The sequence below is a fragment of the Hippopotamus amphibius genome, chromosome 12, assembly GCF_030028045.1.
Source record: "Hippopotamus amphibius kiboko isolate mHipAmp2 chromosome 12, mHipAmp2.hap2, whole genome shotgun sequence".
In the NCBI taxonomy this organism is placed as follows: Eukaryota; Metazoa; Chordata; class Mammalia; order Artiodactyla; family Hippopotamidae; genus Hippopotamus; species Hippopotamus amphibius.
Genome location: NC_080197.1, coordinates 69,058,928 through 69,635,643, shown reverse-complemented (window position 1 = coordinate 69,635,643; position 576,716 = coordinate 69,058,928). Strand labels below are relative to the sequence as shown.

General features: G+C 43.0%; 1 protein-coding gene and 2 pseudogenes across 1 annotated transcript; 1 reads left to right on the top strand and 2 right to left on the bottom strand.

Moving 5' to 3' along the window:
• Positions 1 to 127,054: 127,054 nt before the first annotated feature.
• On the bottom strand, positions 127,055 to 425,127 carry GRIN2B (glutamate ionotropic receptor NMDA type subunit 2B). Its single transcript, XM_057702074.1, has 12 exons — positions 424,717 to 425,127; positions 306,404 to 307,002; positions 234,841 to 234,955; positions 176,418 to 176,620; positions 175,506 to 175,677; positions 174,860 to 175,013; positions 171,449 to 171,574; positions 168,310 to 168,539; positions 136,372 to 136,532; positions 134,373 to 134,560; positions 131,555 to 131,793; positions 127,055 to 128,938 (listed from the first exon to the last, which is right to left on the bottom strand). Exons 1-12 carry the CDS (start codon positions 425,125 to 425,127, stop codon positions 127,055 to 127,057), a joined length of 4,482 nt encoding a protein of 1,493 aa, XP_057558057.1.
• On the top strand, positions 187,904 to 188,380 carry LOC130832955 (40S ribosomal protein S15a-like; annotated as a pseudogene).
• A 44,172-nt stretch (positions 425,128 to 469,299) lies between the features above and the next one.
• Positions 469,300 to 470,149, bottom strand: LOC130834015 (zinc finger protein 280D-like; annotated as a pseudogene).
• Positions 470,150 to 576,716: the final 106,567 nt, after the last annotated feature.

Here is a 576,716-nt window from a genome sequence, read left to right as displayed (position 1 = left end):
TTTTAATTGAAATATAGGTAATTTACAATGTTGTGTTAGTTTCAAATGTACAGCAAAGTGATTCAGTTATACATATATATGTATATACATATATATTCTTTTTCAGATTCTTTTCCATTATAGGTTATTACAAGATACTGAGTATAGTTCCTTATGCTATATAGTAGGTCCTTGTTGTTTACCTATTTTATGTATGGTAGTGTGTATGTGTTAATCTCAACCTCCAAATTTAACCCTCCCCCTACTTTCCCCCTTCATAACTACAAGTTTTTTTTCTACGTCTGTGACTCTATTTCTGTTTTGTAAATAAGCTCATTTGTACCCTTTTCTTTAGATTCCACAAATAAGTGGTATCATACGATATTTGCCTTTCTCTGTCTTACTTCACTCAGTGTGACAATCTCTAGGTCCATCCATGTTGCTACAAATGGTATTATTTTGTTCTTTTTTATGGCTGGGTAATATTCCATTGTATATATGTACGGCATCTTCTTTAACCATTCATCTGTCAATGGACATTTAAGTTGATTAAGCACTGATTTGAATGCTCTGTGGACTTGAGGCATGGATAGCCATGTGAGCAGCAGAAAGGGTGAATTTTGGAAACTATCCAGGAGAGTCCCCTAGGTCATCAGGATGCAGCTGTGGCATGTGTGTGGAAGGTAGGCATTTACAGGGATAAGAATGGAAACTTTCAATCAGGCTGCCTTTGTTTGACTCCTAGCCGCAGATCCTACTAGCTGCTTGATTTGAGGCATGGTGCTTGCTGATCTAAGCAGTTTCCTATAAAATACAGGTGATAATAGTTCGTATCCTACATGGCTTGGAGGAGAAACTAGAAAATGCTTATAGAAACATTAAGCACAGTGCCTGGCGTATAGGAAGTAATTGGTAAGTAGTAGCAATCATTATGTGTTCTCCCTTTACTAATGTCCACCCACAATCAGCACATTGTGACTATCATTTCTTCAACCACCTCTGCAAGAAGTTCTTGGTTCATGAAAATGATGCTTAAAACCAATCAGCCTTAGAAAAAAGGAGTAAAGTCCCATCGACAATTCCAGTAATTCTGGTTTGATTTAATTGTGTTCTACGTTGTTCAAGATTTTAACCTGATGTTGAGTTGTCTCAGTTATATCCTAGTTATGAAATTATCTCTATCTATCTATATCTATCTATCATCTATCTATCTATCATCTGTCATCTATCTATCTATCTATCTATCTATCTATCATCTATCTAATCTATCATCTATCGATCTATCATCTATCTATGTATCTATGATCATCTATCTATGTATCATCTATCATCTATTTATCTATCATCTATCTATGTATCTATCATCTATCTATCATCTCTCTATGTATCATCTACGTATTATCTATCTATCATCTATCTATCCATCTATCTATCATCTATCTATCATCTATCTATATCTATCTATCTATCTATCATCTATCATATATCTATACCTGTCATCTATGTCTAGCCTATCATACATAACAGGATGGTGACTGAAATGTTTCCTGTTGCCTTGGAATTTGTATCTGGGGTACAAAGCTTCCCGGGTGTCAGGATTTCTGCAGTGGGAGACTGGGGAGGTAGGAGGTGACCCATGGCTCTGAGAGCTGGGGGACCCAGGGGTAGAAGAGGTCAAGCCTGAGCTGCATTTTCAATATCATAGGGCTGTGCTGCCGAGAGGCTCACAGGACACTCTGAAGGACTCACACATGTGTCCCAGGGGAGACAGGCCTCAGCTGGAAGCTGGCTACATGGAGGGCTTCCTTGGCCCATCTGTGGAAGCTAGGGAAGCAGCTGTGACCACGACAGTGGCCCAGCCATGTGAAGAGACACTTGACCTCCTCTCTCTCCCTTCTCCCCATCCTGCCATTCCTAGAAGAGCCAGGATTTGCAGGGTTGGGGCCCTGGAAGTGTCTCCGAGTCAGATCACAGTCTTAGTTCCCAGCTTGTTATGAATTGAATGGTGTCTCCCCAAAGATATGTTGAAATCCTAACCCTTACTACCTCAGAGTATGATCTTATTTGGAAATAGGGTCTTTACAGAGGTAATCAAGTTAAAACGAAATCATTAGGGTGGGCTCTAATAATACAGCCAGTGTCTTATAAAAAAGAGCCATTTGGACACAGACATCCACGGAGGGAGGACGATGTGAGGAGACACAGGAAGAATATCATGTGAAGATCCGTTATGCTCTACACGTCAAGAACACTGGGGCTACCAGAAGCTGGCAGACAGAGCACTGCCCTCCCCACACCTTAATTTTGGACTTCTAGCTTCCAGAACTGTGAGACAATACATTTCTGTTGTTCTAAGCCACCGAGTTCGTGGTACTTAGTTATGGTGGACCTAGGAAACTAGGACACAGCTCAAAGCTGTGCTGAAGGGAGGGAAAGGAGACATGATTTAAAACCACTGAAACTTTAACCTGGGCTGTACTTTAAGAGCCAAAAATGACCAGAAAATGATGGAATCTGCCCACGATCTTACTGAAGGATGTGCTATGTGTTAGGAAAAGTAGGTTCTGCAGAGCATAGATGGAGGCAGCGCCTGGAAAAAATACAATTATTTTATGAACATACCCCACCGAGTTCTCACTGCTCAATAAACCAGTAACACACAGATTCCAATATTCTGTGCCCACTAGATGCTTGGGAACTTTGCCAGGATGGCTCTCAGGCTGTGTGCTGGTTGCCATGACAATGTAGGTAAGAAACAATCCTATAACTTCCCAAGCTTATAGAGTAGAACCAGTGGTACCTCTAAAGGCTCTAATCACTAATATTTTGTGATTTAATCTGATGTTTAATGATAAGCTCTCAGGGCTCTGAATCTCTGAAATCAGAGGGTACTCCAAGAGCAATCACGAACTCCCTCAATGGAAGAGCTACTTCACCGGCAGCTTAGAGAAAAGACCCTTTTCCACATCTTGCCTTTGCCTCTAGGTTAGTACCAGGAAGTTCCATCCTCAAGAAAATCTCTACCATAGTCTAGTTCCCAGTGGCCTCCATCAAGCTCTACAGGGGTAATGGATTTTTTCCCTCATCTCAAGTGCATCCTGCTGAGCTGCCCCATTAAATTTATGTGCAATCCCAAGAGGGTGTGGGCTGCAAGCTGAGTTTTTGGAGTGGAGGGCCACCCAGGATTTCTTTCCCTCTTCCTCCTGGTGACTGAAGGCAGGGAGCAAAGAGGTTTGGCGGGTGGGAAACTTAGGTATGTTCATCCTGCTGGACCTCAGCAGGGGCTTGTGGCTGCAATGAGCACTTTCCTCCTTGCGGGATAGCAAGGGCCGTTCAGCCAGAGCTTCCTCACCTTGTGGGGGATGAAATTGGTTGGTTATTTTTCTGCTTCTTTGATAAACTAGACGGTTCTTGTTGGTCTGCCTGGGTATGACCAGCATGGGTGTTTTGGAGAACGGTGGCAGCCCTAGAAGAGGAGGCACTGAAGGAGGAGCCAAACAGGAGGCTAAGGAGGGTAGGGATGGCTGGGGGAGGCAGGAGGAAACATTGGTTTGGGTCCATCAGAGTGTTGCGGTCCCCAGGATAGAAGGGGATGTTTTGAGGGGTCTGAGCAGGTGAAAGGGAACGCTCCTACTTATGTCTGTTGTTTTTGTTTTGTTTTGTTTTGTTTTTCTGGCTGAGCTGCGTGGCATGTGGAATCTTAGTTCCCTGACCAGGGATGGAACCTACCCTCCCTGCATTGGAAGCTTGGAGTGTTAACCGCTGGACTACCAAGGGAGTCCCTGTCTGTCCCTTTTTAATACATATCTCCCGGCACCCCAAGTACTCGTGGTGGGAAACCAAATTTCACCTCCTTGGTACCTGACCCTCCTCCTCACTGCAGTTGGGCCCTCGATGAGGAGGAAAAGAAAGACGGGAACCGGATTAAGGAGGTTCATGTCCTTTCTCTAAAAGAAGCTGAGGGGAGCAGGGCACTGCTACATGCTTATGTCTACCATTCTAGGAAAATCCTCTCCCTCACTCTTTCTCTCCAGCTCTGTTCTCTCTTTCTCTCTCTCTCATGCACACACACACACACACCCTTTATATATTGGACCCTACTGACCACTCTCCCTTTCCTAAAACCCAATTTCCTTGACTTCTGGGATTCCACACTTGTCTCCTAGGCTGCTCCTTTCCCATTTCATTCTCTGGTTCCTCTTCCCCTACCTGTCCCTTAAATGGTGGTGTTTCTTAGGGCTTGTTCTTAGCCCTCTGCCATTCTTGAGTTATTTCATCATTTCTTTATTGATGACTTTCAAACCTACATTTCCAGCCCAGGCACTGTTTCCTGAGCACCAAGCCTAGCAATGTCACTTCTTGCTAGAGAGTTATCTTCATCTAAATGTCATACAGACACTGCAAATAGGAGACATCTAAAGTGCTCTGCTCATTCACAGTCCTCAAAGAACTCCCTCACTTCTCTTGCCCCACAGTCTACCAGCTGGCAAAACCAAAAGCGCAGAAGTCTTTCTTAAGTTCATCCTCTACCTTACACCACACGCAACCAATCACCAGGTCCTAATAACACCTCCATCTAAGTAGACTTTGGCTCCATCTACTTCTCTTCTCCATTGTCATAGTCCAAGTACTACTATCTGTCCTTCAAGGGCAGATGCAAGACATGTAGGTTCTCTGGGCAGGCTAGTTTTTTAGCATACCTTCAAAACAACGTGGTTTAAGTATAAATACACTAAACACCAGAGTGGAATAAACTTAATAAATCAGAAATGGCAACGTGACTTGTTTAGGTTTCTGACATGGAGGAGGCCCAGAAGTTAATTTATGTCACAGACTGTGATACAGAACTACTGGGAGGGAAGATGTGCTCAGAAAGTCCTATGGTTGCTGTAGTTACCAATACTTTGTTTTATGGGTCTTCCCTGGAGGTCCAGTGGTTAAGTTTCACCTTCCCTGGTCGGGAAGCTAAAATCCCACATGCCTTGTTACAATTGTAACAAATTCAATAAAGACTTTAAAAATGGTTCACATCAAAAAAAAAAAAAAATCTTAAACCCAATACTGTATTGTATATTTGAAAGTTGCTGAGAGTATATCTTAAAAGTTCATGTCATAAGAAAAAATTGCGAGGTGATGGATGTTAAGTAAATTTATTATGATAATCATTTCACAGTATATTCATATATCAAATTATTATGTTGTATACCTTAAATTTATTTTAAGAACTTTTATTGAGATACAGTTAACAGACAATAAACAGCATATATTTAGAGTGTACAATTTGGTATCCCAGTCTCCCAATTCATTCCCCCCCAACCCTCCCTGCTTTCCCCACTTGGTGTCCGTATGTTTGTTCTCTAATTCTGTATCTCTATTTCTGCCTTGCAAGCTGGTTGGTTTGTACCATTTTTCTATAGTCCACATATATGTGTTAATATATGATATTTGTTTTTCTGACTCACTTCACTCTGTATGACAGTCTCTAGGTCCATCCGTGTCTCTACAAATGTCCCAGTTTGTCTACTAATTTTGGGTTTTGTTTGCTCTTCTTTCTCTAGCTTCTTTAGGTGTAAGGTTAGATTGTTTATTTGGGATTTTTCTTGTTTCTTGAGGTAGGATTGTATTGCTATAAACTTCCCTCTTAGAACTGCCTTTGCTGCATCCCATAGGTTTTGGATGATTGTGTTTTCATTGTCATTTGTCTCTAGGTATTTTTTGATTTCCTCTTTGATTTCTTCAGTGTTCTCTTGGTTATTTAGTAGAGTATTGTTTAGCATCCATGTGTTTGTGTTTTTTACAGTTTTTTTCCAGTAATTGATTTCTAATCTCATAACACTGTGGTCAGAAAAGATGCTTGATATGATTTCAATTTTCTTGAATTTACCAACGCTTGATTTACGACCCAAAATGTGATCTATCCTGGAGAATGCTCCATGTGCACTTGAGAAGAACATGCAATCTGCTGTTTTTGGATGTAATGTCCTACAGCTATCTATTAAATCAAGCTGATTTATTGTGTCATTTAAAGCTTGTGTTTCCTTATTAATTTTCTGTGTGGATAATCTGTCCATTGGTGTAAGTGGGGTGTTAAAGTCCTCCGCTATTATTGTGTTACTGTCGATTTCCTCTTTCTTAGTTGTTAGCATTTGCCTTATGTACTGAGGTGCTGCTATATTGGGTGCATATATATTTATAATTGTTATCTCCTCTTCTTGGATTAATCCCTTGATCTTTATGTAATGTCCTTTCTTGTCTCTTGTAACATTTTTTATTTTAAAGTCTATTTTGTCTGATATGGGTATTGCTACTCCAGCTTTCCTTTGATTTCCATTTGCAAGGAATATCTTTTTCCATCCCCTCACTTTCAGTTTGTGTGTGTCCCTAGGTCTGAAGTGGGTCTCTTGTCGACAGCATATATATGGGTCTTGTTTTTGTATCCATTCAGCCAGTCTGTGTCTTTTGGTTGGTGAATTTAGTCCATTTACATTCAAAGTGATTATCGATATGTATGTTCCTATTACCATTTTCTTAATTGTTTTGTTTTTGTTTTTATAGGTCCTTTCCTTCTCTTATGTTTCCCGCTCAGAGAAGTTTCTTTAGCATTTGTTACAGGGCTAGTTTGGTGGTGCTGAATTCTCTTAGTTGTTGTTTGTCTGCAAAGCTTTTGATTTCTCCATCAAATCTGAATAAGATCCTTGCTGGGTAGAGTATTCTTGGCTGTAGATTCTTCCCCTTCATCACTTGAAATATACCATGCCACTCCCTTCTGGCTTGCAGAGTTTCTGCTGAGAAATCAGCTGTTAACCTTATGGGAGTTCCCCTGTATATTATTTTTCACCATCATTATTCTGAATTCTTTTTCTGTAAGAGTGCCTAGCCTCTTCATTTAGTTGTTTTTCTGGGGTTTTATCCTGTCCCTTCATCTGGTACAAAGTCCTCTGCTTTTTCATTTTCCCTATCTTTCCATGGCTGTGGTTTTCAGTTCTGCAAGACAAAATACTGCTGTTACTGCTTGATACTGCTGTCTGCCCTCTTGTGGAGGAAGCTATCTAGGAGGCTGGTGGGTGCTTCCTGATGGGAGGGACTGATGGTGGGTAGGATTGGGTGGGCAGAGCTCAGTAAGACTTTAATCTGCTTGCCTGCCAATGGGTGGGGCTGTGTTCCCACCTTGTTTACCATTTGGCCTGAGGCCATCTAGCACTGGAGCCCACAGGCTCTTTGGTGGGGCTAATGGTGGACTCCGGGAGGGCTCACACCAATGAGCGCTTCCCAGAACCCCTGCCACCAGTGCCCCTGTCTCCTCGGTGAGACAGCTGCCCCCCACCTCCGCAGGCAACCCTCCAACACCAGCAGGTAGGTCTGGTTCAGTCTCCTATGGGGTCACTGCTCCTTCCCCCTGGGTCCTGGTGAGTACACTTTTTTGTGTGCCCTCAAAGAGTGGAGTCTCTGTTTCCCCCATCCTGTGGAGGTCCTGCAATCAAATCCCGCTGGCTTTCAAAGTCTGATTCTCTGGGGATTCCTCCTCCCGTTGCTGGACTCCCAGGTTGGGAAGCCTGATGTGGAGCCCAGTACCCTCACTGTAGTGGGTGGACTTCTGCAGTATAACTGTTCTCCAGTTTGTGACTCACCCAGCCAGCATTTATGGGATTTGATTTTAATGTGATTGTGCCCTTCCTACTGTCTCATTGCGGCTTCTCCTGTGTCTCTGGATGTGGGGTGTCTTTTTTGGTGAGTGCCAGTGTCTTTCTGTCAATGATTGTTCAGCAGTTAGTTGTAATTCTGGTGCTCTTGCAAGAGGGAGTGAGTGCACATCCTCCTCCTCTGCCATCTTGATCCTATCTGTATACCTTAAATTTATGCAGAGTTATGTGTGAATTATATCTCAATAAAACTGGGGAAAAAGAGAAACATTTTTTTAAAAGTATAAATCCACTGTTTATTTAGAGGGAGAGCTCAGAGAACAAACACCATAGAAGGACCGGTCAAATTATCTTCTGTTTTAGGGGTTGGAAAACTAAGGCCTGGTGGCTGGCTACCTGCTTTGCAAATAAAGTTTTATTGGAATGCAGCCAGGCCCTTTTGTTTATGTGTTATTGCTGACTGCTTTCACAAAACAATAGCAGAGTTTGTTGGTGGCAACAAACCATATCTAGCCAGCGAAGCCCCAAATATTTACTATCTGGCTCTTTATAGAAAACACTTGCTGATTCCTATTCTACTGTTCTCAGCAATTCAGCTCTGGCCCCACACTTGCATACTTCCTCATCAAATAATTTAGAAGTCATCTGTTGTAAGCCTACCATTTCCCTTGGTGGGATTCGAAGGGGTGGTTCGGGGAGGGAGGTCTCCTTCACAACCACAGGGGCTTATCAAAGCATTCTTCCCGATCACACACAATGTCTCTGCTTGGCGGGACATCTGAAACATGTAACGGTCTCTACCTTGATACATTTTAATTGATGTTTTAGAAACTTTGTGAGGTTTCATTGCTCCTCACAGATGGCTGTCTCAGGCACTGCTCAGCTGGCTCTCCTTAATTTGGTTCTGATCTCATTGGCATTGCTTTGACCTCTTAGCTAGTCTTCCTGCCTCAAGTCTTGCTCCTCTTCAAACCGTCCTCCATAACTGGAATAGACTCACCTTTTCCAAATTCATATCTGATCATGCCACTCACTTAATAGCTACATTGCAGAGTTTAGAAACATTGCTGTATGTTCTGACCTCTGCAAAAATTTCTTTTAGGATCTGGTCTAAACTCTGAATGCTTATCAAGCATTTACTTTCTGGACTCAGTCTTGGTTTTGGCTTCATAACTTGCCCTGCATCCTCTTTTTTCTAGACTCCGGCCATGTTCCTCCTCTTCTGATTTCCAGATGCACCATGCTCTTTTCCTCTGGGTCTTTACAAACTATTTTTCTCTGTGCAGAACAATTTTCCCTTCATCCTTGTCCCTGCCTGGCTTCAACTCATCCTTTATCTATCAGTGTAAACATTGCTTTCTCAGCTCGGCTTTCTCTGTCCCCTAGACAAGATTAATCACCCCTAATCTCTCTGCACTCCCCTTATCATAACACTAATCATTCTTATGTTATCATTTGTTTAATTTTCTGTAAGTTTCATAAGGATAGAGAGTATGACTAGCTTGTATCCTTTAAGCCTCGCTAGCAATTAGCAAGCACTCAAATATTTATTGAGTAGATAAATAAATGATTGAATAAATGTATGAATGTGGGAAAGAATGATTTCGTATCCCTCCGATACTACTCATTATCCCCTAGTCTCCACAGCTAACTGGTAACCAAGTCTGGTGCATTTCTAATTTCTACCATCTTTCATGTGCCTTCCCTCTTCTTTCCTGTACCTGGACCAGGACAATAGTCTACTTCAGTATGGTGCTTCATACAACCTCCATGCAGACATCTGAAATATCTATCTATGTCTTTTCCTTTCTAGCCCACAGTGTAAATTCAAAATCTTTTCTCTTGTTTGATCAACGTCTGTATTTCTTGTTTCAATTTCCCATTTCTTGTCCCTCCTTTTTCATGACCAATGTCCAGCAACACTTAATTACTTACAGTTCTTCAGAACATACTAGGGTGTTGCATGCCCTCCAGCTTTCCCCCGCTTCTCCGTGCACTTAGCACATCCCACCCTATTTTGTGCACCTGGAGAAAACTTGTGTACTTTCCAAGACTCAGTTCAAGGGTGCATCTTCGGTGGAGCTGGTCTGAACTCTCCTTTCTCTGTGGCCCAGATAAGCAAATGTGTCTATCACAGCACCGATATCACTTTTTTTGGGCACGTATTTGTTTGTCTTGGTTTTTCCCAACCTTGGGGATAGAGGACATGTCTGACTCATGTTTATACTCCCAGCAACTAGCCCAAGGTTGGCACTTTTTGCTGAAAAGTGGACTAAATGGAGGTGTTCTCTAAAATTCCTGCTAGCTACAACATTCCATGCATTAAAGAACTAGCCCACAGGGACTTCCTTGGTGGCACAGTGGTTAAGAATCCACCTTAACCCATGCAGGGGACATGGGTTTGATCCCTGGTCTGGGAAGATCCCATATGCCACAGAGCAACTAAGCCCGTGTACCACAACTACTGAGCCTGCGCTCTAGAGCCTGCAATCTGCATCAAGAGAAGCCACCACAATGAGAAGCCCGTGCACCACCATGAAGAGTAGCCCCTGCTCACCACGACTAGAGAAAGGCAGCGTGTGGCAACGAAGACCCAACACAACCAAAAATAAATAAATAAATTATATTTTAAAAAAAAGAACTTGTTCACAATTTTCAGCTCATTGAATCAGCAACCTGTGGGTTAAAGTAACTAAGAACTCCCTTTTCCTGTCTTGAAAGCCTGGACTGCCCAGATCTGTGCTCAGCATGACAAATGTTGCCATGTGGCATGTATGACATATGTTGCCATGTGGCATGTATGACATATGTTGCTGTGTGACGTGTGTGGCATATGTTGCCGTGTGATGTGTGTGATGTGTTGCCGTGTGATGTGTATGACATGTTGCCATGTGATGTGTATGACATATGTTGCCATGTGACGTGTGTGGCATATATCACAACTATTTGATGGAGCCTCCCTTCCCACCCACTCTTGCTGGAACCTTATCTGGAAATATAACTCAGAGCCCATTTCTACCTTTTAATGATATACATCTTTTCCTCTTTTCTACTCCTAACCTCCAGGACAGAGGAAACTAAGCAGTGGAGGTTCCAAAAGGGACCAACAGTGGCTTATGGTGAAGAAGGAGGCTTCATGTCATTTGAAGTATTGCGGCAGGTCAGCTGTAGCAAAGGTGTGAGGTGTGATGCCGTGGTGGGCTGGAGGGGGATGGAGGTAGACGAGGATCATAGAGAGGCTGATTTGGGTATAGAACTGGTCTTGCAAGCCGTCAAATTATGTCATAAGTACTGGTCCCATATGAGATGGCATTTAAAGAGGTTGAATTTACAAGGAGAAGGCACAGAGGTTCTCAGAGCACAGCCATCCAGAGCTTGGGAGCAGGGCTCTGCTTCCCTGCTTAACCAAAACATAAGACTGTGAGTGGAAATATGGTGCTAAGGTTTAGCCAGCCACTTGGAGCCAAATATCAGAGCTCCAATCCCAATGGGACCCTAGAGGGCAAAGTAGGAAATGCAGCTGGGAAGGTAGGGAAGAATTGTCTTTCTAGAAACACAGAGGACATTATGGGTTCCTAGGTACTCACAAAAGAACATCAGGTAAGGGCTAGAAACTAATCCTAGACTCCCCTCACTGGTAGAGACAGGGTCCCGGATATCACCATCTTTGTTAGTCAATGTTCAGAGATGAGGTAGGTCAGGCTAGGGCTTGGAATGATTTAGAATATTTGTAACAGAACTTATCTTTCATGGCTTTGAAAATCCTAAATGGTCACAAGCACATAATAATAAAGAAATATAAATTTATGTAGGGATGCAATAGTTATGTGCAATAGTTATTTGGGCCCATCTAATTGGAATTGGGTAGTTAAAAAAATTATTTTATATAAAATCATCAGTGCTGGTGAGAGTACAGTTAGCTAGACCACTGCTGATTTTATATTGGTACAAACTTTATGGAAAATAGTTTAAAAGATCATGTCAAATCCCTTCAAAATTTATTCTTGTAGTGAATATTTTTTTATTCAGCCCTCATTTCTGTCTTTCTCCTTCCTAATACTGTTTAGGTTTTTATTTGGACAGTCATTCTTCTCCAAGGGACCATGTGTTTTAGGGGAAGTCCAACCCCTTCCTACCTTCATGGATCGTCTGATTGACTTAAGCCAATTGGAACATTTGAATCCCTGGTCCACAGTCGTTGGTGTGTGGATGGGCATAGGACTGATATTCCAATCAGGGTGAATCTCAAAATTGGCTTGGAATGCAGAGACAGAAATGCACACCTTCCTGTTAGGTTTGACTTATGGTGTCTGTAGCCCTGATTGTGGCCGATAGCCATCCTACAACCACAAGGGGACTCAGCCAAGAATAGGTTTGCTTTGCGGTTGACAGATGAGAGAGGAAGAAAATGGATCCCTGACCACATCATTGAATCAGTCAACCTGAAATCTGGCCAACTTCCAGAATTCTAATTTACACATGACGGCCACAACCCTTCATTTTTAAGCTAGTTTGAGTTTTGTGTTCTGTTATTTGCTACTAAAGCCTGACAACTTTGACCCAGTAATTTCACTTCTAGGAATCTACCCTAATGAAATAATCACAAATTCATACAAACGACTTAAGTACAACATTATTTATAAGAGAGAAAAATCGGAAACAGCATGCATAAATGTCCCCAAGTGGGTGAAGGTTAAATAAATTATGTTGTACTCATAGGAAGGAATTTTATGAAACTATTACAAATCACGTTTCTGAAGCATATTTAATGACCCTGGAAAATGCTCACAGTATAGTGTAAAGTATAAAAAGAAAGATGTAAAATTGGATTCACATAATGGGATCTTATTATCTTATTTACATATAAAAAGAAGGGAATCAAAATATTAACCATTGTTTATGGGTAATTTTTATTACCCTTTATGGGTTTTGAACATTTAACATTAAAAATATGCATATATCACTTTTATAATCACAAAATTTCAATCAACATTACTAATATTTTTATGGTTTTGACTCTTGGCCAGAAACCCCCAAAGGGTAATAACATTTGCTAATCTTGCTGAGGCACATATTTGAACGATGCCCTGGGAGGCTGGTGTGAGCGGACACATTTTTAAGCTCTGCTACCCTTCACGTAGGTCAGACCCTTTATGGAGTCAGCCCTGGAGAGAAATCAGGCTTGGGGGGCACTGAGGCACAATCTGTCATCCAACAGAGAAGCAAATACTTCTCAGTCCAAGAAAAGAGCTAGTGTCTCGCTTACTTCTTCTTGAAGCCACGCTGAATCTGAAGTTCTATCTACCCTTCCAGACTCTTCCCGCTCTCTCCCGTCCCCATGCTCAATCATTGCGCTTGCAGACGGGAAAATGAAATAACTCTGGGAAGTGACTCAGTCCCAGCCAGAATGTGAAACAGCCCCCCAAAAAGCAGTGTGGGACCAGGGCCATCTGTCTCTCCAGTCACAGGCTTGACCCTCAAGGTAGCTTATCACAGGGGACTGTTTTCCCCCAGAGGGCTGTGAGGGGGCAACATCCTTCATCCCACTGGCCCCGCTACCCCTTCTAGAGCAATCCCAGCGGGAAAAGTTCTGGTACCGGAGGCCTGGGAATAACAAGACCTCTGCTCTGTTTTCACCCAGGAAAGGTTGTATGAGCAGGCACCATTTCCTCCCTAAAGAGGTTCAGATTCTGGGGCTTGTGTGTGAGAAGCAGGATCACTGCTCCACGCCCCTCCCCCTCCTCCACGCCCCTCCCCCTCCTCCACGCCCCTCCCCCTCCTCCACGCCCCTCCCCCTCCTCCACGCCCCTCCCCCTCCTCCACGCCCCTCCCCCTCCTCCTTCTCGTCCTCTCCTTCTCCTCTTTCTTCTTTTTTCAGTGTCTTTGATGGCTCATGTTGTTTAAGACTTGACTGCTGGTTTTCAAGAGCATTTTGTTGCAGAATGAGATGTCTGCCCTTCCCATTATCTCCAAGGACTCAGCATCTGACTGACCAAGTCCTTCCCCATTGTCGGACTTCTGGCTGAGGCACTGCTGCATTTTCTTAGCATCCTTCCATCAGGGGTTAGGGCATTTGGAGCCTCCTTGCTGGGTTTGGCTCCTCCCAGAGCCAGCCTTTTCCCAGATGATGCTAAAACCTAGGCTGGGGTTAGGCTGTTGCTGTCATTAAAATCTGGGGCTTTTCAGTTCTGCCTCCATTGTGTCTACATGGTTTCTTCCCTTTTAGAAATAGGATGTAGGAAATGATCCTCCTGCTTATTCTGTAGCCTGGTCACTGCCAGGGCCCGATTGTATTGTGGAGTTGTGCCAAGAGATATTGTTGCCAACCTTACTTCACTCGCTTGCCTGAAGTCTTCCCTGTTAGCGCCATTCTTTGGTGAGGAGACACAGTCCATCCAGGAGCAAGATAGCGGGTCATTTATCTTACAGGTTCAGAGGGCTTTGTTGCTGAGATCAGACTCTTCCAGGCGGGAGACGGGTCCTGGAGGAATGAGGAGACCTAGGAGCACACAGCATGGGGTGCCTAGCCGAGGGCATGGGTCAGAGCAGGAGTCAAGGTCCCCGGGAGCCAGGGCCAGGTCTGGCACCAAGCACAGAGCTGGGCGTGTAGATGTCAGCTTTATCTGGACCCCATCCTTGCCTCCCCTTTTAAGGAAAGGTAGTTAGTAGAGTAAACAGACAAATATGCACCTGTGCATTTCTGAATCATGTCTTTGAGAAGCCACCTTAGAAAGGGGAACCTGCTGGCCCCGTGGACATCGTCAGCACATTGCTGACTCCAGCTGAAGTCAAAGCCAGTGCCTTTGTCTTTAGACACTTGCTGCCCGATCAGTCACAACCCCATGCATGGCTTTTCTCCAACGTGTGTGATGACCCCGTCTCTGCGCGCTGGAGTGACGTTGGCCACAGACCAGGGCTAACAGCACATGGTATTCCACTCCCTTGCTCAGACTTCTGGTGGCCACATGGGGCACGGGACTCACCGTACTTTCCCATAGTTGTGTAACTGCTGTGATCCCTCCTCCACCTCCCGCCCCTCCGGCCCCCGGGCCCTGCTGGCAGGGCTGGCACCATTCCTACTGATGCCTCACTTGTCCAGGCCCCAGAGACTGGCTAGGACATCTGAGGCTTTGACATTGCCCACTTCCAAGGACTCAGTTCACCAGCCTCTTTGAGTGCCTCTTATGTGCCAGGCTCCTGCGGGATGTTTTCATCGATCTCAATTAACTCTTGGGTTGTTTGGTAGCTATTATCATTATCCTATTTTATAGATGAAGAAACATAGGATGAGAAATTCAAATGAGATCTCCTTGACTTTAGCCAGGACAGCGTGTGTCTTTGCAGGCCATGACTTGGGTCAATAGTCCTGATGACAAAGAACCATCTCATATTTGGACTTTTTTTCCTACACAATGAGATTTTATGTCTCAATTTCTAGAAGGTGAGGTTCCAAGAATGGATGAGAAAAGCAGAGATAGAGGGAGGGACACACATCTGAGTCTGGTTTCTACCCAGTCTCTCCCTTCCCTCTTGCATCCTGCCTCATTTTCAAAGGGAGAAAAGGGAGTCAGTGTCACAGTGGAAAAGTGCAGTGATTTAGAGCATATTCACTGCATTCAGGTTGGTGGATTCGAATCTTAGCTCTGTCACTAGCTACATGACTTTGGGAATGACACTTATCCTCTCTAAGCCTCAGTTTTCTCATCTGTAAAATAGGGATGATAATAACACCCAATTCATAAGTTTGTGATAATGAAATACAACACGTTGTTATTATTATTATTATTATTAGAGGTTATCACTTGGTGCACAGTGCGTGCACAAGTTGATATTTGTATTACTAATAACTAACAGAATAGTGTGCAAATTGGTGCAACTATTTTGGAGAAAAATTTGGTTATATCTAATAAAGTTGAAGATGTATATACCCTATGACCCCTAGGTATATGCTAGCATACACATCAGCAACATCTATAGAAATGTGTATAGCAGTATCATTTATAATCATAGGAAATTGAAAACAATTTATACATTCATTAATAGAAGAATACATAAATCATGGTACAGTCATACAATGAAATACTATATATCGGTGAAAATAAGTGAGATTAAATTACACAGATCAACAGGGATACATTTCTCTTTTTTTAAATTAATTTATTTACTATTTTTGGCTGTGTTGGGTCTTCATTGCTACACACGGGCTTTCTCTTGTTGCGACGAGTGGGGGCTACTCTTCGTTGTGGTGCTCAGGCTGTGGAGCACGGGATCCAGGCGCGAGGTCCTCAGTAGGTGTGGCGCACGGGCCTAGCTGCTCCGTGTCATGTGGGATATTCCTGGACCAGGGACTGAACCTGTGTCTCCTGCATTGACAGGTGGACTCTCCACCACTGCACCACCAGGGAAGTCCCCGGGGATACATTTCATAAATATGATGCTGATGGAAAACAGCAACGCAAAGAGCTGCAAAAGCATGGACACAGAATGTTGCGTTTAAAATATGTTTTTTGATGTTCAAAAAATGACTCTGGTTAGGAGTACATATGTATTATAAGAAAAGCATAAAGAAATGAAAAACACGGCATTCAATATGGTGGGGAGGGAGGGGCAACTTGATAGAGGCATCAGTTTATTAGAATTTCTTTTTTCTCCAGCTGAATGGTGAGCTCATGCGTGGTAGGTAGAATTCTAAGAGGGTCCTCAAGATTCTTGCTACCTGGTATACACACACCTTATCCCAGGTATTCAATCGAATGTTAATTGAGGTCTTGCTGTGAAAAGATTTTACAGATGTAATTAAGGTCCTAAATCAATTGACTTTAAGATAGATCTTAAAGTGAGATTATCCTAGCTGGGCAGAAGGGAATCAGCTGAGCTCTTTTAAAAGGGACTGAACTCATCCCAATGAGAAAGATTCAGTTAAGGGAGGGATTTGACAGGTGGAGGATTCTTTGTTGTTGGCTTGAAGATGGAGGGGGCCATGTGGCAGGGAGCTGAGAGTGATCTCCGGGAGCTGAGGGTAGCCCCAGCCCACAGCCAGCAAGGAAGTGGGGACCTCTGTCCTACAGCGCAAGGGACTGCATTCTGTTAGCAACCTGTTAGCAACCTGAGTGAGCTTGGAATAGGACCCTGAGCCACAGACGAGATGAACAGCAAATCTGGCTGAGACCTTGATGTAAGTGTTTGAGACCTGGGCAGAGAAGCCGGTCACATGGATGACAGCTGACCTATAGAGCTGTGAGCCAGTAAACAGGTGCTGTTTTGGATCTTTTTTTTTTTTTTTTTTGTCACGCTGTATGGCAAGTGGGATCTTAGTTCTCTGACCAGGGATTGAACACATGCCCCCTGCAGTGGAAGCTTGGGGTCGAACCACTGGACCACCAGGGAATTCCAAAACAGGTGCTGCCTTAAACTGCTAAGTGTGTGGCAATTTGTCATGCAGTCACTTAACACTCACACACACACTGGAACTCACGGTATTGTTCTTTGTATAACATTTGTGCTTCTGAAATATTTCAAAATACATTTTAAAGGCAGCTGGGATGGAGCTGAGTAGTATTGCAGAGTTCTAGGCCTGAACTAGAATTAGAAAATAATTACTTGAAAAATAGCCTGTGCGTTTGGCATGTAGTGAAAACCCAATAAGTGTTGAACTGGAGACATCGCTTGTTTGTGTGACACTGCTAAGACTAATTTAACCAGCAGGGTCCACCGTGAGTGAACCGGGTATAGACTATGGGTAAAAGTTTTTATTGGACCAGACAAGTGGGAGCTTGGTAAGCTTTTTTAAAAAGAAGTTCATGGGATCCAAACAAGACTTGATCACACTGGTTAGCATCTCGTGGTCTGTCTGAAGAATGGTGGGCTCTTAGGTCAAGTTATTTCTCTTGGGTTGGGATGGGGAGGTGGGAAGTAGGAGATGTGAAAGAAAGTGGAGAGAAGCGGTCTCCCAAGGGTGGCTGTGCTGGACGAGGCCATATTAGTCCATCCTGGGGAAAGTGCCCCGCCTGCATCTGTGGTACAGACTAGTCCCCACTCTTGCCCCATCATCCATCATGTCCTTATCTTCCTCAGACTCTTCCCAATTTCAAAATGATTCCTGGAGCGACAAGGCTAGGACCATGATAGTCTCTTAGGTTTGTGCCCTGGAATGACCAAGTCAGGCTACAGTAAATGGAATAAACTGAGCATGTGAACTGGGGTTTCTCTCTTCTTCCTTCCTTCAGGAATCATTGAGCGGTGGAGGATTTTAGGTGATCTCATCATCTCATCCTCATCCCCAATGATGATGTTACAACGCTCACTTGTCATCATCATTCATCTAGTTTCTCCATTAGAAACCTAGGAGTAACCCAGTCATTCCAATGATTTTCCATATTCTGTTCCATCCACCCCTTACACCACTCTCAAATTTGTCACCACCTCCTTTTTCTTCTCAGTCTTGATTTATTTTATTTATATATAATTTCAAACTGTACAGAAAAGTTTTAATAATTGTGTAATTCTCATATGCCCTGTACCCACTAATTGTTTGCATTTTGCCTCCTTTTCTTCCTCTTCCCCTCCCTCTCTCTTGTCCATCTCTTATTCTGTGTGTGTGTGTGTGTGTGTGTGTGTGTGTGTGTGTGTGGTTTTTGCCTCTGAACAACCTGATGCATCATACCCCTTTACAACTAAATACTTCTTTGTGAACATCCATATTTTCTACGAGCAAGAACCTTTTCTTACATAACCACAGTACAATCATCACAGTTGGAAAACTGAATATTGATATAACAGTTATATTTAGTTCACAGGCCATATTCAAGTTTTCTTAATTGTCTCCAAAATGTTCTTTATAAAATTTGTTTTCCCTGGTCCAAGATGTAACACATTACATTTAGTTGTCATGCCTATTTAGTTTCTTTTAATCTGAAAGAGTTCCTCTGTTTTTCTTTGTCTTTCTTGGCCTTGACATTTTTCAGAGTACAGGCTAGTTATTTTGTAGCATGTCACAGAATTTAAGTTTGTCTGATGTTTCCTCCTGAGTAAATTCAGGCTAGGCAGTTTTGGCAGGAATTATCACTTTAGCAGGCCCACAGTGTCAGTTTGTCCCAATATTGGTGATGTTGACTTCGATTACTTGGTTAACATGGCATCTGCCAATGTTCATTTCTGTTAAGTTACACTCTCTTCCTTTGTAACTAATAAATGAATTATGGGGAAATAGCTCGAGGATATGAAAATTTTCTGTCTTTTATCAAACTTTCACCCACTAGTCAGCATCCATTGGTTTTCTAACTCCTTCCTTCCTTCTGTATTTACCCATTGGCTCTCTTTTTAAGGAATATTTATATCTGTAAAAATGTGTGGATTCTTATTTTTCTCAGTGGGTTATAATCAATTACAGTTATTATTTCTTTTGTTGTTTAAATTGCCCTGATTCGGCCAGCGGGAGCTCCTTCTAGAAAGCATCTGTGCCCTTTTGTTGTGTCCCCACCATTTTTGGAGAATTTTCTTACTTACGCAATGAGATGTTTCAGGCTTATCTTGTCCTTTTCTTGCCTGGAATCAGGCTTTCTCCAAGGAACTCTGGTTCCATAGAGAATGGTATTTAGAAGCCAGGATCTGCACTCTACATACAATAAGTGCTCCTGTTATATCATTGTTTCTAGGCTTTCTCAGGACATAGAGCTAGAATATATACACATATATGATAGAAAAATAGATTAATATATACATATGTAGTAAAATCATGTGTCCTACAGGGCACAGTCTTTCTCCTTTTTTTCTACGTATGATTCTCTTCTCCAACTGTAAGAAACCTGGCTCTTACTATCCTCAATGTATTTACTCATTTTTTCAAGCCTAGAATAAACAGAAAATAATTTCAGGATTCCTAAATTGTGCTGCTGCTGAAACTAAATTTCCTAATTAGAGTCAACATTTGTTTATTTTTTTTTTTTCAGGGAAAATATACAAATAGTGCAAGTACACAGATCTTAAGCGTATAATTTATTGAGTTGACAAATGCATATATATCCCATACTCCTATCATGATATTATATATCCATCACCTCAGAAAATTCTCTCATGCTCTTTCCCAGTCAATAGTGCCGTCTCCCATAGGCAACCCTTTTTCTGATTTTTTTTTTCCACCAAAGATTTGTTTTGCCTGTTCTAGAACTTCATATAAATGGAATAATACAGATATACTCTTTTGTTCTTTAGCTCAGAATAACATCTGTGAGAGTAATCCATGTTATAGTGTGTATAAGTAATCATCTTTTTTTTTTTTTTGGCACCTTTATTTTTTTTTTGGCTGAGCTGCATTCCATTGTATGAATATACCTCAATTTGTTTATCCACTTTCCTGTTGATAGACATTTGAATTGAATGCGAACATTACGAATAGTGCCACTATGAATATTCGCCTACAAGTCTTTTTGTGTACTTTTCATTTCTCTTGGGTTAAACACCTGGGAGTGGAATTGCTAAATCATAGGGTAGATATGAGAAATTGCATTTTCCAAATGTGGTTATGAGAGGATCTTTGGTTCCACAGGCTCTTCTTGACCCTTTTCTCTTCTCTCTCAAGAGGTAGTCTTTGTCTTCACTCCTTGAAACCGGGCAGACCTGTTTGACAACAAAAACAAAGGCCACTGCATGACTCCTGAGGCCAGATCCTGCCCTGCCCCTGTGTATTTCTCTTTTCTCTGTGCTTGCTATTTTTCATTGCCTGAAAAGAAAGTTGCTTTATGTATGAGGGTGAGTCAAAAATTACCCGCACTCCAGTTATATTAAAACTTCTATATGGGCTTCCTAGGTGGCCCAGTGGTTAAGAATCTGCCTGCCAATGCAGGGGACACAGGTTCGATCCCTGCTCCAGGAAGATCCCACATGCCGTGGAGCAACTAAGCCCATGTGCCAAAACTAAGCCCGTGTGCCACAACTATTAAGCCCATGTGCTGCAACTACTGAAGCCCATGCACCTAGAGCCTGTGCTCCGCAACAAGAGAAGCCACAGCTATGAGGAGCCCACATACCGCAACGAAGAGTAGCCTCTGCTCTCTGCAACTAGAGAAAGCCCGCGTGCAGCAATGAAGACCCAACACAGCCAATAAATAAATAATTAAATAATTAAAACAAACAAACAAAAAAACTTCTATAAATTCTACAGCCAGAGCGCAGATAGTTTTTGACTCACCCTCATATTTTCCAGTTTGATAGTTTTTTCCAATGGGAGGGAAAGCCTGTACCAGTTATGTTCTCATGAATAAAAATCTAACTACAGTGGCTTAAAACACTGTATTTCTCTATATTATAATATCTGGCGGTGAAGCACAGGTTAGCAGGGTGGCTGTGCTCCACGTGGTCATTTCAGGAACCCTGGTGCATCCCTATCCCCTAGGACATTGTTTTCACTTGCATGGTTGAAGTTGGTCTGAGCACCAGTTCACAGGAAGAAAAACTCCATCTTTGAACTTGGAGATGATGACCTAGAAGAGTCTCAAGTAACTTTGGTTCACATCCATCCCACTGGCCTAACGAAGCCACCAAGCTACACCTCACCAAGGGAATATGCTCTCTAGCTACAGAGATGGTCATGGACCAAGATTAAACTCTATAACTTTGAAGAAAAGAATAACAGAATTTGGTGGTTAATTGGTAGTCTTTGCTACACCATCCTTGATCACTTCCTGCAAAAAGATCATTCTAAAATAGCTCATGTAACTCCTAGGTCTAAAACCCTTTAGAGGCTTCCCACTTCAAAATCTTTAGTTTGACATATAAGGCCCAACATGATCTGGGCAAAACCTCTCCTTCCTTCAGAACTTCCCTTACTCACCCCTTCACACTTCACTGCTTTATATCTCCTCAAGAGTTTATGGCTCTCCCACCTCTGTATTTGCACAAGATCTTCCCTCTGGTTATAAAATTCCTCACTTTTTTCTTGGCCGTCAAATTTTTGCCCATTTGTCAAGACCCTTCACTTTCCCCAGGAAGTGTTCCCCCTCCTTTTTTTTATGTCAATCCCAAACTCCCAATCTATTCCTCCCCCCAGCCCTTGACCCCTGGTAACCATAAATTCATTCTCTAAGTCAGTGTGTTTCTGTTTTGTAAATAAGTTCATTTGTATCATTTTTTTTTAAGATTCCCAATGTAAGTAATATCATATGATACTTGTCTTTCTCTGTATGACTTACTTCACTTAGTATGACAATCTCTAGGTCCATCCATGTTGCTGCAAATGACATTATTTCATTCTTTTTAATGGCTGAGTAATATTCCATTGTATATATGTACAGCATCTTCTTTATCCATTCATCTGTCGATGGACATTTAGGTTTCTTCCATGTCTTGGCTACTGTAAACAGCACTGCTATGAACACACTGGGGTACACGTACCATTTTGAATCACGTTTTTCTCTGGATATATGCCCAGGAGTGGGACTGCAGGGTCATATGGTAGCTCTATTTTCCATTTTTTTAAGGAACCTCCATACTGTTCTCCGTAGTGGCTGTACCAATTTACATTCCCACCAATAGTGTAGGAGGGTTCCCCTTCTTCCACATTCCTTCCAGCATTTATTGTTTGTAGATTTTTGGATGATGGCCATTCCGACTGCCTTTTTATGCACTTTGAATGCAGATTCAGAAATGAGCTAGTGTGGGCCAGCTCCAATTGGCCACTGACATATATTTTATAGCATTTATCACATTGCATTACAATTATTTGTTTATACATCGCTCTCCTCCATTAGACTTCAGTTTTTTCAAGGTTAAAGGCTGTACCTTATTTGTTACATTTTCCCCAACATCTAGAACCTTAGCACATTATTTGACACATAGTAGGAGTTAAAGAATAAATGTAAATATATATCTATGTGTTTTAGAAGAGGTTGTGCTGCAGGGTGGAAGGAACTAAATAAGAAGGAATGCATATTATGTCAGTAAATATTAACGGACTTTGCAGGGTTGAGAGAGCTCTGGCCACCTCCTAGTTACCCCTAGTAAATGAGGAATCTCACCCTTGCCCCTGCATATGTCTTTAATTCCCTTTTCACCCTCACTTTTAGACAATTTAGTCTATTCTCATAGTTTTTTTCTTCTTCATAACTCTCTTTTCTCCCAGTTTCTGTTTGGCCTCTTCTATGCACGTAATTACAACATACAACCACAGCCCCCGATCACTAGACTTTGCTGTGCTAGTCAGATTCGCACATCACTCTCTTCTACTTTTTTTTTCCTTTGCTTCCTTGACTCAGTCTCCTGGTTTTCCACTTGACTTACTAATCATTCTTTTTCTTTTTTCTTTCTTCTTTTTTTTTGTCTGCCATAACTTATTTATTGTACATAATCTTTGGAGCTGAATATAATGGTTTATAATGGTTTCATGGTTCTGCTATCATGAAGCATATAGTCAAAAGCAATTGTGCCAGATAATCTCCACTTGCTTTTCCAGATCCACCATCCATCTTCTCTGCTCTATTTCATGCCCTTCAAAGCTTATTTCCAGGCTAACCATTCTTTTTTCAATCTTTGTCTTTGTATCCATGTCCTCTTCCTGTTACCGAGTCCAAGCTCGCTCTGCTCGCCACACGACAGGCCAATGAATTGGAGACGAGATGTTGAGGTAAGGAATAGGACTTTATTTGGAAAGCTGGCAGACAGGGAAGATGGCAGACTAATGTCTCCTAAAAACCACCTTATTGGGGTCTGAATGCCAGTTTCTTTTACAGAATCAGAGAGGGAGAGGCGGGAAGTAAAGTAAAAAGAGTTATCAGTCTTGCAAAACATCTCCTGGAATGACTAGCCTTGGGGAAGAGATGTGTTAGTTTCGCAGGTGGGTAGGGTTCCCTGAAGCAGGCCATTGTGTATGATTAAAGCAATGAAAATCAAAGGTTAAAGTCAAAGAAATAGATCCAACATGCAGTCTAATGTAGCTCTTCCCTGCTACATTCCCACTTCCTTAGGTTGGATCTCCCGGGTTCTATGAGCCTCTTCTCTTCTCACTCTTCATGGTTTTGCTGAATGAGCTAATGAATTCACTGGTTTTAATCCATCCTTAATGTTCAGCTCTAAGGTTTGCTGCACATGTCAGACATGTATATGTATGTCATGACCTACTGGACTGCTATACTCGAGGGCTCCAAAGAGACTTAGTTCAATTTATCGAAATCTGAACTCAAAATTTTTTTTGCCCTGAATGTTTTTTGCTTCTGTACTTCCTTTTTCTATAGTTGGGATCATCTTTTAGGAATCTGAGAGTTATCCTCAACTTCTTTCTTTCCTTAATTAATCAACAAGTCCAATGGATTTTATCTCCTGAAACATCTTCTATGTTTTATGCTTGCCTCTCTGTCTTCTTTGACCTTTACCATCTGTCACCTGGACTGTGATGATACCTCTGTCCTTGCCCAATCTCACATCCCTCAAAGATGTTCTCAATGATGCTGCCATGGTGACCCATCTAGAGGGTAACTATAACCACCTCATCAAAATAAAGTTTATGTGTCTCAGCATTTGACATCTATAACAGCCTTCATGATCTGGTCCCAATTCTCTCTCCTGTCTCTCCCCTTCCTCCCCATTAAACTATACAATCATCTTCATTTTCTTCATCTTCTATCTTTGTGTGGAACGACCTCCCATCGTTGTCCCACAATAGTCCTCCAAAATTATTGTCAAGTGTCACCTTCTCCATGAAGTCTTCCATAATCCCTTCTCCAAAGATAGAATAAATGTCTCCAATTTCCTGCCTTCTTACATTTCTCTTGTAGTACATATGATGCTATATGTGTTCATTGGTATTTGTTTATCGCCTCCACTAGCTTGTAGTTTCCCCGATAGTGGGAAGCTTTTCTTTTTCTCTTTTCACCATTATTTTTGCAGTGCCTGGTATGGTACCAGTCCATAGAGAGTGCTTATTCAACACTTTTGTTGTTGTTTAATTAGAGTGTTAGAACTACAGTCAAATACTGCTCTTATGTAATATTTAAAAACTGGAAATTCTAGCTTTAGAAAATGAAAGTGACTGACTGGTGAAGAAGACCTGAAGGATGCTTCTGAGCCTTTTATGTGCTTTTTATTGGGTCTGAGCATCTTCTAATTCATTAATACCAAGGAAAAGGAAGAATGCCGGCAGGTTTTTATCTCAAATCATTATTAAAATGGAATCTATTTTTCCAAAAATATTCTCTGTGTGAAGCACAGAGTTTGTCTAAAAAATCAGCCTTCAGGAAATGACTTGTGTCTCAGCCTCATCCATAAAAAAATGGGATGGTGCTGCTGCTTGGCCTGGGGAGCTCACGCACCACTCAGGTATCTTCCTGATAAAGACTTGATTCTTGGTACAGGTAGAAAAGACAGCATCTCCACATCTCAGTGTGTGCAAAACAGGCCTTGTCATCTTCCCTCTGAACCCAGCGCCACCTCCTGAGTTACCTATTTTTGTTAATAGCATCACCAGCCTCCTTGTCACCCAGGCTCAAAATCTCCCTGTTAGCTTTGCTTCTTTCTTTCCCTCCTTGCACCCTAACCACCTGTCTGTTGTCAATTTCTGCCTTCCTATTCTTACTCTCGTCTGGTCTGCCTCCTCCTCTGTTCCCACTGCTGCCACCCTAGTTCAGGGGCTTATTACCTCTTGCCTGGGCTGCAGCAATAACCTCCCAAATAGTCTCTCTGCCTCCCTCAAATCAGCCCTACATATGGGGTTAGTCTGCCTGAAGCACGGCTTTCATCACATCCTAACCCTGCTAACAGCCTTTCAATGGTTCCTCAGTTCCCTGCAGAATTAAGTCCACATTCATTCAAGGTGTGGCATTTGCAACACAATTTCTCACTACGCCTTCCATGCTCCCTATGCTTCAAACGGCTTTTTCTTCATTCTCTCACTCATTCATTTATTCAATAGATATTTATTGAACCACTGGGCAAGGCATTGAAGATTTGTAAATCAAAGGCAACTTTTCTGATCTCAAGCTGCTTGCAAGTTCTGCCCTTTCCCACCTCTGTGCTGTTAACCTTTCTGTCCCCGTCACCTGGAATGTTCTTTTCCCCTACCCTCCATCCACACCTGTCCCATTTCAACCCAGGCTTCAATGCCTCCTTCCCCCGATTCAAATATCACCTTCTTCCTGAAGTCTTCTCTACCTGCCTCTTTCTCTCTCCAAGTTGGAAGAAATCAATTCTTCCTCTCAAAGGTTATAGCATATCACCAGCATTCTCTGAAGGCTATATCTCCTTTTCTGCTAAAAACTATTTGCTCCTGAGAGAAAGATCTGTGTCTGTTTCACCTCTGCATCTGAAAGAACATTCAATACAAAGCTGTGCTGGTATTAATTACTCAGTTAAATGTATGAGGATGAGTCAAAAATTATCCGCACTCTGGCTGTAGAATTTATTTTAATAAACTTTTAGAAAAGACAAATAGATCATTTTTCAACACAATCTCCTTGCTTTTCAATACGCTTTGTCCATCTGTCAACAAGCTTTTGTATTCCCTCATTAAAAAATGTTTTAGGCTGAGCTGTGAGCCGTGAATGCACCACTATCTTCACTTCTTCATCAGAAATGAATCTTCGTCCTTGTAGGGCTGCTTTCAGGGGACCAAACAAGTGAAAGTCCGATGGATCAAGATCAGGACTACAGGGAGGATGATTTAACACCTCAAAATGAAGTTTTTGCAGAGTGTTGACAGTGTGGGCAGAAGTGTGCAGATGTGCACTGTCATGCAAGATCACAACGCCCTTGGATAGCAGTCCTCTGCATTTAATTCTAAGTTTAGGCTTCTGCTCTTCAATAAGCATCTCTATCCATTCATACACACTTCTTCAAGACAAAACATGTTCTCCATACTGCACACAAATCTTCAATAAGTAATGGTACCAGGTACACCATCAGACCACAAAAAATGACACTGCATGCTGCTCTTCTTTCATACAAGTTACAAGTGGGGCATCCATTTTTGCTTGCACTGCACCGCAGTTACAAATGAACTGATGTAATACATTCACACCTACACACGAGTGACTGGGGAGACAGCAGCTTTGAACAGAAAGCACTGATAAGACAGTGTGGCCAAAAGAACTTTTGATATAAACAGAATGTGGATAATCTTTGAGTCACTCTCGTAGTTGCGTGAACAAATTTCCCAGAGATACACCAGGTAAATGAGCCTCCCCTTGAATCTTAGATTGTAGAACTGGAAAAATAAACCTTTTCTGTTCTTTGCTCCTAATTGTCCTGAAGACTCTGGTCTTTTCACAACCCATGCTCTTTTGGTCCTGGCACAATGCCCAATGCCATGTGGATTGCCAAAGTCAAGGCAAAGCTTGGGCTGAGTTCCTTGGAAGCCTCCTGACTTTGCACTCCTGGGACCATGCTTTTTCAGACTCATGTGGTAGCTTAGTTCCTTGGTGACCTAGATTATGCATGTTTCCTCTGCCCCCTCCTGGAGACATGGTGGGCCCAGTCATCTGGGGAGGTCTCTGCACCTACACTGGGTGGCAAAGAGAAGATGGCTTGGAGCCAGGGGATGGGTGCCCAGCAGAGCTTGGATGGATGCTCTAGCCTTGTGTGTGAAGGCACAGGGCCACTGGTGGGTGGCCAGAGTCAGAGGCTGCCATTGTCCCAGAGCATTGCAGAGCCTAATGGGGCCCCAGTGAGAATCATAGCCTGGGGACAGATTTTTGGGTAAGAACAGGGTACTGGGAGTGAGTCCAAGCTCAGCCCAGAGCTTCCAAGAGCTGGTGGAGCTTCACTGGCTCCTGCAGTACCTCTCTGTGGATGGAAAACTGAGTTCACACCCCTTGGCACTGAAGGGTGCTCCCTGACCTGGCACCACCACTTTCATTGTCTTAGCATCCACCACACCTCCAGGCACAGCATCTCTTCCCCTCTAAGAGACCACTGGTTACACCCTGCTCATTCGTGCCCGGGAGGCTGCTGCTGGCCCCATTCTCAGCCTATTGAAACCCTCTGTCTTCACAGCCCCACTCAAATGCCACATCTACTTGTTGTTTTCTTGAATATCCCCCTGAAAATGCATCACGTGCTCCTCTGGTTTAGCACTTATTTTATTGTGCTCTATCTTACACATCATCTATAAGACAGTTCATTGCTGATGAGTCTGTCTCCTTCAGTGGATTACAAGAGCCTTCAAAATAGCCACATTTTATTCATAGCTCCCCAAACACAGGGGCCCCTTGGGTATCCAATAAATGTTTGTTAAGTAGATATCCGAATGAAATATCATGATACCATTCCACGGGCTTAATGTGCTTCCAGACAGTTCTACTTTGCTGAAGAGAGAGGCAAACACGAATGTTCAATCCCCCAGAGCATCTTGCCCTGGTCCTGAGGGTGTTTTCTGTCCTGTTTAGTGTAGACTCCTCCATCAGATGTACCTGGTTAGGCTCCACTCAGTGACACAGTGCATCACTAGGTCTGAGACCCAGTTCTGAGAGTTGTCTCTCTCCCCTGGATCCCTCATCTCTGCCCTCCCTCTGACCGTTGGGGCTCACCTGGTCGCCGTCACTATTTCTTTGGACTTGGTAATCAGTCTGCATGGAAATGAAGTGCAGTTGCTCAGGCCTTTGGGAGGCGACGAGGATGCTGAGGCAGCAGACACTTCACTCCACGCTCTCTGTTTACTTTCCAGTCATCTTCTTTGACTCGCACATTTTTCAAAGTGCTCCGAACCCTCAGCATCTGTACAGTGTGAGGATATCATACCGTACATTCTCCTATAGCTTCCAGTGGTCTTGGGTGCATTTATCTCATTCTCAATAAAACTGTAAACTTCTTGAAGGAAAGAATTGTGCCTTATAATGTTCTAGTATCTGTAACCCAAGGTTAAGCCTATAGTAAGTATACAATGAACATTCTTGCCTTTTACAAGTCAGGCTCCCAATCAGGGCATCCTCATGAGTCATGGGCTTCAAAGTGAAACACTACAGTCTGTAATTAAAATATCTTCACTGCAATGTTGTCTATAATAACAAATAACTGGAAATAACTTAATACCCAAAGATGAGGTACAAGATTCAGTAAGTGGTACATCACTTGATGGGATAGTATGCAGTTATTAAAATGGTCACTATAATGCCTATGGAGCAACATGAAAAACATTTCTGATAGAGTGGAACTGATGAAAGAAGGTAAAAAATTGTCTGCAAGCATAATTGGAACTATTACCTGCACTATAGCAAACCTGGAAGATGATATGCAAAAATAAACTCGGTATCAATGCTGTGGGAGTTTTTGATTTTTTTCTGTCTTTAAGGTTGTGGCTATATAATATTTTGAATAAAAATGTAGGTATATTGGTAATTAATATAACAATAAATATTTTGCTTGATGTTAAGGGCCCTTAGTAGGGAGAAGTCCATCTGACAAAAGAACGGAAAGATAAAAAGGTGGTTTTAATCAATGCCAAGATCCAATATATGTTATCCTTTTACCAAATGAATTTTGATACTGATGATGGTACCAATAATCAAAAGAAAATAGTATTTCTTTGGCTGGTTTCCTGAAATCTTCAAATCAGTATGGAAACTGAATATAACCATGGTACCCCATGAAAACTATGTCAACTCCAGTAGGGTTGGGAATTTCAGGGAAGAGGGCTGCTCTGACCTTGGGAACGGCTGGTCCCCAACTACATAGTACATGAAGACCAAGTGAGAGAAACAGGGAACAGAAACATTGAAAGGCTGGACTCGAGTCCCAGTTCTGGTATCAAAGACCCACGGCATTTTGGGAAAGTCACAACCTCAGTAGGTAATGTCCTTCATGCAGCCGGCCAGCCGACCCCATTCAAGAAAAATACAGCGAGTTCTTACTTGGGGGGGGGGCAGTGCTGAGCTCAGCATTGGGCCAACCTCAGTTTCTGGCAGAGCTAGTTCCTAGGGATAGTGGGAGGATAAAATGAAAGAATGCATGTAGAAGTTGTGTGGAAAACTTGCTCTAAATAAATGTGAGCTATTATGAAAGAACACAGGAGCAGAGCTGATCTGGTTAGTTCTACAATGCTGACAGCTGATTCCCATCGCACCAAAATGGAGACAATCAGCCACTAACAAAGCCCGGGAAACAAAGCCCTGATTGAAATGGTCTGCAGCTGACTTTCCCAAGCCTCCCAGCTGGACTCATTCGGATTCTCCCAGCGAACCGTTGCACCTCCATCAGAGCAGTGATCACCCTGCCCAGGGCACAGTTCTGTCCTGTGTACCTGTCCCCTCTGCTAACCTGTCACCTCACCCTGAAGGGCTGCTTATCAAACGTTTGTCATATCTGAAGGCTCTGCGTGTGTGTGTGTGAGAGAGAGAGAGAGAGAGTGAGAGAGAGAGAGAATGAGGGAGAGAATTTTCAATCTTGATGAGTAGTCCCTGACCTAGCACCTGGGATGGGTAGTACCTCCCCTCTGAGCTAGCTACTTACCACTTTCTTAAAAGACACAAAATGCCTTGATAAGGACTTTTAAATGGACCTTGGCCTTTTTCTTAATACAGTTCCCCTTTTCATTTGGAAAGAAGTGAGACAAGTTAGTTTAGTACTTTATGGAGGAAATGGGGAGAAGATGAAAAGGAGCAGATAATCAGCAGAAAAGAAAAAGAAATTGACAAGAAACCATGGGAAAGGTGATCCTGTCCAAGCAAATAGAGGCTCCTTTGTAGGAGAGGCACTGACCCCTCTCTGCAGCTTTGCAACCTCTGTCTCTGAGAAGGGCCGTTGTGGGGAGGTGAAGGTGGCATCTGAGGTCCGATCCTTCGTTCATCCTTCCCCAAGACAAAGGGCTTACAAGTATTAGTCACAGCTAATGAGGTTTTATTTATGAATCAATAACAACAATTGCAGTCCTTTATTGCTGAGTCACTAATTGGCATGTTGGTCATTTATAAACTTGCTGGTCTCCACGCACCCCCACAATTAGCCCCGTGCAGGAGCAGAAGCAGGAGCAGATGGGTATCAATGGTGGGACATGTTGGCACCTCCTCAGCTCACCACTGCTCTCCCAGTGTTTAAAGTGGGCAAAGAGGCTCACAGCCTCTGTGAACTTTAGGTTGTCATTTTTCTTTTATGAATTCTGATTAGGATATTAATAATACTAATAGAGATCATTAATTGCAGGCTTACCATGTCCAGATAGACTGTTGAGATTTGTTCTTGCAACAGACTCAAGACATAGAGAACAGACTTGGTGGTTGCCAAGGGGGTGGGGAAGGGGGGGAGAGGAGGGAGGGACTGGGAGTTTGGGATGAGCAGATGCAAACTATTATATATAGAATGGATAAACAACAAGGTTCTACTGTATAACACAGTTACTGTATAACTATATTCAATATCCTATGATAAACCATAATGGAAAAGAATATGAAAAAGAATATATATATATCTCTCTGAATCACTTTGTTGTACAGCAGAAATTAGCATTGTAAATCAACTATACTTCAATAAAATACATTTAAGAAAAAGGTTTGTTCTTGTAAATTCTATAGGGTCCTAGAATTAATAAGTTGCAGAGTGAGTTTTCAACTCCTAAGCATCGGGCTGTGAACTTAATAGGAAATGATCACATTGTGTATTTCTTTATCCAGTTGCCAGATATTGACTTAGCATCTACTGTGGGAAAAGTCATGGGCTAAGCGTTAGGAGGGAAATAAAAAGTTCTACAGCCTGATTGCCCTTCTCACCAAGTTTCAGGCTCATGTGACACTCACTAAAGTGATGGGTTAAGACACAGCATCTCCCATCACTGTCACCAGCGCTATGACCATCACCACCATAGCCCTGCCAGCACCACCAGCACCTGCACCAGCACCCTGGCCATCACCACCACCATCACCAATGCCAAAAACATTTGCAAAACATCTGTTGTTTGCATGGGGCCATGTGGCTTTTCTCCAAAGTGGCAGCTGGGTCACAGCTGGGACGTGCTAAAGGATTAGGTGGTGCCTGAGTGAAGGTGACATGTGACAAAGTCTCCTCCTAGCCTGGAGCAGACTGCAGGTGCCAGTCTCCCAGAGCTGTCAATTCAGCACAGAACACGGTGCTTGCAGAATGGGAAATGAGCGTGGTTTACATAATGTTTCAGGAGGCGTTGATGGCCGAGGCTTCAATCTCCCTTTCTGCGAGCCCATCTGAGCTGATGTCTCTCTTTCTTGATCAAAGGTCTCACCAATCTGTCACAAAGGGCACCCTATCACATCAGGCAGTGCCTCACTTCTGCAAAACTGGAGATGCTGAACGCACAGAGGCAGCATTGTCATGCCAACTGTAACCTCTTGAAACACACAAAAACGCAGAACCAGAGAGCTAAAGTGAGTCAGTGTATGTCTACATTTGGAATTTATTTTTTATTTTTGGGGGAATTTATATATAAACAAATTTCATGTACATGGGCACACTTTTTCAGGTACATCTATATTCATGACATTACTTTAATCACAGAGCCAAATGAAACAAATCACTCTTTCAAACACATAAAACCACTTTCCTTCCCATCTCCATGTCCTAGCTAATTTTCTACCTACAACCTGGAATGCCTTTCCTCTGCAAATATCCAAATACTAATTATCATGGGTGGAATTGTATCCCACAAAAGATGCTGAAGTCCTAATGCTCAGTACCTGTGAATGTAACCTTATTTGGAAACTGAGTCTTTGCAAAGGATCACATTAAGATGAGGTCATTAGTGTGGATTCTCCTGCATTATGGCTAGCATGCTTATAAGAAAGGCAATCTGGACTCAGAGACAACCATGCACAGAGGGAAGATGATGTGAAGACACAGGAGAATGCCATCTACAAACCGAAGACTTCCCGGAGGGAAAGCTAAGAGTCAGACCAGATTCTGCCCCACATACGCCAGAAGGAACCAGCACTGCTGACACCTTGATTTGGACTTCCGGACTCCACAAATACGGGACGACACATTTCTGTTTTAAAGCCCCTTAGTTTGCAGTACCTTGTTATGGCAGCCCCAGGAAACTAATACATTAATCAAACCTCAGCATCATGCTACTTTCTACAGAACATCTTTTCTGAGTGTAGCACAGTTCCATTTGTGATGATTCAGACGTGCCATGATTTTACCTCCGAGGCTTCCAATCTTTGTGCTTGTGTAACTATAAGGTGGGATGTAAAGGTGTGAAACAGATTTTTAGAAAGGGAAAAGAAAGGCGCTATTGCAGTAAGGTCTTGGGGAGGGTGCGGCAGGTTGTGAAGTGGCTCAGGTAAAGGTTACCCCCCTTTTCCTTGAAAGCACAGTGGCCCCACTAACAATCTGAAGGACCCTGCCCGTGCTGCCTTGTTTAAGTGGACCTTAGAGGTCAGAAAAGATGCTCAGTCTGGGGTCCTGGGATGCTGCTGACAGGCAGGAAGTTGTAGGTGAGAGAATCCTAGGCAGACTCTGTGTGTTGCCTCTCCTTCTGGAAACTTCTCTGATGCTAACATGGGATTACAGGAAAGCTGAGTGTCCAAGCAGGCCTGGAGGGTTCTTGCATACAGAATGTGGATGCTACACAGTACACCTGGCACTTGCTTTCTTTGTTGCAGTGAAAACTCTACCATCAGAGTCAGGGTGGGGAGTAGAAAGTGGCACAGGCCATGGCTGACCCTCCACCCAGTGCTGAATCTCAGTGATGCTTGTCATCAAGGGCTTTGGGGATCACCAAGAATCGACTTTGGTGCATTTGCTAGTCTCAGAAGCTTTGAATGCCCCAGGACTTGTACATTTGGAATACGAGGTAGAATGTGATATGCATCACAAGATGGGAAGGAAAGAAGCAGAGTCACAGCACTCCCAGTTGGCAGATGAGGGAGGGGTAGGGGAGGGGTGGAGGAGGAGACTGTCTCCCTTGTTTGCCAGACTATCTTCAGGAGCTCTGTCCACCAGAGAGCAAATCCTTGCCCCAACGCAGAAAATCTGAGCTCAGGTTCAGGATATCAGCGTTGTCCCCTGTGGCTGTTATTGTCATGCTGACCCGCCAGACAAGCCTGCCTCCTCCTGCGTGAAATGATCCCTGATAAACTCAGGTGATACTAATGGCCCCACTCTGGCATTATAACTTGCTTAGCCCTTACGTCATCTTGCTTTACATTTCAGTTAGATGTTGAGCTCAACCCCTAGTTATAAGTGCCTCAAAGTTAGGAAACAAGTCCAATTTGTGTTTTTGTCATTCTGGAGGCTGGTATAGTCCCATTTGTTCAATGAGGGTCAGTAAATCAATCAACAGATATCTATATATTGAGTGCCTGTGAAGTGCTGGGCATTGTGCACTGCTGGGGAGATCAATATTTTAAACAGAAAAGTGTCCACAGATGAAATAAGATCTGCTCCTATTCCTGACCCCTATTTCTCTTCAGCCTCCAGCTTCCTAACATGACTTATTGACCACGTTCTGTGGGCTTGTGCCCCACTCAACAAATGGCACATAAGATGCTCCCTGATTGGGCTGGAAGTTGTATCAATTATGGGTCTTCTGGTTGTGATGCCTTATATCTGTGGTCAGGACCACTCACTGGGTCCTGTCTGTCCCTTGCTTACCCAGACCCCTTGTTCCCAACCCCTGGCTCACATAAGATTTGGCTTCCCTTTCAAAAATTTACTTATTTACTTATTATTGAAGTATAGTTAATATACAGTGTGTTAATTTCAAGTATACAGCAAAGTGATTCAGATTCTTTTCCATTAAAGGTTATTATTACAAGGTACTGAGTGTAGCTCCTGTGCTTTACAGGAGGTGCTTATTGTTCACCTATTTTATATATAGTTGGGTGTGTACATTAATCCCAAACTCCTAATTTATCTTCCCCAACATCTCACTATCCCCTTTAGTAACCATAAGTTTGTTTTCTATGTCTGTGAGTCTATTTCTGTATTGTAAATAAGTTCATTTGTATCATTTTTTAGATTTCACTTTTTAGATATATGGTATTTGTCTTTTTCAAGGTTTGATTTCTTGCAAGGTGGGGGAAGGGATGGAGTGGGAGTTTGGGGTTAGCAGATGCAAACTATTATATAGATAACAGATAAACAACAAGGTCCTACTGTATAGCACAGGGAACTATATTCAGCATCCTGTGCTAAACCATAACAGAAAAAAATATGAACAAGAATGTGTATATATGAATAACTGAATCACTTTGCTGTACAGTAGAAATTAACACAACATTGTAAATCAACTATACTTCAATTTTTAAAAAATTGGCTTCTTGCATTAGCTCGACTTCTCTGACTTCTGTCTTCTCACCTAACACTGCCCCCAGCTCTGCCTTGACCCTGGGCTCTCAGGTGTCCCCCTGCATCGGGCTCCATCAGGCCAAGACACTGGTGCTCATTCTCAGTCTGGTCTTGCCACCTCTGTCCTGGGTTTCCAATCTTTTTGATGTACATCTTGTCTTCAGGCAGGTCTTCTTGAAAGAAGAAAGGAAGGGCAAATTTATGAATATATGTTCCAATATAAGTTTACTTGACTACTGAAACAACAACATCTTGTCAGATTAAAAAAGAGGAAAAAAGAATGAAAACGTTCAACAAGTTGGTGAGGGAAAATGGAGTTCAGTGTTGTAAAATCTTTATACTGTATGTAATAAACATAAGAGTACTAATTACTTTAAAAATTTTATACACTAAGTATGTATGTTGCATTTTTTAGGGTATGTACTAAAAGAATAGAAACAGAGTGTATAACTCCCTAATAGAAGGAAAATGGAAATAATAAAAATAAATAAATCCAAAAGAAGGCAATAAAGAAAAGGAAAAGAAACAGATTATGGAAAATATAAGCACAAAATAAGATAGTAGATTTTTAATCCAAAATGTTAGAATTTACAAAAATTTGAATGGACTAAGGTCTCCAGTAAAAACAGCAACAACAAAAACTCCAAAGATTTTCTGGCTACATTTTATATGATATACATTCCCGTATGCACTCTCTTCAAGAGACATGTGGAAAACATAAGGATACAAAAAGGTTAAAGATAAAAGGATGGAAAAATACAGGAAGCAAATATGATTCAACAGATGTCTTAGGAGGGTTCGTTAATATGAAATAAAGCAGACTAAGCAAAGAGTATGATTTCATGACATGTTTTAATTAACAAAAATACTGCAATTTAAAATATGTAAAAAACCTGTAAAAAAAAAAAACCCTGCAGAATATATAAAATAAAAATTGACAGAAGTACAAGAGTAAAAATAATAACCATCAGAGTGGCAGATTGTAATATATTGCTCTTGGTCGTAGATACATCTTGCAGGAAAAAAAATCATAATGGCAGAGAACATTTAAACCAGAGTTTTAAAATTTACATAATGGATGCATATAGACGTTGCGTCAAACATATTCCCCCAAGAAAACGTGTTCCTTTCAGGCACATGTATAATGTTTATAAGAACCAATTACTTCTGGACCTTGAGTCAATCTCAATGAATTTTACTGAATTGAAATCACATCGAGTGTGATCTCCAATAAAAAATGCAATTAAGCTAGAAATAAAAAACAAAAATTAACTATAATATTCCCATATAATTGGCAATTTAGACACATGCTTCCATATAATCAGAAATGTGGCCAAAAGAGAAAGGACAGTTTACCCTTGAAAAAGTTTACCTTGGAACCCTTCCCTAAAAGATGATTTTGTTGTTTGTTCTTGGGTCCTTCCAAAAAAAGGGTGAATTAAGGGAACTGACCCCCTGAGCAGTCAAAAATCCACGGATAGGCCCTCCACATCCCTGGTTCCCCATCTGTGGATTCAGCCAGGGCAGATTGTGTAGTACTGTAGTATTTACTATTGAAAAAAGTATATATGAGGAGTTGTGCAGTTCAAACCAGTGTTGCTCCAGGGTCAACTGTATAGTGTTAATTAGAACATATTTTGAAAACAATAGTGAAAATACTATTTAAAATTTGAGATATACAGCCAGTGGTGTGCTAGAGCTGCCTTGCATCAGCTTGCAAGAGCCGAATGTTAAATAGTCAGGAAATTTTCCAGCTGGTTATTAACCCACTACTAGCCTGAAATCAGTTGTGGTGAAGTATTTACAACACAGAAATATGAAATTGGCATGCTACAAATCAAGACTTTTTCTTTTCTTTTCTTTCTTTTCATCCTTCTTCCTTCCTTCTCTTTCTCTCCCTTCCTTTCTTTCTCCCTTCCTCCCTCCCTTCCCTCCTACCTTCCTTCCTGTCTTCCCTCCTTTTGCAAATTCATCACCAGAACGTCAAGAGGTGCAGTTAAATTATTATATAGAGGGAATTTTATAGTCACATAAGCATGGATTGGGAAAAAAAAAGAAATGCTGGAAATTCCAACTTCAGGAACTAGGAAAAACAAAGCAATGTAAAATCCAAGAAAGTAGAAGAGAGAAAAAAATTAAGATAAGAAGATAAATTAATGGTGTAGAAAAATACTATACAAAATAGAAACATAATAAAGTGAAAAAACAAACCCCAAAGTTGGTTCTTTGAAACTAAGAGAAAATATTGGCAAACTGGTTGTGAGATTGATCAAGAGAATAAAGAAGAGATGCACAAATAATTAACATCGTGAGTGAAAAACAACATTACTAAAGACACTGCAAACATTGACAGAATAATAAAATGACATACAAAAATCCTAACACCAATATATTTGAAAACAGATGCAAAAGGAATACATTCTTGGAAAAGTATAACATACCAAAACTCTTCTCAAGAAATAAGAATCTTGAATTTTCCTTTAATTAGTAAAACAAAAACATCTTATCCAGAACTCTCGAGGCCCACATAGTCTTACCAGCAATTTCTATAAATGTTCAAGAGAGAAATATTTCCAATATGCATACATTTTTCCTTCAGACAATAGAATAAAAGGGCAAATCTTCCATTATGCTTTGTGATACTATCCATAATCTTGATTCTAACGCTCAACAAAGGCAAAATGAGAAAGGAAAATTAAAGCCTAATCTCACTCATGAATGTAAATGCAAAACATAAACTACAATTAGTAAACTGAATCCAGCAATAAACATAAAAAAATACATCATGACTAATATGTGTTTATCTTAGGAATGCAAGATTAGTGTGACTTTGGAAAAGCAATTCATATAATTCAGCCCATTATAAGAAAAAAATGGGAAAAAATGGGGTGATTATCACAGAGATGCAGAGAAAATATTTAGTAAAAGTCAACATTCATTCATAATAAAACTGTTATCAAAATAGAGATAGAATAAAATTTCCTTAACCTTACAAAGGTTATCTATTACACTCTTATTGCAAACAGCGCATCAAATGTTGAAACTTTGAGAGCTCTCATTTTGAAATTTGAAATTCTTATTACTGCTACTTCTATTCTCTCTTGTCCTTGCCAGCTCAGTGAAACAGTAAAAAGAAATAAAAGGTATGAGAATTGAAAAGTGGGGAAAAACAACTTGTCATTATTCACAGATGATTTAATTATGTGTGGAAAATCCAAAGGAATCCATAAAGAGATTACTGTGATTATTATGAGGGTTTGACACGGTTGCACTAGTCACATTCAGTACTTAAACAATACATTTAATTCATATAATCGAGCAACAAATTGAAAATGAAATACAAAAGCTACCATTTAGAATAACATAAAACAAGATGATATCCTTGGGAATAATACCAATGAAATATTTTTGCCCAAGACATTTACAGAGAATATTATCAAGTGTTATTGAGAGACATTTAAGAAGAAAACTAGGTGGAGAGACATACCAAGTTTATGAATCAGAATGGTTAATTTTTATAAAGATGCCGCTTGTCCTCAAGTTGAGTTATAAATTTAATGCATACCCATGCAAAATTCCATGATTTAAAAAAAAAAAACTTGGCAGGCTGGTTTTAAAATTTATGTGGATATGCAAAGGGTTAGTAAGACTAACCAAGACACTTTTGAAGAAGTAGAACTCTCTGGCTCTACCAGATTTCAAGATCAGCAGGGAAAACAAGAATGTTTCAGTAAATTGCTGAGACAATTAGGTATATCCACATGGAAAAAAACAAAGCTGAATCTTTACCTCATACTATCCTGAAAAAGTCGATTTCAGTGGATTAAAAGACTGAAGATGAAAGGAAAATCAATAAGGAAACAGCCTGTCATGATCTCGGGATAAAGATTTCCTCAACAAGACAAAAAACACAAACCATAAAGAAAAGGTATATAAATTTTTTGTACGTGAAAATCAAGACATTCTCTTCATCAAATGGTATTATAGGTAAAAATATAAACCATGAAGTGGGAGATAATATTTACAACACACAAAACAAACGACACACTAGTATTCATTACTAAAAAAATCTTCCAAATCACTAAGAAAAAGGCAGAAAACCTAATAGGAAAAAATGGGTAAGAGGCTTAAACAGACAATTCACAAAAAAGTAAATTTCCAGTTAAATATCTTATTAATAATCAGCGAACTCAAATACAATCAAAATGGAATTCCTTCCAACCCCCACTTGACAGGCAAACATTTGAAAAGTCTGACAGTGAAGGAGCGATGGAACATTTTGAACTCCCTTCGACTGCTGGGGACAGTGGAAGTTGGTACGACTACTTGGAAATCAGTTTGGCATCATTTGATATATTACCTATAGATAGAAATACCCAGAAATTTAACCCTAGGTTTATACCCCAGCAAACTTGGTTCAGATGGACACAAGGTAACCCAAGAATGTTCAAAGCAGCTGCTCTTTGTAGTACAACTTTGATACAACCCAAATATTCATCAACAGTAGGGTAGATGAATTACGTTGTATACTTTTCCACACAATGGAATAACACAGGCATATCCCAGATAGGCCCTGGGATGAATCCCACAAACGTAATCCCAGACAGAATGGTCCCATTTCTACAGACTTCAAAACATACATGAGTGGTCAAATCATAAAGAAAATGAAAGGACTCGTGATCACTGAGGTCAGCACAGGGGTTACTTCTAGGAAGAAAGAGCAAAGTTCTATCAGGAAGGGGCCCATGGGATCTCTAAGTTGCTGGCAGTGTTCCTTTTCTTGTCCTGGCTGGTGAATTATGTGAGTGTTCTCTTATTTTGTTAATTTATTTGTTCAACTGTATACATGTATACATTATGTATTTTTCTGTATGTATATCCATGCATTGCAACTTCTTTAAACAAGGGGGGAAGAGATTGCATTATCATCACTGGATGGCAGCTTCCATTTGTTGATAGCCATGTAGGGTATTGACTCACAGAAGTCATTGAAGAATAGCCTAGCTAACTTCCTGGTAAGGGATGCATGGGAAGTACCCCAGAGGAGTCCATTTGAGGACACCCAGCGTCTGAGAAAGAATTTTGGAGCAAACAACCCGGGTAGGCATTTCTGTTCATCATTAGTGGTCTTGGCACCCAACAATCACTTAACAAACATAGACGGATTCCCGTCAACATGCCAGGTATGGGGCTAGGTGCTGGGGTACAGGACCCAGTGCGATGTGGGCTTCAGAGACCTTAAGCCCGGGGGGAGAAGGAGGAGGAAATCACAGATTACCGTAGGATGCGGGCTGGTCCCAGGTGGGTGTAGGTTAGGGACGTATTCCCAGAAGAGATGACACCTGAGTTCTGTGTTAAGGGACAATTGCCAGGCACATGTGGAGTAGTGACGCATCATTCAAGAGACGGGAGCATCACGTGGATAAGTGAGAAGCTGCAGGCCCATTCTAGAAACAACAAACGGCTCTGACTGTCTGGACTGTCCTGGGTGCGTACGTAGGGTTCATCTTATAAGAAGGTTTACTGCATGAACCCCATCCGCCCCTGGTACGATGAAATTATGCATTATTTAAGAAAATATTTTCAGCTTTAAGGACCCCTGAAATTATTCCTAGAAGGGATTTAAGTGTAAAAATCAATAGGACTTTCAATACATTTTTACTAAGAGCCCATTATATGCAAAACAGGTGCTGGACCAGCAAGGATCAAAAGCAGGATGTGGGGAAGTAAGATAAAAAAGTATTTTTGTTGGGGCTCATGAAACAGGAAGGTGACAGTAATGCTTTATGTTTGTATATAGTATTTTGCCATTTTTAGACTTTTTCACAAATATCTCCTTTGGTTTGAGGCAGAGAGGAACTGACCAGGGGTTTTGGCTGGCGGCTCTGCCTGTGATTGACATGGCGTCCTACACACTATTAGCAGGACATCTCTGTTGGGGGCTGCTGACCCTACCAGGGGTTTATTAGAGGATGGAGGGAGATGAGACACTTTGCTTGCCTTGCAGGGTTACTACATGGCCTGGAAAACCACGGTTTAGCCCCTCGGGGTCTGGATTTTTTCCCTTGGGTAGAATTGCTTTGAAATCCTTAGCTGAAAGTTTTTTGTACAGGGGCATTTTCAATAGAAGTTTTGCCAAGAGAGAACTAGAAGAAGAAAAATCCTGTAAATGTCATTCAGGCTGAGGCGGACAGAAACAAAGGGCCACACAAGCTATTCCACGAGGTTTACCCAGAAACAAAGGACCGTTGGAGGTCTGTAATGCCTTCCACTTGTGGCAGGGTGTCTTGAAAACAGCACTGAGTTTGGAGTAAAAAGATGTTGTTTTAGCATTGGCTCAATTGCTGCTTAGCTGTGTGGCTTTAGGCAAGTTATCTAACCTCTCTGAGACTCAGTTTTCTCATCTGTAAAATGGGGATGAAAACTTCTACCCATCTCAGTGGTCATGGTGAGAAATGAGATTAATGTGTGAAAATCAGCCTGTCTCAACCAAGGAAATTATTGTTGTTGTTGTTTGTCATTACTGAGCCCTTTTGTAGGATCCACTTGGGAGGTCTATTGTCAGGAGGGATTTATTTTTTATTTTTTGTCTCTGGCAAGGTAGCTCTGAATTCTGTCTACGGAATAGCAAATTGCTACGTTGTTTCTTTGTTGTTTGACACTTAGGTTCTCATCCTAATAGTCTGTTTACTTAAATATTTCAGAGTCTCTTAGCATTTCAAAAGAGTATTTTTAAACATTAGCTATGAAAAAAAGAAGAAACAGAGGCACAATTGCTCTTTTTCTAGGCTCAGCAGTTATGTATTAAATTATGCACATATACAACAAGCAGAGAGAAGAAACAAAAAAATAAGACATTTGCTTGACAACAGAAATAGGAATTATCTGTAAATTTTTTGTTAATCAGTGCCTGGTCTTGCTGGTTAATTTTACATACATAATTTCACCTCTGCATTGAAAGCCAGGTATGAAAATGACAGTTCCCAAGGGAAGCTTTTGTTATCCTAAACAAGGATTCCAAAGAAGTCTCTGTTTCAATCTGATAGTCTTGTTTTAAGACATGGAGTGACAGGAGCGCCCTTACAGCTTTGAAGACCGGAAACCAGGAGGTTCTAACCGACTTTGAATTCTAGATTTTGACTTCCCCGTTTCATCTTTTGTAATGTTACAGCCCCAGTGCGGTTCGGTTCTAGAGGACATTTGATTAAAATGTTATTTTTAGTGAACACATAATTTCCTACATTAAAATTCAAAAACCCAAGAGGGCAGCTGAGACTTGTAACTGTGAAGCTGTCGGCCACTGGTGTCCAGCAAAATCTGAGCCAGAGGGAAAGGGGGCAAGAACCGGTACACAAAACATGCCCTGGCCTTCAGAAAATGATGCCAGAGCCCCAGCCTCCAATGCACCACCTTAGCTAGTGCAAGGTTGTAAGCCTCTCTGGGGGAACCCACCGTCCAAGCCACCTCTCATTTTCCAGGATTCGGAGCAGCCCTGCAGAGGGAGTGTGGCCCAGATGTCAGGCTGCAGAGAGGAAGGAGGTGTCAAGTTTCCTGCCTTGATTGGCACAGTCCTAAATTTGCTGTGATATGATTCAGACAGTGTACTGCCCAGAACACTGGATATAGTTGCAGCTCTGAGTCAGTCTCCAGCCTCACTCCCTCCCTCATGGCTTTACAAGCTATGAGGGGCTGAGTGGCAGATGCGGACACCAGTGTCTCATCAGGCTCACTTTCTCCTCATGTCAGATCAAGGTCCTCGTTAGGCCTGACCTCTTGTCCCCATCGCATGCTTTCAGAGAGACGCTGGCCCAGTCGGTAGGATCCCCAAAGTCTCTGTTGTCTGCTAAGCCCGAGTAATAGAGAATTTTTTTTTCTGGTTAATTTAGATTATTAGACGCTTAGATCAATCTATTAATAAAGGTTTATCATTCATAGCATTTGTACATGTCCAGATTGCAAGGGATTGAAATTAACCTACTATTCGCTTACTGTGTTTCTAGCGATAGGGATAGACTAGGATAATTAAATAGTCAGTTTAGAAATCCACTAGGTGATTAAAGACAGAAAGGGAATTTTAAGGGAGTTAGGGAGACTATTGTAAGCTAATGACCACTCAGGAAAGGAATCCAGTAACCTAGCAACAGCCTATACTACCTTGAAGGAAGACCAGGTGAATCTGAGTGCCAGACACACTCAAGCCACAAACCCTGAAGGTAAAACTCAAGACAGTAGACATGGGGTCTGAATCTTTTACATGAAGTCAGAGAGTTAATAGTCCTTGAAGAGTAACATTTCTGCACGTAGCCAAGACAGAAATATAGGTGAACAGGGAAAGAAACTAAGTGAAAGGGGGCATTATACCCAAATCTGAGATGAATTACCACACTTTGGTATATGTTACCACTCTTTTGCTAATAAAGATATGATTTAAATAGAGCCATGACAGTCTGGGTCAGACCTTCTAGGGTCAAAGGAGGAACTGATGATGCAGGCCTTAACGGCTGTCCAAGAATGCGGAAGAAGCTCATCTTCTCCCCTCCCCACTTTCTCCTTGATGATAAAAACACAGCCCTTTTTGTTCTCCGGGCTGTGCTCCCTCGCCAGCTGGCTTGTAGCTGTCAGAAGTGTCCTGTGTTGATAAGCTCACTCTTTCCCTGCCACTTTGCCCCTTGCTGAATTCTTTCTACATCGAGACAAAAGAACCTGAGTTTCATTTCGTCCTGATATCAGGTGAGTGGTTTCAACTAAAAGACAGTGGGTTTCGTTCCCCTCCTAAGCTGGGCATTTTGGGTTCGAGTCCCAATCTGGATTTTGGCTGGGTTCAAGTCCCATCTGAGAAGGAGCGCAGTTTCACTAGTGTTTAGGTTCATATCTTAAAGATGTTGGAAATCTAGCTGGTTAACAATCTAAAACACATGGAACAATTAAGAAGGCTTGACCACAATGGAAATGGATCCAGAAAGGCAGCAGTGAAGAAAGTAGTTGTGGTCATAGATGATTTTCTGGAGGAGGTGAGGTATCCCCAGAGCTTTGAAGGACCACGAGGATTTACCTGGTGTGCCAGAGAATAAACAGGAAGAGCAGAGAGTGAGTATGAGAGAGTAGTTAACACCAATACAAGAGAGAAAATAATTTAATCTTTCTTTGCCTGCTCAGAAGGCTTATTAGGACTTTACAGAACTCCAGGATCCTTCTAGATCACAATGTGCAGAAGCTGACTATCAGGGTACCAGCTGATAGCTGAGCCTCTGGGAGAAGGGAGGGCTGACAGACTTCATTTTATTTCCCAGGTCTCCTTTTGGAGACATGAAAACTAAAATATCTTTAAAATCAAACAAAAGAAACTTTATTTGTTGGCTTAGCAAAAGGACCAGGGTATATGCATCTGGTCGGGCAACTAGCCTCTTCCCCCAGAGCCATACTCACTCACTTGGTAACCATGGGTCACACAGGAAATAGCTTTATGTCTTAGTCTGAAAAATGGAACTAATAACAAGTCCCCTTGTGTGTAAATAAACTCGCGTCAGGGATAAGCATTATGTATATTATTCCTATGCTCTCTGGAAGAAAAGATTAAAATAGTTTCAAAGAATTATTGTTATGATTACATATGCCCAGAGACTGGGGGCTGATTTTTCAATTCAGTGATTTAGTAAATCCTTCATGGTGTCTTAGAATTGGAAGGAATATTCCAATTGGAATTAGAATTGGAAGAGGATCATCTACTGGGGAAATCTTGGGTTTTGGAGTCAGAAAGGCTTGACCTAAATCCCTGATCAATCACTTATTACCGGCCCCGTCTTCCTTTCCTTTATTAAAGAAATATGTATTAAGCTCCTATAATGTGTTCTGATACATTATCTAAGTTCTTGGAGCCTCAATTTCCTCATCAATAAAGATTAAAGTATAATTCTCTTAAGGTCACGATAATGTCTGGAACATAGTAGACCTTTAATTCACATTAGTTTTCCTCCTTTAATTAATGAATGAGGGAATTAACTAAGACATGGCTACTTCAGAATCTTAGTTTGTCATAGGAGGAAAGGCAAGGCAGAATGCAGCTAGTGTTAGAGACAGGACACAGAGGAGCTGAGATTGTCTGAATGGACAGGAGAGAACTGACTCGAGCATGGGGGCCATGGTGGTTGAATGGGGAATGTGAATCCTGATCTACTGCTCTGGCGTGGCCCGTAACCAACAGGATGGCGTGAGGTGATGCAAGGAAGTGTCCCACATCAAACGTCACCTTGTTTGCCATTTAGTTTAGCATTAGCATTTGGGGAAGATGCATGCGTGCATCCAAGCATCCATCCCTCCTTTGCTTTAGTCTCTTATCCACCCATTGAAGAAATATTTATTACCCGCCTTCCCTGAGTCAGGCATTTTTCTAGTGCTTGGAATACAAACAAAGTACTTACAGAAGAGTGGAGAAGAAAGACAAGTAAACAGACAGTCATAAATCATTGTGGTGAAGACTAAGATGGGATAAGACACGACCTGAGTACGTCCTGTGGGTCACACAAAACTGGAGGTTGTCTCTGGTTTTGCCACTCACTGGCCACGGTATTCTAGGGAAAAGGATAAACTCTCAGTCGCCACGTCCCCTCTGCCCTCTGGTTTATTGTCTTGAGAATCAATTGAAATCGTGTACTTAAAAGCTCTTTGGAATCTGTGTGACACCATATAAATGCGCATTTTAATATATTAACCATCAGTGATTCATCATCTGATATTATCCCATCAGGTCTGATCCTCGTTTAAACTTTTCTGTAGTAAATAGTAGCTGACACACAGATTTATTGTCATTCCTGTCATTTTTATTTCATGATGTAGCTTCTTTTGGGACCTCTGGAAACCTCATCTTCTAGTTCTTTCTACCAATGTGATTGTATCCACACCTGTGTGTTCTGTGGCAGGTAGAATTTTAGGGAAGTCTAATAAGGTTTTAAATGGCCTTTGGAAAGAGATAAGGAGACTGATCATTAATGAGGGAAAGACTCAGGCACAAAGATTAGAGGGGAGGCATGAGTGTTCCAGAGATCACAGTAAGAACATGAAGGGTGGGGTTTAGCAGCATAAAGGGAACAGAGATGGAAATAAAACCTAGAAGAATAGAATGAGTTGGGAGCAAGGGCGGAGGAATAGACAGATGCAGCCATCCAGCTGGTGGAGGAGAGAAAAAGGTGCCTCCCATTTTAAACAGCTTATCTCCTCTATCTGCAATATTTCTGCTGATGTCTGAATAGAGAGAAAAATGTCTGTGTGTGTGTGTGTTTGTTAATAACAGTCATCTATTTATAGACCTTAAATTATACACCATGAAAGCCTCTCTGAGACAAGATGTGTTATTTGGCTGCCAGAAGGAAAAGTTAAAGAAAAAAAAAAACTACCAAAGAAAAAGAGCTTCTAGACGTCTTTCTTCCTTTCCCTCATCCTCTCTGTCCATCTTCTTATGGTTAATGACAACTGTCAGTTCTGTGTTTTGGAGCCAGACCCCAAAGAGGTGAAGAGAGGTTGTCGGAGATGTTCCTCCAGGACTAGGGGCCTCCGTGGTTTCCAAATCACATCATTTTCCTGATGAATCAGAAGGCAAATTAGACAGCATCCTTTCCATTTCAGAGGATGCTCTTTCCATCAGGGTGCCTGCCAGGCCATCGCCCCTCCTTCCAACTCTGATTCTCTCACTCACATATGAAACAAGAAGTTTCCGTTACCTTTTTTTTTTTTTTCGTTTTAAAGCTCTTTATTGGAATATAATTGCTTGACATTGTTGTGCCAGTTTTTGCTGTACAACAAAGTGAATCAGCTGTATTTATACATATATCCCCATATCCCCTCCTTCCCGGGACTCCTTCCCACCCTCCATCCCATCCCTCTAAGTCCTCATCATCATCGAGTTGATCTCCCTGTTTTATGCAGCAGTTTCCTACTGATATTGACATATATACACTACCAAATGTAAAACAGATAGCTAGTAGGAAATTGCTCCATTACTTTTTCTTCTAACCTCATCTTTCCAGAGAATGGGCTGAATCGCTAATGACCTCAAGATGACCTTCAGGTAAAAGGACTTCCTACTTGGTTCCAAGTTCATAGAACCTAGAGAAGAGCGTGCTTAGGAGCATGAGCTTTGGCGTCAGACCCAGGTCTCTCAGTAGCTTACTGCCTGACTTTAGGTACGTGATTCTTTATACCTCGGTTTCCTCACCAGTAAAATGAGAATAACAATAGAACTTCTCACATGGGGACTGGTGTGGAGATCAGATGAGGTAAAGCACTTAGCAAAGAGATGAAACATAGGGAATTCCCTGGTGGTCCAGTGGTTAAGACTCCATGTTTCCAGTGTAGGGGATGGGGTTTGATCCCTGGTTGGGGAACTAAGATCTCACATGCAGTGCAATGCAGCCAAAAAAAAAAAAAAATAAAAGCTGAAAAAAAAAAAAAGAGATAGAACATAGTAGTTCTAATGATTTTTTTTTTTGTTATTATCATAATATTCTAATGGGTTAGAAAAACTGACTCCAAGGACAAGAGCTTTGGGTGGGAATCTCAAATGCAGTGACCACTCCCTCTGAAAGGCCCTTCATGTGCAAAGTATTGATGGAGGAGATGGTGACCAGCCAGTAGCCTGCCAGTCCATCTGTAGATGGTCTTATTGAGAATCTCAGCGACTAGGGAAAAAGACAATGGTGTCAGGGATGGGGGAAAGTGGCCAGGGGCTGTCGGTGAATATCAGGAAGACACGGGGCCTCTTCCTTTGACGAGAAAGAACCCGTGTCCTCTGTCCTCCTCCTCCTTCTATAGGCCATGGAGGTGTCAATTTTGAGCTCCTACTTTCTACCAGGAGGGACCACTTGCCAAGTTCTATAGCCTGAAATGCCTTCCCCCATCTCACATAGTAGCCCTCTAACCTTCACCCTTATAAAGTTTGGCTTCTATTCAACTTCTTGATCACCTTTCGTTAGCAATTTAACATTTTCTTTCATAACATATTTATGACTATTATTTTATTGGATTCAATGACTCTCCTGCAATTTGAGAGTAGATTATGATTGCCATTTGCAGAGAAGTCAGATGTTTACCCCAAGATCTGATGTTTAGTAATTGGCTTCCTAAGTCCTAAGAATGGGGGTGCTTTTCCTGCTGCATCGCCAGACTGGTTCTCTGCAGTAACTTTAAGCTTCCTTTTGCTCTCACATTCAGATGCACAAGGACCCACTCTTTTAAGAAATCACCGAAGGATTACATATTAAGAATTTCTGTCTTAGGGTTAAGCCAGACAATATATTCTCTTATTTCCTTTTCCCATAGGGGAAACAGAGGCCCTAAAAATCAAGTCTGAGAAGATCTGTTAAGGAAGGCATAAATTAAGACTCTGTTAAAATCTAGCCTCTAAGCAAAACATTCCATTCTCACATCTTTTGTAAACAACCCAAGGATACAGTTATTATCTTATATATTTTATTTCCTATAAAGTTTATAATGGTGCTCTGAATTTAACAGGATTTCAACAAGTGTAATAAATAAAACAGATTTAAAACGTCTTAGAGTGGGAGGTGGAGTAGGGAGTCCTCTTGGGAGGCCTCAAAGCTAATGTGGGCAGGAATGTTAGTATCATTAATAGTTTTTACTGATTATATAATGCTACATAAGACACATTACAAAGACTAGCTCTAGTTCTCAAAATCATCCTGAAAGGTAGATGTTGTTCCTATTTTACAGTCGGGAAAACTGAGGCTCGGAGAGGTTAAATAATCTGTCCAATTCACTAGGTAGGTATGAAGCAGAGTAGGAACCTAAGATACCCTAGGTTTTTGTTTTTGCTTTTTTTGACTCCCTTAGGTTTTTTTTCTAATTTATTTTTTATTGAAGTATAGTTGACTTACAATGTTGTGTTAGTTTCTGGTGTAGAGCAAAGTAATTCAGTTTTATCTATACCTATATCTACACACACATGTGTATATATATATATATATATATATATACACACACATACATATATATATTCTTTTTCATATCCTTTTCTATTTGTGGTTTATTACAGGATATTGAATATAGTTCCCTGTGCTATACAGTTGTCTGTTTTATATGTAGTTCGTACCTCTTAATCTCAAACTCCTAACTTATCCCCTCGCCCCAACCTTTTCCCTTTGGTAACCATAAGTTTGTTTTCTATGTCTGTGAGTCTGTTTCTGTTTTGTCAGTAAGTTCACGTGTGTCATATTTTAGATTCCACATGTAAGTGATATCGTATGGTGTCTTTCTCTTTCTGACTTACTTCACTTAGTATGACAATCTTTAGGTAGGATGCTGTAGTTTTATGTGGTTCTGTGTGGATCCAACACCACCAGGCCACCGCTTTCACCATGTTGGTTCCAGGGCAGTTCCCTGACCTCTCACGATGTGCTTCTTTCTATCAGCACAGTCAGGGTCATTCTTCCTGTGTGTGTGTGTGTGTGTGTGTGTGTGTGTGTGTGCACACACGCGCGTGTGTATTCAGAGGGACCCATCTGAGAGCCTCTTCTGCAGCCACAGTAGGGGGTGCTGTTGGCAGACTGAGAGCTGGCGGGGCCTGCGTGGGAGCCACTGTTGAAAGAACTTGAAAAGTGGGAGCGGGGAATCTTCTGTTACTAAGCGAGGATCTAAGAGCTGTTGTCAAGGAAGAATCCCAGCCCTTCCATAAAAGGAAGGCCTCCCTTCCTCTGCTGGCAGCAAGTGCTGCCTTGAACAGCGAGTCTGACATGTTTCCTGGCCCGCCTGTACTTGGGCAGCTTTGGAAAGGAGGCCCCAGGGTGGGTGCTGTGGGAGGTCACCTGGAACCAGCAGGTGGAACCTTTGCCTGAAGGCGTCTATCAGCGAGCACCATGGGAGGCCATGCTCAGCAAAGCAGAGGAGCTGAGCTCACCAGCCACGCCAGGTGACAGGTCACCTGCCCTCCAGTCCTCTCTGATCTGCCCTCCAAGATCTAGCTGCGAGACTTTCCCAATATGCCACCGTGCTGCCTACATGTCCTTCAATGATTTCCCATCATTACTGGATAAAACCCAGCTTATTTCACCTGACAAGAAAGGGCTTTTTCCTGAGCTGAGCTTTGCTTGTTTTATCAGCTCTTCATCCCAGTATCTCTCTGGCTATTTCCAAGTGCGTGTCTGCTTCAGAGCAGAGTAGGCTTTCCTGTGCCTCTGTGCTTTGCACAGAGTATTTCCTCTGTCTGGTCTGCCACCCCCCTCACACAAACCAAAACCCTTATATGCCTGGGAGCCACACTCAGAGTTCTGGCACAAGCCTGTCAGATCCAGACCAGGATGTCTCCCACCAGCTTGTCAGTTACAACACCACCCTGGGCACTCCTTTCTTCTTTCTCAGCCCCCCACCCACCCCAACCCTGGAGGAGCTAGACTTTGAAGAGAGAGGTGGAGTGGGTGTGTTCCCAGTTTAGACTCTGCCCCTTTCTCCCCTCTAAAACTGCTAATGAAAAGTACAAGGTATCAGGTAGCATCCCTCAAATTCCCTCTCTTAGGCCATTCGGGCTGGTATGATAAAAATGCCTTAGACTGGGTGACGTAACAAACAACAGAAATGTATTTCTCACAGCTCTGGAGGCCGGGAAGTCCAAGATCAAGGCACCAGCAGATTTGATGTCTGGTCAGGGCCTGCTTCCTAGTTCATAGAAGGCCATCTTTTCACTGTGTCCCCTCATGGTGGAAGGGGATGAGAGAGCTCTCTGGTATCTCTCTTATAAGGGCAATAATCCCATTCATGAGGGCTCCACCCTCATGACCTAATCACCTCCCAAGGGTCCCAACCTCCTAATGCCATCACTTTGGGCATTAGGATTTAACATGTGAATTTGGGGGCCCACGAACATACACTCTATCGCATTTTCTTACCTCACCCCACTCTGAACTTCCTGGGAAAAGTGGGAGGATATGAGATTTAAATCAAGCTTAAGATTTAAGTCTTAAGTACAAGTGATTTTTTTAAAACCTGAGAATGATGAAAGCCAGCCCAAGATGATACTGAAGGAAAGACACAAGGAGATTGGAAGGCAGTTTATATCTGGCAGGCATGAGACTTCCCCCAAACTGGCTATGTTTGATTCTCATCTCTGATTTTGACTGATGGTCAGTTCCTCTGTCCCCCCATCATGCTCTCAAGTGTATGTGGAGTGATGTTCTTCAAGAGGGTGTATAAACAGCTGGGTGTCCAATGCACATACTTGCAGGGCTGATGATTCATCATCAACTTTCACTGTAGGTTTCCCGTTAGTATTACAAACAACTAGGGAATACCTGTGCTGATGAAAGCATCTTCATTTTCTCATGAATCCTCTCAACCACCTGAGGTCTGATTCTGCCCCTTTGTGCTGAGAGGCTCAGTGGTACACTGTTTGCCGAAGGTAACTGAGCTGGCGAGTTCTGAGGCTGTTGGTCAAAGCCATCATGGGTTCCCAGATCCACTGATAAATTCAGCTCTAAAGAAGCATTTATTAAGTGCCCGCTGTGTACCAGGCACCGTGCTCAGAGCCAGGATATGTAGATGAAGAATGCCTGATTCTTGCCGTGGTACAGCTCGTGTTCTTCTGGGGCAGACACACCACGCAGAGTTCGTTCAGTGTGACATGGTGAAGATGGTGGTGACGGTCTGCATTGGGTGCGATGTGCTCACAGAGGAGGGACACTGAAACCTACCATGAAGGGGTGATGCCTGAATAAGGAGCTGGGTTTTCAGTATGAGTTTACTCGGGTTGAGGGACTCAGGGGATGGAGGTGCTTTGCAGTGGGAGACGCTGAAATGCCAGGGCACCTTCTCTCCACAAGGTGCAGATTGGGCAGCCTGGTCCCCTCCTCTCTCTTCCTCTGTGGACATTATCATGCATTTGCCCTTTCGACTCAATCTGTGCCCATGTCAGGTGTTTTTATTTTTTAAATTTCTATCTCAAAGTAAGGAACAAAGCACATGGTCCAGAAGAAATGTCAAGTACTCTTCGGGAGGGGATGCAGATGGGGGAGGATTATTTTAAGGGGGAAGATGCCCATTTCCTAGGTTCTACAAAATGTGCCACATAGACTAATACCTGTTGCATGTGCCCTAAGTTTGGTCCTGGGAAGTGCTGTAGGGGAAACGCAGACCATCGAGGTGACAAGAGTGTGTTAAGGGTACCAAGGCTGATGGAAGGAAGAGGCTGTGCACATGTCTTTAGAAAAGCCCCATATAATCAGGAGCTGGATTTACTCAGGGATGTTTGGGTTTTATAGCTACCCACTCATAGCTATAAAAAAGGGTTTACTTTTGAAATTCCTGCTGGAGAATAACTTTTTTATTGAAAGGCTGAATTGCTTTACTCTTTAACTCATTTTTCCCATTGAAACAACTGTTCTTGTGATAAACTTTTTGAACTCCAGGTTTCTTAGCCATGTGAAGAAAATATAACTAAAGAGACTTTCCTTGATAGAATTTAAACCTGGAAGAGCCTACAAGTGCATGTAGAGGGTAGAATACACATGAAATAATGAAAACTGCCTAATATTTCTCACAAGTGCTACAGTCTTTGACCTTTAATCACCTAGGTTCTGTAGGTTCATATATGTGAATATGGTATTTTCCACAGGTGGGGCATTTGTGTGACTGCAGTCTGTCTGCACTGCTGTTATCCCGGTGCCATCCTGGTGCAGCCTGTCCAGGACCCTTGCTCTAGACCTCAGGGCCAGCTCTGAGGCGCTCACTTCCCTGCGTGGGAATGCCAAAGGCCATTAGCCCAGCAAAACACAGCAAGGGAGGGGTTAAAGAAAGGAAAATAGATGGACAGACACTGAACAGCCACCATGCACGACTCCAGGGGGCGCCATTCACATGGAATATATTTGAATACACGGTGACTGATGCCCTCGGGAGTAGTTAACATGGCGGCCAATAGCGGGGCTGAGGTTGGAGGATGAAGAGGAGGAGAAAGGAGAGGAAGCAAACAGAAGTGCTTTGGGGGGGGGGCTTTATTATCATCTACTTTTCTCTCTTTTTTTGCCCCATCTCTGCCTCTCTTGGAATCCCAGCAACGGTGCCCCTTCCTCCCAGTTCCTGCATTTCTTTCTTTCTTGACTTAGTCCGCCTAAGGGTCTCTCCCTGATTCCTTAGCCATCACCAATTTCTGGTCCCCTCCATCTAGTGTATTTCCCCTCTCTGCTTCCTTTTGCTTTAGCCTTTGTTCTTTCCTTCCCCTTATAGTTTTCAAATATTGGCTCCTAATTTTAGGCCTTACTGCCAAAGAAGGACATAAACTGTGAAATTCTGTGCAAAAATGTAAAGCTAGCCTAATCAAGATTATCCATAAATAACTCCTCTAGCTGAGAGGATTTCTCTCGGACACCTCCAGCTCTGACTCATCTCACCTCTCTGAATCCCTTCCCTGGCCTCCTGGGAGGGTCAACATTCAAATGGCTGACCCTAACTGTGTGCCTTCCCTCTCCTCAGTGTCACCTGGGGTCCTCCTGCTGAGCCAGGATCTCTGTGATGAACTAAACATCCTCTCCTTTCTCGTCCCCCCTTCCCTGCCTATCTTCTGCCACTTTCCTCTCTCTCTGTAGCCATGAAACATCACACTTCTGGACGAGTTGCCCAAAGCCAGTCCTCAACGCAGGTTGCTCCTGCTGGAGTCTCACGTCTCCTGATGACTCTTATTCAGAAGCACCAGCCATACCCTCAGGAGCCAAGTCCTTTGCCTCCTGAAGTGTTTCCAAACATGCCTAATTGCAAGAATTAGAGGGATTGTCCAAAACCCAGATTCCAGAGCTCTGCCCGGCACTAAGGAATCTGATGATCACTCCGTAGTGAAAAACACTGGCCTGGTTGAAGTCACCAGAACACTGAGGGGTAGCACGGGGTGGGGGGAGGGCCAGGAGCTAGTCGGCAGCCCACTTACAAGTCGTGTCCTCCCCTCTCTGTCTCTCTGGGCACCAGGTTAGTTAATCCTGAAACTGGGGTGGAGGGATGCCTGAGCCCGACCGAAGCCCAGCTGAATGGTTCTGAGATCTGAGTCAGCCGGAAGCAACTGCTCTGGTCCCCAGAACCCCCGTCTCAGTTCCACCTGGCATCACCAATTATCTGTGCCTCTGACATAGGGTGCTTTTTTTTTTTTTACTCCCTTGAAATAGGGCTATAATTAAATCCAGAATTGTACTGGAGACTTTATAGTCACAGCAAAAGCAGAACACAATGTCTGCAGACAAAAAAAAAAAAAAAAAAACCCTCTTTCAATAAAAATTAATTATTCGCAGCTCGTGTCCCAGTGCCAGTGGTGACGTGGGGAATATATATGAGGGTGAAGGCTCGGGAGGACCCTGGTGAGCGGGCACTGGATGGTGGCTCCCCCATCTCCATTCATGCAAAACCCCCACCCACCTCCCCACCCACCCTCCCTCCCTCTGAGTCACTGTGTGTTTTCTGCAGCCCTGGAGGTCACTGCTTTCCCCCCCACCTCCTTCAGGGTCAGAGAAATTGAAAGCAGCCATAGAAGGGCTGGGAGAGGTGAGCAAAAGGAGAGACAAGACACAAAGGGAGAGAGTGAACCTGTGATCTGTCATTCCCATTCAATCTCTCTTTCTTGCAAGAGGAGAAATCCTCACTGAAGGGGAATATAAGCAGCGTGTGCTTTCTGCTTCCCGCCACGGGGAGTGTGCAGGCTCCATCTCCCCGGGTGAGCTCTGCGGAAGATGAGAGCCTGGAGTGGGAGCGTGTAACACCTATGGGACACAGCCCGCTGGGACTCAGCCTTTCCTCTTGTCCAGAGTGTGAGTCCAGATGTACAATAGAGTCAGAACAGAGTTCTGAGATGCACAAGTCTCCAGGGGGGTAAGTACAGTGAAAAATCAGAGAGACAGGGATCTAACCAGGGAGGCAAGATGGGAAGGTCTCACTCTGTAAACTAGTCATCAGATTTGACCAGGAAAAAGGAAAAGGACTGTAAAAACTAAAGTGGGCATAAAGCAGGGTTGGATATCTTCCAATTTACCCAAGGGTGTAGTCACTGAGGAGTGGGAACCTGGCGTCAGGTGCTCCGTTATTATCTCGTTATTATTCCTTCCTGCAGTGGGTCACATCTTCACCATATGCTCTGTCTGGAGTAGGGTCCCACCAAACATCACTGAAACCCGGGATCAGCGCGCCCGAGGCTGTGCATCATCTAAACATGCAGAGTGGCACAGAGGGCGAGGGGCTTCCTCAACAGAACAATTCAGTGGGGCACCCCCTGGGGTCAGGCTCAGCCCCCACAGACACCGCTGTGCTAGCTTGGGGCATGGCTTACCCAGGCCTCCACAAGGGACAGATCCAGATTTCACCCACAGAAGCAGCGGAGGTACAATGTGAGAAACATTTCTAGCTTGGTAGAAGGCGGGGGCTGCAGGCAGGTAACATGGGGTCATGAACTGTGGAAAGGAAGAGGCAGGGGCCATGGAAGGGCTGATGGGACATTTTTGGAGGTGCGTTTAGATGTGGGGGTGACCACAGTTGTCCTCCAATCCCAAATTTTTCAAGATATTCCCAGGGACTCATCCTTTGGGTAGAAGGTTGAATGAGATGCTCCCCAAGTCTAAGATTTGGGAATTCTGTTAAGTAAGCCAGATTTTCCTGTGTTCAGGGGATTACAGGAGCTCAAGGACCAGCACAACACATCCTTATCTCCTGCTGATGGGACTCCATCTCCTCTCCCAGCACCACAGGCCTCAGCACACAGATGCTCTAATTGCACCAGCTGTGCCACATACAGGTGGGCAACACATAAGCATGACAGGTCCGATTATTTATTCCACAGATTCTTTTTTTTTTTCTCTTCATTTCTGTTGAGACAAACTCTCTCCAGCATCCCCACCCCACTTCTTTACCCAGTTTCAAAGCTTATCAGAAGCTTAGATTATTTGACCTGGGAAGAGGAGAGGCCGTGCCGTGCTTCAACTCAGATGGTTAAAAACTCCATCAACGTTCCCTTATCCTGGGAATTAAACAGTAACTTCTGCTACCCAACATGTGGTCAACATTGTATCACAGGTCTCAGCCAAGGCAATAAGACAAGAAAAGAAAGTACAAAAATTGAAAAGGAGGAAATAAAGCCATCATTAGTTACACATGGCATAACAGCTTATGTAGAAAAAAATTTTTTAAATCTACAGATAAACTATTAGCATTAATAAGTAAAGGCAGTAAGAATGCTGGACTCAGGATCGACATAAAATTCTTTGTATTTTACAAACTTTTAGCTAAAGCTTTTCAACAGCTACAATTTGAAAAGCTTCAAAAGTATAAAATACCTATGCATGAATCTTAAAAAATTGTGCAACTGAGCTATCCTGCAGACTATAAACTATTATTAAGGCAAATGAAGAGACCCAAACAAATGATGGGGTACATACCAGGTTAATGTGTTGAAACACTGTGAAGAGGTGAATTCTCCCTGCATTGATATGTAGATTCAACATAATCATAATCAAAAGTCCAGCAGAGTTGTGTGTGCGTATGTGTGTGTGTGTGTGTAAAGTGGCAAACTGATTTTAGAATTTATATGGCTGTGCAAAAGGATGAGGAAAGGCAAGACATTCTTGAAGAGGCACAAAGCTGGAGCCCTTATACTACTGTATATTGAGGCTTAAAGTACCAGTAATGAAGACAGTGTGGTATTGACCCATGATAAACAAATAGACAAAAGAACTCAACAGAGTCTAGAAACTGACCACACAATGAGGCCACTTGATTTATCACAAAAGTGACAATGCAGTGCAGTTGGGAAAAGACAATCCTTCCAATAAGTGGTGCTGGCTTAATCAGATATCTAAATGGGAAATATTAATTTTACCCTATCTTACACCATACACAAAAAATCAAATCCCAGTGGATAGTAAACTAAATGTGAAAGGTAAAACTACAAAGCATCTAGAAGAAAACATAGGAAAAGATCTGCATAAGCTTGGCACAGAGAACAATTTATTAGATAGAAATAGAAGCGCACAAATCATAAAGGGAGAAAACGATCAACTGGAGTTCTTAAAAATTGAGAACTTCTCTTCTTCAAAGATACTATTAAGAGAAAGAAAATGCAACCCACAGCGTGGGGGAACATATTTCCAATATACTTTTACATCTTTCTATATCCAAGATGTAGAAAAGACTCCTACAAATCAATAAAAAAAAAAAAGATAACTATTTACCAAAAGAATGAGTAAAAGTGTTGAATAGTATTTCACAAGGGTGTCCAAATGGCTCATAACCATTTGAAAAAGAGCAAAATTTCAGTAGTTATCAGGGAGCTGCACCTCAAAACTACAGTGAGAGTCCACCATACACCACCAGAATCACCCAAATTATATAAAGTACCCATTTACGTAAAGTACAGATTGGGTAGACTCCATCTATGCTGTTAGAAGTCAGGGTAGTGGTTATTCTTGGAGGGGGCAGTAACCAGAGGGGGTTACCGTGGGGCATCCGTGGTGCTGGGAAGGTTCTATTTATTGATCTAGGGGTTCTATTTATTATTTGGGAGAAGCCTCTTTGTGAAAATCCATTGAGTTAAACGTTTATGATTTGTATGGTTTTCTGAAACACGTTATACTTCAAGAAAAAAACTCACAAAAAAAACTGTTGAGAAAATTCCTCAGAAGAGCATAATCCCTCTGTTCAGGGGAAAAAAAAAAAAACTGAGGCAGGGGGACTTCCCTGGCAGCACGATAGATAAGACTTGCCCTCTTATTGCGGGGGGCCCAGGTGTGATCCCTGGTCAGGGAACTAGATCCCACATGCATGCCGCAACTAAGAGTTCACATGCCACAACTAAGGAGCCCACGAGCTGCAACTAAGGAGCCCTCATGCCTCAACTAAGGAGCCCTGGAGCCACAACTAAGACTCAGCGCAACCTAAATAAATAAATAAAATATACATAAAGAAAACTGAGGCAGGAAGAGTAGATCACAAGTTCAGGCCGGCCTTAGGCCAGCCTTATGAGAAGGCAGAATGGCGACCATCCACCTGGTACTATTTGAGGATCATCACACATGGTGATCACGGTGTCAGAAGTCCCAGCACCATAAATCTATCCATTCCTTTGAACTTTCAGGAGTCCCCTGGAAGGCGTAGACTTTATGCCTTGTGGTCAGCTAACATGTCAAGAAGATTTACTGTCAACTGGGAGGTGGTCCAAGCTTCCTGAACACAGAATGGGTTCTGGGAGATCTAGGGTGGAGAGGGGGGACCGTATGTATGAATCGGAGGCAGAAGTGTCCACAGATACTCTATTATTCACTCAGGACAGCCCCTTACTATGGCCGTTCCATGTCAGTCATTTCTTCATTGATTTACACGTGACACATATTTGCGAAGAAGCTATTGTGTCAGCATTGCAGCAAATTACAAACATGAACAAGATAGGCGCAGCCCTTGCCCCTTGGAGTGTACAGGCTGTAGATGGGCACACAAAGCTGAATTTCTAGTAGGTGGATAAGCTTACTCTTCAACAGGACAAGAGCCACACTGGGCTTTTAGCTCCCAATCATCTGAGCCCTCACCTCACAAGATGATCTCAGTGGAACTGGATAGAACCCTCCCCGTCATGTAGTTCAAGGGCAATAGGCTTGATCTTCTCAGGGTGCAACTCAGAATGCGGAAGGTCACTTTGAAATGGTTGAGGAGACACAGGCACAGCATATCTGCAAATGGATTCTAGCCAATACGATGAAATTCCCATAATCTCACTTTACGTCATAATTATAGTCTACTTGCTCTTTCGTGTCATCAGCCAAAAGGGGTTCTTATCAGCATCTTTGCCATTATAAATGTTATATATATAAAATCATGGAAATTTGTCACTGAGGCAACAGATGAAGAATGATCATATTCAGGAGGGACATATGCGCTCCCATGAAACACAAGACTGACTATGGAAGGATATATCGCAAACCCCAGGCAACAGCGTGCCTTCCCTCATCTGGGCATTCACGGCCACATTGGAGCCCACAGCCAACCCTGAAGCCTAATTTGTCTTTGTCTTAGAAACTGAAGAGAGGCCAATTATCAGAGAGAACAATTTCATCCAAAGAACCAGAATAGACCGTGCGTGTGCAGGATGCATGCATAACCACGGACAAATATGCATTTTGGTTCCTTTTTATTTATAGTGTATGTCAAGTTCTTATTTTCTCATCAATAAAACTTAATCGTCCTTTCATTGATAAATAATCTGCAGCTTTTCCCACAAGAAGACAGGCAGGAGTCCTTTGTCTTTACAAACCATGCCTCCCAGGCCTCTGTACAGATGGCGGGAGATGCAGAGTGACTTCGGCACAGCGCTGATAAGTCCCCATGACTACCTCACCCCATCACTGACTCTCCAGTATCGATGGGCAAAGCTGACCACTCACGAGGCCGCAACACATTCTTTAATCTTAGTCTTAGTCTGAGGCACTTGCTTACCTTCGGTATCATTCCTTCTGTAAATGCTTAATGAGTTCCTCCCCTGTATCAGGCACCACACCTGGACGTTCCACCTGGGGCCCATCCTCCCAAGCCACCCACCCCGACCATGAGGGCAATCTATAGATGACCCCTAACCTGGGTATATCCTTCTAGACCTGTTTCCCTGTCTCTGATGTTCATTCTGAATCTTGTGTGAATGCAAATCTAGAAGTGGACCCTCCCATTACTCACTCTGCTGTCTCTCATAAATCATGCCAACTCTCACTAGCACATTGCTATGCCCATAGCCCCTCAATACACGTTTGCTTGTTTGTTCTTTGAAGTAGCCTGATCCAGACACAATTTCTTTTACTAAGACCTCATGTTAATATCGTGCTTGTGCTGTAAATAATATGCGTTCATGCCTTTCTTGGCAGTGTGGGCAGACTGTCCACAGTGGAATTCCCTTGCAACTCATGCCAGATCTAGACGACACCGTGCTCTGGGGGAGTCGTGTGTGTGCATGGAACTTGCACACAGTTAAAATAGTACTGTGCAAAGACACGCTGTGTTCCTGACAGCACATCTGGATTCACAGGGAGAAAGTCCACAGCCTATAATTCAAAGATCACAACAATATCATTTCTATCAACACCACCTGAAAAGTTTAATTGTCAAGCCTCAGGAGGCAGCAGGGTCAGGTGAGGTGCTTGGGGGTTTCCTAAAGTATCTTGCTTTTTTCTTCTTGGACGAAGAAGTGGAAGCTGACTCAATGATCAGTGCCATGAAGAATGTATAGAGCTAGGATGCTGAGCCCACTAACAGATGAAAGCAGAAAAGGCTCATGGAAGCCGAATGAGCCCTCCCCAGATTTCTGAGAAGAGGCCTAATACATGGCACACAGGCAGCTGTAAATCTGAAGACGTTCTCCCAAGTGCTCTGCAGCACCGTTGGGATCTGGGCTGGTATCAATTCTGCATCTCTACAAATTCATCTGGTGAAATTCCAAAGCAAAACAAGAGTTGGGCTATAGATGGATGAGACTAGAAGACACTTAATTTTAAATTTAGCTGAATTTATTATTGCTATAAACAAGAAGCCACACAAGTTCTAAGAAATAACAAGATGGGTGATAGAAATAATAGGTATAATTTTCTGGAAATAACCAAAGTCATCCAGGAGGCTGGAGTCCCATGCTGCATATAAATTTTACAGTCATCTTAAACATACTAGAGGCTCAAGAGCTAATCATTTTAATCTAAACTTACTGAATAACCTTAACCAAATAACCTCCAAATATAAAAATTTTTGTTATACATACAGAGAAAAAAATATTAGCTTGAGAATAGCAATGACAAATAGTGAAGAGGGTCCTACGAGAGACGTGAACTGGAGGAGGTGTGCCGTCAGCCTCAAGGAGAGAAGAGAAAAGAAGCTACTGGACCAAATAGGAGGACATTTACCCCCAACTGTCCTCTAAGATGAAGCGTGGGCTGGATGCCAGTTGCCTACTGCAGGGAACTCGAGTGAGCATTAAGAACCCAAAAGAAGTGGCCCAGAGAAACTATCTGGGAGGTGACTGAAAGAAAGACATTTAGCTGAGCTGGTAAGATTGAGAGCAAGTATGTGAATATACTTGAACTCTGCAAGCAGCTCTCGGCTAAAGCCCCGGATGGAATGCCAAGACAAGAAGATCCCTTAGCTCTCCTTTTTCCTTCTTCTCTTGGCCCAAACCCTTGAACATTGATTGGAGTTTAAAAAACTGAGAATGCCTGAAAGAGTTCTTAGTTTCCATATTCAGGGATATATATATATATATATATATATATATATTATACATATACACACACACGCATATATATATAAATATGTAAGTGTGTGTATATATATTGTATATAATGTATACATATATAAATAAATTTGTATATATGTATGTATATTATGTATACATGCATATAAATAAACTCGTGGTTTAAGAACGTATATATTACACACACACACGTCATATACATAGCTATTTATGGCTCAGTTTATGGCTTTGATTAGCATTGAGGTAAAACCCACCAGATAACAGAGCAAATTATTATAGCTGATCAGTGAAAAATAGCCTGTCCTAGGCCTTGTTCCACATCCCCCCAGAAGTGCTCTACTGAGCAGGCAAAAAATGCCACCCAAGCAAACACCAGAAGGATCTGCAGTGTGAAGTCCAACTCCCCAAAATATGACACTTCAAAATGCCTTCTTTTAACTAGATTTAAAGTGGCTGTAGATTAACTGGTGGCATATATATGTATTTATAAATTTTTATTTACTAGTCTTGAGTACATGTCAGACTAAACACATGCCATTAAACGGAACCAGGGCACCATAGAGTGATGATTGGTTGATTCCAGTTCTGTGGCATGGAAAGTTCAAGTTTTGGAATATCTTGTACCAGAAAGTAAGGGACTGCTCAAAAACTGATGGGAATGTCTTAAAAGTACAGAGGAGAGGACTTGAAGTAGGTCACAATGCCTCAAATTTGGTAAAATTCAGGCATTCAAAAGAATAATAATAGTGATGGATTATAATAATACACTTAACAAAACAAGGACTCCCAGAATCCAGAATATTCCTACAAAAAGGGAGGTGGGTCTTCTAATAGAAGAATGCCAGCTAGTTGAAGTAGAAGAAATGATAGAATTATCATGTAACTATTTTATAATCACCAAAATAAGTTCGGTCAGTATCACCAATGGATGATAAAACCACTGGAGGAATATTATCAGAAAAGATACTCACACAGTCTCAAAGTATCACCCCACTGATTATATATTAACTACAGATGAAATCATGTGACACTTCACAATGGAGAAATCCAGAAGGCACCTCCTCAATCAACTGAACACACACAGCATCACCAGTAAAGGGACAAACTGACATTCCACCTCTCCTGATTGATGTACTAAGAAGTCGCAACATCACCTGTGTACATTCTTGGCAAAAATGTTAAATATAATCATGAGAAAACAATCACATAAATCTAAATTGTGGGACAATCTACAAAATAAATGACCTGAACTCTTTAAGGTGTCAATGTTATGAAAGGTTTTTAAAAAGACCTTTCTTAATTTAAAAGAGGTTATAGAGATATAGCAACTAAATACAATGCATGGTCTTTGATTGGATTCTGGATCAAATGAAGGAAAAAACCACGTAACACATGGGAGAATGGGAGAATTGAAAAACTGGAGATGAGCTGCTATAGGTTAGAAAATATTATTGTATCATTGTTAACTTCTTTGGGAATTAACATAGTGCTCTTCGGTGGCACTTGTTGAAGTAGTGGGGGGTAAATTTTAGTCGTGATGTCTACAATTTACTTTCAAATGTCTTTTTGTCAGGGGACAGAGAGGGAGGATGGGGGTGTGGAGGAAGCAAACACTCATGGCGAAATGTTATTAACAACTGGCGACTCTGAGTGAAACATAGGTGAATCCTGGCTGTAATAGTCTTTCAATTATTTTGTAGGTTTGGAATTTTTCAAAAGAAAAAGTTGGGGAAATTTGCTTGCTATAGAGGAAATATGAGGACATACCATTTCAATATAGTTTATGTTCTCTGCTGTCCTGATTGGAATATGCCAGCAACGAGATCGAACATGAGTGTGTGGCCACAGGAAATGATTCCTTCTTGATATTCCTGAAATAAGAGTATCTCACACTGGGATATTGACACATGTGCCAAGCATGGTTCTAAGTGCTTCAAGTGCTTTAGCCTCATTTAATTCTCACAAAAGAAAAAAACCTCATGACAAAGGCATTATGTTGCAGATGAGGAAACTGGGGCTCAGAGAGGTTAAGTAACACACTGACCTTAAACAGTAAGTAGACGAGAGCCATCTGCCTGACTCCAAAGCTTTCCACCTCTCCTTCACACTGACTTTGTGGCCAGTCCTGGGGACCCTGAGCCTGTGTAGAAAAATCAAGTGACGTGAGTTTTATATGTATATTTGTATACACATATTCCTAAAAATATAGATGAACTTATTAGAAATTGGGAAGAAGGTCACATAATTTTATGAAATGGTATTCTGAATACTGTTAATCTGGTAGTCATCAATTGTGAAAGAAACACTCAAGTTATTTAAAACTATCTGTTATTCAGCACGGCCACTTACATTTATTATGTTAATTCAATACTCTGGTCAGCAGAGTTACCGTATATACTATGGGTTGCCAGTTTTGAAACAAAAATCATCAGTTTGAAGTTGCTTATGTAAAACTCTACCAAATGTACCAAGTATTTTATAATAGTAGCAATATAAATAATAAGACCATTGTTTACTGTTTTGTCCCTTTTATCTGTTCAAAAATACTCCAATAATTACTGTCCACTTTTTCATCAGCTCAGGAATGTCCTTATTAACATGGACAGAGACAGGCACTGGTGCTGTAGGGATGGAGCGCCTCGAAACTGATTGCGTGATACCTCTCAAGATTTCCTCTAGAAAACACGTTGTTTGACTTGTGCCTTGTTTGCGTAAACGTGGAGGAGAGAATGTCTCTGGCTCTGCCCGTGAGTAGAGAATTGCAATTCCTTAAGTCCCTGCCCACCCCACAGTCTGGGATGAAGGGTCTCTCTGCTTGGTCAGCCCTGATGATGAGGGCTGAGGGCACCGTGACCGTACTTCTATCTCTGTTGCTGTTCTATAAAGCTAAGCATGGGTTCCTACTAGCTTGGCATTTTTCTCAGCTGTGGCCCGATGCACTTGGACTCCATTTGCGATGGGCCCCTCATTGAGCATGAAAGCTGGTCTCCTTTTTCCTGCCAGAAAACCTGGCTTTCTCATTTGCCATACTTTCTGGGTCTGTTGGACTCAGCTCAAAAACGCCCCAGCAGAGTCTGTCTCTAGGGAAAAGCAACCCCCGTGAAAGGGTGATTAAAGGCAGTGTTTGTCTCTGATTCTTCCTGGCAGCTGGGTGCAGGTGAAGACGTAGAAAAGGCCAAGGCCTACGGCCCACACACAACCCAATTGTGCAACTTAGCAACTTTCCACAAGCACTTGCATTGGTAATAGGATCACTTAAAAGAGACTGCCTCGTGGCACCAAGCGGGGGAGGAGAATGTAGGCCATTTACCTACATGATAAGGCAAATGTCCTACTTGCTAAGTCTGGAATTGTGGGTGGCAAAGTTGGCGGTGCCCATTTTTCTGAGAACACAGTTTATCACTTTGGCTCTATTTTTCCCCTGGCATCATCCCTAGGCAGGACCATCCTGGAATTCAAGGTCATGGCCGAAGCCCTGTGAATCAAAGAGCATTCAAAGGAAGGTAACCTGCACCACATTTAGTGCAGCTTTCCCAGAAAACAGCACTTTTGTAGCCTGGAAATTTGGGTTCAGTTCAGAAATCCCAGGGAAACAAAAGGAAGAGGGATGCATCATCTACTCTTGACTGTTCACTAAGAGTTAGGTAGGGGTCATCGTGGAAAATATTGCCTCGCTGACTTATAAACACAATGGGTGTTGACATCTTTTCATTGTTGTCGTTGTTTTCCAGATTCTAAGTAAGAGAGATTTGAACACCGCTCAGATTTCATACTTAATTTATAAAAGATATTAAAAAAAACAGTACTACCTTGTGTACCCCAAAAAAAATAAAATAAATAAATAAATAAATAAATAAATAAATAAATAAATAAATAAAAAACAGTACTTCAGAATGTACGAGTCATTTATCCTGGGCTGATGTAAACATTAATTGTAGGAGTGACGTGATCTCCAGTATGAAATGCAAAACCAAAATAAAGATATCAACGACCTTTCCAGAACTTCTTTTTTTTTTTAATATATTTTTTAAATTTTATTTATTTATTAATTATTTTTGGGGGGGTACACCAAGTTCGATCATCTGTTTTTATACACATATCCCCGTATTCCCTCCCTCGACTCCCCCCCACTCTCCCCGTCCAGAACTTCTTGAGTTGGTCCCCCATGATTACTTTTATCATGGTTATCCAGTCCCTACAATGTCAGGTACTGTTTATTAATTTAAACATACGTTTAAGAATATTAAATCCATGTTGTAACTATTGCATCCTTTCACTGAAGGTAATCAAGAGCTCAAGGTAGATGATTATTTCTGGGAAGCGTAATCTTTTTCTCCCTTTGTAAGCCTATTTTTGACTATGACCTTCAGCACTTCAATTTATGCTATTCAGCCATCCAGTGAAATTACTGAAAAAATACACAGAATAAACACTTTTCCAAGGGGGAGGCTCCCCATGCTCTTGGTGTTAAAAATTGAGAAATACAGGAGATCCTAGGGCAGTTTTCACATATTCCTGTTCTCAGTCCAGAACTCTGCAACGAACACATTCAAAAGCTTAACTCCAGCTGCCACTACTCTTCCTCCTTAGTTCTACTCACATCCAACTGTTGCTGACCCCCTCTAGCGTTTCACAGATTCTTTCCTTCCTCTCCATGTTCTCTACCACTACTCCAGGCCAGGTCCTTAACACTCTTTTCCTGGACGGTGGTGTCAGTCTCCTGACTTATGTCCCCTCTCCAAAGAGGGCAGACATCACCCCTGCTCACCAGGACCACCCTCCCCTGGACGTGATGCCTCCTGGACGTCGTGCGTGGACTCAGCCCTTTCCCTGACCCCTGAAATCTGAGCAGAAATCTGAGCAGGAGTGAAGTGTCTCTTGCTCTCTGTCTCCTACGATGGAGAGTAAGGTCATTCCAGAGAGTGGAGCCTGTGCCCACGGGGTCCCTGATGAGGATGTGGGGGAGCAGAGCTCCCGCCAATGTGATATGGACCTGCATAGGGAGGAGAAAGAAACTGTGCTGGTTTAAGCCACTGAGATGTGTGTTTTGTTTGTTCATTCTGTCGTTTAGCTTAACCTAGTACGCTCAATCTCTTCCTCCTCCAATTTTCTTTGTACACTCTTGCCAGGGTCGTCTTCTTAAATCACAAGCCAGATTGTTCCTTAATCGGAACTGCCATCAGCAGTTCACCACTATCCACCAACATGAAACCCCCTTTCTGGCTTTCGAGAAATCCCAAGTTCTGTTTTCAATTTCCTTTTCCATCTTTCTGACCACACACATGTGTCCAGCCCAGTGGGAAGACTCACTGTGATTTTCAAATACTCTTCTCTTGACTTTCGTTTGGGGAGACTTTGCCCTGATGACACCATGTTGAAATTCTACCATCCTTCAAGCACAGGTTCAAATGGTAAGACGTTCCTGGCTCCCAGAAATGGATAAACACTCCCTTTCTTCTGGGATTCCCTAACAAATTGTATCTTGTCTATAGTATTTATGCCTTTCTGTTGTATAGTACAGTTATTTGGGTCAATATCCCACTTCTCCTATTAGATTATAAGCCACATTAAGGCATATACCAGTATTGTTTATTTTTGCAATTCCTTACAACACTAAGCTATGCAGTTGCTCAATAAATAATTTATGAATTAAACATTAATCTTCAGGGGAGAACCTTGGAGTCCTATTTTAAATCCCACACGATCATAGTTTAGTAAGTGACTAGAAATGCCACCTATACAGCGAACATGAATTTTCCCGGTGAGCCTCCTTCTTTGGTGGGAGATTCTGCAAGACCACCTCTGGTTGAGGCATCAAAGAGAGCATGGTTCCCAGGAGGCCTGATTAGACTTTAGCCCCACAGTAATCTCTATCCTGCAAATAAGCTAAAAACTAGAGGAAATCCTAAGGTAATAAAAGAGAAACATATTGAAAGAAACAAAAGAGGTTCTTTTTGAAAAAAGAATTGGTAATTCCTGGGTTCAGAGGCATCAGCTGCATTGGAGAAAGTTTCCCAAGGTAAGATAGCACTGGCCTTTGAAGACTTGCAGCTACTTTTTGGGGTAAAGAGAAAAGAGAAAAGGGCAAGAAGAGACTAAGTGAAGAGGTGAGCTTGGAGCAATTGATGTTACTGAAGAAGAGGAGCCCAAATGATCAGCTGGGGGACATCTTCAGTCTAGTGGCACAGGGCAAGGAATAGCTATCAAAAGCTGGCTTAGAGAGTTACAGGTGAGGAGAGGTGCCGCCTGTAAGGAGACATTTGTAACTTTGGTGCCATTGGGATGGAATCTTTGCAGTTATGGCTTAATTGGGAAGGGGCTTCCCCAACTAGAAGAGTAGGCACCAGCTCAAGAACAAAGAGGAGCAGGCAGCTGTGGAGTAAAAATGAAGCACTGGGATGGTACAGAGAGAGAGGCAGAGAAACACAAGGGGCTCACCTGGTCTGCAAGCTGTGCCAATCCAACTCTACCTTGAGTCTGATTATTTTTTTCCATCTGGCCCAAAGAAACCCCACAAAACCGAGGGTCCACAGGCTATGTCAACCCAGCTCACGTGTTTTTAGATATTAGTTGAAACAAAAAAGTACCATAAAATTATAGAAATGAACATACTTATGTTAATTTACGAAGTACTACTTTCTGATGACAATTTAGTTTTCCTAAGAAAGCAGCCAGACCCTGTTCCTCTTGAATTTAGGAAAGAGGTGGATTTTTTAACCACCCCCACCCAGGCCCGCTGCCCATGACAATAATGGAGTATCAGGACACACCTAGATTTTAGATGTTGTGAAAACAGACGTATAACACAAGCTCAGATGCCTAGAAATGAAGAAGTGAGAGAGAACAGGGTAGCGGTGGGCTGGATCTTTCTCCTGTGGTCTCTGCCCTTATACCTTCTTCTCATTTCTTAGAGCTGCTCATTTTCTCATTTCTTAGAGGGAAAATGGGTGCGGTTCTTTAGTAAAGGGAATATTGAGATCTCGAAACAATACATTGAGTCATCTCTGAGCACTTTACAATTTTTGAGCTGTCTTTGATCCTATCTGTAAACTTTGAAAGTGGCAGGAAGAAGGAGAAATGAAGATACAGCAAGGTGCATGTGAGTAACTGTTATATTCTTACTGAAATCGCTGAGATTCTAAATGGTTTTGCCTCAGTGGTAACACTGGGGATCAGGCTGGACTTTGGGTTTAAAGACATTGGGGACGTGAATGTAGAACGTGACAGCCTGAGTTTAGTGAATTCAGAGACTGAAAGACCAGACAAATCATCAGATCTGAAGTCTTTAGAGTCAAGAGCCACGAGGGAAACAAATTAAAATCACAAAAGCGTAGGGAGTTCACTTGACCTGGTCCTGGATGCCAGATCTTCCACCTACCTTGGGCAAGTGGCTTAACGCTTGTGAATGATTACAAGGGAGTTCAATCATGAAGACACAATAAAAGGTCAGAAATTGATCCATCTTTATTCAGACATCCACTAATGTTCTGAGTTCTCCCTCTACACTAGGTGCTCGAGAAATAATGAAAAAATCAGGAGCTCACTTTCAAGGAACTCAAAATCTATAGAGAGTGATAGTGACAGTGCAGTGAAATGAGTACCAAGAAAGATGCGTACACAATACATGAAGCTACCCTAGGCGAGAAGTGGGTGGTAGAGATTTTTGAGCTTGCTAGAGTTCATCACGATAGAACATAGTCGCGGTTTGTTTCTCATGGTTCTTTTAGTCCGTTCAGGCAGCTGTAACAAACTACCATAGACTGGGTGGCTTAAACAACAAACATTTCTTTCTCAGAGTTTTGAAGGCCGGGAAATCCATGATCATGGTGCTGGTAGATTTTGTATTTGATGAGAGCCTACTTCCTGGTTCATAGATCTCATTCTTGTCACTGTGTCTTCACGTGGTAGAAAGGGGTCATGTGAGAAACTCTTATAAAAGAGCTCTCTGGGATCTCTTTTATAAGGGCACTAATCCCACCCAAAAGGCTCCACCCTCATGACCTAATCACCTCCCAATGTCCCCACCTCCTAATACCATTACATTGAGGGTTAAGATCTCAATATATTAATTGGCGGGGTGGGGGGGCAGATTACACAAACATGGCTTCTTTCCTTTGTAATACTGCAGCTGTGCAATGCTGCAAAATGGCAAATGGCAGGAAGCCAACAGCTGTTTACTGGAATCCCCAAGCATATGAGCTGTCAATGACTGGGATATCCAGCTCAATCCATTCATTTAAACACGAGGAAACTGAGGAAGGAGGAAGTAAAGTGACTTGCTCAAGCAAGGTGCCCATCTGTCATTCCAATCAGAGCTAAAGCTCAGATCTTCTGTCCCAAATAGTGCCCTTTCTGCCTCATCATACTGCCTCCTACTGACAAATAGTTTACTTAGGCACCAGGACTACTTCTCAAAAGATGGTAGGATGCAAGAAATTCCACAGAGGGTCCGTAACAATTTCCGTGGGTAACAAGAGGTAAGTTTTTAGAGACTAATCTAAAGCAACGCTGCCCAACAGAAACTTCTGCAATGATGGAAATGTTCTATAGCTGCACCATTTAATTCACTGGCCACTGGCCACACGAGGTCACTAGCACTTGGCTAGTGTGACTGAGGAACTGAATTTTAAATTGTGTTTGATTTTAATCAATCGTCTTTAATTTCGATAGCCACATGTTGCTTGTGGCTACCATATTGGACAGTGCAAGTCTTAAGCATTGCCTGTGCTTTTAATTATGTCACTAGTGTGCGATTGTCCTTTTCCAGTTTCCCTGTCTCCCCCCAGCACACTCCACCCAGTCCCTGAGCCCTAACAATACATAAAGAACCCCATGGTTACTGGTATGTGGCATCTGGAATTAGCCTACTCCAATAAGTCCATTTCACCTAGATTGTATTTCTAGAAGAGTACTTGTCATATTCTATCATCATAACAAGCATAATTATAATTTTTAGCACATTCCTCACTCACCCTAAATGCTCTACAAATATTAATCTCCCCAACAACCTGGTGAGTGTGTTCTAACACTATTAACAAGTGACCAGAAGGCAAATCCATCTTCTTCCAAAATCCATGCTCTTTTTACTGCCCCACACTGTCTCTCTAAGAACTGAGAATTGGTGTGTAATCCTCTGTAGCCTGAGCAGGGGTGACTTTTATTCACTCATTCAAAAATATATTTATTGACTGCCTCTTAAGTGCCTGGCACTGTGCCAGGTAAACTACACAGTGGAGAAGCAAATAGAAACATCCCAGCCGACACCAAGTTTGCCTTCTAGTAATGAAATGCTGGTTTTCTGAGAGAAAAATGTGGTAGATGCTGCTAAGTAGCTGAGAATTCAGAGCTTACATGCTGCAGACAACATTTATACTGGAGGCCATTTCTCTGATGTTTGAAATGTGTGGTAATACTCTCTCATGGCTAGGATTTTGTTTTATTTTTTACCATTAAAATATTGTTTCATTCACTCAAGAGTTAAAATCTTAGAAATTCATCATGCACTCTACATATAAGCCAATTTCACAAAAGGTTACCATAGAAACCCCCAAATTAGTATGAAAGTAGTTGACCATGGCTCTGTGATGGTTTTACCAGGTTATAAGTTGTTTCTAGAATTTAAATACGTAAAGGTCTGTGGATATTGCTTAAGACTCTAAAAATTTTATTGAATAATTAAGTCATACAAAAAAGAGTGATGAGGATTCAAAATATCATATACCACTTTACATCAAATCTAACAAATCATAAATCTTAAGACACCATAATTTTATGGCCCAGAAGAAAAAGAATGCTGCCAATTAAATTAGAATACAATGCATTATCACACTGAATTTTTATTTATACTTTTAAAAAGAGCTTTTTTTGTTTAGCTTATTTAAACATAATTAAATTTTTTTCTTACTGATGTACATACAGCATGAAGAAAATATAAAACAATTGATTTGGTTACAGAATTCCTAAAACAGCTACATACTGAGAACTTGGCAATTTAAAATTGTTTTCAACTCAAAGTTATCAATATCTGTGTTTCCCCCACAATGTCAACTTCTGCGTCATTCAGGTAATTGGGATGCAGAATTTGTTGAGATTTTCTTCTGGGATTTTCTTCTAAGCTGCTGAAAACTTTCTGCAAATTTTGAAAATGGTGCTTTCTGTGCTGATTTTTGTTCACACATCAACGAACTGACATGACTAAGCTTTGTCTACTATTAAGCATCTTCCTTTCCTATATCTTGGAAGGCACTTGGTGTTGCTTTGTAAGACAATAAAGAATTGTGGTCACTCTTTCGATGTCAAACACTTGCTCTCATACTGTCCAGTGTATGCCCCACTGTTCTGTTTCTGTACCTCTCTGTGTATACAAAGTAAGTTTTTGTTTTGATGCCAGATCTCAAAGAGAGTTCTGCCTATGTTTTCCTCTAAGAGCCTTAGAGTGTCTGGTCTCACATGTAGGTCTTTAATCCATTTTGAGTTTATTTTTGTGTATGGTGTTAAAGAATGTTCTAATTTCATTTTTTTCAGGGATGGGAAGGTTGGGGGGGAGGGATAGTTATGGAGTTTGGGATTGACGTAAACACTGCTATATTTAAAATGGATAACAACCAAGGACCTACTATATAGCACAGGGCACTCTGCTCAGCATTATGTAACAACCTAAATAGGAAAATAATTTGAAGAAGAACAAATACATGTATATGTATAACTGGAAAAAAACATATTACAATCCTAGGGAAAAAGATCACTGAATTATACACTTTAAAATGGGGGAATTTTATGACATATGAATTATATCTCAATAAAGCTGTTATTTTAAAAAAAAACACAATAGCAACAACAAAGCCAAATCACAGTGTACTTTGTTCACAAAAAGTAACAACTCATCAAAGTAGCAGTACAAATAGCTAAGAGCAGCTCTGTAAAGGCACAGAGAATGATGTTTCTTAGGGGCTGCGAGCCCCTCATCCCCTCAAGTTCGTAAGATACCCTGTTGGTAAGAGGCAACCTGGTTTCAAATATTGTAAAATATGAAAACAAAAATCTTTCTTTGAAGGGGAACAAAATCCTCTCCATGCATTGCTACGGAAGAGCCTGACAGTTCCCGCTCGGACTGCCTTGGCGCCATGAGGTTGAGCATCACAGGAAGTCCACACAGGCAGGTCCCTCACTGGCTTACCTCTTGCCTCCTGCAGCCTGGCCTCAGTCCTGCAGGGCTGTGCTGGGTGGAGAAACTTCTTCCATGTGGGCTGTGTGCAGCAAAGAGTGCAGGCTTCTCAGGGCCTCTGCTGGACTCAGAACAGGGATGGTCCCTGTTCCTCCAAGAAGACACGAGTTCCCTAGGTAGAGTTTGAGCTCACTCTGAAATTGACTCTCAAAGTATTTTTTGAATTAATAGAAGGAGCTTAGAGTTTAATCTCTCTCTTTCTTGAACTCTTATTTCATCAGTGTAAGGAAGGGATTCCTGCAGGTGTTAGACCATGGTCCTGGGATTTTAGAAGTACAAGAAAGGAAACCAAACCTTTAGCTTATATGCTGTCTTCCCACCCTAGTTTTACTCAGAATTACCAGAGGCTAAACATGAAACTGGAAACCTAAGGTGCATGGTCCCCAAGGAAATAGGTATCCCTTGGGCATCGGGCTGGAATTCAGGGCTCCAGGTTCAGAACCTTCTCTGCTAGCAGCCCCCCATCAGCAGCTTCTCTCGGAGGGCAGCATCCTGCACAGGAATCTCAGCTGTGCAGCCACAGACAGTCTCAGAAGCTGGAGTGGGCCAGCAGCCCACTGCAAGCTCCCCACTCAGTGGCTGGGCTGTGATGAGCTTTCTTCAAGCCTACACCGCTTCAGCCGCACTCCGCTCAGACACAGAAAGCCTTGTGGGGAGGGGAACAGCAGGGCGCTGAGCATGACAGGGAAAAGAGGCAGAGGGAGCCAGTGCCTCTCAGAAAGCAAAAAGGAGAGCCTAATGAGCCTAGATTTAGAAGACCAGGGAGACAGTTCCTGCTTGTCTGCTCCCCCAACGTGGAGGGCGTGGCCTTTCTGTGTGGATGAGGGATGCTGGTACCCGTGGCTTTTGTGGCAATGGGGGTCATGGTTCCGTAGGAACCATGTGTGTGCTTACCAGGATCTGCAAACAAGAGGAGAAGTGGGAAGATCTCAGATAGAGGCATCTGGAAAATTACAGTATCAGTGTTGATAATACTAATCTGTTGAAGGGAAAGAAGAGGCAAATACTGAATGATTTAATTGTCAATTTCTCCAATAATTCAGTGTCATTAGAGCCAAGGGACTGTGTGTACCCAACACACCACTAACCCCTAGCAGACGGATGCCCGATACCTGGCCAGCTGATAGATAGAAAAACTCACACCATAGCAACAGAGCCCAAACAAGATCCTTAATCTCCTCAATCCCTGACCAGAGCTGGGTCCGCTGGCCACTCTGCAGGTAGAAGAGTTGGGTAGAAGAGATGGGGCAAAGGGAGTTTGGGAGAGCACGTGAGCAGAGGTCAAAGAAATGGAAGCTGGGTGTGTGGTGGGGGTCCAGCATGACTGCCACACTTGATCAATGCTGCCCAGAATGGGTGGCAAGGAGGAGATACTTAACAACAGGATCGCACCTGGTATACTGAGTTGCATAGTGTCCCTCACAATTCACATCCACGTAAAATCCATGAATGTGACCTTATTTGGCAATAGGGTCTTTGCAGATGTTACTGAATTAAGACAGGGTGGACCCTAAATACTATATGACGGGTGTCTTCATAAGGACAGGGATATTTGGGCAGGTGGACACAGAGACACAGACACAGGGAAGAATGTCATATGAAGACAGCAGCAGCGATTGGCTGTAGGGAAGAGTCCATAAGCCAAGGAATGCCAAGGATGGCCGGCATTCACCACCAGAAGCTAGGAGAGTCAAAGAGGGATTCTTCCCTAGAACCTTTGCAGGGAGTATGGTCCTGCCAACACCTTGATTTTGGGCTTCGGGCCTCCAGAACAGTGAGAATACATTTCTGTTGTTTGAAGACACCTACTGTGTGTTACTTTGTTACAGCAGCCCTAGGAAGAGACTACACCTGGATCGGGGCTGCATCTCAGACCCCAGGTTAGGGCTCTCTGCGAGGTGGCAAGGGTGCCAGTTCTTACTAAACTCTTCCTCTGAATAGATTGAACTCTGGGCAATCTTGACTGATCGTGACGGATTTCTCTGATTATGGCCCAGCAACCCTGCATCTTCTCCTGAAGTCCTGGAGCTTCAGCTCTAACTGAGGGAAAGCCTTTCTAACTGTGAAAGCCCTTTCTCCAGGTATCACAGAGGCCTCCCTGATCAAAGCTGGGCTATTCCTGCAGCCCACAGAGCTTCATGCCTCAATAGTGAGCATTTTGCAAGTGAGGGAAAACTGGGATGCACTTGCAAAACTCATCACGTGCCTTAGAGAAATCACCACCTCACTCCCACGGGGCACATTTTATTTCATGCTTTCTCATAAGTATTGATTTGCACACAACACACCAGCCCACCTTCATTTTTGATTGCAGGCTCATGTGGATAAAAACTTCTAAATGGTGAAAGCATTCTTCTGCAATCAAACGCTTCTTTACTTGCTCAGATCACAGTGTCTCCCTTTTTCTCTCGAGTCTGCGCACTCTATCCACTAGTCTCTGACACACACATGCTAATGTAGTCTTGTCCTTCACATCTTATGTATTAGTTATCCATTGCTGCGTGACAAATGATCCCGGAATTTAACAGCTGACAACAATAAACATCATCTTGCACAGTTTCTAAGGGTCAAGAATCTGAGAGTTGGTTTAGCTGGGTGGTTCTGGTTAATTAAGTTGTCAGCCAGGCTGCAATCCTTTCAAGACTTGAATGGGGCTGGAGAATCTTCCTCCAAGCTCACTCATATGGTTGTTGGCCTCTCTGACTGTTGGTTAGAGAGTTCAGCTCCTCACCACCACCCCAACCTCCCAGGCTCTTCTGAATGTCCTCATGACGGGCTCTTCCCAGAGTTCATGATCTGAGAGAACACATACAACCAAGACAGAAGCCACATCCCTTTATAACCTACCTTGGAAGTGCCATACCATGACTTCTGCCCTCTGCTTTTGGTCACATAGACCAACCCTGGCACAAGATGGCAGACCACACAGAATCTTTGGGGGCCAGCTTGGAGGCTGGCGGCCACACCCAAATGGAAATATTTCCTATGTTTTCTGAGCCTGGAGCAGGAGACAGATTATTTATGGCCCTCAGAGTCTGGGAACATGACCAGCTCCACCATGCAGTCCCTCCTAGAGGATCCGAATGTCTCTATTTTTCAATTGGTCTTGATCTTTCCATAGGGCTAGAAAAACTGTGGTACCTTTTTCATTTGTCTTTGGTCAGACTGCCTGGATTCAAGTCTCGCCTCCTTTGCTTATTAGCTGTGTGATTGTGGGCAAGTTACTCAACTTCTCTGTGCCTCAGTTTCCCTGTATGTAAAATGGGTCTAAAAAAGTATATGGTCCACAAGATTATTGTATGACTTTAATGCTGTACTACATAGAAAATGAGTTGCACAATCCTAAGTGCTCCTTACATTGTAGCTATTACGATTGGTGTTGGAATATATTCTGTTTTAGGAATCAAAAAGGAAGGAGAAGGGACTATAGGGGATAGTAAAACAGTAAAACATCAAGAATTCCTCCTTGAATATTCTGCTGGGCTCAATGTAGCCTCGGACTTTTTGAGGTCACTGTTACTCCAAGCAAAGGTTCTCATCCTCCCCTGCTCCTTCCTCTCATAAACACAGTGCCATTGATTCCTGTACATTTTACAGGCCAGTTGCAGCCTGAAGTCCCACCCAACTGCAGCCTGACCTCTGTGTGTGTGTGTGTTTGGTGAGGGTGATCTGTCCCAACACAGAAAACCTGAACTTGGGCCTTTCAATTCAATGGAATTAACTTTAAAAGGAAATAAATTAAAGACCAATGAAGTTAATAAAAAATTAAATTAAAACTCCTTTATTACATCCACTATTTTTAAATTTCCCTTTGCTGAATTTGGGACAGTCCCGTATGCCAAATTTCAAGGCAGTCAACCCAAATGTTTTTATTGGCAACATAGTCATCAGTAAAACTACCTAGACCCCACTGTTCAGAAACTCTTGCCAAGTGGATTGGGTGCTGTTGGTTTAAGCTCCTTGTCACCAACACCTACAGAGACTCTCGTTACTCGGATCAATGGCTCATAAACCAGACAGCAGTAAAAACTTGGTTGGACGCTTCTTCATTCATATTTGCGAATACAGAATTAGAAAGTGAGACCATCATGAAGAAAAAGAATAATAGGACTCCAGGCTTCCCATTAGAAAACAAACCAAGGTTAATTCTAAAGGGGCCAAAGAACAATGGTCAAGAACCATTCATCGAGGGCTTCCCTGGTGGCGCAGTGGTTAAAAATCTGCCTGCCAATGCAGGGGACATGAGTTCGAGCCCTGGAAGATCCCACATACCACAGAGCTACTAAGCCCATGCACCACAACTACTGAGCCTGTGCCCTAGAGCCCATGAGCCACAACTACTGAAGCCCGCGTGCCTAGAGCCTGTGCTCCGCAACGAGAGACGCCATCGCAATGGGAAGCCCACGCGGGCGCAATGAAGAGTAGCCCCAGCTCTCCGCAGCTAGAGAAAGCCCATGCGCAGCAACAAAGACCCAATGCAGCCAATAAATAAATAAATTTAAAAGCTGAAATAGAATAAAATAAAAGAGAAAGAGAAAAAAAGAACCATTCATCTATTCTTCCTCCTGTTGGTTGAGTATATGCACCAGGCTCCAACTCATGGGTTTCTTAGAAGAGCGCCAGAGAAAGGTTTTGCTTACTGGTCAAGCAGGCTGCCATATTGCATCTTGAGTTGAGTTTCCATCAACATTTCAAGGCCAGCAACCACAGCCATTCCTTAGTAAGCTCTTAGAACAAAGAACCCAGAGCTTCCCTTATGTCTGATGCTTATAGATCAAGGCAATTCCTACTGGCAAGAATCCTTAGTTTCTTAACTTGTTAGTCTCTCAACATCTGACAACCTAGTGCAGAAAACAGTGGCTATTTCTCAGAAGTGGAAGGTATGGGACAGGTGCTTCATAATATTAATGACCCAAAGATTCAGCAGTCAGGTCAGAGAGCCTCCAATAATAAACAGGATTCTTTTCTAACTGGTTGTCTTCATTCTTCACCCTTCTCCCCTCCAGATGCCCTGCTGCCTGACATAGAGAAATTCATAATGAGGGTGGAAAATTGCCAAACCCAGCAAATTTCTCCAGGCAAATAATGATTCCAATAAAGAGTGTTCAAGTTTGCAACAATCGAAATAATGAAAGTGATCGTATTTTATACACCTAAAGCACTTCTCATCCCCTAGTCTCCTATGTAATATGTGAGGTTTATGCATTTGCATATGCCTATAAGAGGATGTGCACAGTGTACCCTGAGTCCCTAAAATGATTCGATGAAACGTTGTCCTTTGATTAATTTCCAACATTTATTCATCTTGCCTATTTTAAAATTTTAATTCCAAATATTACATTAGCCTCCTCCCAATCTCATTAATTTTGCCCATTTACATTTTTAGCATCAAAGTTATTATCTATTAATACCCTATCGATGGCTAAGAAGTTGGGGACATCTTCCTGTGAGGATGTCATTTCCTGCTCAGGAAGCTGAAGCAGAAAGAACTTGAGAGACAGGAGCAAACAAGACATTTTGACATTGAGAATTATGCCTGATTTCTGTTATTTCTGCCCATGGTCTCTGAGGTCAGACGCTCATGAACCAGCACACTCCAGCCTGGCTTCATTCAAGTTTAGAAATGAAACACTAGAAATACCAAATTCTGCAGAGCTGAAGAGTCCTGCAGCCACAGTGACTCATCAACACCGCCAAAGAATTGTATTTGACTTGGGTTTTGGCCTCTCAAAGTGCCACATTAATCTCCTTTTGGCCTCTCCTCCCCTGGTGGGGTTCCACTTAGGATGGCAGAGCCAGAACTGTAGAGCTCCCCAAGCTCTTTGAAGAGAAAGGCCAGTTTTGTGCAAAGCAGACCTATTGTCTTATTAAGGATACACAAGAAAATATCACTCGGCTTCCCAGACTGACTGGGAGAGGCCACTGTGGGTGGACGCTTAGCCATTACTGGCCCTTTCAGGATCTTTGATCTCTTCTGTGACTATCAAAGAGAAGTGGGTGCAGCAGAGGAAGGGAACAGGGCCCATGAGAAGGAGAAGGAGAGGAATTGTAGGGAGGAAAATCAGTTCAGCAAGCATGCACTGAGCCAGGTGCTGGAGACAAAACCCCATAAATTTCCTGCCACAAGAGGATGCACAAACAGAACATTTCAATATCAGGTCTTAAGGAATAGTGTAGAGATGTGCTAGGGAATGCTGGGAGAAAAGCATGGGGTCACTGAGGTCATCTTGGGGGATTTTTAAAAAGGGTTCCTGAACAATTGAAGGCTGAGCTGAGAGCCAAATGCACAGATAGAGGAGTGGTCTAGAGAACGTGCCAGTATCCAAGAGAACAAGGAAACGCAGAGTATATGCTGGGAATTTGTAGTCCTTCAGTATTACAGGGAGTGATGGGAAAGAGTGTGGAGAGGTAGACAGGGCCAGGTCCCTTGGGGCACTGTATGCCATGCTGAAAAGCTAAACACTATTCTGCTGGTTTTTATTGGGGGACAAATGTGGTCTGACCAATTTTAGAAGGCTCATTTCACTGGCAGTACATATTGAAGGGGCCACACTGGAGGTGGAGGGCCTGGCTTGCAGGTGATTGGACTCATTCAAGAAAGAATGGCAAAAGTCTGAACTAGGACAGAGGTGCCAGGGAGGCAATAGACTAATTTGGAGACAAAAATCAGTGGAAACTGATCTGTTATTTGCTGGAGAGGAAAAAAAAGGAAAAGGAGAATAAGGAGGGCTTCTGGATTCACATTTTTCAAAGTGTGACAGCCTGACCAGAAGCACCAACATCACCTAGGAAGTCGTAAGAAAATGCAAATTTTGTGGCTTGTCCCAGACCTTCAGATCAGTTACCCCATCACTAACACTGAGGCTGGGGCCCCAGAAATCTGCATGTTAACAAACCCTGCAGGGGATTCTGATATAAACTCAAGTGTGGGCACCAAACTCAATAGAATAAACTCCAGGGTTTTGCCTTGGGTTCTTGGGTAGATGAAGTTGCTGTATGCTGAGATAGGGAATACTCTAAAAAGAGCAGAGTAATTTGTCTTGTTTTGTTTTGTTTGAGGATTAGAAGACTGGAAGTTAAAGAAAGGAAGAGAAGTAGGCTGACACACAGCAAAGAGAAACAGAAAAAGAATTAGAGAGAAAGACAGAAAGAGAGGAAAGGAAGGAAGAGGTGACTTTCAGACCCTGCTTGAGGTTAGCAGTTGGCAGAGAGAAAAATTTTGAAAGCTGATTTCCTCCTCTTGGAGTAGCGATGGAATGGAGAATGTAGCCTGAATGATGAGTTAGCATTTTTTTTTCTGAATCATTAAAGAAATCTGAGTTTCCCACACTATTGATGATAATATATCCTGCTTTTTATACCAACGCACAGGAGCCACAATTTGGCAGGATTTGTTTGAGGTCGTCCTCCTCTTGTTTGACGGAAGAGTTGCAAAGAATTTGCAGAAACACAGGACCCGGGTTCACAAATACTTGCTCCAGGTCTTCAGCAGTGTAGACTATAGCAAGCTTTGGCCAACAGGTCAGGAAAGCCCTTCTCATGGGAACGAGATCACAAGCCATTTGCCCTTGAAGATGTCTGTCACCGTGCCAGGGTCAGAGTTCAAAGTACAGCCCAGTGTGACCCTGGTGCATGCTTCCGTTGACCTGGGAAGATGGCGGGCATAATGGAGAATGATATACAGAAAGGGAAAATGTGGTTATCCTGCTCTGTGGAGTGTCCTGGACGGGGGTCGGAGGTAGATAAAGTGACTAAGGAGAGGTAAGAGCCAACGCATGGGGAGGTGGTCAAAGAAGAAAGTTCTGCCTAGATCCAAACCCTGCATAACACAAAGAGAGATGAAATAGCATCCTCATCCCTTTGAAATGGAGTGACTTGCTGGGGACACTCAAGTCTGAAAATAGAAGCTTTAGTGCACCAAGGAGGCTGCTAACTCAGCCGTGACAGATGTATGGAAGCTTTCTCCTAACACAGTATCTGAAGATAAGAGCAGCTCAGGAGAGATGTATTTTAAGTGCGGTCTGCCTAAAACAAGTCCATCATCAGTTAGCTATGCTCTTTGACTGCCATTTTAGCTGCGAGAATGGTTTGTGCTGATGAATCCACGTGTTCTGTGCCAGCGTTTCCAAGCCCTTGGCTTTGCGACATCATGTTCCAACCAACTGTTCCTTTCCCTGCTCCAATTCCTTCTACGTATCACCGCCAGGTTGATTTTCAAAAGTAGGTCCCGTGTCACTCTTCTGCTCAAAAACCTGCAAAAGCTCCCTCTTGCCTACACAATTGAATTCAAACTTTTCAACTTGGCCAACGTACCTGAAATTCCCATCGTTCATGGCTGTCTTGCCTCCAAAAGGCACGGTCGTAAGGGAAGTATGATGACACCGGGAAAGAGAGCACATTCACTCATTAGCACCAGATGGAAAATTCAACAATGGGTGCATTTAACAGATGGAAAGAAAGCAGGCTCCTGGTACACAGAGGATGGACACTTTCCAATGAAGCTTCCTTCATACATTTAGGCAATTTTTATACTAGATGTTTCAGATGGTACATATTTATAGAGGGGTTGCAAGGAGGAAGGTCTAGACTAGAGCATAGTGCACTGCTGGGGATGAGGCGAATTGATGTGTATTGTGAAAAGCCTACTCTAAAGACACACATGGGCTCTCTACCCAGGATGGGGATGGATTCAGAAGCAATGAGAGAGGCCTCACAAGGGCCTGGAATCTTTTGCAGTAAGGTGTGTGTAGTCCAGCTCCTTGGAGAGAGAAGGTCAAGTTCAGAATTTCCCATTACAGAAATGCGTTTGCAAGGAGATGAGGGGATTCTGCCTCCCTCAACTCCACACATATCACTAGTCCTCTGTCTGCTGTGGGCTCCCTATCACCTTCATAAACAGGCTTCCAGGCTCTTCTTAAATAATGTGTGGTAGTGCCAAGAAGTGGTCAAGCTTTTTTCTTGGGACTAGCAAAACCTTGGGTGCAGGTGCTTTATCTCCAGGAGGATAGCTAAAGCTAGGACCCCAAGAAGGCGCACAGGATGCTCCCATGACCCCCTCCCAGTAGAGAGCTCAGTGATCTTGGGGGAGTTCCTTAACTTGCTTGCGCTGCAGTCTCCTTATCTGTAAACTGGACATGATGTAATAATAGTGCCCACCTACCAGATTGTTGCAAAGATTAAATGGGATAATACGAAAAATGCTTAGAACAGTGCCTTGTACTCAATAATGCCCACATAAGTGCTTGTTGTGGCTGCTGCTATTCGTGGTGGGTAAGACTGGGCTCTGGAGTCACATTTTCTGGGTTCAGATCCCAGCTCCACCTTGCTGACCTTGGGCAATTACTTTACCTTCTCTCCGTGTCTCCGATTCTGCATCTGTGAAATGGAGGTAATAATATTTTTCTTATAGGACTGCAGAGAAGTTAGTGTACTTCAAGCAGTGCCTCTTCCATATGCATTAGCTCTTAAATATTTTAGCTATTAGTTTAATCATTTTAGTTTTCCTCCTCTCCCCATTACCTTTCTTTGCCACCTTTATTCTGCACTCATGTAGTTTTTTAAACTTTGGTACTTAATGTTTTAGAAAGGACTCACTGAAGTCTTCCTTCCTGCAAGTCCATTCTGTTTCATTTCTTGATCAGTGGGTCATAGACTTACAGCCCCAAAGACTGATTCTAGTCAACTGCAGTGCAGCTCAGGCATTGGTAAGTTTTATAAAGTGCCCCATCTTATTCGAATGCACAGTTTCCATAGACTCACTGGTCCAGACTGATTAGAGTCAAAAGAATGGAAGGAGAGGGACTTCCCTGGTGGTGCAGCTGTTGAGAATCCGCCTGCCAATGCTAGGGGACATGGGTTCCATCCCTGGGCCAGGAAGATTCCACATGCCGCAGAGCAACTAAGCCCTTGTGCCACAACTACTGAGCCTGTGCTCCAGAGCCCATGAGCCAAAACTACTGAAGCCTGCATGCCTAGAGCCCATGCTCCGGCAACAAGAGAAGCCACTGTGATGAGAAGCCCGCACACCACAGCAAAGAGTATCTTCCCCTTGCCACAGCTAGAGAAAGCCTGTTCACAGCAACAAAGACCCAACACAGCCAAATAATAAATAAATAAATAATCTTGAAAAAAAAGAATGGAAGGAGGAGAAGAAACATACTGGACCACTCAACAAGTCCACCAATGCCCTTTCTAAAGGAAGTGATCGGGGAGCCTTGGTAAATCCTCCAGGTTGTCTTTGGAAGAGCTTTGTGCTTTTGGGACCCTTACATCATCTCGAAGTACTCTTGCCTTCACCTTAGGAAACTGTGGTGACACTGTGGAGCCTTGCTCAGATGTTCTGGGCTGGTGGGCAGGAGATGCTACTGTAGGGACATCGGGCATTGAATTTTCAGCTATACTGTTTGAGAAATCACTTGAGCTACAAAGGGAGAAATAACTCATCCTAGAGTGTTCCGGCTGCTGGACCAGAAACACTTAGCGTTTCTTTCTATATCCAGAGGCAGCTTTCACCATCACTGCAAAAGCTTCCTTGGCTCAGGTGAAGGACACTGGACTTTATTCTGTAAACTGTGGAAAGCCAAAGAAGATTTGGGGCAAGAAAGCAATATGGTGACAGCAGCATTTTAAGAGGATGGATGGTGGCATGTGGAATGGATTGGATCAGGGACTGTCAGAAGGCAGTTGAAACCACGTAGGTGAGGAGTATTGGGAGAGAAGGAAGGTTGTGTGATGGGATGAAAGGGCTGGGGTTCTGTGAGCATGGTCTGTCAGATCAGCCTGGGATTTTGAAGGAGAAAGAGAACCCCTTTCACCACATAACTGCCCCCCCCAACCAGTGTAAAGTATGAAGCCCCAAAACAATTTTTTCCCATCACTCATACAGCAAGAAGTGTACTTAATCCCTAGAATAAGTCTGTTGTAGACAGTACAGTGAGTAGTGAATGGACAGAAGAGCTTCTATAGAGCCTGTTGCCCGGGGGGGAAGGAACAGAAGAGTAGATACTACAAAATAAATACTATAGCGGGCATGATACGAAGAGAAACAGGCCAGACAGAGAAAAGCAAACACTGATATCACTTATACGTGGCATTAAAAAAAAAGTCAAACCCATAGAAACAGAGAGTAAAACACAGTTGCCAGGGGCTGGGGTGGGGGAAGTAGGGAGAGGTTGGGAAAAGGAAACAAACTTTCAGCTCTAACATGTATGAGGTCTGAGGATCTAATGTAAAACGTGATGACTATAGTCAATAGCATCGTATTGTAGAACTGAAATTTACAAAAGAGAGTAGAACGTACATGTTCTTACCCTCCATCCCCAACGGCAAGCATGTGAGGTGATGGGGGTTTTAATTAACTAGATGTGAGGAATCCTTTCACAATGCGTATGTCTATCAAATCATCATGATGTACACTGTTAATATCTTACAATTTTGTCAATTATACTTCAATAAAACTGAGGGAGTGAGTGAATGAATAAATAAATAAGAATTAAATGCAATGCAGAGGACTAAAATAAAACAGAATGATAACGTGATGAATGGTTATTTTAGGTGGTGGTCACCAATGGCCTCACTGAGGATCTGAAGCTGAGGTCTGAAGGATGAGGAGGAGCCAGCCCTGTGATAACTGCTGGAAAAACACGGCAGGCAGAGGGAACAGCAAGAAGGTGGCCATGAGCTTGAAAAATCTGAGAAACAGAAAGGAAGCCGGTGCAGCTAGACTACATGGTCCAGGGCAAGAGTGGTCTCAGATGAAGCTGGAGGGAGAGGCAGGGGCCAGGTCAGTTTGGGAGTTGAAAGCCAGGCTGAGGAGTTAGTGTCTATGTCGTTCTGAGTGTGGTAAGAATGGGAAACAATTGGAGGAGTTTTGAAAAGGAGTGTCACGTGGTCTGATTTATTTAGTTGAAAATTGTTTTGGCTGCTCTGTGGAGAAGAAAGTGTAGGCAGGGCAAAAATGGTAGCAATGAATTGCCCTACTAGGTAGGAGTAGTAGAGATGGAGGGGCGTGAAGTGATCTGGAATATATTTTGATGATGGAATTGACAGGACTTGGTGATTTAAATGTGGTGGTGAAGGACAGGGAGAAATCAAGGATACTTTATAGAGTTTGGGGTTTAACAAAATGCTATTTATCGAGGTTTGGGAAGTTTCAAGGAGTAGCAGGTGACAGGGGTAGGTAATCTGAAGTTCTCTTTCTACCATCCTAGGTTGTAGGTAACTATTAAACTTTCCAGTGAAGAGGTGAAGTAAATAAGTATAAATGTTGCTATAGTTTATCCATTTTAAACATAGCAGTGTGTACATGTCAATCCCAAATTCCCTAACTAACAGGGACCCACTATATAGCACAGGAAACTCTGCTCAATATTATGTAACAACCTAAATGGGAAAAGAATTTGAAAAAGAATAGATACATGTATATGTGTAACTGAATCACTCTGTTGTACACCTGAATCTAACATAACATTGTTAACCACCTATACTCCAATATAAAATAAAAAGTTTAAAAAAGATGTTAGTATAGGTATCTACACTTGGAAAGAGTCAAAGATTAAAATACAGTTTAGGATGAAGGGAATATGCAATGTAGGTAACGCCATGAGACTGGGTGAAGTCGCCTAGGTAGAGTGTGTGACTAGGATGAGAGAAGGGGGCGGGGACCAGCTCTTCAGCATGTCAATACTTTGGATTGAACACAAGAGGAAGAGTTGGTAATGTCTGTGAAGGAGGGGCCAGTGAGGGAGGAGGACTAGCAGGAGAGTGAGGTATCATGGAAACCAAGAAAAGAAAGTGTCTTCACCAGGAGAGAGTGATGAGCTGTGTGGAGCTCTGAGGAGAGTAAGATAGAAACATAGTCTCAATAGGTTGAAGAAAGAATATAAGGACAGGAAATAGAAGGATCCAAGTCCTTGAAGGTGAGAGCAGATGTTTCCCCAGCCCAAGGGAAGACTTGGCTCTGGATAAGAGCCAGGAGGGAGGATGAAGGGTGTGGTTACTGATTCCAGAAGGATGGTGGACTTGGTGGAAGGGAGATAGAACTGCTATCCAATTGCTTTTATGTTCAAATAACGTCTGAGGTAAGGTCATTAATTAAGAGTGAATAGGGAAAGAGGGAAGGGTATGAGATCTTTAAGGAGAAAGGAGGATAATAATCACAGCAAGTATTTCTGTTGAGCTCACTATGTGCCAGACAATATATAAATCTTTACACCTATTAACTCATTTAATTCTCATAACAGTCCTCTATGGAGATTCCATGTTAACCCCATTTTACAGATGAGGACACTGAGGCACAGTGCGATTAAATCCATACAACTAATAAGTGACAGAACAAATGTTTGCACTGGCTCTATGGACAAAGTATGAAATAGTAGTTTGGGGGATTGCAAGAGTAGAGATGCTACAGAAGTGTTCTAGCATCACCCATCATCAATGGTGAGATCAACTGGAAATTCACACTCATGAATTTAAGGTGGGACAGCACAGTGTGTATTTTTCTTCAGAGTTCACCAGTTAGGGAGCAGGCACAGGTAGGTAGACAATTTGGTTTAACCAGGCTCGCGCTCTGCCTGGCAAGCTCCCTGGAAAGGGAAGAGGGCAAAGGAGTTAATGATGTCAGGGAGGGAATGAGTGTGATGATGATACTTGGCCAGAGATAGGACAGAGAAGATGCGTGGGAGTAACGGAGAGTGGGAGAAGTGGCAGGGTAATGGATTGCAGACAACTCTACGTCAGAGCCATGCTGCAGGGGCAGTAGAAGAAGAGAAGCTGAGTTGGGGGATGGGAAGAGGTGGGAGGATGCTGGAAACGAAATCCTGGAGAAGATGCAATTTTCAGTGACAACAAAGTCAAAAGCATCAACCCAGTTCTCCCTCTGCTTCCATTTTTACCTTTTACAGTCCTCACAACAGAGCCGTGCTCCTTTAAATAAGTATCGCAATCTCCCATCGCCATACCTCTGAGTGTGTCCTTTCCTGGCTCAGGATAATTTTCTTCTGTCTTCTCTCATTTAAGTAGTACTCATTCTTCCAGTCCTTTCTCAAAGGGATCCTCCTTTGTCTTCCCCTCTTCCCACATGCTGATGTCTTTAGCCAGAAATTATTCTCATTGCTCTCTTGTGGCACAATTTATACCATTAATATAGTATTTATTACTTATTGCCTTTTAGTGAGACATTTGTTCTTGGATCTCAGCTATTCCACTAGGTTTTAAGGGCTCAAGGGCAAGGACCATCATTCCACAACTTGGTATTCAGGTCCAGGCTTGGCTTAGTGCTTTCCTGCCAGTAGGAACAGTACAAATAAAGAATCCGATCTCCTAGGCACAAGAACTGGGTAGTACACGCTCAGTAAATGTCTGTCGAGTTGAATTAATGACTCAGCATAACGGGAGCATCACTTTCTATTTCTCACTTGGATTTGTACTCATAGACACCTATGAACCAGCCTTTATGCAAATCTATTCTCTCTTCTTTATGAGGTTAAATAGTTCAAAGTCCAGTCCAGTTCTTTATGAGGGACAATAATAATAATAATGTTAAAATCCATATAATTCTTACTCTGTGACAAGCACTGTTCTAAGTACTTTGTTTATCCGTTTAACACATTTAATCCTCATAATAACATCAAGAAGTGAGTGTTATTTTTATCCTTATTTCATAGAAGAGAAAACCATGATTCAGAGAAATTAAACAATTGTCCAAGGTCACCCAGGAAATTGGCAGCAGAGCTAATCAGCAACAACACTTAATAAAGTTCATGTTTTTAACCAGTGTTTTCTAACTTTTGGACCGTGGTCCAGAGTAAGAAATATTATGCCAACACCTAGGACAAATACACATCTCTGAAATGAAAGTTTCACAAACTAATACTTCTCTTTGCTATGTGCAACATTCTTTGGTATTTTCTGTTTCATTTTATCCTATTTTATTTCATTAAAATTGTTAGACAAAACTCCCTAAATGGATTTCACAATTTCCTAATAAGTTAAGACTCACAGGCTGAAAAATATCGCTCTAACCAATGTGCTCTACTGCCTCCCTTGGCCAGAATAGATGAATGACTCTCAGTCCTTCCTCGCTTCTCCCAAGCCGCTGGTCCAAGCTTCATATCTCTCAAAAAGAAGTGTCCTAACTGCTATGCATGGGAAATAAGATGCAACGAAGCTGCTGTTTAATTACAGAGTGCCGAGCATAAGTTAAATGACATATTCCCTTCTGAGTTACAAGTAACCCAGCTACAGGATTGCTGGAGGATTAGTTAAGACAATCCTAATTGAAAAAGAAATATAATTACGTTCAGGGAGGTCAGCTGTCTCTGATCCAAACTGCTCTCCCATCCTGGGATTTTTTCTCATCCATATCACACTGACTAAGCAACCCTTCAGTACATAGGTCCCTGAATTCAGTTTTTCTCGTTCATTCCTTCATTTAGTTACTAACTTACTAACTCTTTTATTTGGAAAAGAGTTTTTAAAAATGGAAGCTAAGCACTGTGATTAGTTTTTTTTTTTTTTCTTTTCCTTTTCTTTGGCTGCGTTGGGTCTGTTGCTGCGCGCGAGCTTTTTCTAGTCGCAGTGAGCGGGGGCTGCTCTTTGTTGTGGTGCATGGGCTTCTCACTGTGGCGACTTCTCTGGTTGTGGAGCACGGCCTCTAGGTGCACGGGCTTCAGCAGTTGTGGCTCAGGGGCTCTAGAGCACAGGCTCAGTAGCTGTGGGGCACGGTCCTAGTTGCTCTGTGGCATGTGGGATCTTTCCGGACCAGGGCTTGAACCCGTGTCCCCTGCATTGGCAGGTGGGTTCTTAACTACTGCACCACCAGGGAAGTCCCTGTGATTCATTTTTGTGATGGCCCCTGGAAATACAGAGATGTCCAGTCCCTACCTTCAGTTGAAAAGTTAGTGTCATTGTGCCCTAAAGAAAAAATGTTCTGGTCACTGTGAGAGAACAAAGTGAGGTGACTCTTAATTGCGCCTGAGGCGAAAGGGGACAGGAAAGACATCCACAGAAAGAACAATGTTGGGACCTTGGCCCCGAGGTTTGCTGAGTGATAAAGATTTTCTACGGAGGGAGAAGCTGGAGAAGATGGGGGTGGGGTAGGGAGGAAAGGGAGAATGTTCCAGGTAGAAGGAAACAACTGTGAAGGCAAGCTCATCATACATTTAATAAAATGCAACCACAGTGGAGTGTCTGGGGCTTGGGGGAGGTTGATGGGACACAGGCAGGGAGAGTGGACAGGCCTCGATTATGAAGATGTGTGACATACAAGGAATTTGTTCTTTATTCTGCAGGTGACAGGGGCTATGAAAGAGCGTTTGGCTGTTGACTGATACAGACGGTGTCGTGTTACAGGAAAGCAGTGATGGTGTGTGGAGTGGGGGTGAATCAGGGCGCGCAGCACAGGGAGTGGGGTGAAGGTGAGGGCAGGTTGGAGAGCCATTTAGCAGGAGAGTGGACGGAGTGAGTGAGGGTGGAGGATGTGGACACTGGCTCGCAGGTTTGGCTTTGGGCAGCCCAGGCAATAATAATGCCGTTTGGTGAGATAGGGGTGCAGGAGAAGGAGCAGACATGGAGGACAAACTAACAAGTTCTATTTTAGAGAGGATGCACTTGAAGCCACCCAAGAGACCCCCACGTGTGCATGTAACAGGCAGGCGGAAATGTTATTCTGGAGCTTGGACATAGGTCTGCTTATGGGTATAGATTTGGAAACTATAGGTTCTGGTTGGCAACCGAAGTATTAGGTGAAAATGAGTGTGTGTGAGTGTGTCGGTGTGTGTGTGTGCACGCGCAGTAAAAATAAGAGGGCTAAAGGCAATATTTAAGAGGTGGACTGGAGAGGAGGAAGGTTTAAAAAAAAAAAAATTCCTGGAAGTATCAACCAGAAAGATGGGAAGAAAATTGCCAGGAATTATCATTATGGACACCATGAAGGAAAAAGATTTTCAAGAAGAAATTTTCAACAGTGGCAAAAAATGTAAAGGAGGGCTTCCCTGGTGGCGCAGTGGTTAAGAATCTGCCTGCCAATGCAGGGGACACGGGTTTGAGTCCTGGTCCAGGAAGATCCCACATGCCGTGGAGCAACTAAGCCAGAGTACCACCACTACTGAGCCTGTGCTCTAGAGCCCCCGAGCCACAACTATTGAGCCCACGCGCTGCAACTAGGCTGCACAGGCTGCCCGTGTGCCTAGAGCCTGTGCTCCGCAGCAAGAGAAGCCACTGCAATAAGAAGCCCGCACACTGCAATGAAGAGTAGCCCCTGCTCTCTGCAACTACAGAAAGCCAGCATGCAGCAACGAAGACCCAATGCAGCCAATAAATAAAAAATAAAATTAAAAAAAATGTAGAGGAGCCCAGAAAGCGGTCACTGGCTTGCTCAGAGCATGTTCAAGGGCAAGGCTAAGGGTAGGGGGATAGGGAGGGAGGGAGTCAGATTGCAGGAAGGAGCAGCCCAACCTTGCAGCAGTGGGAAAGGCGGCAGCAGACAGCACAGCATGGTGATGAAGGAGGCGACTCTGGTAACAGAGTTGTTTATTCAACTGATATTGATTGAATGTCCACTCTGTTTGGGGTATTTAAGACCTACAGGTGTATCAGTGAACAACAAAATAAAAATGAAAATCCCTTTTCTTCCAAAACTTACACTCTCAGATGACTTGAGTTTGAATCCTGACTGACATTTCATACTTGTGTGGCCTTGATTTACTCTTAGTTTACCAGTCCATGAAATGGGTATGAGAATAGTACTGTCACAGAAAAATTTTCCTCTACCCTTCTAGGTTCTTCTTGCAGGGGGCAGGGGTGGATGTACACATGAAATTGACATGAGATAGATTAACAGGAGAAAATCAAACAAAAGTTTAATAACATAGACATCGGAGACCCAGGAAAACTGAAAAACTCACTAAAACAGCTGAAGCCCTCACTTAAAACACCATCTTCAGCTAAAAACAAAAGGGGATGTTGGGGGTAGTGGTTTGGGACTTCGAAGGGGAGGAAGGCAGCTGACATAAAGATGAAAAAGCAATGTTTGGTAAACAAATGTTTGCTGGGCCCTGCAGAGAATAGGAGACAGAGAGGACTCCGATCTCCCCCGCCCTGCTGTTTCCCTCCCCACACCTGGCTCACGTTCCCTGCAGATTCCTCTGCTAATTACCTCCTGGTAATTCCAGGACCAGGTCCTCAATCTAAATTCTCGTAGGCAGTTGCGGGGAAGGTCAAAGTTTCTTCCTGAGCCTTTTGGGCTTCGATTGTTTTCACCTTGAAATAACCCGAATGCCATAGAGACATTTGGGGTGGAAAATTTTGTTCCCCTACAGTCCCTATCTCACTGAGTAGTTGTGAGAAACTGAGGGGGAAAAAAAAGTCAACTGGCCCAATGAATGGAGCCTAATCGCCTTTGACTACATGTGAGCCAAGTTCAGCGGAAGATTGGCCACTTTTCTCGGAGACTTGTCTACTAGGCCCCGGGGGCAGGCGTTTCTCCACACAGGAGAGGCCTCGCTTGTTTGTGCACCGGGAAGAGTGAGTCAAGTTGTGGAGGAACAGAACTTGCAGGAGGAGAACCCAGACGCGAGCAAAGGGGCCACAGTTGCCTCTGGGTGAGCAGCTGGCCGGCAGAGCTATGGCACCACCCGAGGCCCAGGGAGATGAAACAAAATGACCCTGATTTTGAGTGAAGTGACCTTGCCCCTGAACTCCTGTGCTCCTTTACGTTTCGCTCTCTTCTTATCTGTTTCTGGATCCAGAGCTGCCTTGCGTACCCTGGCGTAACCCCCAGGGATGCTGCTGGCACACTCCACAGGAAGCAGCCCGGTTGCTAGGGTGACCATTTACCCTGAAGTCCCAGCACGATGTTTTTCATATCGACTAGGAATTTCAATGCTTCCTCCACTGGGACGTGTCTTCCTTCTCCAGATTCAGCAGTGGTAGGTGTTGCAGGAGCATATGGGCTGAGGAGTCAGGTAGACCACAGCCACACTAGCTGTGTGGCTATGGAAAAACTCCTTAACCTCTCTGAGCTTTTGTTTCCTCCATGGTGAACATGAGAATAAGAATACCTACCTCATAGTGTTACTGTGTGATTAAACCTGAAAATGGAAATTACCTAATCCGCTGCCTGGTACTAAGTGCTGAATAATTTTTTTTCTCATCTCAAAGAACCCTGAAGCATAGAATCATTTAATAATAATGGAAATAAACAAAAAGGCGCTCAGAGTATGACATGGTCGTATACGTAACAATTTCTCATCTATAAAATGGGAATAATAATAGCGACGGCCTGCCCCCAGCATGGTGAGGATCATGTGACACAAGGATGTGGTGTCACATCTTTGTGGAGTGTTTGACTGTTGCTGTTATGAAGGCAAACATGAAAATGCTCAAGGCTATTTTCCATCAGGTGAGAAATCTCGGTACCAGATGCTGCAATGAGGTGGAAAACCCAGGTGCAGGTCTCTTTTGAGGGCCAGATAGGAATTCTTAAAACTAAGAGACAATGTGCACCTTAAACTTCAAGCAGGGCTGTCTGCAGCCAGGCAGCATCACCAAGAGTACCGGCACAGGGACCCTGCACGGACTGACCCAGTGACACGGAGCTCTGGGTGACCGGACTTTCCTAGACAGTGATGGTTTTGCATCAGAATCATTGATGTGAAAGAGGTTGGGAATAAGATACATTTGGCAAGTCAAAGGTCAGGGGAAACACGGGAGGGGCACTCCACCAGTGAGATCTTCTCTTACAACGTAAACAGGGAACCCAAGATTTGGCCCCTGGCAGATGTCAACCTAGGAATCCAGCAGCTACCTGTGCGATCATCCTGCCTCGGTCGGACACAGCGACTGCGTGTCCTCTGGAGTTGATGCGCGCGCTCATGGCCTTCCACTAGCTGCAGGGCTTTCTGCCATTCCCCTTGGTTTCTCTGTTCCCATCTGATTTCTCTTTGTGTACAGATACTCTGCACCTGGGAATTGGTCACAGGGATGGGATGCTGAATTCCGTAGCTAGAGAAAGCTAGGCAGCCATCCAAATGCTATGTTAGCAGTACAATTAACTGGTAAATGAGGACTTTCAAAGGAAATAGGCCCTTTATTACATCACGTAGCCGGGGCTGGTATGCCTTCCACCGACTGGGATGAGCGGAAAGGGGGCCCGGCTTTGATCCATCTAAGCCATTGGCACTGATAATATTGATTGTCTGCCATGATGGTGAACCTTTCTTAGAAGACAGTGAAGGTAGAAGAGAAGCTATTACACAAACTCTTCCTCCTCTCCATCCTTCTCACCCAGCCATTTCCCCCAATACACCACACATATCCCATCCACTGTGCCTTTGCACTGACCATTCCTTTCTGCCCAGAAGTGTGAAAACGAATACAGGGAAAACTCACTAAAATGGAGTCGGGAGTCCAGAAGGGGGAGCTCTTATGCACGTGCCATTGGATGTCAATACAGACCCCAACAACATCTCCAGCAGGAAGTGACTCCACTTTACTACCGCCAGCAGGAAGAAGAAAGATTTTCTCCTTCCCTGGCAACAGCTCAGCCAATGAAAAACCACTATCCTTCAAATTCCCAGTTTTCTCATGGACTTTTTGTTTATAACACCCCCTCCCAACTTCCCCTTCTCCTCTATAAAAGAGTTTCCTCTCCTTTGCTTCACCAAACTTGCCTGTGGGTTGTCATAGCTGCATGTTCTGAAGTGCAATTCTTTGCTGCTCCCAAATAAAGCCAATTTGCTGGTTAAATAACTGCCTGTTTTATTACTTTGGGTTAATTGAATGTTCTTTCCTGAGATGCTTCATGGTTCACTTTCTCTCTGCTCACCCGGAATCTTCTCTGGGAGGACTTCCTGGCCACTCCCCCTGGACTCTCTCCCCTGTCTCCTGTTCTACTTTTCTTTACAGCATTAACTACTATTCAGTGAACTAAATCTCTCACGTTTGTTTATCTTTTGTCTCCCCTCATCAGATCTTAAGCTTTGCTAGAGAAAGACTTTTTGTCAAGTCTAATTGCTGCTATATCTTCAGTAACAAGCATTTACCTGGCAGATAGTAGATGCTCAGATATTTGTTGGAAGGAAGGAAAGGAGATGAAAGAGAAAACAAAGATATTAAAAAAAGCAAAGTTGCATTTTTTGCCCCCAGACTTTCCATTTAACAAACCTTGTTTCCACCCGTACTCTCTGCTGAGCCCCTGGTCACACCCTGGAGTAGTCAGTGGTGGTCTCTCTCACTTAGGACCTGAGGATCCAGTGGTGATTTTGAAAGCAGGTAGGAAACAAGTGGCATAAGATGTGGGCACCATAGGAAGGAGAGGCCACATGGTTGGGGTGACCAGCAAAGGCTTTAAGGAAGAGAAGACATTTGAGGTGGCATTTGGTGGGAGAGAAGTAAGATACTGTGATGTATGATAATATATATTTGGTCTTCATCCCCATACCTGGCACAGAGCTTCTAAAACCCTTGAAATTTCCTAAGGGATAAGAGAGATAAAGGTGTCTTTTATTATTCATAACAAGGCCCTTTCAACCACACCTGAGTTTATGTTACGGAGGTGCTGTTTGCAAAGCCTCTAGATAACTGCAGGATGGGAACCAGCTCTGTGACTAGAGGGTTAGCACTTTCAGACCAACCCCATCCTTGCCTCCATCTCTGGGAAGAGGAGAGGGGCTGGAGATTGACTTAATCCTGCAGTGGCCAACGATTCAATCAGTCATGCAGACATAAAGAAGCCTTCATGAAGATTCTAAACAACGGTATTTGGAGAGCTTCTGGTTTAACGAACATGTGGAGGTGCTAGGACAGTGCATCTCTTCCCCTGTGCATCTCTTCCATCTGGCTGTTCCTGAGCTGTATCCTTTTCTAATAAACTGGTAATCTGGTAAGTAAACTGTCCCTGAGTTCTGTGAGCCACTTTAGCAAATTAATTGAACCCTAGGAGGGGTTCCTGGGAACCTCTGATTTATAGCTGGTCAGTTAGAAGTATAAGTGACAACCTGGACTTAAAATTGGCATCTGAAGTTGAGGGAGGGGACAGTCTTGCGGGAGTGAGCCACTAGCCTGTGAGATCTGAAGCTGTCCCGAGGTCAAAGCATCAGAACTGAGCTGAATTGTAGAACACTCAGCTGGTACCACAAGGTGGCCTGATGAGCAGAGACCCCACATGTCTGCTTACAGAAGTATTCAGTGACAGAGTAAAGGAGAGATGACACACAGTGGGTATACAAAGGAATATCTGCATGAAATCAGGTAGTTGGGAGTGTCACTGATGAACGGTAAATAACCGAGCGGGCTTCAGCTCAGACTGTGTAGGGGAATGCTGGACAGGAGGCCAGAGAGGGAGGCCAGGCCTCATGCAGTGGGGAGCCGGGGTGGCTTCGGCTGGGAAACGACCAGGTCCCGCGGTGCTGGAAGGCAAGCATAGCAGGTGTGAAGGGGTGGTTGGCAGGAGGGGCTCTGAGGCAGGAGGAGCCCTGAGGACACCACAGCCATTGTCCCAGGGAGATCCGGAGGCCCGGACCTAGGGGAGGCATTTAGGCAAATTCCAGAAGCAGATCTGACAGAACAGGGCAACTGACTCACGTAGTGGTGGGGACACAGGGAGAGTCAAATATGATCCAGGCTTTGAGCCCGAGTGCACAGGAGAATGGAGATGGAATATAGGAAGAGAGAACTCCCAGAGGCAGCGGGGGATGCGATCTTGTCTGTTCCCAAAGCTCCGGGCTGTTCACCCTCATTTTGAGTAGAAAGCCTTAGGACTGGGATACTGGTCAGTCACTGGTCTCCTTCACCCATCCAACCCCTCTGCAATCACCAGAGACCCCGAGATTTAGTTACATAGAACGGGCCCCCCGGGCAACGTGCTATGAACAGAACATCTATTTCAAAGTGGAAGGACCGCCTCACTGCTGCTGAATTGATCCGCCTTAGTCAAGTCCCAGAACCAAGGATGCCTCAGTTTCCCCTTCTGTTGGAATTGGGTGATGCTGATTTGCACCAACTCACGCTGCAACATGAATATCCAAAGACAACGTTTTGCTGTGTGCGCTGAACTCTTGGCCTAACAGGGGCTGTGGCGGAAACACAGTTGGTCTGTCCATGCAAAGGGCTTGGTCTATTGGCGGTGCTATGTATTGCGGGGCCGGGGCGGAGGGATGTCAGGATCAGGCCCGATTCCAGCTTCCGGGGGCAGGTGCCTCCACCGCCAGGTTTCCTTTGTGCGCGGCAACCCGGCTCTCTGCGGCGGCTCTGCTCTGTTCCCGTGCAGATGGTTCACCCCTGCCAGGCTCCACCCGGGAACGGGTTGCATTTGTGAGAGGAGAGAAAGGGCATTAAATGGGCCTGAGAGACACAGGCTGTGAAGCCCTGGGACACTGGAACACCCACCTCAGCAGCCCCGAACAAAGCAAGATTGTTATTTTCCTTTCTGAGCCATCCAAACAGGAAGCTACCTGTGGCATCTAAATTGCAAAGCCTAAGCGGTGGCGTCTGCGTTGGACCTATTGGTTCAGGGTAATTGGGAAAAGAATAGGGAGTTATTATGGGTTGAACGCCGCCTGCTGGGACCCGGGCCCCATGTGGATGCGGTGGCCGCTGTGATGGGGGCTCCGGATGCCTATTACTTTCCCACGTGATGCCAGGGAATAAGCTTCCGCCCTCAGCGGTGAAGATGGCAAAAGACAGGAAACATTGTATGAGCCGGAGCCTGAAAACCCGGGCTCTCCTCCAACTAGCAGAGCCGCTAAAGCAGGTAATGTAGCTCGGCGGGAGCAAGGGTCCAGCCCGCACAGGGAGAAGCCCGCGTGGGAAGCGCCCATGGTAACTTCCTGAAGCATCGGATGGTTCACGCGCCTCCAGGCTCTCGCTGGGGCTTCCTCTGTTTTTAGGAGCCAAGACTCCCAGGGCAAGAAGTCGGAGGGACAACTGGGTTGACCTGCTGGCGGGCAGGCAGGGTGAGAGCCTGCACTAACACGGAAAGCATTCCCTTGAGGCTCTGGGTCCCTCTGACCCCGCCACTGTGGAGAACGCCTGTCAGCTTCCTTCCCCCGGGGGTTCTCACACCAGGGTGATGGAGTTAAGCCTAAGGCATGTTAGAGAAAAGAGCTAAGAAGGAAGAGAAAGGTTGAGATAAAGAAACAGAAGTCTGACCCACGTCTGACATTCACCTTCGTATGGAAAAGGAGAGGAAGATTCGGCTTTCCATGTTTTTGTTTTGTTTTGCTCTGTTCTGTTCCAGGAAGGGCACCTTCATCACAGGGAAGAGTATACGTCTGTGCAGACATTTGGTTTCCTTCTACCCTCCCTTCTGCCAAGCTGCATGTAATTGTGTAGTGAAGCATTCCATCCTTTCCCCAAACTCTCTTGAGAAGGTCTCTCTCCCAAGCGAATTATTGCCTTTGCTGTTTGCCTCCTGTCAATCATTTTTGCAAATCTGCCTTTGAATCCTGCTTCTCTAGTGTTTACCCTGGAATGTCGAAGCCACCATGGCTGAGAGCCCATGGAAGGGACAGCAGGGTGCAAGAGCAACGATGCCAAACGAAGCCCAGAGTTTCATCTTCTGATAATTAGAGCCTGCCTCTGATCTTGGTCCCTTTGGCCATCAGTGTGCCGTGAGAGCATCTCAGTGGTCAAAGCTGGGTTTGGAGAGGGTGACATGAATTCCTCCAGTGGCTGCAGGCAGCCTAGAGGCCCCCTCATTCATCTCTCTTTCCCACTTAGATAAGAATGGCAGGGAGTCATGGAATGATGTGGGAGAGAGACGATTGCCACTCTACAGATGCTACAGGATGGGGCAGAGGTAGTTTAGAGCCTGAAATACCAGGAGGATAAAGCGAGGCAGTGCGTCAGCAAGAATCTGGCACTTCTTTTTGCCCCAAGGACAACAATCTGTATTTGTTGACTTAGCAAGATGGTGGTGGAATAAGAGTGGGGAACTAGGGGCTCTAGGACAGGTTCAGCTCTGGGGAGAATCGGGTTGTAGATGAGCAGAAATGTGGCTAAAATGCAGCCCTCAGGAGAGATCAGTTGGGAGATTGGGATTGACATATACACACTACTATATATAAAATAGATAACTAATAATGACCTACGGTATAGCACAGGGAATTCTGCTCAACGCTCTGTAATGGTCTATATGGGAAAAGAATCTATAAAAGAGTGAATATGTGTATATGTATAATTGATTCACTTTGCTGTACACCTGAAACTAACACAATGTTGTAAATCAGACTCCAATAAAAATTTTTTAAAAATCATAACAAATGAAACACATCTTTACTACTGAGAAAAAAAGAGCCTATGGGAGATGGATGGTTAAAATGTATACTTTATGCCTATAGATGATAAATATATATATTATGTTGAACTTCTATTCTCCTTACTAAATTCTTTTAAGAATCACATGTACTTATATTTGTGTATACTAAAATTCCTAAAAGGGAATCCACAGGATATAATTATCTCCTAACTCATTGAGGGGATATTTGATAATTTGATATTTTATTATGACTTTACTTTTCAAGTTTCACTTTAAATTACTTTTTTGAAGGCTTTATTTCAGAACACTTTAGAGGGCTACATGTTCATTTACGTACTTGTTCTTTCACCTGCAAGTGTCTTCTCTTTCAGGGAATAAAATGACACAGAGTTAAAAAAAAAAAAAAAGCAGCTCCTCAGGGACCCCTGTGTCATTAGATACCAGCACCGTGACACCTTGGCAGAAAGGAAAAAGAGCTCATGCGATTAGGTTCTTGCTGGTAAATGTTTAGAAAGGATCTGTAAACTTGTTGCCTTCATGTGAAGGTTTTGCAACAGTGACTCACTCAATCAAAGTCATCACGAGGAGCCTGCATCTGTCTCTATATTTGGTTCATTTTACTTTCACTTCTGCTTCACCATCCCTCATCACCTTCTGTTACATTTGAAAAAAAAAAAAGTTATCCACGTGGATCGTGGTGAAAGTAGCCTGGTGCAATGGAGAGAACACTAGGTGTGGAAAACCCGGGACCCACTTTTTACTCACTGCGTGACCTTAGAAAAGTCCCTTTCCTCCAGTTTTCTCATCGATAATATGATAATAATACTATCTGCCTGCCTAACTCTCAGGGATGTTGTGAGACTAAGAAAGAAAAGTGTACGGAGGCAATTTCTCTTCCTAAGTCATTTACCTGTTTCTATCTCTCCTCCCCTCCCCCCAATTCCAGAGTTCTTTATACTCTTATATGTAAATGTGTCTATCTTACACTTCAGTTCAGGTATGGTTTTCATCATTTGTCGTGGGGGCATTACTCAAAATGAGTCTGTGTGGAAGAGAACCCCTTCTCTGAAGAGGAGTTAATGTATCCATTCCAGACGCAAAGGCTCTTCCATTGGACCTGGTATCCCAGGCACAGCTAGCACTTCCTGGGACCAGTGACTGAATCTACCTCCTAAGTATGTTCAGGGCCATATACAGTGGGCACAAGTGTTGTCCTGCCTGGAAGTCAATCCCAAGGTTTGTTGGGGCCATGTATGATTTTCCAAGGCTCTGCCCAAGTAAGTACTAGCATGGGAGTTCCTTGAGAGCAGAAATTTTTTTTCTGTTTTACAAGCTTCTAGATCTTTAACAATGTCTGGTGTATAGTAGACACTCAATAAAAGGAGGAATGAATAAAAATAAGTAGAAGCAGTGGAACCCCTGCTCTTCCCCTAGAATCTTCACATAAGCCTTGCTTGGGAACCATGCCCACAGTCCCCACCCAAGTTTTGTGATCATTGTTGATTTGGAGCGGACCAGCTTTATCAAAATTTTCCAGTAAGCTTACCCTAATGAAAAAAGACAGACCAAATGATTAAGACTTCCTATCTCTCTCCCACTGCCACCACAATCATAAGAATCAATATAAAACATAAAAGCATAGGATTTACTCATATAAATTACTAAGTCACATAGAAAATTAATTATGTTATACATTATGTAACATCTTATGCAAATATAAGCTATATAAAGTTGTCAAGAAATAATGTCTCCTAATTATATGTAGCTTGCAAATTAATTAACTTGAATTCTCCTACCATTGTGATAAAGCAGTGGAAACAAAGCAAAATTCCAGTGTTAACTGTCACAAAGTCTGCAGCTCATGAAGTCTTTTCTTAACCAAAATCATCAGTTGAGATAGATCCTCATATTCCTACAACACCCATGGGATCTCTTTCCAGAAATACAACATCTGTTATTTGTATAAAAGGGACATGCTTATCCAGGCGTCACAGGAGAGCCTGTGCAAAGCTTTCCCTCCATCCCTGCTTTGTGATCTGCCAGAGGGGTTATAGAGAGAGTGACGGTCCCTTAACAGGAGTTTTTGATTGTAACCCAGTGCAGCCGTCAGGGTTCAGTAAGGAAAGAGAAGCCACAGCAATCATCTAAACTGGGAAAATTTAGTTTGAAGAATTGTTTCCTGAGTAATCCTTTGCTAAGAGGGTGAAAGAAACCCTGCAGAGAAGGGCTTCCACCCCTGGGACCGAGGGGAGGGTGAACAAGGAAGGGACTTTACTTTTAAAGGAGAACCTGCAAGGTTGAGAACCAAAGTGGCGAGAGGGAGCAATGCCCTGGTCGCACCCTACGGAAACTGGCTGGAGGCTGTTCTGGAATCCTGGGAACTGCCCATCCCCACCGGTGTGGTGTAGCCTTGGGGGCTGCTGTGCAAGGAGACGCTGGCTTGCTGACCGAACAAAAGAACTCCTTATCCTCCACCAGCGTCCCTCTAGCGCCCTCTACTGGCAGAGCCTAACATGGAGTGGCTGGCAAAGGAGACAGGAACCTTGCAGAGACCAGCTCCAGAATCACAAAGCAGCAAAGAAGGATACGTGTGGAACTTGGAGGTCAAGGACATATGGGGTAAAAAGTATTTCTGGATTTTACGTATTCTGGCCATGAAACCCTCTTTGCATCCACTGGGCTGTAGGAATTTGTTCCAGCCGCTCCTCTGTCCCATGACCCTGATTTATTTGCTGGCGTCAGATGAAACCACTTTTTCCCCACCCAGGCTCCAAGTTAGCATCATCCAATGAACTTTTACAAAATATTGACTATTTAGCACTTGTATTTTCAGAATCTGGTCTGGTAACTCTAACATGCAGCCAGAGTTGAAAACCTCTGGCCAGAAGAAAGTGGCAAAAAGTAAGGCTGCTACAAAAAGAATGTGTTTTGGGGAAGCTGTAAACCTTCAATGGCTCTGTAGTGGAAAGGTTCTGGGGTTAGTTAGATCTGTTCCACCTGTGAAGTTCCAGGCACATTAACTAACCTCACTGAGCTTCTGTTTCCTTCTCTGTAAAATGAGAGGTGGAAAGAAAAATATGATTTGTCCCAATATTATTAGGAAGAGCAAGTGAGATGATACATGTGAGATATTTAGCACAGTGTTGGTTAAGTATTAAGTATTCAATAGACAGTATTTATAATGACAGAGGTGGTGGCTGTTTTCACTTGCAAAGACCACTTCTGCATGACTTTCTCAGAATGGCTACCAAATGTGACACCTTAGACAAAGCAGAGTGTTACAGAGTCCAAAGGGACAAGATTTGCCAAGATTGGTGCATAAGTAAGTAAAAGTAACTAATTGTCGAGTATCAGAAAGAGGCGAGTGAATACCCAGCCATTAGTAGACGTGACAACGTGACCTTCCTTTATCTGGCGTGCGCTTGTTTCCAGAATGGCTTCACACGTATTGTGTACTCCTTTAAATAGACGAGTAAGTCTTTTTGACAGTGGTGAGAGTGGGTGTTTGGCATCAGCTTTGCTGGTTTTGAACTGCTGATCTTTCGCTCGCTAGTGTTGATGTACCTTTCTAACCTCAAGATGGAGTTGCTTCTGCCCAGGGAGCCATGTCAGCAAACCAAACGTAGATAACATTTGTGTTCCTGTAAATGCTCTGCTTGACAGCATATCCAGTCGGCCAATCTCCAAACACCAAGGCCACTCTTGGCTCTATACTTACTTCTTTGTTCTTTATTCTTTACCCCATAAAAATCCTCCACCTTCTACCCCATTTTACTGTTCTCTGGGCTCCTCAGAATAGAGACTGCCCATTTTGTGAAGTGTTAAAGAAAGTTTGAATCACGTAAATTGTCTTCTTTACCCAATATAGCTGTGTGCCTTTGGGCAAGTTGATGACTCTCTCTGAAACTCATTAATAGTGTTTGTGAAATGGGAGTTATTAAGAGAATTACATAAGATGATGCGTAAGGGGCCTGCAATATAGTAGGTGTGCATTAAAGGATTGTTTCCTTTAAGTTCCCTTAGAAGGGAAAAATATCCTCTCCTCTGATGTCTGGGAGGTTTCCTGAATAGGGTAAAACTCACACTGCTGTGTGCACTGGGAATAAAGAAGGATCTATCCAAATGTTAAATTTAATCTCAAAAAAGAAGCAAGAGAGGAAAAAACTTGACATTTAAAGCTTTTGTGGATGTGTACTTAGACGTTGTAGACAGTCATGTAGTGGGTCATTTCATTAGTCATTGGTGGGACCTCAATACACAGACTGAGGACAGGAGGAAAAACAAAACATTGTCACTGCTTTGCCCAGAAACAAGAAATGCTATTTTCATGGTGTGATTACAACTTTGTTGGGTATGCTGCAGCAGTTAGGAGACTGGATTTATGCATGTGTGTGTCTCGAGGGCAGGTGGCAGGGAAGGAGAGTGTTGTAGACTTAATAACCTGCTAAGGTGAGACAGGTAATGGGAATTGAGGGGGATTGTACAAAACTCAAGAGCAGATACTATCTAGAGGCATTCAATCATTAGAAGAACATAGGTCATTCCAAATTTCAGAATAAATCCAGGAATAATGGTATATCCATAAACCAACCTCTTGTAATAGGGTTTAAGTTCTTGGTTTTCCTCCTGGGATCACGGGCATAGTCATTTTTAATGTGCATCCCACATTTAAAATGTATGTGTTGAACTTCCTTTAGATAGACTAACTTTTCAGTATATCTCTATCTGGCCGTGGGTAGGGGTGGTAGGCACAATCAAAGAACTGGACTCTAACAGTAAATCGAACCTTCCCTATGTTCATTCTGCAGCTCCAATAGAGGAGAAAAGAGGTCTAGGAGTTCCAGAGGGTGACCATCTGTGACATGTGACATGACTGGTGGTCCGCAGGGAAGTTGAGAATGGGAACAGGCAACAGCTGCAGCACAGAGTTGACTCAGAAGCAAATACGGGACCACCTTTCCCCCCTGATACACTGCTGCATATTAAAATCACCTGGGGAGGTTCTAAAAGGCCTGATGCCCACGCTGCACCCTGGAATACTTGAACATGAATCTTCGGGAGATGAGACCCAGGCATCAGTGTTTTAAAAGTATCCCGGGTGACTCCACTATGCAACCGGAACTGAGAAGCACTGCTCCAGGTAACCTGTGTTGGAGGAGGGCAGGCAGGTGGCCATCTGGGCTTAGAGGTAAGAGAACTGAAGTTCAATGATTTGTTGAAGACTGCAGATGACAGCTTTGGCATAATATTTTTTGACAGGCTCCAAGACTCTGCATCAGAACCATCCTTCTGGCGGTCTTTCCCATTCTCGTCATTGTTCTAGAATTCTACAAGAAGTTGCTTCCTGAGAATAATTTATGGTTCTAAAGGATTATTTCGGGTTTGTAAAAGGACAAGGGAATAGAAATATTCAAGCCAAATGGTCAGGGCAGGTGTTCGAGTGAAAAATGCAGAGAAAGGATGTCAGTCTGGGAACAGCCTGGAAAGCCCATTTTTCTGGGACAGCTGGCTGGTAGGGACATGACTGAGTGCCCCTCGGCCCATCCTGAGACCACTGTTGCTGGTGGTCCCTAACAGTGGAACTCAGGGTGGCACAAACACGAAGAACACAGGCGCTCTGAGCTAACTAATTCAAGAGGTCCCAGGTGGTGGGTGAGGCAGCTGGTATAAAGAACAGACACCTGCCACAGCCTTGAGAATTCTTACAGGGTGACCCGGTCAGTTGAGTCTTTGTTTTTTAAGGCATTCTGCTCCTGGTCAAAGCTTTAACTATGTCCTTAACCTGGGGTTCCCACCAGGTTAAGGGCTACCTACCCTTAAGCTTTCATTATTTAAAACCATGCCAAGATTGGACTGGAAATCTTATCTCCCCCAACTTTTTTTTTTAATGAATGTTAGATTTTCAAATCAAACCTACTGTATAACTTTAAGATTCTTTTTAAAGCAAGTTACGGCCCAAGGACAATTTGGGCTTTAAGGAAATACCTCCAGAAGTAAAGAGAATGACCCTATCTGGGAAGAACTCTGGCTTTATGTTAGAGTTCATTTACTTTCAGGAATGATCAGGGCGATTGGAAACCTTTTTTGTTTCAGTACGGAGGAAAATACAGGAGAAACCCTCACAGAGACTTCCTCTGAGACACCAGCTCCAAAGAAGCAATACATCCCTCCGGAAGGTGCTTGGGAGCTTGGGACCAAGGATCAGAAGTGCTGGCTTCTAGCCAGGACTTTGCCACACATGTCAGCTCTCTGAGGTTCCTGGGTCATCAGATGGGGTCGTAACTGCTGCTCTCTCTGTGGTGTCATATTTCCTAGCACCAGGACTCTAGGAGGAGCACACGGCTCTTGGGAAAGTGACATGGGAATGCACTTTATGATTTCTGTCCGAAAAGCTAAATATATCTATGCTCTTTTCTTTTATTATCAGAAATATCATTTAACTTGAGTAATTTAGACATCAAGGTATAGTAAGAGCAATCATCCAGGTGATTTTGTATATACATATTTTATATCTGTGTATACATAAAACCCATGATAGAACTGGGACTAGAGGAGAAAAGAAAGAGACCATTCAGGCAAACGTAATGGCTCAAAAGGACAGGTTGAAGAGACAAGACCAAGTGCTGTTTCTTGTCTTGGCTGTGAGAGGAGCTGGGTGACCTTGTGACTAGCCCCACATTACTGTTGACCACCTGGAAGATGTATGTGAGTAGCGAATTCTTTTAAATGCACCACACATTGGGTAAAATGAGGGTTAGTTTGCTTTCCTGATACCTCGAAGCAATGGAAGAAAAATGCATTAAAGAGGAAGAAAGACAGCTAACAACTTAAAGAAAATGCAGAGGATAGGGGAATATGGGGATACCAGCAGCAAAATCTAACTGTGGGAACATTTACAGGCTAAAAGACTCCATGTCTTTAACAAACACATTTCAAAAAGTAAGTTGAGAGGTGAAACTAGAGATTCAAAAGAAATGTGAGAAATAGCAACCGTGTGGACTTTATTTGGTTTATGTTGAAAAAAAAAAAACCCAACTGTAAAACAGTATTATATTTGAGACAATAAAAAATTTGAACAGTAACTAGATGTTTGTTATCAAGGAATTATTGCTAAATTTTGCCGTCATCATGGTATTGTGGTTACTCTAAGAGAGAGTCCTTAATTATTAGAGATACGCAGTGAAATATTTACAGATTCAATTATAACACGATGGACTTTGCTTCAAAATAATATAGAAGGGGGAAATGGACAGGGATATGGCTGAAGCCAGACTGGCAAAACTTGAGAATTACTGAAGCTGGATGATGGATACACGGAGGTTCATTATACCATTCTGTTTACTTTTGAATATGTTTAAAATTTTCCATGCTGAAAAGAAAAAAAAAAGTAGATGACCGTTACTGTGTAGTAAGGAAAGAATCTTATGGAAACTAAAAAGCTGCTTTAAGATCATAAGTGTTTAGTCTTCTCCCAACCCCTTACCAACATCATGTTCCGTGTTACCAACATTTTCAACATCAGCTAGCAGAAACAAAGACTCCTAACTTAACTGGATTCACCAGTCCGGACTACCACTGACAGTTAGAAACCTAATGAGAGAGGAATTTTTCCCAAACAGCGTCCTGTTATAACAAGCTTTTCTAAGCCACAGTAAAGAAAGCACAAAGACCAAAACCAAAATCAACACAAACAAAACAACAAACAAAAAAACACACCACTCTGATTCTGGATTTTTTACCCTGATAATTTGTGGTAGGTTTCTTTATTTTTTGAATATAAAGTGACAGAAATAATTTGCCATTAGAAAAGAGAAAGAATCTTTGACTATTTACAGCTTTTATACATCACAAAGTTTTTCTCGTTTTTATGTTGTGTCTTTTTTTTTTTTTAATTCGTTTTAATTTTTGTTCCTGCATCATTTGAACAAGTCCAAACTGGAAATCTATACAGCTCCCAAAAAAGCCCTCCACCCAAAAGACCCCCCACCCCCACCCAACCCCAATGAGAAACAAGATAAATCAAAAGAATGAAATCAACTTATTTCTTTTCTGTTTTTAAAGGTAAGTCATTTGCTTATATATATACTTGTAATTATTTGTTTTCAAGTTCAAACACCAAAATCCAAGAGAGAAAGGAAAAAAATAAAAAGACCCAGTCATCCGCCCCCTCCCCCCACTCCAGAATCTCAGTTGATCCCTGCACGTCCAAAATAAGAAATATATATTTACAGAAAACAAAATGAAAACAAACAAACAAACAAAAGAACTTGGAGGTGGATGGGCTGGGGATCCGAGAGTCAAGAGGAAGGAGAGCCGGCCCCAGGGACGGGAATGGGATCTGGGCCTCACAGAGCCAAGGTGAGCCTGAGTCCTCTGTGTTTTCCCTGGGGAGGGTACCACACTGGGAAAGCTGGGAACGTGTCCCTTCTGCCATGGTGCCTTGGGAGGGTGCGGCTCTGAGTCTGCAGCCCAACCCTGCGATGGATTCGTGTTTTGTGGTTTCCATCACCACGCCCTCACACTCACACACATGCGCACGCACTCACAGGCACGCACATGCATGCGCCCGCCGGTCACTGTGGCTCAGTGGGATGAAGACAGTGCTGGAGCATCAGCTTCGCTCAGTGGAGGAAAGAGATGTGCCCTTAGGGACCAGAGCTAGTGCCCTGTCTTGTCCCTTTTCTGATCTCCACTGTAACAAGCCGTCCAGCGCCGTCAAATGTTTCCAGCTACTCTGAAACATTAATGCTGGGATGGTCATTGGGTCACAAAGCTCCTACAAAGATCTGCCCCTCTACCCCCACTTCTGAAAATTCCCTTAATGAAGAGGTACGCCCACTTAACCAGGTGTGAGAGGCAACCTGAACTAAGGAAAAATCTGAGACCCGGGCAATGGAAGCTACGTTGTTCCCTGCTGTCCTTTGAAAGGTTCCATTCTCAGGTGTCAGAAAGCAAACAGAGGACATGACACACCCTTCCCTGGCTGGCTTCCCTTGCTTCCCTCTTCCTTCCTAAGTGGGGTCCTCGTAGTCTTCAGTGCAAAAAGCACAGTATATTCCCTTGAGTTGGTCGCAATTTCCCTCCAATACAGGAACTCAAGATGTGGCATTAGACAAGCCAGGGTGAACACAATTGAATTATTTGGGGAGAATGCCAGGCGGGACGTGACTAAGCTCAGGAGTCCCTTTACTGGGGGACAGAGAGGCTAAGCCAGTGGCAGCCATGGTGTGATGAAATTCATGCCTTGTTCCGGATTCTGTGGTGGCTTGGAGAACTGGTGCACCAGGAATGACTGAACATCTATCTTTTCTCAGATTATGAGAGGTTTTCTTTCTTTTTTTTTTTTTTTTTAAGGTCACAGGATATAAAATAGAGTGAGCACACCATCTGTGTCAGAAGCATGTGGACTGTTCCTGGGTGCAGACTCTAGCTTGCTCTTGCTAAATCTCTAAATGCCTATGCAAGTGGATCTTTTTCCCCTGCCTTCCTTGGTCAAATTTCTGATTTTTTTCAGCCCTCCCTAAAAGCCCTCACTTGTCCCTTTTTCAAACAGCCCCACTCAGAGTCCTTTTCTTCCTAACCCTCTCCTGATCTTCCAAACCTCTCACCCAGGGCTTTTAAAGACTTTGGTCATTTCCTTATGTTCCTCTCTGTCACAAAAGAGAATACTAAATAAAAACGATCAGTCAGAGAAAACTTTCATTTAGCAGAACTGGGCAGAAGCAAAGCTGCTTTCCATTCCTTTTACTTTGATTTTCTTAAAAGATAAATGAGGAGAAAGGTGAACAAAGAATTATGATTCCCCCAAGGAAACTGACTTCGTTGGAACCTTGAAAAAAGAAAAGACAAGATTTACTGGGAAAATGTGTTCTTTCCAGGGCAATAGTCAAAGTGCGGCCTCAAGCCACGATCACATTTGCTGACATCTATAAAAATAGGCTGTGGCCTACCACAGATGGCCATAGAGTTTCTAGTGAATGTCAAAAGAAAAAAACCCCAAACATCAGGATTGAAGAAGAGGTACCAGAGTTCGGCTCAGTTCCTTGGCCTCTGCTCCTTTAATAGCCTTTTCCTCCACCTAAGGGCAGGCCCCCATCCTACCCCAGAACCCCAGACCAGTAACTCCAACCTCTGCATAACCGAAGCCTCAAGCATCACACTCTCTGACCCAGCTCCTACCTCCCAGATTACTCTTTCTGGAACCTGACAATATTTCGCTGACCCCAGCCTCTATCTCCATCCCCTCCCCCACCACACTTCCTGATTCCCTGAAAATCCTCACTTTTCCCCTCACCCAGCTTAGATTCCAGGGCCAATCCTAATCACTACTTTGCAGTTGCCCTTGACTCTGTGCATTTACCTGGTTAACCCTCAACTCTGCTTAAATCAGACTCTCCACTCTAGCTAAGCAACCGAGTGCAGCTGAAAAAGATTCTTAAACTTCTTTTAAACTCACGACTGGAAGAATCTCAAGTGAGTCCTTCGTGCCACCTAGCATGCCTCTCACATTTACTTTGTCTCTTCTGCTGCATGACCATATGAGTCATTCATGCCTACTTTTCTTCTTAAAGCTCCAACACCCGTTCCCCAGCACTCACTACTTGCTGATGAACTCCCTCTGTAATTCATTAAAAAATCATGAATCAGAAAAGACATATATTCCCACCATCACATCTACCCGTCCCCTTGCACCTGTGCCCAAATACACTCTCTCCCTTCTGTTACCATAACAACCTGGTTAGGCTCCTAAAGCCATTTGTGCCCTGGATCCCATTCTCTCCCACTTCGTCGAGGACATCACTCCAGCAATTATTCCTCCTCCTTAAGCATCATCAATTTCCCTCTTTACTGGATCATTCTGCGTCATTCAGCATGAAACGGGCTGTTATTTCTTCCATCTTTAAAAAGAATAACCTCCCTGGACCTCACATCCTTTATCATCTACTACTGTTCTGTGTTCCCTTTACTGCAAAACTCCTATGAAGAGTTGCCTTTTCACATTGTTTCCACATCCTCTCCTCCCACTGGTTCTTGCACCCACCCCCCACCATGCTATTGGCCCTGCCAGTTCAGTGAAGCAGCTCTTTTCCAGGTCATGGAAGGAATGACCTCCCTGTTGCAAGGAGGCCAGTCCTGGCCACTCCTCCCAGTGCTAGTTGCTCCTCATCTCCTGGGGCTCTGCACATCCCCCCAGGGCTCAGGCCGAGTGGCTCTCTTCTGTCTGTACTTATGCCTAGATCTAGTCTCATGGCTTCATCCAAATGCCTCTGAATTCCAAAGTTATATCCTCAGGTCTCTTCCCTAAACTGCAGGTTCATATTTCCAACAGCCTAATCAGCATTTCCACTTGGACGGTTGATGGACATGTTAGCCATACTAGAAGCATATCTTTCCCAGTCTACTTCACCTCCAGAATTCCCACCTTATTAACGGTGACTCCAAACTTACAGTAGCCGAGGCCAAAAATTCTAGGGTCATTCTTGATTCTTTTCCTCCTCTTACTCAATATCTAATTCCTCAGCAAACCCTTCAAAGTATTTCTGGAATCCAACCACCTCTCACACCTTCACTGACACCATGGCTCAAGCCACTACATCTCTTACCTGCATGGAGGCAACAGGCTTCTGTGTGGTCTTGCTGCTTCTTCCCTTGCCTGCCCTCTCACAGTGTATTCCCAACACAGCGGTCACAGTGCTGCTTTTGAAATGGAAAAGCATTCTCTATTCAGACCCTTCTAGTGACTTCTCATCTTGCTCTTGGTAAAAAAGCCTTAGGATGGCCTATAAGGCCCATGGATCAATGCCACCTCTCTGACCTCATCTGCCACACTCTCCTCCTCACTCATTGGGCTCCTGGCTCTTCCTCAAGTATGTCCAGCATGTGGTTTGACCTCAGGACCTTTGAGATTGCTTTCTCTTTGCCTGAAAAACCCTTCACATAGAAAACGCCAAGGCTCACTCCCTTGTTTCCTTTTAAACCTTTGCATAACTGTCACCTTTTCATAGAAATTTTCCTGTCCATCCTATAAAAAGTAGCAAGCCCACATCCACCCTACCCCCTCAAACTGCCTCACTTTTCTCCACGGCACTTTGAAGTGTCTGACATGACATATATTTATTGATTTCTTGCCTATTTCTTCTCATCAGTACGGAAGCTTCACAAGGGTACAGGCTTTGTGTTCTTTGCTTTTGTATCCCTGGTCTGGGGGGTTCCACTCAATAAATATCAATACATGAATAAACCATCTCTCCAAAACATGCTCCTACACTGCAGGCCAAATCTCCCCAAAAGAAGAGTCTCAGTCAAACACAAAAATCTGGTTATCTATTCTAAACTAAATTTCTAAATGACAAGAGTAGAGTTCACTCTCTATGCTCCTTTCTGATTTAAGAGTTGTCCTTGGGTTCATTGCGATTTTAATAATTAAGGAAAACATTACCCTGAGCCTCAAAGGCTCTCTTGCTGTTGCCTAACTCTTAAATCCCTTGCGGGTCCAGTAGAATTTACAGAGACTCAATATTTGGGAGGATTATTTAACATTTTTCAGCCTTCCTGGTTTGCTCAGAACATACGATCTACTGCCTTTCAATGACATTTTACAGCTTAAAAGATCATGTCTGAGTCAGTAAATTCCATGTTAATATGTGTAAGATGGGATTAAATCAACTTGTAAAAAAATGCCTATTTGTAATCGAATCTACCAATTTCCTGCCTGAAGTAAATAGTAATCAGATTAGAAACCTGGTGTTTTCACTGAGGATGGGAAGATATAATTTTATTGAAAAGATTTTCTCTCTCCGAGGTGACCTAACTTTGTGATCCAAAATCGTTCCAAAATTGAAAAAAAGCTTCAGCTAACTCTATTCCCCTGGTATATTTTGTTCTCCACAGTGCCCTTTGCCTTCCCAAATTTAAGTAAAATGTAATCGTAACGGGGCTAAAGCCTTTCTACTCAGAACATTTTTGACTGGAGAATGGAAATCGTTTGAGAGGAGCTGCCCTAAAGCTTTGTAGGCACATTTTGGAAGAGTTAGGATGCAGTGTTTACCCATGTCTACCTGGAAGGAAGCCTATGCCTCTTTCTAAAGTCAGTGTCACCATTTTTCCTGAAGAATCGATACCTGCCCAGCTTCTCCTGCTGCCCGAGCTCAAAGTGAACAGCAAACAGATCTCTTACAGAAGAAACCAGACCATCTGGGTGTCAGTGTCACTGCCTCTTCTCCCCCAAACGATTCTCCCCTGATTTCTATTTTCATTGCTTTTGAATTTTTCTCAGCTCAGTAAAGAGCATTTCTCAGAAGAGAGCTTTTTGTCTACTTGTCACTGTGTCTGTTTCCTAGTTCACCTTCTCTCTCTCATTCCAATAGAGAGATAGCGTTCACAATTTAAAAAATAGCGTACAGCAGCTCATGGGGCGAGATGTTTAGAAAGTCTGTGGCCTTTGGGCCCAGGAAGCTGAGGGTGTCACATCACCGGCATGTTCAGACTGAAATGCAAGCATCCCTGTCACACAGGGCTTGTGCTTTGAGACAATAAAGTAGAGAGAAGGTGATGGCAACCAGCAAATGCCTCTGCGCACACGACAGGCACCTCAGCCAAAGCCCTGGTGCACAGACCCACGGAGGTTTCCCGGTATTCCAGAGCACACCCCGTCTGCACTAGGTGAACCACAGGTTACCACCAGGACAGGCACACACTTTCTCAACATCAGAACTTGAGTTGAAACATCTGGTAATAAGGCCCCTCTTCTTTGCTTGTCATTCTCCTTTTAAAACTGCTCCATCTTCCCAAGTTAAAAAAATAATGCGAAAACCATGAGAAATTACTAAGGGTTTCTTTTAACGATCTAAGAGTCTAGATAATAACATGGCTCAAGGAATACATCCCCTGTTGAGGAAGGGAACCAAATCCAAGAAGAGGAACCAGGAGAGCCATCAAGAGGGCTGAGAGGTGAGGAAGAGTTTCCACGTAAGAAACTTGAAAGATTCAATGATAAAAGCCACCTTGCAATGGCTAAAGACATAGATATTTTGGTCTATTTCCCGTTAGAGTCAGCATTCTTCTTGTTCAGCACCAACCACTGAAATTGGTTTTGAATTCATGGCTGCCAGGAAAGGAAAGAGAACAAGTGCCTCCAAGAAGAGATGGCTCTGGAGAAGAGAACAAGATCCCCAAAACAGTCGGGATTAAAAGAAATGTGTTGATTCTATTCATTCTTTGTGAATTTCCATACCAAACTCTGCTGGTATGATGTTTGATTGGTGATGACCAGGTAGATTTCCCTATGGTGTGGCAAAGAAAATGAAAACGAAACAAAGGAAACCAGAAAACGGTGATAACAGCTCTGGAAGATCATAGTTTTGTTCTTGCTCTCATTCGTCTTTCTGCTCACCAGGCTTTACCCAGTTACCTGAACTATCATGCAGGTAATTCTCTCATGTTAGCTACAGAAAGCAAGAGGCCAAGGAGAAGTGTGAGCTTCCCGGGTGCCGATGACCCATGGACAAGCCTGGCTTGAGAAGAAATCAAAACCATGCTATCCGAGGAAATTACATCCTGCCCCCAGCCTCAGCGAGGAGTTGAAACTCACGTGGAGGCTGTCGGCCGGTGGAGTCCTGGGCTCTAAAATGCGCTCCCCCCTCTGCTGCTTTTCCATGAGACACCTAGCACCCGGGCCCACTAAAATCTGCTCCAAATGGGAAGGTACCCTCATTTTACACATGCGCTTGGCTTAGCAACTCCAGTCTCGTGCAGATGTGAATTTTCCTCGTAAAACTTTGCCCTCATAATGCTTCCTATCTTTCTCTATGAACTAGATTTTTGGCAGCTATGCTGAAGGGTTGGCTTTTTCATTTCTGCCATAATCTTTAATAATAAGCACAAAAGCTCTGTAGTTTTGATTAAATAATTCTCTGGTATTTCATGCCCTTGGGGTCCCCATGAATCCTTTTATGCCCTTCCTTGCCTCCAATGAATAGAGCTGCAGTAGAGCAGGGAATGGGCATCCTAGACACTAAGATGCTCTGAATGGTCACCAGCTGTCGGTCCTGTGACTCTTCGTGACGGAGCATCAGGACCAAGTATCTGTAACGACACTCCTGTGAAGGATGAAGTCCCCATGGACTCAAGATGGAATAGCCCCTGTCCTTCTCTCTTAGCTTCCTGTAATACCATCATGATTTCAGGTGTCCTATCATGAGGCAGAAAGGAAAGGATATTTGTAATTGGCTTGATTCTAAGCTTTGAGCTTAAGGAAGGCTCTAGTACCTTCCCCTACACCATCCCTGTACATGGGAATAAGACTCACCTCCTCTCTCTGCCCATATTCTCTCCCGGAACCAGGGTCCTGAACTAGGTTCTGGGAATGACCACACTATACAACTGATGATACAGAACCCTCCCACCCCCACTGCCCTCTGGGGCAGGATGGACCAATGAAATGAAAAAAAATTTCTACATTGAACTACAACACTTAGAACTCTTTCACTGCTCTTGGTATAAGCAGAATGCTTGGTACATGAAGCAAAATCTGTTCTGTGGCACAAACTAAAGACTATCCTCTTTGGAAAGACCGGTGATTACTTCCTGATCTTGAACCATTCATCAGTGAACAGATAGATTGCAAAAGAAGATGGCTGTAGGATTCCCTGGCTCTTGGGTGCTTAAAGATTTTGCCACTATGATCTTGGGGCAAAATTAAGGTTTCATAAGAATTCTCAGGAGACCTTGATTAGTCTTTGCAATGTCCGTGCTGCCCTTCTTCCGGGCTTTAGGCAGCAATAATTATTACCAGGGTTAATTCCTTCCTCTTGGAATTCATTGTATATGTGAACTTGCTTATATTTCTACTTAGGCTTCCAGAACTAACTCACGCCTCAAAACGCCTTAAAGCTTGCTGTGTTTGAACTTGACTAAGTTACCCAGAAGAAGCTAAAAGCCTCTGTGTTGAGGTTGCCCTCTTCACTGTGAGCTGATTAAAACCACTGACACCTTCAAAGTATCACAACTTCCTTGCATAGATTCTTGCAGTCTTCCTTTCCCATGGAACACTCTGGAAGAAATCCTCTGTCTCAGTTTTTCTTGAGCTTTTTATTTGAGTGGGTTACATGCTACATAAAAATTTTTCAATGATAAAAAATTATTCACAATAGGTCACCCCACAAAAGTCAAATACATTTTTGTTATTTAGCCTTCAACTCTTCTTCATTACAGAAACTTTTCTACCCCTTTCTTGTTTTTAAGTTTTTTTGTTCTTACCCCTACAGTTCTCTGTAGACTCATGTGCACACTGTGTGTGTGTGTGTGTGTGTGGGTGTGTGTGTGTCTGTGAAGAAGACAGATCCTCATGGGAAAGATTTGGGTAAACCATAAACTAGCTGCCTGGCTTTTATGATTTTTTTTCCTCCAGTAGATGCTGAACCCAGGATGGGGTAGACAATTCAGGCAGCACTACTCTGTGGGCTAGGCTGAGAGTTGGAAATTCAGACAAGTTTTGGTTCCACCAAGAATTTCCTATATAACTTTCATTTTGACTACTCATCGAATTTTGCTGTGCTTCAACTTTTTCATCTGTAAAATTAAAAGACAGTCATATTTCCGTGCCAAAGGAAGCCATTCAGAGGGACAGTTATGGCGGAGGTCTAAGTGGGCTGCTGGTGACCCTGGAATTTCCATCCTTCTCCAAGGAGGGGTAGCAGAGTCAGGCTAGAAACTGCCATAGCTCAGGGCTGTTTTACAAGGGAATTAAGATAAAAATCCTCAAGAAATGACTCCTCAAATTTCTATGCCCCCCATTTCTTGCACCTGCTGCCAAGAAACAACCAATGTGCTTGCCCTGATCACTGAAAGCATCCAGGAGTCCCAGGAAGAAACTAGTAACAAAGCTGTTCTCTTTTCTGGGATCCTAAGGACGCAGTTACGTGCCATAGGCTCTCTCCTCCATCATTAAAATGCAGCGGGGCTGACTGTATGAGGCTGGTTGGGCTCTGGTTTGCAAACATTAAAACCACGCACATGTGCAAGCTCTGTGCTCTCTCAGCTTATTCTAACAATGTGTGTGTGCGCAGGGGCACGAGTGTTTTGAGGGTGAGCTGCTCGGAGCTGATTTAGAACACAGAACACCTTGAGATCCTTGACCTGAGAACGAGAATGTAAGATGATAAGTGAATGAGGGAAAACATGGCTGTAAGTGCCCTGGTTGTCTTCAGTTGCATTCGCAGGAAAGAAAGGGTATTTTTGCTGTTTTATGTTTTTCTCAATAAGAGTTCTGTCTGGATGCCTCTCTAGCCTCTTTGCTTCCTGCTGACATGAAGTCTTGATATTTTCCCTGCTCTTGACCCTGGGAGAAGAAAAATTATTGAATCTCCCAAGGTATGTTTGTCATTTCCGTCCCCACTGAGGACAGACCTCTCCACCCCCATTCACGGTGTTGTCAAGAGGAGATGCTGGTACACACGGAGATGTACTTATCTAAGCAGCAAGCCTGTCTGTCCTTGGGGAGACTGGCTTCTGCATCTCCATCCTCTTAGCACTGATCCACTAATGCGATGTTGGAGGACCACATGGATTTCACGAGGTTCAATAGGGGACAGGAACAACTAGGTTGTTCCATTGCAAGAGAATGCTCCCTTCATATAAAGCCTGGATATTCTGTCAAACCTTGAGGTGTCAGTGACCCACAGGCTAGGAGAACCAAGAAGAAAACATTAGCTTGAAAAACTACAGTATGTCCATGCAGTTCCCAATGAACACCTTCATCTACTAAGGATGCACCCCTGCTCCTCCATAACATGATTGACATTGGCATCATGGGATCTATTTGTTAGGAGTGTGAGAGTGTGTGTGTGTGTGTGTGTGTGTTGTGTGTTGGAGAAGTGCACAAGCATGACAAAGAGGCCAAGTTAGGTACAGTCATGCTGTTTGGGTGCACCTGTGGAAGCAACTTACAAGTTACTAAGAGCACAGCTCAGGCAGAGACAGCATCATGGCCTAGTCTCTGATTTTCAGATGGTTCTACGTCACAGCCAAAGGGAACATTAAAATAGCCCTTGAATTCAAAAGAAAATGATCAATGACAATTAAAATGTGACAATGACATTGGGAGTTAACTACAAAGACTGTTCTGTGTAAAACTGAGGTTTCAGGCAGGCATGTTTTGGTTTTTCCAAAAAAAAAAAAAAAAGTCCCCTCTGGAAACAGGTAACATCCTTATCTAACAGCAGCCAGCAGTCCACCACATGCACATTCCTGGGACCACATCCCTGGAAGCTCTGCTCCTGGCAGATCTCAGAGATACAAGGAGGGTGATGGAGACTCATCCTGGGCACTTAGATTCCCTGCTACTCCCTCTCTGCCTGGGTGATGACCAGGGCCTCTCTGGATGCTGTGTTCCGAAGGGCACAGCCTGAGGATGGGCTCAGGGTTGATCTGCGGCCTGACTCCCTGCGGACCTTTGGGACATCAGGGGCGTGGTTACATCCAGGTCCCTCCCTCATCCCGGGATGGGCACAGTTAACCTCTGAAGGCTGCTGCGATGCGGTTCTGGCTTTCCTGGCACTGCGCTGGATGGCTGTTTCCTTCCTTGGTATTTCTGGCTTTGGATCAAACAACTTCCAGTCTACATGTGGGCAGGAAGGTGGCCCTCGGCAAGTGCTTCTGAACCTGCTGCATCTCAGGATACAAGTGGAAATGGAAAACAAGAAGTGTAGTTCTATCTTCAGTCCAATTATGCCCAGAAAATGAGCTCCAAGTTTGAGTGAATTTTCACGCCCTGGGAAGGACTAAAGGAACAGACACCTGGAAGGTCATCAGCTTTGGGTCCTGCTCTTTTCCAAAGCTACCATCAACACCAGTAACCAAAGAGGGGAGGGATCCAAGAGACTCGGATGCAGCTCCTGGCCTTGTGACATGAAGGGATGCTCATTGTAGACCCCCCACCCCCTACCCTGGGCTTTCCCTTCCTCCTACACTGTCCTTCCTCCACGTTTGTAAGTAATTATAGGCAAAAAATTGACATGAACACCTCGTGGGTAAACTATGACTATGACTATGCCTTCTGGACACAGCCTGAGTTCCCTGGAAGTTTCTTCTTTCCACTCATCCAAGAGAGATTCATGAATGTCCTTCTTCATGAGGATAACACCTCTCCACCCTTCCACCAGCTATTAGCAGACTATTGGTTTCACTGGTTTAAAAAAAAAAGGTGTCATAACATAATGAGCTGGATTTAGCTCTAAAACTTTAACTGTCCCCACTCCCTGGAGCAGGACTATCTAGATTTAATGGGACCTTTGAGAAGAACAATTCTCCTCCAGACGTGCACCTTAATTTTCACGAGGGTGCCTCCCAAGTTGCCACATTTTGCCCCACCTTGCCTATAATAATTCCTCTACCCTCTCCTGTCTCAATGAAGAATGGACTTGGTTCACTTTTTTGAAGAAGAGACTCGTCACTGTCTGTAACGTATCTAAGTTTGGTTCTCTACAGGGTGCTTTAAATTAGCACATGGTGGCAGAAGATGCCTTCCACGGGAGAATAATTCACACCCGATGACAAGATGAAAGTTATAGAGCAGGCTGGCCAGGAGAAGGGGACGTGATCGGTTACTAGAGCAGCATAAGTGAAAGGACAGTACCAGCTCTACGAGTCTGTCCAGGGGGACAAACAGCAACCGACACTGACCAGAAGTAATAGGACGGATTGCTTAGTAGATCACCAAGGAGGTAGGGGGAAGGGTGAATAGGGTTCTGAGACTAAGGGGACAGGAGGGCCATAAGGTCAGCGGTGATGCTGTCTCTTCCAATGCTATGAATCCCTTCACATTCCGAGAGGAAGGAGTCCTTTAGGAACTAGGATTCTCTCTGAGCCAGCTCATTCAACTCCTAAGCTACATTCATTTGCGATGTAAAGATCAGAAATAAAGTGCTTAATTACTTCAACTCTTGTCTTCTGTTTGGGAGAAGTTGCCCCGTAGTGCAAGCCTCAGAAAGGGTGAGAATCCACAGAGTCCAGGAAATAAATATCATCAAAACACAGGTTGTGAGCTGCACAAACAGTTCTCCCGAGTCTGATCTAGCATACGCACAGAGGTGGAAAGTACCAGGTGTGTAGCATAACACACTGGTCCTACTGGACCACCATTCGGGGTCCACAAGACCATGTGATTAGTAAACCTGAACTGTGACAAGGTCTTTCTGGTATTGCAAATGCTTAAAAGAAGGCTAGAGGTTGCACTGAAGCCAGATGAATCCCAGCATAGGTCAAGTTGTTAGAGACTCAGTCCAGACAGTGCAATGTCTGGAGACAAGTTCCACTCAAAGCATCTGAAAAGCTCCTGGGACCTAACATTTGATCAATATCCTCCATGGTTTCTCACTCTGTGACTTACTTAAAATATGTATACATACTGTATTCCAAGGACACTCCACTAACTGTAAGATGGTCACAGCATAACTTTGAAAGACAAAGCAAAACTTAGAAAAATCCAGACTCCCATAACAAATAACATGGGAATGTACACATGTCCTGTGTGGCAGTGATGGTGGCTGGGTAGAGATGTACAGAGATAAATGGGAAGGGACTCATCCTTAGGTTTTACTGTAGATTCAAGTATCCCATGGGCAGAATAAAGTGACTCCTTTTCAATTAGTTTATAATAACATCAAATATTTTTCAGTGCCTTCCATAAATAAGATGCACTGGTAGGTGCTACAGGAGATAAAAAGATGAATAAATGCATAACCCCTGACCACAAGGAGTTTATAACCTAGCAGGGAAGATGGATGTATAGCTAAATAACCATAAAATAAGAAAAAATAAGATAGTCCATGATGGCTGCCACTAGGGAGATAAATTAAGGTGTTATGGGCAGTCACGAAAGCCATATACATATATATGGGTTTTTTTTTTTTTTTTGGATGGGAGATGAAGAAGGCGGACATGATGGTCCATTTGTTCTGGTCTTTGAAGACTTGTATTGAGGAAGATAGATATTACACAAGAAGGGAATGAGATAGGAGATGGGGAGGAGAGAATTTGGGGCAAAGGGAGCAGTTTAAAGAAAGACAAAAGTGGGAGAACAAGTTGGTACAGGGAAGGAAAGGGACAGAAATGTGATGCCCCTTGTTGTCTGGGCCCAGGTACACACAGGCAAGTAACAGGAAGTTATTCTTGCTGGTAGGTTGTGGCAAATACAGCCCATTGAAGGGTTATTTGTTTTGTTCTGAGTTGGAGAATGACATGATTTAATTTGTATTGAGGAAGTGATACTGATAAGAGTAGATTCAAATATGACATCTTGGAACAGTGCTAAAAGACACTGAAATAATCCAGACTACAGGGTGAAAAGACTTGGAAACTCTCAAGGTAAGAATGAATAGGCTTTCCAGATGATTAGATGTACAGGATGAAGGAAATGGAGGAGGCAAAATTGGCTGAAAAGCTTTAGTTTGGTGACAGAAAGAATCGTGGTACCATTAGTCGAAAGGGGGACTTGGTGACTATGTTGGTTTCCATTGGATACTTAACTCAGTATGAAGTTAGTTGTCCAGAAAGTGACTGAAAATATGTGCATTAAGCTGAAGTGAAAAGTCGGGTCTAGGAGTGAAGATCTGGAATTCATCCTCATTCAGAGAGTCACCGAAGTTTTGGGAAATAGAAATATTGCTACATACAGAAGTGTAGAGAAAAGAAGAGGGTCAAGCTTAGAACATCATGGCAGGTCGATGCTGAAGGGACAGGATGGAGAACGGGAACCAGTTAGGGAACACAGAGAGAGGACCAGAGAGCTGGGATCAAAACCAGAGCATGCTGCTACCCAGCAGTAAATGTAGGTTACTAGTCATGAGGCCGAGGAGCAGACTAAAAATAAAAAGATTATTGCATTTTGTAACAAGAAGTACAAGAAGTTCATGGGAAGATTGCCACTGAGTAGTTTCGGTGGAGTGGCAGGATGTAACACAATTTTAAAGGTTAAGTCACAAGCATGAGGTGAGGAAATAGAAAGACGACCCTTTTAAGAAGTCTGGATGTGAAAAAAATGGAGATAGGACACAAATTCAAGACTCTAACTGGACTGAGAGAAGATTTGGCTCTAGAGACTGTTGTAGGATTCGTTTTTGGAGATGGTGCTAGGATTGAGAGATTGTTTTTAGAGATGGTTGTAGGCAGGTGTGTGGAAGAGATTAAAGATGCAACAGAGAGAAGTGCTATTGGCTGGAACGCCACAGAAGAGGTCAGAGGGTGGGTATCAGAGTACAGGGAAGAGAGGCACCGAGTAGGGAGGGAGGAAGGTGAAGATGAATGAAGGATGGGAGAAATCTAAAGGTGTAGAGGAGAGGTCATGTGAGAAATTAGCAAATTCAGGTATCTTTTCTTAGTAATTCAGTAGCAAGGAGAGGAGATGAAAAAGAAAATAAAAAACAAATTTATTAAACACTTGAGGAATGTGACGGGGATTCAACATTGGAGAATAAAAAAGACATCCGAGCTGGGTAGGGTTTAGGTGAGATTAAATGGACCCAATCTGTGCTCTTTGGCACAGGTTTTGACCTTGTGTTCTTGGAGATGGAGTGGATGTTGGGAGAATGGGATACAGAGTAAGAAGAGTGAGGTAGGTGTGGCAAGAAGGCGAGAGGAAGAAGAGATTGCTGGTGAGGGTGGTGTTGATGAGAACACTGGGTGAGACCAAGGAGGGAAGTAAATGAGATCAGAGGGCTTTATGGACCATAACAACAGAGGGACCTTGAAGGAAGGCAGATAGGATATAGAAAATGCCAGATTGTGGTCAGAGAGGGAATTTCAGAGTTTTAGCACTGGGAGGCAGAATAATTTCAAAAGAGAGATTCGGGCGAGGCTATGATGGGAAGAGCTGAATTTTTGCAGTGTTTTTAAAATACCATAATGCATAATATCTTTGACTCACATCCTGAAGCCAGAAAAAATTAAACCTGCATGTGTAAATCTACTCATTTATGCACACCTATTTATACATACATAATACACACATTTAAATATTGTATGCTTTTGCATTCCCTTATTATATGTGAGTATAATACACTCCATTTTAAACTCTTTTGTATTCTTCAAAGCACCAGCCCAGGGGCACAATATGTGTTCAGCAGACATTAGTTTAATTGAACTAACACATTTAACTAGAGCTTTTATTTTTTTTTCTCTCCCGCGTAGTACTGGAACCTGCTCCACCCCCTAAATCACAACGCTAAAATGATTACAAAAAAGAGAGTTCGGGTTTAAACTGCGGAGACCAAATCTTTACAATAACAGTTTTATAATGGGCTTAGTGCTGCACTTTTTCCATTGTACCCTTAACCCTGGCAGTGAGTTCCATTTCTCTAACCTTGGCCAAAACACAGATGCTTCACCCAAGAGTCCCAAGGCTATGGGGAATTCTACTCATCTGCTCTGCCTTCCACCCTTAGTTCTCATCAGGAGCCCTCGCCCTCAGAATCACAGCACCAATTCTGTTGTAAAGCACAGAACAGAGCCAGAAACTCGCTGTGATGAGCTTGGAGATGGCTGCAAACGGACACACTAGCAGAGAAATGCAGATGACTTCTAACTCTGCCTACTTCTTCCCTGTATGGCTATCCTAACCCATCACTCTCTGGGCAAAATTCTTTTTCCTTGCTTCAGCACTGTAAATTAGAAGCCCCAAACTTAACTAATCTCTCCAAGGTATGGAAAGAGCACTAATTTTCATTTAAGGTTTTGGGGGCCATTCTTTGTCACAACAGATGGTCTCTATACTTAAAGTCATGGAACCTACAGGGCCCCTGCGTGGTGACTGAGTCAATGTGGTTGGATATATGTGGGGGATATATGCAGATATCCTGGGATTTTATATAATACTGGAACCCCCAAACTAGAATGGAATCCTAGATCTAGATCTTGATTAGAAGTTCTCAGATGGGCGAATCTACATTTTAGTGATGTCCCAAGTGCCTGGTAGATCTAAAAAGGAACTGCTCACCAGTTAAGTTGTACCTGGTAGTCCAGAAGCCCCTTAATAGTTAGTGTGTATTGGGATCAGTGGGGATCCCCTATGGAGGTGGGGAAGTGGAGGACATAGAACCTGGCTACGTTGGAAGATGAACTGAACTGGGACAGAGGACAGATAATGAGAGTAACTTTTTATTATCATAATTTGATCTTTCCAGCTGTTTACTCAGTAACCTGTACCAGAGGAGAAACATCAGCCTTCCACTTTCTACAGAAGGAGTCAAGGCCCTTAGCCTTCCCTACAAGGTGTCAATGTTAGAAATTCATAAACTACACACTCATGTGGCTGCTCATTGAAAATAACTCCCAAGGAGGAGTCCCATTCCTGTGCCACACGAGCCTTAAATAAAAGCAGGAGAAGGATGAGATGGCTTAAATGTCTTTATACTCTAGAACCTGTATCTTTCCTCCCTACTCTGATACTCTCGGCATGCTTTGCGCTCTCCCTCTTCTCCTGTACCATCACTTTATTCCCAGGAAAAGAAATGAGAATCCTCATGTAAGCTGGGTGTTTCAGGGTCTATATCTCTAATATGGCTTAATATGGCACCCTTCCTGGGATGATTTTCATTTAAATGACAGACGAGCAGCTCAGGGCTAAAGGAATAATTCTGTGTGGGAAGCCAGTAGTTGGAGTAGGGTGGGGAATAAAAAGGAACGGTCTTCTCAGGTCCTGTGAAGTCACACCGTGGACCATATGCCATTTGTAAGGCCAGATCCGTTCCAGTGTAACTGTCTACCTTGAGCTGCTTCTCACCCATAAAGAGTTCCTTAGATGGGAAAGAGAGTCTCTTGACACTCAAGTGAAGAATGAAACGCTCTACCAAAGTATTTGGCAGTCTACTGGGCACACAGTTCTGATATGGCTTTGGGCTCAGAGAGCACAGAAGGTATGGCCACGATACCTAGAACTGCCCGATGCATTCGTCCACAGCACTGCAGCTGCATCACGTATGCACACGGCTGAGTCACTCCTAACACACCCAACAGACACACACCGGGTGCCAAGCAGTGACAGGGCTTTCTTAGAGAGACAGCAATTAAAAGAATAAAGTGAATTCTGGAATAGCTATTGGCTACTGCCCAAATAATCTGGTTATTCTGTCCCTAAATCTTGAACCAAGTAAAAATCAAACCAAAAAACAAACAAACAGAAAAGCAAAAAAAGAAAACACCAAAAACAATGAAACCCTAGTTCTTAAATGAAATGTGCAGGTGACCAGCACGCTGCGTCTTGGTAACAGTTCCTTCACCTCCCGTGCAGAGAATTCACCCTTGGGCAACTTCTGATGGCCACGGAAGACTGGGTGGGTGATAGTCCCTTAATTTCCTAGACGACTCCTATTTTATCACATTACACATGCGTTTTGGCACTACTGACACCACCGACATCTAATGGAAGCATTTGGGATTTTTTTTCTCCCTCCATCACTACATGGCTGTGGCCAGCAGAGGGGAATCCACATCAAGGATGTTTCCCACGATCTGGCTGAAGATACACAGTGACACTTTGAAATTACAAGATCCAGTGTACATACGTCACTCTGAAGGGCGTGCACACTCTTGACTCGGGCAAATTCAAGGGTCAGGTTATCTGAGATTGGTAGAAATGCTGCGATGTAAGCATGGCCACCGAGAGGAGTGATATAGGACCACACCCTCCAACTCACTTCCACAGTGGAAGGGAATGATAGAGGCCATGAAAGACAGAAAGCACGGATCCTGAAGAAAACTGGAGCCATCAGCAATGCCGAGGGTGTCTGTGCAATCTCAGAGTTTGGACAGATTGGGTCTTTGTCCAGACCCATCTGTGGAAGAGTTGGGGCTGAAAGCTGAATTCATCCTCAGGCATCTTCGTGGCTTATTTTGGAACGAAGTTAATATCTAGGGCTTGGCACTGCTCAGCCTTCCTTTCTTTAAGCTTTCTTGAACAGGCCATGAATATCTTATTTGGTCTCAATTCAAACATCCAATTGAAGAGAAGTGAGCAATTGGGGCCAAAGAGGGGTTTAGAGAAATGGAATTATCCAGCTGACAGCTTTTGATGATGGCAGAATAGGGCAAAAATGTAATGTAATATCTCAGCTAAATGGATTTGGAAATTTCATCCTATGGTGAAGAGAGAGAGGTTGCCACCCCTCACAAAGCCAATGGTCCAGTGAAAGAAATTTTACTTGTCTGGTTAACCCAAGGTCCTGTTTTGAATACCTGGCTCGAGGCAAATAGCACCTTCCTGATGGCAGAAGTAAAGACAAGGCAAATATAAAGTCACTTTTGGCACCATCCCTCCTGTGCTCACCCTTCTACCTCTAAACCCAACTTCTGTGACCTTTCTAAGAGAATTCTCTGGCCACTGCATTTTGAGCAAAGCCTGTAATCTTTTCAGCAAAAGCATGCAAATCTGTTAAGACATATATCCAGGGCTACCTCCCCATAACCAGATAGCACATGCTTCAAGAAAGGAGACCTCATGGGAATCTTCTGGGTGTGCTTGTGGTGCTGATTTCTACGGAGGAAGGGAGGGGGCAGGGAGAGGGCTGGAGCTCAGGTACTAGGAAGAAAAGAGTCAGAGAGACTGAGATGCTTGTGGAACATCAGAGGGGGTGGTGGGGAGATTTCTCAAGACCAAGCTTCCTGAAACCTCTCAGCCAAGTCAAGGATGAGGGGTTGATTTGATCTCAATTCTGATTGAAGCCCTTTGGGGACTCTTTCCCACCCTCGGTGCTGACAGGGGAAATACGGTGCCACCACTTTGACTTTGCACAGATGCTGGTGATCTATGGTCCACCTGGAGGACAGGAGCTGGGCCTGGGGTTTGCTTGGAGCCGAACCGGACCCAATGCCAAGCCCAGGCCGACGGGCATGACTGCTCCTCGCAGGCCAATGAGAAGACGGGTGTGGTGAGAGGTCAGACACACGGCCCTTCCCTGGCTTCCGCACCACAGTGGCCTCCATCCCTGTTCACTGTTCTCCAGACACCCTGAAGCGAAAGCCATACAAAACAAGTCCCCCGAAATGGAAAATGAAACCCAGTAACAAAACACGTCTTCCCCCTTCATTCCCATCCCCACCCCGCTCCCTTCAGCCAACACCCTGAATACTCACGAGAGAACACTTTATCTATACAAAATTAATTAGAAAACAAAATATTTACATATGAAATAAACACCATCTCGATTTCTGTCACCAGCGGAGACGACAGAGCTCCCTTCGTTCTAGATTGCTGTTCGCTAGGTTAGTTGGTTTGGTTTTTGTATTGGAAAGGGGTGAGGTAAGAGGAGGAGTGAGGGAGGAGCCCCTGACCTGGGACAGAGTCGGGGCGAAGAATGTTTGATGGCCCTTCGCCTTCTTCCTCCTGGAGACACCTCACGCCCTCTGTCCTGTCTCTCCAAGTCCTTCCTTGAATCTAAGGTAAAGCACTCCGTGCTCCTCTCTCCACATCTGCGAGAGGTTCAGCCCCTTGCCCCCAGGTTCGTTTTAGAAAGAAAACAAAGCTTTACAAGGCCTTCGGTTGGCTTGAAAATGAAAGATACTGAGGTAAAAATCGAGGAGGAGGGCGGGGGCGGCAGTCGCGGGCGGGGGGTGAGGAAGGGTGGTGAGTCGGGGCGGGTGGGACTTGAAGAGACATGGCAGCGTCCTTCCAGAGGAGGATGAGCACCTTTCTGGTTTATGTGTCCTGTGTGTAACATGGAGATCCTGCAGCCAAGCTTCCAAACTGACCCCGCTCTTTGGCTGCCACCCTGGGTAAGGGGAGGATGGCGGGACAGTGGAACTGACCCACGGAACATGCCCACCCCAAGTTTCAGGACTGGCAGGGACATGTATTCATCTCCCTTCTCAAGTTTCCAACTTTGAGTGAAGGGGGTATCGCATCTGCCAGTGCCCTCATCCCTGGAGTTTTATATGTGTGTGTATATATATATATATATTTATTCTTGAATGGTACGATCTGGGAGGGGAAGGAGGTGTCGCAGGAAGGTGGAGGGGTTTCTACAGACAGTGTCCACACTGGGCTCAGTGTCACATCCTCAGGGAGCTAGACCCAATGAGGTAGCGGGAGAGTCCCTCCTCACCTCTCGTCCCCACTTCCGAACCTCTTCCCTTCCCTCCATTGTCTCCCGAGCTGTACTCGTGGAGTAAGCTCATGCCTCTTCACCGTCTATTCCATATCAGTTGTGGCCAATCTGGGGGGAGAGCAAGGCTGCTCTCCTAGCTCTGGGTTAAGTAAGAAGGGATCAAAGCATTGAAAACATCCCCCTCTCTCACTTACCCGATCATAAACGACTCCCCTGTTCTTCAAAGCCTTACTTAGCTCCTCCCCCCACATTGGCCAGCTGAGGGTCTAAAAAGCTCCAGCGAGCTTTGTACAATTTTCTGCCCTCAAGTGAGGGCAAAAAAATCCTGGCTGCTTCTATTTCCCTTTAGCCTTCCTGGAAAGTACTCGGCCAAAACTGGTTGAAAGCATTGGCAACCACGAAGGAATTATTTTTTGTACGTCGCTCTTGTAGGATTGTTCACCCACATTTTTGTCTAGACCACAGAAACTTCTTCGTCAAGAACTTCCATTCTTCTCATTCAGGAATGGTGAAGGGGAGAGACAGCCAAAATTCAGGTAATGTAGGACCATCTCTGTTTGTATATAAGCCAAAACAAGCTCGGTGCTTAGGAATATTGAAAGAGGCAACATTATGAGTCAAGGCTGCCTTCTCCACAAGACAGGCGTGTATAGACAACACGTATGCAAGTGTATACAGACACATGCACACGCAGTCCCTCCTTCCTTGACTCTAATGCACCATGAAACACGGCTCTAATGTACCTAATGACCTTTCATTCCAGGTCACCACCAGTAAGTCTCATGGAATTGAAGCAAACTTTTTATTTTTTTGGCTTATATAGAAACACACATGGCTTCCCACCCTCGGCTTGGTGCCTGATCCCCAAACACACGCCACCTAAGCAACAAGAATTTAGCAAAAGCCTCTTTTCGTTCACAGGCAGTATGCTAAAGGATCTTATTGGGGCGCTTTTGCTTCCTCACCTAAACATAAAGATCAGTTCGGGAAGAGCTATCCTGTGCTCCCGTGGCCTCCTCCTGCTTCTCCTTGCTTCACTCGAAGTGGGTGGCAAAGAGTCCTTCCACGACAGGAGGAAGCCTGCGTGCGGCCACTTCCTTCTCGGCTCCGCCCTGGCCTGCTGAGCGAGCCCACCGTATCCTCTCGCGGGAACTGGGAACTGGAAGGATGGACAGACCCGGAAGGAGGAGGGGACTGGAAAGGGAGCAGAGATGGTGCTGGTCACCAGGGTCGCCCTCAGAAGTAATCAGAACTCCAGGATCCCATAAATAAATGAAAACGACAAGAAAGGAGCAAATGGGAACCAAGTTCACCCCCGTCACCCTCCGTGACATGCGCACCACACGCCCACAGCCCGACCCTCCCGTACCCACCTTCGCCTCTCTCTTCCCTCACTCAGACATCAGACTCAATACTAGACAGTTTCTCATACACATGCCCATTGCTGGAGCCATTGAAAGCCCTGGGGTTTTTGTTGTTAGGCACACAGGGGTTGGACTGGTTCCCTATACAGATGTCTTTCTGGAAACGGCCTGGCATAGCCCCGTGCAGGGCCGAGACCACCGGCTTGTTGGTGACAAGGGCGCGGAAGTCCGGCCTGGCCTTCGGCGCCCCCGCCACCGTGGGCTGCCTGAAGAAGTAGGATTTGCTGCCGTGGAGCAAGCACTGGTCGTCCCCGAAAGTGGGGATGAAAGGGTTCTGCGTGACCCGGTCGGGGTAGAGCGACTTGCTGAGCATGTAGCCGCCGCCGCCGCCGCCGCTGCCGCCGCCGCCGCCGGGGTTGCCGTGGTGGTGATGTCCCGCGGCCGGCGCCGCCGCCTTGCCATTGCCGAAAGTGCTCTCGCCCGCCGGCATCTCAAACATGTGCGCGTAGGGGCTGCCGTCCAGGAAGCGGCCCTTGTCTTTCAGGCTCACGCTGCGCGGGGCCAGGGCGGCCTCCTCCTTCTGCAGGTCCACGAAGGTGTCGTAGGAGTGCTGGCGCCGCAGCTTGTTCCGGGTCTTCTTCTGGGCCTTGGAGTTGGTCGGGCTCTGGGGGTACTTGGCGGTGGACGCGCTGGACGTCGCGGCCACCGGGGCGGCCGGCTGGTCCAGCTCCTGCAGGGAGTTGTCCTCGCTGATGTCGTACAGGTTGCCGGCCTTCTTGCACGCCTCGCAGCGGATGCACGCCTGCCGGCCCGAGTTCTGCCCGGCCACCGCCGTCGAGTAGTTGTGCAGCTTCGACGGGCAGCTGCGGCAGAAGTTGCCCCCGGAGCGCTCCTCCCAGTCCACGTTGGTCAGGTTCTTCTCCCAGGGGGCCGGGACCCCGCCGACCCCGCCGTGCTTGTCGCCCGTCCCGTGTTTGAGGTGCGACCGGTTGGTGCAGGGCCCTCCTCCGCCGACCGAGTCGCGCTTGAAGTCCTCGCCGCGCTCCTTGTAGATGTCGGTCAGGTCCACGTGCTCCCAGTGCGGCGAGGTCTCCTTGGTGCGGAACTGGTCCAGGTAGAAGTCCCGCAGCCCCTCCTTGTCCCTGAAGTAGCGCTTGTGGTCGGGGGAGCGGGGCGGCCGGCGGCGGTAGGCCAGCTCGATCTCGTCGAACTCGCGGCGGGACTTGGCCGAGGCCGGCCGCTTCTTCAAGCTGTCCTTGTACTGCTGCTTCCGCCTCTTGGCAGCGTTGCCCTCGATGTTGCCGTAGGTGACCGTGTGGGTGGAGATGTCCGACACGTCGGAGCGGATCAGGTCGTCGTGGCCGCTGTAGCGGTCGCTCTTGAACGAGAACTTGCCGTACAAGTCGCTGAGCTGGCTGTGCTTGGAGGGGGGGAGACCGATGTCCAGGGGCTTCTTGCCCAGGGACCTGGGCTGCGTGGTGAAGGGGGGGTTGTCGCAGTCGTAGAGCCCGTCGATGGAGCTGGCGCTGCCGATACTGTGGGGCCGGTGGTGGTGGTGGTAGTGGTCCTGGTACACGTTGCTGTCCTTCAGCTGCAGGTTGCCGAAAGTCCTCTCCACCTCGCTGATGTAGTCGCTGAAGAGGTTCTCCTCGCAGGGCGGGTTGTTGTAGGATTTGCAGTCCGAGTGTGTGAAGCTGCGGCGGTGCTCGGAGATGTCATAGACAGATGACTCACGGCGGATGAAGTCCAGGGCGCTTTGCGGGGAGCCATTTACCCCGGACAGGTTGGCCATGTTTTTGGCTGTGCGAAGCAGACGCAGGATGTTGGAGTGTGTGTTGTTCATGGTCGCGGTGGGGGAATTCATCACAGACTGGCGCTCCTCGATGGCCACCCCGTGGATGCAGCTGTAGATACCCTGGAGAGAGGACAGGACAGGTTAGGTCTCCAGCGAGGCCGGAAGTGACCATGAAGGGCACCCTCCCCACCATACCCTCACTAATTGCCTAAGTGGATGAGAAAAGTCAGGGAAGACACGAAAGAGATGATCTTACACACGCATAGAAACATGTGGCTAGAAGCTTGCCTGCCTTATCCCCCCTGCATTTAGCAAGTCTCATCAGGAGCTGGTGGCCTGGCTGGGAGGCCTGCCTATCCACAGGGGACATGAGCAAATCCTCAAGTGACTTGAGCAAATGGATTGGAGCCCCAAGACATGACATTCCTGCCTCAACTCCACCACTGACTTGCACTGATTTTCCTTTCTACGCTAAGGTTTTTGCATCTCAAAAATGAGACCATGATAGCAACGGATAGCAAAAAATAGTATCAGTCATCTGCAGATCAACAGCAATGCTCTGCAGATGCTGCGGCTGCTCTGCCCTGGCTGGTCACCCTTGGCTGGCAGTAGAGCACTGGGGAGCCCGGGCGCTCACAATTGCCACTCTTTTCCAGCTCTGACAAATTCTGAACAGCTTTTAGGATTCTGGTGACCAAATCATAGCTGCGCAATTCTCTTCTTGAGCCAAGCCTGAACCAAATTCACAGAGACAGTTAGGCAGTCCTTGGAATCAAAGAAGGATTTTTCTCCTGCTGTGCCCTTACACCTTGGGAGGAAGGACGTGGGACAGATATCAGGTACTAAATAGGAATAAAGAATCTCCTTCTTGGGGAGAGGGAGGTGAGGGAAGGAAGGACTGGGAGTTTGGGATTAGCAGATGCAAACTATTATATACAGAATGGATAAACAACAGGTCCTACTGTAGAGCACAGGGAACTATATTCAATATCCTGTGATAAACCATAATGGAAAAGAATATAAAAAAGAATGTATATATATATGTATAACTGAATCACTCTGCTGTATAGCAGAAATTAATACAACACTGTAAATTAACTGTATTTCAATAAAATAAATAAATAAAAGAATCCCCTTGTTGAATCCTCTCCTTTATTCTCTCTTTAGCTCCTGGATTCCTCCTTATAGTTGCTCCCTCACTTACTCTGATCATAAATAATTAATATCTTAACAAATTAGTATTGACTGAGAACTCCCTGTGTGCAGCTCCTTATGCAGAGCTCTGAAGAGCACTGTCCAAGAGAGGGAAAGGCTTGGGTTCAAGTCTAAAGCCAGGCCAACTTCCTGCCAATCTCTTGTTCCCTGCCTTGAAAGGTGGACACATTTGGAACTTTTCTGCCTGGCAAAGGAAGGTCTTTGCAGAGAGGTTGTGTGAACTGTGTCTTTAAAACAAGGGGGATTAATTTGGGAAGGGGCGGTCCTGATGGAGGGGGATGAGAAGAGAGAAAATTCGAAAGGAGAATAGCAGCTAAATGGGAAAGAAGGAAGATTTGGGTGTGATGAGCCTCGGTGTCCTGGAGGCAGCAGCAAGATAAGAGATCTTCAAGAGAAGGTTCCTCAACTTTCCTTCTCAGGCCTCCTTTCTAACCCTTCTTGATTACGGCCAGGAGAAAATGCATTTTTCCTCTACAGAGCCATGGATCATGTCGAGGGACTACAAATGGGATTTCTATTACAGGCTCCCCCCACAGCTGCCATTCCCTTCTCTGGGGTCTTGGGAAGGGCCATGCAGTGCAACGACATGGCTTGGGGACCACACGTCCCATCCCCCTGCTCCCAGGGGGATGGCCTGAAGCAGCTCACAGCCAGAGAGGACATTTTCTCTATCACTAAAATACTACAGGAAAATGATCAAAAGATGGAACAATTTGATGAGTACTCCGTTTTCTTATATAACTCCATTAGAGACAAAGTTAGTTATGTCTGAAGCCTAGACCTCTCTTCTAAGAGGACATTTGAGTTCACCTCTCATAAACGAATCCCATAAATTTATTAACAAAATCAAAAGAAGTCTGCTTTTTTTTTTTATGCTTTTCCCTGTGACCCTCTGTTCATATTCAAAACTGTGTTCCAAATCTCACTTTAGACTAGAAGAGAACTAAATAAAGAACACCTTGAGTTATACTCTTGCTACAATTAAGGACCTTTCTGGAATGAAAATTTCTTACAGGTCAGGACTTATTTCTGAAGCGTCTGTTAAACTCTTTAACTCCCCAAACTCACACATGGTTAAAACATACAGTGGGACAGTGAAATTACCAATGATATACCTTTGGATGTCAGAACAAGAGAGATATATTTCACGATTTAAATAGAAATGTGATTTTTTTTAAGGATTAAGTGATTAATCCAACCCATACAGAAGTAACTAATGGTGATGAAAGGCATCTGGGAAAAGGCCAAATGTTTCATTTTGATAGATCTGCCAGTTCTTATTGAGAACCAAATGCCCAAACCCCACATAGAAAGCTGTTTCTTGAAGGAAAAACAGCATCACCTGTTTTTTGAGCCACTTGGAATTATGTCATCCCACCCCCTGGGGAAATGGACATGATGTGGCTTCTTGCTTTAGCAGCCTCAGGCTGGAGTTAGTGCCCTCTTGGGTCTCTCTGTTCTGCACAGTGCTAGGCTGAGCTGTCCTTCCCAAGCTCCAGGCATCTAAATCAAAGCACTTACTCTGCTGATGGAGAAGACCATGCCAGGCTTGCCAGAACAGACACCCATAAAGCAGTGCCGGAACTGCCAATAGAAGAGGTGTTCGCAGATGAAGGTGATGAGGCTGAGAGCCATGGCCGCCCCCAGCATGTAGAAGACGCCCGCCATGTTGTCGATGTCCAGCTGGCTGCTCATGACCTCGTTCTTCTCATTGTGGCAGATGCCTGTGAGCCACAGAGCTTCCAGCTCCTCCATCTCCCCTGGGGACGGGACGGGAAGGAGAACGGGCAGAGAGAGGAGAGAGGGGAGGAGTAGAGAGAGGGAGTAAGAGGGGTGTTGGTGAAAAGAGGGGCGAACACGAGCGAGAAAGAGACATAAAGAAAGAAAACCGACAGAGAAAGTTAGTAATTTTATTAATACTGTTGTGTATTAACTTAATATATTCAAGTATTCAATGAAAACATAATGTGGGTACCACAGGTGACACAAAGATAGGAGACGTTACCTCTGTGCCCCGTTATCTACCCCATTGTAAAACTGGTATATAAACAATCAGTATGACAAGCTATATGCAGGTAACAAGAGCTGCTTGAATTAGGAAGAGTAATTTTGCAGATGGGGCGGCCAGTGGGTTTTCACGAGGAAGGTAGGACTTGGCGGTGGGCGTGGTGAATGCGTGAATTTTAATTTATCTTGTACCAAGAGGCACTCCAGGCAGCTGAACTAGCATGATCAAGGGGAGGAAGGGGGAATAACACAAGGCGCATTGGGGAAAGGCATGCACAACCCCTCAAACAGGATAACAGTAGGCAAAGGAAGCTGAGTACAAAAGGTTGATGCAAGATCGCTGAGGGCCTGAGTATCAGACTAAGCACTTTGAGGGTTTTTTTCTTTTTCTTTTTCTTTTTTGTAGACAGTGAGGCACAACATAATCGAACAAGCGATTCAGAAAACTGCTCTCAAAGAATGTGCAAAGCAGGTTGGGCGGGGGGAGGAGAGACAGAGACAGGTCGGCAGGGAGACTGATTCTCTAGAGGCTCTCAGCCTTCCTGATCGCTGGCTGAAAATACACTCACAGTAAAAAGGAGTAAGCGGCAATAAAACGAGACCCCCAAATTCGGACCCGCCCCCTTTTAACGCTGTTTAAGGAAGTTTCGATTAATTCAAGTCATGCCAGGTTACAATAACCTTGAGCCACTTCGGTGGATACTAGGAATTAGAAGGGTAGAAATCGTAGACCAAAGGAAAATGATGAAACTACGTGCCCGAGAATGCATCTAATTCTAGAGAAGCGAAAATCTGAAAACTACATGAAGAAAATTGCCTATTCCAATAGTTCCAATGTGGTTGCAACTGTGAGCTTTGTCTGGATAATCTAACTGAAGCCCTGGCAACTTCTGCAAATCGTCTCTACGGCTGCTCTTCCTCGTGGATAGAGGCCCCGTTATTGCTTTTAAGTGACAGCTACATGACAATGACAGAAGCTCTTAAATCGGAATGGCTTGTAACATCCACCTAGAAACCCCTCCTCTTTCCAATGTTAGTCAAATCACTTTCTACTCATTTCTTGGATCAAACTATGATTTTCCTAACTAGTGGAACCGCCGACCTCACCCGGAATCTGACAATCCAGCTGTACTCGTCTGCCTCTCCTCTCATCCCTAATGGCAAAGATTCCGCAGACGGAATGTAGGGAACCTCTTGGCTGATGACCTGTGGGCCAGGCAGAGTCAGGCTGCTCATCTGTAACTGGGTCAGCTTCTGTGAGACTAGCAGGAGGAGTAGGTACTTTAGACGATAAACTGAAGAGGGATGCGGAAGGTGTGAGTGTAATGAAACAGGAGACGGGATTTTCTCAAATCAAGGTGTCTGCCCAGTCTGATGTCAGAATGACTCTGGGGAGTGAGTGCCTTCCAGCGTCTGCCTCGGAGGACCCTGGCCCGGCTTCCTACTTCTTCCAGTGGGAAGAGCAAGATGGGAGAGGGAAGGATTAGCAGACGACCATGGGTGGATTTCTCTGCCCTTTCTCTGGGCCCAGAGAGAGCAGAGACCTTTCCAAAGGTCCATCCCCTACTCTGGTCACATGTGAGAAAACTGTTTGGGAGAACTTCAAATACCAGCCCCTCTTACTGTATCGCTGACGGTTTGATCATACACCGCAATCCTGAAACATACCTCCCTGACTGACTACTTTAACCCCCAAATTTCACCCTGGGTTGAATTGTGTAACCACCCTCCCCCCCCATCCCCCAATTCCTATTTCGAGGTCCTAACTCCCAGTACCTTGAAATGTGACTTTATTTGGAAGTAGGGTAACTGCAGATGTAACTGGTTAAGATGAGGTCACCTGGGATAGGGTGGGCTTCTAATCCAATACAACTGGCATCCTTAAAAAGGGCGGAAAATCAGACACAGACATGTACAGAGGGAAAACACGCACACGGGGAGAAAGCCATGTGAACGTGAAGGCAGAGCAGGGGTGATGTGTCTACAAGCCAAAGCGTGCTGTAGATCGCCAGCAAACCACCACGAGTTAGGGGAGAGGCATGGAGCGGATTCTCCCTCGAGTCCCTCAGAAGGAACCAAAGCCGATACTTTGATCTCAGTGTTCTGGCCTTTGGAACCGTGAGACAAATGTCTGTTGTTTAAGTCACTCTGTTCGTGGTACTTTATTACAAAGCTTTAGGAAACTAATATATACCCTCCAAATCTCCTAGTATATTGTGAAACGCTCTTCTGGAAATGCAGAGGTTAGAGGGATGGGGAAGGAAGAAGGGTTGATGTTTTGGGATGGCCGTTGGAAGAGGCCAAATAGGCTCCTTCCCTTTCTTTAACTCACCATCTCCGAAAAGCTGCAGGATGGCAAGGTCCACTTGGCGCTTCCATCCAGAATCCTTTTGGATGGCAATGCCATAACCTGTGGAAGCAAAGACCTTCCCGCTGCCAATGGTCACCAGCTTGCAGCCTTCATCTCTGCCTGCCATGTAGTTCAGCACTGCTGCATCGTAGATGAAGGCATCCAATTTCCTGTGCGAGAGAGAAGCAAACAAACCAAGTCCAATGGAGGAATTTTAGTACAAAACTACCTATGGGGTCATTAATAGGAAGCAGTAGGGCTCCAGCAGACTATGGGGAGAACTGGTTCAAAGTAAGGCTCAAGGTGGAACTCAGCCAGAATCTAAAGCCTAAATCCCAGGCTGTTCTTTGTGTGATTTCAGGTTGAAAGGAGGAGTTCTATCCCTCCCACTGGGAATGATAAGAATATAAGTTGGGCCTGAAGCCAACTCATAAGCTTGTCTGAAAAGGTGAAGGAGTAAAAAGGAATCAATAAAAATAATAACAGAAATAATGGAAAGGAACCATCACAATGATTACAACAAATAGCATGGGTTAGACTTATATAACATTTTTCATTCCTCAGTTCATTACAATCCGGAGCGGGGCTAAGTGTATGTGGACGTGTAGCACTAGATGGGCAATGCTATTTTTGCAGTCAGAAAGGTTTTAATATTCTGTGTCGCAGCATAAGGAGAGAAGTGAGTCGTTGGGGTGGCGGCAGCGCAGGTTCACGTCAAGAGCAAATGTGTGAAACCACAAGCCAATGCAACATACAGGAGAATTCAGATGTCTCAAATTCCCAAACGTATGAGAGTCTCACTGTACACGTACAGGGCTTTGCAAGGAAGGGATGGGTAGGGCAGGGGGTAAAGCTAGGGGCAAGGCCAGGAAGGTATAGGTCAGCATTTAAACACACCAAAGGGAGAAGAAGAAATATTCATATATGTAGTAGAGAGGTCTGCAAGAAAGAAAGGGGGGCGTCATCCCCTTCACTTCTACAAGTTAGGTTAGCTTTCCTCCTCCTTCAGAAAAAAGAAACCCCTTTTCTGGCATGATAAGACACAGAACATTTTTTCAAAAGGCCCATGAGTATCCTTTAGAAGGGTGTCCATCAAAAAGCCAAAGCTCAGATGGGACTGAGAACCGTGATTGTACTGGGGGGGCTAGACTGCCTAGAGTGGTCCTTCCCCCAAAAGCAAATCCCATCTTCTGAAATCTGCTGTGACTTCATATTGATAAGACAGAGTCTAACAGTATTTAAGTAAACATGCATCTGGGAGGCTCTTCCAGAACTGGAGCCACCAGGAGGTCTAAGTGCTGCTAGTATCCTACAACACAGGAAATCAGCGACGAGACCCCATGACCCGCAAATTCCAGCAACTCTCATGCTCAATTGTTTGTCTGATTCCACAGCTGTGGCTTCTGAAGCCCAAATGAATAAGAAATCGATGTGGCTGAGATGATGCAAGTCAACATATTTGTGGTCTGTGAGCTCCTTTTAATGAACAAATCTTTCCTAGATTATAGAGCTGGGGCAAAGAACGCCGATTTTGTTGGAATTGGAGATCGGTTAACACATTCTTACTCTTTGTTGTCTAAAAACTTCTATGCTTTCATTGTTTATTTCTCCCTTGTCCATAAGACACCAAAATCACCATTTTCACCTTTTGGTCAACAGGTCTTTATTTTTTGTCTAATGCACGAACTGTAGCCTTGACTCCTCCTTTGACTTTTACATCTGTCACATTCTTGTTTCATGTTTACATTAATGCGAGTAGAATCCAATTTGTTAAAAAGACATAGAAGTGAATAATGGCATAGGAATCTCCGTGCACTGAGCTGAACTGTACTGTCACTTTAACTTGGAGATCCACAAAGGGCAAATGCAGCCTTCTTTGCTTTAACTTGGCGTGGCACCCAAGCACGACACATCTGAGTCCATGTATGCTGAAAAAATGTGAGCAACACAGCAAGATTCTGAGCTTGGAAGCAGTTCTTACCCTGTTTTCAGGGAGAGCAATGCATCATCCACACCCCTCTGGTTGAACTTCCCCATGTAGGCATGCATCTCTGCGTAGTTATTGCGAATATTCCTCTCCGTGCTGCCGTTGGGCACAGTGCCAAAGCGGAAAGGGGGTGAGAAGTCATTAGGTCTCTGGAACTGGAGATAGAGAGGGGGGAGAGAGAGAGAGAGAGAGAGAGAGAGAGAGAGAGGATATGAATGCTTCAGAAAATGTGAAGAGAGATTAAGTTAGCATTAGTGGATTTATCATGGAAAGGACCCAACATGAGTTCACCAAACACATTAGCCCTCACTCAGGAGCAGCAATTGCTATCTGAACGTGAACTTCAGTTCAACTCAATTTATTCCACATTGTTGAGAGCTTTCTATCTGCCCACCCCTGACTTGAATCTGTCACCCCTGTGTGCCCTATTTATGCCTCCTGCACAAAACCAGGGATGATGGGAATGTGCTGTTGGCTTAACGGCAGTGGACTGGTTACCTATATTTCTGAAAAGTGTGTGAAATCTGCTTCCAGGCCCCTTCATTGCACTATTAAGGCTGCAGGACCTTAGTGAGGTAAGCTACATCATATTCCTGAAAATCACTTGTTGGATAGCAAATATGCTTTGCTGAGAAATTTTCTCTTGACCTTTCTTGATGCTTTAAAAGCCCACATTTATCCTACATGAGTTATAGGATAAATTGTAAAAGCAAATGCAATTTTAATTATGTTCCCTCTTGTGTTTAAGAACTGAGAGTAGATCTCCAGGGCCTAGCATAACAAAAAGAAATCTCTTGGATTTTCACCCCTATGACATCAGCTTTATTTCTGGCTATTGCCCTGCAGTGAGCAAGTCTCTATGTTGCCTCCTGAACACACAATTCATCCATTTGTATCTTCACAGCCTCATGGAGTCTGTTCCCTCAGCATGAACTCACCTTTCTCCCTGGGCCAATTCATGTCCTTCAAAGCAATTTCTCAAAGCAATTTCTTCAGGACCGCTTCTATGAATTCTTTCTTCTATCAAGTCTATCCAAGAGTGACCCATCAGTACTTGGTGTTCTTTAAATCATTATAATACTACAAATTCATTTACTTTCTAAATGAGCTGGCTAAGTTCTGAGAACTAGTCTCTGATGTAGTCATGATGCTCTAGATTGAGACAGATATAGATGGAAGAGCAGCTCTGCCACTTACTGCTGTGTGACATGGGGCAAGTAACAGGAGCTCTCTGTGCATCATTTCCTCATATGTAATAAGGAGACAATGTCTACTCTTCCAGATCGTTGTGTGTATTAAATGATACAATGCACAGGAAGTGCACGGCACAGCATCTTTGACATAGTAAGTGCTCAAAAAAGACTCCTTATATTATTTTAAACTCATGTCTATATTTTGCATTCCCTAGTAAACTTCATACTTTCCAAGTTTCTCTTTCTATTAGAACAGCAATGATCAGATGGAATATGACCAGAGTGTGTGGTCATATGTGCCGTGCCTTGGTATAGGAAAGTCAATGGAGAGATCTGAAGTCCACTTGGTTTCAATACTATGCTATTTACTGTGGACATACATTTAAAAATCTAACTCAGGAGTACTCTGAAGCTTTGGAGCTGTCTGGGCTTAGAGCCATTCTCCTTTCTCCTTCCCTTGACCTGAGACACTCAAGAGCTTCTCATTATATGCGGATTTCATGGACCACAAAATGTCGCTGCACCAGGAACCATAAACGCCATCATCATTGCTTAGAGTTGGCCATAGTTAAAAGTAAGGTCATGCAGTGGTGTTAGGTAATCTGAGATGCATCAAAAGACCACTGCTTTCTGACTCACCACAGTGCTTTTTGCCATTTAGAGTTTTTGTTTATTTTTAAAGGAGTTATGATTTTGAAGTGAATAAAAACACTACAAAAGAGTCAAAGATCTTAGAGTTGGATGAGCTACTAAAGGTTAACTAGTCCAAACCTTTCATTTTACAAATGAAGACAGAGGTCCAAAGAAGACAAGTAATTTGGTGAACGTCACATGGTGGCAGTGATGGCTAAAATGATCAGGAATCGGTTGGCTTAATTTATAGTATTCCTCATGGTCCCTAGCAGACAAGTTTAAAGTAAACAGGGATATGTTTTATTGGAAGAGACAGAATGCTATGCATAGAACTGTCAATTATAACACTTTGATGTTTGAAAAAAGGTATGCCCCAATCAAAAGTAGAGTAGATACCATGGCAGGCAGCAATAGAACCAAATAAGCTCCTTTTAATCAGTGATCCCCCACTTTGCTAGGACAATGACAACTGATGCTCAGTGTCCAAATACTGGGGTCCAAAGTATTTTCTGAAATATCAATGAAAGTTGAAATCATGTCTAGTACAATTCTGGTATAAATTTTTATGTTCTAGTTTTTTTGAAAATTGGCAATCCATGTAAATGGATACAATAATTTTTTTTAATTAAAAATTTTTTATCAAAGTATAGTTGATTTGTAATGTTGTGTTAATTTCTACCATACAGCAAAGTGAATCAGTTATACAAATATATATTATTTTTCATATTCTTTTCCATTATGATTTATCACAGGCTATTGAATATAGTCCCTGTGCTGTACAGTAGGACCTTGTTGCTTATCCATTCAATACACAATAGTTTTCATCTGCCAGTCCCAAACTCCCAATCCTTCCCTCCCCCACCCCCCCTTCCCCTTGGCAACGTCTGTTTCTCTATAGATACAACAATTTTTGATTAACCAAATGGAATATAATACCCAGAGTGCCTCACGTCCTGACGAAGCTAGATTATGGAAAGTCTCCATACTACTCTTTATTAACTTTGATTTCTAAGTTATCTTGAGATTTCTAGATGTTGTTTTACAAGTACATCTTTTAATACATAAAAACTAAAGAAATAACAAAGGACCCAGAAGAGCCAAGATGACCTTGAGAAAGAAGAACAAAGTTGAAGGACTTACACTACCTGACTTTAAGACTTCTAAAGCTGTAGTAATCATGACACTGGGACATTAGCATAGAGAGAGTAAAGAGATCATGGGAACAGAATGCAGTGCCCCCAGGAGACCACACACATGTATGGTGCAAAGGTGACTCAGTACAGATAGGACAGTCTGCAACCAATGGTGTCGGAACAGCTAGATATTCATATGCAAAAAAAGAACTTCATTCCGTACCTCACAAGGTATATAGAAATTAGCACAGAGTAGATCATATATCTAAATACAAATCTTAAAATTACAATATTTCCAGGAGAAAATATAGGAGAAAGGCTTTGTCACCTTGAGTTAAAGATTTCTTAGATATGACACCAAAGTACAATCCATCATAAAATAAAAGATAAATTGGACTTTGCTAAAATTAAGAACTCTTTGAAAGACACCGTTAAGACCATGGAAAGACAAGCCACTGGCGAGACAAAAATACTTGGAAACAATGTGAAGCGAATAAAGAACTAAAGGAATTAAATAATAACATAGCAAGTTAAAGCATCTTGCAGCAGAAAACAATCAGAGAAATCAGCCAACACTAGAAGAACGGAAGGTACCGTCCTGTGGAAAGCATTGGTCTTGGAGGCAGACAATTTGGATTTGAATTCCAGTTCTTTTTATGACCACTGTGGGAACATGGGCAAGTTATTTAAATTCATGGAGCCCCATTTTTCCAGAAGTATTATTTTTAATTAATATTGAGATAATATCTGAGATTACTTAACACAATATCTGGCACATGGTGAATTCTCAAAACTACTAACTACTTCCATGAGGATGAAGCTCTAATATCTAAAATTGTCCTATATTAGACAATGTTCCCTAAAATGGAAAACTGTTGTTCCCTAATTTGCTCCTTGACCTCGGCCAGTCTGGGGACCAAAAGGGTGAGTGCATCACTCCAGAATTTGCCAAAGCAGAAGCAGAAGGGAGCCTGCTTTTTCCTTTGAAGATTCTTGTTCCAGCTTGGTAAAGTTTAAATAAAATCTAGATTTTTAAAAAAACTGTCATTGGCACTTGAATTTTACTAAAATTCATGGCCACGGAGAACTGTATTTTTAGTGAGGAGGAAGGAAAAAAATACCACCTTGATGTTTCCAGTAAATGCCCTGTAATAAAACTTACCCCAAGCTGTGAGGAGTTAGATGGTACTTGTTTAACCTGAATGGCAATCTGTGCTCTCTGGGGTTTGGGGAAGGAGTAAAATTTAGTACTGTCCAGAACCAGCAGTCTTAAAATCCACAGAACAAGGAGGACTCCAAGAAACAATTTTTTAAAAAAAATTTAAAAACCCAATACACCAAGGAGCACAGCATTGAATTAAAAAGCTCAGTCTGATTTTAAAATAGGGAATTTTATATAGTAGTCCTTATTAGTTGCCTTTGGCCATTATAGAACTTCCTTGAACTTGGAATCTTTTTCCAGAGCTACCCAGGCCGGGATTATAAAAACAGAGAGAGGAAAATAAAAATGCAGAAAGGAAGGAACTTTGGGGATCAGTCCTATTTTACAGATGAGGAAACTGAAGCTCTGAAGAGACCGAGGAAGCTGTTCCAGGCCACATGGTGAAGCAGGAGGACCAGCTTATAGGGCTTGACCCCGAGCTGAGTCTTCCCACTGCAGCTCAATCACCAGCCGCCCAATCGAACTTCTGGTCTCTGGGGAGTGAAGCCACATGCTGTACGTGGGGCCACCCAGTGAGGGCATCCTTCCTGGCACATCAGATGCCAACGCCCCTCGGGGTTCAACACAGGTCGTCCAGCAATTATTGCAAGCATGCTCTAGCACAAGGGTGAAACGGTGCCAGAATGTTAAGAGACCTGTAATCTCACTTGATCCTCCTGGAGAGCTGCCAGGAATCAGAACTCAGCCCTCTGAGCTGCTCAGGTCATCATCTCAGCCCCCATCTTAATGACCCCAAAGTGAGTTAGTCTTGGCTGTCAGGCAAGGAGAAAGGTGTATAGGCCAGGAGCAAAGGGTCCTCGCCCACCCAGCGATGGTGGGACTAGGGGGCCCTGAGGCTGCTGCTTCTCAGCAGAGAGGCTCTCCTGCAGCCTGCTGCAGAGAGGCAGGGAAAGTGTAAGAAGTCAAGGAAGTGGCAATCTGGTCCATTTTGTTTACTTGTTAAATAAATATATAAACTGATTTTACTACATATAAGGCATTATTAATTTATTAACAGCAGCTACTCATACTCAACACCTATATATATACTGGGAATACCTCATTCTTATCTTCTTTAATGATAATAATTAAAATGTATCCATTCATTTGATAAATATATCCTGAGCATCTAATAGTGCAGAGGACCGTTTATAAGGATGCAAAGATGAAAACGTCAGACGCTTGTTTTCAAGAAGTTTACATACCAGAGAGTCAGAGATGTAAATATTCATTCACTTTTTCATTCCTTTACTTTTTCATTCATTCATTTGTTCATTCATTTATTATTTCATTCTTATACATATTCAGTAAATATTTATAGCATCTGTCATGATATTCTGGGTGCTGGGGATACAGGATGACAGGAGAGGAAGAACCTGCCTTCAAGGAGTTCATACTGTAAAGAAGCAGGGCAGATAATGAACTGTTTTTTGTTTTTTGTTTTAAATGCAGTGGACTGATATAGAACCACAAATTCTTTGCCAGTCCTTGCATAAGAGATGAGGTATATGTTCCCTGTCCTTGATTCTGGCCTGGCCTTGTGACTTGCTTGACCAATAGATTGTGCAGAGATAACATTCTGGGACTTCTGAGGCTAGGTCATAAGAAGCCTTGCAGTTTCCACCTGGGCCTCTTGGAACCTGGCTGAGGGGAGTGGTCCCCTCTGTAAGAAGTCTTATGACTCTGCGGGCTCGACAGTGGAGCTGTCACATACAGGTGCCTCTGTCTGCAGGGCTGGCTGAGTCCAGCCTTCCAACCACTCCAGCCAGGGCATCAGGCAACCCTGCCCACATAACTGAACCCACAAACTGGGGCAATACAATGAAATGGCTCTCGCTTTAAGTCACCAAGTGCTGGGGTAGGTTGCTGTGCAGCCATAGACAACTGGCACACAGATAGATGATCTCAAACTGTGAAAACCAAGTGCTGGGAAGAAACTGACACAGCTATGATGCAGGATAAAGAGTGGCTGGCAAGAGAACAAGTTTAGCCTGGCTGTCCTGAGAAGGCCTCTCTCAGAAAGTGGCATCTGAACAAAGCTCTGAATGATGAGGAGGAACCAGGCATGGAAGATCAGGGGGAAGTGCAGCTGGTCCAGGGAATAGCAAATGCAAGGGCCACACAAGGAGACAAGCTTGGTGTGGCTGGGGGGCCGGAAGCAATGTGCTGGGCGTCACAGGGAGACCTGCCCTTGACAGTGGAGCCCAGCGCAAAGGGCACTGTCCTGAACAGCATTATGGAGGCCACAGTGCTGGGGCTGAGAGCTGAAGGGAGAGCTTTCTAGTAGGACAAGTGGAGCGAAGGGGTTTCTAGATAGACACAGCAGTCTGTGCAGATGCAGGGCTCTGGGAGAGACTAGACATGATTGGAGGTCATGAGCAGTTTGCCACTGCTGGAGCCTAAGAGATACGGCCGTGGTAACTGGAGGGCGACAGGGCTGAAGAGGCAGGGCCACAGTCACAATGAGAGTTGAATTCTGCACGAACGAGTTTAGAGTTCATACTCCAAGGGAAAAGAAACAGTAGAGCCCCTGGAGCCACACTGCCTGAGTTCAAATCCCAGCTCTGCTGCTTGACAGCTGTGTGACCTGGAGCAACTCACTTAACTACTCTGTGCCCAGTTTCCACACTTGTACAACGAGCTAACAATGCTGTTAGGGGAAACACAGATTGTAACTGCCCACCCTGGCCAGGCAGACAATAGCAATTTGCGTGAGTTATTTTACGACAGGGAACTAACAAGTCACCACCAACCAGAAGAATACGGGAAAGGTCAAAAGGAAATGCCCCTCCATATGTCCCGCCCACCTTCCAGAATTCTCCTTGCCAGAGTCCATCTTGCCTGAGAGATGCACACGCCACCGGAAAGGACCCTAAGTCAGAGTGATTGGCCAGAGACAACCCGGAAATCCACCCCATCACTATAAAACCCGAGACTGTGAGCCACGTCCCACAGAGCAGTCCTTGTGGGTTCCCTTACCCTCCTGCTCTCCACCTGGGCGCCCTTTCCCAATATAGTCTCCTGCTTTGTCAGCACGTGTGTCTCCTCCGACAATTCATTTCCCAGTGTTAGACAAGAGCCCTGTCTTGGGCCCCGGAAGGGGTCTCCCTTCCTGCAACAATGCTACCTATCTCTTGAGGCTTTTTAGTATTCAACAGGCTAACCTGGGCAACGTGTTAGCACCGTGCCTGGCGCATGTTAAATATACTATCTCAGCTGTTACTACTGCCACCATCATCATTATCAGAAGCAACTGAAGAATTCTGGCCGAGTGTCAAGACTGGGTTTTTGTGCTAGGAAGAGTCTGGAGGGGTCAGCATGAAGAGCAGGTTGGAAGGAATAAAACAGAGAGACAGCAGCGAAGGAGGAGATGCTCTCAGATAAGGGTCCAGGCACCAGGGAGAACAAGGAGGAGCAGAAGCATCGTCAGATACTTCCTTACAGTCCAAGAATGTGAATGATGGCAGGTGCATAGCTAGATAAAATCAAGACCACAGGGTGTATACCAGTGCCACCAAAATTCCAAAGGAGAAAGGCTGGACGCAGTCTGGCTTCCTGCATGGATTTTGAAAGAGGCTGGATTTAAGCCACAGGATTGGGTTGGGCTTGGAAAGGTGGAGGTGGGGTGTGAACATACCCTTCACGTTAGAAGAACCCTCGTCTGTAAGACAATCCTCTTCCAGCTCTGCTCAGTTCCCACAGTGAGCAAGGAAACAGATCCTCACAGAAAAGTCTTTGAGGCCATGATGTCAGGAGAAAAGAATACCAAAACTCTCCTACATGTTGATGATGTCCAGGCTTTTGTGATGACCACTAGACACAGCCCAAAGAGGTTCCTTAGCATTAGATCTTGGAAATGACAGCAGGCAAATGAAAGTGGCTCTACTCAAAGGAGGAGGGCAGCAGGAAGTGCCTTCTGGGGTAGCTGGTGACCCTGAAAGATGGCTCTTCTCCTTCAGTCGGAGTCTGATCAGCATATGCAAATTAGGACAAACCAGCCCTCTGACCTTGCAGAGATGGATATTGTAACATCCTGTTTGCAGGGTCCAGCCGCCTGCCCTGCGTGAGACACAGAATCTGGGGGCTTTTGACTTCAAAGCCTGACAATTGCACACATAAATATTCATTCCATCACTCTGGCTTTTACATTTGAATCACAAAAAGAATCAATGCCTGATGCCACTCAGCCCTCTGAGGCACCCATGAGAAAAGGTGGGAAGGCTTAGGCTGCAAGAGAGGCTTTTGGCTGGTCTACTAGTAATGAGGAGGTGGCAGAACAGCAGAATTCTTCAGGAACCACTTTGCCTACCCAGCACCCTCTCCTTATCACTGTTATTAGCATCAGTTCTGTTTTCACAGGACTATTGTGTCTTTGACTTTCATCATTTTTTATGTACAGTTCTACGAATTTTGTTATTCTATTGATGCATGCCTTCATTTAAATTGTGGTAAAATATATATGATTGATCATTTTTTGTTATTGATATATCTTTTAATCCATTGTTTATAGTTTGATTTTGCTTTGTGATCCAATCTGAGAATCTTTTGCTTTTAATACAGGAATTTGTGCTATTTTTATTTATTTATAAGAGAGAGATGCTTGGTACTCATTTTATCTTCCTAAAGCTGTTCTTCTGTTTCAGTAAAAGTTACCATTTTAAATACTTGTACAGTTCTGTGGCATTAAGTGCATTCGCACTGCTGTGTGACCATCACCACCATCTATCTCCAGAACTTCATCTTTCCCGGTGGAGACTCCTTACCTATTAAACAATAACTCCTCCTTCATCCAATGAATTTTATCCACGTATAGAATCTTGTAACCAGCAGCATGATCAGGACACAGGACAATTACATCCCCCCAAAGCTTCCCTTTTGTTCCGTGTACAGTTCTCCCTCCACCTTTAACCTCTGACAACCACTGATCTGTCCTCTGTCCCCGGAGTTTTGTCTTTTCCAGAATGTCCTACAAATGGATTCACGCAGCATGTGAGCTTTTTGAGACGGGCTTTTCATTGCTCATAATGCCTCTGAGATTCATCCATGCTACTGCTATGTATCTGTAGGTCATTCCCTTTTACTGCTGAGGAGAATTCCACTGCATGGCTTTATGGGTTTGTTTATCCATTCACCCATAGAAGGACATCTCGGTTACTTTCAGTTTGGGATAATTATGAATGGCACAGCTATAGCACTGACGTACAGGTTTTTTGTATGAACATAAATTTTCATTTCTTTAAGGTAACTACCCAGGAGTGGGAGTACTGGGTCATAAGAGCCACCCCCCTGCCCACGACCCCCTCCCCTAAGTGTATATCCTATTGCATCTCTTCTCTCTTTTGATCTTCCCATTTTCCCATGAACTATAAAGTAAGTACATCAACTGTTATTATCTTACTATTCTGCCTGATACTCATTCTTCCCATAATGTTATCCTACAGCCTAACTAGGATGATGTAGGTCTGTGTGTATGTGACTTCAGACTCTGAGCAATGCCTGAAGGCAGGAGGGGGTTGTTGGAGAAAGTGGCCCCCATCCTCTCTACGGTGATCCCCTGTTTGCCCAAAGAGGGAAGAAGGTCAGTTGACAACACAGACCAGACTCTCTGAAGGTAAGATCATCTTCACTGTTCCATGGCCCATAAGTGCTTGTGACAGATGGGGAAAGGAGGCAGAATGTACTTACACTGAGAGGGCAATGTAATGATGGAACAGTAAGTAAGGACATGGGTTATGGGCTCAAAGGACCTAAATTCAGAATGAGCTCCACCATTTATTAACTGAGCGACTTAATAAACAAACCACTTAGCTTTGAAACTGAATTTCAACAATGTTCTAAGAGGAGAAATAAGGAATGGCATCTCATTACAAATCCTCCATTTCAAACGTGAGGCCAGGGGTAGCCACCCAGGACCCCATCATGGAACGAGCCGGCTGTGGGTATAGTGATGGGTTAGAAAGGCAGATGCTTCGCCTTCATGAGAGCTATAATCTGGGATAGAAGTGGGAGGAAAAAAATAATTGTTTTTGCATTTCATTATACATTATTCATCAGAGAGAATATTGTTCAAATTCATTTGGAAGAGGTGACTGAACTGCTATAACAATAACATGGAATACAGTTAGAAGATACAGGAATATAGTGAAAGTGCCCAGATTAACTTAGTTCTCTTCCTGGGCACCTGGAGAAACTGATCCCATTTTGCTACTGCCAGAAAGTGAGTTAGCATTTAGGAAGCACTTAACACCTTAATTGTTTCTGTTCTTTTCTCTCTTGTTGTTGGTATTAGTGCCAAGGTTGCCCACAGTGGCAAACACACCTACGTTTGCATGTGAAGAAACCTGCAGGTGGCTGTAAGAAGCCTGGCAAGTACATCTTCACAACTCTGCATGCTGTGCTTCTGGGGAAGGAGCCTCTTGCCTCTCTGAGCTCAGCATGGAGCTGGGGCTGTGGTGACAGGCTGTAGAAGGGAGGGCGTGATGGAGGGGACAGAACTTGCTCTCTTCCTGTCACTTCCCTCCTGCTGTGGCCAAAATAAGAGCTCATAGAAAAGAAAATGCCAGCTCTTTGGATTCTTGGAATTTAGTTAGTGATAAGTTTTCCTCATTGTAAAGCAGCCATTCCTTCTGTATTTTGCAAAATTCGCGTAGATAAGCCTTAATAAATATTCCCTGAAATGTTTCATAAGATTAGATAGTGGCATCATAGCTCATGTTAGCTTCCTGAGGTTTGCTCCTGAGCTAGTAGAGCAGAGCAGATGGACTTATTCCTGTATTCACTTTACCAGGTCATACTTGTACCCTGAAATCTTAGGTGGCTGGCCATAAAGTATCAACATCAACACACATTTAATGCATAAGTCACTGAGCTCTGACATGAGGATCTGAAATGAAATGGGGCAACAGATACAATTCCTGCATTATAGTTCAGTTGGAAATAATAGGGATAAGATAATACAGACACAGCTAACACGTTTATGTTAATGTACCACACAGTTTACATACAGTAACTCACTAATCTTCCCATCAACCCTATGAGGGAGGCATTATTATCCCCATGTAACGGTTGCGGAAACTGATGCTCAGAGAGGTAAGTAACTTGAATAAAGCCACACAGCTAGGCTTCCAGTTCAGGGTCCTTACACTTAACTGTAAAACACATCACAGAGTTCTAGATACACAGAGCAGATGCTCCGCAAACATGCAGAGTAGAACAATCCAATGACTAAATGAATATGCCAAGTTCCAAAAGGGACGTAAGGAAAGTAAAGGCAATGGAGATTTGTAGGGAGTAGAGATCATCACGAAAGGATGAGGACGGGGAGGCTACAGGGAGGAAGCGGAGATGGAGGGACGCCTACAGACAGGCCAAGGTTTACACAGGCAGACGTGCGGGGAGGGCACTCAGAGCAAGAGGAAGGTCACCAGCAAAGATGCAGAGGGACCCGGGCCCCGTGTCTCAGCCAAAGTTGGAAAGAATGTTTGTAAGTGTGAGTGTGGACCACTGAGCTGGTGCCCAGGCAGGAGCCGTGCAGCAGAGCGCGCGGCGTGGTCGGGCCGTTGAAGGACGCAGCACTTAGGTTTCATTACGCAGCTACAGCGATGGCTCAAAGAACATAGAGGCTGGGACGGGGATATTCACTGGGGGTCTAGCCTCCTACAGCCTGTTACCACAGCCCCAGCTCCGTGCTGAGCTCAGGAGAAAATCATGGGAGAAATATACGGAAGAGACACCAAAGTGTAAGCCTTGATAGAATCCAAGTCTGCCTATATGTTCAGAAGCAGGAAGGATAGGACGTGGCAGAGCGGCCTCATTTCCACCACCTCCTCTCCCACTGCTCTCCTCGCCCATCCCTCACAGCCACCCTGGTCTCTTGGAAGTTCCTAAGAACATGGAAAGCCCCAGGTACCCATCGTTCCCTCACGAACTTCAGGTCAGATGCGATGGTCTTACGGAGACCTTCCCTGACCATCTGGTTTAAAGCCGTAACTCCTCTATCAACACTATCTCCTGTCTCTGCTTTATTTTCCTCTGTGGCAGTAAACACCTTCTTAGATTGTATATAATTGCCTTTTGATTTTCCTTTCTGTCCCCCCCCCAACCCCTTTGAATACGAGTGATAAGAAGGACAAGATTTTTGTCTATTTTGATCCCTGCTGTCTCTCTGGTACCTAGAACAGTACGTGGCACTTCGTAGGCTCTCAATATGAGTGAATGACTAAATGAGTAAATGAACTGAATAGCACAAATGTAGATCTATTTATTATATTAAAAAAAATCACTCAAGGCGCCCTCCTTACTGGTGAATGCATTACTAGGCAACACAGTTGAGAATGACTGTTGCTCAGAGGCGGTGCTCCTTGGGCATCCCTGGTGAATAAGGAGTTAACATGTCCTCACGCCAGCTGGGGACATCTTTCCTGGCCCTGTCTCCGACTTCCCTTCAAAAAATATATCCGAGCTGAGATTCCACAAGTTTGTCAAATTTAGGACCTGACAATGCGTATGGATATTTTTTGGCACCAAAAATGTGACAGAGCTGTTGATGATTATGATAATACGGGGATGAAGGAAACAGAGGCATAAGGACTCAGGCATTTGAGTTTTATCCTTAAGTCATCCTGTGGCCTTGCTGATGGGTGGCCTTGCTTGTGCTTCCTCAACCTCCCCTTCGGTGAGACACTAACAAAGAGCTGTTACTGCCTTCTGTGCGCACACGTCACTGCACACACAGATCTGTAAGAGGTCAGGGGCCACTCAGGTATTTTATGAAAGTTGTGGGTGCTGGCAAAGAGACACAGCCTTTAAAGAACCCTTTAAGACATCTTCCATCCTCGAGTTGAACTCCCTTTGTTATACAGCAACTTCCCACTGGCTATTTTACAGTTGGTAGTATATATATGTCTGTGCTACTCTCTCGCTTCGTCTCAGCTTCCCCTTCACCCCCCACCCCCTTAGAGGACTGGGACGGGGAGGGTGGGGGGGACTTGAGGGGGAGGGGAGTCGCGGGAGGGAGGGAATACGGGCATATGTGTATAAAAACAGACGATTGAACTTGGTGTACCCCCTAAGAAATAATAAATAAATAAATAAAATTAAAAATTAAAAAAGAACCCTTTAAGTAAATGGTACGGATGAATTCACCACAGAGACTGGGACTCCACAGCTTCATTGGAAGCCTCAGCAGCGTATCTTCAGTTTGGGGGAGACTGCTGAGGGTTACTGCCAGGATTCCCATAGGCAGGATGCCCCAGGAATTTAGGGGCGCTCCAGTTGTCAGCATGATGACCTGAGGTTCCTAACTGAAAACAGCTTCAGAGTCTCAACGCTGGGGTCGGAGGAAGGCAGCCAAAAGTCTGTGCCAGGCAGGGCCAAGGATCCAGGGAGAGGCACGGCGAGGGGACAGGCACACCTCTGCTCTCCCGGGCCCTGATCACATCAGTCAATTCAAAACCAAGAAATGGAAAGGCCAGCATGAGTGCACATGCTCGCTTTGTGCCCCGTTTACGCAGAGCAGAACTCCTTGCCTTGGTCAATAAAGTCAGCCCCTGAGCAGAGCGTTGGCGCTGGGAGGGGGCTCAGTGACCCCGCCTTGCACCCTGCATCCCCTTCCGGGTTCACAAGGGACCCACACAGGAGAGGGCGCCAACAAGTCCTTTGGTAAAGAAACTGATTTACCCCGATACAGCATTTTCCCAAACACATTCTGCTGTGAATTTTCTTTTAAAGAATACCCAGTATGTCTCCCAGGACACTTGTGGGCTGTGAAACAAAGTTTGAGAAATGACGATCGAGTGATGTCCTCACTGTACAGAGCAGGAACCAGAGGCCTGGGCAGTTCATGACCCATTCAGGGCCAAAGGGCCACCCCCGGCTCCTGTCCCCTCCATCCCCTCCCTCATCCGGTCACCACATGTGTACTGAGCATCCACTCAGCACCAGGGGCCGCACGAGCGTCAATGGGAAGGGAAGGCAGAGGCTTCCACTCCCTGGGACCTTCAGGGATAATGAGAGTCCAGTGTGCCTCCCTCGTCTTTAATGGGTCCCCAATGACAAGGCTAGCGTCATTATTATAAGGCGACTGCTACAAAAGTAAAAGATCAATAATCACATCAGGAGAGGGATGGATTTAATTTTTCCAGTTGACTAAGGCTTAAGTCAAAAGCCCTTTCCCTTTCACCTCTTTTGTTGAAAAATCATCTAAGCTACAGTAATCCACACTCCTCTCTAGGGCTGCCCTTCATCAGACATACTCGGTGAGCACTGCTATGCGTCATGATACTGGGATGTGGATGTTGCGTAGGAATTTACACCCAAAAGGTCAAAGATGGTTTAAGAGATTGTGTTTAATCTGTATTTACTCCAGGAAAATCTTAGAAACTGTTTTTACTTTTAATAATTCCTTTATATAAGCTGGTTTTTATCATAATTTGTCTCTTTTTCCCCTCTAAAAGTGGAAAGTGGCCCTGTGACAGTCATTTCAGAGTTGGCTACATCTTGTGAAGTGAGTGATGGCAAAGCAGAAAGTGCTTGGTGGACACCTGGCTGATTGAGAAGCTGAGGTCTCACACTCAGAGGACAATTCAGACTGAGTGAGCACCTGGGTACCTGGAGGGCCCGCCCCGTATGCTGCTCACGTGTGAGATGAGGAGTGATCAGGGGCTTCGGAGAAATCAGATATCTTGCCAAATAAATCTTGAAATCACTTTATAATTTAAGATCTCACAAGCCACAGTAGTAGTATTATTCAGCATTCTTCTTATACACTTGCTTGGTTTAGATGATTTGAAGTAGAAATCACAAGAGGAGCAAATTCTGAGATTATAAATGTCCAGTATTTCTCTACATTCCCCTCTCTTCCCCACCATTAGTGATGAGACTCTCTCTCACTGTTCCTTGCATTCAAATGGATAATAAAGAAAAGGAAGTATTGGCTTATCCTGTGAACGCTGTATGAATTACATAACTGTCTTCTCATTCATTCATTCATTGACTAAAAGTTGATTAACTCATTCTTCAGCAAATATTTGAGCACCTGTATTTGCCAGACTGTATTATCGTTACTGTGGATACTTCAGTAAATGAGGACAAAAAGCCCTGCCCTCATGGGGGTTATAGTCTAGTAGGGAGAGACAAATAAACACTGTAAATATGTTAAATATCCCTATGTCACACCATATAACATAATGTCCATTAGTGGGGAAAAAAAGAGAAACACAGACAGGGAGGGATAAACTTATTTTAGAGCCTCTTTGAGATTTTAGATCAGTTGCTTAACTGGGGACCTGCCCTACAGGATGTCCTGAGCTTAGACTGTCTTTTAGGGACACACACTTCCTGGAAACTCTTGTCTCTAATAACATACCTCCTGTAAGTGCCTTTCTCCTTGAGTCTAAGCCCCATTAGCTTGTGAATTCTCAGAAGAACAACTTCAAGTCTGCATCAGATAAACATATTAAAATTAATTTTCCACTTAAAACCCAAGGTGTGTTTCATCTCAGGCTTGGAGAGAGACTTTTTCCAGAATAAGCAAATGAAGGAATAGAATTACTGGCAGGATAGCTTGCTTATGAATTGCAACACATATTTGGGAGAATAATCTAGATGAGTCCATTTCACACTTATATTTTTAAAATCCTTGTCTGGGTGGACATAATTAGAGGTAAATGTGTGCACTAATTGGGCTATTGTCTCAGCTACCTAGCAGGAAGTTATTCAAGTTTCCTTACCAAGCTCCATGATGATTCTTTTAAGATACCAGCCCGCTGGGTCCTTTTAATGGTTCCAAGCACGTGTGTCATGTTCCCTTTGTCAATGGTTTATAGAGAACTTTAGACTACTTTAAAACTACTCTATAAATTTCAAATCAGGAGCCAATTAACAGAATGGGAAAAAGTCTCTACCCAAAGCCAAAGTAAACTGGAAAGACAGACATTTCTCTTTATCAAAAGGCAGATGGGACCCCTGGTGAAAAGGCAGACTTAATCGCTTGAGTTGGGAGTGTGGGGGTAACTTATTAAATACACAGGAAAAGGTCCTAATTTCTTTAATCACTTAGACGCTGGGATGGAAAACTTGCTCCTTAAATCTGCTATGACATTAAATTGGATTGGATGGCTAGCCATTTGGAAATAGAATTAAACATCAAAGTAATAAGTCTGGCATAAGGAAAGAGGATATTAAAAGGATGAAGTTCAACTAGGGATTGTACAAAGTCACTCTCACAGGATGTAAAACCACACTGCCCTAGAGTAAGAAGGGGCAGGAACTGGCTTTGTCAAAGCATGGTCAAAAAGGATCATGGAGCCCTAGTGGACCACAAGCTACACGAGCTGACGACGCAGTGCTGCTATTTAAACAGGGATCCTATAATGGGAAGCTAAAGAGAAATGTGGCAGGTGGGAAGGACATGGTCAGGCCCTGTGATGAGCCAGTGGGAGGGCTTTATGATCACTGTGCTGTCTCCTGTAACTCAAGTGAAATGTGAGAAGGTTCAGAAAACCATTAAAGGTGAGGGGAGCAAGTATTATGGTGAAGGGTTAAAAGACTGGGTTTATTTAACCTTGAAAGGAACACCAAAGGACATTACTCTGTTGCTGTACTTCATCTAACGTTTTGAGTGTCTGCCCCCCTCACTGGAACTATGAGACCAGGACTGTTTAAACTCATTTCCAACAACTCACAGGTAGCGTCCCATGAAATTTGGGGACACATTTATACTAAAATCATATTTGCTGTTTATCAGAAATTCAAATTTAAGTAGGTGCCCTATATTTTTATTTGTTAAGTCTGGCAACACTACTCACAGGTTAACTGGAAACCATTCAATAAACACCTGTTGAATTAATTGCTATTAATGTACTAAGTATTACTCTAGGTGCAGAGAACAGACAAACTTAAACAAAAAGCCAGGCAGATGATACAGCAGAGGCCTTAGTTAATCCAAGGAGCTGTGGAAAGGGGCAGGATTCTGCTAGGAGGTAGAATCCAAGTTGAATGGGGGTTTACAGAGGGTAGGAGGGGTTTGGGGAGAGATTCTTTGAGATAAAGAGGCACAACTATTGGTCTTTCTTATCCCTGGGCCTCTAGGCCTTAGCCATGGACAGTGCAGCGGCCGCTAGGATAGATGCGGACGGATGTGTGGTTGGACTCTTAACTCAGTGATGACAGGAAGGTGAGAGAGAGAGCATGCTTGCACAAAGCTGTTCTGATCTTCCCACACCGTGTTTCAGGCAGTGGTTTATGGAAGATATTTAGTCTATCTGCTGAATGAATAGATGAAGAGTAGATAGACTAAAGAACAACGAAACTGATTGTTTAGAGAACACTGTTACACTAGATTTGCATCATAGAGATATGCAAGATAAGGGGCACTAACACAGCACTTGTTAAGTGTGAACTGGCCAGTGGAGACCCTAAATGGTGTAGAAAATGGGAAGAGAGCTCCCTGGCTTAGCAACTGAGAAGAGGAGCTTCAGGGACTGAAACCATTGGGTCTCAGGCTCTTCTCCCAAACCCACATCTAACCTGATTTTCTGGGAATTTTCCAAATGGCAAGGGGGTATTGGGGAACATCAGTCTTTCCTTCATTAGTGGACAAATTATGATAGAGCAGCAACTCTTTATGACAATAAGAACATAATTTCTGTTGCTAAATAAACGAGTCAAAACGGGCATTAATAATAAATGTAGGGATGTTATAAATTCTCTGGTTTCATTAATAATTTGCAGTGCAGCTAAAGCTCTTTACTACATCTTAAAGAGACCTTGAGGTAGAAGCAGTTAGGTTTACTTTTCCTGGGAGTCTGAGAGGACAGACAACTCTTGGACAACACGGACAATGCAAGCAGGGAAGGTGGCGTGAAGAGGAACCCAGGTTTATAATCTGTCCTCTCCTGTAAGAAACTGTATGGGGTAGGGCCCACTTGGTCAATGAAATGATATTTGAAGTAACTGTTTTTTATCACAGCGATGGGTGACAGACATCGATTCTGAAACATCCACTGAGCTCTTACTCTGCACCTAGAAGAGGATGCTCCGTGCTTTCCCTCAAAAGCCCCACAGGTTGGCTGCAAAGAGGTCCTGGGCGCTTGCTGCCTATAGCAGGTACCCTCTTTCCAGGCATCCCTGGTCCCAGGACTGTTTTCAGGGAGTCTAAACATTGCAGAATGGAGCCTCCATCCTGCCCTGCACACCTTTCCAGCCCTGACATAGTACTGGTCCTCCCTGCCCCATCTCTGAATCTCAATGAAACAGACAAGTGCAGGGAGCTGGGAGGGTGATGGGAGGACTGAGTTTAGGAGCAGTTTGTTTATGGCTTTCCAGGCACATGTTAATCATCTACTGGGAACAGCATAGACTTTGTGAGATGGATTCCGGCATAAACCCTGGGTCGGCCATAGGATCCGGACCCTAACATTTAGTGAGGGATTAGTATGTATGTGACACTATTCTAAGCATTTCACAGTATTGTAATATACACAGTATTATACATCTTTAATCAGCACAACAGCTATAATGTAGGTAACATTTTAATCCTCATTTTATAATTAGGAAACTGAGGCACCAGAGGGGCTTTGGAACGCAGCCAAATCACATAAATACTTCCCAGTAGCTGGGTCTTAGTTTTCCCTTATGGAAAGCAGAGGTAGCATCTGCCTAAAAGGTCTGGGAGGAGAAGCAAAGGAGACCAAGAATGTAGAGGGTTTAGCCCAGGAAGGCCACCCCTGGTCATGGATGACTGGTCCATTCTGAGACCATACCTACGGATGTGGTTTCCATAGTGATTACCATGGATGATGGCCATGGTTGCTCACATTGCAGAGGAACGCACAATACAAAGACTGATTTATTTCTGGCTTTGGAAATGCAATTTTTAATAGGCAGGCTCCAACCTATGAACACGTTGTCCTCAGTAGTTCATTTACAAGTCAGCTGTTCAGAAACAGAAATACATTTTCCCAGAGAAAGAAGACTGTAAATGCTTAGCTCATTAAAGGCAATTTAATCCATAAGAGAGCAGAACTTTAGTGTTAATATTTTTAGCTTCTGTTCTGGGAACATTCATTCACTTAACACCCTTCTATGATGTACCAGGCACTATCCCAGGAGCTGAAGGGACAGAGTTATTGAAAGCATGTGTGTTGCCTCAAGGAGCTTACAGTGCAGTGAAGGAAATGGGCATTTGATCAATGATTCTAGTGGAGGGTGACAGAGGTGAGTCCTGGTGGTGGCAGGAAGACAGGGGCAGGGTATCGGGGTGGGAAAGAGGCAGGAGCCTGTGATGAAGCGCTGGAGGAAGGGGAAGGGCTTTCCTTTGCTTGGGGTTAGGGCTGGTCCCCATACTTCCCTTTCTGTACTCATATCCTACTTCCTGGGTCCGCTGCTTTTCTAAGCTCCCCTCCAGGGTATCCAAAAAGCCTCTATTTTCCTACAGGATCTACATCCACAAAATCAAAAGTCCCGGTTTTTTCAATCCAAAGGAACCACATCTAGCTATCAAAATGGAGACCATCTAAAAAAAATTCTCACTGATTTGTGATTAAACCATTACTCAATGTCCCCAAGATCTCTGCATTTTAAGAAGGAGACAGTTTACATTTTTTTAGTTCTTTATATAAACGTTTAAACTAGAAGTACGAGCACATGAAAATGTTCTACAACAGCGGCAGCCACGCAGACCAATCAAGCCCGCTTGAGGACTGCCCTTGGCACCATTTTCTTTCAGGGATCCCTTCTTCATTGCTGAACCACGAGTCCTTCAAATACTGCAAGGATGCCAAGGATGCCGTGCCGTTCTTTTTATGAGCATGCAGCAGCCTGCACGTGCTGGTTCCAGCAAGGGAGGGGGAGTGGTGGGGCGTGGCTGCTTGCCTGGGTCATCTGCAACCCGGAGGGACTCATCCTGGGTGCAGTGGATGGTGTGTGGTTTCACAACCCTTCAAACCGGAAACTGAGGGCACATTGTGAGGACTGTTCAGGAGGGGCTGGAGAACTGCCCAGCTTCCCGACTCCCCCGCCCAACCCCCAGCCCCGCTCCTGTCACCGAGACCACACTGCCAGGCAGAGATGCCTGCACTGCTGTGAGCCGTGTCTGGCCCGTGCCACCCCCAGCAGAGAGGACCAGGGTGACAATTACATGATTCTGTTAGAAGCCTCTTTTCGATGACTCGGGATTGAGAGGAGAGATTGTAACTCCACCTCAAGAGGAGGCTCTGAAGTGCTAGGGCGAGGGGGCAGGGTGAGACGGTCAAGAGAGAAGTCAGTCCTCTCAGCTGTGATTACTGGGAAGACTCTTGCTCTGCGTATAGCAGCTCCTGTATGAACCGTACAGGCCTTTTCCAAATAAATGAATCTCACGATGTGAGATCTTAGCGTTCATTAATTTCTGTGTGTGTGTGTGTGTGTGTGCGCACATGTTGACTGCTTTGTGCCCTTTACATGGCAGTTCAAGCTTGCCCTTGACTCCGGGTATTCCAAGTTTGGATACATTTATGGTTACACCTTACCCCCAGCTTACGGATGCCCACATGTCCTGTGAACTGTTATTTATGGTTGTCAAACCACTGCAGTATTTAAAGAATCAAGCTGTACTGTCTACACTGTTTGGACCCCAAATCGACCCGAATCTTGTCAGACCAAGTGGTGACCTCCCACGTCAGGGCCTGATTCTCACCAGGATAGGGGTGTTCGGTGTGGACTTGGCCTCCACCCCAACTTGAACCTCCTCGCCCTCCTCTGTTGGCATCAGAGGGTTAAAATGACCACGCAGACAGCTGCCTCTTCTCATCACAACCTGGAATCACTGCTGTGCTGAAGGCTGCTTTGCTCTTCCAGCGTTGGAAAATCAATTTGCGTGATAAAATAGGTGAGAGAGCCTCTTGCCCTTTCAGGCCACCCTGAATGGCAAAGAGAAAGGGATTTGGCCATAATTGGCCACAATTAATTTGATGCAGTTTTATAAGGAGAAAAGGGAAAAAGCAAAAATTGCTCAGGGTGCCCAGTAAAAACCACATTTGCACCCTCTGATGTGTGCATGTGTCTGCAGTGATGGGTGGTGTGCCCCGTAAAGGCACAAAAGTGGATAACCTGGTGTGGTCAAGTGCATTTTTCTTTCCTGGGAGCCTCACTCCCTAGGAGCGCATCTGCCCGGGAGGTCTGCGGCTGCAGCGTCCTTCCTAACGCGATGCTGTTTGCCATCTTGTTCAATTTGTACTTGAGGCCACGAAGAGACATCATTAAACATCACGATGTCCTCTCTTCAGTACGAGGATGACACCCAGCTCGACGGCTCTTTAGTACTTGGTCCAAAAAAGGCCGAGTCCCAGCTATCTCACGGTCTGCTGGCAATCAGTTCTTGCAAGAAACGGAACTGCCTTATCCTTAACTCAGAACCTGCTGCTCTGCAAGTGATGAGCTGGGAGATGGATGAGGAAGTTTGAAGGAATTAAGCATTTAGCACGTTTACTATCAAGATGGTTTCTAGACAAGCTCTTCATGGTCTCCTTGCCATAAGCACTTCAGAATCAGTAAGTGAACACTGTTCTCCCTTGAGTTCCCTCCTAAGAGGAGGATGGAGGGGGGAGAAGGGTGCATTTCCCTCCTCTCCAATTCCTTCCTCTTTCATGAGAGTGGGATCTTTACCTTTCTGGCCGAATTAAGTAAGTAAATATATTGATTACTTCCTAAGAGGGAGAAAACATGGCGCCTGACAACATTCCATGTCTCTGATTCATTCATCCAGTCAACCTTCAGCAAGGAAGTCGCTCTTCAACGGGCAAGGGGCTATGAGTTCAGAAACAAAGACAATAGAGCGCTTGGCCATTCCTCGATTTGAGTAAACAAATGTCTCTTCTAGAGTCCTGTGCATCCTTAGCTGGGTGGAGGATCTACCCCTTCTCAGTGGGCTGGCGAGCGTCCACAATCACCAACTTGAGAACCCGAGAGGCCAGGCCAAACAGGGACCCATGACAGGGGCCTGACAGGATTCTGCTGCCCCAGGCTATGCCTCCAGCAGCACGTCCCTTGTCCCTGTGCCCACACAGAGAGGCCCCGGGGCTGTGGCAGGGCCGTCACTTGGGAGGGCTGCAGGCTCTGGAGTCACTCTCCCTGCATCAAATCCTGACGCCCTCACTTCCTAGTTGTGTGACTTCAGCCAATTTGCTTATCTCTTAAATGACTCTTCTCATCTATAGAAAGACGTTGATAATATCTATCGCAGAGGGCGGACATAGGATTAAAGGAGCCACAGATGTGACAAGTCTGACAACAGGCACATAGTATGTGTTCATTAAATAGTTCGATCCTTGTTGAACAGCAAGGGCAGAGGTGGCATGTGTGGCTGCAGGAACCCCAGGTGCTGTCAGTGGGCCAAGCGAAGCCAGCTCTTATGTGACCTGCCCCTGAGCTGGTCTCCCCCGTTCTCTGGGGGGTCAGGGTGGAAGACAGAGAGAAGGAGGAGCCAGAGGTGTGCGCCGAAGTGACCTGGCACTGATGCTCTCTCGACAAGGCCGTGCGCAAAGCAGACTCTTTCCCCAGCCAGGCAAGTTCGCCTTGGGTTCCCCGAGAGCCTCTCAGTGAGCACCTTGGTCTCGGCGCCCTGAGGCAGCTGCTTGGCTGCATCAGTCCCCCCGTCTCCTCCAACGGGTGCCACCCCTCCCATGTATCTCTGGACGGGCGGCTGCCTCACCCTGAGCGGGAAGCGCCGTGGGCAGGTACCTTTAGCATCACCTCCCTCCACTTCCGGCCCAGACGGGCCCCCGCCTGCCTGAGGGGCCCGATGTGGACTTGAGGAATGCAGACCCGACCTGCCGTCGGTGGTGGGAGTCTGGCCTGCCCACGGGGCCACTGGCCAAGACCTGTCACCTGGGTCTTCTCACGTTCGGGTCAAATGCCAGCCCCTCCCCATTTACCATGGGGGGGTGAATCCCAAGCTCTCCCAATGACTCCTCAAAGTCCCTTCAGCAGGTCTGAGGGGTGGGATAAAAGTTGGCGGGGGACACAGCTGGAGGGACAGAGTCCTATTTAGTTTGAAAGGGCTCCCCGAGTAACTATGATATCAACACTCCCCCCTACCCACCCCTTCCCAGGTGTCCCCACCAAAGACAGGTCTACACAGACAGACTAAACTTATGATGACAGTGAAGACCCAAGACCCCAATCTTCCTCCTCCCCACTCTGCCTCCTGAACGTTTAAGCTGCCTGAACCTCGAGGACCCTCCATGTGGGCAGCTCTCAGGATCACACTGGCCTTGGAGCCATTGCCCTTGTTGCTCTGAATCTGAGCTGCCCAAATAGGGCAGAAGAAATGTCTGAGGCAATGGTGCCTGTAAAGCATGAACTGTCTCTCCTTGGCTCTCTGTGACCCTCGCTGGAAAGGAAAACTTGACATTGAATTGGAAAAGAAATGGTTGGGCTTCCCCAGCCTCAGGCTCTCTGTCACCTCCCCACCACCACCTCCCTGGCCCTAGCACATGCTCAGCTAGCCCAGCTACACAGAAAGCTTCCCAAAATAGAGCAGACTGCACACGGCCCACCGAGGCCCTTGTCTACTCTCTTGCCATCATTATAGCTAGTGGCAGGGAGCCCTGGAAGGGCCAAAAAGGCTGAAACATTCACAAAAGCCCAGAACCAGCCCGGGCCACAATTTTCACCCTGAATACAATTCTGACATCTCTAAAACTTGATTCATTTTAGGTCTGATGCCTTTGGCGACATATAAATTTTCATTGCCGCATTAATTTGTCTCAAAGGACTTGAACTTAGTTGCCCAGAAGTGAAACACTAATTCTTAATAAATCCTCAAAACACAAGCCAAGATTTTGTCAGCCTGTAAAAGCCCCTTTACTGAAACATTTATTTCTAATTTTTGTTTTTAACCAGAGAGAAAAGAATGTTGAGAACTCTTATTGTCTTGGACGTCAATAAACTTCAGAAGGAAGAAACTGCTTTCAACAGTTAGCTAAATGCAACAGCTCCTTTCTTTCAGAACCAGAGATGTGACCACAAGTAGATATGAACTTCTATGGGATTCCCCAGGGCCACCTGCTCTTCTAAACCTGGAAGAGATGGCCTGAACAGAGAGGTCCCATATGGAAGCCACACAGATAAACTCAACGATCCGACCAGTTCAGAGAAGCGCTCACTATTTTCTCCCACTCCCAGAACACCCAAAGTTTGAGTACTGCACTCGGTGGTACACGCTTTGATTTTTGGTAATAAAATTGTTTGTTGTCTATTGCTGGCTCTCATTTGGGGCCCAGCTGAATTCAATTCAGGTGTGAATTCATTCTCCTGCTAATTTGTGTAGTGGCGATTCTGAAAAATGTTATGGCTCCAGGGAAACATCTCTCTCTCCAATACCTTGCACAGGACCACCTGTCTAAGAACAGATATACAGAGCAGACCTAGCTTACAATTGGGTTCTGAAGTCTTTTTTTCTTTCTCCTTCCTTTTCTTTCTCTCCTTCTTCCTTGCTTTATTCCATTTTTGTTTCATTTCACAAAATGATGGTTCCACTAATGTCAGCAGAATGAGACAAAACTTTCTTTTTTTTCCAGGTAAAGACATACTGCCTCAGATCACCCGTGTACAACATAAGTTCCTATGCACATGGGAAACTTGCACTCCTCACGCAGCTTTGTTAAGTGTCAAGTTCCTAATTACCCAGTTACCCTGTTATCTTTATGTAGTTCTGGAGGATGGAGATGTACATATCTATACACAGATATGCACACACACATACATGCATGTATGAGTGCACACTCCTATGTAACAGGGAAGGTACGTTTATCTACACGAAGAGAGAGGACACCTGTTTGCCTTTGATGAGTGAATCGCCTGTGCCTGCTGACCAAATAACATCCCCTGCAGTCCTATGATATGAACAGCACAGCGAAATCCAGAATACGAGAGAGCTGCATGAATAGTAGTTTTCCCAGAAGAGTCATGAAAATGATACATCTTTCAAAAACACGTCCTCAGTCCCCATTGACAATGACCTCCCTGCTCAGAGGTCTAGCAGGAGGTTGCCTGGGGAGTGTGCGCACAGATAACACGCTACATACTGGGAGACGCTAACAGTAATCAGGCTCAAGGACAGAGGAAAAGGGAGCACGCAGTGACACGTGGGCTGTTTATTGTCTCCTGAAAATTAACCAGCAGGGAGAAGACTCCCTCTGGGTGTAAACCATGTCTCTGCACATCTTCAGGGTGACGTAGCTCTGTTCTTCCAAGCAAAGCAGATTAGTGGGAAGAGGAACAGAACCGGATTCTGCTGTAAGAAATACCTGCTTTGGAAGGATGGGGCTGGGTGGCTGACAAGAGCGGGTGAGTAGGAGGAGCACCAGGCTTTAAAGGGGGCAAGCCCCCGAGGGTGCGGGTTACAGGAGAGGCCCCAAGGCCCCATGCTCATTTCCTGTGGCTACCATAACAAACCACTGGTGACTTAAAACAATACAAATTTATTCTCACACGTTCTGGAGTCCAGGAGCTGCACTCCCTGCAGAAGGTCTAGGGGAGAATCACTCCTTGTCTCTCCCAGCTTCTGGTGGTTCCAGGTGTCTCCACAGCTTCCACCCTCCTGTCTCTGCCTCTTCCTTCTGGTCTTCTCTTCTCCGCCAGCTCTCTCTCTGCCTTTCTCTTATAAGGGCATGTGTCATTGGATTCAGCAGCAATCCAAGACGATCTTAACTTGAGACGCTCAGATTAATTACAATGGCAGAGATCGTTTTTCCAAATAAGGTCACCACTCATAGGTTCCAGGGATTAGGATGTGGACGTATCTTTTGGGGGGACCACTATTCACCCCCCTAGAAGCCCCGACAGCATAGCAGAGTGGGGAAGTAAGGAATCCTGGGTGGGAAGTCACAGAAGGTCAGGAAGCAGGTGGTCATTCAAGGAGAGGAGGGCAGAGTGAGGCCTGATGCTGTGAAGGGGACCAAGGCAGAGAGAAAGGCGAACCCCGGGGTCCCCTTGGGAGTCCCCTAGTCAACACCGGGACACCTGTATCCCCGGACCGGGAGGGTGACCCCTGAGAAGCCCCACTGGATGCCTCGGTCAAGGCAGCCAGCCCAGTCAAGAATGGACTTGGGAATCAGAGTTCAGGAGGGCCGGCCAGGGACCACAAGTACTCCAATCTTCAAATAAACCCAAAGAAATGGTGACAGCTGATCCTGAGCAACAGAGCTGGGGCTGCTTAAGCCCCAGGCCTTTGTTCTGGCCACCCTGGCAGGAATGGGGAGGTTCAGTACTTGGGGCAGTGGTCCATGCAGCGTGTCAGATCGGTTCAGCTAGTTAGGAGACAAAGGGGCCGGTGTCCCTTCCCCCACCCAGGCACGTCCTGTACCCTGGACAGCCCCAGGGTTTGGGGAGCTTTCTTTTCTTGTCGCTTCCTCCAGAACTGCTCTTGACCAGCTGTAACAAGAGGACCAGATGCCTGACAGCTCCAGGGGACTCCATGCAATAAATCATACCCTTATTTCACTCAGCTACCTGCAGGTCCAGCCCAGGTCCTCATTTCTAGCTCCCTTGGCTGGTTGGTCATGCTGGCTGCTTTCTCTGGTGAGCTATTTTCAGCTCAGTATTCCACAACCTGACCAAGGTGGTCTGGGCCAGGACCAGGGTGTGACAGATCAGGCTTGAGGTCAGCTGTCTCCGCCTGGCTTTTGGCCTGAAGTTAATAGGGTAAAGGAGCCCCATTTGTACAATGGAAAGCAAGGCCCATTTCCTCCCCCGTGCTTAAATGCCATCCAAGCATCACACATCAGTGTAGCCGTGGTGTAAATATGTTTATCCCCAGGCTGGTTTTCTTCCAGAATGCACACTGACACATTTGTTCGCGTGCTGATTTAAAAGTCATACGCTGCCTACCTGCCAAAAGGGTATGAGGCAGCTTCCAGAGCCTATGGAACGTCTCAGAAACTTGGAATAATCATTATCTAGAGAAGCCATGGGGTCCTCATTTAATTTCTAGAAAGCTGTCCTGATTGCACCTTCAGTGTTGCAGGCAAAGACGTCTGCCCTCATTAACTACATAAGCACTTTTTTGACATTTAAAGTTCACAAAAGTTCCTGTAGTTCCTTGAGGAAAAGAACAACAAAATATAAAGCAGGCGTATGTCACATTGGTGGCAGGAACGTGTGAGGCAGGACACAGCCAGATATCCTTGGGAGCCCTGTGGCCTGACTGCAGCCTCCAGTGACCGTGGCAGCCTCAGCCTCCCTGCACCCCCTGACCCCATAACCGACCCTTCTCTCTCCTGCTGCCACCCTCTCCCACCCTCCAGCAGTGGCTTAAAGCTCACGGTCAGATAGGCCCAAGTTCAAGGCCATTTGTGGGCTGTTAGTCTGCTCAGGTCCAGGAAAGCACCATCATTCTCTGTTCAAAGGAATGCCTCTGAAAGACTTATTAAATAAAGGGAAAATGTTAAAATACTATCTAATTATTGTGGATCAGTTCATCAGATAGCTCCTCTTTAGGAGAGGAAAAGGATGTCACTTGTTAAGCTTCGGGAAGGTCGATGGGAAAGTTAGGAAGAAAGAGGATTAACGGGAAAGAGCGCTGGTATCTGAACACGGTGGCACACGGTTTAGGGGCTGTAAGCCAGCCAGGAACGTCAGAAGGGCAAATGACTTAACCTCTCCAAGCTTCAATTTCCTCATCCACAAATGAAGATACTAAAAACACCATTACATAAGATAACCTGTGTAATGTATTTGGCATTATGCCTGGCTCCCGAGGGCTGAAAAAATGTTCGCAGAGATATTATTGTTGAAGTCATATTAATAATAAAGATAATTGTTATTATTATTAACAGTAATAGTAGTGGTAGAAGTAGTAACAGCAGTCTTGGCAGTGGTAGTGTGCAGTGACTCGAGAGGCGTTAGGTTAAGTGGAACCAAAACTGAAGGTCATTAAATGAGAGGGTAGGAGATTAAATGAGGAAGTGGGCATGGGGTGTCAATACCAGTCCTCAGCTATGTCATAACTTGGTCTGGGATTCGCTACCAGGGAGACATCCTCGCGAAGTGATTTTTAGAGCCAAACACGCAGGAACTCAAACCTTGGCTCTGTCACTTGATAGTGTGTGACTGTAGGGAATCACTAAACTTCTCAGAGCCTCAATGTCCTTATCTGTAAAATGGGAATAATCATACCTGTGAGGATTATTCATGTAACATATATGTAACATACTTAATGTATCCAGTGCCTGGAAAATATGTCCCCTGTTTGCCTGGCCAAGCTCTCTCCCCTCCATACTGTGGCTGGCAGACTGCGAAATGAAAAATCCATCTGGAAAGCTGAGAATATGAGAATGAGCATTGTGGGCTCTTTGTTAAGAGAAGAAAGATGTCACCCGCTTCCTTATATCCTGCCGGGGGAGCTGATGGAATGTACAGTAGGGCTGCTAAATGTTAGAACTTGCGCCCATATTTAGTTATAGCATGTAGTGGAATAATTCTGAATTCACTGATGTAATGTGCTATGGCAGGATGGAAGCCGTCCAGTAAAAAGGGGCCCCAAAATAGGATTTCATGGAAATTTTAACTCTGAACATTCTGACTTTGTACCTTAACATAAATGAGATCTGGGAACATAATCCTGCCATAAAATTGAAGATAAATTCTTAAAATATTGAAATTTAATGACTACAAATATCTTCCCACCATCACTCCAAAATATTTATCATTTGGCCTGAGTTACATAGAACATACGTCCTCCGTGATAGTCAAAACAAGTTTCGAAACTCTTCTCCACTTCAAACGTTACCTTCCTCGATGAAAATTTAATTACACTGAAAAAAGAATCTTCAAAATCACCTCATTTCTACGCTCAATGTTATTGCTTTGACGACTTCATTATTTTCTTTCTCTAAATTCACAGAATACACTTCCTCTCATGCAAAGTTATTTCCAAGACTTAGTTTTCTTTAGGTGTTTTGAAGTAAAACTAATAAGAATTTTGACATTTTTAAGTGCACTTTCAGAAAACTCCCTGATTTATAGTACTGTTCCTGACACTGATCTGCAGTTGTATATCATTAGTTACTAAAATGTTTTCTATAATTATGTAAATTATGTTGACACTTTCTGGTAGGATGCTTACAATTCACCATTTTGTCATTTGCTGAGTTCTGAAATGTACCAGATAACCATTTTCAAATGGAACAGCTGTTAAAGGGTTCTTGCTCTCTTGCTGCTCTCTTTGCCTGTAATGCTTAGTCCATTGCTCTGTGCAAGAGACTCTTAAATTGGTATAACTTCTCTCCCTCTCTCACTATAGACTTTTTATAAAAACAATAACTAAGTTATGGTCACTGACCTCGTGGAGCTCACAGTCAAATAGGGGGAGATATAGTCAGGTACAGATCTGTAGATTACAGTGTGGGAGACACGTGCTATAATAAAGGTATGAATTGTTGCCATGACAGAGCAGAGAACGGCTCATTTCCCAGATAAGCCCAGATGAGAAGGCGTTACAAATAAAGTGATCTTGAGTCTGTGCCTTGCAGTTTCAGTAGGAGTTTGGTACGTGAAGAAGTGAGGAGATGCAGATGCAGGGAGGTATCACTGGGAAGGATGGAAGGCAACGATGCCTAGAACATAGGATGCAAGGGTCTACACATTGGCTGAAGAGATGGAATTGCTGGTGCACACTGGGAATCATTTGTAAAAGATCTGAAATCCACATCTGAAAAAAGTCATCTTTGTTCTGTAAGCAAAGGAGCCACTGAAGTTCTTTAAGCAAAGACAGGGTCCAATTTCTCAGAACGCAATCAACATGGTGTGGAGCACAGACAGTGGCAGAGCCTCTGTGTTCAAGGAGCCCAGAACAATATGTTCTTCCGAAACCACAGAAGGGAAAACAAGCTCCCTCCATCTCAATTATGTTTAGTTCAAGTAGAAAATCACTCAGTGGTTGCCAGATGGCCCTTGAGAGGATGAGAAACATAAATACAGTGTCCTAACCAATTCTCAGAGGCATCAGAAGAAAACAATGTGGTAAACGTGGTGGATGTCCCACTTAACAGCCCAGAGTCCCCAGCAGGGAAGGGCTGTGGCCCTCCACCCCTCGACCGTGTAATTCACTGCATGGCGACATGGTCCGACCAGACTCTGCACGGGGACACAATCTGCCACACCTCTGCCATTTCCTGATGTGAGGACACAGTCCTCCACACCCCTGACAGACCCACACGGGGGGACATGGTCTATCACGCTTCTGCCACATTCATGTTTTAGAATGGGCGTGGCCCACCCCAGCTCAGCCACATCCGAGTACAGAGCCCTGAGGAATCAGCGGTCCTCAGCTCCACAACTGCCCGGGTTACAGAAATAGGAACAAAAAGTAGTTGCAGAAGGGGGGTGAAGGGAGAGGTCTAGCTCAAATTTTCTGAGAGGATCGTAATGGTGACAGAAGGATGTTGAGAAAGGAACAAGGAGAGAAAGAAAGATTTAAAGTGAGTTAAGCAATAGATGAATATCTGAATAAATGCATAATAAATCATGAGTTAGAAGAAAGAAGTAAAAAAAAAAAGCTTAAAAATAAGGGAGAAGGAAATAGAAGAGAGGGAATACTTTAAAAGTAAGGAAGAAAAATAAAGTGAAAAGGAAGACAAATCAGAGAAAGAGCTAACATAAAGAGGTAAAACATCGTGAGTGATCTGTGTGTGTGTGTGTATATGTATACACATAAGCTTGTTTATCTTCCTCACGCTTTTGAATATTCTTGGCGAGTAACGATGAGTAGATGGAGAAATCATAACCTGAGGCCCCAAAGAGAATATCTCCTCCTTTTCCCTCTTCTCAAACCATTTGCTAAGTGTTTAAGGTTTTATCTTGGTAAAAGCAGACCCATGAAACCATTAACTACATATGACCCATCTGGTCTAAGCACACATCTGTCTACATCACATAGTTTCATCCTGGGGAAAGGGGTGGGAAAACACATTAAGGAAACAGAGACGAAGAGATCTGTTTTAAGTGAAAGTCTCCAGAATGATTTGGGGTGTCCAGGAAGGTAGCCCCTAGTACTGGTGTTGGACCATCCCGGTTATCATGAGTGCAGGTGACAGAGCTCCCAGGAAACTGTGATGCTTCTGGGAGATCCAGAGAGTCACAGGTACTGAGCCTGGGTTTTGCACATCCTCACCCAGAAAACATGGCAACTAGCAGACACCTCCCTTCCTCCCTCCATGGCACAGGCCAGCAGGGAGGCCTGCAGCTGGTATGGGCACAACCCATTCATCGGCACCCCCCATCCACTTAAATAGCAGCTACTTTTCTTCAGGACACAATGAGAACAATCCTCCTTCTCAACCCTGGGAACACACGAGTGTGCAGAGGAACAAAGGGGTGTGCTCAGGCGAACAGAACGGGGAGGAAGGTGAAGGCTGAGATGGGCCGGCGCCCTCAGCGTGGGTGCACGGGGCAGCCCTCTAATAACAGCCCAAACGCGCAGCCCTGTGCTGACAGGCCACCCGAGCCTGCCTGACGAGAGGAACCCTGTACTCAGAAAGCCGCTAACACACCAAGCCCCACATTTGCAGCCCAGGGCATGCTGCTGACAACCCTTCACAAATGAGAAGGTGAACGCGCAGTAGTATTATTTCGGTGGGGAAACTGATTTCTGCTCCCGTGTCCCAATTTCAGGAACCATAAGAAAGAACCGTCGATTCTAAAGATTCAGAAAATTAACGGGTCTGTGAGAGCTCTGAGTATGACTCAGAATGGCACTGGGGGAAAGACGGGCGGTTTCAAGTGGTGCTCCTACCTTCTTGTCACTCAGGCCGGAAACCTGGTCCACGTACTCCTCTTGGATCATGAAGGCAGCTAAGTTGGCAGTGTAGCTGGCCAGGAAGATGACAGCAAAGAAGGCCCACACCGACACCATGATCTTGGAGGTGGTCCCCTTCGGGTTCTGCACGGGGACGGAGTTGTTAAACACCAGACCCCACAGTAACCAAATGGCTTTGCCGATGGTGAAAGATGGGCCACCTGGCTCTGGCAGGACAAAAAGACAAGGACAGCAGGTTAAGACAGGCTCACTGGTTCTATTTAAACCTACAAGTACATAGAGCTGGTAAGTTCCTGCTCAGAGCAGGAAACCCACCAGTGAAGCCCCAGCCCTTTCATAGGTGGCTTTTTCAGTTGAGAGCTTATGTCTCTCTTCTCCTGGGACCCTTAGGAAGGTGGAAGATGGTTTCTTAGGAGAAAATCCAGAGTCTTGGGGTGTGTGTGGGCTCTTACTCCAACCAATGATCGTGACTCAAGTCAGGGCACCGGAGGAGCCAGCTTCCTGTCCTGATGGTTGTAAGGCCTTAAGATCACATCAAAACTGAGTAACAGGAGACTTCCCTCGAGGTCCAGTGGTTAAGAACCCACCTTCCAATACAAGGGACGTGGGTTCGATCCCTGGTTGGGGAACTAAGACCACACGTCACAACTAGAGAGAAGCCCGTGCACCACAATGAAAGATCCTGTGAGCTGCAACTAAGACCCAGCATGGCCAAATAAATAAATTAATTAATTTAAAAAAAAACTGAGTAATGAAGGCAACCATCCCACTACGGTCACACTTGCATCCTCATTACCACTGTTCCTAAACTTTATGTTTGTATCTACCAAGGAAGCATTTCAACTTCAAAGAAGGTCAGTAACAACCGTGCGGGGTCTTTTTCTCCTGTTAGACGTAGACCTCCTCCAATTTTACTCACTGATGCCGCTTTGAATGCAGCTGATCCTGATTTTAATTTGGCTTCTAGCACTTAGCACTCAGTGTTTGAAAGACAACCTTGACCTCACTCCAATCTGGTTTCCTCCAGTAGTGCCTGTCTTCCCTGTAAAGGAACACCAGGCGGCCCAGAGAGGAAGCCGAGATCCCCTGGCTTGGCCATGTGTACCTGAGGGTGGAAAGGTAAGCTGACTTTGTCCTCCACCCAACCTTTACACGGATCGTGCAGGGCTTCTGCCCATAAATATATTGTGACCTCTTTGCTTTCTCTGCTTGGTGATGGTGAAATCTTGCCTGCTGTCTGGGTCTGCATGCGGCCCCTCTGCTGCAGAAACGAACATCTGCCTGCACAGTCTTACAGCACATTAGCACAGGTCTTACGATGCTATCTATGATCCTGAGAGCATCTGCTCAGCCACCTAAATAATCAGTGACTACACATGTCGAGCCTAACATCTAACTGTGCACACACATCTGTGCGTGTGGACCTTATTTCATGGAACAGATGCATAACTAAAAAGTTGTTTATAAATCAAAGTTTCGTACGTTGTAAAATGCCCCAAGGAGACTTGACAGTTAAAGTGGCCCCATGTTGAATTCCTTAGTGAAGTCAAGCATCCTTTGGTAAAGTGAGCAATCGTAAGCCCTTGCTCTGAATTTTGTGTCTGAATTTTTGCCTCTTTGATTTTATTTGGCGGTCGGGGAGGGTGCGTAACAGCTTTAGTTCTTGACGTCGTCAGCATATGTATGTGCTCTTCTGCATCTTAGATGTTTCACTTGTTACTGATGCCCATCAGGATGGGGAGTAGTCATGGCTCTTTTTGTTCCTCAAACACTCTCCATTTATTTATTTATTTAGCTGAGCCACGTGGTATGTAGGATCTTAGCTCCCTGACCAGGGATCAAACCTGTGCCCCTTGCAGTGGAAATGCAGCGTCTTAACCGTGGACTGCCAGGGAAGTCCCAGTCATGGCTTTTGGCTGGCCCTTTGGCACAGGTGGGAAGCCCCTGGTTATTCCATATTGTGGAGACATCCAGATGTCCACCCCAGAATACACACCCCAAATGAGACGGGAGGTCTGCACCTGTAAATATTTCAGTGCAGGGGTGGTTCATAGCCTGGACTGTGAATTCAACAGAAGCACAAGGGGAGCTTTGGTAAAATACTGTTACCTGGCATCCCATTCCCTGAGATTCTTAAATCGGTATGGTGTGGGGTGGTTAGTCTAACATGCAACCAAGGGAGAGAACCACTATTTTGAAACATACAGTGCTACAAGCCCTAATCTGGACCCAGGGAATCAGAATATTAGAGTATGAGGTCTATGTACCTTTGTCTTTTAAGTGCCCCATAGGTAATTCTTATATGTAGCTGGGGTTAGGAATCTTTCCTCTCTGAGGCATAATTCCAGGAAAAAGCTCACACTGTGGACGGAGACGACTCAGAGAAGGCATAATAGTTCCTAATCCTGAGGTCCTCAGGAAGTTTTAGAAGAGATGCCTACAGGATCCCATGGCCCCCTCCAGAAATCTAGTAAACTTTTTGTGAAGTCTCATGAATGCCTCAAACACATGCGTAGCCCTCACATCTCTGGACCTTCCTAGTCAGGAAGATGGACCACCTCCACGAGTAGCTGTGGGTGAGAACTATTCTCTCTTGGCCATCTTATGTCAAATACCCACCTCCTCTACTTCCCGGCAGAGGGATGTGAGCTGGGGACACAGGCGTTGGAGGTCTTGTACCTCAGAGGTGATCCTGTGGCTGTGGAGAACTCTTTCAGCCACAACGACCCCACGTGTACCCTGGGGTAATTTATTTTTTCTTATTCTTGATACATGTGTCCAATCTGCCTTGTTAATCTATCTGATCGGACAGACTGCTCATAGCCTAAAGTTATCGAAAGCGTTCCCTCTAACATGTTTATGTTACACGTTTCTACTGTCAGCTTTGATCTAACTTTGCTTAGGGGTGGAACTGGGCGTGGGGTCCGGCTTGAGCCAGGGAGGGGACATACGGATTCAAACTAACATCTTAATTGCATTCTTTCCAATGAGTCACCAAGACGGTGACCTCGAAGACTGAGGGTTAGGGAGGAGGCAGGCAGCAGGTGAGGGGCACAGAGAGTCAGAGCTGAGAACCAGAGAAAGGCAGACACGCAGCGGTTACAGCCGGCCTTACCTCTGCCATCGGCGAGGCACCTGTTGTAACCCACGGGGCTAAAGTACTCGAAGACGAAGACGGCCACGGCCGAGACGATAAGCAGCATCACGAACATCATCACCCACACGTCGGCACTGAACGGCTCTGGGGGAGGAAGGCACCGGTGCTCAGGGTTAACGCGGAGGACAGACACGTCCTGGTGCGTTCGCGTGCTCGTTCTCTCGCGCGACTCCTATCTTTGGGGGGACAAGCCACAGGCGCGTGTGGCCCTTCAGAGAGCCAGGGCCTGGGTTGGGGAGGAAGGCGTAAGAGGCTGCGTCTGAGCGCCTCCAGTCCCCTGATGGGCCTGTCGACATTTGTTTTCTTTCAAACACATGAGAAGGACAGCCTTTTGCCCATCCTTTCTGAGACGCAGAGATGGTTTCTGCCGTGACTGGACTGATAGCTGGGTCTTTCTGTAAACGGTGGAACTAGAATAAGTACTAGACATGGATAAGTGAGTCCTATGGGACTGGCTCTCGGTTTACACTCCCATCTCTATGCCACACTCCACAGCGGGACCCGGAAAAGCTTTCACCAATGCTGCCGAGCTTTGCGGCCAAGTTCATTCTCAACAAACTTGGTTACTCTTTGAGGCCTGAATTGGTTCAGTAATAATTAGACACAACAAATAACTCCCCTGCCCCCGTGCCTCACTTCTTTTAAACTTTCCAGCCTAGATTTACTTTTTCAACCTGCTTTGATGTGATATATTTTATTAGACATCATTAGTGTAGGAGAATGTGTCAGTGTTAAAAAAAAAATCCATCCATATTAAAATCAGTATCTACAGCACTGGGAATTTAGCAAATGACAAGGGGACATGCTTCGGCTATAGCTAACAAAACGACCACAATCTAGGCCCTGTTTCCAGGTGATGGGCTTGATGGGACGAGACCAGGCAAAAAAGCAAGAACGCTCTACACATGCTTTCTTTAATTTCTTGAATCACTTTTGCTGACTCTCTTCCAGCTGATCTAAATCTCTTTGGCTCAGAGGTGTCCAGAAATTGAACCCTGAATTCCAGGAGCCCTCTCTCTGGAGGCCTGTGAAAAGGGACAATCACTATTCGATTCCATAATACAATGTTTCCTCAATTGTGCCTCAAAATAGTTCTGGCCTTTTTAGCTGTCACATCACATTGCAAACTCAGAACTAAGTGAATTAACATGCTGTTTCCTTCATCTTCCAAATCATTAATAAAGATGAAATTGAAAAGGGGGGGACATGGGCTGGAAATCAGAAAATATTTCCTTACTTTGAAACCTACTTTACTTTCGAACTCCCAAGGGAATTATAAAAGCCTGGTCACTTAATTAATTTAAAAGGGATCTTGATAAGGCACATTCCAACTGTGAAATGAAAAACCTTTCGGTGGCAGCCAGAAATGCAAGGGTGGAAGGTATAGCTCAAAGCGTCTGTACAGTGGAATAGAGACCCTCTCCTCCTTGGCTCTAATTGATTGCAATCCTACTCTGATCTCACTTTGTCCAAGATTACGGGATAACTGAGTAAAAGCACTGTCTCTGTGCTTTCTTCTCTCCTATTAAGCCCAAGGCAAATTTCAGTACACAAAATACAAAAAATATCTGTGTTGGTCTATACAATTCAGAGAGTACTTTCACCACGCTTTCTACAATCCTTTAACGGCCCTTTCATTATGAGTTATTTTATCTGTTTTACAGAGCAGGAAATTAAGACCCCGAGGTCCCAGATTTTGTAAGTTTATACTCTGAAGGTGGCAGGGCCAGGTTGTGAATGGAGGGCCTCTGGGGGCAAAAGTCTGTGCTTTTCCATTTTATATCACATCTTTGTCTCAGCCCACTGCACAGGTTCCTGATTTTAGGAGTCGAACTCTGAAAGGCCCCCACATGTCCTAAAACACAGGCTGCGAGGGCAGCCATATCTGGGCTTTAATCCTGGATCTGCTCCTTACTAGCTGAGAGACTGCTGGAAAATTGCATAACCTAGGATTCCGTTTCCTAAGCCGTAAACCAGGTATTATAATAGTGTCAATAATCAAAGTTTACACAACGATGCCTGGGCCTTCACATAGTAAGTGTTCAATAAATATTGACTTATCTTACCCCTGTAATTAACTAACTGTTCCTCCTCCAAACACACACACGCGCACACACACACACACACACACACACCCTGTCTGGCATTTCTCTGTCATCCTAGAGCTGTACTGATGTGTCACTGGCTCTTCCAGTTCAGAAGTTAAGCTTAGCGCTAGGCTGACAGGCTTAGAATTACAATGTGGTTTTATTTGTATCTTTTAATGTTCCAATTACCCTTGTAAAGGAAAAAAAGCAAATAAAATACATAAAGCTGCTCTGAGGATTAATGCACATGGTGTGTGCTATCCAATAACATTTCACATAAAATTGGCAGGACTAGAGTTTGCTTCACTGTGGGTAAGAGGTTAGCTGACAAACCTGAGAAAAAATTACATGGAATCTGTAAGTCTGCTTTGTAGTGCAATTCATTGACTAATTTCCCCCATGGATTGGAGCTGAAAGAAGTGTTAGTCATTGTCTATTCCAATATCCTCATCAAAAAAAGCACTGCTGTCCTTTAGAGGGACTGTGACTGATCCAAGGGCTTTCAGCTTGTTTATGACCAAACCACCTTCCTACCTCCTAGCCCAGCGGTCTGTTTTCAAGGTGACATTTTATTTTCCAATCCCTTGCTCTCATAGCCCCTGCAAAAAATATGGGGTATGAGCTCACAAAAGACCTCATCTAATTGAAATCTTGGCCTCATCTCACCCAGTCGTATATCATATGGAAGGCTTCTGACACAGAAGTAATGCTGGAGAGAGAGGTACACGTTCTATGGGGAAGGATGGGTGGGCGGGTAGGAGAATCAGAGCAGCTTTATCTGGCAAAGCCTCCAAAAATTCAAGTGAAAACAGAAAACTTTTTTTTTTTTTGGTAGCACTGAGCTCCACTCTTGAAGCTAATTTGAAATAAGTAGGTATTTGAATGATATCCAGAATTAGAAGTTATTAAAGCAGGAAGCAGCTCCAGAGATCAGCTAGTCAAAATGCCTTCTTCTATGGATGAGGGAACTGGGTCCCCGGATGGAGCAAGTTTATTCAAGGTCAAATGCAAGAGTGAGACTCAAGCAGGACCCCTGGTTACCAGTCCTGCACTGTTTTCTTATAGGGTAACATGCCTTCCTATTTCTGAGGGGGTTCTTCAGTTTTCATGTTGGAGAAGGATCAGTTTTGAGGTCCCCAAAATGAAATCCCTGGCTGAAGGAAGCTCCTGATGAATCAGCTCCTGGCTGAGAGAGCCTGGCCATGAGCTCCTGCACCTGTTCCTCATTCCTTCTCCCTGTCCCCACGTCCATATCCTTCACGCCTGCAAGCCCATCACTCACCTAAGAAGGCAGAAGGTGAGACGGTCCCATTGCTGCGTGACACCATGACACTGATGCCAGTCTCTATGAAGGGCACAGAGAAGTCGACCACCTCCGATCGCTCCTCGTTGATGGTCAGTGACCCCACCGCCATGTAGGCCCTCTTCATGACCACCTGGGGAGAAAGGCGCAAGGCTCCAGTTAGAGCATCCCAGAAGGAGAGGGGCCAGCGTGCCTAAAACATTCGGGGCCCTATAGAGCTTGCCTTTGTATGGTGGGGACAATACATCTCATTTACAGTCGTCCTCAGTATCCGTGGGGGATTGGTTCCAGGGCCCGCCATGGATACCAATACCTGAGGGTGTTGAAGTCTCACAGCCAGTCCTCCTTATCCGCGGATTCTACCAACTGCAGATTGTAAATAGTACAGGATCCGCAGTTGGTTGAATTCGCAGATGCAAAACCCACAGGTAAGGAGGGCCAACTGTACATTTATTGAGAAAAATCCACTCATAAATGGACCATGTAGTTCAAACCCACATTGTTCAAGAGGCAGCTGTACTATTATATATTTTCTAAAATTTGTAAAATGAGTGGGTTTTTAAAAAATATTTAAATGAAATGAAATAAATGAAACATAGAAATGGCTCTAATTCCTGACACTCACCTCTCCAATCATACCATTCCAGGTTCCATTGATTTTCTTCCCATGTTTGCCATTGGTAACCAGGTAAAGATCATAGGTAAACTTCACAGATTTAGAAATCTTCTTAAGGATGTCGATACAGAACCCCTTGCAGCATTTTTTGATGTAACCTGGCTCCTCATCTGTTTTATTTCTAACCAGGTAAAGAAACAAAAAACAAAAACAAGGCTTTTATACAAGAGGCAAAATATTACCCTTTGCCATAAAAACTCCAACCACAAAGCAGGTCCTCCTTCAAAGCTCAGTGTGATTTATATCAGGCCCGAGTGAAGACATAAATCAGACCTGTAATAATCTCATTATTTCATCACATTGGACCCTGTTTTCTCATAATTTTAAATGCTTCTTTGAAGTATAATATACATCAGGAAAGTGCAGAGATCCTAAGGGTTCAGCTGGATGAATTTGCATACACTGAACTCATGCATTTAACTAGGACTCAAATCCAGATACAGAAGAGTGACCAGCACCTTAGAGGCCTCTTGTTCTCCCTTCCAGGCCCTTCTCACCCTCACCCAGAAGAACCATTATCCTGACTTCTAACAGCATAGATTAGTTTTACCAATTTCCAAAAATACTTCTAAAGACAGGCTGGCCTGAGAAAATACCTTTCAACACCAATGTAAACTTAAATCTCCACGGACTTCAGGCCCCAGAAACAATAACATGGTTAGCAGTGATTCTCCCGGGTCATGACCTGGACAGAACCAAATGCCAGACCACAGGGCTGCCAGAAACTCCGTCGCTCAATAGTAACGAAATTCAGACATGGTGCCCGATTCATTCTGTGCCTCGGATCCCAGCCGGGTGCTGACAGCTGGGGCAAACCTGACTTTCCCAGGCCACCCAGAGCCACCAAGGAAGGTGCCATACTCAGAGATGATGCGCTTCTGGCAGGGGACCGTGTTCCTCATGCAGGTTCCACTCAGAGGGTCCACGCTTTCCACGATGACGAATGGGGCCTCCTCCAGCGTTACGATGCTCAGATGGTCATCCTCCTGCTCTTCCGTCTCAGGACACATTCGGGGCCACACGTAGTACTTCATCTGCAAGGATTTGTCTTTCCACTTTCCCACCTGCACAGGGATAAACAAAGACTCAGAAACCACTGGCGGACACAGAGCAGCCTCTCCTGGCATCACCTGGGAAGCTGTTAAACGAAGGCCAAAGATGCAGGCATGTCTGTAACAGAGAGAAGACTCCTCCTTAGACCATGTACTCAGGATGAGACCACTGTCTCTAAATCTAAGAAAGGCAGGATATTCATTTACTCACCCACTTACCAAACATGAAAAGAGGACCTACTATGTGCCAGGCTCTCTGCGAAGCCCTGTGGCTTAAAGAAACATCTTTCTGCCCTTTGTCAAGCTCACCCTGAGTGAAGAAGTCAGGGATGTAAGCAAATGTTTACAGCGTCGTGTGATAAGTGCTAAAACTGAAGCATGTCCCACTGCTGGGAGGAGGCCAGAGCTTCCTGCCTTGAGTGCCTGTTGGTGTTTTCTCCTTCACTGTAACGAGAAGTGGGACGGTGAGAGCAGCAGAGAGCTTTGGAAAGGTCAACAGAGCGACTGGAGCAAATGAGCCGGAAGGATGTGTTTTGGTGTGTGCCAGAGGTCCAGTGGGAAGCCGTGTGGAGAACTGGGCAGATCTGAATTGGAATAAAATGATGAGTCCGGGTGAAAGACTAGAGCACAGCTCGGCTGGGGAAGGGAGTGGGGTCAAGGGGGTGATGAATGTCACAGGTCAGCGCAGACATGCACCTGCTGGGCTGGGTGGGCGCCCCGAGGGGGTGGGGGATCAGACAGGCCTCTCTCGGAGCTGCCACCCATGGCCACACGGGCTGCGTGCCCCCACTTCACATACTCCAGTGTGAAAGGTGGGGGCCCCTGGCATCATGCACATGTAAGGCCCACTGCCAGTCCTCGGGACAAATGTGTGGGTTCCATTCTTTTCTAAAAGAGCCACTCGTTCCTGTTTTTATAATAGAATCTGCACCCCTTGTTGGTAGGTTCTTGCTCTCACTCTGTCATTGAGTTTATTGAAGAAAGAGGGAACACCTTTTAATTTTCTATAACCAAACATCTTCAATTATCACCAGGAATTATAGATGGCAAGTTCCTGCATTTTCTCAATCTATAATTTCCTATGTGCAGGAAAGCGAATGAGTAGCACAGGTGAGGCACCAGGACTACAGAATAACAATTTATGAACTACGAAAACGAACAAGAAGCAAGAAATGGGCAGATAGGCTTAGATTATTTATGAATTATGAAAATTCATAAAACTGCAAGCAAATCGGCTTAGGTTTCCACATTAATACAAAACCAAAATTCACTCCCTTGTTTCTGCTTTTGTCTACACCTAAGTTTCTACTTCGTGCTTCCCTAGGTGTGGTTTATACCTCCCCACAACCTGTCTCTGGTAGGTGCCGCCTACTTTCATGTCCAAATTAGGCCTGCACAGCCACCACCTTTGTTCTCACGTGTCACTATAACACGGGCAGCGGCTTGGGGGCCTGGGCTCTTTTGTTTGGGATTGAGCCTGATGCTAGTTTTTTTCCAAGCATGCAGCCATATTTCACTTCCGTCTTCAGAGGATGTACTTCCCTTTATATGTATAGTCTCTTCCGTACTGTTGGTCCAGATTTTGGTACAAGTCTTTTTCTTCATATGGGTAACTACTGACTTTTAAAACAAAAATATCCAAATAGCTTCCCAGCCATGTGGAGATCTTAAGGTCCTCTGCCTTTGACTTGGGGGAGGTGGGGTTAGGGGAAGGGAAGACCCAGCCCTGGAGGCCCATGACGTTGGGTCATGTCCATCTCCAAGCAGCCCTAGTTACACCAGTGGCCAAACTGATATTTTCTGCATGTTCCATTATGTGAAAGAGACTGGGAAGCCCTAAAGTGCCTATTTTTATTTTTCCACTGCTATCATGTTCCCCCAATAGTCTGAATTTTTTCCTTTAAATCTGAATGTATTCTCTTTCATCATTATTGCTACTAGTCTAGCCCAGTGGTCCAGTAGCCCATCCTGGGATAACTGTAGGCAACGTCAAAGCTCACATAAGGTTTCTCCTAGAGTCCACTTTAGACACTGCTGCCAGAAGGCTCTTCTTAAAACATCATTCATCATATAATTTCTATTCAAAAATTTCAACAACCTCCCACCACTCTCAGGATTGTGTCCAAACTTCTCACCTAGATGGTCCAGGTTTGTGTGTTGAGCCTAATCTACCTTGAAAAAGTTAACTTCACTATTCTGAAACATGCGTCCTTTGTTAAAGTTGGAAAAGGGAGTTGTCGGTTTTGGAAGCTAACATAGGGTTAATAAGGAACAAGTCGCAACACGCTGGCTGCATTTTCTTTTCTGATACCCTCAGTGTATCTGTGAAACAAAGATGCTGCAGACATAGCATGCTGGCAAAGTTTTTTTCATGAAACTTGTGAACAAGATGGAATATAGTATAGATCCTTGTACACTTGATAGATTTGAATGGAGTTTAAAATCCATATGCAAAAAGAAAAAATAAAAGACTGTTTTAATGCATCAGTGCCAACACAGGAAAAAGTCTCTAGCGACATGTCAGGGGACTCTGGTTTTAGGAGTGGCCTGTATAGTGTTTCAGAAAACAAAATAGAAGTCATGCTCAGCAAACTGCAGATAGCACAAGCTGGAAAGGATAGAAGATATACTGTGATGCTGAATCAAGGTTGGAAGCGACATGAATTCACTGGAATAATGGACTGAACGAAGTGGAATAAAATTCAACAGTATTTATACTTAATGTCTAGCATTTAGATTTTTGAAAAGCAACCGCACAGTATTGAAAAGGAGATATTTCAAGGAATAGCAGTCTATACAAGCCATTGCAATGACAAATGGTGTATTTACAGACTCACAGCATCTAGCACAAGAGGCGAGGGGAGGGCACTGATCATCCCACTCTGCTCTGTGTTCATCGCACCACAGCTGAAAAGCTATGTTCTCATCCTATAATTCTATGATCAACTGAGTTTTTTAAACATAATTTTATTTATTTATTTATTTGGCTGCGTTGGGTCTTTGTTGCTGTGTGTGGGCTTTCTCTAGTTGCGGTGAGCAGGGGCAACTCGTCATTGTGGGCTTCTCATTGTGGTGGCTTCTCTTGCTGAGGAGCACCAGCCCTAGAGCACGAGGGCTTCAGTAGTTGCAGCACGCGGGCTCAATAGTTGTGGCACACGGGCTTCGTTGCTCCATGGCATGTGGGATCTTCCTGGCCCAGGGACTGAACCCTGTCCCCTGCATTGGCAGGTGGATTCTTAACCACTGCGCCACCAGGGAAGTCCCTGATCAATTGACTTTTATTTACTGTCTCATCCTCACTTCCCCAGCAGTAATCTATTCCCGAGGGCTCCTCCAGGATTCTTTCCCAACTTCCTGTCAAGCTCGCTGGATCACATCCTCACTTCACTTCGGCGCAGTGCAACCAACATCAACTGCACATCGGTTCTGTGCCAGGCACTGGGCTACGTGCTGGAAAAACCACAGCAGGCAGCACGTGTTGAGGGTTTCGTATGTGCTAAGCACCAGCCACATCCGGGACTCTCGTGAATCATCACAGCGAGCTTGTGAGATGGAGGCTGTTATTTCGGGTCTCGTTTTACAGGTGTGGAACAGACCTGCTCGTGGTCTCAAGGTAAGTGAGCACGGTGTCTGGAGCTGAAGCTGACCAGTCTGGCTCCCAGAGCTTGAGCTCCCAGCCACCACCCTGCACTGCTTCTCAGACAATGCAGGAGGAAGGCACGGTCCCTCTCCTCCAAGGACCGTCTCCCGGGGAAAGACACTATCTATGGACAATAATATCAAGTCGGGCTTTGGTAATTACCCTAAGAAAAGGCATAAACATTACTCTGGGATTCAGAGTAGAAGTGACTATTTCTGAAAGGTCTGACCGGGACCCTTCTTTAAGCTGAGCCTTGAAGTGGAAGTGACAGCTCGGTAGGTGAAGAGTGGTTTGTCTGCTGAGGTAACAGCAAGAGCAAAGCTGCAGAGTCCTGCAGCTGCTCCACGGAAAGACGCAGGGTGGTCCCTCACGCGTGGGGGGGGGGGGGGGTCTAGCTTAGTTCTCTTCCTTAGAGACCTGCTCCCTCCAGCCAGAAGATCTCTGTTACTCTCGGCAGCCGGCTGGACTGCACTCCTCTCTTCCCAACTTGTTCGATGGCTGGTGGTTTGGCTGCGGGCACCACGAAATCAGGGCTCCCTCTGCCCACCCTCGCCCCGAGTTGTTAAACATTTACCAGCTCACCACTGCCCAGAGGAACCAGATCATTCACTGTTTCACGCTCTTTACTACCTTATCTAGTGACTTTTTTTAAAATAAATTTATTTATTTATTTATTTATTTATTTTATTGGCTGTGTTGGGTCTTTTTTGCTGTGCGTGGGCTTTCTTTTTAGTTGCAGTGAGTGGGGGCTACTCTTCCTTGCGGTGTGCGGGCTCCTCACTGCCGTGGCTTCTCTTGTTGCAGAGCACGGGCTCTAGGCGCGTGGGCTTCAGTAGTTGCGGCACGTGGGCTCAATAGCTGTGGCTCACGGGCTCTAAAGCGCAGGCTCAACAGTTATGGCGCACGGACTTAGTTGCTCCGCGGTATATGGGATCTTCCTGGAGCAGGGATCGAACCCGTGTCCCCTGCATTGGCAGGTGGATTCTCAACCACTGCGCCACCTAGGAAGCCCCCAGTGACTTTTTAGATGTCTTGTCTCCTAAACGAAATTCTGAACGTGTCCCTAAGTATTTCTGTGACTATGGGCACATTTCTATAACTCTCTGAGCCTCAGTTTCCACATCTGTAAAATAGGGAGTGATTTCTAAGGTGCTTTCTACATAATCTCATGATCCCAGGATCTCTTTAGGACAGAGGCTCCCTACTATGTTTCCATCTGATTAGAGCCCAGTAAAAAGGTGTTTTTGGCTGTTATTCCCTGAAAGGAGGGAAGCATCTGATCTGTTTCTACAAAAGATTAGCTTGTCTTAAAGTCTTGATTTTTTTTTTTTTTTTTTTTGATTGTTTCTTCAAGGATGATTACAGTCAGAAGGAGAGTTAACAGATTTCTTCAGGACTGAAAGGAGAAACAGGTTTGAAAAAAAAAAAAAAAACACAACTCTGCTATGAATATCAGATGTGCAGCACCAATACACAGAACTCATGTTAAAGACTGTGTGTAGTTATCCCACATTAGTTACTTCAACTTCTTTGTGAAGCAAGACTGTTAGAAACAAGCAAACAACTCAAATTAAATAAAATAGGGACTATCTATGTAGAAGAATAAGGTATGTTTCAAGCAATTCTTCTTTTAAGGAGAAGAAGGTATGGTGAAAATATTATAAGCGGGAAAATTTGTAAAAGTAAGTAGAGAAAGAGAAGCCTGAGATCCTGAAAGGAAAAATCTTGAATTCTTTTCTAGGGTGTCTGAACCAGCGTGAGTATATCATATCGGAAATGCTGAGAGTAGGAGGACATGAGGTTAACAGGAAATATTTCAGAGAAAATCCAGTGAGAAAAACTGAATGAAAAATTTATAGTCAAGAGTAAAATATGTTCAGGAGGAAGGAAAAAACCTTAGGAAATAATGAAGAAAATGTCTGTAAAGCTCTCTGAATTCCTCAGAGGGAAGCACTAAACAAACATCATCTCCACAAGCACATTTAACAACAACATCTGTCTGTAAAAAATGCAGTTCCTGCCACACTAACATTTCAAAAGATCTCTTGAGACCTGAAATCATCTTTCTCAAGAGAAAAAAAAAAATCTCTGATTAGTTTTCTCAGGAAAACATGGAGTCATTTTGAGGGTTTCTGGTTGCTTCTCTCAGTACCAGCTGAACACCTGTTCAGCCAGGGATTTCTCCTCAGAAGGAAGTCTGCCTCACAAACTTACAGCGTGTTATTCCATAAGCTTTCCCTTAGGAAAATTCTAGAACCAATCTGTGGTGATTTGAGATGTCAAAGTCTTCCTTCTGCTGACAGATTTCCTCCACCACCAGCAGGGAAGCTGGCACCCATCAGGACCCTGGGACACATGGGGGCGGTACTCCTTCTGGAAGTCCCCGAATCTGTCCGCTGGGTGAACGTGTCCCCATGGAGAAGGGTGAGGGGCCCGGGCAGCGCGCGGTGGCTGTGACGACCGCCGCAGTCCTTGCATAGAGAGCAGAGGGCATCGCTCTCCCCAGGCGGCCTCTCTCATCTGCACACAAAGTCATCTCTCAAGATTCTGGAACAAAGCAGTTATTAGAGACTCTTTAAGCGTCAAAGGTTATTTTTCCCAAATCAAAGCATTTTTGTTTCTTACTGGAGATGACATCTGGATCTAACACTAAACACTTGCTGCTTATTTGAAGCCTTTGTCTGCTGTTGGAATGCAAAATCGAAAACTACATGTAACTTCCCTGAGCAAGCAGAAGGGACTGGCAGAGTCTCTGCCAGGCAGCCGGGATCTGTACCCCATCCCTTCCCAAAGTGGTGTCAATTGGGTAGCTGTGCCTGGCCATGTGTGGAGGCTTCCCCGGGGCAGGCCTGAGACTCCCAACAGAACAGAAATCTGAGGAGAGCACGGTACTCCTATGTCTCCTCCCCCAAAGCTACACATCTTAGCTTTGAAAGGTTAAGTCTGTGATAACACTTGATTTTGTTCAATCTTTATTTTTCTGTATCCATCCCTCCCCTCTATTCCTGGTAACCAAGTGAGTATTCTGGTGTATGACCATCCATTCTCTATATTCATATAAAATACATATACACACATGTAAGGAATGGATATGTGTGTACATGTGTGTGTGTATGTATGTATGTGTTTTTCCAAAATCAAGTCATAGTACACACGTCTCTGCAAACTTGCTTTTCTCAATTATACACCATGGGCTTCCTTCCAACTCAATAGAAGGCTGCCTAGTACTTTCTAATAATGAGTGCACCCCAATTTATTCAGTCATGCCCCTACTGATAAACATTTAGGATGTTCCCCCAAATGTAACCAAAACACATACTATTGAATACATGTCTTAGTATTTCCAAAGCATTAGTTCCCGGTAATAAAGTAGAATGAAAGGATATTTGTGTCTTCAAATGTGCTTGATGTTGCCAGAATACCTTACCAAAGGTTTGGAGTGACTAAAAGTCCTATCAGCAAAGCACAAGGGTGTGCCTTGCTCACTTTCTCACCAGCACTAGGTTGTCACCCCTCCTAAACGGTCACCAATCTGAAAAATAAATGGTACCTAATTGGTCTAATTTTCATCTCCTTGACTCGCAGTGGGCCGGAACACCCTTGCACGTCCGTTAGCCATTCTGATTTTCCTCTTTAATCCTCTACTCTCATCCTTCACCCATTTTCTATTGAGTTGTTTGTCTTTTCTATCTACTTGTAGGGAGCTCTGCTGTAGTATGATAGTAACCCTTTATCTGTCAGATGTGCTTGAAATATTCTTCTACTCTTAGATTTGTCTCCTGACCGTTTTTGGTATCTTTATGCATAAGCTTTTACTTTTACTTCTTCCTTTCAAAGTAAAATATATCTCTTTTTATACAGAACATTTGATTTCTCACCCTTACTTTAAAAAAAAGATTTACCCCACTCTCACAGCTTTTCTTTTCTTTAATGTTTGGCAGTGTTATTTGCGATACTAATTTAAACATAGAGCTAGGAATAAACACTAGAAAAACTAAGGTTATACAATGAAATGCATACGTTATAAACATTGACAATGGAAAATAAAATAGCATGTACTAAGAATCAGGGAATGGGAAGAAGTATACAAGCACTAAATTTATTTTAGGTGTGTCTCTAGGGTACAGCATGCAGTTGGCTTTTGCTTTGTAAGCCAACCTGAAAGTCTTTTTGTCTTAATACCTAAATTTTGTTCATTTATATTAATTAATATGATGCATTTGGCTTTGTTTCTCTAATATTTTGCTCTTTACTATTATTTATTTATCTATTTTTAAGGATAGTTGATTTATAATATTGTGTTCAAGTGTGCACCTAAGTGATTCAATTGTATTTTTTTAGATTATATTCCATTATAGGTTATTACAAGATGTTGAAAATAATTCCCATGCTTTACAGTATTCCCTGGTTGCTCATCTATTTTATGTATAGTAGTTTGTAACTGTTAATCCCATACTCCTTACTTGTCCCTCCTACCCTCCATCTCCCCTTTGGTGACCATGTTTGTTTTCTATGTCTTCTCTTGGTGTTCTTTGTTCTTACGTTTTTTGTGGAGCTTTTTCTACACTGTGTGTGGCAGATGGGCAGCTTTGCTTTCTGGGCTGCACAGTCTTCCCTCCAGCAGCCGCTTCCATGTTTCTCAAATGCTCTCCATCCTTTGTAGCCCTGCTCAGGCCGCAGTGCCACCACGACGCTGTGCCTTGCCACCCCTGCCCAGAGAAGTTCTATTTGATCTTCTGGAATCATTTTGTGGGTCAACTGCTCCCTCGGGCTATTGCATTAAAATGTTAGTTATCGTTTGATACACAAATATCTCTCTCTGAATGTGTCTTTAAGCACTCAAGGGCAGAGACTATATTATTTACCTCTTTCTGTCCCTCATACTGGCTTGAACAAGTGCGTTCTCGGTAAATTATTGACTGATGTCACTGGGGGACAAATACTTCACTTCATACCCTCAGAAAGCCCCCAGTGCCAGGTATCAGTCCAGTGCTCTTCCATGGAAAGGCTGTAGGAGGTATGGGCTGCCCCACACACTGCCTCTCTCGACTCTGCCTCTAGATCATAGAGGGGCCTTGGACAGACCCAGTTCCACGTGGATGGCTGTACGCAGAGTGGCGCATGTGCCACACTCCTTCCCCTAATCACGTGCCTCCTCAGTGATGTCTAGATTTGGAAAGCTAGGGCTCTGAAGGATGTGTTAGAAAATAATTTCTATACTCAAATTTGATCCATGACTGCCTTGACCTTTTGGTGCTTTGACACTTGCTAAGCTGGGCACCAGTGGCTTTGGGCACACACGCCCAAGGGAGATGCATCCAGCCACTCCTGCCTGGCACCTGTGTGGGTCTCCCAGTGGCAGCGAGACATCAGGTGTCATCTCAGGCCTCAGCTGCTATCCCTGGCTGACCCCTGCCCCTCCGAGAGAGCCTGGGGCTCCCTGGGAGTTATGCAGACCCGCTGCTGCTGCTGGCCACGGCCCTCTGTGTGGCTCCTGTGCTCCACGGTTCCTGCCTCCATCTGTCCTGCTCTGGAGAGTGAAGGAACGGAGACGTGGTGAGCTGGGGTAGAACCTGGGGCCAGGAATGGAAGGTGCTGATTCCATCGGCACCAGGGAACAGTTGTGGTCATTTCAGATAACACCATGAGCAGAGACGCGGTAATATTAGAGTCATTGTGGCTCTTCTGGGTCAGGCCCTGTGCCAGGCACTTCACACAGAGTGATGGCATCCACTGTCACCAGCTCCCAAATAGGTGGCTATTGTGGTGCCCACAGTAGAGGCAGAAAAACTGAGGCTCGTTGAGGGTCCAGGATGTCATCCCTGATCTGTTTGACCCTAGAGACCCGTATTTCTTGCGTTGTGCCATGTTGCCAAGAGAATACTCCTGACCTCTTTACTCCTTCCCTTCTGTGATCTCAGAGAGGAGAGAGTCTGTTCAGCTCCACAGCCTCCCCGCCTCATCTCAGCCTCCCAGAAGCTGGGACTGATGGCTGTGTCTGAAGACTCTACAGCAAGTGTCAACTGGAGTCTGTGGGGGTGGGGGGCACAGGCAGGATGGCAGCAGATGGCAGTGGGAGGCAGGGTGCAGACGAGCTGTGCGACCTGTGGTGAGTTATCCCATCTCTGGGCCTGGCGCACGGTGGTTTTACGCAAGTAGTATTTGCTGTGTTTCTCCTCCTTCTCCCCCTTCTCGCTGTTACTACTACTCCTACTACCAACAACAGCAGTGCGGCTCTTCAATGTGCTTACTTTCCTCCCAGAAACACAGTTCCCCCCTCGCAAGGGGGAAACACTGAACCAACTCCAACTTCTCAAACTCTTAATGCAATGTTTCAAAATGTCAGAGTGAACTGCATGCAATCCTTCCGGTTTCATGCAGTATTTTCAATTCAGGCGCAAATAAAAACAGAGATCACAAGAGTAAAATTGCTACAACCCTTCTACGTTTACCAGAGGCCTTGAACCCAACTGAGCCAGGTGTTCCTCTCCTAAAAACCCCTCCCTGGGGCAAGATGGATAGTTTAGAAAGCGTAGTAATTCTCTTAGGTTAGCGCATATTTAGCCTGTAAACAGTTTGCTAAACAGGCTCAAATAGGCTGAAAGACCCGACACGGTTTCCTCAAGTACCTGATACCTTCCTGGCCCAAGGGTTAGAAACCTCCTAAGCCAACTCCCCATCCTTGGACAGCCGTCCTCGGAGTCCATTCCGCAGCTTAGAGGGGCTCAGTTCCTGACGGCTGAGCCGCATCCACCTCGTCCTCTGATCTTACCTTTTTCCAAAAAAGGCCCCTCTTCTTGACCATCAAAACTGGGTCCTGAACCAAGCCCTCTGGGACATGTGGAACCAGGCAGAGAGCTCTCGAACGTCAACAGCACCAAGTCACGTCCCACCACCTCTGAGTCGACTTCCTCTTGAATCATGGGGCTCCAGACGTGTGTGCAACATGCCCAAAGCTTTGGTGGCTTGAGAATCCGGCTCAGCTGGGATGCCGACTGACGGACTGATGGTTGCGCGTGGTGTTACAACCTGCTTTGGGGGACTGGGCTACAGGCTTTCGTCACAGACATCACTCATCATCAGGTTCCCTTCACGCTGCTACCTTTATGGTTGAATTGCGCTGGCTCGGCAAGGTCTTCACTGGTATTTACATATGTATGTATGAGTGCATTCATTCATTCGCTCACCCCACTAAGTCACTCCAATTTATCATCTTAGTTAACTGCGTGGGCTTTGAAGTCAGAAAGGCCTAAACTGAGTCCTGGGTTTGGCTGTGTGTGACTCTGCACGAATTACCTAACCTTTTAAATTCTGGGTTGTGGATACCTGCTATTTTGTCTACTAATCAGCCATCCTCTGCCTGACCCCCGAACGCACACTCTTCCCCACCCCTTTCCTTAGCTCGGTCTCTCCTTTTGTGAACTGCCCCTTCCTTGATGCCAGTCACATGTTCCTCTGAGGGTGGGCATGTTATTATATCTCCCAGTCCATCCTCTGACCCAGTGACATCTGAGGGGTGGGCACCCGACTGGTTGGTTCGAATCCTTGGGAATTTTGACCTTAGGAACAAAGAGTCTTAAGTCAGTCTTTCCCCAGGAGCACAAGCTGTAATATCTGAAAGTCAGATGCTCTTTCCGCCACCTTTCCAGGCCTCCATAATGGTGTGCGTGGACGTCCTGGCTGATGCTCTCAACAGGGCCGAAAAGAAAGACAAACGCCAGGTTCTAATTAGGCCGTGCTCCAAAGGCACTGTCAGGTTTCTACCTGTGATGATGAAGCACCGTGATACTGGCGACTTTGAAATCATTGATGATCACAGGGCTGGGAAAATTGCTGTGAACCTCACAGGCAGGCTGAATGAGTGGGGGGCAATCAGCCCCAGATCTGATGTGGGGCTGCACGCATACCTGCGTGCATGCAAACACTCATTCACACGTTTGTAAATACCAGTAAAGACACTGCCAAGCCAGCACACGAATCCAGGAAGTCACACTGAAATCTAGAAAAATCGCAGAATAACCCACTCCCATCCTGTCAGTTGGTTTCATTCTACTGACAACCTCAGCTGGCATCATGGACCATGAAGAAGAAGGAAACACATAGGAGGGAGAACCCTTGGATTCTTTTTCTAGGGATGTAAAACATACATGCAAATAAAATGTCTCAGAAGAAAAGAAAATTAGAAGCTGCAGGCCACCATGTTTCGTACCCTCGGGGAAAACTGGCCGATGGGGAGAGAAGAATGAAGCCAGTTGCCAGAGGAAAGTATATACCAGTGAGAGGGCGAGCAAGGTACCTGAGAGTATCAGCGTTCTGGAGGCTCAGCCACATTCTCTTCGTGGGTTCTGGTGACACAGTCCAGCATCCTTATAATAAATTTGCCTTTTGCTTAAGTTCATTCAAGTTGCATGTTTACTCTTTAAAATCAAAATGGTCCTCATGATACACTGTTTATCTCCTCTATAAATGGCAACAGGTAATAACTATAACTATCTCCATGGGGTTTTGATGAAAATTAAATGAAATAATGTATCTAAAATGCTCTGCAAAATGCCTGGAACGTGGTGAGCAGTGAGTAAATAAATGATGCTGGTTGGTGGTGGTTGGTGTTTATCACCAACTGTCTGTGAACATCTCAGGGGCCAGGAAGCAGTTTGCGTCACCAGTGACAGGCAGGTCCCACCGCCATCCCTAAATAAGCACCCCCTGCATGGGACCTAGGAGAAGCAGGAGGCCTCCCCCCAGGTTCCGGGGTGTAGGCAGGGCCAATCAGTAGACTTCCCTTTGTCGAGTCCCACAGTGACTTGTGGTGGCATCGCCCACCAGCCCCCAGGCCGTGGTGGGGGGGGGGGGGTGTTACTTGGACAATCACAGGGTCTCCACTTGCAGCCAATCTCACTCAGCAGCTCCTTTGGTATCTTTTACCCACCTGCCCACATGCTAAACTCTGCTGCCAGGTCCAGTTATTTCCATTCCTTTCACCTCCCTTTCTATTTTCCACGGACCCCTCCCACAAATCCTTATCCCGGATTAAGAGCTTATAACCAGAAAGTTCCTATAAGATCTCTATATAAAGGTTTCAAAAGCCAAGCGGATGGTAGAAGCAGTATTTGACTCCAGACATTCTAATACCAGAGTCCTCGCTTTTTGCCACTCCTCCATATTGCCTCAAATATTGGATAAGACGCATTAAGAACTGTATCAGGCATGTTGTAATAAAGCTCAGTAAATGGTACTCAGCCAGAATAGCCTACCTCCCCTGTTCTCCTTAGGCAGCCCATGTGCCTTGGGACCGCCATAGCATCAGACGTCCTGGAGGCCCCGAGCAGCAGCAGGATGAAAGACACGACGTGGAAGCAGCACCACCATCCCAGGGGCACCACGTCCTCACGGGAGACTTCTGGAAGCCAGAGGTGATTATACTGCTCTTCAAACAATGCTTACTGAACCGATGATCCCTGCTTACTCTGCCCTTGGCCTCCTGATGAGTTTTATCACATCCTCCATCATGATCCTTCTCTGAATTTTAAATGTATTTAATGTTTAAAGACAAGGTTGTTTGAAAATATGTACGAATCTACCCATAAATCTTAGACACACAAGGCTAGCACCTCTATCAAGTACATCTCAGGACACTAAGAAAAATGATGCAGATGTTGCACATTGAGTGAACCAACCAAACAAACAAAATCGGGTTCTTGTGCAAATCTTCAGGAGCTTGAAAAAAGGGGCCAGGGCTGGAGCAGGACCTTATCAGGGAAGGCTGCGGAGAGTGGCTTTCAGCACTGCCGCGTGCTTGTGCACAAGAGCCGAACGGAAAGTAATGGGAGGGATTCTGGAAAAGGAACATATTGCATAAGTATAATGATGATGTTTTCCAGACCACAAATCTGAATGTAACGTCTGATGACTGTGAATGTGTTTTCAGGCACAATGAAGCAGCATAGTTGAGAGCGTGACCATCCAGGAAACCCAAGGCATAAGGTTGTGAATATATATGAAAAGAAACAAGGCATAAACATTGAAAAGGCACATAAAAATAACTGAGGCAATAAGGGAACACAAATAGAAGAGGTCAAACTCACTGAAAATGCATTAAAGTTGAAAAAGACTAGACCACGGAGAAAAGAAAAAAAATCATTAAGATGTGTGTCTGAGAAGGTCCCTTGTAGAATTCATAGAACAGTGTGCTCACACCTCACTAAGGCCATGCACACGAGGACTAAACCCCTAATAAGAACACTCTAAGACTGCCCAGGGTCTGCCACCCCTCTTTAGCCAGAAAAGGTCCATACTGTGGACAAGCATACTTGTTAAGTATGTAGAAAATAGCTTTTTTTCCAGAATATTCTGGACGGTGCGATCCCAAACTAGGATATTCAAAGTCATTCCTTTTCTCACTGAAATGTCTTCCCCCAGCTTTGCAGGGTGGAAATGGCAGGAGAAGATCTCAGTCTGGGTACTTCCCTGGTGGTGCAGTGGTTAAGATTCCACCTGCCAATGTAAGGACACGGGTTCGAGCCCTGATCCGGGAAGATCTCACGTACTGCGGAGTAACTAAGCCCGTGCACCACAACTACTGAGCCTGAGCTCTAGAACCTGCGAGCCACAACTACTGAGCCACAAGCTACTGGAGCCCGAGTGCCCTAGAGTCCACGCTCTGCAACAAGAGAAGCCTGCACACCGCAACGAAGAGTAGGCCCCTCTCGCCACAACTAGAGAAAAGCCTGCGTGCAGCAACGAAGACCCAACGCAGCCAAAAATAAATAAATAATAAATCTTAAAAAAAAAAAAAAAAAAAAAAGGATCTCAGTCTGGTCTCCATTCTCAGATATTCTATCTCTTGCCTGGATTTCTAGATTACTCCTAGCTGGTCCCTACCCACTCCAGTCTTATTTTCCTCCAGTTCATCTTTTTCTTGGCCCCAGATTTCTTAAAATGCAGATCTGACCCCATCCTCACGCTTCTCAAAGCCTGTCAGTGCCTCCTCATTCACCTACAGAAAACTACCCAACCTCCTTGGAAGAGGCCACATTTGCTCCCCACATTTTCCCTTTATTTTTCCTGCTCCCACCCACACTCCCTCCCTCTCTCTCTCTCTCTCTTCCTGCTTTCTTTCTGGCTTATCTCTTCAGATTTCCTAGCCTTTTACTCTATCTGATAATAACACACTACACTCTTTCTTACCTAATGTCTTCACTCATGCTGTAATTCTCCACTTTAAACCCCTGCTCTTCTGGATGAAACCCACTCAACCTTTAGGATTCAGCTTATATGGTATCAAGAAGCCTTTCCTCACCACAACCCCACGCTGGGTGAAGGGGTTAGGCATCCCTCTTTGGTACTCCCCCAAACACTTTGTACAAATCTCAACCCTGACCTTGTCACAGGGCACTATATTTAACTGCTCATGTGTCTGGTCTGCTCTGGCAGACTATGAGTTCCTCGATGACAGAGATGGAATATTATTTCTTTTTTCCCGAATTCTCAGCGTAGAGAATAGTACCACGATGGGAACTCAGTAATACTAAGTTAGCTGAATAAATGAATGAATGGGATTTCAAAAGAAGAATCTGCTCTTAGCAGCTAATAACGGCGCATGGTGATTCTCCTAATGATACTAATATTTACTGAGCATTTACTATGTGTTGGGGACTGCACGTGCACTATCACATTTCATTCTCAGGATAGTCATATAAGATAGATACTGTTTTTACACCCATTTACAGTAGGTTATTCTATTAACGGTGCCCAATGAATCATATGTCTCAGTAGCCACGCCCTTGTGACTTGCTTTGACCAAAAGGACAGCAAAAAGTAGAGACTTGGTGAGCAACAGTGCAAAGGGTCTTGCCTTCTTGGAACGCTGCTGACAACCCTGAAAGAGCTTGGGCCTGCCGCCTTGAGGATGAGCACACATGCAGAATGAGGTCCAGCCGACAGCCAGCTGGACACACGCGTGAGGCCATTTTGGATTACCCACCCTCGGTTGGGCCACCAGATGACTACATCAGGTGAGTGACCCCACGTGAGACCAACCCAAGGGCCACCCAGCTTAGTCCAGCTCAAACTATCCCAAAGAATAACGGGTAATAAAATGGGAGTTGTTTCAGGTCACTAAGTTTTGGGGGTGGTTGTTACACAGCAGAGGTTAACTGGAGTACATCCGCCTCGGGAAAAGGCTATGCACAGCTGGCATAATCAGTGAAGAAACTAGAAGCAAGAAGAAAGATAAATGGAGACAGAATTAAAAGACAAAATAGCACAAAGTCCTTTAGAGCTCTTTAATATAAATAAATACAGTGCTGACGTTAAGTCTTTCTTAATTGTAGTACTGTTAACAGTGTTAAATGCAGAGTTGGAAACCGGGATTGCAGGCCCAGCCCTACCCCTGCCAAGTCCCGTGAATGTGACAAATCAGCCTCTTGGAGTCTGTTTCTTTAACAGCAAAGTGGGGAGTTATGTATGTCTGTTCACAGGGATAGTCAACTTATCTCACAGGGCTGGTAGAAGAATTCAGCTGTGTAACAAATTGTCCACAGGTAAGTATCAATGTTATTGCAATCAGTGAATAACTCTGGTTCCCAACAATGACTAGCAATTTACCCACGAAGCAACATAAGCGGGTGGGACAGTGAGGGAAATTCAGAGGTTAAAATTGTCACCATGTTTCCACTATCACATACTGTTTCTCTAACAGGTATTTCAACACCTTTCGTATCAGTGGTATCTTATCTTATCGTTATCTTGTAGAAGGTGCTCTTGGGATATCTTGTATAACCCTTTTCTTTTTCTCCCCAGTGTTTATAATCTAGTTTCACGTCATCCACTAAAGGCCAGGGGGATACCTGGTCTCAAAGCAAAAGCACTGGGCCAGGAGCGTGGACTTGCTCAGGCTCTGCCTCTAACCAGCTGTGGGACCTTGTTCCTTAACCTTCCTGAGCCTGATTCTCTGTCTGTAAAATATGAGGGTAACAACATTTATCAAAACTCCCCCAAAAGCGACAAATGTGATAATGTGTGTGGAAATGTCTTGAAACTGACTATTCCCTGCACAAAGTCAAGTTGGTATCAAGCAGAAAATACCCAATGTTTAGAGGTATTTATTTATTTAGAGGTATTTATACTGAGGATATGCCAGGCACTGGGCTAAGTGGTAGATTTCCCAGGGGAAAAATGGGGAAACTGACATTTTGAGATGCAAGATCATTTGCCTGTGGTCACATAATTAATAAATGGCTGAATTGGATTCAATTCCTTATCTGCCTCTCTCTAAAGCTTGGGCCTCTTGTATCATTCTGGGCAGCCTCCAAATGAAAACTCCTCAGCCCCCAGGAAAGCAAAATTATTGGCCAGGTAGTTTACCATTAAATGGGGTCACCAGCTTGTGGCTAAAGAAACATGATGAAAAAAGTGCTGGGGGAGAAAAGGCCTGTTTACAAACACAGCTTAACTAATTAGTCAATTCAGACGAGGCAGAAGAGGCGGGTTTCCAGATGCCTGACATGGAGGATTAATTAGCAGAGAGAGGAACCAGTCCCTGGCCCTGGATTTCTGTCCAGAGCACATGGTGTGATTAAATGATGAAACTGCCTCAGTGCCCCTCACCTAACTTAACTAAAGCCACTTAGCTGGGGAAAAAAAAAAAAAAGCCACCTTATGGAGAATGACAACTGAATTGAAAAGGTTCCACCAACTAAAGCCTCAAGTGCAGTCCAGGAAAGAAAGTGGTTTCCAGTGTTTCTAATTCAAGTTATAAAAGGTCAGAATAAAATTAAAGTGTCATTAGGTTATACCCCACTAGCACTTGGAAATTCCAAATCTGTACCTACTAAGGTAAATAAAATGGAAACACTCTCATTGCTACCAGGCAAAGCCACCAGCTTCACTGCCACTGTCTTCATGGTTGCAATGGAAGTATGATTGGAAAAAGCCAAAGTACCCACACCACTGCTTCCAATTTCTACTTCATTTTGCTTATTTAAAGGATAAAGGATTATTCAGGAAAGAGAGATTTACTGTACTCACCTGAGTGATGGTAAATATAAAGTTACAGTAAATATACATGATCTCCACGGGGTACTGGGTCCATGATCCCTCCCATTCCCCACCAGGTACCAAAATCCAGGGATGCTCAGATGCTCAAGTTCCTTATATCAAATAACACAGTACAGTCAGTGCTCGTCTCCTTGGAAACAGAGCGCCAACTGTATGTGTGAAATCTGCAAGGATCACAACCAAACGAGGTTGGGGCAGCCTAGGGGAATACATAATATGGAGTCAATATTAAATGAAATGTGTACTGTTCCAGCTTTCATGTGACTTTATGATTCAAAGTCACTTTCCAGGAATGGATCCCCTCTCTGCTTCCAGTTAACATTTCCTAGGGGTTCTAAAAGCGCTCCTAATTTGTTGTGTATGTTTTTGTCGGTGAATTTCCATGTATTCTGCAGTTGTTTGGGACTTGTCCTCTGCCTAATTAAGCAGAGGAAGTTAATGAGGTATGAAGTGACTTCGTGCCACCCAGTAAGTAGAATACAAAGTACACAGGAAGAAGTCAGTGAGGGATCAGGGCGAAGAGTCAAGGGAGGCTTGAGGGTTAGGTCTGGGCAGAGGGTGGAGGGGCACAGAGACCAGGAGAGATTCCAAGGGAAGCGGGAGTGGTGGTAAACGTAGACTCTTAGATCTGGAAGTGATCTAGAGAGATTCAGTGGTTTTCAACCAGGCTGTATATTAGAATCACCTATAAGGCTGTTAAAATGCTGACTCCAGGACATGGAAGCAACTAAAATGTCCATCGACAGATGAATGGATAAAGAAGATGCGGCACAGTTTCCCCTTCACCCCCCGCCCCCTAAACTGAGACAAAGCGAGAGAGTAGCACAGACATATATATACTACCAACTGTAAAATAGTCAGTGGGAAGTTGTTGTATAACAAAGGGAGCCCAACTCGAGGATGGAAGATGCCTTAGAGGACTGGGGCGGGGAGGGTGGGGGGGACTTGAGGCGGGGGAAGTCAAGGAAGGGAGGGAAGATGGGGATATGTGTATAAAAACAGATGATTGAACCTGGTGTACCCCCAAAAAAATAAAAAAAAAAAAAGAAGAAGATGCGGCACATACATACATTGGAACATTACTCAGCCATAAAAAGGAATGCAATTTAGTTATTTGTAGTGAGGTGGATGGACCTAGAGTCTGTCATACAGAGTGAAGTAAGTTAGAAAGAGAAAAACAAATACCATATGCTAACGCATATATATGGAATCTAGAGAAATGGTACTGATGAACCTAGTGGCAGGGAAGGAATAAAGATGCAGATGTAGAGAACGGACTTGAGGATACGGGGTGGGGAAGGGGAAGCTAGGACATAGTGAGAGAGTAGCATTGACATATACACACTACCAAATGTAAAACAGACACCTCCTGGGAAGCTGCTACAGAGCACAGGGAGATCCTTTGTGAAGACCTAAAGGGGTGGGATAGGGAGGGTGGGAGGGATGCTCAAGAGGGAGGGGATATGGAGATATATATACACAGATAGCTGATTCACTCTGTTGTACAGCAGAAACTAACACAATACTGTAAGGCAATTATACTCCAATAAAGATGAAAAAATTAAAAAAAAAATAAAGTAGGTTATTGTCTATACACTAAAAAAATGCTGAATCCTGGGCTCTGTCCCCAACCTCGATCTTGGAATTACAGGATGTAGTCTAAAGGATAGTATTGCAAAAAAAAAAATCTCCCCAGGTGATTCTCATGGGTGGCAGGATTGAGGACCACTCATCTATAGTGACCTCTTCATTTCACTAAGGGGGAAACAAGGGAAAAAATATGGGGAAGCAAAAGAGAGAAGCAAAAAATATGGGAGCCAGTGGTGGTAGATGAGATTCCACTGAGTAGCCCTGAGCAGCTTCACACTGGCTTTATGCGGAAAGGATTTCTCACGACCTGGGATTCTTCACCTTGTCAGGCTGTCGCAACTGGGCACGTTCGTAGATCCCATTGTTAACATGGAGTGAGGCTGAGGGGATTTAGACTAGTAGTGATTAAAGTGTGGTCCCCACACCAGCCCATCAGCATCACTTGGGAGCCTGTCAGAAATGGATGTTCCCAGGCTTCACTCCAGACCCCATGAATCAGCAGCTGTGGGGGTGGGACCCAGAAATCTGGGTTTTAGCACACCCGAGGCACACTGAAGTTTGAGAACCACTGGTTTAGACCATCATCTTTCAGAACTGGGTCTTTAGAGGCAGGAAGTAGAGTGGGTGCAGATAGTAGTAAGAGGTACATGAGGACACTGGCCCCTGCAACTAGGGATGAAGGATGGGGTTTTCTTCTGAGGAATCAAGGACCACAGGGTAAAACACATCTCCGTCTACAAGAGTATTTTTAATGTTTACCATGTGTCACCTGTCTGGCTATAGTTTACTGGTGGGAATAAAATGTCTTTTCTGCCCTCGAAGAGATGTGAGGCCAAACATACATTCCTGCTTTGATAAAGTTCCATTTTTGCCTACGATGGGGGTTATTTCGGTACCCTACCTGGTCTTAACTTTAATATTTCTATTTCAACTCTTGATTATGTCTCAAACTAGATAAGAAAATTCATATAATAGTAAAAAAAAATCAACATTTTATTTGCTTGCAGAATGTATTCACAACTCACACCCAGTCAGTGACACAAGCACCCACCCCCAAATGCTCCCCCACTTGTTTCTCATTCTCCCTTGGCTCTGGGCCCTTCTCAGCGCCTACCACACAGCTGTTGACAAGAGGAATATGCTGAGATGATGGAAGAGCCGGGTCACAGCAGATGATCCATTTATGGATAAAATAAAAAATGTGTGTCCCACTTGGCTGACCATGTCAGTTCTGAGCTGCTGTACATACAGAAGAGATACTTCATTCCCAAGATGGATTTCAAAGCAAAATGAAAAACCCATATGATTTGGCCACGTTCCTACTCATGTTTTAACTCACCCTAGAATAAAAGGTAGAGATCAGCTCTTTGACCAACAACTCTTTACTGATCACGTGGGCTGTGCCAGGCTCTGCGTGAGACCCTGCAGAGGACATAGAAGGCGCTGACACAGACTCTGCTGTCAAGAAGCTTGTAGTCGTGTCTCGATATGCACCAGGAATTGGTTCTAGGACCCGTCAAGGATATTATATCTATGAATGCTCAAGTCCCAGAGTTGGCCCTCTGCATCTGCGGGTTCCACATCCTCAGATTCAACCAACCCCAGTTGGCTGGATTCAATCCTGGCTGAATGTGAGGATGCAGAACCTGCAGATGCAGAGGGCTGACTGTATCATAAAATGGAGAAGAAAGAAATGCACATACTGAAATATACAACTTATACCACCTGGTGGATTGGCTATGGTGGGCTAACTGCTGTAACAAATAGTCTGTGAAATGTATTATAACTCCAACACTATAGAATTTCATCTCAGGTTCATGTAACTGCACTGAGGTGGCCAGGGCAGCCTCCTCCGTGTAGTTATTTGGGGACCCAGGCCAACGGAGATGCTTCCATCTTCAACGAGAGGCTTTTAAGGTCCCCATGGAGGTGTTTCCATTGCAGCTAGACAGAGACAGAAGGAGCATATTGAGGATTTTATGACACCCATCACTCTGCTCATGTTGAATTGGTTGGCCGTCAGTCATATGGCCACACCTGACTAAGAGAAGGTGGAAAATAGAGTCCAGCTGTAAACCCCCAAGACGAAGAGCAAACACAGTCTGGAAAATGCCTACAGCCTCTGCCATACTAAGCGTGGTTGGGGAGAGGGTGTGAAGCTCGGTGGGGAGGGAGATTGGTAATAGCTTTCTCTATATATGTTGGTCTTGTTGCATTGTTTCCCATTATCATGTTTTACTTTTGTAATTTTTGAAGACCCTGTTACCTGTACTTATAGCTACTGCCTTGACTTTCCTAGAGCTCTAAGGAATACTAGACAGTACAGTCCACTCCAGGGATGAATGTTATTAGGAGGAGAAATTGAGCAAGAGAGGGGGGCAGCAACATTCAAATGATGCTACTTTGACGTCGTTCTGTCCCTCCTTTTAGCCAGTAATTCATTGCTTAATGCCAGTGCATGAAAGCCACTTCAGCGTTGGCACTTATCAGGAAGCAATGGATTTCGTTCAGGTGCCTGGGCCAAGAGAGGTCCAGTAAGGCAGGACATCAAATGAATGTTTGTTTTGGGGTCTGATGGGATATTAATGCTAAAAGGAGATTGAAAAATACAGAGTGTAGAGGAATGTGAGAAGAAAAAATCTCTTCACATGGAGAAAAGCAGGATGGTGAAACAGTCTGCAGTGCTAAAGAGTGGTTGGAAATGGAGAGAGGACCATGTGCATTTTTTCCTGTTTTCTACAAAGAAGGGAAATCAATAGACCCTCCTTAAAAGCTCCCTGTGGGCAAAGAATAGATACCTATCTCATTTCTCCCCTTCACTACCCTGCCAGCACTTTCCCAGACACCGTTTTATCAGTTCAGCGTACGGGGAGGAGCAGAGGAGGATGGAAAAGCAGCACACATCTGGACTGACAACCCCCCGCTGCTTTTCTGCAAAGATAATTGTCTAATGGGAATCAACAGACACTCAGCGTCTGTTGGAAACAACAGACGTAAGCAGTCATCAAAACGTTGAGTGTGGGCACAGAAAGATTGACATGTATGCAAACCTGGGCTCTTTAACTTGGTTCATCTGAATCTAGCCATTCGCTTGCTTTAAGATATTCTGCTTCATGTAGACAGGTAGTGGCAGCGAGGAAATGAGTATGTGTTTGAGTTCCTGTGCATTATGCTGGGAAAGATATTTTACACCTCTGGCATTTGATGGTGGAAACATAAGCTCAGAAAAAAACTTTCATATACCAATAGCTGTAATTACAAGTTTTTGTTCTTTAACTCATTCATTCATTCACTCAACAAATATACACCGCTCAGGAGACAGGCACTTTTCCAGGTGCTGAAGATAGAGGTGAAGGATCCAGTCCCTGTCCCCAAGAAGTTTACATTCCAGTGAGGGAGAGAGACAGTAAGCAAATATATAATAAAGTGTCAGCTGGAGAGAACTGCTATTAAGAAAAGAGGATGGCACGTGATGGGGTTTAGACAGGGTGGTCAGGGAGGTTTTCTTTAAAGAGGTAACATTTGAGTCGAAGCTTGAATGAAGTGAGGGTCCTGGGAATATCTGAAGCAGGAATTATATTTCAGGTGGAATTCTGCAAGGACAACGATCTCGCAGTGGTACTTTCCTTGGAGTGTTTAAAGGACACCAAGTTGGCCAGTATGGCAGCTTGATTTAGGACAGGGAAGTTTGAGTCCCCTCTCAGACATCCCAGTAGAAATATCAGTGAGCAAGTAGGCATAAGAGTCTGAGTTCAGGTGAGAGTTACAGACTGGAGATATAAACCTGGGAGACATCCACACATAGAAGATCTTGCAGGTCAAGGGATTGGATAGTATGAACTTGCCCTTTCCAAGCAAACACTAGACCATGGACTATAGCCACTAGGGAGAACAGTATGGAGGTTCCTTAAAAAACTAAAAACAGAGTTACCATATGATCCTGCAATCCCTCTCCTGGGCATATATCTGGAGAAAACTTGAATTCAAAAAGATACATGCACCCCAATGTCTGTAGCAGCACTATTTACAATAGCCAAGACATGGAAGCAACCTAAATACAGATAAGTGGATAAAAAGATGTAGTGTGTGTATATATATATATATATATACACACACATACACATACACAAATGAATATTACTCAGCCATAAAAAAGAATGAAATAATGTCATTTGCAGCAACGTGGATGGACCTAGAGATTATCACACGAAGTGAAGCAAGTCAGAAAGAGAAAGACAAATATCATATGCTATCACTTCTATGTGGAATCTAAAAAATTATACAAAAGGACTTATTTACAAAACTGAAATATACTCACAGATATAAGAAAAAACTTATGGTTACCAAAAGGGATAGGAGAGGGGGAGGGGGATAAATTAGGAGTTTGGGGTTAACATATACATACTACTATATATAAAATAGGTAAACAACAAGGACCTGCTCTATAGCACAGGCAACTATACTCAATATCTTGTAATAACCTATAGTGGAAAAGTATCTGAAAAAGAATACACATATACATTTAAATGAATCTCTTTGCTGTGTACTTGAAACTAACACAACATTGTAAATTATCTGTACTTCAATAAAAAAAAAATAAAGACCATGGACAAGAAGTTAATATGTTCTGAAAGCTAACAAGAAAAGGCAGGGTAGCAGAGTAATGCACAAGAAGAGGTGTTTACTTAGGCTTGGGGGACCGGGGTGGCTTCCCTGAGCAGCTGAGGTTTAAGTTGGAACCTGGAGTTAGGACTCCCACATTCATAACTATGCTCACTGCTCCTCTTTGCCTATTTTTGGTCCTAACACTCATGGCCCATATTGAGCAGGTTGAAAAAGATATACGTATAGAAAAGGACAATGAGAAAATTGTGCATCTGTGTACATTTCCTTAGGAAAAACATCAGTTGGCGTTCTTCGATAAGATGTTCCGTCTTCAGTAAAGTTTTGACATCTACCGGTGAAAGGAAATGTCAGAATTTCCATACATTTTGCATTTGCAACAAGAAATCACTCATGGCTTAGTCAGCATTTTCTCAAAACAATAACGATAATCTCGACGCAGAGCCTCATCTATGCTAACAAACCATTATCCTTCCTTGCCCAAGCATAAACAGGCCCCGAAGAAAAGGTTTACTACTTTTCCTCTCTGTTTAGGACATTAGATCCTTAATATACACTTAGATGCTGTACATATTAAGATGCCTGTCCACACAGTCCACCAAATATTTCAGTACTTTTTCCTTTTCCTTTCTACTTTGGGCACCAAATCACTAAAGTCCATGCTGCATCAGTACTGTACATTGTTTCATTAACTCAAACAGAGCTTGGTTAAGAGTCTGGGCCAAAATGATGTTACTGACCTGTAAATAAGTGTACAGGTCTGACTGGCAGAGGGGATTTAAAAGACACAAGATTAGATTTCCCACTGAAGTGGAAAGAAAGCCTTCTACTCTTCAGAGAGACCTGCTGTCATTTTTGCACTGTCCCAGATGGTGAGAGTTATGTACTCCTTGACCTGAGCCAAAGACGATATAAGAGAAAACAAAAGGATAAACAATACCTGCTCAAAGAAACTGAGCAAAAGCCCATCTTCAATGGCTTAAATACACAAGACAAACTTTCCAGACAAGGACACCTCCCCTGACCCTGGTTTCTACACTATTGTTTATAAGGTACCTTAAAAAAAAATATCATAGGAGACTAGTCCAAGGTATTCCACAATACCTGGAAACGACAGTAATAGATTTAAAGGACTTTGACCTCTGTGATTTTTAGTTTGATGAGGAGTACACCAAGGCCAAGATATGTCCATATGCATCCATAGTGCACGCTGAATGGACGTGGACGGACAGGTACTGGCAGAGGCAATCCCTGGGCACGGACCACTGGTCAGAGAAAGTAACATCTTGGGGGAAAAGCCATGTCTTCCAAAGAGAGTCAGAGCTGGGGATTGTAGTTTTCAATCTGGCCCTATGTCAACAGCGCAGGAAATGGTCTTCTTAACTTGCAAGTTAAACACGTTTCCAGAGTGCAGAAGTCCATCTCTGTTTGTGGAAGGGTGCTTGAACTCACGTTTCAAAATGGTCTGTGTTAATAATGCAAGTAACAGAGCACAGATGTCATCCTTTAACACTGAAGAACCGTTTGGCAAATGAGAGTGGAGAGTGGAGGGAGCTTCTAGTAAGTCACATCACGCAGAGAACTGTGCACTCCCAGTAACCTCAGTACAGCGAGCCACAGCCTACACCTGTCAGTGGAAACGGGATGGGTCTGAGTTTTCTGGGCATAGAACGTGGCTCCTCTTCTTACCCTACTCTTGGCTCCCCTGTATATGGTAGCCCACTGTGAAGAAGAGGCTTTCTCTTCCCCTTTGTTTAATCCATGGGAAGGAAACAGGAAATGAAAGATAACATTTATGGAATACCTCCAATCTCCCAATCCCTGAGGAAGGTCTACATACCCAGTGAGGTAAGTTATATTTTCTGTTTTTTACTGAGGAGAGAGAACTGATGTTCAGGAACGCTGAGTAACTTGCCCAAGGTCGTGGAGCCAAAAGTTGCAGTGTCAAGATTCAAACCCAGTTGTCTCCTCCAAAGCCACATTCTTTCCAGGGGAGGCAGTCTGGTTCTGATCATGCCTATCCTCCTCAAGGTCCCAGCAAAATTTCAGGAACAATGCTTTTTGATTCATACACTGTGGCAAGCAGTGAGCAGCGGGCCCTAGTGCCAGAGAGTGCCTTGGACAGGCCACAAAAATAAAAAGATTCTGCAGTGGCAGAGGCAGTAAAAGCTGTCACAGTGTTCACAGACAAGGAGGAGGTCTGCCCTAATACCAGCCAAAACCTGCGGTTTTCAGCAGTCATGGTGTCAATAGCTTTTTCATACCTGACGACCATTAATAGGTCACTTCTCAATGTTCAATGTCCCATTTCCTTTCAAGTTCCCACACGTGTTCCATTTGCTGTCCTTTTAATCATCCTCTTATTTTTCAATAGGCACTCACCAGGTTCTCTTTAATTCCTGTGGAGTCTGCAGTTTTCAACAGGATCCAGTCCTCCGGCAAGATTGGAAAAGTACAGCACGTCTTGGAAGGAAGATGTCTCGATCAACACTTAGAACGCGCTTGTCAGACGAACTCCGCGTCCTCTGCTGGGGTTTCACACTTCCCTCCCCTCATTTCGCTGCGGCCTCCTTTCCCTTCATTTCTTACCTATTTCTCCTACCATTGCTCCTTCTTTTTTTCCCTTTCCATTTTCCTCCACTCATTTTCTCCTTCCATCTTTCTCCCTTTCACTTAAATTTCCCACATTCTTTTCTTCACCCTTCTCTTCCTTTTATATTTTTAGAGGTCAATCAGTTCCGTTTTAAAAACACAGGTGTTGCCGTCACACAAACCTAGTTCAAAAGCTGGTTCCTGGACTTCCTTGGTGGCGCAGTGGTTAAGAATCCGCCTGCCAGTGCAGGGGACACAGTTCGGGCCCTTGTCCAGGAAGATCCCACATGTCGTGGTGCTACTAAGCCTGTGCGCCACAACTCTGAGCCTGAGCGCTACAGCCTGTGCTCCGCAACAAGAGAAGCCACCACAATAAGAAGCCCACCAATTGCAACAAAGAGTCGCCCCCACTCACCACAGCTAGAGAAAGCCCGTGCGCAGCAACGAAGACCCAATGCTGCCAAAAATAAATAAATTAAATAAATAAATAGATAAATAAATAAAAAGCTGGTTCTTACACTTCGTGTGCTCTCAGTGTGCCCTTAGTCGAGTTACCATCCTGCCCCTTCCCTCAGTCTTCCCATCTGTAAAGTATAGTTATCAACTATATTCATGGCTAGGTCTGTATATTAAATGAGATAATCTGCGTAAATTCAGTTCAGGGCTTTGGATGGAAGTAGGACAACCCCCCACCCCCGACTTCTGTCCTGTCTCCGGTCCTGCTGTTGTAAATCCTACCTTCTCTCTGTCCCTCTCCTAGCTGTCGTCTCTGGTCCTGCCTCAGCATCCAGCTCATCTCATCCCCCTCACTGTGTTATGGTTTCCCTCTGGCTGACTTCTCCTCATGGTCCACGCTCCTCTTTTCTGAGTCCACCCTTATGTGGAAATAATTAGACATCATAGAATATTGCACATAGACAAAATGTTCAAGCACCTCAACAACATGCTGATTTTAAAGAATGGTAAGAACAACAGTATTAAATGCTTCTGGACCATTCTGAATTACCTATGAAGAATGAGGAGCTTAGGGCCAAAGAATGGCCAGGTGGCCCGGTACCTGCAGGAACCAAATGCGTGACTGAGAAGAAGCCCACCTCATACCACACTTATTACCTGCCCAGATAACAAAGACAATGATATTTTTTAAATTGAAAGTTTTTAAAATTTGTGAGCAATATTAACCACTGGTGCTTATACCAGATTACATTTTGGTGGACGTAGCTCTACTCAAGGAAAACAATGTAGGAGGTAAGCCTTCCACAAAAACTTCGGACTCATAGTTCTCCTTTCCATAAAGCGTAGCACCACCACACATGGACACTGACTTGCACTGCTGCACATGGCGACCTCTGCTACCTAACTGCATCGTGTTTATTTCCAGGTCCTCTGTGACTCACGCATCTTTTGGTAGTTTCAGCCTGACCTGCCATTTGCATGTCTCAGACTTTTCTTGTCTTTATTTTCTCTGAGTTCTCGACTTCCCTTTGCCCTTGTCTTGACTGAACTTCATCCTGTTGGTTTCTGATTACTTGTCCAATTTGTTGAGGTCATTTCCAATTCTAATCGCATCCCCCAAGGCTTTAGCCTCCACTTTAGATTCAGCCTCGTCTATGAACTTAATGAGTATGTTGTTGCTGCATCCAAGTCATTGATGGCAGTCTTAACTAGAAGTGGATCCAGGACTGGGCCCTGTCACCATTCTTCTGTGTTTACTTGTCAAAAGAAATGTATGTGCAGGTGCTTTAATGATGCTTAGAAAATATAAGCCTCTCTTCCTTTCAGAATCTGGGGTCATTCGGGTAGAATTTGTGACATTTTTGGCAATTCAAGTCTGTAGTTCCTTAACAAGCCCAATTAAATAATCCAAGTCATTGCTCAAAACATAACTTTCTTTCTTTAAAGAAAGTCTCATTATTTTGAATGTAAAAGTCAGTACCTATTTTCACTGTTCTTCCCTGGGAATCACTCACAGGCATATGCAGCCCTGCTGAGGGGGTCCTGGGAGGGGAGGGCAAGGCCCTGGCTTTCAGTCCTTCCATCTCTGCCATTCAGCGTAGGACCCTGGGTGAGTCACTGAACCTCTGTCAGCCTGGACCTTCTCCTCATCAGTAAATGAGGGGCTCCGATCAGATGCCTGCAAGTGTGCCTTACAGTCTGAGAGGCTGTGATGCTCTCACGGCGAAGGCCCTAACTATTCTCGGTGGCAAACTGCTACACACATCCTTTGATTGTAAGCTTTTCGCATGACACTTATATATAATGTTACAACTCTGAATACATTTAAGAAGTGTTAGACTAGCTCCACGCATCATCTGGAATTTATTGATCTGCTTACGTGTGCCTTCTCTGTGCATCCTCAAATACGTGAATGCTAGGTGTGCGGGAGGTGCCCTGATGCTTGTCATTTCCTTGCGACGTCACTAACAACCAATATTCTCTTTCAGAATTCTCACTTGAAGAATGAGGAAACTGAGGCCCAGGCCGGTTTGGTGACTGTGTAGGGCAACAGAGCTTGCTTGTGGTGAAGTTCGGGCTTGAACTTGGGTTTCCGGGCACAGAGCTCTGTACTCTTTCCATATGGCATGCTCTCTTTCCACCTAAATTATTTTTCAAACTCAGTATAGTATATGCTCTAGAAGAAAATACCATCCATTATTTCAGCAATCAACTAAAATGCCTCCCCATGCTAGGGAGAGCCATGTCTTTTTCAGTGATGAATGACCATCAACTCAGCTGGTGGAGACAAAAGTAATTCTAAATTTTCTTACACTGGGGATATGCCAATTATTTTCTTTAAGATATTTGGCTCTAAGTCTGGAAACAGTTTTTTAAAAGTCAAATTCTTGGTACTAATTTCTTCACAGAAATAAACAATTTCCTCCTTCTTCTCTCCAACCCCCTTTTCCTCCCCCTTCTCCTCTTCCCTCTCCTTCTTTTAAGCCCAGGGCTTAATTTTTCTATTTTTTTTTCCCACGTGATGCTAGTATTTGGCCTCCAGGTAGGAGGAATGATGTCAACAGCCCTCTCCCATGACCTTCTTTCATGACCCTCCAATTCACTGATTTCTCTGATTCGCTTGAATTTTCCTGCAAAGCAAGTTCTACACAAATAAATATTTAGATAGCAGGGAAAAGGGCGGGGGCATCTAAAGACCCAGTTGTGGAATCTGGGGAAGAATAAAAAGAAGGACATATATTTGAAAGCAATGATTAGAAGAAAGTCAAATGCATCATTTCACTTCAGAAATTTGCATTCTACTTATCAGTCACCTTAAGACACTGAGAGTTGTTTTTTTAATCCCCCAAACAATGTTCACTAAAAAACAAGGGAGAGTCTGCAATGGCTGCTCCACGGATCAAAAAACAAGAACCTGAAACAGCAGTAAATCATAAAAGGTTAATGATTAAGTTCCTCTCCCTGAAATTGCAAAAAAATAATCCAAAGAAGTACATGTCATGTTTCTAATGAGAGGCTTAGGAACAGAAGCATCTGCCCTCTCTTTGCTGAGACCTTCCTTTGTTACCTATTTTTCCTCCTCCAATTCTATCCACTGTCTTTGTTTCTTCTTCTTTAAGATTCTCAAAACAACTGCCTCAGTGTGTCTCCCGGATAGGAAGAAAGGAGCTGATATTCTTTTCATATGTTTTACATAGATTATTTCATTGAACCCTCACTGGAACTGCAAGTGGGAGATGTTACTTTGGCAGACACACCCTAAGATGACTCCTATGGAGTTACTACCTTGTGTAATCTCCTCCCCTGGAGGGTGTTTCTAGCCCGTAGAATATGGCAAAGGGGATAAGATGCTACCCCCTTGCTTAGGTTATGTTAATGGCAAAGGTGATATGACTGTCACTTTTGTAACTATGTTATAGTACATAAGATTTCTTCTTCACAGGCTAGAGGGAGAGACTCTCCCACTGGCCTTGAAGAAGCGAACAGCATGTTGTCAACTGCCTATGGAGAGGACCACAGGGCTGGGGGTTGTTTGCAGCCTCTGAAAGTCAAGGATCGCCTCTAGCCCACACCCAGCAAGAACCTCAGGCAAATAGCCACAAGCCAATGAATTCTGCCAACAGAGCAGAATAAGCTTGAAGTGGGTTCTTCACCACTCAAGCCTCCAGATGAGAACACAGCACAGCCAACACTTTGATTACAGCTTTGTAAGACCCAGAGCTCAAGATACAGTTAAAGACACGCCTGGACACCTGATCTCCAGAAACTATGAGATAACAAGTGTGTGCTGCTAAAGTCACCAGGTTTGTGGGAATTTGTTACACAGCAATAGAAAACTACTCCAACTGCTCTATTTCATGCAAGAGAAAAGCAAGCTTTGGAGAACCTAAGTGTGAAAACTTTGGAGAACTTAAGTAACTTTGTTCAAGGTCACACAGCCAGTAAGCAGTAAAACTCATATTTAAACTTAAGTTACCCTAAAGCTCAAAGGTCAAACGCTCTCTGATGCAGCATGATGCCTTTCCACACTCCCTGTCTCATTAACTGGCATGGTTCATGGGATATCACCACCTATGGGCTACGATATGACTTCTGGCAGTTATGAATCGCTGATGCATATGGTCTTGAAGGTTAAAATGAAAGAACTGAAGTAGTTCGACCCTTGCCCCATACATACCCCTCTCCCTGGACACCATATTGAGGAATGCTGTCCACTCGTCACCCTTGAGAGAGAGGAGAGGAGGAGACTGAATGGGGAAGCGTAGAATGGAGAGGGCTGCCAGACTAGCACTGGGGAGAGGTTCTCACCCACTCAAAAGGGGGAATTCAATGAATGTTCTCCAAAAAAGAATGGCTCCACCTAGGAAAGAGCTCTGAGGATCACAATACTGAGCCTCCCACCAGGAATACCCCAGAGGCAGAAGCCCTGGGCTGATGAACAAGGTTGCACACTTTGGGTCAATACTGGGTAACTATGAATCCTGCAGCTTCACTTCAATAACATTTGGTTTGAGTTGGATGAAAGAACGCTGGCAGCAGACTGACTCTGAGCTTGACAAGTCAAGGAGCATTGGTTCAGATATCTTAGGGGCTGTTTGTTTGATGTGGATTATAAAGGCTGAAATTTCATTGGTTAGGCTTGGCTGGGCCTGTCTGCTGTTGGGCAGAGCTGGACTTGTACTTTATATGCGCCTTGGTTAAATTACTGGAACAGTAATAAACTAGGTGTATCAAAACTTTGACATGCCAAATTACATGGGAGCAGAGAGGGACTAGTATAAATCTTTGCTCTCTCCAGTCCATCATAACGCTCAATTTCTACAGCACAGCTTCAGAAAGAGCTCAACAAACAGCTGAGAACCTATTGCATGCCAGGCCCAGGGCTCAGTACTCTGAGAAGAATGGAGGTGAGACAGCCTTCACCACCACCACCCCAGAGTCTATAATCCAGTAAGATACAGAAAGGTGTACATTAATAACTAAGCAACCTTCCTGACAGTTGGAATTTGCCATCTTTGGAGCAGGCAACAGTGAAGGGCACAGCTGGCCGCAGCTTTAATGCAGTCAATTAGATGACACTAAGTCACTTGGAAGACCAGGTAGCAAGTGTGAAAGGCCTAAGGGACAGACTGTTATTTTCTTTAAGAATTCCTAGAATTTCAAATTCCCTTCCACTGCCACGAAGAAAACAGCTTCTTCTTTGATGGAAGACCTAATGGTAGGTACCTAATAGCAGGCAGGGTCTAGCTGAAAAGGGGTTTGGGATCAATGAACACTTCTGGACTTTATCATCCTCACTTCCCAAGAAAAAGGCATGCATAGGCAGTGTGCAGTAAGAACTTTAGAATATGGATAACAAAGTCCTGCCCTGGAGGATCTTGTTGATCAAGCTGAGGAAGACTAAATCACATGCTAAATTAAATACCTAAGAGGCAAAGGAGATGTGGGAGCCTTAAGGATGAATGTCCTTGAGAGTTCAGTATTCTCCTTTAACTCTTTTAACACGGATGCCTTGTGTGGTTGACATCACAAGGGAGAGAGCGAAAAAGAGAGGAACAAGAAGAAATAACCTGGGAAGAATAACACAACAGACAGCAATACTAGTTTTAATTAAACACTGGTTTGAATCTGGGTTCTGCCACTAAATTATTGTATGATCTTGGACAAGTGACCTACTATCTCTGAGTTCAGTTTCCTCATTTGGAGGAGCCATTCCTGACCTTGCCGGGGGGGTACTAGATCAAGCAAGATAAGCAAGATAATGTATGTAAAGCCTGTAGCATGAGGTTTTACATATGGTGGACACTTAAAAGTTATTTTTGGAAGGAAGGAATGGAGGCAGGAAGGCAGGTCAGAAGAGAGAAGACAGAAGGAACACTGGCTTTTCCTCAACTGTCTTATTTTCCTTGATTATTTTCAGGCTTTCCTCTGAAGCCTCTCTGATTTATCTACCTTCCTCTTTCTCTACAGAGGCTCTGAAAGAGCCAACTGGTGCTGAGGACAGGCGGCTCACGGTTTCCAGGAGCAGTTCCATAGGATTGTAGGTGCTCAGTGGAAAAAAACAATTAACATGGTGTAATATGTATGGAGAAACATTACAAAATAATTAAACAATTTTCTTTACTATAGAAAGAATCTTAGAGACTATATTTTTCTATTGTGCATTACAACTCTTCAAGATGATGATACAGTAGACAGCATCTCCCAAGTTGACTTGACAGGAACCAGTTTTTCATTGTGGATCACATGAGGCTAGGGTTTCCTGGAATACCTGTTTGAGAAGCACTGATTTATATCAAGATGGCATCCCAGTGGGCACCAAACTGGAGAGAAAAGTCCCTAGAAGAGGCTGTGGGGAAAATATTCTGGAAGAAGAAGCCCAACTCCATTATCAACTAAGCTGCCCTAATCATTCAAACCTCTGGCCCTCTGTTTTCTCATTTGTAAAATAAGGGGTTAGAGACATATGCTAAGTACCCTTCTAGCTCTAATAGTTGAACATTTCCATGTGGGTGTGAACTATATGATTAAGGATTCAAAAATTATACACGTTACTATGTCCCTCCTTAGATAACCAGCAATTCCCTTCCAGGAGGCCTTCACTGGTATTCACCGAGCACCCACCATGAGCTGTGATCTGTGATAAAAGCTCTGTACTCCAGAGTTTTCTAGCTGATTGTTAATGCAAGAGCCCCCTTATGGACAAAGTAGAAAAGGAAAGAAATCCCTTTGGCCTGGCAGTCAAGGCCCTCAGAGTCTCTCCATTTTGTATTCTCCATCTCTCAGCAATCCTGTGCCCACCATGGGCACTCACTCCTTCCACCGTTCCATGTGGAAGCTTCCCTCCTATTCCATTATTCTACTCATCTTCTCCTTGGGACCCAGCCAGGTGCTTTCCTCTTTCTTTCACGGCATCTTCCTGCCTGCCATCCCTTTCCTCCTCCTCTGTCAACATAAATTCTGTTCTTCCTTCAGGACGCCAGTCAGATTACAAAAAGTCTTCCCTGATCCCATAGGAGGGACCCTCCTTTTTTCTGTCTCACTTGAAATTTAACAGACCTTATTCCTGTGTGCACTCTCACTAAGATGAGAAAAAATTCCCTTTACATGTATGTTGATTTATCTTTCCAACAAAATCATAAGGATTAGAGATTCAGGTCTACCAGCCACCCTTTTTCCTCTGGAGTTCTGAACAAGGAAGTACCTCTCATAACCATCAATTGGCAAATGGGGAAAAAGGGCCACTTCATTTAGTTCAGTAACTCTCGACACCCCAACCCCCTTCAATTCCTTGAGTGTGCCTCAGTCACCTTCTCAATGAGGTCTTCTTTGGCTACTTATCTAGAATTTCAACGCCCTCCCTGTTACATTTCATACATCCTTTCTTTATTTTATCTCTTTTGCATTTATCTCTCTCTAACATACTGTATAATTTACTTAGTTCCAATGTTTTTTGTCTCCCCAGCTAGAATGGATGTTCCATGAGAGCAGAGCATTTTATCTTGGGTTTGCAACTGAATCTTAATGCTAGAGGACTATATAACTGCCTGGTGCAGAGTAGGTGCTTGATAAACTTCTTGAGTGAATAAGTTAATGCAGAGAATACCATTTAACTTAAAGGGTTTATATGATCTTTTACTTTCTGCTCTTTTATCTACCAAATCTTTCCACAAAGATGGGGTCTTTCCTCTCAGGAAGGGGAAAGTCCAGTTGGAAGCACATCCACCAGTGCCAGAGGAAGGGAATGAGAGAGAGAGCTGGAACATACTGCTTGTCTCAAAAACCTTGAGCTAAGCTGCCGCAGATCTCCTAACCCAAGTAGGGACAGGACCCAGGCCAGGCTGGCACGTGGTAGAAAAGAGAGAGGATGGCAAGACTGATTTCCTCATGCAAAGAGAAGGGGCGATGTGGACCCAGGCATGTGTAAAAGGAGCCAGACAGCACTCAGGCAGAAGCACATGTCTTTGACAGTGACTCTGTCCTTCATTAAAACAGGGCATGCAATCAATCAAATTAGTCATCAACCATATGTAGACAGGTGGGCCTCCAACATCTTTCCGCCAATCTAGTGGGGAGAGGAGCCTAAAGAAAAGTTTAATTTCTTTTGAGGGAGAGACAGAAATGAGAGGAGAGGGAGAAGAAAGATATCTCAGTGCAGATTTTGATAAGAAGTGGCAATGCTAGTTTTACATTCTCCAATGAGCCAAGCATATCACGGCGGCTCGCTGAATGCTAGTGAATTAGATGGCTGGTGTTGATTTCATAGGCATTAGTAGAAATTCTGGGACTAAAATAAAGGCCAGCATAAAGTCCATCCACTTCACTGGGCATCAGGAACTCCTGCTGACTTTCCTCACTCAGCCAAAGTCCGGCCCTAACTCCTTCATATGAAGTCTTCCCTACCCTTCTCCTAACCATTCTTGAAGCTGTTCTGTATCAGAAGTTGCTTTGAGTGCCAGTAGATGGCCATTAGTATGCTGGTCCACGCAATCTCTCCACGAAATTCAGACAGACCCATGCTTCTCTGTGACTTGACATCTGCATGATCCTGGGTCAGTTATTTAACCTCTTCAGACTTCAGTTTCCTCATCTACTAAACTGGGATAATATTTACCCAGGGAGAAGTTGCGTGGATTAAATGAGATAAGTTAGGATTTCATTTATTCATTCATTTAACCTTTACTGAGCCTTCACTGTGTTCTGGGCTGCATTATGCACTAAGGATACAGAGATTAAGGAGTTAGAGCAGTTCCTGCTCTTTGGAACTTGCAGTTGGGAGAAACAGACACACAAACATGAGCAAGTACAATACAGTGTGATAAGCGTATGGATGGAGGTATGTGTTGGTTGGTTCCAGAACACACGTACTCAGTTTCTAATCTAACCTGCAGGGAGGTCAGGAAAAGCTTACCAAAGGAGACAGCTTCTGAACTGAGCTGTGAAGAGTCTTTAAGAGTCAGCCAAGTGGAAAAGTCTGTGACAGGAAAAGGAAAGTTGACCCTTCTAGACAAAGGGAAAAGCACATTAAGAGCAGGGAGGTGAGCATCTGGTAGATTCAGAGAACCATAATCAGTTTCTTATAGTTAGAATGTTGGGTTTAAGTTGAGGAATGATGGAAAACGAGAATGAAGAGGCAGGCAGGAGGCTGGAGCCAGAACATGAGAATCAAAGCTTCTCAGTGTGGCTTTGAGTTTTCATCTTGATGTCACTGGAGTACTATTGCTGAGTTTGAGTCAGAGAACAGACACGAATAATTTTACGTTTTAGGAGGATCCCTCTGACACTGTGCGAAGGATAGATTAGAATAGGGCTAGATCAGAGTCAGGGAAAGGAGGCAAGTGCAGTGATTCATGCAATAAATGACAAAGGCAAGAAGAGAGGAAAGAAAGAGAAGCGGGTAGATATAAGAGAGGGATAGATAAGAAGGAGAAACCACCCAGAATGATTCCCAGGTTTCTACCTTGGATAACTGGGTAGATGGTAGTGCCAAGGTTAATACAAGAAGAGAAGAGGAGATGAGAGTTTTGAGTTTGGTGGACTTGAGGTCTCTACGGGAGGTAAGAGTAAAGGTGGTTGGGCACATGAAGTCCAGGGCTCAGGAGAAAAATCTGGGTATAGATGTTTTTAAGTCATCACTCGTAGGAATGGGTTGTCCACAAAGTCTGTGTAGATGGGTCTGTGAGAAGACGAGAGGACCGAGAACGTAACCCCGGAAGTATACCAGCGAATAAGAGGAGGCAAAGTGAGAGCAAGGGTGAAAGGTAAGCCAGCAAAGGAAGGAGAGACAAAACAGAGAGGGTGTCTCAAGAAGGAAAGAGGGGTCACCAGTGTCAGTGTCCGGCCTCCAAGAGAGGCTAGAAAGGGAATACGCTGATTTGCTGGATTGAGAGCCAGGAAGTCACGGTGGCGCTAGGAAGGGCCGTTACAACGGGAGCGTATTACGCAGTGTTAGCTCAGGACGACTTCCATTCGACTCACCGAGTGTACACACTGTGACTCTATCGATTGTCTGAAATAAGTTTCTCTCTTAAATGTTTTTTAATGAAAAAAAAATTTATCTATGGTGGTAGGAACACAACGTGAGATCTACCCTCTTAACAAATTCTTACAGCAGTGTTACTACAGGTACAATGCGACACAGCAGATCTCTAGAACTTACTCATCCTGCATAACAGAAACTTTGGGCCCATTGGTTAGCAACTTCTCATTTGCCCCTCCCCCTCAGCCCCTGGCAACCACCCTTCCTCTCTGTGAATCTGGCCATTTTAGAAACCTCACATAAGTGGAATCACACAACGTCTGTCAATCTGTGACAAAATATTCACACTGTTGAATACTGCAGAATTTCCTTCTTTTTTAAGGTTGAGTAATAGTCCATTGTTTCAAATACGTATGTGTCCATCCAGTTACAGTAGGCGAGTTTTGTCTAGAACCATTAACTGGTCACATGCATTGGCCGCCTTTCCCCTTCTTTGCAGGATAGGACCACGGTTCCTTTACCCTAGGATTTCTATTTGTTGAGCCAGACTCAGGACTAGGTATCTGCGTTTGCTAAAAATTACCAAGAAAAAGTTGCATAACTCTGTCACTTCCTTCCTGCATTTCCCAACCCCTGATTCTCAAAACACAAAGGGGCTGCACCTGTGTTTCCAGCCCTTTCCCTCTGTGACCTGGAAGCAGAGGATGGCCAGGCTGCGCAACAGTCCTCACTGCTTGAGTGCTTCAGTGCGAACCCGCAGATAAAAGGCATGAGAGAAAAGGGAGATGTTATTTCTGGAATTATCATGATAAGAGATGTAATGAGAAGCTCACTGCTGGGCTAGACAGAAAGAAGGAGGCGGCGGCAAGGGAAAAAAAGCTTCCTTGGTTTCTTTGCAAAGAAGCTGTAGGAAAATATTTGAAAATGTGTGAATGTTGAGAAATAAGTAGGAAACTGAAGAATGAAAGGCCTCGATGCTGGTTAACTAATCCCATTTGCTTGTTTGTATGTGAAAGACCAAAGAGAGAATCATGACATAAAGCACATCTTTTAAGAAATCTGCTGCTAATACTTTACATCTGAGGGTCTCTGCTTAAACTTTCTGATAACAGCCTTGCAGGGTGATGCCCATGTGAAGACGGACAGGGCAACTTAGCACCGGCTCCCCCAAACCACTTGCTGCCAGTGAGTCAACTGGTTCTGTCTCTGACAGTTTATTTTCATTTTCGCTGAGTTCCTGTAGATAACAAGTGCTGACTGTGTTCTCTTTTGTGGCTGAAACTGCTAAAGGCTCTGGAGTCTGGTTTTGGCCATCCTGCTGGTGTGCTTTGCTTTTCTGGGCTGAAACTGTCCCGATAACTAAGGTCCTCGCATCCCTGTCCACTCGTTACCATGGCAATTACAATGACGTGAGGCTAGGTTTGCCTCCAGTTCTGCAAAGCCCAGTCTGAGGCTTAAGAACAGTTCTCAAGTTGAGGATGACATTCTGGCCCAGGTTCTGGCTACTTCCTTCAAGGTCTGCAAATAAGAGAGATAGAGGCTTCTAACCATCAGCGATGGTAGGAAAAATGAGGAACAATATTTTGACTGAAGAAATGGATTTGGGAATGTCAGGTTTCCACAGCTTTCTCCCTGTGAGTCAAAGAAACAAACAAGAAATTCCCTAAATTGGGCCAGTTGTTTTACTTGCTTAGTTGGACCACACTCTTGAGAAACATGGAGAGGTTAGAAACGAGTGGGGTGTCAGTTACACGAAACCACCAGGCACAAGATATTCAAGGTATTCAAAACCCACACAATTCTCATTTCTTTTTCTCCGTACCAGCAAACCTGTGGGCCATATGTCTCCTCTTTTCTCAGGCTTATTCTCCTAACCTGCCTCGGCCCAGAACAGAACCACACAGCCGGACCAGCAATGATTATACCCAATGCCTGAGGCCAAAGCAAACATGCTGGGCACCTTTGGCAAACATGGAGCATGAGGCTTGAATTTCAGAGCTACTAGAATTGATGGCGAAGGAAACAGGCCTCAGGACACTTAGAAGCTAGAACATTAATCCGTACTGCCCCCCCTCGTGCCCCGCATGGAATGTGAGTGGGACCAGATCTTTCCTGTGCTGCATGCAGTACTGTCTGTGGAGTCTGACTGCACAGTCCAGATCCTGGATCTTCCACCTCCTAGCTGTGTGACCTTCAGAAAGCCAGTAAACCTCTCTGGGCCTCATAATTTTTTGGTTTGTTGTTTTGTCTTAAATAATGTTCCACAGGGATGTTGTGAGGATTAACATGCGTTAACATAAGCTATGTGCTTAGAAAAGTGCCTGGCCTACAATACTGACATATTACAGAAGTGAAAGCTATTACTAACGCTGTTATCTGTCAGCCAGGGCTCCTGTCTCTTTAGAGAATCTTCTTTAGAAGAATTGGCACAAAATGGGGTTTTGACTCCCCAGATCTTCTGATTTCTTCTTTTCACTTCCCTTGCTTTCCGCCAGGGCTGGAGTCTACACTATTCCTTACCCCTTTGGAGAAATTTCCTCCCTTTCTAGCTTCTCCTGTAGTGCTCACCCTTTCCTCGGTTCTCTCTTGCTTTCTCCATCTATCCGTCCATTTTCCCTCACACTCCTTTCTTGAAGAACAGTATCCAACACACTGCAGGCACTAATTAAAAATTCATCAAATGAATAGTAAACAGGAGCAGGCACATACAATCTAGTCCCAGAATACAACAGTGACTTCAAAATATAAAAAGAAAAGAAAAAACCCTGTAAGTTATTTCTAATGTTGAAGCAAGGGATTGCAGAGAAAGAGATAAACGATCAGTTACAAGACAATATCCAGAAACACTGAATAAAAATAAGAAGAGGCTGGTTTCCAGTGGGGTGGGGAGCTCTGGTGGTCTGCGATGTGTAACTGTGACACTGATGTGTAGGTGGCACTGCCTCACTCTAGCCACCCATGTCACTTCCATAAAGGTGACACGAATAGTCAAACTGTATAAGACAGACAGTCAAGGCTTTTCCCTGAGTGCTCAGGAACCAGGTCGCCAGGAAACCTGCCCTCCACTGTTATTTCGTGAATTACTAGAAAGGCCAGAGAAGCAGGACAGCGGAAAAATTCAACTTCCCTTCCCAGCCCCCATCCCAGAAGGTAGCCGTTAATAAAGCCCACGGAACCAATGACAGAGCCACCCCATCTAGGAAATGAAGTTCTAAAAATAAGCAATTCTTATAACTAATTAATGAATAAATAGATGTCACTAAAAATATGCCAGAGTCAGAACACTGCGAAAAAATCCAAACATGTACTTGAAACCACAGATTGTCTGAACTAGAAGATCTTGGGGATTTAATGCAACCCTCTTGCTTTACAGATGTGGAAACTCGAAGCCCAAGGATCTGAAGTGACTTGTCATCCAGCAGATTGATGGCAGAGCCAAGACAATAGGGCAAGGGGAATGGAATGGACTTGCCTATTTCTGGGAATTTAATGTCAATCGAGTCTGGACATCCTGCTAGAAGCAGGCAGCAGAGAAAAGCCAGAGGAGAGAAAGAAAACAGGGAAAGAGATGGGGAACTTGCACGCCAGCAGACTGGTTTCAAAGACCTTGTGAAAGTTGAGGCCAGGATTGAGAAAGTAACTCGGGGAGGAAATGGAGCAACAAAACCCACCGGGCAAACCACTTGCTGTCTTGGAGCGAGTGGTTATTAAATGGTGTCCCAGGGAACTGGGGATGTTCCAGGACTCAGCCCTAAAGGGCCAAATAGCTTTTTCATGTTCTAAAAACCGCTTGAGCTCTCCGAGAAGAAAGGCCCAGGTGCTCATCTATTATTGAGCATGTTTAAAAAGGCATTTAGGAAAGAGCACCAAGAGACAGATTTGCAACTACAACGTCAGTCCCAGGAGGGCCATGCTTGCTTGGAGAAGGAGCAGAGTTCACATTCAGAGATACGGGAAGCGCCAACATGGACAGGTGTCTTGGTGTTCTCGGGAACACCTGTTGGCGTCCCCCCTCCAGCAGGTCGCCTGGAGGTGAGTGATGCAGGGGGCGAATGCCAACAAGGGCAGCCTCCCTACTGTCAGCTTGCTCAGACCAATGAGCTGTGGCCAAGATCTTGCACCTTCTGTGTCCGGGCGGGGCGGCGCGGCGCATGGTGTAACATACATCTATGTACACAGTTTCTAAATAATGAAATAATATGTCGCACTAAAATTTATGTGATAAATAGATGAATACAAATAGATAATAGATCAATTAATGGCTTGATCAATATTTAATGATTATTTTCTATCATATTTACATTTTTTATATTTTAATGATATATATTTGTGGCATACCATTCACAACATATTGTTTAAGGAAGGTATAGGTTACAAAACAGGGTGTATAATACTATCCTAAATTTATAAAAATATGCCCTTACATTTCTAAAACACATTTGTAATCTAGAAGAGCACAGAGGAAAAAGGACTGGAATGATAGAAACCAAAATGTAAACAGAAATTATCTCCAGGTGGTAGAATTTGAGGTGAATTTTTTTTTCTTTATGCTTTTTTTTAAAAGATTTTTTTGATGGGGACCAATTTTAAAGCCTTCACTGAATTTATTGAATATTGCTTCTGTTTATGTTTTGGTTTTTCGGCCATGAGGCATGTGGAATCTTAGCTCCCTGACCAGGGACCAAACCCACACCCGCTGTGTTGGAAGGCGACGTCTTAACCACTGGACCACCAGGGAAGTCCCTCTCTATGCTTTTGTCTATTAACTTTTTCTCAATGAACAACTACTGTACTTTTGGCTCAGACATAAATAATAAATATCATTACATAAAAGAGAGGTTTATTACTCAAGATGAGATGAGATTCCTCTGGTTCTGAAAAAGAGATCCTCACAACTCTGTGCGCAATACTTTTAAAACCACAGTTCCTCCTCCGTAAGTAAGGCTCTTACTTAAGCATAATCTTAAGCAGCCAAGAAGTCATCTGGAGGATAAAAATATAGGTGGGAATTTGTCTACCACCGTCACATTCTTCCCTATATGATACCTGTGTGATATTCTCAACGACAAACACTTCTTGAAAACACAGTGTCTTGTTTACCTTTATTTCCTCTAAGCACCCAGGACAGGGTCCTACATAGGAACACCCTTCAGTATATGTTCGCTCAATTGAACTCAAGCTGCCTGATAAAAGTGATGATACAGGAAGGAAAAGCAATGCCTTCTCGTGGACTTTGAGATTCTGCTTTCACACAAAAAGAAGAAATGCCAATGGGGATCCAAGAAGAAAGGTTTATCTGAGCTTTGCTGAGTAGAAGAAAATGCTATGTACTCATTGTCATTCTTTGGACATAGGAAGTTCCATTCCGAGGGGGAGTGTCTCTCACTTCTGGGGTGGGGTGGGGGGAACCTAAAATTCCACATCTCCAGGGCAGAAAGAGACCAAGCACTCCCCTTACCTCCTTAGTTATTCGCACTTGCACAGAGATCAAGAGATCCCTGTCATTACTTTCATGATGAACTGGCCTTCCCTTACATCCTGAACACTCAGAATCTCATCTGAGTATGGCTCTTTTCCTGCCTGGACAACTTCAACCTCCTTTTTTCTTGCCTCTGCTTTCCCCCTTTCTCTCTGCATTCGCTTCATCAGATGAGCACGACTGGGGTCATCTTGCCCTCTCTACACTCAGACTGTGGCTCCCCCTCTAATGGCGGTCAGTTTTCTCTTCGAAAGATGTGACATTTTCCCCACCTTCATTTCTGATTTCAGTTTTTCCTATTCCACACGTCTCTTTCCTTTCATTTGCCCCCTCCTTCATTATCTTGGTCTCCTGGCTGAGATTTTTCTCTGCAAAAGCCTTCCTTTCTTTGCCAGGTACGTGCCCTTGGATCATTCAAATTCCCCTTGAAAGCTCACGTCTAAGAAGCCTTTCCAGGATATTACTCCAGGTAGAATTATTTGTTACTTTGTCAAGAAAAAAGACAAATTCACACATGCCTAAAACTTTTAAAGACATTAGAGGTTTATGTTTCTGTGTTTTATTGTCTGACAAATAGAAAACCCTTTAGACAGGTAGTATCTTTTGGCTTCTACAATTCTAAGGTCAATCTGGGGATTCGGTACAATACAGAACTGTGTCTGTCCTGTGTGCTGATGCTTTTAAGACAGCGCTCAGAATTCTCAGCTGCCCCCTAAGGACTACAAGACAAACTGCAGCAAGCAATCAAGAGGCTGTGTCTGCTCCATCTTCACCCAAGCCCTTAATCCTGAATGTACCCTTTTCCAAGGTATACGTTTTTGTTTTTAAGCAAGGACTGAATCTTTTCTGAACTCATTCCTGTTCTAGGAGTTGCAGGCTCCAATGATGGTAGGAACTAGGTAGACTGTTAATAAAGCGCTGGCACACCTGGAGGGCTGTATCGAACTGACAGCATGTCTTCCATCCAAAGGAGGCTCTACCCCTCAGCCCGAGCAGACTGTGAGCCCAGCGTGGCCACTCTCCTGATTTTTTTTTTAGGAATCTACAAACCTGGAGTTTTAAGGTAATCTCTAAATTTGTAAGTGCTAAAGCCAATTTTCACCTTAAATACGCCATTCTTGGGCCACATAGAACATGTCTACGACCCAAAAGCAGCCTGTGGACTGCGAGTTTTATGACCTTTCCTAAACATTCTCACCAGGTCCTCGTGCAGGGTCACATTGTGACTACAGGGTCAAATGGAGACGACTGAGGGAATGAAATAATTGCCACAATAGCTGCAAAAGAGCGTCCTGCTCACTCGGGACAGCAGGTGAGAGTACATGACTCACGAAATGCAGTTCTTACTCAACAAAGAGGGTTAATGCTTCCTGATTCTTTGGGAAAATCAAGCATATATAGCGGCATGTTCACAGCCCAATGTGTGAAATTATAAAAATTCATATCCCAATTCTCTACAATCTAGTAGTAATGGGAAAATGGAAGATCAAATACGACCCCCATTTCCCCTGCTGCTTGGAAGTAGGTCTGTAATCTCAACATAGTATCTATACCAAGTTTAAGCAGAGGACCTAAGGGGATCATTTGAAAGGTTTTTACTTTAAGTTTCCAGTTACATTTCTAACAGCTGTTGGACATACAGCCTTAGAAATTTAACGGTCATCTTACTTAAAATAAGAAATTTTAAATAAGCCCCTTTGGGGGCTGGTATTTCTAAAAGCCCCTTGGGGGTGCTGGCAACACGTGGTTGAGAACCACCATACCCTCTGTTACCACCTTAATAGCACTTGAGGCCATTTGAAGTGATGAGATTTACTTATTTGTTGATGTGTTTGTTGTCTGACCTCCTTGCCAAGACATTAATTCCCTGAGGGCAGGGAATCTGTTGGTCTTATGCAATGCTGTTTCCCCAGCTCCTAGAATAGTGCCTGGCACGTAAGGAGTACCTCAAGTACCTGAATGAATAACCCCACCCAATCAGCCTAACATCCTGGAGTTTCTGTAGCGGTGACTGAAGACCACAGACAATTCAGACTCTCCTGGAGTGAGTGGTACAGGCCTTAACTCTTCCTTGGTGGACTTCTGGCTCTATCCTCAACTTTATGGAGGGATAAAGAGTCAGATTTATTTCCAAGTAAATGGCTGGAAAATAAAACGAGAACAGAGAACAGAGTGACAAAGTGGCCGTCTTAAATATCCACTAAATGGATATTTCTCTTCTCCTTGTGAAAAGGAAATGTCTGGGGTAAACTGTCCCTGTGTTTTATACATCAAAACTCAGATTTCTGGGCCTCATTCCCAGAGCTTCAGGGGTGGGACTTGAGAATTCACATTCTAAATAGGTTCCTAGGTGATCTAATGCTGCTGGTCCAGGGACCACACTTTGAGAACCACTGTAAACTGTAAACCGCTACGGGTCAATTGTTACTATCATTCACTCCCCACTTCAGCATCACGCCCTTTATATTCAACCCTGACTAGGATGTGTCTTTTGACATAAACCACCATCCCTTGTGGGAAGAATTCCTTTAACGCCTGTAGGCCAATCTACCGCCTCACAATAAGGAAGCCATAAAGGGGAGACTGGCCATTCTTTACTATCAACCACAAGGCGGTGGTTTGTTACAATGAAACAAAAGCCAAGAAGAGCAAAAGGCACAAGGACACACTAGGAGGTTTCCTGAATGCTTGCTATTGCCTAATGTGGTTTGGTTATTGTTTAATGGTTACTGTGAACCCACAATGTCCTAAATCTAAGCTGAACTGGTTTTTAATTCCCTGATTTGGGGGCGATGAGCCCAGCATGGACTGCTGTGCTGTGTTGTGGACTTTACCATTCTTTTATTATTAATAAGACTCATTTTTTAAAAATCCCTGTGCAAAATTTGTTTAAGGATAAAGGAAGAAAGCGTGTCCATTGCCAATTTATCATCAGGCATGTCAAGGAGTCTATGTGTTGTTTTCTAGTTCCCTCCTTCCAGTGAGTAAGGCCAAGATCCAACCTTGTTATATATGTGTGTATGTGGATCACTTTTCTTCACTTTCTTGTTTTCTAGATCCCAATTTCAGTCGTATTAAAATTGGTTTAAAATATGTTCAATTATACTTCAAAAACAAAGAAGCAAACAAACAAACTCTTACAACAAGAGATCAGATTTGTGGCTACCAAAGGCAGGGTGTGGGGGGAGGTGGAATTGGATGAAAGTGGTCAAAAGGTATAAACTCCTAGCTATAAGATAAATAAGTACTAGGGATGTAACATACAACACGATAATATAATTAACACTGCTATATGATATATATGAAAACTGTTGAGAGTATATTCTAAGAGGTCCCATTACCAGAAAGATTTTTTTTATTTCTTTAATGTTGTATCTATACAAGATGGTGGATGTTCACTGAACTTACTGTGGTTATCATTTCATGATGTATATAACTCAAATCACCTTAAACTTATACAGTGCTGTCAATTATATCTCAATAAAACTGGAAGGAAAAACATGTTCAAGTAAAGAACAGTGACTATTTGCACAGCACCGGCTATACACCAGATACTGTGCTAAGATTTTTAAGTGAATTAAAGCTTATTTGATCCTTACAGCAACAGTGTAAGGAGGTGCTACCATTCTTCCCATTTTATGGATGAGGAAAGGGAAGCACAGAAAGTTGAAGTAACATCTATTTATACAGCTTTGGATGAATCATTGTGTCAGGCAGAGGTGAGGAAGATACGATGCCTCTTAGCTTTTAAACTATGCCTCAAAGGATAAGTTCAAGAATCCAAGGTTAAGGGAAAAGTATAAGCCAAGGCATGTAGGCATAAAAAGACAAGAGGTTTGGAGAAGGGGTGATGTGTAGACTAAACGCAGAGAGAAGAGGAAACAGGATGGGAAGGTAGGTCAGTCTAGACTACTGTGACTTGGGCATCGGGGTCAGGAACACACTTTGCCCTCTGGAAGCATTTCCCAAATTTCAGTCATTCGAGTTCCACTGTACCAATTTTTGCCACATCTGTGCACTACCTACACCATTTTAAATTTAACATAAGAAATAACCTTTTAAAAAATATATTTATTTAAAAATTTCATATCATTACTGGAAATGTAAAACAAGTGTCATGTGTCAAAGATAGAAGATAACTATAAAGATAAATAGATTATTTAAATAAAAATACTCATCCTTCTTAACTCATGTACACAGTGAAACCCATGATCACATTCGGGGAAACACTGAAGTGGCAGTGGTGACTCACAGAGGATCAGTGGTCTTAGCTATTGAATTTGCTTCTGCTTTCTCTTTTATATATTTGTATGTATTTATCTCAATGAACCCTCAGCTAGTTTGATATCACATCCCCAAACTCCTCTCTCTTAGCTAGTTGAGCTCATAAAATATTTGGTTGATTGTGTTGTATGTAAAACAAAGTTAAAATTTCATGTCACTCTCCTGCTAGGATTTGAGGTCTGTTTTGTAGGTCAGCTATTTTAAATTTCCCTTGGTGTTTTGACATTTCTCTGCACCTCCTGCAGGTGTCTGATCAATGGGGCTGCATGGCCTCAACATCACTGCCATGGTGGCTGCATTTTAGAAGAGCTTTTAATGCAGAAGCGAACTCTTTGCTAGAAAATCCCCTCTATACAATCAGGACCTAGACAGCTGTTTCTGTAGGTAGCTGTGGCCTTTGCTACTGGCAGAAACGTGTTCTGTCCTCACAGTTTGAAGAGATAGGTTCTTGCTCTAACTGAAAAAAAGAGGGTATGTATGTGTGTATGCATGTATTTTTAGGTGTGTGTGTGTGTGTGTGTGTGTTTAATAATAGTGAAAAGATATAAGGATGTAGGGATGTAGAAAAGCTTCTCTGTTGTTCTCATCTTTCTTGCCTCTCTCCTTCCTTCCATCCCGCCCTCCCTTACTTTTTCATTTTGTGTTCCTCTCAGGAATATATTACACTGAAACAGCCAGTCACAGTTTGGGCCAACTCCTTCCTTGTCCGGTACAGGACCATTTCTGAACACTTTGTTTAAAAACACGTGTATAAATACAGCTGATTCACTTTGTTGTATAGCGGAAACTGGCACAACATTGTAAAACAATTATACTGCAATAAAGATCTGAGGAAAAAAAACCTGACAAAACATCCAAAAAATAAAAAAAAAACAAAAAACAAAAAAACTCTCCTGTGATAGCACTCACATGTTTCCACGGTGTGATCTGTCCTCTGGTCTACAAAATTATTCCCCCTGGTATTGCTACACTTTGATCCCATTAGTCTAGTTATGTTCTTATACTCCGTGTATCAAGGCAAAAAGTATATTGGATATAAATGGAGCCAGAGGTAAATATCTACACTCAGCTCTGCCACTTCTAAGTGTATGACTTTGGCATATCATACAACTTTCCCAAGCTTCAGTTTATTTACCTGTGCAAGTACTTCCCAAAACTTTCATTGGAATCAAAGTTAGATCATATATGCTAAAACTCTCCATAAACCACATTGCTGATAACAGGCCATATGAATGTCAGATGTACTAGTGGCCAAATCTTCCTAAGATCCCTTGATCTCTGTTCTAGAAATTGTACATCTTTCTCAGACCCCATAGGGAGAAGAGATTTTTTTTTCCACTGTTCTATACAGAGAATGTTGAGGTGGCTTCAATACCCATTAGAAATTCTACCCAAGAGGTAGCATTCTGTTCCTTGGCCAGCAAGCTCCCCTCCTTATAGCATGAGTGAAAAAAATGGTATACATTATTACGAGAAAAGCCAAAGTGGACGATCTTAGAAGACACCATACACCCAGCCCTTAGAGTAGAAAAATGTGAAAGGATATCTAGTGGAATTTGGTGTAAATAGGCAATATTGTGCACTTGGAAAATACAGCGGTGGAGAATGGTCCTCTTTTCCTTGGGGTCTATCACTCTCTCCCTGATGTCTGCCTTCTACTTGCGCTCTTCTGCTCTTTGATTTGCCTCCCCAAGACCACACGTTCATTCGCATCATCTCCCTGGCACGGATTTACTCTAAGTTTAAACCTTCAGAACACTTAGCTGACAGAGCTCAGACCTGAAATGCCTGTAGAACTGGCAATGGGCAGCCTTTATGGGCAGCAGAGAACACGGGTCACATGATCACAGAGAGGGAGAGCTGGAGGAAAGTGCAAGAGCTTGTCTCTCTGTCCCTCAAAATGAACTGAAATGTTCACCAAATTATGGACAGAAATCATTCTAACAGAAAAAAAAAATAAAATCACACCAAATAATCTGAGTTCCATGCCTGTTGTGGAATGTCTGTATTCATGTTTTTTATTAATAGTTTTTATTCTTAAAGGCAGTTTATTCTCTTAATTGGCCAACACGTCCTTTCACATCTTAGTCCTGGAGGCTGACCAGCAGAATTAACATGCCAAGGTAAGTGCTTCTCTCTCTGTGCACACGAATCACTTTACCCTGGTCCTGGCCAGCTCTCATAAGTAGGTATTGTGGAGAGAGAGATTGTGCATGGACTTGTACAAATCCATGATCACTGTAGCAAAAGCTCAAAGCAGAAGATCTCCTGATGGTAGGTCAACAGAGGCATGCTTGTATATGAAGGACATTCAGATATTATAGCTTTAATGTCCAGCTTCAGGTCTCAGGGAAGGTTAATATGCTATTAATGTATGCACGAAGTAGCTTGTTTGGTGGAAAACACAAGGTATGAAAAGAGTAGCTCCTGCTATAATGGCCTCAACAGTCTTGAGGCGCATCTGCCTGTGGGTGTGTGAGTCAGCCAGGTGCTGGCTGACTGGTGAAAGAAGGGGATCACCCTCCCTTCTTCCTGGGTCACAGGGCATAGAGAATGGAACAGCACTAGAAAGGATGTCACACCAAGCATGAGCCCTGCTGGCTCCTGGGGGACATGGGCCTGATTTTACAAGCCTCCAACTCTCAAGAAAATGGTCCCAGCATGATGAAAACTGAAGACACAGACCATGTGACCAACCCCATTCTCTGTGTGCTGTTAACTGCCAAAGATAAGAAGAGAGTAGCACAGACATATATATACTACCAACTGTAAAATAGTCAGTGGGAAGTTGTTGTATAACAAAGGGAGTCCAACTCGAGGATGGAAGATGCCTTAGAGGACTGGGGCAGGGAGGGTGGGGGGGGGCTCGAGGTGGGGGAGTCAAGGAAGGGAGGGAATACGGGGATATGTGTATAAAAACAGATGATTGAACCTGGTGTACCCCCCCCCAAAAAAAAAAAAAAAAAAAGAAGTATTCTTATCAGCAAAGTTAGAGGAGCAGGAGATTAGAAAGAGAAAAACCCTCTGGGACTCCCAGCAGACCAGAAATCACAAAGGAGAGCCGTCCACACCCACTGCATGTGTATCCACTCCTGGTTACTGAATTAATATAACCCAAGCTTCTCGAATTAAGGGATGTCATTCTGAATGTTTAGGGACATTAGACAACAACAAAAATGTAATCAAACCTTGTCACCTTGGACATCAATCTTATGGCATCGAAGTTGGATTATCAAAAACTCTGAAACTGTTCTCATATGAGTACGGGTCTCTAGGAGTACATGTATGAATGCCTAATCATGGGGAATCAGTTTAAAGAAGTATGATACATCTTTCCATTGGAATATGAGGCAGTCATTAAGTTTCATGCTTTTGGATAACATCAATAAAATAAGAAAAAAGACACAATATCATAGTGAGGGAAAGAAGAAGATTGCAAACTGTTCATATATTGTTTCCAATTCTATTGTATCACATTGTATTGTGTTATCCTACACACGTAGGCACAGAAAAAAAGCATCAGGTAAGAAACAGAAGAAATGTGAATGCTAATTCTCTGTAGGTAAGTAAATGGGTAAATTTTATTTTGTGCCCACAAATATCTTTAATAAGCACCAAGTACCTTTATAATAAGAAAATCATAAGTGTTGTTTTTAACCTGTATATCAATACAAGAGCCTTGTAACCTCTACACCACTATTTCTTCAATACCACTACTGGAAAAACATTATAACCTAGAATTAGAAAGATAGTTCAGAGGACTCAAGAGCCAACCAAAGACAACTGTCAGGAAATAAAAATCTCAATAAAATTTAAACAAGGTGGATGAAAGCCATCTTTTGGCTTCAGGGACACTTTGCTCTTTACCGTGTTTCCTTAAGTCAAGGTTAAGCCAGCACTTCTGTCTCCAAATTCCATACTGCTTTTCTCCCCCATCAGCAGGTATAGGTTTCAAAAGCAGTCAACCAAGGTTATCTTGTCCTTTTATCATTTTCACTCAGTGGCTGATGACAGCACACGAAGACAACCACCTTTCTGAAATGACATTTCTGAAGTCTATTCCCCCAATACATCCTGCTCTGCTCTTCAAATTATTTTATAAATGTACTTGGGGTGGGTTAGCAGCTTGACATTGTGGACTGAGTCTAACAGGGGTGTGGAGACCTTGAGGGCTAAGTACACACCTTCCCACCCCACGGGCTAGCCCCCAGGGGTTACTTTCCAGAACCCTGGAAAAGGGTGTAGGCAAAGAGTGTGGGTGGGCCGTGGCTCTTGGAGCTGAGGGAACCAAAGAAGAGAACACCTGGATGTGAAAGTCTGTGATAATCACAGCTTGGAAAGACAACCAAAAGCGTGCAATCCAGAGGCCTTGTCTGTAAGCCACTGTCATATATATATATATATATATATATATATATATAGTCTTTACTAACCAAGTGACATGAAAGAACAACCATTAGAACATAACAAACAGTCAGATTTCAAAAGCATGTTAGGTTATAGACATTTTGTGTCACGATAAGCACCAGTCTCCTTGCAATACTTATTTTTTTCCCCAGCAACTAGGAAAACTCCAATACTAATTTGGTTGGAGCCACACTAAGCTCACAGTAGGTGCTCAATCGTTACATGTGAGAAGGAAGGGAAGGGAGGGAGGGGAAGGGGAAGGGGAAAAAACTCTCGAAGTCTTGGAGCTCATGCATTGCTCCTCGTGCAGGACTGCACGTTACAGAGCCATGAAGACATACCCAATTTTTAGTTCTTCCAAAGTCAGCCCCTGGTGTGGTTAACAGTTCTGATATTCAACACTCTCCTCTATGAAGAAATTCTCCCTATAGCTAATATAAATCCTCTCTGCTTGATCTTAAGCCCTCTTACTCTGGTTGTTTCTCGGAGGAGAAAGTGAACAGCTGATCTCAACGCTTGGTCCGATAATTCTTCATGCATTTAAAGAGAGTAAGTCATCAACTGGTTGCCTCTTCTTCTTCCCCTCCATGACCCCAATTCCCACAGCCTTTCTCCATGGATCCTGTTTCCTAACCCCCGAATCCAATGATGCACATTAGTACGCAGCTCAAAGTCAGCAAAAAGAGCGTGTGGTCAGATGGCAGTACTGGGAGATGCAGAACAAGCACCCTGACGTCGGGTGGAGCTTCTGTAAGTACGGAGGGCACGTGCAGAGCCCGTGGCCTCTCCCCCAGGGGGCGGGAGGTAGAATGCAGTTGAGGCAAGTGTGTTCAGGCATCACCAAGTATTTCCTGGCCTCTGAGTACTGTCTTGCACTGTGCTGGGCACAGACATCTAGCGGCAAACCACACAGATGTGGTTCCTGTGTTCGTGAGCAGACTGTCAGTCTGTCTGTGATGAGAGTGTGTGTGTGTGCATGTGTGTGTGTGCACACATGCAGGCGCGAGTGCAAGGGGATGGAGAGGCTGTTTTATGTCGTGAGTCAGTGGCTTTCAAGTGGAATCTGCCACAGCAGCAATCGACGACCTCTGTCATATCATCATCAACTTGATCACTCTGGAATATGATCACTCTAGTCCTCAGGTACCAGTATCACAGAGCATCCAAGCCTGGAGTTACTGCTGTCTCCTGGATACTGGAAGTGTCCCTTAACCTGTCTCATTCATCCCAGGCTCCAGATGCTGGTGGAGCCCTCTGTTTTGTGATGTTGTTGCTGCTGAGGCGGCTCTTGGGAGTCTTCTTTCTACAAGTTTGGTTACCCTTCCTCTCTCTCACTGATCCATACATTAATTCATAAATACTACTACGGACCCAGCACTTCCTACCAACCACTTGCACCTTTAACCCTTCTTCCACTGGTAGATGTGGCTGTCATCTCTAAGAACTGCAAGCCTAAGGTGATAACGGGCTTGGGGAGCCCAAAGAAAGACCCAGACTAATCAAGCATGTTTTAATCTACATAATAAAAGGTGTTTTCCGGTAGGTGGAGGCAGGGAAGAGGGAGTGGGCTTCTAAAATACACCTCTGGTGTCTTTGGGGGAAAGGCCAGCAGAGAGGCAAACCATACGTATCGTCCTGCGATTCTGAACCAGACAGTCCCTTTAAGGTCTGTTTACATCTTACAGCCTGAAAATGCACCATCATCATTTCTTGAAGTCATTACTCAGAACACACCCCCACTGCATTTCATTTTTATTATCCCCATTTTAGGAACGATTAAATGGAAGCAGAGAGCAGTAGCAATGAAGCAAATCATGAGAGGCTCTGATAAAGACAGAAGCCAGAGTGCTTGCTGGAGCTGCTTCTCTGTGCCAGACTATTTTTAATGCAAGTGGATGCATCTGTCCCCCTCTTAGAGAGACTTACCAATCAACCCACTCTGCACACAAATATGTTTCACCATCCCCTATTCTTTCCAACTCACCATGCTCTCTCTGTGTGTGTGTGTGCGCATGTGTGTGTGTGCTCCTCTTGAAATGTTCTTCATGTTCCTGCATACCAGCGATATGTACTTGGCTTCCTGTGAATGTAATTCTGATCCAAAGATCTCTATGCTCTTCTAGCCCCCCCACCTCCATGTCTTCTTAGGGGCTACTTATATAGGATCCCATTAAAGGTTCACAAAAGCACTTACGATTCATTTAAAAAAAAGGAAGTTGAATAAATGCAGAAAATTTGTATATGCTTGGAGTATTTTCAGAGCAAATACATAAGACATGGAGAGCCATGATGGCTCCGAGAAGGGATTTGGGGAATCAAGGATCATAGATGATAAGAGGACATTCTTTTTACTGGATATTCGTTTGCATCATTTGACTTTTTACCATGTGCAGCTATTACCTTAAAAATTATACAAGGAGGGTGGGACTACCAATTGATATTTGTTGAAACCTGGCTATGCTGCAGCCACTATTAACTGGTTTTACTATTATCACCTTTATAGTTGGTTACTATAAAATCCCCTTTAATCTGTATAACAGCCTATGTAAAGCCCCATTTTGCAAAATGGAAATAGACCCCTGTAATATCAGTTGCTCTGTATACAAGGCTTACAAATGGCACTGTGGGTAACTGAACTCGGCTCTCCCCAATTTCCAAAACCGTGTTCAGTCCATGGACTATCCTGCCTCCACTTCAAGTCTTTTGCAAGGAACCGAATGTATAAGACGGCAGCTTTGCGACTACTCTGTAAAAACCTGAAGGAATACTGTGAAATCGCATCTCACGGTTCATACTGACAGCTTAATGAGTCTGCCTCCGCCCGAGGCCTCCTGTTGAACACAGTTTGGACACGCCTGTCTGGAGATGAGGCCTCCTGAAGGCGACCTGAGCCCCTCGCTGGTCCTCGAAGCACCCACTCCGAAGGAAATGGACCTGCTCTCACGTGCTTTTCAGTAAACCACTCAGTCTACGCCGGAGAGTCTCAGGTAGAAGCGAATGGTCACTGCTGCTCACTACTCTCACCCTCGAAGGCATACGGATTCTTCATTTATTTAAGAGCTATCTTTTCAGGGGTCCCTCTGAGCCAAGCACTCTTCTTAAGTGTCAGGATGATTGAGGTGCACTAGGACCTTGCGCCCATGCAGCATCCGTCCTGGTGTGAGAAGACAGGCAATAAACCCAACAAACAAGCAGACGAATAAGCAAAACACCCAGTAACAAGTATAGTGAAGAAAATGACAGGAAACCTGACTGGGTGGCTACATCAGCTTGGGTCATGAGGGGAGGCCTTCTGAAGAGATGATATGTTCTCAGTGACCAGAGTGACAAACATGTCCTGGGAGCCACCATCCTTAAAAGCAAAGTTGGGCTCCTTCTGCACGCTCCAGCTCTCACCCGCTTCCATGCCAGGCTCCTGTTTACTTGCAGCATGAATATATAATCTCAGAAGTTAGAGCTGGAAAGGACCCATCTCATGCCATGATTCTAGACACGAGGAAAGAAAGATCCGGAACAGTGAAAAGAGCTGGTCACACAGCGAGTTGGGGGTGTCACTAGAAGCTGGGAGCCCTGTCTCTTAGCCCACGCCTCTTCCATAAACTGACTCACTCTCTGCTTATCTCCCCAGTGACCGTCTCTTCGCTGTAGAATCCTCACCCTGAGGCCCGCCTCTCTGAAGTCTAAATCTTCCCTGGACCACTGGGGACCTTCTGGAATGCGACTAGGAGTCCTGAGAATGCAGAAGGGTTCTGGGGGCCAGGGTGACAGTGGAAGAAAAGGTACAACTTCCCCACAGTTTGATTTTACCACATCCCAGACCTGTGCCTGGCAGCCCCTCCCTGACCACAAGGGCTTCCAAGTTTGGCAGCTGTGCAGCTCGTGAACCTAGGAACACTGAAGATCTCTCTTTGGCAATATTCCCTGATCTAACCAAGTCGGCATGAAAATGATCTATTCTATGATCCCAGTCCCCCCAAAATGCTTTATCAAAAGATTACCCACAGAATTTCTTTAAATAACAAGCTCCCTAAGCTCACTTAAAGTATGATCTATGAAAACGCAATCTACTTAAAGATTTTATCTCCCCTTGCCAAAAAACTCAGCTATTGTATCAAGGGCAATAGCATAAACTTGGATTCTTAATGATGGATTTTAGACTCTCGTATTATGTAATGGTTCTCATTCATTGACACATTTATTGAGCTACGCAACACGCTCCTCTAGGTTGCTGTGAGGACACGGTAACATAAAGACACAGCCTCTGCCCTTTGGAAGCATCACACACACGACTCTAACACAGGCAGATGTGATGAGTGCTACAACAGAGATACGGACCAAAGCTACAGGGGATATGGGAGGGAAAAATTGTATCTCAGTCAAAGATCAGTGAAGGAGATAGCAACATTTTAATTGGGCTTCAAAGGATGATTATGATTTGTATAATTGGACCATTCATTCCAGGAAAAGGAAACATCATGACACGCTGAATGGAGAGCAAGACATACAGGGGCACCTTCTCAGAACAGAGAGGAGCCCAGTGTAGCTTGATGGTGAGACGGCAAAAGTGAGGAAGAGCAGACGGGCGTTGAAAGATAGACGAGAGCCTAGAATGCAAGAACAGGGAGAGTTTGGGCCCAAATCCACAAGCCGCAGAAGCTTTGAGCAGGTTTTGGGTAGAGAAAGAACATAACCAGAACTGTGCCTTGGGAAGAGCATTCCAGAAATCATGTCCAGGACTGATCTGAATGGTTTAAAGCGGGCTTCAGAGAGAGGGAGGCCCATTTAAGAAATTATCCACATGGTTCCTGGGTCATATAAAAAATGAGGGATACATTCAAGAGTTAGAGTAAAGGTAGAATGGATATGGAGGGGAGGGACCCAACCCTCAGGAAGGAGGGCCTAGTTGTGGAAAGGGGTGGGGGGGTCCCAGGCCTCAGATTCCAGCCTAAGGAGGAGACGGCAGCACAAATGACGGGAAGTGGTGTCTCTTTAAGACAGGACGGTTGTGAGAGGCCCCATACTTGAGACAGTAATCACGAGTCTACTGCATAAAATCTCCCCCAGCTGGATGTCTTCTGATCCACGTATGAAGCATTCGTTTTTAATAACTCCTCTTCTGGAGATATAGAGAAGTGCCTGTTGTACACGCCGGCCCCAGAATGCTTTTTGAATTATTATGTCTCCACAGCAGCAGTGAAAAGCAGCTTGATTGGGGGGAAGAGCTGAAGCCCAGGGAACAGCCATTTCGGAACAAATGATAACACAGCGGAGGGGCGGCAGCTTCAATCAAGAACCCCGGGCATCATGTCAACCTTATAGCTGAGCCCTGATAGGAGGAACACACGACTGATTGAGGTCTTTGGTTTGAAGGATAAGGCCCTGGGTCCCACCACCTGAGACACACACATCCGGTTTCACAGGTGAGCGTCCTCATAACCACATGTCCACGGCTCTCTGTGACAAGATCGTGAATTTCAAGAAGTTTATCTCTGGCTTCTTTTCCTGGTTACTCTCTTTGGAAATATACTGCCTGGTTTCCATTCTAGTCAGAGCCATACTAACATCCTGAAGTCTGTTCTCAGCCAGCTGGCCCAAGGAGCCTGCAGAAACTGCCGTAAATCAAGGTTTCTCTTGACGTATTCACAGAATATGATTTCATGAACAAAGGGGTCTTGGGATAAAATCATTTGGGGAAATGTCAGACTAAATAAAATTAAAGATGTTTCTTTGCTATAAGATACCTCTGTTTGCAACAACATGGATGGCCCTTGAGGGTGTTATGCTAAGTGAAGTAAGTCAGACAGAGGAAGACAAATACTGCATGATCTCACTTACATGTGGACCCTAAAACAAAAGAAAAAGAAAAAATCGAGCTTGTAGAGAGAGAGAACTGATTGGTGGTTGGTCAAAGGGTACAAACTTCCAGCTGTAAAACAAATGTCATGGGAATGCAATGTAGAGCGGGCTGGCTGTGGTTAACAATACTGTGTTGCATATTTGAAAGTTGCTTAGAGAGTAGCTTTTCAAAGTTCTCATTACAAGAAAAAAAATTTTTGCAACCATGTCTGTGACGGATGTTAACTAGACTCTCTGTGGTGATCATTTCACAATATATACAAATATCGAACCATTATATTGTACACTTGAAACTAGTATAACAATATATGTCAATTATACCTCAATAAAAAAAGACACCTCTGGACTTTCAAATGCTAATATGTTCTGAGAATCTCCCAGAGTAAGACACAGTAGACAGCATCTCTCAATCTTATTTATCTGAGAAACCATTTCTCAGCAAAGCGTCTCAAGGCACAAGTGCCCTGTCGAACGGTCTCGGGAACACAAGTGATGAAATTACTCTCAGGGCCATGGGTATTTAACTAGGAATCAGGTATAATAATAAAAGCCAATACCTAGTAAGTGCCTACTATGTGCCAGGCACACTTCTCATTCGTTTACGTATGTTAACATATTTAATCCTTATAACAACCTTGGGATAGTGGTACTATTATTATTAATCCCATTTTTCAGATGAGGAAGCAGAGGCACAGAGAAGTTAAAAGATTTGCCCAAGGTCCTAAATAGACAGTTTAGTGAGTAGGGGAGCTGGGAACTGAACCTAGGCAGTCTGACATCCATGTAAATTAACGTCTAATTGGTAGAATTTCAGACACTGTGATCAGCTGGCAGTGGAAGCCATCCTGAGAAGAGCCTTGTGTGGCAAACCTCCAATCACAGGAAATCCAAACTTGTGCACTCATAATTAGGCTTCCCAGGCCTCTCCAGCATACTGTGCAGAACACGACTTCTCAGTTGTACCATGATTTGGTTTCTCCACCAAACTGTGTTACAGCGTGCATGCACACTCTTCCATTAAAACAAAGTCATGCTTCAGACAGCTCTGCTACCAATAAAATGGTAACACATAAGGAAAATCATCTCTTGATTGACCAAAATGGCAAGAAAATGAGGAGAAATGGCCTCCCCTGTGTTCTCAAAGTATTGATCTCTTGCTCTCCGGCTCAGACACCAAAACCAAGGAGCCATTTTCCTCCAGCATGTTGCAAACTTTCCGACCGCCACCCCCTCTACTTAGCTCATGAATTGCCAAAGACATGTCCTACCCTCTCCCACTTCCTCTCCTTGTTCAGAAGGATGATCACCAGTTTCGGGTGCATCTGGTAGCCGTCTTCACTGAAGGACAGATTTCTCCCCTCAAAAGTGACATTGATCAGATACCTGTAAAGATAAAATAAAAAGGTTAAAACTATGAAGAAGGTATGCTAGAACAAGATAGTGAGGAAGAGAGAGGAAAAGGTGGCTGGAGGTAGACATGTAGACAGCTATACAAACACCACATGAAGTTGTATCCCTCGGGCTCCCGTGTGATGATCCAATACAGCCATCCAAGTTTTCACATAATAGGAATAATAAGAAAAGATAATATAAAACTTTAAAATAAGGGCACTGGGTTCGAATTTAGTCTGCAGCTATGACTGAGCAAATTATTTAGCCTTCTGCACATCAGTTTTTTCACGATCTGCCCAAAATGGGGTAATAAAGAGCCTACTTTATTAGGTTTGTAAGGCCTAAATGAGATGGCTTACCAGGGGGCCTGGTACAGAGTAAACCGTCATTAAGTGTTAATGATTATTATTCAAAAAAGGAGATGGATTAAGACTGGAGGTGATAGAAACAAGACACAGGAGCAGGAGCACCCCAAGACAACTTCCTGCTCAGAAAGGCTGGAGTTTAGGGTCTTTCCGCCTCCCAGAGACACACATACGCTTTGGAAGTCTTGCGAGGATCCTGCAGAGCCCATACTTTGCAAGATGAGTCCAGCAGTCAGGGATGTGGTTCCAGAAGATGCATCTGGAAACCAGGGCTATTGCACTTTTATAGGGAATGGAAGATAGCAGGAGTGGGGGGTGGGGGGCGGGGAAGGAGGGAGAGACATTTCACAGAATGTTCTAGGTTCAGGCACATACATTGGCAGAAACTCGAATAGTCAGACCAATGGAATTGTCTTCCTCTCCAACACCTGTACCACCCCGCCCGCCCCCACCCCCACCCCGCTCACCCCATGGCCCCACTGGCTGCTCTGAACTGATGAAGCTCCCTCACTGGGAATTCTCACAGGTGTGCTCGTTCCATCTGCATCAGTGCAACTGTGCTGATGTAATTAATGTCCCTTTACCATCGTGGCTCAAGGAATCAATAATGATTAGCTCTGTGTTCACATGGCATGCTACTCTGAAGCCTTGCGCCTGAAGCTGCTGTGAGACCGGTCTCTGCTGAGAAGCAGAGGGGTATCTTGTGATTGTCCCGAGCATTCTAAAGGGCTTCAAAACTTTGACCAACCATGGTGTCCTACTGCATTGAAGGGCAGAAGACGAATGTGCAGGAGGCAGCTTAAAGGCTCCTCTCTTAAGTCTTATTCAGCAAAGCTGTGAGCCTCTTCTTTGATTCTTCCAGGTAACATCAGGTTAAGCAACAAGGTTGCTGGGATGCACCTCCTTCACGCAATCCTGGAGGTGACTAGGCATTGTGAACCAAATCCTCATGGACTCCTTTTCGCTTCTAGAGTTGCCTGGGAGTTGTCAACCTATCATGCCCAGGTCAAATGCAATCAAGAACACAGACCTCAAAAGAGTAGAGGTACCTAGAAGCTCAAAATTGGAAGAGACCTTCATAATCAATTAGTCCACTTACTTCTTGCAGTTTATGCTTCCCCTCTACATCATAAAACCAACCCTCTCAGCTGTTCTTGAATCCTTCCACTGACGGGGAGCTTATCACTGTTGGGCAGTTCTTTTTTTACCTAAAGCTGAAATCTGCTCCCCTACAACCTCTAGATCCTGGTCTCCTCCTTAGATATTATATAGTCTTAGTCTAATGCTTCTTCCACATGGGAGCTCTTCAAGTACTTGAAGATATTTATTATGTATTCCTTATAAAATAAATTTTAGTCTTTGAAAAAACCATACGCTCATTTAGTTCTATAATTTTAACTTGATGGATAAGGGAACCGAAGCACAGAGAGGTCAAAATATTTGTCCAGTGTTCCCCAGCTAATCGGGAGCAGAAATAACATTTTAAGCGCCGTTCCCAGTCCCATGTCCTCTCTACCACCCCACCCTGATTCTCATTCACCACAGCATCTTTAATATCCCTGGTTCCTTCATGTGGTTACCCTGTGCCGTGGATTCAGCTGCCTCCCTCTATCTACCCCCCGGCCATGCTCTCTGGACACTTCCAGTAGGTAAAAGTGTAGCATCCCTGATTCAGTGCAAGGCTCTACACAGCGTCTTCTCTGTCCCCTGTGCTATTCCTCCTCTCAGCTCAGTGCTGCCTGCCCTAGCCCATCACTAGTGAGAATGTGATATTAGGTCTCCTGTGGTTTACAACTTCAACACTCCTACTAAAGTCGCATAGAGAACTATATTTCAGGGAGTATAATTACAAAAGCACAAAACAAAATAGTTTAAACTAACAGACCAGAATTTAAGAACCCAACATAACTGACTTGGAAAATATGTTCTTACTACAACAATACGGTGTTACTTAGCGTACTTTCTGGACGTCTTCAGAGAAGGTGTAGGAGATGTAAAAAAAATAAGTTGTCTCTCTTTTGGAAGAACGCAAGAGAGGAGGGGGAGAGGGAGAAGGGAGGGAGGGAGGGAAATAAATTATCTGGCTTAAGCACCCTTCTTTTCATCAGACATGGCTCTGAATAATTCTGACTTTATCTAAAATGCCATTAAGAGTATTTCAAAGGAAGTGTCCATTTCAGAAGGCAATTATAAAAGAGAAGTTCTAAAATCGTGTAAGTAATAAGCACCACGAATGGAGTAAGTATATAGCCTCTCAAGATGACTTCTCTGAAAGGGGACAGCACTGAACTGAGTGGATAAGCCGAGACAGTCAAACGCTGAGAAAATAAACCACGTTCAGGGGAAACTGCTCTGTAGTTAAATTTATCTAGTTGTTCCTGCTCCTGATCCTTTTGAACTTTCTTGTATATTTTTTGCTCTCTGGGATGTTCACCCTCTTCCAGTTCTACATGTTCATTTTATTCTGTGTTGGCATTTCTCATATATTTTACTTATGAAAAATAGTAATAAAATGTTATGACAATACACAAAATACTCTTCTCCAAAGTATCCTTTAATCATTCATATCCTTCAGCAGTGTATAGATTAATCATTCATATTGTGTTTTTCTGAGTAATTCCCTGGGACGTGCCAACATTTAGCTATTAGTGAGGAGCTTGCAAATATACACTTGCCTTGAGCAAGGATGCCCTTTGAATAGCAGAACAGACCAATCCATTCACTGGCAATGAAACGTGTGAAAAAATAATTGGGAGTGTGGTCACTTCTAGACCTGTGACCTTGGCCCTGAACCTGAGTTCTTCCTCTTTAAGACGGAAACACCATTTTTACCTCCAGCTTATCAGGTTGTGATGATCACATGAAATAGGGAGTAGAAAAATGATATAAAATAGGACACAAATATAAGGTTATATAGTAGGAAATATTCAGAAAAAGGAATACATTAGCCTGATTTATCTAAAGGCAAGGAACTTGCCTCAGTTTGGACCTCAGTGAGTAAAAGTGTGATGACTACATTTAACAAGACCAAATTGTCAATGGAACACATGAGAGGAATGGAAATTGCATTCCACTTATGGAGGATAAACTAGGTCAAATGGTCATATTAATCAATTTCACTTCCCATAAGACCTGAAAGTAAGAAAACTACCTTTGGATCTGGCTGTACTTTGTCAATTTTGAATATTAATTAAAACCTCAGAGCTTCCATGTATAAATCCTCAGTAAAGGATTAAACTATAAGATTAAGAGAAGCCACAGCTATTCTGCTTTTCTCTAAAAATGTCATCCTCAAGTATTCTATCAGAAAGCCCAACGTCAAGTGCCTGCCATATTCAGAAGCTCTGCCCGTCAGACTCTAGTCCCCTGGAAGGCCCACCAAGGTTTGGTATATAAAAAATATTGCTTGATTTGTCTCTGGGATGTAGTCTGACCCGTAAGAAACCCGATGGCTTGTCTCATAAAGTTCTAATATTACACAAATCTCAGATTGCTGGAGCTGGAAGAAAACTTTGGAACTATCCATTGAGGACTCTCATTTTAGAAAGGAGAAAACGGGTCCCAAGATGCTACCTGACTTTCCAAGGTGACTTGACAGTTCAGGACTGGAGTTCAAGTCTTCTGATTTCAAGTTCAGTGCTCTTTTTCCTTACATCACCAAGTAAAGTAAAATCAGTGTCGCTGAGCCCCAGATGTGCCTCTTAGCATTTTCATGTCACATGCCATGCCCTGGACTGGCAGACCCCTCATGCAGACTGCAGAAAATAAAGCCCATCTCATATCCTGCCTGACCCCGGCTTGGGGAGAAAGAGTCTCAGAACCCTGACGGGTTCAAAGCCAACACCTTTGCTGCGTGTGGCCAAAGTCACCCTCCACTGGGTTTAATGGGGTCAAGCTGAGGTAAAAAGCCCTTGAGCCTCTCTGACTTTGACCATGCCACTCAGAGCTCATCCACCACAGTGATTTAGCAGTACGCCCTGTGTGGCAGGCATCCGAAAGAGCTCTGCCAGAATTTTCGCAGCAAACCAAGAGCCCTGGCACCACAATGCTCACTGTACCCTCCATATTTTCACAAGACACTGGGTTTTTCTTATGAACGTCTTTTAATGTGGTAATAAGAGAGACCAGTTTCTCCTCTCAGGCGAGCCTTGCATTTTCAGATGAAGCAGATGCAGTCCGGGAGGTTTCATGGTTTTACCAAGAGCAGACGCCAGGGCTGGAAAGAGTACCTAGGCGTCCTCAGCCCCAGACCAGTGGTCTCTCTACTCGACATCATGCCTCAGAACTGGTGGAGTCCTTCAGAGCTCTCAAGTTCCATTCTCCAGTTATGCAAAGCACAGCAATAAAGGAGGAAACACAGTTCCAGGGAGGACACTTGAATTCTTGACCCCTTTGCTTACGATTTCCTAGCTCTGCAAATCTGTAACTCTGTCACCTGTGTCTTTGGTGTGTCGCTTACCTTTTAAAGCCTTCAGCCCCCTCATCTATAACAAAGATTCCTTCAGACCACCTCTCTTGCCTGATGCGGGGAAACAGGGCTCCTTCGAGACGCTCTCTCTATGTTTCATCTGATTAACACTGTGGCTATTACATTGCTGAACGCCATCATCTAAATGACAAAACCACAGATCTTTCAAAAAGTCTTTCTCTGGTCTCTTTTTAACAATTATTATTTCATATGCATGTTTTCTCTTGAAATAGTAGGAACAATTTCCCATGAGATTAGAAATAGTGGATTTAAAACTTTTACAAGCTACTTAGAGACCAGTACTGGGAGGAAAAAGCAAAAGATTTAAAAATTAGATGTGCCTTGTGATGGGTTGGTAGACTAAATAGAAATTTCTGACTTTTCCCCAACATAGAAATTCATAATGATTAAGATGAATCCAAAATGACCAACCTAGTACAATGTGGTCAACGTGGCAGACCACGGCCTGGGAACAATTCTCTCCTGGACTTATATCAATAGCTTCTTCTGGGATAGAACCCAGAAGAAATATCTCATTAGTAAGATATTCTACACTCAAATGAATGACACAGACAATGCCCCTAAATGCTGGTAGAAAGAAAAATAAGGAGAAACAGGAAAAAAATAAGTTAATTAGAGAGGAAAGGAATGCAGTATGTACTATACACACACTCCATCACCACCACCACCACCACCACCAAGAGCAGCAGCAGGCAGTGTGCACGGCATTTAAGAACAAGGACACTGCAGTCAGACCACTTCTGTTCACATCCTAGATCCACCAGTTCCTAGGTTACATGACAGTGCTTTCAAGGCACACTATTTTATTCTGGCCAACAATGGTTTTCTTTTTGAGGAAAAGGGATTTGAATAAGCTTTAAAGGTTTCCTTTGACACATAATGTCATATATAAAAATACTAAACCATGCTGTTGAGCAAAATAATTAGAAATACCAGTTTCCTAACCTGTCAAGTGCAGGCTTTTTCTCTTATTTTGCAAAATGATATTTTAGTAGAGAACCTCAGGAAAAGCTACTTAGTAGTTTGTAGATTGTAATATTAATTTATAATTACTTGAGGCAAATTAAAAATAGTTTGTCTTCCAGTGGATTAAACGTTTTCTCTGAAGTGGTGTTTATGCCATTCATTTATTTTACAAACCATTCTTTACAAATCATAAAAGCTTCATGTTTGGGCTAAATTCTAAATTCCTGGTGTTAAATTAATGAGGTATTAAAGTATCTTGAGGACTGTCTGTTGTAAATGTAATGCACTCCCTCTCTCCTGCTGGTGGTAAGGCCTGGGCTTCGGCCCCTTAGCAGTCTGGCTGAGGGGTAAATGGTGATGTGTCACCTCACCAACTATGACAGTGAGAGAGTCTTCTCTGGCCCCTCGGCCTGACAATGAAATAGTGCCAAGAGTTATTACCTGAACTCTGTTTCATGACTGAATGCCATGAATTAGATTCATCTGAAATGGAAGAAAATAGAGGGGCATCGTTGAAAGTCACCCAACAATCTCTGCTTGGATATAAGAAGGTAAACATTTCATCTTCCTCCAGAAAGATGTTAAGTCAGTGAGCTCCGAGGGGCTCTGCCACCAGCTGCGATGGCCTCCTGTCTATTCTTTCATGCTCATATCTCTACCCTTTCACCAAGTGGAGTCAATGTGGCAGGCCATAGCCAGGGGACAATTCACCTCTGGATCATCCCATCTGGGATGGAACCCAGAAGCTTGTTCTCATTAGTAAGATACCCTACACTTGAATGAATGAAAAGGCCTGGATAATGCTTCGAAATGCTTAGTGATGAGGAGGTAGTAGAAAGAAAATAAAAGGGAGAAACAGTGCACCAGAAACTTACACAACACTGTCAATCAACCACACTTCATTAAAAAAAGAAAAGGAAAATAGCAAAGATGGAAAGAAAAGGGAGAAACAGAATATTACACACACACACACACACACACACACACACACACACACCCCCAATACCACCAACATGCAGTGCAGCGTGGTGTGGAAGAGTGAGGCCACTGCAGTCAGTTGACCTCTCTCTGCTCAAGTGCTCAATCAGCCAGTTCTGAAGTGGCATGATCTCATGAGTTATTTAACCTTTCTTTGCCTCAGTTTCTTTGCTGTAAAAATATGAATGATAATAGTATGTATCTCGTAGGACTGCAGTGAGGATACATAAAAGACAGACCTACTCTACTGCATCTATACAAAATGAGCCTTAGATTTTAGCTGCTGCTGTTGTTATTATTAGGATTACCTTTTTTAAAAAGTACTGCCTCAATATCAGAGAACGTTAGAGTTTGCGGGGACTTCTGGATCACAGTCCGAACTTTCATATTTAAAGCTTAACACACTGAGGCCTGAGAAGATGCCACTCTTTGGCAGGATAAGTTCAGAATCCAGGTCTCCCAATTCCTGGCTCTCTGCTTTTCCATAACAGTACTTTTCCTCCCATTCCCACAAGACCCCAACTGTTAAGGCTTAGGGGCATCTGTTTACACTCCTATGACTGGTTACCCCTGTGATGTATTTTGTAGTAGGGAATCACTTAATTGTACCACTTCAATGTGAAGTTCACTTCCTGAAGAAGGAAAAAGATGAGCTCATATCCCCATAATTTTAGTCTGGAATAAATGACGCCTCAGAATGACCCCCATTCTGACCTCCCAGAGCCCTGACTGGAACACTACGTAATTCTCTTTAAAATTCCTTTGGAGGGGGCACGGTCCTGCTTGTGGGTTCCTTTGGGAACTCGTGACACCAGTTCATTCAGAGTGCTGGACACCAAAGCTGTTTCTTGCTTAGGGAACTGTGCACAGAACTCGAGATGGGAGAGGAATTCCTCCTGGTTCTCGTGCCTGCAGCCCTTTGTCACTTCTGCTACGGGTGAGACGGGCGAAGGTGCGACGGGAAACCCAGTTACCAGAGGCAGAGTTAGAAAGGTGACACTCCCAGTGGGAAGGATTCAAGTAACCCTTCTGGATAATGTTATCGTCACTGGATGTTTTTTCATTTTAAGTTCATGTTTTCATGTTGCACATGAATTAAAATCACTTCCTTTTTCAAAAGCACTCAATAAAACCCCTCTTCTCTTCCCTAGATTTTGTGCTCAATATACTGGAATAGAGCCCAGTGTGGGCTATCAAAACTAAGCAGTGGGACCTATCCAGAGAAAATGCCAAGACAGGTCAAAGGCCAGCTGATCCTTGAGTACACTGGTATTTCTTCTTTACGCCTACTTATGATTTTCAGGTGAAGGCTTGCCTTCCTGACATCCATTTCAGCTCACGAACTGAACTGGCAGCTCTACTCAGGGGCTATGCCAAAAGCAGCCAAACAATGACTGGCAAAGATTTCTCTAGGACATTCAACTCTGATCAGAAGCCTTTTCCTTCTTGTGAACATTCTTAATCGAATGTGACTTAATTGAGAGAAACCTGGTCATGTACACCCAAGAAGCCCTTGGTCAAGAACCCAAAGTGACCGGGGCATGACATCAAGGGAAAAGAATAAGGAGGCTTTTCTCTTCCTTTTGGACTTTCTCTGTTTCCTCAATTTGTTCTTCTATAGGAGGCCCTCTTTACCCTCCCCTCTATCTGAGGTGGCCAACAAAACCAACACACTGGCGATACCTCCATGTACATAGCACCGACACTCTCTGCAGCTACCATATGCTCAATTTCACAGCTACTCCCAACAGCTCGATGAAAGGGTGGCCAAAGATGTAAACAAAGGAATTAGTGAGATGACTTCAGGGACTGAGGGGGAAGGTTATGAGGAATTGTCACCCACGGAAAAAGGGGGTTATGATTTAGTCTTCCAGTAACGGTTGGTAAAGACCTTCAAGTGGAGATTTCTAGAAGCAATTACATTGAATGGCAGGAAAAGAGGATCAAAAGAAGGAAGATATTCTAGGGGCAGGGGATGGCTTCCAACAGACAGAGGACTCAGGATGCCAGGGTGAAGATGATGTCGTTCGGGGAGATGGGCGCCTCGTAACTACAGATGCAAAACAGAGGGTGGCGGAGGCTGTTGACTCGTTCCAGAACACATCTCCATCTTCAGAAGATGCAGTCATGAACCACACCTGCCATAGGATAACGCCCTTTCACGCACGAAATAAAATGATTTATTGAGTCTAGGGTCCAAGGAAAGACCAGGGGAATGAAACAGACGTGCGGCCCAGATGCAATGTGAAACATAACATGGGCGTGAAGGAAGTGAACGGTTGGGAAAGCTAGTTAGCGACAAGGGGTTTGCTGATGTGGCTCCTGCAGCACAGCCTGTAGAAGAGACTTACAAGGCATCCGTTCCGTGAGAGGACCCATCCCTTAAAGTCTTGTTGGGTTTGAAGGTACAGGGAGTGTATATCTGTGAGTAGTAAAGAGATATCAGGGACCTGAAAACAGTGAGACGAAGTGTATGTCTTATCAAGGAGAAAACACTAAGATGGAAACTACAATGCAAAAGCGCTGATCAAAGGTTATCAACCAAACACGGCCTATGTTCCTAGAGTTTCCGTAAGTGCTGCCCTAAATCACAGTACCTTATAGCACGGTTTCTAGACCAGGTTCGAGTACAGAGGTCAGGGGAAGATCAAACTTGTTTATTTATTTAACTAATTTCAGTTACTTGGTCAAAGACATCTTGATCAATATTCTAACATGGCTTGACCCTTGAGTCAGAATTTGAAGCAAGGTGAGGGCAAGAGTTTATTTAAACCAAACTCCATCTCCCTCTTTCCTGGTCCTCAAGAGGATAGCACTATGAACCCCAACTGCATCTTCACAGGGAAGCTGAAAGAAACATGTAATCATCTCTCTCTGCTGTACTGTGTGGGGGCTAGAACTCTGCTGTTCCTGCTTTGTCAGGGGATTCTAGCTCTTTCTCTCCCTCTGTAGGTTGCTGTTTCCATGGAAACATGCTCTTTAATGTTCCTGAAATTACTGTGCATTGATACCATTAACTCTTTGTTGGCCAGGTAAGGTCACAAAGAGGTTTATTTTCCAACTTCTGCAAAGTAATTCCATTTTCTACCTCTTTTACTGCAAATTAAAAAAAAAAAAAAAAAAAAAAGGTAATTGACACCCGAATACCCTGGTTTCCTCACCAGCCCTCACTCCTTAACCCTTGCAGTCTTGGTTGTTGCCTCTGTCATTCTATGGAAACTGTTCTTAGGAGGTCGTCATCAAAGCAAAGTCAACAAAACAACATCAGTAGCCTTCGCTTCGTTCTCCTTGACCTCCTTGACGTTATGCAGCTTCTAACATTTTCAGCAACCCTCCTTTCCTTTGTTTATTTGTTGATTAAAGTAGGATAATTTCTTGGTTCTCCCTATACCTCTCAGACCAGTTCTTTCTCCTTTTCTGTGCATTTTTGCTTGGAAATCCCTAATGTGGGGGCACTCCAAGACTCAGGTTTTCACCCCTGCTATCTCCCTCTGAGACTCACTTGTAGCCAAGCATCAACCATCACCTCCACACCAAGGCCTCCGAAATCTCCACTGGAGGCCCCATCTCTTTCCTAACCTTCTGTTTGATATTTCTGATGGGACTGTTCTACCTGAACGTTCTGCTATCAGGTCAAACTTAACACAGTCAAGGCCAGGCCAAGTTCCCCTGTCTTCTGGTGATGAGACCACCACTCTTAGGGTTTAACATTCTGCCACAGCTCTAGCTTCTCCCTCTCTGTTATAATTTCTCCTTTACAACAAGAATGCAAAGAAGAACAGGCTGGTTGCTCTTATGAGCTGCTTTTTCAGAACCAGTCAAATCAGTTAAATCGTCAGCTGTAGTTTAGCATTATGTACGAAAAAAGCTGATGGACTTTTTTTTTCTCTTTTCAGAATTTTGTCTGGCCAAGTAAATGAGTCTCATGGCTTTCTAACCTATAAGTGAAATTGCTTAGAAGCCATATTTCTGCTCTGGTCACGCAATTAAAAAGAAAAAAAAAAAAAAACCTCTATCAAATGCTACCATTTTTTGAGCACATGCCAAGCTCTGTTCTGGATGTTTTGCATTATTTGAATTTGTCACACAAATGTTATAAAATAATAGATAATATTATAATGAAAATCCAAGGTTGGTGGCACAGGGAGTTGATCCTATTCAACTCTGAGTGGCTCTAAAACCCACATTCCTTGTTGTTTATCCATTTTATATATATATATATATAAAATATAAAAATGTATATATATATACACACACACATATATATATTTTTGGTTACACATATACATGTATCTATTCATTTTTCAAATTCTCTTCTCAATTAGGTTGTTACAGAATATTGAGCAGAATTTCCTATGCTATATGGTAGGTCCTTGTTGGTAGAGCACAGGGAACTATATTCAACATCCTGTGATAAACCATAATGGAAAAGAATATGAAAAAGAATGTATATACATATATGTAAAACTGAATCACTTTGCTGCACAGTAGAAATTAATACAATATTATAAATCAACTATACTTCAATAAAATAAATTAAAAAAAAAAAAAAAAACATGTTCCTCCCACTGCCTCACGTTAAGGATAAAGTTTTCAAGAGAACCAATGGTCAGGAGAGAGGGAAACAAAAAATCCCAAACTTCTAACATGGTAGAACCAAACTCTAAACCCAGTTCTGAATGGCTCCAAAGCCTGGACTCTTAATCACTCTTTATACCACCAAGCAGCATCCATCAGTTGCTTTTAATTGTCCTTCATGCCAGCATCATAAGGGAAATCTTTAGGGAAGAGGGCAGTACACATGGAAAGACCGGAGGCGCCTTGCTGGCCAGGCGATACGTTCACAGAATAACAAGAGAACTCTAGGTCTCTAGGGGCTGTCCATCTGTCATATCTCACAAGCACTAACCCACCAAAAGTGAAGAAATGGAATTAATTTGCCTTATAAGAAAACAGGGGACAAACCACAAAGCAGTAAGCGTGACTGAACTTATAGAGGAATTAATTCTCAGATCACGCTCTGGGAGGAAGTCAGTTATGAAAGTGTAGAACTATATTCTTGGAGTTCATGTTAGAGGCAAACAACAAGAGCTAGAATATTTATTTGGCTTGGATAAGATGGGAAAAAAGCTTTATCCTGCTTTGGCACAGAATATCCAAGCTCTCTCTGGACTTAAAAAATGCAGTACTAACGTATTGCTTTGGAGCTACAATCAACTCTCAGAGATCCTCCACGTGGGAGGCAGAACCATGCTTATGATCTGGATGATCAAATACATCGATTATCTTTGGTACGCATCCCTCTCGGTCTTATCATGGGTTGAAGCTGCAGGACACGCCCCTCCTCTGGAAATGCTTCTAGTCCAGCTCTCATCACGCTGCATTATGTTGGTTCTTCTCTTTCACCTGGGATCATTTGTTCTTTCCCTTCTTTGCTGGCTGCTTTTATTCCTCTTTTACCTTATTTGAGGTTTGTAGGAAATTCATTACAGGGTCTCTGCTCATTTCAGCCATTCTCAGGGCACCAACTCTTCCCCTGAATCCCAGTTCTATGCCTGCACCCCAATATCTTTTTTCATGCCCCACTTTCACCACTCGATGTCCATATCTGCCTGCATTTGCCCCTGTTACAAACTCTTAGTGCTGGAAATGGATTTGCTTTCTCTTTCTCCTCAAACTAGCTGATTTTCTAATTCCCCTCTCTGACTGAGCTGATATTCACTGAGCATTTGGGATGGTGCCCAGCACACAGCAGACACTCAGTGAATATTAACTGGCCTCGTTTCTTTGGTCTTGAAACCTCCCAGCAGTCTCTGGCATCTTCCTTTTCCTAGTTTCCCATGCCCAATGAGCCCCCCAAAACATTCTTGTTTTCACAGAACACTTCTTGCATCTGTCCTTTCCCTTCGAGTCCCATGATTTTCGCCCTAGACCAGAACTTTATCACTTGATACCCAGACACCTGCAGCAGCCCTCTCTTGGGTTGTCTGCCTGATATCAATCGCCCCTGCCTTCCAAATACCGGCTGCACTTCATCTTACAGCAAAACTCCTTAGGGCTATGTCACTGCTGGCTCAAAAATCTCCACTGGCTCTCCACTACCTAGAGGAAAACGTGTGCCCGTGGTCAAGGTCCTCTCCATCCTGGCCCCGTCTCTCTGTGCTTTGTATGAACTCTTGCTAAACCCAAGTAGCTTCTTCACCATCCCCTGAGCATTACCTGCATTTTCCTGCCTCTCTTCTATTTTCTCTCAATTGAGTACAACACAAATCTCGCTCATGCTTGTGGTCTCAGATCCACTTTTTTCCTTTCCCTATACTTCCCTGAGCATGCCAGGCCCCTCTCTCCCCTTCTCTCCTTCTGCCTTTCTAGCCTCCAGTCCCCATTTCAGCATTTGATTCACTGTCCACCTGATGTCTTGCTCCTTTTTGTTACTCAGCTTTTTATGTGTCCGGATCTTGTCTTCCATGTTAGACAACAGATTGTTGGAAGGTAAGTATCAAATCTTCTCCTTCTATTATCCTTTGCAGAATCCAAATTAATGCCTTGCTTGTGGTACGTATTCAATAAATACTTACTGATTTGTTTTTGAACTTCAAGAAGACTAGTCTTGAAAGCTTCTCCTCTGCTTTCTCACTTCCCACCCCTCACACCCACCTTTCTATGTCAAACCTCTCTCTCTCTCTCTCTCACACACACACACATACACACACACAGTTGGCACTGTACATTGATATCAGCATTGAGTATTGAATCCCTGTGGAAAGTGACTCTTCCAATAATTGATTTGAAAAAGAATAACTTCTCAAGAACATACACATACAATCTTTTTTTCTAAAAACAATGAGACAAAAAGTGGGGCTGACTTCATTTCTGCATGAGCTCTTTTTCAACTTCTCCCCTTTGAATGTTCTTCCCATTACACTGTCCATAAAGACATATGTCTGCCTGTGAGAATCACATAACTTACTCAAATCTTATTCCATAAGAAAGAGCACAAAATAAAACTTCTTGATAACGGGGTTCCTGGCAGTGGTTTTTTTTTTGTTTGTTTGTTTGAAAAATAAAAGCACTGGAGGAATCTGAAATATCTGTAAAAAATAATATTGGGGTGTTCGCTACCAATGTAAACTCACTTTGGTAGTTTAGGAACAGAGAAAAATAGAACTCATTTTATTTATAACATTGAAGGGAAAAGGTCTTTAAAAAAGAGAAATCAGAAAGACAAGAATTTTTTGTTATTTGTTTTCCATTATTTTTCAATTTTAAAATTAAATTTAAAAAATGAAAATGTCCTCAGTGGGGGAGGGAGAGACCTCTTTCCCCAATGTTCATGTGGTTAGGCACACATAACGGCCCCCCCTTGCCCCTCACCCCTCCTCAGCTCCCCCCAACACCACAGCAAGATCCGAGGAGAAAGTCAGGGCGGATATTCAGATTTTCACACTAGATCTTTTCTACATTTGACCCAACTCTTGATAACCCAGGATGTTAATACCTGCCGAGATGCCTGTGGGTCAGTGCAGAAAATGCACAAAGAGAATTATCTCATGGGTGGGAAACCAGGAGTTGAGACAGTTCAGACTTTCTCCTTTGTAGATAATACCAGGACATGAAGAAGCAGTCCAGGTATTGTTAATAAGTCTCTCTGAACCTCAGCAAAGGTTTAATCCCTGTGAAAGCAGAGGGAAGTTAATTTGATTAACACTTGCCTGAATTCCCTCAAACTGTTGGGCATCCTAGCATAACGTGAAGGAATTTAGCATCTGAGTCAATTTCCTTCCCTCTCTTCCAGTCACGCCCAGGTTGCTTTGATTATATGAAGTTAAAACATTCGATGCGACTGGGGGCAGAGCGGCAAAACAGCTTGAAGAAATGCGGTGTTTGATGTGCTCAATTACAACGGGGTGAGGCTGGGTATATAAGAGAGGATGGAGGGAGTGAGCACATGCTGGAGAGAAAGGAAGAGATGGAGAGGAGATGAAACAGCATGCAGCACGCGGGATAACATCTCCATGGCAACCACAGTCCGCGCACAGAGAACTGCCAAAATAAGTCAAGATCCAAGTAAGTAGGTGTTGGTGGAAAGAGGAGATAAGAACTCAGCCATGGACGAAAACCAGCTAGAGGAGATGAATTCTCTTTGTGAGCTTAACTCTTCTTCCCATTTCTTTCTCAAACCAGACCCAAAGCTCCCACTTGAGTGAATACAAACAAAGTGTGGCTGCTGCCAAATCCGAATTTCATCCAGGAAGGTCTCGGGGTGGCAGAAATGGGGCTTAAGAGCCCCCAGGAAAGCCAAGAGAGAAGGAAAACTCTTGAGGGAGGTGAATAAGATCCCTAGAGCCATTAGCTTGTTTTCCCAACTTTTTCCAGCAATGTGCATGGAAGGAATAGGTTTGTTTGCATTTTTCAGTTGGCCTAAAAAGGGGACACAATATGGATGGAGATATTGCTGGGTGTGTAAGACAGGTACAAAGTTCCTAAGTCGGTGGGCTAGGCTGCCTGCCCAGTGGGGACGCGATCCCAGTAACATGGGAAGGAGCTTTGTCAAAAATAGAGTCAGGATGTCCCTGGAAAAATTAGGTGCCTGGAAAGATCTTTTTCTGAGAATCTGAAAATTATGCAGCAAATAATGTACAGTCCTTCCTGTATAACTTTAGGGAGTCACATATATGAACCATCAAGAGCGCCAGGATTTTTGTGCCTTTGTGCCTGTGGCGAGTTCTGGGCTAGCGCCCAATGCGCGGGGCTTCTCCACACAGGTTTACACCTGAGTAGGGGCCCCAGCGGGTCTCTGAAGCTCACCTGGGGAGCCTGTTAAAAATATGAATTCCTGAGCCAACCCCAGAGACCGGGATTCAGTACTGTGAGTGTGCATCTGAGAGCTCCCTGGTGATGCTGTTGCGTAGACAGGTACGGAGACCAGCCCAGGAAGCAAACTCCCTCCCCCACTCTCTGGTGACTCCACTTCTCTCTGCCTCCCCTAAACAGTGGGGAGGCAAGCCTTTCCAGAGTTAGCCCTCATGCATTCCCCAGGCCAGAAAAATGTCATTCTGCGTTGAAAATGAGCCTGAGACCAGCCCTGGTTACCACCTAGTCCTGTGAAGGAGAGTTTGCTCTTGGAATCACTGTTTTATAAATGTTGAGGGGGAGGGGGCGAACTAGGGAGAAAGGGAACATAGTTTACACCCAGGGTTTAGACAGTGAAAATAGTTAGGTCTTAAGATAAAATAAATAGCTAAACCCTGAACAAGAAGGTCAAGCACTCTTAATTCTCCTCTGGACACCCAGAGGCACTGCCCTGCATACTTCCTTGCCAAAAAAAGGCATCCTTGATATCACTTATCTCAAAACTCAGTTCTCTTTCCTATCAGTCACACCATCCTTCTGATCCCGATTTATCCTACCAAATGTCTGAAGAATCGCTTCCCAAACTAACTAAATCATATCTAAAAACAGTAAAATTTACTAGGGGAGGCATCTGACAGGAGCAATGTCAAGTTTATGTACTACATGGTCATGGAGCCCTATGATGTCAGACACTGTGAATACAGAGATGCGTCAGAGAAGTTCCTGGCATCTCCCAAGCACTGACACTGTTACAGGTGTCTTGCAGATGTTACCTTATGCGATGCCATGTTACTAAGGAAAACTAAGGCTCAGAAAGTTGACTCCTTTCTGCAAAGTCATGGAGCTCGTAAATGACAGATGGAATTAAAATTGAAGCTTGTCTCATCCCTAAATTATACTTTTAAAATCTACCACACAAGTTCTTTCCCACAGTTTGGGATACAAACTGAAATGTATATACAAAATCAGCCTTGCTGATCACATGTCTGCTCTTCCCCTCCATTTCAATCCCTGCACATGGAATTATCACGGGCGAAAAAACAAAGGCCCTCTTCTGAGACAAGATGAGAGATGTCTCCCATCCCTTTGTCCAAGATAAAGGAAAGTGAAGAAAGCCTTTCCATGAGCAGAGTAAAAGAATACAAACATATGTTGGTCTCTCTTTGCCTTTCCTTTCGTTCTTTCCCTTTCATAAGACGTGAGGCTACGCATGCACTTGAGAGGTGACTGACTGACTCTGAAGAATGGAGAGGATTGAGAGTGCTGTCGAAGAGGAGGCATGAGGAGCTCGGGGCTTTGTGGAAAGCTGTAAAAAGATCCCTGAGGTAGCCACCCTGCCCCACTCCGCTCACAGAAACAGACGTGAAAGACGCATTCATCGAGGAAATAAAAGCATCTGTACGTGGGGGTGTGTCTCAGCAGTGGTACACAGTCAGGATAGCAAAGCCTCCCAGGAAATGTGCCATCACCTCGTTCACCTGCCCCTTCCCTCCCCTCTGCCTTTCCTGCCAGTCTCATAACTCTCAGGCACGCAGCACAGCAATAAGGGACCCAGTGAGGGGCGCGGCTGAGGAGAGGGAAACCCCACAAATACAACGCGTTAGGGACTGGAACAGCCTTACGAGGAAGGCAGAACCCAGAGGAGGACACAGGGAAGGTGGGTGGGGAAGGGGCATATGGCTTCACATGGTGGGGCTATTTTAGCGGCTCCTAAAGGTTTATCTGCCAGGTGACCAGGGAGTATGTCACATGCACAGGGGAGTGTCTGTAGAAATATTGGCGCCATGGCCACAGGATAGGATGGAAGAAAGGGAATAAAGTTACTGGAGTGGAGAGAAGCAATGACAGCTTTAAGCCTGGAAGGAGAGCCTGAGGCCATTTGTGAAGGTCTTAAGCATGATGCTCTATCCTTATAAGTATCCAAGACAAGTCTTCAAACGGGGCAGATAAGTGATCCAATTAGTTTTTCTAATTAAATTTTTTGTTGGGAAAAATAATGCTTGGCATGAAGACAAGTTAAGGAGGCTCACTGTCTAGATAAGAGAAACCATGTGAATACGAAGCATAGGAGTGGAGGCGGCGACTGAATGCAGGGGGACAATCTAAGGGACCCTTGTGAATGGTGCGGATGGACGTGGAATGTGAAACGTAGTGGGTTCAGCTGCATTACCTGCTCCCACTCATTACAGGGAGAGAGAGCACAACTCTGAGCTCTGCAGGCCACTCTCGAGGTACGACATCTCGCACTTAGGACCTTCTTCATTATAAAGCCTACCTGCTTAGGACTTCAAACTCAGAGGTGAACTCACTGGTTCTTTTTTTTTTTGGGGGGGGGGTACACCAGGTTCAATCATCTGTTTTTATACACATATCCCCGTATTCCCTCCCTTCCTTGACTCCCCCCCCCGAGTCCCCCCCACCCTCCCCACCCCAGTCCTCTAAGGCATCTTCCATCCTCGAGTTGGACTCCCTTTGTTATACAACAACTTCCCACTGACTATCTATTTTACAGTTGGTAGTATATATATGTCTGTGCTACTCTCTCGCTGGTTCTTATTAAAACTAGAAGAAGAAGAAGGAAGGCTGGGAGAGTCATGAAGGAAAGGGAGCTTGGAGCCTGAATAAAGGCCACAAAGGGGCCCAGCAGAGTCATTTTGCATATTGGAAGGTCATGCTGGCAGGAGTGGAGAGCCAGCAGCCCAAAAGCAACCTGTGATATATCTGACGACACTTATTTAGCTACCTTGGGAGCCTCCCATCTTCAGGTTTGAGAATTCTTTTTTTAAATTGAAATATAGTTGATTTACAATGTTGTGCCAATCTCTGCTGTACAGCAAAGTGACTCAGTTTTCCACATATATACATTCTCTTTTTTACTTTTCTTTTCCATTATGGTTTATCCCAGGAGATTATAGTTCCCAGTGCTATACAGTAGGACCTTGTTGTTTATCCATTCTAAATGTAATAGTTTGCATCTACCAACCCTAAACTCTCCATCCATCCCTCTCCCTCCCCCGCCCTTGGCAACCACCAGTCTGATCTTTATGCCTGAGGTTCTGTTTGTGTTTCACAGATAGGTTCATTTGTGCCGTATTTTAGATTCCACATATAAGTGATATCACATGGTATTTGTCTTGCTCTTTCTGACTTACTTCACTTAGTATGATAATCTCTAATTGCATCCATGTTGCTACAAATGGCATTATTTTGTTCCTTTTTATGGCTGAGTAGTATTCCATTCGGGTTTGAGAATTCTGATGCTTTTTACCTTTGTGGAGTCCTGTTAACTGTTTTCATTGTTCTTGCCTGGGTCCTCGCAAAATCACTGCCATCTCTTTCAAACGCCAGGACATAAGATGATATATTATCCAAAGTCCAGACCTGTCTCAAACGTTAGCATGCAGAGATATCAGTGCATTCACTTTGAGAAAGTTGTCCCAGGTGATTCTAGAATCTACCCCACCACACAGGCTCACCCCCACGGAAAACTTCTACTTTACCGTGTGCCTGACCTGCACTGGGTGAACAGAAAGACTGCACACCAATTTGAGGCTTCAACGTACTCATATGGACGCAGGCTCACTCTCACCATGGTGTCATATCACAGGAGCACGTTTAAGTCGTGGCTCACTGCAGTTCTCAGCTATATTTTGCAGCTGTTTTTCTGCAGGTCAGCTCTCCATCATCAGCACTAATGGAGGACAGTCAGGGCATATATAACCCAAATCAGTAGATAACTCCAACCTCACTGTAGGCGAAGGTTCACAGTTCTCCCCCACCGAGTCCCCTGAAGAGCTCTTATCATGAAGCAAAACTTAACAACGCTTTGCTCCCCCACACCCACTGGTGGAAGTCCTAACAAGCAGCAAAATGACCCAAACCCAGCAGGAGAGGGCAGGGGGGAAGCAAAAGACCTAGAAACTTCACAAAGTGGATAATAAGTGCCTGAATGATGGGCTCTTAGGAAATCAGACCCTGGCTGAGGAGGCTTCTTTTTTTCCCCCAAATACAATGAACACAAATCATCAAGCAAGTTTGCTCCAAGATGTAAATTCTGAACTGCCATGAATTACTCCCACAACTCAAGAGCCAGGCAAAGAATGGGAAAAGCCTCAATTTTCACTTTTTAAATGTGCAACCATAACCTTAAAATTCATCCAATTCAGGAAGCAGCTTGTCTGTAAACGTGATGAGAAAAAAAAAAAAAAGAAAAAACAGTCTATTGAGTCTATCGGGGCTTCTGACACACTCACAGATGGTGCAATTAACATCCAGCTCAGCCCATATTCCCATTGTACCCTTTTCCCCCTTGTCACTCTACTGGCTTTGGGCAACATCTGACTTCATCGTTCCTTTTGTTTTGTCTCTTGCTTTTGCCTCTGGGGGTTCTATAGTCACTGGAGGGACTTCGTTTCACTTGACAGTGACATTCTGAGAGCAGGAACTAGAAAGGAGCGGCTGGAAGGATGCACTGGCCCCCAGTTCCCATGCCAAAAGTTTTTTTCTAATATTGTGTTTAGGAAGGATATACCCACCAATGAAATACTGTCTTTTAATGAGATTTGAAAGCAAATATGGCCAACGTTGACATTCATTAAATCTGTGCAGTAGAAGCATGGTATCTGAGATAGTATTTTCTGAACTTCCTTGTACATTTAAAGAATCTCACATTTTAAAAATGTTTCACTGTATGAAACATAAAAAACAGGTGACTTGCACCAACTCCGTTTCAGAGTTAATTAAAGCAGAGAATGTTGATCCTAAGAAATGCATTTTGCTACGTTGTACAGTACTTCTGTTGGAAACTAAGCTCCCATACCCAATTTAATACATGCCTCTGAAATATGCACCAAAGTAACAGATAAGATTGGCTTTCCCATCTCATAGGTTGGATAAAATAGATCCCACCTACTCTCCTCCATCAGGTCTGTAGCATCCCTATGTGAGATCCTGGGGCACTGTTCAGAGGTAACCACAGCTGCACAGAATAGCATCGTTTGGTCCAGCTTCAGTGTTTAGCTGGAGATCACCTCACCACGTCATCATCAGCCTTGCTCCATGGTTTACGAGGCAATGAATGCATAACACACTCTGATAAAGGACGCATGTGTCTGCTGTTCTGTCCTGATCAGCCCAACGTGGGAGGAAGTAATTTCACATTTAGAAACGTCTCAAATTCCCAAGAAATTCCTGCCTTGGGAAACAATGAAACCCTCCAAAAGGAGAGACCGTATAGAAAAACAAAGCATCAGAAAAAAAATTCCTTTTGTGGAGATATGCAAACATCAGTTGAAGTTGCTGCTTTGACAGCATGATTCCACTTTTGCATACAATAAAATGACGTGTGTCTATATAAACAAAATATATTTATAACATATTTTTAAAGCCTGGAAGAAAATACTACAAACTATAACAGTATTATCTCTGAGCATGATAAAAATCTTTGTATTCTTATACTTATGCAGATTTTCAAATGTTTATATAATGCACATGTATTGCTTTCGTTTTAAACATGTATTGCTTTTACATACAGAAAAAATATTTTAAAAACCAAAAAAAAAAAAAATCAGACTGCTTTGGTCATCTGCACAGAACATTACCTAGCAAATATAAACTATTATCATAATATGTAGAAACTTGGGGAAAAGTCCATATATCAACACATTTTCTGAAAAGCATAATGAAAGGTTGGGCATACACTTGTGATGCGATTGTATAAAAATAGGCAGGCACAAGGACAAAGGCCTTAAAAATTAAATTAAAAATTAAATTAAAATACTTGTGTTATGGTGGTGGGAAAATAAATGTATTTTCTTTTGTTTCCAATTTCCCTATTGTTGCTAGCTAGCTATCTAGCTATCTATCTATCTATCTATCTATCTTCTATCTATCATCTATCTACCTGACTGTCTGTCTATCTACCTATCTATGTATATTATCTATCTATCTATCTATCTATCTATCTACTTATGTATATTATCTATCTATTATCATCTATCTATCTATCATCATCTATCTACCTGTCTGTCTGTCTGTCTACCTACCTACCTATGTATATTATCTATCTATCTATCTATCTATCTATCTATCTATCTATCTATCTATCTATCTACCTGTCTGTCTATCTACCTACCTACCTATGTATATTATCTATCATCTATCTACGTGTCTGTCTATCTACCTACCTACCTACCTACTGTGTATATTATCTATCTATCTATATCTACCTACCTACCTACCTATGTATATTGTCTATCTATCTATCATCTATCTATTTATCATCTATCTTTTAAAAAATGGACTTAGTATCATGGCTCATTAAGTCAGTTTATTAGGGGCTAGGACCAAGTGCCTCAAGAAATGGATATAAGTTGGCTCTGAGAGGTAAACTAGTACAATCGGACTTAGTATGGCTGATATGGGCTTGCATGAAACATCGCGAAGGCAGTGGACTTAGAAAGACCTGAGCTCACACCTGGAGGAAGTACTAATTAGGGACCTTGGGCGAGCTGGCCTTTCAGAAACCCCTTCTCCCAAAATACCCACCGGTGCAACATAGTGGGGATGTGAAGATGTTGGGATGTTACACTGGGGACGGTGTAACACTTACATACTGCCTGGAACTAACAGGTCATTGATAACTGGTTGCTACTCAGGTCTCCTAAACTCAAGCAGAGTAAGCAGAGCCTGGGATGCTTATCAAGGTAGTTCTAATGATATAAGAAATCTGCAAAAGAATATACAAAATGAACATATACAACTTGTTTGGCAGGAAACCTCTGAAGAAAGATTCAATTGACAAAGTAAACTTGTCTGAAATCTCTAGAAGAATAAACAATGTATATGAATCTGCTGATGACTTTTCTGGCGCTGGAGAGGGGAGAAAGCCACCTGAAGAACAGAGAAAACCTTTTTTGGGTCCAAATACTTTTGGCAAGTAATGTAAGAGTTGAGATGGATATATCATAACTTTGGTGACACCAGCCCCTCAGACCATGGAATTCACTCCCTTGGGCTATACATATCAGGGAATCTTCTTTTAACTGAGCCCTGGCAGTTCCAGCATTTCAATAAAAGAGGAGTGGCGTGTGATTTGTGTGTGGGGAGGGTAGGGGGTGTTCGCAGACTGGGACTTTTCTTAAGAAGTCATCTGTATAATAAACCGGTTTCACTTAGATTGTACATTTATTTGCCAGGATTTGAAAGGGGGAACGGATGGGAATTCTAAGGAAGTCAAATACCATCCCCCTCCTTTGGCCTATGTAATTTAGCTAACTGTGAAGCTTTTCTAAGAGGAAGAACATATAATGAACAATCAACTTGGGTATCAAATTTTTTGAATAGATGTTTTTCAGTAAACATTTGGAGTTCATTAAAAATGGCTACAAATTTTTATCACTTCCTCCATCAAGAGGTAGTGTATTTCTTATCCACCCCCAGCCCCTGCCCTGGTGAATCCGGGCTGGGCCTGTGACTTCTTTGACCAAGAGAATACAGCAGAAGTGGCACGGTGCTGGGTGGAACCAGCCACCACGCTGTGAGGAAGCCCACGTAGCCAAATGGAGAGGCTCCCGCGGAGGAGAACTGAGTCCTGGTGACTCCTAGCTGATAGGCTGGTGACTCCCAGTTTGCCAGCCATCTGCGTGAACCATCCTGGAATCAGATCCTCCAGCTCTAGTCAAACACTAGTGGAGGCTGCTTGGAGCTAAAATATACTGTTCTTGCTGAGTCCTTCTCAAACAGCAAAACTATTAGCTTACTGATTGTTATTTTAAACCAGTAAGCTCGGAAATGATTTGCTATGGAACAACTGACAAGAAAAACGTCATTACTAAGTGTCATCTGGCTTACACATCCGTCTCTGAGTTTGATTAGGATAGGTCATTGCCCTGACTTTGACCAACTCAGAGGGAGCTATTACAATTGAGATTGGGAGCCTAAATACTCACAGCTCATCATAATCCTATCAAAATAATAGCTTCTGTTCAAGTTCTGCTCAAGCACCCCACTGCCCTCTGTAATATTTTTTAATTCATTTAACTAACACTATTCACTTAACTAATATCAAGCAACTGTTAGGCTCTCAGGATTCAATGGCAAACTAAACAGACACAGCTCCTGCCATCACAGGATTCTTGGTCTAGTAGGTGTCTAGGTTCATCTCTCTAACAACAATAGCAGTGCTTGCTCTAACTAAACTTCCTACAGCTCTAAGATCCAGACCAGATCTCAGTGGAGGTTCTGTTTTGGTGGTGAAGGCTCGCCCACCACAAGGAGCCCAGAACTGCACAGCAGAAATGCCTGTTCAATTGCTGTCACCAGTTACAGTGGCTTTTCCTCAAGCCGAGCACCCCAAGATGCAGGCAAGAACCCTACCCATCCTTCTGGACACACCCTCAGTTCAGGGTTCTTTGAATGAAAGACAAATGCAAAGCAAAGCAGGGGTTTACAGGAGCTGTGAGAAGAATCCTTGGAGAACTCTTGAGAAACTCACATGGAACGCCTCTATTAAGTGAGTTTAGTCTTCGCTATACAAACCAATACTGGTCAATTTAAACTCCAAGAAAGTTGTTTTTTTTTAAAATTTGAATAATCCTAGCAATAACAGAACCTCAGCAATCTGCCACAAATAATCACATAAATTAAGATTTGTATAACGAGTGTCATAATTCATGGATCTCTTTCATGTATATCCTAGTTCTTCCATTATGGGTCTCAGAAACTGCTTCCCATGGGACCTTGGCCTGATCCCTCCTTAGCTGCTACCATCATACGCAAAGTAACAGAATTATAATCGTTAAAATGTCTATCATTTTATTAGTTCAAAAATGTGTCCCCCAGGATCTTCCCCTTGAAGAGGGAGTCTCAAGGCAACCACTTTTCATTTGATAACTTAAGGACTGGTAACAATCAAAACTGCTTGGGGCCAAGGAGAGCTTTATCATACGACAAAACACCCAGAGCACAAGCACAGTGTCTGTCTGCTCAGAGATCAGTCACTTTCCCGGTCTGCTCTCAGTCTGCTCTTGACTTCAGTGAATTGGGAATGATTCTGCATCAGTGATGAATGAAAAGATCTAGAATGGAAATTGTCATAAGTGGCTATAAACTAAACAGCTGCCAAATAAGCGTTAAGATTTGAGCACAGGAATAGATCACAATGATCTGCCTTCCACAGGGGTCCACACACCATTAGCACAAGAAGTCTATCCATCCCTGGGAGGCAGCTCCATTGTAAACCAGGGATTCGGCTTGCTTCCAAGGCCCCGTGAGGAGGGGCCCCACGAGACTTCAAGGACAGCATCCCACGCCCTGAGGAACGCTGGAGACCACAGGCCAGCACCCAGAATGTGAAGGGCAGCTTTGGATCCCCATCTCTTTCCTTTCTATTCTTTCAGGCCCTGGCCGTCAGGTCCCTCTTTTTCCTTAGTTTAGTGCCCTCTGTTGTTTCAGGCTGTCCAAAGTCTCTGGATTCAGAGCTCTCTCAGACATCTTCTGCAAGGTGTTCCCCGTTCCCTGCTCCTCCCATTGTGCCTTGTGTTCCTGTGCTCGTGGAAATGCACATCCTTTAGAGCTACAGTCTCAGCCAGACTAGGAGGAAAGCAATCTCCACATCACTAGCTCGTGCAATGGTGAAGGAATGTTGCTTCTGGGTGTGCTGAAAGGGCACCGCGCAAACTCAGGAGGGTCGTCCTAACATGAATACTGTCGCTGAGTGTTTTCACCATGACAATTCTCCAGCACACGGCACTACAGTGTTTTAAGGAACAGACACCTTTCTCTAGTTTGCACAAAGGTGACTTGTGGGCTAAAATGTCCTGTGAATCACTGGCAGATCTTTGTACTCCAAGGGGCATTTATTACTTCAAATAAATTTCTAACTGGGTAGAACTTTTAGGAAGAGGTTTTGGGCAGTAAGGTGAGCCAGAGGAGGAGGGAAAGAAAGGCTCACAGGTCTTGTAACCCTCCCTTATTTGGCTGTAATAGTGACCTCTTCCTGTCGGCCCACTCTTTATGTTACTCCTAAAACTGTTGTCATCTCACAACTTTATACCTTTTTTCTTACTCACATGCTACATGTTCACTGTGGCAAGTCAAAAAACGCAGCTAAGAAAAGTAATTTCACTTTCCAGGGGTAACCACATTTATTTTAGCAATTTGCTCAGATGTTTTCTAAGCATAAATATGTAAATGCAATAAAAATATGCATCACATTATACACAACTGCTCTAACCTCCTAGTTTCACGTTATACCTCCATCTTTCTCTACACACACGTAAGAACATATATTGTTAAAACTCGTATTTCATTGACTGATTAACCAAAATTTAATCAGCCTCATTGTAGAAATGGAAACAGTAATAGAAATTTAGGATGTGTTCAGTTTACAAAAACTGGATAATCACCCTCTTTTGCATGTCTTTGTGCAGCTCACCTTTTCTTTATTTTAAGTAAAGCTTGACCACAGGATCCTTTCGGTATCAATTTACTCCCAACTGCTTCTTTCCCGCCCCGGGACCATATATACACGTATACAAACAGGCACAAATTCACCCTTCATTCAGTACATACCCTTACACAGGCACTGCCATTCACAATCATGTTCAAATTCAAACTTGAACTCATACAGAAACCCACCCTGTATGTAGGGTCACGTGTTCACTGTCTCTGGCACCCAAAGATGGGGAGAGGGTGGGATGGGGCTGGAGGTGAGCGAGGATGGGGACAAGGTAGGAGAGGGTTCTGAAGGCTTGAGCAGAATGAAAGTCATCAGAGGGATAAGAAAGTAATGACTGGGTCCACGAGGGCGGCATCTGCCGTTACGGGAAGAGAAGAAGGCATCACAGCCACGGTCAGGAAGGGTTTGATGCTGAGACTGAGAGGTCGGCCAGCAGTGATGCTCGAAGGGTACGATGACGTGAAGAGGATTTGAGCCACCCTACAGCCATGCAGAGCCACGGCTGGGGCCATGAGAAAACGGCCTCTGTGGGATCTTAGAGGAGGACAGAGCAGTAGGAAAGAAAGGAGGAAGAATGGAGGAGGAGGGCATGGGATGATGAAGAGAGGAAGGGCTTACTCTCTGTGAAACACACTTCGTGCATGGCTAACCCCTGCATGGCAGTCACCCAGCATCTCTGATGACTCAACCAGCAGAGAGCTCTCATTCTGTGTTCATCTATTTTCAGAAATATGCTGAAATAATGCTCGCGGCATTACAGTCCTTCTTGGTCATCACAACATCCCTCGGTGCCAAGCTGACCCCCTAGAAGCAGCCACATACCTGCTCAGCTAGCTCCCCACCTCTCTAAATCCTATTGGCATCATCTCCAAGTGAACTCCCTCCCTGCTACTCAGACCTAGCACTCCACAAATTTCCATGAGACTTCTCCTCCCTATTCATTCCATGTCTGTGTCTCTGGCCGATGGAGATAAAACAGTATGTGCCTCACAGCACTGTTGTGAGGGTTAAATGAATTAATACGAGCAGGCGGACTGAGAACTTTGCCTGGGACACTATGAAAGCTCAAAAATTTTAACCATTTACAAAGGGGGGAGGGGGTGGAATGAATTGGGAGATTGGGACTGACATATATACACTACTATGTATAAAATAGATAACTAATGAGAACCTACTGTGTAGCACAGGGAACTCTACTTCAGTCCTCTGTGGTGACCTAAATGGGAAGGAAATCTAAAAAAAAGTAGATATACGTATTTGTATGACTTTGCTGGACAGCAAGAAACTAACATAACATTGTAAAGTAACTATACTCCAATAAAAATTAATTAAAAATGTTTAACCATTATTACAGTGGTTACCTCGTTTATAAGTAAAATGCATGTCACTGACACTGTCATTCCTCACCTCTTAATCCCAAATTCTGAGGCACCAGTTTCCTCCTGCCTGAGAAAGCAACGCCAAATGAGTGATCTCAGTGGAATATCCCCACAGCCCACACTTGCCTAGACGGCCCCTCCTCCAATGCCAGGTGCCGTAGTGTCACTGCACTAACACAGCCTGATTTGATCATCCCATCCGTTCCTTGTCCTTCCCCTGAGGCTGATGTGCTGTCTCTGCCCATCTCTGTGTATCCACGGGACCTGGCATAATGCCCACACAGGGGAGGTATCTGATGAATGTTGACTCTCACCCCCCTGCTCTCCCACCTTAGTGCAGCCTCTTAACCTCTCTACAAACCCCAAAGCCATTTCATGAGGAAATAAATGTCATATGCTCTTAGTTATTTGTAGTAATTATTATGTTTATTATTTCAGATTCTTTGGACAAGATACTCTAAAATATGCTAAAGGAATCACTCCCAAATTGATCAGACCAAAAAAAAAAAAAAAAAAAGAAAGAAAAAGGAAGGCATAAGTGCCTTGTCTTCTCTAGGTTTATAACTTTAAAGTAATCTTATGACAAGAAGGCACATGACCATGTCCACAAGGATTCCAGAGAAACACAGGTGAACCACAATGAAATTGTCTGTTAAAACAAAAAATTTAAAAATTAAAAATGCATGGTGCCACCAACAGCCCTACCTTAAACCTGGTCCTAGCAGCAGTCATTTTAATTTTCACAGAAAAAGGTCCATGAACTTCGTCACATTGAAAGATCCTCACTGAGGCTCCCAAACAGTTACTCTGCACTCAGTCTAAATGCCTGTAGACTATAGTAATTATGTTAAGACAACGTAGAGAAACTCAAGAGTTCAGAGAACTTTAATAAAGATAGCTAGAGATACAGAAAGAAAACCTCTGACGAACAGTGCAAGAAACTGGAGTTGTTTAGCGTAGAGAAGAGGGGTAGAAAGGTGATGCGATTTTGTCTTCAAGTTCATGAAGGGTTGTTATTAGTGGTGTAGTAATCATTTGCTATCCATGCCCAAGTAGACAAAACAGGAGCACATAAATTAAATTACATCAGGAAAGACTCCAATTAGACATAAGGAAGAAAATTCCAGCCGATTAATTACTAGAATAAGCTGCTTGAGGGAGGCTGCCGGTTCCCATCCCTGGAGTGCTAATAGACAACTCTATCGTAGTGGGCTTTGCAAATCACCTACCTATAGGCACAGTGACCTCCAGAGTCCCTTCCAACTACTTTGATGACTCTCACTGTGTTCACTGATGTCTCACTGATCACAGAAATATACTGGAACTGGCAAAAGGCTGAGGATCAATAAGGCTGAGGAAAAGCGGGGATTAGCAGTAGAATTAAGCACTGGATAGACATCAGATGTGCCATTCTCCAATATGATCATATTCCAGCACTGTTGAGATCAAAAGAAAAATGCACAAACTCTTACTTTCCCGGTAGGAGACTAGGCTTAGAAATGAAATAGTTTCTTCCAGTGACCTAAGCAGCACTCAATCAGTAGAGAAAATTAAAAGGTCAAAGTAGACTCATTATTTAACTGTATTTTCCAGTAAACCAACTTGCATCACAGATTCTAAGCCCCGGCTTTATGCTGCGTGGTTATGAAGACAGCAGTAGCCCCCAAAGAAGTCTTACACATTTCCTCCTCCAGCCTGAGCTTGGTCCCAAACCCCCACGTCTGGCCATCAAAGTCCTAACCACCTCTAAAACCCCAATTCAGATGCCACTTTCTCTCTGAAAATTTACCAGATGTCCCTAAGCCAGAGTGCACATCTTCTTCACCACATTACTGCCTTTGTATCTGGGTTACTGCACCCATCAGGGCGCTGTAATGTCTGTTTGACTCAGCTTTACAGAGCTACAGAGTCAAAAGAGTGGCAGTCTATGACAGCAGGAGAAATTCTGGTCTGTCTCATCCCAGAGCATCTTCCCAAGCCCAAAGAGCTCCCATAGCCCAGATGGCTGTTCTTCTCTTCCTTTGATGCTAAGTGCCCAGGACACATTCTCCTTCCCCTCCTCTTAGGAACTGCCCCAAATTCATTACCCCTTGTAAAAGCTCTTTGCTCAAGCTTGGCCATGCAGGGGAAATCAGTCTCTCCAACTCTTCACTTCTCACTGCCCATGAAGGCCAACATATAAGCCCTTTTCTGGTCAAAGATTATTTTTTAAATCACTATGGGCTTATACATATGGGAAAGAATTTTTAAAACAAAATTATAGCAAATATTCTCATAGTCTGCACTGGCTCCCTGGCCTTAATTCCCTTCTGGGATAGTAAATGGAAGCCTCATTTTGCTTTCATTCCTGAAGAATCCACCAAATGTCAATCCGATCACCTTTTAGCCTATTAATGTAGTCCTTGTAGTCCCTTTTTCATCCTAGAGAGATTTTTATTTTTACCAAAAAGGAAAGAGGTGGGGGAGGTATAAATTAGGAGTTTGGGATTAACATATATACACCACTATATATAAAATAGATAACCAACAAGGACCTACTGTATCGCACAGGGAAATATACTCAATATTTTGTAATAACCTATAAGGGAAAAGAATCTGAAAAATATATATACGTATATGTATAACTGAATCACTGTGCTGTACACCTGAAACTAACACAACATTGTAAATCAACTATACTTCAATTTAAAGAAAGGCAAACAGCAGATGTACCCTGGCATCAGGTGGCATCTTGGGAGATCTCCATACTGGACAGTACCCAATGAAGGAGGTGTCTTCACACCCTCTAAAGGATATATTTTAAATGATAACCTGCGACTCTGGCTTCTGACCCCCTCTTTCCACATTTAATCCCTACATACTCTCCCTGAATTCAGCAGCTATGATGCCAAACAGTAATAAACATAGCTGAAGATACTCATAGAGATGTCCATCTGCCTGCCACATGTTTATATAGTTCCCAAGACGTTAAGAGCATCTTCCCATAGAATTTAGAATGTTGTGGGAGTCTAAAGAAAAGTTAAATAGTGTTGTATCAATGAACAATTAAATCAAGGCTGTCAAGGCATATTTTTGAACACTTACCAGATCTCTTGCATAAAGTCCGCAACTTGCACTTAGCACCTGTCTGGTGGCGCAGGGCATGGGCTAGGTGGAAAATGTGAGTTGGATAAAATATAAATGCTTGGTGGGCAGTAGTGTGAAAAGATTTGACTACTTTAGCTGTTTGGAAATGCTATTGGGGATATTTGCATTCAATACTGGGAAAGAAGTAATGAAAGAGATAAAACTTTGGTTGAGAAATGATGCAATGAAAATTAGTAACAGATGAAATACTGAGCCAGGTTACTGGGAAATAATAGGTGAAAGGAACAGCTTTTGGGTCGCTCACATAGCTCTGGTAGAGAGTTGCACTGGTGTGGATCCCGGCTGAGTTTCCAAGCAAAGCTGGAAGTCTGATGGACGTGGTTTTTTGGGTCTGCAGACCCCAAGCAAGCCACAGGCTTCATGCAACAGGAGGAGTGCAGAATAGGCTGTGACTCAGCAGGCAGAGTTGTGTCAAACTTAGCCCAGCTCTACCGGACCAAAAGGTCAACAGCAGCAAAATGAGTAAGGCTGCCAATTTACCACTGCCCATCAGAACTGGTTTTGGGATGAGCTGGCAATTAAAAGATTCTCTTTGACAGGCTGGGGAATGAGAAAAGCCTATGTTCTCCTGTCCCCCGAACCCTCCATAATTTTCGTTCTGTCACACTTAAAAATAGCTCTATGGGAGTAGGTATTACTATTCTCACTTTACAAAGATAATTTGGCTTAACCTGAGGGAGGTTAAAAAAAAGTCACCTATGAAGCCCATCTCACTTCAAAGGCTATGACATTATCCTTTTTCATTTGAAGATCAGTTTCCTTAATAGAGAAGATGGAGGGAAAATAGGAGTGGAGTATTTCTGTTTTCATTTGCCATCTGTTGACACAGAACCAACTGCCCCATGAAATGAACCCACATTTTGGTTATTCCTCTTGCTCCCAATTTTAAAAGTTATCTTTATTGCCTCTGTATTTGAAGAGGAGTGAAAAGGAAATGTTGAATCTACAGTTTTGGGGGTTTTTTTGGTAAATACTTTCCATATTTTTTGTGCTAAATACTTTCCATATTTTTTCTACTACGCAATAAATATCATTCTCCCATTATATAAAAGAAGACACTGATACAAACAGAGAGAGGTTGATCAACTCATACAAATTCACAGGTATTGGTTATTCTAATTGTCTTCTTGTAATTCTGATCAGCGAACATCAGTGTATTCTTCCTTGTTTACTAGCTTATTTTTCATTCATCCCAAAATATTTATTGAATGCCTTTGATATTTATTTAGTTCTAGACAGTGTTCTGAGTACTTGGGACACACTGGTAATATGACACAGATCCTTGCCCTTAACCAGACATAAATGAATAACTGGATTTTCTTTTGTCTTGTGAATGTATGGTTTTGAAATTCAAGCTTACTGGTTCCAGGTAAAATGGAGAAAATACATGACCACATTTCTCTCCCAATGTAAACAACTATTAAACCTGGACAGACTGCATAAAACAGCTACTTGAGATCTCTGAAAAGTAAATATCAACATGCAGATTGGAAAGAACACCTGAATTCAAAGTACCATCGCACTAACGCCTTTAAACAAGGTTCAGAATCTCATAACGTAATATTCTAGATATCCAGAATGCAACCCAAAGTTACTCATAATACACAGAGTCATGAAAATCTTGACTTGTATGGGGAAAGACAATCAGCAGATGCCAAAAATGTGATGGTGCAGATGTTAGAATTATATGATGTAGATTTTAAAGCAGCTTCCATAAAAATACTCAAACATGCAATCACAAACACTCTTGCAACAAAAGTTAAAACAGAAAGCAAATGGAAGTTTTATACCTGAAAATACCCAAATAAAAACTACCCACCAAACAGACTCAGCGACCGGAATGTTGATGTCAGAAGGGTCAGTGACTTAAAGGTAACAACAATAACTGGGCAGTACTTCCTTCTTGAAGCTCTAAGTACTGCACTGGATTCACGTGGCACCAGGCATATATATTCCTCTAAGCTTTTAAGTTCTAACCACAACCCTAGCTCTAGAAGTAATAGGTGTTCCTGCAGGTATTATTTCTCAGTATTCACTTTTTGTTCTTTCAGCCCTCCAATTTCCTTCAGTACATTCCCTCTTGTTGACTGAAATATTCATACATTTCTGGTGGAATGTAAAATGATATAACCGCTTTGAAAAATGGTTTGTCCATATCTTGCAAAGACAGATATACCTATCCGCTGACCCAACAATTCTACTCCTAGATATTTACCCAGGAGAAATGAAAACATTATGTCCACAAAATGACATGGGAAAAAAATGTTCAGAGAATTTTTATTCATAATAGTCAAAAGCTGGAAACTCAAATGATCATCAGCAGAAAACAACATATTCTAGTATATGCAGACACTGGAATATTACTTAGCTTTAAAAGGGGACAAATTATTTATAAATGCGACAACATGGATGAATCTCAAAACATGCTGAGCAAAGGAAGTCAGACACCAAATATTGCGTACCGTACGACTGCACTTACGATAAGCTCTAAAACAAGCAAAATTAATCTACAGTGAAAGAAGTCAGGTAGTGGTTAACTCTGTGTGTCACTGGGGGTTGGGGGGCAGTAGGGATTAACGGGGGAGGGGCATGAGGCAACATTTAGTGATGAAAATATTGCATATTGATAGAGGTGTGGGTTATACCCATGAAGGCATTTGTCAAAATTCACTGAATATACACCTAGAGTATATGTTGAAATACCTAGTGTGCTTTGTTTTCATTAGAATTTTGTCTTTAGAGCAGAGGTCCCCAACCACCAATCCACGGCCTGTTAGGAACCGGGCCACAAAGCAGGAGGTGAGTGGCGGGCAAGTGAGCAAAGCTTCATCTGCCGTTCCCCATCACTCCCCATCGCTCACATTACTACCTGAACCATCCCCCCCACCTCCCATCCGTGGAAAAACTGTCTTCCAGGAAACTGGTCTCTGGTGCCAAAAAGGTTGGGGACCACTTCTCTAGAGGATATTTTAGAGTCTCTGAACATCAGGTCAAGCCAATCTTTTCTATCAGCTTTTGAAATATCTTTCCATAAAGTACAAGCGTATATTTTCTTACTTCAAAATTTTAAACCCTTCGGTTAGTATGGTCAATATCTTCCAAGGTTCTAGTCACCTTCATACCCTCAAACAGTTCTTGGACATAGCTTCTCTTGGTGCTTAATTTATATTCAGAATATGTTACGGTGTAAATATTTCTTTGTTTCAATTTACTTCACTTCAATAAATGTTTATTGACCATATCTGCATGCAAGGCAAAGTGCTGAGCAAGATAAGAAATCCTAGATAGATGGCACACAGTCTACTCTTCAAGATGTTTTCCATCTAGAGTCAGATAATAAGATACCAAACTAAAACACTGGTAGAATATAAGTAACTTTAAAAAGAATAATAGGGAGTCAACAAGATATGAAACCTTCACAATGAATTTGAGAAATGTTAGGTACTTCTTTTAACATCCTTGGTTGAAAGGCATTCCATGTTAGTAACATGACTCTCTTACTCCCACTCCCAGTCCATCTGATGTGCTCCTTTCATGCTCCTCGCAAACGTAATTAGCAGACATTGATGATTTCATTCCACCAAATCTCTGTTCCTGTTTGTCCTAATATTTTTAGCAAGCAATCTTCAAAGATCATTGACCTTAGTGGTTTAAATTTCACATATTCAAGAGGGCCCCAGGTTACATAAGAAAGGCCTGTGTGATTCCCCCTTAAAGAGGCACCAACTTCTTTCTAAAAGAATAATAGAATCTAATTACCCTAAAAATTAAACAGAAATCAGTATTCATATTTGCATTTTTCCAGTGAAAGAGCAGCCATGGCTTACTTCTTTCCTAGGAATGAGCCATCAGTGTCTATAACAAATTTTTAACAGAACAAGAAGTCACATGCATCAATATTTCATTCTACATTAAATGAAAATTCTGTAAGTGAACAACTCAGAATCTGGTTGCAGTATTTGCTTTTTTTTTTTTTTTTTTTTTAAAATCAGTGTCACCAATGCTTAAGAAAGAAAAGTGAGGTGAGGATGGGACAAAAGTTGGTGGAAATCTGGGTTTACAAGATCTTTCCTTCTTCAAACCAAGGCTTGCCGTCAGTAGTAATCACACAGAGCTGTTAAGCTGCCTGGCTGGAGAAGAGTGTAGCGTGTTGAATACGCTCTATCACTAGCGTTTTGTAAGGTTTCCCCCCACCCCTCCTCCTAAGGACACATTCTTATTGCTCCTTTGTGACCTAAAGGAATTTTCAGCTTCTTTTTCCCATTGGCAAAATGGGTATTGTTACCAATATTTGTTTCTATATTCCAAAAGCAAAATCCCCAAAACTTCAACTCAGAAGTTAAACAGATTTCTAAAAATGGACCCTCCATCATGCAAACCAAAGTCTGTCTCTCAGAAAGTGGGTGGGAATAGGATTCTCTTCTTCCCATGGTCCCTCTCCCACTCATCACTGTTGATGGATAGGAGATGTCAGCTTGTCAAGTCTTATTGGGTGCTACCTGATGTGAGGCCACACTGAGGCAGTAAAAATCTGTTTGCAGTCAGCTCTTTTAATAAGTCCCAGCAAACAGGAGGAAAGCAGACCTATTCAGTAAGATGCTTCCTCTGATATGGTAGAAAAAAAAATAGTCCACGACAGAGGCTTGATATGAGGAGATTTTTTACACAAAGGACAGTTCTTTCTTTAGAGAAACTGGAGAAAAATAGCTCCCCTAGGGATTTTGGGATTCTAAGAAATATTATGTTTCTATGCTTATGATTTGAAGCTGACCTAGACTCCAAGCTCTTTGAAAAGGAGGTCATATCTTCTCTGTAAATAAAATGCCCCCATTCCACCAAGTCCTGCTAGGTCCTAAGCATTCTGTGGGCTCTGAACTTCGATGAATAATATCAATGCTGTCTCTTAATCTCAAGCTCAAGTGAACACTCCGGTTGGGTATTCAGCCTTCCATCTACCCCCAAAAGGATAAGAAAGGCCGAGAAGATCAAATGTTCTGAGAACAAATTTTATGACACAAAGGACTTAATTCTTGAGCGAACCAAAGTTAAGCATTCAGCCAATAGATTTCAGAATTCTAAGAAATATGTTTCTATGCACTATATCCATATCATGAAGATCAAATTAGGTGCCAACCTCTTGAAGACAGTGGTCCAATCTCTGAATTCAGTAAATATTCTCATTCATGGTGCCTAGTGCATTGCTGGTGGGCTATGCGTCGTATGGTGTGAATACTGATGGATGCTGCTGGTGGTGGAGGTCCTGATGGAGACAGTAACGAAGGAGACAAGGATGCTCACTAACGAGACTCAGCCGAGTTTTTAAAAAATGACCCAACAGGGTGAGCTGAGAGTTATTCTGAGAATGATTATTATGTATGTATTCATTCATTCACTTTTTTGAAGCCTCTCAACTATTACCTTCTATGTCATACTCACTTCTCCTAGAATAATATAGATGTGGCAGAAAGCGAATTCCAGGAGTTGAGCTAGCAGCATTCAAGTTAAACTTATTACATCATTAGACTCTGAAATATTTTTCTTTCTGGATAGAATTAATAAAATAAGAGCTACCAAAGTTTTAAATAATATCGAGCTTTTCAGAAATAGTCTTGCATAGAAGGTTAAAGAATCGCCTTCCCTCCTCACCTTCCACGACAAGCAACACGCAAGGAACACTGGGCAAATGTTATGAATGAATGCATGCATGACTGTAACACGACTGGACGAATCTACAAGTGAGTGGGCAAACGAAGAATGGCTCCTCCAACTACATGTCTTTGCTAATTAGAAGAGTTACTATCGTGCAGGTAAAAAAATCACATTTGAGAAATCTGGAGCTTATGCTCTGAAAGAATGATCTCAGGGAATCCGAACGCTGACCTTTCAAATGAGCAAGGCAAGACTGCAGGAGCTCCAGAATTGCAAACTATGACCCCCTGATGACAAAGCAAAACAGACTGGTCATAACGATCTCATAAGAGCAAGTTCTTTTGTAAGCCATTATAATTTTTCATGTTACTTTTGACCAGAAGATTTGTGGAAGTAGAAGAATTTGATCCCTATGCAAAGTGGTGATGGAAGTGTGTTTCTACCAGTGTTCAGTTACTTCCTCCACAATATCTATTCCCAAGTCGTTACCCTGTCCGTAATGACTTGAGTTCACAATGACTGGGCCAAGAGCCATAAAATCCTTTTCTATAGGATTTTATTTTTAAATGTACAACTAAAATATTAATGGACTTTTGGTGACCTAAACCATCATCAGGTTGAAAACTCTTCAGGGATAAGAATATATCTAACTTACCCCTGTAGCAGCAGCAAACCTAATACCAAGTTTTGAATGAAGCAGTCTCTTAATAAACTGCCATTGATTAAATGCAGTAGGACTAGGATGATGCAACAGGCAATAAATACTGTGCAGGAGAGCACAGCATGGGGAGGTGAAGTCAGAGTGGACTTCACAGAGGACACGGGACTTCAACAATATATTGAAATAAATGGCTGTGTTATCAGCCAGTGCTAATCTAAGTGCCTAATATGAAAAAGCCCTAAGCTCTCAGGGAATGGCAACCTCACAGTGGCACATTACTCAAGGCTTTTCTGATATTCAGTATCTCACTCTTTCAGAGGGACCATGCTGGATAGAGGTGTGTACCCTTTATTGTCATAGTGGACCATGGCAGATGAAATATGAGATGCTTCAGAAGGCAATGCAGTGAGAAGCATCACCATATAAGAGATCAATGCTAAATTTTTCAAGAAAGATGAAAGACAGGGATATGGGATGAAGTTAAAAAAGAAAGGCAGAATGTAAGAAATGCTTTCAATGAAAGCAACTCTTTCTCACAATTCCAGGTAAAAGATTAATCTGCCTTCTGGAAATGAATGCCATGTAATACTCTTCAGGAAAACATAAAATAGAGGGGATTTAGAACTGTCGATTATTCTCTTACACTAGCCCTGTTCTGTCCACACACGTGGTAACATTAGTTCTTCAATCTTTGGTCTTTGAGACTGAGCAAGTCCTTCCTATTCATCACCCGAGAGGGCTGTGTTCACCCAGATGTGACGACATATACACGGGCTTGGTTCTCTGAGCATAAGAATAAGAACTATAGAAAACTATTAAATTTTATGCCACCACAGGAAATAAGAAGAGTGGGTTCTCCTCAGAAGAGGGGATGAGGGAAAAAGCACTAGCATTTCCTATCTAACAAGTGTGTTATGTATTATAGTAGGCTATACACATACATGCACACAAAATGATGTATGTATATACACATGTGCACAGAAATCTTTATAAGTGTGCATTTGTGCATACTCCCACAATCCTCACAGAAGTCCTTAAAATAAGGAATTAATATCTCTTTTTTACAACTGGTAAAGCTGAGGTGCAGATAATTTTATACAAGTTACATAGTACATGGTTATGATTCCCAGATCTACTGGGATTCATAACCAGGTCTGGCTGACTCTAAAATACGCTGCAGCTCAGAAAACAGGCAAAGCGTGGCAATTCCTGGTAATAAAGTTTTGACTTGAAATAAAAGCAAGGTATGCAGAATAATGAAGAGATCATGAGACTTAAACTCAGAAAGCCCTGCTTGGGATACTAACTCCATCACCAACCCTTGGACAAATTATTCTATTAGCCTTCGTCTTCCCTTCTGTAAAATGGCATAATAACTGCCCCCAAATACAGCATCACAAACTAAATACGGTACATTTGTGGGTGTGCCTAACTCTGTAGCTGGTACAGTAGGGCTTCTGGAACAGAATCTGCAACCAGTAGGCATTTGGTAAATATTTGTTGAATGGTAATGAAGTAGACGTGAGAAACCCCATAAGAACCAGCTCCTTTTTTCAAAACTGTGCCAGATGGTCAACTTGTTCTTAAGAATTTCCGATCACTTCACCACTCTCAGAATCATTCTACCTACGCCTTCACTGTCATAAATCGAAAGTGACACATACAAAGGCACCAGAGGTGGAGGTAAACACACAGCCTGAGGGTGGGTGGGGCATCCGAAGTAGAAAACAGACTAGTCCTTGTTCTGCAAACCAGTTTCTTTTCCTCTTCGTCCTCTTCTCCCTCAGCCGTGGTTTCTCTTAAAGGAAGAACCGGACATGCAGATCCCAAAGTGAGCACAGGGGCTCGAGGGCAGACGGAGGCTCAGCACTCCAGCAGGAAGGCACTTCCCTCCTATTTCTTTCTGGAACCTCTCTGCTCACCTCTCTCCGCCATGACCTCTTTTGTCTCTGGCACTGAGAATGCTGATTCCCTGCTTCTCCTTATGGAAGGGAAGTCTTCTGCCTCTCACAGGCAGCCACTTTCTCCTTATGCTTGATGTGGTCACTCCAGCTTCCCACTCTGGGACCCCCTCCAACCACGCACGTGCACACACACACACACACACACACACACACCCCCCTCTCTCCCCAGCCCTGGGCACAGATCCAGCTCCTGTACGATTCTCCAGAGGAGCGTGGGAGAACTCCACTCCCCAGAACAGCATCTCTGCCGCCTGCACGCCACACACACCCTGCTCTTCCTCCTCCTTTTCCCTCTTTTAAGGTGAGGAGGCAAAGCCTCTCAGGCTGATCATTCAAGAAACTCATCTAAGGGTATTTTAAGGGGAGAATCATAGCTGTGAAAGTCCACACGAGGCTTCAAGTGCGAGGAAGGGGTACCGAGGAAAAAGGGGTAAACACCTGGACCCAGGCAGTTGCAGAGATGAATGGATGGGGGGCTGGGGGCAGCGGGGAGCTGGGGAGCTGTTGCCGGCATATCCCCAAGTGTAAATTGCTTGCTTTGCCCTACAGCATTTTAGGGTGTTGGGAAGCATCTCTAGGAAGCTCCTGTGGGATTCCAGATGATACAAATGTAAATAAGAGAAACCATACTGCTGCCTCAAATAGCCACTCCTAAAGAGGATCTGGATGCTCCTTTAGTCAATCACGTGACATCCCTAGTAGGCAAACTCTGTGACATGAGGTTGAGCTTAGGAGAGATGAGAAGGTTCATGCACCACGGGGCTACCACTGATGACGTGGCTTCAGTGTATTTAACTTTAAAAGGAGTACAGTCACTGGCTCCCTTCATGCCTAAGTGGAAACACAGAGGAGAAAACATACTTCGACGAGCACCTCTCTCCAACTCAGCCAAATGCATCACGACTAAAGATACCCTCATCTACCAAGCCTCCCACTCTAGAACAGACAGCAGCACTGCCCCACCTACTTGGCCCAGACCTGCTAAGTCTCAACCACTTGTGGCGCTGGTCAGAGGCCACCATCCACCCACTCACACAACTGCTCTCACATGAATCCTCCCCAACAGCCCCTCACACAGCAGAATCACTTACACATGCTCACTTTTGCCCCTCATCACCCACCGTCTTCCATTCCCAGAGGCCAGAAGCGGTCCTACCGGAGACCACCATTCCCTCTTACACCCCGGCACTCCTGTCTCCCCCTGCACTCAGTCTATCCCCTGGATAAATAGGTATGCAGTGCATCCTGTCACTCATTTGCACTGGCTTTTTCCCACCCAAATGAATACTCAAGTGTAGACCTACTCCTAAATTCTCTCATCCACACGAACCAGACAAGTGTCAATAAATCACCTCTGTACTTTGTTGTAAACTCCAAAGCATGGACATAGTTCCTTTTCAGAAAAACAGCTCAAATCTCCCATACATGTTAGCTAATGTTTGTTGTCGTACGGAACTCCAGCCAAGAGAAGTCTCTCCTCACAACCGAAATGATGGTGACACTCTAGTTTACCACCATGTCACCATAAGAAACCACGCAGTGGCACTTGAATGGGAGGCCATCACAGCGCAATGTGTACAGAGTCTAGCAAAGCCACTCCAACATTTCTGTTCATTGTCTGAAAGGCTCTTTTCCACGCGTGAAAACATGCGATAAGCCCAAAACACAGCTATCGAATTCACATGGCTACTTTTCACATCTTGACCTAGCATCTGGTTCAGAAATTCATGCTCATGCTAACTTGTCCTTTCGAAATGTAGCTGTGTCAGGGCCACAGGGTCAGAGGCAATTCTTTTGTATCTCATAGAAATGGGAGGAAATTTGCTACGGCAGTCACTTTCATTAACTGACGCTCTCGAGATTCCGGAGCCTCTGCTTGCAAGTACCAAAACTGTCAATCACAACACTCCTGCAAGGACCGTGGAAGACTTCTGGTTCACTCCCCTGTGCACCTTTCAATGGATAAAAGGGACAACTAACCCAAACCAAGGGTTCCTATGTGAAGCGGGGAAGGAGCTGCCCCCAGGGATGGTGTATTTCACTTACAGTATCGGGAGAGGGGAGAACTGACAGAGACAAGGAGACGAGCCTGAGTCTCAGTCCCTGGGGCTAATGGATACATAAGTAAATGTCGAGTCAGCCTGTTTTTATCTAATTCAAAAAAATAACCTCACTTATGTCACTTCCCAGGCACCCATGTGGCCTGGCATCTGTCACGGGGCATCTGGCTTCTTGGTCTGGCATATTCAACCAAGCAGGCTTTCTTTTCTCACATCCCTAATTAAAAGTGACATGGCCTTTCTAGCACCGTGTCAGACTGTCTACAATAGCGCATAGGTCTCCCTGTGATGGGCAGGGAGTGGTAGTGACGTCCCTGAGAACTGAAAGTGACGAGGCCCACAGTCCTCGTGAAGGTCTTAAGGGAGGCACTTAATTCAGCAGCAGGATTATTGCTTGTGAATGTTCACCAACAGGGCACTGAGTTAAGGCTCACGCAGTTGTCAGAAAGCAAGTTGTTGAAGAAAGATGAACTGAAGCCTCCGATTTCCTTCCTTCCATCAGCAGGTTTCTAAAGGTCTGGAAAAATCTAGGGTGAGTCCTTGGTCTTAGGGCAGGCAGCTCTGTCATTGCTCTTCCAAGGCCCTTCATCCTCTGAAGCTGATTTTGGCCGAGTGCTAAACAAACAAACAAGCAAGCACCTTACTCACAGCCGGGGCTCCCACTCTCTGCCTAGGGAGAGCTCGGGGTGGGGTGTGCGGTGGCAAACTGGTCAGGAGAGGCAAGACTAAGTGATTTGCTTTGAAGGTGCTCTTGTGAAGTGCACTGTCTTTACTTCCTTGCTCCTTGAACATATATTGTCTCCCATATACTGGGAGAAGTGCTTCAGAAACAGATGTGAACAGTTAGACTTGGAACTTGGACTCATGACACTTAAGTCTACAGAGAGAGTCAGGTAAGAAAAAAAGCCACCACCGTAACACTGAGACAATAAAATAGCAACGAACGATGGCAGCTCCTCAGAGAATTAATTAGGGCTGTTCGATAGAGAGTGACCAGGGTAGGCAGGAAAGGTTGCCCCCAGCAAACACCAGGTAGCCTGAGCTCTACACGGAAAGCGTGAGGTGGCTGAATGAAGAGCATGCCTAGAAGAGGCAGCAGCACGTTCAAGAATCCTGCGGCAGGAGGAAGCTCGGCATGTTTGAGGAAAAGAAAGGAAGCTCACGGAGGTCACACACACAACAGTCAAGAGACAGAAAAAGAAAGTCAAGGTGCTGGATTTCTAGCACCTTTTACTGTGTGACTCGGCCATGGGAGGATCTTGAAATGACATCATCTGATTGGCTCTTTAAAAATTCATTCTGGCTGCCGTGTGGAGAAGGGGACCGGGAGTCTCCTGCGGTAATCCAGGGAAAGGACGCTGGCACCCTGGACGGGGTGACTGGTGGACAGGAGACAGGTGGACTTGTATGGTGAGAAGGCAGGCTGCGTAGCTGTGGCTTCTGTTTGGACGTCGGAGTGAGAGAAGCAATGGGGTGTGATGGATGGGTGCTCAGCCCACTGATGAGGTGTGAAAGCGGAGGAGGGCTCTGTTTTGGCAATGTTAAGTTCTAGGGGCCTTCCAGACACTGTGAGGAAATGTCTGGTTTCCTATGTAGAGAACTGCATAGTGTAGTATACGGTTCTGAGGAGTGGTCTGAGTTGAGGATAAAATATTTGAAAGTCATTGCATAAAGAGGATATATAAAGCCATCAACTAGATAAAACTACTTGGGAAACCTGTGTAAATTTAAAAATAATAATAATAATAATAATGAGTGAGCCCAAAATATGGCCCTTTGGACAGCCTGTCTTTAGAGATGGAGAGAAAAAAAATGAAGCTAGCAAAGAAGACTGATCAATAAGATGCGAGGAAAATCGCAAGAGTGTCGCTTCCTGAAAACCAAGATTTCAGTGAGGAAGCTGTCACGATGACAATGGGATGACCACTCTATCTGGCAACATGGTGATCACTGGTGACTCTGGCAAGAGCCATGAGAGCCATTCCATTCATGTGGTGTGAACAGAACCCAAATGGACTGGGTTAGGAGAGCTTGGGAGGTGAGGAAGGAGAGACAGGGATTACAGGCAACTCTTCCAAGAAGTTTTGCCATTAAAAGGAACAGAAAAATGAGGAGGTAGTCAGAGGCAGATGTGCGGTCAAGGATTTTCGGTTTTGTTTTATTTTTAATATGGGAGGTATTAGAACTTATCTGTGGCTGGTGAAAATGGCACAGTAGAGAGAGAGAAATAAGAACATAAGGTCTTTGAGAACGCAAAAAAGGCCAGGACCCAGAATTTAAGGATTCAAGAGATCTGGCTTCAAACTCTTGCTTTCTCGTGGACTTTGCTCTTTGTAAAGGGTTGGTCTCTAAGCCACAGGGGGGCTTCATCCACGGAACCTGAAGTGAAGGCGGATGGCATGGGTGCTGATGCAGGTAGGCCGGTAGGTTTCATAATATGAGAATGAGGAAGCTCCTGGCAGAATAATTCCATTTTCTCAATGAATTCTGAAGGCAGATTTACCAGCAGAGAGTGCTAGTCAGAGAGAGGAGAGATGTAACAGGTTTGAAGTGAGAAGAGAGAGTGAGAAGTTATTTTGGAGTGGGAGAAAGTTAACATAGTAGGAAATGCAGTAGGAGCTCTGGGCAGGACCAAGTCACAGTTTGAGAACTGTGGCTTTGTCATCAAGATTGTGTTTCTCCAACTTGGAGGAGAAACTGGAGTTGTTCAAGTGCTTCGAGGCAGGCAGGAAATAGGTGGTTTACTCAGCCATAAAGAAGAATGAAATAATGCCATCTGCAGCAACATGGATGGACCTAGAGATGATCATACTAAGTGAAGTGGGTCAGACAGAGAAAGACAAATACCATACGACATCACTTATATGTGGAAACTAAAATACAACGCAAATGAACATGTCTAAGAAACAGAAACAGACTCACAAACATAGAGAACAGACTTGTGGTTGCCAAGGAGGAAGGGGGGCGGGGAAGGGATGGGGTGGGAGTTTGGGATTAGCAGATGCAAACTAATATATAGGATGGATAAACAACAAGGTCCCACTGTATAGCACAGGGAACTACATTCAATATCCTGGGATAAACCATCATGGAAAAGAACATTCAAAAAAGAATGTATATATATGTATAACTGAATCACTTTGCTGTACAGAAGAAATTAACACAACATTGTAAATCAACTAAACTTCAATAAAATTAAAAAAAGAAAAAAGAAAAGAAATAGGTGGTTTAACCGGGGCTATGTATCAGGCACCACTTGGGCACCACTTCAAATCCTCTCACCTCCCCTGCTCTCCAGTCATGAACAAGGTGACTATTTGGGCTTAGGCTCTGGCCAGCATCAGGTAGCATCTCATCCTGTGCACATCCTGTCCAGCCCTGACTTCTTGTCCCCAGGCTTCTCTGTCGCTAGGACCCAGTACATTAGTGAAGGAACTGCTCTGTGCAACCCGGAAATGGGAGACTGCGTGGGAGCCTATAAATAAGTGCTTCCCCTTCTGCCTTTCAGGACATGGTTCTAAGACACATTTCTTAACACTCCTTAGAGGATGCTGCCAGGAGGAAGGACAACTTGCCCTCAGCAATGCTCAACCTAATAATGTACCCTTGTATCATTCTTCTGGTCCCTCACTCCTGCTCCTTGGAAGCGCTTAAAAAAATCTACCTACATATAAGTCTTTGCCTAAGTCTCTGCCTTCAAGGGAACGCAGGGTAAGATCATTGGTATTAGGAAGAGCTACACAAATCAGAGCCTCAAGATGGGACTGTGGAGTTCAGTGACGGCCCCAGTGCTGGAGTAAGTGGGGTGGTGGGAACTCCTGGCATGCATAGTTTCACAAATGCTACCAGCCTCCCTTGTGGGGAACTGGGACAAGCTGGAGACAGAGGGTGGTGTATGGGGTTGTGTGGTGGCTCTGGTCTTTGAACATGTGGGCGGTTGGCTGACTTTGTCAGTATATTTTGCAAGTCTTGAAAAAAGAAACTGAAAGGGTCAAGTCAACCAACTATCAACTCAAGCTTTTCTGTGAAACCCAGAAAGCCTTCCACACCATCTGCAAGGAGACGTAAACCTCATACCCATGGGCAGGCTGTTGAAAATCAGACCCCAGAACTAACTGTAACAGTGACAACACCACAAAGGAGACTAAATGCTCAACCTCAGACTATCTCTCGTGTGACAATAATAGGAAAAGAATGGGGCCCTGAGACGCACATGGGGACCTTCGGGTGGACAGGGAGGGAGGGTTTTCCTGAAACCTCGCTGAAGGCTAGAGAAGATCCTCCCCAACCCCCCGCCCGGCCTCATGAGAGGAAAGAACCCTGACCGTACTTAGAGACTCCACAAGGACCTCATCTGAGGCAGGAGCCTTTCAGTATGACTCTGCTCCCCCAAGATAGGTGGCTTCTCTGCCTTCATCCCCTCCTGGCTGATAACTAGAGCCTGGTCATGTGCAACTACAGCTGGACATAACATCCTTAGAAGGGTGACAGCCAGCAGGAGACAGCTTCCACACTGCAGGGCTGGCCGTGGAAGGGCGTGGCGGACATAGATCTCAGAAAGCAGTGAGCACATGTGAGCGTGGATTCTGAGGGAGTGCGGGCAGGGTAGAGCAACAGAGAACTTGCTGGTGTGAGAGCACACGCTTGTGAATTGGGAGTTGAGGTCCTGGCAAAGCCTCCGCAGGGTACTGCTGATACCCTCCAGGGTCAACGGCCCAGGGAATGAGGTGGTGGGGGATGGAGTGACGTTGGCAGAATCTTGGGGTCAGAAGACTTGGCGAGGTGGGAACGTCAGGCTGGAAGCACCACGTGAGCCTGAGAACGATGACGTGACTATGGGCTGAGGTGACTTCCGAAGGCTCTTCTAGAAAGTCCTGGTGGGATGAAGCACCCGTCACCCACGGAGGTTATCAGCTCAGTACAGCTCTTTCCCTCCTTCCCTATCTCCCTTTCCTAGGCCCTAATTTCTGCTCCCCGAGATGGTTCCCTCGTAAACTCCCTGCGCAGAAGCTAAGAGGCTGCTTCGGAGAAGCAGAAGTTCTAGAAGAGGCAGAGAGTCCCGCTGCTCCTGGTCCTGCTGACCCGGAGCACGACAGCCTGACGCTTCCTGCTGCAGCATCCAGGACAGCGGGCCCTCAGCAGGTGCCAGCTCCCTCCTTCCCTTCTTCACCCTTCCCCTGCATCAGTACACTTGGAGGGTGGTAAAGGGCAAACAACTCTTGAGACAGACAGATGACCTCGTCTGCCCTGTGCCTACCCAAAGCCCCCCTGAACCCACGCTTCCTCGGGCCTGACTCTGCTTCTCCTTCCCCAGCACACGGTTTGCTTCCCTTGTCACTACGTAGCCTCAGGGTAACTGTGTCCCAGGGAGGGATCGAATCCCCTTCTGGGGAAATCAAAGAGCAGATCAGGGATTAGTCACCAGACTGTGTCACTTTGAATACAAGGAAGAAAGGAAGAGAGAAAGGGAAGGAGGTGGAGGGGAGAAGCAAAGGAGGGTGGGCAGGGGAGAGGGGAGGGGGGAGGGGAGGAGGGAGGTGGGGGTAGCAGAGCTGTGGCTGAGGAGCACACACGTCTGATTTCCTTTCGTCATCACCACACACTTGCAAGGTGTTCTCTTGTCACACAGATGAGGGAGCCAAGGCTCGGTGTCCCTGTCTTAAACACCTGCTGCCTAAGCTAAACTGACAGCTAGGAGTTGCAGGTGGTGCCGCCACAAGAGCCAGAGACAGGGCTCGATAAAGAATGAGGGAATGAGGGAAACCAAGCAAATGAGACACAGAGATGCCTTAGGCCTCCGCCTCCTTCGCGCCTGGGTTTATCTGGATATACCAATTTATAGGGGAACTTCATCGAACGGGAATGCAGGCAACCAGAATATTTTCATTTTCCCCTCTGCTTAACAAGTAACGGTCACCAAAAATTACAGATGGAGTGATTTCCAGGGAAGAGGGCACAAAGGCTTGTGAAGAGAAGCACCCACATCACTGGGCCCTGAGCTCTGAGCACCGGGATGAGGCAGCCCAGAAGCAGGGCAGAGGACCAAGCCAGCTGCTGTTAACTATACAGTGAACTTAACCAGGACACTCCAGGCAGTGGGACCAGAACGACTTTGATTGTTCTGCTTTGCTTCTGGAAGGTCCAGGGTATTACACCACCTCCCTCTGCTTCCCTTTTAAGATCTTTGCCCAGGGATTTCCATGTATACCAATGAAACAGCTAATTTCTTCTTATGCTGTATCCCTTTCTTGAGGTTCCTGCCGAAGTCCTCCCAACTCTTTGCCATTTCAGCATTCTTCTTTTATGCCAGGTCCTTTGTAAACTGTACATTCTTTCTCCATTTCCAGTAATAACAAAGCTTCAAAGGCTCATACCTTAGAGCTTGAGGGGACCGATTTTTTTAAATTCAAGAAACAATTATATCACATTTACCCTAAGCCACACACACTGTTGAATCCCTTGAAATTATTAACCTATTTAATACTGATAACAATTCTATGAGTAAGGTACAGTTATTATCCCCATTGTTTTTCAGATGAGGAAACTGAGGCTCAATGAGATTAAATAACTTGCCTCAGGTCACACAACTAGAATGTGACAGAGCCAGGATGTGAACCAGGAAGTCAGGTTTCAAAGTCTGTGTCTTAAAAAAGGTCTTAACCTTAGGGGTCATTTCACCCATCTCCTTCATTTTACAGAGGAGAAGACCCAGACATAAAAAGCTAAGTGGTTTGTGCAAAGATAGGTAGACTGTGGGCTGGCATGCAGTTTTCTGATTTCCCATAACCCATGGCTGGGCTCCAGACAGCAGTCTTCACCTTGCAGACTACGTTTCAGTGATGGTTTCCCATGAGTTCTTCAACTGACCCATAGATTTACAATATCACCATGGATCTTCTTTTTTACCAAGGTTGTGCAGAAACACATGGGACACTGTAGGGCTCTTCACCTAGTCCTTCAGGGATTTAGAAGTGGGTGATCCAGATTCTAGGGCTTCCTGATCAGCTGTGAGACCCTGGCATGTTCCTTTCCCTCTCTGGAGAGTCTAGTTGGTGTATGGGAGGGTGCCCTGCACACTGTAAGAAACCTATGAAGCCTATAATTACAATAATGACAATTAGTACTGTTATAAGCACCATGGTTTACCCATGATTTCTGTGGAGTTAGTAAAATAGGGACGAGGATATAGACTCAGATGGTCACTGTTTCTCGAGGTGGGAGGACCTGGTGCTGAGCTGGCTGTTGGAGGGATAGAGGAGGCTGAGGGCAAAAGCTGGAAACACAACCATGTTCCTGTCATCACCAGCTCTGGATAACAGTATTGTGGGGCAAAATGTAAGGCTGTTAATAATCAAGAAGCTGGCGGTCACGGAGGTAGACCTCTGCACGGCCCCCTTGCCCTGGACCTGGGGTGCACACCTTCACCTACTCTTTCACATCCGTCCTTACTGTAGCATCACAGGCAAACCTCGGGTGTTAAAAATGATTGCATTTGGTATTTCCACTATTTTCTCAGCAATCTCTGTCACTGGACATCAGGAACCCTTCAAGGACAGGAACCCTTGTCTTTTATCTCTATGTCTATAAAGCCAGCAGTGTAGTTGGCACTCAGGAAATGGTGGGTGAATAGGGAATGAATGAATGAATGCTTTTTTGACTTCCTTGAATTGCAACCATTTTGCTTTTGCTCAGCAGCTCAGGACTCAGGGTGTTCTGTAAGTAACCCTCCCAGGGTTTTGGTCGGGCAGGACTAACACTGGAGGGGGAGGCGATGGAATTTTCAGGAAGAGTGGGAAGATACAGTGAAGCCTGGAACTTTTGTAGATCCAGTTTCTGAGAAGCACTGTACGATAGTTCTCTGGGATTTCATCACCCAACTGCCAAGGGCGCCCATAACTCCCTCTGCATCAGAATGCTCTCCTATACATATTAAAAAACAAAAACTAAATCAAATATTAAAAAAAAACTAATCTAGAGCTTTGTCTTGTGGGCACTTTAATCCCTAAGAGACACTCAGAGAGCTGTAGGTTTTGGCTTCAAAGACAATTTTAAGAAAGGAAGTGGGGATAAAGGCCCTGAGAGAGGAGAGATGCCAATTCATACATTCTTGGTGTACACTTCACAACTGAGACTACTGAGAACTCCTTAATGACAGGAAGCAAGGATAAACTTGGTAGGGCTCCCAAAGCACCTAGCATTGGCTGTGCACACAGACAGTGCTCTATAAAAACTGGATATGTGGATGGATGGATGGATGGATGGATGGATAGATGGATGGATGGATGGATGGATGGCCGGACAGAACACAACTTTCTACTGCCGCCATTATCAACAGTCACCTGTAACTAGTGTAACTCCAATCAGAATGTCCTAATAACCTACCACGTTCTTACCCATTAAATCTCTTTGGACTTTTCTTTGCATAGAACTGCCATCTACTCATCTTCTGTTCTTCATTCAATCATTTAAAAGAAAACGGTCTCCCTCATCATCCAAGAGCAAAACCCTCTACATATACAAGTGTCTTCTCACACAAATCAAACAACATAATACAATGGTGTTTTCATTCATGGTTCTGTGTCTGCATCTCAGTAAGAGATGAAATCAGAGATGTAGTTAAAGTCTAAGACAGATGTTTTCTTTTTTCTGTCATTCATTCGGCACTAGCTATGCTGTGCTTCAAAACAAGAAAAGCAAAACTTGCTAACAGTAGCCTAGCATTCGCTCCTTACCTGGGGTGAGGGTGGGGGCTAATATATATTAGTCTCTGCGAGTCCTTTCACCTGTCGTAACTTTCTGTCCCAAATAACTCATTGCCATCCCTACAGCTGCATCCGGCTCTTCAGATCATCTTTACCTGCGTCTAAACTCCTTCTCAGAGAACTTTATTCCTTCTGTCCCTCCCACTGTTGTGTAGTTCCCTCTCTGCCCTAGATTTTGAGTGATGAAGATTTCCAAGGCTAGATAATTCTTGGGTTGGGAATAGGTGACTCATGGGAGAGAGTCTTGGAGGAAAAGGAAAGGAAGAGCATTAGCGAGGAAGCCTGGGGAAGCTGCAAAGAGGATGGTGCCAAATGAATGATCAGAAGGAAAAAAAACATGGGAGAAGTACAATAGAATCTGTAGAAAACACTGTTTCCCACATCTCTTGCTCATTCCAGAACCTTCAGAGAAGAGGTGAAGAGACGGCAATGGGTTTGGGGAAAGTAATCCTCTGTTCTATGACAGGATTCACTTTTGTTACTGAAGTGAAATAACCTACAAGAGATGAGAGAGACAGAAAGAAACCAGGAGTAGGGTGGGCGAGACAAAGAGGAAGACATATGGGGAGGGGGTGGACGAGAAGGGTGAGGAGGAGAGAACACGGAATACAGCGGGAACACTGTTGGAAACAGAAGAACCGCCCCCAGAGGAAAATGCCAGCATCTCTGGGCAAAAATCTAAACTGTCATCACATGCAGCTTTGCTCTCAGAAATATACACATTTCTTCCTTTCAAGACGATTCCGCATTCCGACATCAGGAGAACACTGCAAACCGAGGGACTAAGATAATTTCACTCCTGCTATCATGCAGCATTTCCAGGCCCTTCCTCGGCAGTCTTCACAAATGTGACACCCTTTAGACAAATCAGTGCTGGAAGCCCAGGGCAGGGAAGATTCAGGGGCAAGTCCTTGTCTAGATTTCATATAGATTTACGTCTCAAAAAACTAGAGTGGAGAAAATCTGTCCTGCTTGGGAAAAAAAATGAGGAAAAGAAAATGCAATCTTGAATGCTTACACTTTCTAAATAACAGTTCTCCATTCCATTCTCCATTGTTAATGTCAGTTGAGCAGGGACAGTCCAATAAAACAAGTAGAATAGGCAATAATAACAAAGCCAATGGCTATGTGTTTTGAGCACTTGGGTCAGGTCCTCTGTACGCACTTTGCGTACATTCTCATTTAACTGGTCAAAGACAACAGGAAGCCTTTAGTACTACCCCAGCTTTTAAAGATGAAAAAGCAAGCTCAGAGAGGTTAGGTAACTTGGCCAAGGTTGCTCAGCCGATAAGTATAAGGCCAGGATGTTGAGAGACCCTTTGGCTTCCCATATTATGCAAAGGACCCAAATTTTATTTTACCGACAGTGAATATTAAGCTCCTTGCCCACCAACATTTTCCTATATCTGGTAATGGAGAGAAAATGGTTGAATTCTTCCCTTCCCTACAAGTTTTTCCCTATGCCCTTTAAAAAAATAATAAAATGAGCTCAGGGTCCTTCTACTCCGCCATCTTGGCCAGTCGGATTGCCCTTTATCAGAAATTAGGCAACCAACCTGAGTAATCAAAAAACTAAACAACCAACCCCTGATCAACAGTAGTTAATGGTATAAAAGAGGAAATAAAAGCTACGTACAGACCACAAGTGCCTGCCCTTGCTACCACATTTGACACTATTGACCCCTTTTGCTTTCTTAAAAGTCATTTCTTTTGCCTTCAGTAACCTGCCCCCTATAGAGCCAACCATCAAAGCTTCCCTCCCTGTATCCATCAGCCTGTGAGCTTTGCTGAATATTCTGCCTCCTCCTCCCTCCAGCTGTACTGTGTGTTCAGGGCTCAGCCCGAATCTCACTCTACTGTTCTCTACATACTCTTCTCCTGAGAGGGCAGATCTTTTCTCAGCTGGCCACTGACAGTTGTATCAACACTATGCTGATGAATTTCAAATCTGTAACCTCACATTCCAGACTCTACTAGCTGCAGGCATTGCAAGACATCCTCACTGACATGTCCTGCCCTCAGCTCAGAATTTAACACATTTTCTGTGAAAAACAGGTTTTTACTTCAACTTTTCCATTTCCATTGATTTGTCACCAGCCTTTCAATCTCAAAACCTAAAAGCCAGCTTTGACCACTTTATCTCCTGTATTATTTCTATGCAGGACATTACCAGATTCTAGTGTTCTTCAAAATTCTCGTGATCTTGGAGGCCACCAAACTCCTGGCTCTCGTCACCTTGCATTTGGAGTAGGTCTGACTTGTCTCCCACCGTGGGTCACTCACTACTCTTCCCCCATCCTCTCATATAGCGATACGGAATTAATCGTCTCAGCATAACCATTTCATTGTCTTTCCTATGGTAACCTCTCAGGTTAAAGTTAAATGACATTAATCTACCTTTCAGGGTTTTCCATAACCTACTGGTTAGCAGTTATGCTCATTCAGCCCAAAGCAGGGATTTAAAAACAAAACAGGCGGTTTCATAGAGAGAAGATTCTGAAGCACAAAGATACCTCAGTGGTGTCTAATTCAACTCCTTCACAGAAATATAACATGTATTAGCTAAAAGGTGACACAGTCCTACTTTATACTGATGCATGCTCCTTACCATGCTATTTTTTTAATGAGATTTGAACAGACAATGACTTGATTAAGGTCACACAATTAGAGGCCAATTCCCAATGTGGTACCTTTCCAACTCTAGCCTTTCCAAAAAACAACTCTGTCCCATGGTAACCGCATGCTTATTTCCATTACTTGTCTACAATTCCATTCAGATGAAGTTGATCCCAATATAACCCTCACATGAACATTCAGTGTCAAGTCCAAATCTTTGTTCATGCTGTCATTCCCATTTGGAGAAAGGTTACCTTCTCTTGGTACTCTACACTCTACGTTCTTCAAAGTCTAGGTCAAGTTCCACTGCCTCCAATTCCTCCACAATGTTTCAAGGCTGCACCTTCAGCCTATGTAGATAACACGCCTTGACTGTAGCATATGAACTGTATTACCCATTTGAGGCATTTTATCATATCCTGTCTTGTACTTTTACTCAACATTTTTGTGTGTGCAGCCTTTGTTTCTTCAACAAAACTCAAGTTCTGAAGAGAATTACATGTCTTTTTGTCGTGTTGTCCTTCACACCAACTATAGCTCTGTGCACAGAGCGGATATTGCACTATTTGTTAAAAACATAGACTCCAAGAATAGAACCTGAAACAAAGTCTTAAATAGATAATCCAGAGGCCCAGAAGAAATCAAGTCCATAGATAATACAAACCTTAATTTTCCAATTAGCTTAAGTTAATTAACTCATTTTCAAATATTTAATAAGTGCCTGCTCTGAGCCAAAGTGCCAAACATTAAAATGCGATGGTAAGTAGAACAGACAGACACATTGCTGCCAACATGGAGCTAACAGTCTAATCAGAGTAAGACACAAGCATTAAATAATCACATATATACGTATGTGTGTGTAATTTAACTAGGACTGTAGGAAAAATGGGGAAAAGTGGACAGATTTGAAATATATTTTGCTATAGAACCAGTAAAATTAGAAAATTGATTAGAAGAAGTGTTTGAGGGAGAAGAAAGATGACTTGCAAATTTCTGACATATGCAACAGGAAAGATAACTGTGCTTTTCCTCTGAGATGAAGGAAATTAGTGGAGGGCATGGTTGAGGGGCTCATACTATGAGAATCCAACCTTGGGGTGCTGAACAGTTCATTAGTAGAACCCTATCAAATAAGAAAAAGGCAAGAAGAAGCAGTCGGAGGCCCATGTCCTGACCCTTACTCTGTTCACCTTCAGGGGGTGTTTCTTAAAAAGAAAACGCTCCACCCCAAATTGGGGCTGCGAAGAGGAAAGCAGAATCAAGGAGCTCAGACAGGCCAGAATTGGGTAACTAGACTGTGAATAATTGCAGGTTAGTGGTCGCTGAGGCTGGAAGAATACAAAATAAATCTTTTCAATCCAAGAAAATCAAATCTGGCCCATTTCTTTTTTTATCAAGTGAATCAAAAGCTTAGCTGAACAGAAAACTGAAAGTAATCTGAAAGAGGGCCTCTCCTGGTGTGTATACCCATGCAAACGGCAGGCTTAACACACAGAGCCGACTCTTCATTCCCCTCCCGGTGTTGGTCAGCTGCTATAATGTGTGCTAGGAATGAAGCCACGGTTCTGGATTCCAAACCTATTCCAGCTTTGATCACAGGGTTGGAAAGGAACATAGACATTCAATACCTCATGAAATCAAAGAATCAAAGAACCTAATCAGAAAGAACATAGGGCTCATCTTTTCCAAATTCTTTCCAGGCAAGCATCTCCCCAAGACATGATTTTACAGATGAGGAAACCAAAGTCTGAAAAGATAAAATGACTTGTAACACAGCTAACGGGTAGCAAAACTGGGAACAGAAGCATGCTTTCAGCTCAGTGCCCCTTCCACTCGAGAGACCACATTGCTGCCTGCTAAATGGAGGGGCAGGCCTAGAAAAGAAGTCCCTTCTGGAAAGTAATTCGAGATCAGATTTTGAGAGCAGAAACTTGCTATCCAGGGAGGATGACTGCTAAGTTTCAATTTGGCTAAAAGAAATCTCCATTGGTCCTTCATCATGTAAGTAAAATGATCCAAATGATATTTGAAAAATATAAACCTGATAGTGGGTGAGATGATTTTTGTGATATTAAAGAAAAGGGACCCAGAACAGCTTGTTATGAGAATCTGGGCACAAGCTAATGAGGACAGTGGCTATGGAAGCAGAGAGGAAAGAATGACTTAACTTAGGGGTGCCGTGCAAGAATTATGGAGTCTGACTATTATATAAAAGGAGGAAAGGGCACTGAGGAATCATTTCCAAGTCCATGTGACTGATTAGAAGGCAGAAGGCCATGTGAGCACTCTGCACATAAACTGGTGCAAAGACTACATTTTACTGCCAATGAATCAGAAAAATCACCTTCACACATGAAAGATAGCATATTGAATTTTTAAAAAGAATAATCACTTTTTCACTCCACATGCACAAGCCCCACCTTTCACCTGTATTGATTCATTCACATTCTCATTCAGCAACAACAAAAAACGTGTGAGTCTTCCAGGCACTGCATCCTGGGGTGGCTACGAAAATGGATGAGGCGGGCTCAGCCTCGGGTGCTCCCAGATCTACTTTTGATTTGAACTGCCTGCACATCTGGGTGTTATAATAGCAGTGTGAACACAGTGCTATGGGAATACAAAGAGAGGGATGACTAATTCTGCCTGGAACTGTTAGAGAAGGCTTCATGGAGGAGGTGACACTTGAGTTAGATCTTAAGGGACAGTCATGTATCTACCAGGGGAATTGAAAGAGGACTATCAGAGAGTACAACCCATGTGATGCCAGGAGCAGTGAGAAACTGTCATATTTAGAGAATGGCCATTCATTGGATGTTGCTGAATTACAAGCTGGGTATGTTGGGGCCAGGCGGAGAGTTGGAAGAGGGAGGCAGTTGGGTAACATAAGCGCAATCATAAAAGTTAGGCTCAGACACTCAAGGTCTTCAACGGTTTGCTGAGAAATATATATCGCATCCAGCAGATAAAGGAAGCCATCAAAGATTTGTGGAAAACCTAGCTTTCAGCTCTAGATATCCAATTCTTCATTATTTGCAGCATTCTCAAATCTTATTTAATCCAATGAGTCATGAGCTGGAACTTCTTCCTCACCCGCAGCTTGATTCAAGAAAGATTGCTTTAGCCACTTGGAGGTCTTCAATGGCGTCTCCAACCAAAAAAGCACAGATGCCAAGGTGATGGGTTTTCCATCATCCAAAGCAGCCACCAGACCTCAACATCCCAGAAGATGCTTGCTGGGGCCATTGTCATTCTGATCAGGCCTTGGTTCTTTCTTCTTTGTAAAGGAAAGCAGAATATGTGTGAGGCATTTTGAGCATATACCCCCTTTTCAGGAGCACACATCCTTGAACTGAATTCACAAAAGCAGGCTTTTCATTTTCTCACCAAAGAATGATGCTGTTGCATTAAGCAGACTGCTTCCCTGCCGTAAAGCTGCTCCTCTCTACTCCATCAGGGGCAGAGGATGGACCAACGGCAAGTTCTGCGGGCTCTGCAGTCAGGCTCTCAGCCCCGGGGCATTATAGGATCATGCCCCAGTCTCATTTGTTTCTGAAATGTCTCTTCCCCCTCAGATATGTCCTGTTCCTTCTTTACATCTCCTGTCAATTTCTTTTTTTATAGACATATTTCCCTGCTGCTTACTAATAACCAGAATGACTGATTCGACAGCTGGTACAACCAAGTGTGGAGAAGTCGGATCCTTTCCCAGTGCTCAGAAGGAATGGGAGAGACAGTCATTTTTTTTTTTTTCCTGGAAAAAAAATAAACTCACAATCTGAAGCACGTGTCACTGCCAGGGCTGACAGACTTAGCATGTGTGTCCTTTACACGCGACCCAAAAGATTTCAAAGCCTGAATCAGTGCTATACTTGCTTTCTTTTCCTGCTTTCCAATTTTACCTTTTCAGTGGAAAAAGAAACATGTCTCAGTTTTCCTGACACCGAGACACATGAACTACCATCTCCCACAGGAAAGAGGAAAAAGAAGCGCCACTCAACTCCCGGCTGTACCCTCGGCTCCTCCAGGAGAGCATATGGAGTTTCTAGGTCACCCTTTTTTTTTTGAAAGTTCTCCAATGTACTATTTTTTTAATTTATTTTATTGAAGTATAGTTGATTTACAATGTTGTGTTAGTTTCTGGTGTACAGAAAAGTGATTCAGCTATACATATGTATTTTCTTTTTCATATTCTTTTGCATTATGGTTCATCATAGGATATTGAATATAGTTCCCTGTACTGTACAGTAGAACCTTCTTGGTTATCCATCCTATATATAATAGTTTGTATCTGCTAATCTCAAACTCCCAGTCCATCCCTCCCTCCCCCACCCGCCTCCCCCTCGGCAACCACGTTTGTTCTCCATGTCTGTAATTCTGTTTCTGTTTCATAGATAAGTTCATCGGTGTCATATTTTAGATTCCACATATAAGTGATATCATATGGTATTTGTCTTTGTCTGTCTGACTTACTCCACTTAGTTTGACAATCTCTAGGTCACCATTTGACTCAGTACCTAAGACAGCGTGGTGGGCTGCTCTGGGGAGATTAACTCTGGTGCCCGTTCTCCTTGCTGCCTGGTTCTGAAGACAACACCAAAGAGTCAGGATGAAATGAAGTTGACATGAGAATAAGGGCAGCAAGGAAAAGGAAACCCCGTAAAGCACAAGAAACATTAAGAATGGCCACGGGTTCTCAGCCACCAAGAGTCATGGGTCCATAATTGTCTGAGGTTCACAGTGCAGGACAGTAGCTACATTTCCTTTTCTCTGCCCTTCACCTCCAGTGCAGAACCCAAAATTGTCTTGTGCAGCCCTGCCATGAAATCCGAAAAAAAAAAAAAAAAAACCCTCTAAATATTTAGAAACAAACAGCTAAACACATAATCCTACTTACAGCACCAGTCACCAGGCATACGCAAAATAAAGCTTTCACTGCCTCCAGGAGACATTCCCAATCCAACCTCGAGGAGCCAGCTCTATATTAGAACATGCCTGGTTGAGCCCAAAAGAGGCGCACACATTCTGTAGCAATTAATAAATGTTTCTTAAGAGTGATTAGTTCCTCCCTCCTGTTATGCTCTTGGTATAGAGACACCAGAAGGCTTTTTAATGGCATTTATAGGCATCTAATAGCCCAGATCTGAAACCTGGAGCTTGGGGGAGCACAAGTATTCTGCATTCATTCCCTCCTGTTCATTCAACAAAGCCCAAGTCTGATGACCCAAGTCTGATGCTGCAAAATGCCATGTGTTCAGCCAGGCACCTTTGTGATAAATGCGGGGAGAGACAGCAGGGTGGGTGGCAGGCAGAGGTCAAGATCAGTGACAACAATCACATAATAATCACCTACTTGGTGGGTGGGTCTGGAGACTGCCACAGTTCTCACTCAGAAATCACAAAGAGCTTTAGCAACAATAATGTAGCATTTCTTTCTCTTCTTCCTCTTATTTCTTTGGACAAATATACGGTTTCTTATGCTATGCAGAGTCTTTAATAAGATGGGCGGCATCACCCTATTCTGAAGAACTCTGTCCTTCCTTAACACAATTCCAAAGCTCTGCCTTGGCCTAGCTTGCTTTCTTGGTCACAGCAGTCAGAATCACCAGAATGCCACACATTATGAAACCACCTGCAAACCCCCACCAGAACATTCTCAAGCCCAACTCAGTGGGTTGCACTGAAGAAGAGCTTCCCTAGCCTCTGGGGGGAGAGTTGTAAGATCAAGACAGCGCACCCTTCTTTTCTTATCTTACCTCTCACCCTGTGTCTTCCTCATTCTAAACTGTTTTTCCTTTCATTCGGTAGCACTTTAGGGAGCAATTCCATTAAATATAATAACAGTGTCGTAATACAAAGAACATCATTTTCTAGTGCTAATAACTTTCATTTTAAAACCACTTGTGTGCTCCAAAATTTAGCAAAGCCTCGATTTCTCATCAAGGCCAGCAGACATCAAATTTGAAGCTTGAAAGTTCTGTTTCCCTTGCATTTGTAATGTAAGTACCAGGGAATTGAAATGCCATTTAAAGTCAGATTTGCTTTGATGCTCAAGCTGCCAGCTTTACTGACAGAAACTCATTTCTGTGTATACAACAGACACACGGAGTCCCCGCAAGAGGACCAAAAACCATATCAGGAGAGCATGACCCCCCGCAAGAGGACCACCAACGCAGGTACCCTCTGTGTACCCCTTCCAGAATTTCCTGTATTTACCTTTTCTGGAATTTAAATTTCATAGCACTGACAGGAATCACAATTTTTAGACTGGTCATCAGGAGAGAATCAAAGGAAAGAATTCTCCCGTTAACGCCAGGTTCAAGTTTGTGCAAATGCTCTCATTGCCTTTCACCCCAGTCGGGTCACTGGGGCCACAAAAATGGCAGCAGAGCTGAGCACAGTGGTGTGCAGCCCTGGCTGCCTTTTCGAATGAACCTGGGAGCATTTAATATAGGCCAGTTCCCAGGCCCCCTCCCCCTCCTGTCCACCCAAATCAGAATTTTGCAGGGTGGGGCCCCAGGATCTGTACACAGTTTCTTAAGCCTTCCCAGGAAAGTCTCACACGTAGTCAGGACTGAGAAACACTGACAGAGGGAACTCCAAACACGGGGAAATGAAGACACTATGGGAGCAAGTCTCACATCAGTACTTCCCTGAGGCTGTTGAATCAGCATCAGGTGATACGTTTCAGAAGCCTCCTTTATCTGGAAAAGGAAAATGTTAGCTTCTCGTGATCACAGCAAACATAGTTTAAGGTGAAGCACCTCATTCTCTCTTACTACCTCTACCCCCAGCTGCCCTGCCGCTGCTCTTGAAATGTTTGTGAGATGCAGGTCTCCTTCCCCCCAGCAAGACCCAAGCTCTGGACTGTTCCCTGTGGTTTTGAGCACACAGTAGGTACCAACGGGTTTGTTCCTTGTGGCTGATGAAGGAGTCTGTAAAAAGCCGAGCACATGGAGAAAGGTTCAGAACACTCAAGTGTTCAACTTGGCTAGTCTGGGTTAATTTTGGAATCCGGGAAGGAAGTGCTTCCCTAAGGATTGAGCCGCTAGAGGCCGCTCTGAGCCAGAGCCTTGATCAACTGTGCAAGGAAGTAAAATCACATCAAAGGGAGAGGAGGGCTGCTGAGTAGACTGGGAGTCATGGCAACACCAAGGCTCCTATTTTTAAACTTGTTGGTGAGTGAGCACACAAAATGCGTGTGTAGGGGGGAGGGGATTCTGAGCTCTTTCAAAAGAATATTCTTTCATGAGGTTTTGAGCTTGCAGGTGGCTAATAACCTGTGACAATGAGATAAAAGAATTCGGCTGGAATCAGTTACATTAGAACCGTTCTTTTCTCCTCTTCAACTCCACTATCTTGTTCTCTATCAGACGAGATCCTTCACCGCCTCGTGTCAGAAGTATCAGGAAATTCTTGATACTTTTAATAAACATATTCTGCCATTCTGATCTCGGTTTCTTAGGCTCATTCTGCTAGCCTCTTAAGCAATTCACTTTGTATTACAAGAAAAATAAGTTCAAACCAGCAAATTGAAAGAACTTTCTGTGGATGTCTCGCTCCACAGAGCAAGGCCAAGCAAAGGGCCGGTGTGTCATCCATACGCCCAGTACCCACAGGGTGCAGGACGTAAAAGGGAGTCAAGAATCTAGCAATGAATGTGACACTGGGAAGTACAGGAAAGCTACCCTCTCCATGTCATGTTTCTTTCACTTTCAACAGCCCTGCTTTTCCTTTTCTCCAGTCTCTGGCACAGGTATTAGCCTTAAACAAATCCAAACTTATCTGACCTGTCAAAACTGAATAGTGGGCTTGGAGGGCATTTGTAAATCATGACAGAGGCCAAGGTCTTGTTTGTTGTATTACATGCCCCTGACAGTGTTTTCCATGCGTCTATAACCTCCAGGAGCCTTGGCGGATCTCAAACAGAAAGCCCGCTCTCCCTTCAGTTCAAAGGACTTTCAGGTCTGCCAAGACTACAAGTTGCTGCTTTTTCATGTGTGGGCTTAAAGGACTTTGGAATATACAAGACTAAGATAAGAAAAAAAAAAATCATCCTTTCTAATTGAAAAGGAAGGTATAAGAAAGATCGCAGCAAGGCTTGTAAATAGAGATGTGAGACACTTCAGGATGGAGAGAAAAAGAAACAGGCCGGGTCTGGACCGTCCCTAACACGTGTGCACGGGACTCTGTTCCCGGGCGGTTTTTGGATTTATCATGGCTTCAGGACAAGAATGCAGCAGAGCGGCCAAGAAAGGAAACTATTACAAAACCACCCTGTCCTGCAGGTTCATCGACATCACAGTGATGCCTAACCGACTCGGCCTCCTCGGCCACAGAACGGTGGACGACGCGGAGCAAAGTACACCCGAAATCGGTCAAGGCTTGGGTTTGAATCCCAACTTTATCTGTACGTAGGGTAGGCAACTGCCTGATTCTTTCTGGATCTCGGTTTCTTTCTCTGAAAAATGGAAGTAATAATGCCTCTGAACAGTACTTTTAAGATTAAATAAGGCTATGTAAAACACTTGGCACACAGAAGTCACTCAATAACTTTTTTTAAGTAAATTTTCTAAATTGCTGAAGCTTAGTGTTTTTAAGTATTAAGCTTTTTCTGATTATAGAAGCATTTTTAAATGGAAAATTTCAGAGAGGTATTATATAGTTTGCTGACTTCTTAAACCAAAGATAATCAATATAATTTAAGCTCTTATTGATGACCTAACAATGACTATGCTATTTTGCAATCAGGGCTGCTTTAAAGGGGTATATGCTTTCCAGGGAGTATAAGGCAGTCTGCCCCAAATGATTTTAGACAAATGTTCCTTTCAAGGTCTTCCGTTGGGTTTTTCTAACACTTTCTGCACCTTGCCATTCTGTTTATGTCTTAACGCTGTCAGCTCGCCTACCTCATTCCCATCACGTTTGTTATTTCCAAGTTGTCATCTGGGAAATCAGATAAGCAAGTATCTCCAGATACTACTGGTCACCTACCAAACACATGGCCTTGACTTTCTCTCTCTAGTTAAGAGGACTCTGGTTTTTAACTGGGCCTGTCACTGCTGAGGTCAAAACCTAAATTAAACTAAATTGAACTTGCCAGCTTCCCTTGCGGCTAGCTGTGGCCATGGGCTGATTTCTGACCCATGGGCTACAAGGAAAGCATGGGACTTCTGGGTGATCTTCTTGAAAGGGAAATAGCTTGCTCTCCTTCCTTCCTAACTTCAATCTGCTGCTTGAAACTAGAGTTCCACAGGCATCTTGGGCCTGGGGATGAAGCTTATAAACAAACGAATAGAAAGCTAGCAGGGGTCTGGGGCCTGATGATCACGTGGCTGCCATACTGGCTCTGGACAAACCACCTAAATATGCTTATGTGTCTTGTTTAAACTGGTTACTGACACTCTGTGCTACATGTAATCCAACTGTCCCACAAGTGTCTTAGATGTGTGTATAATATTAGAGTAAATGAACTCCAAGATAAAATAAGCCACATTCATTTTAGGGCAAGAATTTTGTGTCAGTGATTTTAGCTCAAAGCCCTTTCCTTCTTTCCTTGTGGTTCAACATCATATTGTTGAATATGTGACCCCTCCTCTCCCAGGTAAAAGAGGTAAGTCTATGTGTGAACACACGTGAGATGTGGAAACAGAGCAATGGGAATAATGGCCCTGTGTAGTCTGTGAGGGACACTCACACACACATACCCCCCTGGCTTTTTCTCTACATAGTCAAAATGAGAGAAATCTGACATATTATTAAAATCTAAGTAATAATGGACTATATTATAATGACATTCTATCTTGCTATTTTTGCCTAAACAAAAGTTCCTGATAGATTTTTGTTCAAGGACCAAAAAAAAAAAAGGTAGGAGTGTCTGGAAATGCCTTTGGGAAAATGAAAAGAAAATAAGTATCTGAGTTTCCTCTGTTGATCTCCACCATCAATCTATGCAGTGAGTAGACAAAACCCTCACAGGTTTGTTGTAATGATTCAGTGAGGTGACGTACATGAAGATTCCTTGCATGAAAATGGTCACTTTTATTATCATCATTATTAGCCATGATCATGCCTGACTTGAAGGTTCTGATCATTAGCTTTGATGTCAAACACTAGATGTACTTTGACAAACATCCTCATCTGGACTCCATCTGTGATCTCTTTCAGGGAATGGTGAAAAGGACCACTTAGCATGAATATGACATTGTCACAGTGTGGCTTCCGTGGCTATTTCTGCTGCTTCGTCAGGGAATATCTTTCCTTCAGAAAAGGAAGACATTTACGGATTTCTTAAAATTATATAGACCCACTTGCTTACTGAGTCTGTCTCCTCTGGCCAAACAGTAAATGTGCTAGGGTTACTTAGCAACCATCCTTACAGCCATCGAGATTTTAAAAATGAAATCAGAATGAATGGAAAACACCTTGTTGATATTCACCAGAGCTAACTGCAGGCAGGCCATTTTAAACGATTCTTCCCAACTTCTGGCCCAAATGCAGCCCTTCACATGCAATCAACGAAACGGTCGCAGTGATAGGAAGACGTGTGGAGATGACCTATGTGAAAGTATTTTCATCCAGTTCTCTGAATAATTCTCTATCCACTTGACAGATGCCAAAGAACATACAAAAATCCATGCCGTGTGGATGTCTAACACACGTGCACATGGATGTGTGTGTGCGCATGCAATACACCCAGTCATGTATGACCACCGAAAGCTAAAGGCCTTTAAAGCTTGTACAGGAAAGCTGGTGAGAAGAAGAGAGGGGCAGCACGAGATTAATGAACAGAACACCCTACGGAGAAAGAGATGGGGACGGCTAAAGAAGGAAAGGTGGGGGGCGGCGTGAAGCAGCCGTGAATGAGGGAAAGTAAGGCTGGAGCAGTGAGGGAGGCCGGCAGCAGCCCCCGGCCGGCGGCGGCTGCTGGCAGCCGGACAAGAGGGAGCAGACTCCAGCGGCAGGGGCTCTCATCTGTCAGCAGCAGTCCCTTCACGTGGGAGCGGCCGGCCCGGCTTGGGGACTGGTGCCAGTCTGCACACGCTGACCCCGCCGGGCCCCCCCGGAAGAGAAGGCACCACGGACGAAACCCCGAAGGTCCAGGGAGGGCTCCCCAACCCCAGCTCCCGCGGCCGCTGCCCTCCTCCTCCTCCCCGCGCGCTCCTGGCCGCAGCACTGGGTCAGATCCCTCAGCAACTCCTTGTGAAGGTCAGTCATGCTGAACAGCCCGCATCCTCCCTATCCTTATCGGCCACATCAGGTCCTGGAGGAGTCTTTCCAGGAGTTGACCATCTACGCGTCCATGACAGCTCCATCGGAGAGGAAAGAGAGAAGGGCTCAAACCATGATTTATTTAAAATGTGTGAGGTCTTATATAGATGCAAAAGCCACTGAACCATCTCTGCTCGCAAGAAGCTTGTGTTCGTTAAGCTGACCTTGGCCGGCTGTGGTCCAGCCCTTGCTCAGGCTTCCAGCCCGTGTCTGTAACCATAAATGACAGCACTCTCGCTTTCTGGCAACTCGCCCCCATCCTTACCGCCACCCAGCCAGCCTTTATCCTCTGGTGGGAAGAGAGAGCAGATGGAAAAGCGACGCCCACTCGATTCCTAAATAACACCGGCTTCAATTCCCATTAACTATGAATCTGCACCCTTGTCTGGGTAAGAATCAAGGGAGCGAGGATCATGGCGACATTGCCAGACCAGGGCAAAGGTTAACAGGGGAGGCCCGGCGGCTTGCCAGCCCCTCCAAGGCCACAGTCAGGCAGCCGGGAGGCGGCATGCTCTCTGCAGAGTTCCGCTCCTGCCAGCGGGACGCCTGGGTTCTGCCCCCACCCTGCCTCTCACAGGTGAGGGACCGCTCTGAGATTCCGTTCTTGCATTTGTAAAATCCATTCACCATCCTACCTACCCCCTATCCCGTGAGAATACGTATCTTGAAAGGGTTGGATCAGATGAGCTCTGAGGCCTTGCCCAACTGTGGTGCTCTGATTTGAAGCCAAGTTTTCTTTAAAGCTTGATTACTATGCAGCAGGGTGAGGGGCTGAAATCCAGGTCCCTGAGGCAGACCCAGGCCAGATCCTGGCATCACACTGCCCAGGCCTGGGCCTTGGATTTCTTAAAAACATGTAAAATGGGGATAATGACTCCTGCCTTCATTCATGCTTTTATTGGACAAATATTCATCAAGTGCCTACAATGTCTCAGGCACTGTGCTGGAAACACAGACGTTAAAAAAAAAAAAATCTTGCTCTCCTGGAGCTTAAATTCAACCCAGGGGAGTGAGACAACAAAATATTTTAAAATAAAATATATACAATATGTCAGATAAGCGCCACAGAGAGAAATGAAGCAGCAGATGAGCACAGGGATCTTGGAAGGACAGGAAGTACAAGGTGCCCTTCAAAGGGTGATTGGAGGATGTCTCCTGAGGACATTGGCATGGATCAGGATTTTTGAGGGGATCCAAGTGGACAATTACACGATGCCGGGTGTGCAGTAAGTATTCAGAAAGGTAACCAATACTGGAGTCACTAACTTCGCCAGCCTGCCTGATGACGGGGCTGCTTTGAGCATATGCCTGTGACCCTCTTCCTAACCCGGACCATCGCCACCAACCCACGTGCTTTCTGGGGCAGAGTGTGCTCTCAGAATGAGCCTGTCTGCTTTCTCCACGGAGAGCCACCGTCCTGCTCTGCTCTCTTTTCCTTCCTCTTCGAGACCATCCTATTCCTTCCTGTGGATGCTGGACCACCTGTGTCTTCCTGCCCAGCGCAAATGGGCATCCTGCCCTGCTCAAAAGTGTCCTCAGTGAAATGGAATTCTTTTCCCACTCGCTCCCCTTCTGTATCTCCTGCCCTCTCCTCCAAATTGTACATAGTTTTTTAAAGGAGGAGGAAAAGAGTAGGGAGGAAGAGGAGGAGGAGGAAAAAGAAAGAGAAGAAAGAGGAAACACCAAATATGTCATTGGTAGGTTTTTTAAATTTTGCAAGTCAGCTCTAGAATTAAACAGTGATTCAGGAAAGAATCATGTAGGGGTCTCAGTGTTAAACAGTTGAGAATGCTCTTCACACGTTTGAATTTAAGGGAAAGAAGCAAACATCACTTGGTGAAATGACCACCTATGTATGTGACATGAGGATGGTGAAAGACACAGAAAAACAGAAGAGCTTGAATCATCCTCACATTGTCATTCCCCCACGAACAGTTAAAGGTTTCTTTGCCTGAACTACAATCCGCACTGAATACACCTTTTAGGATACTTACTAGATCCTTCAGTTATTTTCCCAAATTTATATTTCCTGCTACACCACCGAGCAGATGAAGTCTCTCTGTATATATGCAGGTTGTGTCTTGCTTTACTGAACATTTCACATGAATCTACTAGAATCTAAGGAAACTCCTTAGATTCTAGCAGATTTCTTTACTCAGGTAAAGACCCACAGCCCTAACAGTCCACTTATAGCTATGCATTCATGGAAACTTTTGACTGGTTCACATGTAAATTCTATTAAGTGAACCTGTAATACCTATTTGCCTTCCTGTAAATCTGCCTGTGCTTTGGTACTCTATGAATATTTAACAGCAACTAAGAGATGGGTTATGACCAAGCCGCTCTTGCCCATGGTGTCTAAAAACGAATCGACTCAATTCCTCGTTTATTTCTTAACCTCTCAGCACTTTCCAGGCCAAGAGAGTCAAGGAGGCATCCCATGGGAATAATCCCCCTAATATAGTGGTCTCGAGGATGTGGCATCTGCCCCAAGGTTAAAGGAAGATCATGTTCATTGCAGCTCTGTTAATAAGAACTTCACAAAGCACCTTTCTTCACGCCGGCTACTCCCATCGCCCGAAGGCTGGACCAGAGGATTCTGGCCTTCTGAGATGGCAACTCCCACGGGGAAGGAAGAATCTGGGGGTGGTGGGGGATAGTGCGAGGCAGCTGTCGGGTAGGAAGCCTGAGGACAGCAGGGGAAAACAATTAGGCAAGATTCACAAGAGGTCTGCTAGGTTGGGATCCAGCCATCTCAAAGAGCAACTGTCTTCTCTACGAGTCCCCAAAGTTGCCGTGTGTGAAAAGTAAGAGCACTGGGTCCTCAGCCCAGAGGGGAGTGGCAGGAGCACCACCATCTGAGTGAGAGAAACTCACTGGCCAAGTATTGGAGGCACATTAAGAATGAAACTCACCGTCAGCTGCTCCTCCAGGGAAGTGATAAAGAGAAAATATAGACGTGCGCCTACTAACAGCTACCAATTCTTCTCTAACTCAGGGGGATAAGGAAGGGTTTAGACAACTGGCTTGATCACTTTCCAGACACTTTCAGGTCATCTGGTACCCAAAGGTTTTCAGATTTTTCTTGAGAACTAAGAAGATCCTTCACTTGAAGAACACATGGCATAAGAAATTCTCCAACTCTTTCAACCAAATACAGTTCCCAGTTGGAATAAAATGCTCTCAGCACGTCTTGGTGTAAATGTTCTCTACTACATTTACTAATAAGGCATAAATGAATGCTACAAAGTCCTAAAAGAATATTAATTCTTATTAGTATACAAAGTAGAATGGTCATACTTAGCAAATAATAATAATAATAATAATAATTTAGGAGCCCTGTAACATTTGAATTTCTGATAAACAACAAATTATCTTTTAACATTAGTAGGTACCACGCAATATTTGGGACAGACTTATGCTAAAAAAAATTCATCATTTATCTGAAATTCAAATTTAGGGGGCCAAGCTTCCAGGAGCCAAGAAGTTATCAGTAAGGAATTGGGATGGATACATGATAAGTAACATTCATTCGACAGTCAACGAAATAGTCATTTTAAGGATTCTCTCTCAGAATGCTTATATATCATTAAAAATTTTTTTTTCCTTCTGTAACTAACAAGTAAATCACTTCAAATATGTATCTCTCTTTGGGATTCAGGGATATCATAGAACCTCCTGTCTGTGATCCCTAAATCCAGACTTAGGAACTTCCCTCACGCAGAAAGAAAGCCACAGTCCGGTCAGGTATGAGTGAGGGATTTTCCTCCCTTTGCAATGCTTCTGGGGACAGACGACAGGACCTGTGAAGGCTACTGGATTTTCAGCAGGTGAGAGCAGAAGCCGTTTCCTGACTCTGTATTCCCGGTGCCATTCCGGGCTGGATCCCAGATACATCCTGAGGAGCCTTCCTGGGGGTGCTGCTGCTGCTGCTGGGAGATGAGCATCAGGCCAAAGGAAAAGTCCTCCTCGGGGAAACAGCTAAGCATTTGCAACAATTTCATTTGCAAGATTTCCTGCTGTGGCTAAATGCTGTGGCTGCTTGGTTTGTTATTTAAAAGAGTGACCCTAGTGAGACCAGAGCTCTGGTGGGGGGGGGGGGGGGGGCGGGGCGGGGCGGTGCACAGTGGGGAGAGAAGCTGATTTCAGACCAGGAGAAGGAGGAGGAGCTCTGAGGATGCCTAACTGAATTTCAATGATGAGTAGAGTGCTGTGGTCCTTAGAGTCCCTGTGAGTCAACCCCAGTCCTTCCTGGGTCCTGATAGAAAAGTATATTAAAATACTAAGAGATGCTAAGGGTTGGATTCTAGAACCATGAGCAGCTGCATCTAGGAGGAGGGGAAGGAAAAGGCAATGGAGAAGAGCGAGGGATGCAGGTCCATGGACAGGGGAGAGAGCCCAGAGGACATGTCCAGCAGGCAGTCAGAGACAGAAGCCTGGAAGATGCTGGGAACTGGGGCAGAGGAGAAGGTTCATAGAGGAAACAGCTTAGCTGAGGAGTGTTCTGATAAGTTTGGTGAGACCTTTACACAATGTACTTGGGAAATTGAGGGAAGGTGGACTTTCTCTCTCTGCTCTGCACTGGTACTCGAGCAAAGTAGGAATAATCTGTCCTACAACATCCTTGTTCCTTTTAGGACTCCTGGGCCTGAGAAGATGGAGGTGGGCATTTGTGGTCCTCTTGATGATAACCTCTGAGCAAGGAGTACAGAGGACTGAGGAGGGCCACAAGAGATGGTGATAGAGGTTAAAACCTATTGTGATTTCAGAGATATGGTGGTTAGAGACCAGTCTTCTGAGATAACATTTATAGTCTAATGTGAAGTAAGCCAAATGGAAGATACTATCTTCAGATCACTGCTTACCCAGAGGAAGTTTTAAGATAAAAGCAGGCACTCCTGAACCATATGTATGGACCCTAAGGTAATACTCGATTTTCCTGTGTTGTTTGGCAGATGTTCTCTTTTCGTTCATTTTGGTTTTAATGAACAAATATTTGGGAAAATAATCTGAATCAAATTTGAATTTAACACTAAAAATGGGGAGAACACATGAATGTACAGAACCAAATATATGGTAAGTTTTTAAAGGAAGTGCCCCTTATCTTGCAAAGAGGAGCAGAACAAGCACGCTCCCATGAGGCAGGAAGGCACTGGGCAGCTCAGCATCTTGGAGGATGGCATTCACTCCCTCCAGATGTCTTCCCTGTGCCACACAAATGAGGAAGACACAAAGGTCCCTGCTTTCACAGAACTTACAGGAAAGAGATAATAAAGCACATAAAGACGACCGTCTTCACTGGAAAGATACAGGATGCAGGGAAGGTGTGTAACCAAGTGATGTTAGTCTAGGGCTCAGCTTCCAGGGGAATGGATGCCAAGACTGAATCCTGAGGGATGAAGCGAAGGAGGCAGGTGAAAGGGCATGAGCATCTGTGTATGGCTGGGCAGGGGCACCTGGAGAGCACATTCAAGGCAGTGGTAGGAGCTGGAAGGGAGAGAGAACATGCTAAGTTCAGTGCAGCAGGAAAGCGGTGTTGAAGGGACAGAGTGGCACGAGACAATTTTGGAAAGCTAGGAAGGCTCACACTGTGGAAGACTCTATAAACCATATTAAGGAGATGAGACTTTATTATAGGAGCAATGAAAAGCCGCTGAAAGCTATTAAGCAAGAGAGTGATGAAATCACATTTTCATTTTAGATCACTCTGGCTGCAGAGGAGATTGAAAAGAAGCAGAACTAGGAGCCAGAAGATATTTAAGAGGCCCTGTAGCAATGCGGGTAGGAAGAGGTGGACCAGGCTATGGCACAGGGATGAAAATAAGCGAAAGCTCTCCAGGGAAAATCCACTGTCAAGGTCATGACTGGCTATGAGATGTCAGGGCTATGGCATCAAGGACACCTTAGACATTTTTATTTTAGGAAACTGGGTAACAGAATGTCCCCTTTATACGTGGTGCCAATTTGGCTAGAAGAGGGTGGGAGGGTTGATGGGAGAGGAGACAACAGTGTGGCTTTGGATATGGTAAGTTCTAGGGCCTGTGGCATCCAAAGGAACAGATGTGGTCATAGTTAGAGAGACAGACATGGGGCTCAAGGGAGAGGTTTCAGCCAGAGATGTCAGTTTGGGGGAACTTACAGACATTGACTGTGTTCTTGGCAACAGATGAGAAAAGAAGAGAGTCTAGGGAATTCCCTGGTGGTCCAGCAGTTATAACCCCGTGCTTTCACTGGCAAGGGCCTGGGTTTGGGTTTGATCCCTGGTTGGGGAACTAAGACCCCGCAAGTCATGTGGCATGGCCAAAAAAAAGAGAGAGAGAGAGAGAGAGAAAGAAAAGAGGTCTAGGACAGAACCCTGAGAAGCACCAATATTTAAGAAATGTGTAAAGGAAGAAGCATGCCGGTGGGTGCTGAGACAGAATTACCAGGGAGGCAGGAAGAAAACCTAGACAGTCTATACCAATGAGTGGGGATAATCAGGGACGGCAGAGAGAGCAGAGTTCAAGGCGAGGAAATATCAGGACTGGATCACGGATGCAGCCACAGTAAAACGACTTTTAGTGCCAACTAAAATCCTGAATTAGGAGCTTAGTCAAGAGGCTATAGAGTCCAAGTCCCTTCCAGAAGTTAAACTAGTATAAGCAGGTACATATGCAACCGCCTCTACATGTATTTCAACCTCCCTGGAGTACACTTCCTAATATTTTATTTCTTAAGCTGGATGGTGGGTACCCGAGTATGTATTAAGTTTTTCTCAATATCTTTCTATATTTCTGACATAGTTCATAATAAAGGCAACATGGATACCCAAAATACACTGCTGAGTGAAAGGCAGATTACTGAACAGTGTCTGGTTATATTTCCATTTATGTAAAATTACAGATTTATCTCCATGTAGGCATACATGAACAGGGAGATATCTAGAAAGATGGTCACTTATTTCAACAATGATTGTTTCTGGTTAGTCAGATTTAAGGTCATTTTTACTTTCTTTTGTGACCTCTTCTATATTGTTTGAATTTTTGCAGTGTATGCATGTGGCAGTTTTATACAAATAACAAAAACACAAAAGTATTGTGTAGAATCTTCTACCCCACACTATCACACAATGGCCCCTAAGAGGATGTGGTGCCGTCATAGTTGGATTCTGAGGTGAGGTCAGGGGAGCAGAATTCCACCCACACCGTCTTCTCATTCAATAAGCCAGACTAAGAGCAACCATAAAAGTCACCGCTACAGCAGCACCCTCACTTAATCTTAAGGCACAGAGAGGAGACGCAAAGGCAGCTTGAAAACCAAGGGACAAATTCCTTCACGTGCCTACAGACCGGGGTTCTCTAGTCCCCGTTCCCTCTCCGTATGGCAGCATCCCGAAGGGAAGGGGGCTGGTCTCCCCTCATTGCTATGCCTGTCTCGTCTTTCACAGTGATCAGGTGTGTAGCCATCAGAGAGCCCTGGGATCACCTCCAAACTGAACCTCTTACTTTCTGCGTGACTTCGCACAATTTACAACTACAAGCCAATTGTAAAATGCAAGCAATTTTTAAAAGCTGCCTAATAAGAGTCGTTGCCTTGAAGGTTAAATGAGGTCGAACACACAAAACATTTAGAGTAAGACCTGGCACGTGGGAAGTGGTCAAGAAGGGGGAGCTGTTCTGTATTTCTTAGAACAGGAACACAGCACAGAGAGCTCCCACCGTCATGAACCATCGCCATCCCAGTGGCCAGCCTTCCACCTCAGACATCTTGAACTGCTCCTCCCGCAGTTTCTGAACCTCCAACCCAGTCATGGAAGCTCTCCTCTGACCTCCCACACTCACCTGTTCAGCATATTGGACTGGTAGATTCTCTTCTCATGGGTGTTGTAACAGCTGCTTTTGGGCTCAGGGATGAAGCTGTGTTCAGACAGCATGTCAGAAGCAGCGGTGGTGATGATGGCGATTCCATCCCTCACTCTGGCAGGGAGGCCATAGTCCCATTCATCATAGGACACAGAGATCAGCCCGGTGGGGAACTCCGAGGGCACTGTGTCTGTGTCCCCTGCCACCAGACTAGGCACAATCCACGTGTAGCCGTAGCCAGTCAGCCCTACTGAGTTAGCCACCTCGAAGATGTAGGTGGCTTCTTCCTTAGTACAATAAAGTAGAATGATGGGGCTTTGAAGTTTCTTGAGCTGGTTCTGGATCTTAGAATCTCCATCGTCCAGGGACATGTCCAGCAGGAGGACTTCCTCTAACTCCCAGCCCACGAAGCTATTCTCGATGGTGCTGCGAATCTTGTTTACAAAGTCCTGGTAGCCAGGGAAGTAGGTGGTGACGATAGAGAAGATGTACCAGTCATACTCTTCCATGATGTTGAGCATCACGGAAGCTTGCTGTTCAATCGATGGGCCAAACTGGAAGAACATTGAGGATTCATCCTAGAGTAGTGAACACAAAGAAAGAAAAAGAGAGAGAAAAATCAAAACAAAGATGGTGAGGGAGAGTTTGAACCAGTTGGATACAAAGATTTTGTTCATTATTTACTTTTTCCACATAATGCCTTTAAAATAGGATATGTTTGAATTGCAAATATTTGTTAAACTTTGCTTCCTAAAACCTTTCTCTCGGGAAAATCAACATGGGTCTATACTCTCCTTGTCTGAAATCCTTGGGGCTGCTGCAGAGCCTTGGGCAGCTTCCTAAAATCAAATATGTTAGTATTTCTAGAGCAAAACATAGGAGTCATATAAAGCAGGATAAAGAGTCACATAAAGCAGGAAAAAGACCGTAAGTGGCCTCCTGTCAGTTCAGGTCAGGTTTTGCTGTCAAGTGAGTCACATAAATACAAACACATACTTTCCATTTCTCGAGCCTTTCGGATTTATCAACTGTGGATGTGTTATCGCTCAGTTGGAGTGAATAATCCAAAATGCCATCAATCTGCCCTTAAATCTACCTCTAGTGGCCCAGGAGGTGGGTGGTACTCAGGTATGGCTAGTAGGGAAGCACACTGTAGTACAAGATTTGTTCAGTGTATTTTCTATAAAGACATAACTGTTAAATGAATAGCACATGGAGTTTTCTCTCTGTCTTCTACTCTGATAATGAGGTATGTAGGTTAGAGTAAGGCACAAATAGTTTATGTAAGCTACAAGTTAGAATGACTAGTCTTCCAGGTCATATAGGATTAAACTTTATCTAAGAACAACATACAAAGGATTGTTCTTTCTCTTACCTATATCATGCCACAGGTCTCCATCTGACCTGTGTATTACACATGACCCTCTGTCAATTCTAAGCATCTTACATTTTCTCCCACCTTTTGAGGAGGAAGCCATTATAAATTTCTCCCATTTTAAGCTGTATTTCACCTGCTGTTCGGCGATGTCAAGCCCTGCATTTTATCTTGATCTGACAGCTATAAGAATATGAAACCACAAAATGAAGACCCTCTCAGCCTTGTCCTTCTCTTTCAGCCCATTTTTCCGTGACTTCCTCCTGGGTAATGGCATCTTTTTTCTTGGTCAGTGGTCCCTATCTCCTATCTGATGGTTCAACTCCATTTTATTACAATAAAAGCTAACAAAGTTGTGTCTTTAATTCAAAGAGGCAGTTCTTTTTTATCCCCCAAACTAGAGCTTCAAAGTACGGTTGCAAGAGATCAGGCTTTTAAACGAAATGAGGCAGTGATTTCTTAGTTCAGGAACATATTGTTGCACAGCTGAGAAATTGCTGAGTATTTTTTGGGCACCCACTATTGAAAAAAATTCAGGCTGGGAAATATCCAGCTGGTGTCCAAAGACCCTGATTTGGCAACCAAAGCTGCCAGCCCCTCGAGGCTCTGCCAGAGCTGTATGTGCTTCACGTGGCTTGAACGCTTCACATATCCCACAAGCGACCCAGAATGAAATAGTTGCTGCTTAGTCATTTGGGGGCAACTCCTTTTACTAAGGGTAAAATGGTGCTTGTAATGGTTACCTCCCCTGGCTTAAACATACACTCAAAGAGGAGCCCCGTAGCCACATGGAATTCAGAGAAGTAGAGAGGGTAGGGCCCTGAGAATGGGTGGGGAGGGAATGGAAATTAATTCAGAATAGAACAACTCTTTCATGTGTGGCCAGCCCTTGCTCCTGGTCTTCTACTTCAACGCAAGTATGTACTGCTCTTCAGGTGAAGCTGACCTCATCCTTAGGTCTTAGGATATAGTAAGACTCCAGGACAATAAAGCTTAATTATGACAAGACTTGTCAGGGGCCCACAGAGAACCACAACAACAGGAAAGAAAGGCCTTTGACAGAACAACTCACCCAGAGTGGTTATCAGTCGAAAGAGACAGCCACTTGTTTTCCTTGTTACTTTCAGCTAAATTAGGGAATTTGGGAGATTCTCAAATGAGAGGTATCATCGACTGAGTTTTCACCAGCCCAGTGGACATATATCAAAGTGATGAAAGCTTCCAAATGTACCTTGAAATGCACAAAGCAAGTGTACCCATTCTATGATAAATGAACATATCAAAAGGAGGTTCTTGAATACCCATAAAGCTCCACCTACAATGATACCAGAGCTGGTTCAAATACACAGCTAGAGATAGCCTTGAAAGAAAACCCATGGGGGTCCATAGTAAATGAGCCATGCTAATGAGATTGAATTTAAAAGATAATCAATCTACTATATACCAAACCTGACCCTCTCCTCCTTAGTCTTCTCTTAAAACTCTCTCACAATGATAAATGAGCTCCTAAAGAAACTGCCAGCTACTATGTGAAGAAACCTAACATATGGTAAAAGTAAGAAAAGAGAAAAATTGATATTCTTACGCCCACTACATCCTCATCTAACCTTCTAATTCTCTCATCCTCCACAATCATCCTTTTTCCAGTTCCTCTGCTCCCATCAATGCCCAGTGCAACCATATTATCTTGCCAATGCTTCGTTAAATAAGGATGCCTTACATGGCCATTTTACCTGTGGCAGCAAGAGGAGGTTAATGAAACCAAACAGGAATCAAGAGACAGAGTTACAGCTTGGGCAAATGTTTCCCGGTATAAGGAGTGGTCCAGCATTATTAATTTAGTTGACACATCAATCTGGTGTAGAGCAATCGGGAATGGAACAGCTCTTTTTCAACAAAGCTTTGTGCTAACTATAAGTTGTAAGCAGTGACAGGCTTTGCAAATTATGGTCACAGCCACAAATCAAAGAGCAATCTTCATGTGTGCATGGAGTGGAAAGGACTGGTGGCCAAGCATTCATCTTTGCAGGCTCCCAGCATGCATTGTGATCACCACAAGAAGCAGCATCTTCTAGGATGAAGGACAGCGATATAATTCAGCTCACTACACTTTTCCACTTACATTTTTATCTCCTAATGTCATTACAGAATGTTATGTGCAGGGGTCCTTGGAGCAGTCTCCTCCTCTGGAAGATTCCCAGTCAAATTTATTGCGTGAATGTACTTCTTCAACCTGCCTTGAGAGTATCTTTAAAGCAGTCCCAGATAAAGGGTTACCATGACTGATAGGCACAGTTAGCACAGGTAAGGTATGATTGTACATTAGACGCCATCAGTCTAGAACTGTTCTGGTGTACCTCATCACATTGATGTTCAGGGTGTTTATTTGCTAATAAGAAGAAACAAAAACAGGTACTTTTTTCATTTTATTAACTGTCTCAGAAAATAGCTGCCTAAAGAATTAGCAGTACAGGAAATTCTTCTTCTGCATTGCTGAGATCCCTTACAGATCCACGTCAGACATAAAGGCTTAGCTGCCCCAGCTGCTGGCAGTGCCCCTCACAATTGGTTTCAGCTGCCAGCCCACTTTGGGAACCATGTCAGCTGAAGAGAACCACTGTGCCCGAAGTCACATTCCCTTCCTGGGGTAGAGTGCACTGAATGACTGGTGGTCATAGAGTCTAAAGACCTAGTCCTTTTGCCCCAATTCTGGACAACTCTGAAGGATGAGCCTATCTTCAGAACTTCCCACAAGGTTCCATGAATACTCCATCACACCTGAATTTCTCCCTCTGCCCACTCCTGCCTAATCTTCCCTTCCTTTGATCTCAAGAGCCTTCCCTCCTAAACCTCCTATCCACTAACTTAGTCTCAGATCAGCTTCTCAGGGAACCCAACTGGAGACTTTATCCATTTCCCTTTTTTCAACATGGACAAGAGATGACTTGAAAGAGCACATGGTATCTATTTTCAAATATAAAAATGACATATCATAGAAAGATAAGTTTCTGCCCATTAGTTCCAGAAGAGGAAACTGGGACCAATGAACAGAAATAGTAAAAGGCACTGCTTGGCTCAATGTAGAGAGTACATTTGCAACAATTGTAGCTATTTAAAATGAAATGGGCCTCCTAAGGTAGGGAGCTCTCTGGCGCTACAAACATTCAGACAGGAACTGGATTATTATCTGATAAAGGGATTCTCCCCAGCACTCCATGTAGAAAATGTCATGTTCATCTTTCAGACCTAATTCAAATGCCAGTCTTTTATGAATATCGTCTTTTCTACCTTCCCCCAGGTCAAGTTAGTTCTCTTTCCCCTGTGCTTTCACAATATTTTATACATGCCTCTATCATAATATTTATTTATTTAAAATTTTAAAATTGAAAAATAGTTGATTTACAATATTATATGTTGCAGGTGTGCAATATAGTGATTCACAATTTTTAAAAGTTATACTCTATTTACAGTTTTATAAAATATTGACTATATTTCCCATGTTTTACAATATGTCCTTGTAGCTTATTTTATACACAATAGTTTATACCTCTTAATCCTCTACCCCTATATTACCCCTTCCTGCCTCCCCAATGGTAACCACTAGTTTGTTCTTTATATCTGTGAGTCTGCTTCTTTTTTGTTACATCCACTAGTTTGCTATATTTTTTAGATTCTACATATAAGTGATATCATACAGTATTCGTTTTTCTCTGGCTGACATCTCACTTAACATAATACCCTCCAAGTCTATCTGTGTTGCTACATATGGCAAGATTTCATTAATTTTTATGGCTGGGTATTATTCCATTGTATATATACACCATATCTTCTTTGTCCATTGATCTGTTGATAGACACTTAGGTTGCTTCCATATTCTGGCTATTGTAAACAATGCTGCTATGAACACTGGGGTGCATGTATCTTTCTGAGTTAGCGTTTTTGGTTTTTTTCACATATACACCCAGGAGTGGAACTGCTGGGTCACACGGTAGTTCTATTTTTAGTGTTTTGAGAAACCTCCATACTGTTTTCCATGGTGGCTGTACCAATTTACATTCCTACCAACATGAGGGTACCCTTTTCTCATGGGAAGCATACACACCTGCGTCATCCCATTAAAAAATGTATGTTTCTCAAGGGCAGGAACTGTGCCTTATTCATCTTTGGATTCCTAGGTGGCACATGAAAAAAATTTAAATGTTTGTTGTATTAATATTATAAAGAAGATTCCTTTGTCAGGTGGGAGATGAACTGAAATGACCTTGATGGTCTCACTTGGTTCCAGACTTCTATGCTGATGGTACATTTTAACTTCACAGAAATAAGGTATGCCTGAAGAGCTGTGCACTTTTACAAAATGTGAGAGGGATCCACCTTGGAGCGAGCCAGAGAGGCAGAAAGTGTAGCAGTTGCTTTACTCCTCTCTGCAGAAAATTCCATGAGAGCATCATCTATACTTCCTTCTTCCAGTTCCTATCCTCCCCTTCTCTCTTGCACTAACCCCAATCAGACTTTTGACCCCACTACTCCTCTAGAGATCATCTTGTGAAAGGCAGTGGTGACCTTGGTATTGCCAACTCTAATGTCCATCTGCAGCTTTTGACTTGGGTAATCACTTGCTCCTAGATATGCTTTCTTCCTGTGGTTTCCAGGGCTTCACATTCTCTTGACTTTCCTCCTACCTTACTGGTTGCTGTTCTTCCATCTCCTTTGTTGGTTCCTCTTCTTCTTTCTGACCTTTTGAAGCTGGACTGCCCCAGGGTCAACCCTTGGTCCATTTTGTTTCTATCGACATTCACCTTCTTGGAAATCTCATTCAGTCGCCTCTTTAAATCCCATTTCTATGCTAATCACTCTCACACTTCTTTCTCCAAAACTTCCAACTTTTACATCAAACTACCTATTCTACAGCTCCGCTTGGACATCTTTGAAACACCTCCAACATTTCCAAAAGTGAAGTCGGCCTTTCCCATTTCAGTTCAAGGCAGCTCTATCCTTCCACTGCCAACTCCTCTTTTCCCCTGGAATTCAATCAGTCAGGACATCTTGACTGTTTGACCTTCAACAGGTATCTAGAACACAGTCTTTTTTCACCCACTTTGTTTGAGCCACCCTCATCCCTCACCCATCACTGAAAGAACCTGCTAACTGACCTCCCTGCCTCTGCCCCAGTCTCCCACAGTCTATGTCAACAAAGAAGCAGGGTGATCCTTTTAAAGCTTAAATCATAAGATGTTACCTTCTGCCCCAAACCCTCAATGGCTTCCCAACTCACTAAAAAGAAAAAAGCCAACACCTTTAATCTGGACCCCACTGCCCCTCAGATCCCACATCCTCTGGCTCTCCCTCTCGCTCTCCTCCAAGCATGCCAACTGCTCTTAAATATACTCATTCCTGCTTCTGACCTTTACTCAAACTATTTCCTCTGCCTGAAACACTTTCTCCAGCTACCCAGGTACCCATAGGGCTAACACACACACCTGGTTCAAGTCTTTACTAAAAACCTCACCTTCTCAACAAAGCCCAAGCCTGCCCCTACAACGCAATATGACAGCCACCCTCTCCCGTTGCAGGCAGGCCTGAGCCCCTTATCCTGCTCCACTTCTGCTTTTTGCCATAGCATTTATCACCATCGAACAGACGATGTGATATATTTATCATGAACATATGCCTCTCCCCAGCTAGAGTGTAAACACCATGAAAGCAGGGACCAATTTATTTGTTCATTGCTGTAACTCAGCACCTAGAATGGGTCCTGGCCCCACAGTGGACTCTCAGTAAATATTTGTTGAATTTTAAAATGTGGTAATTTTCCATTGTGTGTGTTCGTGTCTGTATTCACATCTTTATCCATTCATCCATCAATGGGCACTTAGGTTGCATTCGTATTTGGCTATTGTAAATAATACTGCAATGAACATTGGGGGCGGGGGGGGGTCATGTATCATTTCTAGTATGTGTTTTCATTTTCTTCAGATAAATACCCAGAAGTAGAATTGTTGAATCATATGGTAGTTCTAAATTTTTAATATTTTGAGGAATATCCATACTGTTTTCCATAATGGTTGTACCAGTTTACACTCCTACCAACAGTGCATGAGGGTTCTCTTTTCTCCACATCTTCAACAACACTAATAGTTGTGAGGTTATATACCTCATTGTGGTTTTGATTTGCATTTCCCTGATTATTTGTGACCTGAGCATATTTTCACATGCCTGTTGGCCATCTGCATGTCTTCTTTGCAAAAATGTCTATTCAAGTCCTCTGCCCAGTTTTTAATCATATTTATTGGTTTTTTGCTATTGAGTTTTATGAGTTCTTTATGTATTTTAGATATTATACCCTTATCAGATATATGATTTACAAATATTTCTCCCATTCAGTAGATTGCCTTTTCATGTTGGTGATGATTTCCTTTGCTGTGCAGAAGCTTTGATGTAGTACCACTTTATTTTTGCTTCTGTATTACTTAGCCATAAAGAAGAATGGAATCTTGCCATTTGTGACAACATGGATGGACCTTGAGGGCATTATGCTAAGTGAAATAAATCAGACAAAGACAAATACCATATGATTTCACTTATATGTGGACTCTAAAACAAAACAAAACAAACAAATCAAATCAAAACAAACAAAAAGTCCAAGCTCATAGATACAGAGAACAGATTGGTGGTTGCCAAAGGCAGAGGACAGGGGTGGGTGAAATTGGTAAAGGGAGTCAAAGGTACAAACTTCCAGTTATAAAATAAATACGTCATTGGGATGTAATTTACAACATAATGACTACAGTTATAATAATAATACAACATAATGATTATAGTTAATAATTAGCAAAAATGTTGCATATTTGCTAAGAGAGTAAATCTTAAAAGTTCTCATCACAGGAAAAAAGTTTTGTAATATGTATGGTGACAAATGGTAATGAGTCTTACTGTGATCATTTCACAGTGTTTACAAGTATGGAATCATTATATTGTACACTCGAAATTAAGATAATATTACGTCAATTACACCTCAATTTAAAAATGCGGCAACTGATGTTACAACCAGATAATTCTTAAATCTAGTTTATTTTTGTTGGCTATCAAATTGATAATATATTTTTCTAGTATTTTAAGTCTCTCACACTACTCAAATCTTAGCAATTTATAATATCATAGGGATTATGAGCCTGCTAGGACATTAAAGTAATTTCAGATTAAATAAATCTGATTTTTCTCCTCATCCTTCCTCCTAGTGTATGAGTAACAAAATCCTTCTGTTTTCCTTCTAAATTCAGCTCTTAAGGAGGATCTGTATTTGCTCAAAGGCAAGAACCGCTAGGCTTTCACTGAAAACTTTCTAGACTGCCACCAGATTCAGAAGGCAAGTGTAGAAATGATGGGCTAAGAGGTCAAGGTCACCCATGCTGGGTTAGTCCTGGGTATTTCTTCTCTACTTCTTCCACACTGAGCACAAAGCAGAAGCAGAATATGGGGACAAAATCTCTTTCCTCTCCCAACATGAGGAGAGGATTTTCTCTTCCCCCACAACTCCAAGAGAACTCCTCTTTGGCGACTATAAATTCTGATTCCAATCATCATTTTTTTTTCAGGTGACTAAGGCTGGTGGTAGCTATTTAGGGTGGGTTTGGATAGTGTCCGTTTTGTGAGCAAATGCCCTGCAAGAAAGAAAAAAACACCCGATGTTCTCCAGCCTCGCCATTAACGAGAAATATCATGCCTGAAACACACACAGGAAGCTTACTGCTGGAGAATCATGATCTTCCCTGCCAGTGAAATGCCAGATTCATTCTCTGGAAACCCTTGCACACAAAGGAGAACAGTCTGGGTTTTCAAAAGCTCATGAACAGATATGCAAGCAGATTGAGCTAGTCTAAGGGCCATTCTGGATAACGAAACAACTCCCTCAGAAGCCAGCATCCTTTTTCTTATTTGTTCTTTCAGAAGATAATTTCGCTTTCTCCTTGAATTTTGTCCTATTTTCTTCCCTGAGTCTCCCTCTTGGATGTGCTTCAATCGCTGAATTTAAGCCACAGCTGAGAAACAAACTAAAAGTATTCACTTTGAGAATGTCTACAAGGTTCTTCCTATTCTAGGTCTCAGAGACAATTTTATAGCAAGAAGAAAGCTTACAAGCAATAGACAGGGCAATAAGAGGAGAAGAATAAAAAGGCCAATTCCCTCTCCCTAAGATACATGAGTGAATTAAAGAATTAAGTCAGGGAGCAAAAGGCCTGGAGAATAATACCAAGAGAACATTCAGAATGTGCCTGTGCTCCTCTAGAAGGTATCAAGATACCAAAATCATAACAAGACTATTGCATTTCATGTTAAATTAAAATTCCTCTCGCACATCAAAACAACTCTCAGGTAGACCAACCTGTATTTTTATTGAGGTTCTTTCCTTTAGAAGAGTGAGCTGAGAAGTTCAGCAACACTTACGTTCTGTGGCTGAATAAATGTACTTTTAAGTAAATGCAAGTGAGGAAAGTAGGGGAAGAGGAAAAGTTGGAAAAAAATGGTATAAATATTAAACTAACAGCATTAATTAGAATTATCAATATCAGACTATATTTAGACAAGTTTACAAAATCAAGCATGTTCAACACGAATTAGATCTGGGCATCTCATAGATTTAAAAAAGGGCATTTCATATATAAAAAGAAGGGCATTGTAAAACTAAACCACACAACCAAGGGAAAACAAAAATGTTTTAATTAGGTATGAAACACTAAATCCAAAATCTAAAACTGCCTATGCCATCAAAATCTTTCCATGTAACTCAGGCTGAGAGGGTAGAGTTTACAGAAGAACTGTGATCATTATCAAAGAACAGAGTCAAGTACAGGCCAGTGACGGTGCTTGACACACCAGCAGCATTTTTCAGAGTGAGGATGTTGATGCTTCTCTCAAATACATTAATGTTCCCATCTCTCCATATGTATTTGCTCAGAGCATCACATTCATGTACCAATGGGAGTAGAGAATGGGGGAGGTGCCTGGGAGAGGGCGTGGGTAGGAAAGGCATTTTATATTTGATCAAGCTGAGAGTGTTGGTACCTTATCTGTTGCTGAAAACAACAAAGCACTGGTTATAAATGCAGTGATTATGTTCATTCATGTGGGTCTCTTCAAGAGATACCTGGAAAACAAAATGTTCTTTGTCCTTCTGTCCCTGCTCTATGTAGAAAGATGAAGCATCGGTGAATTTATTATAGAATTTGGACCAAACATGCTCATTTGGCACATGTTTACAAGCCATCACCTCCAGCGGCAGAAAGAAGTTTCCTGAGAAAGTTTTTCTCAGCGAACACCCAGTGACCCATCTCCCCAGGTCCCTGGATTGAGAAACTGATCGCTCCTTCCTCACATAAAGCCAAGGACGGCTGTTCACAATCAACGCAGCTCTGAAATTATTCACTTGTGCCAAAGCAATTTGGTCCTCTGTCTAAAACAGGCATCGCATTTTGAAGGGCTCCAGAAATGAAAATAAAATTGCATACAGGCAGATTAAAAAATATACATATATACACACACACATACACACACATCTTCAACAGCTTGTCAGCACCTGCCTAGCTCAGCCTCACTCAACAGCAGGACTTAGAATTTTCGCCACCAAGCATGCCTTCCAACCTTTAAACTGGGACTGGCCACATCCTATCCTCACCAAGAACATCTTCTAAAGCTGACTGGGGATACCTTTGAGTAGATGAGAGGAGATGGGATGTAATGTGCAAGTGGAAGCGTTAGCCTCAGATAAGAGCAGAAACAGTTCCTCAAAAAAAAAAAAAGAAAAAAGAAAAGAAAGAAAAGAAAAGTGTATAGGGCACAGATTCAAGTAACTGTGTGGCTCCAGTCACGGAAGTTTGTAGAAGTGTTCTTCCAATAACTTCTATTTCCTCTATTTATTGATTGTATATTACCTATCTGCCACTGTGCTGGGCCATAGGGACACGAAGACAAATGAGCATGGTCCCAGCCTTGAGGCGATTTCTTATTTAAGAGACAGAGTAGATAAGGGGGGTACCCATAGACTCCGGAAGACAGGAGGAAGATTAGGTTTGAGATCACTAAGTTTGGGGCACTGAATTTGTGGTGCTTCTCAACCTCCTTCACAATTTTTCATAGAGCTGAATTTAGCTGTAGTTGCATAAGGTCAATCAATAAATATAGCATCATTAAAAAAAATAAAAAAATAAATAAAGCTGATTGGGCTGCTCCAAAGCCAGTATTTGGAGCACCTGATATGAGCCTGGCTGGGTGTAGATGTGCCCGCCCAGAAGAAGCCTTCTTCCTTCACAGACTCACCATGTGCCCAACCAAATTCTTCCACGCGTCCTGACTTTTATTCTAGTCTCTATCGGATGCGGAGCCCTACTCAGAACCTTCAACTATTTTGCACAGTTTTGGACACACTGTCAATACCCTTGATGCTGGACCCTGCTCCCTCTATCTGCAGATGCAAGCGGAAACTGGACATCCCTTTCCTACCCTTAACAGTGAGAAGTTTACATGGCTTTGTCCACTACTGTATCAAACCCCTGCATCTGAATCACACCGAGTGGGTTATTTGGTCTAAAATAGGTTTCTTGCAGCTTGCTACCTGAGGCAGGCAGTGTACAAGGTTAAGTGCAGTCCTATCAGCCCTCAGCCTCTCCCTAGACTCATTGTTCAGAACCCAGTATGCCTGGCCTGCAAAAAGGTAAAAATGGTGTCCAGTGTTTGATTGGTTACATCTAAGTTTATTTGAGATTTTCTTTGTTCACTTTATACTGAAAATTGCTCTCCTTTTCTGGAATTATTCAACTCTCACTTTTGCTATGCCTCATTTGTGCCTGCTGGTTAAAAGCACTAAAAATGGCTCTTTAAGAGTTCAGAGTTCCTAAATGCTTATCCTTCATTTTCTTTCCCTCAAGCTCTGGGAGGCGTGGGTATATGAAGTCTCGTGGAGTATGCAACACCATCGGCTGGAACAGACACCCAATGCCTAACCTGCCAGAGGGAGAACCACACAGTCCTGTCCACGTTTCTAGAAAACACTTGTCTATTTCTCTATCTGTACACAGAAGGAATACTTGGCCGCTTCCAACACAGCCCAGGGTCCCACTGTCTCTGGCCCAGCGCCCCGCTGATGCAGCAGTACCACCCCTGCCAATATCACTGGCCACCTTGTCACTGCTGTAACGGGCACTGCAGCCCGGGTTGAGGCTTCTTCCTTCTTTGACGCTCTTTGCCCACAGTTCTAGTTCCACAGATAAAGATCCCACTGGAATGTCCTAACTGGCCTACACATTTTGCCCAGCCAGTGTTTCCATTCTCCCCTCTGGGGCCTTGGCTAGCTGAAATGCTGTCAGTATCTCAACTTGACTCTGGAATATTGGCCAAGCAGGGATGAGCAGCAGGCAGCACTCGAGGGAGGTATCAAAGTTGGCAAGATCTCTCCTGAAAATAAGAACTGGACAAGTAAAGGAATGGCCCATTTATACATTCTCATTTTGAAGTGTGTTTGTTTGTTTTTAAACCACATCCAATAGTCTCCTACATTTCTATAGTTCATACATTTCACCTAAATATGTTTCCTTTGATAGAAGCATGTGAACAGGAAAAAGAGCTCTTTAAAAGAAAATGACAATTGGCATCTCAAACAGAACGAAGCTCGGAGCTTAGCCTTTCACCCATCCTCATCAGACTCTCTGGAGTACAGAGCCGTTGTTACAATCAGAGGCTGGCACTTATTAATCTCTCATCTAGGATCTTCACAGTGGGGCCTCTGCCTATAGATGAGTCATCCCAGACAAGTATGATTCTTGCATGGTCTCATTATCTTTCGACCTGGCAGTAAAGCCACTCACCTGTCAGGCTCACATCAGCTGCTATGAATCCTGATCCACGCTAACAAAAACAAAATGGCGGATCCCGATGGCCCAGCAATGACATTTGGATGCTAATTCGGTACTGCTGAAAGGTGCCAGTACATTGACCCTGGGCAAGCACAGCTTAAACTCTCTACTGAATAATGCCAGCCTGCTTCCTAGGTGGCGCAGTGTTAAAGAATCCGCCTGCCAACACAGGGGACATGGGTTTGATCCCTGCCCCAGGAAGATCCCATATGCTGCGGAGCAACTAAGCCCTTGCGCCACAATTACTGAGCCTGCGCTTTAGAGCCCGTGAGCCACGGTTATTGAGCCCATGTGCCGCAACTACTAAAGACCATGCGCTTAGAGCGCGTGCTCAGCAACAAGAGAAGCCACGACAATGAGGAGCCCGCGCACCACAACCCACAACGAAGAGTAGCCCCAGCTCACCGCAACTAAAGAAAGCCCACACACAGCAAAAAAGACCCAACACAGCCTATAAAATAAATAAATAAATTTTTAAAAAATAAAAATAAAAAAAATAATGCCAGCCCAGATCTCAAAGAAGACATATTCACCAGAGTGGTTTGAGAAGACACTAGTCCAGCTCAGAATAGGACCACAGTTAAATCAGTTTAGGAGAATGTGAAGTGAAACTAGATTATTTTCCAAGCCTTCAAAGAAAATTACACATTTTCCTCAGATACACAGGCCAGTGAGTCCATCAATCCTGGCTTTCAGAACATCTTCCCTATGTCTATCTCGATTCCATCATGCTGCAGATGAAGCCCTTTGACTCTCACATTTTCTTCAGTGAAAGGCCCTCAAAAATTTTATCGAACTAAATTAAGGTAATGTCAACTTGGACGATGGTTTGTGATTTGTTTTGTGTATAAAGGTTACAATTACACTTACTCTCGGCCTTTTCTTCCTTAGCTTAAACACCCTTTATTTCTCATTTATTATGTTTCTTATTACAGTATTTGAGTTTACAGTGTACTATTCACGTATTATGTCAATTAACTCTCATATCCATATGAAGTATGCCCTATTGCTCTCTCTGTTTCATCAGCAGAGAAAGTGAGCTTTACAGAAGTTCAGTAACCCACCCAAGGTCACTGCTGGTTTGAGAATCTAGCTGGACCTAACTTCAGCGTGTACTCACTCAACCACCGCACCACACATCCTCAAGCTTCCTTGAATCATCTCTATGGCTCCTATCTGAACCATTTACACCTCCTGTTTTAACTGTGAACCACAGAATGATCATAGTTATCAGGTAAAAGTCTAACCCCTGCCTAGCATAGTACAGAGATCGTTTTCATGAGTTCTTAAGCTTCACCCTTATGCACCCATCTACTAGCACAGTTGTACTGCCAACTAGTGATGAATTTGGTCCATGTTATCACCCTACAGTATTCTTTTATTGGACATCATACAACCAGTTCTTTATGATCTTATTAGTTGTTTGTTAATCAGTCAAATATTCATTAAATGCCCATCAGGTGCTGGGGGAAGTAGAAACAAAGTATAAGTCATCACCCTCATCTTCAAAGTGAGCCAACTGGAAGATAAGATCAAAATACACAGAATAATTGAAGGCTGTCTTAAGTTAAATGATAACACGAGGTGTAGAATGTGTCATAGGAATGATGAGAACAGAGGTGCAGTGTGGCTGGACAGCTACATTTTTTAAGCTTCTTTTTACTTATCTCTTTCTTTGTCGGTTCTCCCACCAGCTCTGTGCAGTAAGCAAATTAAACACCCATGCATTTTAATCCAAATACCAGACTACGGATAGAAATATAAGTAACACTGGGCTTGAACTCAGCCTTAGATTTGTCCTCAGGTGAACAACAAGCCTCTGATGTCCACTATCTCAGGCAGCAATGTAAGGGCTGATAGAAATACCATACACTATCATATCTAAAGCATTCCACCATCTAAATGAATTACATATAAATCTTTCTCCTTGATCTATCCAGCCTTTCATTTCCATCTCAGAAGATTAGATTAGTATGACAGGATTTGTCCTTTATGAAGTCAAGCTACCCAGTTTAAAAAACCTCTTCTCTTCAAATGATTGCAAATTGATTTTGTTAAGATTTCTTTTCAGTATTCCTTCAGAAAAGCTAGGAGAATTATACTTTCTAGTCTTTCCTTTCTCTCCATGTATTTTTTTTTTCTTTACTCTGGCTTTTTCCTCTGATCCTCCAATAGTTTTCAATAATTATGTGCATCAGTCAGGAGATCAATCAATTATCTTAGTGCTCCTTGCATAAAGAGGACCTGCGATGGCAAAATTAAATCCAAGCGACTCACAAAAGTAGCCTGACATCAAATTTTCTCCAGTTCACTTTATTAGTCTCTGTGCCCCATTCATTTAAAAATGCACAGGCAACTTACCCAAATGCTATCAATTCTCAAAGTTCCCTCCATGTCTCTTAAATTAACATAATGTTCTTTTTCATCTTATTTGCCTCCTATTAAACAAGGGTATATTTCAAGATCTGCTTTTATTCTCAGCTGCATGAAATTAAATGAATATATCGTAGCAATGGCATCCTTAAGTACTCACACAGTAACACAGTTTCTCACCTTTTGCAAAAAAAAAAAAAAAAAAAGACATATCTGAACCAGAGGCACTTCCTTCTAGGTATAAATGGAGTGAGACACAATGTCCTTGTCTGTATGTTGAGGCCTATGTTGGTTACATATGCAAAACTTATTAACAAAATTACCAGAAATAATCAGTTCAGTTTGCAAGCTATTCTTCACACAAAAAGGAAAGATGTTTTGGCTCATAAGAAAATAATCTCCTTGTATTTATATTCCTGAGTTCCACGATGATGCAGAGATTATCCAAATTATCTAGACAGAGTCCCCAAAAGACCTCCTACCAAGGACCTACATGGAATCAATCACTTAGTTATAGTTAAGTTCTTAATATTCAAATCTTTGGTGACAAAGCGTAAGTTCATCTCTTTCTTTCCAATAATTGTTTTTGCATCTTTTTATTCTACAGCAACATCTTTCAAAGAATAGACATTTTAAATCTGAAGTCCAATTGCATTTTTTAAAGAGAATCATGCTTGTACTTCTCCAAGTTTATCAGGAAAAGCAAGAGAGAGGTTCTTCTTTAACAAGTAAGAAAACCTCTGCCAGTTTACAGGCTACAGGGAAATCTGGGAATTCAAGTTTCTCAGACTTGAATATTTCTCAGACTTTTCATATTCATGAAAATAGCCCCATTCCAAGCCTCAGTACTCCGTTGTTTTTTATTAAAGCCCTTGACTATAAAATGAGACCTATTAGAGATGTGTATCTTGTATCCTTTACACTTGTATTATCTTTAAAATTTAAATTTGGACTTGAGAGATAAACTAAATTCTTCTCTAGGCTCCTAGGATGTGAGACTACTCTCCTTGCATGAGCTCAAATCACCTTAATCTTACTGCTTACATCCGCCTTCTCCATCCCTGCCCCACCAGCCTGCAGACAGATAACTGCCTCTTAGAACAACTGGCCTAAACTTGGTAAGCAACACTGGAAATTGTCTCTCAACTTCTTAATCTTTTCCTACTATAAGGGAGAATAACTCCCGGATTCCCCCCTCGTCTCCCTCCCATAAAGGCAAAGATCCTCCTGATGTGGTCACAGTAAAGCTCCTTGGATACTTAATTGTTTTTTTAATTAAATATGTACTAGAAGAGGGTTGCCTTGTTGCTCAGTCAGTGACTTTTCTACAGGCAGAATCAGTTAAGCTTCCTTCTTTTTTTTGTTTGATGTTAACAAAACCACAAACCTCTCACAGGCATTGAAAGGGTTAACCACAAGCTGCTTGTAAATATGCTCCCAAAAGAAATGAAGCAAGCCAGTCGATGATGTCAGATTACTGCACGCAGATTGTACACGTACAATGAAAAATGAGGAGCAGGGCCACAACACTCCCAGCGACAAGACAGCTGCTCCCCGTGTTCTGAGGCCACTGGGACCCACACGAACCTCTATCAGGCGTTGAGGAAGGTTGTTCCTGCAATATCAGGCCAACATCTAACAGTTCAGAAAGTAAGCTATTTATTTTATCTGAACTACTATTTTTTTTTAACTTCTGCTAATCTGAACATGGCTCTTGGTTTTTAAAAATTTAATATATCCCGTTCTCTACCAATACAAGAAATGAAATTTCTCCCATCTTGCTCTGCTAGCTCAAGAACTTTATCAATACGCCCTGAATGAAGCCAAATTCATGCCAGCCTTTGACTTTTTCTCATTGCACATAAAGCTAGTGTGTACTCTGTTCACATCAAGTCATTTCCTACATCCTTGTACATTTAGGATGAGAGAAAGTGAGTGTTCTGGCTCTTCTGAATTACTGAGCATTTCACAGTGACCTATCTGTCCACGATCACTTCAAAAGAACTTAATGTTCATTGACTTTGACCAAATCTGGCTCATTCTGAGGGTATCAGAATATAACAAGATAAAATATTAAGTTTACCCTCTGTGAAATGGTGGCTGAGTAGCCGTCAAAAAGACTAATTTCCAGAATATTTAACAGATTTCACTGAAATTTGGTACCTGGGAGGAGGTTACAGAGTTCTTTGCTGGCGTTGAGATTAAAGGTCAGACAAACATTCGCTTAGCCCTTGGCATTAGCATCTCAACACCCCTAATGTACAAACTGCAAACTCCCTTCATTTTAACCACACTTAAAGATAGACGTGTGTTATTTATTCCTGAGAATAATGGTCTAAAGATATTCTGTGATGAATTCTGTCTGACAAGCACAAGGGGCCCTGACCTCTAGAGCGTTCTCCAAATTTTACTCTCTGGGTTTCAACCCCAGAGGCCTCAACCTTCTTTGTGATTTTGATAGCTGGTTTCCCACAGCCACTGCTTCATAAAGACCCCTAAGTGAAAATCTAAAATTTAGATTTTGCTCTTTACAAACTTACATGGTTTTTAAAGGGAAAAAGTCAAGGTAAGCAGTAAGCACAAAAAGAGAAGCAGCATACCAGGGCTGTGGAAAAAGAACTGGATTTGGAATCAGAAATTCAGATCCAAGCCTGGACACTTATCTGTGTGATCTTAGACCATAATTTAACTCAGCAACCATTATTTTCCTCTAGAATATAACAGTGCTAATTCTTAACTTATAGAGTTGCAAAGCGGGTCCAAGGAGATAATACGTGCGACAGTGGCTACTGCAATGCCTGGCACACAGTAAATTCTCAGATTCATTAAGTGTGAATCTATCTACCACGTATGATAACCAACAATATATACGGTCAAGGAAAAGTTTTACTTCAAACATATTTACAGAACGGGTTAAGTTGTTGAATTCATCAGCATTTTTACTGTGCTCCTTGCCTAAGCATCCGTTACAACTGATTAAACGCAGATTCCAAGTTTGACTGGACCGTCCACACAACCCAAAACAGCGGAGCTCCCAAGCCATCCTTTTCTGGACGTGTGGGAAGACTCCACCTTCTCAGGTCTTGACTGATTCTTTCCATGACTTTGGTCCTTCACGCAACCGAATGATGGCTGTGATTTCCAGGCCGAGAGACATACTCTTGCCTATTTCCTTCTTCTCACCGTCCAGTCAGATGTCTGAATAACATTCACCAGCCCACTGATGATGCTCATTCTACTATTTCAGAGAAGTCATCTTCTTCAGCCATTGTTCCCGTTGGGTCTACCGCTGGGTCTCAGCTGGAAGAGCTTCCACTGGGTCTATTTGGCAGGTGCCATTTTGATGGCTCTTTACCGACAGGTTACCTTACTTTACCAGACACAATTCCCCTTCACTATTTTAAGGAAAACTACTGCTTTCTTCCCATGTGAAAACCATAGGTTTCCTCTTGGCGTGCCCCAATCTGAGTTCTGCCCCCAATCTGAAGAATAAATACCGTTAGCTTCTGGCTCGTCTGGAGACTGGTTTGCTCTGAGCACAAAGACAGACTAACACTCCCCACCCCTCACTCCACTTCACGCCTGCGGCTCAGGCCACTAGCTCCACCCAATTCCCTCCGTTCTCTGATGACTCATCAGCCAGCAAGTACGCAAGGGAATATCCATCTAATGTCCACCAGTCAAAATTTTAGAATATAAAACTCTCTAGGCACACACATAAAGTACGCAAAACAATTCTTACTGAGAGCGCAGCAGTATTTAAATGATGTCTGCACGGAGTAAATACCTGAACTAAGAGCAAGAAGAGATAAGGCAGAAATAATAAATTGAAATTCTAAATATCTCAACCACGTAAGACATAGTACATTTCTATCACAGGCAACATAGCAGCCTTGTAACAGATTTTTTTTTTCCTTTCACAGATCAACTAATTTCTAAATATCTTCACAGGTCTACAAAAATAATCACACTTTCCAACGCTCCTTGTCAGCATCAAAGCCACCCCCAAGTCTCTAACTAATGTATTCTCAGTTAGCACAGCCTCAACCTTTATTTTTCTTGCCCACATCCTCAGTGGTGAAACAAGTGCTCTAGGATCCATTCTCTGGGAGAGTCCAGAGATGTGACTGATTACAGCTGTGGGTGAATTTCACCCTGAAACACTAGCAGAGTAGGAACTCTTGAACAACCACAGTTTGCTGGGGTGTTGAGTTGGAGAGGATGGTTAGAAATGCAGACGTGACCAGTGTTACCACGTGTCTACCCAGTGACTCACAAACACAGGCTTGAGAAGTTCCTTCCCATCCAGCCACTTAGAAACTGCAAGACTCTATGAAAGAGACACATTTTTTTCTCTACTCAAAAGCCCACACTTTCCTTGTTTTTCCCAAATTCAATTTCTACATTATCTGAAATAGCTAATGTGCTCTCAGTTGTGAGCTTATACATGCATGCACCAGCACAATATTGTGTGCCCATGTGCAAAAAAGAAAGAAGGGAGTCAGCACAGAAAGATCTACAGAGAGAGAGTACACATCTGTTAAATACACATAAGGCAGATTATGGTGAGATGGAACTTAACACTGTTTAGTAAAAGAAACCACTGGTTGCTTCTTCACTAAGATGGACCCTGGCAAAGAAGTCTGCATCCTCCCAGAAGTTCCCCAAGGCAAACAAACACCTTCTTTACTGGGGGAAAAGTAAAAGAAGACTTTGGGGCATAACAAAAGTATCCCTCTTGGTATGGACAACACTGATCTCTAGAGAAGAGGTGGAGAAAGTAATACAGAGTCAAGGATTCTGTTGGGACAAAAGAGATTGATACCCCCAAACTCTTTCAGAATTACTAGATACTCTCTGTGGATTGATATAGTTCAGACTGAGACCACTGACAGGAAAGAAAAATGGTGGAACTCTCCATGAGGCACTGGGGAATGTGCACCATGAACCTAGCTCAACTTAGAAGGGACTAGAGGTTCATGAAAGAGGACCAGTTTCAATCCAGCATAAGGCTGAAACTGGAGGTCCTTCAAATATAGACATCCCAGGAGACATCCCAGGACAATAGCCCTGTCTTGGGAACAGTGGATGAGCAAATCAATGTAACTTGAAGCACTGCAAGCCAAAGACAAATCAGAAACCAACCAACCAACAAAACCAAAACAGGCTGCTCAGACTGCCCAGTTCCCTCTCTGAGGTCTAGTAAATTCCTTGTGGTCTTGAACAGTCTGGCATGGATGTTAGTGAGACCTTCAGAGGGTGAAATTGCTTTTCCTGATAATATGGGTAAGAGGGAGTTTAATAGTAAATTTAAAAATAAAAGCTGTGACCCTTCTTTTAACCCAAGCTGATGACTGGTACCAATGGGGACAAAACTAGTTACACATATTAGGATAAAGACAGAATCACTTCTGGGTTCAATGTAGATAATTTTGCTAGTGGGTTTTTATCAAAATGTGAAAAAGTAGAAGTATAATGAGGTGAAAGTTGAACATCCAGATGGCTAATTATAGCTCATCTGCCCAATACTCAGAAACCAATGTGGTTCCATGCCAGCTTTATCAGAGAATGCTCATCCCTGGGATAGAAAATAGGAGTAATGAGAACGGCAATAGTGGAATCCTGGAGTCTAGAGCAGGTATTTAATCTGATCTTACAGGCCTTCACTGGGATACAGGGGCATCGAAGAAGGGGTTAACACCCACTGGGTTGTAAACCTTGTGGAGTCTAAAGCACAAAGTAAGAGTAAGTATCATTTTTCAAAATGGTGCCATAATATTACAGTACTTTGCTAAAGCCTTTTTTATCAAGAGCTCCAGTTGGGTGGCATGTGTTTTATGAATAGTATAGCCTTATCTATTTACTGCTAAAGACATAACATCATGCATTTAATCATTCCCGAGCACACACTATAAGAACGACCCTGTCCTAGGCACAAAGGATGATGCAAAACGTTATGAGAAACTATCCCTGATCAAAAAACATTTACAATTCTGACACCTGAAATGTACAAGTGATAATGATGAAAAGTGTAACGTAATTATCCAAGGTGAATTAAAACCAATGTTACGGGGTTTAGAAAAGGAAGGGATCACACATGATCAGGAAACAGGAAAATTTTCACGGGGGAGAAGTAGGATGATGGTGACAGTGGTGGTGGTGATGGTTATGACCAGGTACTAATAGGGTGAGACGCCAATTCTAATTTTGGGAGCAGTTCAAGCATAAGTGAGGATTTGATTCTGAGGACAATAAAGCTTCAATTAAGCTATTCCTGCAGCAGGTATTCATCAAGTGCCTAATAAATGCCAAACACTGGGCTGGAGGCTGGGGACAGAGACAGGAGCTTCTTGCCTAAGCTTTCATGGGGCTGAGCAGAGGAGCAAAACATAAACAGAAAAATAATACGAGGATGAGTCAAAAATTATCCGCACTCTGGCTGTAGAAGTTATTTTAATTAACTTTTAGAAAAGACAAATACACCATTTTTCAACACAGTCTCCTTACTTTTCAATACACTTTGTCCATCTGTCAACAAGCTTTCATATTCCCTCATTAAAAAATGTTTTAGGCTGAGCTGGGAGCCACGAATGCACCACTGTCTTCACTTCTTCATCAGAAGTGAATTTTGTCCTCACTGGGCTGCTTTCAGGGGATCAAACAGGCGAAAGTCTGATGGAGCAAGATCAGGACTATAGGGAAGATGCTTTAGCACCTCAAAATGAAGTTTCTGCAGTGTTGACAGTATGGGCGGAAGTGTGCAGACGTGCACACCCTCAGACCACAAAAAAATGAACCAAATGCAAAATGCACGCTGCTCTTTGTCCATGCAAATCACAAGCAGGGCATCCATTTTTGGTTGCACCGCAGTTACAAATGAACTGATGTAACATGTTCCCACCTGCACAGCAGTGACTGGGGAGACAGCAGCCTTGAACGGAAAGCGCTGATAAGACAGTGTGGCCAACAGAAGTTTTAATAAAAACTCGAGTGCAGATACTTTTTGACTCACCCCTGTATATTAGGTAAGCAGCCTGTGCAGCTCTATGGTAAGACTGTCTAGGTGGGAACAGGACTCTATCACCAACAGGCTGTTACTGTAAGCAAGTTACTTAGCCTCTCTCCCCATGGTTTCCTCATCTGTAAAATAAGTCAGTAATGCACTTACCTCACAGCATAAATGAGATAATGCCACTGAAGTACCTGGTGTGGTGATGGACACAGAGTAAGTTCTCAATGAATAGTACTATAAAGAATACATTTGCTTGTGTCCACTGACAGATGAATGGATAAAGAAGTTGTGGGGGGGGGGTGTGTGTATATATATATATACACACAAACACCCCCAATGGACTACTACTCAGTCATAAAAAAGAATAAAATAATGCCATTTGCTGCAACATGGATGGACCTAAAAATTATCACACTAAGTGAAGTAAGTCAGAAAGAGAAAGACAAGTACCATATGATGCAAATGAACTTATTTATGAAACAGAAACAGACTCACAGACATAGAGAACAGCTTTGTAGTTGCCAAGGGCGAGGGAGGTAGGGGAGGGATGGATTGGGGATTTGGGGTTAGCAGATGCAAACTATTACGTATAAAATGATAAACAACAAGGTCCTACTGTGTAGTTCAGGGAACTATATTCAATGCCTGTGATAAAACATAATGGCAAAGAATATGAAAAAGAATGTATATATGTGTGTAACTGAATCACTTCACTGTACAGCAGAAATTAACACAACATTGTAAATTAACTATACTTCAATGAAATAATTTTTTTTAAAAAAAAGAATATATTTGTACTTCTGTCTGAATATCTAATGTCATGAAGACAGTCTCTTTAGAAGTAGAATTAGGGAAGAGACAGTCAAGGATACTAATTTTAAAAGTCATTAAGGCATTTTTACACACTGTTTTCCAAAAACGTTGTATCATTTCACACTCTCGTAAGCAGTATAAGAAAGTGCTGGTCTGACTATACGCCACAGTTAACATATTCTTTAAAATTCTGCCAATTCAGTAGGTGAAATATGATATGTCATTGTTTTTTAATTTTCATACCTTTCATTACGGTGAAGCTAAATGTTTTTCATGTGTATGAGCTGCACATATTTTTCTTCATATAAAACAGTATTCCCATTTTACAAGTGGGAAAAATGGGAATTTTGGTTGCAGAGTTTGGACTCAAAAAAGGTAGAAAATGTGAAGTGCTTGAAAATTACTGAAGGGGAACAAATTAAAACGATCTTATAGCATAGAGCATGTGTACTAGTTCACTTCTTGTTATATTATTGGGAAAGAACAGAAATAAACTAAATTAATACTAAGGAAAGTTTAGGGGGGTCATGGAGCAGGAATGGATTAGAATAGAGACAAAAGAATAAGTTGAAAATGTTGTTAGAAAGAGAAATAGGGAACAAAATAAAGAGAAAAGGAGACAGCGCAAGCAACATGATTACCAAAGGCAGGCAAGGGAAGGAAGGAGATGAGAAATAAATCCCCCCATTAAAATTTACATATAAGGGAAGGGATAAATTGGGAGACTGGGATTGACATACACGTATAAAATAGATAACTAATAAGAACCTACTGTATAGCACAGGGAACTCTACTCAATACTCTGTAATGACATACATGGGAAAAGAACCTAAAAAGGAGTGGATATATGTATATGTATCACTGACTCACTTTGCTATACAAGAGAAATTAACATAACATTGTAAATCAACCAGACTCCAATAAAAACCAGTTTTAAAATACATAAATGAAATTTACATATAGCTTGTTTCTTTTCATCCCCCACGTCTGTACTTGAACAAATACGGCTTGTGCTGCAAAATGTACACGGATGTGGAGCAGAGGGTGGGCAGAGTAAGTGCAGAAGGAGAGAGCAAGGGCATGCTAATGGCAGTCCCAAAGGTGCACCGCTCTCAAAGCCAAGGTAATCCTGAGCCCCATTCCATTAACCTAGAGCCCCCTCTCTGTCCTGACCTGGAAACAAAAAAAGAAGAACCTGAGTAAGAACAGCTTCTGGACGTGGATACTTCAGCCCAAGTCACCTTTGGAATGCCCCTTTTGGTTCCAAGAATAGGAGGTCAACACAGAGAAAACAGAGTTAAAACTGAGGCCAAGAATAGGAGTGAATTGGAGCCAAAAGCATCCTCTCATCAGCTTCCTTAAGGACACTCCTTCTGCTCAAGAGTGATCACCCAGCCAAACTATTGTCTACATCCTGGCCACTCAAGAGTTTCCAGCCTCCTTTGGACCTCATCTTTTCCACGTCAATTTCAGCCCACCTCCCCTGTGCCAGGAGACGGCAGGAAAGCCAAGTGAGCCAGGAAAGGAAGGGTGGCAGAAGGAAGAGTTCAAGGAAGTCTGTATCCCCCACTGCCCTCAGGGGGATTCTGCAATCTCCCCAGCCCTCAGCAGAACAAGAGCAGTGGCTGCAAGATCCACAGGGGCTGGGGTGGAAGGTCCTCAAAGGAGAGAAGATGCGACATCATTTGGTGCCTTCCTATCACCGGCACCCAGAATGATTTCTCCTCCAAAGCCTCCTTAATTCATTAGCTTTTCTCCTTTTGTTTCCCTTCCTCAAAGAACACTGATATTCACAAGATATGCAACAGATATTTAAGGTGCGAAGTATGCGCTCATAGCCCACAGGTCAGGTGGTGTCTCCCTCCTCTGGGGCCGTCCTACCATGTTGGTCCAAATGTCAGTTCTTAGGCTAGCACACTCAAGAATCTTTCCAAAACTTCTTACAGCTCCTGTGGCTGACTTTCTCTCCACCTGTCTGGAGTTCCTGTGTCTGCCCTGTTTGTCCACTACTGTTCCACCCAGACTAACTGAAATTTGAAGTCCAACCTTAATTAGTTTCTAAATAAAGGGAAAAAAATCCACTTGTTTCATCCACCTTGTGAGCTTAGTAATTTTACATAATATCTGGGTAGACCTAGGGAAGGGCCACATTACTGCTGGAGCGGACCAGTACCATCTCCACAGCTGGTCCAAAAATTACATATATACGTATTTTATACACATATATAAATACATATATTTTTTTTCTTTATACCTTACTCATGTAATTGTTTGTACATCAAGCAGAACAGTTTCTCCCACTCTGAAGCCCCTCAACTCAAGCTTCTACCCCAGGAAGATTTTTCAAGTTGTTTCTTCTGAAAAATATAGATTAGTCTCTCTGAAAGGTATTCTGGAGAATACAACTTTCTCTAGTCATATTATAATACATGATGGTGCATATTACACAAAATTAAAGAAGTTACAGGTTACAGTTTCCCTTAAGCATGAATAATATTCAAAATATTTAGCAACTGGCACCTTCACCAGCCAGTCAGAACTGCAGGTGGCCTCAGAGATGGAGCAGAGTCCTGGGCTCCTGCTCGGCCAGGCATCGGTCCTTTCTGCTGCCTTGTGGAAGAGCCTGGAGGACGGACCGGGTGCACCCACAGGCTTTGAGTAGCTGCTCTTTACCAACTGGTATAGGAGCGGTTCCACAGTCTGATGATGTACAGCCACACTGGTACTCACTAGCTGAACCTTGGCCACTCATCAGAAATGATCTTCCTTGATCCTGTTTTATCTGCTGAAAATACTGCTCCATCTCTTCCCAGTCCTCCCTGTTTGTAAAATCACCCAGAACCCATTATTTTCGTCATCCTGTCCTTAACTTGATTCTTCACTTTTGGTTTTTATTTTGGTCTAAGACCAGTGCTCTGGGATTTTTTGGTTTCTGGGAAACCAATTTACTCTTGATCAAATATTTTAGGGAGAAATCAGTTCCTTCAAAGTTACCACAAATCGTCGCTGTGGCCTTTCCAGAGTCCAGGTATGATATATCTTACCAGCACCCTCCTTTCCTTACAGGAGCCAACTCAACTTACCAAACTGCTCTGCTCTGTAATTTTCTTCATTTCTTTTTGACTTTATTGACGTTACCAAAACTCAAGTGTGTTTGTCTATTTGTTTGTTGCTGAACAGCAGTCCTTGGGAGTTAAGCTCTAGAATAGCACTATCCAACAGAAATACAATGTGAACCACATATGTAATCGGAAATTGTCTAGTAGACACAGTAAAATAAGTAACAAGAAACGGGTGAACTTAACTTGTGTATATTACTTAATTCAATACATCTAGAATATTATTTAATGTGTAATCAATATAAAAATTATTTTTAAGCTCTTTATTGGAGTATAATTGCTTTACACTGTTGTGCCCGTTTCTGCTGTACAACAAAGTGAATCAGCTGTATTTATACTTATGTCCCCATATCCCCTCCCTCCCACGACTCCTTCCCATCCTCCCGCGACTCCTTCCCACCCTCCCTATCCCACCCTCTAAGTTACCACCAATAATCGAGTTGATCTCCCAATCAACTTATTATGCAGCAGCTTATTAATGGGGTCATTCACATTCTTTTGTTCATATAAAGTCTTCAATTTCCAGTACATATTTTGTATTTACAACACATCTCAACTACACATTGAAAGTGCCGACTGCCTCATGGGGCTAGTGACTGCTGTGCTAGACAGCCAGACTAACTCAGCTACTTACAGCTGTACCTCTTCTTGGCTGCTTGATCTTGGGTAAATAATCTATCTGTGCCTCAGTTTCTCGTCTGCCAAAAAGCGATAGTAATGACACACACCTCGTAAGATGGTTGTGAGAAATCAATGAGAAGGCACTGTTCCTGGACCACAGTGAGATTTCAGCCAAAGTGAGCTATCGCTGTCACCAGCGTTACGCTCGTGTTTCATCTCCAAACGCTACCATCCATTTTCCAACTTCTTACTCAACATCCAAGAGAACGGGCATAGCCACATCCATAAACTTCTCCCGCTAGGAACTCGTCCAGCCTCTGCCTTTCTTCAGTTGGAGAAATAATGACCTAGAACAGCCCCATATGTTTAATAACTAATTAGATGATGCCCCTCCTGGTCGAAACGACCAAACATAATGCAAAGGGAATTCAGCCAAGTACAGACACAGTGAGAAATACATGTTTTATTTTCCTGGTGTCTGAATCCTTATTCACCATTTAACTATTTTTTTAAACCAGTCTCCTCATTTATGTAAGCAACTTTCATCTCTACACCTGAATTCTAGCCAGTATTTCATGGAGGTTCAGCCAGAGAAAAGCATTCACCATGATGTACCCTCTCAAATATTACAGGATGTTATTTACGCGGCCTTTGAGCAGGTTCCGTGTCCATCCCCAGCCACGGCTTCATTTCAACCACAAGAAACAGCAGAGGCACGATGTTTCCCAAAACTCCTTTACAAACAAACCTGCAGATGCCAGGAGAACTGTGAATATTAATGACTGAAAAGCTGGGAATTAAGGGATGTGTGTAGAATGGTGGGAAGGGCATCTAAAGAACCCAGTTCTATTGAGGGTGAAATTGTTAACAGAGGGCAAACGTTTATCAAGCTATGTGGCCAGAGAATCTATAGAGGAGAAAGTCAAAAGACAAGAGTCAGAAATAATCTAGGATCAAAAGTATTTGCAGAACCAGGTTGTATGATATTATTTATAGAGAAAAATAGATTTTTTAGGACTCAGAAAATGTGTTATAAGAGTAGGTTTTGCCAAGAAACATGTAAGATATTTGCATATGTAAGTGGCATGATTCATGAAACCTGAAAAAAAGGAGAAAAAAATGAGAAAAGCAATTTCGTTCACACAGTATGCACTTATATTCTATTTTTTCAAGAAGGAAGACTTTCTGATCACAGATGTGGCCAAATATTTCAGCAGGACACTCAGCGAAGCCCCTTATGAAATCCTGGTGAAAAGAAAAGGTAGAGAAACAGCCTAAAGGGAGATCTCTGGGGGGTAACCAAAGGATAGAATCCTGTTCTATTCAGCATTTTTATCAACCACTTGGGGAAGAATACTTCGACAAATTTACAAACTATGCACAGGACAAGAAGATGGAAAGAATACTGAGGTGCCAGAGGGAAGAAGCAAATCTCAAAAATATAGGGGCAGGCCAGAAAGATGAGATTCACCTAAAACAAATGATACTGAACTGGGTTAATTTAAAACCAATTGCACAAGAGAGCGTGGGGGAGGCTTGGCTTACTTTGGATCTCAGATCACCGTAACCTTGGGTAACCAGGCTGCCAAAGCAGTTAATGCAATCTTAAGGTATTTTAATAGAAGGACACCATACCAAACAAGGGAGGTGATAATTTAGTAGTATTCGACAGTAAACAGAACATGGTGATAAACTGATCACTGGTGCCTTGATCAAATGTCCAGGGTGAGATATCTGAAAATCACTGAATGTGAAAGCCAGCTGAAGAAATTTAGGCTGCTTAGGTTGAAGGAGAAAACTCAGGGGCTGCCTAAGCATTGTGCTGATGTACCTTGAGGCAGTCAGGTGGAAAAAATGGTTAAAAATAATTCCAGAGGATAGAATATGACGCTCCAAATAGTAGTTACAGAACAGTAGACATTGTCTCACTATAAAGAAAACTTTTCACAATCTGAATGGGATAGATTCCCTTGCCATCCAGGTAAGTTCCCTGCCACCAGAAACATTCCAACAAAAAAAGAGTCTCAGGGGTACCTCCCTCTCAGGGATTCCTGTTCTGAGATGTTGAACCAAATGACCTTTAGGGTTCCTTCTAAAACTCTGCTAATATGGTAATTATGTAGTAAAATGTGGACAAGCTGAGTCAGCTCTGTCTGACACTATAACATAAGTGTGAGGTCATTACACATAAGTACCCCCATCGCAGAGGATGTGTGTTATAACTAGAATCAGACCTTAGCTCTTCCGTGTTTGCAGATCAATTATGTCAACAGAGTTATGTGCTGGACTTTGAGCTAGCGAGGCTGAATGTAGAACAGGATCAGAATTTATCTGAGTTAATGAAATAGGCTTCACTTTTCCACAATTAGCAGAGGTCAGTCAGCAGGCCTGTCAAGGGAAGGAAACTGGCTACAAAGAAAAAGGAAGAGTTTTCAGTTCTCCTGCCTATGTTGGACACAAGGGGAAAGGAAGGGAAGGGGCTTTTTCTCTCTCTCACACACACACACACACACACAGAGTCACTCTCCTGGTAGCATCCAGAGACTAGGTTTCTGTGACTGTCAACATTTCTAAGCAGCTTGAGAGCAAAGGTTCCTCTTCTATATCCGGGTGATCTTTGCCATTGAGGTTAAGAATAGTATTATATTTCTCCTTCTCTCAAAGGATGAATTTGTCAGATTGTCAGACATCATTTTTGTCTTTGAGTTGAGGATACAATAAAATACAGAAAGAATTCTATATCATCTCTCAGCCCTTCCGGTTTTAAAATTGAAGATTCAATATGGCTTCCTTTTTGACAAGGACATAATGAGGCTCATTTCTTGCAGATTTGAGAAAAGAACTCTTGCTACTTTATAGTTCCACTTTCTATGTCATCCTTGAGCTATCTTTCACTTTGGTGAATCAAACTTGGGAAGCTTTTTGCTCTAGGCCCAAGTCACCCATATATTTTTATCTCCCCATCACACTCCTGGTTGCACCTTAATTCCCCACTAAAGGTCAAAGCTGCAGCTCAGCAGCAGACCAGGGACTCAGAAGGTAGAGATATGGAAGGAGTCCATCCTTTAGTCTATAGAGATGGGAAAAATAGGTCTTTCCAGTCTTCACAGAACGAGGCATATACTGTGTGAGCACCCAGAGTTCTCCCACAGTTAGAGAGAACCAATGACTTGACACAAATCTACTGTCATTCCCAAAAGAAATCAAATTTTTCAAAGACTGAGTGGGAAATTTTTAAAATACTATTAGCATAAAAAACTACAAGTTGTATTCTCAATATCAAATTTAAATAATAGAACGATCCAACGAGTTTACGATATGCTACAAAAACAAAATTGGAAAAGCTTCGCTTTACTCAGTGCCTTCACTGAAAATTCATTTAGGTCTCCTCCAGGTCAGCTCATCCCTCTCCCACCCCAATAATCAAAGGAGCAGGATACTGAAAAAAATAGGACTCATGCACTAGCGATAAAGAAGGGAGTAAGTGAGTGATTCCACGTACAATACCTACTTTTGGCTTATAACCAACAGGATTCCCTACGTAATGAGCTATGGACATTCTATTGATGTCCAAAATATAAGACAAGAGAAATACTAACATGAACGGAGTTTTAGAAAACCACAGATAGGCAGTAGGGGGAAACACAGCCCTTTGCTCCAAGCAACAGGTATTAACAGAGAAATATTTCAAAGGCTAAAACACCATGATAATAAAGACACTATGATCTAGGCATAAAAATCTGGGGCATAAGAACAAAGGTAGCTGACTGAGGTCTGTGAATATCCGGCAAGACTGAGGATGGACTTTGGGTTCTTCCACAGGACAAAATATGTTTCTTTGTCGTGAAGAAAATGATCTGAGAAAAGAAGTGAAATAAATTTATTCTAAATAAACAAAGATGCCCACTCCAAGCAGCAAAAGCTCTAGAACTGTCTGGCTAGACTTGGCCTGGATTAGCTCCAGAACCTGGAGATGCTGAGCCTGAGGGTTCAATGTCTTCAGAATTTGTACTTTAGCAGGTCAGGGGAAGGCAGGAATGAATGTGTAACTAATACAGAACATATCCTACTGCGTCCTAGCTCAATAGGAAGCTTCCTGAAGGCAGGGAAGGCCTGGAGTAGTGACTAGAATATAGTAAGTGCTTAATAAATATTCGTTATGTGAATACAATAGCTCCATTCGAGCTGTTCCCATATGGCAGACTGAACACACTAATGGCTTCCACTGATGGCCTCCTCTGAAGTTCCTCCCATGGAGAGGCATAGAATATTTCTTTACCCCTTGAAATGAACTTGCCTAATGACTCACTTTGGCCAATATGATGTGGGAGAAGTGTCACTGTGTGAATTCCAAGTTTAGGCCTCAAGAGGCTTTGCACACTTTTGCTTTCTGCCTTGGAAACCTGCCATGATTTGAGAATAAGCCAGGCTAGCCTAATGGAGGATGAGAAACCACATGGCGAAGAGCCCAGCTGTCCCGGCTGCGGTCATCCTAGAGCAGCCTATAGCCAGCCAACACTCACACATGAGGGAACTAGGCCAAGATGTTCAGAGAGGCCAAGCCAATCCAAAGCCCACCACAGATGCAAGCCTGAGTCCATCTGAGACCAGACCGGTCCAGCTGACTCCTAGGCTTATGAGAAATAATAAGAGGTTGCTGTTTCAAGCCACCAAGTTTGGATGGTGGCTTTTATCCAACAACAGCAAACTGACACACCTCATTAAATGCTGCTTTTATGTCCTTTATCACTGACCTTGTCTTTAAATATTCGTGAAATATTTTCACTCCTAATAGTTTAATTCAAAAGAAAAAGCAAAAGGAATCCATATCATTCATTCAATAATAATTTGTATACATGTCCTTTCTCTTTCCCCTCTACCTGCCTCTAAATTCTTGACATTCTCATTTATGTCTCAGTTTTTCTATTAAAATCAGTCCCCCTCCCCAGGCATCCATCTTTGTTCTAACCCCATCTGCATAACATGTAAGAGTTATCATCATAAAACATATGTGTAATCAAGTCATTCCCCTCATCAAAAAGTTTAAACCTTTCCCATCATGTGCAGAGCAAAGTGTGAACTACACATATGGCCAATCACATCTTCCACATTTTCACCTCAACACCACTTCCCAGTCTGGCCTCACACCAGAACCCCCACACACCTCATGTCCCAGGACACCCATCTGCCTCCGTATTCTCACCTTTCCCACCTTCACATTTCTGTCCAATTTGTTCCATGGGCTTGCAATTTCCCACCACTCAAAATCCCACTAAAGCCACCCACTCTAGGAAGCTATCCTAATCTTCCACTATATAGTCATGTAATAAAGGTGATATACACTAAGTCCTCTACGTACAAACGAGTTCTGTTTCGAGAGTGCATTCATTAAGTCCAATTTGTTTCTAAGGCCAACAAAGTTAGCCTAGGTACCCAACTAACACAATTGGCTATATAGTACTGTACTTAATAGGTTAATAATAGTTTTCACACAAATAATACATAAAAAACAAACACAGAAAAATAAAGAAAACATTTTTAATCTTACAGTACAGTACCTTGAAAAGTACAGTAGTACCAGCTACATCACCGCTGATTTTTGCTTGCTTCTGGACATCCTGGGCTTAAAATAAAAGATACTGTACTACTGTACTCTATACAGTACTGTACAGCAAAGTACACAAAAGCTCAACCACTTGTAGAGGATGCACACACATGACAATGTACACCAGACACATGAACTAACCTACGTGATTGGACATGTGAACACACGTTCACATCTTTGAAAGTTCACAACTTGAAGGTTCGTATGTAGGGGGCTTCCTGTGATAACAACAACACGAATAATAATACTGATCAAGCATGTCCTATGAGCCAGCACTGTGTTAGGCACTCCAAATGCACTCTCTCTTAACCATCACATCAATCCTGGGCATAGCTATTCTTACTGCTATCTACAGATGAGAAAACTGAGACTCAAAAAATTAACCAGTCCAACATCAAATATCTACTAAGTGGCAGAGCTAAAATGTGGATCTAGGATGCCAGGAGTAAATACACTGAGCTATATTATGGCTTCATTTGAATTTCCCATACTTATTGTAATAAATTAAAGCACAAAGGAGTTAAATGACTTGCCCAGGGCCACAGAGTCATCAACAGATCTAGATCGTGAACTAAATATTTTGAATCCTCTAATCTTATACTAATTTTGTGCCACCAGGGAAAATATAACTGCTGACTGGTCTCCCCAGCAGAACATGAGCGTTTTTGCCTTCACCCATTTTTTTCAGTTAGAATGCCTCAACTAAACTAAGCAGGTAGATTTTATTCTCTCCTGCTGCTGTACTCATCCACAGTGCTTTAGCCAAGATTCTAAGGCTGGAGGAAGAAACTGAGTCTAAAACCAAATTAATTTCTGGCTTCATTTGATTCACATGTCAAGAATAGTGCATTTAGTAACCCTGTTAATAGACAAATGGACTGAATTTCCCATATTCCCAATTGTGTTTAATTCTGTTGGGACCACAGAGGTTGCACTGAAGCCTCAAACAAGCGAATCTCATTCTGTTCTACTTTAGGCACTGGTCTCCCAAGCAGTACCGCATACACAGCTGAATATACTTGCTTTTCAAGAACTGTGCTTCCTTTTAATTATAGAAAATGTCAGCCAGGGTAGTCCCTGGTCCTCATGGATACACTAGCACCCTTAGGAAAGCAGGCCTGCAACTGGCCAGTCATTATGAGTCTCTTTAGGTTAGGGCCAAAGAAAGGAATAGGAACCAAGAAAACAGCAGATTTTCCCCCCAAGTATCAGGGTTGAGGAAAAAAAAAAAAGAAAGAAAGAAAAAAAGGGCTGGCTGCACATAAGCCCAGGTGAGGCATGTAAGTTTAGAAACAGCTCTTTTACTAACTCAAAGGGGAAGGAAAGGAAACTTGTTTGGCCGCGGTGCCCGTTGTCCCTTCTCTTTCTTTGTCCACGCGGCTGCGCAGCAGGTGCAAGCTGCCACCGCGAGCAGCAGGGGCTGCAGAGGCAGCAGGAGAGAGGGTCTATTCAGGAGTGCTTAGTCCTCCCAGTTTGAGACTGTCCACAAAAGAGAGACAACAAATGCAGGCTTCAAAGGAGAACAGGAAATGTTACAGTGATCCACCTCCTCCAAGGAGCCTTTGATCGACAGCTCTTCTTGCAGTTTTATGTTCATCCTCTACCTTCCCCAATTCCGGCTCATCTAAGAGGTTTTTTTTTTTTTTTCCCCCTTAAGACCTATAAAATAGGCATAATAAGTAACTGGATGAAACAGTCAGGCTTAACCAAGACCTGGAAAAGTATCCACTCAGTATTATTTGAAAAACTTTCTTAAGTTTATGAGAAGCTCCTGTATTAAAGAGGAACTTCAGTTGAATTCCGGATGTCTTTGGTTATGCATTGCTTATCTCGTGTATCATAAGAAAAGGTGAAGATTCTATTCTATGCAGTCCAGAAGAGAGGGAGGTAATAGCAGGTAAGATGGGTCTTTACTGCTGGGAATGCCCTTAGAAAAGAAGTCTTCAGATTCTAGAGCTGAGGATCTACCCGCCAGAAACATGTGCATTATTTGAGATGTTCTTTCCTCAAAGTCTGACTTAATAGAACCACTGATTTTCACCCAGTCCCTCCTACTCTGCAAGCTTATGAGCACCTCTGCCAAAGGGTGGACAGTACCAGTGAAATGACACACAAATAACAGCCAGTTCAGCTACAAAAAGATTTCGTGGGGGAAAAGAGCAAGAAATATGAGCTTTCATAACATTTGCAAATTATCAAAGGATTTCACGTATCCTATTATTCTCCTAAGGCCTACAACTAACTCCAACACACATAACAGACTCATCAACACATTGGAAGACATAGTTTAGGCCAGTGGGAACAATCTTTTGTAACTAAGGTGCCAAACCTCCTTTTATTCACTCCAGATATGGAAGAGAAAAGGGAAGGGGAACAGTTAGCATAAACATGTAACCTACGTTTCTAAGAATAAAGAACTCACCTTTTTTTTTAAATTGAAGTATAGTTGATCTACATTGTGTTAGTTTCAGGTGTACAGCAAAGTGATTCAGTTATACATAGGCGCGCGCGCACACACACACACACATCCTTTTTCAGACTCTTTTCATTATAGGTTATTACAAGATATTGAATATAGTTCCCTGTGCTATACAGTAGGTCCTCGTTTATCTATTTTATATATAGTAGTATCTGTTAATTCCAAAATCCCAATTTATCCCTCCCTCCCCCTTTCCCCTTTGGTAACCATAAGTTTGTTTTCAATGCCTGTGAGTCTGTTTCTGTTTTGTAAATAAGTTCATTTGTATCATTTTTTTTTTTTTAGATTCCACATATAAGTGGTATATGATGTTTGTCTTTCTCTGTCTGACTTACCTCATTCAATATGACAATCTTTTGTCAGATTGCACCTTCTTTATCTCACTAAGTAGATTGGTCAATCCCCAAGATACAAATGTACCATGTTCCAAAAATAACTCCAAAAAGTTACTGCTTAGAAACCCAAAAGCATTCTGCCACTGATCCAATATAATACGTGGTGATTGCAATCTCAGGCCAGCCTGCAAACACCAATTTATCTCAAATATACCAGGAAGGGTCTTCCTAGGAGCCCCAGGCTTCTCTGAGCCTGAGCCCAAGGAGGTCCCTTGAATCTTAAGTCCCTTTGGTACCAGATCCTGACATCTAAGAGCCAAGGGTGGTGGATAGAAGGAAAACATATTAGGTTCCATCACTGTGGCAGCTGGAGAGAGGCTCAGTGGAGAGGTGGAAAGATAAAATATTCCTCCTCAAGTCAGGGAACATCAGAGGAAGGGACATGTTGATGAAAGTAATAAACTTTCCACACTGATTCTAAGAAAAGATGCTGAGTTTAGGGGATAGAACTAGACTTTCAGAACATTAGAGAGGCCACCATAGCCTTTAAAAAAAAAAATTTATTTGGCTGTGCCGGGTCTTAGTTGCGGCACGTGGAATCTTCCTTTCTGTGTGCGGGATCTTAGTTGCAGCATGCAGGCTCTTTTAGTTGTGCATGCAAACTCTTAGCTGTGGCATGTGGGATCTAGTTCTCTGACAAGGAATCGAACCCAGGCCCCCTGCATTTCTTAGCCACTGGACCACCAGGGAAGTCCAGAGAGGCCACCACAGCCTTTCAACAGAATGCTGACTGCAGATATAACTTTTTCAGCAAATATAACTAATAAAAAACCCCACACTTCTCTCATTTCTACTGATTATAACCATTATATACTAATTATAGAAAGATAAAGTTTTAAAAATCTAGGTTTAATGTTCTTATCCATATACTCAAGTCTTGCCAAGAATTTGCTAGCACCATAGAATGTTTGAACTTAAGGGAACCTTGGAGGTCATCTACCCCAATACGTTCATTTTAAAAATGAGGTCACCAAAGGATGGAAAACTTGAGTGATTTCCAGCAAGTACTCCAGTTACTCAGATCCGGAAATCACCTGGTGTCCACTGGGGTCAGTATTTCATGTGCCTCTTATATAAACTTTGGTTTCCCTTCTTTGAGGAGCCTTTCATTCCTCTGCACTTATGCTCCCCTGGGGAGGTAAGCCTTGCTCCCAGCCAGAGAGGTTGTTTATCTGAGGGAAGGTATTCATAGTTTCATCCCAGGCATCTCCCTTTGAACTCTGAGGACTCTGCTGGAACTCTCTTTGCAGCCAGGAGAGACTATATTTCCCTTTCCTCCAAGGAAGGCCATCCTTGGCCCTGAGCACCAGGCCTTCTGCACTTGCTACCTCCAAGCAACTGGAACACGGCACTGGTGATAGAGCAATAAAACTCCTGCAAGTGTCAAACTCACTTAATTTGCTGACCAACTGATTAATGGCTCATCTCCATATTTCAAGTCAGCCCCAGCTAAACCTTTGGAGCTTCTTGCCAAAGCCTTCTTAAAGAGTCTTAATTTTTTTTTTCCTATATACACTTAAAAACCTCATTAAGCAAGAGAGAATGTTTTTAAAACAGTCAAATGGTGTTTTATCCATAGCTTTGCATGCCGGAGGTTATAAACTCTTACATACAACAACTGCCTCTACAGGATGCGTGCCAGGGCAGCACGATGATAAACCACTGACAACGGTGCAATAATGGTTTCCTGTCACCAATGGAGATCTTAAGTGGCAATAACTACAAAAGGATATTACTATTAAACTGTGTGCCCTCCATATTCCTTCAACAGGTTTTAGAAGGTGGCTAAGGGTGAAAGTAGCTGGAGGAGGATAAAGGGTGCCCTGCTTCCTTGTGTCCCCTGGGCCAGTCCTTTTCAAACCTCAAGACACCCTATAATGAAGACTATTTTGGTGGCAAACACCTCGCTGTTAGACCTGAGTGTCAGTCCAAGGTCAGCTTGTTAATGGCTCTGAATATTGCCTGACCGCTATTATCCTGAGTTTCCTCAACTGCCAAGGTGATAATAATGGTCCTTTTCCTTGTACAAGGACTGTTGGAAAGATGAAATGATCCCGGCTATGCATTAGAATTTGGCAAAGTGATGAGTACAAGAAGTAAGTGCCCAGTAAATGTTAGCTGCCATTGGTTTTTAAAAAAAAAACAATAAATGTTGGAGAGGGTGTGGAGAAAAGGGAACCTTCCTACATTGTTGATGGGGATGTAAATTGGTACAGCCACTATGGAGAACGATATGGAGGTTCCTCAAAAAACTGAAAACAGAACTACCATATGATCCAGCAATTCCACTCCTGGGCATATATCCAGAGGAAAATATGGTGCAAAGGGATACATGCAGGTTAGGGGGGAATGAATTGGGAGACAGGGATTGCCATATATACATTACTAATAAGGAAAAAAATATCAAATTGTACCCCCCCCCCAAAAAAAGGATACATGCACCCCAGTGTTCACGGCAACTGTTTGCAATAGCCAAGACATGGAAGCAACCCAAATGTCCGTCAACAGATGAATGGATAAAGAAGATATGGTACATATATACAATGGAATACTACTCAGCCATTAAAAAGAATAAAATAATGGCATTTGCAGCAACATGGATGGACCTGGAGATTCTCACACTAAGTGAGGTAAGTCAGACACAGAGGCAAATATCATATGATATCACTTTTATGCAGAACCAAAAATATGATACAAATGGGTGTATTTACAAAACAGAAAAAGATTCATAGACTTAGAGAATGAACTTATGCTTACCAGGGGGAAAGGGCAGGGGGCAGGGATATATTGGGAGTTTGGGATTGACATGTACACCCTATATTTAAAATAGATAAACAACAAGGACCTGCTGTATAGCACAGGGAACTCTGCTCAGTACTCTATAACAACCTAAATGGGAAAAGAATTGGAAAAAAAGAGGTACACGTCTATGTGTAACTGAATCACTTTCCTGTACAGCTGAAACTAACACAACATTGTTAATCAACTCTACTCCAATATAAAATAAAAATTAAATAAATGAAAAGAAACGACACTTTGAAAAAAATCTGTTGAAATAAGATGCTTTTCAGCATTCCCCATCACCAGTGGTATCACACGATGGTAACTTGCTACTACCATCGCCTAGAAGTATACCTGGGGAGGGGGATCAGATCACGATGATGGCCAGGAGGCTGCGAGTGGGAGGAGAAATCTCTTGCTTGTCCTGCAGTGCTCCTTCCCTCACCAGGCCACAGAGCTTCCTTTTTTTTAATTGTTAATTAATTAATTTATTTGTTTATTTATTGGCTGTGTTGGGTCTTCGTTGCTGTGCATGGGCTTTCTCTAGTTGCAGAGAGCAGGAACTACTCTTCGTTGTGGTGCACAGGCTTCTCATTGCGGTGGCTTCTCTTGTTGCGGAGCACAGGCTCTAGGCCCACGAGCTTCAGTAGTTGTGGCATGTAGGCTCAATAGTTGTGGCTCTCGGGCTCTAGAGTGCAGGCTCAGTAGTTGAGCCACAGAGCTTCTGATGCCATGCGTTGATTTTACACAACTGGCTTTCACTGAAATGTGGAGAGTCCCCATGACCACAGAGGTGAGGCAAATCAGAAGCAGAGTTTCAAGTCAGCTAGCTTGGCATGAGCTTAAAGCAGAAACACACCACCATCACTCTCCCTACACAGCACCTGATACGACACCTGATACTTGGTGTATATCATGTGGGGACGGCTCCTCCTTCGAGATGTCCACCCAGCTTTCAAACTTCTGAACTCCTATGGAATTGCAGGCTGCAAAGCACTACCTGGTCCAGGTGTGAATCTGTCCTCGGCTCTCCCAGCCTCCACCCGCCTGTCCATCACAGACAAGGTCCCTCTGCAGTAAATCTCTGTAAGCTTCGGCCCGCAGGGCCTTTGGTCCCTTGTGCAATATCTCTGCAAGGACCTACCTCCTTAGCATCACCCCCTCTTTCTGTTTCCTCTAGTCCAGGCTCCTCAGGCATCCCCAGCCCACTCATTCCCAAGCCCCTCTGACCTGAATCATCTCTCTTTGAGATCATTATCTCTGCTTTCCTTGAATACATGGAATTTCATTTAAAAAGGAAAAAAACCAATTTTTTATACTGTCCCTAATTATACATCCACCTGACCCAGATGAAAATGCTTTTATTGCCCCCTTTGAGAGATGCAAATAGATATGGTCAGTTAAAGCCAGCACCAGCAGGCCCCCAGAGGTCTCTCTTCATGTTTTCCATAACTTTTGGGGTAAGTGCATTTTATAATCGTCATCTCCCATGAATGCTCTGTGGAGAATCATTTCTTTTCTATCCTATTTTTGGCAGGGGGATAGTGGCAGGGCAGTGCCTAGCACCAGTGGGAAGTGATTTCATACAATATGTAGCAGGAACCTTGGGTCCAGAGAAGGTATACGCTCCTGTTGTTGAAGATGTTAAAGTGAAATGAGCACCATTATTAGGACCCAAGGCAGTGCTGAAAGCAGGGCCTAAGCTGAGCAGTTTGGTTTGGGCAACACTGAGTTTGCAATAAAGACCCAGAGAGCAGGACCAGGAATGAAAAGGCAGAGCAACTCTGGGGCTGCCCTTGGAGCAGGAGTGAGGAGGCTGGAGCTCCAGCCCAGAGACAGAACGTGAGGGCTGAAGGACACGGGGGTCAGGGCCCGGGCCCCATATCAAGCAAAGGAGAAGGTGCTCAGGGAAGCCCTCCACGTGGTCCTTACTAATTCAGCACAGGTCACAATAATAGCTACAGAAAACATGACAGCACAGAGAGAATGAAGGGCCTTAAGTGGAATCTGTTCATGACACTGGGGTTAACATTCCATCTCTTGTGAAAGCTTCACAGAATTTTAACGGCAAAAAGAACCACAGGAGTGTACCATAGACAGGACATCGCTCCATTCCCTAGGGGGGTGCCTATCATTTTCCTACAATTCTCTGACCTCACCCTAAGAACACCACTCTCGATGAACTTCTTTGTTTTCTCAATAGCCTTGTAAGGTAGGAATTTTTAACTCAGATGTGATGATGAGGAAACTAAAGTTCGGAGATGCTAAGGGACTTGCCCCAAGGCCATGAAGCGGATGGGTGTCAGAGGCGGGACTGGAACTCGCATTCTGACTCCACGTTCGGTGCTCTTTTCAGTACGTCTAAGCTGCCGACCATAGCTGATAGCAGAGTCTCCCACTTCCTAAAGGGCAGCAGTTGGCCTGGGACCCATGAAGGTCACCCCAGGGTAAGCCAGCGCTGCACTTTTCAATGTTTGCGTGTGTCTTGGAAACTGGAGGGGTAGGCTCTGCAGAAGACTATTTTCATAGTCTTCTAGACATCTGCAGAGCCTACCCCTCCAGTTTTGAAATAATGCCATTTGCAGCAACATGGATGAACCCAGTGATTGTCATACTGCGTGAAGTAAGTCAGACAAAGACAAATATCATATGATACCACTTACATGTGGAATCTAAAAAAAAAAATGGTACCAATGAACTTATGTACAGAACAGAAACAGAGTCACAAATGTAGAAAACAAACTTACGGTTAGGGGAGGAAAGGGGGGTGGGGATTGGGAGATTGGGATTGACATATACACACTACTATATAAAAAATAGATAACTAATAAGGACCTGCTGTATAGCACAGGGTACTCTACTCAATACTCTGTAATAGCCTATATGGGAAAAGAATCTAAAAAAGGATGGATATATGTATATGTATACTTGATGCACTTTTCTGTACACCTGAAGCTAACACAACATTAGTAAATGTAATATATAGTAAATATATATAGTAAATCAACTATACTCCAATAAAAATTTTTAAAAAAAGAAAAAGAAAACTGTATCAAGAAAACATTTTGGGGCTAATGAAAACATTAAGACTGAATCGTGGGAATGGATGTATAACTCTGAACATTTACTAACGTCAATTAATTAAGTACTTAGAATAAATGAATTTTCTTAGAGGAAAAAAAAAAAAAAAGACGTCTATTTTCACAAGAAATGAAGGAGAAGCCTGGGGGAGAACTTATCTTAAGAAAAGAAGGCACCAAATAAATTCTATCCGCTCGCAAGGCTGTAGTCACAGGGTGGGAGGCGCAGTTCAGAAGCCACCGTAATGGCTATGGCTTAACCTCACCCCAGCCTGACCTACGGGTCCTCAGGGAACGAGGAAGGGGAAGACGTAGGTAAACACGGAAAAGCTGCTTCATTAAAACCTTAGAAGAAATTATGTCACGAGCATGCCTGTGACTTTGGTAATGGCGTAAAACACCACGGGGGATGAGAACTTTCACCAAACACTTCCCTCCAGGCCACGTTGAAGCTTTGGCATCAGGAAGGCCCCAGTGCACCTGAGGCAGACGCTGCGCGGGAAACCACAATATCCATAGCGAAACTGCGGTCCCAGTGGGAGCAGACAGTGGGATTGCAAAGAGGCCAAGGTGCAAGGCAGATGCCGTGGAACTCAGTGGAAGCAGCAGCCGTGCAAGTAAAACAAGAGGAAATGGCAGCGGATCCTAGCAAATCCGGTATCAGGACCATTTGTGAACTTGTGACATACCGTCCTGAGGGTTGCCCAAGCCGCACCGGCAGATAATGGCTTTGTGGAGGACTGTGGTCTTAACGGAGTAGGAGGAAGCAAGAACAGATGCAATTTGAACTATTACTGACACACACACACAACGTGGGGAAATCGGTGCTACATGTCGTATTCCTAACCGCATTTTTTTGAACTACAATTGATTTACAATGTTGTGTTAATTTCTGCTGCATTCGTGATGTCTGTCATTCAGACTAATCCCAAAGCAGACCTGAGTCTTCTGGATAAAGTGATGAAACTCACAAGTCTTTAGTCCTCAAGACAATTTGAGGACACACGTGTCCTCCGACCAAAAATGTGTTCAGCACGCTCCCTCCTTTCCAAACAGAAGAAACTGAGCACCCAGGACCCTGCCAAATATGGTTCTGTTTTTCTCCCACTTCTCTCTGGCCTGTGTTTCCTTATTTGAATCCCTTCCTCACCAGTTCCCCAAAGGGCACCAGTAACCTAGCCCCAGCACCTCACCTCACTGACAACCACAGGGTAGATAAGCCCTTTCTGGCCTTGGCTTTCTCCATGGTTTGGCCCCTTATTTGAATGGTGTGTTCCAATGGGGCTCTTCAAACCCTGTCTCAGCATCTGCACACAATAAGTAATCTCCGCCTCACCATCATGCTTTTGGGGGGGGTAAAAACTGAGGGGGGCACGTTTTTAATTCCATTGACATCTATGTCTTCAACTCCTTAATGAAAGTGGAAAAAAATTAAAACAGGAAAGGTGAGTAGTTCACTTATTTATATGTTCCCAGGTAAGGACCACCTCCATTTCTATGGCAACGGGCCAGCAGATGCTTCTATAGCAGCAGGTCCACTTCAGTGCATCTGCAAAAGTTCCTCTGTACCAAATTAAGCACTAAATTAGGATGAGTTATCATCAGAACAAACTATTATCCGTCAGTTAATTCCATTACTGTGACACCTCTCCCTCCCAAAACCAAAAGGTCACAAAGATTCAGTGACAACAGGAACATAAAATATTTTTACATCAGCACAGCTCCAGCAAGAAATTCCTCTACAACTGTCTGACAGAGACATCATTTTTTCTCACAAAGTTGTTCAAGACAATTGAGTAATCAGAAGAAATGAAGCTAAAAATAATGTTAGCCATGGAGGGGGAAGATGTAACTCAGCAAAATGCTGGCAAGTGCTTCTCTAATCGCCAAGCCTCAGAATACACAAATGCCCTTTTCCTTTCAGCCATGACAATCTAATTCAGGTTTTGTCCTCCCAGGAGGTGATCGGTGAGTCCAGATGGACACCAAGCCACCTCGTCTTCCTGGGCACAGAAGCCAGACTGCACTGCGGGTACGCGCTCTGTGTCTCCACTGCCAGCTAGCCTGGCCAGGAGAGGAGCTGCCGTGTCCAGAGCCAGCTCCCGGGAAGGCTGGGTAAGGCCACAGAGTCCAAGGATTCCTTAGGCCACTCTGATGTTTCAGGACCTAAAGGAGCTGGCTCACCCACCAGAATCTGGAACGACTGTAGGACACAGTTGTGACACTATCAGAACCAAGAGAGCAAAGTAACAGGAAAAAACGCTGCTCAGTACGAAGAGGCTGAGTCAATCTGTACTAGACAGAGAAAACAACAAGTCCAGTAACATTTAGTGGACAGTAAGCCAACTGAGTCAGTGATATAACAGGTGAGAACAAGTTAGAACAGGATATTTAAATTTCAGAGTGCAAGGCAGACATAAAAATGTGCTTATCATCCATAAATATGGGTGAGATCTGTCAGGAAGGAAAAGATTTTCCTCTGTCCTTCTAGGTTCTTCTGGGTGGTCTAAGACTTAAATTGACATGAGACAGATTAGCAGGAAAAAGTCATACAAAAGTTTGATAATGCGTATGTGGGAGAAACCCAAAAAAACTGAATAACTCACCAAAGTGGCTAAAACCCTCGCAGTAAATACCACCTTCAGCTAATGACAAAAGAGGATGTTGGGGGTTTGGGACTTCAAAGGGAAGAAAGGCAATTGACATGGAGATGGAAAAACAAATGTTCACTGGGCCTTGCAGAGGCCATGGGGCACAGAGGACTCTTAACAGGCTTTGCTGGGTTCCTCCCTGTCTCCACGCCTAGTTCATACTATAGTGATCTAAGGTGACAGCTCCCGTCCTAGAACAGGTCCTCCATCTACATTCGGTAGGCAGTTAGGGGGAAGGTCAAGGGTTCTTCCCAAGTCTTTTCAGCTCAAAGTAATCCACATGCCAATAAGGCATCTGGAAGTGGCAAATTTTGCTTTGCTACAGGTCTTTTCTAGAGAAAGAAGTCAGGTCGGGGCAGTGGCAAAAACAAAACAAAACAAAACAAAGCATAAAAAATAGGTTTACACTTAGGAGAACTGGCTTTGACCTCACTATGCACTTCCACTATGTTGCCTGAACTCTCTGAACCTCAGTTTTCTCACCTGTAAAATGGACATAATAACAATATAGAATTCATTAGATTGTGGCAAGAATTCAACGAGGTGATGCATATAAAGCACTTCATAGTGCATTGCAAGGAGTAAGAGTTCAATAAATGTTAGCTGTTAATGGAACATCTATTTCTGATATTGCCAAAGAAAGATGAGTGGAAATATACTGTAGAAGATTCTTGGGGAACCTTACATGCTTTAAATATCATAAAATATGTCATCTTCTGAAAATCTGACCAACCACAGACCTACAAAACTAAGGCCCTCAGACTTCGCGCCTCTATCCCGTCCTGCGAGGCTCAGCCCAGGAATCAGCCAGACTCCCTGGCGATCTTTCCCTTTAACCTCACTTAGTGAGAGGAGGAAAGAGGGCCAAAGGGGAGCGTAACTGTGACCACAAGGCACAGGCCTGGATCAACGGTAGCTGGGCGTGCAAGTGACCAGCCAAGCCCTTCCCCAATTCCGAAATGCTTTTAGGACCATTTTAAAATAGAAATGTCCATTAACCTTGAAAGCAGGCAATTAGTAATGCAAATATTGTCACCTTATAAAGAAAAAGGAAAATGATCAGCGTGTTTTAAAAACCTTTGTGAGAGAAACAAGCTTTCTGCTGCAGTCTAGCCTCCTCCATCTGGTCGGCCAAACCTTCCCATCCATCACCCCACCACTTGACTTGCCATTTCCCTGCAGGCTTGGGAGCAGGAATAGGAAAGACCTTAAAGTCTGCCCAGTCCAAACTCCTCATTTTAACAGATGAGGAATTGAGACTGGGAGAAATTAAGGTGTTTTCCAAGAATGCCAATTTAGTGGCAAAACTGGTATGAGACCCTAGTTTTCCTGATTACCCATCGTACCTGCCTCGTTCATTCTCACGTGAAAGATTTTATGACAAAGAATATGATGCCTTCACTTCGATCTATTTAGACAGCGAGCTGTCCTAAGGGAGGGTAAGGCATCCAGCTTTTGTATTTTTCACTCACAGCCAGAAATAGATGATTAAAAATACATATCAATGGCACCTTTACTGAAATGACAGTGGAGAGTATAGGAACCAGGACTCAATTGGGCAAAGATTGGTTTATTCTGCTTCACTCATGTCAGACATAATTGTGCTAATAATTTTGAAAAACCCCTAAAGGTTCTCAGAATATGGATAGGACCTGCCTGGCCATTTTCAAATCAGCCCAGCTACATGCAAATGGGCAGAAAGCTCTACATTTTGACTGGAGTAACAACAGACTGTTCTCCATTTTCATACAGGATTAAAAGCTATCAAATAAACTGCAACAAGAATTTCATGGTACATGAGACAATGTCCTTATTCAATGGGCATAAAACTCTAAAAAAATGCCATGGTAAGATCTTTATTCTTACAAATCTTATAAAATAACACTGTCCAGAAGACCTAAAGAGACATTTCTCCAAAGGAGAAATACAGATGGTCAATAGGCACATGAAAAGATGCTCAGCATCACTAATTATTAGAGAAATGCAAATCAAAACTACGAGATACTACCTCATGTCAGTCAGAATGGCCACCATTTAAGAAGTCTACAAATAACAAATGCTGGAAAAGGTGTGGAGAAAAGGAAACCCTCCTACACTGTTGGTGGGAATGTAAATTGGTGCTATCAGTGTGGAAAACAGTATGGGGGTTCCTCAGGAAACTAAAAATAGAATTATATGATCCAGCAATCCGACTCCTGGGCATATACGCAGATAAAACCGTAATTCAGAAAGATACATGCACCCCTATGTTCATAGCAGCACTATTCACAATAGCCAAGACATGGAAGCAACCTAAATTTCCATCGACAGATGAATGGATAAAGAAGACGAGGTACATGTATACAATGGAATATTAGCTATAAAAAAGAACAAAATAATGTCATTTGTAGCAACATGGATGCAACTAGAGATGACCATATTAAGGGAAGTAAGTCAGAAAGAGAAAGACAAATACCATGTGATATCACTTATATGTGGAATCTGAAATATGACACAAATGAACCCATCTATGAAACAGAAACAGAATCAGGGACACAGAGAATAGACTGGTGGTTACCAAGGGGGAGGGGGGCGGGAGAGGGATGGATTGGGAGTTTGGGATTAGCAGAGGCAAACTATCATATATAGAATGAACAACTTGGTCCTACTGTAGAGCACAGGGAACTATATTCAATATCCTGTGATAAACCATAATGGAAAAGAATATGAAAAAGAATATATATATGTATAACTGAGTCACTTTGCTATATAGCAGTAATTAACACAACATTGTAATTCAATTATATTCAATAAAAAAAATTTTTTTAAATAAAATAATGCTGTCCAACTTGAACGGTTCAGCTACTCCCCCCATATGAAGACAGAAACTGGATATATGCCCTCTCGCAAGCCTTCCCATCCTCTCTTACTTTGTGCTGTTTTACGACAGTGATGTTCTAGCAATACTTAATTCCTCACCACCATTATATCTCCTACCTCCAATAACTTTCATATTCCAGGTTGTGAAGAGCCTCTTTACCTACTCAATCACACCCAACTCATCTTTTAAGTCACAACTGTGATTCAGAAGATCTGGGGTGGAGCCCGAGAGTCTGCACTTCTAACAAGGTCCCTGAAAATAAGGATGCTGCGATCGACTTGACCTGGGATGTCTTCCTATCTTCCCAGGTGTGTCTACCCTGACCTGGACATCTCCCTAAAACTCCAAGAGTATCTACTCTGACCAGGGATGTTTCCCTAATTCCCTAGGTGTGACTACCATGAACTCGGATGTCTAATTACCAAGGTGTGTCTACTGTGACCTGGGATCTTCCTTAATGGCACACATATATTGACTGTAACCTGCTGTGTCTGCCTAGTAAACCCACGTTATTCCTGACTCATCCCCTTTCCTCAGTAACCTCCTTACTAAAATGTTTAAGATGCTTTGTGCGTGTTCACTATAAAATGAAAATGATTGCAGTGTTATGAAAATTAACCAATGGTGTCACTCATTCATTCAGTTAAAAAAGTGTATATCGATGTGCAACATGGCATGTATCATACCAGCCCCTAGGGATACAGAGGTGAACAACACATAACCTTATTTGGAGATAGCTGTCTTGGTCCCACAGGTTACTAGCTGATTGACTTTGGGAAAACTACCTAATCTGTTTGTGTTTGTTTCTGCTTTTATAAAATGAGGATAACAACGTCTGCCTTACAGGGTAGCATAAGTATAAAAGAGAACCGTGTATAAGAACTCACAATACACTCCTAAATGCACTATAAAAATGTTTGATGTGCTCTTTATCTGATTAGGTTCCCCTCTTATACTGTAAACTGCCTTAAGATAGGAAATGTCACTTTTCCCCTTCTACCAAAACCAAGAGTTTAACATAGTTCTTTATACTTTATGGAATTTAAATTTTCTTTCGTTCAACGACTTATCTCTCTTTTTTTCCCCATAGTTGGATAAGCACTGCATTCTAGAACATTTCCACAAGAAAAAAACTGAACCAGATGGATATTAGGACACATCCTCCAAAAATCTCTGTTCTGAACAATTTCTCATTCCAACATTAAGTTCTTCCTTGAATCTAACAAGGTACTTCATTTCCCGGTGGCCCCTTTCTTCCATTGATCTCAGAACATTTCCCATAATCGCTGGTACTCAATAAATATTCACTGAATGGCTGAATTAATATTAGGGTTTGACATTTGTTAAATTCAAGAAAATATTGACAGGTTTTGGGAACTGGAGCCAGAATCTGTAGCCCTTTTCCCTTCATGAACAATTTCACTGCCCTGGGTCAGGGCAGCCACCACCCATCATACCCCTTGGAAGCTGTCTGAGACCTTGGTACTGTGCCTTGGAAACACTTATGATTTCTACACCTGTTCCTTAAGAATCGTGGCCACTTATGTAATTGACACCAATTAGCCCTTCCCACTCCAGGACCCCATGCAGGGCCAAAGGCTAAATAAGACACAAACACAGTCCGCCTCTCAGGATGGTGCGGGGTGAGTGACACACTGGCAGAGGGTGGAGAGGAATTTCAGGCTTTCGCCGTTGTGCTGCATCTCTTTCGCTGTGGTATTACACTACGCCTCCATCTCTAGGCACGGTCAATCCAGCTCCAAATCCACTTAAGCAGAGGCACAGCCACCGTGAGGCTGAGTCCAAAGCCTTTCAGATCACAGGACACCTGAGAGACCGCTAAGCCGCGCTCTCGGGGTAGAACCCCAGGGCATCTCTTGCCCGTTGCCTTCCTCTCCAGGTGCTGTTCCTGCTGCCGCCACAGACAGGATTAACAAGAAGGTTATATTTAAACTTCCAAGAGGCGCTGCTGTGCCATTATGGGTCTATTTAAAATCCTCCGGGCAGCTGCAGTACAGAATAACACATCAGCGGGAGGGAGAGAGGAAAGGGAGGAGAAGGGAAGGAGGAGGGAGGTGGTCAGGAGCATCACGGACTGTTTCTGTGAAACACTGACTGTCAAGGCAGGGGCTGCAGGCAAGTTAGAGAGGCCCCCGTGGTGAGCGCAAGGCAGAGAGAGGCGGCAGGAGAATGTGCTAAGCAGGGGCTGGGAGGGAACCTGGGATCCTAACAGGAAACTCTGCCAGAGCTGAAAACGTGCCACGTGCCTGGGATATGTCACAGCTCCAGAACACTCCACTTCCCCCAGGGGACCCTGCCATTGGTTCAACAGACAACACGAGCCACCGGTTCAACGTGGAGGACAGATCAGCAGCAGAACATAAAGAGCTCTGGTATCAGGGGTACAAGGCGGCTCCTTCAGACCCAACCGAGGCGTCTACGTTCTGCTCCTACACTCAGCATCGGGCACTTCACTCAGTGCAGGGCCACGTCAAGGTCCCTTACAGGACGTTCCCTACTGCAAACAGCTTTAGGACCCAATGACTCACCTGCAGCTGGGCTCAATTTTGACCTCGGAGACCCAGCCCACTTTCTGCTGCCTTTGCTAGGTTTGGGTGTAAGGCTTTTTTTAGTCTCTCCTTGCCCTCTCCTATCAAAGTCCCGTGGGTAGAGCAGGATATTTACAACGTTCACTGAACTGCAGGGCACAGTCATGTTCATTTTCCTTTCCCAGCCCTACCTCCATTGATGGTATTTGTTCACCTTGGTTTGACTCACATTATCCAAACTCTTGACCATTTTTATCACTCTTTGCTAAAGTTGCTTCAAAGTTATTAACATTTCTCACGATTTTTTTTTGTGGGCAACGTTACTTACATCTCCACTAATTGTCTAAATGATCACTCTCTGAGCACCCCTGGGGCTTCCATGTGATATAAAAATCTCTGGCCTCACAAGCACAGACATTACGAGATGAAACCAATATGGTGGTCCTGGGCAGCATATACTTAAAATGAGAAAAACAGTTATCACTTAATTGATGTCGCTTCTATGCATAACCAAAGTGGATATCACAGGCTCAAAAAAAAGAATTTACCGTGAACATAAGTCAGAAGATTTGGAAGTCCACAGTAATGCAATAAACCAAGTAAATATCAAAAATTCACTTTCGACTGCATAGACATATTTTATTTTTTTAATTTGTTTTTCCTTTTTTTAAGCTCTTTATTGGAATATAATTGCTTTACACTCTTGTACCAGCTTCTGAGGTACACCAAAGTGAATCAGCTGTATTTATACACATATCCCCATATCCCATCCCTCCCGCGACTCCCTCCCACCCTCCCTGTCCTGGCCCTCCAAGGCATCACCCATCATTGAGTTGATCTCCTTTTGCCGTACAGCAACTTCCCACTAGCTATCTATTCCACAGTTGGTAGTGTAAATATGTCTACGCTACTCTCTCACTTCGTCCCAGCTTCCCCTTCGCCCCCCCCGCCCCCCAATCCCCTGTCCTCCAGTCCATGGCATAGACATATTTTCAATGTTGTATCATATTCTGATGTAAATATGTAAGTAAATGATGTAAGATGTAAGTTCTATATATATTATTTATCTCAAATAGAATATTCTAGTAGATCAGCATATGTTAACAGTTTATACAGATTGAGAATGTATTCCTCAAGGAGGTTTATCTTTTTCTTTTGTTTCTAGTTAAATGTCTAATAGGCAGGAGTTTATAAAACTATCTGTCCCTGCTAAAGCAACAACCAGCAAACAATACAGACAACTTGTAATAAGCCCAAATCTGCCATATCAACATATACTTATTGATAGTAACTACAGATTTAGAGTTAAGTTCTACAGTAAGTATAGTATATGCTTATTAAGCATATTATGTGGAACATATTGTGCAAAGATTACCAACATACAGAGACTGTATAAAACACTCTGCCACAATATGTTCAGATCACAATCTGTGACCCATGTGTCAAACTCTGTAAGAATATATGAGGGTGAGTTAAAAATTAACCGCACTCTGGCTGTAGAGTTTATTTTAATTAACTTTTAGAAAAGACAAATACATCATTTTTCGACATAGTCTCCTTACTTTTCAATACACTTTGTCCATCTGTCAACAAGCTTTCGTATTCCCTCATTGAAAAATGTTTTAGGCTGAGCTGGGAGCCACAAATGCACCGCTGTCTTCACTTCATTAGAAGTGAATCTTTGTCCTCGTAGGGCTGCTTTCAGGGGACCAAACAGGTGAAAGTCCAGTGAAGCAAGATCAGGACTATAGGGAGGATGCTTTAATATCTCAAAATGAAGTTTTTGCAGAGTGTTGACAGTGTGGGCAGAAGTGTGCGGACATGCGTACCCTCAGACCACAAAAAAACGAATCACTGCACGCTGCTCTTCTTTTGTGCAAATCATAAGTAGGGCATCCATTTTTGCTCACACCGCAGTTACAAATGAACTGATGTAACACGTTCACACCTGAAGAGCAGTGACTGGGAAGACAGTAGCCTTGAACAGAAAGCACTGATGAGACAGTGCGGCCAACAGAAATTTTCATATAACCAGAGTGCGGATAATTCTTGACTTACCCTCGTATAAATGATTTGATTTATTACCTACTGTTAGTGTCCTTCCTTCTTTTAATTCCTGTATCTTTTACTATAAATATGGGGAGCTCAAAAGAGATAAGATCTCCAGAGAGAGAAAGAATTCCTTAAGGAGGTGCTACACCACCAGGTCCAACCTCTCCAATGGCTGAGGGGACAGAGAATCTTGTGACAGCATCCCAGCCAGTCTCCACCACCAACTATGAAAGCAAATGTCTTTTGGCTGAATGAAAATGACCTTCTCAATAATAAATAGAGCAAAGACCCTTTATACTCCAAAGAGTTACTTCCAGATAAGAAGATCAATTGAAGAAATCAGATACAACAACTCCAAGCTGTCAGAGAGGAAAAACATTGACAAAACAAAAGAAATGCAGCCGTGTGGACACACGGTCCCTCATCAGGCCTCCAACTGAACCTGTACTGACCACTCAGCTCATTCTCTGAATTCCTGGCCACTTGACTCACTATCTTACATGTCAACCACCTTTGGTTGGACTAAGCCTTTGAGTTGGTCCCTGGAAGCGGCTCTGAGCCAGCATGGCTTAGAGGAGACCCACCCACACTGCCTACACTCGCTGACTGCCCCGAGCCTGGCGGAGCAGGCAGGGCACACTCACCTGGCTCCGTTTCATATACTGTCCCCCATCCTTCCATTCGCTTGGGACCGATCTCTTCACACACCCACCAGAGGTTTACTGAGTCCTTAGGCTGGTGCTCAGGATAGAAAAAAATAATATATGATGCTGCCCTGAAGGAATTCGAAGTGTTGCCGAAGTAATATACATGTAAACAAAAAATAATAATTTACTAAAGTGAAATCATGAAGACAGACCCAAGGGGAAAAAAGCTGCCACTTGAAAGTCCCCATGGGAATTAACAGACATTTCGCAAAAGCAAAATAAAAATCAAGTGGCTAATAAGTATAATTTTAAAATTCAAGCTCACTGATACATCAACTAAATCGAAATTTAAACATGTTTCCAGTTTTATTGAGAAATAATTGACCTACATCGCTGCGTAAGTTGAAGGCATACAGTATGACGGTTTGATTTATACATATTGTGAAATGATTCCCACAATAGCTTCAGCTAATAATCATCTTCTCATCTAGATACAATTTTTTTTAGAAAAAGAGGAAAAAAATTCTCCTTGTGATGAGCACTCTTAGGATTAACTCTCTTAACAACTTTCCTGTATGTCACTCAGCACTGCTAGCTATAGTCATCATACTGTACATTACATCCCTGTAATTATTTATCTTGTCACTGGAAGTTTGCACCTTCGGACCACTTGTCTCCAGTTTCCCCTCCCCCCACCCTTCACCTCTGGTAACCACAAGTCTGATCTCATTTTCTGAGTTTTAAACAATAACATTTTACCTTCTTAGACATGCAAAGTTTCTTCCTTCATTGTAAAGGTCAGAGTAATGGCTATTCTCATACATACACACATACACAAGCATATATCATAGTTTCAAATTTCTGGAGCTCAATTTGATAACTTATCCAAAGCCACAAAATGTTGATACTATTTGACCAAGTAAATCCAGTTCTACAAACTTAAACTAAAGAAATAATTAAGGACGGACAGAAAGATTTATCTGCAAGGAGGTACATCATTATATCATTTGTATAAGTCTTCTTTTTGAAGTAATGTAAAATGCTGAACCATAGAGAATTGGTTAAATTGCAGAATTCTATGCAGCCATTAGAAGTGATGTAGAAGGATGTTTTTGACAGGAAAGAATGATCACTGTATGTTGATAAAGAGAAAAGGCTGGATACAAAACAATATGCATAGTATGACCTCATTTTTATTTTGCATAACACACACTGAGAGATGTTCGCAGTGCTGCTATCTGGTGAGATGATGTCTGCTTTCATTTTTCCCTTCTCTTCCAATTTTTCTCTGATGTGCGTGTATTGCTTTTTTAATAAGAAAAAGTTACACTTAATTTTAGAAGAAAATAAAGTGCACTTCCTGGGCTAGGCACAGGGCGTGGGGTGGGGGGGGGGTGCTCTGGGCATACACCATTTCTAATCTTCAGTCCTGCAGACGATGAATGAGATTGTGTTCCCAAATTTCTGTTTCCCTCCCTGCTAGCTAATCCACAATACTTGTTCGCTAAAATTAGACTTTTTTCATTGATTTTACACTGACATTACAAAGAGTGTTTCATATACCCAAATCAAAACATTTTTTAAACCAATGCAATAACTAAAATAAAATTTAGGGGATTGTGAATAGGCAGAAAAGTGCTTTTAAAAGGTTTCTTTCACTTTTTATCTGAGCTCATAGCCAAGCCCCCTGAAGCCTCAACGAGGGGGGAAGGGGGGAGGGACAGTAGGAAGCCAAACCAAACCAAACAAAGACAACAACAGACAAAAAAGCAAACAGAAGACACTTATGTGGGAACAACATTCACGCAGGATTACCCACAGCCAAGTCCCAGCTCATGGAGAAAGTCAACCAGACGGGCATTTGCCTTTCTGCCTGTGAACCTACAGTTATGTTGGTCCCAACCAGTCATTTCATGCCCCTCTGCTTTTGTGTAAAGTACAGTCCATGGAATTATATTGTGCTCAGTAGGAACTGTCACTCCACTAAGTGCTTTATTCATTATTCACCTGTTTTCATCTTTCTCTGAACTGCCAAATTATATCTTTGTGCTGCGATACGTGTTCCTGTCAAACTTCTGCCTCTTCTCTCTGATCTCACTGTGTCCTGTGGTTGCTACAGAGTCTTTTTGTTAGTGAGATATTGTATTGAGATAAGAAATCTTTTAAATGCAGCTTTAATCCTCTATTGTCTGTTTTGTCCAATCTATACTGGGCATTACTTAGATTTAATAAATTGATTTTCACACTTTTCCTACTGAAGATCAGAGCTCTTTTAGTGTTTTATGTTGTTATTCCTAAAATTTGTACGTTCATATGTACCTATGTCTTTTAGTGCTCCGCAGTCATGTAGGCTTCTCCACGTTCCACCCCAACCTATTTTTCAGTCCTTTCTCTTCAATCCTTCAACACAAATCCAAAAGCAAGTCATCCAGACTCCTCAGTCGTGAAAATTATTCCACTTTCAATCACATTTGGTCACGCTGGTCCCTGCTCCTAGACTGCCCTCCTCTTTGTCCTTGGACATCCATGGAATTCAAATACCACCCCCTTCCCTGATCACACTAATTAAAGCTTCCCTCTGCATTCATATATAACACTTAGCTCTACAGCTCCTGCAGCGTTTCTCGTAGAGATACATATTATATACTCTTGGTTATGTCTTATCTCCTCCAATAATTTCTAAACCCAGTGAGGTCCAGAAGAGTGTCTTGAGGTAATAATCCCTTGCCCTTAATAGGTACTCAAATATTTTTTAAAGAATGAACAAATAAACCCAACCGTGTTTCTCCAAGACCCTGCTCATGAGGACGAGGGCCAATGGGCACAGGGTACCTGGAATTCATGGATTTCTTGGGCAGGAGGCTGCCCCCCCTCTTATTCCCAGCACACACAGCCTTGCTGCTTGGCTCTTCACTTCAGTCTGGTCTGGCCTTGATTTCATTTTCCCTATCTACATTTTATTTAGGAGTCAATTTATTTCATCTTTTAGTATTTGTTCAGTACTTCACGTTTGGAAAGAGCTCTGCAATCATTTGTTAGTTATTCTTCGGTGAGACAGACTGGTATTGTCATCCCTCTTTTACAATCAAGAAACTGAAGCCCAGAGAGCTTCAATGACTCACGGAGGATCAAAGATAATGTCACTGTTAAATCCTACAGCTCTGAAGCTTCTTGCCCACGGGTTCCCCCACCTCACCACATTTCCCACCAGAAACCCGGGCTCAGGGATCAGCATAAGAGAACCTCATAACCCAAATAAGATTGTATTGAGAAGAACCGGAAGGTCACAAATCCAAACAGTTATCCCAAACTGCAGGATTGGTGTTTGTTTTTTTTTTTTTCCTTGAAAGTAATTCTCTTCAATGCTAACTATAGCACCAGAGAAAGGAAGCTGCTTGCATCTCTGATGTAAGGTGTTTGCTTTTCTAAGAAACAACAAGCATCCAGGTTATCATGTATGTTATTAAAGATCTAAAAATATTCTGTTCAAACTCTAATTTGAGCAATATAGGCTACCACTTAAATGTTCTGAAAGTGCCTTGTAAATTATAACACTTTAAATGAATGTAAGGTCTATCACTCTGTCATTTTTATTTTCCTATAAATCCCCCGAGATTTCTTAAGCTTCTTTACTTTCTGTCCTGAAATTCTGCTTGGTATTAATGAACGGGGCACAAGTTCCTTATGGTCTCTGGGGCTGTTTTCTGGAAAGAAGCAGATGGATTAGAAGATGTCTATGATGTTCTCCTGCCCAAACAGGTTACAGCTGCATGTATCTGCATGGCTGCCGTGTTCTGATTGGTCTGAAATGATGGAAACATCTCAGGTAAGTGGGTGGTCGTTGTGTGGACAACTGCACCAATGGTTTCATACTGTGTCTAATGATTAGGGGCCCTAGAAAAATTCCAGCCACTTCTCTGCATTTGTTCACATTTCACTCCCTGCGCTGTCCTCTCCTGCCTCTCACCTCCCATCACCTCTCTGACCACAGTCACCTTGCCTCCCCTCTTCTCATCCCAGGAAGCAACTTTACTAAGCCAGGGGAGAATCTCACCACAGCGAAATCTGCCTCAATTTCAATCAGCAACAGAGAGGGGAAAATGTCCAAATTAAGCTGCTTGATTACGGAAATTAATCTTGTCATTTAGCGTCCTGTTCTGCAGAACAGGGCCTTTGATTAGCCTCCTTGTTTCAGAATATTACAAGCAGGCGTTTATTAAGCAGGAGGCATTTCTTGTAGTCAGGCGAGTCGGAGGGAAAGCAAAGGTGCCAGGAGCTGCTGAGAGGACATCCAGTTGAGGACCCTCGCCGGCTTCCACGCCCAGGATCTCCCAGGGAAAAGATGGTCAGGAGTCAGGGCCTCAACCAGCCTGCCCAGCTGGGGACCGCACCTTTGATGGGGAATTCAGGAAGCAGCAAGATAATGCATAGTCCTTTATCCTTTAAGTAATGGAATGAGCCTCTTGCCCTAGAGAGACAAATGATGACTAGGGGTGACTTCACGCACTGCACAATTAAAATCCAATGTGTGGAGAACTTGCTGCTTTTATAGGGCCATCCGCTGTAGCAGCTCTGAACTGCGTCAGTGTCTAGATTGAGAAAGCCATGAAGATTGCACATGTGCACTTTTGGGAGGAGGGGCACAGAGGTAATTCTGTCTCTCCCATCAGTGTGCATCAGCGTTTTTAAACTTTGAAGGTGTGTGCTATCCAGTAGAAGGCAATTTGCTTACTAGACCATGTTCTCAATCTCAGAGTTGCCCGGGTCACTTTGAATTTGGTAGTGGGAGGGAGTCAGGGTTGACCTGCTCCCAAGTCACACAAAATTTCTGGTAGAAAGGCTTTTTCCAGTGCTGATAGCCTGACCTGCACCACGCCAAAGGAAGCCCAGCATGGAGCAACAGGGAAGTTCGGTGCAGAAGCCCCAGGATTTCACTAGAATGGCTCAGGGGCTCCTGAGCCCTAGAATCAGAGCCCAGGCCACCAGCAACGAAGAGATCAAATGGTGCCAGGAGACAACCACTCAGCAACCAAAATAAAACAAAAAGCAGCCTGACAACAGAAGTCTTTCTTCTTTAGTTGTATCCCAATTTCTCCTTAGAACAACAGCAAAGAAACACAATCAGGGTGATGACTGATGCACGAGATGGATACTGATTAAAGTTACGGACTGATCAGGAAATGCAAAAAGATAACTCTGGAACAGGACCTCTGAACCTTGGCTCTATCGATGTTTTGGGCAGGATAAATCTTTCATGTGGGGTCCCCCTGTGCCCCATAGGATGCCTTAGCAGTTTCCCTGGCCTCTACCCACAAGATGGCAGTAACACCCCCCTACCCCCAACCGTCACAACTAAAAATGTCACCAGATATTGTCAAATGTCTCCGAGGGTCAATGTTACCTTCCCTTGAGAGCCACTGTTCTAGAATAATAGCAGTCTCAGAAAAACCAATTTCCTAACTTTTCCCAAATAAGCTCATCATGCCCTTCAACTCTAAGAGGCAGGAAGACCATTAGGTTTGGAGGCCAAGAGGCCTGTGATCAAGTGAGGATTAAAGCATATACTACTATATGCGCGGCATCTGGTTGTAAAGGAAACATTAAAAACCAGTGGCAATCATTGTTACCCAAAATCCTAAAATCCAAATCTGAGACATGCCGAAGATAAAGAGAGAATTTGTAAAGTGAAACAACAGCCACCTTAGCTGCTCGCCATGAAGGTTTGTTGTAAAAGGGTTTAAGGAGGGAAAGGGAGAGAGAGAGAAGCAAGGTCCCCTGGAGACGGGCTCCTCAAGGCAGGGAGCAGCTGGGACGCAGCCACACAGGGGAATGCCGAATCAGGCGGACGCCCACCTAAACCAGCCTCCTGGCCCACTTCTGCGCCCCCACCTCCACCACCTCATCTTCCCCCAGCACGCAGAGAGCTCTCCTGTAAACGTAACGCCCTCCCGTTCCTGCTCTGCACACCCAGAATAGCATCCCGGCATCTCAGCCTGGCCTGTGGGCCCAGCCTGCTCCCACCTCAGCTGCTGGCTGTTCCAGCTGGGAGGGCTTCTAGCTCTTTCTCCAACTGCCAAACGCCTTCCTGCTTCATGTCTTCTCCGCTGGCTGTGCTCTTCGCCTAGAAAGCGCCTCCCACCCTCCCACTCTTCAAGCCTTTGCTCAGATGCCACCTCTTCTGAGAGACCTCCTTCACCCATCTTCTTGAAATGCACCCCCTCCTTACCATCCGCTCTTCTTCATCCCCTTACCTTGCTTTCCTTTCTTCACAGAACAATTCTGTCACACATTAGATCTTGTGCTATCTGTTTTCTGTCTGTCTCCCTCATGAAAATGTAAATTCAAAGCAGGGACACTGTCTGGTGCACTTGGCAGCCCCAGGGTCTAGCCTGCCACGGGCACTCTGTACGTATTTGTCCCACGAACGTCGAGTGCATCCGTGGCCATTCTAAAGGATTTTCTTACTGTGAGTGGAGCCAGCAGCCTACCTCCCTGAGCACCAGCTCCTGAGAAGTGGAGTAATCCCTGTCACTGCGGAGTGAACAGTCACTGCGTCCTTCTTAACAGTGTTTGTATGCCTCTGCCTAATGCCTAGTACTGTGCCTGGTACACAGTAGACACCCTGAAATGTTGATGGCTTCTACTATCAGAGAACTCAGAGGAACAAGGAATAATACACCTCCTTTGCTCTATCAACACATCCAAATCCTGGGCCAGTTGTTCCTACTCTACAAGAAGAGGGTAAAAGAAAGCCTGTCTTCTCCTCCTTCCCAGCACCCCCTAAAACATCTCCACAAATAACAGTCTACCACTGCGTAAGGAAGTCTGACTGTGTGAACTGGATTAATGCACCAGTGGGCAACAAAGCGCTGGCTGCCTGTCACATTGAGTAGGTTAATTTATCAGATCCCGCAGCAAGATTCATTTATCTAATCATCAGGGATTGCCACCTGTGGTAACCATCAGGAAACCGTGGCCTCATTTAAGTAAATGGACGCTGGGCATGTATAACTAGGGAAGGAGATAATGAGGAAGATGTGAAAGCAAACCAGAGTTGGCAGTACGAGAACCAAAGCCTGCCTGTGATTCCATTCCCATTCCACAAGGGACGGGCCCTATTTATAGTAGTAAAATACGGTCAAAAGTCAAGAAGGGTCCTTGCTATGCCTGCGCGATGACCTTCCAGACAATATCACTTAAAAATGCTACAGTAGGCTTTTTCCTTCATAAAATAGAATGACTTGAGCTGGATGAAGCTGCAAATTCTGGCAACTAACACAACTAGCCTGACTAGAGGGCAGAGAGTTAGATAATGACACTAAGACCTCTGGTTTGGAATTGGGCACAGAGGTCATCTTTTATGGAGATAAGGAAGGAGGAAGACATCCAGGGAAACCTATGGATAGGAAGCAAGGATGCTAAACCTGGGGTTCATGAATGGGCTTCTAGGGATCCATGAATCCCTGAAACTGCATACAGAACAGGGTACATGGATGCTTTTCCGAAAAGGGGGTCTATAGCTTTCTTTAGAGTTATTAAAGGCTCCATGAGCAATGGCCACTGTTTTATACAAGTCTCAACAGAAAAAAGGAAGTATGTCCTGTGACTCTTAAGATATAGTGATATGGGAATTCCCTGGCGGTCCAGTGGTTAAGACTCCATGCTTCCACTGCAGGGGGTAAGGGTTCCATCCCTGATGAGAGAACTAAGATCCCACGTGTCATGCAGCATGGCCAAAAAAATTAAAAAAAAAAAAAAGGATAATGGTGTTCATAAGCAGAGTTCAATTTTTCAGTTAATCAATCTATGCAACCATAAAAATCAATTCAACAAATATTTGCTATGCCCCAGACTGTACAAAATACTGTGTAGCGCCATTTCCAGGGGTGTGCCTAACAGAAGAAATTTCGAGAAAATGTTAGCATTCTTTTATTTTTTACGTGGGAATAAAATTTTTAGCAAAATGTTGACTGAAATAACTTCTGGGATCAGGTATTTGGACTGAATTTTATTCACCTGTTATACTTGCATTTCCCACTACTGACTCTCCCCAACCTCTATTTTCATTTGTACATAACATTTTTATTTCATTTTTCCTCTCCTCATCTGCTATGAAATCTATTTCAACTTTGAGCATTTTCCACGAGCAAAATTCTGCCACAGTGCTTTACATTCAATAAAGGAAGAACAGTATAAAAATCCCAAATTTGCAGTATGAAAACTGCAAATGAAATAAAGAATTCTGTTTTACTCTATTAAATCTGAGGCAGCTGTGAGAGATTAAATCCCAATGTCTGAAAGAAACAGAAGTGAGGGAGAGAAATAAGAAAATTCATAGTAAGATAGAGATGTTGATCAGGGTGTCCATCATAGACATGTGAGATTTAAAACCATGAAACTATTTGCACTGGGAGTGAAAAGTTAACGAACTCGGCTTTACAGTGGCCGCTGTAGAAGTCAGTGAAGGCATTTCATGGTAAACCGGGATCCAGTCTACAATGAGGTAAGCAATTGAGAAGTTTGGGGAAATTTTATGTAAAACCAGAAATCAAGAAAAGTAAAAACCAAGCAATAAAGCTATTTAAAGAGTCATCCATTTGAATACAGAACATCAGAATTATGCTATAAGGCTAGAATAAGAGTGGGCAAAAATGAGAACCAGATGGCAAAGCAAGCATGTGAGATGCTGTAGGTCCCAAACATTCCACTTCCGGGACTCGGGTACCGGAAGTTGGAAACAGGGTGAGGATAAAAAGCTGGGGGATGGGTAGCAATAACAACAGCAGCAGCAGCAGCAAAATAAAAGTAATAATAATAACAGCTAAAAGTAATGAGCACCTACTATGCACCAGGGCTTGACACATATTCTCATCTCATCTGAATGAGTGCTCTACAAGGTTCTGTAACAAATGAGGAAATGGAAGGAAGGTCAGAAAGATGAAGGCACTTGCCAGGGGGCATTTATGCAGGATTTCGACCCAAGCCTGCCTACCTCCTAAGTGCTAATTAGTTCAATGAGGTGTAGAGTAAAAGTAGTTAAGAATTTAGAACACACCCCTTTTTTGAGGTGAGTGCCTGCAGGTCAACAATAGGTAATAAAAATAGGTAATATCATAAAATACGTAATAAAATTACCCTTCTCCAGATGTTTTCTGTTTTTTACCCTCGATCTTGTTTTAATTAAGCTGTACAGTCCCACCTTTGGGGAGACTGGAAAATCTCAAGGCTGACGGTTTATGCCTCTGTGTACATGTGTTCTCACGCTCCATCAGCTGAGTCTTCAGATCAACGTGGGCAATGACTCAACAGGCAAAAACCATGGATGTGTCACCACTTCAGGATTCCCCCAAATGCTTCCTTTTAGACAAAATAAGAAAGTTACCATTGATTTTTTCTTTAAGTCATGAAGAAGGAGACAGCAGAGATACAGAGCTGGGATCAAACACTTGGGTTTCCAGGTAACCTGGGAAGTGTTTGGATGTAGGAACTTAATGCCTAAAGTACAAAACACGTTCAAAAGAGATGAAGGCAAGCAAACGAGAACTTCCCTCTCATGAGTGTTTCTCAGTGTGCAGTCCCAGCCAGAGGGACCCAAGAGAGAAAAGAGCCAGGGCAGACTCCACATGTCACGTTTAGCCATTAGGGTTGGCTGAGACGGCCAGCAAAGGAGAGAATCACCACAAGGCAAGTGTTTTTTGAATGTGATGCTTATTTTTATATGTTCTAGGATTTGGGACCAGTTTCACTGGAGCCACTAAGAGTTATGAAACAGCCACAAAGCTTACTACCTGAGGAGACAATGAAAGAATTTCAGTGAATAACCAGAGCCTCTGGCAAGTCACCCAATCTTTTCTCTATCATCATTACAGATATTGTTAAGGAAGTTTAAGTTGTCTTAACCTGTATTTTTCGCCATGATCATTGGAGCACTGTTCAACACTGTTCAATAGAGCTTCCGGTGATGACGGGAACGTTCTCTACCTGTGCTGTCCAATGTGAGAGCCACCGGCCACATGTGACTACTGAGCACTTGAAATGTGGCTCATATCATTAAGAAACTGAATATTTAATTTTAAGTAACTTAAATTGAAATTTAAGCAGCCACCGGTGGCTAGCGACTACTGTATTGGTCACGGCAGAAACTTTACAGCACTCACTGGGCCTGACTTCTTATTTCCTAGTTCTTCCCATCTCTGAATGCTCTTTTCAACTCTTCCCTTAACTTTCTTCTCTCGGATTTTTTAAAATCTATCTTTAAATGTCAATCTTGTTGTTCGAGGTCTTTTTATACTGCGCCTTTATCTTTGGTTAACGCATACAAAATTGCCCTTTTACAGGTCAAAAACAGTGGACAATCTGCAAGTCTCATATGGTTCAACTCTATATGGTGTATCTTGGGCTTCTTTGGTATGACTGACACATGACACAAAGCTATGCACACAGGAAGCACCCGTAGCTGAAAGAAGGAAGGAAAGGATGAGTGAATAAATGAACAAATGAAAACTGGCTGAATAAACGAGTGACAAAGTTAGGTGGCCAGAAAATATTTAAGCATTACTCAAGGTACCTTTCTGCAAATCAGTGGGCAAATATAATTGATATTGAGGTTAAGCCATGAGGCAAAAGCCTCTCCAACCAAAAACACACAACAGGAATACGTTTCAACTGAATCTGTTATTAGGCACCATTCAGAACAGAATAAATATATATAGTATATATATACACGTATATATAATACACGTGTATATATATACACTCTCAACACACTATAAGAATACAATAATCACTGAATATCCAGGGATTCACAAATTCCTGGAGCAGAAAATGATGAAAAATCATTAAGGGTGGGTTGTTTATTGAAGAGGGAAATGGAGTCGTTAGAAAAAGGGAGATTTGGGGAAATGTTCCGAAGACATTTGAAGAGACTGTAGAAAAGATGTGTTCACAGTCTAATAATGGGCCTTTGGGAATGTTTCTGTGTAATGTGAGAACTGAAGAAGTGGGGAAAAAAAAAAAAAAAAAGATCGCCAGTTTTTAAAGTCTAACAAAATAAACTCCCACTGCAAATGATCTGGCCTGGTGTTGTTCATGAAAGCCCACCATGCCTATCTTTGAAGTGGAAAGGTGAGTTAAAATACAGATGCATTTTCTGTCTCTCATTCTAAAAATGTGCTTGTAGACTTTAGTCTTTCTTCTGCTACTTGTATTCATGGGCTTCATTTGATGTCATTCCTTACACAATAATCTTTCCACTGAAGAACACAAGTAGGTGATAATTGCAAGTGTAAATCAACACCCTAGTCAAGAGACCCAGCACACGCACACACACACACACAAACACACACACAGCTGCAGGTCTCCATGTATGAAATGATGCCGCAAACTCATGGCCAGCAGTGCGTACACGGGAGAGGTATTTGCAGAGTGAAGAATCATCCGTAGTCTGTCATATGGTTCATGTTTGTGAAAATCAGCTTACCCGTACAAGTCATATGAAGGCTAACACCACCATCTGGGGCCAGATTTAAGAGATGACAGGTCCCTAAAGGGTCAGATCCTGCACCGTTATTCCAACAGATTATGAAAGAAATAGGTAAAGGAGCTGACACCTGTAATACTATGGGTTTTGACACTGCTGTAAAATGGAGCCCAGCAAAGTAGATGCATATGGATATGATAGCCGACCCATGGTAAAACTAATTTTTCTCTCCATCCTACTGGAAAATTCAGAGAGGATTTAGGTTTAGAGTTTCTACCACTGTTTTGGACTAAGTTCCTATTTTTTTTTTCCAATTTGCCTCCACTTATAAGAGACCAGAATGATAGGTTACAACGAGGTTACAATGATAAAGTCACAGTTCAGGTAAGAGGCGGCAGGCTCTTTTGGAGCCCATGCTATACGAAGCATGGAAATTCTACTCTGGGAAGGAGTGAGCGGCAGAACCTGGTTTCCATAGCACTGCCATGGAAACAGCTTTCTGTGACTGCCTCCAGGCCCTCTGAAACTGAAGCGTCTCTCCCTCTTTTGCTCCAACACCCACCTCTGTTTCACATGCCCCCAACCCCGCACAAATGATTAAAGGATATTTTGAGAAAGCGGGGCCCTAACCAGGCTTTTGCCTGGTTATATTAATATACATTAATATCCTTGAAAGAAGAGAAAAAAAATATCAGATGTTTCTTCCTCTTTCATTGGGGGTGGGAGGGAGGTGGTGGATAAAAAGAGAAAAATAAAAACCAGAAGGCTCAAACCCCTAAACTTGAAATTGCAAAAATAAAAATCTTGTCAAGTAGCATATTAAAGGTGGGCTTACTAATCTCACGCAATGGGTTCTTTTATCCTCTTTTGTCTGCCTGGAATGCCAGCATCCAAATATAAAGGATTTAATTAACTGTTAGGAATGTATAAGAGCCTCTCCGCTAATCATTATCATGGGTGATCAACTGGAGGTTTGGTAGGATTTTTCTCTCAGTCTCCATCCCTTGCTCATGATTTTGAAAGTAGAAGTTCAGAAATGGCCTTCAAGAATCAGGTAGAAAATTCCAAAAGAAGGAAGCATGGGTGATCGAGCAAGCTTTGTATCCTTCGTGCCTCTCTCTCCAGTCCCTCTGAGGGCTGAGTGACAGCTGGCCAGCGGCACACTGGGCCAGAATCTGGCTGGGTGACGTGCCCTCTAGCTGAGCTGGAGTGATGCGCACAGACCGGGAGCAGCCGGGAGCTCAGGAGGCCTGGTAGCCAGCAGATGCTTGGGACCTTGACAGAGCGCGGCAGGATGGCTCCTAGTCCAGCCGGGGGACCGCAGCTTGGACCCTCAAATCCCCTTCCTGTTTTCAGTTCTTTCTCCACCTGGTAAAACAAACGTGGGACCCTGACCTTTCCACACAGATGCATAAAAGCATTACACCTGAGAAGAGCCTGGAGCTACAGTTCCTGATAAAATGGTTGAGAAGAAATACAGCAAAGGAGGGCTTCAAAAATTGATGATGGGAAAAGACAGGGCTGTGATTTTCTTAACCCCTTCAGCATCACCTGGTAGTGAGTGAAGCACAGGAAGAGCGCACAGATAGAAGCAAAGAGGATGAAAGTCGGGCTGTGAGTTTCCAGCAGCTCAGGAATGCGTCTTCAGGACAAACACCTAAAATGCTCTATGTCTTTATTTCTTCACCTGAAAAGTCTCCTTGCGTGCTGAATACTATGAAATGGAAAGCAAAGCCAGGATCAGTCAAGAGTTAGACAAGGGGGAGGAAAATAACACAGGAGTTCTGAATTATTCATCTTTATTTATGTATTGTAGTGGCAATTGCTACAGTTTTTTTGTTTCTCCTGGATGCTGAAAATTGTAAAAAGAAGACTGAATAATTCAGCATGACTCAAGAAAACATAAATGGAGTACTGTCTGGGCAGTGAATGCCTATGAAATAGATTCATTTTGTTGTTATTCTTAACATTTGTGTGATGCACTGGTTTATAATTTAATTAACAACCTAACGACGGTTCTAATGAACGTGATAATATTTGTAAAGCGTTTCAGTGTTCTAAACACGAAAAGAGACTGAATAGTCTCAATCCCTTCATTTTTACCAAAGGGTAGGAAGGAGCAAAGGACCCAGTGGGAAAGAACAGGGACATTCTAGAACCAAAGGCCATTCCAGGAAGACGTCCGCGCCCACACACACCAGAGGCACATTTCCGGGCGCTAATTCCTGCCCTGGCTTTTGAGCACTTGCGCTAGGCTCTGCATGCAATCTTATTTCATACCACTGCAAGCCTAGAGGCAAGGCAGGATTTACTTTAAAAGGGGGATGTTATTTCAGTCTAAGAGTCACAGATGAGTTGGGGAAACATAGAAAGTGTCCATTTCTCATCATTCCTAGAGACTGAGGAGCCCAAACGCCAATCCCTCATATACTTAAATCCATTTCCTCATGACATCTGCTTCACAGAGTCCAGAAATGCTGCCTGAGGGAACCAGCCAAAAAAGGGCGTGAAGAGGGAAGAGTGGACAGTAATTTGAAGAAGAGAACATTCATCCTCTGAAGACTGCCAGACCTCAGTTTCCCACCAAAGACGGGACCTTCTGACACACTCATCCCAGGGGCTGGTCCAGGTCTTTCTTTGGCTCCTCCCTCTGTGTTCCACACCAGTGGGCCTGGGGCAGGGGTGGGGGCCCTCTCTTTCACACGACACACGGTTTAGCAGCCCTGACCCCTCTCCATCGTGACAATAACACCCTACAGGCATGTAACCTCTAAAAGGTACATTCACACATTTCCAAACACCCCATGGGCATATTCTGGGCTGAACCGTGTCCTTCTAAAGTTCATTCGTGGAAGCCCTAACCTCCCACCCACTACTTCAGATTACGACTATATTTGGAGATAGGGCCTCTCAAGAGCTGATTAAGTTACAATGAGGCCATTAGAGTGGGCCCTAATCCAATATGACCAGTGTCCTTATAAGAAGAAAAGTTCTGGACACATGGAGACAACAGGGAAATGCACGAAAGAGAAAAGACCACGTGAGGCCATAGCAAGAAGGCAGCCATCTGCAAGGTAAGGAAGCCACAGGAGAAACCAAAACTGCTAACGTCTTGATCTTGGGCTTCCAGCCTCCAGAACTTTGATAAAGTTCTGTTGGTTAAGCCACCCAGTCTGCAGTGTTTATTATCGTGGCCCTAGCGAACCAATACAGGAGATAATACCACCTCCAGCTGAGAAGCAAAACGAGGTTCTATGCATCTGCAAAACTCAGCTCACACTCATTTCTGTCCAAAAGCCTTTACTAATCTCTGAAAAGAAATATAAATCCACAATCCTTCACCTAAGACTCTAGATGTAGGATGTGCTTGATAATTTAAAATTTTTCAAAATTTAAAAAGCAACACGGTGGTGCATTTCCCAAATATTACATAATACCCTCCTAGGGGTGTCTAGGGCAAGACCCCATCATTGAACACATAAATGTTTCTCCCACAAAACATAAAAACTGAACACTTTTAAGATTAAATTAAGACTATAAATGGATTCACAGCACTTTAGGTCAGATTTTGCTGCCAAATGAATTTATATTAAATCAGGTTTTTACCATAATTGAACTACAGAAAATGCTTTGTTTTTCAGAATATGTTGGAATTCTCCCCTGCCAATGAAGACATCACGAACTCAATCCACCTCCCTTAATAAATGAAATCCGAAACTTTCAGAGTTGAGAATTAAATGGAGATTCTTCTGGTAAACAGGAGCAACCAATAAGCAATATAAACCTCCTGCCCTGAGGTTTCGCCTTCCTCACTGGATTCTCCTACTTGGGTTCCTGGCCCTGGATGAGTATTTCTCTCCTTAAATCTCTGGCCAAGTTTGGACAAAGCCTTTCCTTTAGTTTCCCTTATTAGAACTTTCAAAAACAACTTTATTAAATCCCAAGGGCTAATAAAGGGAAATAAACAGAGCTATGTTGACCCTACTCTGGGTACCTAGCTCTCAGAGGCTTACAGCACCCCCACCAAGTAACCCACATCCCAAGAGAAAAGAGGAAAGAAGACCCATAGCCAACCCCCTCGTGCTATCCTAAGCCCCACTGCCTAGGGACACAACCCTATATATTTTGACCCTTCCATTTTCAAAACCAAGAGAAAAGTCCCTTCTCTAGCCTACAACAAAGTAGAGAAGTTGTCATTCCCCTACCCTTACACCTACCCATCCAAGCTCAAATATTTATTCAATAAATATTAAGCACCTAGGGACTTCCCTGGTGGCGCAGTGGTTAAGAATCTGCCTGCCAGTGCAGGGAGACACGGGTTCGAGCCCTGGTCCAGGAAGATCCTACATGCTGCAGAGCAACTAAGCCCGTGCACCACAACTACTGAGCCCATGTGCCACAACTACTGAAGCCTGCACACCTAGAGCCCGTGCTCCGCAAGAGGAGCCCGTGCTCTGCAAGAGAAGCCTGCGCACTGCAACGAGAAGTAGCCCCCCACTTGCCACGACTAGAGAAAGCCCGCACGCAGCAACAGAGACCCAACGCAGCCAAAAATAAATAAATAATCTTATAAATAAATAAATAAATAAATATTAAGCACCTAGCAGGTTCTTCAACTCAGCTAAGTGTTAGGGATACAACCGTGAGTAAAACACTAAATTTACCCTCATGGAACTTCCTAGAAACCTTTTTGCTCTGTATACCAACCAGCACACATTGCTTACATCTGCTACAGTACTCACCGAATTGCATTTTAATTGTTAAATGCCTATGTTTCTGACTAAATTTTGAGTTTGTTATGGGAAGAAGCCATGTCCTTTTTATTTCTCAAGTATTTTACACAATGCTTGGCCTACATTAGGCAGTCAGATAAATGTTGACTGCATTAATGAATAAATGAACTGAGATGAGCGAGAATTTGGTCACTAACTGCTTTTAATTATCTAAAAGGCAATCCTTCTTTCTTTTTCTCCATAGCTGTGCCTTTACTATCTCTTGGCTAATTATTGCAACAGTCTGATAGCTGGTCTCCCTGCCCACAAAAATCTACACTTCCCGTTGCTACCAGTGAGAGCTTTCTAAAAGAGAAATTTGATCATTCCGCTGCCTTTGGTAAGGATCAAGTTCCTTTGAATGACATAGATGGCCCTTCACAATCCAGCCCAACCTGGTTTTTGTTTTGTTTTGTTTGCTTTTTGTTTTTTCCACTCTTCCTGCACTTCCTACCATGCAACATTTACCCCATTTACCCAAGACTATTCCATGTTCCTGAAATACACCCTGCTCTTTCATCTCCGTAGCTCTCCCCAGGCTGTTGTTCCACTTTTCTGTAATGCTTAATGACTGCTCCTCTTTCCCACCTCTGTCCCCTACCCGCAACCACCTCCCCACCAAAAAAACCCATCGTTCATTGTTCAGGGCTCAGCTCAAATATCACTTCCTGTAAGGAGTCTCTTCAGCTCTTCAGGCAAAGTCATTCTCCTCCCATGAAACCAAGCAATTCAGTAAAGGAAGGTTCCAGAATGAAGGGTTCTCTTCCTCCCTTACACATATCATATACTTGACGGAGGTCATTCCTGGCCCAAAACCTGAAGTGGGAAATGTACCCCACTGCCTTTAAGAAGACGTTGTTAAAATGCTACTGTCTAAAAGATGGACCTCACGCAAAAGCTAACCTAGTGATCAGTTCATTGTTACCAGGGATTAGTTAATGGCTAGCTGAGCAACAGAAAGGGGTTGATGCCAGGGAAAGAGAAGTCAGAGAGGAAGAAAGGTGCTACCCACAAAGAGCAGTAGGAAGGAACATAAGACACACTCTCCCTGTTTTACCGTTTGCCTGGGATCAATGCTGGCCCATGTAGTAACAGAGACCCTGATCATGTGGTCATTTACGGAGAATTTAGTACCAGCCACTGTGAAACGTTCCTTTAGAACCATATATGATTAAGATGTGGCCACGATCTTCAAACAGCTTACAGTTAAATGAACTATTGAATTCACAAGAATTGCAAGCCTACCATCCTCCTACTCAGGGCCAGACTTTTTCTACCAACTGAACGTAAAATGAAGGACATATATTCCTTGGAGTTTCTAAGACTTCAAACATTACTAACTTTCTCCACTAGACAGAATAAATATGGGAGGCAATGAAGCAGTAAGAAGCTGCCCATAAATATTCTCAATACCAGCCATGAAATACATCCTAACTTTAACATGTACAACAAGTCAAATGAAAATCAAGGAATGCGATGCAGAGCAACTTAATTTGCTCTGTCTCTCTACTCTCTTTTCTGTACTGTGAGTATTTCCTAAAAGGCTGGGCCTAAAGTCTTGTGAATTATTAACACAGGAGCTTCAGAAGGGAATTTGGATGCGCAAAAAGAGAGGGAGAGAACACTACGAAAAAATTATGGAACCACACTTGTAACATATATTCAGTTAAAAATAATGGTACCACCCTTCTAATATATTTGGTCAAAAGGAGGCAAACAATCAGATTCTGAAAAACACGTGTAAGGGGGTTCAGCCCTCTCAGTGTGTAATGCAGTAGTCAAAGATCTAAACGTAGCAGGCATGGTGGGACGGTTGTAGGGGTTACAAATAAATACACAGCCCATGAACTTACAACCTATCCGCTAAAATAAAGTGTGCCCGTGAGGAGAAGTAACTAAAACATGGCAGAATCAGATAAAGGTTAGTGAGATGAAATGCAAAGAAAGTATGGGGTAATAGTAAAACAAGATTTTATTTATGGAGAAGATTCTGCATCAAGCAGTTTGTAACACCCCTGTTCAGTCTCATAACCATACAAGGTGACTGCAGTAGAAGTCTTCTTATCTGACAAGATCAGGATAGACAGAAAACTTGGGTTGAGGAAATAATATTTATGCTCTTTATATCTTATTTTAAGCTACAATATATAAATGTGTATCCATTTGCTAATCTTTTGATATAGAGACCAAGTCTTTTCGTTGATTGTTGAATTGATGACTGGAGTTCCTATCTTTCTCTCATACATGACACTCAGAGTCCATAATCTACAATTCCTAGCTTTAATTCCTTTAAGATACCTGCAAAGGTTGAGAATCATTTATTTTTTCTATATGGATATCCAATTGTTCCAGCACCTTTTGTTGAAAAGCCTCTTTCTCCACTGAAATACCCTGGCATCTTTAATGAAAATCAGCTGCACATGGAGGTCCATTTAAGAACCCCGTTCTATTCCACTGATCTAGAGATCCATCTTTATGCCAACACCACACTTTGTTACTGTAATGTTATCTTCGTTACTGTAATATTATAGTAAGTTTTGAAATCAAGAGGTCTAAGTCCTCTAACCTTGTTCTTTCTCAGAATTTTATTGGCTATTCTAGGTCCTTAGTAATTCCAAATTTCCATAAGCTTTTTATAATAACTTGTCAATTTCTACAAAAAAAATCCCCCTGGGATTTTGATTAAGATTTAGATAAATCTAAAGATTAGGGTGAAAAAACCTGAATCTTAAAATAAATATTGAATCTTTTGATCTGTGAGCACAGTATATCTTTCCATTTACTTAAGTCTTCAATTGTCCTGAGCAATGCTTCACAGTTTTCAATGTAGAAGTCACCCATATTTTGTTACATTTTCTGTAGTTCATGTTTGCAATGCTACTGTAAATAGTATTTTATTTAAATTTCTTAAATTTCAAAATGTTCTCTGATAATATATAAAAATACAATTGATTCTTACATATCAATTTTGAATCCTATAACTTTGCTAAATTCATGTGTTTCTTCTAGTGATTTTATTTATATCCCCAGAATTTTCTACATAGAAGATCATGTCATGATACTTCTACTTCTTCCTTTCCATCTGTATGGCTTTTACTTCTTTTTCATGACTTATTTAGGATGCTACAACACCTAGTATAATGCTAAGTAGAAGCAGTAAGAGCAAATATCCTTGCCTTATTTCCAATATTAGGATAAAAGTACTCACTTTTTCACCATTAAGCACTATGTTAACTGTAGGTTTTTCATAGATGTGTTTATCAGGTTGAGGAAGTTTCCGTCTATTCTCAGTTTGTTGAGAGTTTTTATTAGAAATGAGTGTTGAGTTTTGTCAAAATGTTTTTCTGCATCTGTTAAGATGATCATATGGTTTTTCTCTTCTTTTTCTGTCAATATGGTGAATTACATTGGCTGATTTTCCAAATGTTAAACCAATATAGCATTCCTGAGATAAACACCTCTTGGACATAATGTATTATCCTTTTTGTTTCTTGCTATATTTCCCTTTTCTATTATTTTGTTGAAAATTTCTGCTTCTGTGTTCATGAGGAATGTTAGTACATAGTATTCTTTTAGCATCATCCCATTTAGGTACCGAATGTACTACTGGTTGTAAGTTTTTAAATGTTCCTTCCTCTTCTATTTCTTAGAAGAGTTTGTATAGAATTTATATTATTCTTTCTTCAAATAATTCGGTGGAATTCAACAGTGAAGACATCTGGGCCCAGCATTATCTTTATGAGAGGATTTTACCTAGGATTTTATCTATCTGTTTTTTTGACAGATATATTTGGGTTATTCTCTCTTCTAGAGTGAACTTTGATAGTTTTGTGTGTTTCAAGGAATTTGTCCACTTATCTAAGCTGTCAAATTTATTAGCATAAAATTGGTTATGATTCTCCTTTATTATCTTTTAATTTCTACCGGATCTATAGTGGTGTCCCTGTTTCACGACTGACACTGGCAATTAAATTTAATCTCTTTAATTCTTAGTCAGTCCTGCAAGAGACTTATTGGTTTTATTGATCTTTTCAAAGGTATAGTTTTGGATATCACTGATTTTTTTCTTTCATTTGTCCATTTTCTATTTCATTGATTTCCCCTCTTTGTTATATCATTTCTTCTGTTTATTGTGGATTTATATTGATCTCATTTTCCTAGATTCTTAAGGTGAAAACTTGGATAATTGATTGAAGGCCTTGCATCTTTTCTAATATAAGCATTTAATTCATTAATTTCCCTCTAAGCACTTCATTAGCATATGGCACAAGTTTTAATGTGTTGTTTTTCAGCTCAAAGTATTTCCTCATTACCCTTGCGATTTCTTTTCTGACTGATTTATTTTTAGAAGTTTATTGCCTAATATCTAAAATTTGAGTATTTTCCAGATACAGTTCTGTTTAATTCTGATGTGGTTACAGAACACATTTTGTAAGACTTCAATCAGTGTATATTTATTAATACTTGTTTCAAGGCCCAGAATATTGTCTATCTTGATAAATATTACAAGTATACTAGAAAAGAATGTATGTTCTCCTGTTGTTGAATAAAGTTTTCTACAAAAGTCAATCAGGTCAAAGTGGTGGATAATGTTCTCCAAGTCATCTGTATCCTTAATGTGTTTCAGCATACTTGTTTTGTAAATGAATGAAAGAGAAGTGCTGAAACCTCAAACTATAAATGTATTTTTGTTTATTTCTCTTTTCCATCAGTGTTCCATTGGTGTTCACTTCATATGTTTTGAAGTGGTTAGGTGTACACACATTTAAGATTGTTACATCTTCTTGAAAAAAAATGGACCTTTTTCATTATGAAATGTCCCTTTTAATGCCTGGTAATATTCCTTGCCTGGAACTCTATTTTGTCTGATATTAATATGGCCTATTCAGATTTCTTTTGATTAGCACTTGTATAGTATATCTTGTTTCATCTTTTCTCTTTTAACTTCTCTGTGTCTTTATATTTAAAGAGGGTTTCTTATAGAGGCCTTGGTTTTTATCCAATCTGATAATCTATGCCTTTCAATGAAGTATTTAGGCCATTTTCATTTAGTATTATCATTAATATGTTTGGGTCTATATTTACCATTTTGCTCGTTTTCTATTTTTTACATGTATTCTTTGTTCCTTTTTTTTGTTTTTTGCCTTTTCTTGGACTGTCATCATTCTGATGGTTTCTCTAGGATTTACAATATTCATCTTTAAATTATTATACTCTTTCTTCAAATAATATTAGACCATGACATAGATAGTATAAGAAACTTCCATTTTCTTCCTCATCATGTTCACATGTCCTTTACGTCCTTGAACATATTTATAATAGCTCCTTTAGTATCTTTTACTTGTGTCTTGCACATCTTTCTTACTTCTGCTTCTGTTTCTAATGTTTTGTTGGGGTCTTTTTCCTGTTTACAGGTCATATGCTCCTCTTGTGTGTGTGTGTGTGTGTGTGTGTGTGTGTGTGGCAGGGGGGTATATTTTAAAACTCCTTTTAAAAACGTGGGATTTTTTTTCTGGCAAAGAGTTACTTACAGGTTAGTTTATTGCTTCTTATGGCATTCCAGAATAACCCTTAATTTAACAATAATTTAACCCATCTCTAAGTCATGGCCCTTCTGAGATCTCTATTGAATTTGGTGAAGTCTTTCCACTCTGGCTTAAAGGAACTAGAATAATCCCTGGCCCTGTGGGAGTCATGGGATTGTTCTTCTTGTGGCTCCTTGATAACTGTTATTTCCTCAGAAATTGTTCTTATCCAATCTCGGGGAGTTTCACTTGAAATGCGCACAGATTGAAATTTGGACAAAGACTCAAGAGGAGATCTACGGATATTTCTGGAGCTCTTTCTCATTTTGGGAGTTCTTGCCCAACCTCTCAAAAGTCTGATCTCTGTTTCCTATGTCAGTGAGACTGCTGAACTCTACTCAGGTCACCCCCACCCCCCACCCCGTGCCTCAGTCATGGAATTATCTCCAGGTAAACAGCCTAGGATAACCTGACTTCCCTCTTCTCAGGAAGAAGCGTCCTGTGCTGCTTATTTTCCAATGTCTAATGTTTAGCCATTTCCATTTTTCCCTTTCAACGTTCTAGTTGTTTATTGACAGGCGGGGTTGGGGGGGCTAATTCCAGGTTATCTTTCCTCCTCATGGCTGGAAGTTAAAGTCTCATACTTTTTATTTTCTATATTAAATTATATCATATTGTCTCTGCTTAGAAACCTTCAATGGCTTCATCTTACATGTGGAATGAAATCCAAAGTCTTTAAGGATGTACATGAGCTGGTGTCTGTCTTTTCTTCTGACCTTAACTCCTACCAATCATCCTTTGCTCACTCCATTCCAGCCCCACCTGCCTTCTTTATTCTCTGTAATTCCACATCAGAGCCCTTATCCTTGCTGCTAACTCTTCCCAGGGTGCGTCTGCCATAGATCTTCATAAAGGTGGCCTCTTGTCATTTAATCTCAATCCAAACTTTACCTCCTCAATATATTCACTGAATACTCAATCTAAGCTAGCTACTCCCCCAGCCACTGTGTTAAAAGATTCCATTTTATTTTCTTTGCAGAACACACCACTATCTGAAATTATAGTGAGTGTTTATTGATGTGTTATCTGACCATCCCCAAGGTTAGGACATGTAAACTCCACGAGCCCTGAAACAAGTCTCTTCATTCCTGAATATCCATCACCTATAAGAGTACCTGCCTATACTGTGCATTCAGTAAGTATCTGTTAAATAAATAATACTGTTCATTTTAAATTAGAATTTGGAACACAGAGAGCAGATTGTGGTCTAGAGAAAGAGAAAACACAGTGAGGGAACCAAGTCCTCGGAGATGCTGACACCCTTTCTTTTCCATTTGCTCTTTCAACACACCCACTCCTGCTTCATTATCTGCAGTCCTGGCCAAACACATAAATTTGAGACCTAAGGATGATGCCAACTTCAACCAGGTCCTGGTTGAATATTTGAGATTTATCTTTATCTGAATTAAAATTAGAATCCTCTAAGAGGCCAGTCTCTAAGAGGGAGATGTAGGAGGTAAGAGAACACCAGTCCTGCTAAGTCCACCTGTCAGGTTTCAGTAGCCTTTCTCTTTGTGTCTCAGATGAGGATATTCCTGAACTCAGGGCAGGAAAGGGGGTGTCCCTTTACCGAAGTGGTTGTTCCACACTTATGCAGTGGTGGCCCTGTGATAGCGTTCTGTCTGAAAGAAAGGGGCCACCTCAAAGAAGGTGTTCCCCCTCCCTCTTCCCAAGATGCTGTGGGAAGGAAGATACAGGTATGAAGAAGGGGTGTGGAGTGCTGGCGGGTGGGGGATGAGGGAGGGGATGAGACAGGAGAATGTGTGTGGTGGTTCTAACCTACTCTCAAAGCACCTGAGACCCACCCGCTCTCTGGCAGGCAGAGATGGCATATCTGTCACCCTGTGACCAGAAAATAGTTGAGGTCTGTCAACAAGCCAGAGTCCTTTAAGACATCCACATAAAAGATACTTGACAAAAGCAAGGAACCTTAAAGAAGGCATTACCTAAGGTAAGAGATTACAACTCAACAAGAGGCTGAGCCCAGAGCAGGACCAAGTCAGTCAGCTCATTCTTATGCCTTGGGTTATGAGCCAATTCTATTGTTTTTGTGACTTGGGTTATAACTCATTAACACAGACTTGGTTAAGAAAACTATCAGTCTTGCAAAAACTGAAAGAAATTAGGCTTACTCAGGCTTCTACCTTAAGGAATACGTTTTTTTGACATATGACTTCTAGCTTTATGATCCTGTACGAACACTCAAAGAGAGCATGTCTTTCATTTCTTAATGAAGTTGTAGAGAAACTACGGAGAATATAATTGGAGAAAAAAACAAATGCCCTCATTTTCTCTGGAGCAAACACTAGCATTAGCTTATCTTTATAACACCTTATCAAAGAAAAAAAATTAAAATATATATACATATATAGTGTATATATATGTGTGTATATATATATACACACTAAGAAACTAAGCTACAGGACAATATAAGCCATACAGATTGAAAGCCCTCTTGCCTACTGAGGCCAACTTAAATGACAGGCAGCGGTCCTGCCAGGATGTCCCTGCTTAGAGAATCATTTTTTTGCAAGAGAAGAAGAGAGCCCAGCAGGAAAGTCCCACTGTATATACCACCATGCTCATCACCACCTCCCCACCCACCTGTCACAGCTGTAGAGTGAAAACTGCAGGTCAATGAGCTGATTTTCTAATTCCCTATCAAAGTGCAAGTTAATTCAAAGCCGCCCCAAATGACAACGTCAGAGGTGAGAAAATTCCCAGAGTTTACCAATTGCTGGTGATCGTCTCTTCCAGAACAGGAGCCAACAAACACTCTTTCTTGCCACTGGAGATGCCAACTCAGGCCCAAGAGGCACAAAAGCACAAGAGTTGGGGGTAAAGCCAAGGACAGGGAGGGTAAGGGCAGCATGAGGCCTGGGTAAAGGAGACAGATTGAAAGGGGTTGAAACTGAGCAGGAGATTGGCAACAAACTGGGAATAGGCAAGGACGGGAGAAAGAAGAAGAAGAGGCCCATGTGGGGGAAGCCAGTTGACTAATCATTACAACCACTTTTTTCATGCATTTGTTGAATATAACATTTTACCATTTCATTAAATTACTGTCTTCTATAATGCAATTTTTAATGGCTGTTTTGCCTCCATACTATAATTTAAGTAGCTCATCACTGAACATGTAAAATGTTTCAAATCACTATGATAAATAATGCTTTGATAACCATCTTTCAGATAAATATTTTTGCATGGTCATAGGGTCATTTTCTATAAGCTGAACAGCTGTAATGTGTACACATATTTTTGAGGCATTTATTACCAAACTGTCTTCCAAAAAGGTCATTCTGGTTTATATTTTTACCATGAATTTATGAGAGTGTCTATTTCCCCATACTCTCACCAACACTAAGTATTTTAATGAAGAAAAAATTGTCACTCTGATGGATAAAATATAGTATCTCATTACAATTTGAATTTTTTGATGTCAGTGAAACTGAGCTTCCTGTATTCTTCTGCAAGCTTTCAAAAATGTGTTCCTTCCCAAAGAATAAAGTCAATTCTCTACCTTTTATCATCCTTATCTTCTGTTATTCCCCCCATATCTATCTTACAAAAAAGCCAAAGTGAATATTTGCTGTTCCTCCCAGGCAGGCTGTGCTCTGTGGTCTCTACCCTTCCTTCTGCCTGACTTCCCTCCACTCCATCTGCACTTACAAGAAGCCTACCCTTCCTTCAAGGCCTCTGTCCAAAGACAACACCGACATTCACCGGAGCAGCATTCACAGAGTCCGTGGAAAGGTTCCTTGCTGTGCCCCACCAGGTGTGCTCTTCCCGTTGCAAAGCTCTGAAAGCTCTCTGTCTGCAGAGATCACGTCCTGTCTTGTGTCGTACTTATTTGTGTCCCAGATTCCTTGGCTCCGGCCACACTGGCGTTCTTCAGACTCTCGTACTGGACCACGCGGCCTCCTCCAACATTGCACGTGCTATTTCCTCCGCCCGGAATGCTCTTTCCTCCCCTCTGTGCCCAGCTGACACTACTCCTCCCGATGCCGTCCTGACCTCTGTGAGCAGGTCAAGTCCCCCTAACATCCTGTACCTCACACGCTAGTACTTATTACAGTTGGAGATTTAAGTCTACTTGTGATTACTTAATGACCAGCTCAGCTGCAACCTACATGAAGAAAGTGCCTTTCTGTGTTCACCACTGTAACCCCAGTGCCTACAATGTCCATAACAGGTGCTCAGTGGATAATTATTGAATAAATAAATGAATGAAAGAATGGTATGGAAAACAACTGGGATAGTGTGACAAGCACTTTGTATGCAAATGGTCATTGTTAAAGTTGTAGTTATTACTGGGGTTGCAGACTTCTTGAAACAGTGCCTGGCATGGCATCTGGCATATAGCATGGTATTAAAAACGATTATCTCCTGAATTGAAAGTAGACAGGTGATTAGATCTGTGTTGACCCAAGAACTTACCGTAAATCTGACCTTGAAAGATGGCTGACCACGAAGGCATCCCACAATTTCAATCAATCAGTTTCAATCAATCCATTCAGAGGCACTCAAATATAAGAATCATCAGGCCCACTGTCCAGGCCTGGTCCTTGCAAGGGGATTAACACTCTAGAACCTGCCTTAGGACAGCCACCATGGCCCCCAGGACATTCTTCTTTTCCGTCTCCTCAGAACCTCGGCCTTTTTCTTGTTCTAATTTTATTCTATGACTCTTCCGTGATTCCTAAATCCAGTTCATTAAACTAGCTGAGAATAATATAAACTATAAATTCTGCTATAAAACTGTTATAAATTCAGTTGTTTTTCTGATTGGTTTTCCTGAATGACCCCTGAGCCCAAGATGCTCCAAATCTGGAATTCCTCTCATCTAGCACATCTCTCATCCTGATCTAACATGGGGCTGTCACCATGTGGCCACCTGCTAGGTAACTTTGAGCAAATGGCAGGTGCTAAGATGAGAATGATGGAAACCACATCCTCAGAGCCGAAGAGGCTGTAATGGCCCCACCTCACTCCCATTCCCACCCACTTTCCAGATGAGGAAATGAGTTCCCCAGAGGATAAGGTACTGCTCCACAGCATCACAGCTCATGATGACAAAGAGGTATCAGGCCCCTCCTACAGCCCCGTGATTCCTCCCTCATGGAAATCACAGAGGGAAAAAAAACTGACGGTCTTTCTAGTGATGCTTCCTGAATGTGACCAAAATTCTCCGAGTTGAAGGCTTGTTACTTTTTCCTAAAATTTATGTCCACTGACCCCAGGCAAAGGCAAGAAAAAAAGAGCAAGGTGAAAACGCAGTTTTTCTATCTGACAATGTCTCCGACTAGAAGAAACCCTCCGTAGGAAGTTCCATCCGCAGCTCTAGGTCAAGTTCCAGACGCAAATCAAAACGCCAAGTCATGTTTCTTTCAGGCTCACCACGAAGAGCATCATCTCTCGACCTGAGTGACTGCCAGAGCACACGATCTCCCCCCGCCCCGGCGCCCTCACATTAGGCACCCCTGACTCTGCCTGGGTTCCCATCCTGTTATCCCCCGTCGGCTGGAGGACCTTGGCCCTGGGACAGCTCCCGCCTGTTTACCTAGCTAATTGCGGTGGTGCTCTCCCTTCACCCCTTTCACAGGTCATGTTTCACGAGGACCTTGCGTTTTCTAAAAGTGATATGCAGAGAGGGAGGGGAAGGTTTGAACTAAATCTGAGAATTATGTGCCTTTTCTCCCCGAAGGATTTCAGAGATGGCCACTTAACAGCCAAGGGTGCGGTAGCCATGATCACCGTCTTCCCCCAAACAATCCCCAGCTAAGCCAGTAAATCTCAACCTCTGTTACATAGTAGAATCACCTGAAGGGTTTAAAAAATAACATTCGGGTGCACCCCAAAACAATTACATCAGACTCTGCGGGTGGGATGCAGGCATATCTATTTTTCTTTAACTCTCCAGGTGATTTCCAAGTGCAGCCGAGTTTGTGCACCTCTGTTTCGAGCATGGGCCAAAAAGGAACTTTCTCTAACTGACCTTGTGCCAAGGACAGAGCACCAGGAACGGAAATGAGGAAAAGGAGAGTTAAATCTGTGTCACTTTCCCTATTCTCTTTCTTCCCCCATTTTCATCACAGGCTGTAATTCAAGTGGCTGAAAGAGCTATCTACCATCTATGGAGCAGAAAAAAAATCCTGAAGTAAAGGAATACCTCCCCCTGCCACCTTTTTAAAAAGCACTGACCAACTTCTGTCCTTACTCTATCCTTAGTCTCAGATATCACACTTTCTTGATCTGAAGCTTATATTTTCCCAGGATCCTAAAATGAGTCGTAAGGGAAGAGACAAGATGCCTGCATGCTCGCTTATCTGGAATCCTGGTGATCCATGTGAACATTCCCTAAAACAACTAGGTGCTTAGGAAGACATTTCTGAGAAAGAATATTTAACATCCCAGCTTCAGCTCTCTCTACTTTACCTCTTCCCATTCACAGCAGCTTTTATGTAAAACAGAAACTCATTTACCGTTAGCTCAGCCCAGACAGAACAGGACCCGAGTCGGGCAGGACCCGAGTCGGGAGTGAACCCAGCAGAAAGGACTCTGTGACGGCCTCTGAAATGACCTCCACAGACACAGCCCCTCATGGGGTGAGACGAGGAGGGGTGGGGGTGAACCTCAGGGAAATGGTCCCTTAGGCTGGGGACCTAGCCAGCCCTGGGGACAGGCACTTAAGTTAGCATTCTAGGGGAGAAAGAGGGAAGGATTTAAGGAAGCAAAGGAGTTGTGTGAGAGAGAAAGCATACCACATTAAAAAAAAAAAAAAAGGCAGCAGGAATATGTCCTAATTTGGAGAAACAGGCCACATTGCCATGGCAACTCTGAATCTCCATGAGGCAGCCAGGCATGCCTTTAAACATCATGTTAAATAGTTCAGCTAGGAAGAAGAAGAAAGAGAAGATGCAGGGTGTCTGAGAGAGAAAGAAGAGGTCTGAACCGCTGTGGGCCAGAGGGACGTGCCGCCCAGCGCCCGGCCACTCTTCAAGGGAGGTTTCAGAAGTGAACCCACACGTTTTGAGCTGGATCGTTCCTCTCTGACTGTGGCAAGTTGGGGACTGTATTTGCATAGAGTTAACCTGTATCTTAAGGAAGATTCTCTCAGAGACATACAGATGTTAACCCAGTACTTCAACCTTTCTCATCGGAACAGCCGCCCCAACATCAAAGCTGCCCTCTGCGCCCAAGCCTCCTCCCAGGACCCCTGAGGGACTGTGGTCTCTTGCTGAAGGGGGAGGGACTCTGGAGCCCTCAGGGCTGAGGAGAGCTACACCTAAGCCACACCTGTAGCCCATTCAAGGCATGCTGGTCGGGCATTCTGACCTACAGAGAAAAACATTTCGTTTATAAAAAAAAAAAAATTCTTTTAAGCCACCTGGAAACCATGCCTAAATGAAGTGATGCCATGGGTGGTACTTTGGGATCAAGCCAGTGATGACAGGAATTCAGGAAACAGTTTACTGAGTGGCTCTGAACCTTTAGAAAATATGAGTAAGGATATAAAACTGTTCTCCCATCTGGAACATTAATTACTCAAATTATGCACAGAATGTTCAGCACTTATTTTACCTTGCAACTGATTCTCAACCATCTTGTTTTCCACATTACTTTGTACCCTTTCCTTTTAGAAAGTGCCTCTTCTGGTCCCTTCCGGCCTTGCCCACCTGCCTTTCCCCACTTCTCCTCTGTTAGGGCCACGGGCTGCCCCAGACAGAGCAGGAGAACAAGGCAGCTCCAGCAGAGGCCTGAGGGTGGAGGGGCGTGTGCCACAGGTAGCCTCATGGGGATGAACAACAACAAGAATAAGAAAAGCAGGTGTATACTGTTTCCCTGGGCCTGGCCTCCCTCTCTTTTTGTTCATTTGCTCACATCAAGTCATTTTCCCCATACAATTATTCTTGGCACATGAAGCTGAAATTTCTACTCGCTCTGCTGTGCTCTCTCAGAAAGTTTCCCATTGCGTGAACATCCCACAGTCCGGCAGGGGCCCTGTCTTGCCCTGTGTGGCCACATTTCCAGGTAGAGGCCTCAAGGCCCACGGAAGGCCTTGCGAGATCCCAAGCTGGAGAAAACCAGGCCTTTCCCCCCATAAACACCTTCCCCCCGCCCCCACTCCCTCCACCTGGAGTGTATCTCCTACCTGCTTTGCACAGACTCAGGCCGCAATCCCCCCAAGTTCTAAATGTCTTCACTTGTACAATAATCTCCACCTCCCATGACTGCTGGGGGCACTGAATGAAGTATCTGTGGAAGAACGAGGCCCATTTGCAGGCTGGAATGAAAAGGAGTCCCTGTATGTATATGTCCATGTACATGTGTGTATGTATATGTACATGTACATGTGCAGTGTGTGTATGTATGTGTACATGTGTATGGGCGTGTATATGCATATGTACATATATGTGTATATGCACATGCCAAGAACCACAAGGAGTTTCCTTCTTTGTCGACCCCACAAGGTATTATGACCCTGATTTAAAATGAGAGCCTGAGGTTCTAAGAGGTTACATAACTGCCTATATTCAAACAGCTAGGAGTGGGCAGAACCCGATTTTGACTTCCACAGTCCCCGCACTTGACTGTCACCCCACTCTCAATGGTGGCTCAGGGTTTCCGCACAGAGGGGCTTGGGGCTGGTGGTCGGGTTGGAAGGTAGGGCTTCAGGAGTTGTGCCAAGGCTGCACTTGGTAGCAGAGTCAGCGTTTACTGTGTGTGTGTATTTGGGGTAACTCATGTCGGGCTGGGGAGGTATAACTGATGGAAACCTGTGAAGGGGCTAAAGGCACCTACCCCCCAGCCTCTCCTGGTGCTGCCCTGAGCACACTGCCTTTCTGATAAATGCAAATAAATATCTGTTTAATAGAAAATGCCATACCATGTATTCCTTGGTTGCAATTCTGCTTTTTTTTCCCCCTAGCTGGAACTCCACAAATAACCAAGGGATTTAAAGACTTAGGAGGGAGATACAAGAGGAATGTGAAACCATTCATTTTTATAAAAATTAAACCAGCAAAAGGCTGCATATCAGTGGGGTGAGAATAGGAAAGAACGAGATAAATGGCAAATGGGGAAATGGAGAGAGGAAAATAGCAAGTGTTGAACAAACTCACTACTTAAAATCCCACTTAGGACAAAGCCTAGAACACAGCCAGACATGACCCAAGGCGCTCTCTTTCCCACCCTTCAAGCCCCTGCTATTTCCTTGGATGCCTCATTCTCTGAGGAAAAAAGTTCCTAGTCCAAGTCCATCTGATCCAAAGAAACTTCCATGCCTGGAGCACCCCAGGCCCCCAGAACTCAAAGATTCTGGCACTGTGTTTCTTGCCAATTTCTTACTCTTCATCTCTGACCTTATTTCACTCTCCATTCCTCAGGTCATTAATCTGCGTTTGAAAAACAATTGAATAATCCTTGCATTGTTTTGTCACATGACTTAAATGGCCTCTTGGGATGCCACTGCCAACCTCCACCTCCTTTAAGGTTCATGTCTGTCTCTCCTCCCTCTTACACATTCCCTCTCCTGTCACCTCTTCAAGGACTAACAGGGTCAAATCACTCATTCATCCGGTAGTCACTGATGATCAGGTGTGACACAGGAGAATTTATAACACGGTCTCAGAGCTGTTTAACAGGCAACACGTGGCGAGGAGGCGTGGTTGCAGAAGCCAGATGTTTTGCTTAAGAGATGAGTATATTTCAGGGGCGTCGTATGGAGGGACCTGGCAGCTTGCTGTTGGCGCCCTGCTGATGCAAAATGGCATAAAACCCATCTCCCCTTTGAAGTTATCCTGGCCGCACCAGCACTCACATGCTCACCCTCATCAACAACCTGAGTGACACACTCACTCACTTGGAAGCACTCCTCTGGGGAGCTCACTGAATCCACAGTCATTGAGCAAGGCCCCTAATGTCTGAGCCACTTTTTGGTCAACCCTTTCACCTCTCCACATGGCCAACATGTGGCAGAAAAGGTGCCACCAAAGACCCTGATTACAACATGTGCCAATGACACTCGACGGTCAGGTCAGCCCTGGCACCGTGAAGCCCACGTGTGCAAAAATGTGAATGGGTCTAAGAGAAACAGCAAAGAATCCAGTGGTTTCCATGGCAGCCTGGCAGGCTGATTTCCCATCATTTACCATTAATTATACAGCATAATGTACACAGACAGCCACAAAAGAAGCGAGTCTGGATAAGGGCTAAGAAGTGACAGAGTGAGGGCAATGGGGCCCAGGAGGGGCTTTACCATGACTTATTTACACAGAGGAAAGGTTTGGGCTAGAAGCTTCTTGTGTGATGGAAATCTAAAAGTGGTGAAATGTAACCACACATACAATCACCGTGGTGAAAATCCCCAAATTCTTTTCAATTCCTTCTAACCAGGGTAATAATTACACCTACCGCTTGTAGAGTGCTTATAGCTTAATAAAGCACTCTGGGGTATATTATCTCATTTTTAATCATTACATCATCCATTGTCATTTTATGGACAAAGGCTCAGAGAAGTTCAGTCATGCAGCCAGCAAGAAACAGAACCAAGTGGAAGACGCAGGTGTCAGATAAAGATCTTGTGACTACACACCTCAGATTTATGCCACCATTGTCCCCAGTCCTGGGAGAAGCAAGGGCAAGCACAAGAAAAGCCCAAGATCCAAAAATAAGGTGCATATGAAAAGCCACCCAAAGCATTAATTAGCTACAGAAAATGCACCTTCTTTAGTCAGTAATAATCAGGTCAAAGCTTTGATTTTAGTGAATGGACCAGTACAGCGCATTCAATGAACATAAAGCATCTCCACAATAGAAAATCTGCATAAGTGTGTATTTATACAGGAATCATGAAATATATTTACATTTGAATCTTTCCAAATAAAATGTAACATTTCTCCCCTACCTTGCCAGAGGAAGGAGTTTATCCTGTAATGAAGGACCAAACCACTCATAACTCAAACGGTGAGGCGTGTTCCCATCACCTCTAGGAGGACATTATGTATGCCACCAGAGTGCGTGACGCACTGCTCTATTTCATCCTGTGCCTCTCGGTTCTGCCCCACTGCACCCCTCCGTATCACTGGGGCCAGCTTTGCTCCCTCCGGAACCTGTTTATTCAGTAAGAATCCAGGCATTCTAGAAACATACGGCTGGAAAGGAACTCAAGGTCATCTCATTGGAAAGGAAAAAATGGAAAAACAGCAGAACAAGATAGGTAAAGAGATTCCAGGGCTGAGAAAAGTACCTTGGACACTTACTCTGCATTAGGAAGTGGCAAACAATGAATGCATCAGTGCAGGGGAATCTTGCGATTTGGAGCCAAGAGGCCTGGTTTAAATCCCGGCCGCACCTCTTACCTGATGTGCAACCTTGACAACCACTTCAAATCTCTTGGCCTCAGTTTTCTCCTATATAAAGTGGGGGTAATAATATCTACCTCATAGGATTATAGTGAAACCAAGATGATATCATTAGGGTAATATGTTAAATAACATAATACAAGGAAATAATATAATCAGATGCAATAAAATATATTTTGAACTGAACAGGTATTCAACAAAGTACCTGTTCAGTTCAAGTTAGATCCCTTTTCATCTTTCATACGTCCAAAATCACTGAGTATTTTTTTGTTGATTTAATTTTAAAATAATACTACATGACATTTTTATCTTTGATGTGCTACATCTTCTGAGTTTTTTTTTTTCTTTTCTCTCTGAGCCTTGCATTGTTTGTCCTGTCATTTTTCACACATTTCTAAAAAGCAAATGTATGAATCTCTTCTTCAGCTTGATTCTCCAGGGCTCAGAAGCAAGAAGTAAATTAAAGGCAGCTCATTCTTCTCTACGGGGATGACACAATGCCCTATATCCATGTGTTTATTAAGTAATCATAGTTTTCTTTTTTTTTTTAAATAGGTACTGGAGCAGTATGAGATGACTATACATCAATGAGCTGATATATTGGTAACTCAAAGCAAAGAAACATTTTTCTTAGCCTAAACAGCCTAGTTGTGGGTAAATGTAAAGTTCCGGTTGGGTTTTTTGAACACTGACGATAACCCCAGACGATACAATTCTCCTCTTATGGATGAGGAAACTGAGACCAAAGAATGATGTGATTTGCTCCAGGTCACACAGCTGTCCAGGACAGAGCCAGGCTCTAATCCAGGACGTGGAACTCTCAGATGAGCCTCCTGCTCCTCTATACCACAACCGTGAGATAACCTTCCCACCAGGAACTTGTGCCTAGATTTTATTTTCTCAGATTATGGATGAATATGTCACAGAGGACAGAAATAAAAGGCTTGCTAAAGTTGAGACCGAGTTCATCGATCACGTCCCCCAGTCCCGAGCCTCATCAGTCAGTCACTGAAGGAGATTATGATGTTCCCCGGAGAATCTTCGTGCAACACACTTTGCTAAGCGCCACGATTTCTGGCAGAGAAACAGGATGTGAGTGGAGCCCCTAACCTGTCAGCCTGCAGACCAACAGTTCAGGGGACACCTCTGGATTCACAGCTCTTAGAAGTAATTTCCTTGGTAACGCTGCCTCTAGCAATAGTATCTACACCAGTGCTTCCCAAACACGAGTCCATGGGTCAATGACAATCCACGATAAAGTTATCACCGGCACCCAGAGAAATGAGAAACATAAGAACAATGCAGTGGTGGTTGATACAGCTAAATGTATTCAATTTAAAGAACTCTCCTTTTTTCTGAGGTCCTGTATTTCCTAGTTTTGTTTTGTTCTTAGTAAATATCCAAGACCTTTCTTTTTAAAAAAAAAAAATGTGGTATAGTGTTTACAAAGTATATCTTTAATTGGGAAAATAAAGACTCACAATGCTCTATCACGCCACCATTACCATCATGACTATAAAATAATTAGTTGGCGGGTCAAGAAACCAGGAGACCTCTCCTCTAAGCAGCAGGCAGCAGAGGTTGTATGTCAGGAAGCATTAAAGTCTCTGCTGAGGCTGGGGCCATCCCAGCAGAAGTGATGCTCCAGGAAGGGCCTGCTACTGCTATAGTCAAGGGGCTTCTGGGGACAGTGTAAAACCATACTCCAGCACAACACTCACCACCCGGTATCTTCTGAATTCAGTCACACAGGGTTTCCATTGTGTTATATTGAGATTTTTGCTTTAATTTCTTTGCTTTCACTTTTTACATTCAACTAACATTGGTGGGTAACTACCTACCAAGTGCCAACGTGTGTATCAGCAGCTTTTACATACATCGTTCTTCTGAGCCTGTGAGGCAAGCCTTCAAAGTATTCAAGGTGGCCACGCCTGGGTTTTGTAGCTCACGGCTGCAAACTTTTCATGCTGGCCTCCCAGATCTTAGTTTCTCAAACTCGGTCCTCTTCATCTAATTTCTGTGCCATTTTATCCTTTAGTGAGGCATCCTGCACGTTACTATCAATTAAGATCCCATTTATGTCCAGCTATCTCTCCAGCCTCACTACTGTGCTCTCAGTGACATGCACCAGGTATAACGCATAATGGATGCTCAATTATATTCACAGAATGAATAAATTAATCCTAGACCACTTTCCAAGAAGCTAATCATAAGATAATTCAATGAAATTATCAAAATGTTGACGTTTTTTGTGAAAATAGACCTGAAAAGAAAGCTAATTTCTATAGTTCACTATGGAAATAGGGCGAAAGTAAGGTCTAAGGAAGTGATGGGTTTTCACCAGCAAAAGTAATTAAGATAATTATAATGAGATAACATATATAAAGTTCTTACACATAGCAAGGGTTCCATAAATGTTAATCTTCTTCCCTTTTTAAGCCCTCTTCTGATTAGCTGCTTGTAGGAATGCTGGGGTGATTTATTTTTCTTTTTTTAGGAAATCTGCTTTATTGCAGTCACAACACTGCTTTAAAAAAAACTATAGAGGAGAAAAAGATGGCGGCGAAGTAGAGAGACGTGGAGTGCATCCCTCTCCACAGATGCATTGGGAATGCACGGAAGGACACAGTCATTCCCACAGAGAACCAGCTGAACACCAGCAGACGGCCTCGGACACCGGAAAGGGCTGTGGAGAACCTGACATAGCCGGTAGGGAGGCATCTACGAGGGCTCAAAGAGGGTGAAGCGGCGGAGCTGTGGCAGACGGGAGGGAGTGAGAAACATACGGAGGGTCCGCAGCGCAGCTCAGCGTTCCCGGACCGAGACATCGATCCGCGGCTGAACGGAGGGTCCAGGAGCGGGAGCGTGGGAACCGGAGAGCTGGTTCAGGGGGAGAAACATTGTTGCCGGTAGGGTGACGGACCGAGAGGACAGGAGGGAGGAGGTCCGCGGAGAGGAGTGCCGATCCCTGAGAGCTGCCCGGCCATGATGGCGGCTGGAGGCTGCAGGCTCCCGGGCGGGGGGGAGGAGCCGCGCGCATAGCCTCTCTCTCTCTTTCGGCGCCTCTGCAACAGGCAGCGGAGAGACGCCCTGCGGGGCCACATAAGGCGCTCAGGGATAACAAGCACCCTCAGGCGCTCGGGCGGGGCTAGATTAAAACTCCTTGCAACGCCAGCAGCAGGGAGGCTGCCGAGAGAAAAAAAAAAAAACAAAAAACCAGCATCAAAAAGAAAAAACCCCGAGAGAGGCCCAACTCTAAGACTTTCTGTGTACGCCTGAGCCACCAGCGCCCTCTGCAACAGGCACCTCCAAGCCTGACTGAAGCAACAGTGCGCCACTGCTCACTCCCTCCCAGGAGAAGGAGCCACTATTGCACCCTCTCCCTCCCCACACACTGAGGCTTACAGACGAACAATAAAGGAACCTCTGCTGGTCACAGAATAACGCAAAAAAAAAAAACCCAAGGCAAGGAAAAGGACACCTACAGCTGAGACGCTAAGGAAACAGAAATAGTAGTATCAATACCTATTGAACTGGTCCATTCGGGGATCAGTTCTGGATTTTTTTTTTTTTTTTTTCCTTTCTCTCTTTTTTTTTTTTTTTTTTTTTTTTTTTTTGATTTATTAAATACGATCTTAGCCCTAAGGGATCTACAAGTTTTACAACATAATTTTATAAGGATATTTTTTACTCTTTTTTTTTTTTTTTTTTTTTGCCTTTTAAAATACTTCTATATCTAGCTAAATTTTTGGTAGTACGGACAAAATATCTTTCATACTTTCCTTTCATCCCTTTCTTTTATACACTTCTATTCCTTTCTTTTTCTTTGCATATTTCCAACCACATTACGCTCTTCTGTTCCCCTTTCTTCCAGCCATTTTAAGTGTATTTTATCTTAACATACTTATAAGCAACACTATCAGTCTGCTCAGACTCCTTGCTCTATTCTCCAGATGATGCACTGCCTTGGTATTAATATTAGGCTTTTCTCTTTATCTTAGTTCTTAGTACAGTTGTCTAATTACATTCTGAGAATCTCCATTCTCTCTGGTGGTACTCCAGCTCTTTTCTATATTTGATCCTAGCTTACAAAATCTCCCTGGATTGATGTTTGTATGTGTAGGGTGTTATTTGTTGTTTGTTTGCTTTTGCTTTTGTCTCTGATTTGTTCTGTTTCAGTTGTCAATTTCTGCTGGGTTTCTCTCTGAATATCTGATAGCACACTGGGGTTCTGTCAGGTCTTTCTAGAGCCTTATGTCCTAACGGATTCAATAATTGTGTGTCTTATACATGTATGTGTTTCCTAGACTGAATATTCGTCTAATCCAATACTTGGACATTAGTCTGAGGCTTGGACAGTCTTCTATAAACACCTCTATCATCAGGACAAGCAACCCCAAAAGCTTGGACAACCATGAGGAAACAAAGAAACACCATGCAGGCAAAGGAGCAGGAAAAAAACCCACAAGACCAAATAAATGAGGAGGAAATAGGAAAAATGCCTGAAAAAGAATTTAGAGTAATGATAGTAAAAATGATACAAAATCTCGATAACAAATTAGAGAAAGTACAAGAAACAGTTCATAAGAACTCAGAAAAACAAACAGCAATGGATAACAAAATAACTGAAATTAAAAATACTCTAGATGCTCTAACCAGCAGAATGACTGAGGCAGAAGAACGAATAAGTGAGTTGGAAGATAGAATGGAAGAAATAAATGCCACAGAGCAGGAAAAAGATAAAAAAATAAAAAGACTAGAAGACAGCCTCAGAGACCTCAGTGATAACCTTAAACGTACCAACATTCGAATTATAGGCATCCCAGAAGAAGAAGAAAACAAGAAAGGGTCTGTGAAAATATTTGAAGAGGTTCTAGTGGAAAACTTCCCCAACATGGGAAAGGAAATAATGAACCAAGTCCAAGAAGCACAGAGAGTCCCATACAGAATAAACCCAAGGAGAAATACACCAAGACACATATTAATCAAACTAATGACAATTCAACACAAAGAAAAAATATTAAAAGCAGCAAGAGAAAAGCAACAAACAACATATAAGGGAAAACCCATCAGGATAACAGCTGACCTTTCTACAGAAACTCTGCAGGCCAGAAGGGAATGGCAGGATATACTGAAAGTCCTGAAAGAGAGAAACCTACAGCCAAGAATACTTTACCCAGCAAGAATCTCATTCAGATTTGAGGGAGAAATCAAAAGCTTTCCAGACAAGCAAAACTTAAGAGAATTCAGCACCACCAAACCAGCCTTACAACAAGTGCTAAAGGAACTTCTCTAAGTAGGAAACACAAGAAAAGGAAAACACCTACAAATACAAACCCAAAACAATTAAGAAAATGGTAATTGGAACACACATGTCAATAATCACTTTAAATGTAAATGGATTAAATGCTCCAACCAAAAGACACAGACTGGCTGAATGGATACAAAAACAAGACCCTTCTATATGCTGCCTACAAGAAACCCACTTCAGACCAAGGGATACATATAGACTGAAAGTGAAGGGATGGAAAAAGATATTCCATGCAAATGGAAGTCAAAAGAAAGCTGGAGTAGCAATACTCATATCAGACAAATTAGACTTGAAAGTAAAGACTATTAAAAGAGACAAGGAAGGGCACTACATAATGATCAAGGGATCCATCCAAGAAGAACATATCACAATGGTAAATATCTATGCCCCCAATATAGGAGCACCTCAATACATAAGGCAAATGCTAACAGCTATAAAAGGGGACATCGACAGTAACACAATTATAGTGGGAGACTTGAACACCCCACTTACATCAATGGACAGATCATCCAAACAGAAAATAAATAAAGACACACAAGCTTTAAATGACACATTAGACCATCTCGACTTAATTGATATTTATAGGACATTCCATCCAAAAACAACAGACTACACTTTCTTCTCAAGTGCACACGGAACATTTTCCAGGATAGATCACATCTTGGGTCACAAATCAAACCTCAGCAAATTCAAGAAAATTGAAATCATATCAAGCATCTTCTCAGACCACAACGCCATGAGACTAGATATCAATTACAGGAAAAAAACTGCAAAAAATACAAACACATGGAGGCTAAACAATTCACTATTAAACAACCAAGGAATCACTACAGAAATCAAAGAGGAAATCAAAAAGTATCTAGAAACAAATGACAACGAAAACACAACAACCCAAAACCTATGGGACGCAGCAAAAGCAGTTCTAAGAGGGAAGTTTATAGCAATACAGTCCTACCTTAAGAAACAAGAAAATGATCGAATAAACAACCTAACCTTACACCTCAAACAACTAGAGAAAGAAGAACAAAGAAACCCCAAAGTGAGCAGAAGGAAAGAAATCGTAAAGATCAGAGCAGAAATAAATGAAAAAGAAAGGAAAGAAACCATAAGAAAAATAAATAAAACTAAAAGCTGGTTCTTTGAGAAGATTAACAAAATTGATAAACCATTAGCCAGACTCATCAAGAAAAAAAGGGAGAAGATGCAAATCAACAGAATTAGAAATGAAAAAGGAGAAGTCACAACGGACACCTCAGAAATACAAAACATCGTGAGAGACTACTACAAGCAACTATATGCCAATCAATTGGATAACCTGGAAGAAATGGATACATTCTTAGAAAAATACAATCTTCCAAGACTGAACCAGGAAGAAATAGAAACCATGAACAGACCAATCACAAGTACAGAAATTGAGGCAGTGATTAAAAATCTCCCAACACACAAAAGCCCAGGACCAGATGGATTCACAGGCGAATTCTATCAAACATTTCGAGAAGAGTTAACACCTATCCTTCTCAAACTCTTCCAAAATATTGCAGAAGGCGGAGCACTCCCAAACTCATTCTATGAGGCTACCATCACCCTGATACCAAAACCAGGCAAAGATGTCACAAAAAAAGAAAACTACAGACCAATATCACTGATGAATATAGATGCAAAAATCCTCAACAAAATACTAGCTAACAGACTGCAACAGCACATTAAAAAAATCATACACCACGATCAAGTGGGGTTTATCCCTGGGATGCAAGGATTCTTCAATATACGCAAATCAATCAACGTGATACATCATATCAACAAATTGAAGGATAAAAACCATATGATCATTTCAATAGATGCAGAAAAAGCTTTTGACAAAGTTCAACATCCATTTATGATAAAAGCTCTCCAGAAAATGGGCATAGAAGGAAATTACCTCAACATCATAAAAGCCATATATGACAAACCAAAAGCCAACATTGTTCTCAATGGAGAAAAACTGGAAGAATTCCCTCTAAGAACAGGAACAAGACAAGGGTGTCCACTCTCACCACTGTTATTCAACATAGTTTTGGAAGTGTTAGCCACAGCAATCAGAGAAGAAAAAGAAATTAAAGGAATCCAAATTGGAAAAGAAGAAGTAAAATTATCACTCTTTGCAGATGACATGATACTATATATAGAAAACCCTAAAGACTCTACCAGAAAACTGCTAGCACTCATTGATGAGTTTAGTAAAGTAGCAGGATACAAAATTAATGCACAGAAATCTCTTGCATTCCTATACACTAACAATGGAAGAGCAGAAAGAGAAATTAAGGAAACTCTCCCATTCACCATTGCAACCAAAAGAATAAAATACCTAGGAATAAACCTGCCTAAGGAGGCAAAAGATCTGTATGCAGAAAACTTTAAGACATTGATGAAAGAAATCAAAGATGACATAAACAGATGGAGGGACATACCATGTTCCTGGATTGGAAGAATCAACATCGTGAAAATGACTGTACTACCCAAAGCAATTTACAGATTTAATGCAATCCCGATCAGATTACCAATGGCATTTTTCACAGAACTAGAGCAAGAAATCTTACGATTTGTATGGAAACGCAAAAGACCCCGAATAGCCAAAGCAATCTTGAGAAGGAAAAATGGAGTGGGTGGAATCAGGCTTCCTGACTTCAAACTATACTACAAGGCCATAGTGATCAAGACAGTATGGTACTGGCACAAAAATAGAAAGGAAGATCAATGGAACAGAATAGAGAACTCAGAAGTAAGCCCAAACACATATGGGCACCTTATCTTTGACAAAGGAGGCACGAGTATACAATGGAAAAAAGACAGCCTCTTCAATAAGTGGTGTTGGGAAAATTGGACAGCAACATGTAAAAGAATGAAATTAGAACACTTCCTAACACCATACACAAAAATAAACTCCAAATGGATTAAAGACCTACATATAAGGCCAGACACTATCAAACTCCTAGAGGAAAACATAGGCAGAACACTCTTTGACATACATCAAAGCAACATCCTTTTTGACCCACCTCCTAGAATCATGGAAATAAAATCAAGAATAAACGAATGGGACCTCATGAAACTTAAAAGCTTTTGCACAGCAAAAGAAACCATAAATAAGACTAAAAGGCAACCCTCAGAATGGGAAAAAATAATTGCCTATGAAACAACGGACAAAGGATTAACCTCCAAAATATACAAGCAGCTCATGCAGCTGAATACCAAAAAAGCAAATAACCCAATCCACAAATGGGCAGAAGACCTAAATAGACATTTCTCCAAAGAAGACATACAGATGGCCAACAAACACATGAAAAGATGCTCAACATCACTCATCATCAGAGAAATGCAAGTCAAAGCCACAATGAGGTATCACCTCACACCAATCAGAATGGCCATCATCACAAAGTCTGGAAACAACAAATGTTGGAGAGGGTGTGGAGAAAAGGGAACTCTCCTGCACTGTTGGTGGGACTGTAAGTTGGTACAGCCACTATGGAAAACAATTTGGAGGTTCCTTAAAAAACTACAAATAGAACTACCATATGATCCAGTCATCCCACTCCTGGGCATATACCCAAAGAAAACCATAATCCCAAAAGAAACTTGTACCATAATGTTTATTGCAGCACTCTTTACAATAGCCAGGACATGGAAGCAACCTAAATGCCCATCGACAAATGAATGGATACAGAAGATGTGGCATATATATACAATGGAATATTACTCAGCTATAAAAAGGGATGAGATGGAGCTATATGTAATGAGGTGGATAGAACTACAATCTGTCATACAGAGTGAAGTAAGTCAGAAAGAGAAAGACAAATATTGTATGCTAACTCACATATACGGAATCTAAAAATGGTTCTGATGAACTCAGTGACAAGAACAGGGAAGCAGATACAGGGAATGGACTGGAGAACTCGAGGTATGGGAGGGGGCTGGGGGTGAAGGGGAAACTGAGAAGAAGCGGGAGAGTAGTACAGACATATATATACTACCAACTGTAAAATAGTCAGTGGGAAGTTGTTGTATAACAAAGGGAGTCCAACTCGAGGATGGAAGATGCCTTAGAGGACTGGGGCAGGGAGGGTGGGGGGGAATCGAGAGGGGGGCGTCAAGGAAGGGAGGGAATATGGGGATATGTGTATAAAAACAGTTGATTGAACCTGGTGTACCCCCCAAAAAAATAAAATAAAATAATAATTAAAAAAAAAAAAAAAACAAAAAAAAAAAAAAAAAACTATAATATCGGACTTTCCTGGTGGCGCAGTGGTCAAGAATCCGCCTGCCAATGCAGGAGACAGGTTCAATCCCTGGTCCAGGAAGATCCCACATGCCACAGAGCAATTAAGCCCGTGTGCCACAACTACTGAGCTGCCGTGCTGCAACTACTGAAGCCCATGCACCTAGAGCCCACGCTCCACAACAAGAGAAGCCACTGCAATGAGAAGCCCATGCAGTGCAATGAAGAGTAGCCCCCCACTCGCCACAACCAGAGAAAGCCTGTGCACAGCAACAAAAACCCATGTAGCCAAAATAAAAAAAAAAAAAAAAAAACCCAACCCCCCCCCAAAAAAGCCCAAAAACAAACAAACAAAAAACTATAGTATCGGACTCCCTAGGTGGTGCAGTGGATAAGAATCCGCCTGCCAAAGCAGGGGACATGGGTTCAATCCCTGCCCCAGGGAGATACCACACGTCGCGGAGCAACTAAGCCTGTGTGCCACAACTACTGAGCCTGTGCTCTAGGGCCCGTGAGCCACAACTATTGAGCCCACATGCCGCAACTACTGAAGCTCATGCACCTAGAGCCCATGCTCCACAACAACAGAAGCCACTGTAATGAGAAGCCCGCGCACTGCAACAAAGAGTAGCCCCCGCTCACCGCAACTAGAGAAAGCCCGTGTGCAGCAATGAAGACCCAACATAGCCAATAAATAAATAAATAAATAAATTTATTAAAAAAAAACTATAGTATCTATCAAATGTAAAATAGATAGCTAGTAGGACGATGCTGCGTGGCACAGAGAGGTCAGCTTGGTGCTTTGTGATGACCTAGAGGGGTGGGACAGGGAGGGTGCAAGGGAGGCTCAACAGGGAAGGGATGTGGGGATATATGTATACATATAGCTGATTCACTTTGTTGTACAGCAGGAACTAATACAACATTGCAAAGCAGTTGTACTCCAATAAAGATGTATTAAAAAAAACTGTAGTATCAACACTGGGCCAAGGAAAAACACCTTAAAAACATCATTTCATCATCGGTTATGTTCTCCAGAATACACACACACACACACACACACACACACACATGCACACACACTTTCAAAATTTTGGTTGACGTCAGTTTGCTGATTATTATAAATATAATCTTCCAGCCACTTGAGTTCACATCAAATACTTCCAAGGACCATTCACATTTGACCCAGTTTTTAAAATTTTCCAATTTTTCGTGGATGATCAAATGAAAAGCTTCTTCAAAGTAAAGATTAAATATTTTTCTCTTAAAATGTCTGCACCTTCAGGCTTTCACAGTATATTAAGGCAGTGTAACAGGACTTTTACGAGCACTGGGAAAGCTTCTGGAGAGTTAGCACTATTTAATTCTAAGAGCACCTGGTAGTTGATAAATATTAAATAGCCAGAAGAAATCGATTAGGGCTAGAAGCACCAACATCCCAAGAGTCACACCAGATTATTATGTCTGCTTTTGAAAGAGGCAATTTTTAAATAATAGGTACAAGTTGCAGATCTATCAAGATCCTATCATTTTCTAAGTCCAACACGACTCAGATTTTTATCATTTGTTTACAGCAAATCACCAAATCTCTCTGAGACGTGTCATGTTGTATTGCCGTGCACATCTCTTTCTGCATGTGGATGTATTCTGTTTACCCTGTCCAGTGTAAAATGGTGTTTAATATCCATCTTAAAGCCAATGTTATCAAAATATATTTCAGCCTACATTCAACAACTCTGGAGTAGGCCAGAAACCTAGTACATTTTCTCCTCATTATCACCTCAGTAAGAGTCCCTTGCCAGGATCTGGCTAGGAGGCTGGTATGTGACAAAGCTTGATGAAGTGTTAATGCAGGGGAAATGTCCCAGCCCCCTTCTGAGCTTTGTTCAGAACAGGTTTAAGTGCACGGGTAAAAAGCTCTCCTAGTGGCTCTCTTCCCCACCAGAGAGGACAGATAGAGTGAGAGGTTGTACACTTGGTTTTGTCACCTTTCACTTGAACGGTGTGGTCTGTTGTTCACCAGTGCTGAGGTTTAAGCCTTGTCCTTATTTTAAAGTTCCTTGCTTTCGGCTTCACCCATGAATTTGCCATCTTACACACTGCTCCACCTTTCTGACAGGTCCATACAGATTTAATATACCCATGGCTTCTTTTTCTTCTCTCTAAGTAACTTCTTGATCTTCTCCAGTCCCATCCGAGCTCTTCAACTTAAATCTCGTCAGCCGAGGTCCGTGGAGAATTCCTGTGGCCACACCCTCTGGATTCCACGTGACGCCCCCCCCCACCCCGTGCTGACCTGAAACCACAGTCACTCGTGTCCCTCAGTACTCTTCTGTGTGGTTCACCTGGTTCTCTCCTCTCACAGGCACTAGTTTAGGGGCCAGAAAACCTGGATTCTAGTCCTAGAGCCTCTAATTTCTTGGTCTCTGGCATATCATTTAACTTTGTGGAGTATTCGTTTCCTTATCTGGAGAACGGGGATGATGGTTACTGTTACCTCACTCTTCAGAGAGACCATTTTGCACAACTGTTGTTATCAAATTAAGACAAAATACTGAATACATAAATCCTCTTTGAAACGTGCAGAACATCATAAAATGTAAGATTTGGTTATTTTTTTAAAATCTCTAACCACATATACTGAGGGGTCTCTTTCTGATCTCTCTCCCGCTTTCCCTCTTTCTTTCTGGAAGCCTCCCTGCCCTCCAGTATGAACCCCCAGTTGCAGACATATCCAGACATGCAAGTGTGCATGCATGCATACTTGAGCCATGCTTTCCTAATTACCTCAGTGAGAGGAATAGTTCAAAATGAAAAGTAAGAGGGGTAACCTCAAGGCACAATTTTTGGAGAAAAGGGAATACCGATCTGTAATGTATAAACAGTTGGAAGATACTAGCTTCTTTGATCATTGAAGAGTCTCAACCAGATGAAATTCACTTTATCCAAAGTTACTTTCCATCTGCCTACCTGTGATTAGCATAAATTCATACAACCCCACATGTATAGGTCTTTTACCATAAATAGTCCAAAAATTCATTCAATGATTTTACTTTTATCAGTATCTGACAGATTGGTTAAAACACTTTTAATCAATTATCTCAGACCACATTAGTGCATAAAATGGTAAACAAAACAAAACAAAACAAAGTCATCCCCCCATCCTAATTCAATTTGCTCTTGCCCTTCACCTCTGGCCAGGAGAGAAGAGACTGCAGTTCATTACATCACATTATCTGCCAGAGCCTGAACTAACAGACAGGACTGGTGTTTTGTGTAGGTAAAAGTCCTACCAGAGACTGACCTGGTAATCTGGAAAATTAGGCCAACTCTAGGAGAGAATTGAGGTGTGGCCTCAGGCAAGTCACTTAATCTTCCTTGGCCTCAGTGTCTTCTACCATGAAATAAGGGCAGTGCTCTAGTCTCTGAGATCCCTTCCAGGCCAAACGGTCTTTCACACAGGAGAGCGAGATAACATGTGCATCCAGACTTCTGTGGAAGCGGGAAACTAGGATGGGCTGAAGATGAAAATAGACAGCTCCTTTTCCAAAATTCCCTTTCCCTTCTCCACTGCATGAAGAGAGCTGCAACCTTCTCTTTGCAACCCTCTGCCTTTCAAACCTCAAAATCTGTCAGAAACGATGCAGTTGGAAAACCCATCGTCTGACCACACGTTTTCACATTTTGCCACTCATTTCCTTCGTTTACTTGTATCTACTCATGCTGACTCCTGCACTTTTTGGTGGCTTCTGCCTATTCAATTGTCCACGTCTCCTTCAGTCAACATCTGCTTCTCTTGGACATCGTACCAGAAATTTCTAGAATAGATTATCTGGCTGGCCTTTGTAGCTCATTGCTGCAAACTTTTCATAAGGGCCTCCAAAATCTTGGTTTATCAACTTTGGTCTTCCTCATCTAATTTCTGCCATTTTCTCCTTCAGTGAAGCATTCCGCATGTTATAAATCCCAATCCTTTATTTTTCAGATGAAAAATAGTAAGACTCAGAGAGATCAGGGGACCTGACCAGTCAAATAGGTGTGGCTGGTTATAAAGGAAGGATGAGAAGGCCTCCTGACTCCGTAGTTCAGTCCAGGCTTTCCACTGTAACCCCAGCCACCACTAAGTGAAATTTCCATTCAATCCCATGGAGCAACTGGAAGGAGGATAAAGTCGTCCCCCAAAAATGAGCAGCAGTTTTCCATTCACTCTATAGCCTCTATGATCCAAAGTGATTTTCAAAAAAATTAGCCCCAATGCCTCCCCTCTCAGTTCAGATACTGGTGGCATGTATCTCACATTTTGTAGTCCTAGCTGGGAATTAATTGCCTATTGTGTTTCTTTTTTCCAGTTCTTTGACAAATGTGATTAAGTCTGCTATAGACCCTTTATATACATGGCTGCATACCCACCTCAAATCCACTCAAACCAACCCTTTTCCTCATAGCAAGTGTGCCCTGCTGATATGCTGCAACTCCACCATCATCGAGCCCAGGATCTATGTGGCAAAGGTAATTAAATCAGTTCTGTAATTATTCTCTTGTGCTTGTAAGTAATTAAGGGCTGCACATTCTCCCGGAAGCCATGAAGGGCCCAGGAACAGTGAATGACGGGGGTAAATGGGTCAGGACACGTGCCTTGGGAAGGAAGTAAAACTTCAGAGAGGGGCTGATGGAGGAGAACGTAGGAAATGTAGGATGAGGAACAGGCTGAGGGTCAGGAAGATGGAAAGAGGAGCACAGACCAGGGAGAAGAGAGGAGGAGAGAGGGGCAGAATTTCTAGAGTTCATGTCTGGTAAAAACAAAAAGACAATTAAGGAGGAAAACAGTATAATTGAAGCCCTAGTAACAAAAGAGGCAGGGAAGGCATACAGGTAGAGGGATGTCCCTGTCATCGTGACCCTCGTCCCACAGCTAAGGAAACTGAGGCACAGAAAAGCTAAGTAACCGGGCTAAGGTCACAGCGTCAGAATCTGAGTCCAGGGCTGTCTGGGCCTGAATTCTGCCTATGATGCTGAGCTCAAATCTTTTTTAGACCTTTAACAAAGTAAAATGTGAATCTATAATGATCTCAAAATAAAAATCTAAAAAATTAAGCATATATAATATCACTACTGATGTCCTTTATCAATAAATTAGCATTGATTGAGCCAGAGCCCCTCAGCCACAGCCTCACTGTGACCTGAACACGAAAGGGGGCTCCAGGTTACCTTGGCCATGACTCAGAAGAGAGCACGTGGGGTCCTACAGAGATAGGACAGATATCTTTGGTTGGCCTCATTAAATGCCAGGTTCTAACCAACTGAACCCACTTGACACAGACTAGAAAAGTACTGTTTGACAGCTCCAAAAGCCAAGAGCAAACCACCTGGGAACTTTTAACTATGCCAGGTCCGAAGGTTGGCCACTGAGGGACACGGACACTGACAGGATGAAGCATGAAGATGGTTGTGTGCGCCACATAGAGTGTAAGTCACGTGGAAGAGTGGGTCACAGGAGATGGGGCGGGGGCAGGGGAGGGTGACAAGGGGAGAGAAGGACAGAGAAACACAAGCCAGAACTGAGATGATAGGGGAGCAGGGAGCAGAGAGAGGAGGGAAAGGAGGACAGAGAGAAGGAGAATCAGAGAGTCTACGAGACCAGAAACGACAAGGACCCAGACGCCAACAGGTGAGGCGTGGCGCCCCCCGGGGGCAGGAGGGGGCAGCTCAGAGTTCTGAGTGCAGAACGTAGGGTTTGAGCCTTCTCTGTGCTGTGGGAAATTAAAACGTCTAGAACTAGAGTTCACTGATGAATCTGGGCCTCCCATTTCTACTGGATTCTCTTCCATTTCCCAGAACGAGCGCCAGAGGCCCCCTGCCTTAGTAGCTGAGATGCTCCCCAAGGCTCCAGAGCAGGTTGTATGCTGTCCCTGCTCAGCTGGGGGTAGCTGACAGCCTTCTCAGCAGCTTCCCTTTAGTTTCCGTTTGCAGCCAGGTCCTCCAGCACGGCCTGGGCTGATGCTGGCACTGGTGAGGGGCAGGATTTGTGGGAGTCAGGAAAGTACCCGTGGTTTTAGATATGCATTTTCCTTATGGCCAAACATGGTATCTGAAAGTCCACTAGTCCAAAGTTCTTCCTCTGAGTTAAAATAGAAATGCCCATGGAAAGGGTCACACGTTAGCTGCTTTTGTCTATTTAAACCCTGGCGATCTGAGATTGCCTCCCAAATTGAAATGAAACAGAGACCTACAAGGAGGACATCCTTGGGGGATTCCATGGAGGACAGACCCAGGACGGAGTCACATGTGCTTCCTGGGGAAGCCCCATCAGTGGGTAAGGCAGGGGCTGGGGCAGGGGGAGGGGAGTCCTCTAGGCAGCCAGAGGCAGAAAAAGGACGCCGGATGGTTAAACAAGGTGGCAGTTTTCAAAAGAAGAGAGGGGAGCATGGGAAAAGGGAGTTCTAAAAAAAGATTAAAAATACATTGCTTTCCAATTGCATAATTTTCTCAGGGCTAACCATTGAGGTCAGGATGACAAAGGTGGCCGTGGTTGCTACTTGAAAGTCCCAGCAACACAAAAAAGAACCTTATTCAAGCCCTACTGCTACCTAGCAGAGGACAGGAAACCAGCTCCAGATATTTGCAACTCTTAGAAGCAGCAGAAGCCCCTACCGTAAGGATGCGGGAGCCTCTCTGTTGGATCAAAGAGCACAAGAGTAGAAAATGCCAAAGGAAGAGAAGGTGACCTCCTCCAGAGCACAGAAACCTGTGTCCCCGTCCCCTCTGCTGAACAGACTGGTTTTCATCACAGTCATGAAACTGATCTCCAAGAACCGAAATGATGCCAGTAACTATTCAAGGTGTTATCAAGTGTTCCCTTCCACTGACCAGTGAGACTTCTCCCTGGGCACAGAACCTTCAGGGATGATTCAGAGAACTTCCAGAACCCCAAAGGCCATCCTACTTTCCTTGGTAAAATTAGCCACCAATTTAGTCTCAGCAGCAGTGATCGAAGACGAACACATTCATGGGAAAAGCATCTCAATCTCACGGATTCTTCTGCTACAGACGGGTTAGATGTCTCTGGGAAGATGGTTGGGCAGGCAGGCAGGATGAGGACTGGGACTCTGGCCGCGACCCTTTCTCTCCACCGTGCTGAGCAGCCTTGGGGTCCTGCTGCTCGGCCTGCGCTCCTCTTTCCACGGCACACAGGACCGCACCTGGAGCTGCTGCTGTTGACAACCCCAGCTGAAGCTCGCTGGCTCCTCTCCTGCCTGGTTCCGGGAACCATGCACTCACATGTCCTCTGGACTCCAACCCAGGATACAGACCTTTCCTCCTTTCAATATCAACTCTGCCTTCCAGCACCATCCATCCAGGGAAGGAGACCCTCTGTGATCTCCACTCAGAGGGGCTGTGGGGAGACGGCTTTGGCAGAGATCCCAGGCAAACGGCCAGCCCAGGCCAAGGGGAAGAGCACTATTCACAGGATCACAGATGTTAGAGATGAAAAGAACTTGCAGAAACACATCTCACTCATCCATCCCACCTTGCGATGTAGGCCCTTTTCCAAGAGCATATGGCCTGCTCCCATCTGATTTCAAAGGCTCTTTCATTACCAGTAAAGGCCGTACTGAGCGCGCCTTGTGTGCTTGTGTGGCCCCAGTCACGGGAGTAGGAGACGAATGGACTCTCCTCTTCGGGAAGGAGCTGCCACACTGCAAGATAGACTTGCCTCTCCTGTGCATTGCCTGAGCCCACCTCCCATCTGTCCCTCCACCCCAACACGGATACCGTTCACACACCTGAACACAACTCTGGCACATAAACAGGCCTCTGAGCTCAGGGAAACTAAAAGGGAGAGTAGGTGGTGAAGACCCAGCAAAAAGAGAGGAACAGTGGGAAGGGGTGGAGGAGGGAGCCGGCTGAAGCAGCCTCTGATCACCACCCCTAGGAGGGGGGTACCTTCCTAGATCCTGGTCCAAGGTAACGACAGTTACAGCTGATTTCCTAAGACTATTCAGGAAGTAGGAAGAGAGTTTTCTCCAAGACCTATAGCCATCCAGGACAGTGAAGCAAAAATATTACTCCTTCTTTGCTGAGATGGAATCTCAGACCGATGCCTACCTGAGTTCACTTTCTCCAGACACACAGCAAGCTAGAAAAAAATATCTTTGCAATCCCAAAAACGTCAGTGAAGAGTCTGGTCTGATCCAGGAGTCAAATCCTAGACCATCCACTTGGAAGTGGGTGGGCTTGAGGGGGCAGCTCCCCTCTGGAGAGTGGAGAGCTGGGAAGGCATGGAGCTCCTGGGAGCCTCAGTCACAGCCCCAGCAGACTGGGAATCGACCAGCAGTTCTGTCCACCCTCATGTCCTTCTCTCTTTGACTTCTCTTTGCCTTTCTATTTCTTCTCTCTCATCTCACTTTCTTCTCTCCTTCAGAGCTGTTCTCTTGTTCGGATTGTTTAGGTTCTAATCAAGACGACCGGGAGAGGGAGGAATCAACTTTAAAGGTCAAGTTCCAGTTGGCCACCATCTGGCTAAGTTTCCCCCTCCCAGGCTAAGGTGGATGATCCAAGAAGACCAAGTACATGACAGTGGTCCAGGGCAAGTGCAGCTCCCCCACCGAAGTCTCTGGGCATTACTGTCATCACACAAGGGTCCCCACTGCCACACTGCCACTGCTAGTGTGTGGCCATGGCCAGTTACTTTCCTTTCTGACCCTCAGGTTCTTCATCTGTAAAAGAAGGAGAACAATTCTGCTGCCTGAATCCTAGGGCTCCTTTGAGGGTTAAACTGGCTAAATATAGGTAAAACACTATCTCATATAATGTGTAGCCCTAACTTGTAGGAGGCACTTGGTTTTTTTTAAAGGGGGAAAGAAAATGAAGCAGACTCCTCCTGAAACTCCAGGTCTAGTCCTCCCCAGTCTTTCAGTAACCAGGGAAAATCTAGGCTTCAAAACACATCCAAGTTTGCAAGGCAGACATAGAGAGAACAAACATATGGACACCAAGGGGTGAAAGTCGGGGCGGGGGCGGGCGGGCAGGTTGGGGTGGAATGAGTTGGGAGATTGGGATCGCTATGTATACATTACTAATAAGAAAAAATATCAAATTGTACACTTTAAATATATGCAGTTTATTGTATGTCAATTTTTTTTATCTCAATAAATGTTCTTTAAAAAATAACCAAAACACACATCCAAAAGAGCATGTTCATCACTTCTAGACCAGGACACAAGAGCCTGCGCTCCAGCTGAAAGTCAGAGACGAGGGCCATGGAGCCAGACATCTGAGGGCTGATTGGCCCTCCCCCAATTCCACGGCCCCTCCTCATCATGTCCTCATTGCTCCCTCCCTCCCAGCTTCCTTTCTCCTCCTCCTCACCTCCTTTAGCTTCCTCTCATCCTTCTCCAACCCCTCTTACTCCTTCTTAAACGTTATTAAGCAGTCACATGAATACACTGCACTGGGGACCACAAAAATAAAGCTCAATGGAGAGATCCTGACCCACCACAAAACTTTATAACCTAAAAACATGCCATGTTCTACTCACCAGTGGTTCCCAAGCCTGGGTGTGCCTCACAATCACTTGTGGGAAGTTTGTGAAAATAGCAGTTAGTGGGGCTTTGCTCCACACCTTTTAAATCAGAATCATTGGGTATGGAATCAGAAATTCTGTATTTTCAAATAACAATAAAAATTTAAAATTCCTCTGTTGCTTCTAAGTTCTAGTCAGTTTAAGAACCACTACCAGGGAGTTCCCTGGTGGCGCAGTGGTTAAGAATCTGCCTGCCAATGCAGGGGACACAGGTTCAATCCCTGGTCCAGAAAGATCCCACATGCCATGAAGCAACTAAGCCTGTGCGCCACAACTACTGAGCCTGCACTCTAGAGCCCACAAACCACAACTACTGAGTCCACACACCACAACTACTGAAGCCCACACACCTAGAGCCCATGCTCCGCAATAAGAGAAGCCACCACAATGAGAAGCCCGGGCACCGAAATGAACAGCTTTCTGCAACTAGAGAAAGCCCACAAGTAGCAACGAAGACCCAATGCAGCCTAAAGAAATAAATAAATAATAAAATAAATAACAAATAATTAAATAAATGAAATTATTTTAAAAAAGAACCACTACCATACACTGCACAACTAAACTATAAGAACAAGCTCCTTTCCCCCCTTTCTCTTGATGTTTTTTAGTTCCTTCATTCCCATCACTCTCTCAACTTATGATGCCACGTGGCTTTATTTTCTGAGAATTTACAATATTTGCTTTCATATGAGCAATGAGAACCCTGGGATGGTAAGAGAATGAAAGGCAAAGGGGTTTGGAAGGAGCCAGAGGACTACGCAGACATGGATCTATGAAGACAGAAGGCACGAGAATGCAGGTGGAGGGCAGCGGGAATGAGGGCCGGCGGGAAGGCGGGGAGGGAGGGGTGGGTGGCAGCAGCATGCAGGAACTACAGTGAAGCCTGGCTGTAGTTGTCTGTTGTCTTGGCAACGTGATGCTGAAAGACTGAAGGCTGCTGCTCTCTACAACACTGGACAACATGTCGTCAAGGCAACAGAATGCATCTAAGACACATGGTGGCCGGCCATGAGGTCTTGGGAGTGTGCCAAGAGCCCTCAGTTGAATACAGGCTACACTGGCTGTGCCATTACACTACCTCCCAGTCTCAATGCCATACCCTCCAACACCCCCACGCAAAAAAAAATCTTGCCCCTGCTGCTCCATTCCCTGTTGCACTGTTCTCAGTGCCATCAGCCCCATTTAGAAAGACTGGAAATTCTATCAGGCAGCAATGATGTATTTGGGTTGGGCAAAAAGTTCATTTGGTTTTAAGTATAAAAATAAAAGATACATTTTTTCATTTTCATGAAGAACTTTACTGAACAACTTATTCACTAACTGAATGAACTCTCTGGCCAACCCAACAGATGCAAGTCCAGGAACTGGCCACCGGACACTGGTGCATGCACGGGAACTCCATAAACTCAAAAGGAGAGGAAGCTACTTAGGGAGAAGAAAGCCAATCACAATGCTTCTAACTTCCTCTTTTGCTTTGCTAATTTGTTCCCAAGTTTGTAAACAAATTTTGTAAAGACAACAAAACTACATCATCCATACATATATCAAAAGAAAATGACGCCCAGTTCCGGAGGAATTTGTATTCCAGTGCTACTAGAAATGATAACAGCAGCGATTTATAAAAACCAGGCGTGTTCCTGGCAGAGTAATGAATCTTGTAAAGGTTATTTCATTTTATTTCATAATAGCTCTTTGAAGTTGATGAGTATTAACCCCATCACAGAGGTGAGAAAAAACAGATCACAGAACGCACACAACAAGGCAAGAGGTCACTCAACTTCTGAAAGATGGAGCCAAGACTCCAAATGGCTCCAAGGTATCTGTCCCATCCACCACACTCTATTGCTTCCATCTGAAAAGATGCTAAGTGAAGTTACATCACTCCCTTCTTAACACCTTCTAGAATGAATTAAAAATACCCAACTTTATGCCAACGTTCTCAGGCCCTCCCAGATCTACCCCAGAGTACCTTTCAACCTCAGCTGCTACCTTTGCCCCCACTGCCCATCCCCCTCCAGCTCTACCGACCTTCCTTCCGGCCACTCATCAAACAACAGAAAACATGCCCCTCTTTGAGACTTTCACACCTGCCGTTCTCTCTGCCAAAAGGCTGCTCCTCAGACGTTCGTACTTCTTGATCCTTCTCCTCATATAAATCTCAAGTGCCACCCCCTCAGAGACCTGCCCTGACAATCCTAAAACAGCCTGCAATATCCCTTCCTGCTACTTCCATTAGAACACTTACCACTGCCTAAAATAATATTGTTTAATTTATGTGTTTATCATCAGTCAATGTAATACCATGAGGACATGCCTCTCTGTGGACTAGATCTCTAGGACCCTGAACAGTTCCTGATACCCAGTAGATACTTCAATAAACATTTTTTGAATGAAAGAATAAATCCATGAGAAAGGCTGTTGTTTGCTAATGGTAGTTTCAAAATCTCTTGCTACTACCTTTGGAAACGTAATCGCATTGATTACATTTCATTGGTGCTACCTGGCTGATTAGCATGTCACATGAATTGCCTATGTTTGCCTTTCAAAACTTTAAAGAAAAATGTTTATTTCTTTCTGCTTCCTCCTTTGAAAGAGGGCTAATAAAGTCAAGAGTATCACTGGCACCCATCTGCTTTGCATGATACAAGCTCTGCCCTGCTACCTCAGAATGCACCCCGAACCTGAGACTGCACTCTTGCCATGAGTGATGGAAATTAAGTGGATGTGAGTGCCAAGGTGTTGACTGCTGGTATCTGGCAGATGTGAAGAAGGGAAGAATGAGGGCGATAGCAGCCTGGAGAGAGATAAGGAAGGTACTTGCCAATAACCAGAGATTAATCCTACCGTCCACTTTTATCTGGGTTTAAAATATTTTTCTCTTAGTTGCCACTGACATCTGCTGCCCTGAAATAACAATCCGCCCATATATTTAAGTAAGTGTGTACAGGGAGTCAAGGAAGGGAGGGAATACGGGGATATGTGTATAAAAACAGATGATTGAACTTGGTGTACCCCCCCCCCAAAAAAAAAAAAGTGTGTATTAAGGGCTTACCTTGCACCAAACTATATGTTAGGTTCTACAGAAACAAAAATGCAAAAGACATGTCTCTGCCCTCATGAAGCTTGTAGTCTAGCAGGATAGACAGCTAATAAAAAATGATTATGATTCATTACAATTGTGATAAGGACTATGAAAAGTATGACGTGAAAGGGAATAAAGGGAAAAGAAGCAAGAGTTTTTATTTGAGGGGAGAGAAAAAGAAAAGTCTGAAAGTGTGATGTTGGATTAGAAGGGCAGCCTAATTAGGTGAGATGTTCCATCCCGAGCACTGGAGAAGAGAAAGATACAGGCAACCAACCTCAGTGGAAAACACACACACACACACACACACACACACAGGCATGCGCCTACACACAAAACAAAGACGCAAAATCAAACGCAAGGAGAGAGGAGAACAGAAAGGGATGCTAAAAGACAAGCCTCAGCACCCTGAAATTCCACCAAAGAATAGCTGACTAACTCTGACACCTCACCTCTCAGCACTGTCCCAGGCCCCAGCGGTCCAGAATATGCGAGCTAGGCGAGTTCCATCCTGCCGTGAACGGCTTGCGTTCCTGTTCACACGACCCTCCTCACTCATTCATTTATTCAATGGAGCCTTGCTGAAAACCTCCCACAGGTCCACTCTTACTGATTCTTGCTATTTGCCAGGACTTTTCTAAGCACTTTTAATAACTTAATAACCTTAAGAAACAGAGTCTATTTTTACCACCATTTTATAGAAGAGGAGCCTAAGATTCAGAGAAATCACTTGCCAAAGGTCACACAGTAAGTGGTGGAAACGGGAAACAACCTGGACACTGAGATTCCAGAGCACCCCCTCTTAACTGCGGTGTGGGTGTTGCTGCTTTCCTAGGGCTGCCGTAACAGACTATCACACACTTGGTGGCTTAAAACAACAGAAATGTCTTTTCCCATAGCTCTGGAGGCCGGAGCCTGAAATCGAGTGTCGGCAGGGTCGTGTTCCCTCTGAAGGCTCCAGGGGAGAATCTTCGTTTGCCTCTTCCAGCTTCTGGTGGCTTCCTTGGCTGGTGGCTAAATAACTCCAGCCTGCACCTCTTTCAAGGCCTTCCCCTCTGTGTAGACATATTCTCCTCTTCTATCTCTCAGAAGGACACTTGTCACTGGATTTAGGGCCCACTTGGCTAATCAAAATGATCTCATCCTAAGACCCTTAATTACATCTGTAAAGATCTTTTTTTCAAATGAGGTCACCTTCACAGGGTCCAGGAGTTAGGACACGGATGTATCTTTTAGGGGCCACCATTCAACCCACTAAAGTGTATATTGAGAGTGTACGTTTTAACAATCGCTAATTGTGTAATAACAGTTCACTGTTACAATGCACCAGACACTGGCATCTGCTGGGGACACAGAAGTGAATAAAGCATGGCCTGGCCCACAACGAGCCCACTGTACAACAAATGAGACAGGTAAGTAAACAAGATGGCTTAAATAGGGCACAGGTGAAGCAGGAAAAAAAAATAGTAAATTCTGTGAAGATGAGAAGTCAGAAAAGGGTTCACAGAAGTGCCATGATTTCTCTTGGAAAGTGAGTAGGTGCTTCTGGGTGGACAAGGAGGAGGATATTTGAAGGAGAGGAGGAGGCACCGACCAAGGCCCAGAGACGTAAAACAGCCAGGACTGGTCCGGGAGAGGTGACTCATTTAGCGAGGCCTGACATTGCTGTTGAAGGGCAGGGAGGTGAAGAGGAAATCCTGGCGGGGTGGCCTGGGACCGCATCAAAGAGGATGTCCTGGTCTCCGCTGTGGGAAGCCGGTGTGGAGTTTTAAGTGAAGGTGTTTAACAACCAGATCTGAGTCTGTAAAGAATCACGTAGGTAAGCTGCCACGTGGGGGGGAGGACGAGAGGGCAGGAGTGCCGCGGAGGTCACTGCGGTGCACGGAGGGGAGGGGCCCGCGACAAGGCTTCTCTACAGTTGGCATAAGTGTCCTGCGGGGAAGGGAGGGGCCGGGGTTGACCCCCTGACTGGGCGGCTACTCACTCCTGCTTTATATAAGCTTCTTTTCCCTCTTCATTCTGGTTCTCTTCTTATCAAAGGATTTCTTTAGCTCTCTTCCATCTCCCCCTCCTCTCATCCCTCAAATGGGGGTTCCGTCCTGGACACGCTTCTCTCCCCACCCCACTTGTTCGTTCTGAGCCTCTCCTCCACCCTCCTGGTTTCAACAACCCTCTCTCCCTGCTAACGAGGCTCACCTCTTAACTTCCAGCCCAAATCACTCTCTCTACCTCCAGTCCCAAGTCCAACTGCTTACCGGTCGTTTCCCTCCCGTGACCCACCCACGTTCCAAATTCCACTCACCCGCGTTGCCACTGTCACCAAATCTGTGACAAACCTAATGATTCTTGTCATCACGATTTTTGTAACACTACTAAAAGGGTCAACGGCGTTCAGCGCTGCAGAAGGTTACGAACAACGTGAAAACCTCATTTGGATTTGGCATTGTGAATAAAGGAAAAGATGAGGAAGTGAAAACAGCAATTTCAGACAAGCATTTAAGGAATTTAACTATGACAAGAAAGAGTGAGGGAGGAAAACCAAGGTCAAGGAAAGCTTCCAGGTTTGTTTATGTATTAATATTAGAGTGATCTGAGCATGTTCAGTGAGGGCAAAATTGACACTTTGGGTAAGAGTATTCCTGACTGGTGGGCACTATCACGTGTACTGCAGGAAACTTAACACACCTGGCCTCTGCGTTCTAAGTGCCAGTAGTGGGTGCACACGCCCATAGACACACACACACACACACACACACCAGTCATTATTACCATCCAAAAAACTCCCCCAATACATTTCCAGACATCTCCCAAGAACCACTAAGCTAGAGGGCAGATGCCAGCAGGGAGGAATAAGTTGATAATTAAGGGGAAAAGGGATGTAACGGATAAGCCAAGGTCCTGGTTCTGGAGGACGTGTGAGGCTACTGGACCAAGGGCACAAAAGCAGAGCTTGGTGTGAAGCAGGAGAAATGACTGATGAGTGATGCTGAGCTTTAGAGTCACACAAACAATGGTCGAATTCCCAGGTCATCACTTCCTTCCTTTGAGAGGCACTGTCTGTTGACGAACCTCAAAGTTGGTCCCAACCCTTGTCCCCTTGCCACCTCCACCAGAGAGCCTGCAACCCGTCCCACAGGGGTGGCCATGTGACATGATTCGGGGTCATGAGATCAAAGATATGGGGAAGATTTTTCCTGAGCTGATAATACCCGCCCCCTGGCTTTCCCTGCTTTGGGTGTGGGCAGGACGCCTAGAGCAAGGGCAGCCTCCTCACGACCATGACCAAAATTCCAAGAGAATCCCAGAGGTCAGCCCTGACAACACTGTGTCACCGCACCAGCCCCAGCAGTCCCCAACTCCAGGAGCCTTGTGCTGAGACACCAATAAATGCAGACAAAATGCACGCCTCATAAATGCAATGAAAAAATTAACTGAAGTAACGTTATACATATACAAGTTCCTATAAGGTGACCAGCTCAGAGCTTGACAAAAGGAAATGATCGGTCAATGTTAGTTCTCTTTCTCATTGTAACCTCCTAACGACCCATGATAAACTCGGGTGTTCTCTGTCTCTGTAAAATAGAATTGTAGCAATAAATTATTTTGCCCTCAGAAAAATGGAATAAAACTAGCTTTGAATGTTATTCTCATGCATGTGGAACCCTTAAGCCACAGAATGAAAATACGTTGAATAGAATATAGATATAAAGCCTAAAAAAGAGGCAAAAAGATAGAATCACAGAAGTCTCAGAAAGGGGAATGAAAACATCTTGGTGTAGAAATCAGAATCCAAGGAGTTTTTCAGCAATATCAGTGTGATCTATTAAAAACGGGCTGGTGACAGTTAGTAAATTAAGTGCCCTCCTATGTCTATACCATATTACTACTTCCTACCTAGTCCCTTTAATATTCCCCTCATCTTTATCGCTCACTTTTTCTTTCATATCAACACTGACAAATCGATGAGTGACCCTGGATTCAAAGACTATTTCTTTCTGCTATACTTTTTTTTTTTAATGTTCTTGGTTTACCTTCATTACCTACATCCTATGTGTATCAGTTTATTGGAATCACGGTATGTCTCTGCTTTGAAAATCATGATAAGTCCTGATCAGGGCACAGTCAGCAACTGTGTCACCACAGAAGCAGAACCCACGGAGCTGCTGCTGGTCCCCTAGGCTTAAAATGAAGGGTATTGACATCCCAAGCTCCTTTCTTTCGGTTAACAGAAAAACACTCGAATCCCATTTTCTTCAAATGATTTTAGTAAGGCCTGGTGTAGGAAAATACAAGACAGTGTATACTGAGGGCCTACTGTTTACCAAGCACTGGGCATACTGCTTCATGAAGCTTGGTACCCACTAAGAACCAGGTGTTATTTCTGTCCCCAGTTTACACATGGAAAACTGGAGGCTAAGAGTGTTTAAAGAGCACAACTACAGTCACATGACTGGGAACACACAGAGCTTGAGTCCACTGGCTCCAAAACCTGTGTTCCCTCCATGTGGTGTCACTTCCTTCCGTAGACACACCATCACCTCTTGGAGGCTCCGTGAGAAGTACTGGCTCACGTGTTACTTTCTAGCAGCAAGTGCCTTAATTTCTATGAATGCCTACAGCAATTTCTGGGCTCTCAGTTTTTCCAGGCATTAAAACGGCACCTGGACTTCAAGTGGCTGGTCTCTTGAAAGCAAATCGCAGGTCCAACAGGAAAAGACCAGATGTGCTGGCCAACAAGACACAGGTGGAAAGACCTGGAATCCTCATAGGCTTGAGGGCAGCATCACTGCAAAGTCTATGATGTCTTAGAGAGAACTGACCACTCGTCTTCCCCCAAAGCATAGTTCAAGGAGGTAGGAAAAATGGGAGAGGAGTAAGGGACCCCCAGACCCCCAGATGATTCTATCCTAGCTTTTTTCTGACTTCCTCAATGTGTGGACTAGAAGTTTTAAAGTCGACGGAAAAATTTAAAAAGACAAAGGCTCAGATCCCAGTCCCACAATTTTTCTAGCGATGTGACTTCGGCCACGATACATAAGCTCTCTCTGACTTATTTTCCCCATGAAATGCAATAATGCTACTTGTCTCACAGGACTGCCGAAGGATTACAGTGCTCATTGGCATCATGCCTGGCACCAGGTTGGCATATGATATCGGCTTTGTTACCGTCCTGCCTCCCCCACCTCTATGTCTTAACTCCGCTCATCTCCCGAAAATATTCTAGCACCACAGTTTGCTCTTGAAGTATGCTGTCCCAAGAAATACCACATCACAAACAACTAAGGAACAAAGTAAGAAAAAATTCAAAGCCATCCCAAATTCGGGAAGAAGCATAGAGTTGGGGGTATGAATAGCATGGCCATCCTGGTTTCAAGATTATGTTAGATAAGGAAACCCACATGAGCAGATGGAAGGCAGTTAGGCCATTTACAGGGTCACACTCCACCGCTGGCTCAGCTACTCTCTCCAAACACACCGCCATTAGCAGGGGGAGAGCAAGAGAAGATGGGGCCGAAGGAGAGTAAGGGCCACCTTCCTGGTCCCAGTTGGATTCCAAAACGTGGCTTTCTGCACAGAAAATCAGAGTGCTAGTCAAAGTATTAATTCTCAACCAATAAATTTAGAAATGAAAGAATCACGGCAACAGATGCCAGAGCAAGAATATTCTCACCTGCCCTTTAGGGATGAACAAGATAAGGAGCGTGACACGTACCTTAGCTACTGTACTTCACTCTGATCCACACCTCTATTTCCAGACCTAACCCCTTACTCAGCACAGCTTCTCTCTTCCATTTCTGCAGCCTTAAAGCTTGGATCTTCCGTCCTCTCGCCTGATCCTACTGTAACCCCCACGTTCTGTGTTCCTCTCTACCACCTGCCCGAGCCATTTCATGGGTCCTCATGACAGTGACAAAACAGCTGTCAATGGCCATCATTCCCTAGTGCCGCTTTTTAATTCCCTCACCTAGAGTATCTGTTTGCTCAGCATTTTTCCAACTATTTTATTTTATATCTTTAAAATGTTGTAAAGTGGGTAGGGCAGAAAATAAAATTTAAATCTTACAAACTAGAAACTGCGTATCATGTAGCTGAAGTGATTTGTTTGCCTAAATTTCCAAAGCTCCTGAGAATGGAGACTGAAACACAGGACTTACAATTCTTAGCGCGGTGCTTCGTGGGGCAGAATTGCATAAATAGAAAGCACAGCCTTCAAAACAGGTTCTTCTGGGATCTGAATCCCAGTCCCATTGCTCATAAGCTGTGATATCTTGGATTAGTTACTTAACCTCTCTGAGCTAAAATCTGAAAACCCAAGAAAGATTTCAGCAAATCAGCAGAGAGACCTCCTGGAAAGAAATGAAAGTATGTCTAGCTTTAGTTCATTATTTGGATTCAGACGTGCATCCTAAATCCAGGATCTCAGGGAGAATAAAAGCAATTATAGCAAGGTAAAATAAAATAGGCTCTTTATACTCAGATGGGGAACTGCCAAAAATCACCTCATACATTTTTAAATGGGCTCCGGTACTATTCTAAACAGTCTTCTGCAACAAGCGCCGAGTAGTTCTTTCCTTGTTAGAGTTTCTCCTTCACTGAACATACCCTTTATGGCCCTGGGGCGGCTACACTACCAGTGAGCTTCTGCCTCCCTGGTGAGGAAGACCAAAGCTCCCACCACGCTTCAGAGCCCTTCCCCAGGTTTTCACCTGAGCTTCCTTCTTGGTTGGTCTCCAGTTCAGAAGTGTGTCTACAATTGGCTGTGATTCTGTTCAATTCCCATGCTTCTCCTGTACCATGAAGCCTTTTCCCTTTCTTCAAACTGCTCCATATGACCTTCAGCTTAGCCTACTGAATGCTGTGCTAGACACTTAGTGAGGCACCTGCACTGTATTACCTCATTTAATCTTCAACAACCTTATACTGGATATATTATTATCACCATGGTATAGACAAGAAAACCAAGGTTTAGCATAAGTGGTTGGTAAGTTGTCCAGATCCCCACATCTAGGAAGTGATGGTTAAAATTGCTCTGACTCCGAATTCTGAGCTTAGAAGAGCTCTGCTCTATCAGCTCCCGTGCTTCTTTCTGCCATGGTACGAGGTGCATTTCCTCTACGGGAAAGTGGAAACTAATTAATGTTCTTACTGATTAATAGCATATGCAAAAAAGTGAGCGCAAGCTACCTGGCCAGATGATGAGCTCATGTCTCTCTCCTTTTGCCAAAAAGTCTTTGTAACTAACTGTGCTACCTTTCTTCCACAACAAACTCCTTGAATCAGGAATTTCCTCCCTATAAACCAATCTTCCACAAGGACACTTAATAAGTGAGTTTTATTTGAAACAAACAAACAAACAAACAACTGAGTCAAAACAGAGTGGCAATTACCTATCTCACAGAAGGAGGAAGCAAAATGGAAGGCTTATTCACCATCCTTCAGGTGGTGACTGTACCTTCAAAACTATGCCTTAAACGTAGCAAAGCTGTATTTCTTAGATTTTCTGCATTAGTTCCACTTTCAAATGTGTTGTCCTATTGCCCCATAGTTGATTCAGAGTTGTCAAACTCTGTGTCCCCATTCTATGTTGGTAAAATATGGTCATGGTACTAAAACTAAACTTCTATCAAAAAAAAGCTGGCGTTAGAATTAGAGGTGTTTTATTTTTGAAACTTGTCCCCAAAGCTTATTTCTCTACGATCTGGGGAACTCTTTTTATTTGCCTTCTGGCTGATCCTTTAAGCCTGTGAATGTCCCTCTGCACAGTTGCCCGGAATCTCGATGCTGCTGCCCTCTGGGTCCCAGTGGTCCGGCTGCCCCTCCCCCCAACAGCGGCCCCGCCCACCCATCCGGGCCTCTCACCCGGGTGACTAAGCCTTCAACCCTCCCAATTCTGTGGCACCAGGACCTCCTGCTTGCTTCTTTCTTCTTTTTCTTCTTTTTCCTCTTTCTACCTACCTTTTAGAAGCTCTTCTTTTCAGGTCCAGAGTCAGTCAGATATTATTTAGGCTATTTTAGCAGAGTGCCTAACAATCATTGCTTACCTTCGTTTTTTTTTGGTGGAAAGAGACAAAGATAAGATGGGATACTGGAGTGTGGTTGCAGTGGGGGAAGGGGGAAGAGACCAGAGGGGGATCTCCTTACGATAACCTGGAAGAATCCCCCTCACTGGCTTCCATCTTCCGTTTTACCCCTGGGACTGACAGCCAACGGCCCCCCCTAAGGAATTATGCTGCACCTAAGCCTCCATCTTCCCATAGTTCGTTAATCCTCTCCTCTAGGCAGATTCTGGCACTGCCATCTGGATCACTTCTGGTCAGATTACATCCACCACAGGGCTATGTAACAGAGGAGAAAGTAAAGAAAAGGAAGGTATGTGAGACCTTAACCAGCCTCTCCATTTTTCTGATAGGCAATCGAGCACAAGGCCTGTGGAGCCAGCAACCAATGTTAAAGTCCTGGATGCCATTTACTAGAAGCATCATTTGGGATGTTAATCAACCTTTCTGAGCCTCAGCTTCCCCATCTGCTAAATGGAGATAAATAACATCACTTAGCTCACTGGGCTGTTAAGAGCATTAAATAAGATAGTGCAGGCAAAGCAGTGTGTGCCCAGCACATGGTAAACACTGTAAAGCACCTAGGATACATCAGTGAACACAGGAGCCCAGTCTCTTCACATGGCCTGCATCATTCTTCATACTATCACATCGTTATTATGCATTTGTAAGGGACACAGCAGAGAAGCAACCAACCAGTTTATCCAACAACATCTTGCACTGGGGCTAGCCTGAAATAACAGGTTGCACAACAGTCCACAGCTAAATCAATCAATCAATCAATCAATCAATCAATCAATCATTTTTACCTTTCTTGCTCTCAAAGGAAGTTTACACTTATTTCTGATTCAAAACTGTGGCTCATCCATCTTGGCATTCTTTCCATGCAAACTGTACCCTCAAAATACCACTGCTAAAATATAATATAATTTGCTAAGGACAATGATGTTTAAAAGAATCTACCTGAAACAAAAACTCAATAGGTTTTGCCATAGTCCATCTGTATTTTCTATTCTGTTTAAGTTTATCCCACTTCCCTTAGCATGACTCCTTGTGGCAGCATTTTTTCTAACATCCTTACTTGTGCCTTCACCTATGTGAATGGGACAATATCTTTCTCATATGCTACTGAAGTTCCTCCACTTAGTACTTTCCTCTTGACCTTTCCTAGATTGAATAAAGGAAGCTCCTAAACAGACATGTCATCTCTGCCTGCTGCCAACAGATGGCAATAGTGATCACACAAGGTTATTTTACTCTCTTAAGCCCTGCGCCCTGGTGGTTCTCAACCGGCCAAGTAAGCATGCTTGTGGTGTCTGTGCTAGGTTTCGAGGTGTTTGCAAACATCATTAACCCCACAGCATGTCTTTTAAGTTTTGAAAATGATGTTAAGAAGTATAAGATGACAATACAAAAGTCGGAACAATTTAAGAAACCCAAAGTGATGCAAAACAAATACTGCATCTGTGAAATGAATCATTCTAAGAAATAAGTGACTGCAATGACATATGTGGGAAGTGCTGTAGTCAGGCAATAAGCAATAATCATTGTATCAATATAAAGCAAGGAAAAATCACCAGATAAGTGAAAAATGTAAAAACAAAACATAACTACAAACAAAACACTTTTTCTGCAGTTAGAGAATAAGCATCGGTGTCACGTGATAATGACTTTGTCATGTGACGATTAATGTCACATTAGTGTAGGAGAGACTACGATTTATGTGCAGCCTCAGAGCAGTGGTTCTCAGCCTTAATCGCACGCTAAAATCATTTGGGGAGCCTTTAAAAATCCTAAAGCCCAGGCTGTACCCCAGACCAACAATCAGAATCTCTGGGGGTGAGACCCGGGCACCGGTTGTGTGAAAGCCCTTCGGGGGATTCCAATGTGCCAGCAAGGTTAAGAAGCACTGCCTTCAAATCCAAGCCCGGGGAGAACACAGCTGAGACTGTTTCTAAGCGCTACAACCCATTCACATGTGCAGATTGATGCACTTTGAGCCTGGACACCCCAGCAAGCAGTACTTCTCTAGGACACCTCTATCCTCAAGGAGACAAATTACCTGCCTCAGGGGATTTTCTTTTATATTCTTGACACTGGTGTGGGGGGAGAACATGTGTCATCAAGGAAGAATAGAGCACACCTTTTCTAACGTTTTGAACTAGCTACTCATACACGTATTTGAAGAAAATGTATCACTGAGCTGCAGGCTTCAACATCTCTTAGTCATTTCAGTGGATCCATTTACAAACAAATGGACACACAGACCGCTCCAAATGAAAGGAGCTTCTAGACACCAGCACCTTTCCCTCGCTTCCATCTCCAAACCATCAGACTAGTTTCTGGTCTATCCACTCACTCAGTGCATTCTGGTTACCTCTGGTTACCATCTGGTTACCCTCCATCTTTCATAATCATTTTGCATTCAAACAAATGCATCATTTAGTTCTCAGTACACACCCCCAGGCTCTTCCCCCTGCGACCCCCCTTTACCTTGTCTGCCATTATCATGGAGGAGCCCCCGTGGATGCCCAGGATGGGGGTGAGAGTCTGGGCTGAAATGAAGTCAAGGATCTGGGCGATGGCTTCCTGATCCGTGTCGTCAGCAAACACCACCCCCTGGATCTTCCGGTCAGACATGAGATCACAGATGCGGGTTATGATGCTCTTCGGGTCCGTCTCGTTCATGGCTACCAGCTCCACGCGGGGCACCACAGAGAGATGGTGGAAGTCATCTTTCTCGTGGGCATCTTTGATGGCCACCTCGTCTGAAGTGCCCACGAGGATGACAGCAATGCCAATGCTGGGCGGGCTCTTCTGAGAACGAGCTCTGCTGCCTGAAACGGCCAGGACGGCCAGCACCAACCAGAACTTGGGGGAACAGCACTCTGCTCTGGGCTTCATCTTCAACTCGTCGACTCCCTGGAGACACAAAGAGAGCGTGGTTGAATTACAACCCGTACTACATGATCTGTCTGGGAAGAGGCTGGATACTGCAAGTCAAGGAACCTGTCTCCTTTTACTGGTCATCAAACCCAACTTCTATTTTCTAACCTAGTTTTATATCTCTCCTGTTTGTGCAGCAGAGTAAGAGAAAAAAAAAACTTTCAAAAAGCATTAGAAATCCTTGAGCAAGACAATAAAAGATGCCACTGCTACAGCCATCAGCAGCAGACCAACACGAACAAACAACGGAAAGAGGATGCAAGAGGTCCAGGTAGTCACGCCAAGTGCACGAACATAGGAGTCTCCAAGAGCGGGGTCTGGCTGTTGCTGCAAGATCCCCGGTGCTCCTGTCACAACCCATCCTTGAACTGCTCTCGGGGCCAAGGGTTGGCAAAGACCAGGCAAAGTGAGCAGCGAAATGGGCTCAGCAGAGGCTACCAACAAAACATGGTCTGGAACAGCTGGATATAGGAAACTACAAATACATAACGAGCCCCCATTCTTGCTGCCTTTAATTTGTTTTCATCTCAAAGAGGACAAGAGCCTGCAAATTCTTCAGCAACCCATCCAGCTCTTAAAACTAAATCAAAAACAACCCATACATAGGCAGTACTTTTAAAAACATCTCTGATCCTTACAAGAAGCCAGCAGGTGGGAAATAAGAAAGACATTATCATCATCATTTTATGGATGTTGAAGTGAAAACTCAGAAAAGCTAAGAAGTCCGAGACCATGAGCCAAATTAAGTGAAATGAACATGAACCTGGATCTTCCGGCTTTCTGGCCAATTTGCGTTCCATTGCTTTACATCACACTGCCTCTTACATCATCAGTTATTACGAAGAATAGATTTATTCCCATTTGTTTATGCATCAAAGTACAGTGATTTGGACAAATGCTATTAAATTACTGATACAGTGACTTTCCTGAAATGACTGACTTCATGTTTGCACGCAACTCACAACTTTTTACCTTTTACAACAAACTCCCACCTTTTTACTTCCACATGTGCCCCTAAATTTTACACTCTGCACCACACTGAGGTCACAGCTCTCTACAGAGCTCGGTCATTTCTCTTTTCATGTCTCACCATGCTCCAAGAGCTCACCTTATTGAAATAGAACTAGTTCTGCTTAGGTTGTTTTAATTTGTTTTAAATAATTATTTATTGTATATCTGGTATGTGCTACGCACCGTATTAAGCATTTCCTCCTCTTTGGTCCTCCTAGAAACCCTATAAATTAGTCATTTCATCCCCATTTCTCAAACGGAGAAACTGAAGCTCAAAACAGTTATGTAATGTTGCCGTCGTCAATGATATTACAGCACCAGCATGCCAATGCATACACACAGCATTTTTATACTCCAAGGAAATAGTCTACAAACTGCACCCCAAACCAAAGAGAGAGACAGTGAAATCAAGGATAAAAATGCCGCTTCATAGCTCCTGCTTGTTTGAGGGGGGAAAAGGTAAGATATTAGGAAGCTAAAAGCTTTGAGAGTTTAGCTAACAGAAAGAAAACAGTAATGATGAGCATGTTGAGTAAAGAAAGGTAAGGAAGTGCCCAGGCTGAGCAGACTGACCACGAAAGGCATTCATGATCTGGGGCTAAGAGGCTGGGACATTTTGTGGCTGAAGAAGCACAAAATCCAATCCAGTTCTTGGCAGAAAACCTTTTGGAACCCTTGCTGTTGTAGTCATCCTTCCACAGTGCTAAGAAGGAGCCTTGTATTGATGGCCTTGTCTCTCTCTTGCAAGTAAGATGAGTAGCTTGGTGGTTCACGTCTGAGCAAAGTTTACTCCTGACAGCTTGCTAGGCTCTGAGTCTCTGTGGAAACCGGGAATGACTACGTGGCCCTGGCAACCCATGTGATGAACTGTCCCCAGTCAAGCAGGGCAGCTGGGCCCGAATTCCTCCTCCCAGAGCTCCAAGCCAAGCAACACTAAATAGAGTCCAGCAGCATTGAATACCCAGAGGAAGACAGATGGGTTTAGCACCTCAAAGAGCTATTGGCAAAATAATAATAATAATAATAATAATAATAATCTGTTAAATTTCAAGGACTGTTCTCAAGGAGAACCAAAAGATTTAGAATTTGGCAAAAGTAGCAGCTAACTTCATTCCAATGGGACTCCCATCCTACACTCATCAGTCACTAAATCAGGTTCCTTCACATTGAGAAGTGGTCCACTCTGCCATGACAGTTTATTAACTTGAATGCAGTCTATACTCTCCCACTTTGATGTTTTATTTGCTCTCTTTAAAATATCTCTTCTGTTCCTCTATTTCTTCTCGCACGATATATTATACTTTGTTACGCGATGGCTAGTTGTGACACCTGAAGAATAGACTCTGGTTTTACTGAGCGTCTCTTTTATACTCAGGATAGAGGAAAGCACTTTACAAAGCAATACATTATGGGAGACACCAGCAACAGAAGGACTGCAAGACAAACAAAGAAGTGCTGTGAATACAAACTCAATTTCACACATTAGAAGGGGGTTAGTGGAGAGAGCACTTGTAGTCCAAGATAAGCAAATTGCTTTTGCTCCTTTCCACTGACAGAACTTGCAGTTAGTCTTCAGGCACCTGCTTTAGGAAGGTGTGCCCCTGCCTCTGCACTGCACTGCCCCCTCCCCCAGTAGAACCGAGCATCCTTTCCCTTGGGCTCTCGCCATGGCCTGTGTGTGTCTATCTAAATACCTGTAACAGTTTATTAGAATATATGATTATGTTTCTGCCCACCTTCATTGCTGGTCATCTCCTGGTGAGCAGGGACCTTTTCAGTTCAGTAAGCATTTATTAAGCACCTACTCCCTAGCATTGTTCGTAGTGTCAGGAATACAATGGAGACAGGTTTGACCCTCCAGGACTAGAGTCTAGGAGAAGATACAGACACACAAGAAAACCCGGCCTCACTTGTATTTGAAATTCTTGGGGCCTAGCAGGGCCTTGGATACGTACAATAGGGAAGGACTCAATAAATGGTAGCCACTGAGTTCCTACCATTATAAAATGGTCAATATTTGGCTGTTTTTACCTATACTAGTAACCTATTTAATATATATTATATTATATTATACTATTATATTATATTACATTATATTATATTATATTATATATTGTCTATAGTAACATTTTACCTATAACCTACCATATGCCAGACACTATTATTGCCAGGTAATTTTCATGGATTGTTAAATCACATATAAACATGATATAATGTTCCCCTATACTACAAATCAGGAAACTGATCTTCTGAGAGAGAGGCGAAGCGCACGACCAAGATCACACAGCTAATAATCTGGCAACAAGTTTCAAACCAAAGTTTGTCCGCAAAACCCTTGCTCCTTCCATTCTGCTGCCTCTCAGTATGAGTGTGTGAATTAATGAATGAATAAACAAATTCACTAACCAAAACCAAAGTGTGTTCTAATAACCGTTCCACATTAACTAAGTCCCTGAGTTTGGGTAAGTCCTCATCACCATCTCTTATTTCCTCATTGGTGAAATCCAGATAATATACCTAACCTAAATACCTGAAAGAGTTTTTTGTGAGCATCAAATGATAATATGTAGCTGGAAGTGCTTTGAAGAATATAAAATGCTCTAGAGATGCAAAGGATGTTACCTTTAAGCTTCTACAGAAGTTGTTCAAGGAGCCTAGCTATTTATGAACGCACCAGGTCAGAGAGGAATGTTGAGAGGAACCTCACCACAGGGGAGGGAGGAGGTGGGGCTGGGGATGGAGGTGGTGGCAAGAGATATGAACTCCCTGACGTTCTAACTCCCTGAAGAAGATGTTGCATAATGGCCTCAGGGTAGCAGCAAACTCCACTGATAGCTTACCAGTCAAGTGTAGCAGAATTCAAGAGTAATTCAGGCCAGGGGCAGTAATGGCGATCAATGGAGCTTGGCACCCCCAAATCATGCTGTAAAATTCAGACACGAGGGCTCACAAGCAGAACCAACAACAAAGCAGCAGGATTAGATGGTCAACTGTTCACCTCCTGATCCTCTGCCTCCTTGAGACCTGAGTTGAGGGGCCCTTAGATTTACAGCAAGCAGAGGACCACAGCAGCTTGCGTTCATGCTGACAACCGGTTCAGGGTAGCTAACAGGAACCGGGCTACACTTTGCAGTAGACTCCAAGGGAAGACATATCTGAATGAGAAGGTGGGCCAATCCTGTTCTCAGAGAAATCTGAGTTCTGGGGCAACCCCAACAAGAAGGATAAAATGTGATTTAATACATGATTAAGTCAAATTTTCCAAGCACCATCCTTAATGGAATCAGGACACTGTTTGGAGTGACCCAATTAAGGTGACTGTGATTAGAATATGATAGGCAGTGAACAAAATGAAGATTAGAAGTGCCAGAACTATGCATCAGGTCCAGTTTCCCAAGCTACCAATAAAGACAGAAAGTTAGGATGCACAGGCCTTAAAATTTGTCACATAGGAGAATGTGGGGGGGAAGGAGTCTCATACAGTATAAGCCAAGTGAAGTATAAATGACTATAACCTTTTTGGAGGGCAATGTGAGAGTGTCTTATCAAAATTTTTAATATCAAGACAAAATTCAACGTGAAAACATCAAAAGCGACAATGAGAGATATCACATACTAGTTCTGAGAAGATACTATAATCATGAATATACATAAATCTAAAAATATAGGCTTGACATGTATAAAGCAATAACTAAAATTACCCTGGGGAGTAACAGATAAATCCAACAGAGAAAATATAAGCAATGATATAAATGATCAAAAAACAAATAAACAAACAAAACAAAACAAAGCATAAGTAATAAGCTTGAACTATTTCAAATATCTAGCAATACATATACAACAGAGAAAATATATTCTTTATAAGCACATGGAAAATATTAACTCTAGAAAAGTGCTTCAATAAATTCCAAAGAATCAATATGAAATGATTGCCTTTTTTCTATAATGTGACTAAATTTACAAATAAAATTTTAAAGGTAGCTAAAAATATCACACATCCAAAACTTTTTAAAAACAATGTTAAATAACACTAAGGAGGAAATCATAACAGAAACTGAAAAATCCTTTGAATAGAATGACAATGAAAATATTAAATATCAAAATTTCTAGAGCATATAACTGAAAGAGTTTAGAGAGAAACCTATACCTTTAATTCACTTGTAAGAAAATAAAAAAATAAAAAAGAAATTGTATTAAATTTTCACTTATTGAACAATTAACAGAGTCAACCCTAAGAAGGAACTGAATAATAAAGATAAGGGCAGGAATTAATGAAACAGAAAGCAAAGCAAAGAAAAAACAAAACCAAAAGTTGATCCTTTAAAAGACTACGCTAGACAAAACACTGACAAGACCAATCAAGGAAACAAAAGAGAAAATGCAAATGAAACTGACGATGAAAAAGATACAATAACAACATATACAGCAGAAATTCTAAAATAATAAAAGAATATTATGAAAGCTAGTTGCCTTTAAATTTAATGTATAAATATCTTATTTTAAAAAGCAAAAAACAGATTTAAAAGAATATAGAAGATTTGAATATAACAATAAGTATTAAAGAAAATTAAATGGTTATCAAAAGGCCCCAATCCTAATACACCAAAACCACCCCTCCAGCCCACCCCATCTTTGCCAAAATAAGAGGAATTAAAACAGGTACACATGGAAGAAATGAGCCTTGTTCATATAAGTTGAACAAAACAGAAAAAAAAAAGTTTAATTCTAAATGCAGATAATTACAGTACAAGAAAAGATTATCATAGGTCCCTTTCACTTATGAACATAAAGGCAAAAAAATCCTAAACAAAATATTAGCTAACCAAAACAAATAGTATACTTTAATAATAATAATACTAATATTCAAGTGTGGTTTATATAAGGAATGCAAGGATGGTTTAATATCAGAATATAAATGAAAAAAAAAAAAAAACACACCACATTAATGGACCAAATGAGATATTTAGATGAATATCTCAAATAAAATGAAGGAAACACATCTGATTAAGGGCAACATCTATTTATGATATAAATGTTAGAATATTAACTCTTTTTTTTTAAGCTCTTTATTGGAATATAATTGCTTTACACTGTTGTGCCAATTTTTAAGATATACCAAAGTGAATCAGCTGTATTTATACATATAACCCCATATCCCCACCCACCCGCAACTCCCTCCCATGCTCCCTATCCTGGGCCTCTAAGTCATCATCCATTACCGAGTTTATCTCCTTATGATATGGAGGAACTTCCCACGAGCTACCTATTTTACAGTTGGTAGTGTATATATGTCAATGCTACTCTCTCACTTTGTCCCAGCTTCCCCTTTGCCACCTGCCCCCCAACCCTGTGCCCTCAAGTCCATTCTCTACATCTGCATCTTTATTCTTGCCCTGTCACTGGGTTCACCAGTACCATTTTTTTTTTTAGATTCCATATATATGAGTTAACATATGGTATTTGTTTTTCTCTTTCTGGCTTACTTCACTCTGTATGACAGACTCTAGGTCTATCCACCTCATTACAAATAACTCAATTTCATTCTTTTTTATGGCTGAGTAATATTCCATTGTATATATGTACCACACCTTCTTTATCCATTCATCTGTTGATAGGCATTTAGGTTGCTTCCACATCCTGGCTATTGTAAACAGTGCTGCAATGAACATTATGGTACATGTTAACTCTTTGATGACAGGAAATGAGGAGATCATCAGTCTACCTGGTAAGAGTATATGCCAAAAACTCTTAATCAGATTTTTTTTGACTGTGAGAAAAAAGGTAAGGTTAATATTATCACTGCTATTGGAGATTCTGGTAAATAAAACAAAACAAGAAAACCAAAAAGTTTTAAAAATGGGAAGGAAAGAGGGGAAAATACCAGTAAATGAAGATAATATGGTTATCTACACAGAAAGTTCAACAGAATTTAAAAACTATCAATATTAATATTGGTAGAATGAGATTGCTGGATAAATAATATTCTTATAAAACATCAATAGCTCTCTTTTAACCAACCAGAAAATATCGTAGTCATAAGAGGAAAAACAACTATGAGTTGTTTAGGAATTAGCAAAAAATGCACAAGACCTCTGCAGAGAAAATTTGAAATTCTATTAAAGGATATGAAAGAGAAGTCCTGAACGATGTAATCATACACCAATTCACAGAGGGGATAACATAATATTTTAGAAAGTTCTATTTTCTCCCAAATTAATCCATAACTTCAAGGCAATTCCTATCAAAATAACACCAGGATTTTTAAAGGAATTTTATTAGCTTATTCTAAAAGATATATAGAGGAATAAAGGTACATAGAGAACAAATTAATTAAGCAGACATCCTTATCTGAACCAGTAATGAAAGTGTGCTGTGAACAGAGAAGTATGATTAACTTAACTCTGCAGAACAGATCCATATAAAAATTTTTTAATTAACATGCTTTTTAAAACATTTAAGTTCCAAGTCAATTTCAGGTTTTAAGTTATACTTTCTAAATTCAAATTTATAGGAGCAGAGCAAATGTTGAACCAAAGAGGTGCTTTTGAGTCAGAACGCTTAGCTTAGGCAATAAATGTGTTCACCAATCATCTGAAGCAGAAAATATGAGTATAACAGATGTCAAACATCTATTATCCAATGCCATTCTGAAGTACAAGACTAATATCTATTTCTAGCAAACGAAATACAATGCCATCTACATATTCAGGGCATTTGGAAACCCAATTTCAATCCTCCACATGCACTGAGGGTCTGCTAAACACATCTAAACTTCACCTAAATCTGTAGAAGTAACATATAAAAGGCATCTATCTTTAATTTTAGTGGCCTTAGAACCTAAAACTTCTCTCTGCATTGTTATTCTCCTTTCCATACTATTATCACCCAAACTCTTTTAGAGCTTCTGAGCTCCCTCACCCCTGCTCTTTCTTCAAAAGGAACAAGGTAAGGAATCCTGGTAGTCTGGGGTTTGGGGGCTAAGACTGTGTGCCTATGAAACCAGTGATGAAAGAAAGGTCTACCTGGACATCCTATAAATGTGCCGAATCCATTTTTAATACAGTGACTGACATGGCAATAAACAGCACTCCTTGGTTCTGTTGGGGTATTTAACTTACCTAAATATACTTCTGTGCGCAGCTAATCCCAAATCCATTTCAACATATACCATAGTCACAACGAATAATGTAAATAGACCATCAAAGAAAACAGAGCCTTAGTTAAGTCACTTCGGGGAAAGCACTCGATCAGGGAAAAGCAGGATAGATGGGAGAGAGGGAAAAGATACACAAAAAAATGATCTAGACCTTTGACCCGGCAGAGGCTCCATCAAGTCCTCCTACATAAAGCAGGTAAGGATGCCCTTCCAAAGACCACCAGTCCCCCAGACCCTACGAGAATATGGCCTCATCACTGCAAAGGGCGAACATGGCACTGAATGCCTTGGCAGAGAAATGTGCTTTCTTCCTAGGACTTCTGTTACCTAAGGGCCTTGTTGTTCTTACTCACCCTGAGCAGACCTACCACCTGAGCCTTGTTCTACAACCTACCACCTTGCTCTGTAACACTTCAGTAGCTAAATCCTGGCTTTTATCTCTGATCTATTTTTTTCCTGCTGTATGCACAAAGCAGAAGTATCACTTCTACTGTCACCCAAGTTCTTAACACGAGTTGAACAGATAACTAATAAAGAATCATAAATCACTTTACATGTGTGCATTTTCATAGAAATTTGTAATACACATGTAGATGATTCTACTCTCACAAGCAACAGCCACTCATGGGTTTTTTTTTTCTTTAATATTCTGCAATAGCAGACACCAAAATTGTTGAAAATTTCTCTTCTAACATCTGCACACAGTTCTTAATTATAATAATTTACATGCCTCCAAGGACGGTGTGGGCAGCCCTGCTGAAATCCAAACCTTTTGAAACCTGATTCTGATGATCACCATTTGGCAGCAGATTAGGGCAACTGCATGTATTGGTTTAACAGCAAAATAGCATTTTCAAGTGTTAATAAAAATTATTGGCTTGTCACTGACTGTTAAGGGGGGGATGAGAGTAAAAATGCGTGATGGATGATAAACACAGAATCGTGGGAAAAGGGGAGCAGGAAAAATCTCAACTGGGAAGGAGGTCAGAGGAAGATATTGGAAGGGTAACTGTGAGCCAGGGATGGGGCAGGCACCGCCAGAACTGAAAGCATCCACCCAGAAAACACTGGTGTTCTGAGCTGCAGATAAACAGCCTGCAGTAAAACAGATTTAAAACTGGGGTGTTGAGAAGGGCCATTTCCAAGTCCCCCATATGAACTACTCTACTGCCTAAGTATATCCCAAGCCACTGCAACACTCTACCAAGCCCCTTCTGCAACAGCAAGGATAACTGTGCTGTGTTGTGGTGGAGAGAGTACAACTTTGGAGTTGAGGACACGTTTTACATTTACTCTTAACTTGCTATAAGATCTCAGATCAGTTTCTTTACCTCTCTGACCCTCAGCCCCCTCATCTGTAAAACGTGAGACAGTAACAGCTTTCACAGGATAACTGTGAAGATTCACTCATCTGACAAATGTTTATTAAATGCTTTGCATGTGCCAGAGAATATGCTAGAAGACAGGATCCAACACTAAATGGAATACATTCTACAAGGAGCCTTCAGTCCAGTGTGCAAGACAAACAAATAAATAGGAAATGACAGTATGATATGATGAGTTAGAAAAGAGCATGCCCAGTGCTCCACAGGAGGCCACCTAATCCTACCTGGGAGATCAGGAGACTAGCAAGGAAAATACTAACAGGTAAGCAGGAAACAGTCATGAAAACAATACATCAAAACTGCAAAAATAATAAAATATTAGTTAGAAGGATATTATGATACAGGGAAGAAAGCAAGGAACTAGAAGTCAAAAGATCTAGAAATGACATCTGGCTTTGACATTTACTTCCCTTCGGTGGAGGGGAGGCAGTAACTTAAATTACGTGGACCTCATTTTCTTCATTACAAAATGGGGATGATTATCTTCACCTCATAGAGTCGTCATGAATATTAAACAATTTACTCAAAAGCATCTAGCAAATAGCAGGTACCTAACATTTATTTACTGAATATAAATATATTCTGTTCAGAGACAGATAAGGAGCTTCTTTTGCGCCTTGAATTACTTAGAAAGAGGTCAAAGACTCCTCCCCTCCCACCCCTCTCTCCAGCTTTAGTACAGTTTCTACTAACCTTGAACATAGGTTGGTTTTAAAAGTTAGCCTATTAGTAACAACCTGATATCCAATATAAACAATATTTAAAATAGACTTTAAATCCTAGAACCAGCCAGCAGTAGAACCTACTCTCCCATCTCCCACCAGCCACCAATCAGCCACCAAATTCTATGCAAAGTAATATGATAACTTCAACTACAGAAAAACAGTCATTTATTATCTTTGGAACCCATATTTTCACTTACTAATAGTGATTCTCCCTGCATGGAATATAGGAAGGGAGAACCCAATTCTCATTAGTTTGGCTAATAAGATAGCTTTTCTAGCAAACCCTAATGAAGTAAAGTCAAGGATAACGTGTCTTCCTTATCTACCTCCAGTACTTAGCAGAGTGTCTGGCATATGGTAGGTGCTCAGTAAACTTCTCCTGATGACATTAATGAATGAACCAACGAGCAAGTACCTAAGAATGTCAATAAGTGGACTCTCCATCTCCACTGACACGTAAATGAAGGCACTGGTCTAGGTCCTTCACTCCCAAGTGTTATAACATGAGGGAAATACCATAAACACCAATACCATCAATATCAGCTTCTTGATATTCTGCAGGGTCAATATTAGGTCAGCGTTGTTAGCTGATAATTGCCTGTGCATCTCAGTGCTCATTAGCACATTACATATGTGGGCAAATCAATGGCTACACTAGTGATATACATATATGCATACAAATTAGCCCTCTTTCCCGGGTCTCTGAGTTGCAAGATGCTGCTGCTGCTGAAGCATGGTACCCAAACATGATTCAGCCTTCACTCAAAGCCTAGGCTTAAAACAGGACCCTGAGGTCATAAAAGACCTCAAAGAGAGCATGGTAGCCAGGCCAGAATCAATAGGGCATAAAAGCCATGCCATTTGAGCTGGCTGGTTATCAGGCCAACTTCAGATGCAGTCATACCTTTCTTAATATAAAATGCCATCTTTATTTTTGCCATCAACATTCATATTGGTTAACCACACAACCAACCATAACTGAATTCTGAGCTCGCTTAAATCCTTCTAACCTCACATGTGGAACTGAACACTTACTCTGAGTATTAACCATAAGTGGAAACATACCTCTCTAATTTCACTTGCCCTTCCTCCTCTCACCCTCGCCCTCTTCAATTACTGTATGAGAAGAATGTGCGGTAGAAAGAACACAGATCTGAGGATCAGGAAACCCCAGGCCCTGTTACGATCCTGCTTCTAACAAGCCGGGTGACTTAGAAAGAATTACTCAACCTCTCTGTGGCTCTGGTTCTTTATCTGTGAAATAAGAGAAATGAACTGGTTGTTCTCAAAGTCTCTTATGGCTTTAAAGTTCTGTGAATCCCTCTGTCTTCCATTTGCCGCTCAAGTTCAGCTCTCTATTCTTCTCTATTCTTCTCTGAGCTCTGGGAGGCAGTCCTGTTTGGAGCACATTGACAGACGTCCTAGTTCTCTGGCTCCCAGTTGGGTCTGACCCAACAGACAACACTAACAGGAGAAAAGTGGGAACAAGAAGGCCAAGACTGGGGTATTTCCCCTCAAAGGCTTTCCTCCCCGGGGGTTCACAATGGGTTGGCTATATCCCTTGACTGAAGGTCACAGCTTCCATGAAATATCCTTCTCCACGTGGCTCTGTCCACCCAGTTCCCCCTCCAGGTTCCAGAAATCGCTCCCACCTTCCTCCTCCGGGACTACAGGTGGTGGTGACTACACCAGGTCACTTCTAGCTCAGGGCTGTATCACCTCTCGTGGTTTCTGTGCATCACCCACATCTTGGTAAACAGTCCTTTTTCTAAATGCTCTTCAAATTAAACCAGTTGAGGGTTGCTATCCGTTTCCTACTCTGACCACAAACGATGCAGATTCCTCCTGCATACCATAATAATGCCTAGGAGCCTCTCAGGTTCGAAATGACAAAAGCAGGGCCTCAATTCCACCCCAGCCACTGCTGAATAAGGTATGGCCCCTCTTGACAGCGCTTCCTGTCTATCCTCAGGTCCAGGTTCCGTCAGCAGCGCGATAAACAATAACGCTCCCCGGCGCCTGGCCCCCTGCGAAGAATGGATAAATGTTTGTGGAATATTTCCAGAGAATAGCCTCCGGGAGCCAGCATTTTGAGAGTGAGGAATGTAAAAGCATTGGGCATCAGAAAAACACACCAAGCAATTATCAGAACATCTCCAAAGCACAACCCAGGGAAAGGCCGAGCATTTTCATGAAGGAAGATGTGGTCATTAAATGGGACTTTACGTTGCCGAAGAAACAAACGGGGTAAGAAAGCCCTAACTTTCGTTCGTTCTCTTTGATTTGGTTGGAATCTGCTTCGTGAAGAATTGAGTCTGAGAGTCAATTTTCACTGTCAAATTATAAGCCAAAGTATAAACAAAGAAACAGCAACACCAGAAAACATAAAGGTGTTATTTCAAGGAAACGTGACCGTTAACTCTGTGTTGTTTCTTTATATGTGGAAAAGAAATTAAAATAGTGAAAAAGAATGGAAAAAAATGTTTGTGGATCCCTTGCTGTAATGATAATAATACAGTTGCAATCTGGCCATCCTTCACGTTTTATATTGTTTTTAAAAAGCAAGTAGCTGTTCTCCTACCTGATTCCGGCATTTTCACTCTGTTAGAACGGCATGTACATCAGGCCCACATCACCACGTCTACCATCATCTTAGAGATGGCAGGGCGGGGCCAGCTGACCCAGCCTGCACCTCCCTTCCCAGGTCCCACCCAGGCCAAATGAAGCTCCTCCCTGATACAACTCTGCCTCACCGTGCCAGAATTCACCTGCCGAGATCTGAGCATCCAATTCAGGGAGTGCACTCAAGGTACCTGCGACTTTCCCATTAAAATCAGATCTTGATATAGGAGGTGACAGAGATTAACTAAACATACATGGTAATCATTTCACAATAATGTAAGTCACTATGCTGTACACCTTAAACCTACCCAGTGCTGTATATCAATTACATCTCAATAAAACTGGGAAAAATAGATTCTGAGAGCAAAAAACTCGACCTTACACACCAGCTCCTATCCCTTTCCCCGCAAAAGTCCAATGAATCAACACATCCTTACTGAAGACTCATTTTGCAAATCACAGAGAAGTGTTCCAGGGAGTCAAGACTGGGCTTCTGCCCACCCCAGCAAGGAGAGGACACAATCTCCCCAACACTGGACTGTCGGATGGCATGAATGATGTAAAGGACTACAGACAGGAGCAGAAGGAGACTGGCTCTGGGCTCAGTTGTGAGGACAACTTTGTCTGGAAGCAGCTATGAGGGTATCTGAGGTGAGGAATCGGGCTGGAGCACAGGGACAGAAGTGAGGCAGGTGGCACTAAGGCAGCAAAGTGGTGAGACGCAAAGCTCATCCGGGATGGTAAAGAGCGTGGTCTGGCCAGAAGCGTTCATAGAAGGAGTAGTCATGAGATACAGCTGAAAAGGGACACAGACGAATCTGGGTGCTCAGCTAAGGTGCTTAATGTACTGCTCGAGAGGCGACAAGAAACGACAGGAGAGTGGAAGGGGAAGGAACAGACCTCTGATCACGAAATCCAGTTTATTCTCAACTTCCAAGGTGAATGAAACTCTGACGCTGTTTGGGAAATCAACCAGGCTGGCCTATTACAGCATGGCAATTCCTTCTCGGCTCACAATAATAGCCACCACTGTTGAGAAGACTTCAATTTTATGATAATTAAGAAACTGAAGTGCAGGTGAAATGCCATTCACTGAAGCGTTTTTGATTGAGATACTATTCATGGAAACAGTCCTCTTCTCAACACTAACATTTCCCTGTGGGTAACACAAACCTCAACACTGTGGCCCTGGACCACTGCCTGAAACTGTCCCAGCCTCCAACGCCTCTTTCCTCCTCTCATCTCCATCCCGAGTCGAGTCCCTCAGCTCCTCCAAGTTTAGGACTCTCACTTGCTCATTCAAAGGCTGTCTCACAGTCTCATGAAAACCCTTCATCCTCAGGCAGCCTTTCTTCAGTCTGCAAATTCTTTCTGGCCTCACTGTGGCTGATGAATAAGGATAAGGTTTTGCATGCGTGTGGATTAGAGAGCGAGAGAGAACATCTCATTCTCATTCGTTTGGCCTCTCCTTCATCCTCTTCATTCCGTTCCTCACCTCACTTTTCAAATGTCTTCTCTTTTGCTTAGAATTTCCTCTTCCCGAGTTCTTTTTGAGCGTCTTCCCACTTTCATCCCCCCCACTTGACTAAAACTACCTTGACACAAGTCACTTACAATATGTTCACGAACAATTCTGGTTGCCTCTTTGTTTCTGCTGGTCTAATTTTCCCTGGCTGTGCTTGACAGGATTCACCATTCGCTTCTCCCCCGTCTCATCATCTCTCTGGAAGCCTAGCCTCCTTGCTTCCCTTGGTCTGCTTGCACCTGAACGTCTCTGGGAGCCTCTGCCTCTACTCTCTTACTTTCTCTGGGCCACTCTCTCTCTTTGCTCATCCTGCCTCTCCAGGGAACTTCACTTCTACCCAGAATTTAACCCTGTACTTTCCCCTCCCCCAACTGAGGCAGTGACTCAAATCTTACTCATTCCTAACCTCTAAAGAAAGGCCTCATTTTACACTTTTATCCATCTGTTTAGTTGCTTGGCCTCACTTCAAGGTTGACATGTCTGAAATGCTTTCACAGCTCTTCATGTGCCCTTGTCATTTTCCTTTGTCTACTTTATATTCAGGTCTAAGTCAGACCCTGCTACTTTCTCTATTTTCACACCAAATTCTTTCTTCATCTCCTGATGCAAGGTCCTAATGTTTTCATACAACCATCTCTCTTCTTTCATCCCATATCAAAATAGCCCCATCAAAATCATCTCCTCCTGGCTGCCAAACTACATTTTTCTCTATTTAAAACCTGACTTCTTGTTTCCTAGTCTCCTCTTCCCTTAAGAGTCTACATAGACACTCAGCTATGTCGCTTGACAGAAAAGTAACTGATTCAGCCTGAACTCCACAGAGTTTAGTGAAAGGGCTGCTAAGCCTTTACCCCCTAATTAATCATTTGTGCCTTGAAATTCACTCATTCTTCTCCCAGCTGTGCGCTTGGTCATTCCCACACCAATTCTCCAAATTTCCATCTGTCTCCTCACCCAGAGTCAACAAGCTTTCTTACACAAGCCTTCCCAAAAAACAGATGAAGATATAACGTAGAGATCAACTAGTTACATCCCACACAAACCACAGTATGTGTCACATTTGCCAAAAGAAGGGGGCACAGTGGGTGCCCGAGATGACTCTGGGCTCATCAAGAGCATTTTCCTAGGAGATCTAAAGTCTGGAGGAAATGGAAGTGCTTTGATGGAAGGCATGTGAGAGGGGAAGGGACTGAGTGAAGCACCAGGAAGCTCCCAGTCTGGACCAGAGAATAAGTGCAAGGCACCAAAGCACGAATTCCCAGCTAGTCAAGGGGAAGAAAGAGCACCCAGGTAAGCCACAATGAAAAACAGGTTTTTGGTTTTTTGTTTTCTCATTTTAAAGAGGCATTGAGAAATTGTAGGAAAAGCCTCGGGTTTGAAAAAATTTTGCCACATGACATTAAGCACATCACCCAGGCTCTCTGAACCTCAGAGGTGGTCCTCTCTAAATGTGAACAATGACGTGAAAATAACACTATTTCACAGGGTTTGAGACTTAAATGAGAAAATAGGTATGAAGGTACCATGCAAATGGGGAAATCTGTTATTACTAAATAGAACTGACAAATTATTCATTCATGCATACACCAGTATGTAAATTTTAACTAATAACAAAGTTCTTTTTTTCTTAGGTCTAGTTTACTGGAGTAAAATTTGCATACATTAAAATTCAGCCTATTAAGTGTACAATTCTATAAGTTTTTATAAACATATATAGTATGTAAGTAACCATCACCAAAATCAAGATATGGAATATTTCCATCACCCCAAAATTCCCTGTATGTACTCCTTTATAATCAATCCCTTGCTCCACTACAACCCCTGGTAACCACTGATCTGATTTGGTCCCTATAATTTTGCCTTTTCCAGAACGTCTTATAAATGGAGTCATACTATATGAAACTTTCTGTGTCTGACTTTTTTCACTTGACAGAGTGGCTTTTGAGATCTCTCAATACTGTTGCCTGTATTGGTATTCAGTCCTGTTTATTCACAAGTGATATTCCTTTCATGAATGTACTACAAAACATTTATCCATCCACTGTTGATGGACATTTGGGTGTTTCCACTTTTGGTGATTATGAATACAGCTGCTATACCATTCACATAAAGTTCTTAGAAGTATGCTTTCATTATTCTTTTTTTAATTTATAAATTTATTTATTTATTGGCTGCATTGGGTCTTCATTGCTGCACATAGGCTTTCTGTAGTTGTGGCGAGTGGGGGCTACTCCTCATTATGGTGCGCGGGCTCCTCATTGAGGTGGCTTCTCTTGTTGCAGAGCACAGACTCTAGGTGCGTGGGCTTCCGTACCTGTGGCATGCGGGCTCAATAGTTGTGGTTCATGGGCTCCAACGTGCAGGCTCAACAGTTGTGGCGCATGGGCTTAGCTGCTCCACAGCATGTGGGATCCTCCTGAGACAGGGACCCAACCCACATCCCCTGCATTGGCAGGTGGATTCTTAACCACTGTGCCACCCAGGAAGTCCCTCATTATTCTTAAGTATGTACCTGGGGCTGAAGTTGCTGGGACATATGATGAGTCATTTTAATTTTATAAGAAATTGCCAAACTTGTCCTAAGTGGCTGTACCATTTTGCATTCCCAGCAGTGGTTCTCCCAAATTCTTACCAACACTTGATCTTGTGAGTTTTCTTTTTTCTTTCTTTCCTTCCTTTTTTTATTTTTTTTAATTTATTTTTAAATTTTATTTATTTATTTATTTGCTGCATTGGGTCTTTGTTGCTGCACTCGGGCTTTCTCTAGTTGCAGCAAGCGGGAGCTACTCTTCGTTGTAGTGCACGGGCTTCTCATTGTGGTGGCCCCTCTTGTTGCAGAGCTCGGGCTCCAGGCACATGGGCTCAGTAGTTGTGGTGCACGGGCTTAGTTGCTCCACGGCATGTGTGATCTTCCCAGACCAGGGATCAAACCCGTGTCCCCTGCCTTGACAGGCAAATTCTTAACCACTGTGCCACCAGGGAAGCCCCTTTTCTCTTTTTTTAATTAAAAAAAAAAAATCCATCCATTCTATTGGATGTTTAGTGGTACCTCTCACTATGGTTTTGATTTAAATTTCCCGCCAACTAATGAGGTTGAGGATCAGCCTCAAGTGCTTATTTACCATCTGTATCTCTATTTTGGTAAAGTGTCTTTTGCCCATTTTTTAACTGGGTTGTTTGTCATACTATTGAGTAGTAAAGTTTCTTCATATATTCTAGACACAAGTCCTTTATACGTATTTTGCATGTATTGTCTCCCACTCTGTGGCTTATCTTATCGTTTCCTTAACAATGATTTTCAAAGAATGAAAGTTTTTATTTTTAATGAAGTCCAATTTATCACTTGTTTTCTTTTGCGGTTCATGCTTTGTATATCCAGGAAATCTTTACCTAAACGAAAGACACAAAGATTTTTCTCCTGTCTTCTTCCAAAAGTTTTTAGTTTCATGGTTATAGTTCCATGATACATTTTAAGTTAATTTTTTACATGACATAAGATATGACTCAAGGTTCTTTTGTCAAAAATCAATTGCCCATGTGTGTGAGTCTACTTCTAAACTCTCTCTGCAGCCTGACTGACCTCTATGTCTAATCTTATGCCACTCCCACACTAGCGTGATTACTATTGCTTCATAGTAAGTCTTTTTTTTTAATTAATTTATTTATTTTATTTATTGGTTGCATTGCGTCTTCGTTGCTGCACATGGGTTTTCGCTAGTTGATGCGAGTGGGGGCTACTCTTCACTGTGGTGTGTGGGCTCCTCATTGTAGTTGTTTCTCTTGTTGCGGAGCACAGGCTCTAGGTGCGTGGGCTTCAACAGTTGTGGCACATGGGCTCAACAGTTGTGGCTCACAGGCTTAGTTCCTCCGAGGCATGTGGAATCTTCCCAGAGCAGGGCTCGAACCCATGTCCCCTGCATTGGCAGGCGAATTCTTAACCACTGCGCCACCTAGTAAGTCCCATAGTAAGTCTTATAATCAGTATATGTCCTTCAATTTTATTCTTTCATTCCAAAGTTCTTTTGGCTTTTTTTTTTGGCTTTTCCATATAAATATCAGAATCATCTGTCATTTTTTACAAAAAAAAAAAATCTGCTGGGACTTCTATGGAGCTTGTGTTGAATCTACACAAAAATTTGAGAAGAACGTCACGACATCTTAACAATCCTGAGTCAGAAATTTTATAAAATCTACCCCTATGAATACCATGGTTTTGATGTCATAAATTTGTTTCTAAAATACCATTTATTTTTTTAAATTTTATTGAAATATAGTTGATTTACAATGCTGTGTTAATTTCTTCTGTAAAGTAAAGTGACTCAGCTAAACATATATATATATGTATATATATTCTTTTTCATATTTTTTCCATTATGGTTTATCACAGAATATTGAATACAGTTCCCTGTGCTGTACAGTAGGACCTGGCTCATCCATTCTACAAATAATGGTTTGCATCTGCTAATCCCATTTGCAGCAACACGGATGGACCTAGAGATGATCATACTAAGTGAAGTAAGTCAGAAAGAGAAAGACGAATACCATATGATATCACTTATATGTGAAATCTAAAATATGATACAAATCAACATATCTACGAAACAAAAACAGACTCACAGATACAGAGAAAAGACTTGTGGTTGTAACGGGTGGAGGAGTGGTAGAAGAGGGAAGTAATGGGAGTTTGGAATTAACAGAGGCAAAATATTAAATTTCCACTTCTTATTGTTCATTGATATCATGTATAAATACAATTAATTTTTGTATATTGGCCTTGTGACCTTACCAAACGTACTGGTTCATTTTAATAGTTTTTTTTTTTTTTTGGTCTATTCTTTGCTACTTTCTACATAGACCATCATAAATACAGTTTTATTTTTCCCTTCCCCTTCTTTTTCTATTTTTGTTACACTGCCTAGGACCTCCACAAATACAACTGTTCAGAGGAGTGGTACAGGAAACATCCTTGCTTTGTTCCTAATCTTAAGGGTAGAGCATTCAGTCTTCAGCAGTAAACAGGATATTACCTGCAGGGTTTTCATAGATGCTCTCGGTCAGGTTGCGGAAGTTCCCTTCTAGTTCTAGTTTGATGAATTTTTTTAGTCATGGGTATGTATATATAGTTGGGAGGTTTTGTTTGTTTCCTTTACTGAAATTATTTTTTTCTTCTGCCTCGGCTTCAAGATTCGATGAGCCTGGCTGTTCACAGGGTCTTGAAGAGAGTGCTGCATTTAAATTACACATGTAGTGGGTTATTCTGATTAGAGCATATCAGAGTGACTGAAGTATAACAGAAAGGAGGAAGCCCCCCAGGAGGTTATAGCGAGTCATGTGGAAGATAATCAGGCCATAAAAAAGATTGCTGGAGAGGAAATAACAGATCTGAAATTGATGAGGAGTGAAACACAGTAAGATGTGGAGAAGATGGGCCACCAAAGTTATATTAAAATTGTCCCCAAAACCAATGTTTGGGGAAGAAGAAGCCAGTGATGGGAGACTACTTAGGGAATAACTTCTGTGTATTTCATATCAGTTTCCAGGTGTCAGCAGTACATAGAGTTGTAGAAAATCTTGCAGACAATGAAAGATAAATACTAAACCACAGAAAAAGAGCAGTCAGAGCCAAAAAAAAAAAAAAAAAAAAAAACTGATCTAAGTGACAACTAAATGAAGATGAAATCTCTCTCTAAACTGAAAGCACAAATACATACATTTAAGAGAAGAGCTCCCTGTCTACCTGGGTATGGTTAGAAACTCCCCCAAATGAAATTTTTCTCCCTATTAATGTAAGAATTATCACTCTTTCTTCCTTCACGTCTACTTCACTCTTTATATAAACACTTTTCTACTGTGATGGGGGCCTCTATCGCTGCCCTTTGCCTGTGAACTGCATCTAGGTCCCTGTATCACTCACACCAGTGCTGCCAGCTACAGGGTCTGGGAAGTGCTGGTAACAAACTTTAGAAAGCTTAACTAGGCTTTTATATGTTGGCTTAGGAATCTACCAACCTTCCTGAAAGAGGTGTATTCTCAAGTTTTAAACGAGTCTCAGAAACTGACTTTCAGAATACAACTTGTTCATAAGATAGAGTACTGGTGCACAGGGAGGACAAAAGGAGGGCATGGTATATAGTTTATTAAAGAACTCACATCCAATGCAGCGTTTCTCCAAAGATGATTTGTAAGCACCTTGCCTCAGAACCACTTGAGCACTTGGCAAAATCTGTAGATACACAGGCCTAAAAGGTGATGCAGGATGTCTGAGGATGAAATTTGGAAATCTGCATTTTTCACAAGTGCCCCAAGTGATTGTATTGTGCGCTAGAGATAAAGGAGCCCCAATTGGAAGACCACGGAAAAGCCGAATAACTACAAAAATTAGCTGAAAGGCTTCTGAAAAAATTTCAGGGAGACAGAAGAAATGAAAACACTAATAAAGAAGAAAACAGATTACGAAAATTTGAATAACATAAGTGACTTTTTAAAACACTTTTTATTAACCAGTAACATTTACACAGACAAGTACATACATTATAAGTATGCACACAGCTCAATGAATTTTTATGAAATAAACCACCACCGAAGATTTTAAATGCCTTCATAATTACGTAGAGAGAAATTTTCATGGGAAAAAAAAAAGGATGCTTGCTCCCTCTACCCCTGAAACTATATTAAAAAACATGTGTGTGTGTATATATATATTATATTTATATAAATACGGGCACATATATATATATATATATGGGCAGAAGGATAAGGCAGAGAATTCAATAGAACCCTTACAAAAAAAAAGATAAGCAAAAGACGGCATGAATGGAAGCAGAAAAAAAAATAAAAGGAAATCACAACTCCTAAAAGAATAATTCAATTATTAGTCAAAGTGACCTGTTTTCAGAACACTTTAGGGATTCATTTCAGACTTACTTACACTTACCCACCGATCCAGGCCAAGTAACAATTATGCAAAGCGAGTAATGAAGACTGGGGGCTTCTGGATCTCATGGATTTTGTTTCTTTGGAGCAATCTTGAGAAGGAGAGAGGGCCAAGAGCTCTTAGGAATTTACTTCTGCAGCCTGCTTTGGGGGCAGGTACTACATTTATATAGCAGCTTCACTCTGAAATATGAAGGAAACCATGTCATGTCCTCAAATGCATGGTCACAATGGCTCCGTCTTAGTGGCCATGGACTGAGCCCTGGGACTGATGCAGTCTGCATTCTACCTTCATCCACTTTTACAAGCCTGTTTGCTCCTCTGTCCCAATTCCAAGTCAACTGAGCAAACAACAAAACAGCTGAATTGGCACTGGAAAGAGAAGGCAGGGAGAGGAGAGAAGAGGAGGGGAGGAGGAGAATGAGTATAAAAGGGGGGCAGAGAGACAGCTGCATTTAACCCTGAAATTAACATATATAACATCTTTAGGCAAGAAAAACAATGTGGCCATCACCTATTAGTGTGGGATAGGGCACAAAAAAAGCTTTACTATCTGAGTCTGATGAGGGGTTTAGGTAATCACAATTACCACACTGAGTGCCTCAACTTCCAAGTACTTAATAACCTTTACTTAATTAATTTTCACAAAACCTCCACAAGGTCTGTATGTGTTAAACATCCACAGGAAATAGACAAACCAAGAGCAAGAGGTTAGGTGACTTACTTAAAAGTGAAGAGAGGCTGGCATGTGAAATCAGAATATGAACAGCAGTAAAATATTTCTGTTCCCCAAGACCAAGCCAAACCCATATTTTTCCAAATTGCTTGTGTTTTCAACCTCCTAGCATTTATGGAATGGCACCAAGGACGGATTTTTGCACGAGTAAAAGGTGCATACACCTGGCTTTCATTCAAATGACAAAAAGAGGTGCAGTTCTCACAAGTGAATATGAGCCCGGGAAACTAAAATACCCAGTAGTAATAGGTACAGAAGAGTACAAGCAGGGGCGCAAAGCTCACCATCAGTCACTGTCATTCTCCAGCCTTGTGCATCAGCAAATTTCATCTTTTTTAGACGTCTACACAAAGCCTACCTGGTCAAGGCAATAGTCTGGATCCCTCCAATTAGTGGGGACTGAAATGGTCTTTCTACCCTAATTCTGTCCTCCCTGTGCCTAAGAGGAACTGAGACCCTGCTGCCACCTGTGGGGCTGGTCCTGACCACATGGCAGGTCCACCTTGCCTCCCCAGTCGCTCCACAATCCCCTATTACAGGTGGAGGCTTGCCCGGAACTCCAGCCACCAAGTAGAGCCCTGACCCTCTGCATGGCTCTTGACCGTTTCTTCCTTCTAAGTGAACACAAAGTTCTCCAGATTCCCAGTAAGGACTTGCCTTCCTCATGCCTCTTTAGACCCTATCACTTGGTACATCCTCCATCCATCTTCCCCCCTCCCCCTTTCTCTCTCTCTCTCTCTTGCTTTCTCTCACTCTCTCGCACTCTCTCAGTATTTTTTGAAGCTATCTGTACTGCTGGATCAGTCCTACTTTCCCTGATCTCTCCCACCATCTTCATCCTCCCTTTTCCCCAATGACTACTGATAGGATCCCAGGACATCTTAAACTCAAATCTTTGTGAACTATGAACTTTAAACATTAAGGACATTGTTTCAATGCTAATGTCATCTCTCCTGGATATTTGATACTCATCACCAGCACATTGCTGCCACCTCCAATAATTTCCTCTTGCCCCATCTGTCTCTTCTCTCCGACCCTTTTGGTTTTAACATCCTGTGAAATTTGCCCATCTATCACTTCTAGAAAGCAGAATACATCAGGGACTTCTGTATTCTGAATCTCGTACAGATTATCCTCTAAATTATGAAAGCCATACTGGGGATTTGTAAACCACAGCACCTCAACTGGGTCTTGAAATCTGTCTGCTGTTGACTGGGGGACTGGGGGGCGGGGGTTCGCGCCACCACCACCACCATCCCATGTGCCCAGCAGCAGTGCTAGAATGTCCACTTAAGAGAGGCTAAGGAGCGCCAATCTGGTAGAAAGAGAAGCTAAGGGACTTGTCAGAAGGCAGTAATTGTATAGTAAGCACTATGTTTACTTGGGGTACATGTTTATTGAGGAGAAGGGGTGCTGTAGGAAGGCTTATAGATATTATGGGACTACATCTCCCCCACATCACTCCTATCTCATTGCTGTCATTTGAACCACTTGGAAGAGCCAGCCAGTGAAATCTACACACAGCCGTGCTCATCCATATCCTGTACCCTGTGTGACTCCCGACCAGCTCAGGCAGGATTTAAGGGAAAGCAGTGCTCTTTGGGCACCATGCAGACTTTCCACTTTGGGAGAGAAGCAATACCCGGGGCACCCTGGTCTCTGAAGCTGCAAACTCCAGCGGGTCCAGGACCCATCCGAGCAAGCTTCCCCTGCAGGTGAGGACACTCGAGGGCAGTGGCGTTCCCTCCCTTGCACTTTAGCCAAGCCAGACAATCTGTGCTCCCTGTCAGTGTTACTGATGCACAGCCACCTTTAGCTGATTGCCGTCTTCCGTCTTCTGGAATGTGATTTTTAAATGTGTTATGTATTTCATTTGTGCAATGCTCTGGAAACTGGATTGGAACACAATTGCAGCAGATTACACTATTTATTTTACATACTTGAAGATGGAGCCTCTTGAACTTCATATGCAAATGCATGGGAATAATATGCAAATCTGTGTTTTCTGCCAAGACTCTGGCATTTTTCTTTTAATGGGACCGTGATTCTTATTCAAGAAGGAAGAGCATCTTCCTTGCATCCCCCTGCATCTATGCTCTCCACCTCTTCCCTTCAAGGTCCTGACCAGCTTGTAATTTCACTAAGCTTCAAAGCCCTGAGGAAATCACAGGCTCCACTGAATTACATTTAAACCATAATGGTCATTCCAAGACATTATTTAGTGCCTTTCAATAGGTGTACAACAAATGCAATGAGGGTCACACTCCTTCACTACCAATTTGGGATTTTATTCTTAACCTCGTGGAATCTGACATCTCCTTAGTAGTTCTAAATTTAAATGTCCTCACCTACTGTACAGATGCAGCCACACAACCTTTCTAAAGAAAAAAGAATGCAGTTTACCAAGCTTTTTAAAGTGATATTTACAATGGGGCTGGTAAAATGTGTCAGACTGGCACTTGCAAAACTGAACCCTCTATTTAGCCTCAGAATAGTAAATTACACGTATCTTACACATGCTATCAGAGCCACCACCATCATCATCACACAACCCCCAGCAAAGCTACAGGAGAAAAAGACTTGCTCGGACCCAAGAGAAGCAACCGAACTAGTCACATCCAACAATTATCTGCCTACTATGTACAAGGCACTCTTCTAAGCTGTTAAAAATATAAAGGTAAGACCAGTCTTGCCATTTAGAAGTGTACAATCTAACAAAAATAATGACGAGAACCAACAGTCACTTAGCACTTACTTTGTACCATGCTCAGCATATCATCGGTTGCTCATGACAACTGTACTTGCCCAAGATCTTACAGGTAAAAAATGGTAGAGGCCAGCTTCAAACCCAAAGTAACCATCCCAGTGACTCATGTATACATAATTGTTAAATGAATTGAGTTAAAATTTCACAGGCTGAACACAACTGTCCCAAAGAACCAAGGTGAGATCCTTAAATTTATTCTCAGAAAAGGATTTCATTCAGGGCTATAATAACACAGGGGAAGAAAGGACTCAGAAGTTCCATCTCCCAATGGCCCAGTTCTAATTTGTATTTAACGTTTATATGTCAAATTCAATAAAATAGCCACATGGTTCTCTAGTCCTAGCCCCTTTCTAAAGAATATTATTTTTAAAAAGCTATTTCAGATTCTCATAATGAAATACCACACAGGCTAGATTTATCCTTCCTATGTTGGGAATAGAGCAAATGAAATTCCCAAGTGACCCAGGGGGTGATGAAGCCCAAGATTCCCAGGCACCTTGAGCCAAAACATCACACAGGCCAGAATGAAGCTGTTATCTCCCCCTCTCTCCACTCCCCAATCATTTGTTTATTCCTCTTGGTTCTGCAGAGGTCAGAGAGGCAAGGCAAAGACCGCCACCCTGGATAAAGGAGCTTCTCCCTTTAAACACAAAACACTCTCAAAAGCCTTGTGGTCATGAGAATATAGTAGGGCACTAGAGCATCCAAGAGAGTCCCCCAAGGGCCAACTATGGCCCACATTAACCACACAGTTCTCTGGAGTGAAGTTTATCTCATTAGCCTTCCAGGGAGACATCCTATTACTGAGGTTTTAGAGAATGAATCCTAAAAACTTGCTCCAAAAGAATTCACCTGACATCCTGAAAGTACTTTCTATTTCACGGAACTAGCGGAGTCCAAGCTCAGAGCAACAGTCATCAGGGATGAGAACCTGGAGTCAGAGCTGAGCTGTGACCTGACCACAAACACCTCCATCCCTTGAGAACCATTCCGGTGGGTTCCGGGCTTTGTTCAGTATGCAAATGACTTGATCGACATTGATGAATGATTAGCACTTGGCCTATACCTAAGTGCTTGTGTATAAATAAAGATGATGAAATTGTTTTGAACAGCTTTTGAATTACATCTGAGCAGCCATATTTTAAAATAGCAAACACACTCTATTTCACCACTGTTATCAATAAAATATTCATGGGGCCTGTACACACATTGATTTCTAATCACACAGCCAACTACCAAAGAAATGTGCCTTCTGGTTTTTCCTGTGCTGGTAAAGACTGATGCAGAAGACAGATGGTGGGAGCTAGGGGTAGGTAATAGAAACCCTTGAAAATTATATTTCTCAAAGAGTTTTTTGGTAGTCATAAAAAAACCCTAAAACTGTGATGTCAAACAAAAAGTGCAACATGAAAACTTTGTATTCCCAAATCAATCGAATAATCCATAGAAATAAAGGAAGAAATATACCAAAATATTAGATGAAAGAGATTCATTAAATTCTTTGTTTAATCATTGCTAACTAATACCAAACTTCAGAAACTTAAGGTTTCAGATCCCACATATGAGCTACCTGGAAATTGGTGAAAAGATATACACGAGCACATATCACTTTATTTAACAGACATGTGTTTGAAAAGCTACACGTAAAACTCCATCCTGTAAGTGTATTCCACAAATATTTGAAAGCCATCTACACAGAAGCACATCATCACAGCTTGCTATTTAAAACTATGATTTTGAGAAAACTAATGACCCTAGGGAAAATAAAATCAAGAACAAAAAAGGCAATTTAATATGACATTTTTAAAGGAAGAAGAGGGTTTGCAGTCATCTGATTTATATACTGATGACACAAAATTATGTTCATAAATATAATAAACAGTTTTTAAGATATTGCAGATATGAGCAGAAATCTCACAAAAGAGAAACTACAGATGATTAACCAACATGCAAAATTGTTCAATATCACTGGTAATTGCAGAAATAAAAATTAACCTATCAGTGGAGTATAATTTTTACCCACCAAATCATAAAGATTTGTTTATTTAGTTTTCAGAGGGGAGTAGCCAAGGATATGGTAAAAAGGCACTCTCACATATTGCTATAGGCAGCATAAACTGATAAAAAACCATTTTGGAAAAGCCATCTGGCATTATGGATCAAGAGCCTTAAAAATGTCCACACCTTTGACCCTGTAATTCAATTTCCAGGAACTGCTCCTAAAGAACTAATGTAAAATAGAGACAGAAAAGCCTCATACACCAAAATGTTCACTGCAACATCATTTATAATAATGATAAATTCAAAGTAATTAAATGGCTGACAGTAAGAAGGTGGTTAAGTAAATTATGCTATAGCTATATGACAGAATGCTAAATACCCTAAAAAATTATGTTTACCAAGAATTTTCAATAATATAGAAAATCCCTTGTGGCTGTAATGTTAAATAAAAAACCAGCACATAAAAAAATTAGCATGATTCCATCTATGTAAAAATACATAGAAATATACTGGAAGGAAATATACCAAAATGTTAATAGCAATTACTGTGTTAGAATTTAAGTGATTTTTTTTCTTCTTTCTGCCAACTTTTCCATTTTTCCCAAATATTCCACAGTGAGTATATACAAATTTCATAATCAGAAAAAAATTATTAAAATTATATATTACATGTAGTTCAAGTATTTACACCAGCCATTTAATTAAAAAAAAAAAAAAGATAAAGACAGGGAGAAGGATAAAACTGAAATAAGACAGAGAAACAGATTAACGGAGCCTCTTCCTGTCTCCTTTTAGGTACTGCCACTAAATTTTTTAAGGCTATGTTGTGTTAGCAATTGCAAGCATATGAAATATTTATCCCATTAGCCAAATAAAATTAAGTTGAGTGCATAAATCTGTCTAGGGTCACATATTTCCTACTTCTGACCTAAAGGAATCACATAATGAATCATTCTGGAAAAAATCATTTCTGTTAAATGAGAGTCATGATCTAATTCTTAGTATTCAAGTTTATTTAAAGGGCTGCACCCTCTTTTGGGTGCCTATAAAGGCATGTGTACATTGTATAAACATTGTGAATGTGCCTGCAACATGTAGACACATACTAAAGAAAATAAGAGCAACTAAGAGTTGTATGGGTTGATTTATTTCAGTCCTCTCTCTTGCCAGATGAAGAAACTGAGACTCAAAAGAAATCATGAGGCTAAAAAAATTTGCTCGGGGTCACATGGCCAGCCAGCGGCAAAGCCAGTGTGGCTGAAGAACCAGTTTGGAGGTTTTCCTCTAACCTGCATGGCCAAGTTTTTACCCCAGGGCTGTGACTGTAAGAAACTGGAAAGTTGAAATACAGTTAACAATCACACTCGACTCTTCCCCTACCCAGAAAATGAGCACTTTCACTTTAACTATTTTGTATATTGAAGGGACTTCCAAAGCTCTTGCTAGTGTGTGGCTGAGCACTTTGATGTGTGTATAATGGTCCTGGGTGGTCACTAATTGTTCAATTAGCGGAATAAACTGAAAGCTGAGACTAAAGCAGTGTTTGTTTTATGGGTATTGTAAGATCAAAACTGCTCTTCCCACAATCTGAAAGGCCAAGAATTTGAGACGTTCTTGAGGAATGACAGAAAAGTGGGTTAATAATGTAAACTGAACTCTGCACATAATAAATATTTTACTGCTCCTGTACCACATTAGGCTGGCTATCCCTGCCTTGTGATTCTCGGTGGCTGTGATTAGCATATGTAAAGTATTTCAAGGTGACTTATTAAGCTTGTTATCTGAGGGCTTCAGAAAAAGGTTTTGAATGTGGATCTTTACATCTTTTCATGCTACGTCAGTTCCTCCAACTTTGGGGTCTAAGAAAGTGTCTTCTGGCTTAGGAGTCCTTGTGCATATTAATCAGGGTATCCTTATCCGTAGCAGAGGTTAACTAAATCAGGACTTAAACCACTTTGGCAGAACACGGCAACTCCCTTTATATCCAGTGGGCTTTTACCAAATGTATGTGTGCATATTACACTGGGTATATATGCCTTATATTTCATCTATACTATTTAGGCAAATTCCATCTGCAAATATTTTCTAAACTTAGAAACTCAATATGGATAATACAAAAGAAAGTAATGTGCAAACAGAGGATCATAATGCGATTTCAGAGGAGAGGTAAAGTGTAACAGAGGGCTCTACCAATGTGGAGGCTCCTTTAACCGGCACTAAACTCAGAGCTGAGAACAGCAGTATGGTGCCAAGGGAAATGAGTAATAGTGGGAAGATTGGGACAGGAGTGCAGAGCTGACGAAGCTAAGGTGCAGGATGAGCTTGGCTATGACAAGTCCATAGAGGACTGTAATTAAAGATCAAGGCAGATATTTGGAATGGAATCCAGAAGGGGAGAGGTGTCCAGCGAAGAGAGCAAAGAGATGGGGTAAGTCCTTCAAAAGGTCTGCAGCATCACCACTGGCCAGGGAGGGCACGCAAAGAATCCAAAGTCATGAAAATACAGACGATTTAAGAAAGTTATCATTAAGGCCACAGTGGTGTTTGTAAATGTTAAACAACAAAATGAATGTAATGAACAACGACATGGCAATGATTTCCATAAGTGATACTAGAAAGTCCATTTCAGTATTTCATCACACTCACATGGTGAGCTCATGGCTCTGTGGACAGGCGAAGTCCTTGAAAAAAGAAATGTGCAGAGCATAAAACGTCTTTGGGGAGGCCTTTAGAAATCCATATATATGAAGACTATTATCACTTTATGGGCAAGTTAAGTTTTATCTACATATTTTACTCTATAGACAGAGCTGACCTACCTTTGACATAGACTAGCTGAGTGACCGTGAGTAAGCTGCTTAAACTATCTGAGCCAAGCTTTCTCATCTGTAAAGACAACAACAATTGAGATAATAATACCTACCTTGAAGAACTCTTGTGAGAATTAAATGAGATCATGCATGTAAAAGTACCAAGAAAGAAGCATGGCACATCTGCCCCCATAACAGGTACTACTTATGATAATAATTATGATAATGACTTATGATAATAATGTTAATTACTTAAAATACTGCAAACATTTACATTTCTCCTTCCCTTGCTCTTTTTGATTGCCCTAAAAAAGAAGCATCGTTCCAGTGTCTCCCGTCCTCCCTACAACTCTCTGAGAAAAGCACAAGAAATACGGAAAAGCTGATGCCTTAGGAAAGTTTCTCACTGACTAAGCATATTTCCTCAGAGCTTCTCAAGTTAGTCAGCCAAACTCATGCCTCTCTCATGCACGGAAATCACAGCCCAGACCAGCTAGAGCCTTGCCGTAGAAACTATCCAAATCATTCCACCAGCTTCTCTGTTAGCATGTTCTAAATAAAAGACACCCTACCCTCCAGGCCTACCGCTTTACAAAAGCCAAAAGTTACAAGCAGGGACAGAGGAGAGAAATACCACTGTGTAATGAAGAGTACGTAAGACGATCAGGTAAGATCATCTTTGACATATCTGACAAGAATACAAATTAAAATATTAACTCCTTACCTATCATTTTGCAAGAAAGGTTTCCTGAACGTCTGCATTCTAACTCTGTTTTCAGTCTACAGGATGCATAGGCTCCCCCACTAAATCAGCCCTCAGACCTTCAGAAGTAACTGGCTATGGGATCTCATGCAAGACACTTATCTCTCTAGGCCTGGATTCTCCCTCTAGAAAATAAGAATGTTGTATTAGGTAATCCTAACAGTCCATTTCAGAGGTAGACAGACAGATAGATAACAGTTGACTCAAACAACATGGAGGTTAGGGGCACTGACCCCTGCAGAGTTGAAAATCCCTGTATAAGTTGAAAATTGTCCCTCAGTATCCATGGTTCTGCACCCCCAAATTAAATCAACTGCTGACTGTATGGTACTGTAGTACATATTTATTGAAAAAAAATCTTTATCCAAATGGATCCAGCACAGCTCATATCCATGTTACTCAAGGGTCAGCTGTATTTAGAGAGATGATCAATAAATGATATATAACAAGAGCACATTTTTACTGGGAAAATAAAAAAAAATTGAGTATGGCTTAATTATTTAGTTCTACTGGAGAATTACGTCCTGGCCCCAGACTATTTTAATAACTTGGTCCTTACTGAGAACAAAACCACAACACGCCAAAACTTATGGGCTGCAATAAAAGCAGTACTAAGAGGGAAGTTTATTGCAGTAAACACTTACATTAAAAAAGAAGGAAAATCTCAAATCAACACCCTAACTTCACACCTCAAGGAACTAGAAAAAGAAAAGCAAACTAAACCCAAACTTAGCAGATAAAAAGTAGAGCCAAAATAAAATAGAGAATAGAAAAACAAAACAAAACAAAATCAATGAAGCTAAGAGTTGGTTTTTTGAAAAGATCAATAAAATTGACAAATCTTTAGCTAGGCAAAGGAAAAATGAGTGGACTCAGTTAACAAAAATCAGGAATGAAAGAGAAGACCCTACAATTGGTGTCAAAGAAATAAAAATGATCATCAGAGACTACTATGAATAATTACACACTAATAAATAACATAACATATAAGAAATGGATAAATTCCTCAAAAATTACAACCTACCAAGACTGAATCATGAAGAAATAAAAAATCTGAACAAACATGTAACTAGTAAGGAGACTGTATCAGCAGTCAAAAGCCTCTAAACAAACAAAAGCCAGATCTCTTCACTGGAGAATTCTACCAAACATTTAAAGAAGAATTAACACCAATCCTCAAACTCGTCTAAAAAACTGAAGAAGGAACACTTCCAAACTCATTTGATGAGACCAGCATTACCTTGATACCAAAACCAGACAAAGATACCACGGGAAAACTACTGGCCAATACCCTTGATGAATATTAATGTAAAAAACCTTAACAAAATACTGCAAACCAAATTGACACATTAAAAGAATTATACACCACGACCAAGTGAGATTTATTCCTGTAAAGCAAGGATGGTTCAATATATGAAAATCAATGAGTGTAATACACCACATTAACAGAATGAAGGACAGAAACTACATGATCATCTCAGTTGATGCAGAAAAGCATTTGACAAAATTCAACACTCACTGATAAAAACAATCAACAAACTAGAGATAGCAGAAAACTATTTCAACATAATAAAGACCACATATGAAAAACCCACAGTTAACATCATACTAAATAGTGAAAAACTGAAAGCTTTTTCTCTAAGATCAGGATCAAGGCAAGGATGCCTATCCCTGCCACTTCTATTCAATATAGTACTGGACATTCTAGCCTGAGCAATTAGGCAAGAAAAATAAATACAAGGCATAAAAATTGGAAAAGAAGAAATGAAATAACTGTGTTCACACATAACATAATCTTATTTATAGAAAACCCTAAAGATTCCACAGAAAAACTGTTATAACTAATAAGTGAATTCAGCAAAGTTGCAGGATATAAAATCAACACACAAGAATCAGTTGTGTTTCTATATACTAACAATGAATAATCAAAAAAGGAAATCAAGAAAAAATCCCATTTATAATATCATCAAAAATAATAAAATACTCAGAAATAAACTTAACCAAGAAGGCAAAAGACTTGTACACTAGAAGACATACGGATGGCCAAGAGGCACATGAAAAGCTGCTCAACATCACTAATTATTAGAGAAATGCAAATCAAAACTACAATGAGGTATCATCTCACACCTGTTAGAATGAGCATCATCAATAAATCTACAAACAGTAAATGCTGGAGATGGTGTGGAGGAAGGGGAACCCTCTTGCACTGTTGGTGGGAATGTAAATTGATACAGGCACCATGGAGAACAGTATGGAGGGTCCTTGAAAAACTAAAGGTAGAGTTACCATATGACCCAGCAATCCCACTACTGGGCATATACCCAGAGAAAACCATAATTCAAAAAGACACATGCACCCCAATGTTCATTGCAACACTATTTACAATAGTCAGGACATGGAAGCAATCTAAACGTCCATCAACAGAGGAATGGATAAAGAAGATGTAGTACATATATACAATGGAATATTACTCCTTTTTACTTTGTAAAAAGGAACGAAATTGGGACATTTGTAGAGACATGGACGGACCTAGAGACTGTCATTCAGACTGAAGTGAGTCAGAAAGAGAAGAACAAATATCGTATGTTAACACATATATGCAGGATATAGAAAAATGGTACAAATCAACCAGTTTGCAAGGCAGAAATAGAGACACAGATGTAGAGAACAAACATATGGACACCAAGTGGGGAAAGTGTGTGTGGGGGGGGGAGTTGGGGTGGGATGAATTGGGAGATTGGGATTGCCATATATACATTACTAATAAGAAAAAAATATCAAATTGTACACTTTAAATATATGCAGTTTATTATATGTCAATTGTATCTCAATAAAAGTTCTTAAAAATTAAAACTAAAAGTTAAAAAAATAAAATAAAACCAATTACATAAAAAAAGAAAGACTTGTACACTGAAAGCTACAAAATAGTCCTTAAAGAGATTAAAGAAAACACAAATAAGTGGAAAGACATTCCATGTTCATGCACTGGAAGACCTAATATTGTTAAAATAGTCATACTATCTAAAGCGATCTACAAACTCAATGCAATCCCTATCAAAATCCCAAAGGCATTTATTTTTTTGCAGAAATAGAAAACCATCTTAAAATTCATATGGAGACTCAAAGGACTCTGAATAACCAAAAAAAAATCTTGAGAAAGAAAAACAAAGCTGGAGGCCTCACATTTCCTGCTTTTGAAACATATTACAAAGCTACAGTAACCAAAACAGTATGGTATTGACATAAAGGCAGACATATAGACCAAGAGAACATAACAGAGAGCCGAGAAGTAAATCCTCATATATATGGCCAAATGGTCTTTGACAAGAGTGCCAAGGCTACACAATGAGGAAAGAATAGTCTCTCTGACAAATGGTGCTGGAAAAACTGGATATCCACATGCAAAGAAGGAAGCTGGACCCTTAACTTACAAGAAATACAAAGATTAGCTCAAAATGGACTAAAGACCTAAATGTAAGACCTGAGACCATAAAACTCCTAGAAGAAAAGACAGGGGGAAAGCTTCAAGGCATTAGATTTGGTAATAATTTCTTGGCTATGACACCAAAAGCAAAGACAACAAAAGCAAAAATAGACAAATGGAACAATATCAAACTTAAAAACTTCTGTGCAGCAAAGGAAACAACAAAGTGAAAGCAACCTATGGAATGGGAGAAAATATTTGCAAATACACATGTGATGAGAGGTAATATTCAGAATATATAAAGAATATAGAACACAATAACAAAAAGAAATAATCCAATTAAAAATGGAGAAAGGACTTGAATATCTTCAATAGGACGTGGAGAAAGCGGAGACCTTGTGTGCTACTGTGCATTGTTAGTAAGATCGTAAAGTGGTGCAGCCCCTATGGATAACAGCAGTTCCTCAAAAAATAAAAAATGGACCTACCAAACTAAGGAAATCCTATCATATGGACAAACCATGAGGACATTATGCGAAGTGAAATAAGCCAGGTGCAAAAAGACAAATATTGCATGATTCCACTTATATAAATTATCTAAAGTAGTCAAACTCTTAGAAACAGGAAACAGAGTGGCAGTCCAGGGACTGGAAGGAGTGAAGAAAGGAGAGTTGTTGTTCAGTGGATACAGAGTTTTGATTTATGAGATGAAAAACTTCTGGAGATCATCTGCACAACTATGTCCAGGAAATTAACACTATTGTAGAGCACACTTTAAAAAAGGCTACGATGATACACCCAATACTACGTGCTTTACACCACAATGAAAATAATAAATAACTTGGTCCTTATTTCCATCCTCCTACCTCCCACCTCCACTGCCGTCTTCTTCATCATAAAGGAAGAGCGACCTTAAAACAGCACTGGCTCTGCCAACAAGGGTTGTTTTTTTGTTTCGGGGTTTTTTTTTAATCTTTATTGGAGTATAATTGCTTTACAGCATTGTGTTATATTTCTGCTGTACAACAAAGTGAACCAGCTACATGTATACATATATCCCCATATCCCTCCCTCTTGAGCCTCCCTCCCAACCTTCCTATCCACCCCTTCAGGTCTTCACAAAGCATCGAGCTGACCTCCTTGTGCCCTGTAGCAGCTTCCCACTAGCTATCTATTTTACATTTGGTAGTGTGTATATGTCAATGCTACTCTCTCACTACCCCCCACTTCCAGCTTCGGCCTCCCGGCTCCCTGTGTCAAGTCCATTCTCTACATCTGCATCTCTTTTCCTGCCCTGATGAGGAGACAAAGAGAAGTGGGAAAGAAACGAGAATAAATACACACAGGAGCTGCCTACGTTACTCTCCTTCTTTCCTTTCTGAGCTAACCAAGCCTACAGGCTGCAAACGAGACCCATAGGAGTCAGAGTCTGAGATGGAGGGATTTTTCCCCAGGGATTATTTCTAGCTCCTTATATTCTTGATTAATAGAACTATTCCTAGAGATGATAATAATAATAAAAATAATAAATATTTATTGAATAATTATGTGTTAGCCACTATGCTGTGCCATTTATGCACACAATTGCATTTAATATTTACAGTTTTTTAGAGACAGGTTATGTCATTAGCTAAAAGTCACAGAGCTAATAAATATCAGGGTAAAGATACAAACCCGGGCTTGCCTGATTCCCAGGCTGGTGCTTTTAACCACAGGAGAGATCTTTGTTGCCATTGTATGGTCACTTTGTGGCCAGATCACCCTGCTTGCTGGATGCGGAAAGAAATCGACAGAGCACAAATGTAGTTCTTCCTTGTCTGCTCACTGTGTTTCCAGGCATATTGTCTACTGCAAATAATAATGACTACTACTATTACTACTACTTAGTACTACCACCATCACTTACAAAGAATTATATTTTGTTAGCTACTGTCATAGGCTTACATAAAAATTATTTTCCTTATTTTATAGATAAGAGAACTTACAATTCAGAGAAGCTCATAATTTGCCTCCAGTGAAAACAGCTCATAAAGTAGAGATGAATTTAGAGCCCAACACTGTCTGACTCACCCCGAAATATATTATAAAAGATTTGGATGTGGAATCAACACATTAATTAATTGTTTTTAAAAAGGACAACATTAATTAAACTGACATATGACAGTAACTTGTGCAGGGCCCTTAACTCTTTCAAAATAATATATATATGTATATTATATATATACACAATATATATACACACACATATATTTTTACATAAGATATATACAGCTATATATAAGATATATATATATACACATATACCTTTAAAATGGAAAAACCGCCCTTAAAAAAAAAGACTGGATAACGTTCAGTAGAAATAAGACAAGACACTGTGACCCGACAAAAGTAAGTGGGTCAGTACCAACTTGAAGAGAGTTTAGTCGCAGAGCAATTGGGCAGGTGCCTTACGTAAGCCATGTTCAATCCAAATGAAATTGAAAATAGGCAGGAATGTCCAGAGGGGTGTCTACTTTTGCCTCAAGCAGCTCTGCTACGCCACATAGCATGGTGGTTAAAAGTGCCAAACACACATTTGGAAATCTATAAATATTAGATATGATAACTTTCTACTTCAAAATAATAATTTAAAGCAAATGATTCATCTGTAATTAAATAAATCAAATCTGGAACTTGCCAACTGTCTGCTTCCTGTTAAGTGGAATAAACAAAGAACAGCCTGTTAAGATGTTGAAAACTCGTCATTCTGTCTGATGCCAATGGGGCTGTGACTATGGTCATGTTTTCTTTCAAGAAATCCACAGCTATGTTTTGTAGAAGATGATGTTATCTATGAAGGGCTTTTTTTTTTTAATTCAAGAATAATTTCAAAACAGTTTCAAGTCTAGGAGGATTTCCCATGATATATCACTAACCTACATAACAGCCCTATTTCCCAACAATTTCCACCTTCCCCTAAAGGAAGCTGGTACCACGGACAGGACTCAAACAGGCATGTCTTCCCATGTCCATGCAGTGTTCATGATGTGCCAATCCTAGAATGATGTTTCTCTGTCTCTATCGTTTAATCTACTCACACCACTTTTAAAGATTCTTTCTTTATAACTTTTTTTCAAATATACTCAAGAAAATATAATGAGCTTAGGGCTTCCTTTATTATTATGAAATATACATAACAAAAGTTCAAAGAACATTTATGTACACTCTTCCAAATAATTCTAGAGCAAACACTCTCATAACTACCACCCACATCAAAGAAAATCAATATTATAACTACCCCAAAAGGCCCCTGGGAGTCTTTCCCTTGTTATGATCTTCTCTCTCACTCAGTGGAGGAAACCACCAGCCTACTGAGTATTATACTAATCATTTTCTGCCTTTTCTTGATAATTTTCACCTATTGACAAATCCCTAAGTAGTATGGTTTAGTTGTTTGTTTTACAACATTACATAAATAGGATCATACCCTATGTATTATTCACATTTTGCTTCTTTTACTCTATATCACACCTGCGAGATTTAGCCATGGTGTTGGGTGCAGCTGTGATTCGCTTACCTTAACTGCTATACACTGCTCCATTCAATACTTATCTTATACTTATCTAAATTAGCATGCAGATAAGACCTTTGGGTCGATTGCAGTTTGGAGCTATTCTGCCACATCAACACTTATGCAAGAACCCTGGTATGATAATGCACGAAGTTCTCTTCAGGTTTTCATCTACGTGTGGGATTCAGAGCAGGGATATATACGCGTGTGTGTATATGTATACACATGTATGTTTTCCCTATGAATTTCAAACTTACCCTCTATATATTTTAGATCTAATACGTAATGCCAAATTATTTTTCAAAATTGGGCAATTACACTTCCAAAAGCAGTGTAGGCATTTTCCTCTTAATCTATACTCTAACACTTGGTAGTGTTTAAAATATTTCAGTAAATCAGTTGTGTACACAGCAGCAACTTATGTTTTAAACTGGTATTCCTCTGCTTCCTTATGAGGCTGACATCTTTTCAGATGTTTATTGGCCATTTAGGTATCCTTTTCCGGGAAGGGCCTATTAAAGCCTTTTTACTACCCATTTTACTACTGAGTTGTCTTCTTTATTAATTTATACAAGAATATTCATTTCTTTATGAATTATGGAAACCTTATAAAGATATAGGCAACTATCCTTTATATAATCTGGATATATATTTTTTTATAAAATCTAAATCAGTGCTCTCCAGTATGGTAACCAGTAGTCATGTGGCTATTGAGCATTTGAAATGTGGCTAATGAAAGTAAAGAACCGCTTGTTAAAATTAATTTAATTTAATTTAATTTAATTTAAATAGCCAATGTGGCTACTGACTACCATGTTTTTTCTTTTTTTATTTATTTATTTATTTTTTTTGGGGGGGGTACACCAGGTTCAATCATCTGTTTTTATACACATATCCCCGTATTCCCTCCCTTCCTTGACTCCCCCACCCTGAGTCCCCCCCACCCTCCCCGCCCCAGTCCTCTAAGGCATCTTCCATCCTCGAGTTGGACTCCCTTTGTTATACAATAACTTCCCACTGACTATTTTACAGTTGGTAGTATATATATGTCTGTGCTACTCTCTCGCTTCGTCTCAGTTTTTAATTTAATTTAATTTAATTTAATTTAAATAGCCGATGTGGCTACTGACTACCATGTTGAATAGTACAACCAATGATAATATGTCTTCTGTCAGCTATGTATCTTTTAAATATGTTCTCCCACTTTGCAATCTGTCTTTTCATTATCTTCAGCATGTAACTTGATAAATCAAAAACTGTAAATTCAATGTAATTGAATATATCAAACTTGCCCTTTATTGTTAGATATATTTGGCTTTGAATAAAAAATATTTGCCTACTCCAAGTTGAGGAGATATTCTTCTAGCTCCCATGAGCTTTATGGCTTTTCTTTTTACAATTGCATCTCAAATCCACTTGCAATTGATTTTTGCATATACTGTAAAGTGAGGAATATACTTAATTTTTTTTACATAGTGCCAAATTTTCCCAGCCCTAATTATTAAGAAGTCTATCTTTTCACCCACCAATCTGCCATGCATTTCTGTTATTTATCAAGTATCTCTATAAGTGGGGCTCTGTTTCAGAAACTTTCTGGTCCATTCCACTTATATGTTTGTATATCCTTGTAAAAATATTACACCATTAAGCTCTAAAATAAGTCTTGACATCTGGTAGAGTTAGGTTCTCCCATTTTGATCATCCTCCTCAAGAGTGTCTTGACTATGCTTAGCTATTTGCATTTTAGAGTGAATTTTTGAATCCATTTGTCCAATTTCTCCAGAATAAAATCTGCTACATTTTGATTGGGAGTAAATTGAATCTCAGATCACTTTAAGGTGAGTTAATATCTTTAAAATGCAGAGTCTTCCAATATGTGAATATCATCTATCTCCCCCTCAATCTAAGTTTATAATGTTTTATATTATTCTGTGTGGTCTTTGCAGATACATTTTTTTATTAGTTGTATTCCTAGTTCATATTTTTATGGCATTATAAGTGATACATTTTAAATTTTCATTTGTAATTTTGCTGGCTTAAGAATATAATTGATTTTGTATATTTTATCATACTACAATGTTATACTCTTATTAGTTTCAACAAATATATTTGGATTATTTTTTATTTCTGCATATACAGTCATATCACCTAAAAATAATGATAGAGGTTTTTTCCTCCTTTCTAATTTTTTAAAATTGTTTTATTCTTTCCTTACTTCACAGGCTAAGACTACCAAAACAGTGCTGAGTAAAATGTGGTGCGTCCTTGTCTTGTTCTTGATCTTAAAGGTAATGCTTTCCATATTTCACAATCAATTATCGTGTGTTATAGGTTTTTTAAGATACTATTTATCAGACTGTGGACAATCTCTTCTATGTTTGGTTTACTAAGAGTTTATCATTATCATAAATAAATGATGAAAATTTTCAAATGTTTTCAGCGTATTTATTGAAATGATAAATTTTCTCCTTCAATCTGCTAATATGATGAATAAAGCGAATTGCTATTATAATATTAAACCAATCTGGTTTTCCTGGGAAAATACTTGGTCGTGACATCAAAGTGATTTCAAAGACTGCTGGATTTGATTTGCTATATTTTTTTTAATTTCTGCATCTATGTTATGAGTGTAATAGGGCTGTAATTTGTCTTTCTCATAGAGCCCTTGCCGAATTTTGGTATTGAGACTTTGTAAGCCACATTTAAAACACACAGACACACACAGACACACACAAAACTAGGGATTATCATCTCTTTAAATTCTCTGAAAGAGTTTACATAAGAGTGAAAGTTTTCTTAAAAAAGTTGACAAAACTTGGCAATGAAGCTGTCTAAGCTTGGCATTTTGTTTTTTGGAGGATTTCTCTAACTACCAGTTAAACGTTTCAAAAATTATCATAATCTTTGAGTTTTCTACTCATTTGTGAATCAGTATCAGTGAGCTATATTTTCCAATAATTTTTCTATTTTAACTAAATTTTCTTATTTATCAGCACATAGTTTTTATAAGCTCTTATGTTTTTATTTTATGTAGCATTTATAGTTCATCCTCTTTTTTATTCCTTAGCTTGATTACATGTGCCCCTTATCATTTTTTCAAGACCACTCATACCACACATTTGTAACTGTGTAAGTTTTTTTTTCAAAAAAAAATCTTTAGACTTTGTGAATACTTTATGTTATATGTTTATTATTATTTTCATTTATACTCTTATTTACTTCCTTCTACACTCTTCTAGGTTATTTTAGTTCTCTTTTAACTTCATGAGACAAATGTCTAGCTCCTTAATTTGTAGCCTTTATAAATACAAGCTATGAAGATCATAAATTTCCTTCTAAGGACTGTTTTATCTGCATCCCACAGGTATTGACATATAGCATTTTTGTTATTGTTCGACTCAAAATACTTTCTAAACTAGTATGATTTCTCCTTTAACACGAGTTATTTATCCCAAAATATATGAGATTTTCTACTTGTCCTTTTGTTCTTGATTTCTAGTTTAACTGCACTGTGATCAGAAAGAATATCATTTTACCTTGATTTCAGTCCTTTCAAATTTATTGACATGTGATTTAAGTTCTGGTAAATGATCAATTTCTTAAATGTTTCGTATGTGCTTGAAAAAAAAATGTATTCTGCAGCTTTCTACTGCAGCGTTTTGCATATATCTGTTATGGTAAGTCTGTTAATCATATTGGTCAAATCTATATCCATATTGATATTTTGTTGGCTTTTTCTATCAGCAACTGAGCGAGGTATGTTTTAATCTATCATAATTCTGAATGTTTTTATTTCTCCTTCTGCAACTGTTAATCTTTATTATATATATTTTGAGGTTGTGTTACTAGGTTTATATAATCTAAGTTTTATATCTTTCTAGTAAATCAAAATTTTAATCATTTTGAATCATTTAACCCATCTGCACAATATCATATTTGGTATGATATTAACATAGCGATATCAGCATTCTTTTGGTTAATAATGCAAGGAATATATTTTTCTAACTTTTTATAGTCACACTTTCAGTATCCGTATGTTTTACATATGTCACTTATAAAAAGCACATAATTAGATTTTTTAAATAATCTGATAATCATTTTTTAACTAGATCATTTTTAGTTTCTGTAATTAATGGGCTTAAATTCTTCATCTTATTTTGCATGTTCTATTTGTTCCACCTAACCTGTGTTTCTTTTTTTATTTCCTCTTTCTTTGCCTTCCTTTGGATGATTGAGTATTTTTATCATGTCCTTTCCCATCTGCTTTTTTAAGTTACACAATTTTATTGTTTCAGTAATTATCCTAGAAATTAAAACATGTCTACGTAGTTTACTGAGGCGTAAAGTTAATAACTTTACCCTTCTCCCAGAAAATATGAGAATCTTAAGACACTTTAACCCCACTAACCTCCCTATTTCATTTATACATTTTTTATTTCCTTTTCCCATTTTTAATTTTATCACTTTTAGTCAATTTAATCATTATTGTGTATGGTTAATACTCCTTTAGATTCACATATGCATTACTTGATCTTCACTCCATCTTGCATCTCAGACCTTTCCTCTTGGGTTCATGTTCCTTCTGCTTAAAGTAAAACCTTCAGAATGTTCTTTAGTGGCTAAAACTCTACTTTTTATTTTGCTTACTTCTTACAACTTTTTTCATTCTTTTTTGTGGCATGCAGGATCTTACTTCCTCAACCAAGGATCGAACCTGTTCCCCCTGCAATGGAGTGCAGAGTCTTAACCATTGGACCACCTGGGAGGCCCCCAACTTTTTTCATTCTTAAAAGCTATTTTCACTGGCATAAAATTCTAAGGTACCAGTTACTTTCTTTCAACATATAGAGCTTCTGGTATCTTTTGACTTCTGTTGTTGCTGCTGAGAAATCAGGAGTTAGTCTGCTGATCATTTCTTTATAGTAATCTGCCATTTTCTATGACTTCTTTTAAAATATTCTTTATGTAGTTGATTTTCTGCTGTAATACTATGATTAAGTTTACCACACAAACCATTCTAAAATATAAAGATACATTTACCTGTAATTGTGTTTCTTAGTATTCATTACACCTCTTGAATCTGTACACTTTATTTGTTCTTATAAGTCTATTAATTTATAAATATATACAGATCAAGACAGATATAGCCATTTTAAGGTCATGGTTTTAGGTATATAAAAGTTTTCAATTGTTACGTATTCTGGTAAGCTAAACTTTTTATCATTATGATGTAATCATGAGATCTATACATGTGATATATGGCATTATTTCTTCAAATATATTGCTTCTACCTAGTTTCTCTCACCATTCCTAGAACTCTGATTATAAGCAGAAAAGGTCTTTACCTTCTCACTCTATCCTTCATGTATTTTAACCTCTCTTCTACATTTTCTTTTTTTTAAGGGCGTCAGTGGGGAGGGTCTCTCCCTGCTGCCACTCAATAATTCTTCTGATTACTCTTCCAGTACACTAATTCTCTCTTCAGCACTATGTAAGCCTGCTAAATCAATCATATTTCAGGGGTTCTGTGTTTTGTTTTTGTTTTGCTTCTAAAAGTTCTGGTTGGTTCTCCTTTTCTCAACTAAAAACAGTTTTCTATTTTTAAAAAGTGGGTGGTTTAGCTCTCAATGCAATCACCAGGTGCTTTTCTTCAAGATAACCATGACACTTCAGACAAAGAAGTGCTCTGTGCATACTACCCATTTCATTACACAAGCTATTTTTTTTTTGAAAAAACATATTCAAAGGCAGAGAGCTAACAAAATTAATAACACTTTACTGTTTCATCGAAGAAATTGAATATAACTACTGTAGAATATTTATTGTGAATGCGTGGTGGTCAATAATACAAAAACTACTGGCACAACTTGGTACCATTGTCTTGATTTATATGAAGGCATCAGCAGTTTACTCATTACTGCCTTTGTATCATCAGGGCAAATCTCAACATGGAGAAAGAGGCAAATAGTAAATATATATTATTATTAAAATAGCATTGATGCTCAAACCCATGAGAGTCTCAGGAGAACTCTAGAGAACTAAAGACTACGCTTTGAAAACTGCTGTACTAAGGCAATGCTTCCTTTTTTTTTAAGAGTATACAACTATACACAACATACAGATATGCACGTATGCAGATATACTGAATATATAACCTATGTGTTAGTCTGTACTGAAATCCCAGATCTATCATTTGCCAGCTGTGGGACCTTGAGTGAATTATTTAATCTCTCTCAGTTTCCTCAACTACAAAACAAAAACAATAATAGTGCTTAATTCATAGGGGCATTTAAGAATTAAATGAGATTTATGCACAGAAATTAGCACAAAGCGTTATAAATATTATCAGATCAATAAATACTATTACCATTAACTATTACTTTGTAAGAGGTTTTTTTTTTTTATTAAACTAACTAAACTATGAAGGTATTCAGAATTAAAAGCTACAATAGCATCTCAACATTTTTCCCAATTAAGAACTAAGAACACTTGGCTTAGTTTATAATTTTAAACAGTTTACCATTATGCAATATGCATTACTGATCATACTTCAATTCATGTTTTGAGGGCACAGTTTTCAACACTATATTTAATTTAAGCATATTACCTGACTTACAGGCAGAATGGGTAGTTAGTTCCTGGTTGAACTGTCATAAAGATGGTGATACTTTCTGATGCTGATTATGATTCTACTGGACGATTAACCATAATAGTCCAGAATTTTAATTGCATATTGCTGATATTGATAAATAGTATCCAATGTGTCTCTGAGCTGACTGCGTAGTTTCAGAAACACTTCTAAATGTAGACAAAGGCTGAACAATAACAACTACCTGGAGATCTAGACTCAGGGTGAAGATTTACAAGCAGCCACTGCATCTGACGTTGGGTTCAAGTAGTCTTGCCCTGCAGTCTTGACAGCAGCAGTAATACATCGACTGACACCCTTCTTTATTCCTCTGAACAGGAGCTGTGTTCAAAACATCTGAAACTGCTGGCTTTGAACTTGGTATCTCTCCGACCAAGGCTGGCTCATCACCATCCTCACACTTTTATATACTTTCTTCTGCCAAGGTTCCAGCTCTTCTTCACATGCCATAAAGAGCTCTGCCATTTTTGAATTGTCTTTTGGTGAAAAGCGGTATCACTCACCAAGTTGAAGGGCTGACTTTCAGCAAACTGCCACCAACTACCCATGAGTCCGGACAAGGCAGCAAGTTATATTTCAGGTGTCCTTCCTTTTCTACTGTTAATCTGTCTTTTATCAGTTTAATTTACAGGTCGCAATAACTTCGCCGTGAACAGAGGGGATCCACCTGACTGGGGCAGGCAGGAGGCAGAGAGAGAGGAAGAAAAAGAGGCGCACGTAAAACTGCACGTGGCGCAGTGACGCCCTCTGCAAGGCCTGCGAAGCCAGCCTGGGAGCCGTGGAGGGGGAGGGGCTCTGCTGGAGCCGGCGCGCTGCCTCGTGGGTGGGCTCCGGGTGAGAGAATCCGGGCTCACTTTGTTCTCGCGCGAACGGGCGGAGACTGTGCTCCGCGACCCAAGCAATAGAAGGCGCCAGGCTCCCATCCCCACCCAGGCACCAGCAGCCGGCTAGGGCCAGGGCCGCACACAGCGGTGGGTGCCAGTCTGCTCCCCAGCAGTAATTCCCAAATCCCTAGTTGGTTCTTTCACAGATCTTCTACAACATGTTTTATACTTCGTTGGTTCCTGGGGATACTTTTAAACTTGCCTTTTACTTCTTTAAGCGCAGGAATTGTAGTTATTTCACAAAGTACGTAGGATGATTCCAAAGTCTGGAGATGTTGCTGGTCTGTCTCTGCACGCTGTTAGTTTCTTGTGCTTCGTGCTGGTTTTGTTTCACGCTAGTCATCATTGAGAGTGGAAGGGTGAAGTTATTCCCAGTAATCTTAAGAGAAAGGTGTGTTCCCCTCAAAGTTTGCATTTGCTTCTGCCAGGTACCTAAGAGCACGAGGAACCCAGAACCAACTGTAACTGAGTTCCCTGCTGGAGGGTTCTTGACCGTCCATGTATGCAAACATGGTTGCAAGTACACTGCTGGGCTGGGAGCCTGCTGTGTTTACAACTTTTCAGCCACAGGTTTCTTTCACTTGCCACCCCCCAAACCCCTTCTGGTCAGTCTCAAGGCAGCTCTCCATAGATTTGCCTAGGGATGTGATGCAGGTATTTCTGGTTCAGAGATTCCAGCTTAATATGGGAGGGGATCCCTAGGGTCCCACTTGAGGTGCCAGGCCATCAAAACGGAAGCTCCATTTCCTAGATCAGCAAACACCATTGGGTAACAGGCGCTCCCAATGCCTTTCTCTCTCGCTCTTGCTCTCGCTCTCTCTCTCTCTCTCTCTGATTTCAACCCCGTATTTCTCATTTTCTCATAGCAATTTGATGCTTTTAGGACAACATCCTTTTTATCCAGTATTTTAATTTGTTTTTAGCCAGAGGGTTAAGTTGAATAGCCAGATTGCCAGATTCCCGAAAATGAAATGGCATTTCTTTGTACTCTTGTCACTTAATGTGCTTCAACTTGTATCCCGCATTCTAACTACAAACAAATCCACAGGTGCTCCAAGCCGTACCCGCTGTCCCCCAGTATCAAAGCTTAAAGTGCACTGCCTACTGTAGGGCAGTCTTCAACCCTCCTTCCATCTCCTCCCATCCCCTTACTATACAGTTTTGCTACATTCAATCAATTTCAAAAAACATTTTGAGTCTCAGGAATAACAGTATTGTGGAGAGACAGTTACTCAATGACACAGAGATGAATGGTTATATCCCAGGAAATGTGTGGTTTTCACAGGGTCTGTTGGAAGGTGGTGTATGTGTGCTTGTGAGTATGTGTGTGTGTTTGCGTGCGTGTACACAAGAGAAAGCGCGAGCAGGAAAGAGAGGTTGAGCGAGTTAAGATTTAGTCTGGCAAAATCAATTCCATTCTGTTGTACCTAGAGCTTTATGACTTTGTGAATGGGCACAATGACAATGATTCCCTTATCTAGACAATGAGAATAAGCTGTTCAAAAAACATCATTGTCAAAATGTGTGTACAACTTTAAGTCAGTCCAATAGTGAAGAGGATTAATTTGTATCAAAGTAATTTGTAATTTTAAATAATTCAAATTTTCTATATAATTCAGACACCATGTACATGATTCTCACTGAGAATAAAATCTGCAGTAGATTTATTTATGTGAAGATACAGCATACCATGTCACTTGGTCATGAGTTAACTATGCAAATTACTTGATGTCATTTACTGCCAGATGCTTCATTTGTTAATCACAGGACATGGACATGGAGTTGTGTCAGACTCCTTCTAGTCTCACATTTCTTCCAAAGATTTATGACAGAGAGTCAAAAATTATCGCACGCTGAGTGTATTAAAACGTCTGTTGTCTTATCAGCACTTTCCGTTCATGGCTACTGTCTCCCCAGTCACTGCTGTGCAGGTGTGAACGTGTTACATCAGTTCATTTGTAACTGCAATGCGAGCAAAAACGGATGCCCCACTTGTGATTTGCACAAAAGAAGAGCAGTAGCGTGTAGTGATTCGTTTTCTGTGGTCTGAGTGTGTACCTGGTGCCGTTAGTTATCGAAGACTGTGTGCAGTATGGAGTGTTTTGTCGGGAAGAAGTGTGTATGAATGGATAGAGAAGTTCAAGGAAGGTCACACTAGTATTAGCAGCCCTACGAGGATGAAGATTCACTTCTGATGAAGTGAGGACAGCAGTGCATTCGTGGCTCGCAGCTCAGCCTAAAACATTTTTTAATGAGGGAATACGAAAGCTTGTTGACAGATGGACAAAGTGTATTGAAAAGCAAGGAGACTATGTCAAAAAATGATGTATTTGTCTTTTATAAAAGTTAATTAAAATAAATTCTATTGTCAGAGTAGGGATAATTTTTGACTCACCCTCGTAATTTTACTAATGGAAAACCATTTAGAAATAAGCTTTTTGTATTTTTTTTACATGCAACAATAAGAAGGAATCTCACAGACAAGATGTGAAGCAAAAGCCACTAGACGCAAGAGTACATATTGCCTGATTGCCTTTATGTGAAGTTCAAAAACAGGCAAAACTTATCTAGGACGATAGACGTCTGAACAGTGCTTACATCCCTACTGGGAGTGGTACTGACTGGAAGGGGGCATGAGAGAATTCTCTGGCTTAATGGTAATGTTTTAGATCTTTATCTGTGATGGTGTGTACGTATGTAAACATCCGAGCTTGATATTTCATATTTGTTCCGTTAACTATGTGTGTGTATTACCTCAGTTTTTTTAAGTGTATAAACAAGGACTTTATTATTTCAAAGTTTCTAAAAAGATAAAACAATTTATCACTTTCTTTAAAAAAAAAAAAAAAAGATGTACATGAATGGTATTTTACTTATTACTGCCCATGAATGCCTTAGTTAGAAATCTGTATGATATCTTTAAATCCTAAAACTTCATTTCTTTATTAAAAAAAAAAAAATCCTCATGCAACTTTCACCAGGTCAGAATGGCATCCTCATCCATCTACCCCATGCTCCAGTTATTTTGAATTCAAGACTGTGTACTTTCCTTTTCCTAAACATCGGAGGAATCTCTATGCCATTTAACTTTCTCTGGAAGCTAAGCCTTCTCAGTTCTCCACTGCAGGGGAGCAAAATTTGCCGCCCCAAAATGTCTCTCTAGCATGCAGATTATTTCTAGCTGAAAACAATCAAGGCTCAAAAGACTCAGGAAGAAACTCTGGCCCTCCCCTTCACGGCCCAAAAGAATTTAGATAGAGGGCCTGTCTCCTGCGCAGAGCTCTCCGCAGAGGTACCTGCCAAGGATACGGGCTTGAGCGGGTGGAGGAGGCTCCAGGCAGTACCTACAAGTCCGAGCCCACCCTGTCTCCTGTTCTCCGCAGGGCCCAGCACACGTTTATTTACCAGACATTTGCTTTTCCATCTTCATGTGAATGGCCTTCCTCCCCTTTGACGTCTGAAACCACGACGCCCATCACCCTCTTTTCTTTTTAGCTGAAGATGGTATTTAAGGTGAAGATTAGGGCTATCTTGGCAAGTTCCTCAGTGTTCCCGGGTCTCTCCAATGTATACATGCTATTAGACTTTTGTTTGATTGTCTCCTATTTATCCGTCTCATGTTGATTTCATTCTTACACGAGTCAGAAGAACCTAGAAAGGTAGAGGAAAATTTCTTCCTCCCTGACACCACCAACTCCCTTCATTGAAGGAAAAAATAAGAAAACCCACATGTAAATATTCTATATTTCAAATTTGAAAAGAAAAAATTATAATGCTCAATTGTAATAGGAAATGCTGGAAACGGTTATTAAACCCATATACTATCTTGAGACACTTCGGACTGTTAATAATTGCCCGCGTTATCAAGCACTCATTATGCATCAAGGTAAGAGCACTTAACTGGTATTATGTTATCTGACAACCACAGAAATTCGTGAGATAGATGCTAATATTAACCCTACTGAATGAATAAAGAAACTAAAGATTAGAAGAGTTAAAAAAAAATTTAACCAAGTGTGGCTAGTAAGTGGCAGATGGTAGATTTAAACTCAAGAAGTTTGATTCCAAAGCAAAAATTCTTTACTATCACACCCTAAAATCCTTCCTTATAATGAAGTGAACTCTGTCTCCCTTTACCTTGCACTTAGTTCTGCTTCTTGGGGAGACACAGAACAACTTTAATCCCCTTCTATATGACAACATTTCAAATGCTTGAAGAAAGCTGTCGTGTCCTGCCCTGATTTTCTCTCTTACAGATTATATACCACCACTGCCTTCCACAGTCTTTTGGGTTTTTTTTCTTTTTAACATGACTTGTTTCAAGCCATGTCCCCTGGTTTAAGACTTCTCACAAAACGCACCCGAGGGTATTCAGTGATTGCCTGGAATGGAAGAAAAGACATTCAAAGTGGTGTGAAAAGTACACAACACAAAGCACACTGCTCGACTGCTCCAGAAGAGAAGGACCACTCTAACGGAGGCTAGAAAGGCTTGGCGTGTAGTGGAAGAAATGGTCAGAAGAAGGAGCCCTGGGACTGTGTGTACGTACACCATGCTCAGTATAAATGGTCACGGGTTCGTACCCTGCAACGAGGGCAGGCTCCAGGGAAGCGACATAAAAATACTTCCTTCTCTCCTTCTACTTTCCTAAAGCCGGATCAAAGCCATTTATCCTTGGTGAGCAGCATTCTGGAGCCGCAAATTCCACAGTACAGGCAGGCCACGTTACATAGGGTTCCATTTAAGGTTGACTTGACCACTTCCCGTGTGTGTAGAAATCCATCTGAAAATTCACGACTGGCTGTTGAGACAACCCAAGTAGATAAAGATGAGCGATACTCACTTGTGCGAACCTATCTTTGATCAGGACCACGTGGGTTCAACACAGGAAGGTCAGAAGCCCATTGTGAGGGTTAGCAACAATACCCCTCAGGAGGGCCGGGGGATACGGGCTACGCGTTCTAGTGGTGGAGAGCCCAAACAGGAGGGGAGAGCAGGAAATAATGAGCTTTGTTCCTAAATCCAGTAAAACTCTCTGATCAGGCTCACCAAAGTCTCAAGGAAAGATGTGAACTGGACGCGTCCTGATAGACAGGGGCTCAGCAGAGTCTGGCGCCCAGCACCGATGCGCTGGGAAGATACACTGTATCCAGTGGCCTGATGGCTGACATCTGACTGGTCCCTAAACTGGAACAGAGACAAGAAAAACTCAGGAAAAAGATGCAGACAAGAGCGCTGTAAGGTTGGAGGCATACCCAGGAGTAATAAACATAAATGTAACAAGGAGTAAATATGGGAGAGAGAGGGATGTTGTTGCTAATGGGGAGGCAAACTAATGGTGGCTTCTCCGATTTATATAAAACATCAGACAAGAGAAAAGGGACCTGAAACAGAAAATATCAACCATCCTTGTAAGAAGCTCTGCTTTCTAAAGGCAGACTGATTGATTGTCAGAGATTAGGGAACAACGAAGAAATACCACCTCCTGCATTTTAAGGAACAGTCTCCAATTAAGACAAGTAAAATATTTACCTAGGAAAACCAAGATCACAAGCTGTTTAGACTATATTTCAGGAATGGATTGTAATATGTTTGGAAGTTCAAATACTTGAGATTTTTCTTATAAAGTTTAAACTTAGACAAAGTGCTTCCAAACCTACTTATTCCTCCACTGACAAAACAGTAACGCTCCTGGAGTTTAGATCTTATTATTATTAAATACTTATTGTCTCCCTGGTGCGCTGAATGCCGCACATAATAAATGGATAAATACATCATGTGCCCTCCTTTGACAAGCTTAAGAGTCTTATAAAACTGATAGGACACACAAATAAACACCCCCAAATTTCTGCCAGAAAGCATTTACAAGAATCAATGTCATTACAACGCCTCGGTGTTAGATGCAGGAGGGAAAACTGAATTGGTCTCGTGTGATGAAAAGCAAGAAACGCCCGGACATCATTATTCCAGCAACATGCAGCCTGCTCTTTCCCTGCTCTCTGTCCCAGAGGAGGTGCACTCCCTCCTGTCCATAGCCAATCCCTCCATCCAAGTCCCCGCTCCAGCTCATCTCCCTGCCCCTGCCCTGGCTCAGACCTTCATCTTTGCCGGCTGGGATCACTGGGAAGGCCTCACCGCGCTGAGCAATTCTCCTGCACAGCGTCTCCCAAAGAATTTTTTTTAATAAAATGTAAATTCCACTGTGTCACTCCTCTGTTTAAAGATTCTTCAGTGTCTTCCCGCAGCTCTCAGGATATAGTTTGAATTAATCCCCCCACATGACATAAAACGATCTTTGCAGTTTGCAACTTTCCAAAATGTTCACTCTCCTCTTACAGCACCTCCGGAACCCATCTGCTCCAAACCTACTGCCCTTGACTTAAAGGCTCCCAAATTTGCTGTGCCTTTTCACATCTCCACGTCTTAACTCACACTCAAAGGGGCCTGGGGTGCCCTTCCCTTCTCTCCTTATGGAGCCAGTTCAAACATCGCCTTCACTTGAAAGGCACTTCCAGCCCTTCCTGTACTTCCCTGGGCTGGCCCCGCTCTGGGACCCTTTCTGTTCTCAGGTGAGACCCTACATATGCATCCCCTGTGACAGTTAGTACCATCTCCTCAACTAGACCGGGAGCAACTCCAGAAAGCAGCTGGATCCCATTCCTCTTTATATCTCTAGTATTGACACAATGCTAGAGATACATTTATAAGGAAAAAATAAGAGGTAATGAGCCTGAAGTGGAATAAACGATATTTTTGAATACAAGAATGAATGACGGATCACACGGGTGCTTCACGCAGGGGACCTTAGGAAAGGATCAGATGCCCAGCCTGGACACCAAGGCTCTGGGAGAAGCTGGAGGCGGGGAGGAGGGGAGGAACGAGAGCAGCAAGGGGGACTCAGCCAGGAAAGCGAATTCCTCTCGGGAGTCTGCTCTGACCTCACAGCCTGGGAAACAGGAACAACCCACAACCTCTGTAGAGTTTGTGTCAATATTTATTATTCTTTATGCAGCTCTCCTTAGCTACCCGCTCACCGCAGGCCAAACATCAAACTCCCACCTGCTGGCTTTCTGGAAGGCGCCTTGTCTTCCATGGCTTTGTGGGAAGATGGTCTCTTTCTCCCTTTCTCGGGATCCCCGGTCTAGGCGTGAGGCGCCCCCTTCCCCCGCGAACACAGGCACCCCCACAAGCACAGGATGCTGTCGGCACCATGGTCCCTGCCTTGCAGGAGTGGAGCTGCCGGCACACAGAGGAAGCTACTCAGCTACCTGATCGCTTCGGCCTCTTTCACTCTCCTCCTTCTCTGGTTTTTTCCCATCTCCTCCTGAAGAAAGCTTTCAGCTGGAAAATGGCAGGCTTGTCCTCCCAAGCCGTCAGGAGGGGGAAGCTCTGCCCCAGCGTGCGTGGGGGACCAGCAGGCAGGGGTGAAAACAGCCCCCACCACGACATGCAGGGCCAAGACACGCGGGCCACAAGGAGTGGGATTAACCGCGCTCCCTGCAACCCAGGGCCACCCCTCCCCCTTCTGCAGGGAGGGGGTCCTGTCTGCAGCTCCTCTGTGCTTCCCACCCTGGCAGCATGGGGCAGTCATTAGGATGGAGCTGGTCCTGCAGCCCTTCATCCCAGGCTGACTCAACAACTGCACACAGTGAATTATACCCAACAGGGGTCCGCGCGCCACTCCCAGAGCAACAGGAGAAAGAAGAAAGCAAAAGAGAAGGGAGAGGATCAGAGGTCAGAGAATAAGAAAGGAGGAAATGAGTGGGACATAAAGTGAGAGGGGAAAGCGAAAGACTTCTCACGTGGTTAGCATTTAAAGGAGATGCCTCGAGAACAACACTAGGAAGGAATCTGTGCTCTTGTCGAAGCTGTGTATTTAATACAACTGGCAGGAAACCACCTTCCAGGTTTCAGAGAGCACAGCACCTCCAGGAGAGGAGCAGGCTACCTGAGCCTCCTGTTCACAGCTCTGCACATACCTGTGGGCACAGGATAAGGACGTGGCCAAATGAAGCCAGCCTGGATTTCAGGTGGTGTCTGAATGTGCACTGCTCTCTGTAAGAATCAAGGTGACTGCGATGTAGAATGAGCATGGCCTTAGGATTTGGGGGTGCTGGGTTCAAACTAATTTTTTCTGTATGACTGGCCTCGAAGAGTCTCGGTTTCCTCATCTGTGAGATGGGGCTGAATATAACACCCTTCACAGCTTTGTTTGGGAGGAGTTACTGCATGTGCATTTCACAATGTACAATCCAAGCGTCAGCCGGGAGTGCCTCCCAACTTGGGGAAGCAATGGACGTCCCTGGAGATTTGGTGCTTAAAACTCCGCTCTTCCACTGCAGGGGGCACGGATTCGATCCCTGGTCGGGGAGCTAATATCCTGCAAACCATGAGGTACGGCGGAAAAAAAAAAATTGGGGAAGCAAGAAGCAGAAGAGTAGGAGGGTCTGGATGCATGTTACAGATCCCTGGGGCGCCTCCTCCTGGTCTCTGCTTAGAAGAGACAGGTAGGCTCCTGGTCCCTCGGGCTAGAATAGGAGCCCTAGGCTTCAGTGGGGTGAATAACATCTCGCCTCACTCCTGGATCCTCCCATTGGAAGGAAATGACTGGGCCCTCCTCCTTCCACCTGAGCCGAGAGTAACAGAGGCAGTGAGTATCAAAGAGCCCAGCAGAAAGGATACAAATCCAGTACCCAGAGTCCACACAGCCTGGATAGAGGACCCCACGTACATCTTTAGTCCTATCAGGGCCACGTTCACCACACTGCCTTTTCTTTTCTGAAACAGAAGTCTCATTAGAACACAGGCAGAAATCAGCACGAAGACATGGTTTTCAAGGCAAGCATCTTCTATTCAACACCCCTGATGCCCTTCTGATATCAGCCCTACTCAGCACAACCCAAGAAACACATGAGATGGCTGGAGTGAAATGGACGATGGAAGACAGTTTTATACTCTGACGCACACAGAGAGCCTCCGGAGACTTCTACCCAGCATCCCCTTTGAGAACGGGCTATCCCAGGAAGGGGTCGGAACTGGAGTACCAGAGGCAGGGACCGCTTATAAGGGGTCCTGGACTGCTGGTGCTGCCACTTACCCTCTGAGGCACCGGGTGAGTCATTTCAAGCCTTTAGGCCTCTGCGTCCACACCTGAAAAATGAATGGTCTGCAATGTGCCACCTGCAGGTGCGCTTTGGCGGGGCCTCACAGCGATGCTGCTGATGCTGTGTGACGTGAATGTGGAGCACTGGGCCGGGCGTGCACTCCTGCCCCACTATTCCCGACGTCACCCCGCCTGCCCCCGGGGCCGTCTGAGATGCTACAGATGGAGACAGTGGTTTCTAAGATGCCACCCCCTCACTGTGCCATTGGGCAACTTTCTCTCTCCAAACCTGGGTTTCTGCATCTATAAAATAGGGGTAAAAACAGTGTCTACTTCATAGGGTAGTCATGGAGATTAAATCAGTTAACTTATGCAAAACGCTTAGAACGGTAGCTGGCACAGTGAACAGTACTGACTACCTAATTATTATTATTGTCCTGATTGGGGCTGTATTTTCATCTTTGATGCTAAAGTCAGCAGATCCTCATTCCATTCACTAAGCTTCCTGCGGAAGAAAAACCCACCTCGGCATCAGGCCTGGACAACAGGCATGGACAAGTGGTTAAGCACTAGCCAGGCTCCAAGGCACGAGTAGGTGGAGCCACCAGACCAACCTCTTCAAGTTAATGTCGCCCGTATTGGTTCATTGCCCGCCCTCTCCCCAGCCCTAAGGCCAGAAAAGCACTGAAGTTAGAAGCACCAAGTTTGAAATTGGACCCTGCCACCGGGTGGCCTTCTACACGTCACTTAATGCCTCTGAGCGTCAGGTTTCTCATCTGTAAAAAGTAGGCAAGTAGCCACTGTCTTAGAGGCAGAAATAAAGCAACCAAGGTGAAAACAGCCAGTGTAGGTCCTGGCATGCATTAGTCACCCAATAACTTAGGTAGATTTCAATTTGAATCTCAACCACTCCATTTCCTTGCTCTCCACTAGCTATGTTTCAGACCTGCTAGTGGTACCCAAAGGCATCATGCAAACCCTGGCCACAGGCAAACCAACACCGTTTGCTGTCCTCTCTCTACTTTAAGCTGTGCCTCCTGGGACTGCTCCTGGACATTCTGGAAAAGTCAGGCATCTTGCAGATGTAATGCTGTAGGCATCCAGGTGCTAGGAGCAGCACTGCCCAAGAGGACTTTCTGCAGTGATGGCCATTTCTATCCGCGGTGGCCAACACAGCAGCCATGTGTGGCTACTGAGCACTTGAAATACAGCTCAGCAGCTGAGACACTGAACTGTTATTTCATTTAATTTTATTTACATGTAAAGATGACCTGTGGCTACTGTATCCTGTATTGGACAACACAGCCTTAGAACCACCCCCAGTTGCTGCCAAAGTGCTAATTCCAGCCACTCTCCTGCACAAGACATCGGAACCTTCCAACCACCCGACTGGTATCTGTATTTGCACTTTGCTACTTCCATCAAGGCTGGTTTGGGGGAGCAAGAAAATGACGCCACTCAACGGCTGTTTCCAATGCCCTCCCAATCACTAGGCAACCAGAAGACTTGTTTTTAACGTGCAGGTAAAATCAACATTTCCCTGGGTCACTGTATGTGGAGGAATGTATGTAAATTTCAGCTGTCCTTTTAATAGTCCTTGAGGGGTTTACCTGCAGTGGGATTACTTTGAGGGGTATCTCGCCAAAGGGCAGAGCTTTCAGTCCAGTGATAAAAAGGCTGTGCACTGACTGAAAAGGAGGGACAAAATGCTGGGGACCTTTTCAAAAATGAGATCCCTGGCATTTCAATTTCACTCAGTCAAAATCCCACAAGAATTACCTTACTTCACAATATTTTTTACATTAATCTTGCCAAGATCAGATTCCAAGAAGCAATAAAGAATATTAAGTCAGCTTTTACTTTAAATCACAGAGTTTGTTGGGGTTGATATCCTACACAAATGATCATCTTTGCCAAACTGAGATTGGCCCTGAGGGGGTTGAGAAAGAGAAGATTCATCCTCTTGTTTATAACGTGTGAACCTTGCATAGTTTCAGGACCTTCATCCAGGATATTAAATGTGTCGTGTGGATTGTTCTCAGTCCTTACCCTAGTAGAAAACAAAACAAACAAAACATAACACCCTGGCCCAAGTAAAAGAAAGTGGGGGGATGGGAGGGAAAGCCTATCTGCTCATCTGATAAATATCTACTAAGTCTTTACCACCTGCCAGGAAGACACAGATGATGGGGCTCCAAGTTTAGTTAGAGACAAATCTATAAACAAGTAATTACCATACAAAAGGTATATGGCCCACACAAGCTTCCTGGGGAACACAGAGAATGCACATTCAACAGGCAAAGTCAGGGATAGCTTTCCCAAGAAGTAGCCTTGAGCTGGGACTGAAGACTGCAGAGAACTACGCCAGGCAAGGATGGGAAGGGGAGGAGCTACATCTCTGGAAGAGAAGAAAAGCACAGCCAGGGGATGAGCCTTCTACACCTGGGAGGAGCCCCAGAACGGCCGTTTCCTTTTGAAGCCTCTCAGTCATCCCAGTCTTTACCGACCCCCTTAGCCCTCTTCCAAATTGAAGCCACCACTCCAAGAACATCCTGTTCCTCCGGGCCATGGCCTATTATGAGAAGGCTCCACACTGGGTCCTGCTAACAAAATCCCATGATCCTGCAAATCAAGGCTGCTGCTTCTTTATACAAAGCCCCAGCAACCCGCCATCCACGTGAATGGTGTTTGCTGTTTCTGGGAATAGACCCTCCACCACTGCCACAGGTAGCCGCCTTGGATGATGACCCAAAGATTTTAGAGAGAGTTGGAGACCATTAGGGTGGGCTGGCTGTGTTGGGAAGTGCTGTAGTACTTAAAAAAGAGAGAAGAGATATTAAATGACAGCTAATTTAATGAGAGGAATGTCAGGAGGCTAAAAGTGGCTGCAAAGTATAGTACAATACAGTGATGCAGAAAGAGAAAAAGGAGACAGTGATGACCAAGGAAATATGGGCTAGCCGGAAGTTTTTCTGGCATGACATCAGGTTCCTAAAATTGATCTTCTAAGCCATGCTTATTTAGGAGACCAAGTTTTAAGAAGGTGCATTTACCCCAAAGTGCAGAAGAAGCTAGAATATTCACAGGAAACTATACAATGTTACACATAAATATATATTCAAAACTAGCCTATAATTGTTAGATGAAAAACATTTGTTACATTAGGTGACAATATCTCATTTTAAGTGACAATTTCAGAATATACAAAAATACTTCTTTCTGCTTTCTTATTGTTCTGGATGCTAGGAAAATGTCGGATTTTTTGCGTAGAGTTTTTTTGTATCTTCTTATAAATTAGGTCACCTCACCAGGCTTTTGGGACATGCTGGGTGGATTTTCCCAAATAAAGACATTACGGTGATCAGCTGGCAACATCAACGATAGAATTCGGGTCCCCAGAAACTGGAACCAAGTAGGGCGGCACTGTGACAACAGCACTGGACCTGCCGCCAGAGAGCCATCAGCTTTAGCTCTCGGTATGACAGGTCCACCCTTTTCTCCTTGTGTGCATTTAAAAAGATGAGTCTCTTAACTCCTCTGGACCTCAATTTTCTAATCTGTAAGAGGAAAATAGTAATACCTCACAGAATTGCTAGGAAGATTAAAGACGATATAAGTGAAAGCATATAGAAAATAGTGGTCAATAAATCTTGGTTCAATTGATTCTGATAAATAGCCTGCATTGATTCATAATAGGAGTTTGATGGTCTAAAATCTGGATGTTAAATAAAATGGCCACAGAGCTTTCAAAAATCCTGGTTTCTCATCCTTCACCTAACGATCAGTCACAAACTGAGAAAATGAATCCCAGTTCCCTTGCATTTTCTATTCATTTCACATTCTGCAACGGGGCGTTAAGGGAAAATAAAATATATTAAAAGGGTGGTTATTTGCTCCCTCCCCTAAAAGCCTGTGGATAACTGACTCACAGGCTACCCATTATGAAGTTGGGGGTCTCCTTTTTTATACAGGGTTTGTAGCTCCAAAATGAATGACTTTATCAAAATAAAGCCGGAAAAGGATTCCTTAGTCCCTGCCTCCTGTGATCTCTTTTTAGAACTATCAGCTTGAAAGTCAGCTTTCTCTTTGTCCAGATCCTTCTCAATCTTTTCCACCCACTCAGAACTACTGACAGTCCAACTAACTTATTTATTTCACTTATTTAATACCTCACTTGTTCTAAAAGGCATAAAGACATCTAACTCCAGCTAATAAGAGAGATTCACCTGCTTCCAAGTCTTTATTCTGGGGAATTCTCAACAGGAGCTCCTTTTCCTCCACATGCAGAATCCAAAAGCTCAACATTTACCTGCCTGACTTCACTGTATTAATAACGCGTATAACCAAATCGTCCCACAAACAGGCATGTAGACCTTCAGTCTTCTAAGTCAGAGCATCTATGTTCAGAGTTTTGTACTTGGTGACCTTTTGAATGTGGTTGAGAGTTTATAGTTCTAGGAGTCCCAATATACGATCCATATAGAAAGCAAAAAAGCCAAGTGTAAGATTACAAACTGCTATTCTTCATATTTTCTATTCAAATTCTTCCCATGAAACACTTATAAATTAAATCATTTGTTTCTCTCACAATTTTTCTAAAATTCAAACTCTTTTCTAAACTAACATTCTCTAATACACTCTTTTGGAATGGTCCCAACATGTTGGAAACAATGGCCCTGTCTGACATGAGAGATGCCAGGTGGAGGCCATATGGCCTCTTTGTCTTACAGGCTTAACGACAACTCCAACAATAATTTTTTTAAAAAATGTGACAGTCTTTTAAGACAGTCCATCAACTTAATTCATTTGAGTCCAAAAAAAATGGTGGTATCCATCTGCAAAAAGGTAGGGAAGCATCAAAATGAACCAAAGAATGCTTTTGGCTAAGATCTTGCTTGGAAGTTGAGAGCTGAAGAAGAGAAAGTCTTCTTGGAAAAGAGTGGAAAGTCTCCACATTCTGAGAGTGGTTGGGACCTCGGGGACTAAAAGAAAACAGACCTTCTTCTTTAGGTTCATACCGGAAGCATCTTGAAAATGAGATCAGTGATGTTGCAGATGAACTGGCTGGAGCATTTAACTCCCTTTACCACAGGAGGAAATCACATTCCTACAGAGGAAAACCCTACAAATCCTTTCAATCAATTCAGCTTTTCACCCTGTGCCTTCCATAAAGAGCTTATCTCTGAAGAGGTCTTGGATAAAAGCCCCCAGAGGAATTGACACACTCCTGAAACTAACAGCCCTTCTCTTCCCTAAGAGAAGGGAATGGGAGAACCAAGACAGTGGGAAGTGGAAAAGTGAAATAGAAAAGGGAGAGAGTCAAGGAAACTCAATTTCCCCTACACAGTTAGGCTTCTCAGCGAAAACTCACTCCTTGGCACTTTAAGCTGCTCAAGGAGAAGGTTGAAAGGGATAGGACTGCAGCAGGGGAGAAAAAAAAAAAAAAAAAGGAATGGCTTTTGCCTCATCCTAGGCCAAATGTCACTTTTCATTGCACCATCCTCTCCAAGCTCTCCCTCACATGCCGGCTCTCTAGAGTCTAAAAACTGCCTTTTCTAGATGCTCTAGCCAGTTTCTGGTTAGATTCCACCAGTGAGAGGCGAGAGTGAGATGGGAAAGCAGGAAAGAAAGAGAAGCCACTATGCTCCAGGTACCCCCGGAGGTGAGTAACTGCAGGTTGGCACCTAGCAAATGGGGGTTTGCCTGGGACGTCAGGCATCTCCTGAGAATCACCCACCAGCTTCACGGCAGTCCCTGCGCTTACCTTTTTCCCGAACGGGGCTTTTCTGGCCTTCACTCCCCCAGGCTTTCAAAAGTTTCATAAAGCTTGAATTCCTGATGTTAAACCACTTCCCATTCAAGCTATCTTTGGAGGCTTCTGTGACTCCTGTGATACATTAGTCTCTTCCACACCTCTCAAATCAGAGTACACGGACCAACCCCCGAGGGCACTGGGGGTATGGAAACTGCCCAGAAACTGCCCCGAAACACAGTACACATCCTTGAGCCATAGTGTACTCATAGCATCTACTTTTAGGAATTTATTTTTATGTTAAAATAATCATTGAAATATTATGGGGGTAAAGGGCATTTTAAAATGAAATTTTAACAGACTCACAGACATAGAAAACAAACGTATGGTTACCAAAGGGGAAAGTGGGGGAAGAGATAAATTCGGAGTTTGAGATTAACGGATACACACTACTGTATATAAACCAGATAAACAACAAGGACCTACTAAACAGCATAGGGAACTATATTCAATAGCTTGTAATAACCTATAATGGAAAAGAATCTGAGAAAGAGTATATATAGATACTTATATATTCTATTTATATATATATGTATCTGAATCACTTTGCTGTATACCTGAAACTAACACACATTGTACATCAACTATACTTCAATTAAAGAAAAGAACTAAAATAAAATTTTAAGATAATACAAAACTTAAAAGGATGTAACTTGCAGAAGGCCACTCTACAGCACACCCTCAGAATCTGAAGCACGTTTCCACTTTCTGCAATTATGTGTATCATGGTGGAAGAGTTAGAGACACAATGCACATCTGTCTGTCTATCTATCTATCATCTATCTATCCATCTATCTACCCAAGCTTCTCCTATGTTCCGGTTCCAGAAGGGATTCTAGATGGCCCAGTAGCATCGGGGACACACTCTCTGTGAACAGCACAGTCAGGGCACGCAGTGTTCAAGTCACTGAGTTTCCGTACACATGTTAGCTACTAGAACACAAGATCCCTCCTGGCAGGGAAGGCATCGTGTCTAATCAGCTGTGCATTCTGCACCATGTGCCGCCAGCAGTGCTGGCCCATCCTAAGTACTTGATACATACCTTATTCACTGCACTGAGGAATCAGTGAAGAGATGGCTAGGTGGATAAGTATTTACCAAGCACGAGTGGCTGCAGAGCATAGAGGTTATAGTATATAAAATACGTATTAGTAAATGTGTAACCTTGAACAAGTTAGTTTACCCCTAAGCCTTAGGTTCTGGCACTGGGAAAACAAGGGTAATAATTGTACCTACTTTATAGGGTCGTTAGGGTTGGAGTGAAGGTTCAAGAGAGATGATACAGGCGAAGTGCAAGGTGTCTGGCTCCCCATAAGTATTAGCTATTACCATTACCAGTTTCCTCTGGATTTGAATTGCTTCAAATATGCTTGGATTATGCAGCTATACTGAGTCTAATTCAATCTTTCCTCAATGGTTCAGAGAGCACTAAAGTGCTTCAGCAGGTCATTTGAAATAGAAATTGTGTCTCCAGTTCATTAGCCAGAATGGCAGATAGCAGGGTGCCCTGGCTGTCCTAGCTCTGGCCCTTGCCCACACAACGGAAGCTGGCTAGGAAAAGCTGATGTTTTGGCCACATGGCAGCCTTCCAAATTGAATTGTTATTTGGGGTAGGATTACAAGATTAGTAGACAGGAGCACACAGTCAATGAAATAATACATTTTGACTCTAAAAAAGAAACTGATACAGCAGCTCATGAAAGCTTACTCCTTACATGAAATTCAAACTGGCAGGAGTGTGACGCTCATCACAGAGGCTAAAACCTGACTAAAGGCAAATGAACAATTATCAATGATAATGTACAGAGTCAGAGGAACGCCTGGTGGGGAGCCTGTGGCACCCGTGGTAAGTCCAGTTTTATTTAACATCTTACTTAATGATCTGGAAGAGAGATAAACAGAAGACTAAAAGAAGATGCTAGAGTGAACATCTCTTGGCTTTGCCCACCAGGCACCCGTTCTTCTGTTGGTGGTAACAACACCCAAGTTGTGCTTTGAAAAACAACCGCTTCCCCAGTGGATAAAATCTCCATGGGACTATCAAACACCATGCCCCATGCTGGACCAAAAAGCTCCCTTCTCCCTGGAATCTGAATCTTAAGGAGAGTACCACAAAGACTTCAGAAACCATAGAGCCATCCAGCATCATTTGTTCCAGGAGTACATCTCTGGGAGAAAGAAAATGTATTTAATTCCTGCTACCCAGATCCTTGGAAGCTCCATGACACTTTTCCTTTCCTTTCCCTTCAGATATAATATACATCTTTTTCCCCCTTTAGATTAGTCAATATCATTTTCTGTGTACTGCAACCAAAAAGCCCCACTAACAGAGATGCAGCTTCTACTAAATCTGGAGTAACTGGAAATGTGTTGATCTGACCCTTCAGATATTCTCAAAATACTCTTTCAGGCATTAGCATAAAAAACAAAGCAAGTGATTTAAAAATCAGTGTTTTGATTCAACTTGAAAAAATTCACAATGACAGCTTTCTGGGCAAAAGAAATGATTCTAATATTCAACACAACGGAATAAATCACCTAACCTTAGAACTAAGGTGAAAGCAGAGGACCAGACATGAGATCTCAATGAGATGAGGCACTTCTAAATGCCATTAAAGTTCTATATTGCATAAAGTACAACACATCAGACATTAGCAAAGTACAACATGGTAAGTGACCTCTATGGTACATTGTCTGAATTATTAGGTACGTACTTTCTTTAAAGAGAAAGAGAGTAAGAAGAGAATAAACCCAATGGGGTTTGGAGAAGCAGTGTAATAAAAATGAATCAGGCTATACAGGGTAAAGGGGTGAATGCTAAGGATACACCAGCTTTGTTTTCCAACAGCCCTGCTCTCCTGGGTGGAGCGCCTGTAAGGAGGCCACCATCTTTGCTTGAGGCTAAGAGCCACTCCAGGCTTAGGTGCCATACTTGCTGATTACAAAAACCTCAGCCACCCAGGCTCAGAAGAGGGAGTGAAGACTAAGGGTGGCCAGCCTAGCAGCCCAACTGCCCAACTGGATGTTTTCTGTCACCAAAAAACCCCACCCTGCCTCCACGACAACTCGCCCACACTGCTTTGGGGCCAGAAGCCGCACTGTCAACAATCAAAAAGGCCACTCTTGCAGGGAGAATTTGGAAAAAAAGGAGGAATTTTCTTTTCAGTAACGAAGAGAGTCAAGATCCATTTCTTAGCCTACAAAGAACAGGGACTCCTACCCCTATTGTGCTTTCCTCCCAGAATCTCTGAGCAATGCCTCTGGGGCAGGGGCGGGGGGTGGGAGGGGGGGCCTCGCCCGTGCCACGCCCTGGGAGGTGCTTTAGAGATACCTGGGATATTCACTGCATACAGCATATGAAGGGGTACACGGTAGCAGGTATATCGTATATGGGTATAACATAGCTAGCATTGTATCATTTCGTGTCCCAGGAGAAAACAGATGATAACCCCAAACGGGGAGGCCGAGGAAAGTTTAACAAAGAGGCTATTTAAAAGGGGATGGGCAGAGTCAAGGAGAGCCAACAAGGGGTGCAGAGACACCCTGGGTCAAGCGATGACGGGAGCTGTCACTAGCCCTGGATCCCAGAGGAGGCAAGGGGAGGGAGCTGATAATGGATCCCAGCAGAAGCTGGACCTATGACAGGGGCCACCTCAAGGGAGCTGTGATCTTTGGGAGAAGAAGGCAGCCATTCTGAACCCCCGGTGCAGGAAGGATGAAGGAAACTTGGGGCTGGTCACCCAACCTCACCCTCCCGATGCTCTCTCTTGCATCGCATCGGCCGATCCTAACCAGATCAGTGGGGAGCCCACTGATCCGGTAAACTGAGTTCATCCTCACAATGGTCAAAGGAGAGTGAAAGGATGGGAAGTGGATCTGAAGGGGCAAACAGAGGAATAGCCGTCTCTGTATCTATATCAATATCTATATCTAATCTCACATCTTGCCAACTTTTTACATCTTCCTCCAAAGTACCTGATGTTCATTTCAACGCCTCTACCCTCTGTAAGATCTTCTAACCCTCCCTAAATGCTCATCTACATTTTCCTTAATTTTCTCAGTTATAAAATTAGGGGACTGGACTTCCCTGGTGGCTCAGTGGCTAAGAATCCATCTGCCAAGGCAGGGGAACACGGGTTTGAGCCCTGGTCTGGGGCCCGCAGCCACAACTACTGAGCCGACATGCCACAAGTACTGAAGCCCATGTGCCTAGAGCCTGTGTTCTGCAACAAGAGAAGCCACCGCAATGAGAGGCCCGCACACGGCAATGTAGAGTAGCCTGCGCTCACCGCAACTAGAGTAAATCCATGCGCAGCAACGAAGACTCAACGTAGCCAAAAATCATTAAATAAATACATTTATAAAAAAAATAAGGGGATAGGGTGCACAAGTGGCATTCCCTCCTTCTCCATCATCTTTCCCCTGGCATAGGCAGGGACAAAAGCTTCCTTAAGACACTAATCAGAGACTTCCCTGGCAGTCCAGTGGTTAAGACTCTGCACTTCCAATGCAGGAGGCGTGGGTTTGATCCCTGGTCAGGGAACTAAGATCCCACATGCCATGCGGTGTGGCCAAAAAATAAATTAAAAAAAAAAAAAGACATGAAGGCTCTAATCATAAAGGAAAAATGAAGAGGACAGAAATGCTAACATCCTCCCTAATACCTCAAAGGAAAAGGTAATCTTTGTTTTAACACACAAAGGGCAGAATCCAGATATCTAATGTACTCCCGGAGTGAAAACCAGCCTTACATATCTTTGTTTTAGTGGCTGAAACAGCAGCACCACCCTCCACCAGCCTTGCCCATGTTGTCCGCCGGCTCCACCTTAGGAACAGCTCTCAGCACCTCCTCATCTCTAACTATAGACTAAGTCCCAGCCTCCTGTGTGACTTGACCCATCCAGGACTCCGGTTTCTACAAAATCCTCTTACACAGCACGTGACAGGGCAAGGATAACAGGAAGAAATTATGGGGTAATTTAGGAGCACAGTGTTAGAAGAGGCTCTCACAAGATGAGAGGTGTTACGTCATGAAAGGGCTGCAAAAGAAAGTGGGACAGCTGTCCTTTCTGAGTTGTTTGCTGACAGAACCTTCAAAGCACGGCTTCCTTTTCCGACTCCCCCCATGTTGGAAAGAGACGTGCACGTAGCACGGTAGGTCAGAGCTACTGGTACCTCATCCACTTCATCTCTGCTCTGACAGTGGCACCAGGAGATGGTTTAGAAGTGAACTCATTCACTGCCCTCCACGACATTAGCCTCTGGCTTTTGGGAAGGACCCCAAACACCCTGAGCTTCCCTTGGGATCTTAAAACCAAAGGAGCCCAGTAGTCATCTGCTGCACTTTTAATTCATGGCAGTTAAAATTCAAGCATTTGGAAACAGTTTTTAAAGCTATTAAAGCTATTAATAGTGAGATTTTGATGAGCTAGTTCAAAGTCAGCATTAATGACCTGTTAATGATTTTAATGGTTCTTGCAGTAAGCACTGTGAATGACCTATTGTTAAAATACAGAATGACTGGCTTTTACATGAGTCCATTAACTCTTCTTTTCTCATAATCCTATCCCAACTAAAATATTTTCTTCCTTTCAATTTGAAGGGTTCATGGATAAAGAAAACTGATGTACACACAAAGCATATATTTTAGTGACTGGGGGTCAGAGGAGGCAAAGGAAAACAGGCAAGAATAAGCAAGATTCTGAGTTCCTGTTTGTATGAAGCTGTGGTTGAGAGAGAAAATAAATCCAGCAGGGGCACAGTCAGACCACAGAGGGGACAGAGGAGGATTGCAAACTCTGAAGGCAAAAATGAGAAGGTGATGGAGATGGAATGGCAGGGGCAGGGACCCACTAAGGTCCAGCATCTTCAAGGAGCTGTACCTGCTTCAGCTGCACACACACAGCTGCAAAAAGCACGATCTCACCCTGATGTGTACGTGTAACTAACAGGTTCATCTCTCTTGTTCTGGACCTGACGTAATGCCTGGGCTACCGCCCCTTGCGTGCTGACGTGCCCTGAAGCCACCATCCACCCTTAAATAAGGTACCCAGCCCTTTCTCACCAGGCATCAGAAGCAGCTACTGTCCTGGCTAGTTTGCTCTTTCTCCAGCTGCCAGCACTGTGGAGAGACCACCTCATACGATGACCCTCTTGTACAATGACCCTGTGGCTCCAGCTTCCCCCCAGTAGCATCCCGCTCAGTGGCTGGAGCCTGGGTGAGAGCAGGGGAGTCTGTCGAACAATGGAAGCATAAGGAACAGAGTAAGTCTGTGGCACATGAACAAAGTCAAAGACTTTGCTTCCACCTGGCTCTGCCAGCATTTTAAAAAAGACAAGTAGAGAAGGCATTTAAGGAGTTGTAGACGTGTACGGAAATTCACGAACCAGGATCCACGGCTGAGAACATTTGGATCAAAGAGCAAACAAGACAGAAAATAACATCACAGTAACAGCAGACCACCGAGCATCTCTGCCTGACAGAGGATATTGAAAATATTTCCTGAAAGAGATCACAAAACTGGCAGAAAGGCAAGATATGATAGTGATACGAGATTACAATTATTTAGACATGCTAGAAGTTTAATTCTTTTAAAACAGGGCATCTGATTTTTCCTTCTGACAGCTGTATTTTCCAGAAGATTAGGAAATCTTTGAGAAGAACTGCTGCACTGGAGTGGGTTAATGTTCCTAGCCTTAGCTGTGGGCCAGACAATTTTCTTCCCTGTAAAGTGACAGACAGTAAATATTTCACACTTTGTGAGCCATGTGGGCTCTGTCACAGCTATTCAACTTGGCCTTTGCAGTGCAAAAGCAGCCACAGACAACAGGTAAACAAGTGAACATGGTTGTGTTTCAGTAAAACTTTATTTACAAAAACAAATAGCAGACCCGATTTGGCCTATAAACTGTAGTTTAAGGGTCCTTGTTCTAGATGGTTATGTAGAATTAATGATATCCCTGTAAGAATATGACCACATCCTCCTGTAATTTATACTAGCTAAGAAAGGGGATGCTGTGAAGAGTAAGATGTGTCATTTAGTAAGATGATTTCTGAGGGAAAATTAAAAGTTGGAAATAATGAATTTGAGTCTATGGACATTTCTAAAAAAAAGGCAAAGGAAAGAGATGTAATGCACTGCTTTAAATGATTTAATTCTGGCTGTATAGTAGCTAATAATCCCAATGCAGAAGATATTTAAGAGACAATATGGATACCCAGAAAGTTTGTGATTAAGTCAGATTACATAAGAAAATATATAGAAAGATGTACTCCTAATATATAAAAACAGGACAGTTATAAAAACAGAAGGATAAACTTAAAAGAGGCTAAAGCTTAAGAAAAAAAAGGTTAAAAGACGTTAAAGTTATGTTCAAAAGAAAATCATCTAGGAAGTGATAGAAACAGCTTTTGTATGATGATGGAAAGTTAAAAGATGACAGAGAGAAAGCAGAGGCACTCAACCTTAATCTTGCTTTTCATCTCTTCCACCAGGGAGAATGATCTTCAAACTGAAAAGGGTAAGGCAAAGGGACCCAATATGAAGCTGAAAACTTATAGGGGAAAAGAAACAGTAAAGAAGCAGCCAATCCCTTAAACCAATACAGTGCGTACCAACTCAGAACAACGGCAACTCAACAACAATGGCCAGCGTTCACTGAGTTCTGACGATGTGTCAGGCATTGTGCTAAACACTAGATACACACTAACTAAGTCAGTCCCCACTAACTATATATACAGTACAGGCAGACCTCAGACATATTGCAGGTTCGGTTCCAGACCACTACAAAAAAGCATTATTGCAATAAAGCGAGTCATACAAACTTTTTTTTTTTTTTTGGCACACTGGCTCAGTTGCTCCGCGGCATGTGGGATCTTCCTGGAGCTGGGATCGAACCCGTGACCTCTGCATTAGCAGGCAGATTCTTAACCACTGCGCCACCTAGGAAGCCCCCGTGAGTCATACAAACTTTTTTTTCAGTTTTTCAGTGCATATAAGAGTTATGTTTAGGACGTTCCCTGGTGGCCTAGTGGTTAGGATTCTGGACTTTCCCTGCAGTGGCCCGGATTCAATCCCTGGTCAGGGAACTGAGACCCCCACAAGCTGCCCTGCATGGCAAAAAAAAAAAAAAAAAAAAAGCGTATGTTTACCACATACTGTAATCTGTTAAGTGAGCAATAGCAGTATGTCTAAAAAAATGTACATGACTTAATTAAAAAATACTTTATTGCTAAAAATTGCTAACCATCATCTGAGACTTCAGCAAGTCATAGTAGTAACATCAAAGATCACTGATCACAATTCACCATAACAAATATAACAATGAAAAGTCTGAAATGTGAGAATTACCAAAATGTGACACAGAGACATGAAGTGAGCAATGCTGTTGGAATAAAATGGCACTAATAGACACTCGCTCAATACAGGGTTGCCATAAACCCTCAATTTGTTTAAAAAACATGCAATATCTGGGAAACACAATAAAGTGAAGTGCAATAAAACAAGGTATGCCTATACGTACTATGATTTTTCCCCATTTAATGGATGAACAAATAAGAGTTTAAGAAAAGTATCCAAGTTCCCAGTTAGTAAGGATAAACCTAAGTCTTGAATGCAAGTCCGACTAGTACCAAAGTCCTGCTTTTAAGGACATTTTAATAACGTGAAGACTGTTCAAGAATCACTATCACTAATTCTTTAGAGGACTGGACCTCTACACTGGAGACTGGCATATGACAAGCTCTAACTTGCACAGATCCACAGAAAATCTCCAAAACAGACTGCTAAACAAGTGGTGTAGTGGCTTGAAAAAGAAGAAAAGAAAAGAAAAGAAAAAAAAAAAAAGATGTGATCATTAGGAAAGAGCACTGGTCCACCTTTAGTCCATTTCTGCCCTGGCCCCACCCATCCACCAGTATAATAGCACCCTAACAACATAGTCTCTGCCCAACTCCACCCTGAGTCTGGGAAAGCCAGGCCCCAGGATGTGCCAAAGAAGAGTTTCCCCACAAGTGATGGGTACCTGAGCTTCTGCCACATACCTGGTGCTACTGTGCTAGATTCAAACAAAGCCCTCTGTGTCCAGGAGAGCACCAAGCTTCAGCTTTCCTCTCCTCCCATCACCTGTGAATGATGGTGGCCTCCGTGGCCTACCCAGGTCCCCATTCCCAGGCTTCCGTGTCAGTGGTCTGGATCCTAGTTTGGCTATTCATGAGCAGTCATGAAAGCTAGGCTAAGCTACTTCTCCTCTTTGATGATCAATTACTTTAACCTGCAAAATGAAGCATCCTAGGCCACACTAGGTGACTGTGATGGTTTAGTGTGACAGGTAAGTGAGAAAACATAGATTATAGTGCCCTAAACATTACAATGTGCTAAACAAATATTAATAATTACAAGTCATTATTAACCTTATTTTTTATTTTTATTTTTTTTACAAAGAGCATTTAATTAATTTATTTCTTTACACATAACTGAAGTGATGTTACAGTACATAAGTTATTTACAACTGTGCAGTAATGTGTTGCAAAATAAATTATCTAGAAGGCAGCAAAAGTACATTGTGAACGTGTATAAAACTGTACAGCGTTTACAGGTACACTTTTTATATGATTATTGGCTCTGTAGTGTTTCAAGTTATGTTCTCAGAAAGAGAAACAAAATGCCCAAGATTAAAGGAAAAAATATACAAACCACGTGGATCTGACTCCATTAAAAACACAACTGAGAGTCCTGCCTCTGTGTCCCTGTGAGGTGGGTGGGTGGGCGGCGCAGCCAGGCCCTCGCCCGGCCCAGCGTCCCAGCCCCCGTCTGCGGCCAGCGCCACGGGCAGCTTCCTGGCGACAGGACGGCAGCCGGCCCAGTGCTCTCCCCGCCCTCCGACCCAGAGGCCGCTGTTGGTGAGGGGTGGACGCCTTAATTTTATTCTCTCTAGTTGATCAGAAATGGAACAAGGAATTTAAAAAACACCCTCCGTCCTGCAGCTCCTGAGATGCCTGTGCAGCCGCCGTGCCCGCGTCCCCGGCTCCTCGTCCTCCTGCAGCAGCTGGTGTGAGACAGCCGCGTGCCAGGGGCCCAGCGCGGGTTTCTGTCTGGGTGTCTCCTTCCTTTTTAATTAGAGCATTATTGTAACTTTTGTTGATCAGATTGCTGGACTGCTGATTCAGAGAAATATAAGTATAAAGAATCTTGATTTCAGTGGGATATTTAGCCAAGTTTCCCATGAGATCTTTGAGAATATGACAGAGAAAGGTGGGCAGAATAATGGTACAGCCAGGGAGGTTCACAGATGGGTGAAGAAGAGGCCAATGCAGCTTGGAAAGAGCTTTGGGGAACTGGTCCGGACACATCAAGGTGACAGAAGCCTGGCTGTGATCTTGAGCAAGTGAGAACCAGACCCCCTGACTTTGTGGGGCCTTCCTCACTCCTTAGTTGTATTTAAAAACAGCCTTTGGCCTGTCTATATTTATATGTATCTATCAGTAATTTATAATTTATATCCACCCACTTTCACAAAATATGTGAAGCAATTAACATGTTTATTAATGACTCAGATGAAGACATGGGAACTTGTTTATAATAGGATGTCCCTGAGTGACAGAATTTGGACCCAAAATAGACCTTACCAAGCCAAGTCAAACAAACAAGATGAAGTACAACAGTGACAACCTTCAAGTTCAACATGTGGATCCAAAAAAACAAACAAAAAAACCCACCATCTATTTAATAACAGGATGGAGAAATAGCTTTGAAATAGTGTGTTAAAGATTTAGAGCTCTTAGATGATAACTAAATATCAATCAAAAGTTCAATCTGGTTGTCAAAAAAAATGCAATCTGTCTTAGGCTGCAATCATAGACATAGAATACTGAGAATGAAGGAAATCATTTTCCCAATATATTCTACAAGGGACAGATCACAGGTGGGGTACTATATTCAGTTCTGGGCATAACCCAGAAACACCTGAGCTCATCAGAGGTGGTGTGATCAGGAAAAAACTTTAGAAAAATATAAAAACTATATACCATGTTAGGAACAGTTGAAAGAACCAGTATATACAGTGTGCACAAAAGAAGAGGAGAGCTGTGGTATTAATCTCCTAATAGCTGAAGAACGCTATCCACATTCCATTCTCCTTGTAGCCCTCTACTAAAACTGCTTGTATAAAGGTCACCAATGATCCCCATATCACCAAATTCGATGGTCAATTTACCATCTCATCTCATCTCTCCTGTGCATTCAACAGCGTTGACTATCCCCTGATTTGCGAAACACTTCCATTCTGGCCTCAATAACTCTGCAGTATCCTGGCTTCCTTCAGTACCTTCCCTGATTTCCAAAGGGCAGATTCAAACCACTGCTAATCAGGGAAGGGAGGGGATATAAAAACAAGGGAGGAACAGTCAAGAAACAATAGTGATGGGGACAGGGTCCTGGTTCCTTCTCAAGGAACATACATAACAATACTTTGAGGTCTTCTGCAGGAACTAAGGCCCCCACTCAGGCGGAGGATGGTAACTTCAGGCTGAGCACAAGATTCCTGTTACCTCATCATCAGCCAATCAGAAGAAAGCCTACACATCGTGGACGATAACCAAGACTCCAACCCTCTCTCCAAATGATTCTCCCTTTAGAAACTTTCATGGTCAAGCAGAATCTTTGGAGTTGGTTTTTAGACACGAGTCCATCCTCTCCCCAGGCTGCAGACCTCCTGAACAAAGCAACATTTCCAACCAACACTTCTCTCTCGAGAACTGGCTTTCCGGCAACAAGCAGTCAAGCCTGAGCTCAGTAACAGAAAGATTGCATTTAAAACTGCTCCTCCCCTGATTAGCAACTGTTCAACTCTGCCCTTTGGAATCCCGGGAAGGTCATGGAGGCTGGAGTCTTGCCTACAATAAACAGGAGACAAAAGGGCCTCTGTGCCTGAGAGCCCTACAGGGCCTCACTTGGTTTCACAGGGACCCTAATGAAACACTAAGCCTAGCCTGAAAGATGGCTCCTTTCCTGGGGCAGCACCTTCTAGTCAATTAACTTAATGTGACAGCCATTCCCCTCTTTTGTTGGTCACTACTTGAACCCTAAGACCAGCAGATTAACATAACAACAATCTGTTTTTGTTTCCAGCTAATTGCCCATTGAGTCACCATTTCCCCAGACGTCTACCTGATACAGCCCCACTGAAATAGCCTTACATTTATAATCCTATGCTAATTTCACCCTCCACCTATCCTGGCTTCCCAAATGCAATCATATCCATTCCCTGTCTGTCGTGGCTCAGGTGTTGCTGGTACCTCTGCAGTGAGGGTCCAGCCTAGCCAATCAGCTACAGCTCAGAATTGGGCTCCTGCCCTGCCGAGGCACTGGAAAATAAATCAAGAAAGCAAAGTAGAAGCACCATGGTGGGACGCACAGTAAGTGCTGAAGGGAAGACTGCAGGTACTGGCCCAAGTCTACTCGATTTGCCAGACCCCAAGCTTAGAGCAGCCTAACTTGCATCAAGATCCTACTGGGTGGAGGGTACAAAACTACCTGCCTTGGTAAAGTCCAGCTTGGGAGAGGAATTGATCTAAGCTGACAGAATGAGGTTCACCCTGCCTGAAGGTGAACAGGGCTGGGAAAGGCGACAGTGGGTATTTGCCTCCTCCTCAGACCCTCCTCTTACCTCTCAACATTCCCCCAGTCACCAACCTACTCAAACTGCTGCTTCTCCTGAAACATCTGTTCCCAGCATCCGGCCTTACTTCGCAAGGATACTACAGCCCAAAGAGGGCACGAACTCTGCCCTCACTTCTGCTATATTCTCCACGGCCCCTAGCACAGTGCTGAGCACCAGAAGGACTTCAGAAAATGCCTGTCAACTCACTGCCTCATCTCAGCAGCCTATTTCAGTTACTCTCACAGACCCAAATGCTAATACGCCTTTCCTCTGTGAACGCCTAAATCTCCCCAGCCAGCTGGTTCCATTTACAAATTTTTTTATAAAAATCAAAAAGTGAACAATAACAAAATTGCCAGAGGTTGCATGCCATTGACTCTCTTTCTCTGGGTTCAGAGAAAACTATTTGGAAACGGGGTTAGATGAAACAGTTTTCATATACATACTTTCATTTTCTCACAATTATCTTTAATGTTGAATACAACAGGCATTACGACTTCCATTTTAGAATTAATGAAACCAAGGCTCAGAAAGATTAATTTACCCAACACTACAGGGCTCGTGAGTTTAACTCCAATTAGAACCCAAGTCTCTGTCTGCTACCCCACATGGCTTCTCTATTAGCTCACGTCTCCCCAAACCCCAGATTAATACCCCTTCCTCCATAGGCTAGCCAATAAATATAAAATGATGGGGCAATAGAGCAAGGCATCTGATCCTAATTCCTGGCTGCATCACTGGTGCAGAGTCAAGACCCCAATACACATGACCAAGTCCTAAATCTTGGCTTCCACTTGCTGCTGCACGCACCTGGGAGTGATGCTCTGCAGCACTCTATATGAAGGGCAAGGCTGTCAGTGCCGATATAACCAAAGCCCTGTGGGCTCACACAACCCCATCTCCTGATCATCTGTCAAGGCTGCTATGAATAGCAGCTGGAGAATAATGTCTGCTCTGGTACTCTCCTATGTTTCCAGCTAATAAAACCCAACCAAAGGCACCAGCTTGATATCTTATTTCTTCTGTTCTTGCCTCACGTGGATGGATGAAATGCTTATTCCCATTTGTGCTCTAAAAGAAAACCCAAGTGTCCAAGGATGGACAGCCAGAAACTTCTGGGACTTTAAGGCAGAGATGACAGAAGGAACAGGTGGTCCATATATGAGAAAAGCATATGAAAACATAAGATAAAGTTTGAGGTTTTCAAGAGGCATGGTTGAGTGAGTTTGCCTCTGCCTTGGCTATTCAGAAGACCAGCGTGTGTGACCAGTAAGAAATATAAGCCCTCTGTATCACGTAAATTTTCAATACAAGCAAGAGTTAACTCACTAAACTACTTGGCAACACACCAACTTCAGAATATAGCAAGGCTGCACCTTCTTTTGGGGGTTCCTATACAAATAATCATACTTGCACTTATGAAGCACTTCATCTCATCCTTAGAGGAGGAAAGCATTTTCTATGTGATAACCATGACACTGAGTGATAGTCCCAGAGCACTAGCTATTGTCAAGCACTAGTTTAAAAGTATGAGCTCTTAAGTCAAACCGTCTGGTTTGAATCGAGACTCTGTCACTTGCTGGTTGGACCTCTTGCCACAAGTTACTTAATCTTCTGCACATCATTTTCCTTACTTATAAAACTGTGATAATAATAGTAGTTATTTCATAGCACTATTGTGAGAATAAAAAGAGGTAATACATATAAAGTAAATAGAAGAGTGCCCTGCATAAGGTACATATTGAATAAGTGCTAGTTATTATTAAAGATAAAAGTAAGTTGAGGGCTTCTGCTTTTTGCAATGATGAAATACCTGGTATTGGACTAGCCTTCCTACTGGAAAAGAGTACAAAACTGGACAAAATATATGAGGCAAGTGTTTCCAGGCAGTGGACAAAAGCAGCATAAGACTTCAATTCCTGAGAAAGGGAAAACTCATGAAATAAGCCTGTGATTGCCCTGGCTCTTTGCCTACAGACAGTTTTGTGACTGGAGTAGAGACAGGTGAAGTCCAAGCATAGCACAGTGGTCACACTATGCTGAGGGGGCAGAGGTCAGAGTTCCTGGCAGCTATAAAGGCTGGAATCTGCAGGGTAGAGTATCAGAGAGAAATTTGCAGAGAAGGACCCTGTAAGTTCTGGGTATAAGGGCTGAGGCCTGGGTATACAGCTCAGGGCAAGACACCCATGATTTTCTTGATAGCAGTTACTACAAAGGTGTAAGCAAAAGACAGAGATACCAGAGGTTGAACACCAGTGGGAAAGGGGAAGTGCTGGAGTTTGCTGGAGTTTGCTGGAGTTCCAGTCCTTCTAGAGTGGAGATTTCCAGAAATATCACTCCTTAGGAACAAGGGCCATGCCCTAAAATAAGACTTACTCTAGTCTCACCCTAATAAAGGCTAATTGCAAACCCCAACAAGATCCACAAGGAGAAGAATTTAGAGACTGAGTTCCAATAAATTAGAAGAGTTTGGGAAATGCCATGGGCTTTGCATAGATATGCAATAACAAAGCATAAAACCGAGCCTGCACAAACCCACAGTGATCAGCCAGCATTTAAACTGTAAGATAAAATAGGAATTAATACTTTTCCAAAGAAAATAACAGAATCCAGAGTCTCTATAACATATTATCCACAATGTCCAGCATTGAATATAAAAATCACTTACACACACAAAGAAAATGGGAAGTGTGATCCATACTGTGGGCTTGGCAAGCAAACAGTTTAAGTAGCTATTAGCAGTTATTGCAAATGTTAAAAGAAGTAAAGAAAAATATGTTCAACTAATTAAAGGAAAATATAATCTTAATGAGTGAGCAGACAGGGAATCTTAGTAACAAAATAGAAATTACAAAAAGATGCAAATGAAAGTTCTAGAACTAAAAAGTACAATAGCTGAAACAAAACCAAAAATCACTTTTTGGGCTTAACAGAAGATTGGAGATGACAGAGAGCTGGTGAACTTGAAGACAGATTAATAATATCACTGATTTAGTCTTTTCTTTTTTTCACCCTGGCTCTCTGCCTAGAGACAATTTTCTGACCAGAATAAAGAGAACTGGAGTCCAAGCACAGCACAAAAATAAGGAAAAGCAACGGAAAAAACTGAATAAAAAAACAAAAGAGCTGCATATTGATATTTGGCGCTATATCAAATGATCTAACACATATAATTGAAGTCTCAAATGATAAAGAGAATGAAATTGAAGCAGAAAAAATATCTGAAGAAATAACAGCCAAAACCTTCCCTAATACAATGAAAAACACTGACTTACAATTCCAAGAAGCTCAGCAAACTCCAAGCAAGATTAATATAAATGGAATCACAATAGGTACATCATAACCAAGCTTCTGAAGACCAAGCTGAAGAAACAGAAGGTCCTGAAAGCAGCTAGCAAACAAAAGATGAACACAGAAACAAGGGGGAAAATGGTTGATGACCAGAAGACAATGGAAAAAAATCTCTAAAGTGCTAAAAGGAAAGGAAAAAAAAACTGTCAAACTAGAATTCTATTACTAGCAAAAATATTCTTTAAGAATAAGGGTAAAATAAAGACATTTTTAGATAAATAAAAGCTGGGTGAAAGGACAGTCTTCAGGCTGAAGGGAAATAATACCACATGAAAAAACTCAGATCTACAGGAATAAGAACCAGTGGAAATAAAAAACAAATGAGCAAACATAAAAGACTATGTTGTCATTCTTCTCATAAGTTACATGAAATAATACTGTTTATTAAAGCAAAAGTGATTATAGTATAAGGCAAAGTTTTACAGCATAGATGAAAGTAAGAGATAAAACAACAGTCATGCAAAGGATAAAGTGTGCAGTTACATGAGATTTTGCTGTTGTGAGGTTATTACATTTGTGAAGTGGGAAGTGTGAATCAGGAAACAGAAAGTGGGAACTGGAAAGTGACAGGTATGAAGTGTGAAGTGGAGAGGGGAAACTAAGAAGTATGCAATGTCATATATGAAGTGTGAAGAGATATAATATTGACTCTAAATAGACTACCATAACTAAGAATGCATAGTTTTATCCCAAGAGAAACAACGAAAATAAATAATAAGCAGAGGTACAAATAAGAAGTAAAAACAGAGGAAACAAAACGGGAAACACTAGGCAATATACTATTAACCTAAAAGATGATAGGAAAAAAAGCAACAGAGAAACAAAGACAAGCAGATGACACAAATGAAATCCAAATAGCTTGACAGTGGACACAGACACAACCACACCAATAATTACATTAAATATAAATACACTAATTCTTCTAGTTAAAGGAAAGAGATTGTCAAAGCAAACTCAACTATATGCTACTTACAAAGAATGCATTTTAAATATAAAGGCATATTCAGGTTGAAAAGTAAAAGGGTGAAAAAAAACTGAATCATGCAACAGTATGACCCAGCATTTCTATGACTTCTAGACATATGCCCGTAAAAAGATTTTGACAAGAATGTTCTTTGCAGATGTAGTCATAACAGTCAAAAACTGGAAGTAATCCATCTGTCCACAAACAGGTGACTAAACAAATCAAAAAAAAAATTTAGTAGTAAATAAAATACTACTCAATAAAAAGAAAAAGACTGCTGATTTGTGCAACAACATGGATAAATCTCACATTTTGCTAAGCAAAAATGGCTAGATTCAAAAGATTATGTAATATGTAATCCCATTTATACAAAAGTCTAGAATAGACAAAACTAATCTGTAGAGATTACAAGTCAGACTAACAATCCTTGGGTGGGGGAGTTGGGGAGGAACATGGACTGCAGTGGGGCACGGGGAACTCCCTGAGATGACAGAAATGTTCTGTTTCTTAATTAGAGTGGTGATCATATGGTCACATATATTTGTCAAAGGTCATTGACCTATAGGCTTAAAATATCTAAATTTGATTTTATGTAAATTCTACTTCAATAAAATTGATTTAAATTTTTTAATAAAGGTAATTAAATGTTTCTCTCCTCTTTTTTGTCATCATCGTCAAACTTGACCAACTGACATCCACCCAGGAAAGAGAAGTAGGGATTAAAATAAAATAAAAACATCTCAAAACAATTGGACTATTCCCCACCCCTTGTCTATTCTGAATGCAGTCTTTGAATTACCACCTAATATTATTATTATTACTGATCAACTTTATTGATCTGTAGTAGAGCTTAGTTGACTAAAATCTAGTCGTTTCTAAAATTCTCTTGTGGAACCAGAGCAATTCAAAAACACAAAGTATTTTTAATCCAAGAAACATTCTCACCCCACATGAGTGCACAGAATGCAAGGGCCCCTTTGTGTTAGCACCAGCCTCGAGGTAGGAGCTGGGAAGCTACTACAGTGACCTGAAAACCCATGGACACAGGTTCACGGTCCAGTAGAATGTGAATCACAAGCTATGAATATGTGAAAGAAAGTCAGAAATCCACAGATTATACTGTTGAATTTCACCAGTCCCCGGAGGTAGTTACAGTTTCATCATTATAAATGAAACCCAAACTTCCGTTTTTTGCAGGGTTGGGGGGCAGCCTGCCTTTCCGAGCTGCCACCCTGTTCCCCTCACCCTCTTGTGCCATTAGCACCCCTGCATCTGCTGGGAGAGTGATATAGTCCCTCACACCCACTGTGATGTGGTCTACCTCAGCCTGCTCTATGATTCATGGAAGAGTAGAGTAAGGAAACCTCCTCACCTTTAAAGGACTCCGTGGAGCATAGGCAGAAGGCATTTCCCCCCAGTGTTTTGGGTTTTTTTCTCACTTTCCTCTTCACCCTCAATCCACCCCCATACGAACCCTACATGCACAGAAACAGATAAGACTCCAAACGACCAAAATGATGAAGTGGGAGAAGTGACTGATTTATGAGGGTGGTACAGGGGTATAACTAGCTGATAATGGGGAGAAATTGAGCAAAGGCAAATGTAGGCTGAATACCAAGAAATATTTGAAACTCAGCAGAGTGTAAAGCAAGTTAGCAGAAGCCAGGAAGCCCTATGGCTAGACATGGCTGAACACTCAACAGTGGGAAATAAGGGGCCTGGTTGGGTGGCCAGAAGGGAGCAGAGGTGACATTTACATTGCACCAATTTCCCAGGCCTGCTCTGCTACATAAGTCACTCTGTGATGGGTGAATGTTTCTGTATTCATCCTCATTCTCTCTCCCGCTCCCCCATCCACACACCCCCCCCCCACACACACACACATTTCACAAGCGTCCGTGCTCTCCACACACCTACCAACATGATGACTGGAAGTAGGTGACTCCCGAGCACCTCACAGGGTCCTCTGGCTCCAGCTCACACTGACCTTTTCTCTCCCAACCATCCACCACCTCATCAACCTCCTCATCTCCCAGCACGCGTCCACCACTCGTCCACAGTTTCCCTTTGTTTCTCATATTCTCTTTCATTAACCACTGGGTACCACTGGCCCCAGGGGAGGCAGGCACACCCACAAGCAGGTGGGGGGGGGAGGGAGTTGAGGAGGTAGGAGATTTGCACTCTTTGTGGCTCTTGGATAAAGTTAAGCCAATTACCAAAAACAATCAAAACAGCGGTGCTAGATAATGAGAATTATTTTACATTCCAATGCCTCCTCCTATTTTTAGTACTTTGAGACTGCATTATGTTCCCATACTGAGCCTGGTCAAAAGCTAAAAATGCCTGCAACTAGCACACAACTCCCCACAGACCTTGGGGCCAAAAAGTTCTCCCAAAGAAAAGCTGACAACCTTAGTCACACATATAAGATTGGGACAGGCCACCAAATCTTCCTGCAGTGAAGATGGACAAAGGGACAGAGAAAAAAAAAAAGAAAGAAAAGAGGCTGCTCTCATTTCAAACCCTGTGTAAGGCACGGGATTGGGTAGGACCTCTTGTTTCTAAGTTCTAAGGTACCCAGCTCTGTAGTAGGATGGAGAATATAACCCCGGACAGCGTGATTTGCTAGTCTAATAAAGTGGGGAACAGGAAAAACACCTCCATGGCTGACAAAACTTGGCATAATCTACCTTTAAACTTGATCCACTGGGAAGTGGTAGCCAAGGCCTGCAGCACTCACAGCACTAAACACAGCACAGCCTTGCTGTAGATTTCCAGTATGTTAGTATCCAATGAAGGGGTGGAAAATGTCCCTTCCAGCTCTGTGTGAGTGCAGACCATGGGAACCCAATGTTGGAAACAAACCTAAGACTGAATGCTGATCCAGTGAGAATGAAATGAGGCTCACCTGTGAGTAACTCTATACAGGCTCTTGCAGTGTCTATTAAGGACCACTTGGAAAAGCTTAAATGTTAGCATGTTACTGCCCTCTCCTGGGCAAAAGGTCAAAGACAATGCAGATGTGTGAGTCACAACTGGTTCAAGTTTGTGTGCTCCAAGGCAATCAATCTTTAATCCGCTATTTTACAAACCTCTGTAAAAGGTCTCCTTCCAGCATCTTCCACAGACAAACCTCTCCCCCAACTATAACTCTTTTACCTTTCCCACTGGAACCAAAGGCTCCTGAGACCACAGACTTCAACAACGGGTGGTTGTGGGGAAGGGACTGGAATTGTCCACTGAAACAGCTGATATGATGGAGGTGGGAGAACAGCCGAGGACTTCAGAACATCCTACTCACCCACTTTTTAAGCAGCAACCCCCTTCCCTGTTTCTTGCCCTGGAAACATTCACCTGGGCCTGAGAAAAATTCTTCTTCCAACCTCACCAACCCCTGCCACACACCCTCTCAACTCTTCCATATGCCTGAGCACTTACTCTGCTGGAACATAACTTGTACAACTGAACAACGTAATTAAATCGAAGTCATTTGCAACTTTCAAGGGCTAGAATATCTTATCAAAATTAATGAAAACTCAAATCTTTTGGAAATAATTATTTTATGACTTTCAGTGGCTGTACAAATAACAGTTTAAAGGAAGATACATAGGAATACTAAGTAAAAGAAAATGAGACAAATTAATTAACAATGCCCTAATCGGCCTAAATTAGGTAAGAATCTATTTTTTATAAAGTCCTGAGGTAAGTCACTTCTTTCCAATTCTTCATTTTGCACAAAGTATAAAAATCAGGTCTGACATCATACAAATTAAAAGGATCCAAATTAATGGGAATTTACAATACAGTATCTTTCAATAAAGATGATAATCACTTTAAAGGATTCTCATCCTCCACAAATATTTACCTAGGGCCTGCTACGCACACAGCGCTCTACCTGGAGATGAAGCACAATTTCATTACCGTGTCTCCCCGTGAGGATGGATGACAGGGAATCTTGCTAGCTGACAGTGGAGTCACCTGGCTTGCCTGGCCCTTTGATCACGTCCCCCGATCCCTCAGGTCCCTGAAGAGACCCTCCCCATCACCCTTCTGGGAAAAGCATCTTTTCAGTGGCAGGCAGTATGGAGTGGGGGTGAAGCAAGGGATACCCCAGGGATGAGGAGACCTGACTCCCAGTCTCAGCGCTGCTCATTCTCCTCTCCGATGAGAAGAGCAACGGCCACCATCCATGGAGCAATGTGCCCGCGCTTCAGGGATATTTCATTTAATCCTCAAAACAGTCCTGCAAGTGGGTCTTATTATTATTCCACCATTTTAAGGATGAGAAAAGAGAAGGGTACCAAATTTAAGCATTTTGCCCAAAGTTACAAAACCTTAGGAAGAAAGTGTGAAAGTCTATCTTAAGTTCAAGTCCAGGCCCGTAACTGCTGGCCTCTCCCACGCCCTTTGCTTCAGGAATGGAACCATCCAATCATGCTTGCTATGCAAATCGAGCGATAATTTAAAGACGGCACTTTTGCTTACATAAAGGATCATTAAGTAAAGCCAGTACTCAAAATTCTCCACTGGTTTCCCATTGAATTTAGAATAAAATCCCAAATTCTTGCTGGGACCCACAAAGCCCCACATGAACTGGCCCTTTACTACCTCTGAGGCCCACCTCCCCTGTTTCTGCCCGTTCACTGCTCCCCTGGGCACAGCCAACTTGTTTTTTCTTAAACAGAAAAGCAGATTTCTGCTTCAGGGACCTTGTGTGTCTTGTTGCCTCTGAGATACTCTCAGCCCAATTATCTACCTACATGACCCACCTCCTCACTTGGTTCATGTCTCTGCTCAATGTCATCTTCTCCAAAAGGCCTCTCCTGCCCAATCCCCCTAAAATAGAAACGCCCATCACTTCCAGTCCCATCTGTCTTTGGTTTCATTGACCGTCCTTATCACCCTCTGATATCAGTATATATTCACATCTGTTTTTTTATTGTCTCTCCCATTACAGCAAAACTTCATGAGGGCAGGAAGCTGGCCTTGCCTGATCACTTGTGATATTGCTGGCACTTTGACAGTTCACAGCACCTGGTAGAAACTCAATAAATATTTATTGAATGAATGAATAAGTGAACTTAAACTCCTTTCTCAATATATCCAGATTTGCCTAACTTTCTTTAATTTTCCTTTGTAAAACAAATCTAGGAAGAACAACCACTATTTTACACAGATGGTTCTACTTATTACCCATTTAATCTAATTTTTTCCACTTCCATCTAGGTCTTCTCTTATTTCATTCCTCAAATCCAAAATATTATGCTCTGTGCAGCTCAATACCAAAAAGCCAAACAACCCAATCAAAAAATGGGCAGAGGGTCTAAATAAACATTTCTCCAAAGAAGACATACAGATGGCCACAAAGTACATGAAAAGATGCTCAACGTCACTGATTATTAGAGAAATCAAATCAAAACTACAATGAAGTATCACCTCACACCTGTCAGAATGGCCATCATTAAAAAATCTACAAACAATAAATGCTGGAGAGGGTGTGGAAAAAAGGGACCCCTCTTGCACTGTTGGTGGGAATGTAAATTGATACAGCCACTATGGAGAACAGTATGGAGGTTCCTTTAAAAACTAAAAATAGAACCACTATATGACCCAGCAATCCCACTCCTGGGCATATATCCGGAGAAAACCATAATTCGAAAAGATATGTGCACCCCAATGTTCATTGCAGCACTATTTATAATAGCCAGGACATGGAAGCAACCTACATGTCCATCAGCAGAGGAGTGGATAAAGAAGACGTGGCACATATATACAAGGAAATATTCCTCGTCCTCATCCATAACAAAGAACAAAATAATGCCATTTGTAGCAACATGGATGGACCTAGAGATTGTTATACTGAGTGACGTTAAGTCAGACAGAGAAAGATATGATATCACTTATGTGTGGAATCTTTAAAAAGGGTACAAATGAACTTACTTACAAAACAGAAGTAGAGTCACAGATGTAGAAAATAAACTTATGGTTACCAGGGGGTAAAAGGTGGGGGAGACAGATAAATTGAGAGATTGGGATGGATATATACACACTACTGTATATAAAATAGACAACTAATAAGGACCAACTGTATAACAGAGGGAACTCTACTCAATATTCTGTAATGGCCTATTGGGAAAAGAATCTTAAAAAAGAGTAGATATATGTATATATATAACCGATTCACTTTGCTGTACACCTGAAACTAACACAACGTTGTAAATCAACTACACTCCAATAAAGTTTACATATATATGTAAACTTATAATATATATATTATATTATATATATATATAATGCTCTGAACTGCCACACATCCCATTCCCAGAAGTGCTGTCAATTATCTGCTAAAACCCTTCTCTAACCGCACAGTGCAGTGGAGGGGTGACAATTTCAAAGTCACTATCTCAGTCACACAACCCAACATTTCATAGCCTAAGTAACCAAATGACTACCATGTGTTATTCCAGGCGGAACCCTTCCCCTGCCCCAGTTATACTGCTTCTCAGCAGCAGTAGAGCTGTGTAAGTGTCAGAGCTGGGGGGCCTACTGTCCAGTTCTGTCCGCCAGGTTCCAGCTGAGCCCCGTGCACAGGGGAATCCTCATTCAGATGCCTTTGAGGAAAATGGTCCTAATCGCTCAGCACCTACTTTGCATTCCACACTCATTTTCTCTTGTCCTCTCAACTACAAGGGTAAGTTAAAAATTATTAAATTACTAATAATTTAATAATATTAAATCTGCACTCCAGTCATATTAAAACTTTCATTGGCCACACTGTTTTATCAGCACTTTCCATTCAAGGCTACTGTCTCCCCAGTCACTGCTGTGTAGGTGTGAATGTGTTACATCAGTTCATCTGTAACTGCAGTGCGAGCAAAAATGGATGCTCCACTTGTGCTTTGCACGAAAGAAGAGCAGCGTGCAGTGATTCGTTTTTTGTGGTCTGAGGCTGTGGTGTGCAGTATGGAGAAAGTGTTTTGTCTCGAAGAAGTGTGTATGAATGGATAGAGAAGTTGAAGGAAGGTCGCACAAGTGTTAGCCATCAAGAAGGAGCCGGACGTCTGTCCACATCCGCAGCTCATGACAACATTGAGTGTACACATGAAACGATTCTGTCAAATAGACAAGTAACAGTGGATTATGTGCCAAATCATTTGCAAATCAGCCATGGCTCTGCCTATGAAATAATCCATGACAGACTCAGGTTTTGAAAAGTTTGTGCTGAAGCCTAAACTTCGGGTTAAACGCAGAGGACTGCAATCCAAGGGTGTTGTGATCTTGCATGACAATGCATGCCTGCACACTTCGGCCCACACTGTTGACACTCTGCAAAAACTTCATTTTGAGGTATTAAAGCATCCTCCGTATAGTCCCTGCTCCTTTGGCCTTTACCTGTTTGGTCCCCTGAAAGCAGCCGTACGAGGACGAAGATTCACTTCTGATGAAGAGGTGAAGATGGTGCATTTGTGGCTTGCAGCTCAGCGTAAAACTTTTTTTAATGAGGGAATATGAAAGTTTGTTGACAGATGGACAAAAGTGTTTTGAAAAGCAAGGAGATTATGTCAAAAAATGATGTATTTGTCTTTTCTAAAAGTTAAATAAAATAAATTCTGCAGCCAGAGCGTGGATGATTTTTGACTCACCCGCATATACAAAGGCAGACTCTGTATTCTTCATTTTACAAATGATAAAAGCAAGTAGTATCGAGAAAGTAAAACCACTGGCCAAAGGTCACAAAGTTAGTTAGGGTAATGAATGAACCCAGAGCTGACTTGAGTCAAAGGAAGAAACATCTCTTTCAGTTTTAAGAGAAATAATAAGGCTTTTGCCTAACTGTTTAAGTATTTTTCACGCAGTTACTATGTGTCTCACTCGGACCAGGATAGGTAATCTAGAACACAAAAGCAATGTACAGGTTCCCAGCTGAGAGGGGGAGTTGCGGCCATCAGTTCAGCTACCTATACATAACATGCTCATAGCTTTCATTTTCCTAAGAGCTGGACAATTAAGTACGTTCATTTGTATGGTTCCTGTAAATTGTGAGTTGTTCATCATATATCATTTCACCTCTCAGATGACTATGGCTAGAAAAAATAAACTGCTTTACTGGTATTATCTGTTTTTCAAGAATAGAGGAATTCAATTCAAGTTCCCACGTTTACACTAATAATATGTAGGGGCTTAGATGCTTAAGGTCTGTCACAAACTGGGGCGCACCAAAAAAAAAAAAGCTACAGCACCACCATCCCCCAAACAAAATACAACTAAGTAACTGCTACTCTCCTCCTTCCAGATGCTTAATCCAATGGATGTATCATTGTTATGACATTAGAAAGAGTGAGAAGTGCCAGGGTAAGCATTTTCATGAGGTGTTACAATTTTGTAACTAACCTACACTTCCTTTCCCAAAGCTGTGTTTTGTTTTTGGTATCACTACAGATTCTTGTTGCATTCCTGGGTGTTACTGCTGAAGCCTGGCTCTCCCTATGTGATCCTGGGGAAAGCTTCTTTAGGAACTAACTACAGGGGCTAAAACCTGAACCTTTGTCTTACCTGTTAGAGCAGCGCTAAGTCCCTGTGAACACAATGGCAGTGGATTTTCTCTCTAACCCCTTTCTCTCTCCAGAACTAGCCTTTCCACTGAGCACAACAAAAACACCAGCACTTACAAGTGTGGCAATCCTACAGCGAGATGGGCTGCCTGAGCCAATGAGGGGGATGGCTTAGATGCCCATGAATGCTACAGTATTTTGTCAAATCAAGACTATAAGGACAATGGCAAAACAGGTCATTTCAACCCCAACTGAAGTCTCTGAGCTGAGGTAACGAAAGCAACTGCTTCTTCACCTGACTTTGATTTCAGGAGCAAAGTATGATGCATCTGGACTTGGAAGTAAACCATCTATCACCAGACTCAATTCCTGCACAGCCGCTGAAGAGGAAGCCTCAGATGCCAAACCATTACCCATGTTACACAACTCAGTGATGCCAGGAGGTGGATGAACAAGCCCAATTTGGGAGTAGAGATGCAGCCCTGTGGGACATTCCAGTGATGCTGCAGACCACTCCCTGGAGATACGGAGTAAAAAGACTGGTGGATCAAAGGCGGAAACAGGGAAAGCCGGATTTTGAAGTTAGTATCAATATATAAAAATTGGAGTGGGGGGAGCAGGATGTGAAAACTGCTAAAATTTTTTGCTCAGTTACCCACAAAAAGGATTCTTTAAAATGATGTACCTGGTGACTGTTTTTAAACTGACATTTAAGTTTTTTTCACCAGTCTAAACGGTTCCAAAGGATACAATTTCTGGCGTATAGTAAACAGAAACATTTTAAAATAAACCATTCCATCACTCTTTTAACTGTATTCAATGGAATACTAGAGTAACTTGATGTCTACCATCACCCACTTTCAAAATATAAGATGGAGCTCTACTTTAAGTGTCATAAATTTTACATCATTTCCTTGCTTCCCTGACATTGTATTTCTGTCTCATTTCCCCCACAAGATTGTGTGGTAGTGTAATATATATTACGCTCGAAAGTACTTTAATGATCCCTCTCTATCATGCTTCTTTGCAACCAAAATATGTATATATACTGAAGTTTACGAGTATTTTGTTACTGTTACCTGTTACCTGTAATCACGGGCTCTAAGTGTTTAACTGTTCTTTTCTGGATTGAGGTAACATTACAATTATTATTCATAATCATTCAGGGAACATAACAAATACATTATAAATTTTGACAGATGAGTATTCAACATGAATAGTAAAATCTTATTAGATTTTCCATTATGTGTATTTTACCACAATTGAAAAAAAATATCAAAAAAACCTTATTAGAAATATCTCTTAGGAAGCTGGATACAGGGGTAGTTTATGGTGTTTTGAATAAAGGAAGTTTCCCCTAACACCAATATTTCTAATTATTTCTTTATATGTCCCCCCACTCCCAAAGGAGTTTTTTCAGCTTCGGGCAATGTATATAGTAAGATTCTAGGAAAAGGAGAGATGCTTTTCTTTTGTGAGTGGACAAGGGCAACTATGAAAGGAAGGCGTAGCACTTTCTCCAGCAGATCGATTTGAGGAAAGAATATACTAGAAAACTGGAGATCTGGAAATTAAGTCCCTTAGCATTATCCCTGGCTTCATATGCCTTGGAAAGTCTCCATGTGCTCACAAAAACATCTGTTCTCCAGCTTGAAGGATTCTGTGTTTGAGAACTTCTGGAACACTGCAGACTTGTTGCTTTTCCTGATGACTAAGGTGTGGCCAGTGTAGCTAATAAATCACAAAGTTGCATGTACGTATCCCCTCAGGGTGGGAAAAGGCTGAGGCTCGCCATGTCCGTGAATGATCCTGGGATTACGCCAATCTAGGCTGTGAGTTGCTTTCTTCTCCTCATTATCTCTCATTAGGGGAGAGTCAACACCTCGGCCCAGCAAGCAGCAGAGCCTGTGACCCAGCCTTTGCCAGCGAAGCTGGAACACAGCTCAGAAATCATGCTTCCCCTCACTGGAGGACTGTGGTGAATGACAGGAGCAAAGACAGCCATGACCCCACACGTCCCTCCCCACCCGCATCCAAGAGCAACGTAATATTTCAGCATCTCCACGGACATCCTCCATCCTGTATCTTATATTTTCAATAATCCATTCCATCCTCTCCTTTCCAACTTGAAACCCAAACACAAAAAGTAGCCAGACGTGGATCCTGTAGGACCCCACTTGTGGCTGTGGCTCATTTCTCAGTTCCTGCCCAAATCCTCTGCTGGTGACACCAAAAACATCACCATGGCAACCATCACCAATATATAGTGCAAAGCTGAGGATGAAGCATGAATTCTTCTCCAAATCACTTCTACAATGTTCACCTCATGTCACCTATCACCCTCTAGGCTTACTGGTTTGTCCCAGAACCAAGAAAGCACCACATTTTTAAAATTCAGTGATGCTTTTTAGTAGCAGTTATTTTCATTAAAAAGTCATATAAACATTTTAAACATCTAGGAAAGAGAGAGGAAAAGGGTTACCTATGACCCCTCTATACTAAAATATCTAGTCTTAGCATTGTGGTCTTTGAAGCAGATCTTAAATTGAAATTGTTCTTTTCACTCTCCTCAGGACATCTCTACAAGAAAACTTTGACAAAAGTTGCCATAGTTCCACCTAGACCATGAAAGTATGGCATTTACTCATTTGAAAGCCAACTATCTTCCAGTTAAATATAGGGAAAAAAATGCTATTGGGGAGGGAAAGATGGTACCCCGAACTAGCACATGGGTAAGAACAATACAAAATGCCAAATTATTGTTGAATGGAAACAAAAAAGTTTCTGGGGCAAATATAGCCACAGTGCCTCACAGCAAAAGCGTAAAGAAAGTCCCTGCCAGGGGGTATCCTTCGGGTAAATGCTTTCTTTTCATAAGGATCAATCCAACCCTGCCCCATATGTTTAAATGCTAAATTCAAAAATGCACTGTGATGAAAGAACGGCAAACCTTTGTAAGCCCTCTGGAGGGACTAAAGATGCTGAAGTGTGTGCCTTGCTGAGACAGCACTGTAAATAGCAAAGAAGCCCTATTTTTCTTTGTTCACAGATAAAGCACAGGCCTACAGATTTGGGCCTTAGATTTCTTTTTTTACATCCTCTCAAATTCATTTTTGCCAGAGTCATCGGTTCTGCTCTGATGCCAAAGATTGTAGGCACAGTTGATGGTGGCAAAGCCAACACTGGTGACTTAACAAAGTCTGTTCATTCAAAAGCCACGTTCCTGAAGGGGAGAGGAGCTCAGACTTAAGAGGCTCCGATTCCACAAGGAGGAACTCTACCTCTAGTTAGAAAATTTGAAATTCTTCTGAATGCAGGTTACATCAATGCCATCAGCATAACCAAAGATGATGGTGCATCTTGATTGACGATAAAGACTCAGGATGTGTGGTCCCCAGACAGGTCTCAATGTAAGGAAGCCAATTAGTGAATAAGGAGATTAATGGGAATTCTGTGGACACAGGGACCGTTTGGAGTCACTGGCGCTTTGGTCCCTCTAAACTGATGAGCAGCTGCTCAGGCAACCCAGGGACAAGACTTGCCATCCTGCTGCAGACCACTTTTTCTTTGAAAGAACTAAGTGCTTGGGAAAGGAGAGTTTAGGTGAATGAGCCTTTAGAGGGTGCTCCCAGAGATCCTACTACTTTCCCTATATCTCAGGTCCCCAGCAGGGCAGGCCCATCGTCCCTGTAACAGGTAATGGCAGAAATATCTGTGTGCTTGCTGGACATCAGGTGATCCTTGCTTCCACTCCAAGAGCGCTCAGGGATCCAGGATGGGGCTGAGTCCACAAGCTAAAGAACCCAGAGCTCCTGGAGAGAAATCAGGGGAGAAGGTAGGTGCTGACCCTCATTTCGGCCTGGACAGCAAGCAAACCTCAGCTCGGTGAAACAGTTATCAGAGACATCTCAGAAGCTCCTCGCTGCTACGGAGGAATCTCAAAAAGAGAGTTCCTGACTGGTGCAATTCTAGAGCTTTCCTGCATCCAGGCTCTCTAAGATCAATGGCAGCAATTTTCCCCTCTGTTCCTCTTTTCCCAGAACTGCCTCAGTTTCCAAAACCCTCAGTCTGAACACTCCATCAGAGGGACCACAGGGCCTCTGGCTGTCTGGAAGTCTTTACAGGACTTGAAGCATGAAAGCTGCAGGGGCATCTGTAAGCAGCTCAGAGCCACTGGCATGGGGCGGGTGGGGGAGGCTTCAGCTGTGCAGAGCGCTATGCTCGTATGATCACACCACACATGACATCTACACTGTCACTGGCCTCTATACCAGGAAGTCAGGCATCCCATGATGGACACAGGATTATTAACAAACCCTTTAATTGGTGTACATGTTCAGGTATTATTAAGTAAGGTCACAGACCACAACATCAAGAAGAAGGTATCTTCACCGTACTGCACATCAGGAGGCAGCAAAGCAAACAAGAGATGGACACGGCTCAAAGGGAACCAGCAAAACAACACCCAACTTTTGATATGCACCAGGCTATGCTGTGTTTGCAGTACAGTAGATGCAAGATCCAAGCCAATCAAATTCATATTTGCTATGCACTTAATACATGTAATTGAGGAGGAATTCAAAAGACAGCAATAAAGTGTACTAAACATTAGGAAACAGGCACTTGAATTATCTTTGATCATGATGTTGATTACAGAACCTAAGAGGAAAGACTAGAGGTGGTTGGAGGAAACAGAAGAGTTACCACTTTACACAGAAATGCTGATCAGTCTGCTCCTTCCACTCACTGATGCTGAGGAATGTTTTTGGTTTGTTTGTTTTTTGGTTTTTTTGGGGCTTTGCTGTGGCGCAGTATGTGGGGTCTTAGTTCCCCAACCAAGGATCAAACTCTCACTCCCTGCATTGGAAGTGCGGAGTCTTAACCACTGGACCACCAGGGAAGTCCCAGGAATGGATTTCTACTGTGGAAGGAAGACATCATATTTATATATGGAAGAACTGCCCCAAAAAAATGAGGCCTCCCACACCAGAAGTCACTGAAGAGGGTGTAACGAGTCCCTCCTTGTTAAAAATCATTAAAACAGGGCAGACAAACCAACCCACAAAGAGAGCCCTAGCCCAGGCCTAGGCATCATAGCTGAAAGTGGGACCCCAGGACTAACTGGGATTCAGATCCCAGCTTGCCCACTTACTTGGAACCTTGGGCAAGTGATTCAACTGCCTTGAGCCTATTGCCTCACATAGAAAATGAAGGTGATAAGAGTACTTACCTCATTAAATTAGTGTGGGGATCAAATGAGAACATGCATGAAAGCATTTAGCAGTGTCTGGCATGAACAGCAAGCTCAATAAATTACTGGTGCTGTGTGCACTTGGCTCCTTGCCAGTCCAGAAGCTACTTGCCCGATGAAGAAATAAACAAAAAGGATCTCAGATTAGGTGTCTCAGGTCCCTGTCTGACTGTGAATGTCCTTTGCTCCCTGAGCCTGCACCCCTGGCTCTGACGCAGGCTTCAGACAAAATTCTTTACAAAGAGTTTCTACTTGAAGTTTGTGGGACAAAATAAGTTGTAGGTACAATATCACTTGGGTAGAAGCAGTTCAACCAGAGGCCAGATTGTTAATATCACCAGGGTCTCTAGCAGAAGCAAGCTCAGCACAGCTGCTCTGACTGACAGGCCGAACCGTGCACAGCACAGAACAAAGCTAGGCTGGACCAGGAAAGAGGAAAGCGAAAGACAAAACCTCCACTCCAGAAGGGTTGCTTCTAGAGGTAAGAGTTGCAGACATTTCCCACTCCCTTGTGAACATTTCAAGGAGAGTAAAGCCAAGGGAGAGTGGTGGTATGGCTTTCCAGGCAAAATAAAGGACATCGAATTAAACTTGAATTTCAATGATAAACAACAAATATTTTTAGTAGAAGTACAAAAATATTGCAATATTTAAAGCAGATTTATACTTAAAAATTATTGTGTATCTGAAATTCAAACTGAACTGTTAATGTGTTTTAATTACCTAAATCTGGCAAGCCTAGACAGGGTGCAAGGAACCTTCTGTATGCCAACCAGTCAAGGCCAGGAATGAACTGGAAATACTGAAATACCAGAGAGAGCCCCAAACAGTCTCTCTTCTTCGTGGACTGGCCAGAGAGAATTCACACCGGGGGAAGATGGGAACCCTACAGCCAAAATAAGAAAATCCACTGTGAAAAGCATTTAGCCTAAATGTAAGGGGTGAAGAGGTCCCCTTGGGCAAATTAGCTTGTCTCATTAACGGATATTCAAGTCAAATAATCCAGTCTGTTTGTAGAAAGCTCACTGCATCCAAAAGCCAAGCATATGTAATTCATGGTTGACAGAGCTGCATAATTGCCCCCATTTGTCAAAACTCTAGGAAGATTTCATGGAAACTAAGTGTTCATCCTGCACTCTGGAGCATACTATACCCACTCCCATCACAGCACCCACTGCACAGAACATTCTTACCCATCATCTGTCCATCCCTCCCTCTAGACTGAGCTCCTCCAGGGCAGGAACAGAGTCTAATTTATCTGTGAAAACACACCCCTAACAGTGCCAGCCACACAGTACAGTTGGGTGACTTGCATGGTTCCTGAAAGGGAATTCATAGGAAGACGGTGATAAAGAGACTCTATGCAGATTAAGTCAGAAAAGGGAGGGGAAAAAATCCGTTTTCCTTATTTATTCCCCTCAATACTCTCAATAGTTTAGATAGGTTTATTTGTACAGTTTTTCTGTATAAGTACACTTTGTGTTATCCGTAGACCTGTGCATATATAGCAGTACAAAAGAAAAAATTCCAAAGACCTTTGTTGATTTGGGGAGGGGAGTGGGGAGGACTACATATATACAATGACATAAGGATTAAAATGTACATAAGGGCTTTAAGTATGTGTGTGCATATCATGTGCACATATAGAATATACTAGAGGTCCCTTAAAGGGAATGAGAAATACTAGAAAAAAGATTCCACCTGATCTCTTCCTAGAAATACTCAGATGTCCGAGGCACTCAATTCTAGAATCAGCTCTCAATAACAGTTCCCATTGCTTTAGTGAAACTGTAACACGACATCTCTATACACTAACCATTATACAGTATCCACAGGAATCCACATTGGGAGATAGTGATGGTCGAGAACGGCACTGTATAAATGAAACTCAACATTCTCAGAGCCTCACGCTGCTTCAGGACAAATCTCCACCCTGTCTAGTAGCCCTGCTTTCCATCTCATAGACTCTCTCCTCCACCTACATTTATCTGACTCTCCCCTTACTGCCTAAATTCCCTGGACACCCCTGCATCACATCCTTCCCCTAACACGGCACCCCCTCCCCATTCCTTCTTCCTCACAGATTGCTCGAGTAGTCACTGGCTACTTAGAAGACCAGAAATCATCAGATTCCATCCTCTCTTGGCCGTGTAGCCAATGCATTGACTAACGTGTGGCTCTCCAAAATCCCAGGATCCGGGCAAGACCATTCACTAGGCATGGGAAGAAAATGTGAGAACTTCTATTTACAATTAAGTTTATCTTGCTCATTTTTAATTTTGGTTTTGTGTATGCTTTATAAAGTACACACATATAATTATGTACTAAATAAACATCTTGGTCACGTGTTCCAGTTTATAGATGGCTGCATAAGAAACCACTCCAAAACTTAGTGGTATAAAATAACAGGCTTTTTATTGTGCTCACTAATTCTGAGGGTTAGGGTACAGGGGGATGGCTTGTCTCAGACTCACCACGTTAGGGGCTTAGTAGAGAAGAGCCAAGCAGCTGGGAGGTGACTCCGCATGCTGGGGGCTGGAATCAACTGGAACTTCTCCACAACAGGGCTGGCACCAGGCTCAGCAGGGACCATAGCCTGCAACACTGAAGTGGCCTCTGCAGGTGGCTTCTCACCGCCCGGCAGCTGGGGGGTCCAGACAGCAAGTAACTCAAGAAACGAAGTGGGAGCCATGTGGTCTTTTCCAAACTCACCTCAGAAGTCCCCTAGGGTCTCTCTCCAGACCCCACTGGCAGAAGCAGTCATAACACTGCCCAGATATGGGGAAGGGGACTAGGCTCCCCCCGTGATGCGGGAGTGGCCAGGTCACACTGCAGAAGCGCAGGGACAGGAGAGAGTGTGGCCATGACCTCTGGAAAGTCATCTGCTTCCATTTCCTTATTCACTCTAAGATCTGCCCCCCCACCCTTCCCCTCCACTGCCGTGGATGGTAGGGGGCACACCCTACAGACCACCTTTCCCAGGCTCTGCTGCTACAGACTCCAGTTAGGTTTAAACAATGAAGGTACTGCCCAGAGACGGAGGCGATGCCAAAGCCAGGAAAAGCTAGGATGTGCCGCTCTGGTCAGCACGTCCCAAGGGGCTGTATCTCCTCCTTGGCTCCTGTTCTCGGCTAAGCAGCCACCATGCCTTCCAGCTCCCAAAGGACAGCTTCCATCGTGTTCCCTGTGACTCAAGGTCAATACTGATTTCCTGTTTTGCTGATCTGGGGTTGATGTGGGGTTGGCCATGTCCCATTTATCGCGTCAGCTCTTCCAATCCCTTTGTAACTAATTCCTGATATTAAATTCTCCCATTCAAACAGCCAGATGTGGACTCTGTTTTCCTATGTAACAAATATACACATATTGGGGATAAATATTTCAAAATGTTTTACTAAGCAAAACACGAGATCAAAAAAAAATGTCAGTCATCGATGTAGTTTTTAAAAAGACGTGGAATGAAAGCCAGGTTGCCTGAGCTCTGGCTCTGGATCAGGCACTAGCTACGTTCTTTGACATTTGCTTAGTGCACCGTCTTGGTGTCCTCAACCACACAACGAGTGGTCCCTCCGAGCACTAACATGCTATGATTTTATCTTTCTTAAATAATCTGCCTACTACGTTCAGATGTAACCCACACTGACCTTGATTATGAATCTCACCTCAGCACTAAGAAAAAAAAAATGACCATCACAGACAAAATTTTGCTACGATTCAACATAGGAAACTACCCAGGCTATACAGCAAGAGCCTGTCCACGAAAATGCCCACCCCTGACGTTCAGCTGAGAATGAGACAGGATGGAGCTGGGCACCAGGGGAGTGTAAAAGCCCCGTTACCATGCTCAGGTCAGCTCCGGCTTCCCAGCTCTGTCTACATAAAAGCATGACAATGTTTGTCAATGGACTTGTACAGGAAGCCAGGCCATCTGCAGACTGAGTGCCATCCAAGATCAGGGCAACCATTTGGGGACATTCAAAACCAAAGGAAAAAAGAACTTTTTTTTCCTTTTCTTCTTTAAAGGGAAAAAAAATCTTATGACTTAAAAAGAGCATAATTTGTTGCAAAACTGAAAAAAAAACAACAAAAAACCTAAAAAACCTTGTGCAATGACTCTGCCAAGTATCCCATCACAGAGGAAAGCTTCCACTTTAGAGAAATGTCTTCATGGTGGAGCAGATAGAGAGAGGGGCAGAAGCTGATCGGTGCCCTTTTCTTTCAGGTGCATAGAAAGGCACCCTAGTTTAATTGTGAATCACAGACATTGCGTTTTTTACAAATTGAAGGTTTGTGCCAACCCTGCATTGTTTGATGATGATTTCCATTTTTTAGCAATAAAGTATTCTGTAATTAAGGTTTGTACATTTTTTTTAGACACAATGCTATTGCACACTTAATAGACTACAGTACAGTGTAAATGTAACTTTATATGCACTGGGAAACCAAAAAAATCGTGTGACTCGCTTTATTGCAATACTCACTTGATAGCAATGATCTGGAACTAAACTCACAATATCTCCAAGGTCTGCCTGTAAAATGATTCCTCCAACAACTCACCCATCTCCTTGTCTCCTTGTCTTCCCAAAAGATTAACAAAATCGATTGTAGATTTAACACAGCATCTTTAAGATATGTGAAGGAAATGATATACTGCAGCAAACTACAATCTGATCATAAATTTTAAATCCAAAAACTTCTATTCGACTGATTATTATTTGATACAAATGAGTTACATCTTTAGACCTAGCATTCTTTGGTAGTAGAGAGCTTTTCATGTTCAAGCTACTTCTTGTAACAGGATTTGACCTGTAAATCAATCTAAATACCATTCAGAAACATAGTTTAGGAAAATGCACATCCAAAACCAATTCCCTGAAATAACATTAAAGATGCTTAAAGGCTAACCCAATCAAAAATGGGTGGAAGACCTAAACAGACATTTCTCCAAAGGAGACATACAGATGGGCAAAAAGCACATGAAAAGATGCTCAACATCACTAATTATCAGAGATGCAAATCAAAACTACAATGAGGTATCACCTCATACTGGTCAGAATGGCCATCATCAAAAAGTCTACAAACAGTAAATGCTGCAGAGAGTGTGGAGAAAAGGGAGCCCTCCTACACTGTTGGTGGGAATGTAAATTGGTAAAACCACTATGGAGAACAGTATGGAGGTTCCTTAAAAGACTACAAATAGAACTACCATATGATCCAGCAATCACACTTCTGGGCATATATCCAGAGAAAACCATAATCTGAAAGGATACATGCTCCTCAATGTTCACTGCAGCGCTGTTTACAATAGCCAAGACATAGAAGCAACCTAAATGTCCATGATCAGAGGAATGGATAAAGAAGATATGGTACATATATACAATGGAATATTACTCAGCCATAAAAGAAAGGATGGAATAATGCCATTTGCAGCAACATGGATGGACCTAGAGATTATCACACTACGTGAAGTAAGTCAAACAGAGAAAGACAAATACCATATGATAGCACTCATATATGGAATCTAATTTAAAAAAAATAAAGATACAAATGAACTTATTTACAAAACAGAAACAGACTTACAGATACTAAGAACAAACTTACGGTTACCAAAGGGGAAACGTGGGGTGGGGTGGGGGGGCATAAATTAGGAGCTTGGGATGAACATACACACACACTACTATGTATAAGATAGATAACCAACAAGGACCCATCATATAGCACAGGGAACTCTACTCAATATTCTGTGATAACCTATATGAGAAAAGAATTTAAAAAGGAATGAATATACGTCTATGTGTAACTGAATCACTTTGCTGAACACCTGAAACTAACACAACATTGTAAATCAACTATACTCCAGTAAAATTAAAATTTAAAAAAAAAAGCTTAGGGACTTCCTTGGTGGCGCAGTGGTTAAGAATGTGCCTGCCAATGCAGGGGACACGGGTTGGATCCCTGGTCCAGGAAGATCCCACATGCCACAGAGCAACTAAGCCCGTGTGCCAAAACTACTGAGCCTGTGCTCTAGAGCCTGCAAGCCACAACTATGGAGCCTGCCAGCCACAACTACTGAAGCCCACCTGCCTAGAGTCCGTGCTCTGCAGCAAAAGAAGCCAGCACACTGCGAAGCCCTTGCACCACAACGAAGAGTGGCCCCCACTTGCCACAACTAGAGAAAGCCCCACTTGCCACAACTAGAGAAAGCCCGCACGCAGCATCGAAGACCCAATGCAGCCAATAAATTAATTAATTTAGAAAAAAAAAAGATGCTTAAAGGCTAACAACAGGAACTGAAGCCTCACCACACATCTGCAGCAGACTTTAGAATCTTGCTGAATTTGCTACCCTCGTTCTTTCTGAACAGAGTAGAGTCATCCATGGGTATCCAAGGGGGACTGGTTCAAGGCCCCTTCCACCCCCACCACCACAGGTACCAAAGTTCCTCAATGCACAAGTCCCTTGTATAAAATGACGTGGTATTTGTATAAAACCAGTGCACATGCTCCTGTTTACTTTAAATCATCTCTAGATTACTTATAATACCTAATACAAAGGAAATGCTTTGTTAATAGCTGTAAATACAATGTAAATGCTATGTAAGTAGTCAATGAACGGCAAATTCAAATTCTGCCTTTTGGAGCTCTCTGTAATCCCCCACCCCTACCCCCCGAAATACTTTCCATTCACAGTTGGTTGCATCCATGGGTGCGGAACCCTAAGATACAAAGGGCAGACAACTCAAATCTGAAACTTTACTTTGATCATTTTAGAGAGCAAGAAACAAGTTGTAACTGGCGCAAAATGTATTTATTCTCCTCAGCTAAAATTAGTTCTGCATCTGAATGATTTTGAGATGAACTGGGCAGAATTCATCCAGGGGCCGCTTTCTTCCCTTAACCTGATTCCACATTGGGCCCGGACAGCTTATAGGATACTTAGAAACAATGAATCAGGTATAAAAGGCAAATGAAGAGCTAAAGGTAAGCGGCCAGCAGCTTCAGCTAAGAAACAAAGAACAACTCCATTTAATGTGCCTACTGTATGCAATGCATCTTTCTAGATCCTGTGCAGAGTATGAAGGTGAACAAAGGTAGCCTGGCCGTCCAGGGGCCCACCATCCCATGGTGGCATCAGACACATATATTAATAATCAAAAATCAGATTTGGCCATGGAGAGGATAGAGAGGGATATATAAGACTGCGGAGGAAGAAAGTGCTGCCTTCAGGATACGGGATGACATCTTACAGGAAGAGGAATTCCAATGGGACCTTGAAGAATGGCTAGAATTCTGACAAAGCCAGGGGTGGAGGGGCTGGGATGCTGAACTGTTGGGAGCAAAGGCAAGGAAGTCTGTCAAGGGCCTGTGGATGATGGGAGCAGAGGAGAGCAGAGAAAGCAGCGCAGCAGGCCAGAGCCTGCCCGGCCCGTAAGAGCCTAACCCGGTGCCTGGACCACCAGCAGGGGACAGCGAGAACTTCGGTCTGCAGTCAGTAATGAGCCATGAAAGGTTTCTGGGAAGGCAGCTGCGATTAGACTTCTGACTTAAAAGAAAACTTGTGGCAATCTGAGTTCCGTTCTTAAAATCCACATTCCTGGGAGAAAATTTTGCAAAACTCTCTTATCAAGGCAATAACTCTTGGTCACAGCTGCCCGGAATGCTCCCACCCTGGTTCTGTTTGAAACGCCTCAGTCTGAAACCCAGCGCCTCGTTCTCCAACTCACTGCCTCCAACTGTTCATTCCGTGTGGACCCTGGATGCCCTGCGTGGTATCACATCTGTCTGCCCAGAAACCAGCTGTGACATCATGTGTGAAACCCGGAGTGTTTCCTGAGGGTTCACCAGAACGCCCAAGAGCTGCGAACCACAAACATATACTTTCCTACAAACGTCTGTAGTGATAAGAAGCAAAAGGAGACATTTTACTTGCGTGAGTAGCATCTATGTCCCTTTAACAGTTAATGTCAAGGTTATTTTGCTCCACAATTTCTCTGGACTCAGAAAATCAGAGCTCAGAATTCTCCCTCTGGTCCCGTAATTAAAGACTGGGTTTCCAAGGAAAAGTGTTTCTCCCTCTCCCCTTCATTTCCATGTGCAGACAGACTCCATTTATGGAGGGTGAGAGCTCCCAATGCCTTTTTGTCCCATAGGTTAAAGACAGTTCAGTATTTTTTTTCCTTGTAGGCATAATGAATTAGATTAAAATTCACGTTGAGCAGAATATGTGAACAAGGAAGGGGTAAGAAACAGGCAAAGAGAGGGTCAGGTCATAGTAGGCCAGACCATCAACATATCACCTTCATTCGCTGTTCTCCTGGGCGGGGAGGGGAGTTGTCATTTTCCGATGCTTCCCCTGGACTTGGCAGCAACACATCTGCCTCTGGGAGCCTCTTCTGGTGGTCCAGGCTCAATAAATACTAGGATTTCTAAAGCAGCGCAAGATATGGGAAGAAGGTATGTGTATTCACAGGCTGACACACAAACACACAAGAGAGAGGCAGAGAGCTGTAAAGAAAGGCTGCAACCAGAGGGACTTCTGAGGTGTATCTCAGTGGAAACTAGAGACAGAAGCACCTAGTGAACTCATCTGTATCTCCTTAGTAACCAGCGGACCACATGGACAAGACTGGCAGACTGCCACATGGCAAGGTCAGAGCCCCTTTCACACCATCGCTGAGACGCAGTCCCGCCCCCTCAACCTGACCCCCCCGCCCCCTCAGGAAGAGGCTGAAGCCCCCCAAGTGTGAGTGCTGAGCTGGCCTGGGGCTGCTAGGAGGGAGGGGACCCAGAAACTGGCAGTTCCTTCTCCAAAAGCACTTCCCACCTGACAGCAGAAGGCTCTAGGTGCTTTTTGCTCTTCTACAGGTTCTGGCGATGCTGGTCCCCAGAGAGCTCCCACCTTCAGGTTCCTCGTGGTTGACTGGGACCTCCCAGCAGGTAAAAAGGGAAGGCAGGTGAGGTAAAAACCCAGATTAGGCAAACGACCAACTCTGGTGAGTATAAGGAAATAGGGATTCTAGAGCTGTGATGTCCCACGTGGAACCAGCAGCCCCCAGTGACTATTTATTTAAATTCTCCAGTCACACTTGCCATGTGTGGCCAGTGGCCATTGCACTGGACAGAAAAGATACAGGGCATTTCCACCATGGCAGAAAGTCCCAGTGGGCAGCAGTGGTCTTAAGGTTGTCATGAAGAGGCCTACTGGCATCTTTGATTAGGACTAAAAGGTAGTGTCCGTGACACAGTGACAAGAGCACTAACTGGGAGTTAATTCAAGGCCCAGCTTTACTTTTTTTTTTTTTTTTTTTTTTGGCCACTCGACTTACAGGATCTTAGTTCCCCCACTAGGGATCCAACCCGTGTCCCCTGCAGTGGAAACACAGTGTCCTAACCACTGGACTGCCAGGGAATTCCCAAGGCCCCGCTTTACTTACCATGCACTTTAATGCCATCAAGGAATCACTTAGCAGCCTGACCTTTAAAATAAAGACATTGAACTGAGTGGGAGACCCCTAATGCCTTACCTTACAGAGTAAGATGAAGCGCTAGGTCCAATGGGGAGAAGCCTGAGTTTACAACAGTCATGAGACCCAGGGGCTAGTCCCTCATCTCTCCTGCCTTTTGTTTCCTTGGCTACAGAATGGAATGTCTTCACCTACCTCTTAAATCAAACTAACATCGATTCACGATATACAGCAAAGTTAAGAGAATAAGTCCTGAACGTATTCATCCCAAGGAGAATTTTTTTTCCTTCATTCTTTTCTACTTCCTTATCTTTTCATTAGAACTATGTGAGAAGATGGATGTTCGCTGAACCTACTGTGGTAATTACTTCACAACATATGCAAATGAAACCATCATCCACCTTAAACTGATGCACTGATGTATGTCAATTATCTCTCAACAAAACTGGAAAAAAAAATTGCTGTTTGCTGCAAAATGCTAAACAATAGCTAGGTGTTACCCTCATATGTTAAAATACCTGCAGTGCACAGTGTTTTAGGATTCCTGCCTCTCCACTTTATCCCTGTGAAGCATCTCCATTATAAGTGCCCAGGCACTGGCAACAGTGTGCTTTTTCTCAGAATCAGATCCTTGTTCCTGCTGCCCGCTTCTTTAGCAGAGCCATTTTGTTGCCTGTGTTTGGCAAACCCAGATTCCCCCCGCTTCTCCTCCTCCACTTCCTCCTCCTCCTCTTCCTCTTCTTCCTCCTCCTCCTCCCAAAACCAATAAAACCACAAAAAGAAGAGCAGGTTATTTTAAAGTCACCCATAAAATATGCTCTTGGAGTTCCTCCTGGGGTTTGGGGGCAAAAAGACAGTTACAGAGACAGCATTTATTGAAGTTCTGCTATATCCAGTGCACTTTATTTGGGCTGTGGGAATTAGTTTTTAAAAAAAGAGGTACTACCCAAAAAAAGGTGGGGGGGAATGAAATACACATATTTGGAAAAGCTTTCAAAATCCTTAGGGATTCTTTATGCACATCAGCAAGTATAAATTAATGTAGGCCAAATCTCATAAGTACTTAAGACCCAAGTGAGACATGGAGTAACAGGACAAGGAGAATCTGGTGGGTTATTCGGGAAGGTTCCTAGCGGAGTTCAAAACTGAGCCAGCTTTTGAAAGAGGTGACGGACCTGACTGGGCAAAAAGGAGAAAAGACAGCTTTCCAGGGAGGGAAATTATAACCCGCCAAGGCACAGACAGGACAGGAGGGGCTCAGACAGGTGGCCACCCGGCGACCTCGTGGGGAGTAGTACGAAGGCTGGCGGCCACTGGGGTGGGGGCCCCCAGCGACAGGGAGGTCAGGCCGTAACGGGCTTCGCGGGGAATTTCCTTTTGCTAATAAGTGGTAATGGAGAGCCACTGCGGACTCTTGAGCAGAGGAAAACAGTGTTTAATGAAGACAATTCCAGCAGCTGTGTGGAGGATGGAGGCGAGGAGGGAGGTGGGGAAGCCAGCCAGAGTCCTGAGCTAGGCAGTAGCCATGGAAATGGAAATGGGGATCAAAGGAAACAATGCAGAGGAAGAACTGGCAGACCGTGGCGTGGGCTGGAGGGGGGCTCCGGGAGAGACAGCCAGTGGGAACCCGTGCCGGGACGGTGTGCCCAACGGGCAACCCGGGATGTTGGGAGAGGCTGGCCATTTGCATGGAGAAGGGAGAGGAACACTGGGTCTTTTTTGAAAAAGGTTTTCCCTTGAACATTTTCCGATATTGGGAGGATGTGCCGGGGAGATTTTTCTGAAAAACCACTGGAGACGTAATCGGCATGCTGGAAGACTGAGTGAATGAAGTAAGTCAGACAGAGAAAGACAAATATCATATGATGTCGCTTATATGTAGAATCAAGAAAAGGGGACACATGAACTCATCTACAAAACAGAAATAGTCACAGATGTAGAAGACAATCTTATGGTTACCTTTCTTAGGGAAAGGCGGAGGGATAATTGGGAGATTGAGACTGACAGATACACATTACTATACATATAAAATAGGTAACTAATAAGGACCTTCTGTATAGCACAGGAAACTACTCAATACTCTGTAATGGCCTATATGGGAAAAGAATCTAAAAGAATGGATATATGTATATGTGTAACTGAATCACTCTGCTGTACACCTGAAACTAACACAACACTGTACATCAACTATACTCCAATACAAATTTAAAAAAATTTTTTTCCTCTCACATTTTCCCATATTGGGAGGATGTGTCAGGGGAGATTTTCCTGCTGGACACAAGTCAGGATGCTGGAAGCGGAGATTTCAGAACCATCAGCATCTGTCTGTCATTGAAAGCAGGCAATAAAATGAGTCTTCCAAAGACGTGAGGTTTGAGAAAAAAACAGAAATGGACACTAGGTTACACCTTGAGAAAATGGTGGTGGCATCTGGGGCCGAGATGCAGGGCAGTGTTTCTCACCCACGACACTACAGATATCGGGGCTGGCCTGCTGTTTCTGGGGACCGTCCTGAGCATTACACGATGCTAACCTGCACCTGGGACCTCCACCCACTAAGGGACAGCAGCCTCCCCCTCCCCTAAGTTGTGAAATTCAAAACTGACTCCAGGAACTTCCCTGGCAGCTTAGTGATTAGGACTCTGTGCATTCACTGCTGTAGGCCTGGGTTCGATCCCTGGTCGGGGAACTAAGATCCCACAAGCCACACACTGAGGTAAAAAAAAAAAAAACATTAAAACTATTTGCAGACGTGGCCAACGGCCTCCCGAGAGGCCACATGGTCCCCAGTTGAGAACAACTGATGTGAGGTCATAGTAACATCTAACATTTATTTGTTGAACGCACACCACGTGCCAGGCACTGTCTTAAGTACTTCATAAGTATTTACTGATTGAAGCCCAAAACATTGAGAAACAGCTGTACTAGTACTATCCCCATTATATTCGTAAGGAAACCAAGACTCAGAAAGGTTATGTGATTTTTCAAAGTTTCCACCGCTAGGAACTGGCAATGTCAGGGAGTTTGGCTCCAAGGTCTGTGATTTGTACCACAGGCTTGACTGTCCTTTCTATGGGCAGGAGGAATCCTGTGCAAAAGCACTTTCGAGGCAGAGTCCACAGGTCCGTCCAGGCTGGGGAGAGGGTGTGAGGGAGATGCACAACTCGCTGAAGAGCCAGGCCTGAGGCTCTGGGAAAAAGACATGGGGACCTCAGAAAGAGAGGCTGAGATGGGCGAACATGAATCTTGCTTTGAATAAATAAAGGATTTAGGGCAACCACTTGAAAGCAACAGTGAAGAAGCAGTGGGAAGACAGATTTTCATGATGTCAGGAGAGGGGGAGCCTTGAGCGTGACAGCAAAACTAATGAAAAGATGGATTGGGTCAGAAACAAAGCCTGTTGAAGTTGTGAAAGATGGAACAGAGGCCCCTCTGCAGTTTCCAGCAAACAAAAGATAGACGTGACCATTTGTGTTGAAAAGAGAAGGACTGTGGACACGTACATCAGAGAGTGTTGACTTTCTCAGCTAAGTGTCAGGAGACCATCAATTGTGAGCAGGGGTTTGGAGCGAATGCTCAGAGAGGTGATGTTTTCAGGACAAGGCAAGCATGTGATTCTGGGGCTCACAGACAAAGGCTGGTCACCCCATCTTGCAATGATGATGGTGTTTTGAAAGGAAGGACTCTGAGCATGACAGGTGAGATCACTTCTGGGACTTTCATCATCTGCTCTTAGTAACATGAGTGACAGAACAGAAAAAGCAGATACAATTGCAAGTTGATGGGTCAGTGATGGAGAAATTAAAATAGAGAGTGATGAAACCTCAGTGGTAGAGTAGGGAGGGGAGGGGAGTAACGAGGGTTCCACACTGGCAAGTCAAGGGTCAATGATCAAAGTGAAATGGAGGAAGCAAAGCTTGAAGGTCACAAAGAGGGGAATCAAGGTCTTCCAGGGAGGGGATGAGGAAGACACGATAATTTAGGGAAGGAACTTGCTGCAGATCTGGATGGAGGTGCCATGTAGATAAAGTGGAGGATGCACCTCAGCTGGTAAGGGGTTGACGTGCCATGGAAATGTGCAAGAACCCAGGAATCCAACATATTTCAAAGTTTCTTTAGCGCATATTTTGAAATATAGTAGAAAAAGGAATAAAAAGCAAAAGCGCTGACTATTTTAAGTGAATAGCTAAATAAACACTTGTTCTATTAAAATTAGAGAAAGTTCTTTCCCTCTGGGCAATCTGAACAATCCACTTACAATAACAAATCTAAGAACGGTTATTTCCACAGCATGAAGAGCTGTGTGCATAAAATTACAGGGTTAAGAGCATTTATTTAATCATCCACCATGTCTTCTAGAAACACGGGTCCACTGGACTGGTGGACAAGAATGGCCAGGAGTTTCCAGAAACTGGGGACTTGATCCCTTAGAGTAGATGCTGCAAGAGCACTGTGGGAGGTGAAGCGGCACCTCTGCACACAGAAGACAAAGGAGCAGGTGTGGGAGAGGAGCCGCGCAGGCAGGTCTGGAAGAGCAGGTCTCCAGCCGGCTGTACATTAGAACCACCTGGGCAGCATTTCCAATAGCCTGGTGCCCGAGTAGGAAATCAGAATTGGTGCCCCGGGGAACATTCTCTAAGGCTTCTTGTACCCTGCGAAGGAATGATTTTTCATGCATATTCTCATCTTCTCTCTGTCTCTCTGTCTCTGCATCTGTCATACACACACACACACACACGTGCACTGGGCTGGCTCTTGCACACGGCGAGCAGCAGGGAGCACGGCTTTACTTGGCAGCAGCTTCGTCCTCCAGCTGCATCTGGGCTGGAGCCCAGTGGCACCGAGGATCCAGGCGGGGGCAGAGGGAGGCAGTCCCTGCCTCCACACCCACCTCATCCCCACCCCTGATTCCGACACCAAAGGGAGACCAGGACCCAGTGCCTTAAACATATATATCCCTTCTCCAATGGAACCGGAAGGGCTTCACAAAGACTGATAACCCACCAGCCTGCAGGTACTAAACTCAGATTTTAGTACGCGGCATTCATCTTGTAGAAAATTAACCCTGAATTGCCTGTGCTACTGGCAGGCACCGTGGTGCAAATGACTGAAAACCGAGAAAAAGTCCAAACTGATTTCTATCTGCCATTTGAATGCTTGACATTCTGTGAACTCATAACACTTAATTCCTTCCCAAAATGTCTGTTTGCCACCATTTAGAGGCAGGACTAAGACAGAGACGAACACAGAACAGGCTGCAGCTGGCACACGTCTGCCGGGCAGCAGGTTGGCCCATCGCCGTGACTGTGACACCCAAGGAAGCCCAGGAGGGGCCGGCCGGTGGGCGGGCTGGCTGACCACCACCGAGAGGTCACAAAAGCTCCCCAGAGTCCAGACAGAACTTCCCAGGGTGGAGAGGAGCTGTCGCTCTCTGGCTCTCCCCGCAAGTCTGCCAAAACTGCAGAAGACTCCATCACTGTCAGCAGCCAGGCTGGCAAGGGGGCAGGCGGGGGGCACCCCCCTTTCCAGGGACAACAGTCAGACTGCCATGCTGTTTGCACAAGTCTCGTCGCCAGGGTCTGGGAAGGGGAAACCTCCTTATGCCCTTTCCTTTCCACCCTCCCTCTTCCACTTTCTCCCCCTCCCTGTATTTTTCCTCTTCAACACACAAAGGGGAAGAGAAGCCAAAGAACTTGACTGAAGTTGACGTCCTGATATGGCACTTTCCTCTTTCTCCTTCCATCACTCTTTTTTTCTCTCTCCCTCTTTCCTCACTGCTGCCATTGTCTCTGATAACGCAAGGATCCCGGCCCTAGGTCTCCCCAGATTGCCCCCCTGGGCCCACCTAACTTCAGGACCGATGGAGAAAGGCTCCACACTCCCCGACGGCATCCTGGGCCACTGGGTTTCACACAGTTCACTCTGCCTCCCTCGTCACGTAGACACGAACACACCCAGCTCCCACGCTCTCTCCTCTGTGCACTGGAACCTGAGTGCAGGACGGCTGAGGAACAGGCTGGGGTAGGCACTGGTGTGGGAGAAACAGAAGATGGAGAAGGCCAGCAAGCAGCAGCACTTTTTTTTCTTTCCAGCCCTACTGAGAACTCCCCAGCACTGTTCTAGGGTGTGGACAGCAGAGGTGAGGGAGCTAAGTTCCAGGCACTTTTTATACTTTGCCTCCTCTAACCTTCACATAACCGGCACGTCACACAAGAGGGAAGCCCAAGGCCACATAAATAAAGGGCCTCATCCAAGGTCACTCGATGGCAAGCAGCAAATTCAGGATTCTGAACCCAAGTCCCTTTGACGTCAAGCACCTGGCCCTCGATTTCCATGGGCTGCTGATCTGGGCAGAGGTGATGGGGTTTCGGTCTTTCCCGCCAGAGGCACTACTCAAAATCTGGGTTTGCATTCGTTTAAAAGCTACAGCAGTTCCAGCCTAGAAATCCTATAGATGCTGGTCCCAAGGCATCCTGGAAAGGCACTGCCTAACACCCAGTAGAAAATACAAAGCTCCCACTGGGAGGAAGGGTAAGGTTTCTCCTGAATCGCATACACCACTTCCAGAGTTCTCGCATCCCCCCACTCCCAAGCGGCCGTGCTGGCCGGCGCATGTCTGGCCAGATGGCCAGTGCTCCTACATCACTTAGACCACCTTGAACTTCAGTTCTGCCTGCTCCTCCAGCCATTTTTGCTCAAGTCTCAGCTCCTGGCTTGTCGGCTCTTGGAGAAACAGGCCTGATGCCTGATTCCACAGCAAAGAGAGCCCGGAGCCCTGCACTTAACCTCAAGCCTTCATAAACATTCTATAAATGAACCCATGAGGCTGGTTGATCCCGCAAGAACATGGGAGTTGGGGTCTTAAGGAAAATTCTTCCCCACACCCCACCTGCTTCCAGAGACAAATAAGTGGAGGAATATCTGCCAGCCTGTGGCCTGAACACAAGGTCTAGACAAGGGTTCTGAACCCGGCATCCACAGCATCCATCCTCCTCCTTTGCGTGGAATTTGGGGAGTTTGCATGAAAGTGGGTTTTTCTGGGAAGAGGGTCCAGAGCACACATCTTAGAAATTGCCAATCACGTGCATATGTGGATTGGGAGTGGGAGGGGTGGGGGTAAAGATACAGCAGGGCTCAGGGTGGCAGCAGGACCTGCAGAGGATAAAGGGGGCTATTCCCGGGCACCATGGCTGCAGACCCAACTCTGGAGGGATACCCCCCAACTTCGAGGCAGGCAGAGCACTTCGCCGTCCCCGCCTTGTCAAGGACCAAACAGAGGCTGCATTCCAGACTGCCAGGTAAGAGGCCATCCCACGTTCAGGGCATTGCCAGAGCCGGCAGCTGCTGCCCATCACTCCCTTTTGAGCACCGTCTATTCACCTCACCCCGTTTTTCTGTTTAAAAGAATCTCTGGGGAAGTCAGATCTAAAACTTTCATTACTTTTTCTTAATTACATATATCAGTTTCCTACAGCCAGGCAGGCCTGTGCTTCTCAGAAAACCACAGCTCTAAGAGGGTTTGTTCTTTAAAAAGCCGTTTCGATGGTTGCTATGCCCTGGTCTCTTCAAGTGTTGGGAACTGACTGCTAGGTTCATTATTTTCTCCAATGTAACATTTATGCTTATGAGTTTGTAATTTCCAGCCATCATCTCTTTTTTAAAAAGGTTAGGAGCTGGCCATCAGTTGTCTTTCCAGTCCTCTGTGATTTTCTCAAATGGCAGGCTTTGCCCTGCAGTGACTACTTCCTTGTTAGAGGCAGCTTAGAATCTGTCTTTAAGACCTGGGGTTATTTACTATACTGTTCTTAATTAATGTTTCTAAATCCCCTCCAATTTTAACTTGGTTTTGCGTTCCCTAACCCATGCCAGAATCCAGATTATACACTCCCATACACACATGTGCCCACAAACACACATGCGTGTGATTGTATGTGAGTAACCAGTTCCCACTTATATTCTAAGCAAATAAGGATATACCTCTTGCCCTTATGGTGATGACTTTTACCCCTTTACCTTTACCTGATTCCTGATATAATTAAAATTCTCATTTTTTAAATTTCCTATCTCCTCTTTCCTGAATATGACAATAATTCACTATACTGTGGAAGTTTTAGAAAGTAGGGAAAAATATAAAGTAAAACAATAATTCCCTTGTCCCAAATTCTTCTATCTTTTGCATAATATATTGACCTGACCTTTCCAGGTTTCACAACCTTCACTTTTTCAAAATAGGCTCGCCTGCCCACCAAAGTCATTATTCTTCTTAAATTCTTTGCTTATCCAATCAGGCTTCCTCCAGGTGTCCTCAAGCAAGGTAACAAGCATCTCTCCTCGGCTCTCTCAAGGCAGAGGCAGAGAAGAGCGAGCTCTGGACTTGGGATTCAGAAAATCTGGGATGGAGTTCCATCTCTTTTTTTCTTCTTGACTATACACTTTTGTATAATCACTAGCGCACTTTGTACCTCAATTTCTTCATCTGTAAAATGGGGATAATAGTTCCTGCCCAGAATTCCTCCTACACTGGGACTATCAAAAAATGTGTTGGGAAGAAAACATATGAGAAAGCCCTTGGTAAACTATAAAGCATTCCAGAAATGGAAGTGATTGTTACTATTAGAAACAACTTGGTTCGTCTTGGCTTCTGTTCCCTTCTTTCATTGAAAACTTCCCTTTCTTGCTCAAATGTTGTTTGCGTGCAGGTTTCCTTACAGCTTTTCATTTTCTCCTCTGGTTTCCTTACAGCTTTTCATCTTCTCCTCTGGTTTCCTTACAGCTTTTCATTTTCTCCTCTGTTTGATCACTTCATGGACATTCTGCCTAAAGCTCCCTTTAACCTTTAAATCCTTGATTAACTGGTGCCTATTTGTGTGTATCTTCTGCTTTTTTTTAGACTAAGAATTCATGTTCTCTCAATATTCTAGGAACGTGTCAGCTCATGGCCATACTTTCTTCTCTTGCCGTTTATGATCTGTTGAGATATTCAAAGAAGTCAATGCCAGCCTTGATCTGGAAGGCCCTAAGCCAGAAATGACTGCCCCATCCATGGGACAACTATGCATTACACCTTCACCACCAAACTGGCTCTGACTCGGTTGGGACCAGGGTCCCCATCCATGGGACAACTATGCATTACACCCTCACCACCAAACTGGCTCTGATTCGGCTGGGACGGAATGCTTACTCCATGATATACTCTTCAAAGGGAACTAACGCACTTAATTCTCACAATGACTGAAAGGCCAGAATTATGAATACCTCATTTTATAGGTAAAGAATCTGGGGGTACAAAGAAGGGAAGCATCCGCCCAGTAAACTAGAGGAGCTGAACAGAAGCCCTGGCCGTCCGACTCCTTGTTTTCAACCGCTGTTTTCTGGACCTGCCACATGTTAGACTGCGGTAAGAAAAGATGGAGGGGTATGCAGGCCAGCAGGCTCCCCGGGACCCCTGAAGGGCCAATGGCAGAGATGGTGGCCAGGAAAACTTAAGGAACCAAAAGGTGATGACAGCAGAGAGCAGAGAAGTACAGCCCACAGCATCCATGGCAAAACTCAACAGTGATGACCCTGACACATTCCCAGCCTTTTCTGGAAGACAGTCCTGGGTGTGTCCTATACCTAAAGAGTCCTTCAGGAGCATGGTCCTAACCACCCTGCAAATTCTGCTGTGCCCTCTCCTCTCTTTGCTCCGCCATCCTCATTATGGAGAACCAGCCACACAATATGTTTCTTCTAAGTGTCTGACTGTTCAAGTCAGCCATAAAAATTTACTACAAAGCTGTAGAGCATGAAGTTTCAGAACATGAGCTCCAGCCAGACGGCTGGGTTCAAATCCTGGCTGTGCCACTTGAGCTATACAAGGTTTAACTTCTCCGTGGCCTCAGTATCCTCAACCGTAAAATGTAGGATACACACCTCCGAGGAGGTTGGGACCATCCAATTCACTCATGCATGGAAAGCACTGAACACAGAGCTTGTAGGCGCTCACACCATGCCACCAGGTATTTGGTACGTGCCCACCCCGTGCCAACACTCTGCTAGGCGCACATGGGGTCGAGGCACTTTCTGCCCTGGAGAAATTCTCATCATGGGAGGGATGGAATGGAGACACAACAAGACTCATTTCAAATCAGGGGGCCATGGGAGCAGGAAGAAGGCAGTGGCTCCAGCCTGGGGGGACCAGGAAGACCTGGAGCACAGGATCCCTGCGTTGAATCTTGAAGGCAGGCGGAAGAGGAGAGAGGCAGGGAAGGGAAGGCGGGGAGGGCATCGCAGACAGAGCGAGAGGTGCGCGCAAAGGTTGGGTGAGTGAGACCGCATTTCCCATTTTCCCTCCTCCGGCTGCGGCGCCATCTCCGTCTCCCCGCTTCTTGGATCGTGTAAAGATAAAAGATAAGCCTGGAAAAAATGGTTCTATACATAAAGCTAGAAAGATTAGTCTTGCTCTCCTTTCTGACAAGCATTTATCTAGTTTTCTAGATAAATACTGTGAAAGAGAACCTGACAAGGAGACAGAGACCAACGATTAAAAACCACAGGTCACAGTGCCTGGTGCTGCTCTGCGTTCGGAATGCCGGGGCCTCAACACACACCATCCGATGCTCCCTCTTCCCCTGCCCACAGGGAGGGTGTGGACCACACCGGAGGCCGTCACAAAGCTGTCATGTTGAGCAGGGTGGAGTTATCAACAGTGATAATGTATGTATGTGTATTAAACTCATGGTTTGAGGGGATTCTTGACATTTCCTCATTTGATCCACAGCCCAACCACTGTCTCCCCCTAAAGACCTCACTGTACAGTTGAGGAAGCACGTTCAGCGAGGCTGGGTAACTTACAGAGTCCCACAGCACCCACAGCGCCTCCACGAGCCTGAGATGGGAACCTGCTTTCCCGGCCCCTGGGCCAGCATTCCTTCCTGGATACCACGTTGCTTCAAATTACTGAAAAGCAGTTTTAAAACATACATGTGATAAAGCTCAGGTCCCAGAACTCCCTGCGGCACCAAGACATAGGCTCTTTGCTTAAATAGAAAAGTAAAGACATATGAAATTGACCCTTGGCCTTGTATGTTTATTTTATTTAAAAAAAGAAAAAAACTGCCCTCTGAGTCACTATTTAATGCAGATATTTGAAACAAAATGAGTTCCCTCTTATCCTTTTTTGGAATGAAGCAAGTATATCTCACAGCACAATAATAATGAGTTCTGTTACTAATAAAAACCCAACAATGAAACATGATTCCTGACCTCCTTTCTCTTACTCTAATCATTAAGTTTCACTCAAAGTGGGAGTTTTCAAATGGGTTTGAGAAAGAACTAGGTAGGAGAAAATGGGTAATCATCAAAATGTCCAAGATTAAGTGAGCAAAGAAGAGGGCTATTTCCACTTAAAGGAAGTAGAGCCTGCAAGTTGGTAGGAACAGGCTAAAAAGAGGGTGCCCAAGCCTTAACCATCATGTGAAATCAAAGAGACACTGATTGCCAGTACCACGACTTTCTCCCCTTTTGTCCTCACTAAATTAAATTATGGTCTAGAAATTGGCATTTTGTAGGATGCATTTTTCCACTTGAAAACAACTTTGCCTTTTGCCAAGAGCAAAGCCCAGAGAGAAGGGATCTAGAAGTCCCTTCAGCTGAAGTTTCAGAGTCCATGCTGTTTACCAGATCCTCTACACACAACATAAACCCTTACCTCCTTTGACACGGAGGCGGCTCTTAGTATTTAAAGAGCCAGGGGTTAGAACCAGAGGACGTACGTTGGAATCCTAGCTTGCTGCTTACAGCTGTGTGCCCTTGTGCTCTCCAACCCTCACTCTGCTCATCTGAGAAACAAAATAATGTCAGCTTTCTAGTAAGGACTGAAAGAGATAACACATGTTAATGTAACCCAGAATAGAATATATATATATACACAGAGTAACCACGAATATCTATTGCCAATTCCAGGCCCAGTTTCAACAGAAAATTGAAATTGTCTTAAGCAAAAATGAGGCAATTCCTTTTATATAATTATTACATTTAAACTGACAGCAATAATTCTTCTTATTTTCATTCCACCACTTATCTCCACAATGATCCACAACTTCTGGCTACCTAATTCTAGGACCTTCTCACTAACCTCTAACTGAGGTTACATAAACTGAGGCACATAAATGCAGATTTATCAATAAACGAGATTCCCTGCTATGGTGGTGAAAAGACCATTCACAAGTTTCAGAGCCAACTTTGAATTTTATCTTGAAATCAAAGCATCTCCTTGCAAAGGTACAGAATAAAAAGGAGAGGTTGAGAAGATGAGTGATCACGACCCTATTTATTCCAGAAAGCCCAGAACAGTGAAGGCAACTGGGGGACATGAGATGAAAAAGCCCTCCTAGGGATTTGCCCCAAAGGCCAGCATGAGAAAGGTGCTACAACCAGAGGGGAAATAAAAAGAGTATGTAAATAAACAGCTTGGGAGGGCTTATATCTCACTGGGGAGATCAAGCAAGACTTAGCGGGGGACACAGTCTTTGAGATGGACCTTGAGGGATGGACAGCATTTACATGGAATCTGAAGCGAAGGGGAAAAGCATAAGTGATGAGTGAGAGATTTTGGAAGACATACCCTTACTGAATGCAATGTAAAATGAACCTCAGAGAAGTGAGGCACTAAGAAATGGGTATATTTTCATTGTCAGCCTGTAGCTAGCACTAAACACACTCTCACCCATATAGCTCTAGTAGAATGCAACAGCAGCATCAAGAGATGGTTGGATGGCAAGAAAATGGAAACATAAAAGGTATAAATATGTCAACTTTATCCTCAATGCACCTTCACTTCCAACGTCATCTGTATTGGCAACCAGCATTTCTGAGCAGTGCCCATGTGCAGAGAGCATTCTACTAAGCACAGAGGACATAAAGTGACATAAAACAGGAATCTCGTTCTCATGGAAAAATGACACATTAATCAACAAACAAAAGTGATTTCTCTTCTATATGCAGAGAAAACCCAACCAGTATTTTTTTTTCTCCAAAAAGCCAAAGGGTCAACATTCTCCTGCCCAACAAAGACCTTCCAAATCGGAACACCCGTATTTGGTCAGGGTCAGATTTCTTCTGCAGTCTCTCTTCTTCTGTGAGCCGAAGGAAAAACCAGGATACAGACGTAAACAGAACCTGAACAGGACTTAAATGTGTTCTCTTTCCCCTTAAGCCCAGAAACAATCCTGGAGTTTCTAATAAGGTGATCAAAAGGAGAGCCACGAACCCTGAAGGCATCAATTCTGGCTCCTCGGGATGCGTGGTCTGCATGGTAAGAAATGCAAGGGGAGAGGCTGCAGTATCTCAATGATTTGGATGTTTTGCTTCCACAGGCCAACCAAAAGACATTTGGAAATGCAGATCAATGAGTACGCTGCTTAGGTTTCTCCTAGACATTCAGTGGCTAACACCTCTACACATCCCACCAAACTCCATGAGTCCAAACCACACTCATAACCTTTCTCTCCAACTGCTCTGAGCACACATCCAAAGCAGCACTAGTATTTTTACTTTCTTATGGTTTCTCATTTTAAAGGAACACAGATCTATAAATCTGCTTTTCCCCCTCATCCCTGTACACATGGGATCACGTTCATTTTAAAAAGGGGAAGAGAAGTAGTCAAAAAGGAAGGAGGTGAGAAAACTATTAACCCAGCCAGCCTAACAGTCAGTGATTAAAGTAACAGTCACAGAAGAATGAAGCTTAATGCCTCCCACCCTCGTCCTCCTCTCCGTGCCTTTAATATTCGACTTCAGGCACCAGGGCTAGTGGATCCCAACCGGCACTAGATAATTGCACCGTTCACACCCCTCACCACTCAATCAGGGTCTGCTTAGCCAGCCCCGTTTATTAATAGTTTTCCTACATTTACGGGGTTACAAAGGAGTGAAATGAGGCTTTCTCTCTGAAACAAGAAATGGGGCACCCTCAAAAAAGACTAAGTGGAACAGAGGATGTTTGCAGAACCAAGGGACGCTCGCCCTACTTCCCAGCCACACCTGTTTCAAGGGTGTCCAGGAAAGCAGCCCCCTAACTTCCCTAACTCTCCACCCCAGCCTGTGTCACTGGTGAGAGCACTCAGAAACACGGTAAATACAGCTCTGCTCTTAATGATGCACCAGCGGCACCCTTTGCGTGCTCTCTCTACACTAAATCCCCTCATAGTCCAACCACTTCTTTTGACCTCTGACTCAGGGACCCTCATGCTACTCATGGGACCGTTTAAGAGCAACAGGGCCTCACTCTACACGTTCGAGTGCTAGGACTGCGCAATGCTGAGAGCTAACGGGGCCTCGTCATCACCTCGCCCAGTGGTTTTCAAACATGGCCGCGCATGAGAATCCCTGGGAAACGTTTTTAAATGACCACTGCCTGGCCGCCTCCCTGACAGACTTTAATTTAACTCTTTGGGGTATGGCCTGGGCATGGACGTCCCATGTCCATGGGATGTTGTTGTTTACTGTTTGTATTTATTTTTGCCGAAGCTCTGCAGGTGACTATGCTATTGACCTGGGGTTAAGAAGCGCTGCTTTAGCCTGTCTTGCTGTTCCAGAAATGAGGAAATTAACACCCAGTGGCCATGGCTTCAACGTGGTCACAAAGTAAAACAACACAGGAGGAAACAAAAACGAGCTTCTGACTCCCAAGACCGCCACCTTCCCCACCATCATGCAGGCAGCTACCGGACACCCTGGGGAAACTGAACATTTTAAAAGACCCATTACACATCCAGGGAGTACATGATACTCTGGGCTCTAAAAATGTGTGGGCAAGCAAATGCTCACCATGGACTGACCTGAGGGTCAGGCATCCCAAAAGCGCAGATGGGGCGGGCAGTGGAGAGGAAAGCACTGAAAAGAGATTCGGTGGCCGTGGCTATGCCACACGCACTCGGCTTTAGACTACATGGCTAACCTTAGAACTATTTTCACAGCTTCAAAATGGTGGTTGTGGAAGACAGATTATCTCAAGGTGGCTGTCTGCATAATATTCTTATTATCCTATGTCTTTTTCACACACACACACACACACACCCCACATGCATTACTGTGCCTAAATGCACAGACACAGTTACTGTATTTAAGACTATTTTTGACTACTGTTTGGTAGGTAAGTCCCTGCACAAACATGCCGCTATGTACACAAGTCTAGTGGTGGTGTGTGTGCATGTATTTGGATGCACACGAAAAACACTGATCTCTAATCCAAAGACACCAGCTACCAGTGACCAGACTAAGCCCCCTCAAAGGTGGGAGGATTGATCCAGAACGTCTGGGCATTCTCACAGAGTACAGCGGGCTTGGGGAAAAGGGGTAAAGACATCAGCTAAGCTTCAGGTTTCTCCTGAACCTCTCTTCTCCCCTCCCTGAACAATAAAGCTTTCACCGGGCCATTGTTTTGAAGTCCCGCCTCTCCAAAAGAAACAAGATCTGACTTCCTAAGGAATTCTAACCAGTTGAAGCCCTGAGAGGGTCTATGTAAAAATTCATACAAAATTTAGACTTGCCATTTCTTTCTAAAGGAGGAAATTCACAGTCTGAACGAGGCAATGGGCAAAGCCCTGGAGGATGGTGTGCGTGGAGCACAACGTGGCTGTTAGGAGTCGAGTGAGTTAACCAGTTGAAACCTTAAACTGTCCTGATCTAGGAAGCTCTCCATGACAGATGACAGACAACCCTCCACCCCCCATAACGCTGGACCCCCATCAGGGTCAAAGCCTGGGCCTCTCTCTCCTTCCAGGCCTGCCACTCCCTCGGGCCTGGCCTCCTCCTCGCCCCTCTTCCCGTCCCTCAAGGCAGCATGGCCCTGTCACTATGCCTCCACCCCTTGCCCCTCAAGTCACCTTGAAATGAATGTCCCACGACCCAGGGGCGGCATCTGCTCATCCACATACCTTTCAGTCTCAGGATACTCTCTTTACATGCAGACGGATCTTTACAGAAAGGCTTCAGGCTGAGCTTAGGTTCCTTTTGCTAAGGAAATGAATACAGATCACAAGGTACAGAGAAATGGTGAAAGTGGAGGAAAACGGGTAGACAGATGGGGAGCAGAAAGAGGTGCAAGTAAAATTTAGAGGGACATTCTTTTCCAATCCATCCCCTCTTGGGCACTAATGCTACAGGTTAATGAAGTGGTAGCTGAAGGTGTCTTCCCTACACCTGGGCATCCCCATGGAGAATTCTTCTGAAACAAGAGGGCATCTAAAAAGGCTACCAAAACATTTTGTGAATCCCCTGAGAGGAATAAGCCCCCTTTCTTCCATCACTCCCCTTCACCGTGAAAGAAAGCAGCTAGTGTCTGGATGGCATGGTGTCTCTCTGTCTCCCTCCTCCAGAAACACATGGGGCCAGGCTGGGCCTTCTTTCCCAGTAGCTTGGCCTGGGCTACGATCCAGCTCTCCCCTTGGCTACAAACCAACCAACAGCTGTCCCTCTCTTTACAACGGCCATCAACAAAGTTAGCTGCAAACCAGTGGTCTAAGATGAAAATTATATCATGTGCTCATTCCAGAGGCAAGCCTAATAAACAGGCCTAGGATTTGTTAACTGTAGATCCACCAAAGCAGAAACGAGAACCTCTTCCCTCTTCTTTCCACAAGACCCTGACTTTATCCTCGGGCCTTGTCGTTTGGAATCTGAAATTCCTCATCAATGGACCAGCACATTCCTGTGTTGATCTTCTCCCCAAGTTAAGGGATGCAAAGGAGAGCAGGAGGCTCGCCCCTTCACACCACTTTCCTCTCCATCTGCTCTCCACGCTCCTAAGATGACCATCCTCTCCTTCTTCTATAAAACTCCTAATTATTTTTAAAGACGTTTGAATGTCAACCCCTCCATGAAGCCCACCTCCGTCTCCCAGGCTGCTCCCTTTTACAGTTCTTACCTAAGGATATGGCGGTCTCCTTGCATGTCTCCCCCATTAAATCACAAGCTACCAGAAGGTACAGACCAGTGCTAATTCTTTTTCATAACACAGGGCTTGACAAATACTGGTTCTTAACAGATGTCTGTTGAATAACTGAGGAAAGCAAAAGTCATAGAAATAAAGTTAAAAAGAAGAGATAGTATGAAAGAAAAGAGACCGAGAGATACCAATAAATAAACTCAAAAGCAGGAGTACATAAGAAGAGGGAGAAGAATCAGTTATGAGAAGGACAAGAATAAGAAGGCACAGAGGATGGAAGGGGAAGAGGCAAACAATGTACGTGGGTGGAAGAGTGAGGGAAGAGAGGACATGGGTGAACTTAAATACAAAGGTTCCTTTCTGATTTTTCTTTTCTGTGTTTAAGAACAAAGCAGAAATGCTGGAAGTCCCCAAAGTAGAACTATATGTGAGACTGCCAGTGTTAACCATGATAGAGAATTAAGTTCAGGAATGATGTACACCCATGATGCATGGTCCAGTAACTTTGGCATCATCTGGGAGATTGTAAGAAATGCAGAATTTTGGGTACCACCCCAGATCCACCGATTCAGAATGGACAGCCTAACACAATGGACAGCCAGGTGATTCCTATTTACAGCAAAGTTTGAGAAGCGCCGATGTAGACATCTGAAATCCACAGAGAAGCTCCACATCTCACTCTATTCAATGGTGTGGTACACAGAGCCTTGGCACTAAGCAACTACCCAACCTTAAACAAGTCACTTAATCTCCCTGGATCTCAGTTTCTTCATCTATTTGAAGAAGAAATATGAGAACGTCAGAGGAGATGCTTTTTAAAGTGCCACAGAAATCTCATACTCTTGGTCTCATCTAACATCATAACTGCAAACTATTCCTATATGCACCAGAACAAACAACAAACAGCACCTTTCACTAATCAATATTTCACTTCTTCTTTCCATTCATTCATTTACTATTTTCCCAAGTATCTATTATGTGCCAGTCACTGTGCGTAAGTATAAATGATTCCAAGATGGATAAGCCCCTCTCTGCCCTCAAGGGGCTCACAAACTTCCTAGGGAAACGGGGCATATAAAAACTAGGATGAAGTGTGCTGATAATGATGAACATGCACTAGCGATACACAGAAGGCACAGCAGTCCTGCTGCCTGGGGTACTTAACAGAGGATTTCAACGAGGGGCCAAATGTGCCCTAGGTCCCTTCTCTGCCAACCTCAGCTAAAAGCACTGGAAAGTGAAAAGACAAAATAAGGTGGTTGGAGGTCATCGAGGAACCAACCACAAGGTCCTGAACACACCTCTCTGGGTTCACAAAATCTCAAGAGCTCATCCACACTGTGGATCTTGTGTGATGGCCACAGGTATACCAATAACAGCTACAGGTGCATTGTAGAAACCCACCTCCTCTGAGTTACGCCTGCTCCTTCACCTTCTGTTCTAGCTTCTGCATCCTTCTGAAAGATAATATCATTTCAACCACGAATCTACTCTCCCTGGAGACTTCTTCTTGTGGTTGCAAAGAGGAGATACACTTAAATAAATGTGAACAATTCATTAGACCAGTAACTCTTTGGATCCATATTTATTTACAGAGAGAGCGGAAACTAGGATCTGATTGCATGCATGGCAGCAGACACTGCAAAGATAGTTTACTGAAAGGAAGAAATTTCTAGAATTCTTAAGAAGGGTGCAGAACGGCAGGGAGGAAAAGGAGCTTATCCACTTCTGACCCAACAAGTTACACGAGATGAGCTGCTTTGTCAGCTCTACTCTCCATCATTAAGGAGAGAAGGCCATCGTGCAGAACAATAGTTTTCCAAGCTTTAGAATGATGAGTTCCGCCTGGCTCCTATACGCTGCTTTTTTGCTCTGGTTTCTTCACACATAACCTGTGCTTTCTCCTGCTTCCTTCTCTGTTTCATAGTCTATAAATATTAACTAAATTTTTGCTTTAGCCTGTCAGTACTAGTGGATGTGTTGCCTCCATTTTCATATTCTTGAACAAGAAAACACGAGAAAAAATAAAAGCCCTGCATCCTGGGTTCATCACATTCATGGAGGAGATGGGAGAAGGTTTCACAAGGTAATGATGATGTGACTAGGGCTGCTTCAGCTCAGTCCTGTTTCTCCACTTATCCCATCAACCAATTTTAGTCCACATGTCTACCCCTCAGGTGCCCACTGCCCCTCCGCACACAAGGCTGGGTGCGTGGACATGAAGGTCAAGGGAGACAGTCAAGGTTCTGAAGCCATCTTTCTGGAGGTGAAGCAGGAATACAAAATCAAGGTACCTGCTGTTCATCCCTTCACCAGAGGAAGTCTCTCTTCTCGCTCAGCCTAAAAGAAAGGCACTGGGTGTGCAAAGTAGTGACTAGAGCAATTTTTTTCTCTTCTTCTTCCTTGTCTGTCATTTCGCCTCCTTATTTATTCTCTTTGCCTCCATCTACCACTCCTCCTCCCCCCCGCCCCGATAAGTTATACACATACAGTGGCAAAATGAGGCTCTTTAGATAAGACAGGCTTCCCAGGGATAGAACCAATGGAGAGAAGGAACTAGACACTCCAGGGGTACACCCTGCTCCTCTCTCTGCTGTCAGCATCTATATCTAAGCTGCCATATCGTCCTGTGTTCACAGGTCCATCATGCTTTGCTATACCTGAAACACAGACACAGAAGACACCATGTTGTTCAGCTTCCCTTGAAATCACCAACCTAACATCCTTAACCATGCTTTCCTGGGAAGTCTTTATTTCCTATTAATTTTTTTTTCTTAATTGCACATCATGGAGGTGTCTGGATTTGAATTAACTGTGCTCTTCCTCCCACCAGCAGCCACGTTTCTTTCCCATGTAGCCCACACCATCGGGGGGGTGGCAGGAGAGGAGAAGACAAAATAGAACCCAGTCAGTTCTTTGTGCTGTGAGGGAAAAAAAGGGGAGAGAACAATGGCCCCGAGGCAGCCCGGAGCGCCACTGAGTCACAGCCTCACGGCATCTGCTCATGAGGACAGGGACACCTGCCTCCTCCCAGGGTCTCCAAAACGGCTTTGGATGTGGACAGGTGCAGACCACCTGTGGCAATTCCTCCTTGAATCCCAACAAGCCCTTTCCGGATGGAGTCTGTTCTTTCCTCTTTGTGGCTTTCCCACCACCTAGTCCTCCTCTTCCTCCCCTGTCAGTGTCTTGTCCTTTGCCCAGTCATAGAGCCAACTAACGATTACCTGGAACATGGCTTCACCCCGTTAGCATTCAAGGCGAACAGGGCTGAGACTCTGTCGAAAGGCCTCCTGGCAACCTTGTCACCAACCAACATGAAGAAAGACCTACTTGGTGTAGAGCACTGTCGTGCAAGAATGCAAACAGGACAGCGCCCTTTGAGACCCACCTCACCTTGCTCATCCTACCTATGGAACCATCGCACGTGGGGCTGCTTTATTCACCCACACCTCTGTTCTATTTTGAAGTAAAATTCAGAGTTCATCCTCCCACTTGAAGGTATAGAAGCAGATGGAGAACCAGCTCAGGTGTCTCAGGTGAGCACACACTGGATTAGCTCAGCTATTTGTAGACGTGGTGGTGAGAACATGGCTCAAAGTGGGATCCCAACCTGTCACTCTGATGACACCATGGTTACAGATGAAGAAATGCTCGAAAGAATGAAACGTGGGGGAGGGGAGTAATGAATAGGATTCCATCCCTCCTTTCTGGACAATGAAGAACTCTCTTCTACCATGATGCTGAGTGACAAGGACCTTCACTTTCTTCCCCCATATCCCTTTAGTATTTTGGATTGTTTCAAAGTATTATTCAAAAATGCTGGAAAAAAGATTTGGGGGGAGAATACTTTCAGGAAGATTATTGGTGCTAGTGATTCTGCTACATTATTTTGAAGATCTTTATTTCAACCTGATTCCTGCCCTTGGATGCCTTCGGAGTTTGGGGCTATATGGTCAGTGGACCAAGGAGAGGAGTAACCAGCTCACCACCTTGGCCCCCCAGCCTGTGGGCGATCTGATTTCCTAGGAGTTGTCTTGGATTGCATGAGTGACTAGCTGAAGAGCCATTAGCTAAGTCTTTTCCATTCCCCCGGCTATTTCTCTTTTCAAGTGCATAAAAATACCGCCTAGCCACATTGCACATGTTGTAGAATTTGATGAGAGGGAGAAAAATGTAAGTATTAATTCTCTTCGGAGGGTCCGAGGCTAACACATGCAAACGGCACATCTCTTTGTTTAACACAAAGACTCACGTGTCAAATTCTGCACCCCTGCCACACACACAGCATTTTAGAACTCTGCAAGATAGCCATTTTGCAAGAGTGTGGAAGTAACAGTTTGCTTGGAGGATGTGTGGGTATAAATAGATGTGTAGACAGAAGGAGAAATTTATAGCTCAAATATAATAGCACACACAAAAAATACAAATTAAAAAGCAGAATATTGACAGAATTCCTCCTTTCCAAGCTTAAGATTTAAGTCCTCTTAACCTGCAGCATCCTCCAGTTCCAGGTGTTCTGAGGCCAGCCTGATTCCCCACCTAGACCTGTCCCTCTGCAGTAGGCCTCCCGGGATCTCTGGGCCCAGGGTCAGCATTCAGTCAGCAAGTGGACTTCGGGGCAACAGCCACAGTAATCTCATTCATGATTTCATTTTTTAAAGGGCATAAAAAGGATGCCTAGGAAGGTAGAAACAGGAGCTAGCTAGAGAGACATGGAAGTGGCAAGGGGGAAAAGCCAGCCTGAAAAAAAGAAAAAGCTTTCTCCATATCCATAAAAAAGCAGAGCTTTAGCTCGGGGTGAATAAATGGCTATTTAACTCGAAAATCACACAGGTCTCTCAGCCCTTATGCCATCCAACATCTGTCCCTACATACATTCATCCCCACTGCCTCCAAAAAACCCAAAACCTGTTTGATGAGAAAGGAAAAGAAAACATGGGAGATTTCCCTCTTTGTGACAAGCCTTTTTCCCCCGAAAAGCATTATTTGAGCATCCTGTTACCTTTTCTTCCCCCCTCAAAAATCCACTTGAGGGACTTGAAGAGAGAGATAAACAAGAAATCCCTACCCCAGGTGAGAAAAAAATGAAATAGAATTTGCCCTACCTTGGTTTGTAGAAGCCAAACCTCTAGACGGACAGATTAAGGGAGTGAGCATGTTGGGGATATCCAGTCGCCTCTTCTCGCTTGCATATCCACATAAGAAAGACGAAGGATAAATAAAAGGAAGAGCATTTAAAATCCAATTTAGCGTGAATTTGGTTTTAATCTTGTGTCTTGAAGAGATGCAAATTCAAAGGGGAAAAAAAGATGGAATTCAAAGGTAATTCAGGGTATGGAGAACAGCTCACAATGCAGAATCCAGACTGATTATTCCGTTTGCATGTGAGGTTAGTGGCTGGACTATATATATATATTTTTTAAATGATTCTTCTGGCAATTACGGTTTTTGGTTTTTGGAGCTTTAGTGGAGGAGGCTCTGTGTAGAGAAGCTGGGGGCCGGCTCTGTCCCTCCGTGGAGCATGGTCATTCCCAAAGCGTCCCCTTCCTAAGGGGGAAAAAGAGGCGGTCAGGGTTTGATTCGAGTGTCCCCCAGAGGGTGAGAAAAATGCATTCCGAAAAAGAGATCAATTCGTTTTAAGGCAAAGGGGGAGGAAACCCTGCATTTCCCACAGAGTGCACACGAGAGGAATTGCAAACAGCTGGCACCGGTCTATAAATAATTCAGAAAAGGTCTGGCTATACCATTCCTGGGACAGGCATGGATGCGAGGTGGGAAAGCCAACCTGAATGGAAGAGGAGAGAGGGAGGGAGGGAGCGAAGGAGGGAAGTGGGAAGCAGGGAGGAAGGGAGGGAGAAGCAGCTCCATGTAGCAACACACACTCACACACACGCAGAAACACAATCCCCACTTAACTCGCCAGCAAGTGCGGCCCCCAGCCCCATCTGCAGTGCTGCTGACATGTCTGTCTCGCTCTCCCCATCGCCTCCAGCAGCAGCGCCTCCTCCCACCCCGGGCTCGTGCTGAATGGGTTCTGATTGTGCACCGGGTGCACACTGGGCATTCCTTGGAAGGGGCACATTGACACGCGCGCTCACACACACACACACACGCCCCCGGCGCGCACGCGCCCCCGCGCGCGCACTCACACTCACCCCCGCGCACACTCACGCCGCCGCCGCCGCGCTGATGTGCAGCGCACAGGGCTTCACCTGCAACGTGTCGACTGGACGGATGGTCGCGGCGCGTGGCTCCGGCCCCGGGCACCGATGCCCAGCCTCTCTGCTCGGTAAGGGGACTAACCCCCCAAAAAAGACCAGAGAGTGTCCTACCCCTTCACCCTGAAAAATGTTTTAAAAAGCCGCGTCCAAATGAGCGGGTGCCGGGCTCTGCAGGCTTTAAGAGCTTTACCTAATACCAGGTTGGTTAACGGCACCACGGCTTCGACCCTTTATCTTCCTGACACCCCCAACCCTCCCCACCACCACCCCCAAATGGAGACAAGGGACTCCAAGGCGAATATTTACGTACCGGCTCGGAGCGCCTGGGCGATTGCAGGGTCTCCGGAGAGGGGTGGCCCGTGGCCGAGGATGGAGGGTTTTCCTTTCCTGCAAAGCAGGAATAATTATCCGTCTCGGAGGGTTTTGAAGTTCACGACTCTTCTTTGCAAAGCAAAGGAAAATGCATCCGGACGCCAGCACTTCTGGATGGTGGTGCTCAAAAATCCCCCAGACGAGCACTTTCGATAGAGCAAAGCCCCGAGATTTCCTAGAGGTGAAGAAGCCGTTGGAAGTGGTTTTTCAAAGGGGGTGGGGGACCTGCCTTTCTCCAAAAAGGTAGGGGGTGGAGAGGCAGGAGCCCAGATTCCAGTTGGTGATGATGGGAGCCGGGGGAGGGGAAGCGGGCGGGGGCAGGCTGTGCAAGTCAACCGCGCGGCAGCGGGAGAGGAAGAGGAGGAGGGGGAGGAGGGGAGAGTAAGGGAAAGGGGGATTAATCACCGGGGACGGGGGCAGGGCGGGAGATCACAGGTTGCCTGGTTTGGATTTGGGTCTCACACTCAAAAACGTGCCGCGCGCGCGCACACACGCGCGCGCGCACACACACACACACACACACACACACACCCCTACCTCTCACACACTGCTCTGGTGGGAGGAGGAACCCACGAAGCTAGGGAAGATGTTCCTGCTCCCAGGGTGCGTGTGCGCGCGTGTCCTCTTTCTCCACACCCCCCACCCCACCCCACCCCACCCCCGAACCCCTTCACCCCCTCACTCCTATTGCTAAGACTCTGGCGGAGGCAGCTTCCCACGTCATGTGCTGGGGGAAGTGGGGTAGGAAGGGGGAAAAGGCTTAACTCGAGTCCGTGGCGCCTCCTGCTGGCCGCAGTGGGGAACAGCAATGAGGAAGGGCGGCCGAGGGGTGGGGGGAGCGAGACAGTGCCCCCGATGGGCGGCCCCCGCTCCGCTGCGGAAAGCATCTCCAAGGCGGAGCTGCGGTTTGAAATTTAAGAGCCTTGCTTGATTTTTCATAAATGAGCCTTTGCTTCGTTAAGTGCGTGACGTGTGCGGGACGCAGTTTAAAGCCGGGTTCTTGCCTTCAAGGAGCTTAAGATCTATTTTGAGGACGTGAGGCTGAGGCGTAAAACAATGGGAAACAAAGCAAGGCAAATGTAATTGAGGGCTAAATTGTATAGTACAGATTACACGTCTGCTTTGCTGACTGCTAGTGAAGGTTTGAGGAATTTGGGATTTTTTATTAAAGTAGATCCTGTTATTTAAAGACCTTGAGAAGGAGATGATGAGACAGGTGAATAATCCCTAAATAAAACTAGATTTCATGGCATTTACAAACCCACCCTCTTGTAAAAAGCAAACATCTATTCATTTCTCTCCCTCTTAACTGCTTTCTGTTTTAACAGTACTTATCACCACCTGTAGTATTGTTTATTTTTAATATTAATATCATTGTGTAGGCATCATTTTTCTTCAGATCCATTGTCTCTTCAAAGATACAGAATATTAAAAAAAAAGATACAGAATATTACAGTGGTGGAGCCTTTTCATTTTGGTTGTATCATGGGCTTCTCACCCACATTCCTGAGAAGCCCACAGGTAACAACAAACACACAGGTAACAATCCTGGGTGAAGTGTTCACACCCAACAGCTGGGTGCTGTAATCTGTATAGAATGTGGTCCTATAGACCAGATAGCACCCATAATATGTCTAAACTAATTATTTCATGTTTCCTAATTTTGATAGGCCAAATCTTTGAATGTCAGGTTTTTAAGACAAACACATAAGCACTACATGAAAACACAAATACAGTGTGTTCACATGCACATCATTCTTTCTCAGTAATGGTAGTGCTATTTTTCTAAGTCAGGGTAGGGCTGATCTTCCACCTCTGAAGAATTGCAGAAGCACCTGCACCCAGAATTGCTGGCCCCTTGACATACAACAGCCAACTGAAGCCCCTCTATGCGTAGATTCCCAGTTGTTAGAACATGGATTCTAGGAGGGGTGCAGGATGAGGAGAGCAAGGGCCCTGTGGGGTTTTCCTTGAAACACTTCCAGAGGAATGCCCATTAACTTCAGAATAATATCCAAGCTCACTCAAGGCTGACCTTTAATCTGCTCTTTTTTTTAAACCTCAGAGCCCACCTTCACCTTCTTATCCCTGATCCCCTTCACCAAAATTGGACCAGCTCTTTTATTGAATTCCTTTCCTGGACCCAGCAAATCAATTCCTGCCTGTTCACTTCTGCAGGTGCAGAGGGAAGGATGAGCTCTCAGACCCCCTCTCCCTAATTAAGTCCACCCTCTCTTTCAGTTTCTAGCTGAAGTTCCAACTCCACAGAGGATATTTTTCTGTCAACCAAGCCTGAATTGATTTCCATAACAATTTCAAGGATTTTTAATGAGGTGTGTCACCTCACCACCATCCCCGACTCCTGCCACCTGCATCTGGAAATGTGTAGAGGAATTTGTACAAAATGACCGGGTGATGCCACTGGCATGTATGACCCAGGCACCAAAGATACTACACATACCAAATTGGACATTTGGTCCAGCATTTTGAAGAAATGGCCCAAAGGGAGAACAATATTTCCATAAGCTATTTATCTTGAACTGTATGAAACTGCTGGTATTTAGTCATATGAAATGACTATTATTGACCTATAATAAAAAGGCAATTTCATAAAGTTAAACTTAACGGTATATTTTTATGCACAGTATACCTCTTGTCTTCCCAATTGTATCCATATATTCCCAGCACTGGGCTGTTGGTTGGCAAGTTCGGAAGTTCCCCTGGGGCAATTCAAAATGGCCCCAGTACACAGAGGACAAGGAGAAACCAAAGAAAGAGGCAGACCACTCCAGACTGGTAGGTGGCAGTTTTAATAAGCAAAAGAACTTACATGCCAGACTTGCTGCCTTGGGCATCTGCAAAATGTGTAGATCTCCACATCTGCTGGTGCTACATAGAGTCCCTATGGGTTTCAGTCACATATACAGAACATTCCAGTTGGTCTCAATTATCCTCTCAGGGCTGCATCCTTGAAGTGGCTCCTAGGGTGAGAAGAGTGGGCAAAATGCACATTTCAAGGACAGGGGAGGGTGTTAGGAGTCCCCATTACTGAAAGCTGAGTCCAACTTGTGGGTCAACTGGTGATCATATCCTCTTAATGACCTCTTTCATCAGTGGTGCAATTCCAGACATGCAGTGGGCTCTCAGTAAATATTAAGGATTTTTTATGACTGTTAGAAACCACTTTCCCAAGCAGAGCTAATTCTAGGGCCCATGCAACTTGTGAGTGGAAGGTGTTATCTTTTCTCCACAGTGTTCAGTGCCCATTTAATGGGGGAGACCACTCCACTTATTTCTCAGACTGCCTGACACTCACTTGCACTTCTAAGGAACAACCTTTTCCTCCAAGGACCGCAAAGCTTTCAATAAAACTGTTTTCAGAGATCACCCAGATTCATGAAATTTGAAACACCATTTCTCAATGTTGAAAATATGCATCTCCTAACTCCAAGTCAGTACAGAAAGGAGTATTCTAACACAACAAGATGTTGGGTTACATTTCACAGCATTGTTTATTGAGGTAGAAGATCTTGCCTGAGGCTGCTAATAACACTGTTGGAGGTATTCTGCCAGCTCACTTGACCCAAAGTATCCCAGGAGATGCAAACACTCTTGTCCATGGCCCAATCAGCAGATGCAAAGCCCATGCTTTGTCTAGGGAAAAAGATTGATGTATATTTATCTCATAACATGTTTCAGATCAAACACTGAAACCAAAAGGTAGAACCTCAAGCTTACATTTGGGGTCCTTCTTTAAGGAAAAGAGTAGAAAATTTGATGTGAAAGTAAATACTTAACATGAGAAAATAAATCACAACAATTAAAGAATTCTGATACTTATAAATGTGACACAATTTTTTAAATTAAATAACAATTTTTATTAGTTTCTGCTTGACTCTTCCATAATACTTGCTTTTCTATACATTTTTTAAATTCATACTCTTTGATCACCTTTTCACATTATGATTTATAATATTTTCTGCAGAAAAATAGAAAGGATCCAGTCTGATCTTTACCATGGTTGTTCAAAAATTGTTTTTTGTTGATCGTTTGAAAAAATTTCTTACTTATTAGTAGTAGTACAATGTACATTTTTTAGAATTGTCAAATTAGGGAAAAACTTTATCAAATTTCTTTTATATATAAACTGTAAGGTTTCAAAGGTTTCAAGTTTTCTCACCCAGTGACTAATCTTAAATATCCCTTGAATTGATGACACTCATTAACCAGTTTGCAGTGTATTACAAAGTTTTACATTATCTTCATCAATGTCAGTATTTTGTCTCAAACTTACCAGAAATTTAAATCATTTCCCAATGTGTACATATGATTCACTCCTCTTCATTAACTGGGTTATCGAACAATCCAGAAGCCTATTCATTACTTCTGTTCAAAATTTTTCTTCTTAAAGAATTACAGTTTTGGTATAATTGGAAAAAAAATGTTGCAATTAGCTTCTCAATGTCAGATTTCTACTGATGTCAGGGCTAATTTTTATCTTTTTTGTTTCATATTTCATTAATTATTATCTAAGTTTCCTCTTGGTTCTTTAATAAATAAATGTAGATAATAAAAGAAGAAACTCTTCAAATATGTCCCAAATAGCAGTCTGTAATTTCTCATTTGTTTTCTTAAAATGTCCCAAAATGTCTTTCCAAATTGCAGGTTAAGTGGCCCAATCAAGCTTTATCAACTCTCCGAATAAACTTTCTTAAATCTCTATGTTAGGGTTTCCCTTCCCAGCCCATGAAAAATTTTAGAGCCTTAATGTTGATGTACACGTTACAAAGCTTGAGCAGCTTTCTAATGGGAAACATTACACCTTGATTCTTTAAAAATTCCAAGTTGTCACTCTATTTGGGAGAAAATCTAAAAGGAAAAAAAGCTGTGACAAAATACAAAAGTGGTCAACGACTTCAGGTTAGGTGGGGGAAGCTTTTTTCCCAACTAGAACAAGGGGATGACCTACAGAGCACATGTTCTGTGACACTTTTATGTCGGGATACTGGGTGAGTAAGTGCAAGGTGCAGATGGAGTTTTCCTGGAAGATTTTCTTTGGGACAACTGGCAATAACTTTACAGGATACTGGTTGCAAGCCACGTAGATATATCTCACTAAACCCACATTAAATTATTCCCAACTCAACTTCCTCTTAGCTTCATCTCAAAGATACTCACCACCAGTCCAAGGATACCCAGCTTGATGGAAAATCAGAGAAAGTTGGAGTGGAAAGAGATAGCTATTTTAAATGATTTGCAATTAAAATATGCTACTTTTGTAAATTTTACTAAAACATTTGGACACATTATTAGGGCCTCTCCCACAGTCTTAGAAAGGGCCCCAGGTGAGGGGCTGGGAGTCTGAAGCTACAGTAGCTTCAAAGTGGGTCTGTCCCTGCTCACTACCTCAAGTAAAACAGACTTCCTGGTTTCTAGAAAAAATATTCGAGTGTTTATTATCTCTGAAAAAATAATTCATTAAAGGCTCAGTTGACAACATGCATATTAATGCCTTCTGCTGAATCCAATCCATCTTCTTTTGCTTACAATTTCTGGAGTGTACAGGAAACATGGGCAGAGCATTCAATTTTAATACTTTCACAAGCATACTAAGATCCTACCGTCATTACTCTTTTAAAAGAATCTCTATTTTGTTCTTATCATAATGATATTAATTATTCAACTCAGGCAGTCTTTTTTCAAAGGGATAAACAACCTTCATCCCCTTGTGTGAAGACCTGCCTGTCCTCCAACCATAAAAAAGTCTTCATTATTCACTGCAGTTTTTTGAGCCTGCTGTGTACATTGTGAACAATACACTTCTAGACATTTGCATTGTGTACTCAGGAGAACATTTCTTTAATACTTCCCCAAATGGGCCCTTTTCTTTTCCAGATTATACAATGGGGGCAGAGGGAGGAGAGAAAAAGGGGAAGCATAAATAAGACTTTCAGAAGGAAGACTGAATCTAGAAAGATGTGATGAGATAGTAAGAGTTCTCTGTAACAGAGAAAGAGAAGAATCCACATGGTGTTATTTCTAGCGTCACTCAACTCCTGCGAGAGCACACCCCGAGTGGAAATACCCCACTATGAAGCACAGTTAGAGTTGGCACTGCCTTATGAATTGTTTTTTCCCCTTTTTAACATAGCAAAGATACGACAACACTGTATCTAACCCAGCTGTTTTTTTTGTTTTTTTTTTTAACAAATCTTTAGAATCTTGGTTCTTTTCCCCCTGAGAGGTCTCCTTTTTCTTTTTCTCCATCTAAGCACTTTGGGGGAAAAAAACCCATCTCTAGTCTCATCGTTATGATGAAGAGAAGATGCACTCTTCTGATGTTTCAGTATCAGATTGTTCAAGCTTCTTGAGAAATGTGCCCCAATTTCTTTTACTACAGACAATACGGATGAGAGGCTCCGTCTCTATCTGAAGGCACTTTGAAACATCTTATTACTAGAGGCAGTTGGATGATGTTGCAAATGACAAAACAAAATGGAGATAAATTTTGTGACTCTCCTCTCACTAGCTCCCTTCTCTCTTGTCACTTCGTGCTCTTCTCTGAAACTTTTTACTGTTTTTCTCTGTGAGCCATGTGTCAGTGCCCCCAGTATTCTTTTTCCACTTTAGCACCTGCCTCCTTCCATGTGGACCTTTACTCCTGGAACAGTCGCTGGCAGCATCCTCCAGGCAGATAGCATCTCTTCTTCTTGCCCCTTCAGAGAGTACTGCTGTCATGCAGAGTAGCTTTTACTGAGAGTGACTTCTGCCCACTTTTTCTGGCCCCTCTGCTCCCATCACCCTGCAGCCTTCCCATCTGCCGCCAAAATACCTTCTGTGGAGTCCAGTTAAAGGAAATAAGGACAGAGCAGCTTGAGGATTTCCTGCCGCAGTTGAGGAAAGGAAGAGGCCTTGGGGAGACCCGGGCAGGCTGTTGGGAGGACATGAAGTCACAGGGGTATGAGACAATCATTTGTGGAGTCAGCGGTCCCACAAAATAAATGTGAAATTAATGTAAAATTGTACAAAAAGCTGGATTTCATTAGGGGGTGTGTGTGCTCACACACACACACACACACATACACACACCAGTGCTCTAAGAGAATTCTGAGGTGCCAACCTGAGGCAAAGGTGGTTATTCCTCACGTGTATCAAATCCTCATAGTTCGCCTGGGAGGGATGGAGCATAAGCTCCATGAGGGCAGGGCCTGGTCCATTTTGTTCACGGCAACATTCCCAACACCCAGGACAGTGCCTGAAGGAGTAAAGAAGTGAAGGACTTCTAAGTGGACCGAAAAGATGAGTAAGTATTTAAAGAAGGATTTTCTCTGCCTCTGTAAGAGCTGCATTATGATGCTTGAACATCTCAACAGGCTCCCCATGAATGGGATTTAGGTCAAACTCTCCCCTTCAGGCTGGCTCCTTTACAGTCTGGCCCCAACTTCTCTCTCCTCTATGTCTCTTCGTAACACGCACTCATGTTTTTCATTTTGTTTTAAAATTGAGGTTTATTTGCTTTTTATATTTAGATTTTTGTTTTCTCAAAATGGTATAAGCAAAGAGTTTAAAATACTCAAATAGCTCAACAGCAGTCCTCTGACCTCCCATCAGCACCCGTCCAATTCCCTAAAGGTCACCACTTTCCGCTCTTTTAACTGAAACTGTTATTGCTAGCCCTCCCAGCTCAAAATGACACACTGCTGCTTCTTAATGTTTTTAATTTACTCATTACCTATTGACATCCTACTATGGAAGATAAGAGTTTGCCTCTTTTTCAAAAACAAAAACAAAAACCAATGTACCACATATACGCACACTTCTTACCCTCATATCCTCCAATATATGTATATCATAATTATACTTAAATTAATATTCAGTTACAGTCGTCCTGTTAAATGTCCTTTATCAGGTTTGGTTATCCTATCTCTTTAGTCTCCCTTAATTTAGAATAGTCCCTCCATCTTATTTTGTCTTTCATGACACTGACATTTTTGAAGAATCTGGGCCAGTTATCTTGTAAAACATTTCACAAACTAGAATTGTCTGATTTCTGTGCCCAGGAATAGATTAAGGATAAACATTTTTGGCAAGGTGATATTGTGAACTTCTCCAATGTATGCATTAGGAGATACACGATGCCAGTGTGTCCCATTATTGATGATGCCAAATTTGATCACTGCTTTGGGGGATATCTACCAGATCTCTCAATTGTAAAGGTATGTTTTCCTTTGTAATTTATATGTTGGGTGATAATTTGAGGCTATGCTCCTGTGTTCCTGTTTCCTATTAACTTAGAGACAAAGAGTATTGAAAAGAAGTCTTAAACTTCAAATCTAGTGTTTGTTGTTGGTAGTGGTATTAGTGCAGTAATTATGAACAGAAATAACAAGTTATATATATGTATATAGGTTCTATCCACTAAAAAGACCTAAAAGCAATGACATCCCAGTAACAATAAGCACACCTAGTACCCAGATCCTGGTTTCTAAATACCGTTCTCCACTAAAAGTAACCAGGGATCCTTGGTGAAATGGCTGATTTCTGGCTAAGTCAGAGAAAATGCAAGGTGAGCCCAGAACCTCTTATCTGGTTTGAAAGCCGGATGTGCTCTAAAACTAATGGGGACATGTCCAAAGGACATAGAATCCAGCTTAAAGGGTCTCCAACTGACCAAATTTGGGACTATGCTAGCATAAAAAAGAAAATGATCATTATTGATTATAACATATTGAATAGAAAGTCCATAAGGATACCGAAAGAAAATGGTGGTGGGTGGAGGGAAGAAAAGTTCTTCTCGAATATTCCAGCTACTAAATGCTGAAGGAATGAGAGAATTAAAGGATCACCATTTGTACAATTTCCAGTGTAACAACTGATCATCAGTGAACATTAATAAATGCTTTTTTGATCACGATCTTTAGCAAGCCACAGTTATATGATACACTTATTCTTAACCTGTAAAGATCATGTCCTTTTTTAAAATTTCAAAGTGTATATTCTCCCACAAATTACAAATATCTCTTCCCCTTCATCCATGTTTACTCATACATTCATAAACCCTTCCAAATTTCCTTCTTTGCAAAATTTTTCTTTTATCCATTGGTAGATTTCTGTGAGCACTGATTCATATATAATTTAATGACTCTGTAGAGAAAATCCTTTAGCCTCTATTTAGGAGAAATTTCTGAAGTTCTTCTTTGAACGAAAACATTTCACAAGTTTCTTTTTACAAAATGATAATGCACATCTCTAATTTAGCTACTTTATTCCAAATTTTAAAATACCAATTCAAAAACATTAACTGGACACTATGTGTGAAGGAGAGTGCTAAGTATTGTTGGAAAAACTAGAATAAGTAAAACACATCCCTGCCTTCCAGAAGTTAATAGTTGAAAGAAAGGAAAACAGTTCGTAAGCAAAGAAATAAAAAATGCAGAACTATTTAACCCCCATGATAGAGATCAAAGTAAGATGCTAAGACCTCAGGAGTAAGACCCACTCATTCCAACAGTGTGTGGAAGATTGCTTTAGCAGCCCCAAATCTTCATCTTTCCATATAACCACACCCTCTGCCCTGTAACTCGGCAGTGCCCTCACAATATGGCAGGGACATCCTTCCTTACACCTTGACTTTAGGTTTGGCAATGTGACTTACTTTAACCAATAAAAAGAGGCAGAATTCAAGCAGTGTCAGTTTCATACGTAGATCTCAAGAAGCCTACATATTTCTGCTTGAGCTTTTGAATCTCTGCCACTGCCACGAGAAGACCATATCTAGGCTAACGTGCTTGTACTAGGAGGGAAAAAGAGACATGCCAAGCAAACTGAGACACCCCAACTGAGCCCTGCCTACTTCAGACAGTCTTCAGCCAACCCATAGATCTGTGACAATAAATGCTTGGTGGTTTAATCCACTGAGTTTTGGGGTGACTTAGGGTGAAGCAATTTTATGGAAATAGCTAACCAATATACAGAGGGATAAAGGAAATCTTGCATCTCAGAGGATGCGGTACTAGTTCTGAACTTAGATGAAGTAGGCTTTTTTAAAAATTGAGATACAAGATATAGCGAATGGACTGGAGAACTCGAGGTATGGGAGGGGGCGGGGTTGAAGGGGAAACTGAGACGAAGCGAGAGAGTAGCACAGACATATATATACTACCAACTGTAAAATAGTCAGTGGGAAGTTGTTGTATAACAAAGGGAGTCCAACTCAAGGATGGAAGATGCCTTAGAGGACTGGGGCGGGGAGGGTGGGGGGGACTCGAGGGGGGGGAGTCAAGGAAGGGAGGGAATATGGGGATATGTGTATAAAAACAGATGATTGAACCTGGTGTACCCCCCCCAAAAAAAAATATAAAGAAAAAAAATTGAGATACAATTAAAACATAACATTGTACTAGTTTCAGGTGTATAATATAATGATCTGATATTTGCATATATTGCAACAAAAGGATCACCACATTAAGTCTAGTTAACATCCATCACCATAAATAGTTATTTTTTTCCTGTGATAAGAACTTTTAAGGACTTCCCTGGTGGTGCAGTGGTTAAGAATCCACCTGCCAATGCAGGGGACACGGGTTCGATCCCTGGCCCGGGAAGATCTCACATGCTGCGGAGCAACTAATCCCATGTGCCACAACTACTGAGCCTGCACTCTAGAGCCTGCGAGCCATAACTACTGAGCCCACATGTCTAGAGCCCATGCTCTGCAACAAGAGAAGCCACTGCAATGAGAAGCCTGCGCACCACCATGAAGAGTAGCCCCTGCTCGTCCCAGTTAGAGAGAAGCCCACATAAATAAATGAATAAATAAATAAATTTTTTTTAAAAAGAACTTTTAAAATCTACTCTCTTAGCAACTTTCGCATATACAATACAGTATCATTAACTGTAGTCACCATGGGGTTAGACTAACCATTTCTAACCATTTCTTTCTGAGCTGAAGGAAAAGCACAGGCAGAATCTCAGAGACTCTTTCAAGTAACAGCAAGCAATGGAATGCAAAGTCCAAGGAGAAACATAGTAAAAGTATTGAGGTAGGTTCTGGAGCCTATTGAACTCCATAATAAGGAATCTGCATCTCATTTTACTCCCTATAAGAGGAATTTGATCTGGCCTAGACTTTTGGAAAATAATGTTGGCAGTAATCTGGGCCAAGTGCAATGGAGGAAAAAAAATCAAATTAAGAGTGATTGATTCCCTAGTACTTACTGAGTGCTTTACCTTAACAGTCTCATATAATCTCTCAATAAGCCTATGAAGTAAATGTTGGTAACCCCTTATATAGATGAATAAAAAAAACATAATGAGATTAAGTAACTTTCCCCAAATCCCACAGCTAGCAAGAGGTAGAGCTGGGGTTCAAGGTCAGGTCATACAACAAAAAGGTCAGGTTGCATGCGCCTTCTACTGCGATAATTTTGCTTCCAAATAGTGGATGCAAGCAAGTTAGGAAGCTATTGTTATGCTGTAGGCAGTGGTAATGAATTATGACAGTGGCAATGAGAGAAGAGGGAATATATTTTAGAGAGATTATACAATTGTGTTTATTTATTTATGTTGCCAAAGTTAAATTGCCGGGATAGAGCAACTGGCAGATGGAGCATGATAAGAAGATTCCACATTTTGGAGCATGACTAACTGAAGTGTTTCAATGCCACTAAGATAGAGGACACAGGAAAAGCAGATGTGGTAGTAAGAAACCAAAGACACCAAGTTTAGTCATCATCTTGGGATGTTTCTGACTGGTAATAATAAATGTTAATAATATCGCACATTGTGCACTGTTCTAAGTGCTTTGTATTAATTAATTAACTTGCTCATCCAGACAAAAACCCTATAAGTTGGTGCTATTATTATCCCACGTTATTGATAAGAAAACCAAAGAACTAAGAAGTCAAGCAACTTGCACAAGTGGCAGTGATGCTTGCACATGAATACAGGCAGCCTGGCTCTAGGACCACACTCTCGATAACTACACTCCTGAATCAGTCAATAAAGGCTCTTCAGTGTGTTAGGCCCTAGTCCCAACAATGTCCATCAGGATAGTCAAGGTTATGCTGCCGTGAAGAGCCCCCAAACCACAGAGACTTAACACAACAAAAGATTACTTCTTGCACGCTCAGAGTCCACTGCAGGGTCTAGCGGCCCTTCCAGAGATAGCTTTCCATGTGTTGACCAAACATTCCCTCTCGCCTCCGTCTTATGTCACTTCCACAGCAACGTGTGCCACCAAGGTGGCAGCCATAAGGAAGGAGAGGGATGGCATTTCTTGAACTGGCTGTTAAATGTTTTGTCCAGAAGAGATGCATCTCATTTCTGCTCACAACCCATCAGTCAGAACTAGCCCGCGGCCAAGCCCAGCATCATGGCGGCAAGGAAGTATAATCTTACAGAGAAAGAGTGGAGCCATAAATACTGTGAGCAGCAGTGATACCTACTTCCTCAACCAGTTCCTCTCCTAACAAGCAATAACTAGACATTTTAGTCTTAAAACTCAAAGTCAAGGTGAAAGCACTCATTTAAAAGGTTTTTCGGATAAGCACGTATACGTCTGTATCTTAATTTCTACCTCCCATCCCAGAATCCAGGGTGCTCAAGTTCTGTTCCCTATCACCACTCTTATTCCTGTCCAGAGAGATTGAAAAGATCCGATGACCTAATGTATATGCTTTGCAAACGTTAAAGCACGTTAGTATCATTCTACCTGATATTAGGCTCTTTATTTTTCCTCAGTTACCTAACAGCCAGTCATCCAATAGTCATGGAGTACTTACACTAACGGTGTCCTACTAGGCGCTGCAGAAGACACAAAAGCTTTTAATACTTATCCCTGCCCTCAAGGAGTTACAGTTTTGTTAAGAAACCAGGCTGTGTCCCTGAAATGCTAATAAACATAAGCAAAGCAGCAGAAAGCATGTGCCAGTGAGCACTTCTCATAAAAATACTATTCCAGAAACTGCAGAAGAAAAACTTGTGGAATTTTTCAAAATGGCTTTCTGGAAGAATCTTTGCAGTTAAAGAAGTGAGGAACTGAAATGTACGAAGTAGCCAGAGGTAAGGATAGTGAAGGCTATGCTGCGCTGGAAAATGTACGCTCTATCCAAAGGCTTTCAAATTCTGGGAGAAACACACACACACACACACCATATGGATCAAACAAAACACAACTTCTTGGAAATATCTGGACTGTGACCTATGGTTTAGAGTACTTCCCCCAGGGACATCTTTGTGCTAGTTGATAACAAAGCCTTACATTAAAAAGGTAATTTCAGGGGACTTCACTGGTGGCGCAGTGGTTAAGAATCTGCCTGCCAATGCAGGGGACACAGGTTCCATCCCTGGTCTGGGAAGATCCCACATGCCTTGGAGCAACTAAGCCCGTGCACCACAACTACTGAGCCTACGCTCTAGAGCCCACAAGCCACAACTGCTGAGCCTGAGTGCCACAACTACTGAAGCCCGCATGCCTAGAGTGTGCGCCACCACAAGAGAAGCTACTGAAATGAGAAGCCTGCACAGAAAGGTAATTTCAGACAGACAAGAGGTAAGGAAGGTTGAAGGGGGTGCTCTTCAGAATATCTACTGTCCCAGAGAATCTGGCTATAGAAAAGTTTGCCTGATCTAGTAAAACTGGATGCTAATATGTAGAGAACTGAGGCACATCTTGCCTAAATTAGCACAAGTTTCAACTTAGTAGGTCAAAATGGATGAGGCTTTCCTGTACTTTGAAATCATATTTGATGGCATGATAAATGTTAGAGCTAAAAACTTAACACTATCTAATAGTGTCAACATCTAAAGGAAGAACAAGCGGAGAACAATTAACGATTGCAGAAGGAACAATAGATTAGCTTAATTAAGACCTTCCAAAGACACATGCTAGTACGCTACAGATTTTCTGAAGTTTTAAAAGAGAATACATTTACCCTGACACCAAGATTCTTAGAATTTGGTTAAGCAGGACATCCATTTTTATGTCTTATCTTGATCCCTAAAAATGATTGACCATCCCATTTAATTTGAAAGGAACTTGAATTTTGAAATATTAATAAAAATTCAAAAATCTTTTCTTCTGTATTAGTATTTTTAATTACTTTTACATTAAAATAACTCTATGGTCTGTACCTTGATTCTAAAACACTAGCTCTTTATGTTATGTTTCGATTTTTATAGATATTTGTGTATATATTTCATTTTTATATAGTTGTAATATATGTGATTATGTAACGTGCAGTCTTTTTTTCATTTAAACCTACCTTTTAGATTATTTTCTAGGTATCTACATAAGTCATATAAATATCAAGATAAAGGTCATAATTTGCTAATCCATTCCTTAAATTTTGTTTCCAGTTTTTCAATATGATAAATAATGTGCTATTGATACAGCTGGCTATAAAAAATACATTTTTTTTCTCTTAGAAATATTTACTTGGGATGCATTCCCAAAAGTGGGATTATTGATCATTGAGTACTATCACATTTATTGCTTTCATTTCCAATTTTCTCTAGGAAGAATTTTTTATTTTTTTCCCACTGCACGACTTGTGGGATCTTAGTTCCCCGACCAGGGATTAAACCCTGGACACAGTAGTGAAAGTCTTACAGAGTCCAAGCTCCCTCTGCTCACCACCAATCGACAAGCCAGTAAATTGGAGAAGAGGTACTGATGCAAAGAATCAGACTGAGAAGACGGCAGGCTAATGTCTCAGAATAACCATCTTATCTGGGTTTGGATGCCAGTTTCTTGTATAGAACAGAGAGTAGGAAGGAGATGAGGAAGTAAAGTAAAAAGGCTATAAGATTTGTAAATGTCCCCCTGGAATGGCCAGCCTTGGGGAGGGATTGTGTTAATTTCTCCTTTCTTGAAGCTAGCCACAGGTGGGCAGAGTCAGGATGTTTCCCTGAACAAAGGCACTTTGGTTTAACATTCAGGCAGAGGGGCAGGGTTCCCTGAGGCAGGCCATTGTGTATAGATAGTATCCTTTTAGTGAACAAAAGCAATGGGAAGCAAAGGTTAAAGTAAAAGAAGCAGATCCAACCTGCAGTCAGATTTGGCTCTTCCCTGTTACAGTTGGGCAGAGACTTAATTGCAGGACCACCAGGAAATTGCAGTCTAGGAAGCGTTTATGAGTTTGCAAAATTGTACTTGCACCTCTTTCTCCACTGCCCTGCAAACTTGATTTTTATTATTTTATTTATATTTGTTTATATAACATACAAGAAGGAGCATCTCCTATGAGCATCTCCTTTAATGTATTTTTCTGCAGCTCTTATCAAGCTTATTGATTTACTATTCATCCTGTGTGCAAATGATTTGCCCCTCTTCTTTGGTCAGTCATTCTATGGAGAAGAAATATTAGCTTTGTTCATAATTATTCTCTTTACATTTGTAAATCCAAGCACAGCCTTCACATTTATTTTGCAATTTACCCTAGTATAAAATCTTAATTTTGAAAATTTTTCTACTAAAATATTTTAATATTTATCACAGAAGCAGTTACAGAAATTTCTAACTACCATAAACTACCAGAAAATTTACATTGCCCTAAGTCAGTTACAATTCAGTGAAATTTTGGTCAATTCCAATTTTCCTTGCAAGGTGACTTTAGTGTTTTGACTTTGATTACCCAGGCTGCTCAGTGTTATAGAAGTTGAGTAAGGTTGGACCTGGGTTTATGGTTTTGTAAAGTTGGTAAATATAGTAGAGAAAAGGCTTGTCTGTGGTAGCTTTCCATGGAGCAGAGATCATATACTTTATAGCACCATTCGGCAGTCTAAATCCACATTGTTATTGCAGGAATACATTATTCGGCAATACTTTCAGAAGCCACGCTAGAAGCATCCTGGCAAAGATCTCACTAGAAATAGAAATAAATGAAAATTCACAGTGATTGAACATTGTTGAGAAGAGGGCCATGTCCCTTCTTACAACAATGTTAACTTTCTTTTCTCTGACAGCAGTAGTCATACACCACTTCAAATTTAAAGAAACAATAGCCTCATCTTGGGAAATTCCCTGTGCTTTCTGAAGCTTCATTTTTATTATGGAAAAAATACTGCCTCAGGAAATTCACTGAAGCAACACTATGACCTTTGCAGAATCACTTCCTGTTGATCTCATCTACTCCCATGGTTTCCAACACCAGCTGTACGACAATGACGTCTGAAACTGTGTCCTAGGCCAATCATTTCTTCTGGACTTGAGAGACGCATTTTCAAATGCACTGGAGATTGCTGCCTAGGAGATTGCTGTCTTGCAGACACTGCACACTCAGCATGTCCACACTTATCCATATTCTTTCTTCTCTTGCCAAATCTGCTTCCACTACCATATTCCCTACGGTGGATAATATCAACATTCACCCAACTGTCCAAGTCAAAATTGTGAATATGAATCTGACTCGTCTCTCTCTCACACCTCTCACTCTAATTCATTCCTTATAAGTATCTCTTGAATCCATCTCCTCCTTTGCTTCTCTACCCTCACAATTTCATTCCAAGCTCTCCATAATTTTTCCCTGAGCTGTTGTAACAGACTTGTAATTGTACTTCCAACTTGCGGATTCAACTCCCTCCCATGCACCCAACATACTACATTAGAGGATCTCTTAGGAATACACATTGATCAAGACACCTCCTGCTTTAAAATTCTTTAACTTTCTCTTATCACTTACAGGATAAAGTCTAATCTGCTTAGCATGGAACCAAGTTACATAGGATGTTTGTTATTTGCAAAATCCCACCAAAGGGCAGATAAAGTCTTGAATTGTTGACTCTACAACAGTGCTAAATTATACTAATCCACTCATATCCTCATATGGGCTGCCATATACTTAATAACACAGATCTTACATGCCTAAGTGGAAATAGAAATGCAGTTAATTACTGCATCCCAAGTTTTTCATACTTTTGCCTTAGAAATAGGTAGCTATATTCTTTGTTTTTAATAAATTTATTTTATTTATTTATTGGCAGTGTTGGGTCTTCATTGCTGCACACGGGCTTTCTCTAGTTGCTGCTAGCAGGGGCTACTCTTTCTTGTGGTGTGCAGGCTCCTCATTGTAGTGGCTTCTCTTGTTGTGGAGCACAGGCCCTAGGTGTGTGGGCTCTAATAGTTGCGGCACATGGGCTCAATAGCTGTGGCTCACGGGCTCTAGAGCACAGGCTCAGTAGTTGTGGCGCATGGGCTTAGTTGCTCCGTGGCATGTGGAATCTTCCCAGAACAGGGCTCAAACGCATGTCCCCTGCATTGGCAGGCAGATTCTTAACCACTGTGCCACCTAGGAAGTCTGAAATAGATGGCTATATTCTTTAATCCAATTTCTATAGTTTTTGGAGGTGAAGCTTATGTTATATAAATCAGAATGGTTTATATTAACTCAATAGCAGATCAATATTTACCAACACTGGGCTTTAACACTATGGTCATTTAGTATGTTATAGATGCTAATAAATGCATTGACTTTATCTCATGGTGACATATAGATTATAACAGAATCACACAACACAAAAACTGCACTGTCATGACAGAGCGAAACCAATGGGTCTTTAGATCACAGTTTTAGCTCAGAAGAAATAAGAAAAAAAATCTTTAAAAAATTGGTTGAGTGTTTTGTCAACTTCTCTGTGCTTGAATAATCAATCCTCTAAAATGTATTGCTAGTTACACAGGTAAAATTTTTCTTTAAAAATATTATTGATTTCTGAACAGCAAAACTCCCTCCATTCTCGTGAAATTTTATTCCACTTCCAAGACTTAACCTCTTCCTCCCCAACTTAGACAATTTTCCATTTTAGTATTTCTTTTCTGAAATAAAACATATGCAAAGAATCACCCCATTCAAGGACTATAATATGGTAAAGTTCTTCTTGTGCTTAAAATAAAAATTCACATGTTGGGTATTCAAAGCATCTTTCAGAAGACTTGTCCCTACGCCGGTGACACAGAAAGACATGTATGGAGGCTTATTCTATATTTTCTAGGGTTTTATTTATTCTCACCACGTTGCCTTCCTTTCCTTGTGCTCATTTTGACAAGTCGGGTGGCAGAAAATCTAAAAGAGGTGAAAATTCTGGAAGAGATGGCTGATCCTGAGATCAATGCTCTCCCTGCTCACTCCTACTCAGGGTTCTCCTGTCCCTACTCTGTTTGAGGACTGTTTCCTCATTTATGTTGAAGAAGGAACCCTCTTCACGCCACCACTGAGGGCCCACCCACCCTTCTTCCTTCCCACTTCATGGAATCCTGTTTCCTTAGATTGTAAAAATAATAATTTGCAGCAAAACCTTTCTGCAATATTTTCTTCAACTCTTATGTTAATCTCTGTATGGTGACTTGAGCCTCAATTTTTTATAAAGGTATAAAATTGTATCCAAAGCTGGAGATATCTTTGAGGCCTAAGGTCGTGTTTTCATTAAAAAGGGTGTAAATGTGCACTCAGAGTGTTGGGACTGTCCTTTGGTCCTGAACATCACTCTCTGTTACTTAAAAATTATTATCTGGGCTTGTAAACTAAATTCTAAGGTTTCAACAGGGTGTTCAAAAAGGATTGAACATAAAGGTGTCCACAAATTTAGGACTGTTAATCATGATCAATTATTAAAGTCAAGTTTGAAAAACAAAAAAGCATTTTTAACAATAGAATAGTGTACACAGTTTTTCCAAAAAGGTCGATAGAAAATCTGGTTCTGGCACTATTTTAGTTAATGGATTGAGGAAAGCCTTTTTGCCTGCTTTTAGGATGTTTTCAAATGAAGAATTGGACAGAACCACCTGGGTCTCTTTCCTCCTAAAAAGTGGGGCACTGGCAGAATTCTTTCCTCTACTCTCTTGTGCTTTCTCTTGAGCCCCAAAGTTAAGAATTCAAAGAAAAGAAGAGAGACTTTTTCACGTCAGCTTAAAGGTATTCCCCCCTTTGTGAACTAACTTCATTTTCATTCACCGTAATAAATCCTCTCATTCACTTCTTTTTTATCCTTCCACCTTCAAAAAAATGTCCTGGATGTAAGCATACCACATAGTGACTAAGAGAAACACCAGAAAGAAAAGAGGCACCAGCCCATGTTGATTTATCTAGCCCACTAGAAACAATAGATTCTCTCTGTGCTTCTTACTCTGTTGAGAAAAGCACGAAAACAGCTGCCAGGTTATCAGTTCCAGCGTTGAACTGGGAGCTTCAAATTCCTGCCCAATGCTGGACGTGCCTTGCTGGCCCATGAAATCTCTCAGCATTCCTAACTGAAGACCTGAGAAGATTGGACCAGCTGTGTTCAGAGTTTGTCACATCCAGAAGAAGAAATGAATTACTTCCAGCCACATGATTGATTCTCTGGTTCTGTGTGCTTCAGCCTAAGTCTCTGAGGCATTCTTCCAACCTACAAAACATGTCTACTGATTACTTCCCCCCTATTCCTTAGAGAAGTGGAATTAAAAACAATTTTTAAAAGAACTCTCAGGTTAAAAACACATAAAACTCAATATTATCTTGCCTGAAATAGTCTTTCTTAATATCTTACATCTCCTTTTAGCAGAAGAAATAAAGATTTTTATTATATTTAATCCAGAAAGCTGTAAGGCAGGCTAGACTTTTTTGTCTCTCTGATTTATTTGTCCACGTCTTGCTTATATCAGTCAGGTCACATTAGGTTTGGGGAAGACAAAGAAGACATAGAATAGGGTAAGTCAGGCAAGTTCCTTGAAATAATTGATTGTTCTAAGTGTTATGTTTATCCAAAACACCAGATTCGTTATGATGGAATATAAATAAAATTCTGATCCACAAATAAACACGTCACAAAAATATTCATTGGATTTTTTCCCTTTTAATTGAAGAAACACCACTCTTGCTCAGGAACATAAATTAAAAATTATCAGTTAAGAAAATTGGGGGATGTAATGGGTAGTTACCATGCTCCAGTGTGTGTAAGTTACTCCTCAGCCGTTAAATAACTGCTCACGGAGAGGAAACTCATCAGCACTAGCAGCGAGCTGCTGGTCAAGCACGTGCAGTACAAGGATGGAGGCAGGAGAAAGGTCATTTTCATTTTAATATCATTTTTTAAGAGGGAAAGGGAAGCTTCAATAACTTTATGGTGCCAAATATGCTTTAATGATCTTTTTGAACCAAGAAAAAGCTTGCAGCATATTCAAATGGGATGGAAGGGTAAGACTCATCAGACGGTGGTTGAGAATAAGGTATTCAGTCGTCGTGGGACGTAGATTTCGACACGGAGTTCCCCCTACTTAATGTTTATATCAACTTCCTCCCATTTTTTAGGGAGGAAAGTGAGTGCATCGGCGTTCTTACAGCTGTTTACTAAACATGAGTCCTTACGTCACTTCTTCCATTTACATTCCTTCTCTTCAGCAAAGTCTCCGTTGCCTAGGTATGAGGACACTTACTCATCCAGAAGTGGGAAAACACAATTGTTCCTCCCTCTCTTGTTCATCCTCTCTTCTCAGTCCTGCCCAGAGACACCTCGGCCTTCTGGTGGGCATAAGTAGGGAAGGACAATGCCTTCTCCTCCTTCCCATAATGGGATCTGGGGTCCAGGATATGTGGTCAGTATATTAAGGTACAGTAAGTCCTCTGCAAATGAAACTTCAAGTTGCGAGCTTTCAAAGAGTCAGAACGTGTGTTCAAATGTCTAATCACATAAGTAAGTTCACGTGTCTGGTGTACATTGTCACATGCGTGCATCCTCTACAAATGGCTGTGCTTTTCTGCACTTTGCTGTACAGTACTGTATAGAGTAAAGCAGCACAGTATCTTTATTTCAAGCCCAAGATGTCTGGAAGCAAGAGTAAAAGCAGCAGCATATAGCCGATGGTGTTAGTTGGGTACCCAGGCTAACTTTGTTGGACTTAAGAACAAATTGGACTTAACGAATGTGCTCTCGGAATGGAACTCATTCATATATAGAGGACTTACTGTATTTCTCTTTCAGGCCACTTTGCCTTTGTTGTATACACACAGAGAAACATTCAATTGTAAAAATCACAGACTAATTCTTGACAATTCCCATCAGTATAGCTGATCATCCTTTCCACTTTCTGGTATGCAGTAGTTTTGTACAACTGAAGTTTCAGTCTGTTCATTTCCACACAGATTTAAGGGGACCTCATTATTTGGAATATTCCCCCCTTTTTTGAGAAAGTGCTACTAAAATATTCCTGGAGAGTAAGGTATTCCTGATATTAAAACTAGTCAAAGATATAAAATCACATTTGTATAATGAAAAATGCACTTGAGCAGTAACTGGGATGTAATCTTACAGGAAAATAGGTCCTTCACTCTGGTTCACTTATCAGTAAATGCCATATCCCATATACTGCTGAAGCCAGGAACCACTTTTCACTTTAGAAAAAAATGCCAGGATTTTAAGAATCTTCAGTTTTCATTTTTCTGAAGTACATAGCAACCAGATTCCATTGTTCTGTTCAAAAAAATATTAAACGTTTTTAAATTTATCAAATGACACCTGGCATGCAAAATGGTATTATTATTGCTGCAATCATTTTAATATTGGGATAAATACTGCATCTCCTAGAAGACTCTGGGGAAGAATAATCCTCCTTCTCTATTCTACCTTTCAGTGCTATTTCCTGAAATAGGGAATCCCATTTTTGTACCCCTGAAGGCTGCCATGTGTTTGACAGCATCCGCTAGAATGGAATTATTTCACATTTGGGAAATAGGATGAAGGCAAATGAAAAGAACTAGATAATTTTTGCACAGTGAATAGGCTAAGAGATGGCTTAGTGACAGTATTCAAGAGTATAAATGTTTAGTCTAAGAAAGATGATGACAAGCTTAACTTCATTCCACTCAGGACAGGGTGAGGGGAAAAATAAGAACTTAAAATTGCACTAGAAGAATGTGTTGTGCATGCATAAATATTTACATGCACACACATATACTGGATGTGCACATATACCCACATAAATACATCTGGAGTCTTCATAAAGCCCTTGTATGTTCTATTTTCTTTCCCTTGTGCATCCTGGAGTTTAATAACATTGTTTGGATTTATGATAGAAATCATCTATGCAGAAGTCTAGAAGTGAATTTATTAAACTCTAGGATAACTGTATTATACAGTTATAACAATATATACTAATTGCAGGTCCTATGACAAATAATACAAATGGCTGCCTTACACAGGATGATAATGGATAATTTTGGCTATGGAATTAAAGTCGGTATCACTTTTTAAAAGAAAATTTCTTTGACTTTATATGATATACATACCGTGTTTCTGTCACACCTACAACCCAAGTTATTAAATGTTAAAAAGCTGTACCAGGACACTATGAAGCACCTGCATGTATGTGTGACACACTCTAATATAAAGGTCAAATCTAAAAGTGCCTAAAAGTTGGACAACTTCTTAGAATCCCAAGGAAATATTTTGTTTGCGTCTTTTGAGTAACAATGTCATTTCCTAAAACTATTCAGGACACAGTACTTTTTAATATATCTTTTCATGTAGAATTCTTCCTCAACCTTCTTTGAAGACATGTCTTTTCCTCCACATCCTGTAGACGGTGAAGGTGGGACATGATGCTGCATGACAGGTAGGGCTACAGATGGGATGCAGGATACAGGCTTTGAGACCTTATTTAGCACACTCTGAGGTCTGGAGTTTCTGCAATAGGTAGCTAATGATGGGTTTTAAGCAGATCATTTGGTCCTCAGATTACACTTTAGAAAAATCATTCTTGCAAGGGTGTGGAGTATTCACTGTATGGCCCAGAAAGGACTATCTGAACATTGACCTAAAACAGTAATGGAGGGAATGAAATGGAGGTAGCTGGTCTGAAAGAAATTGAGAGGAAAGAATTTATAAAACTTAGTAGTAATTAAATGAGAAATGAAGCAAGAGAGTGGAACATAGGATGACTCTGAGGGTGCTGAATGAAGAAATCAGGTGTTTACAGTACTATGCATTGAGGCAGATACTAGAACAGAAGCAAAAATAGAAAAAAAAGAGGAGGTAGAACAGGGAAGGGAGAATGAGTTACGTTTTCATATTTTGTATTTGAATTGGTTGTAGGATACTCATCAAGTTAGAGCTCAGGGAAAAGATGAATTTTAGGACCCCACCTAAAAAATCTGATGTTAGTGAAACCAAAGCCCTGATGCTGCACCTCAGAGCTGAGACCCCTAACAACAGTCTTGTAAAATACTAAAGGGAGAGCTTCCTGCTTTTTAACCCTCTTAGAGTTCCACACCAAGGGATTCCAAAACATTACAGATTTTACTATTATGTCTCTTATTTCATACACATAGCCACTTGCTCTCAGAGTACACACACCTTTCAAAGAACCTGCATGTGATAGTAAATGTGTCAGTTTGTCTAGGCTATGGTTACCCAGTTCTTCAGTTAAACACTAATCTAGGTATTGCTGTGAATGTATTTTGTAGATGTAGTTTAAATTAACATCTATAATCAGTTGACTTTAAGTAAAGGAGATTATCCTCAATAATCTGGGTGATGGGTCATCCAATCAGATAAAAGGTCTTAAAAGCAAAACTAAACTCACGGCAACATCATACTTAAAGTTGAAAGATAAGATGCTTCCCCTTAAAATCAGGAACAAGACAGGATGTCTGCTCTCACCACTTCTGTTCAACATATTACTTGAGCATCTAGCTAGGGCAATTAGGCAAGAAAAGGAAATAGATAGTATCCAAAATGGAAAGGAAGAAATAAAACTATCTATTCATAAATATGATCTTTTTTTTGATATATATTTTTTATTGAAGTATAGTTGATTTACAATGCTGTGTTAAGATATGATCTATCATACCTTATTATCTTTTCTATATTTCTCAGTATAGAAAAATACTAAGGAATCCACTTTAGAAAAAACAGAACTAATAAATGAAATCAGCAAGAGTATAAGACACAAGATCAATATACAAAAATGAACTGTATTTCTATACACTTGTGATGATCAATCTGAAAATGAAATTAAGAAAAAAAATCCATCCACAATAGCATCAAAAAATGAAATAAAATACTTAGGAATAAATTTGACAAAAGTAGTGCAAAACTTATACTCTGAAAACTACAAAAGATTGTGGAGAGTACCTAAAGATCTAAATAAAGGGAATAACACCACATTTATGGATTGGAAGATTTAAGATTGTTAAATGGAAATACTCCCCAAACTGAACAATAGATTCAATGCAATCTCTGTCAGAATACCAGCTGACTTGGTACAAATTGACAAGCTGATTCCAAAATTGATATGCAATTGCAAAGGTCTTAGCAAAAAAGCAATGTTGAAAAAGAGGAAGAAAGGAGAACTCACACCCTCTCGATTTCAAAACATATTTATAAAGCAATTGTATACAAGACACTGTCTACAAAGATAAACATATAGACCAACAAAATAGAAATAAGGGTCCAGAAATAAACTCATCTGTTTATAGTCAACTGATTTTTGGCAAGAGTGCCAAGACCATTCAATGGGAAACAGTTTTCTCAACAAATGGTGCTGGGACAAGTCTCAAGCAGAAGAATTAAGTTGGAACTTCAGCTCACACAGTATGCAAAAATTTACTCAAAACAAATTAAAAATCTAAATATAATTATAGGGCAAAAACTATAACTCAGAGGATAATATAGAGGAAAATCTTCATGACCTTGTGTTTGTCAAAGGATTCTTAGATATGACAACAAAGACACAGGCAACAGAAGAAAAAACAAATTAGACTTAATCAAAATTTAAAACTTTTGTGATTCAAAGAACACCATCAAGAAAGTGAAAAGACAACGCACATAATGGGAGAAAATATTTGCAAGTTTTATATTTGATAAGATAATTTATATGCTATATAAAGAACTCTTACAACTCAATAAAAAGAGAACCCAGTAAAAAATGGGCAAAGGATCCAAATAATCATCTCTCCAAAGATGACATATAGTAGCCAATAGGCATGCAAAAGGATGCTCAACATTACTAAATTAAAAACACAATGAGATACCACTTCACACCTACTAAGATGGCTAGAATCGAAAAGACAGATAGCCAACAAGTGATGAGAATGTGGAGAAATTAGAAGTCTCATGCATTGCTGGTGAGAATATAAAATGATCCAGCTCTTGTGGATATAGTCCAGCAGTTCATCAAATGAGTAAACATGAGTTAGCATCTGATTCAACAATTCCACTCGGCGGCATAGACCCAAGAGAAATAAAAACATATGCCCACAGGGAAAATTTATACAAATGTTTATAGCAGCATGGTTCATACTAGCCCAAAGGTGGAAACAACCCAAATGTCCATCAACAAATGAATGGATAATTCACCTGAATCTAGCAGTCCATTCGATGGAATATTACTCAGCCATGAAAAGAAGTGAAGTATTGATACATGCTACAACATAGAAGAATCTCAAAAATACTATGCTAAGTGAAAGCATCCAGGAACAAAAGACTACATACTATATAATTTCAAGTATACAAAATTCCAAAATGCGGAAATTTGTAGAGACAGAAAGTAGATTAGTGGTTCCTTAGGTTTGTGCATCAGGGGAGCAGCTTTCGGGAATGGGGAAATGGGAAGTGAAAGTTAAAGAATATGGAGTTGCTTTTCTGAGGTAATGAAAATATTATGAAATTGACTGTGGTGATATTTGTACATATCTGTGAATATACTAAAAACCATTGAATTGTACACTTTAAGTGGGTGAATTGTACAGCATGTGAATTGTATCTCAATAAAGCTGTTTTTTAAAAAGAGCAAAAATGATTTTCTCTTTGGATTCTCATGGAAGAAGAGAATCCGCCCATGGTCAGCAGTGTCAGCTCCTATCAGAGAGTTTCTGCTGACATGCCCTGAAGACTGGACTTGCCAGCCAGCATAAGCCAATTCCTTGAAACAGTTAGATAAATGACAGATACGTAGTAGATGACAGATGATAGATAGATAGATGATAAATAGATAGATAGATAGATAGATAGATAGATAGATAGATAGATAGAACAAGATTTCTATATCTCCTACTATTTCTGTTTCTCTGATAGAACTCTAGTACAAATTTTGGTATTGAGAAGTGAGGTGCTGCTGTAACAAACACCTAAAAATGTGGCAGTGGCTTTGAATGCCGGTTATGGGTAGGGGCTGAAATAATTTTGAGGTGGTTGACGGAAAAATCCTAGATTGCTTCATGGAGATAATTAGTGGATAATTAGTGGAATTTCTGGTGAGAAGTCAGAAGGAAATGAAGAATATGTTACCGGAAATTGGAGGAAAGACAATCTGTTAAAAGGTGGCAGAATTTGGGTGACCTGTGTTCTACTTTGGAAAAGCAGAACTTATAAGAAATGAACTTGAGTATTTAGATGAGGACACTTCCAAGCAAAGTGTTTAAGGTACTGTCTGGTTTTCGGTTTGGGTGTTTTAGGGGTTTGTTTTTTTGTTTTTGCTGCATATAGTAAAATGCAAGAAGAAAAAAAAATAAATTGAGAGAGGAAAAAGAAGTGAAAAGAAACCAGTACTTGATTTGAGAGTTTTTCATCCTGTCCATATTGCAAAGGATTAGGAAACTCACTGTTGAGAGAGTCTGCTCTGGAGAAAAAGCTGAGAGTGTAGCTGGACAACCTTTTGTGGAAGAGATTTTAGGTGTGTGACTCATTTTGCAATCCCTTCTCAGCAGAAGCCAAGAATAGAGATGAGGTTATCCAGGAAGAATCTGTGAAGAACTCTTTTGTATGATGGCATGAACCCCCTTAACATTCATAGGAGGCCCACAAGGGTTTTGATAATATTATAACAGCACAAACATTGCCAACTTGGGTTGATAGGGATGGGCGATTGGACGAAATGACAGAAGGTTGTCTGCTCCTGAAATTCCACAGGAAGTCAATAGATTTTTAGAGCCACTCAGCTATAAACATGAGTTACTCTTTAAAAAAAAAAAAGGGAAGAATGACTCAGAAGACAAGACTACCATGGACCCGGAGGTCAAAGACACTGGAGCCATTGCTGAGGGCATAGAGCACAAGGGAGCTGCAACTAAGTATACAAAGGATGATGGTGGAGATGCAGGCAGAGAGGGAGGACTTTGAGCCTCATAGTATTATCATTCTCAAGCCTTGAAATCTAATGCAGTTGGCCCTGCCAAGTTTTGAAGTTGCTTGGTACTTGTGACCTCTTTATTTCTTGCAATTCCTTCCTTCTGTGATATAGATATCTGTACTATACTTGTCCCACCATTCCATTTTGGAAGCAAATAACTTGCTTTCTAGGTTCATAGACCACATCTGCCCCATGATAGATGATACCCAGAATAGCACCCATAGATTTAGATGATTTAGAAAATGAGATTTGGGGCCTTTGAACGGATGATATTTACATGAGATTTTGGACTGAGAGTTGGTACTGTAATGGGTTGGGACTTTGGGGGATATTAGGATGGAGTGAACGTATTTTGTATGTGAGACGGACGTGAATTTTGGGGAGCTAGAGGGTGGATTTAGTGTGTTGAACAGCAGCCCCCACAAAGATAAATCATCCTTAACTAGGACCTCCCCGGTGGTTGCAGTGGTTAAGAATCCACCTGCCAATGCAGGGGACACGGGTTCAATCCCTGGTCGAAGAAGATCCCACATGCCATGGAGCAACTAAGCCCATGAGCCACAACTATAGAGCCTGCAAGCCACAATTACTGAAGCCCAAGTGCCCAGAGCCCGTGCTCCACTGTAAGAGAAGTCACTGAACTGAGAAGCCCACGCACTGTAACAGAGTAGCCCCCACTCACTGCAACCACAGAAAGCTCGCGCGCAGCAAGGAAGACCCAACACAGCCAATAAATAAATAAATAAAAATTTTAAAAAAATCACCCAGAACTTGTGTATGTGAACTTATTCGGGAAAAGGGTCCTTGCAGATGTGCTTAAGTGAAGGAT

What these genes read in the sequence shown, in the direction of transcription:
- GRIN2B (XM_057702074.1), bottom strand. Translation starts at nt 425,127, where the DNA reads ATGAAGCCCAGAGCAGAGTGCTGTTCCCCCAAGTTCTGGTTGGTGCTG. An exon ending in CAGAAGCGCATCATCTCTGA is followed by an intron (nt 175,678 to 176,417) that starts GTATGGCACCTT and finishes TTACCTGGTTAG; the next exon opens with AAATAAAACAGATGAGGAGC. An exon ending in CCGGCCTGAGTGACAAGAAG is followed by an intron (nt 136,533 to 168,309) that starts GTAGGAGCACCA and finishes CTCTATCTCCAG; the next exon opens with TTCCAGAGACCTAATGACTT.